This window comes from Anguilla rostrata, chromosome 10 (assembly GCF_018555375.3).
Source record: "Anguilla rostrata isolate EN2019 chromosome 10, ASM1855537v3, whole genome shotgun sequence".
Classification (NCBI taxonomy): Eukaryota; Metazoa; Chordata; class Actinopteri; order Anguilliformes; family Anguillidae; genus Anguilla; species Anguilla rostrata.
In genome coordinates, this window is record NC_057942.1 from 16,679,829 (window position 1) to 17,178,306 (window position 498,478).

The window sequence follows — 498,478 nt, forward strand, 5'->3', positions numbered from 1 at the left end:
CATTTAAATCACTCAAGCACCGGCACCCCTGCATCACCAAGTCTTTCTCAATGACAGTGAAACCAGGCTGCTGCAGCATCATCAGCTTTAAAAAAATACAAAAATTTTAATCTCACCCCCCCTCCCCCCACCCCCACCCAAAACGAAAAAAACTGAAGATGCTGTATCAGATATTTGAATGCAAATCCTGTTTAAAAACAGAACTGCATTGAAATTTTAAATATTTCCTCAGTGGCTGCTCCAATCATAGATATGTGCATGAATTGTGTGCATGGTCTGTTTTGAATTGGCGAGTCGATGTAGGCCTATTAAAGAATAAGAATTGCAGGTTCACTTAGGATGTTGTAGGTTCAATTCTCACGTAAACTCCACGGATTCTGTAAATATCTAGTAAAACAAAATCATTGTTACTTTATATATAGAAAACCCATTCATTTGGAAAAAAACTCAATTTTATTTGTTTAGCACTTTTTACAAAGAACTGTCATAAAGATGCTTTACAGAGTAGCAAGGCAAGAGGCAGAGCAAAAAGAGCAAACAGAGCCAACACCAGGCCTGAACCTCCAAATAGCAGGTGCATAAGGTAAAAAACTCCCAGTGGGAAGAAAACCCTTAAACGGTGGTGAGAAAAAACTCCCTAAAGGGAAGAAATCTCGAGAGGAACCCAGCTACAGAGGAGGAGCAAATCCTCCACTGGCCAACCTGATGTAAAATAGCAGTAGAAACGAATGTAGCAGAAATGATACAAGGGATCTATCACAGCAAATAAAATGGATTAAGCAGGTTACAGTTGAGGGGATTAAAAAAAAGAGAACTCACCCTCCAGCAGGACTGCCTGCGCCACTGCTTCCCGTTATTGTAGGTACGGGGGTCCCGCTCAGACAGGGTTAAAGACACAAAATCCTTTCTTGTGGGGGGGTACATTTCTCCGGCTGGCCTGCCAGGGAGGTCATAGACACAGTGCTGTGTGTGTAAGGGGGGGGGGGGGGGGGGTGCAGTACAGGGAGAAACAAGAAAGAGAGCAAATGGTCATGTCTTATGGGTTACAAGTTACACAGATTAAAACTTCATCAACAGGAAGCTGCGTGTCACTTGTTTTCGTGGCTGTAGGGGAAAAGATAAGGAGAGTCACTGTCAACATTTCACTGACTATCCGTGAGAAGCGGCCAGGATAGAGAAGCGCCTAGCGACGAACATTCTCACTGCGTTTACCTTAGCCTACATATAAAACCAAGCTCATCTTACACCCCACTGTCTCACGTTGATTACATAAATAGTATGGCAAATAGTTTCCTTCCATAAACGTTCGTAAAGATAAAAGCATAGAGAACCTCTCGACATAAAAATTACATTTCCACATCACGGAACTGGCTGTCGCTTCCATGCCGCTGGCATACAGGATACAGTTAAGTCTCATACTTGCCAATTGCTTGAGTTAATGCTATTTTCATTGAACATTTTAAAATTATATTAAGACATGTTTCAAAAGATCAAAGTACATTCAATTAGCCTATCTCCCTTTCGACTGCACCCGTGATTCTATAATAGACTTATTTCCGGGCTTTAGGGACTGGTTGGGTATTATTTCAAAACGACTTCCAACATATAGATAATAGCGTTCGGGTGTGTATACACCAGCGTCAATGCAAGGTCGCTGAGCGTTCAATTCATGCATTCTTAGCGTTATATCAGCATTATCTCAAATGTAGCTATCTACCAACTAGGTAGCTAAACTGGTTACATTATGTGCAATCCATGTTAAATTGTGTCAGTCGACTGCTGACAAAACAGCAAGCTGAAGCAAACGCACAGGCAATTAGCATTAGTTAGATACATAAAGCAACAAGTGATGTCACTCCGTAATTTAGCACGATCCAGTAAACAAGAAAGTGGGAGGCCAAGTAGCTGAAATAGCACCGAAAAAAGCAAGCCTTAGGTAGCCCCAAGCGCTAAGTAACAGGGTACGGGAGAAGACAGCTAAACAAACCTTAAAGAAAATGTAGCAAAACCTATCGGGGAAAAGGCGAACAAAACAATGCCATTTAAAACAATGTTTTGTCACAAGTCAAACTCATCCAGCCTGACTATTTCCCTGCCTAAACGTTACAACCAACAACTGGGAAGCAATGTGTCAGTGCGCGACATCCTGGCTTGGCTGTCGAGTGAGTCAGAATTAAAAAGGCAAAGCTCTACACTGTCAGTTTGTACCTAAATAAACAAACACAAGACACCTGGTTAGCCATCACACCAATGCATGTAATTTGGGTAACATTAAGCAGGAATACCATGTACTAGGCAGCCGAAATTTGCCCACTTCGTTTCGGCGATGTAGCCTAATCTATCCTGACCTATGAAGTTAAGGGATTTCAGGTCTTCTTCGATCTGGCCAGAGCTGGACTGGCTCAACACAATGTTTGACTGCACACCGAGGCATCACACGAGGCCTACATATGGATAACCAGAGAAACAGCTCTTTCCAGGTTAAATATTTATTCCAAAATCACATGTCACCGATAGCCTGTCACAATCTGTAACGAAAAAAATCTGGAAGAAACTCAGCCAGCTAGCTATTCAAATTCAAAGCTAACGTTATCTAGACTAGCTATGATAACTGGAAGCGAACAATACGAGTTATTCGTTCTAGCTACCGTAAACTTAAACGATTCTTCAGTATTAACGTTGGCTACTGAGGATAGTTTTCAAAACGTTAAATATAGTTCGTTATTAGCTAGCTAACGTTGGTTTGCCGGAATAGCACTGTCTGATCAGATCTTTGATGTAACCGTAAGCTAACCCGCTAGTTTGAGGTTAACTAGCGGACTAACGTTAAGACCGACCGAACGCTAACTGTTATCATAAGCAACAATGTCGCTAGCCATAGCTCGCTACATCTCACTTTCCTCCACGTCTGATAACATTAGCTACTACAACCAGCTAGTAACCCAGAGCTTACCTTGGATTACAGTCACTCGAAATAAAAAAACAACCAAGTTGTGTGCTGTATTTAAAGCACGTTAAGGTATCTTTTTTCAGGACTCCTCTCTTCTGCCTACCACACTATCACTTGTGGAGGAACTGGAACTCAGCTGTTTACGTGACAGTCAAGAGGCGCGAGTTCTTGCTGTGCCAATGAATGCGCAGTCAGTGAAGGTGCGCGGAGCATCTTAGTAGTTCTGTCTTAGAGCCTGTATAGATGAAGAAAAATGTGAGTTTTTTCTGTAATGTTTGTTGTTTTTTTCATTCGAGATATGTGAAACGGAAGCAATGTTAAATGTTTTCTTGGCGTGCCTGCATAGCAGGTGTTTAAATGACCTGCTCTTTAACGATGTATAGAAACGTTAGCTGACATTATTGCATTGGGGGGTTTCTCTCTCTCATCGGTTCAAGATGCACGTGTACGATGCTTAACAATAATGAATACACTTTGTGCAAACTAAGACAAATGTACCCTTGCCAAGAAGAAAAAGACGGTGCGATTTCTGTTTATTGAGCAATGATTTTCTTTCCCCGAATTTAATTGTAAAACTTTAATTTTGTTCAAATGATTATATACATTTTAATATTGTATCGTTACCTACCGAACGACTGGCTCCCTGACTGACATCATTCGACTGACTCAGATGACTGAGAAGCAATCCTTCAGGAACGGCATAAAACCGAGCGGTCTAAATAGCCTAATACCTATTCTTTTTTCCACCAAGAAACAACAAATATTTTTCCAGATAAATGAGTAGGCATTACATCAGCTATATACTATAATTCCAACCCCTTACTTGACATGCAGGTGAATGGGAACACAATGCACATCAACAGCCTTAGCAACACACAATCCAACGGTTTTTTAGAAGGGGTGACCTTTGTAAATGCAGGTCTTTGTAATTTTGTACGGGAAACCAAACAAAATATATCGTTAATTTATCATTATCTGCTTAATTAGTTCACGTTTTCGTCCAGTGATGGTGACCTTGAAATAATAAATAGGGTAAATTGCTTTACCTATAAAGCCCAGGTAGGCTACTTATTAAGCCAAATTCCTTTCTTTATAATTTAAATAAAACATGTTTTCTGCTGTTTAAATGGTCTTGTAAAGCAATGGCCAATTCACCGACATCCTATATCCACATCAGTTTTTATACTAAGCTGATCAGATGTATCATTATTGAATTATGGATGCCCATGTGAACATGCCTCCTGGCAAGCATTTTGAAAGTTGTACCAAAAAAAAAAAAAAAATAGGAAACCTTCAGAGATCTGTGGTTAAGTGGTAATAAGTTAAGTTTTATCCCCCTCTGGGCTTCCAAAAGTCATTTAATCCAGTCAAAGTAGTAATTTTATTTCTTGGATATTTGCACAGGTTTTAAAACTGTTGCAAATCCTGCACTGTCCTATGAGTGCTTACCACCCAGAGACTCGGAGGGCTGTGGAAAGATTGCGACTGACTCTTAAATCTATTGCATCATACTGTGTCGGCGACGAGAAGTAATGGGATGACAGTATTCCACTTGTGTATTTATTTATGGTGTTTGGGCAAATGTTGCATTGCCACTGAAATTCCTATAAGTGCTCAGCTGAAACTACCTTTGGCAATATGTTTCAAATTTTCGTCTCTGGCTTCTCCGAGCTCAGGAGCTGGCAAATCTAATCTTGCTTCTTCTCTGTGGAGAATGAAATGATGTTTTGACTGACATGCCAAGAACATCAATTTTCACACGATGATCAAGTTTTCACTCTCTTGCCAATTCCAGGACCTGCCCTGCAGGCATGTTACAGTGGATCATATTGTGGAGCAGAAAGTGGGTGAACTTCATTGCATTTCCTACTCCTAATCAGAGATAACAATAGTTTTTGCTATGTATACATGCCAAATGCATACTGTTGTTGTTACATTTCTCGCTGTTATGTCCCGTGATTCCTCCTGCTTGTCTTAGGAAGCTGAAGCTGCCTCCTTGTTCTTAGAAAGGGATGTGAAGAGTTTCACACGGCCTTTTCGCACTGTGGGAAGAACTCTGAAGTTCTCTAGCCTTGATCTCCATCTTTCTAATCTCTGACTCTGAGAGGGGAGACATTTGTCTTCATTTTCAGATGTACCAGCTTGCACTTCTGCCATTAAATGTAGGATTTTCTTCTAATTAAGCCGCAAGTGTATCGCATTAATCTAGTCAAGTATGAATATTTTTATGAAAGAGGTTAATTCCATGCTAGTACAAGTACATGGAATTGTGGAGCTCAGGTTTATTGCTTAGAATTCTTCCTGCCTATTAGATGGTAAACCTGACAGTTCTTATAGCGCTTGCACTAATTATGACAAATTTAATGCACATAGTTTTGTTGCCACACCTGGATGATAGAGTTGATCGTGTGGGTGCTGCCAAATATGTCAGACTTACTTGGTGGTAATTGGTAGATTTCTCTTACTGAGTGAGCAAAGACAATATCTGCATTTGTGACACCAGGCTTCCTACAGTTTAAAGTTATAATTTTCGGTATGTAGAACGTTCCAGTGACTGGTTTACGATGTTTGCTCTAGACTGGGAGGCTGCGAGGCATAATAAATATTTCAGCATGGGATGAACATGTAAAATTACTGCTGCCTTTGCATGTCTGTCTACTGCAAATCTTAATAAGCCAATAAGCTTGGCAAAGTGAATTTGGTAAGGCTTCTGTCACCTGTCTTGGAAAGATTGTAGGTAAGGGACAAGCCCATACTCTCAACCCAGAGACTGAAGCTATTAACTTTCCCTTTCCAAATGACTGCTGTGAGTTGCATCATTTTCTTGGAATTGTTGGTTACTACTGGGGATTTCACAGAAATCTTTATGCTGTGTCTGCCCCACTGACAAAACTCCGCTGTATGTCTTTCTTCTTCTTTCTTTTATGTGCATATTCTCCCTTGCAGTGGAGAACACAGTAATTAAGATGCATGGTACCTGGGGCAAGCCCTTTAAGATGGTATGAAATACTGGTGCTGCTGTGTTCACATCTGATGCAAACAACCATCCACTTTGCGTGCTTCCCTTTGTATTTTTTCTGTATTGTTTGTATTTTCATGAGGACTATTTTGGGACAGGAGGTGTTTATTTTTATTGTGCTGCACCTTTTTGTTTAAACTAGTTTAGATCAGATGCAAATGTCACATAATACTTGTTCTATTTTAACTGGAGTCAAAGAAGATCTTTCATTTGGTAGATGTGTACACTCTTATTGCTTGGTCCAGTCAAGATCAGATACAATATTAAAATGATATTAAGTTGAGATAATGACTAGAGCTTTATGTATTTCCTACTAAAACATATTATACATAAAATGTCTTCCATGACATTCCCATGCACTTACTTCACCCTGGTTGTTCAATAAATATTATTTTGCATCCATCTGAATAAATAAGTGACTTTTTCTTATTTTTGCTTTTTTACTATTTGCTCACAAGACTGTATTATGTAAAACAGATGTACTTATTTCACTGTTTTCCACTGAAACAGATTTTTTATTAATTTACATTACATTGCCAAATAAATAAAATAAAATTATTTTAAAGTAAAAAAGGCAAAGCCAGCTAGAAAAGCCATTTGAAGCAGTGGAAGCATTAATTGCAGTGATATAAAGAACCTCTGAGACAAGAAGGCTTCAGGAATGGGGTTGTTTTGAACTGAACAGCTTTATAAGTGAACTGTAAATAAACCCTCAAATCTGAATTTGAATCTTTTTCCGTATTAGTTAATTACATTATAAAAGTCCATTAAAGCACTTATTTGTAAATCTTAGGTTAATTTAGAAACCAGAAATCAAACAAGACCCTTAGACACCAGCTGAACTTCTTGGGACGCGTCACAACTGCCACCCAGTCTAGCAGGTTCTCTCCACAACATCAGGAGAATCCATCCCTTCCTCACCTACAGAGGCTACATGGCTATTTGTCCAAGCCCTTACAATTTTTTGTTTAGACTTGCAAAGCCTTGCTGGCCAGCTTGCCAGATGGTGCCATCAGGCCTTGGTTTTCAACCTGCCTAAATTCACGCAAAGCATGCCACTTTTGATCACTCTTCGCCAGCCATCACACTGGCATATCAGGTTGCGAATGGTACTGCTTGATATTTTAAGACAACCATGGCTTGATACACACCTTCCAGACCTATGTTCAGTATCCTCACACCAGTTGGCTGTGCCATCTCTTCGAAAACCTGACAGCTGCTGATTTTGACACCGTCTCTTCCCTGCCCTTGTCCCCATTCATGTTCCATTTGTCAATCAGTTGGAAAGGGCGATTTGCTGGCCGTTTTTCAGTACAATCTGAAAACCAGCTTTTCAGACTGCTCATAAATATTTTTTTAGAAAATTTTTTTTTTAAAAATCGTTCTTTCTTTATTTCCCAGGTCTTGAGGCATGCATCTTCACCGAGACATTAACATGATTGTAACAGCTTAGTGCTAGCTCTAGTGGTGTTTGCTTGCCACATAAAATTAACTTTTTATTAGGTGGTTTGGCTATAAATGTCTGCTAAATGACTAAATTGTTAATTGAGAATTGTGTATGAAGATGGACAACCTATTATATACGGGTCAGACATGAGCTCAAAGCAAGTTGGGGAACAAGCAGCTTTTGATTATCCAGTTCAATTTAAATAGCTTCTACCAATATTACTGAATAAGTGCATCCATCGTGTACATTAAAACAATTTATTACACACAAGTCCTGTTGTTTTCATTCATGCTGCTCCTTAAGAAACTAGCTCTTGTCTAAACCTCACTGATTGGATGCTGGATTGACCCCAATAGGGGAAGATGTCTACCCAGTTTTTGAATAAATAGATGGTGCAACCCATTTCCTGCGGAAAGATCAACTTAAAAATCTCGACCTAATGATAATGACAAAGAGAATACATAATAAGGATAATGAAAAGGCATGGATGCATATTATGAGTTCATACATTGTATGATAGGTCAGCCCAGACCTCTGAGGTTGGATCTCTCAGGTTCTACAGTATTTGTAGAAGTTAGTGATATGTTAAGGCAGCTCTGTGGAACGTGGAGGTCAATTTTAGCATTTATATGCTTTGTGTCAATGCACCGTGAAAATCAATACAAATTCATTTTCAGGTTTTACAGTAAAAAAGGGTCCATTTGATTAGTTTCTCTTATCTCAGTCTTTATCTCTAGCCGTTCAAATACAACCTCCTGTTAACCAGCATGTTCCTTTTTTCATTTTTTGAATTTTGACTGACTGCATACTGAGAATGTTATATTCTAAATAAAGAACCACATTTGCTCCTCTTGTTGTCTTCCAGGTGGAAGAAAATTTTTATCGGCCTAAAAAAGAATGTGACATCATTACCAGTATGGAACAAATTCAGATTATATTGTTGTTTATTGAACTGATAAACTGTTTTGAATCCAAGATACAACTCTCATATAATAGATTTAAAATGGCCAGCATATCATTTACACATAATTTACAACATTATAACCACACTGATGCAAATTCTACAAAAAACAAACAAACAAAAAACAAAGTCTGCTTTATGAAGAGCACCACTGATTTGTCTCAGCCAGCTAAGGCAACCACACTTAAATTACCTTCAATCTTTAAGGCAAGCTGCATGCATCAATAAAATCTCCCATCTCGCAATAAACTGTTTACTAGCTTTGGTTGTTCAAGGAAAACAAAAAAGGCAATCACCACTAGCTTACTTTAATGGCCAGCTGTCTCCATTATGGATAGAGAAGCCTATTTCCTGACTATCACATATTATTTCCTTAAAGCTGCCTGATGTTCATTCTGTAGGAAGAACCTGTACTGTGAACTCGGAAATCACAAAGATGTATGTAGGTACATGGAGGTATGCATGAGAAATAATTTACCACAATGCTCTTCACAATTCAGCAGATCTTCTATTAGAGTGAAAGGCATTGGTGTCTTGTGTTTATGCACAGGGGTTATTTTTCAACAAATAACATGACTTTGTCTAAGCGAGTTTGGATACTAGATTTCAATACATGCCCTAGCATATCAAGCATGCTACTGTTTAAAAACTTAAATAAATTTAAACTCTGTTTTCTTAATGGCAGCAACGTTGAAGCACAGAGCATGGTGCAAATGTGTCAGCTCCATAGCATGGCTTGGCAAGTTTGATACTATTGATTTGCATTGCATTGATTCAGGCAGAAATATCCATGTGGTCAATGAGGCCTTAAAATAAAATTTAATTTTCATTCTATGACTTAAGCATTATAGTGTGGAGGATAGTAATCAGATACAGGGAAGGCTTATGTGTGCATACAGTCCATCCCTATACTTACGAGTATGGCAGATCTGTTTGAACAGGTAGGCTACTAAGGGGTAAAAGTCTATTTCAATATGGAGATAGGTTGGGGAACTAAACACACCTGCCAAATTGGTTTCTCAAAGATGTTCAGAAGTAATAAGACAGTGCTTAGTGAGCACATTTCAGAGAACATTAGCTGTATCCCCAAGTTGGAACACATTGTTAAAGCTATGCACGTAAAGTGTACCGTAAAAACCACAGTTCTTTTGGTCTTGAACATACCTGAAGTTGACGTGATATGTCAGCAAACAAAAAAACAAAACAAAAAAAAAAACAAACATAATTTACAGAATCTACACAACTGTTGTAAAACCTGGATATCATAAAGCAATATTATATTAAAAAAAACAACAAATATATAAATTAGCACCTTTTCAACAAAAGTCTCTGTAAACAATATTAAAAAGATAGTCCTGTAGGAATTTTTCCAGGGGAATGCCTTCTCTCATTCACTGAGTCTCATAAATAAGAGGAAATGGAGCTGTTGTCTCCATTGGCGAGTTGCTCCAAAGCAAAAAGAGAATCCCTGTCTTGTTGGTTCTGCTGCCTCTCTCTCGGTGACTAACAGAAACAACAAAAAAAGTATGAAAAGATGACAAGCTCCCATTGTCCTCTTTTTTTGTGCGCTCTTACTGGATCCGGGGGGGGGCGGAGGGGCCCCACTGGAAAGTGCTCTGTATGGTTTGGTGTCCCTTGAGCTTCCTGAGAGCGGGGGCCCCTCCTAACTGAAACAGACAGGTCCCACGGTGAAACCGAACTCCTGAGCGAGGTCACCGCTGGCGAAAACCGCCAGGTCTCTGAGAGGGAGCAGGTCCAGGTCCTCGCTTTCAAACTGGAACACGGACTCCCGCGTCCCAGAAGGCACTGCTCCCTCGGACTGCTAACCCATGAACAAAAAATGTCTGTGACCATGTGGTTCGTAGTATTATTTTACAATTACTGCTTATTTTTAGGAGTAAGGAGTAAATCAAAACACAAATAAATACAGTTTGTCATAAAACAATAGAATTTAGTTATGAATATGAAAAAAGAAAATCAGAAAACATACCACGCAGTCTTTCAGCGCACCGAGGTAACTCTGTCGCCGTGTATCCGCTAAAAATTTTATTTCCCTCTCCCTCTGGCCTTGCTGGTGTCCTGAGGAGCAGGAGTAGGTCACGTTCTGGGTGACAAACCTGCTGCTGAGCCTGAGGAACCGGAGCTGGACCACACTGGCTCCTGGGTACTCAAACTGGGGCAGCTGGGAGGTGGCAGAGAGGAGAGAGTTTTATGAAACAGGACAGAGAGAGGAGTGAAGCAGAGAAATTTAGGTAATTTGCTGGCCCACCTGAAAGCCCCCGTCCAGAGTGCTCAGCCAGTGAAATGAGTTTTCTGTCCCAGAATCCTTCATCCATGCTTTGATTGGCACCTGTGGGAAGAGAGGACAGAGACAATGTTCACCCTGGCCTTGGCACAGATCCTATTCCTGTGGCATCAAGGATAATTGTAACTGCAAAAGGCTCAATAACTCAGGATATCTGAGACTCCATCTGACTTCATCTGATGAAATCAGTGGAAGTTCTATTTAATGCTCATCTAGATACTACTGAGCAGACTTTTAGATTATTTTCTAGTGAAGCTTCAGTAAATCTTCTCTCTTCTATCTCCGATCAGTAAGTCTGCTATCTGCTAAATCTGAATATTCACCCAGTGCAAGTTTGAAAGGCCGTGTGAAAATAGTATTTTTCATCATGTTCTCCTTCCTTTCATCCAAGTTGGAACACTGATCGCCCGGAGCAACCAGCATTGACCCTTTTTTCATAATAGAATGCAATGATGTGCGAAAACTGAGCACAATCACGTGACACAATAACACGTGTCATTTCAAAAGCAGTTTCAGATAACAGAAGAAATAGTCTAATCTGAGACACTATAAGTTCCATTAAGTCCAACAGGGAGAGGTTCAGTGAGACGGTAGGTAAGCATGCAGAGGTGAGGGGAGGAAGAGGGTTACCTGCGGCTGACTGGGAGACAGACAGGTCCGCCCACCTGCAGTGAAGTCACAGTAGGCCAGCAGGGCGTCGGCTGGGCTGCCCTGGTTAGGGTCGATGTAATAAAGCCCTGAAACAAAGCAACCAGTCACCCATCTGCAGCAATGCAGCCTGACAACATATTTTCTGTGAGAGGAAACATTCCATTCTCTTTATTCTTACTGGTTCAATCAATCAGTCAATAAAGGTTGTTCTGTATAGCGTCATTCATAATCAGGTGGTCAAAAACATTTTGCAGCTGACATTTTTATGAAAAATAAAAAAATACACATTGAGAAAATGTAGGAAAGACTAATTCTCTGGCCTCTCAAAATGCTTAAGTCCATTACAATGATCTGAGAAAATGAAATGTTGGGAATATTTCAGAATGTACTGTAAAAGTAATTCATGCAAAAGGGCCAAGGCAATCAGCTTGACATTTGTTGAGTTTGCACAGACTCCAAAGCTGTATATTGTCTCTACTGCAAGTGAAGAGAGAGCCCAGGTTTGATTAGAGTGCTTCTGACCACTGGTGAAGTTGGGCTGGCAGAGCCACAGCTCGAGGCAGGTGGTAGCTGGGTGCTCCTTGGTGCCATCGGGTGGATCCAGAAACAGCCTCAGGTCTTGGCGCAGGGAGTCTAACACAGCCTGGATCAGGACATAATTGGGCTTGTCCGACATATAAACCAGGTCCTGTTCAGCGGGAAAAGAGAGGCAGGTCACAGATAGATTATTATGACCTGCTTCAAGTTATTTCCAGGAACCGTTACATTTCACCAGGTGAGCATTACACATTAGTGGTGGTTGAAGTATCCTCTCCTTGTTACTGTATCCTGAAAAACTGCTGTAAAAATACAATCCATCATTATCCTCTTTACCAGGATGGAGCGATTAGTGTTGTACCAACAGTAACTCTAATATGTCATGAAAACTATTACAATAAAAATAATAATGTAAAAAATATTTACATAAATATCAATACAAGACATGGAAATTCAGCTAAAGGATAAAAACTAATCATTAGGGATACCTCCAATTAGATTTTTCTGCAACACAGGGGCTGCCATCAATGAAAATAAGTGTAAATTATATTAAAACTGCTCATCAGACTTCTTTAAAGGATGGTACAACATATAATGCATGGATGTACATGATTTTTGTTTGACAGAGAGGGAATGGCTTGCCTTTAGTTGCGTTAGAGTGAGGTTCAAAGAGATCCCCGGTGGTCCCGGTGGACCGGGTGGCCCCTGAAACCAACAAACGGCAGTTAAAATGAAGCTCCAGGGGGGTTGTGTTGATCACACAGCATTTGCCAGCTCTTTTCTTCGCCTAGGTTTTTAATCCTCAGTCTATCATCTGTCCCTCTGCTCTCTGTCTGCCACAGACAACATCTTCTCCAGACTGTCTCTTTATCTCTTTGTGCTCCCATTTCTAAAGAGAGAGTCCTTCTCTCTTTCATATACAGAAGCTCCCAAGAGATGAACTGTCCACCGACACTAAAGCTATCAGTTGTAATTACAGAATTTTTAATACAGAAAATGCAGCCTCACAGAGGTGTGTACTCCTCAGTAAGGAAGTCCAGCAAAATGTAATAGTTTTGTTTGTTAGGTTGTTTTCACTGTATTTTCCCTACATTTTGTTCTGAACTGTTCTACTGTCTGGAATTGATTTTCTTTAGAGAAGTTCCAAAATGATGGTTTACCGCAGGGATTAACCTGGGTTTGGCATTCGAAACGTAGAATATAAATTATATCACAGCTTTAACAACACAACACTTAAACTGTAAAAGCAGTTGTTTTGACTACATGGATTTGTTCATTCATTCAGTTGGTCATGGATTCATAATGTTAGGGAACCACTCTAGTCGAGTTTGCCTTTCTCCCCAAATGTAGATCATATTCTAAAAAAACATAAATGTTAAAATGAAAGAAAAATAAAATGTCGACAACACAGGAACTATAACAAATGATAGGGAATTTACCCCCCTTTTCATATTTAATACAAAATAGATATAAAGAAGGATAATGAAAAGCATGTAAAACACCTACTAAAATGTGTCTGAAACAGGTACATAAATAAATTATATTTCATCGGGAGATGGGGAGAGGGGGGATGGGGTGATTATTTCTAGATGCATCAGAGACAGGACAGCACATCCATTCAGCATAGCCATTCCAGGAGCCGCTGAACGTGATTAAGGTCACATTTACTCACGGGCAAACCCTTCGCTCCGGGCGGTCCTGGAAGTCCAGCAAATCCCTTCAGCCCCTGAGAGTCAGATACATTTACATAATTACTCCAGAATTAATCCCACACACTCCCCTCGATGCACATGATTCACCATCCTGATTATGAATTCATAACTAACAAAAGCATAGCATAGACTGCCAATAAAACGTAAATGGAATTTACTGAAGAATCTTTAAATATATCTTAAGTGCAGTATATGTACTACTGTTCTAATACTAAGACCATAGGAAGTTACAGATTTTATATCTCATGAAGGCAGCACATTTCAGCATCACTGGTCAAATGAATTGTGTTTTCCTTAATTATTTTGGTTACTGACCAAATAGTTTTAATGAAGAGATAAACAAAAACTTAGTGAAAGTTAAGAACAAATGTTGACTTGAATCTAGGTGTCATTGCAAAAGTGGCTGGAAATTTGTCTTCTGGTTTCGAAGAAGGGCAAGTTAGTTAAGTGGGACTGAATTTCCAGTTCTACTTCCCTGTCCTATTTTATGTGCTAATTTAATCATGAGACCTTCCCCCCAGCTACATGAGCCCTGCAGAGCATGTTCATGGACTAAATAAATGTGTCCCTGCTTCAACTACGTTCCTAGGCTGTGGTTGACTACTCAGCGATTGGCCTACATTTTGTCTGTACTGCTCTTTGTCTGTTCTTTATTTGCAGCAGTGTTTCTGCTCATGGACATACATCCAAAAGCCACTTCAGAACTGCTCAGCTCCTGCATATAACATGGATCTCCATGATGTTCAGTCAAAGAAAGAAGAAGAAAAAAAGACTGATCAACATACCTTCTCTCCAAACAGCCCCTGTGGAAATAAAAAAAAAAAAACGTAAAAATTTGAACACGCCTTTAACCCACTCTTGCGAAGACTACATAATGTTATTCATCTCGGTTTCCAGCCACCTACACACTCTCTCCCACTTGTATCTCATTAAGATTGCATCAGCATCAGCATCAGCATCATCATCCGTCTCCCCTGGCTTGTAAGAGCTGAGCAGGAAAGCCCTGGGGCTGACTCTGGTCTCATACAATGAGCTTAGCTTTAGCCTGAGGCCATACACGTATGAGTAATTCTCTTCTTGCTAACGGATTGCTTTAAATCCCAGCTTCAATGGGGAGAAATAATTGAATTTCAGAAAAGAAAGGGCAGGGGGTTGCAGTGAGAGAGAACTTACAGGCAATCCTGGCAGGCCTGGGGTCCCCATTGGTCCTGTAGGGCCAACATTTCCCTGAGGATGCACACAAATACACAAACACAAATAATCATGCAGTGACACCAGCACACAGGCACACAGAAAAGTATATGTGTAAGAATGTATGCAAATATATACAAATACACACGCACACACACACCCATGCAGAAACATTGAGATACATTACATTACATTACAGGCATTTGGCAGACGCTCTTATCCAGAGCGACGTACAACAAAGTGTATAACCATAACCAGGAACAAGTATGACAAAACCCCCAGAGAGAAGTACCGGTCCAAGTGCAGGGAACAACCGCATAGTTCAACTTGGACCCTGAAGGTTAAACTGATTAACACTAAACAACGAGAACGGCAACAACGAAGTCTATGGAAAAAAATACAAGCAGTAGTTAAGACAGTTACTGCACCTAAGTCACCTACGAAACAGTTGCCTAGTTACAACCCTAAGCTTACAGTCATTTACAGGGGGGTAGGGAGGGATGGGGAGAGGTGCAGCCTGAAGAGGTGAGTCTTCAGTCGTCGTTTGAAATGGGTCAGTGTCTCAGCTGTTCTGACCTCCACAGGGAGGTACATACACCAAACCCACACCGACACACACATATAAGACAAATAATTTCATTTCCAGCTGGTTGCTTATGTAATTGCATTTAGACCCATCACAGACATCTTTGTATACCAGTGAATGTGAAATGGCAGACCATTTGCAGTATTTGGCCTGCAGGGTGCTATTTGATCTTTACTGGCGTGAAAACATCATTAGATTCTCTGTAAATCAGTGCACAGTACTGTAAGTTGCTAAAACAGCTAAAGTTGAATCCAGTTTATGAAATCACAATATAAAATTTGAATTATAATTGTTACTAATTAAAAATACTGGACAGACAAATATGGCTGCTTTTAAGGGATAATTATGCAAATTCATAGTCAGTTGGAAAGATTTGGTCTGGCCTGACCACCATCTGCTCAGCCACATTTTGGCCTGGTGCTCAATGTAATAGCTGCCTCCTTTTGTACACTGTATAGAAGTGAAAGCGAATCTGTGTAGTTCCTAGCAGGTGCATAACCAAGATCCAAAAATGACCAAGGCCAGGAAACCTTAACCCTTGGTTATTGTGTTAGGCCCCAAAAGTAAAAAAAAAATTAAAATAATAATAATAAAAAAACAGACTTCCAAATCAAGGACTAACCCTTGCCCTAAATCCTTCCCTCACTTCTAAGCATAAATAAACATACTGTACCTCAGTCCTAATGCATACCTTTTTCCTAAGCCTAAGTCTAACCATAAATACATAAAACATAACCAAAAACACATAAGGCCATTGTTAGGCCCCAAAACTTTTTGTTATTCAAATAAAAAACTAACCCTTGCCCTAACCCTCTCCCTCACTCATAACATGACCCTAAGCTTACCTCAACCCTAATGCTTATGGTTTGCCTAAACCTGGCCCTAATTAGAGAGTCCTCTGAAATACGGGATTTTTCTATTAAACTTGATGGAAAACAACATAAACACCATCAATTCAAGAAAAGACATAGAAGGAAATCATTTCAAAGTAATTTGTTTTGAAAACATAACTTCAATGAAAAAGTACAAGAATACACAAAGTCGTGTTAAGGCCCAATAGTGAAAAAACATTGGTCAAGGACCACATCATAGACTAACCCTTGCCCTGACACTTTTCCTCACTCCTAAACACAACCCTATACTTGCCTCAACCCTAAAGAGTGCCATCTTCCTAACCCTAACCACAACTCTAGTTCTGACCCAAACCCAAATCTTAGAGGCCTGGAAGGATTCTCAAATATAGGATTTGGATGTAAAACCAGCTAAATATGATCAATTCAACAAAATAACTTAAAGAAAATCTGTCTGATTTCATTTATTTAGAAAAATGTATTTTTGTATGTATATAATGTACAAAATAGCGAAGCACCCTTCTGAGAAATCATTAATGACAGCCAAATCACTCACTTCAGCTATATAGCACCAAAGCACATACATCAGCTATATATGACTGTATGGGCAGCATATCCTGTCAGGGGAAAAATAAGCAATGGACAGTGTTGGATTACCTGCTCTCCCTTTAGTCCGTCTCTCCCCTTCTCCCCCAAAGGCCCCTGATTCCCCTGAAACACACAGAAACCACTCAGAAACCCGCTGGATTTTAATGACCTTCACTGACTGACTTAAGAGAAATTCCACCACAAAAAAGACATAAACCTCATTTAACTGGGTTATAATTTACTTACTGGCTAGCCGATGCAATCTCTGCACTGAAATACAGGCAGCAAAAGTACTGTATATATCATGATGATGTATGCTTCTACTCTCTTATTTTTGAAGAACTACAATTGGTGGGTAATTTGAATTTTGGGATGCTTCCCCTCAACCTCTCATTCTAGAAAAAGGGGCTGTTGACTGAGCTAACGGACAGTCCTGATGTATGTTCAGTAGTCTCACCTGAAAGTTCTCCTCAAAATCTTTGTAAGTGAAAGTGCTTGCAAAGCACTCGCACAATCTTTAGCTGTGCCTCTGGTGTATCAGGATATTCAGCATGCTCAATTGCTGTCAGCAGTTGTCGTCACTCTCATCTTGCGGCATCCAGTAAAAATATATTTCTTCCTTCGCTGACATTAAACCCTTGCAATTTGCCACCCTACAGCGAGGAGGCATTTTCTTTTCAGCAGAACTTAAGCACGGAAGTAAACGTACAGTAACTGAACACTATAAACCTAAATTTTCTTTCTTTAGTAGCTAGCTGCTCTCATGCCTACCCAAAGACTGTAAGCACCCGCCCCATTGTAGTCCATCATAAAGCAGGTACCTGAAACGCAGTAGTTTGGAGCTATACCGCCACACTCACTACAAGTAGAGAGTTGGCTGAATGCTCATTTTAATCAGGACAGCTACTCTTCTACAAATAAAAGGAACACCCAGGGTGGAATTCCACTTTAATCACCTCTGTATCATAATTTCCTCTTTCTTTTGCATCTTCACAACATTTTTGTTATAAATTCTTCAGCATTCTTCAAATGGGCACTTAAATGTGAATAAGTCCTCTTAAATGTACATTTAAGAGGAGTTAATAGTGTATAAAAGCCTAGATTCAGTCAACAGCTGTTTTTAAACCAATGATCAAAAGGTCAAATGATGACTGAATCCTGCCCAAACCCTGGGCAGAGAACACAACATGGTGCCCTGGCCTATGACAGTAGGTGCTGGATGGCGGATTTGATGAGTGACTTTACCTTTGGCCCATCTCCCCCAGGTGGGCCCAGGGCCCCCGATTTCCCATTCTCTCCCTGATGAGAGAGAGGCAGGGGTTACAGAGAAGGATTTATCAACCCCGACACAAGGATTAAACTGAACACCAGAACAAGAACATCATTCATTCCATATTACCTGGCTTGTATAATATATGCAGATTGGTCCAAACAATTCTGCATACCCTGCTGAGTGCAAGCCATTGATTGATTGCCTCCCACTACCTGTTCATCATATTTCATGCCTAGTACCATTTCACAATAAACGGACTGTATTCTTTATCCAAAGATGATGCTCTTCACTCCATTCTGTAGGGCTTGTGTCTTTGCAAACACCACCACCATGGTAATGGTAATTGTTGTGTATACAGTACTGCCTTTGCCTTAGTTCAGGTTAACAATCAGAGTTGCAATCGTACCTTCACACCTCTCTCTCCCTTATCACCCTTTTCGCCTCGAGGGCCAGTTGCCCCCTGTGAGAGAGAGAATAATAGTCAAATCTTATGACCAGAAGGTGGGGTTTGCACTTTTTGAGAGTATTTCATTGGTTCCAACACACCAGACAAGATCAGTAAATCCTAGAAAAGTATTTGAATCCCAAACAAATACATATTTGACCCAGGTCTGGTACATATATACATATTATACACCATGCCAACAAAACAGTTTAATTAAAATTACATTGAGAGAGACAGAGAGATCTGTCAGTTTAATGAAAGCATGTTTGATGCCGTTTTACAAAGAGCTCCAAAGAGGGACAAAGAAACAATTTTAAATTTGTAATACACATGTGGTTATAGTGCAGATTCTCAGGTTTTATTAAATGGTATTTTTTTATATACATTTAGATTTCACCATGTAGAAATTACAGCACTTTTCATAAATAGTCCCCCAATTTCAGAGCACCATAATGTTTGGGACAAATGGCTTCACAGGTGTTTCTCATTAGTCAGGTATGTACAATTGTTTCCATAGAGATGGTATAAGAGAGCTGTCAGTATGTAGTCTTTTTATTGCTGTTGGCGCAATAAAAATATGTTTTTGTCCCAAACATTATGGAGCTCACTGTATATTGCTTTTTGAAAACATAAGTGGTAGCGTGATAAGGTAAGACAGTTCCTCCTAAAGTTTCATAAGGTCGGCAGATAGGATTCATATGAATCATGACTCACATAAGGTCCCATCCTTCCCAAGGGGCCCGGAGTCCCTTTCTCTCCTTTTTCGCCCTGTACAAACAACACAGGAGAAACAGGGAAACTTTTAACATCACCAAAGACAGTGTGAGAATCCAATTTTTTATTCAATAAAAGAAACACAACATCTGGTCTGAGAATGTACGGATCTGTAAATAACCGTTTGTTCTTTCCAAACTGTATCCTGTTGAGTGTGCATAATCAACGCCTCAGATTTAGATTGTTTCCATTTGGGGGCACGCAATAGTGCCACAGCCTCCCAATATGGGCATAGTGTGCCGTCCTCCACTCCGCAGGTGGGAGGATAAATAGATCTCTCATGTTATGAGAGGACTCCACTTGCAAACATTTTGTCATATGTTTCTACCGCCAGCTGTGCCTAAACCTTTCTTGTCTCCTCCTCCAAACTTTCATTAGCTAGAAAGAGATGATTTTGCTCCTTTTGTATTTGGATTTAATAAACAATGATTGAGTGCGATCGTGAATTTACTACACAGGTCTGAAAATGTTACCACGCAAAATTCCAGCTGCGATGGAGCTGTGGCATGTGATCCATTTTGCTGAAGGCCGACTCTGATACCAGGGGATTTCAGGTGAGTAAAGACGTGTGTCAGACACACAGCTGACATACAACGTCTGCTCCACGGAAAATTCTGGATTCATTATTAACCGCTGACCTTTTCTCCTCTGGGTCCTCTCAAGCCCCTTACTCCAGCTTTTCCTCGTTTTCCCTGTGATAAGAGAAAAGGGTGAGTGTCTCGGTCATGGGAGGGATGTACTTTCAGAGCTGACTGTAAACAAGGCAATCTTCACCATGGGGGGGGGGGATGGTGGTCGGGGTTGGGTGGTTGGGTTCTTACCCTCTTTCCAGCACGTCCCGTTTTCCCAGGACGACCACTCTGACCGTTGACACCCTGAACACGCAAGAAAGGATGTTAAAGAAAGAAGAAAATGTGAAAATGAAGAATCATTTGTCAAGGTCTTACCTAAAGCTTGCTCTTACCTTCTCACCTTTCAGCCCCTGTCTCCCCTCAGACCCTGGGTGACCCAAGGACCCCTGTCATAGTGATACCATCCATTACACACAGATATACAAATGCGAACTGTATGTCCAAATGCACAAGCATGCACATGCAGACATACACACACACAGACACACAGTGAAACAAGGACAGATTTACATATATTTTGGAAAGAACAATAAGCCTATTGCTAAACAGACCTAAGGGGTACAGATTCTACATATGTAGCATAACAGAATTTTCATATTAAATAAAAGTACAAGCAAGCTGACAGACAACACATATACTAGAATTTGAACTTGTATCACACATCCAAAAATACTACAAATAAATGGAGAACAAATGGTTTTGCTGGTGTGTAGAGAGCATCTGAATGCTTAAGTACTGACCTGGGGTCCCGGTGGTCCTGAAGCACCCTGCACCCCTATCTCACCTGGAGCTCCCTGTAAATTGGGGGAAAAGGTATTTAGGTATGTAATAAGGTATGATGTATTTTCATTTTTAAAATGTGTGGATGACATCATAGAGGAAGCACCTTAGTTGAAAAGATTCTAGCTAGCTATCATGTTTGCCTCAAAAACTATATGTGAAAAACCTCTCTCATTACCAGTTCACTGAACAAACTGAAATTATTAATAGAAAACAATAATATTATTGGTGTGTTTATTTGGTAGCACTGTCAGCCCAGTAATAATATGCTTATATTGTCAGGCATACTTGCATAGCCAAGCTTAAAGAGGCTAGCCATGTAACTTACAGTAGGTAGTGTTTTCCTTTAGCATTTACTGTGTGAAGTTTGTCAATTATAAAGGTATGAATATGGTGCATTATTATGACATTTTAATATAGTGGCTGTCCAGGACAAGCGCATAAATTGTAATTCACATATTACAAAATAATTTTGGGATATTTTCATGATAGATTGATAGTACATTGAAAAACTTGTTCAGTCATAGTTTTGCTGGCTATCTCTTTGCTTCATTGCTATGTCTCGAGGCTAAGAGATAGCCGCTTTTAACATCTGTTAGCTAACTAGTTAGTCCAGGCTCACTGGCTCTCTGCCTCACTGACCAGGTGATCTTAATAGCAATCTAACGGTTACGATATTACCGTCAGCTAAATGTTATATTGATAGTAAGATGACCTGGTCAGCTAAATTGTTAATAACATTGCTATATTGCCGGCTAACTATATAATATTAACCAGTTAACATTATTATATTTAACCATTTTTATGTAACCTTAAAGTAAATTTCCCTCAGTCCACACTAAAATCACTACAGTTCTCAAGCCAGCCACTGACTGCTAAGTACTGCAGCAAAAAAAGGGCACACCAAGGAATATTGGCTAATACTGTCATTCCAGATGTGAATTCCTACATGCCCATACAAGTTAGCATGTTCAGGGAGAGTCTTGTGCATTTCCTCCATTGCATTTGCTAACAGTTGAGGGTTAGCAAATTCTATTTTTTTTTTAAACTCGCTCTGTCCTCCTCCTTTAAAAATATTAAAACCAATCATCCATCGGCAGGTTTTTGTCTCGTACCCATTAACCACACCCTATCGCATAATGTTTACAATGCAGCTCCTGCTTGAGCGTGCAGAACGGATTTGATTAGCGGACTCCCAAGGGTGCTTCTGCACAGGGGATTGGTTGGCAGAAATGTGCGAAAATGTGACACGTCTGCAGATAAACTAACACACAGTGAGCTGATGAAAAAGAGAGAGAGCAGTGATCAGTCCCCTGCTGCTAGCATAGCCTACGCAAACAAACTCCCCAGGTACATCTGACAAGTAGACAAATGCTTTTTATTTTCCTTTGGGAAAACAATGAATGTGCTTGCTTGTTTAACAAATTGGAACGCCCTGTATAATTTCCAAGGCCAACAGACCAGTCTGTTGATGATGTCTGTGTAGTATCTACGTAGGCATGTGGAATATAAATGGCACACTCAGTGGAAGAATGGCTGGGCAAGTTTAAATGATCTCAGCAGCGGTCCATTTTTGACCCCAAGGCCACCAAGGTAGGAACAACTGCTCTGGGGGTCTGATAGAGTACAGTGGTTTGGTGGTACAAACTCAGGGTTTACAAATCCTTGCCATGGTTGTTGTGATTAACCAGGTGTGATCAGGTTACCTCCAATCCAGGTAGTCCTGGAGGCCCCTTGATGCCTGGCGGACCATCTAGCCCCTGTAGGAGACAAACACATTCAAGGAGGGGGTTCCCAAAACTTTTCACCTTCAGGCCCCCATAAGTAACTGAGAGCTCCCTTCTCCATAAAATGGCGAGCTGTTGACACCTTTATCCAAAGCCAACTGATATGCAGTGGCAATTTAACTCACTTAATATTGAAGAATATTTAAATCATACTGTCATTACGCAGACATACCTATTTTGTACTATGTAGATATTTAACAATTAGACTTATCACAATATTACCATGATAACATAAGCCACATTTTAGGAAAACTGAAAAATGTGCACTTTTCATAGATAAGCAACTATAACAAAATTTTGTTTAAAGGGAGAGAGACCCTCTGGGGTGTCTGGATACAATTTTGGCAGTTCATTTACAGCAGGGATCTCAAACAGCAGTCCGGGAAAGTCTTAGCGCTTGCATGTCTTTGTATCTTCATTTAAATCAACAGCCTGTTAGCCAATCAGTGACATAAATGAAGCGCACATAAGTTCTGAACACCAAAAGCCAACAGAGAATGCGGGATTAAATGCGAGTTGAAAATCTTTGTTTCAGAGAATCCTGCATCTGTGGAGATGCCCATGCTGAGACTCTGCAGAACCCTACCTGCAATCCTGGCTCTCCCCTCTCTCCTGGGTCACCCTTTGACCCCTCCATTCCCCGGGACCCCTTGGGGCCGTCAACTCCCTGAGGCCCATCCCGCCCAACTGAGCCCTGGAGCAGAAAATGGTACATACTCTTCAAAACTCCCCACAGCTATAATGTCTTTAATACATATTTATATATACTTATGTACAACACTTTATATTAAGCTGGCTTTACATAAACACTACAATATATTACTAACTAAACGCATGAGCATTTAAACAGATTTGTTTGAGTGGCGTAAGTTTGAGTGGAGTGCAACTATAAAACCGTAAAGCATGTTTCACATAGTCCTATGTAACAACACTGAAGTAATAAATGATAATCAATGATGTAATCATTATGTAATGATTATGAGTTATTGTGCTACATGTGAATTAAATGTCCTTTATGTGTTCAGTACATGTTGAGCACATCAAGATGTGGTGTTAATTCCGTTCTAAATTCCATCAGTGAGGAAGGCTAAAGGAGGGCGTAAGGTCTGAAGAGCTAACAGGGGAACTAAGAAATCAGATCACAGTAACAGAAGAGGAGAAACACTCACAGGAGGTCCTGGTTTCCCAGAGTCACCTTTAAGTCCCCTTTTCCCTGCCACTCCCTGTCATAAAAATAACAGCGGAACACATTTATTTAGGGAGCCAAGAAAACTGCTCCCTAAATATGCCAAGAATAGCAGTGTTAGTAGACCTTTAAACCCGCCAGCACTGCCACATAATGTACCACACCCTACAGAGGGAGGATTTACTTCCTCAATAGAAAAAAATGCACTGTTATCAACTAACCAAGTGGTTAATCAGTTATGAATACTGAAAACCCAGAACATATTTATGCTTTACATAAAGCCAGTAAATAAAGTTCATACATTTAAAAAACATTAAATCAGATTATATTTATCTAATCCTTTAAAATTGTTTCAGGACAATAAATTTGTCCTTCATTTTGAGTTTTTTATTTCACAAATATAGTATGGTCAGTTAATTTTGGTGATTGCATTTAACTGTCAGCCAACATTAAGGACAAATATAGACAGTTTCAGGATCAGCATGAATTGGTTTGCAGCTTTACAGTTCAGTTCCATTAATTGCTATTGATCAATACTGATTCTATCTCCCCCAGAGTGTCACGACTGACAAGCATTGGCTTTCAGAGAAGCAATACCTTAGGCCCTGGAGATCCAGACTGTCCAATCATACCGCTGGGCCCTCCTTCCCCCTAGAACACAGAGCAGCATGTCTTAGTACCCCTTCAACACTAGGAAAGGATGACTGGAGGTCTGAGAAATATAGGATGCTATTAATGATTAACTATGCCTAACAAAAAAAGTTTGTAAGCAAGCAATAACCATACATCACATTAGTAATCTGCATAATTCTTGAAAATAAAACTTGGAAAATAAAAGCTTCACAACTCATAGTTAAAGACACAGGTTGTGTTCAGTGTATATTTATAGTTTTCTAAATAACTTCATGATCTGTGTATTGCACAAATGAATGTTAAATCTTGTTATCAATTTCCTACTTGCATTCTATTAGGAAAAAAAACTGAAATGACATCCATGTTCATAAAGTTATGGACAGTAATCCATTTGCTATTGCTGTACTGTAAGACTATCAGAACAAACACTTGAGTACTACTCTTTAGTGCATTCATTGGTAGCACAGAAAATACAATCTTTCAAGGTCTTAGACAGCTGACTAAACCTGATGAATACTAAGTACTTGCTTGAATCCTTGTTTCTGTCATGCTACCAATAAATTGCACTAGGATGCACAAATCTGTATGCTGGACTGGTACAGTTTTTCCTTTTATGATTAATTTCCCGACTAAAAAGAATGCTGGACATGCTCCAAAATAATCTTTGAAAAACATTTATTTGATATATGATTAAATAATAGGGGCTGACACTACAAATAGCTCAGTGTTTTGGCTGCATGGCAGAAATGTCAAGCTATTTGCGATGTCAGACTCGATGATGCAATAATATATCAAATTAAGCATCTCTTATATTGAACAGTGTACAATTATCTTCTAGGTCATCTGTTTTGTGGACAACCGCAGAAGAAGAACACATACCCAATTTCTGCATTGGTTTTGACTTTCTCTGAGATGCTGCCGTGGAGGCTTTTTGACATAAATGACTAACTTCTTGACCAGAATCAGGGCTAACTTTTGTTTGTGTATTACATTCTCTGATAAGACCAAATAACCAGCACTTATAATAAAGAGTGACAGCGATGGTTGCCATCTCAGTTAGTACTGTACCTGCTGCCCCTGAGGTCCATCTGGCCCTGGCAGGCCTGGGGGGCCCGGAGGACCCTGAGGAAAAACAAAAAAATCACATCTAAAATCTTCCCAGGAACACTTTACACTTTCACACTGTAAACACTTAACAAATAATAAATAAATAATTTGTTAAATAATTTAATTATTTATTTATTTAATAATAAATAAATAAATAAATAAATAAATATGAGGTAAAAAGACCTGTTCTTATGTTCTCCCTTGAGCTCCTGAAATAGCTGCCTCTCCCTCCTCATTCTGTCTATATTCTGTGTGAAGTCTGATCTTAAGAATCCCAAGGGAATTCATTTTCTATTATGATTCCTAATAAGCTATTCCGTACATCAAAAATAATAAAATATCCTATGCCAGGGTGAAAATGATGCATATCTCTTCCACAATGTCCCTGTTGTTCTTCTTGCAGATAAGCTTGAAATAGCTTATCATTTATATGCATGTTTGTAGTGACGTCTCCTTTAATAGCAGATGTAATGGGGTAGAGTATGTTTACTCTCTCCCTCGCCCTCCCTCCCCCCTCATAGTCTCAGAAAAAATGTGTTAACACATTTCCTCTTCTATTTTATCCCATTCCCTTCCTCCCTAAAATACAGGTTTTGCATTATTAAAAAACATATGTGCACTATTAGCCTGAGCATAAGCACACCTACCTCCACTCCTGGCAGGCCTGATGGTCCAGTTCCCCCCAATAACCCCACCTGCCCCTGGGAAAAACAACCACAGCACCAATATTCAGCATTATTTTATTCACAGGAAAGCCCACATGTCAGAAACACAGGTAGCTCTAGTCCATAATATTGCAACATTAATTTTAACATTTCAGAAATATCTCACAGAGATGTACAGTGATTTATAAAATGTGACTGAGAACTGAACAATATTTTTGGTGTTTTTTTAAATAAAAAATGACAAAATTTCAAAAGCATCACCTCGCTGCAAGTGCACTACACTTATACATGAATACAAATTACAATCAATATGATGTCATATTCACGATGACACCGTTGGGAAACAGATAAGATACTCACTAGTAGTCCCAGATATCCCTTCTCTCCTTTTGGTCCTCTCTCGCCATTCTCCCCAAGGGCCCCAGAAGGCCCTGGAGGCCCCTGAAATCCACGAGGGCCCACATCCCCCTGCGAGCAACACCAATACACAACCACCAAATGCATTCATAACAGATCAATTCCATGGCAACACAGATCTTTGTTTCTAGTCAGAGCAGCAGTACAGCAACCATAGTCACATAGGGTCATGTCTCAAGTGGGATTAAAACTTCGCTCCTGAAATAACCCCCTGATAAGAAATTGGTTATTAGAGTAAACCTAAGATACTAAATAAATGCAACCGCAACAGTTTTCTTTTACCTTTTGCCCCTTTGGCCCTGGGTCACCAGTTCCACCAATCACTCCGATGTCACCCTACAGCAAAATGATGGTGTGACAAACAGGATGAATGTGGTAACCCACAGATCTATGCAGTTTCTTAAAAATTCATAAAGCCAACACTCGTAGCCAGAGTGAATTACACAGATTTTTAAAATTAAAATTGTTACTTTTTTCATTTAACCATAACCAAACAGACAAACATGATTGATTGATTGATTAGTAGAGTTGGTGTTTTCACCTCCTTGCCCTGCTGTCCTTGGTTTCCCTGCAGACCTTTGGCACCCAGTGGCCCTATCTCTCCTGGGGGCCCTTGAGGTCCCGGGCTTCCTCTGGGGCCTGAGGCTCCCTGGCATGCATTACAGAGAGTTGGGGTTATGATGAGTAACAGTTGGGTCAGCACTGTAAGCATGAGCTTCACTGATGCATGTTAAATGAACAGTACAAACTACCAAACAGATTTAAGTCTGGATTGTCCTTAAGTTAATTTGCAATGCCAAATTTTTCTTTCACAAACACAATTTGCTAAGTTCATGATTACTGAACTCAATGAAAATGTGCTTACAAATAAACTGAATCCAGGCCCTACACTTAAGAGTTTTACTCCACCAGAAGACCCATTGTTATTTTCCCAGTCTTTCACACACCGCAAGCAAACTGACAGAAAGCACTCCACTGGACTGCACGTGGTCAGATGCAATCCCAACATTGCCATTTTGACCTGTAAACCCACCTGTTCTCCCTTTCCCCCTGCTGCGCCCTCAATGCCGCCTGGGCCTGGAAGACCCTGGAAAGACAAAAAGACAATGAAGCAAACAATGTCCTGCTGAATAAGATGTCACCATCCCAGCCTGGACTGAGCTCACTGCTCATTTCCTGATGCATTTACATTTTACCTGTCGCTTCAGACAGAGTCATTCACTAAGCCACCAAGGCAAGACACATTAAAAGAACAGCACCAATAGAGCCACAACAGCAACAGCATATGTCAGGCAGTGATGGCTGTGTGAACCTCACTGAGCTGTCTTTGACAATCCCAGTCCTAGTAGGACTCCTACTCATCCACAAATTCTGTAGCAATTCCAGACCGTTAATAGCACTAGCTTTCTCCAATGTTAGCCGCCTCAGAAGAAGTCGCTGGCAGGTGAGGAGAGGGGAGGAATCTCTCATGGGGACATAACCAATTACAACCCTTCAGTGCACCATCACTAGCCACAAATGATCCAGAGAGATTTGAACATACATTCGAGTGGTCAGCCCCTCACGAACAGCATGCTATTGTTGTCAGACACTTTACATGAACCAATCAAAAGGCAGAACTTTCCAAAAAAGGTTCATGGTATGAAGGACATTCATTTTGATGACAAAAGACAAATTTGATTCAATGGCAGGTGTTCCAGATGCTAGGAAAGAACATAAGAATATGACTGCTTGCAGACAACATCAGACCATTCCGTCCATCTATGTTCATTGTTTACAGATACCGTAGGAGTGTTTGTTCATAGAAAGTGGGACATAATGTCTCTCACGACACACAGTGAATGCTGAGGACTGTTTCTTGAGTCTATTTTAAGAAACCTAACTGACCTGCTCGCCATCCAACCCAGGGGGGCCGTGATCACCTGGAGGTCCAAGCACACCCTGGAGGAAATTAACACATTAGCAAACAAAGAATGATGCTCAGCATGTTCTTATTAATACCCAAATCTGACAGGCACAGCACCTTACCAACTACCTACAGGTTTGTGCTCATTTTAACATACCCTACGTAGACTGGGCCCTGTGGCAACCTTGCACCCTCCCTCACCTTGTCCCCCTTCTCTCCAGCTGGACCCAAGGATCCATCCATCCCCGGTTTGCCCTGCAAAATACAAGACATTTGATAGCATGACAGCTAGCTTGCCTCGGTACCATTTCTACATGTGAACTGGAGTAGGAAAGATGGCTTCCTGTTACTATAGTTAAAAAAACAGCTTCAAAATTGGTGTTTACTGAATGAACCTGATACACAATGCAAATATTAGAAATGACATAGAATCACCAATTGCATTTTATGTGAGTAAAGATCGCCTTCTATAATAATTACTACAATAGATACATTAAAGCTAGATAATCTGGACTAATTTATGACTGTATATACCATCTGTCATGCCTATTCAGATAGTAAGTTAACTCTAGTGGTGCAAACCAAATGCACCGTGTCCTTGCTCCAGATTTCCAGTGAATGCACATTGAGCCCATGAATTCAATACAGTATTAATTTGATTGGATAATTGCCAGTGACCTCACCTTAACTAGCTGTCAATTATGCCCCCATTTTAGGCAACAGTTCCCAAATTAAAAGATGCTACTGACAAACCCCTTGCTGACTTTAAAAGACTTTTTTTTAAAAACCACATGAAATCACCACTTGTTCTATGGAAATCTTTAGTAAACATTACTGTTGATCTTTGGGAAATATATTGCATTAGTACCTTAATGCACAGAATGCTACCTATGATACCTTGAAGAGATGCAACTCTATTTTCTATAGACTTCTGAATATCATACTGAATATTATTATAATATATTATTCTTAATTCCTGTTATTATGTATGCTATACTGCAAAGTGATAGACCTTATCTCAGAAACTTTCTGCTGACACTAGCAAATACTGATAAAACACATGAATACCACACTCTCTTGAAATGCAGAAGCGCCAGGCCAAGTTAATTGAATCAATGCAGGGAAACATGGGCAGCAATGCTTTGCTATATGACGTGTTTAGCTTCTGACAAACTTTAGTTGTAAAGTTGTGAAGTTTAGATGAACTTGGCATCATTTCAATATCAATAATTTGGTAGACAGACATATTTTTTAAGGAATTGTTTTGTTAATATATAGAGTCTTTGGCTGCTTTGACTTTATTTTCTAGTTAATAATCATTTTAGCACTCTATGATTAAAGGGTCCTTTTGATGTTCAGTTATCTTTGTTGCTCATTTGTTTAAGCTGTCTGCCTGCTGTCTTGACTTTACTTCTGGGGATGAATCACCATGGAAACCATTCGAAATCAGCTAAAAGGGAGAGCCAAAGGAAGCTCAGACTGTGCATTTTAATATATTTTAGTAATAAAAGCATGGAATAATTAAATGTCAGGGATATTACATTAAAATGTCTCAGCAAAAAGGCGTCAGCTGCAGTCAGTTGTACTCACGACAATGGACCTTTCTCACCAACAGAAGAATGCTGAGCAGAGAAAGCAATGGGTGCAAAAGAGATAAGACACAAACACTCACTGGAAATCCAGGGGGCCCGCCTGGTCCCTCTGGCCCTAGGGGCCCTTGACTTCCTGGGGGGCCCGGCTTCCCTATCCCACCATCTGGACCAGGGAGACCAGGTGAACCCTGCAATGAAGCATTGACTGAGTGCCCAAAAAATACATGGTGGCCACACAAAAAGCAGACAACCTTGAATTTCTGTCTACGTCTCTGTCAATGTGTTCAGAAACCAATTAAAACACTTCACAGTATGGTGGTTTCCAGCTCCTTCCGAAACCTGCTCTCAACAATTTCCTCGTCCTTGGAGGATCCACAAGATTTCACTCTCAAATTTTGCGCTACCCTTGGTGTCTTTCCAACTCAATAAACATGGTCATTTTTCCAGCATTATGTACGTTTACATCAACAATGTGAAAGCTGTCCTAGAGGCCTATTCCTGCAGCGTGATTGGCTGTCTGTGTTTTTTTTTTCTCTGCATGCAAGCAACGTAATGTTGGAGTTTGGTTTTATTGACCAGCCCTATGTGGGAGTGAAGGAAGATCTCCAATACTCACATTAGGTCCTGGCATCCCTTTAGGCCCTGGTGGCCCCGGCCGTCCCTGAAAAGCGAACATCCCAAGAGAAATAGAGAGAGAGAGAGAGAGAGAGAGAAAGAGAGGCATTAACGACAACAGGATGGGCAGTAAAACAAGGGCACACGATGTACAGTAATAACTACTATTAAGAACGCACCAATGTGGCAGACAGGGTGAGAGAAAGACTCCTCTCAAAGTCTTAATCAGACGGGGAATGCAACAGTTTTCGATTTTGAATAAGACTGAGAACAAAGAGCCCGACAACAGCTCGCAGTCTCATTTGGTCATTGCTTATGCAAGGCAACAAGGCTTAAATTTCAGTGAGAGGGTTTTTTATACCTCGATCACAATTACTGTCTAGGTTACAGCATACCACTGTACAGCCTCTGAAATGAAGCCCTTTCTCCTCCGTTACTCCTCTTGTAGACATATTACTCAGCGCCTATTAAAATTCATGATACATGATTGTATCGGATGTACATGAAAACTATAGGACTACAGTATGTTACTGTATAGAGTTAATGTGCTCTTCTCACCTGAGGTCCTGGTGGGCCTCTTTCTCCGAGAGGTCCCTGTGCACCCTGTAACACAATTGAAAGGTCACTACTCAAATATAACACGACCACTGCTCACAGTGCACAGATGGTGACAGGCCAGATTCAATGCACACAGTAAATTACACACACACACACACACACACACACACACACAAACAGTACATTACATTACATTACAGGCATTTGGCAGATGCTCTTATCCAGAGCGACGTACAACAAAGTGTATAACCATAACCAGGAACAAGTATGACGAAACCCCTAGAGAGAAGTACCGGTCCAAGTGCAGGGAACAACCGCATAGTTCAACTTGGACCCTGAAGGTTAAACTGATTAACACTAACACAACGAGAACGGCAACAACGCAATCTATGGAAAAAATACAAGCAGTAGTTAAGACAGTTAATGCACCTAAGTCACCTACGAAACAGCTGCCTAGTTACAACCCTAAGCTTACAGTCATTTACAGGGGGAAGGGAGGGATGGGGAGAGGTGCAGCCTGAAGAGGTGAGTCTTCAGTCGTCGTTTGAAATGGGTCAGTGTCTCAGCTGTTCTGACCTCCACAGGGAGGTATTTCCACCATCGTGGGGCCAGAACAGACAGGAGACGTGTTCTGGAAGTGCAGGTGCGAAGAGGGGGAGGTGCTAGGCGTCCTGAGGTAGCAGAACGGAGGGATCTGGCTGGCATGTAGGGTTTGAATATCTTGTGGAGGTATGCTGGGGCTGATCCCTTGACTGCCTGGTATGCTAGGACCAATGTTTTAAATTTGATGCGAGCTATAACAGGCAGCCAGTGGAGGGTAGTGAGCAGGGGAGTGACGTGGGAGTGTCTGGGGAGGTTGAAGACCAGACGAGCCGCAGCATTCTGAATGAATGTACACAGTACACAGCCTTATAACTGCAACTAAAGAAAAAACCTGACAAAGACCACACGAGCAAGACAGTGAGGTCACTTACCGGCACCCCACACTTCCCTGGATGCCCAGGAAGGCCCCTGACACCTGGCTCTCCCTGCAGGCAGAACAACACACTACATTAAGAGACATCACCCACATCTGTATGATCACTCACTCTCGGGCAAGAGCCAACATGTATTTTATTAAAGAAAAAAAGGCTATGGAATGTTCAGAGAGAGCAGAGATGTATTAAAGATATAATATTGAATGAGAGAATCAAAAAAGTTACCTCACCCTTTCCCCCATATGCCCTGGTCTCCCACGCATACCCACTGCTCCTGGATAACCCTGGGAAGACAAAACACACAGTGAGACCAGGGAGCACACACACATGCACACACACACACACAAGTTAACCTATGAACATAAAAGTAAATCAAATCAATAAAGTCTAATATTTGGTTGCATAGCCCTTAAATGCAATAACTGTGTCTGTAAGTGTACGACCCACTGACATCACCAAACGTTTGGCATCTTCTTCGGAAATACTTTTCCAACCTTCACTGCAGCCGCTTTATGTTGATTTTTGTTTTGAGGGGCTTCAGTCTCCTCTTCAAAAATGTCTGATCGATTGGATTTAAATCAGTTGACAGACCTGACTAGTCCAAAACGTTCTACTTTTTCCCACTGACGAATGCTTAGGTTGCATAGTCAGTGAGTATGGGGTAATTGTTTTGCTGCAGAATGAAGCACCAGCTGATGAGGTTTAAGGGATTTCTTTTTACATCCTCCATTACATCATCAACAAAGATGAGTTAACCTGTTTCAGAAGCAGACACACAAAGGCCTGACATTACAGTACCTCTTCCATATTTCAAGGACATCATGGGCTGTGTTCCTACTTATCTCCACACTTGTGGCTTTTCATCGCTTTGGCAGATGTTTATTTTGGTCTCATCTGTCATCTTTGGATTTATTGGCAAATTCAAATCTGGCCTTTCAATACTTGCTGCAGATGAGAGGTTTGCATCTTGCAGTGTAACCTCTATAATTCTGCTCTCAAAGTCCTCTGCGTACAGTGGCTTGTGATATTTTTACCCCTGCCCTCTGGAGACTGCTGACTGTTTTAGAGTTTTTCTTCACAGCTCTTCATCTGACATCAACTGCAGTCGACTTCCTTGGCCAACCAGTACAGTGCTTATTTCTGAGTCCACCAGCGGTTTCTTTCTCTCTCAAGACATTAGAAACTGCAGTACTTTATATACACAGTGCCTGTGCCGTCCTTATTAATGAGTTATTCTGTCCTCTCAGCTTACAGATTAGTTGTTTTTAGCTAATAGTTAGTTCTCTGGTCTTCATGAACGTGTATGCCTTCTGACTCCAAATGCAATCTCCACAGATGAAAACAAAGGCTAAAACCAAGACTTGATGCTCCATGCCCTTTCACGTGGGAACAATCCATGCAAAAGGAAATGCCTGGCAACACTTGACACCTGTCAGTCATCCATTAACTTAATTTTGCATAGCTGAAAATGGGGGCACTCAACACAAAAACAGATGTTTCTGTAAAATGGTAAAACATAGGTATGTAAATACCATGAAATAAAAGCTGACTGTCTGCAATTTTGTCTCATATTCATCACAACTAATTTCACCACTCTTGGAGGGAACTGTAAATGCATGTAAGCATATGCATTATGTCAACCTTTTAATTAGTCCATCTCAGAAGGACCAAGATCCAAATGAGATGAAACATTAACTTTCGTTTATTTAGGCTGCTCAAAGAATAATAATAAAGCAATCACAAGGCATAGACCATCGACCAGGGTGGTTACCGTAATGGTTTTTATGTTTTTCTAACATCTGAAATAATCCCAATCCCACACTTTTATACCTTATTTCTCACCCCCAATTATGTTTTGTATTCATAAAAAGATGTCACCATTCCAGTCTTACTTCCCTTCTCTGTCCTCTAGACAACAAGTCTTCACACACTTCATGCAAACGTGTTTTTATGCCACACACAAATGCACAAATTACTTAGTACAAATACAACCAATACTATCTACAAACTCCTGGGCTTATAGAAATAATTACATCGGCAATGTTGACCATAGTGTTATAGAATAGCTATGAGCACATGAATCATTGAATGCTAACTAGCTTCATAAACACAGCATGTTTGTTTCCTTTTCTGCTGCTGCTACTCTGGTGCTGCGACTCTGGTAGTGGGCGCGCTCCAACACCGGCACTGTAGGCAACAAGCCATTCAAACGAATGCAGTCCATATGTATATATGCTGCATGTTTATTGAAGGCCATTGTCATTTCTGTGTGTGTGCGTGTAGCAAGGCCTTGTGATGCCTGCATCACACATACTCACGCTTGCAATTACGCTCACACAACATACAGTACATATACACATGTACAAACACGTACTCTCACGCAAGAGTGTGAGCAAACACTCACATAAACATATGCACACAACCAGACAAATAAACACCTACCCACCTACACCCATGAACACACATACAGTACTCACAGACTTAAGCACAAACATCCACACACGACCAGTGATAATAATATCCACGGGCAAAATATACACTCAGTGAACACGATCACACCTATGCACAGGTTGAGTGTGAGAAATACACAATACAACAGTTAGAATGTTACATTATTATTAATTTATGATCATGAAATTATAAATGATAAATTATTTTTATAAAGCAGCCCATGCAGAGAGGGCTGCACTGCCCATCTGTAGGATACCATGTGTATATTCTTTAGTGTAAGTGTGCGTGATAGAGAGACCAGACTGCATGCAGACCTGGGTAGGACCTGTACAGGTAACACTTACATACATGCCTACTGGCCCCTGAGAGCCCTCCATGCCTGGCTTTCCCATGAACCCCTGGGAGAGATAGAAGATACAGAAGCAAGGTATTATGTTATTAAACCCCCCCTTAACATACAAATAATATGTTATTTATATTCCCCTTAACATACAAAAACCATAACTTGGTTGATAAAAAAATGTTCAAAACTTACTCACTAACACAAAGCATACACTCTCTATGCATCTCTAAAATGTATAATTTCACAATTCCTAAAAATATGTTTGCATATGAAGTTACATTATAATTATATAAAAATTAAAAGTTGAAAGTTACAACTTTCATCAGTATGTTCCACAAAAATTAAACTATACCCCAAAACAATGCTTGTTTTAATGCTTATGCTTGTTCAAGTAATATGGTCATCTATTTCTTCATCTAGCCATCATTTTTGTTTAAACAGATATAGATCCTAGCAATGGTATATGCTTTCTGTATGAGTGACCTGGTTTTTTAATGCTGAAATTATTTTGTTAGGACAATAATTGCACGTGACATAAACACGCACGAGGGAGTATACGCACACAGGAAGTATCGGTCACTCACCCTTTCCCCAGGTGGCCCAGGGCTGCCATCTTGCCCAGTCCGTCCTGGCGGACCCTGTGTGCACACCACAGATAACCAGTCAGAGCTGTAGAGGTGCAGGTTAAAAAAAAGATAAACAGGAAATTAAATGGGTAAGGACAGGTAAAAAGAGAACATACCGGAGGACCTGGGGCTCCACCAACGCCTGGCTCTCCCACAAGCCCCGTTAACCCCTAGAGAGAGAGAGGGGGGCAGGGGTTATTCAGATCTTTATACAGTTAGTATGACTTCCAGACTCAAATGAGGGATGTTTGTTCTAGTACTACACTATTTAACCTATATCAGAGCTGGATGGAATAAACACAGTCTGTGAAGGCATTGAAAGTTTCTGGTGTGTTGACAGGCCATTTCATGAATTAAAAAAAGAAACCAAAAAGAAAGGGAATTATGGACTGACAAAAAAAAAAAAATATTAATAAATAAATAAAGATGATACTCACTCTGGGACCTTTACTGCCAGCACCTCCCACTGAACCCTGGGTGCCCTGTCACAACAAATCAGCCATCAGCAATACACACGCACATGCACTCACACATGCACATAAGCAGACACATATTCCACCGCCAATGGTGACCAGCAACTCTGCAAAGCAACAGAAACTGGCTATAGAATCGCCTTTCTCCGTCTCATCCTGCAGGGAAAAACTGCCGACTGCTTTTTCTAAACCAGCTGTGAAAAAACAGTGGTCCTCCAGTACAACAACTGCACATTTAAGCTAATGAACTGCATTCACTGAAAAAGCCAAGGCTGGCTACAAGCATTTTGTAGAATGCCAGTCCATGCTCTCCTGAATTAAGGGGACACACATAGTACGACAACCGGCCATTCCAAGCTGAGGGGATGGGAATAAAGTCAATTGCACCCAGTAATATAGAACCACAGATACAAACACATGTGTTTAAATGATGGATCTTAAGTATTCTTCATTTAAAATAATACACCCAGTTTTAATTTAATTGTATTTCAGAACAGATAAGTAATTGTGGACAAGGGTGCTTCCAGCATGTTTATAATTTTCTGACTTTATTTTCAATATCTACTTTGTAAACATGGCAAGGTGCAGTGATACGCCTCCTTGCAGTGTGATTGGGCAGATTTGGTCATGTGACAGTAAAAGGACCAATGAGATGAAAAGATATAGAATGGGAACCTGTGTACCAGGCTTTCCTTCTGCCCCTTCTGTTCCAGGTAGCCCTTGTAAACCCTGCAACAAAAGCACGCAAATACACACACACACACACACACACACAGGAAGTCAGAATTTACCTGCATTCATGGAGTGTTTCTTAATTAAAATGTAACTTCTTGGGTAAAGGCCAGTTTTTCCATCTTACCAGTAGTCCAGGTATACCAACAGGACCCTGCTGTCCTAGACGACCCTGAAGACAAGGAGCAAGACACATCAGAGAGAGAAGAGAGAGCGAGATGACATGAACAAAAGAGACAGAAAGAGATGCACATGACTGAGGGATAGGGCTGGAGTATGACAGAGTGAGAGAGAGTGAGAAAGATAGAACAAGAAAGATAAATATAAAGCTGTGTGTTTGAGCTTCTCACCCTGCTTCCTTTGTTTCCAGACTTCCCAATGCGACCCAGAGGCCCTTTGTTCCCCTTCACCACAACAGAGAAGTAGATTTAAGGAGACAACACCTCAACACACAGTGGATATGATATTATAGCACACTGATTTTACACATGATCTATGATGTTACATATGCCAGATAAATAGATTTTTAAAAACTCAAATTGAGGCTGGTAGGAGAATGGATGTGGGTAATATAAGAAACAATGACAACTCAGATGTCTACATATATATATATATATATATCTTTCAGGTTGATGACATCACACAAAAATGGTCCACATAAATTGAAGCGTGTCATGACATTTTGATTGGGTAATATTATTAGTGCATATCAAGCCCAAACACTTCAGCGTGTTTATATTTCTGTTGGCAAGTAGTAACGATGAGCAAGAAAGTTCTTAAGTGTAATGGTGGGAACAATGCATCAGTCCAAAGGAAGTTCAAAAAAAGTCCATCAATCGCAGAGCTGCATCCATGACCTCACAACCTTTTATCACCATAGGAACCACCACTGACTGAAAAAAACACAGGTCCTCAGCTTTTATTTAAGGGAATTTGTATACACTTTGGTTTCACCATGTGGAAATTAGAGCACTAATTGGTCTTTGGTGTTTTACCAAGTTACATTTGTACACATAGCCTGTCTGGTTTCAGTAATAGTATAGCAGACCTGCAACTAAATTTCCAGGTCAAATACAAGTTGGGGTGAATATTTATTCCAGGGGCTTAACTTTAAATACTTCTGCCATATAATTCCTGTCTCTAAATTCATCTCTGTACTTTACCTGAAATTTACCCAATATGGTTGAAAATAATCCACTCATCATCTGCTCATGTACTTTTTTGGTGGATCACAACAGTAAACAAAATGGACGAAGCAGCAGTAATGCGACCTCTGTCAAATTTCCAGTAAATCACCCCTGAGATAATATCTAAATATTTCTCTGACCTTGGATCCCGCAATGCCGACATGACCCTGGACGCCAGCCTCTCCTTCTTCACCCTGCAAAATGAAAAGATGCAACACTGACCTCTCTGCTCAGGGTCAAAGTACCATGCAGTGCCCACTTTTGTAGCGACATCCTATCAGGTACTTACTAACAAAATACATGGGCTCTTGGTAGGCTCAGCTGGTGAAGGTGCACTGTGAGGGTTTGGTTACATGTAAATTACAACTCTTTATCATTCTTCAAAGGAAACTCATGTGGCTTCTTGCATGCCATAAAGTATAATTAACAGGACACATTCCCCACAATAACACAAGTAACATGTTGTAAATGAGTAACATTCTGTAATTAGATACAGATACTTTTCTACGCTTTACTGATCTTGTCACAGAAAAGTATTTGTATCCAAAACAAAAACATATTTGACTCAGGGCTTTTACACAAGTAGTATCCATAGCCACTGATAATAAATGAATGAATAAAGAAATAAGGCCCTATTTTACAATTTATCAATTCTCATTTTTGGGCTCCCAGTTGGTAAAGCTACTTGTCCTGGGCAAAAACTAGGCCCCCAAGCTGAGTCATTTCAGGCTGAAGCCTCAATATATCATCAGCTGACAGTGACTGGAAGATTGGCTATGTGCAGCTATAGGTGGGGTGGATTTAGATTCTCTGATTAATGCACCAGAGAAACACAGCCACTCTGTTCATGACTGCAGTGGCATGTATTAGTGCGTGGCATATAGAGTGGAAATAGCACACTGACTCATGGGAAAGTGCATCGGAGAAGTGGATGGGAGCGGGAATGATAACAAGAACAGAATTGATTTGACAGGCCACTGTTTCCCCCTACCCTTTGTATTTTCATGGCACATTATGCAGAAATAGAAGTGTGATTGGGAAATGTACAATGTCAATAAGAAAGGAATATCAGCAGGAGAGGAACAACAGGTTGGTGTGTACCTGAATTCCTTGAGGGCCAGGTTGTCCTTTCACCCCAGGGAAGCCTTGCAATCCGCTTGGACCCCTCTCCCCCTGTGGACCCATGACTCCTGGAGCACCTTGGACACCCTAGCAGATTGAAGAAGATAAAGATGTAAAAGAGAAAGCCAAAATGGAAGGCCAATGAGGAAAAGGCAAGTAGATGGAAAACATGATGGACAAGCAAGGTCAAACGACATTTAATGTAGCAGCTGAGGCCCTCACCTTGTTGCCTTTTGACCCCATATCCCCCTTGTCCCCATCCATCCCTCCATCGCCCTGTAGGAGAAGCAGTGGTCAGAAAAGGTCAGGGGTAGACTAACATTAGGCCCTCTGAGTGTAACAAGCAGGACAGACTCAAATTATAGCAGGGAAAACTTTAAGAGAAGAGTACAGATCTTACTCTGCTACCTGGGATCCCAGGCAGACCAGGACCTCCCATGATTCCCTGGGAGAGATAGAGAGAGAAATACAAGGCTGTCATATCACAAAGCTATTTGGTTATTTTCACACCATTTGTACTTGTCCTGGGTCTCATTGCTACTATGGGGTATAAACAAATGTCTTGAAGTTTTGTATGGGAAGGCATGGGAAATGTGTTAGTCTGGAAAAATGAATGACACCCCTTAACAGTGGCACAAATGCAATAACCACCTTAAGGTTGTAGAAAACCTTAAACTGAATTTTTAATTAGTTAGTTCTCAGTTTTCCTGGTTATATGGACGCATCCATTGAGTTTCTAATTCATGTCTTCATGCACATGAAGTTTCACAGTGAACCAGATACATGGCTTTTCCTCTCTTTTCCTCCATCTGACACCTAAGTCTCATTACAAATCTCAGCTTTCCTGAAGGACATCAAGCTAAATGGCAGCCTCTCACTTTAAGATCAACCTGACTAAGACTGAAATGCCTGACATTCTCTTTAGGTCATCCACTACTAGACCTCTCCTGCAGTCTGGATACTGTTAGAACCTTATGGGGTAAGCTTAAATGACTCTCCTACTCCTTCCATTTAAGGGCAATGAGTCAGGCATGGAGATTCATTCTCTACACCATCCAAAGAATCCACCCCGAATCCAGGTTATTGATAACATATATTTTTGAAATTAAAATACGACAAGACTGATTAAGTAGAGGCGACAAAGTAAACCCCGGTTAAGTGATTTCAGCTATTCTCAAAGAATCCCTAAAGACAGAATTGGGGAAAAGTATTTCAAAATTCAAAATGTCAGTTCACACTGTGCAGTCTTCAAAGACCAAGGAAGTCGCTACTTTAGGGCTGGCATGTTCTCAGCCACATCAGTGCCCTCATGTTTCCATTTTCCAAATATGCTTCCAATCCCTCTCTGTGTGATGCTCTCCCAATAGAAGGAGTGATCGGTAATGATGAGACTCTGAAGTAGTCTGAGTAGGGTCAGTCAGTACATTACTATATAAAAGCCAGAATAGTGTTCATATTGAAACCACATCAATGTCAGTAATCTGGTGCTTTATTGCATTCTATTTAAAGAATTATAGTTAAAACATTTCACCTGCAATGCAGCCATCTGTCAAACCATTTCATTGCCATTACTTAATGCTTCTCAACAAAAATGCTCCTCATTTAAATTTATAAATAAATAAATGTAAGAAAATATTTCAGCATACTGTGTTCTATTTTTGAACAGTCTGTCAGAAAAGAAAACTGGGAAGTGGGAGTGCAGGGATTTAATAGATGTGGTACATATTCTGTTTTCCTTACTAACTCACGGCCATTTCCGCTGTGGGAAATTGAGTTTCACACAATTAGAGCATGGTTATTGGATGAATAAAATTTTAGAGATGAGGGAAAAATTGTGTTTCAGCACTGCCCAAATTCCACTCACCTTTGACCCTTCAAATCCTTTCTCTCCCTTGGCCCCCATGAGCCCCATGGTACCCTGCAGAGCAAAGAAAGAAATGAGAGAGAGAGAGAGAGAGGAGGGGGACAGAGAGATAGAGAGACAGAGAGAGAGAGAGAGAGATAGAGAGAGAGAATAGTCATCACAGCAATTTCAACATTTAACTTCTGGACTCAAAGGAGAACTAATGTTAATCCTTGCAAGATTGGCTAAGCCAGTTCTATAATGCAGCTGAGAGTCTTTCCCAATTCTGTGTATTGACAAGTCATGTAATGAAGAAAGGAAGCCTTTGCGTTAATATAAGGACAGGACTTATCTTGGACCGCTTCAGCCATGTTCCTTCCCTGCCCATGCCTTGATGCAGCCAAGAGCTCCAGATCTATCACCCGGCTCTTCTAAACTGCACTACAATTTGGTCTTTTATTATTCCTGTTAGCTATCACCTCATCTGTAAGCTGTGTAACCCATTGAATTTGCTGTGATAGATCCCTTATAGAACGTCTGCTACTTTCCATTCACCTACCACTTTACACCTGGCTGACCAGTGGAGGATTGGCTCCTCCTCTATAACTGGGTTCCTCTCAAGATTTTTTCCCATTGGAGAGTGTTTTCTCGCCACCAGTTAAGAGTTTTCTCCCCACTGGGAGTTTTTTCTTTTTTACCTTATGCACATGCTATTTGGGAGTTCAGGCTTGGTGTTTGCTCTGTTTGCTTTCTTTGCTCTGCTTCGTGCCTTACAACTCTCTAAAGAGCCTTTGTGACAGTTTTCTGTAAAAAGTGCTATACAAACAGAAATGAATTGAACTCAATCTTTCCCAAATGGCCGTATGCCATTATTAGCCTTACAGCCTATCAGTGTCAGGCAACGCAGAGCACACCCTCAGAAAGAGGAAAGGGAGACTCACAGGGTCACCTTTACAGCCAGGAGCTCCATCCTTCCCTTGGGGTCCCTGGTAAAACACAGCAGGATACAGATTTATGCATTGCTTACAGTGTTTGAACACCTGTACTGCCATAACAATGAAAATTCCTCAAACTCTGCATACAACACGTGATATTCACAGTGTTTTTGCTCCCAATTAAAAATATATGATGGTATTCCTTGGCTCATCTCATTACTATAATGTCCAAAGTATATTACTCCGAAGCCCATGCTATCAGCTGTGTTTTTTTCACTATAAAGCTGAGCTCATAGTCTGCTTTTCAGTGACCATGCTATTCTTAGCCTTTGATGAATCTGATAATCTGCTTTTGCTCTTACCATTCTTTAGACTATGCATTGCTGCCTTTGCCACAACAAGGAATAAGACATACAGTGCTGTGAATAAATATTCAATTACTTTTCATATGGGTGACATAGGAGTTGTTGCTGCCGCGTTTGTTTCTGTCTCCCCTCCCCATCTTTTTAAGTCTTAGTCTGAGTCTTGGTCTGAGTCTTGCCCTACAGCTCGGAGTTGCCTACTGCCTATAGTTCACATTGTCTGTTGTCTGAAATCTGCTCGTCTTGACCACCATCATCACCATCTTTGCTTACAAACTTTCTTGTATCGTGTTCAGTCACTAACAGTAGCCATTGTGTTTCTTTTTAGTTATAGAAAGTTATTTTAGATAAGAGTGCAGATTGTAAGGATTGTAGCCAGCAACTTCCCCAGTATCTCGAAACATCTGTAAAAAAACTGGTGGACGGACTTTTGACAGGAGGACCGTCTTGCACGAGTTACATCTACCTAACCCAGTGAGATCCTATGACCTGCATCAAACCGGTACATATGCTTAGAACTCCTTTAGGACAAATAGACTCACTCCCTGCTTTGCTGTATAATAAACGTTTTCTTTCGAGTTGCGGTTATTGTTGAGGTGGCTTCGTGTTACGTCTTATAGCGTACACCTGGTTATTATAACGCAGGTGAGGTACGGGTCGTAACAGGTTTGATAGATTTTTTCATTAAATAAATGAAATAATTGTTTATTCGGTCTTGCTTTGTCTAATATTACATTTTGCTTAAAAAGCTGAAAGATCTGAAATTAAATGTGACAAATAGGCAATAATAGAGGAAATTCGAAAGGGGTCACATACTCTTCATGGCACAGCATGCCTTTGTCTGATTTTGATAGAAATTAATTTTTATCAAATGGAATATTATGGAATATTATGGAAAACTTGTTTTCATTTAATAATGACATTTTTGCATCAGTGAAAACAAAGTGTGTGATATGGCATAACTGTGTATGCTACTTCTTGGTTCATAACCAATCATTTGACCAGTCTGTCTGTAATTGTATCAGTTTGTACATACAATCCTGCTTAGCAACATTAGCTAATGGCATGAGGCTTTGAGCTAGCTTTTCTCAAGACTCACCTGAGGCCCCGGAGGCCCTGGGAACCCCCTCACACCCATAAGCCCTTGGGGCCCCTGGAACAGACAAACAGTAATGCTGTAAAGAAGCTGTACAGTGGAAGCCAAACACAAATGATAAAAAACAGACCACATACAGCCAGTCATGCACAGACGGCTCATACCTGTGGGCCTCTTCGGCCAGCTGGACCAGCTGGTCCCGCATCTCCCTGCAGGGGCCAGTTCAGACAGACTGTTAGCCATCACACTGTTATATGCAGGACTACACATATTGCATTAAAATGATACTCCATAATCCTTGGTGATTTCAATGTTGCACATATTAAAAAATGTACCGTTTAAGACAGCTGGATAATAGGTGCTGGAAATAGATCTGGGAGATCACAGGTGATGAATTTCCCAAAAATAAGCAAGCTGTGATATTACCTCAGAGCCATTCACCCCTTGAGCACCGACCGACCCTGTGCATCCCGGAGCTCCCTATGCAATGAAAAACATACACACGAACACTTACTTACGCATACAATCTATGGTTGTGTGTGCACATTCCTACAAAAAAGCATTCTTTTGCTGTCTTCATTACAATAATGATAATACCGGAAACATGCCTTGTTGTTCTCTAGTGACCCCCAGTGGCTGATTAAGTTTTACATTTACATTAAAAGGTGGGTGCGTCCCAATACTTTTTGCTTCTCACCTCTTTTCCTCCCCTCCCCAACTACCACTCGTCTCCTACACGGAAGAATGTGGAGGAAAGGAGGAGAGGAGATGCAAAGGCAATTGGTACAGCTTATCTGCTTCTCCATTGTCTACGCAATTGATGAAGTAACCCTATCGTAAATTCACTTCTATTATAACTGACTGATGCCGAACCAAGAAATATTCCCATAGCCAATCACAGATTGTGGAAGATTATTTGGAATGCCCAACTATAGTAAAAGCTCATTGTATTTCTGCAGTGCCCTCCATAGCAGGGTACATGCATCTGTGTTTCCATAATTTTTGTATTAAATTCGATTTCCGTAACAAATTTGGCTCATTGCCACGGGCAGATGTTAGTCTTCAGAAGTCAGGAGTCTACTCTTTCGGAGTTTAGGGCTTGCACTATGAATTTGCCTTCCATTAATCAATCAATTAATAAATAAACCAGTCAGTCAGTCAAGTTTATATAACATAACTCTCATTACAGACTACAGCTCCAGCTGATTAGATGTTGAAAAAACCTGTTTTAGGTAGAGCTAAAGCCACCAGACACGAGGGTCACAGTTGTTATCCTTCAGGATCACGTCTGAGCCTAAGAATAAACTGTTATGACAGTCTTATGATCTCAACTTGCTTATGAATTTAAAAATGAACTAAGGGAAGACTTGTCGAGCAGTTCGTAGTGCAGTCAAGGGTTACAGAACTGAGTTTGGGAGGATGTAAACCAAGGCCGCTGGACCGATGTGTGAACAAACTGCCTCCGATACTCACCACTGGCCCTGTTGGTCCAGGAGCTCCACTGGGGCCTTCTTCCCCCTTGAAAAACAAACCATCACACCATCGTGAAAGTGCAGCATCTAGCGTACCGTGTGTATATTAAAACTGTAAAACTATAAAACCCTGATTTGACCCATAGGATGGCAACACTTTACCCCTTCTCACCCCTTTGTGATGTGGATTACTTACCTTCTCCCCCAGAGGCCCCGGCAGACCCTGGGCCCCTCGGTTGCCCTGTGGCCCCTGGGGACAGAGCAAATGGGGAAATTGTTACTTCACACAAAAATTAAGCAGTACACAGAAACTGCATTTAAGCTTAAAGTGTATGTCTGTGAAAATGGCTAACTATGAGTCTAGATGGGCAAAATTGCCTAGTCTGATCACCAAACACTTGCAAGCTCTTCTAAGTAGACTGGAAATTATAGACAAAATTACCTTTCAGTTGATTTATGTATCACTCAAGGCCTCCATTTCAGCTTTTATTACAGATATTCAATAAAGACTACATATGAACCAGGGCTGCCCATCTATGTTCCTGGAGATCTACCACTTTGTAAGTTTTCACTCCAACCCCAGCAATGCACACCTCATTCAACAGCTGGAGATCTCTTCGATCAGCTAATTATTAGAATCAAGTGTGCCAAATTAGGTTTGAAATAAAAACTTGCAGGACATTAAATCTCGGTAGACCTTTGGAACAGGGTTGAGCTGCCATGATATAAATGGTACAACGGATAGCGGTATGTTGAATTGACCGTGAAATCAGTTGATAGAAAGTGCAACAGAATGTCAGCAGGAACAATTAACACCTTTTTTCAGATATCAAATTCTGCACTGACATGAAACCTGTATTGTCTCAGAGTAATGTATATTTGTATAATAAGTTGAGATTTGGGACTGAAGCACGCAGACAGGTGGTGTGAGATTTTAGGGTGCACACTGGGGGGGAGCTCCAGGTCGGTGGACACTCACAGGTGGGCCAAGGGGGCCAGAGAGCCCTGGTTCTCCTTTGGAGCCCTGGACAAGAGACATGAATATGATCATAGACATACTTGGGCCAAATGGAAATTCAAAATACTTTAAATGTAAAATTTGACTCCTGCAAACTAAAAATTTTCAATCAAACATGTTGATAACAAAAATTTGCTAGGCCATATGTAATAATAATAATAATAATAATAATAATAATAATAATAAATATAAAAACAATAATAATAATAATTCTATACCAATGAAAAATGGACTGTCCCACTCTTACAAAACAGCTTTAGAAGTATACATTCAGGATCTGATTTGCTAAGACCTTTAGCACATGCAGTACCTTTTAGCGCATGCAAAACTAATAACACAACCAATGATTGGTGTAAAACAAATACCACAACCAATCATTAGCTATGTTATTGCTTTTGCATGTGCTAAAGGTCTTTGTAAACCAGACCCTTAATGTGAAATCAAAGCTAAAGCAAAGAACTACACAACAAACCTCCTTACGCAGCGCCTATTCTACCACTAGAGGGCAACAACTTCAAATAATTTGTAAATGATCGTAAAAACATGTTATTCTGTGTCCAAAAGAAAAAGAAAACTGAAAACTGGACACAACTCTTCTCTAGAAGACAAATGTCCTAAGACAGAAATTGGATCATTTGCATTTTGTCTTGAGTGTCCTTAAAATTAAAACTAGATATGGGAATCCCAAGAACACTAAAGCAGGTGATCTTAACCAAGCCACATCATGCCTAAGAGAACAAACAAACACAATCGCAAACCCACAGTTATGAAGCAATAAAAAGCAGTTGAAACAACAGATTAATTCAATGAAAGCATGTAATTGATTAATTCAGTATGTAATCTGCTGTGAATTATCTTGGTTTACCTTCACCCCTTTCCCTCCCCCCTCTCCACGAAGGCCAATTTCTCCAGCAAAACCCTGTAATGGAAAGAAGAAACAAGACAAAGTAGCCTTACTTGTTCATTCATTTGCAAGTATTGGACATGTCCACACGCACGCACACACACCTTCTGTTACATAACAGATCACAACTCTGACATGTAGTTGGGCTCTGACATGTAAATACCAACTCCAGGAGAGTGTGTTCTGAGTCAGAGATCCGGATCTTTTGACATAGTGGGCTGTTACTTCCTGTCTCGAATAATACTGTCTGTTCCATTTAGTTTCCAAATTCCATAGACCCCCAGCTAGGTTGTGGTTATGCACCAGGAACAAAGAAAAGCTTGTCACTTGTTTCACCTAGGTTACCTGGCCAGACACTGAAGGAAAGAAAATATTGTGGTTGTGCAACTGTGCATTCCTTTCGAACACAGACAAGCTAAATGACCAATTGCTCAACTGAACAGCACTGCACCATTGACTGACAGCTAGAAAGCCTGTTTAGATAAATTCAGAGTAAAATAAGAAAAAAAAAACATGAAACCTGAAAGATACAGTAGGTACCACATGAGCGGCCCACTATTGGTCTGCCAGTATTTCAGAGATGAAGGTTAACTGTAAACTGATATGGAAAGCCAGAATATTTGCCAAATGTTTTTTTCCCGCCAGGAGACTATTGTAGCACTGGTCTGTACAGTGCTTTACTTCTGACTGCTGTTGGTGGTGGCTGTGATATGCACTGTATACCCTTGATTAATGTTATGAACTCTGTACACCATGAAGTTTGCAGACTTCATAACTTATATTGAACAAACTTCATCAGTAAGGAATGGAAAAAGGATGGGGAGGTACAATATTCTGAGATGATGACTTGACAAATTCAGGCTTAATTCAAGTTATCTGTCAAATCAATGTGACAATCCTAACCAGCCCTCTTCTGGTCCATGGTATCAGTTCAAGATGAATACAATGCAGGCACATAAATAAAGAGAAATATCAATTAACCTCACAATTGCAGATCAGATTAGCCAAAATGACCTCATTTCACAATGACTGGATGGTATGGGTCAATGAAGGCACTGCTCTTTGGAACACCAAAAATACTAAATATGAAGGTAATTGTTTGTGAGAATTACTAAGGAATGATCTCATTGTACAGCCTCACAATGAAGTATGGTATAGCATATACTTTCTAACATGTTTAAGCAGGATAATTTCAATAATTCTATTTGTCTTTAAGTCTCACAAAATCTAGGGGAAATGTCTAGGGTAAAAGTATATGTTTTTAAATACAGGATATAAGCAAGCATAATATTATGTAGCTTAATTATCGTATTGTAATTTTCTATCTTACAATAGTTTGAGGATAATAAAAGGAAATCATCTGAGTGCTGAACTGGGTTTGAAAATAGGATGCAAAACCTTTGAAATGCCTCCGCCAGTGGCTATGGATGGTATTACATTCAGGTTGCAGAATTTGGTCCACAATGACTCACAAACTGTCAGGTTTGTTCTATTCCACCTCTCCAACAAACACACAAATAAATATTGCAGCCGACTTGTCCAACCAAATCTTGAATCATAACACAAAATTATTAGCTACTGTGCCCCCACCTTACACATATAATTTAACCATGACTGTCCAAACATTTGAGGAGCGCATGTTGATATTAATTCTGTCCATATTTGACAGGCGGAACAGGAAAATCTTGAGAGACGTCATCCTCACCTCATCTCCTTTCTCCCCTGGGGGGGCCGACTCCCCTTTGTATCCTCGTGGACCCTGGAACCAAAAATACATAAATAAAATTTATGAACACATGCTATTTCCATTAAGTACCTTCTAAATATCACACGTAAAACTCATACCTAAACTCTCAAGACATTATTTCCATGATGTAAGTATAGGCATAAATATATACTGTGTATACCCACGCACAAACACACACACACACATGCAAAAACACCTACACACACACGCGCGCGCACACACAAAAACACACAAACTCACATGCACATGCGCACACACACATACACCATGATGTAAGTAAAGGCATAAATATATACTGTTTATACCCACGCACACACACACTCACATGCACACACACACACACACACACACATGCGCACACACACATACACAGACACACACACTCATAGGGATCAGTGGTGGCCTTCGTCCTCACCCGCATCCCAGGTTTTCCTGGCGGGCCTGGCTGTCCATTGGCACCATTTTCTCCATCCCTGCCCTTGTGCCCTGGCTTGCCAGCCATGCCCTTAGGCCCTGGATAGCCCTATGGGCCACAAACACGATCCATTCAGTTCACTGCGGGACAATCCCTCAGTGCAGACTGAGGGTAAAGCGTGTGGTGTGCACCTGACTGCAAGAATCAGCACTGCATTCTGAGCTCATTTTGAATGCGTGCGCACGTCTAAGGTTTCCCTCCTTTGTCTCCATTAGTTTAAATTGGCAGAAAACAGTAAATATTCCTAATGAAACCACTCAGTAGGCCATAAACATGTCATTAGTATTCCCAATAAAACCCCAGCCCCCTGAACTTATCACAGAGGAATTACAGCCGGTAAGGCCCAGAGAGAACACTGAATGATGGGTGTTCTCATCTTAGACTCCCACACGTGTGTCTTAGCCCTAAATTGGATCTCACCCATTAAAAACAAACAGAACTTGAACACACGCACACAATCTAAACACGCCACTCAGAAGACGCAGGGTGTGAAGGGTTTCTGATGGAACTTGGTGATCATTATCAGTACACTGTTAAAAAAAATTCTGCCTTAAGTAATTTAGTCTTGTAATGAGATTTAAAAATCTTCTCTTTCACTCAAGTTGAAAATATTAGCTTGTTTTAAGTAGCTTTTTGCTTGACAAGTGAAAATGTCTAACTCCATTGGCAAATCATGAAATGAGTCCAACTGTCTCATGTCATTGGCAATCGATTGTCCTTCTGCTGCTCCATAAAGTGTGTGTCAGACAGTCCTCAGTGAAAAGTGCTATACAAATAAAATAGACTTGATTTGATTTTTTGTCTTATTCAGCAAAAAGTAGCATACATAAGATTTTAAGTCTAAATACTCTACAAAATGCTTGTAAAGATTGACTTTGTTTTTGCAGAGTAAGACTTGAGCCAGTATGGGTTTTTGCAGAGCAGTGGCTTTGAATGTGTTAGATTCTGAGCACATAATTGGACCTAATGTCATCATTTGATTGCAGCTCTGAAGTACAGGAGTAAATGTGTGACATTATCTTCGGATCTGTCAAAAGCCACACTCGAAAAAAAGGTTCAAAGGCCAGATTTTTGAAGAATGAGCCTGACAAAAAAGCCTTTGAGGATAAAAGCAGTCTTGAATCATGAGCTTTAACTAGGATTTAGGTAATTAAAAGTTACTGATTTGATGTGGTACTGAAGATTATGACAGTGACTTTCAAATTCAGAAAAGATGATACAAACATAATTACAGATTTGGAGAAAAAACAGTTCAGAAGATCAAAAAAAACAACAACATTAAAGTTCAGTATGTCTACTGCGCCATGTAAATCAGAATCCCAAAAAAAGAAGGGAATGCCACACAGTAAAAAAAAAGTCTGAATTTTACGAAAAAAGTCTGTAGAATAACGAAGGTAAAAAAACTGAACAGCTAAAATGTAAATCATTGTATTATGTATGGTGAAACACCGTAACACATTTCACTTTTATTAGAAAAAAACAGCCTGCTCATGCATTAAAGTAACTTAACATTTTGTAACTCTTATTTAAATGGAAAGTTTCTGGCAACCCAGTTGCCAGTATTTTACCGTAAAAATCTGCATGTTTTTTCAGTGCATGTATTGATTCAAACCTTTTGTTTGAAAAATACAAAATGACCTCAAATTAATTTAATTGTTTGGCCTTTCTTAAGTTTGCATGTTCTCCACGTGTCTGCGTGGGTTTCCTCTGGGTACTCCGGTTTCATCCCACAGTCCAAAGACATACAGGTTACATTAATTGGAGTGTCTAAATTGCCCCTAGGTATGAGCAAGTGAGTGAATGGTGTGTGTGCCCTGCGATGGACTGGCGAAATGTCCAGGTAACATTCTTGCCTCTTGCCCAATGCTTGCTGGGATAGGCTCCAGTACCTCCCATGACCCTAACCGGGTATAGATAATGGATGGATGGATGGATGGATGAATGAATGAATGAATGAACAGTTTAAACTAATTCAGTATAGCAAGGTTTCGTTCACTTGGTCATTTTATTGCAACAGAAGTTTTGTTTGGTTCATTTGGATGTGTGCGTGGAAAACACTCACAGTGCATCAATTTGTACCAAGGACACTAATGAATGAAACCAAGAGCAGCTGGGAGGCATGGCTTCCCACTGCTTGTAAGCAATCACGTTCTTGATTTCGCCCCCCACAAAAATTATTTTGAAGAATGAAACAAATCAAGTTACAAATGGAATCTGGAAACTGCTAAAAGGGTGCCAAGCAGTGGACATGCTGTTCAGAGTACCAGTCCACTCACCTTCAGTAGCCTCGTTTTCAAAAGTCAGTTGCGACAAAGCGGACTGTGTCATCCACAGATAAATCCACAAACAAACTGGTCAGTTATTACTGTTACTCAGCAGAAGTCACAAACGCTACAGGAACTGCAAGAGAACAGCGTGTGGCCTGTCTGTGTTCTTCATGCCCATGCATAAATGAATCAAACCTAAAGCCTGAGACTAACAGAAATTCCAGTCTGCGCGCAACGTCAAAGAGGGCAAAGAAACACACTTGACTTTCTTCACAAATTAATTTGAGGTGGATCCATTTTTCCCTGCACTCTCCAGATGTTTCCCATTGATCATTCCCACATTTCCAAATGGACAGTGTCCTCTGCATATAAATCACAACAGTCATTCATTGTCATTCAATTTCCTCTAATTAATCAGTATTAGTTAAATCACATGTAACATTGGAAATGAATGTGGGCTTCCCTCTGATTCAAACCATGGTTGAAAGTTTGCATTGAGAAATCCACACAGGTCTGGTTCACAACACCAACCTACATTTCTTCCAAATTACTTTGATAAATTTTGTCTGAAATTATGCAGTTTATTTTATGCTGCAGTTTATGATTCCCTTCTGAAAGGAAATGCTGTGAAGAGGCGTGGGCGTTACCATGACACCCCTGATCCCTGGAGGTCCTCTCTCTCCAGGATCTCCAGGTATCCCCTACAGAGAGAGAGAGAGAGAGAGAGAGAGAACTCATCAGTATTCATCAGTCTGCTAGTTCTCATGTTACACACAATCCCATAATGTCCTCTTCATATGTTAATCAATAACAAAATGAGTACAGATCACTTTAATATGACTTCATTATTGACATTAACATTCACAATTAACAACATAATAAACACCTTAACATTTACAATTGACAACATAATAAAGTAATGCACATTGGCAAGACTCTCACTCACACTGAGGAAAAAATAACACAATCACAGGCTGTACACAGGATACACATTAAAACATATGCTGTGGTCATATGTACAGAACTTAAATTTGTCATAATGCTTTAAGGTCATAATACTTTACGACAGGGATTTTAAACCCTTTCCAATCCAGGAACCCTAACCAACATGTAAAGGGATCCAGAGAATCCGCATCATTTAAAAATAGGTGTGGGCTGACTGGGGATGTCGTTTGAGAGTGTGATCCTGGACCCCCCTACAATACTGTCATGGGACCCCCCATTTGAAAAAAACAGGCTCTATGACAATGTGCAAAAAGACATAAACGAGGAAGCCAATCACTGTACTTAAATCTGTCACACCGTCAGTTCCCATAATGCTTTGCATGGTTGCGGCACCTGCACATCTTGCTGTTCACAAAGACAGATTAATGATTGACAGGACAACCATAGAAAACAACTGGTTCAATGAAGTGCTGTGTTTATTTAAAAGCACTTGGTTAAAATAAGAACACACTTGGTTGACTCAGAGAGCACAGTCCACAGCGCAGGAGAAAGAAAGCAAGTAAACAAAAAAAATACAACACCAGACATTTTATTAAGTATTCAACACAATGAATAGAAGACGGAAGTCTGCCAGTATGTTAATGATCTCTGATGTGATCACTCTTACATCACAATTGTACATCAAATTTATACTTTTAACATTTTCGTTTGGGTGCTGTACTTACTTGTCGGCCTGGCTTTCCCATCTCCCCCATGAGTCCAGGAAGACCTTGTTCCCTCTGCAAACTCAGAAAGAGGAGACTGCCATTAGGGACAGGGGACAATTCCATTCATGAACCCTCCCTCCTACTATCACACAGAAATAAGCATGAGTAGACATGAATCACAAGGTCAATGGGGAGTAATGTAATGCAAATATAATGCAAGTGCTATGTCAAACAGCGTGAGCAGCTGTCAAGATCACTATGGATATGTGTGCCAAATGTGAGATGAATGAAGGACACATTCAACAGCCATACTGGGCATGGGCCTGTGGCTACAAAAATCATTTTAAGCACATCTCAGGACATCTTTGGCCTGTAAGTGTGACAAATCTGTACGCAAAGGTCAAAAGAATTTCACAAGAGAAGAAAAATAAAAAGAGAAAAGCATTTTTTTTTTTTAAAGACAGAAGGGCAATAAAGCATGATTTATTATGACCACTAATGCCCATATGCGAGCTATACTTACAGGCCAGCCTACCCACAACAGCTGGAAGTAGGAGGTTTGCTGGAAATGATAGCAGAAAAAAACAGAAGCAATCAGGTTACAGGATTACACAAAGGTTCTGAAAACAAAGGTCTGCTAAGGCCACATAGATCAACAACATGAATCAGGGATGGGAGTCACATTCTCAGTGCATAGTACATTGAGCTATTCCAGGACTAGAAGACTGTCAGTGCACTGTGGAGTGTAATCGCCAATCAGTCCACTCAGCATGCAAGTCTGCATTTATTACACACACACTCATGCACATATGCATGCACACACACACACACACATCCAAAGTATCTTTCTGCATACCCTGTATTCACCATGCAAAAAAACATCTGTTATGTAAACTTGGATTCACCTCTCATTCCAAACTGCAGGATTACATTTACCTGAGTGACAAATCACTCCTAATTAAACGTATTCTTTCTGAGCTGAGAGAGGACTTCACCATAATCACCCACATCAGCATATACTTGCCCTGTGAACTCTAGAAAAGCATCGCACAAACACACAAACATACATGTCGAAGTCATAAAGCCACTAATTTCAGTAAAGCCCTTAAAATGTTTCACTCAGAGTAATGCACTGCTTTACATGCAACTAACCACATACATGGACTTGCATCTGAAATGCAGCATGCATCATTTGCATAAACAAACCGGAAAGCAGGATCCGGTCAACATTTCCAAGAATCTTCCTGCTAATACGTTTTTAATATGCATGCAATAAAACAAAATCCACATAAACCACTTTCATCTTCTCTGTCTCACGATAGATCACTACACACTGAAGCACTTACATGACCGCAGCGTTCAATGGTAAACCGCAGAAAATGCTTTATTGCAGTCCGTGCTATATATGATGTTGTGAGGCTAAAGAAGTGGAGATATCAGATCCAACTGTGATACCCACATCAGATGCCTCACACTCCTTCCCTGCTGTAACGTGCAGCGATACTATGCACTTTAAAGCTTACAGTTGCTTGACTACTACCACATTCTCTCTTAAAACACAAACTTGTCCTCACATTTCAGAATCCCTTCCACAGACACACGTTGACAGCACATGATGGAGAGGATCTCTGAACAAAGCACTGTTTTACACTGAACAGAACGTGTCATGGATGATTGTAAATCGATCTGAAAATTGGTGAGGCATGAATTTCTAGAACAGCTACCTATCAAGTTGTATTCTTGTAGGTTTGTGCTCCAGTTATTTAGCCTTCTGGTATAGTGTAGACATGCAAAATTAATAAGCACACAGGAAATTAAAAAAATCTCTCACAAATCTTTGTTGAAGAAATCCCAATCCAAAATCTGTTGATTTTTTTTTTTTTTTTTTTTGCATAATCCATTTATACAGCTGGATATTACTTTGAGGTAAAACAATTTAAGTTGTGATTTCTTGTGGGTACAAAGGTACCTCATACACAGGTGGGAAGTCTACTACACTACTCAGCCAGATTAAGATTCAATCTAAGTGAAATGCATGTTGTTCCAAGTCATAAATGCTATATAAAGTATGCAAAATTAAAGAAAATAACAACAGCCAAAACATTATTCTCAGGTAAGTTCCCCTGAGCTATGGTTTGGGATTTCAATCACCATTTTACTTCAAAGGGAGGATGGTGATGAGCCAAGTTAAGACACCTTACTCCCAGGAAAATGATTACAGTGATTACAGTATACAAACTGTAATCAAACAATATTCTGCCATGAGATGCTGCTGCCATATATCACCCTGCAGTGCTCTGCTCGCATCAAAAAAAAAATCTCATTCAGCAGACTTAAATTCAACAGATACAGCAGTGATAGAATGAGGGGTTGAATGCATGTGTAACTGCGCATAAGCCGCAGAGATCAATCACTGATTCATCTCTGCAACTGGTTCCAGACCCGGCAGGAGCAGAAACAGCAGCTGGGGCTCATGTGACTGCGGTCTTAAAGAAAGCTGAAATTTGGGAGTCAGAAATAGAAGCAGGCGCAGTTCGGCGAGGACGCGGAGATAACCGAGCCACTTCGCTGGCCAGAGCGGTGGGCGTCGGCCGCCCTCGAGGCATGTTGTCCGGGGTTAGCCGGTGTCCCTCGAGAGCTATAAATGGTTTTGTCCCTTTGCAGCCCTTTTCCGGGCTCTGATCCCAGGCGCTGTTCCAGCCAGTGTTCCCACAATGCACCGGGATGGGCTTTGCTCTTTAGTGACAGAAGGCATCTATTTCACAAGTGTTACCCCAAAAAAACTGCAAATGACAGGGCTGGAGCTGCCAGGTTATTTCATTACTGCGGTAATAAACAGCCATTTATATCAATGCAGATCCCTGTGGCCTAGGCCCAAAATCAGACAAAATGAACCAAAATGTGATTCGTGGAAACCCTGACGTACCGATCTCCAACTGAGTTAAAAGCGGGGTGAGGCGCCATGAATGCCGCCATCGACATGGGTGGCACCATCACGTGCAATTAATTCCTTTTCGATTTGAATCAAAATCTTACAAAGGACAGCAAGTCTTTCGGTTGGGTCACACATGTCAGGGTTTGTCATGCACAGTAGATCCACCCAATATAGGGTTCATACAGCCTCATTTTCCTACTGTTGCAGCATGCATGCCATAATTATTTAAAGCACATGAATGAGCCAAAATGTGTAATTATTACATTACAGGCATTTAGCAGACCCTCTTATCCAGAGCGACTTACACAACTTTTACATAGCATTTTACATTGTATCCATTTATACAGCTGGATATATACTGAAGCAATGTAGGTTAAGTACCTTGCTCAAGGGTACAACGGCAGTGTCCTACCTGGGAATCGAACCTGTGACCTTTCGGTTACAAGCCCAGTTCCTTACCCACTGTGCTACACTCCGTCCTAATGTCTCCGTGTAATGTCTCGGATTTGGGGGAAACAAAGGTTTAGCGATTGCTCAGGTTCACAGACATGTCCCAGGTTGCAGAAATTTGTACTCACTCTAAAATCTGCCCAGGCCTCCGCTGTGTTCCTCCAGAGGTACAGGTTGGGAAGTCCCGGAGGACCCGGGGGTCCCCGCTCACCTTTACGCCCCTCGCGCCCCTCTGGTCCCACGACTCCCTGCGAATCACATCTCTCCAATGCAGTCCACCGCAGCCAATAGCATTCTCACATTTGCATCACAGCACCTCCTATGCTTCTCCTGGACTTTAAAGGACACTTCTGCTACTGAACATTTTAAGCGGGCCATCTTATAATTTACTACAGAAAGATCAATTAGATGTTCTACAGCCAGAGGGAGAATACTCCCTTAATCTTTCTTCATCACCATCTGTTTGGAATGAATCCATACACCAGTGGTTTCTAACCCCGTTCCTGGAGATCTACCAGTAGATTTTCATTTAAACACCAATTTGGCACACCTGTTCCTACTAATAGGAGCACAAGATCTCTACCTGTTGAATGAAATGTGCTTTCTTAGGGTTGGAATGAAAACCTACAGGATGGTAGATCTCCAGAAACAGGGTTGGGAACAACTACAATACACTACTTTTGTATGCATGTGCCAACCCCACCCTAAGTTTCTCTCACCTTGTTGCCCTTAAATCCCATGTATCCTCTTCTACCAGCACAGCCCTGATGAGACAACAGAAGGAAAGAAATATACATATTCACAAAGAGAAAACAACATAAAATATGTTTCACTCAATATCTGGTTTGCCTGAGCTGTTCATTTAATGCTTCATTAAACTTGATTTGACATCTGTTCTGCACTGCACTTTCTCAGAATTTCTCAGCTTGTAAGGCTGTGCAAATACAATGACAGAAAGAGGCAGATTGTGAAATTAAGTGTGAGATGGTGACAGAGCCAGAAGAGGCAGTCAAGACCATGTCCAAACCAGGGGACCTGAAGCTCGCAAACTCCAGTGGTTACCGGAGGTATTGCAGTTTACTAAGCCTCTGGAGCCAAAAAGCAAATATCCACACTGATGTCCAATCAAAACTATGAATTTACCCAGGCAAAATTATATTCCTGTAATAGTGGTTAAATTACTACAGTACATTAAAATTTTAGACTTTCTTTATTCTGAGCCAATTACTCTGCAGGGACTGATTTTCTGAGCCAAAATGAAGTAGATAATTTTTTTAAAATAAAGATGATATTTTTTCATTCCTATTCATCCCATCACATTTAGGATGGTTTCCAAAGACCCAGACAAAATATATTTATGAGCTTACACAATGAAATTAGAATAATCAAGGCAAACTCTGACATCATAGATGGAAGTCATTCAACACCAAGAGCCTGAAGACGTTCTCTATCTTTCTTTCAACATTGTTGCCTATCCAATAAACCAAAAGTCCAGTCGGACTAGTATGACCTGGGACCACCACAGCAGGACTTTCTCACAGTGCATCACACTGTGGGTCTAAAATACGTCTGTCTAACAAACATGGCACTGAAACCAAACATGCTGGCCACTTCTGGTTTTGGATGGCATAAATGCTACAGCTTTTTAAAGATGTTCTGGTCTTTAATTTTTATTGGACAAATGTATATTTATCTTTGTCTTGTTTTGTCACAAGCCTGAATGAAACCACACAAGTTAGTACATTCACTTTTGAAACCCACATTTGTAGGCTCTTGACCAATAGAATAATCAAAATAATAACGCTGACCAAAAAAACCAATGTTTGAGTTTTAGGAATTAAAATAGATAACCAAAATTTGTTGTCCAGGATATTTAAAGCCAAGTGCCGGCAATAAAAATAATGAATGATTTACAATGGAATAAAATATGCATCTAAATTGAATATAATTACAGGACTGCAGTAAGAAATGGTCATGGCCCACAACAGATGTCTACATGTTTAACAAATGCACGACAAGACAGTGATTGCAGCTAATCCACTCAGCCTGAAAATGTACTGCATACAGGCCAGTGATTGACATGGAAATCATAGCAACTTAACACTCATGAAGACAGCATAAATTCTTCACATGCCACACAAATCGGCCCCTATGAATGGCCGCTTGTTGGAGATATGACAGAAGAGAATGCACAGGCTAACTGGATAACACTGACCTAGCTTGCCTGTTTCACCTTAAGTTCAATACAACCCCAGGTGTTTCTCAGAAAAAGGCAGTGCTGGTATTTGTATTTTGGCAGAGAGGTCAATTCCATAGTCAAATGCCACTTGAAACACTATTCGTGGATAAACGACTTTCATACAGGGATATATCTTTGGAGCAGAATCAATCATCCAATCTAATATGCCCAAATATGCCAGATGACAGTGTCTCCCAGATTCCTTTTCCAAAGCTAAACAAATTACTTTAGCCATTTACTAATCACCTTTACATTAAATCAAATATTGACTGAAACAGGTATCATGTATTGTATTATGTTGGCAGTAGAAATTACAGGGCAACACGCCACAGATGACATTGTATTCATTTACACAGCTGGGTATATACAGAAACCATTCAGAACCATTGAATGCTTTATGCAAGGTGTACAACAGGAGCTCTCCACCTGGGATGTGTACCACAGGAGCTCTCCACCTGGGAAGTGTACCACAGGAGCTCTCCACCTGGGATGTGTACCACAGTCTATTCGTTTCCTCAGTAGTAATTTGCACCACCTTAAGTAAAGGCATACCACGTGTGCTTTTGGGTGGGATTTCCAATGACCAGTGACTCTCCACAAGAGTACCAGATGTATGAGAGCAAAAAGAATACCTTTCCATCATCTGAGTCTTTACTGAGTTTCTGGAACAAGTGGGTTGCAAAACACATTTTTCAACGGTGTGGTACCTCTGCTGTAACCTAATGCCTATGGGTTCAGTCCCCATCAGTGATTTACATACTAGGGTTGATAGAAAGCAAGCCTCAAATATGTAATATCCAGCATACCCTGTGAAGGGGGAGAGTTGGTATGGATTAATTACAATTAAGGGTAGGTGCTTTGAGAAATCTATGGGAAAATTCTCTCTACTGCACAATAATCAATACACTAATGACTTGTGAAGTCTTATTACCCAATACATCCAGGTACAGTCAATACTTTTGCAGATATAATGGTACTTTTGTCTTATCATATAGCTATATATTATTATATTGTTTGTGGTTATCGCATAGAATTTGCCCAACCGACCCTGGACTTTAACAGAAGCGAAAGGGATGGAAATGAAATGACGAAAGTCTTTCACAACAGCGCAATGTTAGTTGTTTGTTAGTTGGCAGGCAAAAAAGGAAGCGGTGACTCACTCTTTTTCCTGGGCGCCCCATTGGCCCAGGTGGACCTTTTTTCAGGCGGTACATCCTGCCATCAAGCCCTGGGACAATGTCACCTTCCCTGGTGGCACTTGACATGACACTTGCATGGTTGCCTCTGGCTGCTTTCACGTCTCTCGCGCACCCTGGACCATGTTCCATGTGCACACCACTGTGTTGAACGTCTGGGCGGGTCACTGAGGTAGTGGAGGGATCTGTAGAAGGCTGGAGGCCCTCGTCAGTCAGTAAGGCAAGGTCATGGGGGTCAAAGGGCAACTGTGCTGGGTTTTTTGCCCCTGAGAAGTCAATGGAGGATTTTTTCAAGGTAAGGGAAGAGGCGGAGTCTAAGTCGATGATGTCATCAGAGGGCTTTCCGGGAAAATTCCCCTGGGCAGTCCCATCTGCCTTTCTTTTCTCTGTGGTGAAGTTCTCATCCAGGGCCTTGGTCCCAGAGCTGGGCTTGTTGTCACGGATTCCAGCCGGCCGGGAGTGGGTGTTGGGTAGGCTGCCATAGCGACCGATTCTGAGAGCTGGGATGGTTTCCTCTACCAGGATCATGTCCTCCTGCCCAACGCGGCCCACACGAGGAAAAGAGTCCTGAAGAAAACAAACATCTGTTTCTCTCCAGAGAACGACATAATCACAGCTTTATACCTCTCCAGGTAATGAATTTAAAGCTCCAAAAACAAATCATAAAATAAAAGTAAAAATTAATCTCTCAAAACATTAAGTAAGGAAAATACAGTGAGTGCATGAGAAAGAAAAGACAGAGATAGCACTAATACTGACTCATGTATAATCTTCTACTGCATATTAATGAATGTGCCAATACAATCTACAAGAATGCAAAATTACCAAGTCAATGTGTCTGATCTGACAATAGACTGAACACAGAAAATATAATTAAATAGTGCACCACAATCTTCTGCAAGTCAGCTTCATTTCAGATAATTAATATGTTGATGCATGCATTCCTATTAGTTTAATGAATCTGTACTGTAATCGCGTCTTGTTTCCCTGCATTAATGAATCTATCGTTCCTTGTTCCTTGTTCTTTTTAAATTTGTTTGCTACCAAAAGGGAATGAATGCTTAGCTCATAGAAAGTTAAAACTGTTTAGCCTGTCTGCCTGTAAGTTTTGCTTGAAATGTAAAGTAACTACATTTTCTCTGCCCAGTTGCCTTCTGTATCTATCCCTTAAAACTGCGAAAATTAAAGTTGTAAATTTTCTGCAACAGGTCTGAATACCAACATACATGCTGTCAAATGGGCTGATGACTGTAAGATCACATCAGATATTATGATTGTTTTGTTTTGTTTTTTGCTCAGGTAAAGCTGCCGTTATCAATGTTACTCGTTACAATCCAAGTGAAGACCTTTTGAATACCTTTATTGCACAGACCTTTAGAAGACAAAAAGAAAAGTCTGCTGAGTTTGCCCTCCATGTGACCTTGAACAACTGACAGAATGTCTGGATTGTCATCTGCCCCTCTGAAGATGGGCAGAGGGAAAAAAAAATAAGCGCACATGTTTTATACAAGTTATGGTGTTGGGGTGGGGGGGCATTACACAGGGCCCCAGTGAATGATTATAAAGAAGGCATGTGGTATCCAGCCTTTCCCTAAGGAGGGGGCCATAGGATGGTGAGCTGGTTAATATATTTGACAACTGGCCGTAGTTATGATGTGGGAAGGCAGAGGATGAAGACGGCAAGGACTGTTTAAATTCACTTGAGTGATGGGAACAGCAAATATGTTAGATTCATATCCATCCCTGGGATTGGCATGTGGATATTCAAAAGAGTTACGATGACAGTGTCAGAACCTGCATGTGCGTACAGTATAAAGTTCCATTCAGGTGAGTGGGGGGGGGGGGGGGGTGAATCAGGCCTTCAGGCATACAGAGTGAGCACAGCCTATGAGTGCAACCCACCACTGCAATCACTGCACTGCAACTACACACTACACATGTGCCTCTATCAGTCACGGGCCCAGAGAGAAAGCCAGCACTGCACTGCAGGCCTGTGGGGAGGGATCTGAGAGTTGACAATGGGTCAAGTGCACCGAGGGTCAGACACAGAGTTCTGTAGAAGAGAACAGTAAGAAAGCTTGTTTATCTCCACTGTGATTTACAATTTTTAAAAACAATTTGAATTAATTCATACGTTTAACATGGATATGACGAGGCTGGGACTTGAGAAAGACCACAGCGTTAAAAACCAGCCATCTGTCTGCCTATTTCTGTTTAAAATAAACAGATACACAACCTACTCTCCTACTGAAATAACCTCCAGCTCTGAGGTGACCGCACTGGAGCCGGTACAATGAAGCCAGCCAGCGCACAGAGCCGCCAGCTTTCTGAACTGCGCCAGACGATGCTGTCGTCTGAAACAGCAAGTCTTTCTGCACACCCGGTATAAGAGAGCACAGGCTGGGGACTGCGTGCGCCCCTGCCATGTTGTACGTCTCGCTTTTTACCCAAAATTTCCCTCAGGTGTTAATGTACCATGACTACACAATTGGTACCATGCGTGCCCAATGTATTTGTATTTGAGAGCTTTTATCACTGATTATATTTAGCATGAAAACAAGGCAATCAGTGAAGGTTGGTAAATACACGTTGGCCAGTCTCCAATAAAGGGAAAGGTTTCAGAAACAGGCTTGTAAGGACATGGTAATGTGCCTAGGACACATTTTAGGCAGCATAAAGAGGCACATGCTTTGGAGTTTTGGAGTTCTGGCACATACATCTGAGAAGGAAGGATGGAGAATACACAGTAACTGACAGAGATGGAATAGGCACAGCACATGACAGAGAGTGTCTCTACAAACTGTTCAGAGTAACATCTGGCCTTTTCAGTGAAGTCAATGCTTCTGAGCAAAAACTAACAGGCAGATGGAGCACCTGTAATATGCCTAGCAGGCAGCAGGTTTTACATGCCCTGCTAATCTAAGTTATGGGTACACAACATGGAGAATCTTTCAAGGAATTGATGTTTAATAAGTCATCCATCAATTAACAATAAATAACGAAAACAGAGAGTCATTTTACTGAGAATACAAGCTGCATTTGTGTAGCGGGGATTTGCATCCCCTCTACACAAATTATATATTACGTTATTCAAAATTATTTTGTCACATATAGAGGCCATTATAATCCAACCTATCAATTCTGAAATAAAATGAACTCCGTGCACCCCGGTGGCTGAATATAACCGCCTGAGGTGAACATACAGGAAGCAAATTCTGAACCTGATGATTCAACTCCTGGGGAAAAAACTACTTCATTGTCCAGAGCCCTGGAGCTGAACTACCGTACTAGCCAACCTGGCAGATATACAGCATATATACATATACACACACAATAATAATGTGTAAAGGAGACGTGTGCGTGAACCAAGCCCTGTCACGCCAGCGGCTCGGGTATAAATGAGCATGGTGTCAAAAACGCCGGCGCGGTCCCTCCGGGCGGAACACGGGCTGCGCGGAGCCGGCCAGGCCCCACCGCCGGTGACGGCTGGGACGAGGGCTGTAACTCACAGCGGAGGCACAGGTACGACCGTAACCCAAGCCGACCCCGTCTCTCCACAGGAGAGAAGCTGAAGTAATGCACTTAATCAGTTCCCTTTGGTTTATTTTCATTCTTTTTTTTTTGGAAGGGAATGAAGTAACATACAGAACAGAAGGCTATTGTAGACTGACGAGGAACAGTGAAGAACAGGGAGAGGTCAAGAGAGGAGAATAGCCAGAGGTAGGGAAAGGAAAGATGGAAAGATCAGGACAGCCAAGATGAAGGAAGAGATAATAATAATAATTTATTATTTATATCCATTTCTTTTTTTTTAAAAACCTGTGCTATGTGAGGGTTTGACATGTCATTTGGACCACACTGGTTGCATTAGTGCTGTGACTCAGACAATGTAATGGCAGTATATTTTGTCTGTTGGTGGAGAGTGATGGCTGTCGTCAGAGGCAAAAGAGTGTACATAGCCTCAGAGGAGCCTGCCAGTCAGCTACCGATGGTGACGCTGGTTCAAAGTGGTTTTTTATAATTACATATATATATTACTAACATAACACTTCATTCAAGTTCTATTATGGACAGTCACAGAGCCAGTAAGTGTATGATTCTGTCACTGCCAACACAAACATAACATTATGTTATTAGATTCGCAGTCTGTTCTACGAACATGAGTCATAATATGCATAATCATAACATATATATTTTTGGCTCTGGGGGAAAAAAAAGGCTTTACAAATAGGAGATGACAATTTATGAGTGCTGGACAATCCTGTGAAGCATATAATTTCTAATGTTTGCATATGAACCAGTGATGATTCCTCAGACTGTACCCATGATAACCAGCGATGAAACCAGGACTGAATGACACACACTACAGAAATTAAACCAGGACTGAATGACACTCTACAGAAACTAAAACCAAGACTGAATGACACACAAAGCAGAGACTAAAAACATCAGTCTTAGTCTCAGGAATACTAAAGGGTGATATCTCCAGCACAGATGGCCCAATTATAATCAATAAGTACAATAACAGAACAAATGAACAATTATTATCATAACAAAAGGACTGCTATGCAGCTCACATATCCTTACAGAGTTATATCTATAACATTCAGGGGGTTTAAGGGAGCCATAATGCAGTCTAAGGAGAGTATTCAGTTTGTATTGGAAGATGGGCAGTGTTTCTGCAGTGGGAAACTCATTCCACTGCCAGAGGCCACAACAAATAGGGCAGATGCCTGGGGGGGGGCACCTAGAGGTAGCAGAATAGACAGGTCTGATGGGACGATATGGTCTGATAATCCTTTGCAGATATGACAGACTGGCCACTTTAGCTGCTTGATAGGCTAGTACCAAGGTTTTGAATTTCATGCTAGCTGATATCGTAGCCAGTCACAGGAGATGAGAAGCAGAGTGATGTGGCTGAGCCTGGAGAGGTTGGAGATCATGAGAGCAGCAGCACTCAGGGTAAGCTGCACAGGCCTGATGGTGGGAGCAGGGACATTACTCAAGGAGGGATTTGCAGTAGTCTAGAATTAAGATGACCTAAACTAAAAAGCTGGGTTGCATAGGTTGTGAGGATGGAGTGCATTCTCTGTATTTTTCACAGGAAGAATCTGCATACCTGACATACGGCCATGATGTGCTTGTTTTATAGTACCACACTAAGATGAAGAGGGTGAGAGCAGGTCAAACAGGGGGCAGGACTGGGCTGTGAAGTACAGAATCTCAGTTTTAGCCAAGCTGAGCTTTAGATGATGGTTTGCCATGAAGCTTACAATTTCTTGTAAGGCAAGCTCAGATGCATGCTGGGACCAGTGTGTGTGTATGTGTGTGTGTGGGGGGGGTCTGTCATCAGTACAGCAGTGAGAAGGCTATGAGAGGAGATGACAGAACTGAGACACAAATTATAGAAAGAGGAAAGAACGGGACCAGGATTAAACCCTGAGGGACACTTGTTGAGAGTTCTCAGAACTCCACCTCCAATGCAACATGGAAGGAGCAACTATCAAGGTACTATCAAGGTAGGACGCAAACCAGTGGAGTGCTGTGCCAGCAAAGTAGGAAGAGAAGACAACAGGAGGTGGAGGTCAACCATGTCAAATTCTGCAGAGAGATTGAGGGAGATTAGACAGAGAATCCATTTTTGTGGAGTTCCTCGCTGACTGCATGGAGGGCAGTCTCTGTTGAGTGCTCATCCCTGAAGAAGGCTAGTGATGAGGTAATTATGAGAGGGAAGTAGAGAGAGTGGACTGAAAACAGCACTTTAAAAGTTTTGGAGAGAAAAGAAAGGAGACTGGATGACAGTTCTGGATGATGATGGGTTAAGAGTGGATTTCTTGACTAAGGTGGTGACACAAGGTTGTTTGAAGACTGAAGGGACACATCCAGAGAAAGAGAGGACCTTTGGCGAGATGGACTGGAGGAGGTGTGTGGGGATGGAATCTGAGGAGCAGGTTGTTGAATGATGGAGGATTAGGAGCCGAAAGGTTGGCATCTGTAAGAGGAGAGAATGCAGCTAAAGGCTAGCGGAAATGCTTGGGAAGACGGGGAGGACTGGGTGAGGGGAGAATTAACTGAGGACTCCACCATCTTGGAGTTTTGAATGTCAACCACCTTCCCATTGAAGAAGGCAGCACATATTAGCAGTAAGGGCTGAAGAAGATGGGGAAGGGTTGACAAGTGAGGAGACAGTAGAGCCCAGTTTTTTGAAGTTGACTTCTGTTTTAGCCTGGCAAATGTTAGCCTTAGGAGCTGTGAAAGATGAGAATGCAGAGAGAAGGGAGTGGTTAGCAGTTTTCTGAATTATACAGAAACTTAATCCATCTGGCACAGACATCAATAATGCATTTAAGTCAGAAAGCAAACCACAGGGAGATGTAATATAGCCCTCAAATCAAAATTACTGTAGAATATTGTGCAGCTTATTGCTTTCTGCAAAAAAAAGTCAATTGCAACCACTCACCCTCTTTTATCACTGTAATGAAGACATGAAGACGGCTAGATGAAGGCAGCCTAATTTGATGTAAAATGAAGCACCTTGATTGCTTTTTCTGGCACATAAAGCTAAACTGATAGTGATTTTCAGATTTTCCGAAAAACAGCCAAAAAAAAACCTGGCCAACACAATGAGAGGCGGTTAATTACACTAACAGTATGTGGCATCGCACCGCAACCTAAAACATGCCTTTACTGAATATTTGAAGCTTCAGTGCATTTTGAACTGCAGTGCAAAGCAATTTTATTATATTAAACTGAAGAGAAAGCTCATAAAACATGACACCATTATTTAATAATATTTTTACACACTATTATTTTAGTTTGAGTTCATGTTTTCAATTGGGCCCAACAGGATTCTGTGCGATGAAGGATATTTTACAAACTTACATAAGTTTCGACAACCTATGGGCTTAATAATGGCATTCTCTGCACATTGTGTGCTTTAAATCAGGAACATGCACTTCAAGAAACTATAAAAGCAGCTTGTACAACAATGTCATAGTTTCAGAGGCTATACAAATGAACACACATTTTAACAATTACAAACATACATATGTTTTTATATTGTTCCTTTACTTTCCTTGAGTGTAGTGGTCTCAGGTTGCAGGTTCCATAGGAAACACTTTCAATCTAAATTCATGTACACACCTACAATCTCTGGTGGCACAATGGAGTTTGGAGTTCTTTGGAGCACATGCAAGTGCTTTAAATCATAAACTTGTGAATGCCCTGATACCAGCTTATCCCCTTTCAAGGTAACCAGTACTGCAACCACGACTACAGCAAGTCACTCATAGCACACTATACTTATGGAATACAAAATCTCACTGAATATATGATACAATATAATGATACAATATAGTTACAATATCACCTATAATACAAGAAACAGTTCTAAAACATTGCTCCATCTACTACACTAACTACCTACCAGAAGAAGTCAATCAATAAGTCAAATAATGGCACCCTACCTTCCATCTGTCTGTCCTTTGACTTTCCACACGTGGACCCAGCAGGATCACTAATAGAAAGGTGAACACCCACATACAGCCTTGCATGGCTCAAGTGTGCATGCACTACTGTTCCTGGCTTAGTGGCAATAATCCACACACAGAAAATACGCTCTCCCTTTCTCTCACCCCCCGCTGTCTCCCACTGAGAAGGCACATGGACACACCCACTCCTGTGGCCCAGCCCACTTTCCTCGCACCCATGCTGGTGCTATTGCGCCTACAGCTCCTGGCACCCCCTCCACTTCAAGTCCAGCCAATAAGCTTCTGACTCTCAGACTATGTGTATTTCTGTCTGACTATCTGTCTGTGTGCATGGATGTGTATGTGTGTGTGTGTGTGTGTGTGTGTGTGTGTGTGTGCATGTGGGTACAAAAACATCACCGACCTCTTCACATTGAAGTAACACTGAAATATTCTTTTACCAGAAGTTCTTCTTTTATCCTTCGAAATGAACGTCCTCCTGTCATTGCCAATTCTAGGGCGTGTAAAACTGCTGTCCAAGAGCTCTGGCAAAACCAGGCAAAACCATAGTCACCACACTCTCTCTACCCATTGCTGACTGATTGGGGTTTCTGGGTCACTTAAATATCCTCCCTTATTCTCACCTATGGATATAAAGCATGACTAAAGAGCCTGATATAAAGACAATAAAGAATATATTCCATTTAGCCTGAGTTGATTTGAGGTAGGGGGAAATTGGGGAAGATTTGGCATGAGGTCAACTGTGGCTATGAATGCATCAGTATATTCACAAAATGGGATGGAACAGACACCAGAGCCTCAAATGAAGTGACACAAAGTAGGCACAGAGATTTCACCGCAAAAGATTTATGAAACCTAAAATGTCTCAGATGGGAAAAGGTCGAGGAAATATTTATATTAAAACAAAAAGGCTCAAAGCTTTGGGAAGATGGGTATTTACAGAGGATTTGAATGGTGCCATTCATTTATATAAAAATTAAACATAAGGGAAGTGCGGTACTGAAGAGTCGAAGCAATGAAAGGTTTTCTCTAGTTTTCAATTAACAGGAGGAATATTAAAGAAACCTTTCCAAATAAACTCCCAATGTTACTCTCAGTCATTCACACTGACTAATCGTTTCCAGAGCCCTTGTTCTCTTGTACTAATAACACTGCAGCTTTTGAACCCCCTGACAAATCGAGCGTGGTTTCCATGTAAAACTAACATTCCCTCCTTTCGTTTCTGTAAAGATATCACTGAAGGGTGGGGGGGGGCTCAGAAAGATCTCTGTACTGTTTTCACTGCCCTCTTCAATTCCTCATCTCACAAGCCGCCCCCCTCTTCATATCTTCTGGTGTCTGATTTATTTAGCTCAAGCTGGTCGCAGTCAATTACAGCCCTGGAGTGGATAATTATAAGTTCAAGTGCTCAGGGACCAAAAGCATTGATCATAGGAGAGGACTTCCAGGGAGCGAGGGACAGAAACATGGAACTCCCACACACCTCCCGTCTGTAACCCCCTCCAAACACAAACCCCTCCTTTCCTACCACGCCCCACACGCTTACCGCCTGTCAGCTTCACACGCCCCCCACAGGCCTGCAGCGCGTAACCTCCACATGTCTCCCGCCCGTAACCCCGCAGGCCTTCCGCCTGTTACCCCCACCACACACACGTCACCCTCTACACATGTCTGCGTTCCGCCACATACATAACCCTGACGCACCTCCCCCAAATGTGAAATACGTATTGCGTTTAGAAAGGAGTGGGAGATCACTGCTGCCCCACCTGCTTCTACCTTAAACCTAGACTTCAGTTCATCCTACAGCATCAGCAGAGGATCTACAGTAAGATTGTGCCAGGAGAGAATGTGATCTACTCCTGTGTGGGGAACGAACAAGATCTAATATTGCACGGCAGTAAAGTGTGATCAAGCAAAGCTGGAGATAGATTGTGATCTAATACTGTGTTGGGCAGAGGTTGGGTTGAAAGCCTCCCGTCCTCCTGTATAGTGGATCTCATTTAGGGGGAGGGAAGGGAGAGGAGAGACCCTGCCAAGCAGCGGTACGCTCTCAGGCTGGGTCAGCCTTATGCAAAACCTCACTGGACTGCAACCAAACAAAATGGAGACTGTCGGGTTTTGACAGATCCACTGAAAGAGCAGCTCTTTCAGAAGCACAAAACCACCAGAGGAGCTGGAAGGAGGGTTTCATCGGACAGGGCTTCTGGGATATGTCCTTCACCACTGTGCAATTGTTCACTTTCTCACCATCAGCTCAGTCAGTCTTGGAGAGTATATATATCAGGCTACAAAGATCTCAGAAATCCTGCAGGACTACCAGTTCTGGACTATTTTACTATGAGGGTGCATGCATGAGTATCTGCATATATACATTTGTCTACACTTGTATTTATGCATACGTATGTCTGCATGTTTTTGTATGCATGAGCCTCTCTGTATATACAGTATGTGAATGCATGAGCGTGTGAAATGTGTGCCTGTATATGTGTGTATATTTGTGTGGAAACTTATGCCTAGGTGTGCTTGCATGCATCTGGGTATTTACTGTATTTGTGCCTGTGTTGTATTAATGCCTATGTTTGCATGTTGTGTGTGTGTGTGTGTGTGTACATGGAGAGATCTTTTACAAAACTGAAAATGACACTGTTCTTCTTCAGATAATGATTTTACCATTTCTTATGTAGGACACAGTTACTCTTTCCAACAAAATAAAACCGAACCGACAACCACTCATACTCCCTAGAGGATAGGGAATACAACACACCCTGCAATAATCATTCTTAGGATAGAGGAAGCATGATGTGTACCTTTTGTTATGTAATCTATAACATTTTGCCACACAGTCTATGACATCACAGACTGCCTACTGATGCTAGCGCTCATTGTTCACATTTGGGCTTTTTTCAAAAAAATCAACAATTTTTACAATAAAATAGATGTCTTGTGTGTTTACTGCACACCTGTGCTTGACTCCCTCTTTAATCTCTCTATTGTACAAACTGAATTTTTCATAGCAACCTACACAAAGTACCAGTAGAAGCATGATTAAATGCACATGTCATAATTTCACAGAAATTATACTTTACTACTTTAAAATGATTTTAGATTCATTATACACCACTCATTTTAAAATACTTTTAGGCACCCCTCCATCTGCATCAGACAATTAAACAGGTAAAATGCTTGGTTGGACACCCACACACAAATCAATTGCACAGCCTTGACAAGCCAGGATTATGATCATTTGGTACACCTTCCCACTGTTTAACTTTAACAAATATGTAAAATAGTCCTTTAAAGCTGTGATTACATGGCAAAAATCCATCTTCAGACTCTTTCAAGAACAACTGCAAAGAGCATAATTTGGCCACAGGCATCAACTCAGTGAATGAATTGTGCATATCCAGTGATTTTTTTCTGTAACAGCTAGATAGACTGAAGGTGAACAGCACTGAATACATTGGTCCATTCATATCTCTTGAGGAGGTCCACTACACATGCTTATACCTATCCCCTGTGTTAGAAGCAGGCAGTACAGCAATTTCATGTCGTGCCTTCTTTGACATGGCAGCTGAAGTATAAATGTACCATTGTCTGAAGGGAGCTGCTGACCGAACCAAAATTCCTTTACCTGGGCACGGAATTAAATGATCAACTTAAAAATACACTACATGGCCAAAAGTATGCAGACACCTGACATCCAACATCTCATCCATAATTACGGGTATTAATATGGATTTGGTCCACCCTTCGCTGTTGTAACAACCTCCATGCTTTTGGGAAGGCTTTACACTAGATGTTGGTGGGGCATTGCTGTAGGGATTTGCTTCCATTCATCGATCCCAGTGGCATTGTCATGCTGAAACTGGAAACTGTTGGGAAAGCACAGAGCCATCTATAATGAGATTTTATGCTGCAGCATTGTGAACTAAGGGGCCTTGCCCAAACCATGAAATACAGTTCTAAGCCAAGTGGTGTCCAGATACTTTTGGTCATATAGTGTATATGGGGGCTGCCAATTCTTATCTCTTTCCCTTTGAACTCTTCCATGACTGAGGAATCCAGGCTGACACAAATCAAGCGCACTCTGGATGGGTTGATAGCAATTCCGCTCCAGAACTGAGGACTCCCTCCCGGTCAGAACTGCATAAGGGTCAAAGCTCCAGACTGTTCTCCTGGTCAGGCTCCAGACTGTGATGTCAGCCATGAGGCCCAGTTTGCACTTTTGGTGAGAGCCTTTACTGGCTGCGCCACTAAGGATCCCTCTTAAAAATATTATATAAAGGAACATATCGTGCATTGTTTCAATAAAAATACGGAATTTTATTTAAGCTTCTGGGAGACAGAAAAGTTACATATGTCAAATATGATACATGGGACTTGGTATTAAAAATAATTAAACCTAAATAATTAAACCTCAATTTGCACTATATTTGTTTGAGAACTGAATATGTTTAGTCTACTATTGATGAACAGAAATTAGAATATGGTTTGCCATGTGAATTTAGTGAAATATCCCATAATTCTGGTGTTTGCTATCTTGATCTCAGATAGATTGGACTTGAATTAACAAACCATTGTGCTATCATTTTACAAAGCCTGTTCTCTAGTCTTCCAAACAATGACCTACATGTGTTCATTATCAGATAAATATGAAATTTCATAAAAACTAATAAATGAAAAATATCACCGTTCTGCGACTAATATATGAGGTTTCCAGTTAATTCTACTTCTACTAGTTCATTTGAAAGTCTCAAATTGTTTAGAGTCTACAAATACTATGTTTACTTAAAGGATAAAATTAAATTGACAGAAAATGAAAAAAATAAAATGTTCCAATGAAACCATTAGGGCCTCCAACAAAAGCAATTGTGAACAAGCTGGGAAAGGCAGGCAGGCAAATGTGGTTAAAGTGCACATTCTCAGCTTTTATTTATGGGCATTTTTTATACACTTTGGTTTCACAATGTAGAAATTACAGCACCCCACATCTCAGGGCACCATAATGCTTTGGATATATTAATGTTACGTAAATGAAATTATTCATGTTTAGCATGTTGCTGCATATCCCTTGCATGCAATGTCTAATTGAAGTCTGTGACACATAAACATCACCAGGTACAGAGCATCTTCTCTGGTGATGCTCTGCCGGGCCTATACAGCAGGCATCTTCAGCTCTTGGTTGTTTTAGGAGGTTGTTTTCTCTTCAGAATAAGAAATGCATGTTCAATTGGCTTTCATATTTGCTTGAACTTGAGCAGATAAGATGCTTCTGTTCACTTTACAATTCATTCTGCTGCTGCTCAAACAATCAGCAGTCACATCAACAATGAATACAACTGAGCCATGCATGCCCAAACCACACTTCTCTCTTGCCATCACTCTCATACAAGTAAATCTTGGTCTCATCTGTGCAAATAGAACTCTGCAGGCTCATTTAGGTACTTCTTAGCAAACAGTAACTTAGCCATCCTGTTTTAGCAGTAATTATTCTGTCTATTAGCAGTAAAATGTTCTGTGTTCTCAAAAACAGAGACAGTTGAAAACACTGGTGTGGTATGCCTGGCTCAAGGTAAAGCACTTGTCTTCATGCAGTGATACACCCTGTAGTCCATGTTACAGAGATCATGACAGAACCAGTAACAACCGTAGGCTTCATGGGGTGATGCTGCTGTACAGCCAAATCTACCAATAATAGGAACACTTTGTGCGCTGTAGGTTAGGTACTGTACAGCCCGTCTTTGCCTGAAGCAGAACACTGGACCTCCTAAAACCCTGTAGCGTTTAGCCATGGATTGACACAGCAGTGCATTCAAGAGGAAAGGAGCTTAGATTTCTTGTCAAATGTAGGGCTTTGTGGGAATGGATCCAAACCAAACATCAGTAGTAACTTAGCAAAAAACCCCGGATGAGATAAAATAAAGATGACACTATGCTCATGATCTTGGCAGGGTGGTATATTCTCCATGTCTTAATAATGCCAATGAGAACAGAATCTGAATAGTCTTTTATGCAGGATTCTTCTGTGAAAGAGCCTGCTTGTTCATTGTGCACACATCCACTGTAACCTTGTCCCGGCAAAAAGGCTGATTTTTTTTGCTAGTTCCTATCCTGAATGATAACTAGCAGAATGCATGTTGTCTCGGTGGGTAGTAGAGCTGAAACACTCAAACAAGTGAAGGAAGACTGGAAATCTGTTACTGGCAAATGTACAGCTCTTGAAATAAACAGTTTCTAAAAATAAAAATTAAACATGATTTTGGGAGGAATGTGAAAAAACGAAGGATCCTGTAATGCAGGTATTTCCATGCCAAAGTCTGCCAGCACATCACTCTTTTCATCTGTTCCCAGGGTTGCCAGATGTGTCCGGCAGAAGGTAGTAAACTGAGAAGTAAGTATCCATAAACCAAAGCAGACACTCACTTGACTTAAACCTTTCTCTTAGTGTGTATTCCAAGGCACAGGGTCAGAGTGATTACAATCCTTATTGCCCTGGCATGAGAATTAGGAATTTTAAAAGAGCTTGCATCCACTAAAGCAAGCCACTCATGTCAAAAATGTGTGTTATCAGAAACAAACAAAAGCCTGACCCATTCTCTAAACCCAAGTAAACTGGGCACTAACACCATCTTAGCTACCTGTGGTATCCCTAATGGCTCTAAATGGGTTTTTAGATCAATGAACAGAAAAACAGAAGAAGGGTCTGCCAGCATCGATTCACCCAGTCATCGATGACGTAAAGTGCGCTTTAGGAGGAAGAGTCATGAGAAACAAGCAGACCACTTAGTTCACTTGCACACTTACTTCACTTACAATAACTGCCTCTAAAGACCTGTCTGTGAACCTCAAGGCAATAGCAAGGAATTAGAATGGAATAAACAAGCCAGTGCTTCAACAGAGCAGAGCTCAGAAGAACAGAACAATAGCTAAACTCACAAAAGATCTAAACTGAGTAATCAGCAATTGCTTAGAGATTAGAACAGAAGCAATTAGCCTGTTCCATCATTTCCCCCACATATAAAAGGCGGGGATTCTGAACGGACACAGATCATACTCAAGACATTGAGCAGTATGGCTGACGAGGCTCCTGGGTTGTTAATTAGGAAGCAGACGGGAATCGTTAGCGCTTTTCTGTCGGCTGTGTATTGGGACAGAGACCACTATTACCAGCACAGGGATTTAACCCCACGTCTGTCACTGCAGCAAAACAAAAAAACTGAACCAGGGGGTTCACTGCTCTCACATCATTCGTGTTTATATGGGTGAGACAGGTCAATAATGTGGCATTAAGACTCTGCTTCTTCTCTTTGTGTTGAAACTGTGATTCTCTGTAGTGTAGACTTACAGAGACAATATTGGAAGACAGTGGACAATAGTTTCACAAGTCTCTCTTCTGGAGGTGAGGATGCTACTGAAATACTTCCCAAGCCAACGTCAGGTTGGCCTCATTTTGGCACATTGTTTCTGACAGCTGTGCATCTTCACTTGTTCAAGACAGGCCTGGGAGGTAAAAACGATTTTTCAACATTCCTCAGAAAAATTTGAGGAATGTGTTGTATTTCCTGATAGAGAGCTGTCTCATTACTCTAGTTAAACAAGACCACCTTTTAACATTGATAGCTGAGTGATAGCTGAGTTTCTGGTACCATTAATATGCATATTTTGAATATTTTGAAGCCTTTTTTCAATTTTGATATTTGATATTACCGCAGTTCTCCTAACAAAAAATATGACGAAAAAAAAAACTTGCATCAATGGGATTCTTTTTTATAACTTAAATTTTGAAAAACATATATTAATATTATCCCTTTTGACACGTATGGCATATTAAAGTCTGAAACAGTAATTCAAGGGGCTGATTCATCTTGGTTGTCACTTTCATTAAGTTAATTGTATCCCCAGTGAATTGTGAGAAACAGGAGAAGCAGTTAAGGCCAAGTCAGGATATGAGGCAGGGGACTAACTGGGGCCTACGGACACCAAGCAACAGCAACAAGCTAAACATTCACAGTCACAATGAAGGGAGTTCGCCAAGTACACTTCCTGCTAATACAGGCACATGACCAATTCAGAATTAGTGAGGAAAACTCCTGGAACCACAAAACTCCTGGAACCTATGTATGGCATAACCTCTCCTTTTAACACAAAGCAAAAAAATTTAGTCATGGTGGTCACATACCAGACAGAATAGCCAAGGATCGTCTTATCCACACTACTATCAGCGTCTCAGCCAGCGTTGCCAAATATTTTCTATGGAAAGTAGCCAAGACCTCCTCTAAGAGTCGCTAGATGTTAAATGTTAATTTGCATACGTATGACGTCACCACGTAATCATTTGCATATTTAAAAAAACCGTATGTTAAGGCACGCATGGCGATAGACATAGCGTAGGTTTTGTGTCTGCCTGCCCACCAATGACGTTGGCCGAGCTGTGTAGTATCTGTTAAATCTGTAGAACATCTACTTCCGTGTAATTACAGCGGCTGATTCTACATAGGTCAATCATTACTTTTATAAACGTGGGCAACGCTAGAGCACTAGGAAATTCAGATGTGACGTCATTCACAAATAGGTGAAAGGTGATTTTTGCTTTTGCTCGACAACGGGAATGGAGGTTGCCAAAGTTGCGAGAAGTCGCCAAATTTGTCGCTAGTCGCTAGATAAGATTTTTAGTCGCTAGGGAAGGTCAAAAAGTCGCTAAATCTAGCGACAAAGTCGCTAAAATGGCAAAACTGGTCTCAGCCTTAACAGAACACCAAGGAGCTGCCTGGCGCATGAGCTTTTAAAATTAAACATGGATGATGCAGGGTCATCATTTTTCCTTTATCACTGCCACTGCCCTTGTTTATGATTGTCAGGCATATCATTTTTCTTGTTTATGGTTAGTGATCCAAGCACTCATCTAGCATGATTATTGATCAACTAAACACATGAGTGCATAAATTCGTTAAGCATAGTTATTGTGTATGGTTCAAGAATATAATCAATGTGTATGTAACAACACTCAGCTACCTAATATAAATGCTGATAACAATGTACATTCAACACTTTACTTTCTAACTAGATTAACTATTGAGCACCTACAGTGAGACTATACAACAGAAGGAGCTGTGCACTGCATTCTAGAATGTTCTGCATTTCTATATGTACAGTACTCCCCTAAATATTGCACAGAGAGGAGCATGCCTTAATGGTAGGCAGTGACTTTTTGAGCCAGATGTCTCTTCCACCATCCTCGCTGTGGATGCATCCCTGATGAGACATTTGTCAAAAGCCTCTGCTTTCATCTCAAACCCCCTGTGCTTAGCAGCGTAGCCTGTTCTGAAGACAAATTACCTGCTTCATGAGGTCAAATATTAGTTTGATCGCGTTCTCAAATAGCACTGTCCTTTAACTCTGAGCCAAAATGGCACTGTGCTCGATAATGCCCATTTATGTCCAAGATGCATCACACTGGCAGTCACCATTAAACTCCATCCTAGAAGGCAAGGTCAACAACAATTTTTACTAGTAACGACTACCAGCGCTAATAAACCAATGGTACTGAGTGATCATTCACCCAATGTTAAAGCATTTCTTCCAACAGAGCACTTATTTCTGGATGGCAATGCCCTCGACCAACATGACAAAGTCACACCCTTGAGCAGCATGACATAATGTTACCCATAATTCATGGCCTTCTCCATCACAAGATCTGAACTCAGTTCAGCATTTATACAAAATAGTGGAAAGACACTTGACTTACTCATGGGAAGTGGTGCTCAATTCCTCATGGAGAATTCCAGAAACTGGTACTTTGCCACAGCAAATGCAGGCTGTACTGGCCTGCACTGTACATGTTGTGGCCCAATTCCCTGCATGCACTTAGTTCCACACTGACTCATACTCACAATCGGTGGTATTTCCACATCAGAGGAGCTTTCAAAGTTTTCCATGAGGTCTTCCAAGTCATTTGAGGATAGAAGAAGGTCCTAGAATAGACAGAAGTAAGTAGAGGGCATGTACAGAACCACAATGCAGGAAGACAAGCATAGACTGAACCTGATCTCACAGAAAAATAATATGAACAAAATTAATATAACCTCACTAAACCATAGATAAAATGAATCAAACCTCACTGAGTCAATTTATGCACAAAATTAATGTAACCTTTCAGAGTCAGAACATACACAAAATGTATGTAATATTCCTGAGTCAGAGTATGCAAAAATGAATCTATATAAACTCAATAAACCAGTATGTATTCAAAATGAACCTACCCTCACTGATTCAGTAAATGCACAAATTAATCTAATGTCCCCGAGTAATATATGCACAAATTTTTTCTACCTTCACCAAATCAGTCCATTCACAAAAACTAATCTAACCTCACTGAATAAGTTCATGGCAAAATGAATAACCTCACTGAATCAGTACATCTACAGAGCCAAGATACTCAAACCTGGCCCTTGAAGCCAGTATTGCTACTGGTTTTCCTTTTGACCTGTAAGGTAATTGGTAGATTAATGTCACTGATAGTCCAGAGATCCCATTCAGCAGCTGCCCCGGGTTTAAATCAGCTACTGATTAAACCTTGCAGTACTACTGGCCTCAAGGGCCAGATACGTGTATCCCTGGCCTTGAAAGTATCCAGCATTGCATGGACTTGCACACTTCAAAGGACCTCTGTTATATCTTCAGGACAGCGGCAGTTTCCATTATAGCTGATTAAAGCAGTCATTATTTCAGTCGAACCAGATTAGCTTCCCTGTCTGAATGTGAGCATGTCATTGGTTTTCAGAGAGCTGGGCTACAGTCCCCCCAGTGCTGGATCTGAGCTGCCCAGCTTCATTTACATCCTGTGAGATGCAGGACATCGAATATTGTGAATAGAACATAGGGGTAGTTCTTTTCTTCCTCAGGCTGCGGGAGAGTGTTTCGTACCTCCACGGTTTGGGAGATCCCAGGGGAGCGGGGAGGTTTGGGGGGCATTGGCATCCCATTACACAGGGGCATATGGAGGGTGCAGTGGTCCGTGGCCGCATCCGGGTCGCCCAACAGAAAGGTCATCTGCCTCAGATCCCCCTGGGGAGACACGTACCCACCTGTGAGGTCACATGATCCGTGAGGCTACTCTCACCCCCCCATCCCACACAACAAGCCACCTGCTTTTCCCTGGACAGCCCTTCCCAAAGACCCTTCTCTCTCTGGTCCCTGGCCGCTATACGCGTTTCATGCCGAGCCAGACATCGTAGCTGTCAGCACACGGGGGTAATCAGACGTCCCTCAGTCAGCTTAACTGCCCAGCGGCATCATGGGATAGCGCTAATCCCTGCTGGGCCTTCAGGTGTGCTCAATGCCCTCCCCCTGCAGCTGTATCTCAAGGGCTCTGGGCTTTTCTCCCACCTTTCCACACCTCCTTTACCTGCCTCCTCCCACCTCCTCCATCCCCTTAACATTGATCATTAATGTCTAATGGAGTTTTGAAAAATCACCCAGAATGCCATGTGATTAAAGGCGTTCCTGTGTCCTTTATTATTGGTAGGCCTTGTGCTGGACGTTATCAAGCACACTTCCCTTCCCTACAGGCAGGTAAAGATGGCTATTGACAAAAATCCCTCGATCTGGCTCCAAACCCATCATGCCCCTCTTCACAACACAGAGCTCTGGAATCCATTAAGGTCCTTGTCCAGAGGGGCCGAGTCACACACACACTAAGTTTAAAAGGCACTGAACCCTCCAAGGACATTTATGATTATGAGGAGATTTATGACCCCAGAAAGAAGGCTGTCCACTTTAAACACACTGTTTTTCTCTTTTAAACTGCACTGGTGGATTTAGTTTAAACCCTCTGTAGATTGCAAGGGTGACCAAGGACAAACACTGACAAATACGCAGGCAGGAAATAATATGCGAGGCGTGCGAACAATCCAATATGCGCTCCGCAAGGTGGTATATGCTGTACTTTCACAAAACATTTTTTCTGTTTGGGTTTTTCTGTTTCCGAGGCAAAAATATTCCTCAAAAATAAAGAGGTGCTGAGAGACAGAAAACCTTGCGTCACATCTGTTTTACTCCTTAAGACTGTATCCAGGTATTACATTACATTATGTTATGAGACTATCATTGAGCAGATGCTCCTATCCAGGGGGGCTTGCAATGCAGGAGAAACATAAGTGCATTCACCTGATTAATATGAGCAAGTGACAGATGTGGCTAACAATATTCCCAGACCAGCAAGTATCACAAAAGCACTAGCACAAGTTAACTATGCTAACCAGGACCATAACCCCATAATAATTTAACCTAAAAGCATAAAAATTCCAAAACTTGAATTAGTACAAGAGGTGGGAGTGCTATGGGGTAAAATGTTTACAATAAAGCGCACAATCTTCAGTGCACTAAAGAGTGTTCTCTGTATTGTAATAACATATGCTTCATGTTGTACTTCCACTGAAAGACTGCAGAAGTTGTGTGCTTCTGTTCTTGATGCTGGCGATCATAAATAAATCATGATCAATGGAAGATGCTGCTCTCTCTGGTGCCACCTAGTGGTAGACCACATTAACACATCCTGCGAGCCCATTTCTTAGTATTTGACATGGATGTGAATCTGGGCATTGGTAGACATGCTGTGTGACATTTAGGCAGTTTTATGAGACGCACAAGCAATTTTTGTTTTATCATCATTAGCGTAGCCCAGGTCTGGGGATGGGCCAGGGAGGGTCTTCATTCCTACAGGATATGGGAGTGAGGATGCATTCCAAGGCCACACACACTCCCGCATTTGAAAGTAGGCCCATCTCAGCCAAAATCTTTCATTGGCTGTCTAATGACTTTAGTCTTAAGGTTTTATATGAAATGGAATGCTGCTTTTTATATCATCCCCTTGGTCTAGCTTGCTGATCTTCCTGAGCAATGTGGCAGGTGTCAGTGTGTGTTAATGTGAAAGGGGAAAGACCAACTTCAGTCAGATGTGCCACCGAGCAGCCTGCTGAGTTTCACAACCAGTTCAATAGGAAATATATGATAATTGAGAACATGCTAATCTTCTGCAGGCATGGCTGGACGGGTCTTCCTCCAGTCTGGCTGGTTTTTTACTGACCTCAGAGCCAGACAGTCAGAATTGGCTCGCTGCATGCATAAAGCACAGCAGCTATTGATATACTGGGGATTTCAACATGAGAAGTGATATTGATTAGACAGATGCATTTCAACAAGGTTGTATAGAAAAATCTAAAGTATTTGGATTGCAGATTCAAAAACAAATGAGCATCCTGGAATGTGGGGGAGTTCAAGATTGTCCTAAAATGCGAGGTGTTCCTATGCAGTGTTATTGATTCTTTCCACCTAGTTGTTGCCTAAGAATGAAATAATAAATCGTTAAACAGAAAATCCATGAGTTTATCAAAACACTAGACACCCCCCCCCTCCCCAACAAAAACAAAAAAATATGAAAAAATAACAGCGAAGTGCCACAGCTGCATTGAACTTGACCTGTACTTTCACACAGATTTCCATAACTTACTGCGGTTGCTCAGGGCTACGGTATTTTCTGAGCAAAACATGTGTTCGCCATCGGTCACGTCATGTCGATTTAGGTAGCTGGCAGTTTCGTGGCAGTGATTTCGAAAGCTGAAATTGGAGTTATACATTGCCAAAAAATGCTTGTATCTATTTTGAAAACAAAGGGCAAAATAAAAATAAAAAAACAAACCTATAAAAATCACAGCATACTTATCGCTTGTAATGTGACAAGCACTGTAGATTTATCAACATGGATATTTATAGATCTGTTCTTCTGTAAGCGTCAGCTCAAAGGCTTCATCGGTAAGATTCTGGGCTGGTCAGTATGAAACTACAGAAAAGTACAACTAAAATAAAAAAAGTGCACCTTTTCAAGCCGACATATGTACAAAACATTCAAATACAGTTTATTTAAAAAAAAAAAAACTGTGGTGAAAAGACTGAGGTAAAAAGAGCCTTCATTGGGGTGATGCTCACCTCAAATGGAGTCTCAAATCCCTCCACAATTCCTCCAACCATCAGCAGCCCATCGGTGGTGATGTCCAGGCTGGGGTTATTCCAGTTCACGCTCTCCACCAACTCGCAGTCCACATACAGGGCGAGGCGGCGTGCCGACACACCCACCGAAACCCGGTGCCACTCCCCGTCTGACAGCACCCCCACGGGGAACCTGAACACAATGGTTGGGGGGGGGGGGGGGGTGAGCTTTATGATTCAAAAATGCAACCTTATACAACAGGGATAGGTCTGCTTAGAGATGAAGACAAGATTGCCAGGAAGGGGAACTGATCACACTCTTACTCAGTCATGCGCTCACCTGTGCTTCTCCAATCTGACATCTTTACACAGGTAGATTTGCAGAGGAGTTTAAAACACTGTCTGCCTTGTATCTGTAATGGTGGTGAACCAGGAGGGAGCTACATCATTTTTCCCATGTGAAGGGTTTCCATTCAGGTTTGGCTGACTTACCATTCAGGAGCCCAGGCAAAAGATGGCTTTATTAAAAAAGTGCATGCTGTTTTCATTCAGCTTGTATTATTTCACCTTTAGGCTTTTGTAGTTTTAGTAATATTCTTGTTAATTAGTTTTTTTTTTTCTGTTACCAGAGCATGTACTTCAAAAACCAACTGATGCTGCACTTTATTGGGTGTTTATTGGGCACTTCATTATAATTACCAAAGTAAGAATTAATTAATGACTTTAAATTCACAAAACCCCACAAATTAAGTGAAAAATGCAAAAATACCCTTCGTGACTTCTATACATTACTACAAGCACCCATAAGACTGCCATCACAGAGATTTTCTGCTGATGCGAGTAAAGATTGCAAATAAAGACCACATTCCCTTTGAGCTGGCAAGATGCAGACTGTACTTTATGCTTTATGCATGAGAGTCTCCCAGCTTTTTTACATTGAAAAACTTTTGCTGAGGCACAATAACCACGGGTATAGCTGCTTCCCATTAATCCTTACAGGAAAAGCCAGAAAAAATATTTAAAGTAAGAAATGCACACTGGGATCGAGTGTTGTAACCACACAAAAGGCAATGTTCAATGTCCAGAACGTTTAAATACTTCTCTCTACTTCAGCTGACGGCCATGTGTGTTAAATCCCATGCGCGACAGGGAGGAAAATGGGGACATAGAATACATAAACACCAGTGCATTTGTAAATCCTTTGCAACCGTACTACAGCAGACAATCACAAAGGTCAGTGATGCTGAATCATGTCCAAATGAACAGGGATGACAGAAGAAGGCAAAACACACCCATGGGACATGTGGCCAAATGCATCGTAGCTGACAAAAGTGTTAGATTACGTAACACACACACACACACACACACACAAGCACAAACACATAAATATAACGATGCTGAAAACCAAAGTAGAGAGAGGGTCCAGTATAACACACATTTAAATGTCCAGTCACTGACAGAGAGTCTGATGCACTAAGAACTTTAATAACACAACCAACGATTGGTACAAAACAATTACCATGACCAATCATTCCGATGAGTGCACTAGCCTACTTCTAATAAGACCTGGAATGGCTCAGACTGGCACTGCATCCCTCAGCCTGTGACACGTGGTTGCCAGATTGTACGAAACTCACTCGTAATGGCGGTGCTGGGTGGAGATGAAAGTGAAGGTGTAGGGGCTGAAGCGGATCTGCAGCATGATGTGGCTGTAGGGGTTCTGCAGGGTGAGCAGGCTGCGGTCCTCCGGCTGCGAGCTGCGCAGTTGCAGCAGGAGAGTGAACTCGTCTGGAAACCTGCGCAGAAACAACAAAGCGTACACAGATCAAATTTCTATGTACTTCTGCATACTACCTTTAACTAGTTTAATCTAAGATAAACTAAGATAACAGCGCTGAGCCTTCTCCCACAATCCTTGATGAGGTTAAGGAGACTGCATAGCAGGGGATCCGAGGCCATTTCTCCTCCTCCATTCCGCACAGCTTTTCAGTGGGGTTTAGTTCAGGGGACTGGGATGGCAATTGCAAAAGCTTGATTCTGTGGACAGTGAACCATTGTTTTGTGGATTTTTTGGAAACCTTTTGATCATTGGCCTGCCGGAAGATCCAACCACAGCCCAAGTCATGATTTTTTTTTTCTTTGAACAATTAAATCATATTGTAAGAGCAAACTGATAAACAGCAATTAATTTTTTTCATCTTTACCATCTCTACAATTCCAGAGACTACTGTGTGAATGGGTGCATATATTCATCTGAAAGTCTAGATGAAGTCATGATCTCATGGAATAAAAAACATCACATTTAGTAAATTAAAAAATAACATACAATTACGGATGTAGGCATGAACACACACAGATACAGGCACAGGTAATGACAGGCAGACAGACACACAAACGCACAAAGCAAACGTTAAAGTAAAATAGCTTTTTGTTAGAATATGAGATACATAGTTATGGATTAAAAGAACTTTGAAAAATGTACAAACATCAGAAAAACAATTACACAGACAGAAATATGAATTTTCCACATTTGTCATAGTGTTGTCAAGGTTCTTGAAGGACCTGTAGGAGGACCCTGTTCCCTGCTCAGGTGGATGTCATTTTTACCTGGGTCCGAATGTCTCCCTCATGGGCAGGGTGAGGGTGGAGTACTGGCCAATATGCAGAGTGGGGCACCTCTGGGTCCCCTCAGAAACAGTCAGAGAGACGTTACTGCTGTTCAGGGCTATCCAGGAGAGACTCTCCAGCAGATCAACCTCCTCTGCAGGGAGAATAGCACAGACACCTGTCACCCTGAGGCCCCCTTCTCCCCCTTCTCCCCCTCGTCCACGGAGATGAGTCAATTCAAGACAGATTCTGCTTTTGCTCAGACTCAGATCTAGTTCTGGATTTCATTTCCAATAATAAGCGATGACAGGAGTGAGGTCACCTGGAGGCACTACTGAGCGTGTGCAGTCCCATAGGATGGCAGGATTGGACAGCAGCAGGATAAAAAGGCTGCTAGGCTGCTGCTTGCGAACAACTCATTCCACAGCACAATCGGACCTGATGATGCTCGACCAGGAGGAGAAAATGCATATGTAAGATGCTTGGGCTCCACAGACAGGGGCATATGACATGCCTAGGATGATACTATATATGAGTAAGGTGTGTATAGTCTCCATAAGTGTGTATAAGGTGTGAATTGGCCTCACAGGTAACGACAGGTTGTGTGTGCTTAGAGTGTGTATGGGGTCCACCGGCACCAGTAGTATGTACAAGTAGAGGAACCAGTGAGTGGACAAAAGCATGTGATGCTGAAGCCACCCCTGACCCTGAGACTACCACAGCATCAGGAACTCTAAAGCTCAGCCTTCGGGTGAGCCAAGGGGATTTTTGTAGTGGGATCTATTTCACATCCCACTCCCACCCCACAGATCTCCAGTGAAGAGATATTTAGTGCGGTTGTCCTCAATTACCTTCACCTTCCTCCTCATTCTCAATGAGGAACGATTAAACTTTCCCAGCGGCTGTCACATGTTTCTTTTCCCCCATTCCACATGGTGGTAAACTATTATGGTCCAGCTACTTTAATGGCTCAGAAGGAAATGGAATTTAAAAAAGAAATACAAACATGAGGTAGTGATTAATTTTTTTCAAACAAAGGTAATGATTTTTACCCTAACGTAGTCTTTCAATTTGTTCTCCAAAAAGGGAAAAACCTTCTCCAGTAATCTTGTTGGATATCAACCCAAATGGTTTATGGTGCATTATAATTAGTAAGTGCCATTTAGTAACCATTAGGGAATAAATCATTTTAATTGCCTTCTTAACTGACCAGATGTTCAATCAATTTCCTAAGTGGTTCATTGCCAGGTTAGGTGACTGGCACCAGTGTAATGGGTATAAAATCATTGTACATACATACTCTGCAAGGAAGTGGGTCCTGAGGGTCTACTTAGTGGGTTCTTTCATTAAGGTATAATCAGTCCTGTAGGATTAGCTATTAGCTGTGTCCCCACACACCCCCACCACTGTGTGGGTACAGTGCATTTTTTTCTCTTTCCTCCACTTCTCTTGCAAAATTAGAGTGGTTTCCTTCAAACGTGTTTCAGACCCTGTTTCGCCATTTCTATGATTGCACCAACCTTTCAGTCAGAACCCTCTGCCACCCCCTCATGGGCACGCTGGCATTTGGACAAAAAGGCCAGTCACGCATGATTACTTCAACAACAAACAAAAAAAAAAAAACAGATGAAAAAAAAATAGTCCAGTGTTACAGCTCCGCTCACCTAGAACCTGCACCACATTCTGCTGTAGACAACTCCAAACCTTAAGCATAACACGAGGCCAGAATGACCCGACAAATGAACACTCAATCTCACTGCAAAAAGAACAACAAAAGTTTTGGATACAGTGATGCCATTACGGTGAGCGAACGGTTGTCTCAGGTGTCCTCAGGTCTGTTTATAGTCACATTATGCCCAACTCTTGACTGGACTGCCAGAGGTCTGTACAGGCAGTGAAGACTGAACTGCAGAGCCACACACCACCAACAACAATGAACAAAACCCATTTAAAGGAATTCCAGTCCTTATTGCAAGGCTAACTCCAGCCTCATTGTGTTAAGGTCAACGATAAACAACTGATACCCTGAAGAGACCTGAATAAAGAAAGAGGAAAGTTGACCTGGCATAGCAATACAGTATTTCTCTAGAAGCTTCCTTCAGATGAGATGTGGACAGCACAGATATTTACGGCCAACAGGGCTCTCACTTGAGTTCACAGACAGGAGTCTGTCCTTGATTCCTTGCGAAAAACAAACCGCTTTTCCTGAAGTGCACTTCTAAGGGAATTCTAATGGAGTTGCACCTGAACTCCTGCCAGAAAAACAACCCCCATCCCTGTCAGCCCCTCACCATGCCATGTGCACCACAAATATGAACACATGCGTATGTGTTCTGGATGGGGGAGGGCGATAATCCAGCGGTCCAGTCCTTTCTAGCATGTGTTGCACATGTGTCTCCAGCGCACCACAGCAGAACCAGGTACAGCGGTAACACGTCAGCGTGGCTGTAGGGCGCGTAACTGCTGAAGATGAGGTCACTTTGAATGCGCCAGCGCAGGTGCAAACCAGCACAGTTACAGACAAAGATGCTCCCTGCACAGGAAATGGGTGGTAAGCCTTCCTCTGGTGACTGCAAAGAGTATGCTGCTGAGCAAAATTTTAAAATGTACAAAATCGCCTGGTTTCATTCAACTGTTGTGCATAACTTTGATGGCAGAATGAAGTGAAATGCATTCTTGTGATCGCTGAACATTGCCAAACTGTGTTTGTGAAGTTAAAAAAATAACTCTTGCATTTAATTGTGAGCCAAGGACAATCGGGAGTTTTATTTGCTATAGTAAAGCTGTGTTTCATCCATGAAAAAATCGGTTACAAAAAGGGAAGGGTTAGTACTAGCCTCCTCACAGGCCACAATGTAAATTTCTCTTAAAAAAACATTTTATTTATAACAATACTAATTAAAGATATTGGGGCTAATATCTTTATTTAGTATTTCGCTTATCTTTACATTATTGCACTGACCATAAGCCAGTATAAATGGAGTCAATTTTCCACCTAAAAATAAATGTAAACAAGTGTGTGATCTTTGTCTCGAGCTAGAGCATCAGGAATGATGTCACTACTGCATGCAATTAGTGGAGCAGCATGAATAGGTAGTGGTTTCAGTTATTTCCGATGAAAAAACAGAGAAACCAGTTTCCATCTATCAATCCGACATTTAGAATAGAATAGAATAGCTATTTTTCCCAAAGGGAGCATCAGCTGAAGTAGCTGGCATACAATAAATAAAAAACAATGAACATACATTACGAAATAAAACTTCTGTTAGAGGTAACTAAATGACATTACTGTTATTACAAATTAGAAATTAAGAATTCTACTAGGAATTTCTTGTAAGGGGCACAAATTATATTGGATCATAAATTGTACAAAGCAAACTCATATCCCCAACTCAAGTGTATTTTGTCATTTCTCATGATTCCATTTCTTGGTAATACAGGGTTTTTGCAAGACAACAACAAAATATTCACGGAAACTGCATGTAAAAATGTTTATGTTTGAACAAAAGCAGGTTAGCTGCAGGGTAAGAATTGAACAAAGATGCAGTACATTATTAGTGTTCCAGGAGGACACTAAAACAGCTCAAAGATTCAAATTATCCAAATACCTCATTCATTAACACGAGCAGCAACACTGACATTTTGCATTTTGAAAAGCAATGAAATTTGGAGCAGAACTGAGAAAAGCAACTATAAGAAAAATTCCATTCATATTAATCAATTGTTACAAAGCCTTATGACCACTGATCCCTAAGTGGATATAGAATAATGTCAACAAGTGAGACTTTACCCTCCTTTCAACTCAATGTCAATACCAATATCTGTGTTTGTTCTGTAAGATGGATGGGGTTTATCCCAGGGAAGTTGGTAATGAGCCCTTAGACTGTATATATCATGATCCCACCTGGGCCGACCTGGAAGCATGGCGGTCCTCAGACATGGACATACGGATACGGGGGCCTCCAGCTGGGTGTTGGGTGGGGGGGTGCGCTCTGTACAGTATCCCTTTCTCTGGTTTACATTTACATTTGACGTTTTACCCATTTAGCAGACGCTCTTATCCAGAACGACTTACAGAGATCACATTCTTTGCGTATAATCCGTTTATACAGCCGGATGTTTACTGAAGCAGTTCAGATCAAGTGCCTTGCTCTAAAGTGCAACTGCAGTGCCCCACCTGGGAATTCAGCCCTCGTTCTTGGAGTTCCAAGCCCAGTTTTCTAATAGTTTCAGTACACAGCCATCCTGTTAAGGACCCCATTTCTGGGTAAATGGATGAGCGCGAAGTTGAGAGTGAAGTTATGCACTGAAGTAGAGTAGGTGGGTGTTGGGGTTGGAGGAGGCAGAGTTAGCCTATTGGCACCGGAGATGGGTTTGGTTTTTGAGGCCAGTTCCGACAATGAGCTCTGAATTGGTGTTCCTTCCCAGTATGTGAACAATCTGAGAGTGCAATGACAGGAGTTCTGTGAAGTCCCTTTTGGAACATGCCACCGAGGGGGTTTGGGACAGAGGAAAGCAATAACACCACCATGACCTTGTCTACCTTCCATCACCACTGGATTTAAACCCTGAAAAATTCAGAGAGAAACCTGGAAGAATACCTCCAGAGACTTCAAATGCGAATGCCGAGTCCTTAAAATATCCAGTGACTGGATTCCATCTTGCTCAGAAGTAGGGGGGCAAGTCAGATGTGACTGCAATAAATTACTGGGAAATAGAAAAACAGATGTCTAGTCTGAAGCCATGGGCACTACATTATGGTGAATTTGGAGGAACTGCTAGGACAGTGGGTTATGCAACTGATTACCATACAGGTGCTACAAACTTACGTACCACATTAAACATCAAATGGGGCAGAGAGACACAACAGCTAGAAAAGGATAGGTTCAAACTGAGGGTAGACCCTTCCTAACCTGTACACACTGATCACGTTGAACACAGGTAGAAAATAATGAATATAGACTGAACACAGACTAAAATAGCCTGCACACTAGACTGAGTACAGCCAGCACATAGACTGAATATAGCCCGAACAAACCTTAGCAATGTTATGTGAGCTGGGGGCACAAAGCCAGATCAGAGGAATTATCAAGGGAGTTTAAAATTCAGGAGACAGACTCAGAGACCCAGAGGAACAAGGGAGGATCAGAGGAACACCTTGAGCCCATGTGCAGAATAGAGAGATAGAGAGGCATGGACAGTGAAAAATAGGGAGAGAAGAATGAGCAAAGGGAGCATAGCAGCACCTTGAGCCCATGTGCTCATAGAGAAATAAAGAGGGAGAGCCACTCTGAGAAAAGAGAAGGCAACATTAAAGACTTGCATTACCTTGCAAGGCTTCATGGATATTTATCTGTTGTCCCCTGAACCTACAGCCATTGTGTGGAAGTGTTTCCCAGACACCCTCTTCCTGGCTGAAGTTTTCCCCCTGTCTGACTACGGGTATTCTTTGTTTTGTTCCGAATGGAAAACAGATTGTCCATTGTAAAAGCGTGCTACAACCATTGTGGACCGGTTGATTGATTGGTTGGTGAAGTGATTGATCACAGCACCTTGCATCCACATGCTGGAAAAAGAGTTTGAAAAAGAGATGGCTTTTCCTCTTCCGCACCTGCCACATAAACACGTGCACATACAGAATTTAGTTTTACTCTAGAGGAACCACAGCATTTAAAATACAGGTGGGCAAGGAGGGCCTGATCTTTTTCCAGTTTTTCCTGCCAACTTTTTGCCTTAATTACAGCACTAAATTAGCCACAGCACTTACGCCATCTGACATTTTAGCTACATTTCTTGATAAGCACATGAATGGCAACCAAAAACTATTCTTGTGTCCCTATATGAAGTAATTTACTGTGATCTAATCTACGAGCGAGCCAGTGTTGGTGAGGACAGGCAATCAGCTCCTTTGGCCATTGTAATTGGTTGAAAAAAAACATGCATACACACTGGCTCTCCAGGACCGGAATATCTCACCCCTGATTTAAAATGACAGTTCACTTTCTGGGATTTTATGATTTACTTCAGTTTTAGTGTGAACTGGATGGTGAGAGTCTGGTATTAACAGGTATCCAGGATGAACGGGTGTGGGACTGTGGCCACACTGAGCCAGAGGGACTGTGGTGAGTGAGATTCCATTTGACCAAAAGCAGTGGTCTGACCAAGGAACTCAAAGCACAATTTGCTCGACAACCTAATTTTGGTAGTAAGAAGTAATAGCAAGTCCAAGTTGCATGAAGGAGCTGCATTGCTGTGCGTGGCATTCAGTTGAAAAGAGAAAATTTCTGTACTGACTCTCAGGTCTACAACACAACATTAGTCCCTTCATGGTTGTGAAATATCACTGGTGGTTCAGTTGGCTGAAGTCACATTCCCTCTTCCTAAATTATATTTCTAACATATATTGGGGAGTCATCATGTTCACCCCCTCCCCCCAGGTAAATTTCAGGACCACTGGGATAGAGGCACTCTCAGCTCCTAATGTGCCAGAATGCTCAGGGAGGACATGAAAAACTACAGGGTGCTAACATCTGCGAGCATACATTTCTGATTCCCTCTGATTGACTCCACCCGTCTTCCTTCCCAAAACAGTTTCTCTGAGTATTAAAATGGTGTGCCTTTGTTTTATTACTCCATGGTCACCCCTGAAACTGCACACCAGAGTAAAGAAAAGTGACCCACACCACCACAAACTGGTGATTGGCAGACTGTGCTGATTTTCCTTAATTAAGGATTAGATTTCTGTTGCACAAAGAGCTCCTATGGTCCAGTATTTAATACAGTCTCTCTTATTCAGTTTCACAGTGTCAAATCTGGCCCTTTTTTGGCTGGCACTCTGGCTGTATTAGTTTCCTATTAAATGCTCAATTAGCTCCCAGACACAAGCGCGGGTTTCACTTGTATCATGGAGTGTTGGCTGATGCCACAGACTCCAGGGGGAGGGCAACAAAGGGCACACAAAGGGAAAACCCCACCCCACCCTAACTGCACTTCTGCCCCTCCCACACACACCTAGATGCGCCATGCATGTGTGTGTATCACCAGGGAAGATACCCAGCGTCTACTGATGTCTATGGCTTGCAGACTTCAGACAGTAAACAAATGCAAAGGATTTGCAACCAACTACTAAATATGATGACTTTATTTCAGAATATTTTAATTTGTCCAATTAAATTTGCTTCCCTAAAATGAAGGGACTATGTTTAAAAGAGGCTGTAATTTCTGCACAGATCACCTGATATGGATATAAAAGCTGGCAGTGTCCACTTTAACCTCAAATTTTATTTCATATTCAATGTACTGGAGAACAGAGCCAAAAAAATAAAAATTGCATCACTGTCCCAATAATTTTGCATTTAACTCTATATTCTTACTGTGTATTTAAAATGCTTTTTGAGTAAGGGTATGAAGTGTTGAAAGCATTTGTTCTACAGGTTGTGTGGATCTTTGTGAGCAAAACATGCTCAGCTGTCAGCCATTCAATGCTGTGACTTTCTTGTTGAATGGCTGTTTAAGTGCTTGTCTTGGACTAGCACTTGGATGGTAGCCCAAGCTAGCTGAGAAAAAATGAAGACACTGCAGGGAATGGTGTTGGCAGCCAACAGGAAGTGAATCTTCCCTCTGAAACAAGCAGAAAAACCACTGCTCATTGCAGTGACAGGCACATTGTACTTAAGGAGATGTGTTGCAGATGAAATGCCGAACTTAGGTCCCTGTGATGTCTACTTATTGCAAAGATTGGCTTCTCTGGTCTCCTGGTCAAATTCCCAACAGCTGGCTCATTTATCCCATCTCTCTTCACCATACCTACGGAGAGTGCTCAGGAAAAAGACAATGGACATTCATCACCCTGGAATGGTGGTTGATATTCAATTCATTCTTCCTCATTGTACACTATATTACAGACATGAAAATGCTACACAGGCAGTATGTGAGTATTGCTACTAATATACTAATATTACTATTACATTCATCCACCAAGCTTATCACAAGTTGGCAGGAAAGAGCATAGGATATTCAGTTATCTTTCCATTAGACTTAAACAATGAATGAGACACGTAATAAAAGATAACAATTATACTCTGTGGACCACAGTTCTAGAATATTGTTTTGACATATAAATATTTTTTATCAGTTTTCAATTTCCACAGATGTGTTTGCATTTGAATATTTTCCCCCCAGGCACCTAGTACCTCTGAACTATGATTGAATAGCGTTCCAAGAAAAACGGCTCAGCAAGATGAGCATCATGGGAAAGCTTGCAGCCACAGTGAATCAACTGCTATAGGGCATAGGGCAGGGATTCACTTCTCTCCTCTCCCTGTGCCCCCATGATACACACAAGGCGAGTGGTAAGGCCGTAATCTCCAGGGGAAGATTGCAGGGAATCTGCCCAGACTCACGCACACTACAGCGATCATAGGAAGTCCGACTGTAGAGCACTGCGCTCACGCGACGGAGCTGATGAAACACAGCCAGGCCCACCCCCCTTTTGAACTCCCCCATGAAGAGACAGTCTGGTCCCCCCCCCCACCCTCTCTGATCAGTCAGCAGGCTCAGAGCCCACTGGCCTGGCATCTGCATGGTCTGTGGATGACCCCATAAATTCACAACATGGGGTCACAAAATTCACAACATCTTATCGTCTATCAAGTGACAAAAGCCATGTACCCATCCCATCTCTAAACCAAACTTTGACCAGTTTAAAAAGATTACAGCAAAGCAGTCACTTCCTTTGACACCCTGCCACACCATTGCCATACAGCTCTCCTACATGACAGTCCAGCTTGGTATGATTCTTGCGGCAGGTGGTAGTGGAAGTTGTTTCCGTGAAAACTGTGATTAGAGAACAAGTACAGATATGTATGCATTTGATCAAGTATCCCCACAATTCAAATTACATTTGGTCATGCAAAGGTAAGAAATTCCAAGTTGCAGTTATATAACTCAGTCTGTGCAATCTACATATTTTTGAAGGAGGGTGAAAAAGCATCTTAAAACCAAGTATGATCAGATCATGAATTAATGCAAACCAAAACCTCCTTATGAGACTTTGGAGTCTTCCACCTATTTCAGTACTTTTTCCAGCATGCATTTAATTCCATCCTTTAGTGCATCCGGAAAGGGATCACATTTGAGACAGAGACACAGGCAGCGTTCTGTCATACAGCTAAAGCCAGGCTAGTGCAGAGGGGGTAGACATGAAATAACATAAATGATTCCCTAACTGAATTAAAGACAAACAATGGCAGCCTTCAGAATTGAATATTTCTGGATATCAAGTAGAATAGTGTGCATTACTGCACATTCCACTCTTGCCCTCCTTGCTGACCTTCTGGCCAGTTATTTTATTTTCTAAGCTATATTACGTTCTTGTTTTTATTTTGTGATCACTGAGCAGCCTGTCCTTGGCTGGATGTGCTTGACACTGCCGGTCTCCACTAGGTCCTCCAGGCTTCTTCCTTGAGTTGTCTGAATCAATGTTGGGGCACGTTTGACCCCCACATTAAGGGCTTCTCTTGTAGAACAAGGAGCAGTCAAAAGACTCTCTATGGAGAGAAGAAGCAGACTCAACCCTGCAGCATGGTTCTAACCTCCATTTCACAGCAGGGTTTAAAGTGACTGCTTATCTGGCAAATCTTAAACCTATAACGACCCTCAAGCAAACCACTGTCAGCACTGGGTGGTAGGGCTTGAAAACACTCAGTTTAATATGGGAGAGAGAGTGACAGAAAGAGAGACAGAAACAGAGAAACAGGTACTGTTATACTGAATTAGAAAGAAAGAGTAAGTGAGATGAACAGTTTTATCTCTGTATTGAAATATCAGGTCCTTCAGACATGTCCCTCTCAGTTTCCTGCAGATTGCAGTGCATGCTTAATGTTCCTATTAGCTGAGCACCCATAAGCACTGAGCACAAATGTGAGATTACAACCATGTCATTATGACAACAACACTACATGAGACCATTAATCAATTCTAAACACTGAAATCATAAAATGAATCTCTATCAGCAGAATTATGCATTTTGGCATTGAAGGGGAAGTCACAACGCAGAAGATTGAGGTCAGCGATTGGCACGGTTCGGGGGGGGTCAGCAAGTTTCCTCTTACGCCATCTCAGCCAACATCTCCTGCTCCCTAGGGGAGCCCCCATATCCTGTACACACAGCGCTTTGTATAGCAGAAGCTCCAGAGCCAACGCTCGCTATATCCATCTTTATACTGTCCCTATTCTGTAGGGACAGGGAATCCTGCACAGCGCTTTCAAGATTTCAAATAAACCAATCAGACCAGAATATTTTTTCCCCCCGACTATTTTTCCCCCCCCGACTGGTCCGTAAACTTTAACTTGAAAATATCTGCATAATTTAAAAACTTCAGGACTATGAATGAAAGCCAATGAGACCAGTTAGATTGGTTTAGTCAGACATGTGATCAGATATAAATCAACATTTGATATAATCAGCAGTTTTAACTTCTTAATAGCAGTCTTTAAGACAGCGGTGACCATAAATGAATAAAATCAGTTAAGAAAATGAAAGCTTTGAAATTGCCATCTTGAATAAGCAAAAAGATGTTTTCCAGGACCTATGGAGACCGTAAACCCAAATGGCATTTTTGTGGGCATCTTCAGGACTTCGTCATGTGACATGAGCCATCTGACACCGATGGGGGCTGCCTGAAGCCGCTGACAGGAGTGAGGAACAGATCTCATGCATTCGAGCTGAAGCTAACTCTCAGAATGCACCGCACCAATAAACCCTCCAACCCATCACCAGCCTGTAAAGGCTCTGTTCATACTGAGCATGCCCACTGAGTAATTCTAACCCAATTTATTTTACGATCGCTTCTAGTGTTCGCGGAAGGGGTCAATCCACCCTATGGGGTCCAAAGAGCGGTTTACAGTTCAGTTTTAATTCTGTGGTTCTGGTTTGATCGTGCTCAGTCTCCCATGTAAATGGCCTAAAGAGAGAAGGGAACGGACATGGTTCCTTCTTCCCACACATAATTGCATCACTATTTCCATCACATTCCCAGCATTCTCCCTCCTCAAAGATATTTTTTCATTTCCCCGCTTTAAGAAGAATAATATTTAAATTTGATGGAAGTGACCTGTTCTCACTGAGCCTCTCTTTCTCTTGAAGAGTCTATTTTTTTTAATTTTTTTATGTTTTATTTTTTAAAGACCACGCCTTTGCTGTAGGGGAGAAAAGGTTAACAGTCAAGTCCTGCCATACTTTTTGCGGACAGATTCCATAGAACAATAGAAGGTTTCTTTAAATGGCCTTTAGGGAGGAGAGAAGAACACTGGTCAACACTTGCCTGAACCGCAGCCTGAGCTCGTTGACATGGGTATTAGTTCAAGAAAAAAGTGAGCAAATGTTTGTCAAAGAATAGCCACCTCAAGACTGCCTCATCTGCAGTCAACCAAATCAGTGATTCTACGCATCTTCTCATTTTACTGTGTTATTGAACAAGCTTTCCTCACCCTGAAATGCACGGAATGTAGTTCAAATAGTATGATACATGGGTGGTGAACCCAAGCCGAACCATGATGTAGCCTCAGAACAATGCTTCAGACCTACAAAAGGCGGTCAATGTGCGAGGAAGAAAGAAAGATGACCACATGACCAGGCACAGAAATGTTGCCTAATGTTGAAGACGAAACTTCACTTGAATAATCCTTATTTAATAGAAAAATATAAAAAGCAGTGTTACCTCATTAGAGTACATTACACGGAGCGGAGACGATATGCCATCGTGGACTACAATAAGAATACTCCTGTACATAATGACAGTCCGCTGTTCTTAAGGATAACTTGCAGGCACTGTGTTTTTATCATTTCATTCTACAAGAACAATGTTACAACAGGTAGAATGCATTTTACCATAAAAATCTTAAGTAGTAGCTCTCATATAGTCCAAATGCTCATACTACTATTACTGCTGCTACTTCTACAACAACAACTACTCCTACCACCACTGCCACTGCTACTACTACTACTACTAATAATAATAACAACAATAACAGAGAATTAGAAATTGATGTGTGGAATAAAAGCATAACCAGTAAATAAAAGCATTTTAAAAAGTAAATTGAATGTCACCCTTCATCCAGCTTTTGACAGCCTTTATTTGGGGCAATGGATCCCAAAGGTGCTAGATTAAGTGGGCGAAAAGGGTGGGGGGGTTTGAGTCAATGGGTTATGCTACTATGTTCCTGAACATCTCTCCCGCTCAGTCAATCAGCAAAGACACAGATAGCCTCGGTAGGGGTCTCTGACCAGAGTTTTCAGGACAGTCAGTGTTGCAAATTTGATTGTCCTGTCTTGTGGCATTCCCTGCTGGTCTGCCTGTGGTGAAGGGCAGTGTGGGGCTTTGGAATCAAAAACTGAGCAATTCACCAGACCCTTTACAGTGTGAGTGCATTTCTCCAGCTAATGGTTTTATAGCACTTCTGCGCATTTCAAAGACCTGACAGCACTTTACAGTAAGGCACTGAGGGGCAAGGGGCAAGGGGCAATTGACGAGGGGTTAAAGAAGCCCATGGGGGGTCTGAAAGCGCTTGAGAATTGTACAGTATTTTTTTATTCTGTTTATATTGTTTTAGGACAAATTCCTAAAAACACTTGATAGTTCCCATACATTTCTTTTTGGTATATATTCTTTTGTTGATATAATTTGATGCATGTGTGAGTATGGTCCATATGCCTGCAGCATGGTTTCACTTTGTGGTGGAGACCTGCCCTGTCTGAATGTCTCCAGAGGGGATTTATCCTCTGCCTAGTGGATGGAGGGGTCAACAGTGGGAGAGACGGAGGGAGGGAGAGACGGAAGGTTCCGTCATACCAGCGGGGCCTGACGCAGAACCCATGCAGCGTCAAAGGCAAAGAGGCGAGTAAAACCCCGAGCACTCCGAGAGTTGAAAGGAAAACAAATAGACGGGGATGTTTTCACAGGTGGAGCCTGACTCCATCGGGCCGTATTTCACAGGGACCCGATCGAATTGGCCCCGCCCCACCGCGTGGATACAGGAAGAGTTCTTATCGACGCTTCGCTCGTGTCCCACCGGGCTTCCGATGGACAGAGCCGAGGCTTCCCATTCTACCAGAGCAGGCAGATCTGTGAGGGTAGCTGGGGTTGGGCCGAACGTGAGAGCCCTGGCTCTCTCAGCACGGCAGGGTCAGCCCTGACTTCACGCTGACAGAAATGAAAACACTTTAGCATACATAATGAATTGGGACACGGGCATCTTGGGAAACTAATCTTGGTCTGTATGCAGGAAACGATTATCAGAGTAAAATCTACTGTGTTCTCTATGCTTCCAATATCCAATAAGAATAAATTAATTCAACTCTATAATGTTGATCCCCGATCTTATGCTAAGCAACGAAAACTTAGACACACCCAACATTCATGAACAAGAAACCCAACATTTCTTGGGGGCTACCTCATTGTCATCTTTAAACAGTTAGGGGAAACAATTCTAGTGGATCCAGTTCTACACCTCATCTCTGGAATTCCTTTCCGAACCCTGTCAGAGCAGTAGCTTCAGTTGGATCTTTTTAATCAAGATTTTTTGCGTACCTACGCCTCTTAGTTTGGACTTATAATTGACTTAATTTTCTTGTAAAGTGCTCCGGGATGTATGCATAAAGGGCACTATATAAGAATTGTGTGTATTGTAAAACAAGGTAGCACTTTATAAAGACACTGGACAGTGGAGTATTTATTAAATTGACAGTTTGTTAAAATGCTAATCACTGATTCAGAGGTGCATTAAGGTCAAATCAAGCAAATTAAATTCTCACAAAACGCACCCCACACCTTGGCTACGCTGCAAATGAATCCACCATTCGCACAGGGCAAACAATTCAGCCGCCACTGACCACAACACCTATGACACGCTCAAGTCATGTGATACTATTTGGGAGAACCCTTGTGGGTGTTCTGCATGCAGGTGAAATTTTTTATCCATTATAAATTCATCCTATAGAGCTGTTCAATTCTAGTATACACACAGCTATTGAGGGGTACTCCCTCTAAAAGATACTCAGTGGAAGTAGTGAGTTGACCATGGTGACATCTTTTACTAACTAAACAAGCATTCTGTATACAGTGGGTCCAAGCACTTTGATTCCCTAATGATACTTACTCAAAATTACTACAAGACAACTATGATTAATTCACGCAATGAAAAGAAACACAGACTGCATATATTACAGAATTATGACATCATAGCCAAATAGGTGAGTGACATAAATGTACACTGGGAAAGAACCCTTCTTGAAGGCACCACACACACACACACACACGTTTCAAGATTAGAAGAGAAACAACAGAACAAGAATGTTTAAGTGACGTTTAAACATTTATGTTTAAGTGACTTTCTGTGGCTATTTGTGGAGAACACAGACCACTGAGGAATTTAAGGGAGTTAAAAAGTACATGACAAACTTCTTGAAAAATCTGCAGCAGAACTGTATCCGAAGGGATGTAAAAACATTACTAGTTCCATTCCCAGACTTCCCCTGGAGAGACAACATGATTCATGTGGAACACACACAGGGTGAAAGTGGAGTTCAAGATTGTGGAAAAAAAAAAATAATAATAATAATGAAACCGAGAGTCGTTTCATTTTGCCTGCCAAAGATTGCTGGGCTGCAGCTCACTATCACAGTCAGTCATGTCCTGGGGCCCTCACGATGATAAGACTCAAGAATTCTTCCAATGAAAAAAGAAGTCTTGTTGAGGGTATGCTTCTTGTTTGTTAAAATAGCTTTAAGGAAAGCCTGAATTTTTAGTAGGCCCCCCTTCTCCCCTTTAATCAGAACAGTGATGGGTGTGCAAGTTATCAGACCCCCTAAGCTTCACTCTTGAGCAGCATGTTTGGTGGCAGGGCTCACTCATAACTCAAACCCAGGCACACTGCATGCAGACTTTATCCTTTTTTTACCCCAGTTTTCTTTTCTCCAAATGTGGAATCCCCGATCATAATGAAGGCTCATCTCATTGTATGAAGTGTCCTCTTCTCAACAGAGCGTGGGACTTTGTAAACGGCATTTCCGCTAACATCGATCAACACTGATGTAAAGGGCGAAGAATGTTCAGCTGGACATGGCTGCTATCTAGTTGTTTTAGCAGCCACTACAGAAATAGCCACCGCAATGCTTGTGCTGTGCTGAATTACCCCCTAGAAAGTTTTAACTACTTTAAAAAAAACATTCAATAGAAAAATATTTGCAATATTATGTGATGGGCCTCTTGCCCACTCTCTGACTCCAAGCCTGAGAGCATCTAATGTAATTCAGACTGATTTCAAACGGCCACACCATAGACAGGCATGAATGATAAGGTAACATCAAAGATGCTTTTGAAACTGCTGAGCAGCAGTGGCACTCAGAGAGAGTTCTTACATTACAGCCATTTAGCAGACACTCTTATACTGAATTGCACAGCACTTTCAGCTGCACTCTGTGCATGAAAGGTGCTATATAAATAAAGTTCATTCATTCAGAGTGACTTATATTGTATCCAATTATACAGCTGTATATATACTGGAGCAATGCAGGTTAACCTTGCTCAAGGGTACAACAGCAGTGTCCTACCGGGGAATGGAACCTCTGACCTTCAGGTTACAAGACCAGCTCCTTAGCCATTATACTGCACTGCCACCTCTCTGAGCTGTGTAACCACAGGGAATCACATGAGAGAAAAAAAGTACCAAAGCCTATTTTCTGTAGCCAGGCATGTCGAGACATAATGAGAAGCACTATGACAAATAGGCAGAATTTTGTACATCCCTGAAAATCAATCAAGCAAAAAAGGAAAAAAACTTTGCCATCTTCACCATGCTGAAATGTTGAATTCATCTGTAAAAAGAGAATGCACTTGAGTTCTTTGTCGAGATAGGCAATTACTTTTGCTTCTTTGACTGTGTTGTGCAAAATCCCCATTGCCAAAGCCGTGCTTTCTTGACCACTTTTACATTATGCAGGTTGATGAAAAACAAAAGACACACAGGGCCAGGTAGTGTACCTGTAACACTTGCAATCGAGAGACATAAATATGAATATTTATATTCTACAAAAAAATAATTTTGCTGAATGACACATCAGTGCCGCTTTTTAAAAAAAATGTACAGTATAAACCATGTTATTGTTGGAATAAAAATCTTGGACTGTTGGAATCAAAACCTTGGCAATTCCATGGGGACAATTTTATTTCAGGTATTTATCTATTTAACTGGGATACAAGCTAGATACAAGGAATACATGGAAGCGGTAGATTGGAGCGATTTCAGCCATGTGGAGCGGGGGGGGCGGGGACGGGGGGCGGGTAGGTGCAGCAGGTTGAGTAATTGAAAACTTGTGTTTGACCACAGCGGACGAGGAGCATGACGGGGAGCAGGGTGTCTCACGCCACCGGGTGAATGGGCTCCTGTGTGCGGCGGAATGCTCTGGAATGCTCACCGCGAGAGCGAGGCTGTCATCGCGTTATCATCACGGACGAACCCGACGCACGGCTCCCTCGAACCCGTCGCGCCACGTGCCCCAGAGACCCAATGGCAGAGGCGCCACCGACGTGCAGAAGTGAAATGCGCCTAATGTTTGGCCAGTTTTTTTTCTTTACAATGCTAGGTTCTGTAAATTCAGCTGTTTGCCTGCCAATATGAAACTGTAGCACACCAATAGATTATATTACATCGTTCTGTGGAAGATTCATATCGGTCCCTTTCCCCCACCTTAACTTCACAGACCATTCCAGCCTCGACCCTCTCTAGATGAATCCTCTCATCCCTCCTGATCTACATATTAATATACATTGATTAGACCTTCCAGCTAGTTTAACATGTTGGGCTATAATCTTCCCAGCCACACTGCTCTCATAGAGTCTGCTGTCCATTACCATTTCTATTATCTGTAGACTGTTGACACCGACCGGGCATCAGAGGATGGGCTCTGCATCTAAATCTGCTTTCCCCCCAAGATCACTCCCCACAGGGAGAGCTTTTCTTTCCACTGGAGAGTTTTATTACTTCACTCAGTGGGTTTTTGAGGGTCAGGCTTGGCTTTGCATAATTTTTTCTAATTCCTGTTTTTCTGTAAAGCACCTTTGTCATATCTGTAAAAAGTGCAATAGAAATGAAACTGAACTTAAGTTCATTTAAAAGATCCAGGTGGCTGCTGGCTGTACGTTATGCAAAGTGAATCGTATTCCCTGACAGGACAAAAATGAATCTTTTTCCTTGGTTTGCACAGCAGAACATCTTTATTACTGCAGGAGGTTGCCACAGCTCAAGGTTGTCCACCCTTTGCGATGTTTGCGGTAACCCACCATAACCCCTTTAAAACCAGTCACAGTCGGAGACTGAATAACGCTGTGAATAGCCGTCATCTCATGACCCCCCTATGTCAAGTTCACCTCGTTTTGTTTATGGGGCCACGGAATACTGGTATCCTCAATAGCAGGACCAGGTTTACTGCGTGTTAAAAACCCTGTAAACTTTATAGGTGTTGGCCTACAATGTTGCCAGGCAGTTTGAGAGCCTGACCCTCAGGCCCAATCTTTGGGTCAGCTTTCTTAGGGAAAACGCACGTCCTTGGCGATTAGGCCTGCCTGCCAGGCAAGAGAGTGGCAGCATTACGGCACGTCTGCCCTCATGCCCGGAATCCCCACAGCGCACTACATCACCTGTCAGCCATGGCGGCAACCATGCTAGGTCATAAAGAACCTGTCCCCCTTTGCACATATCTCAAAAGTAATTACACCTCGACACAGCCTTCAGTGATCTCCTAACTGTATGGACATACAGTCCACACGCAAGACGCTTGGAAAACATGACTGACAACAGAAATATTAAGGAAAGTGTCAAATAGGTTGACTTAAATGTCACTTGCTGATGGAATATCTGGACAGCAGATTGTTTCAGAGATAAAGTATAATAAAAGTATTTTAAAAAACAAATGGACTTCTATCTGGGGTTATTTGTCTTTATTTACTATATAAAAAGACAAAAATGTTTTTAGTTGCAGATCGTTTTCTTCATTTACGATGAGCTGAGCTCACGGTTTAGGAAACAAATCAACATCTTTCAGTGCAAAAGTAACAATCTACCGTTAAAAACATCCATGATAAAGCACAGAGCCTAAAAACATCATGTTCCAGGTATGTCTTAGGGAGAGAGTGCCAGTTCCACCATGAAGCATTTATCAAGTATCCCTTATACCAGTGGTAGCCAAACCTGTTCCTGGAGATCTACCATCCTGTAGATTTTCACTCAAACCCTAAGACGCACTCCTCATTCAACAGCTTGTTGAGCTGCTAATTAGCAGAATCAGGTGTGCCAAATTAGGGTTGAAATGAAAACCAAGATGGTGGATCTCCAGGAACAGTGTTGGTTACCACTGCCTTATAAAATGGCTGCAAAAAGGTACAGTTAAGTGTTAGGGGTTAAGTGTCTTGCTCAGGGACACTTCGACATGCCCAGGGCGGGGGATCAAACCGGCAACCCTCCGACTGCCAGACGACCGCTCTTACCTCCTGAGCTATGTCATTACCTGGTACAATACATGGTGGTAACATGTATTCTGATGTTTAATGATGATAAAGGAGTCCAACATTTTTATCAGATGGCATACATACTGTAGTTACAGGCACTGGTTAGCTTACCAGGTGCAAGCTACTGACAGTATTCCGCTTCCTGAAGACATACCAGCAGAAACAACTTGCTGCATAGGCTACTATATGTCCTTGAGGACACTCAAAATCAGTATTTGTTCTGCCAAGTTTTTGTAGCAACAAAAAAATCTAAACGTCTAAATTCATCTACATGAAGATTACATAACAAAACTGGCATTTAGCAGACACTCTTATCCAGAGTAACTTACACACAACGTTTTGCATATTTGACAGCATTCATTTATGCAGCTGGAAATATACTGAAGTTACTTAAGCACCTTGTTCAAGGGTACAATGGCAGGGTCCTACCGGAGAATTGAAACCTGCGACTTCCTACTGTAGGTTAAAAACCCCTTATACTGGTAGTTTCTGTAATGGTGAAAAGGTACTGTATGTAACCAAATTATCTACAGTATATTGTGCTGTTCATGCTTGTATAATACGATTCTCCAAATCAGTCTTGCTTGCATGGGTCCATGTATAGCCCACATTTAATTGTGTAAAATGGCTTGAGTTGTTGCAATGAAATCCTAATACAAACTTTCATGTCTTTAAACCTTAGAAGTTTAAAACATTTGGTGATAATTTGTAATGAACACAAGTTGACCTTGTGGTGGTGACTTATTTTATGTAATCAAATTAAATAAATGAAACCAAATTAATTAACTATTATTTTTTTATTAAATTACAACGACAGTAGAAAGTCATATTTTGAAGTAGCAACTGTGTGTTTTCTCATGGTTTGAGATCTTCTTGTGCTAGAGGACACTGAACTGAATTTAGCAAGGTATAAATTTGCAGCCCAAACAACACTAAGCATGAAAAGGCATATCCAGTTTACCTTAACTGACCAACCAGAAGCAATTCATGGTGTCAATCACTCCATGAAAACAGTCTCCATATTGAAATACATCAAACAAAGCATCCCTTATTGAGATCTGGCGCCAGATTCATCAGTAGAGCTTGGCTGAAAGGCATATTTCTAAGTGGGTTTGATTGAATACCCCTGATAATCTCTCACATTATCTGCAGAAAACTATACAACTCTAAGAATTTCCATTAAACCATCTCTCTGTCTCAGTTAAAGAACACTGCACTATGACCAGCTTAATTGTCACCCTTTCCACTTCTGTCGCTCTAGGTTGATTTTTTCTCCATTCCTAAAGCATCACTGTAGTAGTAGTTTTAACTGCAATTTTTTGTAACTCACACTATGGCCAGAATTCAATGAACAATAGCGCTTAATTTTCACTCATAAGCAAATACACATGCAAAAACAAATGCTTTCATTTAACTGTGTGGCAAAGTTAGAGAGATTTCATCCATCTCTATTTCCATTGAATGCTCTTTGTGACATTTCCTTTGTTTAGAGTGCTATATTACAATGAAAAAATTAAAAAATTAAAACGATGTAACAAAATCTTCCTGTACTGGGAGTTTGAATTTGTCTACAACTTGTCATGTTTTCAGGAGTAACAGGAACCAGGTCCCTGGCTTGCCAAGGTGACAGGAACTGAATACATCACTCTGAAACCACAGGAGTCTTCAAGCACTTGCTGTGACTCTTGTCAAACCCCAATGGAAGCAATCTGATTAAGTTCCCAGGCTTCAGCGTAGTTGCAACACGTAGCGCAGACATTCCCCCCAGAACCGCCCAACACCCCTCCGCCACTCTGACAGCTTCCAAACGACTGCGACTGCCCTCAGAAAACTGTCAGGTCGCTGCTGGGACAGCCGCATGTTTTAAAAGCTTGGGTAAACACAGGGGATTTTAAAACAAATCAATCACATAAAGCCCAGGTTTGACAGATATTTGTTATGGGGTTTAGCATGTCCCAGCAGAACGCCGGGGAGAAAGAATGCATGCTTTCGGGATGCGGTTTACAGTGTTGTGTCTGTGGTGACATATGCCTTTTTTAACCCTTGTCAGCAGGACGTGAGCACCATGCTGTCCCGGTATGTGCATGTTTGTCATCTGCAATGAGAACTTTACGGCCTCCTGACATTTCAATGGCCAGGCATGCAAGAAGTTCTTAAAGGTGCAGTGTGTAGAATTTAGTGGCATCTTGCGGAACGGACTTGGCAGAAATAGAATATAATATTCATAAGTATGTTTTAGTGTATAATCCCATGAAAATAAGAATCGTTATGTTTTTGTTACCTTAGAATGAGCCCTTTATATCTAAATAGGGAGCGGGTCCTCTTCCACGGAGGCCGCCATGTTGCACCTCCATGTTTCTACAGTAGCCCAGAACGGACAAACGGCTCTAGAGAGGACCTTTCGCTTTTTTTTTTTTTTGCGTTTTTCATTTTGTTGGGTGGCGCGAATGCACCAATTGGAAGACGAAGAAGAAGAAAGAAGAGACTGAGTGGTCATATATTGTCTTGGACAATCCGTTTGTGAAATGCATGCGCATTTGTGATGCCTGGGTACCTTCAAAAATAGCTGTGCATAATACCACGTGTTGTTTACGGTGTTGTTGCCCTTTTTAGTACGGTCTGGCTTGATTGACAATTCATTTATTCAGTAGGTGATGTTATACATTGTTAGAAAGCTTATACTATGTCTAATTTTGCTTTTGGAATAGCATTTTATTAGTCAGCATAATCAAAAGTTTTGTCATCATCGCATTCACTTACACATTCACTCTGTGGTAGCAGTAAAAGATGCTGCACTTAACAAAACATAAACAATTTTTCGTAATTTATTGGAAAATACTACTATTATTGAGGACTTCTGGGCATAGCTAAGCCGTATGTTTGCTGATAAACCTAGCTCACATCGTTTTCTGGTGGAAGACAGAAGCGGATAGAAATATATCATTGATTTACTGTCTCTGTCTCTATCTATTGAAAACAAATAAGATTTCATCATTGCTATGTTAGTATTACTCCTCAAAATATTTTGGTTAAATACGTTATTTTTGAAATTGAGCGTCTTAAAATAGGTTAGTGGTATTTTATAATGAGGATATTTCACACTGTGAATGTAAGCGTTAGTTAGTAGTGTAATAGTTTTTGTGACGATCATGTCTTTCTACGATTTACCATGCAAAGCAGCTAACGTTAGATAATTTTAGTAATAAAACAATGCCACAATGTGGAACAATTAACAATCATAATCGCTATCTTACTTGTAAGCTATGACCTATAGTTTTACAGATCAAATAACTAAATACAATTTATAAATCTATCAAGGAACCTCATGACTTGACACTTGGCTACTTGATGCTGTCGTAGACAATGACATCATTTTTGGAACTTACAGGCCACCGTAGCTTCTCCTACGTCATTGGATAGGGAGGGCTGAGGGGAGGTGAATGGGGGGGGGGGGTGTATTCAGTTGGTTGCAATCTGCAACCTCACCGCTAGATGCCACTAAATCCTACACACTGTACCTTTAAGTTAGTTTTCTTACGGAAAATCCCTTTAAAAACGAACAGGTTCCATTCCCGTGTGTGTGTGTGTGTAAGAGAGCTGCTAATGTTTTTGCCTGGTCCTTGGATGGTGATGAGACACACTTATGCTTTAAAATTCAAGAGGATTCGAAGAGGGTACATTAAAATGACACATATTCTCTATCCCCCGCTCTCAATTTTATTAGTTTAATGGGGTAGAAGTGTGACCATCTTGATCAGAGATAAAAAAGAAAACAAAATACAACAGGGTTGTTGATGTGTAAATGTGGCTGACACAAAACATAAATTGTCAGTGCCCACTTGGATGCACACTTAGCAAAATGTAAAGTGTTTTTAATATGTACATGCAGGAGAAATGGGTTTACTTGTGGCACACTATCTACTGTGAAACATTATGTCATCTGCCGTAAATTCCTACACTCTGCATAATGCGACAGTGTGGCTAGGCTCCGATAAACGGCTTATCTTAGTTTACTTAGCAATAAGCTGCCCCGGTCTGAGGTGAAGTGCAAAACCTGATAGTTCTTAGGTATCCCTGAGGAATTTACTGTGACCAGTACAGTCAAAATGTGTTATTAACCAACACAGATCCCTTTTAATCTCACCCAGACCCGCTGAGCCAACCTACACGCCACTCAAACTCAGCCAACTGTTGTTTTTGGACAGCAGCCTCAACAGTAGCCTGGGATTGAACAAACACACTGCTGCTTTCAGCCTGCATTTACACCAATCAGAAATTAGCCTCATGCAACCAACAACTGATATCAGAAGAGGGGGTGGGGTTAGTGGAGAGGTTGAGAGGGTACCTAAAGCACAAGAAAGACAGTGAGCTGAAACAATCAATCTACTTTTATTGTTCTCATTTCTGTTCTGTTTATCGCAAGGAAGATAATGGGAGACAATGATGAATATCTGACCAGTTTATAGAATCTGTGGCCAAAGCCCTTTTCACAACAGTTATGTTTGCACCACCTGAATTTACCACAAGAGCCATGGTTTTGAGCCAAGGACTGCACACGTTTCATCAGAAGCAGTGCTGTGCTCACCGGTGAAAGACAACATTAATAATTACCAGTCATACCGTTACATCACAACACTGATGTGTAGATTGAAAGGACTGCCACTAGAGCTGATATTCAACTTTTGTTGAAAAGTCATGTCCCGTACTGATTATCCTTTTCTTTCAAAACATTACTGATTTATAAACAGTGCAACTGACTAGACTGATTCAGGAGAGCACAGACGAAAAAGAGCTCTCCTCTGAAGAACACAATGCCACTTCTTAGCCCTCCACAGCTAACAAGACCTGCTTGCACAATTATGAGTCGAGGGAAGACATTTCGGGCCAGATTTACTAAAAACTTACTAGCATATGCAAAGCCGTTTAGCATATACAGAACCAATAACACAACCAATGATTGGTCATGGTATTTGTTTTGCATCAATCATTGGTTGTGTTACTAGTTTTGCACGACCTGAAAGTTTTGCACGTAGCTTAACAGGTAGAGTTGCAGGCACCCATTCAACCAGCAGGGGTAACTAGAGGACAGCAGAGACATTGAGTCCTGCTGACTGAACCCTTCCTAACCCTTTTCAATGCTACTGCTAGTTACGCATCGCCCTGTAGGGCTAGCAACCACAGTCATGGTTAGGAATCTACCTGGGACCATGGACCCATCCTTGCACTAGAATGAGGATAATGTCTTAAATGGAGGCCACCCTGATGCAGTCTTTTAAATTGAAAAAAAAGCAAAGCACTTCATCGTCATGGCAACATTAATAACATTTGCATGGCCTAAAGCCACCTGCAAAATTGAAAAAGTGAAAAGCTGTCACCTGAATCTGCTACTTACTCGTCACCCTCACCTAGCTGACATGGGTGAGGGTGACGAGTAGGGGGGGTGAATTCAAGCTGTGTGGCAAAACTAAACTGAACTTGACAGTTTACACCTCTTGTCTCGCCAATTCAAAATTTGGTTAATGGATGTTAAATGTTAAATACAAAGCAAAAAAATATAACAAAGGGACACAAAAAATTAAAGCTTATGGCCAGCTTAGAAGTGAATACTCAGTCTTCTAACACTGAAACCTCAGGCGTCAACATGAACCAGATTGAAATAGACTGAAATAGACGGAAACAGATTGAACTATACTGTGCATTGCAGCTGTGAGGCGATAATATTACAAAAGAAGCTTACTTCAGATTCAGCAGTTATGGAACTGGTTTTTATTCTCAATATTACAAAGCCTGGATCAAATATTTAAATAGATTAATATGACATCCAATGGTCACTGGTCATATATAGAAACAGTACAAGTCACAGCAACCAGAAACTGTTAAAAAAAAGAAACTATGAGCATTAGCTGCCCCACTGCTCTGATGCTCTTTATTGTCTTGTTTAGGAGGTTAAAATCCTTAACAGGATGTTCTGGCACAGAATGTGCTGCTGTGCTCACTGTGGATGTTCTACAGAGCAAAACATTACAAATACATTACAAACAGTAAAGATTCTCTCTGTTTTGGACACTCCGCATCATTGATATTCACGATGAATCGGCTAGTCAGAGTATTTGTTTTGCTTAAATAATTCATTATTAATCAGACAAGACAAATCATCTGCATGGAAAATGGAGTACAGCTGTTCTGACACCAATAATGTACACACTGTCCTTGTCAGTTCTCAGAGGGTGCTGGGTGAAATACCATATGGGGGGGGGGGGAGAGAGTACCATGTTGGTTAGGAAACTGGGTTTTTCAAATTCCAAGGTCATAGGTTCGATTCCCTGGTGAGTCACTGCTGTACCTTTGAGCAACACACTTAGCCCTTAATTGCTTCAGTAAATATCCAACTCAATAAATGGATTGTTTGTAAGCTGCCTAAGCCACTGTGAATAGCAGTGCCTCCTTAGTGCCTAAAAGTATTCAGGAAAAAAAGCATTTTCTCCAGTATTCATTGCACTATAGTAATGCTCCTACCTCTTTACCCTACAAATGGCAGCAAAATTGATTTCACTTATTCACATCATGCAGATATGAACCTGGCTCCTGATCCAGAACTAACAAATTGTGATTTGCTGTAACTGTAATTTACCAGCATTAAGGACTAGAATCTTTTACCTGTCAATTACAGGAGGTGGACAGCAATCATTTTTGCATCCGGTTATGTATTTGCTTGCGAGTTGCAATACTGCTTCCAATATACTGTATGTATTGTATGTCTCAAGACAACAGAATCTGCTAAATGCCATTAAAGTAAATGCGTAGCTCTCTAGCCAGCACTGTCTGCCTGTATAGATACTGTAGAAGAGCTGGCAGGGGAGAAACTCAGCACTTGCTGTGTGACAGTAAGCAAGCAGCACTACTGCAACAGGGACTGCATGAAGAAGCTGCTCACAAACTGCCGCAGACAAGGTCAAAGGTCACCAAAACAGCACCACTGTTCACCCCCTTGGGTAAGATAAACATTACTGTAGGTCAACGTTTTATGGTAAATACAGCTATATCCCAGAAACCCATGAAGGGTGTATTTACTGACACAATTTAACAAAACCCTTGCTGGAAGCAACCATTTTATTAGGACTTATAACACAAATAAAATACATTAGTAATGAGAGAGGCACAGGAAGCCCAAGCATACAGGCTCCTAGCACAGTGTTACCCTTGCATTACATAATCTATGACTTGGCTCATGCAAAATCTACACAAGCAGGGCCTGTTTAAATAAGACTTTTTTACTCCCTGCAATTCAAGCTCACCCTGGGGACTCACCAGTAACATAGCACTAACCCACTCTATCTATGTGTAGAGCACTAGCCTGCTCTGTCTGTGAGTAAAGTGCTTTAGCACAGTAAGCACAGAGTAGCACTAACAACATTTATTACCAAATCAGGAAATGAAGGCCGATCTAGAGCACTGAGAGACCCAGAGCTAGTGAGACACAGCACTGCCGTCCACAGCAGGGCAAGACCTGGGCTCATTAATTAAACTGCAAAGTGCTCATTTTGAAACAATGTGTGCCTCCCACATGAAACATGAGATGGGTCATCTCTGTTTGTCTTTTTCTATACAGAAACACAAATCATTGTTTGGCCAAGATGATTTGAGAAGAACAAAGAAAGAAGGCAAGAAATACCGCTTGGAAACTCAAGATTCAGTTCAGTGCAGTCCAATAACTCTATTTTTGCTGTCGGGCAAATTTTTATCAAGCCTGGTCATAACAACATAAAAAAATAAATATAGCTGCCATACAATACACATTTAATTCTCGAAAAACATGAAAGTAAACCTATACATGTAATTCAAGAATCTCTAAAAGTACAGGTTCCTTACAATAGTGGAATCGTGGGAGGAAGGCTGCATAATGTTCATTTGTTGAATCTTTTTAACAATGACCACACCCTCTCTTCCCAAGAAATCCCAGACAGCACCTTGGAATGTTACTTCCTACATCTCATCTGTGAGTGAAATAAATATCTTTGAAGTCAAGAAGCAAACTAGTTTTAGGCAGGAGTTCAAATGATCCATGGGTTGTTAAAGAGTGGTGGAAAACGGACCTGTTAAAGGTGAAATCCTGTGCATTGTCCGCTAATATGAACCATGTGATGGACATTAACCGTATTTCCTCTTGCACTTGTGGCACTATAGCTGGTACTGCACTCCATTATGGCTCCTTAAAGCTGGCTCTAGAGCTCTACTAGCACACTTATAGTTGCTTCTCTTGCCTACAATTGTTGATAAACTGATTGCATTATTCATCACTCCCTGGAGGAATTGAGCGTTTTTCCACCCAGCAGAGCCACAGTCACTGTCAGAGAGGCAGTGCTCCAGAGCCTCGGAGGCCCATGGATACTCACATTTGTAAATGTCATCTTATCATTACTGGGCAAAATACTGACCTTCACTCCTGCAGAGGCCCAGTGCACAGAGAAAAACAATGGTTCTGCCACAGTATGCAGGAATGTCTGCACGTCTAAATAAAAACTGCGAGTAAGAAACTGTATCTGACTGTGGACAGTACCTGTACAAATCAAGCCCCCAAGTCACAAAGTCTACAACAGCACCATACTGTCCAACTCACAGAGTGCATAGCAGGCTCAGTGCGTGTCATTTTCAGTTTTTGGAGCAACTCGGCTTTCAAGGGTTCAAAGAAGGCACATTATAAGCATAAGGCAACCTATTCAAAACACTGATACTGACAGTCCCATTATAAGCATGCATCTTTAGTTTAATGCTTTCATTAAAATTAAGAATGAATGCATTCAAATACGTTACATTATTTGACTCCTAAAATCTGTCAAGATTGACCCTGTCACATCCGTTTCCTTACTTCTCTACTCCGCCCTCTATTGACACAGCGGGCATATAACATTATAATAAATTATTATAGTCAAGCCTCACACTCCCTAACATCAACAGCAACCTTAACGGTACAAACATGTTCCGACTTTTGGAAAATTCCTTAATGCCTGCCGCAATGATAAAAGGGGAGAGAAAAACAAGTCTAAAATACTGAACTTTGGCAAACATCCAGTTGTGCTAGATCATGGCTAGGATACACACACCAAAGCCAAATAGCGCAGAGTTGCATTTCAAACTGAAATAAAATGTCACTCGTAATTGTTAATACTGAATGGTTCTTGTGGTGCTTCCATGCCCAGAAGTGACAGTGCTGTTCAACTCATGGCTCTATTGATAAAACTAACACAGAGACTAGCCTGACATACAATAATTAGACTGAGAGGAAATCTCAAACATCCAAACACCTGAGGCGAAAGCAATCATTTAGAAATAATTTGTATTTTTTTCCAGACGAAAATTGCAGGTGTGTATGGTTGCATTTATTTAAATAACTAAATTGCAACACACAAAGCAGATCAATGGCATTGGGGTTATGATACATAATTCTTCCATTGTTTCAAACTGGAGCAAAACATATCCAGCCCATATGCCATGTGATGTCATCGTACACCATACTTTAGGTTTGCCCACCCAAATGGTTTCTTCAAAGTGAAAAGAAATGGCAAGATGTGTGATCTGAACACTTGCTATCTGAAAAAAACATTAATTTTACACAATTATACATTAAATGCATATATGGACAAACATCTAGCAATCTATGTCTTATGGAAGGCAGGCAGGTAGCTACTGACTCGTTTATTTAACTATAACATGAAGGTTATACTCATAATGGTGAAATATTATTTTAATTATTTATGGTCACCCATATAGTTCAATTCATTTTATAGCAAATGTCACCAATATTGAGCAACTGAAAAAGTACAATTGGGCTCTTGCATTTGCATTTTTTTTTTTTTTTTTTTTTTCTAAACTAAGCTGCGCTCAAAAAATTTTGTAAATGCTTTTCTATATTTTAACTCAAAGAGGAAAAATGCTGAATGTATCATTGGACAGTGAAACTTAAGCAACAGCGGCTCCATGAGCCAATACGAGACACTATGAGCCTAAAGAACTGCGCTTCTCTTAATTACAATAGACTAAAATTATTATTGTTATATAGGTAGCCTAGCTGTCAAGATGCCAGTATATAAAGGAGTTGCTTTGGAGCGCCATGTTATAGGCTATAGACAGATAGTATGCACACAAAAACTTTTAGAGGGCTGATTTAAAAAAATGATGCGTAATATCAGACCCGGGTCTTCAATATAGTCTAAAACATTTGCCCAGTATAGGCTACTGTAGGCTACGACAACGATGGACGAAAATTTTTAGCGGGCACTAAAAATACATTTAAAAAAATAAAATAAATAAATGTAATTCATTTAAACGGAATATTGAAAACTCTTGCGGGACAAAATTACTTCAAGACACCAGTACCACCATACTGCAAAAGACTTTACTGGAAAGTATACACATAGGCTTCCGATACATACATGTAGTTAAGTACAGATTAAGCAGATAGGCTATATAACTGAAATATTGATGTTATTTTACCAATGTAGTAAATTCTAAATGACGGTGGTTCTCTGCATGAGCTTCATAAACACCTCAATAAATAAAGTTCAAGACTGGAATCCTTACCTGGAAACGGTGTTCCCGAACCCATCTCGGCGGAATCCGTGTAGCCAGGATGAACAGAAGCGCCGACGGTGATGAGAGCCAACAATAAAACAAAATAATCTGCCAGTGTAAACATACTTAGGCTATCTTTCTTTCTTTTTTTAAAGAACGAATGAAAATTATACTACAGATACAACATTGCCTCGTGGGACAAGATTATCCCCATAGAAACGCTGCATGTTCTAACCACAATTATATACCAAAGTTAAAGCTGTTCAAGGGTTTGCGTTCTTTCACGTTATCAGTGCAAATGAAAGAGGAGCACAGCGGTCAAAGCCAAGTTACTTAATAATAAATGTTTAGTATTCAGCTGTTACCATAACGTAAACTTTTAATGTTTATATTTTTTGTTATTGTTTAGCTGGTTTGATTATCATTTGTGGTCAGTTGGTCAATATTGGCTTCTTTCCGCGTCATCCACGCACACTTTGCCAGCTTTCGCACTCTTGGGTATAGTCGACCGTGGTCTCCGCCCACCACCTCGCTACAGACCAATCAACATGTTATTCTACCTCGCGAATTACCATTTTGATCACTCCGCGGCTAATTCAGAGGCGGATACCTGTGAATGTGCTAAAAGCACACTTTCAAAAGACCTGCAGGTGTGTAATGACCGCCTGTAATGACATAGAATAACCATTACCTGAAGCACCAAGCAAGGCTTAAAATGAGCCTGTGAAACAAATTTTCTGGAACAGCAGACAACTGAAGAGGTGGAGAGAAGGCTAGCCCTTTATTGCCAATAATAATAATAATAATAATAATACCTGCACAATTACAAATAGGAAGCAGACTGAAGAATGTCTGATATCACCCACTCAGTACCTGTAACAGGACTATTTCTGTATATTAATGACTTGAAGCTCTTTTGCATACAACTTAGTTTGTAGTTGTTCATAATTTAATGTCTAAATAGTATACAGGTTTATCCACACTGCACACCAGTCTTACACATAAGAAAGAGTTGGATTAAAAGGACGTTTGAGCCTGCCCAAGCTCTTACCTGTTTTACTTAAATGTAACTTTTATCCTGCTACAAATGGGACTTCATTTGCCCCGTGGACTAAAACATTTAATCTGATGTGCAAAACCAAATATAACCATGATGTTTGTTTTTTAAGACTATTATCTGGGCCTCATTTATAAAAATGTTCTTAGATTTATACTTGACCTTAGTCTTAAAATCATTTCCAACGGTGTGCTTACGTTTGATTCATAAAAGATACTGAACATACAAAACCTTGCTTACGCAGGTTCTAAGAAGCCCATTTGTAACTTACGCACCTGTGATCTATAAATCTCAAATTAACTTGACAACACCTGAACGTGCCTTACAAACAGCAAGTTCCCCTTATATAATTCTAGCACAAATGAGGGTTTAGTCAGGAATAACCATGGACCAAAAGAGAAAAGCTACATTTTTTGAAGATCATCATGTGCAAAAAAAGGTAATTCCGGTCTCTGAAAACTCTCTCCCTTCTAAAAGCACGATTTTCAATGTCTTCCAATAACGCAAGAACAGCCATGGTTACTTTTTTCTAATTTGACAAACTATTTATAGAACATCACACGCTGTTTTTAATTCATAACACCTTGCGTCTGGCAGTTAATTCCTCACACCTTTAATTGATAATGCCTATCAAATTGTTCATAAAGCTCATGCAAAGTTCACCACAGGCTTGGACGCATTATGTGTCCCAAACTGCAATACCCCTACATAACCAGCAGGAAAATAATTTACGTCAAGTCTAGACTTTGCGTAGAGATAAGATCATTTCCACGTGGTTTTCTGCGTAAGTCATACTTAAGATCAAAATTGATCGTAAGTCTGTTCTATAAATGAGGCCCCTGATGAGCATGTGCAGAAGGATCTGAATAGTTAATGGAGCCCTCTGCGTTGGGTCAAGTCTGGAATTTGGCCCCAACATCTGAAACCATCACCTTTGACGTGGGTGCACTGTAGCCTGAGCCTAAAATATCTTATGGAGTCCACGGTAATGAAGCCTTGGCTTACCCAAGGGATCCATTCATTCAGACAGAGCATCGACACCCACACCCTCGCGTGACCTCAGCGGATATACGTACAGACTGCAAGTATTTTGACAGTGACACAGTTTTTGTTGTTTTGTCTCTGTACGCCAGAACATTGGATTTGAAAAAAATAAAAAATGAATGTGAGGTTAACATGCTGTTTTAATCTGTGGGTATTTACATCCATATCAGGTGAAACATGTAGATATTTTATAGCCTTTTTTATACATTTTAGGGAACCAAAAGTAATTGGACAATTGGCTGCTCAACTATTTCTTGTCCAGCTGTGTGTCATTGCATCATTAATTCATGTGCAAGAAAGCTAACAGAAGTAGTAATGTTTCTTTCTAGAAGTGGCATTTGCTTTTGCAATCTGGTGCTGTTGCCTCTCAACATGAGGACCAAAGATGTGAAATGCAAGTAAAGCGGGCCATCACGAGGGTAAAAAATCTGAATAAATAGATCAGAGACATAGCATAGAACATTGGGTGTGTGAAAATTATCTGTTTAGTATATTAAGAAGCAAGAATGTACTGGCGAGCTCAGCAATAGTAAACTACCTGGTAGAGCATGAAAGACCACTGTACTGGATTAGCAAAGAATGCATGTAATTGTGAATAAAAACTCCTTTTCAACTATCAAACAGATCAAGAACACTCTTCAGCATATAGGCATAGATGTGCTGAAGACTACCATAAAGAGAAGACTGCATTGGTGTAACCTCAGAAGGTTCAGTGCGAGATGCAATCCAGGTGTAATTCTCAAGAACAGAATGGCCAGTTTAGAGTTTTCCAGAAGTACATTTTAAAAAACTGTAGGGGACATTTTCTGGGGGAAAAAAAGTCTCATGGATAAATGAGATTAAATTAACCTATACCAAAGTGATGTGAAGAGTAAAATGCTACAGACGAGTGGAGAAAGAAATGCTCATTTATCTAAAACATACCACCTCATCTGTGAAACTTGGTGAAGGTAGTGTTATTACAAAGGCATGTATGGCTGCCACCGGATCTGGCTCACTTGTCTTTCAACCAAACTTGTCAACCAAACTCAAAACTCATTGGCCAGCGTTTCATCTTTATGAAATTCACTTTAACATTATGTTAATTTGTCCAATTACTTTTGGTCCCCTAAAATGGGGGAACTATGTACAAATAGGGCTGAAATTCCTACACAGATCTCCCAACACGGATGAAAATGACCTAAAATTAAAACAGCCTGAACATTAACTTCATATTCACTGTTCTATTTCAAATCAAATGTACTGGAGTAGAGAGCCAAAACAACTAAAATTGTGTCACTGTCCAAATACTTACGAAATACACTATACATATATGTGTGCCATTTATTTCTCAATAAGGCAACCGGCTTGATTCCACCGGGGGATTTTCGGAGAAAAGTGGTTTATTCCCGCACCTCCAGGAAAGCTGATATAGGACACAATAGCGATCTATGGTCTGCCAGGGTCAGGGAGTAGACAATTCTACAGTTGCAACAGGAAATTCCAAATATGACAGGGCCAATTTTGAGATTGGGAGGGCATCACCAACAGAAGGTTCTTGCATATCGTGAGCTGTCTGACTTTTAACAAGATAAATAACCGAGTCTCCTCGAAATGATTCAGAACCTGAAGTCAACCTACCTCTGTAAAAGAAGCACATAGATATCTATCAAACATACAGTACGACAGTGATTTAAATGCATACTTTATCATTTTCACCATGGGCCAAAGAAGCAGAAAACCAGCTGTATTAAAGGCACTCCATAAAACAGCATAAGTACAGACAGCAACACAAAGATTACAAATTTTCTCTTTTATGTTTTTATTTTAGTTCAAGGACTTCGCTTCATACAAAATTTTAACTGTAGAAACAACTGCAGAATTCAAAGTCTGACCAATAAACCGAAATCAGGCAGCAAACAACTCCCAGGACCCAAATAAATTCAGTTCCAGCTCTGTTGCAAACGCGGAACCTGTAATATCGCCAAACACTGTTTTTTTAAATATAAAGATATTTTTTTCCACAAACCCCCTTATTCATATCAAATATTAAAAATTAACAACAAAATGATTACATTGTATCAAAAAAGTACGAAGATGAACAATATTTCTTTTTTTTACATGCACATACATTTTCAACATGCAAACATTACTTTTTTCCATGTACAGCCATATCTAAACTGGAACTGGTGTGCAGAAACAGATTGTAGAAGTTCAACGTTTGGCAACTGACTGAAGGATTCTGGGGAGGAAATCTTTTTTTTTAAAAACAATACAGAGGCTGCAATGGATGAAGACGTTTCACATAAATTCTAACGTACCGATATCTGCCCTGCAACGGCAACATGGGGCAGTAGTGTTTGGGTGAAAAATAATTGAGTCAGTCTTATAACCAAACCAAAAGGTGCTACACATCTGTAATCCAATTACTAATGCACATCCTTCGAACCATCGTATATTCCCAAACTGGGTGATTAACATTCTGAGACGTTCACTCTTTTCTCCCACTCTTTGAAGCTGTAAAGCAGGTATATCTGTGGCATGCAGTTTTCAAATATACCAACTTGCAGAACTTTTCTACGAATGTCCTGTTAATTTTTCATTGTTTTTTTTTCTCTTTAATTCATTGTGCCTTTATGCATTTTTTAAAATATATATATTTTTTAATAGATTTTTTCAGAATTTTTTTTATATATAAAAGATTTGGTCACAATCATGCTGAAGCCTGAATCTGGAGATCCCAGCAGGTAAAGCTACAGAAAGGATGAAGATTTATTTTTCAAAAGTGTCGTCATGTTGCATAGCCCTGCTCTCACAATAGTCAAAAACCCTACTGCTGGAGACATACAGAGCCCTGTCAAGCTTGTCGTGATGTCATGACAGCACCTAGCTCCACCCCTCTCACCAGGACCAATAGCAATGGACTAAAAATAATGATTGGCAGCAGCTACAATTTGACCTCAACCTGTAGAGTGAAGCAGAGCAGTCGGCGCCATGCGGTTATTAGTAAAAATGTGGCACCCTAATTAGAGAAGGAAAAAACAGGAGATGTGGAAAGAACCAACACATATCCTATCCCCCCGCTCCCAGAGCACAGAGAATTACACATTTCGACATGCCACAAGAAGACTTGGACTCAGTGAGGCTACCGTATTCAATCTTTGATCTGAAGCAGACTACACTTTTAAAGACAGGTGTTTAATGGGACACCACAGTGTTAAATTAACAGCGTTTTAATGGTCAACATACAAACATCACTCAGGTTCCAGGTGTGATAATAAGGTGCTGACCATTCTTCTGTAAAAGCTGACAGTGGTCAGAGGCAGGACCCTCTGGAAAATAAACCTGTGTGTAATGCAAGGGGCAGGGCTTGTGAACCTGCCAGCACAACACAGGACACTTGTAAGTTGGTGTCAGGGCCTTGACAACACAAACTTCCACCAGGGCTCTGCGTCTTTCTCTTCTTCTTCATACGCTCTTAGCAAAAAGTACACAGCTACCCCAAAGTGTACATTTTCACTGCAAAATGCCAACTTATACCGGAAAAGTGCGCCTTTTTTTACCTCACAGCGCACACTTTTACTGCAACGGACACATATTCACTACAACGTGCACTAGAAAAGTGCACCCTTTTACCTGGCAGTGCACACTTTCATTGCAAAGTGCACATCTATCACAAAATGCATACTTTTTAAAACATCAAATCCTTTACCCTCCATAACATTTACATAAAAGGCAATAGCTAGCAATGCTTTCTTCGTGTACCCTTACAAGAAAAAGAAATATACACCGTTACTATGTGTTCATAACCTTTTGACAACCAAGTTTAAAGACTCAAACATGCAATTGTGTTACTCTGGTTACGTTGTCTCTGCTGGACAGATATACAACTAATGCAGTTTTCATATTGTTTACTATTCATATATATATATATATCCATATATATTTTTTGCACTAGAGTTGTTTTCCCCATTCATTATCAGGAAAAGGTCAAATAAAATATGATAAGAAATTCCAAGTCCTCTTATTTAAAAAATCTGAAATTGTATACTTCTCTGCCTACAGCTTTAGACCTTGTATTATCTAACATGGTTAATACAGATGTCTCACACATATCAGTCCACACACCTCCTTCTCTTAAGTGTTGATGCATGGAAAAAGGGGTTGAGGTTGCATCTTTACTACAAGATATTTAAAAGGTTAGGCACTTGGTAATAAAGAACTGGAGCCATCAGTAGGAAACAGTAGACCTGACATGAGAGTGAACTGCAAGCAATTTACATAAAATGCAGCTTTTTTTGAAATTTCTTTTTTTTTTTTTTTACAAAATTGCACACAATGAAAAGATAAAAGTTCTTCTACCATAGCCTGATAAAAAGTAAAACGAGTACATTTCACGTCCCTTCTTCCTTTCTTCTTAAGGTCACAAGCAGTGATGATGTTTTGCGAGGCATGTTTAAAAGAGCAGCAAAATGAACAATCATCAGTTTAAATATAATTGATCCAAACTTAAAGACATTTCCACCGGCATCCTAACTGTAACATGTCGTAATGAGGTTTACACACACGGTAGCTCTTGGTTGGTAAAATGCTAAAAGCTGAGAGAAATGGAGGACGAGAGATTAGTGCATTTTTCCGTCAGTCTCACAATCGTCTGCATTCGAAGGCCCCCTTGGAAAGACGAAGTCGTCGTCGCGGGTTAAATATAAAAACAGCGACCGTGGGCACCTCCTCCTCCTTCTTCCCTTCATCTGACATCGCTTGTCAAGTAGGCTACTTCGTTCACATCCCCAGTGCGCAGGACGGACGACCTTCAGCAGGGGTCACTGTTTCCCCACATACTGTGAGAGGAGATTTTGGCATATTTCCATTGCAGTTCTACTCGCCACAGCCAGAGTATAAGACACTACTTTGCAGTATTCATGTCTGTGTTGTTTTCCCGCATCTGTCAAATGCCACTTGTCTTTAGTGCAAAAAGAAAAAACGTAAAAAATAAAAAAAAAGACAAAACGAGAGACATTACAGGCTTTTCCTGCCACAAATTTTCCTTCAAAAGAATTGAAATCGCTTCTGCAGTTCAGGTCAAAATCCAAAATTCAGAACAGCAGTTTCTTTTTCTCATACTCTCATACTTTTCTCATACATTTTTCATTCCTTGCCTCTTCAGTTAAAACATGTGCATGCATGTGCGAATACACACACGTATACACATGCATCGACACACACACACATGCACGCGCACACACATACTACACACACACACACACGCACACACACACATGCACACACATATCCACAAAAACTGTGTAAACTACCACTTTCAGGGAGATGATAAAACTCATCCTGTTTTCTTCCCCAAAAATGCATTCTTAAAAATTTGTAAGAACTTGCATTTTCCCATATGTGTATGTGTATGCATGCATGCTTATGCACGTGCATGCCTGCATTTCGTGTGTCTGCGAGTGTGTGTACGTGTGTGTTTGCACGTGTGCGTGTGTGTGTGGGTGTTAAAGCCATGCTAGCACCAGTCGTCCTCCTCTATGCCCTGGTAGTGCCTGGGCGTACGGGCGCCCGAGCCAATGCCCAGGGTGAAGTGGTATCCGTTGGGCACTGCACGGCTCTGCTGGGGCGGGGGGGGCAGGTGAGGGGTGGCGGTCCGGGGGGGGCGTCCGGCGGGGAAGCTGAGCGCGTCCTGGAAAACCCCCGCCTCCTCGGGCAGAGTGTAGTACAGACTGCCCCGCCCGTCGCTGTACCCCAGGGAGGGGTCGGAGCCGATGCGGGTGACGGGGGAGGGCGAGTCCGTGTCGCTGCGCAGGAGGGCATTGTGTTCCGAACGCCCGCGGCTCATCCTGCCGGGACACAGGGCGTGCGGGCCCCCCTGGGCGGGGCTAAACTGCACGGGGGAGGAGTTAGCGGTCCGGTAGGCCACAGCGGGGCGGGGGATCAGGGGGGTCTGGGGCAGCTGCCTGCGCCCTCGGCAGGGGGTGCTCGCCCCCGAGGTCAACGTCGCGGGGCTCCCTTTAGCGGAACCACTGCCCTACATGAAAATTGGAACAAAGCAAATCAAAAAGGATAAACGGGATGAAGACGTGACAGCGACGCACGGCGACAGCGAGGGGGAGGAGCCGAGTCAGCGAGGGGGGAGGGGCCGGGATGTGAAAGAGAAAAATAAACACACGTAAAATGGGGGGGGGGGGGGAGGGGGGTGGAGAGGACAGTGTGCAAACACAGGGGGCGGGAGACAGAGTGAGAGAGGACAGCACAGGCACAGCACAAGATGAGAGAGGGCACACGGAGGTGCAACACAGAGACGAAACGCACAGAGAAATGGTGATAAAGAGAGTGGGAACAAAAAGTGAAACATCGTGAGCGATTGCACCGAGGGTGGAAAGAAGAGAGAGGTTAGGTTTCGGCTGAGGAGGAAACAGGCGAGTGGTCAGAAGGTCAATGCACTGGATTTGACTGTACTGCGAATACCATGTACTGTATACTGAGGCCTGGATTCAATCAACATTCGCCTGCAGTTTAACGGCAGTGGTGCTCTATTTCTCAACAAACACAGTTTAGCAGACTTAAAGGGCTGTCTATATTAACTCGGCAAACTGTGTTTGTGAAGAAAAATTACACTTTCTTTCATTTGCACGTAAAATTTTAGGAATGTTGATGGAATCCAGTTTGGTTTCTAGTATTACTTTAATTTCTGATTCATTTCATAAATGTGTATGAACCCTGTGTTTCCCAAAAAATAATGCTTCGCAAATGGGATTGACTTTAAACACACTTGGCCTAGCATTATGAGAAATTCAACTCTAAGCAAACACTTGGTTGCAGAAACAAAGTATTTGGGTACGAGCAAGACAATGACTGCAAGAGTGGTGTGTGTTGAGGAAACTCATGGACACACTTCCACCAATTTATTCTAAGGCACTTAGTGACTTAAACCTATTGACAAACTCAAATTGAATTTCAGTTCACTGAATATTTAATTTTTATGCAATCACAAATAATGTGTAGATTTGCCTTCCACATGCATTTTCACTTCCTTCCCTATCAGTGAGGAGACAGGAAAATTAGTCAAGGACAGACATGCAGAAGATTCATGCACAAGGAGATTTTCACACACATAAAAACTGATTTCAGGCATATTCATCAGCAATTGACTGGGCTAACATCCACCAACAAAAAATAGAAAATAAGTTACTGTAATATCGATATTCTAAGTATAAAAAACTCTAAAAAGTAGGCAATATTTGAACTTTGTCAACACATAGATACATACATGCGCAAAAACAGGAACTGTACTTTAGGTGCACACACATACAATACAGACACACACATGCATGAACACACACACACACATGCTATACTGGTGTGGTCCTGGGGTGCTAGTGACACTGCACTATGCTATCCTATGATGCCAAGTTTCTAGTTGCACAAAACACAGGCGATGGGTCCTCCTCTGTTTGATCAGAACTATGCCCTCTCTAACCTGAATGCTTCGTCCTAATTTCTGCCCAGCCCCTATTCCTCCATCTTTGTTCTGCCATGCCCCGCCCTCTCATCCCTGCCCCCTGGCTGCACCTGCCACAACCACACCACCACACCATGCCCCTCCACCACACTACCAAAAGATGCTGACTCCACTCTGCAAAGCCCCTCCTCTGATACCGGCTCCCTGGCCACACCCCCCCAGCTCTCCCGGCCACTCCCCCCGGTGCCCGGCCGTCGTCCCTCCCACCTGCTTGTTGAGGCCCAGGTCCTGCCCGTCGCTGGGGGAGGTGGAGCGGCTGGCGGTGGCGGACTTGGTGTGGCAGTGCTCCCGGCTGCCGTAGCGGTCGCAGGAGTAGTACCGCTGCTTCTCCGCGGACGACGAGTGGTGCTTCCTCTCGTGGGAGCGGCCTCGGTCGTGCACCCGCTCCCGCGGTACCAGGTCCCCGGTCGCGTCGCCTGGGGTACCTGGGAAACAGCCCACCCAGGGGGACAGGAAGCAGATAAACACAACACGTGACCAGACGAGCACATCTTGCCTCGTCAGATATTATCTTTTTCGTGCAGCTGAGAACCCTATCATGACTTTTGATGTGCATACAAAATTAAATGACTTCATACAACTCAAAGACACATGCACATTGAGTCACAGAATGTGATGCCTTACATGACATAGGCAATCCAAATACGCAATATACCCATTTCATTTCTTTCATCGCAAAGCTGGGTTTATCGATTAAGAATTTTTGGGTTTTGGCTACTGAATCAAACACATGACTTGTCTGTTATTTCATAAGAACGGCCACTTGTTCGATTGCAGACAGACAGCAGGCATAAAACATGTTTTAGTAGTGTCTGTCTAAACATGTAGACTTAAGATGGACTCTAGGTAACAGATTTAGTTTAGTTGCCAACACTGTCTGAAGGTCTCCTGCATTATTTATGATACGGCTCATTCTGTAAGGGCATCTTCCACAGGGGCGGGCTGGGCTCTCTAGCACAGAGGTTCTGTCCTCAGAGATGTTGCGAAATGAATACAACTGTGTGTGGTGTGTGCCCTCCCAAATGCATGACTGTATTCTACACAGGGATCAGACTGTGTTCTACAGAGAGAACAGACTGTGTTCTACATCAAAACAGACTGTGTTCTATACAGAGAACAGACTGCGTTCTACACAGGGAACAAACTGTGTTCTACAGAGGAACCAGATGATGTTCTACACAGGGAACAAGACTGTGACAAGAAACTATGCAACTGTGGGCTTTATCACACAACAGCAAACTTTCTGCCAAGCACTGCTTCTCTCACTGGTAAATATCACTCCGACAGAATACATTTCATCATTTTTTTTTAAACGAAGGTTGGTTAACAGGTCATTTTACTGTGCTCAGGAAACTGGCTGAGTTATACATAGAGCCCCAGCTGGTGTTACGCATGGGGAACAGACACACACGCAGACACATGCGTCCAAACACACCCCGCTCTCCCTGCCCAGGGAGCTGAGAGGCTGAGACGTGCTCATAAATTATCGGGTCATTCGGTCTGCCTGTCTGTCAGACTCTTTTATCTCAGTAATGAAGCCCAGCTGCGGGCCTCTGATCTCTATTGCAGATGAGGCGCGCCGATGACTGACCTCAGATCAGCTCTCCCTCTCCGGGGAGAGCAGCTCGCTCTTACAGTGACTGCTGCCGGTCTCTGGAAAGTTCCAGGGGGAAAGCTATCTCTCCGAGATGTTAACGTACCACAGACGGTTTTATGAGGGCCAGGGAGGCGGGATGGTGTGGGGTTGTTTGAACATTTTGGTTGATCTGAGAATCCCCCTTTTATAGTGGGCACAGTCAGCCATTTGTTTGTTCCAATGTGTATTGAAGGAAGGTGATTATAACATTCCAAGGTGCCTGAAATTTTAAGGTGATCCCCAAATGGAAATTTGAAAAGATTTAACTAAAAGTAACAGAAAAAGAACCACAGTTATTGGAGATTAGTGAATGTTTCACGATTACTACTATTGGACAGAACCTCAAAAATATTTTGAAAATTCATATAAAGAAACATAATCCTTCCAAAAGCAGCTGGCAGCTTGTAGTTTATGGATATTCAAGAGGGAGCGTGACAGAGATTCTACAGACGTCCTTCAGAGGCAGAACTTTTCCCTGCACAAGGAGACACTGTGTGTTTCAACCAATGAAGGACCTTCGCTTGTCTTACGGATCAGCCTGGTTGAATGCAGGGGAGATAAGGTTCCCACTGTAATATCAATGTAGATGAATCCTCACAGTCTGCTGGTGAAGAGCCCTGGTTTGCTCAAACCCCTACTGGCGCTCTCCAGGAGAGAAGCTCCGCACTCAAGCTCTATTAGGATGGCTGCCAGGAAGGATCATGAATGGAGGATCATGAGTGAAGGATCATGGATGAAGGATCATGAATGAAGGATCATGGATCCTGTAGTTACGCCTGTGTTGGGTCAAGCTGATGTGATATCTGACAAGATTTTGAACCACGCCCTTCAGAGCACTCATGTTTGGTGTGTGTTAGTGTGTACGCATGAGCGTCCTTGCTTGTGTGTGTGGATCTTTTTGTTGGTATAAATATGCTTGTGTATGTGTGCGAGAGTGCGTATCTGTATCCTCTATACTGTGTGGGTGTGAGAGTGTACTTGTATGTTTGTGCGTGTGCCTGTGTGTGCGCGTGTGTGTGTGCCTGAGTGTGTGTGTGCGTGTGTGCATCTGCATACGAGTCAGTGCTGCGCATGTGTCGTCATGTATGTGTTAGCATACGTGAGAGAAAGAGTGCGCCTGTACCCCGTGCACATGCACGTGCGCGTGTGTGTGAAAGCGGACGCGAGCATTTCGGCGTGCACGCTGACCTGCAGCGCTGGAGGGCGGCCCGTTGGATGACCTGTCCAGTGATCGCTGCTTCCTGTCCTTGTCCCTGCGGTGATGGCAGCGGTGATGGTGGTGGTGATGGTGAGGCCTTTCCTGGGCTGGCCTCTCCGGGGCGGGGTCCTGCAGACTGGCCTCCGGGTGGCGCCGAGGGGCCAGGGTGGACACGGAGCGCTTCATCGGACTGGAGTCAGGGATCGGCTGGGAGAGGCAGGGAGGAGAGTTCAGTCCACGCCGAAAAAATGAACATCCACTCAACTCAGGAGGCCATCTCAGGACTCCAATTCAAGGACCCGCAAAAATTGCACAGTACAGGTAATATCACAAGTGTTGCTGATCATCAATGTAAAGGCAAGGCAATATAAAAATGGTCTCAGTATTCCGGAAGATAATGCTGTCCCAGGATCATCTACTCCAATCCAACCTCTAACCATTTCCAGTAGAAGGTGTTTCCGGATCCAGGATCTGTTTCTAAGTGCATCACTCATATCAAATGTGAACGCAAAGCTTTTCAAGACAACTACTTAAGCCTTTCAATGAAAATGTAAGCACATTAAAGTTAATCTTAAGCCATTTTTTAGCAATTTTCCTTTAAGTCTTTTATTTGATCTTATTTCAAAATTTGAAATGAAATTTTGAGAAATTTCAATGTGTGTGGACACTGCATTCAGATAACAATGGCATAAACACACAACTTGCACGTGTCCGGGAGTTCTTTCCGCACGTTGACCACATTCTTGACTATGGCATTGGGGTGACTGAACTCTTTTTGAGGTCCATTAGACACATAAGTGTTTGGACAACATTGTGCACATTTCCAAAGCCAGACAGACACACTATAAAAAATGAATAATTTTACCAATTCTTTCAAACTGCTTTAGAACTGAAATAAATAACTGGAACCTTTTTCTCTTCTGTCAAACCTGCATTTCCTCTCTCTTCTTCAGTTTTACTAATATCTATAGCTTTGTGTTTTTGAATACCAGGTGGTGTGCAGGCGATGACTTGGCTGAGACAAAAAAAGAACATGATGCAATACTGGCATGATAACAGTTGAATCTGAATCAAAGGTGAGCTCTTTAGGAAGGACGAGGTCTGTGCCTGCATTAATGAACACCACGGAAGCAGAGAACAGCTCAGCAATAACAAGCTCAGCGTCGCCCTCTGCTGGAGTGATTCTACAATTGTTAAACTGCACCATCTTTAAAAATGTGGCCATTTCCCCCAAATTGGTTAAGTAATCCGTCGTTCTTTCGACAGCTGCCAGATTAAAACATTGACTTGCAATTAGAAAAGGATGATGACTGACATTTAAATTCATTATGATCCTATTATGATCATTTACAGTTTGATAAACGTTTTAAAAGCCTCACCCGTTAGCAGCATCTTTAGCCTAATGAGTCATGCGTAAGCTTTAAGCTCATCACTAATACTTATACTGATTTTACATGATATCTGAACCTTTTAAATGGTTTAAGTAATATACTGTTCCACACTCTGAAGTCTACTCCATTTGACACGAAGAAGAAACTATCTTGCTGACATGTGATATTTACAAAAATAGACCACACACAATCAAAATAGGTACAGGGAATTTATCAGTTCAGAGCATTAGAGTTCTGTGGTCATGTGTTCTGCTAACAGGCAATATGGCTGATAAAACAGACCAGTAAGTGCTGTGGACAACTCAAGTGCTCTTGGTACTGGTTATTACCTATAATCCACCTCTATAATCAATTTCTATAAATGCTGCATACTGGGCAGAGAGGCAGTGTTGTGGGTAACATGCATAATGCCTTGAAATGACTTTACTCGGGATTGAACTCACAGCTATCTGGTTTTAGAAAAGGCACCACTAATGAACCCACTGATCCCAGAACCAAATAGCTTTTCTAAACAGGGAAAGGTTCAGCTTGAAACAATGATCTATTCCTAAGGCCACTAATGTGCCTGTTCAATTTATTGCCAGCAATTTCTTTCCATCAGTTAAGAGCTAAGTCTAAGTATTGTATTGTCATATACCCTTCCATTTTCTATACCTTTTCAGTTGAATGCAAAGAATTTTAGACTTTCATTCCTGGTCAACTCTCCACCACACATCCCCTGAGACATCCCCATACTGTAGCATATCCTTTTTGATTGGCCTGAGCTAATTCAGCTTAAAGGTCAAACAGAGCAATGTATTTCACAAGTTCTTAATTGTGCTATATAGGCATTATAGATTGCATAAAACAAGTCAGAAAGGTACAAAGGGTGACCATGTCATCCTGAAAGGTTTTAATTGTCCAGAAGGTTTTGCCTCCAGACAAAACACCCGCAACCTTACTCAAACAACGGGTCCGGCCCAGAAAAGCAACAAAAACAAATCCCCAGTCTGATCAGTAATTCAGGGGGGCAGTTTAAACACAGGTGGCTAGCTACCTGGCAGCTGCGCTTTCATAAACGCCAGCACGCGTGCCCCCCCAGACGATAAAAGCAAAGGTCGCCCCTCACTCAAATGGCGGGAGCGAGACGCTGGGATACGCCACCTGGCAGGCACTTTGATTTCCTGTTTCAAACTGAGCTGAATGCTAATCCCCTGATTGCCACTACCTCATTTTAATGCATATTTATGCCACTGTCCCAATATCTAGGGGACTGTAAATCCAGGTGCAGTTTAAACAAACAAAATAATTTAATGCTGTCATTATAATAACCACACACTTCTATAAATAATTGTTTAAAAACTAGTTAGTACTGTGTATCCACCAAAGATTGCCCTGGCACCTATTTAGATTCTGCAAACTTTGGAAAAGATGGTGTGGAGCGTGGACGCTAAGCAGAGGTAGTGGATTTTGCACACTTTGGAGAGAAGGACGTGGTTTGTGAAACAGTGAGGAGCGCACAGAGGTAGAGAACTGAGAGTGGTGCACTGTAGTGACAGAGTAGACTCCACACTTTGAAGAGGCTGATACATGAGACAGAGAGGAGAATTTGGTGCGGTGTATGAGATAGAGAGGAGAGGTGGGTGTGGTCTAGGAGACAGAGAAGAGAGGTGGGCAAGGAGTATGAGACAGAGTGGAGAGGTGGGTGTGGTGTATGAGACAGAGAGGAGAGGTGGGCAAGGAGTATGAGACAGAGTGGAGAGGTGGGTGTGGTGTATGAGACAGAGAGGAGAGGTGGGTGTGGTGTATGAGACAGAGAGGAGAGGTGGGTGTGGTGTATGAGACAGAGAGGAGAGGTGGGTGTGGTGTATGAGACAGAGAGAGGAGAGGTGGGTGTGGTGTATGAGACAGAGAGAGGAGAGGTGGGTGTGGTGTATGAGACAGAGAGAGGAGAGGTGGGTGTGGTGTATGAGACAGAGAGAAGAGAGGTGGGCATGGTGTATGAGACAGAGTGGAGAGGTGGGCGACGTATATGAGACGGAGAGAATTGAGCATGGTGTGTGCAATGGAGATCAAGAAGTGGGTGTGGTCCATGAGACAGAGAGGAGAGGTGGGCGTGGTGTGTGAGACAGAGAGGAGAGGTGGGTGGGGTCTAGGATACAGAGAGAGGTGGGTGTGGTGTATGAGACAGAGTGGAAAGGTGGGTGGGGTCTAGGATATAGAGAGAGGTGGGTGTGGTGTATGAGACAGAGAGAGGAGAGGTGGGTGTGGTGTATGAGACAGAGAGAGGAGAGGTGGGTGGGGTCTAGGATACAGAGAGAGGTGGGTGTGGTGTATGAGACAGAGTGGAAAGGTGGGTGTGGTGTATGAGACAGAGTGGAAAGGTGGGTGGGGTCTAGGATATAGAGAGAGGTGGGTGTGGTGTATGAGACAGAGAGGAGAGGTGGGTGGGGTCTAGGATACAGAGAGAGGTGGGTGTGGTGTATGAGACAGAGTGGAAAGGTGGGTGGGGTCTAGGATATAGAGAGAGGTGGGTGTGGTGTATGAGACAGAGAGAGGAGAGGTGGGTGTGGTGTATGAGACAGAGAGAGAGAGGTGGGTGGGGTCTAGGATACAGAGAGAGGTGGGTGTGGTGTATGAGACAGAGTGGAAAGGTGGGTGTGGTGTATGAGACAGAGTGGAAAGGTGGGTGGGGTCTAGGATAAGAGAGAGGTGGGTGTGGTGTATGAGACAGAGAGGAGAGGTGGGGGTCTAGGTATAGAGAGGTGGGTGTGGTGTATGAGACAGAGAGAGGGAGGTGTGGTGTATGAGACAGAGAGGAAAGGTGGGTGGGGGTCTAGGATACAGAGAGAGGTGGGTGTGGTGTATGAGACAGAGTGGAAAGGTGGGTGTGGTGTATGAGACAGAGTGGAAAGGTGGGTGGGGTCTAGGATATAGAGAGAGGTGGGTGTGGTGTATGAGACAGAGAGGAGAGGTGGGTGGGGTGTATGAGACAGAGAGGAGAGGTGGGTGGGGTCTAGGATACAGAGGGAGGTGGGTGTGGTGTATGAGACAGAGAGGAGAGGTGGGTGGGGGTCTAGGATACAGAGGGAGGTGGGTGTGGTGTATGAGACAGGAGAGGTGGGCGTGGTGTGTGAGACAGAGAGCAGCACGCAGACGCAAGGGAGGCAGTACAGAAGTACATACTGAGAGGAATGTCCCCGGGGAGAATCGAGACTGGCTCCGCTGTAGGATGCACGGGTGGAGGACAGGCACACAGCAGCCATGGGACGGCATCGCGCAGGAGCAGAAACACAGAGCAGAAGAGGGAAGACAGAGGGGTGGAGAGAGAGGAGAGGAGAGAAGAAAGAGGGAAGAGTGGGAGGCAGATAGTGTTTAGAGGAGAAGGAGAAGGACCAGAGGGTAACAGCAGGAAAAAGTTGATGAGACAGGGTGAAGTGCAAAGATAAAATGAGAGAATAAGAAAGAATGATAGAGGAGTGAAGGGGAGTTAGAGGGGGAAGGAGGATAATAATGAGGATTAAGGAGTAGAAAAGTCAAATGGGAAAAGGGACAAGAAGATGCAAGAAAAGATATCAGTGTGTAAGAAGAATGGGATTATGAGACGATTAGGGTGGAAATGACAGATGGAAGACAGAAAGAAAAGTAAACGGGGTAAAATATAATAAGAGGAAAACAAGTTAGTGATATAGAGTAGGATAGGAGAAAAGAAAGAAGAGAACGGGGGGGGGGGGGGGCAGTTGGGCACACAGAGACAGAGCAAAGCCAGACAGGACATAAACCATATGGTTAGACACATGAGTCAGCAAGACAGGAGAAATCAGAGAGAGATCAGAGAGAAACCAGAATGAGGCCAGAGAGAGGTCACAGAAAGGCCAGAGAGAGATCAGAAAAAGGTCAGCGAGAGGTCAGAGAGAGAGATCGAAAACAGAGAACAGGGGCAGATCAGAAAGGGGAGCTCAGAGCACTCTACTTCCCCCAAAGGAGGGAAAGAATAAACAAGCAATGAAAACAAATGAGACAGAACAAAATTCAAGATGGAAGAAAGACTATGAGAGAACAAGCAAAGAAATATGACAGGAACACTGAAATCATGAGGATGGAATATTTTACTTTTAACAGTTAAAATAGTTTCTAGAGGGGCTTCATGGTCACCGTAACTGATTCATTAATTACACACCTGTCCTATATACTATGTTATAGGACTGTGCACAACTTTCCACAAAAACAATGTATATGTGCCTCATATACATATAGCAGTGTGACTGATTCTGCCACAAACCACCAAATAAAATTTTATACAGTTATACAGACAGACAGACAGATAGGCAATCAGACAGATACATAGATACATAGATACATAGATACATAGATAGATAGATACATATATAGATAGATAGATAGATAGATAGATAGATAGATAGATAGATAGATACATAGATACATAGATACATAGATAGATAGATAGATAGATAGATAGATAGATAGATAGACAGACAGAGAGACATAAGGATGGATAGATAGATAGATAGATAGATAGATATACAAATAAAGAAATGTTGGCTTTCACTGCAAAGGGAAAAGGATTGGAGTTTCCCCAATGAAGGACATCAACACAAACAGGGCCAGGGTTGTGCTCGCATTTCAACACTAAGCAATGAATCAGAATTACTGATGCAAACACGAGAAAGAGGAGCCCCCCTTCTCTCTCTTCTCTCTCTCTCTCCACCTATTTCTCCTCTTTCAGCAGACACCAGTTGTACCCTGTCAGCTTATTAAATAAGACTCTGGGAAAAACATACCAGAGTTCTTTTTCTGTTTTGGCTGTAATGAGGGGAGATGCCAGCCTCGGAGTAAGGCCGGTGGGAGTGTGGAGCAACACCAGCAGAATCAAAGGGGCTTCCTCCTTATTAGCAGGCGCTGAAACTACATAGCCGACATCCACCGCCCCCTTATCGCCCATCATTGTGCTTTAAAGGGATCTGAGGTGAGCTTAGCTCTCCATGGTATTTATCGAGAATGGAATAAGAGGCTGACTCTTCGAATTTGAGCCTTAATGGCTGCCCGGGACGGGAGTCGCATGTCACTTGCACACAAAGGGGATCTTGAGAGTTTTCAGATCTCAGGTCCGATCTTGGCAAGGTGAGCCAAAAGGAAATGAGGCATTACGAAAGGAGGAAAAAAGAAACAAAAGTGGGGTATAAAGGAAAACGGAGGGAAAAAAAAGCCCTGATGCGGTGTAATCCATCGCTCTCTTCTCTCCTGCTCAGGATTTCAAACTACACTTCCCATGATCCTAGTGCTCAGGTTTCAGCTTTGCCCACGCCAGCCTCTCTGGAAAGATTGTCAGCAATGTTAAGGAAAATCCTGCTTTAAGGGATGTCTATGCTCTCATTCTTGCACAAAGCACCTTTCATGACCTGGAGATTACGGTCTCCAGTGCAAGAAAAGTCCTTGAGTTGCAGGCCTGTTGCATTAACTATGATCAGGAGCTTGGCCTTGTCCTGCTATAGGTAGAGTGGGTTTAATTTGGTCAGGGTTCCTCAGGGTAGCACTATGATGCAATATGCCAGGTTCTCACTGTCTACCTGCGTTCTATAGAAATAAGTCATCGGTACCCTGGAAAGTAGTCACTGGCTCACAATAAGGGGGCATGTGGTTCAGCTGTAGGCAGTACTCTTTGTGCGCATACATGTGAGATGCACAGTGGTGCCTGAGGAGGTAAAAACTGCTGACTCAAAACTGGGGTGAGGTTCTAGATTGTTCACAGCCCATACATTGTCGTATGTTCCCAATTGATTTCTCATTTTGTGTCCTCAATAAGCAATACCACGTGCCTTCCCCTCTCGTCCCCAGAGGGTGCTGTGGCAACCAATACTGGCAACCAATATAGCTTCATGTCCACCAACGCTTCTATGCTCGGTTGGGAGTTCTTTTTGTATTCAGATATGAGAAGGGCTGAACTTACAAGAATCTCTACCAGACAAATTTAACTGACTGTGGTTTCCACTCATCTGGATAGCACAGAGACAGTAGAACGATGCCTTTGATATATCTGTGGTAGCATTCATTACATTTCTCCCCTCTCTTTCCCATTAATGGGAGCAGCTCTCAAGATTTCAGAAGCTTTCAACCTTCCACAAAACCACAGGGCCAGCTAAGAAAATCACACTGTCAGGAATCGGCTTGTTGGCGCTTTTTTTTTTTAACCAAACGTGTTCCTGGTTGCAGATTTCAACCATTCCCCTCCTTGATTGAGAGAGCCAACTATGGATGTTTAATTTAGAGAACCGAGTTTGCTGAGGTTATATAAGGTGGCCAAAAGAATCATCACAGCAACTGCCAACTGGGCCTCAGTCCTCAAAATCTGCAGCCCGGTGCCACAGGATCTTTTTCTGAGAAGATAGAGGAAATTAAGTCTTCCATTATCTCTTCTCTGTGAGTGGGCTTGGGCAAGTGCATCTCTGCTGACAGAGAGGTTCTCTGCTTCAGTTTGCCTGAGGGATCTTTTATTAATTCATCCACACCTTGTCCTCATTGTCCCTTTCTCCATCCCATGATACCTCTCTCTGCACTCCACCCCCACGCCTGCCCTTCTGAAGGCTAGATTAAGTACAGTCGACCACAGAATGAATGAAAGTGCTGATTCTCCATAGCAAGAAACATCCTAAAAAAAGGCTTTAAAAGAATCCACAATTCCTATAGTGCTTCCATACGTGTCCCTTTTCCTGTTGCTGTTGTGCTTACAGAAGCATCGTTAAAAAGTAGGATTAAAACAAACTTCCCTCACATTCAGTTGAAATCGCGGCCATGTCACAATGGGAATTTAAGCAATAGCCTAATGATAAACAATCACAATAATCAATGTTTTCCTCTCAATCAATTTCTATAATCAATTTCTATGTTTGAATGGCAAATAGTCATAGCAAATATGCTGGGTCTGCTCTGGGCATGATTTTGTGTCCGTTAAAAGATCAGATGAATTGAACTGCTAGTATTAATCCTATGTGTAATGAGTACACTACAGGGGGTTGAGTAGGTCCCCTAACCTGCATCTCTGCATTGAGTCTGGGCATGGATGCTGCCCGTCCCTGGCTCTCCAGACCAGACGGGTTCCCTGCATTGGCACTGTGGTGCATCTTCTTCATCTCCAGCTCCTACCACACATATAAACACACAAACACACACAAACACATGTACACACACACACGCACACACGCACACACACACACACGCACACACGCACACACGCACACACACACACACACAAAGACACATACACACACAAAGACACATACACACACAAACAGTAAAATTTAAGAAATACTTGGTGATGTGAAATGTGAAAATTACAAAGCAGTTCCCGTCATCACAAATATTTAGTGGCTCTAGGAGAAATAAATCTGCCTTATTTTACACACCTGAGCTCCGGCTGAATTAGGGATGTCCTCTGATTGGCCCCGTGGCACTGTCCGTTTGCCTCCTGGCCGTTGGACTTCCTGGGGTTTGTCTGTGACCCGGGAGTCTTTGGTGGTGCCGCCCTGCTGGCCTTGACTGGAAACGCATCAACATATCCAACCTATTCAGTCAAACTGCGGGGATTTGTACCACTAAGCAGGATAACTGCGTTAGCTGGATAACTGCACTGACTAAAACCCAGAACGACTCTTTTTACTTCAGTCCATGTTCCAGAGGGAGGTGTTTAGGAAGTGTTTGGGTTTTTACTCAGTGCAGTTATCCAGCTGACTCAGTAATCCTGCTTTGTGGTAAAGGCCCAAGGAGATTACCTTCTGAACAACATCTACTAATAATTAAAGCTTCACTTTAAATTGACAACTGAGGCATCTTGATATTAATCTCGCAAATATATGAAATTCATCTCGGTGTATGAAACTCATAAAATACATGCTAGTGTGTGTGTGTGTACGTGTGTGCGTGTATGTTCATGTGTGTGTGCATGCGAGGATGTGATCTGCTTTTCCTATGCACTCACACAGCACCCCCGTTGTTAAGGGAGGTGGAGCCAGGCGGTGGGCAGGGCTGGGGGTGGGGCTCTGACGGCGACGTCTTGCTGCTCAGCGCCATCTCCTCGCCCTGTATGGGTGCCAGTGGCAGCATGGGTGTAAAGATGGCACCAACTACCTTACTCTGTGGCAATGAGAGAGAGAGAGAGAGAGAGAGAGAGAGAGAGAGATGACCCTGGTTCATGTTTATATGTTTATGGTACAGAGTTCAGAGTCCAATTATATTAGACTAAATTACCATACACCTTAAACAGACCCTACACTGAAAATATACAGTTGAATTCAACTGATGTGAACTGTTTGATATTGAGTTGACTATAGTTGAATTGAACTTAATTGTATATCATCAAATTTAGTTGTACCGATTGGAACTGATATACGTATAGCATACATGAACAAATGGGAAAGACTGAGGAAAAAGGAAAAAGAAAGAGAGAAGTCCACTTTGAAGTAAGAATTCATAGAAGCTTTGCTTTCTTGTGTTTCACAATCACTTGGGTCAACAATCACATATGAGCAGTAACTGTCACTACTGTAATTGCACTGACTACATCATATAAATGAATCTCAGCCATCAGCATTTACAGAGGATAAACTAGCATTAATCTAAACCTCTGGAATCCATCAATGAATGTGCGTTGCATCAGCAAATGACCTAGCATTCTACCATGATTTGCACTGGCCAATGCTTAGATCCAGTCGAGTACTCCACAAGCTTCTATCAGTAACAACTCTTCATATCCACTAAACCAATTCTGTATGATTTTTCAGCCAATAACGGGAAGCAGAGCTCATAGAGTCTGCAAGTCTGATGAGGCTTGTTTGAATGAGGATTCCAGGATGACATTGAAGGAGTTAGAAATATGTAAGGAGTAGACACTTCACAGAGGCAAATGTTGGAAGCATGCACTCATGTGCATTTGTTGAACTGACACTGGTATCATTGTGAGTCATCCTTTTAAATGTGAGAAAGATTGTAACGTGTTTAAACTGCTTACTACTTTTCTCATGAAGTTCTCATTTTCTCTTTTATTGTATGGCACACCTGTAATAAGCAATAACCTCTTTCTTTGGACTGCTGCTTGGGATTAAAGGAATTAGACTAAATGAGCATGTAGAGTAATTAATTAAGACTACAGCAAATAAATTAATTTACTGGCAGTTTGAGACACACAAAAACAGCCTGTTAATATCACTAGTCTCAATTATAATTTAAAAAAACTACTGAAGCAGCCAGGGTGAATAATTTAAACATACAGGGTTCATTACAGCCCCACTCCCAGGATGATAAGTGTAAATACAGTATATGCACATTTTTACTTGGGTAGATTTGGGTAGTTAAAGCTCTACGTGCATTGTAACCAGTGTGTTTACAGGAAGCCACAGTGGGAACAGCCTCATATTCATTAGAACGCCGGAGAAAAAAGTCAGAGTCCGGCGAAAACGAACGGATCACAGAAGGATGAAGGGCAGCATGTTTGCAGGTCACCTGGGTCCCGCCCGCCGCCTGCTGTTGCTGCAGCAGCTGCAGTCTCCGTGCGCGGTTCTGTTTGTAGTAGTCAAAGATCATAAGAGCTGCATACACCTTCCCCACTGTCAGCTCGTTGGCTGAAAAACGGATGGATAGATGGACAGAGAGAGAGAGAGAGAGAGAGAGAGAGAGAGAGAGAAACAAACCAGTGAGGCATCAGGAGAAAAGAAAAACATCCGTGTGTGTACAAGTATATTTTATTTTTATACTTATTCACATTTTTTTACCCTCTTCTTTTTTCTTCTTCTTTGGTTGTTTTACAGTATACTGCTTTATAGTTTTATGTGTTTAATGTCTATAAAAAACTTTGGCAACAAAGTATTTTTGAACTGAAATGAGTTAAGAGTGGGGGTGGGGGACAGTTTTGGTCACAAAAACACCCATTTACTTTTTATCTGTAGTTAATGGTGCATTGCTCAAAATTTGTCCCATAAAAATAGTGATAAAAATTGAGCATGCTTATACGCAGATAAAATAAGTCTTATTTATAGAATTTTAAAGTTACAAAATAGAACAAAATTTCTACTTTAAAGATTTCTTCTTCTACCTTGATTATTCATATAATCCATATAGATATTTTATGATGCGACTGTACGTTGCTTTGTCTACTTCCAAAAATCAAGAATCACTGACTCTAATGACCCAATAAAATTACTTGCCACACCATATAAAAAACTGCCATTGTTTAAAATTGGCAGACACTGATAACACACATTAACTCTGCTTCTATTGACCAAGCCACTTCTCTCAGTTATATTTAGGTTTAATGTAATCTCTTGAGGATACAGTGTTACGGCCCTGCCCGAGAAATGAAGCCTGTAATCTTCGGGTTAAGAGCCCGGCTCTTTAATCACAACGCTGCGCTACAACTCACGTTCTGTCGTCTGGAAGTGTTTTCGAGGGACAGGAGAGAGGCGCCAACGCTGTGATTAATCAAGGGTGGCTAGGGGCTCGGTCTGGTTCCCCTCCCGGGGTCCTGTCAAGCCTTGCGCAAATTAAATGCAACCGGTTCCAGGTGGCTGCGTTCCATCGGAATTCCAGGGACCCTGCCCTGCCCCCCTCTGGTAGCCTGCTGCATTGCATCACAGGTCTTTAACCCAAAACCTTTTTTCTTTTTCCCTCAAATTGGATCTAAAATGCAGTCCTATTCATGCAGTCGCATTGCATTTTCAGTTGTTTCAACGCTGCAAAGTTCTCAAAACTTGTGTGCGTTTGGGAAAGCACAGACAAGCCCCCTGTGGGAGACGCTATGGCTAATGTGGTGATAGCCACAGTCAGCACTGGCTTGATCAAGATTTGATATCAAACCTAGGGCGAGCATAGTTAGCAGGACACGCCATCCAGCAGGCCCAACATAAGGCTTCTTGATGAAATGACATCCTTCCTCACAGAGAGTTGTTTAGTAATTTTGCTACCATACTAGTGCTGCCACAGCTGGAGGTGCTATTACAAGTATTAAGGTACGAAACAGATGTACTATCATTGTACTACAGCTATAAGAGAATGCAATGCTTGATGGGGAAAATTCTGGTGACATCCCTGAAAAAACCTGCAGATTTTTGTTATTTTCCACTTGGATGAGATAACCAGTTGTGGCCACTAGGTGTCAATAGAGATACACCCCTTGTGTTAGCATAGAAGCCTAAACAGTGGGGTTGCTGGGGAGGCATAGGAGGAGCTAGCCAGGGCTGCAGCAAGTTAGCGGTGTTTGTGCAAAGGCAGGATCAGATTCTGAGAGGATTAGAGGGTGGGGGGTTGTTTAAGGGTGTTTTTTTTTTGGGGGGGGGGCACGACTGACTGGTCTCTACAGTGAGAGCGGGGTAGATTAGGTGTCAGCCCCCCGGCCTGACGGAGCCCTACAGTATGCGGTGGAGTAGAGCTGGGCGTGGCCACAGACACAGCAGAGCTGGCACGCAGCCAGGGCTCTGCCACATCCCCACCAGCCTGCAGAAGAGCCAGTCCCCCGGAGTACGGCCCTGCAAACTGCTTCCAGTCAGGAAATGGCATGTTTACCGAAATGTAACCAATCGGGGCCCAGCTACGGTATTCCAAAAGCCTCACAGAAAGATCATGTGGTAGATCTACAGTATTTTCTTATCCTAGAAACAGAAGAGCAGGCTGAACATCTTACTTCATTCACTCGTGTACCGAGTCCGACCAGCCACATATTAAATAGCTACAGTGCTGCATTGAAACACTGTGCTTGTACTTATCTTTATTATTCATACTTGTTGGTTGTTATTGCCATAATGGCCTTGTAAGTCAATCTGGACACCCCATAAATGAAAGGGAATAAATATAAACATAATGAGGGTTGGTATTGTGTGCTGAGAGAAACATTTTCCGATATCCACCAACTGATCCCAGGTCAGTGAACCCGCGTGCACCTGGTGATCCCAAAGCATGCCCTAGAAGAGCTTACGTTTATGTGGCGTCACCAGCAGGTCCAGAGTCTTCTTGGAAAGGTTTGGCCAGACAGTGGAAAGCTCCTTCTTCAGATCAGCATCAGACAAACGCTGAGCCACCATCCCTGCAGAGAGAACCAGGGCTACACAGTTAGAACAGACGTGGTTTTTACCCAGATTAGTTACTATCCTTATGTCAAGCCCTGTACCCAGATCAGTTACTATTCTCTGCATTTAGTTCAGCCACAAACCAAGATCAGTAACTATTCTCTTTATTACTCTATACTGTACATGACTCCTTTAAGTCTCTGCAATTTTTGAACTGTATTTTGTACTGAAAACATCCTGCTGTCACCATGCTTATTGGTTGCCCTAAAATGTGATAAAAATTCAGTAACACATTTTAATATAGTAATTCACTAATTTTGATAATAATAAATATGAGTATTTCAACAGTGCAACATGCTTTGCTCATATTTTGATCTGTGGTTCTACAAACTATATTGTACAAATGTAAAAAAATATGTCTGGTACTCTTTCAAACACCCCCACCCCGTTTTTATGTGAAGACAGGTGAATCAGACAATGCAAACAACAACATGGTTCCCCATTTGTTAATCACGGTCAAATTTCTATTTAATAAAAAATGTATTCAATAATTATTCATTTTTAAATCTCAAGCCATCAGTGTATTGTGCTGCACCATTATCATTTCCTGCAATAATGGACATCTGAAATAAACTGAATGTATCATTCCTGAGTGTCAGAAAGTGGGCACTGAAGCTGGTGAGGCAGCGATGTTGAGCCGGGCTCTCTAACGAGTCCAAAAGGGACAAACATATAGACGGTCCCATTTACAGAACTAGAACCAGAACCAGAACCAGAACCAGAACCAGAATATTGAAGCAGTAACTGAGCCGGCTGGGAAACAGCTGTGATAAGCTCAGAGATGCACTGTGTGGAAAAACCCTCAGCAGCATCTGCTCTAGAGGCAGAACTGCACTTCACTTTATTTAAAAAAAGTGGGGAGTTTTTCAAACATTAAATAAAAATCCATACAAGAATATCTTTCCACAATGGCTCATGTGGAATGGGTAATTCATGGTGCTTTTCAGTTTGCCGTTAATCCTTGCCCTTTTTCGATGGGGCATTTCTGCGAGCGACGCTCCCACCCGCGGAGGAAGCAAAGATTCCCACAAACCACAGGACGCAGGATTAAAAGGGGCGAAAATGCAGAACCCATTGGAGGTCTGGGCAAATAAGCAGAAGGAAGCAGAGATAAGGAAGAGGACGCTGGCAGGGACTCACCGGAGGCCAGCTTGATCTCCAGAGCGGTGCGGATTAAGGCCATCAGGGTGGAGGTGAAGTGAACCGTGTTGTCGTCTGCGATGGGCATGTTCATCTTCACCAGCCGCTGAGGACGGTGGGGTGGGGGGGGGTGAGGATGGGGTGCGAGGGGGGGGGCAGGTTGGGGGTCGTTAGAAAGCGTTCAGCGCAGAGCACCGATTCAACAGCATCAACCACTCTCTAAGGCGCCATCTTGTGTGCTGCTGACCTCCTGAGAGGGTTGGGTTCTCCCAAACCCCAAACCCCAAACCCCAAACCCAACACGGGGAGCGCTGCAGTTTCAGCAGGCTCTGCCATGTCGCTTTGCGGAATTAATGCAGTGGTAACTTAGTTATAGCAATTTAAGCCCATACCACTCATGGCAGGAGGAAACTGACTGGGTCCTTCAGCCAGTCCCAGTCCCACTCCCTACTCTTATTGACATCCATGGACCACTGGGTATTATACATAACCATTAGGCATATTATTATGTATATCATAGTGCTGTACTATTGTTCAACTGCAAAGCAACTGCGTAGTAACTTAGGTAAAAGGTGCAATTGTGATTTTATCATGATGACTGTTTGCTTTTAGGACTATCCAGTTATTTTCATTCATGCCATTTTACATGCCCTCATCAGAATGCAGCACAGCTGCTCTTAAGCCAGTGAGAATTGCTTCTCTGCTGCGCTGGGTCAGCATTAGATAAAAAGGATTGCTAACCCCGTGCCAAATGTGTGACACGGTCAAAACACCCAGGGGGGGTAACAGCAGGGCAGCCCAGTTTCGTAGCAGCACACAAAATGCGACCCCCCACCACCCCCAAAATGTTAAAAGAAGCATTGCAACAAAAAAACCCTCATTGCATTCAGGGCATAACATTACTGTGCGTGCGTGTGTGTGTGCGTGTGTGTGTGTGTACGTGCATATGCATATGCGCGCATTCACAAATCTGTCCAAGCAAGTGATGTCACGGTGCCAGACAGAGGTGTGACAGACGGACGAAACTGGCACGCGCACGCGGCCACTGGGGAGCACAGGTGGAGCATGCTCGGGGGGAAAGGGACTGTCACTGTGAAACAGATCTCTGTGATTCACTGCCAGAAAAAACAAAAAAACTATTAAACTCACATGCAGCTCTGTACTCAGTGAAGATGCACCGCACAAGTTTGCGTAAAAGAGATCTGGGTTTTCTTATGTTGGAATGCAGTGTGTACTGTACACTAGTGTGCAGCGTAGTCCAGAGGAAAGCCTTGCGGGCTTGTTATAATTGATAAACAGCCTTGAGCTCTGTGAGCATAAGCAGCTACTGTGGCAGTGCGTATCACAGAGATCAAAGCGGGTAATGAAAAAGGAGGAAAATCACTGAACACAGAATACACAGGAAGAACGCACATGCACGCACACACAGACACGCGAGCGCGAACGCGCAGACGTGCACGTGCATGCACACGCACTAGCACCGCTGCGGTCACGGTAATGAGGGGACTGTGAATGGAGCGGGGGAGTAGAGGGGAAGGCAGTCCCGACTGAGAGGGAAAGAAGGAGCTTTGGCTGAAACGCCGCATACAGAAAGAACCCAGAAAACAAAACGAAAAGAAAAGCCCTCAAAAAAGCTTCAAAAGGAGGATTTCAAAACAAGCGGGTGGAGGAGAGGAGGACAGATTCTGCAAATTCAGAAACCAGCCCCTGAAGGGCCAGTAATGGGGTTACTGCGACCCCTGAATAAAAGAGGACAGGAGTTGCAGCTGTGCCTGTCTTCAGACCTCCTCAATTTTACTCCTTTGGCACACCAGAAAGATGCCGTAAACGCCAGCTATCTCACAAAAACCATCAGCTATATCACTGCAACATTAGCTGTATTGCAGCAGCCATCGGCTATATCAAAACAGTGATCGACTATATCACAGTAATCATCAGCTTTATCACAGCAATCGTCAGTGACATCACAAGTATATCACAGCCTTCATCAGCTGTATTGTAATTATCATTAACTGTATCACATGAATCATCAGTTATGCCGAAGCAATCGTCAACTACTCACAATAATATCACAGTAATCAACCATAATCACAACAATCTAGTGTGAATTCTTCCACTGCCACACAATGGGCCATATTTGCTAAGCATTTATTGTGTGTGGACATGGATGTGTGTCTGGGGGGGGTGATACACATAAAACTGAACTTCAAAGTAAAGCCTGAACATTTACAGATTTGAGCAACATCTTCACCAGCCTATCGTGAACCCTCCTTGTCCCATCCCCATCTTGGCCTGTCTAAATGGGTCTACCCCGTTCACCAGTTGAGTGTAAGTCAGTCCAGGGAGAGCAAGGGAACCACATCCAACAAATCAGAACACAGGAAAAACAACAACGACCAAACATAAAAAAACAAAAGGAACACCGCCACAGCAGAGCACAGGGATTGGCCGGAATACAATAACTAGCCAATAGGAGGGCAGCGGAAGCACACGAGGGAGGAGGGTGTTGTTGAAGGAAGGCTACCTTGTAGGCGACTCTTGGCGGACATTTCTTTCCCAAACCTAAGGGAGGGGACAAGTGCAGCAGCATCTCGTACATATCGAGGTACTTGATGCGGCCGCTTCGCGGCGGGGGAGCAAAAAACCAAAAAAATTTGACAGTAGAAAGAGAGAGAGAGAGAGAGAGAAGAACAGAGGGAGGAGGTAAAATAAATAATAAAAAAAACAGCAGAAACAGAAATCTGAGTTATTTAGATTTCCAGGTGAGAGACATGGATATGGATGCCATCCTTGACCTTTTAGATCAGGGATGTATCCCAGAATTCAGCTGGAGAAGGGAGCATGTTGTACCCTAGAGGAGAGGAAGATGTGGTAATGGCAGAGGAGACAAACTCTTAGTGTGTGACACATGAGGGCGGGAGATGACTGTCTTTCTGAGGATGTCTGCTACTGCATGCTGGGAGACATCGGCAGGTGATTGCCAGGGATGCCAAAACAAAGGTCGCAAAGCCGACTCAAATTTTTGGCTCACAAAATTTGAACATATAGATTTTAGTATGCTTTTGCAGTAAATGTACTGTAAAATGTCAATTTAAACGGAAGAGTACTTGAAAAAGTAATGAAGAATTGGGCCTGCGTTGTATATGCGCTATACCCTACCTGGCTGGCTGGTTTAGGGTTCAGAACTGGCCAGGTGTGGGTGCTCCAATTGTAGCTTTGCAAGTTTTGCTTCAGGTCAGGCATCACCGCCACAATCAGTTCAGAACTGAGAGGGTGAGTGCTGTCATGTGTGAGGTAATATTAGCACTGCCATTCAGTAAGGTCTCCGGGGACATTCGTGAACAGCGAACAACCCCCTAGTGGAGGTAATGCATAGGGGGGTTGCAAACCTTGTAGGCCACCCTATTAGGGCAGTTCTTTCCTAAGCCAAGGGGAGGAGAGATAATGCGCAACAGATTGTACATATCCTTATAGACAATCCGCCCACTGCAAAAAGAACAAGCAGGTTAAAAACACCAAAGGACAGTTTCAAGTGAGCAAAGACATAGCTTATAACCAGCAATGAAAGCTGTCCGGTGCACAGCCAGCTTTGACAGCTTGATTATATGACAAGAAGCCATCCTAAGCCAGTGGTTCCCAGACCGTAGGTCAGGACCCATTTGTAGCTCTCAGGAGTGGCTGAGCTGGTTTTCACGATGAAAAACAACTTACTGTACATAATACACTTTCTATAGAATTTCATACCAGTCAATTGCAACACTAAACTAACTGTACACACTGCACTAGTTTCAATGTGCATGCAGCTGTGTTGACATGTTAAAACAATTTTTCATTTGGAAACACATAATCACAACCTGTTGGAACACATGATGACAACATTCTAATAAGAGGTGGGCCAAAGAAAATGGTTTTGCTGAACTGTGGACTGTAGTTTGGCAAGCACTGTCATTAAATATCCTGTTTCTTTTTTTCTTAATTTATCATTTAGTGTAGAATTCAGCATCAGAGGTTGGAGTGTCAGATGTAAGACCACCAGAATAAAGACAGAGAGCTTCAGTTCTGCTGCACGACTTAATTAAAGACAGAATTAAAATGCAACCATTATGTATTTTAAATTATCCCAAACATTAAAAAACCCCGCCAACAAGTTGAAAGCAATTGAAAATCGAAAAGAATTAATAATGAGTGCTCGACCTCCAGTGATTCAGCATTTTTATAATGATGTACTTTTCTCTTTCAGTTTTTCTAATCTTAAAATAGCAAACACCTCTGTAGCTGTTCATTACATCCACGTTGCTCAATGTTTGACTTTCCGATTCTCTTGTTTGAATTTGTCAGTTCAAATGTCAAACAGCTTGTCAGTTCAAATACCAAACGGCTATTTTTGCACATACTGTTCTAAGGCCAAAGGACAATGACATACGAGGTGTTATTGTTATTGTTATTTTTTAAGCATTTTAAGTCACCCTCAACAAGCAAGCCTCATAACCAATAAAATAATACTCATTCTCTCTAGTCAGAAACCGTTCCAAAAAAAAAGTGAAGGCAGAATGTGTGGTGTTCTATAGTCAAACATTTATGTGGAAATGATAAAACCATTTGGAATGATTCAGCTGTAGTGATTCATATACACAAGGTCCTTTCTAATGATGCACAGGAGGCGGGTTGTGGGTAGGCCCATCATAATTCCTGAAGGACACAAGCCTGATGCTGAGGCTTGTCCTTTAGTTAAATATGAGCGACAGAACAGAAGATATAAGTACACTGACAATAAGGCATAAATGAACAATGAAGAGTACAGTCCTCCCCTTTATGTTGATAAGGAGAAGCCCATTTAAAACGCCATTAAAACTGAGTGGCCTCCAAGCATAGAGGGATGAACTCATATCACCATGTGATTAATATTTCATTTTCTAGGCAGAGTGTATATTGTTCGCTGTAGTTCAGGCCATTGCAGAGTGTCTTGCATGTTTCAGTTAACAAGGATACATTTATTTAATTCATTTTTCCAGTGTCATTTTCAGCACTGCTGTAGAACAGTGCGTCTGAAGGCTTTCACGTGAGAGATAGGACAATCTTAATTAGAATCACCATCCTCCACCTCCTCGATGTTCTCAGTGCGAGTTGCAAATATAAGTCACATTGCATGTGTGTATGTTATACTGGCCAATGACTTTTAGAAGGTTTGGAGTGTTTATTTGTGTCAAGACAAATTTTACACAGAAAATCCCCTGGAGAAGGCTGAAGATGGTTAGCTAATTTACATCGAGCTAATTGAATTATGATAATATTTGCCTAGTTAGGATATTTTTTTTTCTTTTCAGTTTTGTTCAGGGGATGTGGCGTACATGGTAGTAAACTGTGAGTTTTCCTTTTTGTTTACAGGATTTATCTAATTTATAAGCATTTTAGAAGTGCCTTAAAAGGAATTAGAACAAAACCGGAAAAAAAGTGGATCAAATTTTGTTCTCAATAAATATATTACTCATATCACACCTCAGTAGAAGGGATTACGGGTACTGTAGTTTAGGTTGCAACAAGGCACTAGGAGCATAGCTATATACTGAAGGGAATCTGTCACACGCTAGCGTGACACCCCTGGGAGGGCGACGTGGCAGTTTTGGGAAACACCGTTGCTTGCCGCATGGAGAGAGAGAGAGAGCGCACCCACACAAACACAAAATCAAATAAACAATCATCTTCACCCTTTCCCCTCATGGGTTCCGGACGAAAACAATGAAGTAAAACAACAAACTAAAATAGTAAAGACAAAAGAAAGTAAAACTGAACAGCAACCTTTCAGCTCACCGTTCATAACAGTTTCTTTGTCTTTCTTGCTGTGTGCAGAAAAGTGAAACTAAATGAAACAAAAATCAAAACTCGCTCTCTTGGTATTTGCTCCCAGTCTCGCTCCCGAAAACTGTGGAGAAGAGCACACCTTTAAGCACCTGGGCCGATTAATTAACGCAACCCAGGTGCGTGTGCTCTCTCCACCAGCCGACGCGACTGAGACTAATCTGCTTCTCCGGCGGACTGAAGGCTGCATATTCGTATTGACGGAGTGTGGCACAGTGGGTAAGGAACTGGGCTTATAACCGAAAGGTCGCTGGTTCAATTCCCGGGTAAGGACACTGCCGTTGTACCCTTGAGCAAGGTACTTAACCTGCATTGCTTCAGTATATATATCCAGCTGTATAAATGGATACAATGTAAAATGCTATGTAAAAAGTTGTGTAAGTCGCTCTGGATAAGAGCGTCTGCTAAATGCCTGTAATGTAATGTATTGGAGGAGGTGGATTTTTGACATGCATCGTAAAGTGTGCAATGTAAACTGTACAGTCGTATGACCATACAGCACAATTAATATGGATATCAGATGACAGAGCTCTCCAAGTTCTGAGAGAGAGAGCAAGGATTCGAACCAGTGGCAATATAAGCAAGCCGGTAGTGGCGGTGGTTCATCTTCAAAAGCATGTTCCCCTCATGGGAAGAAGGTCTTATCTCTTAGACACTGCACGAGCTAAATGTGTTTACACGGCAGTCGTGTTTATTTCCAGTCTACTGCTCCTGCATTGTTTAAGGAAAGATAAAACGGAAAAAAAGTTCTTCAGCCAACGCAGGCTTCTAATAAGAAAAGGCCGCTGCATCTTTTTGTTTTCCTTAAAGCTAAACGAACAGCCACATGTAAACCATGGCAACTGTGGAATTTACAGGTGTCATTCCTCGCATGAGGCTCACTCACGGTTGGGCACCACACACAGGCCTCAAGGTGTGGGGGTTTCTCATGTTTAAAATAATATAGACTGGAGGACCAGGACACACGTTACCCGCTCACAGATGTCACAGTTATAGGGCGCGGGGAGGAGAAGACGACGTACCAGGCTGCAGGGTCGTACTCCGCCCAGACGCGGATGAATTCGTCCAGGTGGTGAGGCCCCAGGATCGAGGAGTCCCGGGTCAGGTATTCAAAGTTATCCATAATGACAGCCACGAACAGATTCAGCATCTGTGGGACGAGGAACCGAAGGCAATCCATAACTAACGGGGCTGAGGGGACTGGCACCTCCTCTTTTACATGGGATGGGAGAGTGAGGGCTCGTGAAACCCAAAAATGCGCGGAGCTGTCACATGTCATCAGTGACTTTTCAATATAATTTTTTTTCTGAATATTTTCTGTATATTGCATTTCTGTAAGGACCCTCACCCAACAATATACCAGCTGCCCACAGTTCTCAAGATATTATCAAAAAGAGATACACCTCGGATATTATTTGTGCCACAGTAGCCCTCCTATAGTATTAACATGTAGTGTATGGCCTTCGTCTCTGTCTGGCTCACAAGTGAATACATTAGTGGAGTCTACACACTCAAGCTGAAGTGCTCCTTCTGCTAGGATTCCATAAGTTTCAAGATCTGAAACTGGTGACCCTAAAATTGGGAAGAAAAAATGGGATAAAAAACAGGAAAAGAAAAAAAAAATGACACAAACCAATACTACAGTTTGCTAACAGTTTACGCTGTGCAGTATGTAACACGCACAGTTAGCAAGAAAGACACAGCCTTTTCGGACAAGGCAAGGACTGACCAGGAAGGAGCAGAGGAAGATGAAGGAGACGAAGTAGAAATAGGCGAAGTCATTGCCGCACTCCTTGCCAATGGCGCCCGACCGCTCGTCACAGGCGCGGTGGCTCAGACAGGACAGCATTATCTCATGCCATGCCTCCCCCGTGGCACTCCTGCAGGGAAGAGCAGAGAGACGGGCACACGGTCAGACAAACGGTGACGGAAATGCAGACGGGCACACAGGTAAAAGCCCATAAACAGAGACAGTCACAGCCAGAAACACAGAAAGATGTAGACGGATAAGACAGTTAGTCAGACAGACAGACATGGACAAAAAAAATGGACAAAAACATGCTCAAATATATCCTAAAGCACACCTACCACAAATGCATACATACACAAAGATGCAGACAGAAAAAAACTGGTAAATACAGACAGGCAAAAAAAAACAAAAAAAAACACAGATAAGCATTTAAATGCAGACAGAGAAAAACAAAGGCATTCTTGGAGAGAGAGACAACCTATAGACAAATCTATGGATGGGTATACCTGATCCAGATGAATTGACCATAGATGTATTCAACAACCTTCATAACACATCCAGATGCTGACGACTAGCATGGGGCAGCAGGGCCCATTCTGCATCGCACCCCCCAGCGCTGAGACGCATTTGTGGAAACAAATGTTGACCCCAGGGCAGGTAAGGCACTGTATATCTTGCTCTGATTGGCCCGTAGATGGCTAGATTTGCACTGATTGTTCAGATCATGCATCTCAGCATCCCGAGAAAGCTAGTAAGCTGTCTTGTACCCTATATCATGGCAGCAAGTTTGCTAGACTTGCTGCAAATCTTCTAAACCGTCAGCTAGCTATGTTAGAATGAGCTGCAGTAGCTGGCTAAATACAAGCAGGCAGTCTGGTAGCTATTGCAATACCCAGTGATTATTATATAGTCTCCGAAGTGTTGATGCTTTATCTCCAATAGGCCACGTCTACTCCTAAATTCTGTGGTCCAATTAAACAATCAGCGCAAATGGGAAAGAGAAGTGGCTATGGCCCACACGCATCTGTAGCTAACCAATCACTTCTCCGAGACTCCAATGATCCAAAACGACATTGGTGCATTAGCAACACCTCTACGAAGACAGCAGGTTTTTAGCTAAAGGGGATGTGAACCAGTCCTAACGTGCTGTAAACATGTTCGTCTGACGCGTTTCCTCTGAGCGATTTGTTGCGTTGTCATTGTGGAACATGTCTCAATAAGAAGAATATCTGCCATACACACGGACATGGACATACTGTAGGATAATTAAGCATCTCTGATGTGATGTGAACTGATCACAATGTTTATGTCTCACACATCTTGCCCCAATGTGAAGTTTAGCCCAGAGGAAAATATTCAATAATGACAGATTGGTTGGGCATGGCAAACTCATGTAGAATAGTTAAGCAACCACATTTCGATTTCCTCAATTGGTCCAATTTCTGGATAAAGAGATGGTTGGATCTGGATATAGATTTTGTTTTCCAATGTTACTTTTGACAGATTCCTGTTAAATTTGTAATTTGGATGCTTCAAAGATATAGTTGCATGCGAGCAAACACTTTAACATAAATTCTTTATTAAATTTGTTTCTGCATGGTTGAACATTTTTTTCCACACTCAAAAAGTATTATTAAAAGTTTCTTTTTCAATTTTTGTTTTATTTTTATTTACAGCAAAGGAAAATACACTGAATTGGAACACAAGCTTTTGGACTGACTTGGCATTGTTCCCCAGGCAGTGAATTAAAAGAGCAAGAATTTTCTTTGATGTCACAGACAGAAAACTTATTTCTGAGGATTTTCAAGGAATGGTGCAAGTAATTTATTCCGTCACCTCACATAAACATCGTTCTAGTGTCCTGGGATCAATCCCTTCAGTCATAATTAAGGTTAAAATGCACACAAACTGCCAGGTGATGCCAGGACACCTGCCCGTAAGGAATAGCACGCTGGTAAAGGGCTTGGCTCTGGCTCTTACCTGAACAACAGCATGAGGGCCTGAAGGAAGGTTTGGAAGTTGTTATGGTGATTGATACCCGTATCCTCGTTGAGCTCAATATTACCAAACACCTGAGAGAGAGAGAGAGAGAGAGAGAGAGAGAGATGCAAAAACAGACAAATATGTAGCTACCCTCAACAGCTAGAGAGAAAACAGTGACCTACCCTTGTTAATTGTTAAAAGTATTATTATTGTTATTATTATTATTATTATTATTATTATTATTATTATTATTATTACTACTACAACTACTACTACTACAGTGAGAGACTGGACCAGTGGCAGAGGGAGAATGGTGTGGAGGCGGCCAGCTTGGACCCGCTGAGTTAAAAGCCTGGAACCACAGTGGCGCTTGTGTGTGACAAAGTGAGACCTCCCAGAGGGACCGTGGGCGGAATCGAAATCAGCCTCAGTCACCCATCAATTATTAAAACTGCCCTATGGCCAGGCCCTATCTGGTGACTCCCCGTGTCATTAACACTGTCCTATGGCCAGGCCCTATCTGGTGACTCCCCGTGTCATTAACACTGTCCTATGGCCAGGCCCTATCTGGCGACTCCCTGTGTTATTAACACTGTCCTATGGCCAGGCCCTATCTGGCGACTCCCTGTGTTATTAACACTGTCCTATGGCCAGGCCCTATCTGGCGACTCCCTGTGTTATTAACACTGTCCTATGGCCAGGCCCAATCTGGCGACTCCCTGTGTCATTATCACTGTCCTATGGCCAGGCCCTATCTGGACTCCTGTCATAACACTGTCTATGCAGGCCCAATCTGGCGATCCAGTTATTAACATTGTCCTATGGCCAGGCCCAATCTGGCGACTCCCAGTCTTATTAGCAGTGTCCTATGGCCAGGCCCTATCTGGCGACTCCCTGTGTTATTAGCACTGTCCTATGGCCAGGCCCTATCTGGCAACTCCCTGTGTTATTAACACTGTCCTATGGCCAGGCCCAATCTGGCGACTCCCAGTGTTATTAGCAGTGTCCTATGGCCAGGCCCTATCTGGCAACTCCCCGTGCTATTAGCACTGTCCTATGGCCAGGCCCTATCTGGCGACTCCCTGTGCTATTAGCACTGTCCTATGGCGATGCTAAATGTGGCGCCCATGTTAACGCTTTCATCTCACGCTACACTGTATTAAAAAAAGGCTTCCAACACAGAACAGAGGTCCAGATGGCACGATTGTACAGGTTATCACAATTACTGTCATCACCCTTCATTTGAACTTCATCATGTCTGACATCTTTATAGGGCTGAACGCGAGCCAGTTCCTGGAGCTAAAATGGGATAAAAATCTAAAACGGGAGTTCATAACTATCTTGGCTTTCGGTTGCGTTTTGAAGGGGAGCGGAGTTCGAGGTTTGGAGCTCACACCGTGCCAATTCCTGATTAAATAGCATCCCGAATAACCCGCTTTTCAAATAGCAAAAAAAAAGATGCCATTACCATTGATTTACTGTGCTACGCTAACCTATTGCCAGCGTGCATTGTCACTGTGCATTCAATTCAAGGCTGTGCATGAGCATCCACAAAATTCACCGAGCTGCAGTCAATAAAGAGACACATGCAATCATGTTTCTTGCAATAACGGTCACCTTCTTCAATTAGGATACAGATCTTTGTATAACAAACATTTCCCATTCCTGTATATTCAATAGGAAAATAAAAACCATGCAGGTATATTATGTCTGTAAGGTGTAAACTCTACTATTCGTATACTGTTTGTCTACTGTTCTCCTCACTCTACACACATGCACACAAACACACACACACACACATGACCACCCACCCACATATAATTTCTATCCAGTCATTGGCAATGAAAGTAGCCATAAACCTCCCATTAAGTGTAGTAGTTAAACCTCTTTACCACTTGTATCCAAGGCCTGGCAGAGTTGATATCAATCTGTCACACACGATCACGTACAGCATCACTTATGCACTTTATGTAACAATGCTTACATCACTGCATGCGTCCATACCACTTTCTGTTTTAGACTCACTGTGGCTGATCTCCTTTGATCTGATTAAATAATTTACTGTGCAATTTGTAAGTATTATTCTTAAACAAAGCATCTGACAGTAGCCACTGGACGCCACCAGAAACGCTAGAAACTCTTGTCTCCCTGCATGTGTCAGCAGGGCCTTACATCTCATACAGAATGCTGCTGATGGTCTGTTCTATAACCTGCTGAAGAAGTGCTCGCATGTCGTGTCTCTCTGCATCTCCACCCACTGGTTATCAGTTATAAGTTTGTCAGTTATAATACAATTATTATGACACTAGTCCACGGTGAAACAAGTGGAACTGCACCCTCTCACACACAGTCTGCTATCAAACCTTACACTCCAGCCTGACCACTCGGCTCAAAATGTTTGCCCTTCCTTTCCTCCTCTAGGGAATGCAGCAACCACACCAGCCAGGACAGCAAAGCTGCTGTCTCTCCTCCACTGTCCTGTTTCCTCACCCATTTAAACAGCACCATGGTTCACTAATCCCTGAACAGTAACAATAAACCCTCAAATACATTTGCTACTTAAAACACTACCATATATCCTCAGTATATCTCCCGCTTGCACAACCCATGGACCAAGGTAATAGTGTGATTTATGTCATGATTTATACTACTGGACACAATATAGTTGTTATAATAATAATAATAATAATAATAATAATAATAATAATAATTTCCTTCTGCATCTTCTTCTTCTTTGTATTATTACTATTATTATGACACTCACTTGCATGCCAATTATGGCGTAGATGAAGAAAAGCATGGCGATGAGCAGGCAGACGTAAGGCAGGGCCTGGAAAGAGGGGAGAAAATGTGTTATTAGCGGCTACATAATTGCACATAGGTTTGTATGCCCTTACTTATTCCAGAGGCAGGCAAACTGATCTATGGGGCATATTACTGCTGTATAGTTTCTTAATAGGTATGTATTGCTTTTGCGAGGAAACACATTCATTCTAATTGAACTGCCACCTCTCCTGTGCACTTGCAGCATTTGCTTGCTAACCTCTGGTATTTTCATGTGTCCCAATGGTTGGAAAGGACCAGGAGACAAATGAGGTATGAGTGCAAACATTAGGTTTAGCCTGTGTGCAAACTGTATAATGTTCTAGCCTTTCTTTTTTGAAGATGCTGCATAAACAACATGGCCCTCGCAGAGCAAAGAATGCACAGCCTTTGCCGGAGGTCACGGAGATGATATGCTGTACCCTGGGCACGTGCACAGCGCTACTGCCCTGTAAGACTCTCGGGACTGGGGCCAGCGGGGGTCAGCTGTCTTCTGTTTAATCTGGGTCTGGGCAGGGCTGAAATGGACCAGCATGGTGCCCCGTGCTTCATTTCAGAAATGCTATTATATTAGCCTGTGAAGGCCATGCGGTTTATGTAGCATCATCAAATAAAAATAACAAATGCTAGAGGGCTGAACTGTAACAATACACGCGCGCACCAGATTTCATCTTTGCACTTTACAGCTCTGGGAACAAGGAGAGCCTTTGGGAGGTGAACAATGCCTAGGCCTGCTGTACAGTTAATTTGATCCTAAGGGCTTTAGACTGTATAGAGTTGTGGATAGACATGTTTCACAAGAGAAAGAAATACTCTTAAGAGTTTACTACATATTGTAAAACAAGAGGTGCTCAAGGCAGAAATCACTTATGAAACCATCTTGAAAAATTTTATTTTTATGCTTCTGTTCTGCAAACTCCTGGCCCTCAGCAATGGCCACATTTGCCTGAGGGGACGGTACAAGAAAACCAACAGCTGGAGAGTGTTCCAGCAATGGCAATTTATCCATTCAACTCGTTTCTCTAGTCTATGTAGACACCGCCACGATGGCATTTTCATTCATTAAAGTTGAAATTATGACTTTTCCGTTAAATAAATCTTTTGATGAACAATCAACTAATATTATTTCTACTTAATATTACCACTACAACAATACTACTAGTAGTAGTAGTACTACTACTAATGATGATGATGATGATGATGATGATCATCATCATCATCATCATCATCGTCATCATCATCATTTTTCATTTTTATGATAAGCGTGTCAGCTCTGGTTTGGTTTTAGTTCACATTACTCGTCTGTCCGTCTGTCTTCACTCCAGTCTTTGCCTGCATCTCCTAGTGAAGGGAGAAGGGGCTGTGCTTGCTGGGTGAGAAGGTGTGTGGGGGGGGGGGGAAGGAGCCAAGGTGCTAGCGTCTCACCTTGAAGGACTGGACGAAGGTCCAGAGCAGGATGCGGATGGTGTAGCCCTGCCGCAGCAGCTTGATGAGACGCGCGGCCCGGAACAGCCTCAGGAAACTCAGATTGATCAGTTTGTTCTGCGGGTTGCCGAAAGTGACACATCACTCACCGTCAGGCAATTGCGGGATGCAGATCACATGATCACGCCAAGAAAATGAAACCCACCAATTAGGCTCCAGGATTTTAAAAGCAGTGAGTTTTTTTTTTTTCAGTCATGCAAAGTATGGCGATGCTCTGCTGCATTCATATAAGTTTCTGATCCAACTACAGCACAGTGGATCAGGTGGGCTCTGTTACCCCCAGGAGGTGAGAACTACTTAAGATTTTATAACAAAAACTCTACTCTGTGGAAGCGTCAAATTTCAGGGGGCAGCAGAGAAGGAGTTTGACTTACCGTCTGCAAGGGCAGTCGTTTAGGCAAGGACAGGCACCAGCCAAGAGTGAGTGTGGACATTAAAGAAGGAGAGACAGAAAGAGAAGAAGGGAGAGGGACAGAGAGATATGTAACAAGAAAGGGAGAAGGAGGGAGGAAGAATGGAAGACAAGGAGAGGGAGAGAGAGAATGCGAGAGAGAAAGATGGAGAACGAGAGGAAAACAAGAGCAATCACATGTAGCAGAGAAACCCCAAGAGAGACAGATGCATACACTTTAAACAGTTACAACCTGAAACATATATACAGTAAGACACTGAAACAACAGTCCAAATGTCAACAGAGACTGTAGCACATGGACAAGTAACAGCCACAATGAGTCCAGCATAGGTGTTTGTGATGTGTGACCTAACGTGGGAAGGTAGAATTTCCTAATCCTGCTCAGTACTACAGCAATATTCAGTTGACATATCATATCTGAAATAATGCCCAATTGGTCATTTGCATAGAACATGCAGACTAGCTCCATCCTTTAACTGATTAGAAGTGGAAGGATAATAATGGAGCAGTGATTCTAGGCCCTGATACTTTGTCTTCCTGTTTCCTTGACTTCCTGGTAACTTCCTGGTAACCCCAGCAATCACATCCACCCTCCCTCCTCCTTTTAGTCAACCACAGACTGCCCCTGGTCATCACACTTGTGAGGAGCCTTTATGACGACATCAGCATACTGGCACCCAGCTAAATGGCGTCAGTCTCAGAAAGCATTTGCCACGTGTCGCACTTAATGAACATGCTAGCGAAATGACGCGGTGCTCACGTTAATCTCAGTGACCAAGATGTCGGTTATGCTTCCCAGCACGGTCACAAAGTCAAACCAGTTCCAGGCGTCCTTCAGGTAATTCTGAGAAGAAAAAAAGGAAAAAAAAGTCTTAGTGCTCAACCTGCCTGTTTATCACTAAAAAATATATAGATGTAGTATTTTTCAGAAGAATGATCCAGCTGGTTTGTGGAAGTCTCCTAATGCATGTGCAGAGCTGACAAATCTTCTCTGAGACCTGCAACAGGAGCGGAGGGAGGGGTGTGGGGGTGGGGGTAGGGGGGGGTGGGTGATGGGGGTGAATGCTCTCCTAGCCAGGACAATCTGTCAAGCCATACAGTAATTACAGCACCCCGCTCCACTGTCCCTGGCCATTTGTTTAATGACAGCATCCAACAAGCAGCAGAAGAGCGGTCGCTTTCCCAGTAAGTGATTAAAAGGTCAGGGAAGCTGCTGCATGGGGCAAGCCCATTGTTACAAATGAGAATAAAACTTGTATAAATTAAAGGAAGGGGGGAGCGGAGGAAGAGATGATGAAATGCTCCTTTCTGGGGGCAGATGGTCTGTGTGTGTGCGTGTGTGTGTGTGTATATATATATATATATATATATATATACATACATATATATGTACACACATACTGTATATGTATGAAATTGTATGTGAGTGTCTGCACAGTACGTGTGAGTACGCATGTGAGTTTGTGTGTGTGTGTGCTGTGTGGTGTGTAGCGTGTGCGTGAGTGTGTGCACGCATGCACGTGTGTGTATGTGTGTCTATGCATGGATGTGCACGTAGTACAGTATGCATGCGTGTGTGCGCAAGTGTGTGTGTGCTTGTGCGTGCGTGCATGCTAGTGCGTGTGTGTCTGCACACTGTGCAGTCTCTGTCTGCAGCTCCACATGGCCGCCACATCCATCTCTGCCGCTCACAGGCTCACTGGTCGCAGCTGGGAGGCAAGCTTCTCCCTGAGATTAAGGCAGGCGGTGGATAACGGGATGATGCTATTCGTCACTGGGCTTGGCAGCATGAAGGCGGGTGTGGTTCAGGCAGAAGGAGGCACAGCCTCCTCACCCAAATCCCACGGAGGACCTTCGGAAAAACACCGTGATCGGGGAACCCCGGGTAGATCCCTGAGAGTCTGCTGGGAGCTCTGAACACTGGAAACTGTACGCCGTGTGCTACGCCACAAACAGTTCCAGCCGCAGAGTGTCACACTCAACCGAGCGGCTACAGAAATTATTATTAAAGGAAAAGTTCGCCCCATTTTGTTAAATGCTTAAACTGTTACTAATGTTAACTGGGATTGTAATATTTGCCAAATAAAACTTTATTCAATTTTATAAGCTTCAAATAAAACATTTTTACTATTTTGCTGAGCTCAGAGAAATTGAATTCCTATTGTTTGTTTATTTATCATCTGTAGAGAGTATATGGTATCATGTGACTCTATGATATGATGTGTCACTGTACACATAAAAAATGTTAATTGTGAAATCAACTATAGCACAGTGCATTTTTAACTGGTGCAGAGAGCACTTTTTACATCCATTCTGGTTAATCCTTCTTTGCAAAACAAATGTCATCAGCGATACAATATTCACCTCACAAATTGTTCACACATTGCTTTCAGTTGATAATTGTTGCAGTTCATGGTTCATTGTTTCAAAGTGCAAAAACAAAAACATGGCCAGAACAATGTGTACTGCATCAGGTGTAGGCAAGAGAGGTTGGAGACAAACACAGACATGGGTTGGAGAAGTCCCAGGACAACGTGGTGGCAAAACCCCAGTTTGTCCAGCCACAGTGCAAAATAGTCATAAATCATACAGCTTTATAAATCAAGTCTTTATAGTGGTATATAGTATACCATATATTGCATTTTCATGATGGACACTGGACAGCTCCCAGAAGTTGTGAAAATATTAATACAGAGATTCTTTCTCTGCCTGAAGGCGGACAATATCCAACCATTGCTCAAATATGCAGGTTTCAGGTGTGGAGATTACCTATTTTATTTATATCTTTTTGTTTAACCTTTACTTAACCATGGTAGTCACTCAGAGATTTCAAGTGAGCCCTGGAGTCTACAAGCCTTTGGATTGTGGAAGGAAACCAAAGTACTCAAACATGGAGACAACATGCAAACTCCACGCCAAGAGAATCCGGCCAGCCAGGACTCAGACCCAGAACCTTCTTCCTGAGGCAACAGTGCTAACCACTGTGTTACAACCACTGTGCGACATATGATGAGGCCATAGGTTTTATGGCTTAAAGTTCCATCACTCCTGACCTCAGGGAAAACAGGAAAAATAAATGTGATTTTGAATAAGCTTTGCAAGGATATGGGGGAGCATGTGTGGGCAATCAGTCTGTGGCAGGTGTCTATGCCCGGTCAAACCCCATAAACTCGGCTGCCGAGCGCAATCTCACACACGCTGACACATCACAGCACATTACAAGCTTGGACAGGAAACCAATAGACAATCATCCAGACAATCTTCCCATCAAATACATTGCTAGGTAGCCAGTTTGTAGCATGTGAAAGTTCTAGAAAACCGGTAATATTCCCGCTGGTAAAGACATGCCCCAGAAACTGCAAACTGCAACCACTCTGTCACAGCAGCCTAATACTTTATACTCAATAACTGAAATCTTAGAAAACCGTAAGAACGTGAGACTCACAAGCGGACCAAAAGCGATGATCTTGAGCACACACTCCAGAGAGAAGAGGGCAGTGAAGACGATGTTCAGGTACTTCAGCATGGCTTCGTAGAATGGTGGGGCTCCATGAAACTGGGGAGAGAATGACAGTTGATTGGATGTAGCCTCACAGAAATGTCATTGTCCTGGAGAAAATCAGTGCTGATTGGACTCAAACTCCTCAAGACTTGGGGGGTGGGGGGTGAATTGAAGCTATTTGGATAAGCTCTTATGAAACTCAGGAATTGGAACTCAGAAGACTCAGAACAGATTTGGTGTGTGTCACCTCACAGCATTTCAGTACAGCAGATACTGTACACTACCTGAGGCATGTGTACACACGCATGTGTACACACACACACACACACACACACACACACTCACACACACAGAACTCTTCTCTGCTTTTGTGTCCCATGCAACCAAGGAGCTTTCTCCATTAGGAGCTGTATCAAAGTAAGGAGGGTCAGTAAAGCATGCTAAGCATCGCTCTGAAATTGAGTCTGGTGTTATTTTATATGTGATGGCTGGGGAAGTGCCGGATTGCTGAAAAATAAGTGGACTTTTCCCATAGCAAACTCATCCTCATCACCTATGTAATATTTAACGAGGCGATTCCTCATATTTGGAAGCTGCATTTGAAACAATAACAGGAGGGAACATGAACGCTGAGGGCCAGCGGTCTGGAAATTCGACCTCAGAGAGTCCAGAACATACTCCGGTCACAAGCTGCTGTTTCAGTTTGTATAACAGTGTGTTTCAGGTACATACGTCACACCTGCTGCAAGAACCATCCAAAGTTACGTGAGGTGACTCTGTCTAAGTTTAGTGATGTAACTAGCCCCGCCTCCCCCTCTACACCCATTCTGCGCTGTGAGACCACCAACCTTCATCATCAGCACCACGGTGTTGAGGGCAATCATGGTCAAGATGGAGTACTCAAAGGGCGGAGACACCACAAACTTCCACATGCGGTACTGGAAGGACTGCGTGTTCTTGGGCATGTAGCGGGTCAGGGGCTTGGCGTTGATGGCGAAGTCGATGCACGCTCTCTGCAGATAACACAAAGCCATGCATTTTATGATGTGCTGCAGCTAGCTCAGCCGTTGTGCGTGTGTTTCATCACAAACAATATTATCATCATCATAACCATTATTAATCAATGAACACGATCATCAGCTTTTCAAATAAAAATCACCACCCTCGTCATGCCCGCTAGCTACGATCGCCACCAGTCATCTTCTACACCATTGTTGCCATCTTCATCTGGTGGTTGACAATGGTTAGCTGATCTTCAACAACCAAGGGAGACTTTCCTTTCTACTGTGAAAAGTACTTCCTCAAATGTTGAAAAAAAAATTATCTTAGATCTTCATCTTTGTAAGTTGATTTTACCGGATTTTAATGCAGACAGCAGTTCCCGCTTGCTCACAGGTTCATAACTATGAGCAGAAATGCTGGAAGTCCTCCAAAAAAGAACAGTAAGACGACCTTCGCTGAGAATGTCAACCATTCACACCTCAACTTGTGTGGGAGTAATCAGTAGTACTCCGAACATACTTCATATTTTTCCACCACGACAATATACCAAGGCTTCGATATTTAATGGCCACAAAAAAACAGCAACAAAATTAAAAAGGACAATGACAATGAATATGAATACCTTTGTACCTCGAAGGTCGCTCTCCGACCCACAAGACCCCTGAAATCACCACCCCACACCCAGGTTCCAAGCTGATGACATCTTAATGAATCCATCTGAAGGGAACCGTCTAAATGGACTGTGGGAGATTGATTACTCCCCCTGCGGCTCTGTTCTCTCACCAGTTGGCAGGCTGCGTTGGGTTAGCATATGGAGGGAGAAGATTTATTTTCCACGGGGCTCACTAGGCTCTGCATAATGGTGTCCCCCTGGAAAGCAGGCCCGGCATAGCTCACTGAGCCCGTTTCCGCCGGAGAGAGCAGGAGAGAGGCAGACAGAGATGAGAACAGATCCTGCATTTGTCTGTCTGTCTGTCTGTCCGTCCCAGCTGCTTGCCTGGGAGCACTCGGAACAACGGCGGCCATGGAAACAGAGGCGCGCCTCGCTGGCGCTGTCTGCGCATCTGGACACCTGTGCAGTTCAGTGAGCTGCAGTCTGTGCAGTCTACCAGAGCAGCTTTAGTGTGCACCTCTAAGTCCGCTCTGGAGCAGTCAGCATACGAGGGAACTGTATTGCCTCATGGTTATAATTTTTTGACTAAATTCAATCTATAAATAAGGAAAGGAAATAACATGTTTTCGACTGGATATACTTCTTAATGCCATACTAAATGCATTTGAACTGGAAGACTGACTGATCATGAGGAAATTGATCATCTGATAGGAAGTGCTTAGCTCCGGCAGACGGGAAGTGTGCAAATCATCAGAAAAGAAGTGTACTGAACACAAAAAAAGGAGTGCATGGCTCAACTGACAGGAAGTATACAGATGACCTGACAGGAAACGTGCAGGTCAGCTGACTGGAAGTGCATAGATTATCTGAAAAGAAGAACATATTCTGGTAGATAGAAAAGATAAGGACATCTGCACCACACCTCATTCTTCTCCAGGCTGCATTCAGACAAAGCCTTGTCACCCTGCTCCTGGAAAGTAATGATGATGAGGGCCACGAAGATATTGACGAAGAAGAAGGGGAAGACGACGAAGTAGACCACGTAGAAGATGGACATCTCGATGCGGAACCCAGGGCTGGGTCCCTGGTCCTCGAAGGTCGCATCCACAGAATGCTTCAGGACCCTGGGGGGCAGGGAATCGGACAGACACTTGATATATATTCTTTCATTTCAAAGCATTTTACTGTGAAGGGGAGAAGCCTCATCTCCACAGCCAATAGGTAGCACCCATCGGGAATATGGCAGCCATTTTTCACCAGAAACTCACTGCACATCGGTGCAAGTGCACAGGAGCAGATTAATACTCCACCAATGAAAGGGGCTGAGTCAATGATATGATTGAAAGAGCTATGTGATTTTAATGACAGTGACTCAGAGCCTCAATTAAATATCTCATCTGAAATACAGACAACAATCCTCAGTCTAACAATAGTGGACAGGAAACAGGTAGGTAAACACTTTAGGTAGGGCTCATCACAGTCAACTCCAAAATACAGTATTACGACTCTCAGCACAGCCTCATCTACCCAGGTTCTGAAGAATATATTGGACTGACTCAGGCCATAACTAAAGGAGATACCACCCCATCATTTTTACATATCACGTACCACTGAATTATTTAATGCCGTACTTAATTTAATGATATTTTTGAGGATGGAGAGACGGCTAACGGGAGACATGAAGAATTATGGACTGCAGGGAAATTGCCCTCTCTCTCTCTGGTATGCTGACATGATAAGCCTGGGTACTCAGCTGAAATAAGATATATATCAAAGCCAATTAGAGGTCAGCATTGCACGCTCTCTTGGAAATCTCAGAAATGCACCTCCACACCCTGCTGCTCATAAAGACACACTAAACCACAACATCCATATTCCGATATGCGGAGCCTCAGTTTATTCTGTTATTAAATATCAAGGAGGAACTCAAAAGGAACTTCAGAGAGATGGCGCTTCAAACAGACTGACGGTAATGGCCGGGGATCAGAGGAAACAGAATAAAAGGAAGCACAGGTCACATGGGGGAAGGGCAAGGATCACAACGATGGGGGGTGCTCAGCAATGGCCACGTCTAATGACTGCATCTCACCACGGCAACGGTGCGGACATTCGACAGGTCCGTCCCTTGCTTTACGCTTAAAACTGAGAAGATCAATAAAATAAAACCAAAGATCCATCGTAACACAGCTTGACCACAGCCAGTGCTGAATTTTTTGATTTTAGTGTTCTTATCTAATCTCATTTTTTACAGACTATATAATTTCCCAAAGTGGCATTTAAAAATGGCAGACAGAGAAGACAGTGAGGACAAAACAGGTTAATAAACTGAGATCAGTTTTGACATTGTCCTGTCCTTGCAAAAAAAATTCACATATGGGACTATAACAAACTTTCATAACTTAGATTTTAATGGTGCCTGGCAGCCTTTTGTACTCTTCCCCTGTCCATATGCACACACACTTGTGCACACGCACGCTCGCACACACACACGCACTTACGTGGGCCAGCCCTCCCCGGTGGACACAGTGAAGAGGGTGAGGAAGGCCCAAAGCACGTTGTCGTAGTGAAACTCATATTTCTTCCACTCGCGCGGCTGGGCGGTCACCTCATCTGTATCGTAGTCCAGGAACTGACCCCTGAACAAGAAGAAAGGATGGAAGGAGAAAGAAGAAGGGGACAAGAAGAAAAGAGAAAGTGTCTTCATGTGTGGGCTACAGCATGCTTCCTCAATTTGGGAAGTAAACCACAAAAACCACAGCATGTATGGGTTTAATCCTTCAGCAATAATATTTCTGTTCTCAGAAATATAGCGTTTACTTTGCAATACGCCGTTACAAATGACAGCATTTATCTTCCAGCGCAAACTAAACGCCTTCATAAGTAGACGCTAATGACATTAAAGCATAGTCACATAAATATCAATGGAAAGATGCGCATACAAACAGACAGATAAAACAGCTGTCAGCCATACAGGGCAGCAGACCGTGAATGACACCGGGGACTGATCTGCAGAAGCTGAACGCGTCAGTTGGCGAAAGCCAGGATCTAGTTTGCGCAGCTGGAGTCTGATCTGCACAGGGGAGGTCGCATCAGCACAGCGAGAGTGTGGCACGTGTCGCTAAATTATGATCTGCGCAATCAGGGGCCAGATCTGTACAGCTGGGGGGCACAGACCTCCACAGGTTATCTGTACTGTACAGCCAGGCTAAGGGCAAGTGGTTGACTATACCTGCAGTCCTTCTCTAGCCCCTTGGACTCATCGGTGCAGTAGAAGAACTTGCCCTTGAAAAGCTGCACAGCGATGACGGCGAAGATGAACATGAAGAGGATGTAGACAATGAGGATGTTGAGCACGTTCTTCAGGGAGTTCACCACACAGTCAAACACAGCCTGAGGACACACACAGATATACACACATAAAGACACTCGCGTTAAAAACACAACAATGGATTATTATTGTCACATAGAAATAAATGCACTTTTTTTCTGCAATACCACATACCTGTTTTAATCTGTATTTTTTCAAATCACACCATAGTCTTCAGCAGCACTGTGCCATGTCACTAAATTATGAAGATTATGGCTTTATGTGCTCAAGATGGCTAGAGCTGAAGCATGACCATAATGTCAGTCTAGAAACAGAGTGATTATAGTGCTTCAAGTTTGGGCGGAGTGAAGTGATTGTACCTTGAGTTTGGGAAGAGAGATATGACAGTACTTGAGGTGAGTTGACCATACCTTTATTTAAGGCCAAAAGTGTTCACAGTGCTTTAATATTGGACACAGAGAGGAGGCGACTGCATTTAAGGTTTTGGCACAGAGAGGTGGCCATGCTTAAAAGAGAATTGACAGTATCTAATGTTTTCCCAGAGAGAGGAGACATATCTGTTTTGCCTGAGAGAGGGGGCCATTATTTGGCAAAGAGGTTCAGTTACTTGCCTTAGTTTGGGCAGAAGAGATTGACCATATCTTGTTTTGGTCAAGAGGACTGTACCTGAGGTTTGGGCAGATGAAGGTAGGTTACATACCTCATTTGGGAGAGAGTGCTACTAAGTTTTGCAGACAGAGGTGAGGTGACATACCTTAAGTTTGGGCAGAGAGAGCTGACCATATCTGATGTTTTGGCAGAGAAAGGTGACCATATCACAGGCTTTGGCAGATAGAGGTGAGGTTACATACCTTCATTTTGGGCAAAGAGAGATAACCATACCTAATGTTTTGGCAAAAAATGTCACCATACCAAAGGTTTTGGCAGAGAGAGGTGACCATACCTAAAGTTTTGGCAGACAAAGGAGAGGTGACGCACCTTAAGTTTGGACAGAGAGAGGTGTCCATATCTAAAGTTTTGGCAGAGAGAGGTGACCATACCTTAAGTTTGGGCAGACAGAGCTGAGGTGCCCTACCTTGAGCTTGGACAGACAGGTGAGGTGACATACCTTTAGCTTGCACAGACAGGTGAGGTGACGTACCTTAAGTTTGGGCAGACGCTTTATGGTTTTAAGAGGCCGCAGCACACGCAGTACTCTCAGGGACTTTATGGTGCTGATGTCCTTGCCTTTGGTCCCTCTGCATAGATCAGAAAAAGGGTTAATTCCCACACAAACACATACACACATACATGATTTATTCACTGTAGAGGAACTGCCTGCGTCAGTATGATTTACTTAGCCAAAGTGGGACTACTGAAAAATAAAGCTGTGTAATGTTTAAAGGACTTACAATGATTCTCTGAAAAATTATAGCCATGAAGCATAACATATTTATTGATACAGAAACCTTGGGCAAAGTGAACTGGGGGCAAGTGATTTTACTGGAATTTACATCCAATTTTTGAAAATTATTTAAAATGTCTGAAACCTGTCTGTAGGGGATGATGCGTGAACAGCTGGGCATTTCCTTTAGCCAAGTTTTTCCACACAGATTTAAGTTCTTAGACCAGCTGCAGGTTGAGTTTCATTATTTTCATTAGGGGAGAGACATTAGTGGAACGGTAAAAACTATTTTATTAAGCAGGACGCACAGGACTCGTGCTAAAACATGCTGGCTTTGCTAAACAAACCCTAAACCAGATTGAGTGTGGCCATAACTTAAATGTAATTTTAATGTAAGCTTCAAGCAATTGGGAAGTCTAAGCTATTTGTATACATTAAGTGTTTCAAGCACCATTTAACCTGACCCTTAAATCCATTGGCAAGAAGAGGTCCACACACAAAGGATTTCTAGAGTACAATCCCTTGACAGGTTAACTTACACTTAAATTAATATTGCATTTGAAACTGCATTTCCCAAAAGTCCAACACCAAAACAGAAACCCCCACCCCCCACTCCAGGCTGTAAATTGATTAGTAATCTCACAACAGCACATGCCACTTCAGAACATTCCATTGTGTGGGTCATGTAATTGTGATTTACATGAGCTAGCTGAGAATATTTCCACAGTTTAGCACATGCACAATACATTTATTGGGTTATTCTACAGAAACAAAAGGCTTTTTTCTGTTTTTTCTAATCCATGCATAGGTAAGGAAAAAGTACAATACAGTGCACCCAGTTTCTGTAGAATAACATGCGATAATCAATAGAAGCTCAAAAAAGAAACTCTTATGCACAGTTTAGAGTTTCTTTTTAGGAACCACTGCTGTTCTCGGAAACAGATCCTTGATAATAAGTGACAAAGCTGGGGTGGAACTGGGAGACGCTGAAACAGAAAATACAATGCATGTCAGGGTGTGCTTTGGCTGATGCCGAAATTAGAGGAAACAGGAAATGGTCTGATTTTGATTCTGTGCAATGAGCAAATGAAAGAAAAATCTTAAAATCCCGTATTTCCTGAGCATTTTCATAAATGCTAGCTTCTTACAGACGACTAAAAATACCCCCAAAAAGAAGATCCTCTCAAATGCTATTTCAGGGTCACATCTATTGAAACCTGTCTCAGCATATGTAAGACCCTGCCAGATCAGCAGCACTCTAAACTAAGTCTTATGAATTGGTATTATCCTGAATATTATTTTTTATGGACGTACAGTCAAAGAGTCAAAGTGAGGACAGGGCCAAGAAACCTAAAAAAGCAAGATTTGATTTGACATGATTTGATTATTAAAGGGCTGGCCATGCGTTTGGCAAGCCCTGCTGTCATACTGACAGTTATTTACAGGATTGCGAATGTGAGAGCGGAACTGTGTTCTGAATTCAACGGCAGTGTCAGTCAGAGAAAATCATAGTTGGCTGCCTGTATGGGAGGAGTTGTACCCTTCAAATATTTCCCAATGAAAATTTGGCAATCAAGACAGGTTTGATTCCCAAATGGATTTCTTACAACTACTGCCACACTCATGAGGTAGGTAACTGAATCTCAACTGCAGGACTACATATCCCATTGATTCTAAGGATGACATTTGTATGTGACACTTCTATGAGACATTATGTGTTGTTTTTAACACATCTGTTTTGAGAGAGCACTGTTTTAAAAATACTTGCAACATAAGTTTACCTAAGAAGTAATTAGAAGGAAAAATTATATAGAAAACATAAAATTAAGAGTTGAAATGCTTTGCGTATTGTAAAAGGTGTACTTGCTTAAATATGCCACTGAGGGTTAGGAGTGGGACAGCACCCCCAAAGGGAAGGGCTGAATCACACCATTTGGAGCCATTTATGTCATTTCCTTGACTGCAGTGCACCTGTGCTGACCAGCGAGGCTACATATTATCACGCCGTGGTTACTTCCCCCCCATCCGCCCCGCCCCCCGGCCCTTCTCTGGATGGCAGGGCCGGTTGTACACGGACGCACAGGCATGCATGTCTCATGCTCCGGTACACGTTAGTCTGGCATGCTGTCACAGCTCAGTAGGACCTGTGGTTAATACTGAGGAAATACACAATGGGCAGAAATTCTGACAGCTTTCGCAAGAAGGCCCTTGATTAGCCTGAGGAGGGCATGGGAAGAGACAAGGGCCTCTGCTAAAACTGTCCAGGCTGTTCCCTCAGAAGCTGAGAGGTATCTGGGAAATCAGAAAAGTTCTCATTCTAAACAGATAAAAAGCATAGCTTAAGACTTATCAAGGAGTGTTTTTTGTTTGTTCTCTTCAAGAAAAATCAAAACAGTGATTTCACCATCAGCTCTGGATTGTTCTGCTGTGGTTATAGGTTAACTAGGGCATTTCTTTAAAGAGCTTTGGATGTTTCAGCACCCTATTGTATCCTTGAAAATTTTTTAAATTCATTTGTTTTAATTTGATGCGATTAGCTGCTCTCTGCCTCTTTGGAGAAGCCGAGATGAACAAGAGACTAACAAACTTTGAGGCCAGGAATGAGAGTTTGTTGCTTATGTTTTTTTTTTTAACTCATCACTGTTTCTTCTTCTCCTTTATGAATGAGGTTCTGTTGGGGTCTGTAACAAGAAGTTAATATTGTGAATTGGGGAATCGGCTCAGTTTTGTGAGTACCCTGGATGTTTTACTGAGTGAAATCAGGATCCAGAAAGAGGAGGGCATCTATTGAAAGCTCTCAGAATGACTGTGACACTCTGGTGGCTTCTGACTGGTACAGAAGACAGATCAAATGAAAGGTCAAGAGACAAAACTTCTGCCCTGGCTAGGAAAGGGCGGGGTTAAGAGGGGTTGAGGTTGGGGGGAGGAGTTGGGGTAGGGTTTTGGGATGTTATAAAGTTTTCTCTGAGAGAACAGAGAGAAAGGAGGGGGATCCCCACCTTGTGACGTTTTGTTGCGATCTAATGAAGGAAAGCAATGATTAAAAAACAAAAAAAAAACAAGACATTACGGCTGCTTCACATACACAAAATAAAGCAAAACAAAACAGTTTTACATAAAATACATTAAGAATATCGCTTTTATATAATGTTGACATTTCTGCATGGACTATAAAATAGCCTACACTATTCTGCATAAAGAATACGCATCAACAAACTGCTATTTCCAACACAGGAGACAAATCAAATGAAATATGATTAATAAGTGCAGAGAATGGCAACAATGACTATGATGTATCAGACAGGTCAAAAATTAATATTCGACTGAAAAAGCTTTAAAGTCTATGAAGAGTACCAATGGGAAAACTGAAACAGAAAAAGGCTGCTTCTGGGAGAAGTCCAGATGCTATTTCTGATGTCAGTTGGTTTGATGGGCGCTCTGCACTGACAGATCTCTCAGAAGTGGAAATCATTTCTGTGGCAGCTATCAGACAAGTGACAAGAGAGGGAGGAGTCTGATGTCATGTCTATAAACCACAGACAGGAGCCACAGACAGGCTTTCCGACTGAGAAGAATGGGAGCCACTTCAACAGCGTGACTTTCAAGGTCGAGCTCTGAAATCCGCGGGGTCTGGAGGGCGGGGATCGTCTGCATAGACGTCACACGCCTCAGGCCCTCCCCTTGCCCAGGCCACAGGCCGTACTGCACATCTGACAGGGCCTGGAAATGTGCAGTTAAGCGCTTGGGCGCGTTGAACTGCCAGGGCGTGGTCAATGCATCAGAGCAACTGGTTTTGACTGGCAGAACGCAGCCAATGCATCAGCGTCCCCTGGAATGGCCAGAAAGGCGTGGTCAATGCATTGATATGACCAGGTCTGGCGAGGAGCTTGCAGCCAATGCATATGAACTACCAGGTCTGACCAGCAGGGCACAGATAAATGCATGTGACCCCTCGGTACACAGCACGCCAAGGATTCAAACCCACCCCACTGCGGTTTGATCTTAACTTTGACTAACAAATGTGAAATTATACTTTATATTACTCTACATATCTATATAAGCTGTGTGTTTTGTGTTAAAATTGTTTTAAGTACTTTTCTGTCACTTACACAGAATCATGAGTCCAGAGGTTTGCTGGAACATGGAAACAAAAGAAAGTTGTGTAAGTAACAATAAAACTGTCACCTGTACTGATAGTTTGTTATTCAAGGTTACTCAAGGTTAAGAACAAACCACAGTCCAATGGGACTGAATCAGGGGACCTGGCTCTGAAAGATGGAGAACGATGGAGAACGATACACTCTCTCTTCTCCACAGAAGAGTCCACTGTGTCTGTCAGTCTGCTACAATACAACACATTGAGACTGAAAGCGCTTTGTAGCTCTGATGCTACATCAGTTTTCTGTGCAAATTCTGTTTTGCTCTTCGTTCAGCTGTAATAAGCAAACACCCTTTCTTGGACATTCATTGAGCAAACATAGCCTTGCAATGCTAAACATTTCTACCATATTATTTCTGTTCCTTTCTGAAATAACATCCAAATACTGATAACTCATTTGCACACTATGTGCCAGTAACATCAACAGAAGTAAGAACAATAAACATTATTATTATTATTATTCACATTTTGAATACAATCTACAACATTTTTAATTCAAAGGTGATCTTGAAACTGAATAAAATAAGTTCATCTGAAGGGGTACGTTCACATGTAAAAAATTACCATTAATTGTTTTGAATCAGAAGATAAAGTCTAAAGGCTCGATTGCAGCGTTGCAGGAATAGGCGTTCAAACCTCAGGTTTCTGAACTGGATAGCAGCTGAAAGAGCCGCTCCTAGTCTATGAGATCAGAAGCGGCTCTTCCAGTTCTGATATAGTTCTGCGATCGACTCCAAGTGTTTTTACCTATCTAAACAAGGAAAAGTTTGAAGGTTAACCGTGAAGACTGTGGAGAAAACTGTTGCTGCGAAAATAACCACTGCTTATATAAACCGATGCTGTTTCATCGGGCATACACGCAAACAGACACTGCTTGCTGAAACCAACATACTTCAGATAAAATCCAGATAAAATCCAACATCTGAAAAAATCCAGATAAAAATCCAACACCAGATAAAATCCAGGAGGGGAATGTGCATTCCCTTCCGAGCAGTTTGACTGCAGGAGACCTTGTGTAAAAGCCCCTCCTGGTGATCTTATGGTAAACCAGCGCTGGGCAAAGACACATGTCCCCCTCGGTGAAGAGGAGGCGAGGTGACGAAACTGGCGTATGGTGACGACGGAGTGACAAACAGACTGGCGGTTAGCGGAAGACGAAGAGCTGAGAATGGAACTGCGTGGCACACGGCATGCTGCACTACTGATCTATAGGCCGAGCATAGGCCCCGATGACTCACACAGGGAGAGAGAGAGAGAGACAGAGAGAGTGAGAGACAGGCGGAAAGAAAGGCTGAGACAGAGACAGAGACAGAGAAGCAGGCAAAAGGACAGAGAGCAGGAAAGCATTACCCCATGAAGCTCCTGTAAGCGGTCCCAGGCCGAGGAAAGGAGAGGAAGAGTTAGAATAAATAACAGAAAGTGCAAACCTATAGACACGCGCGCACACACAAATATGCACGTTTGCTTGCGCACACACACACACACACACGTACATACACACACACGCACACGTACACACACGAATATACACAAACACACGTATACGAAAACACACCGACAATGATGGACAGACACACACACACATATGCACGCAAATATACAGGCACGGACAAACACACACAAGCGTACCCACACGCTAATAAGCAAGCAAATCCATATTGTAAGGCAATGAAAGGATCTGTCTTTGAAAGTTGTTATAATTCACACTCTCTTCTTGTCAGTCATGCTCCTCCTTGAGTGCACCTGACCATGATTCCAGCTTGCAGGTGCACGAAAAAGACGGAGTATGACTGACGGGAGTTGGGTACATTGTTCTACAAAACAGTGTACTAATTCTGAAGGGTAGCTAGCTCAGTGTCTGCTTTGTCAAAGTATCCAAATGCCTGTTTTGACCCTGTTCTGTGTGACTACCTGAACATTGTCTTTTTACTGTTCTTTACCCCTTTTTGCTGTATGTGATGGTGGTAACTGGCATAGCTGCCTGACCAGAAGATATGAATATTTTTGTTCAGGCAGGTGCTCCATTTTTTTTTCCTAATGTTTTTTATGGTTTGTTCTGTTTTTCCCTCCTTCTGTTTCAAAATAAAAGTTTTGAGTGACACACCGTGGGAAACATCTTCTGTGCTGTTACTGTAATCATTGTACTCCTTAAACATAGACAGACAAACACACAAGAGTGCCCTCCTATACACACATACAAGCCTGCTGAAATGTAAACATGTACATACACACACACACACACACACACAAATAGTAATATCTCAGTGAAATGGGCACATACACATGTGCACTCACAAGTGCGTGCACAGACACACGCACATGCACAAACACACACGATCACACACAAGCGCACACACACACACACACACACACACACACACATAAAAAGAATTATTCATAAGCTGTAAGGTTAGTGCCACATGCTCTGTGCTTTCAGTAGTACACACTCTTTCAGAGACACTGCACTAAATATCACATATAAAAAAACAAGAAGTGAGCTTTCAAGAATTCCCTGACAGAGCCTCCCTCTGTCAGTGCACTGAAGTGAAAATATACACAAAAACCAAGCAGCAGTTCTTTCTAGGTGGTAGGCTGAAACTTCTTGCAGAAAGCAGACAGACACTTCATAACGATTTCATTTTTCTTTCAATATGTAATAAAAATGATTTAAGGATGTCAGACCAAGTAAGCGCGCACAATACAAATTTTCATGAGCACATGTATAACACTTTATTACACGTTGCACTTTCCTTATTGATAAACACTAAATACAATGTTTTCTCTGAATCCAAAAGGAACATTAATATTGGATTTCATTACTGAAAAGAGCCCTGAGACCACACAGCTCAGAGACCATACAGCTCAGTTTCAGCGCATCAAAGAGATAACATGCACAGAAAATCTTCACAGAATTACTCTGCTTTGGATTTCTGCCAATGATCAAAGTCTACAATTTCAGTCTCTAAAAACGGCGCACAATTATTACAGAACAAAGTGAAGTCACGCCGAAAAAGCAAACACCCTGATCTAAACTGGCTCGTGTTCACTCTCCATTTTGCTTTTGGGAGAACAGCACACACGAGAGAAGATCTGACAGCGGCAGACAGATCGTCTTACGAGCGCTGGATTCGCATTCTATCAGACACACTACTAACCCTTTATGGGGCCGTTTGACAGTCGGCCTCCCTTGCCAACATAAATCACGGTTATTCTCGAGTCTGCTTTGTCATATTGCTCAACGTTCGTTGACTAAAATACATAAAAAGAAAAGGAACAAGACAAAGAAGCAGAAGACTATTAAGAGAACAAAGTAGAGTGAGAAGAAAAATGAGAGGAATAAGTCAAAAGGAGAGTAACACTTACGAAAAGGCGAACGCCACCAGCGCTCCACTGACCACGATAAAGTCAAGAATATTCCAGAGGTCTCTGAAGTAGGCACCAGGATGGAGCAGCAGGCCCAGGTCCACCATCTTAGGGAGAAAAGAGAGCGCCAGTATTCACTACACAGTAAAGTGCCCAGTGTTAATACAACTCTAACAGAGTACATATGAGTCCAATAGGGAACATCTGTACTCTGTAAGAGTTTATTTAACACTGAACATTTTGCTGTGGACTTCAAGGCTTAACGCAATTTTATCAAAACAGCCAAACCACATAAAAGGACAGTTCCCAGGATCAAATCAAGATACGCAATCCACTTTAACAGAAAGTTCCATTCAACAAGAAGACTCACAGACTTTTCCAGATGAATCCAGCACCATATTACACAAAAGTATTTTGTAAGATTACTTTTTATTGAATCCAGGAGAAAGTCATTTTGTTAAAATGCGGTGGCTGAATTAATTTTGGAAGGTCGGATATTGCTTTATTGAATAGCACATTCACTTCTGTTGCCAGATCGATGTGATCAATGCAAGATTGTACGGGTTGTTTTCCACAATTTATCAGTTGCAATGGCCTGCTTCTTCAGCTACGATGAGAATGATACATGGAGAAGGAATTGGAAGTGAACCAGTGTTGCATCATTGCATGAAAGCACATTTTTTTTTACATGAGAAGTTTTGTGAAGCTGTGAGACAGAGAAGGCCAGTAATGAGCACGAGAGCTTGGTTTCAAGAAATGTTCAAAGGCTCAATGACTTCAGCTGTGGAAAATATGATTAAACCCACTGAATTTGTTAAATCTATTGTAATTTTAAGGTGCTTTCGTCTATGGTAACTTTCACACAAAAAAGGTCACAGAGTTATGAATGCCTGCAGGAGCTTACAAAGACAATCAAATTAATGTTATACTAATGCAGTCAGCACCTCTCAACAATGTGGGTAAAATAGCCGGTCTTAATCTGGCAGTAATTTAAGAAAATATGCTCAGTTTGCAGAAGACAAAGCTTTACCTTAATCACCATCTCAAAGGTGAAAACGCCCGTGAAGACATAATCCAAGTACTTGAGCACCTGAAAATAATACAGTGTGAAAAAGAAACGGAAACCGTTAATGATGAAATTTAATTTCCCTCAGCCTGCAGCATGCTTCATAAATGGTCAATTTGACCCTCACTTAGCGAGAACCACTTGGAGAACAACATTAATTATTGTAAGCACAGCCAAAGGAGGGAGCAGAAGGGATCATAACAGACATGCCTGCCTGTTCCACACACACACACACACACACACACTCTACCCATGGGGCCTGACGTGACTCATGTTGTTGTGTGGGGAGTCGATTCGTTCTCTGTGAAAGTGAGTGCAGGAGTGAGAGCGGGGTGAGATAGTGGGGTGTGAGAGGGGGGGTGTGAGGGGGGGGTGCGACTCACGTTGTTGCGCGGGGCGTTGGCCTGGACGGGGTCCTCGGCCGCCAGCGCGATGCTGCTCATGGCTATCACCACCAGGATGCACATCTCGAAGTAGCGCAGGCTCACCATGTAGTGGCAGAGACGCCTCACCCTGGCGACCAAACGAGAAGGGACGGTTCTGAGGAGGCCCGGGCACTGCGGTTCGACGGTCCGCCCCGCCCCGCCTCCCCCCAACCCCAACCGCTACAGCCTCACAGGGCCCACGCCGTGAGCAGAACAGTGCCCACGCAGCAGCGCCTCTGGAGATGAATTCCCTTCCAGGTAAAAACTCTCAGCTTTAACAAACGAGTCCCTGTCACCGCAGCCAACAGGTCTGATTGCCACCTGAGTCACCCGTGCCAACCTGGGGTTTCTGCTACACGCTCCCCTCTGAGCTACCTGCTTTCACACCCTGGATCCGGTGCGCTCTGAGCTCCGCACAGCTGAGTCACCTGGGCCTCTCTCACGTTAAACACCGCTTCCGGAGATGAGGCGCGCCACTGAGCAAACCGCCGTCTGAGCCGATCTGAAGCTGTGGCTTGTTTGCCATTTACTGACGTGAGGGTTTGTGTGAAGATTTACAGACCCCAGAGGAGAAAAAAAAAACAATAATGTTGAAACATTCAAGCTACTTTGGATTATAAGGGCAGCAGCACTTACTGTCCCTGAGGAAACACACGGTCCTCATTTCCAGCTTTCCCATAGATACTCAGCAGGGAAATGTGCTCAATATATTGTCATTTTGGCTTGGATTTTGTTTTTTAACGGTATCTACCCCCTTTCATCTGTGATTGTGTTTTGTAGTTTTTTTAACAGAAACCCCAAGCCGCCAACACATCACCTTTTCTTTTAACATATTATAAGATGTCTCTATCCAATGTCATGAGAGGGTGAGTCAGCTCCCCTGAAGTATAACAACAGTAAGAAGAGATAAGCCAGGAATAAATCTAAGGCTACAGAACCCATCTGCCGTGGCTATTTTTGATTAAAATCAATTCTGACTTTTCAAGTACCTGACGTACCTCTGGTTCTAACAGGTCAGACATGCAGTATTATTTGTGTAAATCTTTCATAAATAGTCTATATACGTCTCCTCTGGGTGCACAGACATCAGCGCCACCCCAGATAGCAACTGAGTGATGGCCCAGTGGTGGTCCACACTTACCACTTCAATTGACCCACATAACACCAGGGAATGATGGCAAAGGACCCATCTGAATCTGCCTGACAGAACACGGCCACAACCCAGCTTTAATGAGACCATGTCTCAGGTGTCATAAGCACTTGGGTCACGTTTGGCCCAGAATCCAAATGCTGTGATTAAACTTAAATGGGGCTGGTGACAGTTGGGCCACTTTTGGTCCAAAACTGAAATGCCGCTCAAACCTTACATGAGGCCGGTCGCATTTGGACCACTTTTGGCCCATAATACAGTTGCTGTAGCCATAACTGACCCTTAAGTGCCTAAACTCAACAATATTTGCCTCAGAATCGACTGGTACTTTGGAGCAGTGTGGCTTATCTGCAAAGTTGGATCACTTCCCTCTGAATTAAGGAGTCTACAATGTCAGACATAAGCTTGCCTCATCCTTCTCGTGCTTTGATGTAAACACAGTCCCACCCTGAAGTCCCGCCCCCTCCAGGCAGACTCACGGATTTGTTTGGCCAAACACAAACATGGAGCTGTAAGGCAGGATTGGTCTGGGTCCATTCTGGGTCAGGTCATCCAGGTTCTTCTTCTCCTCGTTCATGGGCAGCGTCTCGCAGTCAATGTTGTTCACTGCAGTGAGGAAAACGTTAGCACGGCTGCTAATACCACAGGCCTATGAAACTTAATGAACCCCTCTGGTGGGGTTGGGAAGCTCTGAGCTCCTGCGCCTAGTCAATTACATCTTGTATGAATCAATATGCTTTCCTGAAGGGAAAAAACAAAACTATGGGGACCTGGATTTAGTCAATATTTGTACTCAACACTGACTACCAAATAAATCATTCTGGTGATTACTGAACTCTTCAAATGAAGACACCATGAACAATGAATTCATATTTATAAGGGTTTCATTTGATCCAGCCATAATGCTGGTCAAAATCAGTGAGCCACTAATGAAGCCTCAACTCAACTCAATGAATATTAACATGACAGATCAAACTGAAATGCTTCAGCATTAACAGTAGACACACAGTATCTTTAATGTTAAGAATTCAGAGCCGATCATCAAATTAATTTATAGGATATAAGCACGGAACAGAATACGCTAAGAGCGCTGAAGCTGACGATGCGGTCTGTGTGCAGAGCCACAGCGGTGCAGCTCACTCGGGATCATGGTGGTGTCCTCGGGCGGGGCAGTGACGGTGACCGGGATGTGGACTGTGTTGGTGTTGACGCCCAGCTGGCCGGTCCGGTTGACGTTCCTCTGGTTGTCCGAGTCCTCCGGCTTGGGCCACTGCTGACCCCCGGGGGGCTGCAGGGGAGTCACGGCCTGCGGGTCGCCCTCCGTGTCCGTATGCCTGCCGACGGGGGCGTCCCCAAGGGACGTGGACCACGGTGAGCGTCAGAAACCGAAACCCTGGCCCAGCACCGTCCAAGGTGCAGAAGCCCTGGTGCTGAAACACTGGATTCTTGCATCATTTTAATTTCCTGTAATGTTTTAGATCTTCTCACCAGCACTGTTCTTCACACTTCATTTGTAAACCGTTTTACTCAATTTAATGGTTATTACTAAAACACACATAAATTTGAGATGTGGAGAGAGAGAGGCATGTTTTGAATCTGTTTAGTAATTGGCAACTCATCCGAAAGGAAAGCGCAGTTCAACAGAAAAAACACCCAGATTAGTCCTCTGATGTGTTGTAGTAAAGTGAGCGTTTGTCTGAGCTGAAAGTTAGGGGGGGGTCTTACCTGTGGTGCACGTGGCCCTTCCCATCTGCTTTCTCTCCATTCTCGCGCCGCTCATCCTCTGTACCGGATTGGGGCTTGGTGCCACGGGGGCGGTGCCTCCTGCGTTCGCCGTTGCTCCCGTTCTCCCCTTTGGTGCACCCCGCCGCCCTCTCGCCCTCCCGGTTTGCGGAGCGCGAGCCGTCCTTGTGCCGCACCCGGCGCTCGCCCTTGGCCCCGTTGTTGACCACCCCGTTGCCCTCCTTGGGCTGCCGGTGGCTGTGGTGACGGTGAACGTGGTGCTCCTTCTCGACCCCGCCCCCGCCCCCGCCCCCTCCCCCTCCCTCGTCCACGGAGCTCTGGTGGTGGTGCCGCCGGCCCCCCTCCCGGCTGCGGCTGCGGTCGCCCTTCCCGCGCGAGCCGTCGTGCTCCTTGCTCCGGCTGTGGTGGACGTGGTGGCGGCCCTCGCCGTTCTCCCCCTCCTCGCCGGAGTGCCTGTCGCGGTGGCGGTGGTGCTTGCGCGGGTGGGCGGGCGGGGGCGGGGGCTCTCCCGAGCCGTCGCCCTCCTCCGGGGTGCCCCCCTCGCCCTCGGCGGGCCTGGACCGGTCCCCGTTGGAGTCGCAGGGCTCCACCACCAGGGGGCGGTCCAGGTGGGTCTTCATGTTGGGGCGGAGGCGCAGGGCGGAGGACAGGTGCAGCCGGTCCTCGGGGTCCAGTTCGCTGTACAGAGCTTCGCTGCTCGCCAGCAGGTTGTGCCTCCGCAGCTGGCTGGTTCGCTGCTCCCACACTGACATCATCTTCAGTGACTTCTGCTGCTCTTTACTGGAGGTTGAGGGGAGGAACGGGGGAGCAGAGGGGAGGAAGGTAGCAAAAGAGGAAGAAGAAGGTGAAGAAGGAGGAGGACAGAAGGTTCAAGGGAAGACGGGGAAAAGAAGAGACAGGAAGAGGTTACAGAAAGGGGGAGGAAGAAAGAAGGGGAATGATAGAGGACAGATGAGGTGAAGGTAAGGAGAGGAAAGGAGGATGAAGGAGGGGTCAGAAGTGGAAGGAAGAAGGAGATAAGAGATGCAGCAGTGATGGTGGATGAGGGGAGGAGAAGTGAGAAGAGAGCAGGGGAAGAAGGTAGGAGAGAGGAGGAGGGCAGAGGCAGAACAGGAAGTGGGTTGGTAGGGGGAACGGGGGGGGGGGCGTATTCCATGTCAGCACAAGTTACAGCCGATGACTAATTCCAATGCTACTGTAGTTCTCTGCTTTAAATATTTGAACGTCACTGTAACTTTGGCAGATGAAAACTGTAGTAAAATACAACACCTACATCCATATTAAGACCACCTTTCACATCACATCCTATGGAAATCTCTGTTAATGTGCCATGAAATTATTTTTTAGAAAATGTTAATATTAACTGCAGATTGTACATGCTTTCTGTAACGGACAGTCTACGCACTTACAGTAAATGGCAAACTTCACCTGCAGTATCTGCAGAGGACATTCAATGAAACAAACATAGCTGTCTACAGCATATTGGCTATGTGGAAAGAGGGTCTTTATGGATGGGCCCATACAAAAGTTCACCATGGTAAACCTTCAGACTGCCAGGCCACGCCATGCTAACTGTTTGTGGCGGAGGCCCATGCATTCCTGCGTCAATCCGCCCCACAGCTGGGTCGATTGGTCCACCCCACCCTCCCCAATCCCCGGTGTAACCGCACTCCCACACCATGCTGTCAGTAAAGGCAGTGAAGGTTTAACCATGTTTCTCCGAAACAGCGTCAGACTTTCATGAGGGCGGTGAGGGCGGTCTTAAGAGCAGGTGTCTTTAGAAACGAAAAGTGGTGCCCCTTTCCAGGAGGGTATGCATCTCATCTCGGACCTCACTAAATTTAGGAAATGACGGGCTTACAGGGGAATGGGGTGGGTAGTGGGAGAAGGGTGGCAATTTCAAGGAACTGCTGTACAGTATAGCCCAGCACAGCATAGCTCCTGCAAATTTTGCCACTGAAACTGTACTGAAGTCACAAGGGCTTGGCTATTGCTATCGATGGGAGAGATCCCAAGATTGGAGCCATCACAAGTCATCAGGGACTCGCTGTCTTCAACCAAACATTGTCTTTCACAGTGGAGTCATTTGGTCTTCTTGATTCAACTGCTCTGTGATTAACAGCATGCCATTGTATCACCCATTATGGGATTCAGTCTTGCATTGCTAGTTATATCGTGAGGGGATTTCACAGGAAACAATTTCAGCTCCGTCTTTTAAGCTGTGCTGGCAGTTCCAAAGCACCTAGAGGCAGGAGAGGGCGGATATCTAATCGGTGCGCAGAGCAGAGTCTGTGATTCGCTCCGCAGGCTGTATTACAGCTGAATACTTGTAGAATTGCCCTTAGAAATGCATGTTATTGTCTTCATCGAAGACTCCTCTTTGCGATAATTTCCTTGTCCTTCGCCGTGAACAATAGCGTTCATAAGTTTTCCTTAAACCAAAAATGACATTTCGATTTTGGCATTTTGAGTCTCATTTCATTTTTTTTTTTTTTTGGCTCTGCACAGGATTACTGGCATTGGGATAGAGATACTTTCTTTATTAAGATAATAAAAGCCTTTAGTAAGAAGACTTCATTTTTTAATAAAAAGGAGAGCTGTTGTATGCAGGGCTGTGAGTGGCTTCAGTCTCAGATTATGAGAGACTGAGTCGGCTCCCTCCTCTAGATCAGTGCATTCTGCGCACACCTCTGGCAGCCAGGCTATTTCCCAGGGTACGGTCATGGTTGGCCGACAACACACCGCTGTTGGCAGACATCAGACAGACATACGGAGAGGAGAAGCCCGTGGTGGGGGTGGTGGGAGGAAACTTCAACTGACCTCAGCCAGCTGTGATTGGTCCACTTAACAGCCTCTCTGGAATGGACAACTGCATTAAGTCAAAGGTCATAATTCGACTAAATTTTAGAAAATTAAGAGGGGGATCTTTCGAGAATTGCTTTTTGCATGAGGGAATGTCGGGCTGGAAAATATTTGAGGACACCTTAAGCTCACCTTGCTCCAAGAAATCAAATACAATGACGACAATAATTATAATAATGCATGTACGTGTGTATGTATGCATGTACGCAAACAGTATATGTACGGATGTATGACAATGTTGGTAATACACAGTCACCACGAAAACGTAGCCTGCTTGGTACCTGTACCTTAAGATGTGAAGGGCAGGGGAGTAGACAAAACCCCTAAAAACATACAGCACAGGATCATAAAGCACAGTTAGGGCAGACACATGAAAGACAGATAAAGAGAGAAACGGAGAGTAAACAGGAAGGAGACAGAAAACAGGGTGAACTGGGTGACAACAGGAAATACAGGAGACACACAGGGGTAACAAACTCCACAGCAAAAAAGCAAAATAAATTTCTTCATTACGACCAAAAAATGAATTATACAATTAAAATGAAGACATTGAAGACACACCCATATGTTGGTATTGCACTGCAAGCAACAGACAGTCATCGACACCCTCTTCAAGATATAAATGCACATCATCGTCTGTAAAGCGTAACATCCCGCCCCCCCCCTTTTTCTTCACCAATCAAAACGCAATTTGTCTCATTCATTCTGAGAAGGCAATGTCTACCACCAGCAGGTCAAAGGTCAAACAGCAGCCTTATATTCTGTGCTTGTTTCCCGATGTCATTGCTCCCACACCTGCCTGTCTTCTATAGAGCATATGAGAAAAATTTATAGCAAAAGTACTACATAAATTTGCTCACAAGAAAGCCAGGTTAGTGAGTTGTGTGCGTAAATTCAAAGATGGCACATGTGGGAGAAAAGACATAATTTCTATTTAGTGGAAGGTGCAGTACCCCAGCTCAGAATCAAGCTCGCTGTCTATGACAATTTAAGAAAGAAAGAAAGATAGAAAGAAAGAGAATAACAACAAATCTGTCTCGGACTCTCCGGACTTTCGTCTCATAAAACAGTCACATGAAATGCTCAAGATGCGATGAGACACGCACCACACGTGAGACGCGACAGTACTGGGAGAGAAGTCACGACATGAAGCGGGTTCGAATCAGGGCAAGAGTAATGAAGCACGGGTGGATGATTCAGGCCATAGCTGAAAGGATTTTACCCATTTTTCACAAGACACACGTGCCTTGTGCCTGCAGTTAGGCCCATAAAGACAAGTATAAAAGTGCATCAAAAGCAATCTGACTCAGCATCTTTAATGATATCAACAAAAAAAATACCACAGTTGGCCTACTTTATGCTTTCAGAAAAAAGCAGAAAAGCTGACTTCCTTTATGTTTTCAAAAAAAGGGGAGAAAAGTGTTTCTGTCACAAGCTTAGCCCTACAGGAATCTTACAAGGTCATCCAGGCTGCATATGGACACAGCATCTTACAGCAAGAAAAAGAGCAACGTAGTGCAAGACACCAGGTATATCCACCTATCTGTACACTGTCGATCAGTAAATGACATACTGGGCTCAGTGAATGACAGCAATGCTGACGAATAAATCTGGAAAACAATTCCTGATCCAAAAAACAGATCCCCTAAGGTTTAACACAAAGAAAAATGCAAGAGAGCATGTCAGCAACATACTGCATAGAAGGTTGCTGAATCAATGGTACACAAAATCCTAGGTCTGTGAACCAAATGGAGTTGCATTTTATATGCCTACTATGAGTAACAGACAAAGCTCACTCACCAGTGTAAATTATTGAGATTATCTATAATTAGAGCAGTGTTACAAACACTGCACAAGAAAGCTAACAAAAGGTCTAGAGTTGATGCTAGGCGCGGTGTTGAGCAGACTGCACCCTACAGTGCGGTTTCATTTCCGAAAGCACATTTTCAGCACTCGCTGGTTCACTGACACAGAAGGCGCTCTAATGTGCACGTAGTGGAGATTTAACAGCACACAGAATTGCGCAGAGATGTAAACTGATTCACTCGATCCATTTGAGAGAGTGGTTTGTGACACAGGGGCATGAGTCAAGAAAGGGCCTGGTCTTCCTATCTGTGTAGTTCTAGTGCAGTGGTTTCTAAAAAGACTCAGAGCCGTCATGACTAATGCGGCGTTAAGCAGCGTCACCCGGGGCGACCCCAATGGGAGCTCAGAAGATGCTTGAAGCCAGTGAGAGGGCACAGTTGCTGCCGATAAGAGGTGGCCACCATGCGGCCTGGCGGACAGAGTCACTGGCTCGCTGAAAGGCAGGCTTTATCGGTGTGTGTCCATACACAAGAGAGAAAACTGTGCTCTGGCCATCTGATTGGCTCTCTACCCTTCCAGGACAGGCTACCCAGGAGATGGGAGCAACAGAAAAAAGCAAAGATGTCATACTTGTTGCTGTTAAGAGTACCCCTGGTAGGACAAATGTGACAGGGAAACATTCTCTTGAGCTGGTTTATTGAAAATTACACAGAAACTATTCATATAAACACACACGCACACACACGCACACAGGAAAGGGTCAACAATTGATGAAGAACTGACGACGTGCACACGGACAAAATATGGCCACATTCACCCTTTGGATGAGGGGAGGAAAACAGCTCAGGCGAACTGGCGGTACAGGAATGAGGGGATGGGGTCAGAAAGATTTAGAGAAAGACAGGTAATAAGGTAGGTTGTCAGGAGAAAAGGAGGGTGACGGGATACTGAAAATATTGTAACAGAGGTCAAAAACTCACGGTGAATTTACGCTGCAGATGGACGAGCTGCGAGATAGAGCACCTCGATTTTGCTTTACAAAACTGCACATGCAAAAAAAAAAAAGACAAGACAAAAAAAGAAGAAGACATTTGGAAGAGGTCAGAGTCGGGGGGGGGGGAAGGGGACAGGTCAGTCTGTCCACTCCACCCCATCCCCCCACCTCTTCTGACTTCATTTGGGGGCGTTTTATCAGTATCACAAAATACATAACTCAAAAATATTCAAAGCTAGCATCAACACAGTAAAATAAACAGTTACACAATTAAAATGAACCACACAACAAAACATTTCAAAAGTCAAATTTTAACATATCAAAATAATGAATAAATAATGAAGGGGTTTTTGCAAAGGCTTTTAAACTTCCAAGTGTGCAGCTGGACAAGACATTGTGAAAGATAAGAATTTAAAAGAGATACCCAAGATCGTTAGACTTGTCCCTTTTGTGAAGTTCCATAAAGCACAACTTCCTGGACAGGTCCCCTTTTGTGAATTGTCAATCAAGCAAATGTAAATGTTGCATTTCAGCTGCATGTTCGAAGTTAAAAATCTTTAAAAACTCCAGATCCTTTAAAAGAAGCAGCACTTTAACATAAAAATAAAAATAAATAAGGTGAACAACTATCCACAATAACAAACAGTGCTTTGAAATAATCTTTGAAGAAGAGAAAGGAATCATACTGAATCAGGAGACATCCTTTTCCTGATCAGTAGATACAATTAATTTACAGAGGGCTGGCTACAAAAATCTCTTTGAAATGGAGCCAATGATCTTGGTGAACATTTTGACCAAGAAGGGTGGTCAATGCAATGCATCGGATCCAAACTAAGCCCCTTTGAGGTGATCTGAACCAAACTCTCTGAGGTGGAGGGGATCTGAAGCAAACTCTCCGAGGTGGAGGGGATCTGAACCAAACTCTCTGAGGTGGAGGGGATCTGAACCAAATTCTCTGAGAAAACCACACGCCCAACCCGATCCTCTGGCCAATGTTTCGGATTGCAGACAAATCAGTCTTCAGCAGTCTGATTGATGTTTTAACAACAGCTCTTTATTGATTATTACACTCACTGTCCCAGGTGGTCTTATTGAAAGGTTCAATGTGTGACAGTATGTCAGATAATTTAAGAGCAAAATGAAATATATATTATTAGAGCGCAATAAAGCAAAAACCAAGTTCAGGCACTGTCTCATTTAAATCATCTTATGACATTGCCAATTGTGGCTCTGGGCACTTCGAATACGTGTGACACATCATCAGTGTGTCACAGCTGTGGCCCCACAGCTCACAGCTACAACAGCTGATCCAGCTCACAGAAAAAGCACCAGCGCTCAGCACACAGACATGCTCACACCCAGGTTCATGCTCGCAAACACACACCGTTTGCCCAGCCAGAGTCTCGCCCATGCCATATCCAGGCAGAAACCATCGGTCGCCACGGCGATTAATAATTTCAACGTAAAGCGTTTGAGGCTATTAATGGTTTGGGGTACAATATGATCATTATCACTTAAATTGGACTTTCATAATTACTATACAGGAGGATTCAGACAGGGGTTCCTACTAACTACTGATACAAGGACATTCTGGAGAGGGCATACTAGCATACTGTATCTCCATATTGCTTGCTACCAGCTGCTTTTGTTCTGCAGTTCACTGAGCTGAGCAGCTGTTGTACCAGAGGCATATACAGTATTTCAGAAAGTGCACACAGAATGCCATGTTGGGGCAGTGGGCAGACATGAAGCCTCGAATCTCACAGCTCATATATTTCAGTCTCTAACAGCATTACATTTATTGCACTTCTTGAAATACTGTAAATGTATTGACGTGTAAAACTGCCAAAAACATGCACATACTGACGGCAGACAATGGCCGTCGGCTCAGCATCCCGTTGCTATCACCTCCAGGACAACCTCTGCTCCCATCTGAAAGGGCCTCAGTTAGACGGCTCCTCGGGTGGAGTTTGTATGTTTTTCAGAGAGCTGACTACATGGGAGTAAGAGCTAACACCCCCTCCAGACATACACACACACACACACACACACACACAGCACCACCCCTGACACCTCAGTATGACCTTACCGCACACTCTTATGGAGAAAGCACCTTAAAAAGGCAGTCACCCCTTTCATGCTTGCAGTGCGCAGGTCGGCCAAAGTGTGGGAAGAGCCCTTAGAGGGTGGGGGGGAGGGGAGAGGATCATATAACACACCAGAGGTGCAGCACCAACATGTGGATAAAGACTCACCTTCACAGATAACAAAAGGGGGGCGGGGGCAGGACATCAGGACAAAACTTGAACACTGATCAAAACCAAGAATGCACACACACAGAAAAAAAAACAAACATACAAATAATACGCAGAGATTCCGTAGGAACGGGTACAGGAAAGACATATCATAGACCAGTGAAAGACACACAAAGCACAGCTCCATACAATCACTTCCGGCAGGAGACAGCCCGTTTAAAATAGGACTGATTTCTGTAGGGGCTGGGGGGGGAGGGCCAGTGTGGGGACAAGGACTGGGGTGGGTGGGGGCAGGTGCCCCTTCACTTACGCTGCAATAGAAATGTTAGCCGCTGACATTGGGCTAACCTCCTTCACCTCCTTGGCTTTCTGAAGGGCAAGCTTTTTACTGATCGCCTCCTCTTGCTCTTCTTCATCCTAACCAATGGAGGCATGTGAAATATTGGCGAGGATCATAAACAATAATAAAGAACGAATCAAAGGATTAATGCCATGGATTCTCTCAGGGGCGGGGAGAGTGCGGGGGCCTGATATTTACGATGAAGCACCACAGGTGGAACATTAACAGCCATAAATCTTCAACATTAACTTCACTTATTGACTAATAACTCAAGTAAGCCACCATTCATCAGGCAAATAGATACCCGTGTAAACAGGAAATAGGGAAATACTCAATGAGTTCAATTAACCTGTCTGCTCTATTACAATAGAAGGTTCTTTGTGCATTTCATTAAAAGCTAAACATTTGGCACAGGCCTATACGAGGTGGATGCTAATGAGAAGATCATCAATCAAAGCTGGAAAGCTTTTGGGATGGTATCCCAGTTCATCTCTGTGTCATCCCTGTGGGTGAGGTGAGCTGGGGTCACTATAACACACACAGAGATGTCGAAAGGCCCTACCTTCGTGAGTTCCTGTGCGTTTGCGAGGTTGTCAACAGCAATGGCCAAGAAGACATTGAGGAGAGTGTCTGATCGAAACCAAATTAAGGAAAGTCCAGACAGCCAAATATTCAGACTGCCAATATTGGGCGGTACTTCACCACAGCTGTGCCATTTCCTATCACCTTTTAAAAACCTTGAGGGAAAGTATAATCAAAGTTAAAAAACAGTGATTGAATTTAAAAAAGCAGTAAGGGCTGAGAGATTTACCCATCAACTATCAATTTAAGAGGCACAGGAATACATCACTTGAAACAAATTAACTGAAATTAATCAAATGTCAATTAGGGCAGGACATTTAAAGTTTTCTGAGAAGAAGTCAATACCTTTCAAGAGAAGGACGACAAGGAAAGTGCTCGGTCAGCCCTACTGACCAAAAATTGAGCCAATTTTTGAGCCAAGGGTCCTCTGGTCTGGGTATTAGTTTTTTCTCTAGGGGCCCTTTGATGTCAGTTAAATTCAACCCAGGGAAACAAGACATTGAAGTGGTTGATATCTCGATGCCACCAAATTTTGTCAACAGAAAGGATACAGTTTCCAAACAGGGTGAGGACAATGAAATAGATGGAGGAGAACATCCCTCCTTGGACTCCTCCCTGTGATTCAATCCCATGATACATCACCGCATTCCAGTCTTCGCCTGTCAAAATCTAGTGATCCGTATGACCCGAAAGGAATTTAAAGCAGGTGAGGGAAACACATACAGTAGGTACACACTCTTTATTAGTAAAATTCTTTTTAACTGGGTACTGTTCGCACTTTTTATTTCTTACAAAAAACAAAGACATCTGAATGGTTTACCTGAAAAACTGTAAGAATAGCAGCAGGGAAGGTGTCAAAGTTTGTCGTTGGGGTCTCCTCATCAAAATTAAACCTAAAGGCAAAAAAACAGTACCATGTAATTTATTACGAATCACTCTGCTTGAAAATTGTCTGTCTGTGCTTCCAACAATATTCCAGTAAAACTGAGTGCTGTTCCAGCAAAGAAAACTGGAAAATCAAAACTGTCCAATAGACTATTATTCAGATATTTCAGAAAGTGAATACCATGCATACAACTTAAATGCCAGTATGATCTATTCAAACTGACAGCAGAAAACAGACTGCTTGCATTTTACACTGACGTCAGAATCGGGAGGAATAAACCAGCACTACGAATAAAAGGTTGCAAATGGAAACAAAATTTATGGAGTAGGAAATAGTGCTATTGGCACACTGGGAAGACAGCATTCTCTTATGAAGACTTTGCAGCAGTGAAATGAGTGGGAAAACCTGCAGCTGTAGAATGCAAGCCAGCAACTAAATGATTCAGGCACCTGAGGCAGGCTAGTGGCAGGTTTGCTGAAGCGGTGGAGACTGGTGAGATCACGGAGAGCAGAGAGAGAGACGCTCCCGTTAAATAATTCATTGGCCTGGGATTCCGGGTAAGTGGACGGCTCGGAGGTGCGACAGAGAAGCTCCGCCTGGGATTCATACCTACAACCCGCTGGTTTCCAGCCAAGATCCCAAACCACTATGCTGCACAAGTGCTGGCACACAGTTAAGAGTACCGCTCCCTGCCCCTCGCACCATTAATGTGCTTCCAACTGTGGCGGCTGGTTCCCGCTCGTTTGAGACTACCCCTCTTCTGCACTGCATACCGTAGCTCTATTCCTGCAGCACCAAGCCCCTTTACTATGGACCGCATATAATGGCCAATATGAAGATGTCTAACCTCACATGTCCAGAATGAAAACTAACAGATTGCACAGTTCCAAAAACAGCGAATCCCTTTTCTATTTTGAACAGGAGTGCAGAGAAAATGAACCAAAATCCAGCCCTTCAAAGTGATCTGGAAGATATTTATGATGTCCCCGTGTCACTTTACCATGCCACTGGAATTATGAATACCTTATTAATTATGTATCCTGGGATTCAGTGCAACATATCAACAGGCATACACAGATACATCCTGCACAAACATTTCCTTGAAAAATGACATTTACTCTTAATGAGTGCCAGTATTGGCTGCCCTTCCTTAATTTTTACTGTAATCTTTAGCATGAACTGTAACTCACAGCTGTGTAGCACTATTCTCTATACAAAGGCCCGCAGTTGACGTATGCCTCTGTGTCACAATGTGTTGAAAATGCTGTCCGCATTGGCTAAAATATCATATTATTGTTTATTTTTCCTCTCCGGCAGACCTGGGATCAATATCTGTGGTTTTGTGCAACTAACACAAGGCAGACCAGAGAGAGACAGAGGAATACCTAATGGAGCATACTGTATTAGTTCTATTGTGACATTTGTATTGGTCACAAGCCACCTGAATACACAATTGACAGCCCCGGGTACACTGAAGAGAACAGTGAAAGACCAGTAGCAAATCCCAATGCATGACCAGGACTTCTCGGAGGCAACCACCTTCTAAAAATACGCTTGTAAACGCTTGTGAAAATGCATGTGCACAGGCAATCCCATTAGAACCTGATCTCTGGGATATAGAGACATGCGATATCACATTTTCTTCTTCTTCCAACAGAGAACACAAACAGCTTTGGGGAATGTGCAAACTGTTATCTGAATAAACATGCATATTCCACTGACTCTGGTATTGATTCAATTAAATCCTTACATTTACTGCTCTCCAAGGACGTATAGGGACCTAATTCATCTACGCATAAAATAGAGGCCTCTGCAATTTTCAGACTGTGAAATGTGGAATTTCACATGGAACTCCAGCACTACCACTGCACAGTACTACGTGCCATTTGGGTGCCGACACCCACTGCTCCTGGTTAATAGAGTTCTATGGTACACTGTAATATTGCTGCATGCATGATTCATCTCAGGTGAGATAAAGAAAATAAGATTTCTTTGTTTTTCTTGCAGAATCCCAGTTCCAGTCATTTTCATGCAAAGGTGGAGTGCAATATATGCACTACAGAGGGAATACGACTGGAATTTCAATACTGCCATCGGAAAATGGGTGCAAATTATGTCAACACAATCACCCAATTAATAGTAAAAATAAATCACACGTAAAACATAACCGAAACAAGCCGCACCCCCTATTTCTCTGCAGCATTTTTCCAATGCAAGCAATAAGATTTTGAAATGATTTTCTCCAAATACACATAATGGGATTGCATGGACCTAACATGACAGGAGCCAAAACGGTTAGTTCAATTCATGAGTAGCGTAGGGTTGACTGTCAAGCCATATAGGGGCTTCATTCCTGCCATGGCACTTGCTCAGCTGTGGTCTATTTGCTACCCTACCTACCTGCCTAATAAAGATACTGTATGTGCGTACATCTTTATTAGGGAAGACAATTGTCGGGTAATTGATGTGAAAGGACTTCGCCTTGATCAGGATAGCAGCTGCGCTGGTTGTGGAAGAGTGAAGGTGCGGGGAGACGCCAGGTCAGGCTTCGGACTCCATGTCACAGGTGGAGTAGTGGGGTATAAGGAAGCACTGCTTTCACCACCCATTTTCACTCGGGAGGGATGCATCACATCTTTCTGAAATGTCCCACCATCATTATCTTAAATTCTTCTCATGAAAGATTTGGTACACGAGCTAAATGGTTTCACACTGTGGTTTTCTTCATGTCTGAAAGCCTTTCCTGGAACACGGGGAGTATGCGCAGTGCAATGCAGCTGTTTGCTTCTCCGAGCTCTGGCTTCTCTCTGAAAACTGTGTTTTTATATATATAACCTGAATTTTTTTTTTAAATTTATAATGGTATAGTACACACATCAATTATTTTGTTTCCAGTATTTGGCCACACTTGGAATACATAATGGGATATGTATTCATAAAGCTTTCATCAAGAAGCATGAATAATGCTGCCTTTAACATGCTGGAGTATCTATGTAAATCATTAATAGCCATGCAATTTTTTATGTCATCATCAAATGACTGTATATGTGATTAAACATTATATACTCACATGAGTCATAACACATGGTGTTACTCACCACAGGGTCAACAAGAAGCTGGGAACTGGATACTAGATATGTGTAATTTAGAAGAACCATTTTACCGACAAATGCAGTATGTCAAATCATTGAGGTTTTTGCTTTGCTTTTATAAAAAAATGTGAAAAGTTCAGTTTCTATGAATGTTATTAGTTGGCCTTAACTATACTGCACATAACTTTTGAAAAATGAGCAAAAATCCTTTTATGCAAAAATACAATAGCAGAGCCAGATTATAAATTCATACAGTGAATGAATCAAGCTGCTTGCTCTCACAGTTCTGTTGAGAAGAGGCCAAAGCTAAAGAAAAGGAACAAAGAAACTTCTAGATAGCGAAAACACTACAGATGAGAGCTGTGTACTTATTGGATATTCTGTGAAGAGTTTGAGATACTGGTGCAGTAGGTACAGATACAGTTCCTGAAATAACCCAGCATGAACGCAACGTACAGCACAGTAATACTGTGTAATGGAACACACAAGCGTGAGCTTATTTTCAACATGTAAAGGAATGGACAAAAATTATATTCATAACGCTCTTACAGTATATGTCTGGTTATGGTTAGCGCCTTAGGCAACTGGTAGAGCACTTTGTGTTCTGTTCTTCCAAACAACCCAACTGCAGAGAATGTCTCTGAAAGGCCATGCTGTGTTAATGAGGCTATGCCCAGAAGCAGATACTTTTCCCGTAATGAATATGATTGGAGCACTGCAGTTCCTCCACACCATTCCGTTCCTAATGCTCCATTGTTAAAGATAATGCAGTGAATTTTATGTTGGGTGGGGTTGGTGCATTTTCGAATTATATATTAATATAGGAAGAAAAATGGCTCGGAACAGCAATTTCTTTAAAAAAGCTATCAAAAGCCGATGCGTTTATGAGGTAATATTCTTCATGAAAGTTCTGTTAAAATCACTTCACTACCAACATGTCAGCCACAATGCGACTAAGTAGTACAGTAATGACTTTAGCAGAGTGGGGTTATTATTTTAGGGAGGTTATGAAGATTGATGGGACAGGGGTTGGGTTTCAGGCTGGAACAGGGGTAGGGGGTTTACAACAGGGCGGGGGGGGGAGGGGGGGGATGGTGGACTCACTGTCCTCCGAAGAGCTGCATGCCCAGTAGAGCAAACACCACGATGAAGAGGAAGAGGAGGAAGAGGAGACTGATGATGGACTTCATGGAATTCAGCAAGGACACGACCAGGTTCCTCAGAGAGTTCCAGTACCTGCAGGAGACAGGCAGTATCAGTGGAGGGAGCAGAATGGATGCATAATGCATATCACATTACACACAGGCAGCATAATGGAGGACAACAAAGAGACACAGTTCATGGCAAATATGGCACTGAATACGACCAGGCAGTGGAAATCTTTCGATGTGAAAAGACTCTGGAGGGAAGACTTACTTTGTGACTTTAAAGATCCTGAGTAGGCGGAGCGCTCTCAAAACGCTGATGCCGAAGGAAGCCCCGGGTTTGACGGCTGCCCAAATGACCTCAAAAATACTGCCCACAATCACCTAGGCAAGAGCGACATGCTATCAGCGTAACAATAGCAACCAAGAACCCCATCAATCAATCAATCAATCAATCAATCGATCAATCAATCATTTTTCCCCAGTATAATTTACATTCAGACCATAAGAGAACCATAACTGTAACATATCCCAGTGGGAATTACAGATGAAGAAATAAGCATGTTTTCACCCAATACAAGAAAGTCCTTGATCCTTGATCATGCAAAGCCGCTGTAAATTGACTAAATTGTTATAGTAAACACCTCTCTGTGCAAGATATGAAAAGAAAGCATGACAAAAATAAGGAAAAATGTAATCAAGCGTTAGCAAAGTGGCCCTCAAACCTGGTCCTGGAGAGCCACAGATTTGACTGGTTTTTTGTTTTTACTTTAGCAACAGATTCAGAGCCAACTGTATAATAAATGACTTTGTGGTTCAATTAAGTGCTGAGTAACAATACAATTCAGCTGATGATGATAATTTCTGGTTGACAGCCCCTACTTTAAGGTGTGCATTCAGGGCTGGCATGGTCTTCTTTGGCAGCAGTTAGAAAAACCTCCACTGAGAACCACCTCACTGGGGCCACATCTATCACCGACCAGCATTAAAAAGGCTGACGCCTAACCGGAGCGAGGTGAAGGAACTCAGCGTGGGCTCACCCCAAAGTCGAAGCAGTTGAAGGAGGAGTGGAAGTAGTTCCGGGGCCCCAGCCCATACATCTTCAGGGTCATCTCCGTCAGGAAGAGGCCCAGGAACACAAACTCTGCCAAGTCTGCACGCCACGCAAAACACAGGGATCAGCGTCAGTGACAAGAGATCCAAATGCAAAATCTGTTTCCTCCAAACAGAAGAACTAAAGGATAGATACAGTGGGACTAATCTCTGACAAGGAAATCAGTAGCAGTCTACCTTGTTTTACACTTATAAATGTATAAATGCATACATTTATACATTCCTAGCGTACAGTATATGGAGATCGAAAGTAACATCATGTTTTCTGAGGAAAAAAGCAATTAAGCACATGAAAAATAACCCCAGGACAAACATTCAGCTGTTGGCACTAAGCACACTCCATGGTCATTAAGAGACAGAGGCTGTATATAATTGCTTGGCACTGTAGATGTCTGCCTGGAAACATGTTTTTCCCTTGGTTTCACTCCACTTAAAACCATTCCAGTGATTTTTCAAAAGGCTCTCACTGACATTTTCAGCTTCACTAACAAGATCACAAGTGAAAAAGCACTGTCCTTTTTAAATTTCATATTATGTTTGCATTATAAGAACCAGACTTATGAGAAAATATTTCTAGAGATAATTCACATTGATGCTACTGTTTCCTCCAACAGGAATATTATTCCCTGCTCAGCAATTCAGTCTTCTATCCACCTGAAATTGGAAAATGAGCTCATAAAAATGAAACAAACACTTGATCAATTACAGTGGACCTCTGAGCCAACAGATAATATAAAGAGCTGGCGTCTTCATTCCGCTAATGTGACGGTCGTAACAGTAACAGACACATCGCACAGAGGTAGATATGCAGTTCAGGATTAATTCTATCTCCAACAGATTTCATGAGTCCAGAAGGAATACAGTGTCCTACTGTAAAATGCACTCAGTATCGGGGCTGCTGTTTCAGCACGATTGGGCAATCCAGATTGTGGAGGGAAAAGGGGAAAATGCATAACCTGTGTATCGTACTCAGAGAGGGCGATGACACCTTCCCCCCAGGTGCTAGGGGCGGACTTACAGAGTGCATAGGTGAGCCACTCGGGCTGGTCGTAGTGCACGATGGCCACGCACAGCGTGTTGAGGCCCACCAGGCACAGCACGGTCCAGTAGAAGCCCTGGGACTTGACCATGCGGCGGATGAAGAAGCGCACCCTCTTCTCCTTGCGCCGGAAGTAGGAGGAGCTGTCGTTCTTGCTGCTCTTCAGGCTGGCGCGGGCGAAGGGCGACCCTGGGGGAGCAGTGGGGGGGGGGAAAGCGCAGACGCGGGCCATAAAGTCACACGTCTCCAGAAAAGCCGCAAAACACTCGCACAAAACGTGTGTGTATATGTGTACACTGGGGACACACCCACATCAAACTTTTAGCCGATACCGATTATCATTACCCTGTTAGGTCCGTTAACCGAAAATTGCGTCAATTAATTTGTTCATATCTAGGATATGACATATGGTAAATGAGACATCAAAACATTATAAGGGGGAAAATTTATTTCCCAAAATTTGAACCAGGCCAAAACATGAACCATAGCCTTTCCACAAAGTTTCTTGCAAGAAACTGTACTGAGGCCAGCAGTAGGCTAAACCAAACGCAAAGGAGTAGCTTCACTATTAGGGCTGTCCTAAGCTCGTATCCAGCCTTACTGATGAGCACGGTAATGAACTGACACCAGGGTGATGAATGAATTAACGGGGTAAAAAGGTGATTCTTTTTTTCCGTCATTATACTGATTGCAGTCACGCCCAACTGCACTGGGCAGACGCATTAGAGGATGAAGCGAGTGGACAGTGCACAAACGTGTCTCTTTGAAGCTGAGTTGCTGGTTGTCATCGCAGCGGCACACGATGCGCCAGAGAGAATGGGGAGGGAGTAGCAGCCCTACACCGAGGGACTGCTGCTGATATAATAACCTATTTAATCATAAAGAATATTGACTGAATGTTGTCGTCAATAGCTAGTGTTCTATTAACCAGATAGGCCTATTAAAATATGTTTAATTTAAATGGTCTAATAGAAAGCCTATAATTTGGCCACAAAACACATAGAATCTAAATCAGTCATTGGTACCATTAGCCTACATACTGTAATAATAGCCTATATATTTTATTAATTTGTGCACGTGCATGTGTGTATATGTGTGAGCATGGGTGCTTTCATTGCATGTGTTTATTCAATATACTTTATTAATCCCCAGAGCCCAGAGAGGGGATCTATGCCATTAACAGCAGGCATACAGTTTAGACTAGGGATACTCAAATATGACCACTGTGGCCAAGAGTACTGCTGGTTTTCATTCATCCTGTCTAATCTGGGCCTGATTTAGACCAGGGACAACATGAATGTCCAGGTAATCAGTGACACTAAGTAATCAATTAACTACGAGGTAGAAAAGAACATCAACAGTACTACCGGCCAAGTGTACCAGATTTGAATATCACTAGTCTAGAGAGTAAAGGAAATACAAATATACTGCCATTATTCTTTTTGCTTACATTCCAAATATACGTAATGTTATTTCAACTCTGACAAGTCCAGTTGAAGTAAAATGTTCTCTTTCAGAGTGAGAAAGTACTCTCAGAGTTGAAAATGCACTCTTAGAGTTGCACTATTAGAGTTGCCGTGTAACACCAAGGTTTTAGATGCATTTTACTGAGCTGAAGCTTATGATAGCATTAATAATTTAAGAACAATTTTGGTTATAGGCTTGTAATTATCATATACTGTCTCACATAAGCATTAGTAATTATCCCCCCCCCCTTTCAATACCTCATATTTGGGCACACTCTGCTGCGAAAGTCCACCTTTACAACAGCCCTTACAGAGAGAGCCTTGACCCAGAGGCAGTATGGTGCAGCTAAGTACGATATAACACACATAATTCAAAGTAGCAGTAAAATGCATCTATTCATATTCATATGAATTCACAGTAATGCTTATGAGACATGCATATTTAATATGAAAGCATAAATATTTCTCATGGTGGTATATTGTACTTTCACTTAAATGCCCGCAGCGCTATATTAAGGTATCCATAATCAGTCCGTTAATGGAAACGGAGTGCACTGGAATGGAGGATTCTGGGACACCTGGCCACGTCCACCAGGGTTGAGCGTGATCGCAGGACGTGGTCCTGAGGCTGCCCACGCTTCCTAATAACAAGCAACTGAGCTACTGAGCAAGCCAGAGTTATCAACTCTCATTACAGATCTGTGAAATACGATTTGTGAGAAATGGCATAACATTTCAGAGCACCAAATGCATGACCGTCTCACCTCCTCCTTCCCCAAAACCTCCGTCTACTCCCTCTATCCCACAAACACGATGCTCCGTGTTCTCTTCCAGGATTTAAGTAAATCCAAAATCTTAACTAGGGATCAGTGACATGAACACTTAATTATTTCAGGTATGTTTGATTTTGGGATGACTAAGAAAGCAGACTGACACAGTTCACTTTGACAGAGCTGAATTCTTCTTCAAAAGTAAGCACCTTTTTTCTTGTGGATTAAGAAATACAAAAGGGGTTGTTATTCTTTTCAGAAAATAATGCATTTTGTGAATGTACAGGATTTACAAAATACTACCGATTATGACATTGTGGCTGGTGGATACATAACAGTTTTAAATACCTCTATATACCATAAAAAGATTATCTGAAACCACACAAAAACATTCTACATTCTATAAAGAGATCAGGTATTCTGGACTCATTCGATTCGGTAGATGCACGGAGACTTAAAACCGATGTAATAAGATATACCTGGAGGATATTCAATCAGGTTAGTCATATATATTATTTGCTTATCTCCTGCTCCACGGTCCCCAAAGTGAATGGGGCAGTGATTGGAAATTGACTTAGATCTGATCATCTTATAGCTTAAAGCTCTTCATTTAGCAATTAAAAAACTCCCAGGATGCTAGAAGTTTAAACAAAGTGTGCTTAATGACAATATGTTCACAACTACAGCAAAATAATTTAGCACAGATCCCTTCCTGCATAATACAAGAACAGCTCATCCTCTAGTTGTATAGAATGCCTTTAAATATGCTTTAGGGAACACACAAATGCTTCCTCTTCAAGAAAACGTAAGCAATACAGGCCAAAACTAGCCCGTTGCAAAAGACAACATATTAATTGGACAAATGAACTAATTCAATCAGAAAACACTGTAAAGATTGTTACAAAAATATCAAGCAATGATCATTATAAAAAAGCTAATTGGATGGAAAAAGGTATCCAGGTACTAGTTTGTTAAGAATGGATTAAACATGTTAAATAGCTGAAAAAGATAAATACGCAATTTAAGTTTCACCCAAGAATTTTATAAATATTGGTTTCTATACCATACAAAATCCAAAACCACTGAAAAAACTAACTGGACTGTCTGATATCATATGAACACATTTTTAAATTTATCTACGAATCTGCAATTGATGTATTCAGATATATATAAGATATATTCAGATTTAATGATTATACAAATTCTTGGCAATGAGAAGAATGCGTAACATTTGTGGCACTGAATAATCTGGCCTATGCAAATTTTTTCAGGAAGAACCAGAATCAACCTCCCCATTATTTTCGTACTGTAGCCTGTAGTTGGATTCGAGTTCAGGGATGGGTGAGAAGAAATAACAGACTCTTAAAGTTAAAACTATTTTTAGTTTTGCTGGGAAACCTAAGGGAAGGAAATAAATCATTCAATAACTTGGAACTAATAACTAATAACTCAACCTATTGGAGGAAATCTTTCAGGACCTACACAGTATAAGGATCAGAAACAAATAGATTTAAAACATTTCTCAAACATCACTACATTGTTGAAAAATATATTGTGGGTAAAAACAATAAAGTCAAAGAACATCTGGGAATGTGGGATGAAATTGGTGTGGGAGAGGGATGGGAATTGGACTACATCAACTTGACACCTAAATAAATGTTTTATTTTTTATTTTTTCTTCCTGTTGAATTGGATACATGTGCAGAGGATAGTGGGGTGGTTGTCACTTTACCAATTCTTTTATTTACTGTCTAGCTATCTTCCAATAAATGTCTTTCAATGTAAACAAAAAGAATAAAAAGAAAGAAAAAAAGTCACTAATTTGGAAAGAATTTAGCCTAGTGCCAAAAAATAAACAAGACAGAAAAAAGTACATATCAAATATCACACTTTTAAGACCACACATATAACACAGGAGACAATGACAGGGATGCCATCTCACAGCCTGAGCTCAGTGACCTGCAGGTGAAAGGTGAAAGGTCAGGGCCAAGCCTTACCTACTGAAGAGATGTCAGTGAAGTGGTCCTCGCCCTCCTCGGCGTTGATGAGGTCATTCTTGCTCTTTTTTACTTTAGCCCTTTTCAACACTGCACAAATGGAAATTAGTGAACGCTTCACACATTGCATAACTGGCAGACATCAGGCCCATGTACTTCAAAACACTGCGCACAGAAGCATTAGCATATGAGTTAGCATGTTAGCACGTATGAATGTGATGCACATTTTCAATATATATGGCATCACAAATGTTAAAGATCTGTATTGTGTACAGCAGCTAGTTCTTCAGAAGACATCTTAAAGCTCTTGGGCTTCACTGACATGCTTTGACAGGCTGGGTGCATCGCCACGGAGACTGCACCATCCAGGGGGCAATGATGCCCTCCATGCTCCCTGCTGTGGTGTTACATACGCCATTCAGCTGTAATCCAATCAGCATGTCTCCCTAATCCCCCTAATTATCCCCTGGATCTCACACTGGCTTTAATTGTAGCTCAGCTGAGATTGAATGACGGTGATAGCGTGCAGCTGCAGGGAAGCCCTTTCTCTCTCTCCCTCTCTCTCTCTGCCTCTCTGTCTCTCCGTCTCTCTCACTCTCTATCTCGCTCACACACACACACACACACACACACACACACACACACACACACACACAAATGCACAGAACAATGGGGGGCATCTCTCACACTGTTTAAACATTACAGGTTTCTGATGTTTACACTTAGATTTGTGTCTATAATAGTTTCAGTATTGAGCCATGGTCAACACAATACTGTTATTGTAAACTGCTCTACTATTTGGAGGTGCGTGGATGTTTCAAAAACACTTTTAATCCACTGAATGGTGTGAAGACAGATCATCCCTTCTTTTACAACAACACTCTGCTAAGCAGGCTAAACTAGCCCAGATAAATTGTTTAATTTACCATCAGTTGAGTTCAAGTTAGATTATCTAGTAAGCTGGCACAGTAGCTATCCAAAGCCAGCTAATACTAGTGACTGATTGCAGGTGAAATGCATACTGAGTTAACAGTATTTATGGCCATTTCAAACCGACTAATGCAAACATACTGTAGCCTTCCCAGTATTGAGGACAGCCACTAGTATGACACATTAGGTAAAAACCATTCCTGGCTAACCAGCAGGTATCTGAATCCAACCCAATGCCTGCTGCTGAAAGATGAACTAGGTATGCCTCTGTGGTGTGTAACAGTGTTTGCAGATGCATACTTCCAGCTTCATATAGAAGCACAGCAGGATACTACAGCTTTTAAAACTGAGCTCCAAAATAAACATAGCAACCGCACAAAGCCCCATTATTTGACTGAAGTATGGACACATTAACCCGGGCAATGCCAGCATTTGAGAAGTTTTGCATTTTGCAGCTGTCAAATTTGCCAGCGTAGTGTACTCTGAGAGATTAGTCAAATTGATGGAGGAGGTATAATTATGGCTTAATTAACCCACTAATTATCTCTCAACAGCGATTCCTGTCAAACACAAAGCTGGAGAGAGCACTGCAGGTGCTGCAGATGAGGGAGCTTTGTCTCTGGGGCAGTTTGAGGAGTTCCTTTTCCATGTGAAGAAAGACTGAGACGGTGTCACACCACATGTAACTGCAGTCTTCATGGCCTCTCTTGAAGCGATATAATCATTTTGGTAACTCCTTGCAAAAAGACTCAATTAATAATGAATACTTTTTAGATATAATATAATTTATTTCAGCACCTGACCCAAAATGGATATTTTTTTTTCACAGTTTACAAAAGACTGTAGACCCACCCGTGCAAGAACTATGAGCCAACTAATGCTATACAGCGGGAATTGACATATGATAAGGATTGCAAGGAAAAGTGCATACCATCTACCTAAAAAGTGAGTAAATCAATCAACGTGGTGTGGGGACGTCTTGCCCCACCCAAGTGCGCTCGTCTCTCTCCGGTCACCTCTCCCACACGGCCCCACCAGCACAAAGGACACCTACTGCAGCCCAGTGCGTCACAACAAGACCGCTTCTCCGTTAGCCACCACGGTCATCCAATTACAGGGAGCCCGCCGTCAGCTACCGCCTGCAGCAGCTGCACTCAAACAGGACCCTGCCAGCATACCTCCGAAATGGCGGTCACCCTTCAGACAGGGAGCCCCAAGAGACTCCAGCACTTGTGCTTATTTTTCTCTCAGAGATACAAAGCGAGGAGGAGAGACTGTAGCTTTTCCTAGCCCGGAACTTTCCGATGACCCCAGGTTCCCTGCATTCAGACACTTATCCTGGAAGTCACCCCTCCCAGAAGGAAAGCAATACTGCAATATGGGATGAAGGCAATCACTCAGGATAATTCACCAGTGATTAGCATTGACATTGCCTTCTAAAAGGATGAGTGCAACCAAGCCATGGCAGGTAAATACACCCCACACCATTAGGGAACTGCCTGAAAACTTTGCTGATGGGTCTAAGCACTCGGGCCAGTAGGCTTCTTTAGATGTGGTGTAGGTTACATGAGCACTCATCCATTTTTTTGAGAATAAGGTGAACGATGAGTCATCTGACCATATCGCATTTCTCCACTGCTCGGAAGTTCATTGAGGGCACTCTTTGCACCACTGTACTCACAAACATGCATTGCCTGGTGCAATGAGTGGTTTGTGCACTGCAAATGGTATCACACACACACACACACACACACACAGGGTTGCCCATAGTTCAGTCTGGTACACGTCTACAGTGGTAATGGATCTACAGAGGATAACTCTCATAGTTCAGGCAATGCATTGCTGCAGGACAGTGCGGTAAAACAGAGTGCTCCAGTGCGTTTCTCACCAGAGTTGTTCTGTTTCCTCTTGTACCACGCGCCATCCAGTGGGGATTTCTCCTCCGCATTTCTGTCCTCTTCCGCCAGCATCACCTCCTCTGAAACCAGGAGACAGGAGTTGGACTCACACCATCGTGCACATCGGTCCCACCCAGGGAAGCAGCATTCAGTGAAACAAAATGGCCCCATTCCACAGATTCCATTGATTCAGTAATGCAGTCAACTGAATTTCTTTTTTCAGAGTATTTCATGAGAATTTTTTTTTTTTTTTTAAGGTGAAAATTGTTTTTTGTTTCTTCTTCATTTCTTACACAACTTAATGAGTCATGAAATCAATGATAAATATGGCATAAAATTGCCTGTATAAAGGTCAGGAGCATTTGGGCTTAGAATAAATAGAGATCTGTGGGGATTCTTTTGTGTCTGTTTTCGGTCCAAGTCCAACCTTTGTCATCATGATGGAACGATGTGCAGCATTAAGATGAGCGTTAATGTGTAAACACACTTACTGTTGGTCACCAGTTTTGAATGGGCCAACATCCCATTTCACACTTTAAACACAAAATGGACACCATGAGGCAGATTTCCATGTACACAATAAATGAAAGCTGTTTAGCTGCACACAGAACAAGTATTTAAAAAAACAGAGGTCAATCTGAATAAAAAGTAACCAAAGAATTAATTCAAACTTTGAATGTCAAAAAGAAAAAAAAAATGCATCAATAAACCTAATAAAAACTTTAAAAAGGTCACATTGTTTTAATGCTCTATTGATCTAAGCACAGCCTTTTCTTCCATCAAAAGATGAAAGAAGGCTTTGAGAACCTTTGAGCCCTGGCTGCTTAAGCGTAATTAAATTTTCTTGATGTCGGTGCCGCCAGAACACCGTGTCCGTTGTCACATCAAACCTCCACATACTGCATGTCCCCACCGAAAGCACTCTGTGAGAATCACGAAAGCTTCCGCACATGGAACGCTACGTGTGTCATCAGGGTAATATTCTATTACACAGCACTTACAAGCACCACTGGTTCAAAAGACAACTATTACACAGCAATATCGGTTAGTGTTTGGGATGACAGCAAAGCCATTACTCAGTCGTAAGAGTAATGGGGCAACAGGGGGCAAAATTATTACTGGACAACAACTGTCAGCATTGGGGTAGCACAAGGCAGGTTTGAATTCAATCATAACAGGTGAGGACAGCATATCATTCAAAATACTTCCATTGCCTTAGATCACTACAAATGTTCAATAATAGATGTCACTAACCAAAATGTTCAATCATATAAAATAAGACACTTCTCCTTTGAATATTAGTGTATATATGTATATATATATATTACCAAAGACTAGCCCATTGTACCCACAAAATAGTGGCCAATGGGTAGAATGTACCTGGGTCAGGCACTGAGAGAGAGAGGGAATAGTGGCCAGTGGGTAGAATGTACCTGGGTCAGGCACTGAGAGAGAGAGGGAATAGTGGACAGTGGGTAGAATGTACCTGGGTCAGGGACTGAGAGAGAGAGGGAATAGTGGACAGTGGGTAGAATGTACCTGGGTCAGGCACTGAGAGAGAGAGGGAATAGTGGCCAGTGGGTAGAATGTACCTGGGTCAGGCACTGAGAGAGAGAGGGAATAGTGGCCAGTGGGTAGAATGTACCTGGGTCAGGCACTGAGAGAGAGAGGGAATAGTGGACAGTGGGTAGAATGTACCCGGAGCAGGGACTGACAGAGCGTGGGCCAAATGGACAAGGGAAGATGACCGGTCAGGCCTGAAGAGAGTCCACAGGACGAGGAAGTCTGACCTCCTTGCAAATCCACTCAGGGATCGTCGCCTCTTCATCCTCGTCTCCTCAGCTTCAGGAACTCCTGCCTCTTCTCCACACGCTCACGCTCCTTCGCAAATTCCCTGTGCACGCACACACATGTGCACACACACACACACAGACACACACACACACACACAAACAAACAGAAAACACAATAATTCTGGGACCCAGAAAATGACCAGAGCACCTGCTGACTGAAGGTACCTGAGTCAAATATGACCCACTCCTTCTGGCCATGGTCTTTGCACTACAACTCCCTGTTTGTCTTGAATATCAATTTTGAATTTAAATGTAACCTCAGTGCTGTGAAAAACGTATGCATGAAATACAAAATGGCAACAGGCTGAAAAAGCCATTCAGAGAAAATGAATTTCCAGTATAAGATGCAACAGGAATGACCACTGTTCAATTATGAATGAGCAGATTTATATTTTATATCACACTTCTATATGTAGTGTAAATGCCTAAATGAATGAATAAGCAAAAATAGGTATACTGCAATTTATGAATAATATGCATATTAAAATTTTTTTGAAAACATTAAATATTAAAATACCTCATGGGAGCACAAAAATACTGAACTATGGCACTGCATATTATACACAATTCTAGTTATGTTTTTTTATGAACCCACTATTCCTGATGACACAGTGCAACATTCATCAATCCAGCATTTGCCTCTCTATGCCTCCTCTATTTACTGTCAACTGTCTATTTGCTGTGTCTGTGCTCATCTGCAGTTTTAAGATAGGTCTGCTCCCACATATCCATGGAATGTCCGCAGGAGGAGCACAAATTCTGCTGGCAGTTCTGACTGAGCAGTTTGCCACACTCAAACAGACATACAAACTCTCAAAAGCACAACATGACAGGAGCTCAGCCATGCATGTACTGTTGGAGTAGCCCAGAAGCCACTGCACCACTGTGGTCTATGCTGGTGGCTCAGCTACAGCAGTATGCTATGGCTAATGCAAGTGCGTAACTTTAGTTTGAATATTTAGGCCTGAAATGCATAGCCCCGAGAACTTCAACCCTCTAGGGGGGTCCGATCTTTATATGAAATTATTTTTTCATCATCATACTATATTATTGTGGGTTATTTTGGGGTTATGTTGCCTGATTTGTAATATTGGGGTTGTAACCCCCCCTATTCCCCCCATAAATTACACCCTTGGGCTAATGAATGTGCCACAGTAGGTTTATTATCAGGTGGCCATTTTAGATTTTTCATCTGCAAAATGACAAGCTTTAAACAGCTCTGTTGATGGCGCCACGAGTGGGGAACTGTGTTATTCACAGAAAATTAACCTAGCGAACGGTATCACACGTGCACAAGGGCTTTTTCTTATTCTTAGCACTGGTGAGCAGTGGGGATAGGTAGATGAGGAAGCACAGAGGAGCCTGTTGAGCAGAGAAGGGGGCTCCTGTAAGCAAAGATACAACTGCGAAATCGGCAAATCTGCACGGATGCAAAGCCTAACTAGCCAACTCCCTCCCTCCCTTCCCCAGTCTCCACTTGTCAAAATTGGAGACTCAGTTTTTGTGTTTCTCCCACCCACATATTTTTCTCACTCCCTGTGTCATTAGGCTGTCTACCACAACTGAGGAGACAGAAAGACTGAGAGAGAGAGCGAGAAAGAGAGAGAGAAACACAGGATGAGAAAAGAGAGTGTGAGAGAGTGGGAAAGAGAGAGAGACATGGTGAGAGGATGAGAAGAGTCAGAGTGAGAGTCTGAGAGGGTGGGAAAGAGAGATACATGGAGAGAGGATGAGAAGAGTCAGAGTGAGATAGTGAGAGGAGACAGAGGGAGAGGAGGAGAGCAGGGGTTCCCCCACAGCCCTATCGGTGCCTGGCTCTGATTGGTGTCTCACCCACGCAGCAGCAGAGGAAGTCCCTCCCCCCCTGCACTGCAGAGGCGCAGGTCCTCAGCAGAGAGGGCTGCGTGGGCGAGAGAGGAATCCCAGCTCAAACTGTACTACCCTCTCCACACACACATACACACAGTACTAACCTCTCCACTGACTGACATACACACACGCGCACACACACACACACACACACACACACACACACACATTGCTACTCCCTCAATCTGTCACACACGCACACACAGTACTACCCTCTCCACTAACACGCACACACACACACATATACACAGTACTACCCTCCCCACTGACACACACACACACAAACACGCACTATGCACACATTGCTGCCTTCTCCACTGTCACACACACGTACAAGCACACACACATACTGTAGTACCCTCTCCACTGTCGCATACACACAATAAACACATACACACACGAACACACATGCATACATACCCGTTTTTGTATGTATGTTTGGGTACGTGCTTATACCGCTGTGTGTGCGTGACTGTGCGTGTGAACATGTGTCTGTGTAAGCCTGTTTGTGTATGTGTGTGTGTGTGTACTTGTGCATGGATACGGAGTTTAACTTCACATTACTGGGGTCTAAAAGAGCAAAGAGGTTTCTCTGGCCACTGAACACTGAACACTGCAGACCGCTGCTGCTGAGGGAATCTGAAAGGGCTGACCTTCAGGACCAGAGAAAGAGAGAGAGAGAGATGGGTGGAGTATGAGACAGAAAATGAGAGATTAAACAGTGAGAACAGCAGACCGGTCAAAGGCCCCGCCCTCCACCAGGGGGTGGGGCGATAAGGAAATGCCCTCCGCCCACATGCTCCCCAAGTCTCTCTCATCTCTGCATGTGGCTTCAGTCCCGTCCCACAATCAGACACACTGCCCTTTAGTTGGCAACATCCTCTGACAAAGAGCGTCAGACACCCTCCCTACACCCCGCAGACGACTGAATAATGCATGCTGACAACACCCGCGGAGACCAGCGCCATGGAAACAAACAGGACCCGCGACTAACGAACAGAGATAGAGGGAGAGGGAGAGAGGATGCGACAGAGAGGGAGAGAGGCTGAAAGCCAGACCACTGAAGCCATGTACAGGGTACTGCTGCTTTCTGGGTGTAAGGACATAAACCACAATATATGTGCAAAGGAATGAATGCACTGAGCTGACCAATGACAGAGAACGACAAACTGAACTAAACTATCACTGAGAAAGACAAACTAAACTAGCCTATCACTGAAGGACACATACTACACAAACCTACGATAGAGAGGGAAAAACTAACATATCAACATAACACTTTACAATATAGGTCATGTGATTTTGCATTAACTAATGTAGTTGTGAACATTAATTAATTATAAACATCTATAGGTATTAAGCATGAAATATAGTTAGTAGTTATCAAATACGGTACATTAACTAATATATTAGTTACATTATTATTTATTAAAACATAAATAAACATATAATTACTTAACCATTAACAGATACATGAACAGTTTTTTAATCCCAAAAGGAAATGGCATTAAATAATGTAGTTGTTAACTTGAATTGATGATGTAAAAATATATTAACAAAGCTCTAGAGCTTAATTTTTCAGTAGTTAGTAGTTAACAACTGCATAAGTTAATGCCATGTGACCTTATTGTAAAGTGTTATCTATATCAGAGAGGAGCAAACTGCACTAAACTATCATGAGAGAAAGAAGTGAACAAACCAATCACAGAGGGAGACAAAATTACTATCACAGTCCCCTTTACCGTCCAGCTAGCTGCCAAAATGAACAACTTTATTGACAACACTTCATTAGTTAAGGCTCATCAATAAAAAGTAGAGATACAGCATAAACAGGAAGGGACATTGTATGTTGACTGTATTTCCAACCAGCTGTTGCTGTACATGTTGTTTTGCTACCAACATCGTTCTTTCATGTCGAAATAAGAAATCACAGAGAGGGATGAACTGACTTAGCCTAGCACAGAGAGTGGTAAACTGAACTAACCTATCACAGAGAGGGATAAACTGAACCAACCTATCACAGAAAGGGGTGAAGTCAGTTCACCTCGTTGTGACTCTTCGCATTCCCGCCCCACAGCCCTGGCACTGCAGAGCCACCGCATCGTTATCTCCAGCAGGACACGCGCGGAGAAGCGGGGCGTGTATCTCAGTCCTTTAGAGTCCGCGCCTGAGCGACATTTCCCCAAACCCTCTCCAAACAATGCGGCTATTGAAAAACAGTGAGCTGTAGTCCGTCCCCAAGGGAGTTCCGTAACTAAGCTGTTTAGGAGACGCAGACACCATTTTAAAGGGAAACTTCATACCAGTTCAGCGTTATTAAACCTTCTTGATCCATCCACTCTAAATTGTGGTTTTTTTCTATGTTGTGGTTGTCTATCTAAGGGATGAGAGAATAAATATGTAAATAAACGAATGTTTTCTCATCGCAAATGCTCTATGCCCTTTTCCCTTCCCGATCTGCTTTCATTATTAATTCCTTCAGGACTTTGGTAGCAGACATGAAGGGAAAGATACAAGATGCCAATCTTCCACAGACTTTGTTTTTAGGGGTGTCTCGAAATTGTCAATCAGAATATCGAAAAGGAGTGATAGCTACATTGCCCTTTATTGTGGTATGCAGAGAACATCTGAAGACACTGCAGAGTATTTTTCCAGGGGAGATGGTTATCTAGAAAATGAATATGTTGTAATGGCTGAAATTCTTTTATCATCGTATCACCGAAGAGACCAATTTAGCATCAAAAATTGATTTTATGGTGAAGTTTGTCCTTTTCAAATTTTTCTCCACAATGCATTCTACAATATTATTTTTTCAGTCAGCCTGGTCATCAGTTTGATCAAAAAGTGCTATATGAGCATCTCCTTCAAGGGCTTTGATACTGTAAATTCACCCATCTCCAGCAAATTGCACTGTAGCCAAGTAGCATTTTGGCATTTTCTTTTTTCAGATATGTTCCCATTTCCTGACTTTGAGTTAATTACATTCTAGCAACATTTTGATTCACAGGCTAGTATGACATTACCCACAGGGCACTGGAGTCATGTGACTCATATACCAATGAATAAATAATGAAATGAAATGTTAATAAATGATAAAGAACACGTTAATCAATTACCTTGAACCTACTTATGAAGTTACTTATTTATAAATTTTACACTGTGACTGGTTTTGGCCAGGATCTGTTCCTAATTTAGATTGTTTGACAACTCGTACATTTTGGTGCTACCACAGAACCTGCAGTTACTGTGTGCAGTCACTCTGTTGGTTTGTTCAGCCTACTCCGCTGTCACGCGGGCTTGTTTCCTCTGCATTGAAAGACAGTGATGGCTGCACTCTGCACTGTACAGTCCCGGGGGAGAGTGCAGGTCAGGACAGGTTCTGCTACAGGGTGCACACCTGTTTAGAACAGACATCTAGATGATGCATCGCTACCGTGGACCTAAAAATAGAACAACAGAAGCTAGTCCCACAGCAGCGCCATAGAGGGCTGAGGACTCCCCCCCCACCCCCCCACCCCCCACACTGAGAGAATGACAATGCTTACAGCTGACTCATTACATTACATTACGTTACAGGCATTTAGCAGACGCTCTTATCCAGAGCGACTTACACAACTTTTTACATAGCATTTTACATTGTATCCATTTATACAGCTGGATATATACTGAAGCAATGCAGGTTAAGTACCTTGCTCAAGGGTACAACGGCAGTGTCCTTACCCGGGAATCGAACCTGCGACCTTTCGGTTACAAGCCCAGTTCCTTACCCACTGTGCTACACTCCGTCCTGCACCTCACGTGCACACACCTATGCACACATTCTGACACACATTCGCTCACACACATACTCTCACTCACACACTCATACTCACACACTCACACACACGCACACACACATAGACACACACACACACACACACACACACGCACACATACATAGACACACACACACACACACACACAAACTGAAGAAGTAGCAACAAATGCTTTTATGCTGAGTGTGTGGTTTACAAAGCTTTTTGCCGTAACCAACATCTCAAACAAAACAACGTATTGTGCAAAAGGGTTTTTATTTTTCATATACTTAGACACGCAAAAGTATCTTTTGTGGGAAGTCATTCCCCTTGAATGTTTGAAAGTATGTAAATGAGTTAATTTGCCACTGTGAAACAGGAGGAAACAGAAAACTTACATTCAAGGACAGAGAGAAAGGTGAAGGAGAGAAGAAGGTTTGCTCCTCTGAATAGTAATCATACTGTAACAGGAGGAGTGCAGGAGTGTTTACAGCCTTATTCTCTCTGCGCACCTTCATCAAACCCTCTAGGGGAATGAGGAGAGTTACATACACACACAGGCATACACAGGTACGCAAACGCACACGTACACGCACAGAAACACGCACACACACACATGCATGCACACACACATACACAAGCACACACACAATCGCAGACATGCACACACGCACACACACTGAATATTTCTCTTTCAAGTCCCTGACAAAGCAGCACGACAATCCATAGTAGCACAATCAGCAAAGCCACACCTGTGTAAGCCGAAGTTTTTAGAATATCAGACCCTGGCTTGATTAGCTGTGCACAGGCTCTTTCTGCAGGAAAGGGAAGGGTGATGGGCACAGAGCCATCCTCTAGCACTACTGCGCTTTAACTTCTCTTCTGGGAATGCCTGTCAGCTCCTGAGAATCACAAGCATCGTTCCCCCGGAGCAGCAGTATTTCACGGGGAAGGCCGAGCGTTTGGAAAAGAACAGAGCGAGTAAACAGGACGGAGGGCCGTGGCATTTAAAAAAAAAAAAAGGAAGAGCAATGAAAACAGACGAACGTGAGGTTTGAAACGGAGACGATAAATGCTTAATGCCACAGTGACGGTGTGGAAAGGAGAGGAGAAAAAGCCATTGGGCAGAAAGCAGTGAAAATTAGATTAGATTACCGAGAAGTCATAAATTCAGCTCCCAGTAGCAGCTACAGTTGGCCGCAGAGCAGTCGTTAGGATCTTGTCCATTAAGCCAAATGTGTGTGTGTGTGTGTGTGCGCTTCCATGCGTGCGTGTGTGTGTGTGTACGTGTCTGTATGTGCGTGCTGCGGCTGTCTGTTTGTGACCTGTATGCTGTCTGTAGAAAGCACTGTGTTTGTGTTTGTGCCTCCTGGCACAAATTATTCCGCAATAGAGACAATAGAGTGCTTGATTCAATTTATTAAGAGACACGCATCAGTGTGGGGGAAGGGGGAGCCTGACAAATCCAGCGTATACTCTAGCCCTCTATATAATCTATATACTCTTTCTATCATTGCTGCAGAACCTGTCAGGTTTTTAGGCACTGTTCATGATGTAACTCATATGCATATGGTATTGTGACAGAGAGAGAGAGAGAGAGAGAGAGAGGCTTACAGTATGTTTCTCTGCATGCACTCTCCCCTCCCTGCAGTTATGGCAAGGTTCTGTAAACATACATCCTGGCACACTCTCATCACCCCCCCCCCACCCCAAACACCTCCCAGCACCCACCCACATCCCCCTCACCCCCACCACTCAGTCTTCCACAACTTAGCCTACATACTGGGACAGGAGCCTGGCTCCAAAGCAGCTAATCAGGTGCCAGAACATGCTGGGGGGCAGAGATACCCCGAGAATCACACTGAGCAGTGAAACTAAGCCGCAACAGCCGAGCTTGTGTGGGCCGATGGCATTGCTTCGCACGTGATGCAGCGTAATGTACACAAGGAACACTTACACAGATCTCATAGACCGTTCACATGCAAACTCCTGGTTCTGCAAGTGTGTGGTTCCGTTTTTTACCTTATGTTTGTTGGGGTTTTTTTTTTTTTTAACTTACCCAGACAGGACTCCCAAAACTAAATTTAACATGAAGAAGGATCCGATGATGATGAGAGGGATGAAGTACAACCAGTTCCAGGTGTTCCCTGAGGCATCATTGGCCTGAAGAGTAAGAGTGAAGAGAAACAGAGAGAGAGAGAGAGAGAGAGTGTTTTAAAGCACAATTTTTTAATAAGTTATTAATGGCGAGCGTATTGGAGGACTGCACACATTCAGCTTTAGTGCTCCCTGTGTGGGTGCAGGTGGCATAGCAGTGATACAGGAAATAGAGAGATATACTTCATTAATTCCCAAAGGGGAAATCCATGCTACCGGCAACAGTGGAAAACCATGGACAGCCCTGACATACAGGTATAACAGCAAAAAAGAAACAACAAAAAGCAAGCACATGACAAGTCTATCTGCAAGTACTCCAGATAGATGAAAGCATTAAAACATAAAAGATAACCACAATCAAAAAAATATCTACTTGACAAGGAAAGAATTGCGTGTATTTATATATTGTGTATATAAACTATATGATCAATAGTATCTGCACACCCCTTGGTCAGGGGCTGTTTTTCATGGTTTAGGCTCAGGCCCTTAGTTTCAGTGAAGCCAAATCATAATGCTACAGCATCACATTCTAGAAAATTCTGTGCTCCTCAACAGTTTGGGGAAGGCCCTTTCCTGCTTTAGCATGACAATGCCCAAGGGCACACAGCAAGGTCCATATAAAAATGGTTTCGTCGAGAACAGTGTGGACTTGACTGGCCTGCATAGAGCCCTGACCTCAACCCCATCCAACACTTTTGGATCAGTTGGAAAGCTAAATGCGAGCCAGGCCTAATCGCCCAATCAGTGTCTGGCTTCACTAATGGTCTACTGGCTGAATGGAAGCAAATCCCTGTAGCAATGCTCCAATATCAAGTATATAGTAAAGCCTTCCCAGAAGAACTGAGGTTGTAAAAGCGGCAAAGGGTGCACTAACTCCATATAAACACCCATAATTTTGGATAAGGTGTTGGATGTCAGATGTCCATACTTCTGGTATGTGTGTGCCAATGCCATGAAAAAAATCTGGTATGCCAAAGTTATCTAATTTAGTTTAAACTGCACATGATGATGTCTGTGTATTCTCATAAATCACATCCTAATAAAGGTGGTTCAAAAACCTGTGTGACTAAAATCACTATTTAAAATCACAATCACAAGACATAGGAACAGATTTTGCAGACAGAAATGAACTTTCCCTTTAAAAAGGCTCCCACCTTCAACCCTTGTACCACAGATTTCAGGCCACCCCTGTATTGTCCCTGAATTGTCAATCTTTATGTGCATAAAGTTGTTTTGATTCAATCTGGAAAAAGCTGTTTAGAAAAGTTTAATGGAATTGCATTATGCCTTTAAAGTGCTACATGCATTTGATTGGCTCCCACCTGTTATGCTGGCAAAAACCATTGCAGTGTCTCTGAAGGATGGGACTTTAAATGAGCTGGGAGTTATTTCCAAGCCAGCTGTTGCCAGCAGAATTTTCTTTCTCTCTGAAATTGAATCATTTAGCCCGAGGTACATACTGTAAACTGACTGGCTTTGATGTCAGTTTGTCAGTGAATGCAACGTGAGTGGCCTTCAAAGCATTTCTGGAGTGAACATGCTAAATTACCACTGTCCCCCATGTGAGAAGGTCATGAACGCAGACTGAAAGTTGTTTTGGAGCAAACGCACTCAATTTTATTTTTATAAGGAGTGCCATGTCACAGGAAATGTTCGTAGTTCAAGATGCATGTCCAGAAATGTCACTGTTAAAGGACAGGTATAAAAAGATATGCCTTTATGGACCTGTAGTTTGCAACGCATGCAGGATAACAATGACTTTTTTCATTGAGGAGGGGGAAATTTAATGGAAATATGCCCCTAACAAACCAAAGGACAAATGGTATGGAAGCTTGTCGGAAACTTCTTCAAACTGCAACAGAGTAGCCCTCTGAACCTTACAGCAGATTACTGAAGAAATTAAGGTTTTAAGTACCTGGTTTGAGCTACTATTGAAACAAAACACCTTTAGAGTTAACAGAGATTAACACCGGTGCCCTTCAATCACAGCTTGAATGGCTTCTCAGGATCATATAAGATCGGAAGAAAGAACAACGGAAAATGATTTAAACGTGCTTAACTAAACTTTAAACAGGCTTAGAAGACCTGTATTTGCATAAAAATGAAGTGAACAACAGGGAAAATTTCTATATTCTTGGATTATCTTAATACTGATGGATGGTGTGTACCGTTTCTGTCATATTCTACGGGAGAGATGGCTGCACTTTGATTTTTCTCATAAACAACTCACTACACCTACATCACTGGTCTACTAAAAACAATCTGACATTTACTTGGTCAGAATGATTACCAATACAACAGCCAGTAAAATTATGCAGCCTGGTTTAGTGTATATAAACCCAGGCAATATAGTGTAATGTAACAGATAAATCTCCATATACATTCAGAAATGCATAGACATTCACAGACACAGGAGAAGGTATGCACACACACACTCACATACAGGCATACTCACACACGTGTGCACATTCACACACATACACGCAGAGGTACGATTGATGGCTGATGGTAGTTCTCAGATAAAACTGAAGAATCTTTCATATAGACAAAGCAAGGAAAACCTCTCCCCCGCCCACTCCACCCCCCCACCCCTCCCTCTCCCCTCCCCTCCCTTATTTTTCTGTCTCCAGTCAGCTGGGCCCTGACAACTGCAGATATCAACCCCCTCCCCCGAATCCTTCATATTTGACTCAATTAAGGAGGCAGTGGCCATTATGGTAAAAGTAACAGAGAAAAGCGACAGACTTTATGGGGCATTTAACGTTTTTAACAGGCTTGCAGATTTGCTGGGAGGCGGCAGTGCCTTCCTGCAATGTCTGTAATTGCACAAGGGGGCCTGGGGCTGCTGAGTCAGCAGGCCGAAAACCCATACAAATCAGCGCTACGCACACCCTCCCCCCTCCCACAGCTGTCTCTATAGAAACTGTTCCGGGAGAGGACCCACAAGCCCCGCCTAAATTTATTTATGCACACATGCATGTGCATGTGCGATTGTTCTGAAATTACTTTTTTCATTGAGGAGGGGGAAATTTAATGGAAATATGCCTTTCACAAACCAAAGGACAAATTCTTCATTGAAAAGGCAAGTGGACATTATATTTAAGATAGTAGCTATAATACAATTCAGTCAGAGTGCTATTTTCCAACATAGTATGGCAACCCTAGTCCTGGAATACCAGCGATGTTTCTAGTTTTTACTCCAACTACATAATTTACTGAATTAGTTTCAGTGAATTGGTTAAATGAATGCAGGTGAGCATATGCTGGAGGTTGTCAGAATTTCACCATTCAGACTTATGGTCACAATATTGAGATGCAGACTATTAAAAATGATTATATGTGCAGTGGATCTCTGAAGGAACAACCACCAGAAACTCAGGCAGAAGGGCTAAAGCCTTGCAGTCAACCACAGCTCTGTTTTTCTCCGTATTCTGGAAAATACATAGAACACAAATTGAAGAACATGAAACACAGTGTTGTCTTATCTAATTTATTGGAGTGTACATAAATGATGGGGTGGAGAGTTCCTGGAATTCAGTTTTTAAGAAAACCTCTTTGAAAAAGCCATCGTAACCCACTTTCTGATAGGGGATAGGTACTGTCTTGTTAGGCAGGTTTTTTTTTTTTTTTTTTTAAATCGGGCCCATATCTTCATATCACAAAGCTCATTCAGTCTAGGGGAAGTCAGCTACCACTACAAGTTAGACCAAGACAACTATTTCATCCACTAAAGATCTTTATTTGGCAGTTGTGTATGGTGTCTAACAATATGTTGCTTTTTTAGGCTCCTTTTTCTCTTTATGTCACAATTAGCAATGCCCAGCGGCTTCTGTAGTAATGAGCCAGGTTTGCAGCATCATCAGATCTGGAGAACCAGGCAGGGGGCCAAGCTACAGGAGACGAGAATACAGAGACTAAGATAGGCGGCCACACTTCAGGACGGAAGTGCACAGCAGCTGGGGGAGAGAGCTAAAGGAGAGGACATCATAGTAACTCAGGGAGGGAGGGGGGGAGAGCTACAAGATACTTGACAAACGAGTCCTGTATTGATTGATCTGATTTGTCCCTAGAGGGGGAAAAAGAGAGTTATTTTTCAGACATTGCACAATACATTAAAATACTTGCTTCCTACGTGTGCCATATGGCGTTCCCCTGTGACGTGCGAACGTTCTGAAGCACCTGCGCGAACATAAAGCCACTGAACAGCAGCGCCGCGGAAACGCCCTCAGAGGATTCTCAGACGCACTGCAGAAGGAATGCATCGCAGAACAAAGGCGGGAAGAGAAATAAAATCTTTACGCGTCTCTAAAACAAAACCTTTTCGCTCTTTGCGAATGGAGTCAGGTTTCACGCATCGGGTGCGGTAAGTTGCGCTCGTCATAAAGGGTTTAGCGCGTTCGTTCGGCTGCTGCGGCGTACTAAATCAGGATCAAGACTGCTGTGAAAGACCGGCAAACGCTCCCTTTCTCCTCCTCAGGGCCACAGAGCCCATTACAAAATGATTCAGTGTATTCTCCCCAATGTTGTAAACACAATTAAACTGTTTATACAACACACTTAGAGTACAAAGGTCATTTGTGCACAGGTGAACACACACAGACACACACACACACACTAACATGTACAGTACACATATATTGTGTACACAATGTGTATGCATACATCTCTCTCTCTCTTCCTCTCTCACTCCTCTCTCTCTCCTCCCTCCTTTCCTCCTTCTGTACTGCAAATACATTTGGACCGCGACGCCCACAAACACCTTCATGAAGTCACTAACATTTGCAGAAAATGCTAATGTTATTGATTCACAGCTCTTATTAATGTGTAATTAATTATTAATTAAGTATCATTAATTTATTAACTGTGAATGCAAAATGTTTCTTATAAACAGGAAAAATCATAACTATCTTCCGTTGACTTGATTGAAATAAAAGATAAGCAGACCCACAATGCCAGTTCGCATCTCAACACGTGATCTGGTAAACATGCTAGCAACCACAAGACTGTAGCCCTGTTACAGAGATTCAGCGCCGCAAACGTCCCGGGGTTTTCCATCAGCTATACTGGCTTCAGCAAGCAACATTAGTGATTAGCATGTGAATGTCCTAAAGTGGTCTGAGCGCAGGCATACAGGGAGTCCCTTCGCCAAGCACAGCAAGAGCCAGAACATGCTTAAGGCCTTTATTAGATTAGCGCTGCTGAGAAACATCAGGCAGCCTGAGCTGATTGCATGGAGCTTTCAAACAAATAGGGGAAGGGAGTATTATAAGGAGGCCCCTATAGATTACATGGTGTCAGACCTGAGCAGGAGAAAGTTCTAGTTTTCAGGATAAGTGAATTATCCATTGGCTGGGTGATGGGGGGGGGGGGGGGTCTCGCTGATGTCCTCCAGGGACAATCAGTTCTCATTACCCTCCTTCCTCACAACGAAGCCAATTTCCACTTATAAGGTCTGCTACTGATGGATCGACCAGCTTACACAGTACGCCATGTTGGAGCTCGACCACGTAACGCAGCACACCGCTGCCCGCAAGTAAAACACCCTGACTTCCCACAATTCACTGAGGCGAGCCTAACCCCTATTTCTGCGTTTTAAATCAAAGGTTAATGATGAGCCCCACATCTTGTGATTCCGGTTTTAACTGGCCGCGGAAAAGGCCCGAGCAAATTCCCGATAACAGACAGATGGTCCTCGCGGCCCCTTCCGGAGGACTCCGCGATTCAGCCTCGCCTCCTCCCGCCGCTGTTCCCCCGACAACAAAAGCTACGTCGGGCAGGTGCGTCCGAGCGCCCGGCTCGATTTGTCTCCGCTCCTCCGACCCGGCTATTTTTAGACTTTTAACAAGTCGTTAATCGATACGGCTATCGGCCTAACGACGCGGCACGGCGGCAGGCCGGGGTCAAGGTGCACCTCGGAGGTGGATTTTCCATCTGTGTGACTCAACAGTTTTTAATGAGCCGCTATACACCCAGGGCGGTTGCCAGGGTTCTGCTGAAGGATGGCGCCAGACTGCCATTGATAATCTATGTGAGCTGTTCTTTCACAAGGGCAGAGACTCACACACCTGTACAGTTTGATAACCAGCCCCATTTAGGATCAATGTAAACAAACTGCATGCGAGGATGTGGGGGTAGAACGAGGCAGACACTTGATAACACATGTGCGCATCTGTTGCACCTAAGATACTTACAAAGTTCGCATAATTATAGAAACTAACCAAACAGAAAAAAATCTGATGTGGTTGTAAAGGTTTACACTTCATGACCACAAAGGGATGGAGGGAACATTGTCTTCACAGGTGCTGAGGGTCTTTGGATCCCAATTTCAGTATTGTATTAACATCTGTGAACTGCTAGTGTAATATAGTTCATGAATTCCCATGGAACGCAATTTATGGCATACCCTGTCATTATACAAATGGCAAAAGCGCTATATCCAATAACATTTTAGTGATTGATAAATTAACTCATAAAAAAACACTGAAAATAACCAGAGCATTCTACCAGAATTGGCCAAGTGATATTTACTCTCCTTTTTAATTGGTCGTCTCCTCAATTTATTGGTTTATCTGTAAGGGTAGGACACAGCCTCTCCAGAGGAAATGAACAGCACAAAACCTGGCACACTAACAAAAATCAAGCTTGCAGAAAAAAGATAAATCAGACCATGGCCAATATGGTCAAAGGTCACCTTTTAAGAGCACTAGAGGGTTCTTTTTAATAGGACACCGTCTGAATTGTGCAAGTGAATCACATGTAAATAGCCGAAAGGAATAATCTCTCTTCGCTGTCTTCAGGTCCCCATGGTTTTGGCAGGAAACAGGAGCAATGAGGCGGAATTTTCATTAGCCAAAACAAGAAAAATGTAAAAACCAACTGGGATGTTTAAAGACAGAGATTGCCTTATTAATAATGAAGATTTTATTTTTTAGTAGTGACCAGTTTCTGTTCCTGAATGACAAAACGATAGCATAAAAAGGTTTCAGCACAGTAACACATCAGTTAGAAGTAGTTTAAGGCCAATCACTTTTTCTGACATTTTAAATGAGGCCTGGCTAAACGTGAAAAGGTCAAGGACTCTATGTGGGATCGTCTGATTTGACGATGGGGTCATCTGAAAATTTTGTAAAATATGTGAATGTTGGCTACTACATGACAAACGTCACAAAAACCTAAACTATAATAAAGTAATTAGGCACCCAAGGTAGTGGTATATCACCAATATAGTCACAGTTAAGCGGTGTTGTTAGGCACGAGGTGTCTGTATGGCTGGAGTGTTGGGTAGCATAGATTTGTGAGCATTCTTTTGGGGTTGCATCTGAAAAAAGTTTGGGAGCTCTAGGGAGTGTGGCGAAGAAAGCCATTTCTTCTAATCCTGCATTTCCCGTAAATCCCACACTTGGTCCTGAGGACCCTATATGCATGCACAGATAAACCCTTTCTTTATAGGCTACACGTTTTTCACCAAAACATTTCCATAAACTTTTTTTTCCACACAATGGATATTTGGTTTAGTGCCATTTACTATGTTGTTGAACTTTTTCTTTTTCCATAAATGGTCACCCCCAACCAGTCTATGCTTTACCATATTAACAAATCACCTCTTTCTTAAAGCATAATTTACTATACAGCGCCTTACACAAAACTAAAGCATTATAATGCGAGTATGTATTTTTCTTATTTCACATGTAATAATTTCTAATATGGCCTTAAGAAGATAAATCATCCTTTAATAGGCCTTCAGTAGCCATTGTGTCTAATGAAGAACAAGTAATAGCCCTTAAAAGACAGAGATTGCAGTTACGGCTGGAATGACAACCACAAGCTAGTTTTGTTAACCACAAGGTATAGAACAATATTTTGCAAGAACTGAAAGACCATATTTGTAAGCCTGATAGACAGTAAGCATCAAAACATCTCCATCCGCTGCACGAGTCTTCCTCGTGCCTCCTCGTGTTAATAAACACCACACTCTAAATCGTGTTCGCAGCTGGTTGTCAGTTGTAACTTTTTTTGCAAGAATAGGGCAATGAACGACCGACTCTGCCATTCATTTCCTAATTGCACAAACCCTTTGCTGTTAATCTGCATTGTAAAAATATCGCAAATGCAACATCAACAGTAAAGATCAGAGGCACATCTTCCTGTTCACTTTCTTCCCCTGGACCAGGTATGGAGACGCCGGAATAGGTCACAACTTCCGGTCATCTCCTGGGCAACGACATGCATGAGAACAGGTAGGAATCTACTGGTCTGCGGATTGTGGAAATCAGCTGTGTTGGGCGTGTTGATGTGTGGAAGGTTTTGAACACGTCATCAGTGTCAGCTGTGGGCTGTTGGATCCAGGTGTATTTGCTCGGAATACGCTGACTAGTCGGAATCTCAAGTGAGCCATCTGTGACCCAAAACATCTTTGTTTCAGCAGTTTACAGTCAGGCTACAAACCACTGCATAACACATAAATTTGCTAAATATACTGCATATAAGCAAGAGACAAACTATAAAAAAAAGCTTCACTCAGTTACAATTACAGCAAAAAAATCTATGAATTTTTGTGCAGTTCCAGTTTTTCTGATCTGATTATGACTGCTATATCTAACAACGGCACCATAAATAATATATACGACACAACTAAGACTACAGCAAGGTCAACACACTCCTATTATTTGCGGTGTCGGGCGTGTTGGGCGTGTCAGGTACAATGGAGCGTGTCAGATGTGTTGGAACAGCTGTTTCTCATCACAGCTCAGTAATGTGCCCCTTCATCTCAGCAGCCATTGCTGTAACCAGATTTCGCCACGCAGTGGAACTGATGGATCGCATTCAGGTGGCCTGAGCAGGAAGAGAGCAGAGGCTTTGACTATGGAAGCATCGTGTCGCATCATGTCACCTTCGCCCTCTTCCCTCGGTGTATGGTGGAGGGGGAAGTACTTTGAGCGTATATATGGAGAGGCGCTACGTAAATGCGATTTTCACTCACTCATTACCAGTGTTAATTCGTTTTTTTTCTTTATTAATATCATCTTTTTTTCTCTGTTACCTTTACCGTGTATTTTGCTTTGTGTGTGTTTGCTTGTATATTGTTCTATAATGTGGACCCCAGGAAGAGCAGCTGTTACCATGTGTAGCAGCTAATGGGGATCCTAATAAGCCAAACTAAACTAAACCTTCACCGAGCTCCATGTAAAAAATTCAACAAACCGTCCCCCCCTTAACGTGCTGTTATTATCGGCACGTTCAGTCTCCCTGAACGCCGCGAGCCCCGCCCCCCTCGGGCGACTCCCGCAATCAGCGGGCTTGTTTCAGACGAGGCCCGCCGCGGCGCTGGCTCAATCGACCGGGAAGAGATCCTGAAACAGACCGCCGAAAGAGCCACCGTAAGCTAAAGAATCCGGAGCGCAATCACGGCCATTATGGACCGCGCACGGGCGAAGAAGCCGGCGTTTAAAAAAGGGGGGGCACGCGTTCCAGGGCCAGCACGAGGTCCCGCGTGCTCCGCCGAGCCCCGGCCTCCTCTGCCAGCGTGCGCGGAATGATTACACGCTATCGCGTTCAATCCGCAAACCGCAGCGGGCCCGAAGGCAAACAAAGGCAAATTATCTCGATCTGCTAGCGGAGATTTCGGAGAGTAAAGACCGCCTCGAGTTCCAGCGCCCGCATTACGGTGGGTAATAAGCATCATTATGTCATTAGCTGGGGCATTGTTCATCAAAGGCCGGAATCAAGAGCATTTGAAGGAACGAGACACATCTACAGCCAGGAAACCAGAGTGGGATTGCTGAGAGAGACATTCACCGGGAGACACCCATCCAAAGGCCCTACAGATGCTGTGGCCCTCCGGGACCAGGGCTGAGTGGCCCCACTGGCAATGTGGCCCTTCAGAGCCAGAGCTAAGCCAGTTCAGATCAAATGGTCTAAGGATTTACTCATGATTTAACAAATATGGATTCCTCAGTGCTACTATAACTGGTCCATAGAGCATCTAGATACGGCAGGGCCAGGGCATGATAGATCCAGAAATTGTACAACCGTGAAGCCATTGAGTTGCCATCTGTTGTTTGGTGAGCCAGAATGGGAGGGACACCATTTGGGTAATGTAATATCCGCACTAAAAGTAATGAAATTCAATTTAATTCATTTTGTATTATTACAAAAGCCACAGTACTATTAAAGACTACAATGGGTAACTGAACTCACCGCCAAGTGCGACACAGCCACTGTAAAGCAGAGGATGAATCAACTGCTTCCATAAAGTGGCGAGTTCACCCCAGATAAGAGTGTCCACTAAGAGAGCAAATAATCATGCTGAATGTCACAGCAATACTCCAAGCATCAAGATAACTAGCAATAGTAGCAGCCATATTCTCATATTAAATTTAGCATAACCCTGAGCCGATACTGAGATTCCTTTGGCAGTATTCCTCCTTTCCTGCAAGCTGTCAGCCATTTCCAGGTTATGATGAATGAAGGAGCAGACTAGGTGAGCTCCAGGCCCCAGTGGCAGGAAATGAGAAATGAGATGTATCACAATCTCATTTCTCTGCCCCTCTCTCTCTCTCTCCATCTCTCTTTCCCCCTGTCCTTCTCTCTCTCTATCTATCCATCTCTTATTCTCTCTCTTTCAGTTCAGGCAGGGACAAGTCATCTGAGCCATCACACAGCTCCTATGTGACATCTAGTCTGCGCCGTCAGTCTGCGAGGAGACTGTGTTGTCGGCTCTGGATTATGAAGATCACCCACCTAAGAGCCAATTCTCCATGCTCATCTTCTCTTGCCTCTGTGTTCATCACCCTACTTGTACCAGCATAACTGACCACAGCACGTCAATAAAATAAAAAACAACTCTCTTCTTCTCTGTACAGTGTAGTAAAACAAACACAAGCCAGAACACATATTGAATGTAAAGAATAATCTGACTGGAACCAGGCTATGAATTCTGTCTGCCTTGCTCAGAACTGTTGTCACAGGACAGGGCTCGAGAACGGCTGGATCATTCCCAATCTAATAACAAATGTAGTTAAGTATTACTGATAGAGATGGCTTAAAACAGACATACTCAACGTCCTAGACTTGTATGTCATGAACACTTCTCAGCCTGTTGGAGTTGTCGCAGTGCGTGAAGGCGGAGATTTTCCCAGGGCCTCACTGAGGGGAAGAGTTCCTCGTGTGGGAGGGCATTTTGTCTCGGCCCTGAGAACGGCTATTTGTTTGACATGCTGCAGTAGCATTGCTTTGTTTTCAGACCGCAGGCTGGGTGTGTGCTGAAGGTAGCGTGTGACAGCAGAGCCGCACGGCTCACTTTGACAGCTGTTTCTGTCCCACGTACCTGAAGCGCAAGTCCACCCGTCAGCGACGGAGCGGAGGCACAGATGCAGCCCGCGGCGAGGGCTGGGAAGCTTAATGAGGCGGCAGAACCAGGCATGGCTGGCGCATGATGCCCCCCTGCCCGCCCACCTGCCTGCCTGCCGTTCGGATGCCATCTGAAGGCCGGCCACCCTGTGGCTCGGCGCGATCGAAGACCAGGCGCTTCGCGTATTCAGGGAGAATCGCGCGCAGCGAGCCACTCGGCGAGCCGCAGCGGTCTCTGGCTCGGCTCTGACCCGCAGGTCTGCGTGCGGCCTGGCTGTTCTCTTCCTGTGTTTAACCCACAGCACACTCCACTGGTGCCTCCCCTGAGCCAATTATCTCCCACCAGTGAATGGCCAGGCTAATTCCATTGGCTCAGTTGGAAGGAGAAGGGGCGGAGCAACAATCACATACAGTCCATACGGAGAGTACAGTGAAACCTGCCTTCGTGGTCATCTTTGTATGGCGGCCGGCAGTCCACGAAGGCCACTTTTTGGTATCCCTTCTTCACTTCACTATATTACCTTTATGTCACAGTTATCTGCACAACGCAATCGGTGGCTATGGTGTTGCTCTCCCACAGGAGCCTTATTGATGTGTATGTTTTTACGTGCTAAAAATGACATCATTAATCAGTAAGGGCGATGCCAGGTTTCTTCAATAAATTGTAATCTTTATGTTCTAACGCTCTTTACGATTTCTTAGTGACTGTTATTTAAACCCATAAAATCACGCCGCAACCACGGTATGATTGTACTATGGATCATACTTTTACTCTGTGAAAATGACTAGTGTCAGTTTTAAAACGGCAGCTCATAAACCAGTTATGCTGACACTCAACAAGAGAAAACTGAAGTGATTAGAAAAGCCAATGGAGGCGAAAGTGCTTGGAAAATTGTTGAGGAAATGGGTGTCAGTCATACGATTGCCTTGGCAGTCACCTTTTTAAATGGCAGTCACCTGCACATGAGGGCCATTTTCATTAGTCCCCTGGGTGGATGCCTTAGACAGGTCTCACTGTATATTGCTGTTCTGAAAATGAGCTATTCATCCTCAAAGGCTTCTGAGGGTTAATTCTGTCCTCATGCAAACCGGTTGAGAAGACCCAATGGGACCGTCTAAGGAGAAGTAATATGGAAATCTTGAACGATACCAATATACTTTATGGTAATTTATACTGACAAATATTCAGCCCGTCAAGTCGCTAGTAGTCTCTCCATGTACCAGCATCTGATTGGTTTTTCTGGATAAGATGGCTGTGTGTTGCCTTTTAAGTAGTTGAAAGCTATGATACATGCTGTGTTTGCAGTAAAGGAAATTCCATAAAGAATGTTAAATAAGACAGCTTAAACTATACAATGATCTCAGCGCAAGCTGCAATGCTAAATGACGCTTACTGGCATGTGGCAATATATGAGAGGAAGTGTAGCAATTTAGTGTAGCTGACATCCTCATGGAGGACCCTTAATAGAGAGCGCTACTGCATTCGCTTTCTGTAATGACTCCCTCTGCTGCTGCCCCATCAGACAGCTGCCCCACAAGCACAATGGAGAGGAGCAGGAAAAAAGCCACAGTTTAGCAAATGTGAACAAAGCACTTAGCAGAAGAGGACAGAGAAACAAAATCCATCTCACGGGAGCATCAAAACTGCCAGGATCATCTGCCTTCCAGCTGTGAAATGAGTGCAATTTAGCAATCTTCACACCGGAGCTAGGAACAGCGGGAACCCTTGTCATTCTGGCCCATTCCAGCTCACAGCCACGCCCGCTCATACTCCTCCGTTTATCACTGATATTTCTCCAGCCACACCCACTCATGCTCTCCTGTTTTTCACTGTGATATTTCTCCAGCCACGCCCACTCATGCTCTCCAGTTTTTCACTGTGATATTTCTCCAGCCACACCCACTCATGCTCTCCTGTTTTTCACTGTGATATTTCTCCAGCCACACCCACTCATGCTATTGCATTTTTCACTGCGCACCTTAAAGGTGGCAATAGAAGGAAACTGCGACATCAAAATGAAAATCAAAATACAACTGTCATCACTAACATATTGGATAAACAACCTCACAGCATGTTATCTTCTTGAAGCATGTCATGGATTCAGAGCAATACCCTCAGCAAAAAGCAATATCAGCTACTTTGCTATTCTGAGGAAAGACTAAATGTGTGCCATCCAGGTAAAATTTTGGACCAACTCTACTTTTTAAGCTGTCAATGGCTTTACATGACAAAAAATGTAAAACGTCCAAAAAAATGACCTGTGGTTATTTAGCTATTGATCATAGTGTTTTCCATAATGTTAACTAGATTGCAAGCACAATATTACACACAAAGCAAAACATCTTTCATAAAGAGAAATACATTTTCACCAAGGATTTCAAGTGTGCAAGCCTAATCCAAATCCAGGCTAACAGAAAAAATGTAATCAATTTAATATTTCAGAAATATTGACTTACAAGTAGGCAGTTCATTGCCAGTCATGAAACCGCTATTATGGATTAATATATCCATACATGTCCTTTTCTGTTCATTAACATTTTGAGTATTGAGCAAATTAGATAAGTTGACACATTTGCAATATCACGTTATTCAAGAATCAGAGCGTAAAATTGACATGTAAAATGGTTTCTGGGGGTTACATTGGTTTACATTAGTTCAAGCTGTTTGCAGCTAAATGTACCAAGTAAGTAAACTAGGTAGCAAGCCAATTTACTTTGCTAGGCTACCTCTGTGCCTTTGGCTGAAATGCGGAGCACACTGGTGGGTTTGCAGGAACATTCCATTGCCTTGTCTGCCACCGTGAAAGCACTACTGAACATTAGCACCAAAAGATTTGAGAGGCTTTGTGCACAGCTCTAATTTCAGCACTTACAGTGATGTCATTTTGTTCATAAACAACGATTTGGCTCAAACCGAACAATTAAAAATACAAATTTAGAGGACATACACATGGCCTGAAGTACTGAATTTCTCCCACCAAATCTCATTATTTGCATTGCAACGGCTCCCCAAATAGACAGGGGGCAGTATAGGAAGTGAGGACTCACGTTGTAAAGTATGTCCACCCAGCCCTCCATGGTGATGCACTGGAAGACAGTCAGCACGGCAAACAGGATGTTGTCGAAGTTGGTGATGCCGAAGTTCGGGCCGATCCAGTACTCCCTGCATTCGGTGCCGTTCTCGCAGGTCCGCGCCGGGGCCTCCTGACCGCAGGGGAAATCCGCCACACGCTCATCTACGGGGACAAAAGACACACGCGAGGTTTCGCGAGGCAAGGGGTGTATCAGAACTGTGAGGGGTCGTCGGCACTTAGCTAACCTCACTGTTGAGTCGGAAATGAACACAGGGTTCAGGTGTCAGTCTGAAAGTCCTGAGATTCATACCTATAAGGTTCCACTGTATGACACAGCATGGCACTCCCTCTTTTATCTCTGTTTTTCTCAGCACCTCTATTTCTCTCTCTCTCATGCACACACATGCACACACGCTTTTAGAATTTGAGCGTGTAACACCTACAAACACACTGTACTGTTTGTTTCAATATGAACCACCCTTTCATTTCACAGAATAAATTAAAGAGTATTTATCATATTACCAATACAGCAAATACCTGAAATGAGATTCAAACATATTTTATATACCAAATAACCAAGTGCTCAACAGTATACCAAATTTTAATTCTGGTGATGAGGGCTGTTCATAATAAATTAATTAATGGGGCTGGGCACAGTCAACCACAGTCTAACTAATGCCTTGAATAAATTATCTCAAAAGATAATTCACAAAATCAATCTGAGGATAACTCATCTCCATTATCATTCGGTTATGAAGATGACCAGTTACAGACAACAGACCGATGTCTCTAAGGCAATTTAAGGCCTATCAGGCTGAATTCTGTCTTATTGTGCAATATTGTGGAACAGTATAAAGTTGTATGGAGTAATGGCTTGGGGCCCAGGATTATATTAAGAAGACCACTGGTTCATATCCCAGGTTCATATCCCAGAAGGACCTTTTGTTATGGCCCACACTTTGTTTCAGTGAACACTCTCACATTAAAAACCACTTGGTCATGCTGAGACTTGCTCATGTCCAGCCCCACTCTTACCCTATCTCACCATAAACTGTTCACCAACAAAAACAAAAAGATCCCATTTTCCATCCAAGGCTTTAGATGACGGTTCTGCCGTTTCCCAGCAAACCAAATCACCTGTGAGCCTGGAGACCGCCTTTTACACACTCTTACCTTGGAGTCAAGACACTGCCTTTAACGGAGTCCCACCCGGGCGACAAGAGACTGCCTTTTACACACTGCCACTTAGTTTCGCAGAGACAGTGTTTATGCCCTGCCAGAGACTGTGTTGAAGCAAGACTGTGCTAAATATACTCCCTAAAATATATAACTTTGTGTCACCACCCGCAAGGGATGATAGGAAAGCTGATAATTAGAGGGGAAGATATCTGGCCTACTGTCTCGAGCTTCCGAGGGTGGGTTAACCTCATGCCCTTCCCACAGTCCCTCCCCAGCTCTGAAGGGGTCTGGGCTCTAAAAACAAGAACCACAGGAGGACTGAGATAAAATCAGAACAGTGCCCGATACGGAGCTGCTGGGTGGCTCATCCTGTAAAAGCCCTGTTCTAGTGCAGGGTTGGACCACTGTCTGATATCAAATCCAAAACCAAGTCAGTGCTGACTGTGGCTTGCAGCCCCACAGGGTGACGCACAATTGGCTCTCGCTGGGTTCTAACATCACCCAGGAATTTCAGTTAGCCTGTATGACAGCATCTCATTAAGCACCAGTCACCCCTGCTGGTCAATCAGGAGTCCGCAAGTCAATCTGCTGAGCTGCACATGAAGTTTGACTCATGTCTGCAAGAGCCTGACTTGTGGTGCAGTACATGATTGTCTGCGCTCTTCTGGATTGTTGAACGGTGGTTGCATACAGTAATGTGGCATGACCACAACTGGCCATTCAAAACTGGAGAGAAAAGGGGGATAGAGCATTTTTTTTTAATATTCACCTCTTTCTTGTTCTTCGTAGAGGAGGCATTTCCTGCTAGGCCACCCTGACAACAGTAGGAAGCTGGCTAACAGAAATGATGGACGGACTCGTATACATGGGATAAAAGATGTGGCAACATCCCTGACAACCCCCAGGCCAAATCTTTTAAATCTGCATTTAAGAACACTTCTGACCTTGCAGCATGATCCTCATCTTCAGTGCCACCGATCCGTTCGATTACGGGAGGGTTTATTAGATCAAGGCCTTGAGCATGTCAGATCATTGAGTCATGCAGTTGCTGACATATCTGAGCCTGTCTGCGTTAGGCCGTACACATGCATGTGCACATGCCTGTGTGAAAGGCAGCATTAGTGTAATTGTGTGTTGCGTTACCTGTGTTGACCCTGAAGCAGGTGTAGTGGAATTTGCCCATGTAGAACTCCACACCGATGATGGCGAACATGACGATGGCAAAGAAGAGCAGGAGCCCAATCTGCAGCAGAGGAACCATGGCTTTCATTATGGACTTCAACACTACCTGCAGGCCTGCGAGAGAGAAGAGGGAGAGAGAGAATGAGATCAGCCAGAATAGGCCCCAGTGACTAGTACGTTTGAGCTGTTGTGATATTGCTCCCTGAGTCCCTTTACAGGAAGTGAGGTGGTTGTTGTACACATTTAAAGGTTCAAAAGTGTTCCGATAATGAGGCACATTCAATTACACTGTGAGAACTCTAAATTTTGTATTTTTGGCACTAGATTGAAATTTAAATTGAGAGTGAGAAAGAAAAAGAGAGAGAGAGCGACACAGAAACTTATCGTAAAAGAAAGACATGAGAACATAGCAGTGTTCAGCATTGTTATAAACAGTAATAGCTATAAATGCAGACACAGGCAATAGTAGACGCCAATCTGTCTCAGAAGTCAATGAGTCTTCACATAATCTGGATTCACAAAAATGTTTTGTCTGCCCCCTGGAAGAAAAGGCTTTATCTCTTTAATGACTTTGTAGCCTAATCCGATCTATCCCATTTTGTTTTTATGCCCGTGTCATCCTTGGTCTTGGCAGAGCGTGCACAGGTGCATCTTCCCCGAAACGCCCGGCGCTAGCCGCTGCTGCGTTTGCCTCCGCGGCCCTCCCGCTGAGCAGTGCAGGCGGTGCGCCGGAGGAGCACGCTACAGGAGCAGCTGTCGCAGGCAAACTGCAGGTGAGCGGCGGGCTAAACAATCGGTCACGCAAGGTGAGGCCAGATTAATTCTGCTCACGGACACCGTCCCTTCCCGGGCGACTCCATGATCATTCACAAGCCACTGTGTGTGGAGCCTGCAAGACACGGCCACCAGCCCAGCCAGGCCTGGATCCTATGAGGTCATGAGACACGTTACACTCCGTAACCCAACACTTTAATAGCAGAAACCAGCCAGCAGGGCGGAGCTATCTTTATGTGTATATGTAAGAGTTGGGGAGACTTACTGGGGATTCCAGACACCAGTTTGAGCGGTCGCAGCACACGCACTGCCCTCAGCGTTCGCAGGTCGAAGTCCCCCCCACCCCCAACATTGGCTAGGATCCTGCAAAGACACAAACAAAGTTTCATCAGTATCTCATGACAGAACAAAAAAAAAACATGCCGGTCAATTTATTATTTCTGGGTTTAAGTTTGGAAAAAGATGAAACGTCAAATTCCATTGTATTAAATGGTATCTTCCTTATGGTGCCTGCCTTCATAACGTGACTTTCATCTGTTTGCTGTCAACATGATGTGCAATTGTAGCAAATTTACTGTCAGACTGTTTTGTAATTCATATAAAAAATACAGGCCAGTATTCAATAAGCATCAGTCCTTAACTGCTAGTCAAAGGTAAGGACAGATTTGATTGACTCCCAGACATCGTGTTTGCATTTAAATGAATGATACACACATTTTGATAAGAACTGTTCCAGAAATGCATAGATCCCCAACATATTATCCATAATCCATTGGATAAGATTAAGATTTTTCATTTCTGCATGCAATGACACATTACTGCCAGCTGTCCTCATGTGGGAAGCTCGCTCATGCAGAGTACAGTCTCCACTTCACTTGATCAAATATCAAAGTTGGCGTTAACAGTCGCATCAAAGGGCACAAAGTTTCCACGGTGCTCATCTTAAGTCTGATCTAATAACTCTCCCTCTTTCTGTCTCTCCTTCTCAGGTTCTGACTGAGCTTTCTTGATCCTCCTGGGTGTCTGCAGAATCACTGTTCTTTTTCCTTAAGCATACTCCCAGCCATCTCTACTGATGTGACACAACCTCACTCTTGAGAGGAAAGACAAGACAGGCAAAGAGAATGAGAGATGGAAAGATGTCTTACAGTTTTCAGTGGAGATCTATTCACATAAAAAAACACCAAAAGCCATTTGCTCAAAAATGAACATTAGCTTGCATAGACATATATGTAATTGAACTGTGAAATTAGTTTTTTTTAATTTCATACAGAAGTAAACAAACAAATAAATAAACAAATACATTAATTAAAAATAAATAAGTCTTTGAAAGTCTGAGCCCCAAGGAAAGTGTCACACACACACATAAACACACACACACACACACACACACATACTGTGGCCCACAGTTAAGTGATTAACATTAACACAAACGTGGTGCTGACAAGCATAAGCTTTCTCTGGTTTAAATTTTTTTTTGTCAGAACTAGAGCTGCAATACTGAAGCTCTGTATTTCTCAGAAGCCAGGGGCTTGTGGGTGCTATTACCAGCCGGACACAGGGGGCCTAAGAAGTGCTGTTCTGGAGCATGCAGGAGATTGCCTGCTCTCAGGAAGAGAGCGCTGAGAGCAAGAGTAGATGAAGGAGATAAGCACACAGAAATGGCGAGAGGGAAAGGGAGGACAGCAAAGAGAGTCAGTGAGTAGGTGAGCAAGAGACAGAAGGTATGGGGAGAATGGATGCTCGTATGCTGTTCTGGGTGTCACAACAGATCTTGCCAGTTATTAATTCGGCCAGCAATTTCAGTTTTCTCCACATTATTTCAATGAATGTCTTATTTAAAATTTTTAAAAAGGCTGCAAAATTGCTATTTTATAAAAACATGTTTGTGAACATCTTTCGTTAGCCAGCTAGAACTACCAGTAAGTACAGAGTAAAAACTTTACAGAGGAGCAGAAGCTGGACAGAGGAGCAGGAGTTATACAGAGGAACAGGAGCAGTTCAGAGGAGCAGGAGTTATACAGAGGAACAGGGGCTTTACAGAGGAACAGGAGCTGTACAGAGGAGCAGGAGCTTTACAGAGGAACAGGGGCTGTTCAGAGGAACAGGAGCTTTATAGAGGAACAGGAGCTGTACAGAGGAGCAGGTGCTGTACAGAGGAGCAGGAGCTTTACAGAGGAACAGGAGCTTTACAGAGGAACAGGAGCTGTACATAGGAGCAGGAGCTTTACGGGAACAGGAGCTGTTCAGAGAGCAGATTTACAGAGGAACAGGAGCTGTTCAAGGAGCAGGAGTTATACAGAGGAAAGGAGCTGAAGAGGATGCGGAGCTTTACAGAGGACACGAGCTTTCAGAGGAACAGCTGTTCAGAGGAGCAGAGTTTTACAGAGGGACAGGAGCTGTTCAGAGGAGCAGGAGTTTTACAGAGGAACAGGAGCTTTACAGAGGAGCAGGAGCTTTACAGAGGAACAGGAGCTTTACAGAGGAACAGGAGCTTTACAGAGGAACAGGAGCTTTACAGAGGAACAGGAGCTTTACAGAGGAACAGGAGCTGTACATAGGAGCAGGAGCTTTACAGAGGAACAGGAGCTGTTCAGAGGAGCAGGAGCTTTACAGAGGAACAGGAGCTGTTCAGAGGAGCAGGAGTTATACAGAGGAACAGGAGCTGTACAGAGGAGCAGGAGCTTTACAGAGGAGCAGGAGCTTTACAGAGGAACAGGAGCTGTTCAGAGGAGCAGGAGTTTTACAGAGGGACAGGAGCTGTTCAGAGGAGCAGGAGTTTTACAGAGGAACAGGAGCTTTACAGAGGAACAGGAGCTTTACAGAGGGACAGGAGCTGTTCAGAGGAGCAGGAGTTTTACAGAGGGACAGGAGTTGTTCAGAGGAGCAGGAGTTTCATAGAGGGACAGGAGCTGTTCAGGACACAACAGCAACACACCAGCCTTATCACACACTTTCTCACATTGCCTGAATTTGGCAGCATAAAAGGTAGTGAAGGCAATGAACTGGTGCACAATGTTAGGTAAACAGTGCAGTGACAGTCACAGGATACAGGTTTGGTTTCATGTATCCAGTTTGTCTGTTGTTTTTTGTTCACATTTTGTTCTCGTTTTTTGAACGTTAAACTGTTAGGCTGGTGGATAAAAAGCTTTAAAGTGAAGTAATAAGTCTCCCTTCCCCTTTCACTGACTGCTTTCATAAAATAAAAGGCAGCAATGTACGAATCTGCATGTGGTCCTCATATACAAGTGAGAAGACACGCACAGAAAGAACAACCTTTATAGAATTCAGCAATAAAGAGAATGGGCACCTGAATTAAGGTCATTATTCAGGCTGGTAATGCCCTCCAGCACAGTGGTAATGCAGACCAGGCAGAGATAATGGAGGATGGAGACAGTATTGAGGCACAGGTTATGAGATGGCTGTTCAGGAGTTGCAGATTGATGCCCAGCCATGTGACAAGAGTGGCTTTTAATATCCCCTCAGCAGCTCTTATCAGTGGACCAATATTTCTCTGTGACCAGTCACCCCTGCACAGGATATGCTGTATGACAAGCAATGGTATCAGCAATCAGTCACACTAGGTTCCTGTCAGAAGCCCAGTACCCAATCACAACATAATGGCTCTGCATTCACTGGAGTGCCACTGCAGTATACATGCATACACACATACACACATGCATGCACACACAGAAATACACTCACATGGATGCATGCATGGACACATCGAAACACGCACAGCTGCACACAAAATTGCACGAAAAAACATATGCACGTACGCAAACCCACACACATACATGCATTCCTGCACACACACACACACACACACACACACACACACACACACACTCCAGCAAACACAAACATGCATACACACACAAATGCATGCATACATGCCCACATGCACACACAAATGTAGGGATACACACACATACACATGCATGCATGAATGCATGCACACAAACGTACAGTATGCACCCATACAAATATATCCGTGTGCACACATGTACACCTGTGTAAGCAGACAGACATATAAACACACATGCACCCACACAAATGTATGCATGAAGGTTCATATATATGCTTATAAATGCACACACACAAACTCACATATATGTACACCAAAACACACATAAGTACAAACATTCACACATGCACACACACATGCACTTACACACAAACATGCAGCAAACACACATACTCCTGAAGACATACATGCACATGCACACAAACATGTACAAACACACCCACAGCACATTATTAGTCATAAAACAAGGTTCGACAAAGTGGTACAATGCACATGCAACCTTGTGTCCTACAAGTAAAACCATCTGAGACTGATGTATTTTAAAAGTCAATGAAATCTATCTGCAATAGACTATCACTGCACAGGGTACCATCTGGCAGTTTCATTAGATATCGATCCTATTTCAAACACCTGAATTCCTGAAGAACCTAGTCGGGCTAAAGCAATGTATCACACAATGTATTCCAGGCTAAACAACTTTGATCAGCCTCGACCTTATCGGTTCTTTTATTTATTTATTTATGTATTTATTTATTTATTTATTTATTGTGGTTTGTTTTCAGAAAGGAATGCTGGAGAAAAACTAAATAATTTAATTTGTCCAGCACTGTGAGCCACTGTGAAGTCATATACCGCGAGAAACAATGCTATCAGCGTGTGTTAGTGGGATAATGACTTTATAACCTCCTATACCGTACATAAAATTAAACATTAGGTTTCATACAGCATGCAAAAGCATATTGCTTAATTTTATTGCGACTGAAAGTGCGTGAGAATTACCCATAAATTGGATGTTATAGAAGTGAACGTAGTGCACGGGCCAATTTGTGCAGGCACTTTAATAGCATGTAAATACTGTAGCTTCATATCCCGCTGGCATTAAATCTCACTGCTGCTTTACAATTTGGCATCAGTAAGTTTTTTTTTGGCTAACCGTATAGGCCACGTTTATGAAATATTAATTATGATAAGAGATTATATAAATTGATAAGGACTGAACACGTTGACAGCGGGTCAGACACAATAAATATGTGTAGTGGGATCTATTCAGCACTTAATGTCTCGCTTCACTGTACTAAAAGACCCGACTGGAAGACATTCGCATGGAAACGCTTTCCTGAAAAGCAATGAAGGAGTCCAAGACACTCAATAGCATGTTTTGTTTTTCTTCTATAGCATGGCTCTCAAGTTTTTTGGAGTACTGACTGACTTTCCTTTAGTGTTCGATATTTGAGTAAAGCGAGAGCAAATTGAACAAGCACAAGAAGCGTAAACCTGTGATTAATATATACAAAAAAAATTAAATATTTTTAAAATATAAATTTAAATATTTCAACAGGGAAGGGCTGCAGCGGTTCCCTAGTGCTGTAACATGCATTTTACTGGTATGGTCTGGACATAAACATAACCCTTGAAACGGAGAGGTTAATTATTATTTAACAGTACTAGGCAGTCATCTTCAACCAATGTTAAAGCAATTCGATCCTACAGATAGGGGTGCTGGTGATACAGCGCAGTCAATACTGACACTCCCCAAAGTTAGAATCAACAGCTCGGGCTCACAGATTGATTGCTACTGGCAGGCTTGAGGCAGAGTGCTGTACAGGTGATGAGAGTGTACTGACACACCCCTCAGTCCCACTGCTCTCTATAAATTTCTCTACACTCACACATATCCACTGCTCCACCTGGCCATTGCGGGTAAATTATTCATAGCGTTAATGTCTTTTTCTGCTCCTAGAAAGAGTACCACGGAGATAGAGGCAAGAATGCTGGCACCTGCTACTACCTAAGAGTATACTGCCTATGCATCCACACATGTGCACTCACACATGCATATATGATAGGGGTGAAACCAGTATAATGCTACATCATGATACTACATGATGAAATGGTCATTTTGTCATAAAGTCAAGCCGTTTATCATGAAATATGGAATCACACAACCTTGTTTCAGTCATTCAAAAAAATATAAAACCTACAGTAAAATAAAACTTTGTAAAACAATGGAGGAAGTAGAGTAAAGCAAGATGTTTTCCCCCACATTGTCTCACCACTCTGAATCTGCCAGCTCTTAAAATGTAGCCTTAGTACTTTGAAAAGATGCTACTATGCAAGGGCACTTAACAGCATAACAAAGGATCTCTCACATTTTCTGAAATATGTCTTAGAAATTATTTAATCCGGTGGTAGAGCAACTCTGTGTGTTTACGTCTCATGTTAAAATGTCTGAAGATGCCACTGAGTATGACAAATTTCACGCCCATGGTAGACTGCACTTTTCAACTAGATTGTTACTTTGGTTGTAAGAAGAAATAAATGTCAGGTCAAACGCATTGATGGGAACGCTTAATGACAATTCTTTAAATTCTTGCGGATACTTTATTAATCCTTATGAAGAAATTAGTTTAGAGGGCACCCTGAAAAGCACTCCATCTAAAATGTTTTTTTTTCTTTTTGTCAAAATTTTAAATGCTACTCTGATGAATGACTACACTCTTCATATTTTCCACTTATCTTTTATTGTTATTATTTGGAATGTGTTAAACAGTTTTTAAAAATTAAGCTTACTCCTCTGTGTCTACAACATTTTTAGGTGTCTTCATTTTAAAAATATGAAGTGGTATAAAACCAGGTAAAGAAATATACAACAAATTGGTGGAGACATACATTATGAGTGATTTCTTAAAAATGCTATAAAATGTATTTCATGATACATTAATAAGTGTGTTTTTTAGCATAATTTACATACCATCATACACCTAATGCCCCATACAGAAATATGCATAAACATGCACACATGTACATACAAATATGCATGCACACACACACACACACTTAATGTGGCCAATGTAAACTCAACTGGCCAAGTATATTGAATAATCACAATCTCGAGGTCAGAGTTGAATAATTAATTGATTTTATAGGTCCAATCTAAGCAAGCTCAGCATACCAAAACTCCTAAGGGAACTCTCGCTTTTGAACCTTTGTTCTGATTGGACTAGGAGGGCTGGTGTTTCCCAGGGGCTGGTATCAGAGTGTGCAGGAACCTTCAGACCCATTTACAGAGCCTACGGATACACTGCTCTGTGTACCTGTCCAATTACCTCTTTGGCCACAAGAGCCATAATCATTAAAGCGGGCTTGGATGATGTAATGCTTAACCTGGGGTTGTTGTACTGTTGAGCAAAAACCAAGCCATTTGAAGAAAAATGTCAGAGGATAATTGCACTCTGGTTATCATAACATTAATGGTTTCATAATGGAGAGGCCATGACCTTTCAAGATGACAGAAAGTGACTGCGATACTAAAATGAGTGATGATTCTATCAGTAGTCTCAACTCCAGTAGCCTCAATTCCCCATGTGATGTTAGAGGTAAATGAAGCTGAATCTGGAATAACTAATATGGGCACAATAATATTCCACAAATTACACTTCACTCCTGTCACATGATCTGAAGAATCTAAAGTGCATAGGCAATGTGTAAAGGAGACACTTGCAAATGATTTAATGTGTATAAGATGATATATTCAAAACTAGACTATTGATTTCATATAATTGGAAAAGTAAAACGCATGTCTAATAGCACTAAATCAAAAACTGTATTCACAACAAAGAGAAGCCTGAGCTCCATTTCACATGCCATAAACTCAAATAAAGAGAAGACTGAGAGAAGGGTCTCACCTCAAACCCAGTCCAACTCCCAGCCAAATCCCAGCCAAAATGCACCCTAAGCCCAGTCAGACTCAACCCGTAGCCAGTCCAAATTCACACAAACCCCAGTCCAGCTCAAACCACAGCCAGTACAAATTCACACCAAACCCAGTCCAACTCAACCTACAGCTAGTCCAAATTCACACAAACAAAGTCTCCCCTGAAAACTCAGACGCCCCACATTCCAGGTCACATTGAGTGCAGTCCGAACTCACTCCAAAAAAGCTTCCCTCAGCAGCTAATTGTCATCTGGTTTTCGTATCCGTCACTGCATGTCAGCCTGTCGAATCACCATGTTTCCTCTGTCTGATTAACATATCCACCCTGTCTGTCTGTTCAGCATGTCCCTGATATATCACCCCACTACGGGCACGGCCTTTATGCTGCATCTGACGAGAGAGATCTGCCTTTGAAACTGAACTTCAAAGCCTGTTATGGAAACACAAGCTCAGGATCGGATAGAATGAGACAGAGAGAGAGAGAGAAACAGACAATCAGTGAAAACAGTTCTCCCATCACAGAGGGGGTTCTCTAACTATACGGCTGTGGATTCCAGCACGGTGCCTTTTTAGAGGTTTTTGTGTAAAACCGCAAACTGCAAAAACTGGAAACACTGCATTCTAGGCTCAGATTCAAAAACCCTACAGTCATGTAAACTGCAGACAGGGGGCCAGTACGTGTGTTGATGTGTGTATGTGTGCGTGTATATATATATATATATATATATATATATATATATATGTGTGTAATTTTATGTATGTGTGTGGGTATCTGTGCCCCACCTGCTATGCCATTAAAGCAAAACTCCGTGGCAGAATTTATTTAATTAAATTTTTAGTGAAGGGTTAATATGCTGATGTCTGCTGTAGAATAATTTCCTGTATTCACTGAGCTTCTTTCGCGGCTGAGTTTCTCATGTAAAATAAATTTTGTACCGAAATGTGGCTCCAGGGTAAATAAAGGTTAAATAAAAATATAATACGTATGTAAGCTATGTAAGTCATCCAGGGTGAGGACATCTGCCAAATGAATGAGTCTGCAATTAAGAAAACAAATGAAAATCAGAAATGAAATCGGTGATGCTGTTAAACTACTTGGCAGTGACTGTAGCCTTGAGCGCTGCTGAACCAGCCAATCATCAGAGAGAGAGGCAGGTGGTCAGCCACCCTCAAATCTCAGATCTCTGTCATTCCCCACCCTCTTCTCCCCCATTACACTTGGCCTTAAACAGCCTCCGCTGCACTCAAAAAGAGATCCAGTTCAGCTGGACCCGTTCCACTGTAAGAGCCAAAGTCAGAGAGCACAATCACAAATGGCCTTTAGAAGTGCAGCAGCAGCCGTTTATCGGATCTGGACCATGTCGGTGCCAAATGAGTCCGGCAGCCGGGCAGGGAGACAAACAGCTGGCTCTGGCGTCACCCAGGGACTGGAGAGTTTCAGTTCAGCCTGGGATGACAGCGTGTCACCGCGCAGCAGTGACCCCTGCTGGTCAATCGCATGCCCGCAAGTTAACCTGGTAAGACGCACACAAAGCATCTTCCTCCAGCTTGGGTCTGTCTTGTGTCAATTCATTTGGAGGCACTTGGTTGATCTTGAACAGATTAGATGCTTCTGTACACTTCAGAATTCAGAATGGTCCTCATGTTCAAAAATGCCAATAACAGACTCCAAAGGGCAATCAAAAGGCTAGAATCCACTAAGGAAGAAATTGAACACACCTGACTAATCAGAAACACCTGTGAAACCAATTGTCCCAAAAATTATGATGGCCTTTATTTATAAAAAGTGCTGCAATTTCTACATGGTGAAACCAGGAGGTTACTAATGGACCAGAAGGCATATTCAGTACTCAGAATTAGTAGATAATGAGAGATGAAATAAAGAAGTACTAGATATATTACATGAACTAAAGACAAACAAGGCAACGGGCCTTGAAGGCACATACTCAAGGATACTCAAAGATTTACATGAGATCATCTTCAACCCACTGGCAGGTATTTCAGACAGTCTTTAGAAACTGTAGAAATACCAAACGACTGGAAGATAATATAATACCAATATAAAAAAGGGGGACTTTACTGATCCAGGAAACTACAGGCCTGTCAGTTTAACTTGCATCACAAGTAAAATCCTGGAATCTATCATTAAAGACAAGTTAGAAATATTTCTTGAAAATAACAACATCATAAGGGATAGCCAGCATGGTTTTCGCATGGTCATGCCTGACAAATATTTTGGCATTCTTTGAAGAAGTTACCAAGAGTTTTGATTGTAGCTAGGCTTATGATATTATATAATTAGATTTCAAAAAAAGCATTTGATAAGGCACCACAGGAGAGACTCATTATCAAAATGAAGACAATAGGAATTACAGGAGGTATTTTGGTACTGGCTACAGGGTAGATAGCAAAGAGTAGTAGGAGGGATCTTATCTGAGCAAGGTACTTTGGGAAGTGGAGTCCCACAGGATCAGTTCTGAGACCACCGCTCTTCCACATTTATTTAAATGATCCTGACAGGTATATTAAAAGTACATTTGTTGAATTTGCAGATGATAAAAAACTTGGAGGTTCAGCTAACAGTTTGAAATCTACTAATGTAATCCAAGAAGATTTAAACAGGATCCATAAGTGGGCAGAAATCTGGCAAATTAAATTCAATATAGCTAAATGCAAAGTTCTACATGTGAGAAATAAAGACATAAGGCAAGACTAGTTTGGGGAGTAACACAATTGGAATGTGCTCAATTTGAAAACAACTTTAGAGTATTAGTCGATCAAAGCCTTTAAGCTCTAGGCACTGTGCTGTAGCAGTTAAAAGGGCAAACAGGATGCTGTAATATATACTGTAGCCAAAAATATTGAGTATAAATCCAAGGAAGTTATACTTATCTTATACAATCCCTTTACCAGACCACACTTAGACTATTGTGTGTAGTTCTGGGGACCATACTACAAGCAAGTTATAGAGGCTCTGGAATAGGTTCAAAGAAGGGCAACCAAATTGGTTCCCGGTATGAAAGATAAAAGTTATGAGGAAAGACTTAAGATGCTTAATCTCTTCAGGTTTAGTAATAACAGACTTAGGGGTAATTTGATTGCTTTTAAATTCATAAAAGAGATTAACAAAGTGAACTAGAAAGGTTACAATTCCTGAAGGAATTGTGTGGGCTTGCTTCAAATTCCAACTGCCACTGTCCTCAAGTCTCAATGCATTTCAATGAGGGCGCATAGCTCAGAAGAAGCACGAAACCATCCATACCCACGGCGCACCGTAGCGTTACATATACAGCCAGGGATCAGCAAGTAGCGATTATGTTCCAGGCATTCGTAATATCCTAAAAGTGTCATGAGTAAAACTTGGCTAACTATATAGCTAGCTAGCTATGGCATGCCCTCATCTCTGTAACGTTATTTGTTGTCCTCCGTGTGTCCATACATCTGTATCGGTGGTTGTAGCGTCCGTGTGACCATACATCTGTATCGGTGGTTGTAGCTGTGTGTCATTAGCTCCTACTCATGCGTGCAGAATAGCATCCGTACCCGGATTGTAGTTGTGTGTCCGTAGCTCCTACTCATGCGTGCAGGATAGCATCCGTACGCGCTAACTAGGTTAACTAAAGTAGGCGAAACGCAAACATGTTAGGGTTAGCTAAAGTAACTTTAGGCGATAAAGATGTGCTTAAAAATCTTGTACTGTTGGAAGTGCATCCGACTAAACGCCGAACTAGCCGGTCATTTTGGTGTAAAAAGTTTGAATGTAGTGCAAAAACTGTAGGACTACTTAGAGCTAGAACAATGGGCGGAAAGTACAGATAATAAATATGAAAGATATCAAGAGTGGGCTTGCCGGAAACAAGCCCACTAACTACAAGAGATTCTTCAGGTTGAGTTTGGCTAGTAGAACGAGGGGGCATAAATGGAAATTAGCAAAAGGTAAATTCCGCAAAGACATTAGGAAGAATTTTTTCACACCGAGAGTAGTCACTGTGTGGAATACCTTGCCAGGTCATGAAGTAGAGGCAGAAAATCTGGCAGTTTTCAAGACCAGACTTGATACGGTGCTAGATACTGTCTAGTTTGTGGGTAAACCGAGCACCAGGTACATTTTAGTGGTAAGAAAATGGCGAGCATTGTTGAGCTGAATGGCCTGTTCTCGTCATTATGTTATATTGTGCTATGTTAAACCAATATATATATATACAAAAACACCCTTAAATAAAATCTGAGAAAGTGCACTTTAACTATACATGATTGCAAATCTAAAATTGTGGAGTACAGAACCAAATCAAGAAAAAAGATGTCTTTGTCCCAAACATTATGAAGCTCACTGTATACTATAAAGGGGGAAGTATAAAAAAGAAGTGCAGCATTACTCTTGCTGTATGAATGCACAATTAGACAATTACTGCCCTCTATGAGCACATATAACTTTCCATGTTTCAAATGCATATTATTTGACCCATACTCACATTTAAAAAGGCAAATTATCAAAATGAGATTTCATACAGTACCATCTATGCCTTCATACTTCTGGGATTCCATTCAGTTAGCAACTTTGTGTTCATCTAGCTCAATCAACTAGCCTCAGAGAGAAAAGGTGAGAATCTGACAGGAACCAAGATTCAGCTGAACATAGACAGGGGAATAAATTCCTGATGACCATGAAGGCAGTTCAATGAACGTATACTGTCTGCCTTCAACAAGCTGGATCAAATGGGAAAGCGCTGACCTACAGTTACCTCCTGCCTCTTTATGTAAATGTATGCAAGGGATTTTTATGCAAGGGTGAAACCACAAACGAACAAAAATAAATAAGGCTATCAGGAGCAGAGCAATAAATGTGTAGTTTGTGCAGTTTTAGAATAAAGTTTCATACTGTAAAATAATCGTTTCTTTATAGTTAACAAACCATTAAGGAAATATAAGACTCGCTTTGGTGGACACAGAAGTTGTATACATTTTTGATGGTATGGTAAGTTTCAGGGCTAAATTATTTCTGAAGGGCTGTCTAATTTCCCATCTGGCAGTGTGGCCGGACGTGATTTGTACGTTAGCACAGTTTAAATTTCTCTCCCCAGAGCCACACTTGAGTCACCCTGAACCAGAGAGAATATCCACCCCTCCCTTCCCAAATGTTAATTAATGCCGGCTGACTAATGTGTCCCCAGTTGATTTTGCAGTAATTTTCAGAGTCGAAGAAAGGAAAAAGTAGAGTCATGTGTTTCTTGTGAAGACTCTTCAAAAACCTCCGCCTCAGCTTGGTCCACTGTCACGGATTTCTGTCTAATCGGATGGCTCAGAATAAGCAAATGTTGTCACATACAGCCTTCCCCCGCCCCACCCACCTTCATCAATGCCCAGCTTGTGGTGGAAGCTCTCTGTAAAGAGATTTCAAATACCTCCCAACCCTCCCTATAGCATTAGATTTATTTAAGAAAAACACCACCAGGAAGGGCACAGAAAAACCCAAGGCGGCAAGATCAGACATAAAAAAGAAAAGTGGGAGGAGATCCAAAAAAAGGCCAAACAACGTCACCCTGAGATAGAGACTGACAACTGACTGAGTATCATCTGACCAGCTGCCATAATGCAGCATGCACAACCTCACCAACAGCTTCTCTATGACTGGCACATGCCGATATAGGACAATCAAACTGATTTTAAATTAATGGCAGTGTCTACACAATCCTTTTCCAACCCTTCATTGATACAGTAGCACTGACAATCCCTTTTGGCATTTGTGCAGTAGTATTCTCCTGTGTGTTGATCTCCATGGAGATCAGGACAGGACTCCTCCCCTCTCTGAGCACTGTGCCCCATGGGACCATTACCAGACCACTTCTTGTTCCTCTAGCCCAACCACAAGACCAGATTGCTGCTCCCTGGCAGAAACTCAATACTGAGCATAATGACCATAGTGACCATATCCTGCTCAACACCAGCACGTTGCTTCTAACCAGCAGACAAACTCAACACAGCATGGATCAAATCAGCACAGCATGCTTCAAACCCAGCACACAGTTCACAATCACAGCTGTTAGAATATGCATCTATCACTTCACAAAATAAACATTTTTAAAATGTATGTAGTGCTAGCCTTTCTGGCTAAAGTGGCTGAGTAGCATACATTGCCATGTCTCCTTTTCATTAGTGGGGGCACTAGTCACAATATGAGTGGATTATATTGGGAATGACGTTCACCGTTATTCTAGGCAGATCTCGCAGTCTAGCAGTATCTATGGTTGCTAGCCTGAAGTAGTCGGGCTGGCTCAGCTGGCTAATAGACTCACTTCATGTTTGTAAACAAAAGAGGGTGCTCCCGCAACCCTGGGGCAAAAAGTATATCACCTTGGTTGGCTATCACAATGCTGCAGACTTGATTATCAACAATTTAATGTACTAAGTGTATCTTGTGTTTCGGGTTCTGTTATTTCAATTTCATCTTTGCAAAGCTATAGAAAATGATATAGTGTTAAAAGTCAAATATACAACTTTTTTGGAACTTTTCTGTTGTGAGCTAGCCTATCTAGCTGCATTTATGTTATGAGAGCAAGCCAACCAATCACAAACTGTTAATGTTTGATCAGTGGCTAGTTGGTAACTTTTAAATTTTTAATATCATGCAGACTGAAACTTTAGGCGGATGGTATACAACACATTAATAAAGATGGAGCTGCTGACAGTGATAATGAGTGCAACATTTGTTAACGCTAACATTCGAGTTTACATAATTAGCCCGCCTATGGGCTACTTAGCACATAAAAGGTGGAGCAGCTGAAAACAACTGTTTCAGTAAATTGTCTATGTGATAAAATGTGTTGATAAGATAATGCTTAAAGTCTATCATTAATCATGTAGCCAACTTTTTAGTTTAGCCAGAGACACAATCACCACCAGCTGGGGCTTTCATTGAGAGTGGATGGTGGTTTGAGCTGGCAAGTTCATTCAGATAGACATAATTTTTTCTTCAGATAAAGGCATCATTCTAATTCACAGTAGCCATCCTTGCATCATTATTCATTGATTTACATTCTCTACTGTGCCATATATGGTTAATCATTTGAATTATTTATTTGAATACAGTACCACAATTATCTTAAAATCACAAAAATGTGAAAAAAAACAGACAAAAAGTTTTAAAATCAGTAGCTGACATGCAAAGAACAGTGGGAATATGCAGGAGATCTAGCAGCACACCAGAACCTGGGTAAGTCAAGAATAATTTTTTTTTTTATTGCTACCTGCAATCATAAATTACCCCCCTCCCCCCGCGCCGACATTCGCTAATGTCTTTTATTTGGCACCCCCATGACAGGCAGATTTTTAACTCCGGCACACGCCCCTGAGCGCACACAGAGCACAGTGCTGGTAAAGACAAGCATTGTCCCTTAAAGTGATTTAAAAAGCAATAGCAATGCTGCAGTAGAATAATGGTATGTGTGCACGTGTGTGTGATTACAGCAAAAAATACATATAGGCTAAAGCAAAGGAAATTCATATTTTTGTTCTTCACCTTACATAAATTTAGGTGACTCCGCTGCTGTTAAGCCACTGCTCAGATGTGTCACTTGGATATAGAGGCGTAAGAAGAACGCTGGAATTAGGCAGGTGAGGCCCCTGATACGGCCCTTTGTCTACGTCAGTACGCAGCATGCACTGGCTCTCTGCACGGTTGGGGGGGGGGGGGGGGATAGCGACATCTTCTTTGATAGCGGCATCTGGGCCAAAAGATAAATCATAATTCTGCAGATGCCGTTCCTGGCACTACACAGCCGTAGCCTCAAGGATAAGCTCTGGCACCCACTGACTTAATTTCATATAGCCTCAAAGCTAGCCCACAAGCAGCTAGCATTAGCCAGAAAGGCTAACACACTACCCTGAAAAGGTACTGCTATCGTAGCACACATGCAATTCAGGCTGCTGCTACAAGCCCAGTGTTGAGGAATGCTGGAGAGCTCAGCCACAGATTAAAGGGTTTTGCTGGCAAGGTCAAGGCACCAGCACAGCCCCTCAGATAACTGCTCTGTGACGGACACAGAAGAACCCCCTCGACACTTTCATAACGGGCTCTCATCAAAGTCAGAGTCTATTGAAAGGGTCCTGTGGACCTGGAGCTGTGGTGTTCTGATTTATTGCTCAAATATAACACTGTACAAGCTGACCAGACAAGGGATTAATACTTTTCCTGAAAATAAAACTTTCTCTCCCAGGTATAGTGCATGTTTTTTTCCGGGAATCCGGGGAAACTGAGCATGTTTTTCAGGCAAAAGCGACCAGTAAAAACATGTTGGTCATATATCAATAAACTAAATGAAACAAAAAACCATGCATAAACCTATGGGTTCTAAACCATTATTAAAGACGTACTATGCAGGATTTTTACCTTGAAAATTTAATAAAATAACTATGCTAAAGCATATCTATAGTGCACTGACAATCTCTGCGTACGTGCACTTTTGCCATATTTGTTAGTCTAAAATGTGTTTGGGACGTTTCTGGATGTGGCGCTCTTTTCTCTGTGGGGAGGGGTGGATGTGGTTACAGAGCCTGTGGTTTGTTAACAAATCTCTGCAGAGTGCTTGTTGCTAGCTAGCTAGTCACTACAAAGGCCCAGATACAGCGAAGCAAAAAGACAAGCCAACAGGGCTCATTAAAGAACTAAAGTTAACCTTGCAATTGCTTTTCCTAGATGCCGTTAGTTCTCCAAGGGGATGAAAACCGATGAGGAGTTGGCTGGTTCAAAGGGTGAATTCATCTTTAGCACAGTGGTTAGCGCGGCTGTCTCTCACCCGGGAGCCCTGAGTTTGAACCTTGAATTGTCACTCACCACTATATATATATATATATATATATACATACAGGGATGGCAGGTATGCAATCTGCCAAGTTTTTACCAAGTATATAGTACCAAGACCACAATGACCACAGATTTTCAGTCCATAAAAACATTAACGTATGTACCTTCTGACCTCATGTAAACACACAGAATTCAGACACTTCACACACCCACACAACACAAATGCTCCAGTCCAACAATCAATAATTCTGCCCATTATACATTTAGCTACATCTGACAATAACAACATCTGATCTGATCGTCTGATGAAAGTTACCAATTGACCATTTGCAAATTATGATTGACAGTGCAGTCCACCATTTGGCTACTGTAGCCTACCTAACAAAGAAAACCTTTAGCAATTGTCAACACCCAACTTCTCAATATTAGAGAATATTTTCCAGTGCATGCTTTAAACCTTCAAGGTGAATGTTTTGCACTATTCAAGGTTACAAAAGACACTCGATAAGAACATTTCGTAGTTTCATTGCTGCTTAGTACCACCGGTAGCCAAATACCTTTAGCCTGTAGTGCATTAAGTAGGAATTAAAGTTGCAAGAAATATGGAAAAGAACGAGGAATTAGGCTTAAATGTGTGCAGCCAAGTAAACAAGAAGGCTATTTCCCGTGAGAAATTACAAAGAAGCTTAAGAATTCCAGATGCAGTGTTCAGAACACACTCAGAAGGGGCCAGATGATTGGCACTAATGTTAACAGGAGAAGACCAGGAAGATCAAGAGGCAGAAGAAAAATATCTTGTGTTGTCTAGCAAAAGAAACATTGTAAAACTGCACCAAAAATACAGGAATAACTAAACGCAACTAGGTGACTATGATATGCTGCTATAAAAGGATAGATATCTGGGAAAAAGCCCTTGTCACATGCAGTTGAAGTCTGAAATGACCACATTCTCTTCAGATGTTAAGGTGTCTGTAATGGTAAATTTCTGAATGTCTTCAGACTACGTTGTATGGGGTTACTATGGTATTTATTACAGTAAGCATCAGCGACAGTAAATAAATAATAAATGTTTTAGTCTCATTGCATATATTAGATTGAGGCAAATAAAAGTATTCTCTCTCACTAAAACAGCCTCTTCGAATTGGAGTTAAACATTCCTGAAACACTCTTGCCACACTATTGCCAGAGAGAACTGTTGTCAATATAGACAAAATATTCTGCTCTCCTCACAGCAAACAACCCCAAACCCAAGTTCTAGGCTTGTAAAATGAAGTTTGGGTACTTTACAGGGAAGACCATTTCTTATAAAACTGCACAGAAATTACAGAAATAAAGTTTGATACAAACTTGGATTGTTTATTCCTTTTTTCATATATCTAGGTTTACAACATATTGGAATGAGCATATTATAACCAGCATTCATAAAGACTAACTGTGGTTAGGTTGAACAATACATCTTCAGCAAACATTTATCTTCTGCATTTACATTTGAACGTAGAATTAAATGTTTGGAGCATATGCTACTTGGTCACACCTCCTACGAGTAAAGTCAGTTTTTTTGCATGAAGGAGGGCGGTCTCAACCACACCCACGCAAACACAACTGAATTGGCTGCCTAAAAATGGCTACCCCAGGAAAATTAGCTGAAGCAATGGAAGGAGAGTTTGCAGCTGGACTAAGAGCTGTAATCAGGTATAAAATAAAACAAACTTTAAAATCACATCTGTCTGTGTCCTTGTTATTATTTCTCATGTTAGTTTGGCAGAAAACTTAAGTTCACATAATTTTCCATAGCCTATATGACTGTATTTTGGCAGTAGAGAAATAGCCCACTGGTAGGCCTATATGGATTGTTTGAATATTTTAAGATGATCATCAGGTGAAAAATGTTATACAACCACTCATGAACATTTCAATGTTAGGCCAGTAACCTACCTAAAAAGCTGTAATATTTTCGTATTTTATCAACAGTTTAACTAGCATTCTAGCTGTAATGTTCTTCATTAGTATGTTTGCTAGCGAGTGAATGCTTTTAGCTATGGTTTTAAGATTTTGTTTCATAATATGTAGGTTAGTATTAGCTTAATTTCTATGATACTTGGACATATGTATATACATATATTTGTATGTATAGATGGACAACGGCTTTATATTTTCTATTAGTTTTAGCCTGCCTAAAGCTAAATTGACAGGTTGGGCTACCTTTAAATTTTCCAAGCTGAAATGAATACAAAATATAAAAACTAATGTTTGTCTATACATACAAATATACATATGCCCAAGCAGCGTATAAGAAAATATAAGATTATGTGTGAGTCCATGAGTTCACATATTATGAAATAAAAGCTTAAAACCATAACAAGACCAGAGTTGAGTCAATAAAAGTCAAGGAAGCCATTATGAGGCTAAGAATTAAGGGAAAATCTGTCAGACACATAGGCCAAACCTTAGGCTTACCAAAACACGAAAACCAATGAACATCATTAAGAAGAAAGAGAGCACTGGTGAGCTCAGTAATCGCAAAAGGGCCTGGTAGGCCAAGGAAAACCTCTACAGTAGGTTACTGAAGAATTATTGCCATTATGACGCTCCCAAACACCTGTCCAAGACATCAGAAACACTTCAGGAGGCAGGTGTGGATGTATCAGTGACTACTGTTTGCAGAAGACTTCAAGAACAGAACTACAGAGGCTACATTTCAAGATGCTAACCACTAGTTAGCAGCAAAAACATGATGGCCAAGTTATACAATAGTTTACTAGGGAGTTCCTAAAAGAGCCTGTAGAGTTCTGCAAAAAGGTATTTTGGACAGATGAGACCAAGATTCACTTGTATCAAAATGATGGCAAGAGCAAGTGTGAAGTCCGAAAGGAACTGCCCAAGATGAAAAGAGGGGCGAAACATGGTGGTGGGAGTGGTATGGTTTGGGCTTGTATGGCTGCTGCAGTTACTGGCTCACTTGTCTTAGTAATGATGTAACTGCTGATAGCAGCAGCATAATGAATGTTGAAGTCCAAAGAAGAATCCTATCTGCTCAAGTTCAAGCAAATCCCTCCACACTCACGGTACAGTACTTCGTCCTACAGCAAGACGATAACCACAAAAATGCTGCTAAAGTAACAAAGGAGTTTTTCAAAGCCGTAAACTGGAACATTTTTGACTGGCCAAGTTATTCACCCGATCTGAACCCAACTGAACATGCGTTTAAAATGCTGAATAGAAAACTCAAGGAAACTAGCCCCCGAAAGGATATGCAGCAAAGTACTAAACATAACTACTTTCATTGACATGACATTAAAATGTCCCAAATACCATGATGCCCTGAAATGGGGGGCTATATATATATATATATATATATATATACACCCTTCAAAACATTTCCTGCCAACTGCCATTTCTTAACACACAAGTCACAAGTCAGGCTTAGACAGACATGAATCATAGGAAAGCACTTGTGCAGCTCAAGAGACATACTTGAGGGTCTCCAATCGACCAGCAGAAGTTGCCATAGATGCTGTCATCCTGGCCAACTGGAAGCCTGGCATCCCTGGGTAATGCTAGAGCCAACTGCACATCACCCTGCAGGGCCCTTGGCCACAGTAAACACTGGTACGGTTCGGATTCAATACCAGACTGGGGGGGACTATCCATGCACTAAACAGTGCCTTAACAGGATGAGCTACCCACCAGCCCCCCACAGGAATGAAAATAGGATATAATTCATGCAGTACGTAATTGGTTTCTAGATTCACTGCAGCAGTCGTACCACTAATGTTACTATTTAATCATTGTCATTATGTTATAAATTTGGTAGATCTTTGGGCTTTAAAAAAAGATTTTCTTCACCAATGAGAGGGAGGGTGAGTAATGAAACAAGCTGACATGAAATGAAAATAGAGACTGCGCAATCACTACGATCTAAAAGGGGGTCAGAGGATGACTTTCTTCTCCCCTGCCCCAGTTGCCACCATGTCAGAAACCTGCTCTTGCCTGAAAATTTTGGTGAATGTGATTCCATTTCAGCAATTGCCTCTCAGACTGAAAATCTAAGCATCCCACTGGGGGAAGAATACTGCAGAGAGAGATTCATCAAATGCAGACTGATGAATGTTTAGCTGTTCGAACTGGGTGGATTAGTCATATTTGTTCATATCCTGATGAAAATGGAGGAGGGGGAAATAGGGCTGTTTTATGATCAGTTTTGAGTAATACCTCCTGTCGGGAGCTACATTTGTCAAAGCTCTTTGGCAAGACATTTTTTTCTTCATACTAATGAGGCCTATTTGAATCTCACACTGAGATTGAGAGTGAGAGAACAAGACAGATACAGAGAGATGTACTCATATCCAGAACATTCCCCTTAGTGTTGTTGCTTCCTATGTTTATTTAACCTAGACTATGAGATTACCAGCTCCTGACACATAGCACCAAAGTCAACCTGGATGTCAACAGGCAGAGACTTAGATGAAGCGAGAGGGTCACCCCACAAAAGCTCCCCGGCCTAACCCTTTTCACGAGACGCAGATACGGTGCACTAAAACATGCTGAGGAACATCAATAGGCTCAGATCGCCCTCTCTTCACCAGCTTCACCTCTGTACAAAATAAAAATAATTAGCTATGGGACAAACAAAGGCCCAAGAACTTCTACACCTCTGCATGCACGGTCACCCTTTAATGTGTAAGTACAACCAGCTACCTGTCTATCTTATGACCAATTAACCTTCATTACATAAATGTATTGTACAAATGTGTTACACTCCCCCTTCTAATACAACTCAATGGGAAACCAGCTGGTAGACAGGAAACTGGGGAGTGTTAGTCTGTTTTGCTAAAATGCTAGCTTTCAGTAGAGTGAATAAGGTTTCATGTCATACCAGCCACATTGCTAACTTACTGCAAGGCGTGTGTGAGCTTGTACAGGGACATGCTGAGAGAGTACAGCAAGCCCGGTATTACACTGCTCCCCAAAGACTTCATTCTGCAACATCAGAGGTTCCTCCACTGCACTCTCCACTTTAGGCCATAAGCAGACAGATAAGACACATTAAGGACACTGCTCTGGGAATACAGAGTGGCACCCTGATGCATTAACATGTTGATATGACTTTACTGAGGGAAGGCTTGAATACAGCAAGAGGTTTTATTCTCTGAGTGAGCGGAGGTACACAAGTAGCAGTATTTTTGGGTGCTCAGAGCTGTCCTTGGCATCGGTATTGCAACAGACGGTCTAGGCAGTGCTTTTTGTGGGCGGGTCAGATGGGTGACACTCTTTATGGGGCGTGGCAGTCAACAGTTGCTCTTTCGACCACATACATCTCATCCTGGGTTCTTGCCTCATTTGTATGCCGATACATACAGTTTGTGGAAATACGCTATAATATTCATAGAACACAATGAGCACATTCTGCTCAAAATGGTAGCTTGGCAGAAAAGGGAACAAAGAAAAGAGTTGATTTTCAAAAGATTAGATTTTTACCCCAAGTGGTTACACAATTAGCCATTACTACAGCGCAATATAAGCAAACCTTTCTCTTCAGTAAAACTTTGTGCATCTGGAGTGGCAGCTGTGCAGTGTATAAGAGCAGCATACCCTGAGCAGGGGACTACAGTTACACCCATGAGCAAAGTGCTTCAACTGAACTGGCTCAGTAAATACCCTGCCGCACAAATAGAAAATATCTCACTAAGGCTCTCTCAGCTATGACATCACTTGGGTCTGAGGCTGTCTACTGGGGAAAATACAGACCTACAGTAATCAAGCGTCCAAAATGGACCTTGTTGGAAAGAATATCCTCTGGTAGGAAATGAACAGATGCGCAGATAATTCAAACCGATCCGCCTCTCCATTTCCTTTGATACAATAGATCTACAATCTGCCAACAAGCATCCTAATGCTAACCACAGAGTTGATATCATATGATTTAATGGAAACCGCTGAGTACGGCTTGAATTGCTGGTATGTGCAAAAGACATTAAGAAAGTGCACACAATCAATACACAGCCCTGGGGTCATATTCCTTCCAGAAACATTTTAGGTAGAAACCTCAGCAGGCCCACATGGTCTCCCATTTTCAAGAAAGACTAAAAAAAAATCTAAAGTCACAACCAGTGGAAAGACACACTTCTTTAGAAGCGTTTGGCCTGGGTCAGTGTGAATTATAGTGGAGCGTAGAGGAAGTTCACTTTCACAAATTCTCAAAAAGGCCCCCAAACCATTCATTTTTCAGGTTTCAGGTTCAAAATTTGCCAGCACGTGCCACCTGTCAAGCACTGAACAGCAGAGCAGCTACTCTGGCCCTATCAATCTGCTGTCTGACATTTATCCAGGATTTACGGCTTGCGGTGACGGAGTTCACTTCTCATGGTAAATAAAGAGCATAAAACAAATGCAATTTAACTCATAAATAAAGAGGAAGCGGCGGGAGGAGGCCAGCGCAGTCGGCCAGCTGGCCCGACCCACTCACGCCCGCGTCCCCGGCCGACGCAGAGGATATACGGCGCCAATCGGCGCGGTGAGCGTTCGACAGGCCCCAGACGTAACGGCGCACCTCGCAGACATCATAATTCCTGCACTCTCATCACCGGAAACTACGGAGCCATCCATCAGTTTGAGTGACAGCTCGCTGGCAACAGTTAAAAAGTTTCTAATCAAGATATAGAATCAAAAGCTCACAAGCGCACGTGTGTGCATGCACGCCACACACAAACACACATGTACACGTGCACACGCACACACGAATAAAGCTTTTTAAATGTGTTTTTCTCATTGAATTTCTATATGCAACTTATATTTCATCAGACAGACACACACACGCACATATGCTATACATACATGCACGTACACATACACCTGTTGCACCTGTTGATTCTGCCATTTTAAAGGACACATACATTTGAGCATTAACACTATAATGTCTTACAAAAGCAGTGCATGCCATTTATTTTATAGAAATAAATACATAAATAAACAGTTCCGCTGAATACAGAAAAGGCTTTTCCATGAGGAGAAGGCAGCAGTATGTCTATGTACGTTTAAATGTGTTTTCCTGCTGTGCTTTGTAAATGGCCCCTCAGGTTCAAAAGTTCTGGTTCTCTCTGCCAGGGCACACTGGCCTCTGAGAAACAGCTCAATTCATTCAATTACTGCACAGGAGAGCAAAAGTGAAGCCAAACATATTTCTACCCACTGCCATTTCCTTCCTCATATTCAACATAAATGCATTACTGCTACCAGCAAATGAGAGTAAATTGGTTCAGCGTTCTGGGCCATGACGTAAAATGGCCACAAACAAGATCTGCACTAGATCTGAGGGCGTGCAACAGAAAAACAACAGCACATGTGTTTGTGTGTATGTGTGTGCATGTTTGTGTGTACTTGGGCTATTGTATCTATTTCACCACACATACATATTACTGTGCACTCAGGCCATAACATTGCATATGAATATTTGAAGAGTGAGCACATATATAGCCAAAACAACTTACATGGCTCAGTGTATGTCCCTGCAGTGAACCAAAATGGGAATGCCATACTCCCAGTGAGAGGATAAATAATGTACCGTAGCTTATAAACACCCACCTGACTAAATATGATATCCATACTTATGAAAACTCACATGGATATGTGCAGTATGGCATTGAACTCAACACAGTAAACAGCAGTGAGGTGTCTGCAGGACATGTACTATACATGATTCATTGTTAAGAGTAGGGCAAATGCATTAAAGCCCAACCAAAATAATACCAGAGCAGATTCTGAAAAGGTTACAGTACCCACAATCCCTCGCACCAAAAACACTGCATCACAAATTGTATCTGAGCAATGGCTGATGCTACATTCATAGGGTTTTGCTGAGGCATCTCACAAATCAAAACCCCACACCATGACAGTACCATGATACTGTGCTTGCTCTTAAGATGGTGGGGTTGGGTTGTAGATATGAGAAGCTGCTGGTTGGCTTCCAAACCAGGCAGGTCAGAAATCACGAAGTAACAAACAAGAAACCACACCCAATTTCTTTGAACTTCCATTCTGATCACACAGAGAGGACACTGTAACAAGGAATGGCATGGCGCAAATTATAATAATGGAAATTAATTGTATATTTAATTACAGCACACAGTTTCATTTTGTCACTTATCAATGACAGCATCATGGACACACTGTCAATACTGACTGCAATGACCTTGTTAGGGATTTAACAACCAGACCATCAAAGTCCACGACAGCTGGAAAGCCAGCTGTTGATCAGGAGTTAAGAATACTCCTAATGTATAATATGAAGGTTTATCAACTACTCATTCACACCTGATCTATTCAGGTTCCAGGGCACAACACCAGCATCCATCTAGCTTTGAACCCAGTTTCTCTCCGATCCAAATTTCTACTGTTGTCCAAAAATAATTCTCTTATCAATATCCTTACTGTACCCAAACTGAGTAGAAACTTGGGCTGCATTTACAAGTGTTCATTATATATGAAATTTTCATATGAAGTGCACAAATTATACAAAAGGCAATGCTGCCACGTTAATTAAGCTATTTCTAAAAAGCAATCTGCTGTAGAAATGCAGTGTTTGTTTATATTGATAAGCTTGTTAGTTGCACAAAAGAATCAAACGCAGCATCAGGCCAATTAGTAGGCCAATTAGTATATTAAAGATTATTTTTATCTATCCCCACTTCAAGTTAACAAGCCTCCACTGGTTAAGACCAACAGTCGAGAGGCACTTTGTGAGCCAGTGAGTCCAGTGGTTGGACTTTTCAGAATAAATTGTTTTTAAAAAGATGGCTTTCTGTCAATTTCACAGCAGAAACACCACTGCCAAAAGATGGAGAGTACTCAGCTTTAGCGTCAGCGGGCGAATCTGACTGATTAAATGTCAGTTGTGTTTTTTCCTCCAGTACAGCAAGCGATGCACGCGATGACATTCTAAACGTCTGCAAACAATGGCGGGGAAAGTGTCGGCGAGCGAACGTGCAACGCCAGCATATTTCATCCATGAATTCCCCACAACCGACTCAATATACACCGAGAGGGCTTCTGAAAATTGATACAGACACTGCTTGATAATTTATGAGGTTTCGCGGGCTGATGAATTATACATTTTCCAATGACTGGCTCAGAACACGTGGCACAGGCCACGTTACGCGCTGTGAAATTAAGCATGTGTACGACTCCCCTCTCCAATTTAGAATGATCAAAGGAAGAGCGAGTCTCAGCCTTAGCCTCGCTGGCCCACGTTACTTCAGATTCAACCCTGCCTTCTGTCGAGAAAATACTGGTGGTCCACAGAGAGGTTGTGCAGTGTTCTTTAAAAACAAGGAACAGCAATGGTTTCAGGAAATTAACTGTGGGGAACTTACAGAAACATTTGCACTTTTGTACAATGTGCAAAGGATGGAATTTTAGATTTTAATTCTAAATTCTAATTGAATTTCCTTCATTGATTTATTTCTTGATAAAGCACTCTCCATAATACAAAGATTAATTAATTTGTAAATAAATGAAAAATAGATTTGCATACACAGTATATTTCCATTGTTTGATTTCTATTGATTAAACATTTTGATTAGATTTTTATTCGTTTCTCCTAAATAGCTCTGGGCTGTGACATCCACTAACTTTATTTCTAATACAGAAGAACAGATCAAATGTTAGTATTGTGCCCCTTCAAAGCATGGCGTTGATACTTTATTGTTAAAAGGTGAATTGTTATGAGCTGAGTTTCCGCTAATGCACAGTGACCCACCAATATTTGAATGTGAATATTTCCATTTTTACAACCGAAAGTATAATGCAATGAGCATATGGGTGTTGTTGTAACATATGGCCAACTTCTGATTAACTATTATGGGTGTAATGATATTATAATTACAGTGTAAGCTCGAGATGATGTTTCAAGATGATCCCCTTCAAAATCAGATTATATTTCTCCCAGGACAATATAACTTGGAGAATACCAGTTTAGAATAACAGACTAATCCCTGCTTGATCACTGACATGGAGATCAAGCCTGCTGACTCATTGACAAGGCCAGGATTCTGTCAGACGCCACCCCTCATTTCCACCCCAGTACTTGGGACTTACAGTATACTCCTGGTCACACCATAAAGGAATGCTCCACAATTTGAAGTAGAGAATGAGAATCTGGGGATTCACACTAAACTTACAGCTGATATAGATGACAAATATCTCATTTCAAACCTATGATGAGAGTAAACAAGGCCTTGCTATTTTGCTGATTCTACAAAACATGTGACCCAGCTGGTATGTCAACAAGGAGCACAATGCCAAATTAAACAGGTTCCCTGAAACAATATTATTTTCAAACTGATAATCACCCCTTTGGGGGAAATATCGTGTGAAATGCAGGTGGACAGAACCAACAGGAAACACCTGATTTAAGACTATGATCTCCACACTGGAATATGGGACCACAATGAATGGCCTCAATGTTACTCAATAGAGTGCCCACCATTTTAAAATGGTACTAACAAAGAAATGCTATGAGATGTGTGTGTTTTACTTGCAACCACTCTCCCTAGTTACTAGCTGCATGTACCTCATCCAGATACTTCTGAGAAACAGAGAAAGAGTTCAGGCCAACTTGGTTTCAGTCAAATGTGGACAGGATTGAACTCACAAATACAGCACAATGCGCTTTCAAATGAATAATAATGGACGCAGGCAATGTACTGTGGCTAGCATCCTATTGTGTAGACCAGTAATGACATCCAGGCAACATTAGTTCCAGTTCTCTTTAATCAGCGGCAATTTCTGGAATTATTTTGGTTATTCTCCACAAAATAAAACACTAATGAAAATTATATCCTGTTGTGGTTATGGCTGTTCAGAGAATGTAGGAAAATGCCTCATTATGGTGCCGGATGCTTACGCTGGGACCCTGAAAAGGCTTCTGGAAGACGAAGGTGCTGAATTATATGTTTGAACATAGATGTAATCAGTCTACTTTATTGTCACTTGTTTCTGTTTATTTGTTTTCTATATAGTCTACATTTGCCATCTGTAGCTGAACCTTACTGAGTTTGTCACACCACATACACTGTTTTACAACATGTTTATTTTGAAAGCAATAATTGAACGTCCTTTTTGACTTCTGTCTCAGCAAGTTTACGGAACTCAGCATGGCATGACAGCATGGATTACAAGAGACTAAATACTCTGTCTTTATTTCGCACAGTTTAAAAAACATAGTGTAATATCTCTACTACAGGAATTTAGCTAGCCAATCAGCAATCTATGCAGCAATGGGCATATACCAGAAATTGTATGTGTATTTTGAGTATATACCATAAGAAATATTTGCTGGGGTTAATTTCTTTTCAGCAACATTGAGAGGATTTTAGTAGTCAATACGATAACTATTGCCATTTTATCAATCACGGATAAATTATGCCTGCATTACATTTTTATATTAATTTGGCACCCAGCTGAGCTGAGCGTGTTCAATTTCCACTCTAATTTGAAATGATCAGCCACCTGCATCCACAGCCGTGTTCACTCGCGAACCCAACTAGCAATTCAGGAGAGATGGCCACGGTTCTCTGAAACGAGGCATCATCTACTGCTTGTTTTCGGCTCGTTTTTGTTTAAGCTTGCACAGAGTGGACTCGGAGGAGGACCATTCATATGTGGCGTTAACATGCAGTCTACAGGCGCCCGACTGCCCTGCGGAGGTCGCTAGAGGAAAAGCGGACCCCTAACTGCCTGAACCCTCCCATACCCTAGGCAACACAATGCTAATTGCACAGCGCCCTATGGAGCTACTGGCTGCAGTTGGCGCTGGCGCGGTCCAGATTTGATCTGAGACCCTGGGGCTCAGCACTGCATCACAGCCTGGTGCCTCACCCGAATGAGCCCCTAGCAGCCTTACAGTCAGGTTTTAAGCATGTGAGATATGATGCATGCTACTTAGTATCTGATACAGGTCAAAGGAGCCACCAAAGTTATGTGCATCAGTGTACTTCTGGCTTCTGGGAGCCCCTAAGAGCCCGTCAGGGCAATCTCACAAAAGCAGTAGTATGCAGGTACAGTGTTTTGTGGCTACCATTTCCTACAGTCCCTCTAATACAGCAATGAACAGGTACACTACACTACTTACAGCACTACTGCCATTACAGATGCAATAGACCTTCCCAGTGATTTTAACAGCAGTAGAAATGTCCTCCGTTGAATGTTTTCTCATTATTTGCCTGCTGTCTTAACATCAGCCAGCAGCACAGCATCATAAAATGTGAGACTCAATATTTGATTATTGAAGTCTGTAACAACGACATCACAAAACAATTCGTTGGGTCCGTATTTAAATGCTTGGTAGTTATTACAAAATGAAGAAGAATCCAGTTTTGATCTTTCTCATAAATATTCCTTAGAGATTCCAGGAACCCAGTATAAAATCTGAGATGATTCATTGATATTGTAATAAAGTGTTCTGCCTAAGTGTGTTTGAATGCAGATCTCTTTGCAGTGAGTCATTATTTACACAGAAATAAATACAAGCCTTGGGGAGAAAATGGCATTAGATTATTAGAGTGGTATCATTCTCGAGAGAAATTTATCAATATTTTGAATATTAAGACACATGTACACAGTTAATGGAAACAGAAATGTCAATCGAAACTGGAGCGTGAATGCGCTACATAGCACATTCACACCACAGTTCTCAATTGCTTTCATAGTGCTTTTGGGCATTTCCTGTATGACAGCTGGGACACATCGATATATCTGAATTCTGAATGTATCATATACAATATGACATTTAGCTGCGCAGATCCTTGAACACTGCAACATTAGGCCCAGCCAGACAGCAGTAAATGGAGTATAAAAGAGTACATTATGTTTTGAGGGCCTGCGGTGTCACAAGCACTCACTGTTTTGTCTCAGATGCGCGAACACTCACACACACGCCCGTGCACACACTCACAAGCACGTACACACTACTGATTACTAGATACTAGATAATTATAAGGATGTGGTTGTACAAGTTCATGATAAAATATATAACGCCAGTGTATTTTGAGGTGTATAAAAGGTAATTGTCTTGCTAATGTGAAAGGGCAAAGTGTGTTAAAAGATTGCTGTATATGTATTTTCTATCTGCTGATTCAGCGCAGCTAGAATTATAAAGATTGTTTCAGTTTCTTGTTTTACCTTTGTAGTTTACAGCCGCATTGGAAACATTCTGCAACAGTCATTTATTTGTGATATTTGTTTTGCTGGGGATTTGTCTGTCAGTCACAATCCGTTCTGGCACCTGATTGGTTTGAAGCTGTTCTGTCATGCAGGCAGGAGCTGGGGGGAGGGGTTTGCAGTTTTAAGAATGTGCAGAATCGCCTTACAGCTAGTTGCGGAGACAAAACGCCAAACTGCAGGAGTTATTCCTTCCGTAAGCCTTTACCTGAGTATGGCTGTGTGTGAGAATGTTCGTATGCACGTTCTTACTCTAAGTAAATATGTTTAATCAGAAATCCATGAATTGCAATGTCATCCCATACTCTCTTTCACTCCAGATGGACATTGATTTCTGGGAAATTTCTGAATAATTTAAATGATTTCAATGCCCTACACTGGACTGACCACACAGACGAATATCAATATGTTTACAAAACAGTCTTCACTCTCATCGATCATCACTGCATTCCAATTTTCTATGCACGTCCTTCGCGGCACTCCCCTGATGTGCCTGAGCAATCATTCAGCTTGGAATGTGCTAACCCTTTCACAGGGCCAAAAATAAACACGCAGGCAAAATGCTTCAAATAGAAAATTAACTTCACCAACGAAACAGGCAGATTCAGTAGATCGAATCAAAGTGTTTTAAAAAAAAAAGGTATCTCTCTTGCGCGTGCGTTCTCTCTCTCTCTCTCTCTCTCTCTCCTCCTCTCTCTCTCTCCCTCCCTCCCTCCCTCCCCCTCCCTCCTTCCCTTTGATGGATATTTCTCTTAATTTGTTTTTGATTGAACTGTATATACTCATTTATAATTTACGCAGACTTAAGCCAGAACTCTTAAATTGGGTTTGGAACGCGTTAGGTGTTCGGGTACAATTTGCATTTACCATCAGAAAATGAATGCACCAATTGATTGCTGTCTGTGGCTTAATGCCTGAAGCAATTATGCCTTTTCCTTGGAGCTAAGTTGCACATTTGTGTAGTGCGAAATTGTGCCGTGTAATCAGTGCTAATTCTCTGTCACGAGCTTAAACCAAATTTCCAATAACAATTCAAGCGTTCTTTCAATGGAACACTCAGTGCAGGGCTCTGATCTTTTACACATGAATCCCAAGACCAATTTCCTTTTTAACAGATGTGCAAGCAGGTATGCACACATTGTAGAGTACCTTACACTTGTTACTGTGATCTCCATCTGTTGCTGTGGCGTTGTTGAAAGCAAGAGTATTGGGACAGTTTTATCATTTAACGCAATGTTTTAAGAAAGGAAAATGCCACACCTCGTTTTTGTGAAGACCATTCCCTGCATTTTTCATAACTGAAGATTCTCTGTAAGCCTGCGGTCATTGTTTTATGGTTTTCAGTATTTCTTTATTTATGTTTTTTTGGGACTTTAAAGGAGGACCAATCTGGGAGATCCCTCGGTGTCAATGCACATCCTGCATTGGATGATTATCAGAAATTTTTCATGTAACTTCATTAACTTGTGCGCATACACACACACACACAAGCATTTACAAAAAAGTATAATCTCTCAAAATGTTCATTTCAAAATAACAAATGTGTTTACGGAAGAAGGAGTTTGGCTCTACACACCTGAAAAATTGAAAATGAGATTAAAAACTGGTTTGTGAACTGGATTCTTTGAAAATATTTGGGGATATGACAAGAGTAATTTTGGAGTAATTCTTCTAATTTTTTAAATCAAATTTCAAATACAGGTTTCTTTTGTTCAAGCAAATAAAAACTTCACACAAAACAAAAACGAATAAAAGTATTAGTATTTCGATTTGCACTTCCTCTACAGTTGTATATTAACAATTAGTCATGATTATAATTTATATTGCAGTTTCCGAGGGATCTGTCTTTCAACTGGATGTGGTCGATATAAACACAGTTCTGTACATTCTATTGCACTGACACCCAGGGTAAGGGCGGCTGCAAACTTAATTAACAAACAAACTAAGGCACGGCTCGCTAAACTCAGTCCTGCTGAGCGAGGACCCACACGTACAGTACTTTTTTTTGTCCAGCCAATCCCATAATATACTGAGATGACTGAGACCATGTTCCTTCTGTGTTTGGTTTTCAAACCAACACAGAAGAGTTGGTTTGGGTCAGGGCCATATGTTACAATTTACTAATTAAATTTTTTAAAATTATCTTAAAAATTATTTGTTTCCCCACAGCCGAAGGTTATACTTGAGTAGCCAGATGTCCACACTTTCGGTGTGTGAGATTGCTAGCAATTCAGTCAATCAATCACTCAGTCAGTCAACCAATCACTCAATTAATCAATTAATCAGTCAATTGAGTGTACTGTATGTAATATATCCAGCTGGAAATTACCTTTTTCATTACTGTAATTAAATATGCTGGTGCTTCATCACCAATAAGCATAAAGAACTTTGTGGAGTATTTGAGTTGGTTGGTAATTTTCTCTTTCCTTAATTGGAACTAACCAGATAACCTGTGTTGCTGTAATTTCTGCCTAATTTACAATTATACAGGACAATATAAATGAAAAAGCAATTGAATGCTTTGCCCTATGGCCTGGTCTCCTCTTTCAACAATTATTATCAGGTGTTTACTTTTTACAAACAGTTTGGTAAGTACAGAAATCACAGACTGTGAAGAAAGACAAACACTTATTTAACGGCAAGTCAAAGTTGTAGACAAGTATTGAATGAATCCAATCCAGCGTTGGTGGGCCTCTGGTGGGACTGGCAACTGTAGTGCGGAGCAGCCCTTTAAGGTATAGGAATACATGTTTGGGGACATGGGGGCAGACCCTAAAATGGCAGCAGTAAAACAAGTACAAGATATGTTAACCGGACTATTGTTGCATTATTAACAACTGAACTATTGTCCAACAATGCAGCAAACACTGCTTAGCGCCAACACACTGGAGTGAATGGTTAAGTGAACCAGCACAGAAAGCTGTCATTTTTCTGCCTGTCATAAAGCGTCTGGTTTAGGAACGTGGGGCAGATCTAGCACAGAAGCGGCAGCCCTATTTCGCTGGTTCACAGTTCTGTACAGTGTACTCCTGATTGAGCTCTTCGGGGCCCATTAAATTCAACTGCAGAGGTAAATGATCCCATGTACAATAAAGCCCTTGGGCCATTCTCATGGGAACAAAATATTAAATGTTTATCTTACAATTACCTAATCGGAACTCCAAAAAATACTTGTACATGTTCTGGGAAAAGGAACAAGTTGAGATGCTGAGAATGACAACAGGACTGGTGTTCATCAAACAAAGACACTGAATAAATGCTTACATGCCAGGTTGATCAATAAACATTTAAAGCCATTATAAAACCAACTGTTTCATAAAGCAGTAAAGTGTATTGTCTGCTTATGGAAACAATATCAAGTACTGAATACAGGACAGACCTGATAATGTTAACAACATTGGGAATGTTAAAAAACTCAATTGATATAATCACCAAAGCTATCGCTGAGACCATTAATATCCGCTCTCACCAAACTGCCTCAGGATGGTTACTTTCACATACAAACAGAGAACAGAGCCAACTAAATTATCACACAACACAAGAACAATTGCATGCCTTATGGGGTCACGTTAAATTTAAAAGCTCAATATGAAATAGGGTATTACATTACATTACATTACATTACAGGCATTTAGCAGACTCTCTTATCCAGAGCGACTTACACAACTTTTACATAGCATTTTTACATTGTATCCATTTATACAGCTGGATATATACTGAAGCAATTTCGGTTAAGTACCTTGCTCAAGGGTACAACGGCAGCGTCCTTACCCGGGAATCAAACCTGCGACCTTTCGGTTACAAGCCCAGTTCCTTACCCACTGTGCTACGCTCCGTCCGTCCGATAGGGTACTATCAGGATCTAAATAGACAGCACACCACAGCACACTATTTGCCTGAAGTGAATGATATTTAACCATAATGAATGAGAAAACAGCCTAGGTGAGGTCAGACTGAAGAAGTCTCTCCGCAAACCTGGCAGCTCAGTGACAACAGGGTGATGCTCTTTCTGCAATCAATGAGAGGTCAAGACAGCATTCTGAAACATGATAAACAGAGAGCTTTTGACATTTTAAAAGCCCTGTTTTATTCATATTTCATCCCCAATTGTTGACTCTTAGGTCTCAAACATGTCAGATAAAGCTATTTTGGAGATATATTGTATTAAGTAAAAGAGAAAAGACAAAAACATGACAAAATACGGATGGCCCACTGCCACAGAGTCAGGTTCTAATTTGAGAGAGAGAGAGCATATCAGAGTCATCATGACTGCATTACAAACCAGTCGGTTCAGTTTAATCTTTAAACATAATTAAATTTCCTTTAGGTAATTAGGTCACTTTAACACATTTTATCCTGCATGTACAGTTAGAGGTGTGAACAGTTATGTCTGGACAACACCCCATGGCCAGATAACAGGGAAATGTCCCAGGATACATTACAGTAGCCACAGAAGCTGAAATCATATGCCTAGGGCCCAATAAACTGGGCAGGACATTTTAAGGCATAAAGGTTGAAACAATCAATTGGCAATTATCGCATGGTGAAATAGATGAATAACGGACTGAAGAGAGCGCACAGTGTGTGTGTGTGTGTGTGTGGGCTGGCTCTCCGCACTCCGCTGAGCGAAGCAGCGTTCTCAAACGGCAGAGAACCAACACTTCTCCCGCTGTGGCGTGGCGTCCGAGTGTCCCGCCGGTGGAGCCGAGCCGCGGGAATCGCTGCGTCTGGGGCTTCAACGTGACGGCTTCAGTACCGCCGTCTTTTTAAATTGACTGCATTTATAGAGCGCTTTCATCCAAAGCGCTTTACAATTGATGCCTCTCATTCACCCGTTCACACACACACTCACACGCCAATGGTGAAAGGCTACCAATCAGCTCATTGGGAGCAATTAGGGGTTAGGTGTCTTGCTCAGGGGCACATTGACACACCCATGGCGGGGGATCGAACCGGCAACCCTCCGACTGCCAGACAACCGCTCTTACCTCCTGAGCTATGTCGCTATGTTCAATACTGGCTCCAGTATCGTTACCAACACTGCCCCTTCGAATGTGTTTCTCTTAATTAACCTCAACATGCTATAAAATCTGTCCATCCATTTCCTTCCTGCCTATACCTCCTGTCTCACCTGTCCTTTAACCTTTATCGTGTTTCATTTGGCATCACTCTATCCTGTGTACCATCTGAATAGATCAGTGCAGTACCATCTCTCAGTGTACTGCTTAGTTCTACCACCTGTAGCATCAGCCTTGGTAACACCCTTTGTCGCCTGTATAAGCACATACTCTAGTGGCACTTATGGCCTCTGATTCACTCTACAGCAGGGATAATCATATATGGTCCTCAAGGCCAGCAGTACTTATGATTTGCTCTTCCGCCTGATAGTCTGTTATCCAATGATGTCACTGATTGGCCAGAGACCACTCACCCGGTGCACTGGGTTAAAATCAGTCCCTGATTAGAAGGGAGGAATAGACACTAGCAGTACTACTGGCCCCGAGGACCAGATTTGAGTATCCCTAGAGGTCCTATACCCAACATGATCCCAAACGGTCTCATGGGGGCATGGTTTGGGCTGGGCAGTACTTTTGAATCTAAACATCCATGCTCAGTTCCAGTCCTGGTTTTTCTTTTCTTTTCTTTGTGGGGCTTGCATCAGCATTTGAAATATATTTCATACCCATCGAGCCAAACTTTGCGCACCTCATTACTAAATATCGGAGCGGAGCAAATCGGTCCACTTCCAAAGTATCTCATAAAAGTGGTTGTTTATTTTTGGGAAGTGCATTGTGGCAGCCTCTAATAAAAGGGAAGTACGCATCATAAAAAGTGACTGATTGATTATTCCCTGCCACTCCATGGCGGGAATGACTGGCAAATTCTCTGCTGTGGTAGTAAAATTTCTTTTTTTACCCAGTATTTTTCCAGGGTGCATTCGCATAACCCTGAGATAAGTATTTTTCAGGTACACAATCACCAAGATTTAACAGAGAAAAATCCAAGTTCTGACAGTCCCTCTGCTGCAGCTGTCCATCCCACAGTCACACATCTCAGGAGCAATGCAAAACATGAGAAGTGCACAGGGAAATTTCATTAGCTTTATTGCTATAGGAATTTAGCTTGCTGCTGTGCTTTTAAACTGTGTATATTAATCGTACTACTGTAAGTAGCAGTGGTTAGAGTGCATCTGATGGACCTGCCTGCTGGTCTGTGCGTGTGTGTGTGTGTGTGTGTGCTTGGGTGGGGAGGGGGGGGTGGGGGGGTGTTTGGGGGTGGTGGGCTGGGGCAATGAGTAAGTAGTATAGAAGAAGTACGAGTGGTATAATCAAGTTAATCGAGTTGGCAAGTTTATCTGGCATGTAGGAGCTCCTGCAGTTCCAAGATTTTGATTGATCGATCAAGCCCCTACTGACTACTGTGCTCTGTACACTTACAATAACATTTCAAACAATTTAAAGACTGCATTAAATATATATGAATGAAAATAATACTCCTCTTAAACAATTCATACCTAGCCCTGAATCTCTGGCAGGATATCCCATTATACCTGTGATGTCACAATGGAGGCAGACTCTATGTTGCTATAGAAACAAGCTGGCTCTACAGGTCCCATTAGAATATGGAGATGCCAAAGAGAAACAGTAGGATGGAGAAAGGGAATGGGAGGAGACAATGTTATTGAAAAGAGGGGAAAGGAGTGTCCCATAGGGAGAGGCCTGGATACAAAGAGGAAATGCACTTGTTAGTAACCAAAAATGGGATGTTTTTTTGTATGTTTTGAAGACTGACATCTGAGTAGAAATGTGCTTTCCCGGCACTTACCAGAAGTAAGTTACCTTTTAAAGGGTCAATGAATCATTTTCCATTATTGCCAACATGGCTCAAATGGTTTTTTTTTTTTACTTTCATTCCCACTGAAAAATGTCCCCTGTGAAATGCTGTATGTCAGCTAATTTTAAATGCCACCACACAGTAAAATGTCCAGTGTTAATTAAACATTAACAGAGTTTATATGAGTCCACTCAGGCCATAGTGTACTCATAGTAATGTTCACTTAACACTGAACACGTTACTGCATTCATAAACTATAGTTTGACAGCTTGTCTGAATGTGTTTTTGTAAAAATACATATTATCGTTCTAATTGAGCATAATCACTATAATTTTGTGAGCAACTCGGGAAAATTAAATATTTTGCAAGGAGTGGCCAGCTGCAGAAGAACTCAAATGGAAATGAATGCACTGTACAGCAGTCCCCTCTGCTCATCTGACCTCACACGGGAAAGGAATCACGAGTGTCGTCTGCGCATCAACATCGTCATGGAAATGTGACGGAGGCAAGGAACAGAGGAAGTGAGGAGGTGTCCGATGACTAAGCCCTGTACCCATTCCGTGTGGAAGGTTGCAACATTTGCAGACAGGTGCAAACGCAAACAGCCGCGCTTAATAGTCAGGACCGCGGCCCAAGTCATCTTGATAACAACGTTAGTCAAACAATAGCAATGCCCAGGGCCATTCAAAGAATGGCATACAGTGAAGTGAATAACACTGCGATGGCTGCGTTTCCTTTTTACAGCTTCTGTTCATGCGAGCACAAGATTCATGGACATGAGGCAGACCCTGATGAACAAGGGTTTTTATTGAATCCATTTCCTCTCAAAGATTACATCTCAGCTGCTCATTTCAGAAGCTTTATTATTAGTAGTAGTAGTAGTAGTAGTAGTAGTAATGGAAGCAGTAGTGGTAGTTGTAGTAATTATAGTTCATAGGAGTCAATATTTAGTCAGTGTTCATAATAATAAAATAGCTAGAAACTCCAGTAGTCTACAGTAAGACTCACTCCTTTTTCATCACAAGCAATTTTTACAAAAGAATAATGAGTGCATACGATGAAAAATTCAGACAGAATCTTATCAGCATTGTCACACCATACAGCATCTGTGTAGGTTAGCCTTTGTATTTCCCATGTGAAGGAAAATAAATCCGAGAGAATAAAAAAAGCAAAGATTGTCTTCCTAACTACAGGATATTGAGGCGAGTAAGCGACAGTCTCTGGGATACTTTCTGACACCCATCTGTTTGGACTGGGAGGCAGTCACCAATGATGCAAAAGCAAAACAATGACAAAGCGTATTTCCCCTGCCATATTTACCGTAGGCGGCAGTAGCTGCCACTAAACCGCCAGAATATAAACAGAACTGGTCATGTCAAGTTAAACAGGGTGATTTGAAATTCGATGGCGATTTTGCCCATGATAATGATGATTATGAGGTTTTACCAACTCTGTAATGGCTGACGTAACAAAACGCAGTCAATCGCAGACTCGTATCAACACGTTAAGAGGCAGCGAGTCACGATTAACACTCACAAAGTGGCCAAGGGCCACGGAGGCCAAGAGGCGAGTATGGAGCAATCACAGCACAGCCCCTGGGAGGGGTCTCAGGAACTAAAAGCGCACCGCAGCAAGACATTTCGGTCAGGAGCGGCCATACTGAGAGCTTCAATTAGCAACGATCGATAGCTGAAGTGAAGTGACACAGCTGACTCCCACCCACACAGACAATTGACTGAGAAAAATGATTTGTGAACTGTGCCGGAACTGTTGTTGCTTTGCAGCAGTACGCAGATCACATAAACCTCAGGGTCTCTGCGCTGCACTGCAAACCCAAATTCCTTCTCTCCCAAACATTTCCATTAAACCCAGTCTATTCAGATAAGACAGGTTTGCCTTTAACTAAAACTGTGATTAAAATATACATGTGATGCAGTCGTTTTCTATTATTATTATTATTATTATTGTTATTATTTTTTACAGTGTTTATCTAGCATAGCATCCTTTGTACTTGGGTAAAAAGGTACAGGAACCTACACTATAGGAACAGGGCAGTTCAGGTGGTCAACTGAGTTTACACTGATTGCACTTGCATTCGTCATGGGGATAACTGCACTTCCATCCCTTGTCTTTGCACTTTGTGTTTGAGTTGTATGTCACTATGGCTAAGAGTGCCTGCTAAATGCCAGTAAAGTTAAACATTTTAACATGATATTGGGTCAGACATGTAAGCCATATCACAATTTTCATTCTTAAATGTCCAAAATGTAAAATGTTGCAAAGATTTCTGTTATCTTGTTACATACATGAAATAACAAGGGAGGAAGGAATATGGAGGAAGCACTCAAATTACAGACATTCCATTATGTAGAGAATTTCTGTTTGAACAACTGCCCCAACTAAATTAGACCACTAGCAAAAGCAAAATTATGAACTGTGCATGTGATTTACAGTAAGTCATTTCAAATGAAGTACCACTTGATGACATGCAATCCAGGACCTGCAGACCTGCAACATCAGAAATTAAACCAACCTTCAGGAGCAAAATTCTGACTGATCCAGGGTCAATGCCTGGGGGGTCCGTCTATCCATACTGCATGGTTCTCTGTGTCACCATGGCAACCAGTCAAACCCCAGAAACGGTGAGGGGTGCGTGCATTTTTTCGGAGCAATGCGGTAAGAATGTCATAGCTTTGACAAGAAGGAAGCATGTGTGCTCTGTGTGCGTGTGTGTGTGTGTGTGCGTATCCAGTACAGTACATTTGCTTTCTTTATGTACGTTGGGGATAGAAGTAAAAAAATATCACGGCGTGTTAAAAAGGAAATAAAGCATTTTAGCCCCATTACAATGCCTCCCATACGCTGACATGAATCACGGTATGAATTATTCAGGACGGTTCGGTTCAGCTGCCTTTATTTTGTAAACTCATCGCTCTGCGCAGAGCGAACCTGCCTCGGACACTGCCAGGGGCCTAGTGGGAGAGCCAGTGGGTGAGCTGAGGCGAACGCCACAAGCTGCTTCTGAGACACTGAAGACCCTCCCCGACAGCCGAATTTACATCTGACTGGCTGCTGAATTTACATCTGACAAATAAAATGGTAAAACTGGGTTGAGGTGTGGCCCAACAGTTCCGTCTTTCTAAATCTGTGCTACTCTAAAATAGTAGGGGACCTGCTATCTGCAGACAGCCTACAAAGTATTCTGAAGGCTTCCTCAGGCTGCTACAAGTAATTATATATAATATCCTGGTTAAGCCAGAACCCTGTACTGGCAGACAGGTCAGTGAAATCTAATTCGAGAAGAAGGAGCCAGTGAAACCTTGTCCATGATTTGTGTCTTATTATGTTACCGCTTCTCAGAGTCATGTGTTACCCACAGTATGATGACAGCACAGCGTAGCCACACCTTCTGCATGTGGCTTCTGCAAAGCAGTTGGCAGGAGCGCAGCCGTACACTCATACTGCAGCTTCCCCCCTCCCCCACAGTGGTCCGATCTGCTGACTAGGAGAAAAGGACGGGGGAGCCACACGTGTAGCTGGTTGGGGGGGGGGGGGGGGGGGTGGGCCTCCCATTAGTTCAGTTTTAAAAATGAATCTTCCAGAGCACACATGCAGACAATGACCAAAATGGAAAACGCAATTTCCCTGTTGCCTGCAGATGACACTGAATAATGTAGCATGAAAATGGAGAGCTGAAAATCTAATTACCCACCACTGGTTAAGGCTATAGGGTCCGGTCTCCACTTGTTGCAAGGGTAATTTTGTAAATATTTACTTACACAATTTTCTTGCGCATAGTCTTTCTTCTTTCTTCTATACCTAAGAGTTTGTAATTAGTCACAAAAATAAAACTGCCGAACAGAATATTAAAAACCAACTAGCTAAATTGGACGGCTATTTTTCTCTGCTGGGTCTCTTGAGTGTTTAAACTACTTCCCAAATTAAAATAATCTGTTATTTCACCTGCCAGGAAATATTGGGACGGGCTGGCAGTGGAGGGACTCACTTTGGCTCCGCGGTTCTCTTCTCTCCATACGGCACACCCCCAAATCAATCAACCCCCTTTCCCCGCAGAGAGGAGTGGGCGGAGACACCCACTGCCATCGATCCTCGTCTGAGTGCTCTTTCCCGCGCCTCGGCCCCACAGAACGCCGCTTAACAACCCCGCTCGCTCGTGTGACGCGCCCCCGCTTCGATCGCGCTCGCTCGCTCCGTTCCCGCGACTTCCGCGGAAGAGGCGTCGCGCGGATCCAGCCTGCCGCGGCGACACGTCCCGCGGTGGGCAGGCACTGCCGGCTGAATCACAAAATACCGGTACGCAGTCCCTTCCCCCAAAATTCACAGGGATTCCTCTCATACTGCGAACTCTACATCTTCTAAAAGCAAAATTGTACGGCATGTCCTGACATAATGCACTCCCCTAGGTACAGCCTGGCCTATTGTGGCAGAGGGGTTTATCCTTTTCCTTCCAAGCGCTAAAAAAAGGTAAAAGACAAATAATCACATGAATCTTTTTGCGACCACAGCGAAGCAAGCTGTGAAATTTCATACAAAGCCACACATAAAATACGTCCCTCTTCCGTTCCCAACCTGCTAATGGCTCTAATGCATCATGGCTTACTGGCAGGTGCGCCTGATTTCCTGGCAGAACCCCACTGTGGGGGGTGGCCTTGGCTGCGGCCCGGTGGCCCACTGCGTGCTGTACAGTACGAGGAGAGAGGCGAGCGAGGGGGAAGGTGGGGGAACGGGACCCTGTCAGACACCCTATAAAGCATGCTGCTAAACAGCAGTAGCTCTTTATTCCGCTGGCTCCGGGCCCTCCACGACATACATTAAAGCATCTCTAAACCATAACAAGGCATCGATCGACACCTGGTTATTGGATCATTAAAACAAGAGCATTGCTATAGATATCCATATAAGCACACACACACACACAGACACACACAATCACACACTCACGTGCACACATAAATAGCTGAATACAGATTAGCGGGCTAAAGGCTAGATACTATTACACATTAATAACGCTTTTTTACAGCGTACAACAGTTTTAATCAGGAGCCAGTTACAGTACATATACTACTGTAAATGCATCTGCCAAAACTTTGAAGTCTTTAATCCCAATTAAAGAGGGAAATGCTAATTAATATAGTTCAGCACCCAACATCTGAGCTATTAATGCAAGGTGTGGAATACTCAAACCCATAATATTTTAATGGTCATTTCTCCTCCTAGCAATTCAAAACTCTGGAAAATGTATTTTGACTTAACTATGTTCAGCTCCCACCTATTCATTATGAAATGTTATTATTTTCTACATATAATATGCCCTAAATACTAGAGACAAAAGTGTGAAAAACCATTTGTTAATTGTTTTACACGTGTACTACTATGATTACATTTTTGATACATTTTTTTAGTATGGCCTATGTTATATAAAAATTGTGTAGCAGTCAGGAAAACAGATTCTTAGCAATGAACAAGCTCACTGGCTTTTCAAAAAAGCTCCCACCTCTAGCACAGGCACCACAATTCGCAGGCCACACCTAATCCTGTTTCTTGGATTTTAAGCATTTAAAATTGTGAAGGCAGATCTTTATGAGCATAAGATTTACTAGATTGAATTCCTAAAAATGTATTGTTTTAGTTCATTGAAAATGCAAATCCCTTAATGTGGCAAAATATTTTTGTTTGAAGCTAGAGGCACATGTATTTATAGATGTGTGTTTGCGTACGTGTGCCCGGAGCATGTGGCTATGTGGAGCAAAGCAGGGGGCCTTGTGCTGTCATTAAAATATTCATCTGCCCCCCCCCCCCCTTTGGACACGAGTGGCAGCTGTGAGCTGTGGTTCTCACATCAGGAGCTGCTTGGCTCTCCTCGCCAGGAATCCCCCCCCCCCCCCCCCCCCCAAAAAGATCACACAACGGCCTGTTTAACAGACAGGGAGCCGAACAGGAAGCACCACGCTGTCAGTCACATGGTACAGCTGAAAGGTGACGACATCCCAGGGGGCAGTCACCCAGTGGGGCTGTATTAGAGAGCTGTCACAAATGCCACCGTATTTCTGAAAATAATTCCTATCTGCCAGCCAACCAGTCCCAACCCCCCACCATTCCAAACCCCTCTTATAAATGACCCGCCCCTCCTCTCTCCCCTCCCCCCTACCCCTCGCCGTGCTTGACAGAGGATATCAACATGAGAGTTCATATATTTTTCCTGTTATTTTCTTTGCATCAAAACGGTATGAAATATGACTGCTTGTTCTTTACATGCTATGTATTCTGAGCACCTCAGGCACCTGAAAATCCAGCGTGTCACTTGCAAGCACAGAACAACCCTTCGTTTTAAAATGATTCATTTCGGTGAGGTCGCAAAAATGAACAGGAGTGAATGGGAACCGAAAAACCGAAAGGAACAGTGCTGCCGTTAACGGTTAACTGGGACATCTGACGCTGCTAGTATTCACATAACACAAACACAATGCGGTAAGCTCCACAAAATGACTTGTTTTGCAAGCTGCAGATTCCAAGAAGGAAAAATGAATATAACATATACTTTTTTTCCTGTAGAGGACATTGTGGCCTATCCAAAAATAATTTCAAGGAAAACAAGCAACATTTTGTGCAGCTGTTTTTATGGGTTTTGGTGGGGGAAAATCTATTATTCAACTTCAAACTTTAAATCTTATAAATCTTACACAATGTAGTTTAAGCTTGTACAGGCATGCTCAAGCTCTTCTGTGCCATAAAACATTAATAATTAATTGTGGCTTGTAAGTGTGGTTTTTAATGCACTGAATTGTGCTGTGCAATGTTATGACAAGATATAATCCGTTTCAGTATTCAGTATTTCCATGAGTCTTTTCTTTTCTTTCTGTAATTCACAGTTAACAGTTTGTGTGCATCTGTTCTGATGTTAGGTGCATCCTCTTCAGTTATAAGTAATGGCACAATGCTACAATGAACGACGGAGATTACACAACCTTATTTCAGACTTCTTCAAACTTATCTGCAGACATGCTGTCTCACTAAGGAAATTTTTAAAGACAATATCTTGCTGTGGTGGAAATGCACTTATAGTAGAGCCAAAAGACGGTACATTTCTTAAGTTGTGTTACTACAAACTTATCTACAGACATGCTGTCTCACTTACCAAGTCTATTTTTTAAGACATCTTGCTGTGGTGGAAATGCACTCAAAGCAGAGCCAAAAGAGGATACTCTTCTTAAGCAGTGTTAGGTCTCCCCTTTCAAAACTGCGGCTCCCCGGGGAGGCCATTCCTTCACCCACACTCTGAAAAGCATGTTAAAAGCCCAGTAATTGCTGCAACCTCAAAGAGAAGGCCTAAAAGCTGCAACTTTTCCCCCTTTCAGGAACACAGTGTAAATATCCATAACAAAAATGAATTTACACAAAAAAAAAATCTATAAGAGCACTGTAAAACGAAACAACCCATTTGAGCTAATATGGAAAAATTACAAAGAACATTCGGAGTCTTAAATGGGCAGGAAGTCAATTAACACCCCCTCATCGTGGGGAAATACCACTTACTGTATGAAGTAGCTACTGTTTCCACGGATTCCATACTGTGAACTGCCTCATTTCCCCATGGAGGGACTGGCGCAATCAGAAATAAAACAGGCAAACATAACATGCACATGCAAATACAAACGGCACAGACGTATAATGCGAGCGCACATACGCACACACAAACACACCATCATTACCTCATCATTCTTGCTATGTTCCTTTTAGCATGAGGATATAGTAATTCTGCACGATGAAGGGCGGTTATTGTACACTGGTCATTGTTTTTACTAGCTGGCTGATTTCTTAGAAAGAACAACCGTTTGTAATGAATCCAGAAGTGGACCTGCCAATCATGCAGTTCCTCTGTGGTCCTCCAATAAGGCCCATGCGCCGCGTGCCGTTCTGGGAGCCTCGTTCCCTCCATTAGAATGCTGGGAGGCGATAAAAGCAAGGCAGCCAGCGGAAAATCAAGTCGGGGGCTGGAGGATCCATCACGTCTCGGCGATGAGGTGACCCGAGGACACGGAAGCAGTCTGCTCCCCGCTCACGGGAAAGAAGGGCTTTGGGAAAACAGAACCCTTTCCACCATGCTAGGTTGCCCACACGGTGATGCTGGGCTGAACATAAGAGAAATTAGGGGCTTCGCGTATTACTCTTTATGAATATTTTGAACTATCTAACATTTTTAGTAACTAACAATTTTCTCCCAAATTTGTGACTGGTGGATGTGCCTCTTGAGTTATTAGGCTAGCCGCACCTACAGTCACTCGCCAGAACCACAGCAGTTGAAGTGTACATGGTCCTCCAGCTCACTGCTCACTCTCAGTCGTGAACCTGCAACACCAACCAGACCGCTCCTTTCTGCTACCTCTGGGTGCCTGGTTCCTCTCCCCCTGCACGTTTGCACTTTCCCTTCATGACTCCTGTCTATTTTGGTCCCCTGGTGTTGGAATGAGCTTCCCACTACAGTCAGGACAGCAGAAACCCTGCCCATCTTCCGACACGCACTGAAGACTTATCTCTTCAGATTGCATCATGGCTCCCCTGAACCCATCTAGATACGTTTTCTTTTATTATTTCTTTCTTTCCTTTGTTCGGTCTTCCTTCCAAGTGAGCCACTTGGGAACCATCTGAATATATCTTTCTACCTCTGATGCATAACAGAGGCTGACAGAGAGATGTGTGGATTAGAATTCTAACTGTTACACAAAGGTTACAGGTTTCATTCCCTAGATTGAGGCACAGCTGCAGTGCCTTTGAGCCAGGTTACGAACATATTAACCTGAACCCCTTTAGTAGAATGCTAAAATAAATAATAATGTAAGTTCTGTAGGTTGCTTGTGATAAGTGCATCTGTTAATCCAAGTATGTAATTTAATATAGGATGTTAGACACACATTATCTGGGGTCAACTGCCATGGTTTATGTTTTCATATACTATAGAGTTTCATGTGTCACTTGAGTAATTGAGGTTAAGTGCCATTAACAAGGATAGATGAGAGGTGCAGCCTCGTCCTTTGTTTTATGTAAGCATATATATTATACAGACATATGAAGAGGTAGTGTGGTGCAGTGGATAAAGAACAAATGGGCAGAAATGACGGAGAACAGTACAGACATCACATGCACACACACAAACACATTTTTGTGAGATATGTCTTTCAAAAACTAAGGACCATTATCAATGCAATGTACATTCTGATGCTGCCTGGGGCTTTTATTAGTAACGTGTGTGTTCTGAAACTGGGATGTCAAGGAATCACATTACATTTTTAAATAGTTTTTCCACACTTTTCTACCGCCAATGATTAGTGGACAGGGATCTGATTGATGGACTGGTGTTTGGAAAAACTATGTAAAAAAACAAAAACAAAAGATGTTATTCTGGAACTGTGAATGTGTTTTAGTGCAGAAATCAGCCGTAATTCCGAGCTTAAGAATTTACTCTGCAGACATGGTAACCAAAAACGAATGGGGAAAAAATGTTGTATGGAACACCAGATATTAAGGTTAGCGAAGGAATAACAAACTGTCTTTGAAATGGTAGGTAGCAGGTGAGCATCACTGAAAGCTGGCGCAAAAGTGCCTTTGAGGCCTCCCATCCATTCAAGCTCACGAGCCTTACCTGTATCCACCCCCCTAGCTGCATGTTCTAGACAAACCTTATCTATTCCAGCTGCATGTTCTAGACAAACCTTATCTATTCCAGCTGCATGTTCTAGACAAACCTTATCTATTCCAGCTGCATGTTCTAGACAAACCTTATCTATCCAGCTGCATGTTCTAGACAAACCTTATCTATTCCAGCTGCATGTTCTAGACAAACCTTATCTATTCCAGCTGCATGTTCTAGACAAACCTTATCTATTCCAGCTGCATGTTCTAGACAAACCTTATCTATTCCAGCTGCATGTTCTAGACAAACCTTATCTATTCCAGCTGCATGTTCTAGACAAACCTTATCTATTCCAGCTGCATGCTCTAGACAAACCTTATCTATTCCAGAAAGACCTGACAAATTAGCCATACAGCCACGCTGAATTTAGAGTATTTCCCTGTTGGCGTGGCCTCACTTTGAAGAGTCATTATAGTTCAGTTAAATTTACTTTTCTGTCTTAGTGCCAGATTTTTTAAAAATTTTAAAAACCCACACTCATCAAAACAAGCTCACTCCAAAGTTGCAGTACATGATTTATATTATGATTTGTTACGGCTCACGGATTTGGCTTTTTACCATTTTTAAATCATTTAAATTACTTCTTGCGTAAGCCTTAATTTGGCATTGTTCCCCAGGAAAGGGCAGAATGCTTATGAATCTATGCATTTACATCCCTTCATCATCACAGCCACTCCCCAGCCATGGCAACCATGTTTATCTGACCAAAAAGGCTAAGGGCCAAAATTGTAAAGGGTTTTTCACCATACTGTAGCATTTTTCACCATACTGTAGCATCACTGTACAAGGCAGGCACAAGGACTGTGTATAAATTTGTGGAATGTTTTGGCCAGTGGCATCATTTTGGTATGGCAGACTATGGCAGTTGCCATAGTCTAAGCCAATAATATTTTCTTGTAACAGCAACAAAAACACAACAAAACAGATGTTTGTATTCTAGGTCAAAATAGTCACACTTTTTATTTGCTAATCACTAGTTAAAACCAGCTTCATAGTTCCTGCTCTAGGTAGGGTTGCCAACCTTCCCATAAAATATGTAACCATCCCATAATTGTTAAGTAAGAAACGCATTCATTATTGAACTTACATGGAATGTATATTGTCCCATATCCTTGAGACACTTGTGTAAGCAATCCTGGCCCACTCATTCATCTTGGCTGAACCACCACACCCAATCCCCCCCGGTACCAATGGCAGAGAGCTGGGCAGGGCAGCCGATGTGGCCGCACCGGGGCCTGCGGTCTCTGAGGCGCCCGCATCGTGAACAGCAGAGCTTAGAAATAGATTATTTATACCCTTGGTTCAACAAACAAATTAACTTTATCAGTACTCACTTTCAAATTTCATAATAGCCCCTGATCATGTCAAACTTACACAGAGAATGAATTGCAAACACTATCAATTATCTGCATTTCTTTTTCTGGCAGTAGTAGTGACTGCTGAAATATACCTGTGTATGTAGTTGTCCAATGTAATTTTTTTAATCATGTGATGATGCAGAATGATGTCACTGTTACCCATCTTTGGCAAGTGAAATTTAGCTAGCCCGTTAGTGAACATGAGAGCAAAGAGCTACAACGAAGAAAACCAAAATGATGGAGCTCTCTCCCTCCTTCCCCCTAGTGGTAGGAGCAGTGGTGCCCACAGAATGAGGATAAAGCAAACACCTACAATTTACAAAAAAAAATAGGCTACAAACATGCGCCAAATGCAACCCTCGTTTCTGGCCAACAATGTCACTTGTTCCCATATCAGCACTTATATCATAACCCATATCAGTGCAATAAACCGCAGTTATTTCACACTAAACCACTTATTTTTTATAGTTTCTACATAAAACTTGTTTTTTTATACTTTATGTACTTATTTCGTTTAGTTTATTTTTACATTAAAAAATTGTGTATCCTTTCAGCTTTAAGAACAGCACCTTAGATCAAATAAATCGTTCAGAAAAATTTTTTAAATATCCATATGTCATGTGCTGGCATTGCATTCACTTTCGGTATATCTAACACTTCATGGTTCCTTCCTCCATGTAAAAGTTTTTGTGATCCAAAATGCCTCCGCTCATATTCAAGCTAAAGCTGTTTGTGAGGTCAGACACCAGAGTAGTTAAGCCTGCTAACTCATGGCTGAGATGTGCCTTTGTGCTGAAATCAGTGGTAATTCTGAGCTTCAGAATTTACTCTGCAGGCACATTTCCAAAAACCAAGGGGAAAAAGGTTTGCAACATCATAAAGTATGGCACGAGTAAGGATACAAAGGAACGAAAAACCTCCTTTGAAATTGTAGGTAGCATTAGCAAATGTGCCTTTGAGGCCCCCCATCCATCCAAGCTCACGTGTCATTATCTGTATGCACCTCCCTAGTAGCCTGCTCAATACAAACCTTATCTATTCCAAGAAGACCTGACAAATTAGCTATGCAGCGATGCTGAATTTTAAGGACATTTTGAGTAGCGCCCTGTCGGCTCAGCCTCATTTAGAATAGTCACTACATCTCTCTAAAATTCCAACACATTTACCTTCCTGTCTTAGTGCCAGACTAAGCATACAAAAAACCTATCAAAACAAGCTCATTGCAAGTTGCAGTTGATGATTTATACTATGATTTGTAAGAGCTCATAATTTGGCCTTTTTCCATTTTTAAATCACTTAAATCATCTTGGCCACTACATCAGGGATATATCAATAACCTTCCTGAGATCGCTGAACACATCAGCCTCCCAAGTTGCGAAAATGCTTACTATCTGGTAACATCTAACTTCATGTGAGGTGTGTAAGCCGTTGTTTATGACATTGCCTGTCACAGCTGCAACAGTGGAGCACCCGTTTTCTAAATTACAATTAATCAAGAACTATCTGAGGAGCAGCATTGGGCAGGGAAGACTGAATTGACGTGCTATACTTTCTATCAAGAGTTGTCTGTGCTTGAGACCTGAAACTGAAGGAAATTTTCTATGAATATGTGCAACCAGGGCTCGTCAGATTCCCTTCAAATGAGTGGGCAGACAATGTGCTAGCCGGTTTCCAGCTAGCTGGTGATGTGAGGCATCAGATAAAGATCCGGTGTGTAAATTCTTCCCAATTTCAAATTCTAGCTCCCTGTTCCATCGTTCCATCATGGAGTACTTTTTAATTAATTCCGTTCCTGAATTTCCCATAGTATATGACCCTGCTGTGCCTACCTACAACAACACCAACAAGAGGAATGCAGCTTTTAGGAATATAAAAATTGTCAGTGTCTCTGGTATGTAGATAGCTGTTAGGCTATGTGTAAATGTTACAGAAGATGCTAACAGACATGCTAATAGCTTTTTGATGTCAGTTCTGTGGTCCTGGCTTTCTTGCTTCCATGGCATTTTCATATTTCTTTATTTTATTCAAATAGAACAATGATAACACAACCATCAAACACAACATACAACATTAAACTCTGGGCAACATTTAACAAACACAGCGTGTCAAATGTAGAAAACACCAGCTGATCTCGTCAGAGGCAGTGTGACTTCACCCTTATAATTAAGAGTTGGGCCATGACCATGTGTCTGTGGTTTTGATGTGTGTGAGCAAAGCTGCCATAATAGTAAACCTTGAACATTAAATTTTGGTTAACGGGGATGGGGGGGGGGGGGGGGTTGATTGTGCATTGCCCCCTGTAGCTTTAGAGAGTTTAAAGACAGACAGTGAGTGTCAAAATGGTAACAGGTGAATTTTATTGTAATGTGATTATATTGTTACCTAGCTAGATCACTAGAGAACTCCTAGCCCAGTGATCTAACGAGTAATGTCACAGTCACAGAAAAATAAGTAAAAAGTTAAGCAAAGGTTTGTGTACTGCATCAAAATAACTACACTTTAATTTTCTGGTCACTAGTTAAAACAGGCTTCTTAGCTCATGTCAGTACTCCAGGAGACGACAATGGAGAGAGGAGCTCATCAACCCTATTAGCCAGGCACTGGGAGTGGGATGTGTAGCGGCATTAGCTCCACTAGCTAGTTAGAAAACAATACGTTCTTATTCAGAGGTGTTCCCTACCGAGTTCAGGGCCTGCCCTATGGTTTCTGTTCCATTCTGTCGAAATTGCGAAAATAATATTATTTACCTTGTATAAACATTGGATTGTGTGGCCCCCCTCCAGCGGTTGTGGCCCTAAACAACCACATAGACCGTTTATGCCACGGGCCCGCCCTGACCGAGTTCCATTGATTGAATATTGCAAGTGCCATTTCCTTTGAGTGTCAAATATATTAATTGCCCAACCCCTGCTTTCCACCATCTGACACCCAAGGCTCTGGCAGTCATAATGGTTGATTTCAGTCACTGTAGTCACCAATTAGACTTCACTGCTTTAGATAGATGTCACATTTTCTTGCCATACTGTACCATTTATATAGCTTGTACAGGACACACACTTCCACACATTTAAGAAAGCAACACCTTGAATACGCTTCCCTAGATTCAATCAAAGGCACTTGTGCAATTCAGTCAAATAAGACTGAGCAATTCATGTGCAATTCAATCAAATGGGACTTTAACGTTCAGTCGAATAATGGTTATAAGTATTTGCCTTACTGCTAATAAAGCCTGAAAATCTAAGAAACAGGAAAATGTAAATTATGGTGCCTGGGCTGGAGGAACTACCTATATTTAACCACAGATTTAAAACGATTAATAAAATATAACAATCTTATATTATCCTCGGTTATTTTAATAATTGAGAAATTACATCATAGCTCATTTTTACGGTATATTAGGTAAAGATTAATTAACTAGTATAGTTTTCACACCTTTATGTCTAGCATTGGGGGCACATGATGTTTACAAAAATTGTTATGTTGCAATTGTCATATAATGATAAATAGGTCAATAAACTTTGCTCATAATACATTTTTTTCAGAGCTACTTCAACTGCAACCAAAATTTACCTTGCAAATGATATTGTGTAAGAATATTCCACACAATTAATGATAGCTTGGATATGTAATGATGACTAACAATTTCACAGTTTTATTGAAACTTGATGTGGATTCATCTGTATAAGGATTTTTTCCCCACTGAACACAGGTTGCTTGCCTCATTTTCATACAGCATTAAAGCAAAGCAGGCTTTAAAAGTCAATGACCTTGGACCACAAATAGTTGTAATGTTGATATATAATGTTCATCTCAATTTAATACTGCAATAAGATAAGACACATTTTTTCCTGCATAGTCAACGTTATATGAGCAAAAGAGAGACCTCTGTTTATAGATTAATCTGCATTAAGTTCTAAAGTTGTTAAAAATTATTACAGCTATAGTGCAAGCATTTTTAACCAAATGATCTACTCTGCGTTTTTGTGTCTTTTCATAGCTGTATAATAGTGTACATGCAAATCAGCCTACATTCACGTCTTTCATTAACATAATACGAGCTTAAACTTTTGTTAAAAACTGCCTGGGTTGGAGCAGTGACCTGCATATATCAACCACAGTAGATTTAAACATTAGGCTATATTTGAAACGAACACAAATGCCGTTGATCTTGTCCTTATGTAACTAAATGAAACCACAACATTTCACTGACATACAATTACCTATATGCTTTTTCTGTTTTACTTTAATTTTAATCATATGCTCCTATATGCATCAAATGACTGAACAAAATGGAACAGACTGTATTATTGCTCAGTTCATTCATTGACTAATTTAATTATACTATCAAAAGAGTATAAGCTCTTCTTGAAATAGAAGCAGTCCTTTTTCCTATTGTTTTATTATCTTCCTAGTTCTGTGGAACTGGGACATTTCAGTGAGTGAATCTAGCATGCTAAATTCACTCACTGAAATGTAAACAGTGAGTGAATTTAGCATGCTAGGAAACAAACACTTAGCACAAACAGACAAGTATCTATCAGCATGTGACCAATCAATCACAACCCTAGGTGTCTAGTAATCACTCAATGGATGCTCAAATTCATTTGCAGAAATTTTAAATTTCACTTGCAACACTGAGATACAATAAACAAGTAGTTTTTATGGAGATATGCTTTACCAGATTATAATACCATATTTGGCCTCAAAAGTGATTGGAAAGCAGCATTGCAGCTAATTAAATGAAAGCAGAGTATATACTTTCTACAAACTATTTTACAATTTTCATGCAACAATTAAACTAGAAAGCTGGCGGAACTAAGTATGGCTCAATGGCCACGTATAGCCTACATGTCACTTTTGGTAGTGCATGTAAACAGAAAAATGTTTCTTGGAACATAAGCAGATAAATGGCTAAATTGAATCCCCACCACCACTTCCTGTCCTTTGTTTGAAAAGCTAGAGAAAAGCAACATTCAACATTGAACGCTTACAGCACCAAAACAGAAATGAATTATTTCTTCATGTAAATGTTCAGCCTTTCCATGATAAGGTTGTAGGTCAAAGGCCTGACAAAAGGGAATTTACATTTTAAGAGCTACATTTAGCTTCTACTGAAATATTTGGTTTAGTTCATGTATAGATATATACAGGATAGTAATGGCTCGGCATTCATTATACCCATTACCTCTGAAAGACCAAGTCAAAAGTCCTTCTTTGAAACCCACTGAAGCCAACCATGCTAAAAAGATCCTGTGATAAAAAGATAAACATAATCTCCTCTCGGGTGCAGCAAGAAATATATCAAGATGTCTTGGAATTGGGACAAAAGATAATATGCACCAAGGGATTAACACGGGTTTATCACGTGGCCAAAATCATATGTAGTTGCAGTTGGGTTTTAAGCATGAAAGGTAAATAAGCAGTAGATTATCTTGTACTAAACCACAGCAAACAATCATTGTTTTTCCTGCTTCATACAAATTTGACTAATCACCAGAATTAGCTCACCAAACCATGTCTGTGAAGCGGAATCATTTCATTTGTATTTATCTGCAACTGAATCCAGGCCTAAGTGTATTTGACTGAATCCTGCCAATTATTTGTGATTATATAAAAAAGTACGTCTGGCTAGTTTCGTCAAGATTCTTCATAAAAACAAACCCCCAAGTAAAACCCCATTATGAGGATGTTAGTGGGGTGGTGTGGCTGTTTTGCTCATGGAGAGAAGCTCCGTCTCCCTGATATAACTGAAGAGGAATAATCACGGCTCTGTGTGTCACACAAACACCATAAGGTCGGGTGCCGTTACTACTGTTACCACAGGAGGAGGAAGAGAGTGAGAACAATAACAAAAGAACACCTGCTCTTGGTATTGGCTCTGGAACAGGTGCTACTGTATGAGTGTGAGCTCACGGATCGTCTGCTAATTGGGTGGCATTTACTTGCCAACCCCCCGCCCAACGCCTACTCGGTCTCACACACACATCATTCTCGCGGCTCAGTGAGAAGGAAAACTAGCCACCGCAGACAAAGCACCTTCTCTGCTGAGAACACGTGCCTGGTTCTGTGCACCAAGAGGCAGGTGATAGGCAAAGAAGGTAACAGTGTGGGGGGAAAAAAAGCATCTGTTTCCACAAGGTTTTTATTGTCAACAAGCAGAATGATACAAAGCTCAAATACGAGCCCTTTTTGTTCTTTTGCACTAACAGTATTTATTATTCTTTAATATTTCTTTATTATTATTTATTATTATTATCATTCTTATTATTTCATTATTATTCTCATTTATTAATATTATTTATTATTATTATTCTACCCTTTACAGCAATCTTCCTTAGCTTCCTTAGCTTTTTCCTGATGAAATTTGAGGAAGGAGGTTATCATTGTGAAATAGCGATGCTCTGGCTGCAAAACACCCCAAACTGAAGTGTTACAGGGGTGCACAGAGCTGTGCAGGTGGAACACCGCGGAGGGAAAATAAAATAACATAACAACGAAAATCCCCCATTACTCAAAATGCTCTACCCATTACTCTGAGAGTCAACCTAATCCCTCAGCCATGAAGTGAGGTCATATGAACAACAAAAAAGCCACAAAATGTACATCAGTCACTGAAGAGGGGGTCATCAATCACAGCCTTCTGACATTCTGAGATATCATCTCCATTCATTTGCAAAAAAAAAAATGAATAAAAACATAAGCATGTGCACGCACACACACAAACACACACATATACAGAGGCACGCGTGCACACTTGCACATGCATATTTATGCACGTCGACAGACCCGTTACATACAAAGCATGCTCCGGCAATGTCACAATGTAAAGCCACGCTCCAGTTTCCCCCCCCCCCCCCAGCACCCCAGGCCAAATGCTGCAAGGCCCAATGTGCCCAATCAGCGACATATAGCCCTGCGCACAGACCAGCTGCTGCAGCCCTAAGTTCTGTGCGCATGCGCCTGCACCCTCGTCTCAGCTACCGTGGAATCCCGAAGGCCCCCAGATGTTCATTTACATTTAAACAAGCGAGTGACAGGCCATGGCGGAAGGAGAAAAGCACGGACTGAGGGTCCAGCGCGACTGCAGCGTGAAGCCGTCGCTCCCCCGGAGACGTGTGAATAGAACAAAGAAGCGCGGCCGGGTGTCGCAGCCTCGGCAGAATCTATTTGTTTAGCAGCAGTGTCAGGGGGCGCCACCATGCCGGTTACTGTTATTGGCAGAGGAGGGCTCTGAGCGTCAGAGCTGAGACACAGTGGCGCAGCGCTGAGACACACACACACACACGGACGGAGAGAGCCAGAGACTAAGGCAGTGCGTGTGTGTGTGTGTGTGTGTGTGTCTGTGAGTGTGTGTGTGTGTGTGTGTGTGTCTGTGTGTACACGTGTGAGTGTTTCTGTGTGTGTATATATGTGTATGTGTGTTTGTGTGCATGCGTGTGTTTGTCTGAGTGTTTGTGTGTATCTGTGTGTGTGCACGCATAAGTACGTGTGTGTGCCCAGTGAGAGTATGTGTGTGTGTGTGTGTGTGTGTGTGCATGTGCCTGTGAGAGTGTGTGTGTGTGCATAAATGCGCGCGTGTGTGTGTGTGTGTGTGTGTGTGAGTGTATGCATGTGTAATTAGAAAATATGGGGAGCATTTTTCTTGCCCTTGTACAAAATAATGCAAGCTTACATGAGTATCATCTAAATACAGTATGCATTGAGTTCTATGAAAATGTTTTACTGCCAAACCTTTCATGCATTTGGGTTAACCTGGTGTTAATCCTACCTTCAGCAAACAAGAAGCCCACCAGCATATGCATCTGCAAACCAAGATATTATGAGCAGTTCATGTGTTTCGATGGATAAAAAGTAGACAAAAACTATTGGATCCCACAGTGACTTCTGTGAGGTAGAATGAGGTTTGAGAGCGGTTCCTAAACTATTTCTGAATGATCTGGCAGACAGCAAATAATAATAATAATACCTAGAGTCTGGATCGATACAAACTAGGCCTGTCTCAGATTACAAAATGAAAAACACCGACAGAACTCTTCAGGCATTGTAAGCCTACTTCAGATAAAGATATAGATCCAAAAGAGACACTATCTGATGCCTTCTGAGACACAGAACCTACCATGAAGAGCAAAATATCCATACATAAGCACATACTATCGATACACTGGTACCCCAAAGCAAGAAAGCAAGCACATCCTTTTTCAGTAAGAAAACTTGTTCCTCTCCAGACTCTATTTCCAGAATTTATTTCTTATTATTATTCTAGTCCTTTCAGACCCAACTCATCCTACAGTTTTTAAGATATATTTAGTATATTTTACTAAAAACTTTCTACTGGACCTCTACATTTTGATTTTGTTGTTTTTTCTAGAGAGCTGCACAGCAGTTTCCCTGGCTCAATATATTATTGATCTGGGCACAGGGAACAGGAGATTTATACTCTTATTAGCGACTTGTATTGTCTGATTGGGACTGAATAAAGGTCTGACGTTGCCTTTGGGGACAAAATAATCTGAGGCCTTTTCCTTGAAAAAGCAGCATATCAAATTAGCTAAAGACAGCTGGGTGGAACTTTCAAATTAAGGACTTTTGTCTTATGGGCCAGCAGACACAGTCAGTTGGAGAGATAGGTGGGACCCTTTGAATCCATAGCTTCTGAAAAATATCAAAACCTACTTCAATGGCACGAGAATATGAATTCAATATCAATTCTTTGTAGCAGCCTATCATACATTCATCATTTAGCACGATCACACTGTACATAGTACTGGGAGTAACTGCTGCAAGAACTGGGGTAACTTACTAAAAACCACAATTCTAGCGTCAGGTTGCTAAACTAAAAGTTCACAAAAGCGATTTGTCTGAAATTTCATTCCAAAAAAGGTCATCAGCAAGACAAACGCATGACAGTCGTCATTCGTTAAACTGTCCCCTTAACAAATCACGTCCCTCATCTGCGAAAACAGATTCAGCACCGCGCCAGCAGAATTGGATTTTTACCCATCAATTACATCAATTTTCCCAAATCAAACAGGCACTATTGATCTGTGGTCCGTGCCCATCTGGCTGTCCGTTTGTCTTTCCCCCGCCAGCCAGGAGAGGAACTTTCGGAACGCCGCGAGCGTTTCCATAGCGACGCGGGGAGAATGGGGGTGGCCGTAAGCTGGCGAGGCTCTTCGGCGCGTGCGCGCGGGAACACGCCGCTTTAAGAGGCGTGGCGTCACTCAAATCGCCGCGATGCCATTACCAGGAGCTTTAGGGGTGGGCGGGGCTAAAATGCAGTTAGGGCGTCTGGACGCCCGGCTCCAATTCAATCACGCTGCTCTGCTCTGCTCTGCTGTTCCGCTGTATACACAAACACGCCGGGGCGAAGCGCGCGGTGCGTCACTCTGCACGGCGCAGGAGAAACCCCGGGTTCCGAGGGGAGGAACTGACGACACGTCAACAGCCCCAGGTTCTCGCCAAGAGGGTGTTGGCGGCGAGCATCTTCGTCACTCTGCCGTAATGACTCTGGCCCCATTTACCTGCCCCATAATCCCCCTGGACGCATCTGAGCTCATCCTCCTCAATTAAGCTTAGCTGTTTCCACAGAGGCCGCAGACCACTGTCAAAACACATCTGATAAAAAAAAAACGACATGCTAGGTTGACTTATAAAGATCTTATAAAGAATAGATAGGCGAACAGCGTCATACACCGAGCTTGCTGTTAAATATTCTATTTTTCCACATCTGTGGAACCTTCATTAATAATATAATTTGACATAAATTAGAGATGGAGGGAGGTTGTACCATTTCTTGCAGAGAGACAGAAAACATCGATTTTGTTGCGCGTAAGAGCGCAACCAGGAGGGCAGAGGCCACGCCACCCATTGGCGAAGCCCCGCCCTGCAGGAAGTTACCGAACCGCCCGCCTGACGCGCAAACCTACCCGGAGGAATAAAGATGCGTCATAAGCCACACCCACTAATCCAACCAATGCACGTCTGCAAAAAAATAACGAAAGGCGTCAAAAGAATACAAAAGCACCTTAAACCAACAGAAACAGTGAAATGCGCAGTGTTAAATAAGCTCCAATAGAGTAAATCATATTAGCCTCACAGAACTCTATTAGATTAGATTTACACTTGACCTTTTACGGTTTACGGGTACTAGGCACCGTTCGACAGTGTACTGTGTGCAGGACTGGTGACCATGCCCTCACCGCTGTTGTGCCTGATGAGGCCGGGGCTCATGCAACGATGCCTGCGGGCTGACGTAAGTCTCCCAGGACCGGCTAAATAAAGCTCACCACCGTCAGGTACGGCACCACCGCAGGAGCCAGGCAACTCCCCATCGGCAACCTTCGCGGGGAAGATCGCACCGCCATTTTTTTAATGGTTCAGTTCGGGAGTGGGAGGGGTAGGGGGAGGGGAGGTGGGATGGGCTTATCGTTTGGGGAAGGTCCCGTTGCCGTATTCATCATGTGACCTTATTATCACCCAGGCAGCCGCTGCACGCTGATGAAGGAGCCAATGCAACGTTAAGCCCCTCTTCCCTCTCACACCTTTCCCTAGCTGTTTCCACAGGTCGCCTGTTACCTGGGGAGCAGGAGCCAACACTCCTCCTCTTCATTATGTTTTGTCACCTCCCTGATCCCATGCTACCCTGACTCCTCCACCTCTTTTCAGCCACATTCCTCATTCTCTCTATCCTTTGAAGTCATCCTTCCCAAAGATTCCTTATGTAGGAATTCAGTGACATTGTACAGTACATATACATATGGACGTATACATACACGCACACGCACATTCTAAATATTCAAAACTACCCCCATTCTTGATGGGCTCAAATCTCAGTGGTTCTACTGCAGTAGGGACTAAGGGGCAGGTCTGCAGTGGAGACACATGCAACCGGAGGAAGAGACATATAGTGCAAATTGACATTTTCTCTTGCTCCACTTTTTCTATTCGATACAGATACAGTGTCAGCTCTGTACATCCTTTAAATACACACACACACACACACACACACACACACACACAAACAAATGCGTGCACACACACACACATCACATGTATTTCATGTGCATATTATATATACAGCATATACATACACATGCGCACACACACACACACACACACACACACACATTACATTACGCAATGAATCTAACTTTAGAAGGAGCGGTCCTTGAAAAGCAGGAATCAGAAAAACAACGATACAATGTATCACCACCAAAGACAGGCAACAACAGCAGCCACAGCAACAAGAGCAACAAGGTAGAATAACAACATGAAAGCTGGTTGGCAAGGAGTCATGTCGAATTCATCCAATTTTTCTGAAGGCCTTTGAAAGTAACGTCTGTCTTCCTGTGATGTGCTGCCGTGACAATGCTCTCAGTGGCCCACTCAGCAGTTGGGGTGATGCACTTTTTATGAGTCACAAGGGGAAATACTAAACAGCAAATCCATGGCATCAGAAGGATATCATAAACTTAGCCAACTGGATGATTTCCTTATACAGGATTGTTGCTGCCTGCCTCCCTCGTACTGTATTTCAGGGAGAGGAGGGGGGTGGTTAGTGTAGTTTTATAAAGGATAACCTTATAATGATAATGTTCTCGTGCACTTTCCTGCAAAATCAAATACACCCTGCAAGTCTGAATAGGCACAACAGGACCCAATCCGACACCCCCTACCCTCTTCCGTCTTTGTTACAGCTACCGGAGATGCATGAGCCCCCCAGCCAACAGGGGCTAGACACACTGCACTCTGCTCTGTGTGGTTTTAAAAACAAATCTGCAGCATTGTAATGGCGTATGTTATTTTTGTGATGTGTCAGTACCTCATTGGATGTTTACATTATTATTATTATTATTGTTATTATCGTTGTTATTATTTTTTTTTTATCACAATGACAATTACTACATGAATCCTAAGTAGTAGAGCCCAGAATCTTTGGTATCTTTGATACTCGTGAGTACGAGATGCCCCAAGAGAAGGTGATGTCACTCCCCTAGAGCCAGGACGAGAGCGCCATTACATTTCCTCGGCTTGGCTACGCTAAGTGTTTAGCTGCACCGTGCAGACAGTGAGGGCAGCTAAATCCACAGCATCCACCTCCTTTACAGATGCACCCTGTGTCCACTGATTCACTCATTCATTGATACGAAAAGGCTGACCAATTTTCAGCAATCGACGCGTAACGCAAATCATGCCTCTGTTCATTCAGCCCTGACTTCACTCTCCGGCCTATTCAGAAACCTTTCCTCTCTCCGACATCTCAGCGCCTTCGTCCGTTTCTGCGGTGCAGCCTCTCATTTCACAAACCTGCTTTTTCATATAGTACAAAGTTTCATGATGAGTTTGTTTTGGCCCACCCTGCCTGTTACTGGTAATATATGGTCATAATCACTCCACATAAAACACTCCACAGGCAGTAAGTCGTTAGATTGTTACTTTGGCCATGACTGATCTCATTTAAATCAAACATCTCACTAATTAAGATGCTCACGCTGATGATACCTTTGATTACACGCGTGTCAACAAATACAAAGCACTGAATAATTTATTTTGGCATAAGCCCAATAATAATAAACACCCACATGCAAAACACCTCCATCATGGCTGACCTGTCCCAACATCCAATTACATCATAGCATCCATCTCTCAGCCAGAGACCTAGCAGAGGTGCGTGTAGCTCCACAATGTTTCATTAAACAAAAAAAAAACATTAACATTCAAGAACAGATCACCATTTTGTTTTAGCTACACGTTAGCCACAGACAGCTTTGCTCATTGTGAATGCAGGACACTATTCAGACAACTCCGATGTCTTAACGGCATAGAAGGCAAACTCGATGTAGTCCAAGATTTCCTATAGAGCAAAATAATCCAAGGCACCAAACCCTATCTTTCCTGTTTTGTTCATAGGCCATGTCTGACAAGTTGCATCTATGTGCATTTCCCATTTTCAATCAACTTTTTTTGCCTCTCCGTGGCTTGTCTATAGTTCTGATCCAAGAACTACCTCATGTTTTTTGATGAAGTCTTGAGATATTTCCCACTCTGCTGCATCCAACACTTTCTGCCAGTCAAATGCAGCAGGCGTAACAAGAAACAGTGTAATCCAGTCAGGCCTACCGATTGACTGATTATGAACGCTCTTTCCTTAAGGCAATCTAGGTTTGCACAGTCACCCACGCGGTCACATGAACAGTTTCCCCTAGGACTCACCCGGTCAGGACCACCACAAAATCCATCACGTTCCAGCCGTTTCGGAGGTAGGAGCCTTTGTGCAGCGTGAACCCCAGGGCGATGATCTTTATGCCGGCTTCGAAACAAAATATTCCAATAAAGTAGGGCTCCGTGTCGTCCTGCGGGGAGGGAAGAGGGATTAGATTTTTGGTTGGAGGGGAAGAGAGGAGAAAATTAACCATGAAGGACAATCGGGTCGCAGAGAACTAGAGAGAGAGAGAGGAAGAATAAAAGAGCACTCTTTTCTCTGTCTCCCACCATGCGCCATAAGGGCCATGGAATGAGCTTCAATTTGGCTTTGAGAGAAGAACAGAGAGAAAAAGGAACACAGCATTTAACCAGATGCATCTAAAGCAGCAGGGAATTACTTGCCGAGAGATGGAGACAGTGCAACTATCAATGTAACAATTAACTTTTTTATATCTTCACTTACAGACTTCACCAGAAATAATTTTTTTTTAAATGACATTACCATGCGGTAATAAGAACAAAACCTCAAAGGGGGACGGAATAGATTGTCTGTAAATGTGATTTAGTGGGCGGAGACCTAGGTGTGTCAGAGGCGAGAAATCTTTGGCTTGGGAACAGCAGAGCTTTGGACAATATGTTGAAGACAGACAGCAGCCATAAAAAACTGACCCTCCGATGTAATATCTCTGAATATCGGAGATATACATAAGACTGAAACAAAAGAAGTAAAGGCAACAGTCGAATCACCTGCGCCGAAATCTAATCTAATATGCGAGCAGTTGGAACGGAAGCACACTTGACCAGAGAAATAGCAGCGAGCCTGATCTGATGCCAAACAGCTGGCACAGGTGGGACATGAAGCCACTGTGAAAATGTGCAGATCGCTTCTTCTTCTGCTCATCTGAGGGGATCCCCTGTCGGTTCCCAGCCCCTCGCTCGCAGACAGAGAGAGCCTGGGGCCTTGGCTAATGAACTGCATTCATATACAGCCTCCCATCCCCTCCTGTGGCTCCAGAAGCACTTTGCGGAGAGAAGTGAACGACGTCGACGACTTCCGACGCGTGGCAGCCGTTTTCGTGAAACCCTCCATCACATGCCGTAAACTGAGTCGGGGAAGGATTTGTTTGGCCAATTAGAATGGGGATGATGGGTGGACTTTTGGGGTCCAAACCGTGAATTTTTGCTGGGGCACCAGGGAATCCCTTAAACTGCGATAGAAACGGCATGTTTTTTTTTTAATGGTAGCATCAGTTTAATGGGTCCCCTGGCACATATGGTGCAGTCACACTACAGCCTTCGCTCACCAGCAGACACAGGCCCCACCCCTTCCTGGAGAGCTCACTCACAGGCATTAACAGGTCCTACTCCTTGCCGAAGAGATCTCACGAATAAAAATAGGACACGCTCCTTCATGAAGAGCTCACTCACAGACCTCCACCCTTCCTGAAGAGACCTTAAAGGCACTCCACTTCCTGGAGATCTCACACCCAGACAATCAGATAAGCCACGCCTCTCCGGCAATGAAGACTCAAATTGCCTCTCTTCCCTTCCTGCAAGTCCACGCTGCAAACGAACTCATTTCACTAAACAAGCCACAGTTCCCATGAGCAATCTGTGTCAGCAAATGAGATAAAAGCCTTGCTCTAATTCCCCTGCTTGCAAATTATTCTCTGCAATCCGCTGCTTGTATGTTGCACTATTATACCCATGATGCACACATTGCTAAAACAATACAGGAGAGGAACAAGCTACACAATACCTGAATAAATCAATTTCCTAGTATAGAAGTCCCTTAAAGTGCATATTTCCTGCATGCTTCTTTTACCACTTTCCCTATAGTAAATGCATGAGGTGTTGGCTTTATTTTGTGTAACAGTGTCAAACATTCTCTTTCATATACATGTAACCATAAAATATTAATGCACAAATTATTGTCTCCATGCCGTTTGACCAGTTAAAGGGGTTTCTAGGCATAGCCCCTACCAGAAATTGTGGAATAAATCATAAAAAGTAGAAATCAATATACTACAAAAGAATAAAAATGAAGCAGAGGTTTAAAAATCAATTGCAGACATGTAAAGGCACTTTAAGAGCTGACCCCATTGAAGGAAAGCAACTAACGCAATCTTACAAATTAACACTCCCAATACCTTCTGGAATAATATACTCTCCACACCTGTCTCCTCTTTCACCACCCAATAACCTTGGAGTCTGCCACCTACAGTCCTTTTGCATCTATTTTTGTCTTCTCAGTTTCATAGCAGCAGTGCAAAGCCGCTTCTTTTCAGGTTAAACTGGCAGACATTGTTGCAGCCATGTGTTTTTAGTGAATGTCTGGGATGAAGGATTTTGTGCATGGTGTGGCAAGAAAGCACCTCTTTCTGGAAGTCCACATGGAATAAGTAAAGCACATTAACAGCTACTTTGCTCATTATTTTCACTACAGTCCTCTGACATGACAGCTTCCAAGTTCAGGAAAAAAAATGACTCAATTAGATTTTCTAAATTGTTTGTGGTTACTCAACGCATAATGAAAATTAAAGGGGAAGACCAGCCAGACTGTTCAATTTGACATGCTCTGTGACACGTGTCAAGTATTGACATACGTGATTGAGCATTCCACATCATGTCCTGCAGCTGCAAAGCCACACCCTCTTGTTCTAGTAGATTGACAACTGGCCTTTCAACCAGCTAGAATAACTCATTGCATTGAATGAATAAAAAACAAAAACAAACCAAAATTCAAACCAGCTTGCTAAACTTAGACACCAAGAATGACATTACAAAAAACTTAAACATATTCTGATATACAAGGACACATTAATATACGTCATATAATAGTGTATTGTCAGAGTATCGACATGGATCTTGTGTGTGGTGGCAAATTCATTCCAAATTCATAGTGACTATGAGTCTGATATTTTCTGAATAATTCACCTCAAAAAGTAAAGGTAACATCCCACCTATGTCTATTTGTGTAAAAAAGGCACAGCCCATGCATCTGTATTGAAGACCTGATAAATACAAAGAACAGATACGGTGTGCAGGAAGATGACATTTTAGTCTAAATGATAACCATGAGTGGACCTGGGGGCTAATTATATTTATCATAGTTTTAAATACCGTTATTTTTGTTATACTTTGGCAGCCATAGACAATGTTTTTACTGACTTAAGTTGTTTGCCTATTTGTAATGATTTGGCTAGTCTAATGCACCTGCGACAAATCATTTTTAGGCAGCTTTTAAAAGGTCCAGCACAGCAATAAAGCCAGAGTTGCTCTATGTGCCGACTGATTCCTTCTCGGTAATGCAAATCTAACAAAACTATTGTCATGGTAGTCACCAGCAGTCCCTACATGCAAGACAGAAGTAAGGCGCTTTATGTAACCATGTACTACGAAAAGGAGATAAAAATAAAAAGAGAATCAATTAATGATGACAGATTTGAGGCCTAGTACCATCCATAATACATGCTTCTAAAAAAGCGCATGACTTATTAATATATTTTCTCTGGAGTCTCAGTTTGATGTTGGGGAGCCAAAAACAGAGGCAAAATACAGACTCCCAGGAAACCCTCCCCTTCAGTGATCATGTTTCCGTGGCATCAAAGACTACTGACCTACTAAAGTACCACGTGGCCCCTTTCCGGAAAAGGGTTCTCACTACGGATGTCTGAAATTGCATTTGGTTTGTAGTGGGAAACAGAGTTGCGACGAGGCGACGAGGTCAGAATCGGTTCTCACCGCAGAACGCGCCGAGCGATGCCTCCTCATTTTCACCACCTTGCGCTGCTTATCGAGCCGCTTAAATTAACCCATAGGGGCGACATAGCACAGGAGGTAAGACCGATTGTCTGGCAGTCGGAGGGTTGCCGGTTCAAACCCCGCCCTGGGCATGTCGAAGTGTCCTTGAGCAAGACACCTAACCCCTAACCCCTAACTGCTCTGGCGAATGAGAGGCATCAATTGTAAAGCACTTTGGATAAAAGCGCTATATAAATGCAGTCCATTTACCATTCACCATCAAGAAGGCGTTTTCTGATCTGGGAAGCCCCGTCCCTATTAAAAAGGGCCAGTCCACCACCTGCTTGGCCTGTCTGATTGTGCAGGATGGTTCCCAGATTTTCCCCTTTCATGTTGGGAGTCTACAAGAGGATCGGGTGGACAGCTTGAAGAGTAGACCGTAATCAGAGGGAAATCAATGGGATACCTGCATAAAAGCACAGCTAGTTATGCTATGAACAGGTATATGCCTGTCAGAGAAATATCACCATGCTTTCCTCTCCTGATGCTAACTAATGAGGCACACACAGCATACATGCGGGTGTGGGTGTGTGCATAAGGTAACAGTAAAACACATAACCATTCCAACAGAAGTATTCAAATTATTTAAACTGGTACAAGGGGCCATAGAGTTGTTATGCTTTGATATACTGCACACACATACTGTATATATACAGCAAGCTTCATATTTTTTGGAGAAGGACACATTTTTTCTTAATATAGCTCGGTACTCCACAATTTTAGATTCGTAATCAAACAATTCACATGTAGTTAAAATTCAGATGCTCAGCTTTTATTAAAGGGTATTTTTACACATCTCCTTTTCACCATGTAGACATTATAGCACTTATGCAATTAGATTAACCTCGGGTGAATGACTTGGCCAGTCAAGAACTTTCCAGTTTTTGGCTTTGAAAAACACTTTTGTTGCTTTAGCAATATGTTTGGGATCACTGTCTTGCTGTAGGATGAAGCACCGTCCAATGAGTTTGGAGGCATTTGCTCGAACTGCTTCTGTACACTTCAGAATTCATTTTGCTACTGCTAGCAGTTACATCATCAATGAAGACATGGCAGAGCTGTGGCAGTCATACATGGTCAAACCATAACACCCCCACTATGACGTTTCACGAATGAGGGAGGGGTGCTTTGGATCTTGGGCGGTTCTTTTTGGTCTCCACACTTTGCTCTTGCTATTACCCTGATACAAGTGAATCTTGGTCTCTTCTGTCCACAAAACCACTTCCAGCACTCTGCAGGCTCTTTTAGGTACTACTTAGCAAAATTTAACCTGGCTGTCCTGTTTTTGCTGCTAACTGGAGGTTTGCATCTTCCAGTGTAGCCTCTGCAGTTGTGTTCGTGAAGTCTTCTATGGGTAGTAGTCACTGATACACCCACACCTGCCTCCTGAAGAGTGTTCATGATCGGTCGGATAGGTGTTTGGGACTTTTTTTTTTCATTATGGTGAGAATTCTTCGGTCATCAACTGCAGAGGTCTTCCTTGGCCTACTAGGCCCTTTTCAATTACTGAGCTCATCTGTGCCTTTTTCTTCTTAATGATGTTCCAAACAGTTGATTTTGGTAAGCCTAAGTTTTGGCCTAAGTCTCTGACTGTTGACAAAGACCCATAACAGAACCCAAAGGGAATCAAAAGCCTAGAATCAAGACTATGTACTAAAAGCTCTTACAACTGCATTAAGGAAGCAACTGAACGCATCTGATTTATCAGAAACACCTGTGAAGCCATTTGTCCAAAATATTGATGCCTTGAAATGGGGGGGGGGGGGGGTATGTATAAAGAGTGCTGTAATTTGTGCATGGTGAAACCAATACATAAGGTGTATAAAAATACCCTATAGTAAAATCTGAGAATCTGTTACTTCACACTCTCTCAAACAGTCTTCTGTGGTCAGTAGTCAGCTCCATATATTCAACATTCAACATTCTACCAAAGTAGGGTCCATTTCAAGTTTTCCTTTATGATGAGGGCATCCAAAAATTGAGGCAACCTGATCAGAATATCGCACTTCAAGAATGGCTCAAAATTTAAAACACAATATTTAATATTCGCCCATCATCACATTTCAGAATTGTGCTAATTGGCAATTAGGAGCGCAAAGCTAAACTTGAAATTCAGGCGTCAGCATCACAGGAACATCGAACAACTAAGCAAATCAATTTCTTGTGACACGAGAAAGCTTATCACAAGAAATCAATCACAGTTTTTTTTTTTACCTGTACACAAAAAAGGCCCAAGAGAGCATTTTCCATGGCATTTTTTTTTAAACTACTCTTCAAAACAGAGGTGTAACTATAGATGACAGTATTTTTCCAGATCGCGTTATTGCTGGCTTGGTAGATCCAGCCCCTCACTGGAAGCGGCATGTTAAGGTAAGGTTGGAATCTAATTTCACATTTGTCCAAGTGACAACATGCAAACACTTGCTGCGTTTGTCCTTAGACTATAGATACTACATCCTTAGACTATAGGTACTATTGGATCAAAAACACAGGGCAGTGTAGCAAGATCAATCTCCTGCAAAAAAATATGATTGTGTTTGATGAAGATTATGGTGACACTGACGCATGATAAAGAATATTGTATCCCTCCATAGCTATATTCAGAGGTCCAGGGTCTTCTGAACAGCATGAGTTATCCCATGGGCCACACATTGTTCTAGTGAAAAGGAAGAATGGCACATTTCATTTACTGGAAAAAATGCCTATCCCCTCCCTTGTATAGAAGAGTCCTTAGCCTTACTGAAAAAAATCAACTATCCTTTCCTAGCTAGACTTAGCACATGGCTGGTTGCCGTTCTTCCAGCTGATAAAGAGAAGTCTGTATTTGTCACGCTTATGGGCCATTTTGAATACAGCAGTATAATAATGGGGTTTGGTACTGCCCCAGGAACTTCTCAGAGACTAAGCTGCCTGGGGTCCAGAATTTAGAAATATGAGATGATATAATAGTGTCCTTCTCTGGTTTTGATGCTTGTACAGTCCTCTTGGAAATTGCGTTCAAGGTGAATCCCTCTGTGGGGTAGACTTCCTAATCAGCTCGGACTGGTCAGTTGGATATGATGCCCCAGTACATAGGCAATGCTGCGGATTTGGTATAAGTGTGGTGTATTCTTGTGAACAGTTCTAGCTCTCAGTTCTGCAATTGCTCACAGAATAACAGTAAGGCTCTGAAAAAACTCAAGCCTCGTTCTTGTGGGGGAAAAAAAAATTTGCTCTCTACTTTATATTTTATATTTTCTTCTGATGAACATTATATTGCAAGAGACTTGTACTGTAAGTCTGGTATTCACCTTTGAAACAAAGCAAATGAAAGCTATTCACATCATTACTGCACATACAGCATTCCCCTTTGAACTGCTTGCTGTGGAGTAGATCTAAGAGCATGCCAGCTCAGTGTGTAGATAACTGGGGTAAATGGGTGTTAGCAGAGGCACAAGAGCTGGCCTTCCTCAGGTTGAAGAGGAGCTTGTTGGAAGCACTACTTTTTACATTAGAAGATTTCCTGTTATCATTTGCTCTGTTCACAGATGCAAGCAAGACAGAGTTTAGGGCAGTTTTGGCATCTTTTTTTGGACCAACAAAGGTAGCTGCTGCAGAAGCAAAGTACAACCCTTCTGGCAAGGGAAAGGTTCAGCAGGACCCCCTAGAGCATGATTCACACTCTTGCTGAAGTTCAAACTTGGACAAGCACGTTGCAAGGTTGGTACGAACCAACAACAGTTGCCCCTTTAATACAATGCAAGGGTCCGAGGACAGCTTCTTTGGTACTATAAGTACCTGTGTAAACAAATATTATAAATGGTTGTGTACAGCTTATAAGAAGGCCCAGGTACAACCCTGAAATCCATAATATTCCAATACAATGGGGTCTGACTGATCATTTACTGCTCAGTCAATGAGTATTCATTTTGAGAAAAAAAAGTCTAGGGGGCAAGGCCAACTTGAAAAAAATGGGAATTAAATATGTATGTAATTGTCTCTGAGCCTCTTTGAGTGTGTTACGTGGTTAGATACAATCTGAGGCTCATCCAGGAGACGGGTGAGCTGGTGTGCTCAACGATGGGTAGATGGTTTTTCAGGCCTAGTCCATACCACTCAAGTGTGGGGAGGAGAGGCCTGTGGTAATGGATCCAGTGGAATCTGTGTGTGGCCCCAGAAATAGAGGGGCTGTTTTCTTCCAGGAAAGCAAACTAGGGCACCCTTTCCCTGACTATCTTAATATTTTTTTTTCAACACTTAAATTATTATTACTCCAACTTGGATCAACATTCAGATAAAATGTCAACAATTGGTTTAAAATTTGAAAAGAATCATTAATAATAGTTAATGTTCTTGAAAACTAGTATCAAACCATGATATATATATATATATCAAAAAACAGGAAAATGCATATAGTTGATAATTCTCAAAAATGCTTTTGCAAGCTTTGATTAATTTAACAAGTCGTTCTAAAGCTAGCAAGCTAATGATTACATATAAAAAAGCCAGTGAGACTGGTTGCTAATAAGGCAGCTAGGTACAGTAGCATATGAAATATGGATAACAACAAATGACCCACAGGTAAATTTCATTGGCTAACAGTGTTGTCTATTTATATTACAAACCAATGTACTTTTGCCACACACAACCTTAAGACTGGTTAATGTTTACCTCGTATGCATCTCATTTCTTGGTGAGGAAACTTAGCAATGACACTAATGTTTAGCAGATTTTTGCCTTGTTGAAAATACAGAGGAAATTTCAGAATTTCATAAAACATAGCAGATAATTTCAGGAAAAACTAGCTTTCTTCTATACAAATGAAACAGCAAACCAGAGCAACAATTGGGTCACACAATTATGCTTAGGAAAAGAGGACTGCACCACTGAACCAAGCCCGTTGGATTGTTTGCCATTTATTTATACCCCATTGTACTTATTTTGTTTGTTCAGAAAAACAAAAAAAAATGTTTATGCCAATAACCACCTACTTTCATACCACTTCCCATTCAGAACAGCCCAGCACCACCGTGACTGACAGAATTCTTGTAGAAAGCTCTGAAAGTGAATTCCCAAGAGCCAAAGGACTGGCTTCCTTGTTTATTTAGAAATTTCAGCTACTGTGCACCAACTCCCCCCAATATGTCAATGTGTTAACTGAAATAGCGTGAATAATCATGAAATAGTCAATACTTCTGTGTAGTTAACAGCAACAACAATGATAATAATAATAATAATAATAACAATAGGCACTTTTAGCCATTTTTATGAAAGCGAGAAGATTTATACATTTAAAGGCACTTACCAGCCTCTCGGACATAGGGGTCTTGTCATTAGCCGGTAGGTGCTGCTCCAGAGCCAGGACAATGCAGTTCGCTATGATGGTGGCGAGGATCATGTACTCAAATGGAGTATGGAGTAGGTCAAGGAAGGCCAACAGTAGCAGTGAAGTGCTGTAAAACATCATCTACAACCACAAACAATTAGAGTATTCGACCGATCATGATAAGAGCACACACTGTTCATTTTTAGCAAAATACTTACACTTTACAGAAACAAAAAATATTGAAATAAAACCTTATTTTGCACCACATTTCAAGCTGAACGATGATTTCATGGACTAAACATTGTATCTTCATACATTCGATACTTTAAGGGAAAGCCTTTGTGTTGCAACCAGCATTTCATCATACTTATCTGTGCAGCATTCCTTTATCACAACACTGTCACTGCTATCAAAGCACCTGCGTGTTCTCAGCCACTCTATATCTCTTGTCTGTCTCTCTCCCTCTCTCTCTCATTTTGAATCACCTCCGCTATCCTGTCCCTTTTGTTTTGTGGTCCCTGGAAGGTTAGGTTATTGCTGTTTATAGTTTTTCGTTTTCACACAACTGGTACTTGCGGTGCTGTGCGAGGTAGATCAGGCCAACCCCATTCGGCAGGGGGACTTAGTGACATGCATCGTTTTAATTAACCATTACTCAATGCATTATTAAAATATATGATTAACGTTCATCGCATTGCCTGTCCTAAAGTAGATGTCACTCGCTCATTACGAATTACTTTAAGATAGACACTGCAAAATGAGTTGGCTAATGCTTTGTAGTATTAATTGACATTGCATGGGCATTCAGAAGAACATTATAAAGTTTATAAGGAATGAGATGTGTCAACTTTAAAACATGTACCGTAAATCAATTCATTAATCTCCATAAAAGGCATTGTAAAACTACCAATGCTAATAAAAAGTGCAACAATATGAACAGGGTGTGTGAGAAATGGTCAATTAATGTGGTCTTAATATAAAATGCTATCATGCTGCTAATGCACACTTCTATGTGTTTGACAGGTGCCAGCTGGTAACAGCTCAATTGTCTTTTCCTGATTGGTTCAGGAAAACAAAACAAAAAAGTGAGGGAATGAGTGGGCCCAACTGTCCTGGCTTTACTACCTGTACGTCAAAGTCACCACAGCTGCAGGTCTATTGCCTTGTATAAATGTGCAAACAAAGTATATTTAGCCTCCTCTTACACATGACCATCTCATATTTTTCTTCCCTTCTCACAAGTGTATACCTTTACACCAGCACGCTTTCAAGATATCACCAATAAACTGCAATTCATTACATTATCTTAGGTTAGTCTAAAGTGAAGGTGGTGACTCAAACTATGAAAATATGTATGTATGCCATCATGAAATTTCCTTGAAAATATAATAAGTGTCTGAACTGCCACATCTCTGGCATGCCCAAGGATGCAGCATTAATTACTACTCCCAAATGGAAAGGCTTGAGAATCTGAGGTCTGTGGAGATCTGACCATCTGGGTTCCAACTTCCAAGACTAGTGTTGAACCCACAAATAAAAATTCCACATGCCAAGAGATTACTTAGATCAGATCTGTCATGAAGCATTTTATAATTAATGACAATTCCATATTCCTCAGTAATAACAATTAACATAGGAATGAATTATTAGAAATGCCAAAACATTTTTGGATGGAAAAATCAACATACAGCTCTCATATCAAAACAATTTTTTATGATGACTCATGATGGATCAATAAAATCTGCACACTGGCTACATCTGCATCTGAATTGAGATTTGGGGATTATTATTTGTAGATAATTTCAGCACTAGGACGAATTATAGTTTACTAAAGAGTCATGTTAAAGGACATACCAAGCATCAACAGTCAGAAAGTGACTAGCTTGTACTTTTTTTTTTTTTTTTTAACTGCACAAAAACGTACACACTGAGACCACATCAGATGTGTGACATAGCTTCCAGGGGGTTTGAATTAAAATGCACGCATATCTGACTATCACAGCTCAGAACCTTAAATGCAGTACAGGTTTGTTTTGTTTTGTTTTTTTGTTTTTTTACAGAGAGAGCTCACGATGGACGACGACACTTCGCGCGCTAATGGCACGTGCTGAGGTTTTTTGTTGCATGAAATAAAACCCAAATGGCAAGTAAAAAACCGACTAACCTGATGGATCCTTTGACCAGTTAAGAGATTGTCTGTAAAACAGAGCTGGGTAGCACATTTAATGGCGTAGATATCTGCAAATGTACTACTAAATGTTTGACCACCGAATGAAGACTGTTTAAGAATGAATTTATCAACCGAAAGATCTATTGGGTTGTGCTGATTCAGCTGCAGTGAGCATCAAATAAATATGTTTTTTGACGGTACACGAAATCAGTGTTTTTCACTGGGAAAGATTTTTTCGTCCGACACGCATACAGAAAATTCTGTGGTTGCATTCATTAACTAATCAAGATTATCACGCTCCATCTTGGTATTTTTTGTTTGGCGAGACTCAGGCGCGTCGGTGAGTTCAGGACCCTGGAGAGCGTCTTTGCTGCAAGGAATACGGACTGAGTGACGCGCTCACGATGGAAATACGGAAGTTGCAGTAATGCGTTTCTGCGCACCGTTTGTATCAGGAACTTCACTTGAAACACGAGGCGACATAGTTAATCCATTCGTTAATGTTTAACTGAATTCATATCATATGTGCGTACATATCGGATATGTCGTTTTGGCACAGCTAGCGATTTGTTTAGCTTTTATTTTCGGTTCACAATAGGCTAATGGTTACTGTGGAGCGAAAGAATATTCTAGCAATTGGCACTAACTTAATAGATTTACTGCCTAAAAACAAGTTGTTCATGCCCCGCTGCATTCTAATATGTCAATTTATAGACTACTTCTCAGCAGGTCCGAAAGCATCAATCTTCCGTTCCAAAGTTAAACATCGCACCGAGCATTTGTATTATGATAGCTTACTCGCACGTATTGATTAAAGTGTATACCATTCTGAGCGAGTGCTTGGCAATGTGTATCGTCTTTAGAGCATCTTAAATCAAATTTAGCCACGTTATAGAATGACCATAACAATACATTATAGACCTATACATTTTTATATTTGCTGTTTTTTAATGTATCGAAACATTAAGACCTTAGGGGTGGCAGTCTAGATGGACTCAAACATACGTGGAAATCATGTATAGGATGCATTCTGCATGTGTGCTCCAAAGCAGCTACAGGGGGCGGAGCGTCAGTGTCGGTACTACGCAAAACTGTCTTGGTTGCTAGGAGCGACCGTAGACCCGCTGCCTGATACAAAGGGGATCGATACAGCAGTGATTTGATATGAAAAGAAAACAACAGCTTCCCTTGGGACTCGCTACAGTACAAAGACGGCAAAAGAATCGAACACACTCTGCCTAATGCTGGGATGAGATGTATCGTGACCACATCTATGGCACTTTAAGGGAAGAAATAAAAAGCATGCATAATACATGTCCTCTTTACACAGCCCATTAAATTGTAGCTTTCGCCGCGCTGTTCACTTTCTTATCACCCGAGTTTAAACGAATGTTAATCCTGTCATTTTAATGAGACTTTCCAACCTCCGTTTTCAACACCACAACAGCGGTGTCTTTAACTTACACTAGCCTGATGAAGCAAATTTATATACCAGCTGTAAGACAACACCCAGACAAGACGTCCCGGTTTCCTGAAATCATATAAGCTATTGGTTGTCCGTTAATTAGCGAGAAATCGGTTTACGATGACCAGGAAACTGTCAGACAATTTTTTGCTGGACAAGACATAGCCGTGTTAACCGACTTGCCAGGATACAGTTATTTAACAAACTTGGTCAGCTGCACCCCTGTTCATACGTCACACTGGAAGGGTAGACAACACCATGAATCACGTGTAAAGTATATTTCTTATTAATTCAGCGCTAAGACACGAACACCACATTAATTTCAAAATTAACTAAAAACGTTTATAAAAAAGCTTGAGATTAGGTGACACCACACATATTGTAATTGGTAATAACACAAAGGATATGGCCATTCGTTTATTCTCTTTGCGTATTTTCGTATGATATTGTCTTCACTGAAGATGAAAAGGGACCGGTTGACTGTGAAACAGTTCTGTTTGACGGGTATTGGGTTATAAATGGCCATTGTCCTCGCTCTTTGTGCCATATTCGATTGCTTGAACATCCTCTGGCCGCCCGGGGGGCCTCCCTGCCGGCTTGCCCCTCTCCCTGCCCCAGCTGGACTACCGCCTCCATAGCGGGCTGGTGGATCGTCTCCAAAGCGGGCCATTCTAGAAACTTATAGATCCGAGAGCAAAAATCCAAACTGGCATCAGATATAACGGAGAGAAGAAGCATCACAACACACACTGTTATCCCAGTTTCGACTGTGCATCGGTGTGTGTGTTGCCTGTGTGTGGAGCAGCCAATAGTCTCTTGAACGAATCACTGAAATAATCGTAAAATATTTTTGTTTTGTTCTTAATTTATGAAATGAGTTTTCCTCCAATCTGGTTTAATCCCATCCTTTCCGCATGTTCCGTCTTCCAAGTGGCAGGTGGAATTTTTTGTTTAAAAAAAAGTTTAAATTCGAACGTTACACAATCCCCGCAAGGTGCGCTTCAAGCTGCAGAATGGTGATAAATTCATTCCAGGTTAGTGGTCCACAATACATGTCATGCGACAAAAGGGAAAACATTCGAATTAAAAAGACGCTGGCGAAACGTGTCTGGAATTCAGACTGCGGAAATAACTACCTAGCAAAAAATTAAAAGAACTAAACAAAGACTCCATCAGATGATAATTCCTTCTCCGTTGCAGCGTCTTTTGGCTTTTCCCCAAACAAATAAGAGGGAAAATAGGGGGTCTCATTCATCCATCCCGTTCTTATCCACATAATTAAAACACAAGGGGGGGAAACGCCAGGATTTCTACTTCCCGGTTTGTTTCTCGTTCACCAGCTAGCAATATAAATGTAACTAGTTCCTATTGCTCCTGGTCCTTATGAATCAATGCATGTGACTAAAATGAGCCAATCGGTAGCCCCACCTGTACCGTTACTGTAGCCCCATCGTTTTGCGGAAAAGAAGAAAAAAAAAGAAAAAAAAACTCTGTTGCTTCTTGTGAACAATTTAGCTGTGGCTATTTTAATCGCTTTTCGGCGGACCACGGCTGGTGTTTTCCCCTGAATTCTCCCCGTGGTGCGCTTCACGCGAGCAGAGTCAGCAGACGTTTCTGTAAAAATCTCTAGGCTCCTTTGCAATCAATAGAGACGTTGCAGTTCTATGCGTTCTTCACTTCCTCTTCTTGAGGAGCGGATCTCTGCTAGAGGGGGTGGGGTGGGGTAAATTGTAAAAGCTGCGCATGAATTAGCCTGTGAAAGGGATGTCAGAGGAGGCATTTCAATGGTCTGTTCCGGTGTGAAATGATGCTTCAACAAACGATTTCTTGACCAAAATGTACCCCTTTAAGCATGTTTTCTTCGTTTATATAATTCATTCGTGAACGTTTAAATAAGGATATCATGTCGGACATATAAGGTCGCGGCTCAAAATGATATTTTAATTGCTGCTTCTGTTATACTGACAATCTTTAAGAATGTAAAAAAATCATTATATTCGTTCGAAAATAGGCCACCATCTGGAGGAAATGTCTTTGTTTTCGTTTGTTATACCAGCTCCAAAAAAGTTCATGTACATTTGCGGACCGGAGCACGATTTATTTGTGCGCTTGGTTTTTATTATTCATTACTGTCAATGAGCTTTTGCATAGCCTTTTCTAATTAACGACTACGACAGTGCGTAATTGAACTTCTGAGCCAAAATGTCACTGCATGCATGACAGCAACCATATAATAAATATAATTGAAATGATAAACGAGGTTCATTAAACGAAAGGGGACGCCATGGAGTGGATGACATTAGATCCGTCACTCATTTCCCCCCCAAAATGTTGGTACAACACACCCATTTTCCCCCCTCTGAACTTCGCGGGACTTTCACTGTCGTTTGCAACTAGGGAGCCAAATTACGCTCCCCCAGCAACGCTGAAGGCAGGTATATACACACACCAGAAAGCTAGCGCCACAATTTCCCCAAGAACGCATATTCTTCGTACAACATTCTTCTTGTGAACTTCGTCCTACTCTCCTTTTATATTGCACACATCCATTTAACTGTATTATACGACTGATATTCATTCACTTGGAGTTCAGAGGAATTGGCACAGTACCACTCTTCTAAAATGTATTCCAAAAGGTGAATTCTCATATTTGCCCTTGTCGCGTAAAAGGTTGGTCTCGGGGGATATGCGGTCAGGGTAGACACGTTAAATACAACCTACCATTTGATCCAGGGAAGTTCTGATACAATCATTAAAGTATTCAAGATTGTTAATAAATCTCTCTTTTAAAAAGGTTTAAGTGTAAACGGTTTTTGTAATGTAAATACCGCTTACGTGCTGTGAGGAATTGGATAGACTGGCCGACTTCCGTGCACACACCTGCTATCGAAGTCTTTGCCTGCACGAACTGGACCAACAGATGCATCTTCCAGGGAGTCACAGTAAAATTCCGCACACGGGTCCCAGATGCAACGTCTATCCGGGCCTTGTCGGTACAGCATTTCTGCAGGCAGCGGAGCCATTGACTCGCAAACCCTCGTGGTTGGGATGGAATGGCTCATCTTTCGCTTCGGCACCAGTACGCGATGAGAAACATTTCAAAAAACCAGAGGGCTGAAGTTTGAATGCACAGCCCAAACTGAGACTAACTGCGCGGATGTTCATACCGCCTGCAATGCCTTCAGAGCAGTGCAGCGTACCTACACTTTGGACTGTGGCACACGATTAGGCCCTCTTACGGCCTCAAACGCAGTTGGCTCTACCATGAGACAGAAACATTAAAAGGACGCCACACCGAGTTAAAATAAACAATAAAATAAATTTCACAAAACACGAAAATACTCACAAATGACGAAACAATAAGAGCAGGGAGGTCTGGCCAAAAAGAACAAAAGGATAGAGAAGCCTGGGCCAACCACGCAGTGGGCTGTCGGACCCAGGACTTCTCCCTAAACTAACAAAATAGAGGAAACACTAAACTACAACAATAAAGCCACGGGAACTAGACTACCAGACCTCCCCCCCCCAAAAGAAAAAGGAAAAATAGGGAACTTAGACAAAAACAGTAAAGGGGAAAAGGGACCAACCAAAAGGGAATGCTGGCAGCCAGGAGTCTCAGTGTAATCTAGCCCCAAAGAAGATCTCTTCAGCCTCTTACTGCAGGGCTTATGTTGGCCACAGGCAGGTGGAGGCAATCAGGCAATTAAGCAATTAGCCTCACCTGCGCTACCCAGACAAGCAGAGGCAGGGGACATAACAGGCCCAAGAGCCGATCTCTGGAGGAATTTAGGATGTTGAAAATGTATGATTAAGTTCAATTTTTTAACACAAAGTGGCTCTTTGTCTTTTGCCCTGTTTTTGAACTCCTTATTTTTCCACAAATGGTTTAGTTGCATGTCAAAACACTCAGCAATTAGGACCCCACTGATGTCACCTACCGCCCTTAATAAATATTGCAAGCGTCCAATTAAAAACAATTAACAGCTTGTTAAAACCAAGGGTTCCAATTTTGGCTGGAATGAATATCAGCATACACAGCCCCCCACTCAAGACCCAGATTGCACAGCATCTACCTTGGGTACTTTTATTTTTATTTTGATATTGGATTCATCACATTTCTCAAAGAGGACGTTATGTATTGATTTCAACAGATATAAATCACTGGGAATTATGTTGAGGAGTGTATATTACATATGATCGAGGTACAGGATTGGTTTGGTCTTGTTATTTGTTGCATTTTTTGTGTTCATTTTTTCAGTTCAGTCTTATTGTTGAAAACATTTGTCCTGAGATAAAACAATTTACTATTTGGATTTTAGTTTTTTTATTCTGTGAGCAGCAATGTGTTTTTTCCCTTGAAATTTCAGTTCCACTGTCTAACTCCATCTGTTTTCCTGGGCCCCAGTGGAATGCCACAGCATTTTCAAACAAAAAGAAGAAAAGCTGTGTACCTTATACATTAAAGATTTGCAGCTCTTGTAATAACAAACGTTAGTTTACCAATCTTTTGTCTGTAGAGGGTCAAATAGGTGTGGAAGTAACATGCGCAAGAATAAATATATTTTGCATAGTTTTTGTTCTTCAAAATAGGTGGAGGTTTTAAGACACAGATTGACATTGATTATGAGGAAATGCAGGGCGTAGATGTGTGCACATACCTGGAGAACCACAGTGGACCAACAGGTGGGAAAAGATCTAAATAATAAAAATAAAATAAAAAGTAATAATAATAATAAAGTTTATGCATAATGTGGACAAAACATGAGGCAGGAATCAAGAGTTGTCCCAACATTTATTTATTTATTTATTTTATTTTTTGTGGAGATAACTTAAGCCAGTGGCGTCAAACTCCAGCCCTGGAGGGCCACAGTGTCTGCAGGCATTTGCAATTTCCTTTCGATCAGCAGCCAGTTAAGGCCTTGAGAACAAGGTGTGTGGACTCTTCAGCCAATCAAAGACTGAAATCACTCACTTGTGCTGAAACACACTGAAAACCAGTAGATGCTGCATCCCTCTAGGACTGGATCCTGACACCTGTGACTTCAACAAAGCACTTGTGAGGGGCTAGTGACAGAGACCTTCATTTTGATAAGATTCCGTATTTTCATAAGACATGCTGTGTATCAGTTATCGTGGGGGTTTGAAATATAGGCAGGGTAGTGAAGTGGTCCCAACTGTTACCCTGTGGGACTCCAGATGTCTCTGGTCCCGTGAAAAGACTTGGCGATGGTGAAGTATTCACTTCCTCACATGAGGGGCGTAGGGTTAAACCTGACTGGAGCAACAGCAGGTATACAAAGTCACAGGGGTCAGTTACAACCTTTGAGGTGCTGCATTTCCAAGCGGCGAAAGCTATTCTAAAACTCAAGCTTAGTGTTGTTTACTTTAGGGTGAAATGAGTAGTTTGCCCACCAGGTGTTTGAGTACTGTAGAAAGAACCAGGAGATTGCATATTGGCCTGAAAGCGCAAGGGCTGGCTGTGACTTGACTAGCATGTTTGTTCCGCTAGTGTGAAGGCATTCATTTTAAAAACAAAACTTCAAGGCAAACAGAACATTTGTAGGTGAGAGGAATACAGTTCAGCCACTGGAGGGCTGATGTCAAGACCACCAAGCTGTTAATCACAGGTGGTAGCTGGAAAAATATATTGTGGCCTTATCCCGCTCAAATTCTACAACCTGAGAAAAGTGCAATCACCTGGTCCATTCACCAGCATCTCTGGAATCAAGCAAATCAGGCAAGATGATGCCCAGGGATGAATGTGCCCCATCCTCTATCAGGGCTCTACAGTTCCCCAATTTTAGGAGCATCTGTGCCTGAAAATTGATATGCGCTAACTAGAAAAATGATTTATGAGCACATCTACAAAATCTACATTTTTCAACTTAGGAGCACCTGCTCTTTGGAAGAAATGATAGCATAGACCCCTGTCTAGGCACTTACTCATGCAACAGCTGGCATTCTTCTTACTGAAGTGTTCATTCGGGTGCTTCTTTGAAATACATGTTGTTTATGATCCAATTTGTTCCAGGTGTTTGAATGTAGCACGGCTGCTGAAGGCTGGGATGTTATTGCTGTTTTAAATGTGGTCAGGTAGGGGGAATGCTAATCTCACCTAAAACTCTCGCTCCTGGAAGTACTACTGACTCCAAAAATGTTACAACCTATTTTATTTATTCTGTTTACTTTGTTCATATTTTGGACAACTGCCTAGTAGTGTATACAAAAGGTCAGCATGCACTGTAGTATGTCTTATATGTCTTATAAAATAGAACTAATACTGTTGTCTACAGGCTCAACTTTCACTTGCTATCATAATGATATACAGTAGCTGTTTAAACTTATATGGGGAAAACATCCTGTATGCCCTCATCCTCATAAAGCATTCCATTCCAAATCAATCTAAGATGCACCACATTTGACCCCACGTCCACTATGTAATTTTTACCAGGTGAAAAATCCAGGTTTGGATAGCAAAAATCTTCCCCAGTATTTTGTACCTATCACCTGGATTTGCTAATTAGCATAATTGTTCAGCCATTAGGTAGAACTATTTAGTGAAATCAGCTGGCTGAGTTCATGGGTGGAAGAAACACATAGCAGGACTATCAGTTTCTGACCCCTGGACTATCCACCTCTGATTTTAACAGATCTTACAAATGCTTTAAGAGCACTGGCTCAATAAGCCAGCCCACAGATGATTTGCTGGATAAAGCATGTCTATTATACAAAAGCAATTAATGAAAGAACCAAACAAAAAAACAAACAAAAAAAAACTCCCCAATTGCCCTCACCAATTGCTTATTCCTTTGTCTGAAACATACACCAACACAAAATACAAGCCGTAGGTACGCATGTTCATGACGTAACAGGAATGGGTGGAAGACACTTAGCTGTGCATCTACTCCTCCTAGAGGCGATCTTTGTAAACTGCAATCAAGTTGAGGAGGGAAACATACACAGCAACCATGTGTGGTTTATGAATATATTTGATTTAAAAACAGAAGTGGAGATATTTCAAATCAAATTATTTCCATTATTACCCAAATCGTACGTGTAAAATTATGTAGAATGCTATACGACTATTGTCAGGCAACACTGTTGTGCCACCTGAGTATGAGTGAAGAACTGTGTTCATGAGGAATTCTGAAGTGAAGGTATTTCTTCAGTTCCACATGACCATTAAAAGTCTGTTGACTTTCTTTTTTTTTTTTTTTGGTTCTAAAGGCTCAGATCAACAGCAGACAATTTTACAGGTAGACGGAAAAAAGCAACATGCCGCTTACAGTCAGCATTTACCCAAAATACCAACCACAACAGACTGATGCTTCAATCTTGATGTCTTCCATACTCTGGTGTTCATCTGATTGAGTTGACGTCGAGCGCAATTCAAATCTGCTGATAGTAATTCTGGTTAGTAATGATCAAACAAATTCAAAGCAAAGACAGAAAGAAAGAGAAAGAATCTATGCATGTTCCGAGAAGAACAGCAAAAAAGATTTAAAAACAAATGTTGCTATTTGTGATGGTTCGCCAATTCACCGTCCCAATTTTGATGTTCGCGGTCATAAACCTGGACTTATTGACTTGATAATGAACGTTAAAGGCTATTTGAGATGGAAACACTGCCGTTTGCATGTAAATCTATTCAGTACATATGATCATAGTGCTACCACCATTACTACCGTTTCAATAAAGCAATGGAGATGATAGATTTCATGGATTAACATCTAACAAACTACACTTTTAACCGTTTAGCAGTAGCGAGTTGTGTGTAACAGTTTAGCGTGTATGTAACTGCCTATGTGTCAGCATATTTTCAACCTGTGTACTATTGTATTTATTTTAATACAGGTGTGTGTGTGTGTGTGTGTGGTTTGAGTGTCAAGAACTCACACCCTTAGGTACAAGGAAGTAAACTGGAACATGCAGCAAAATTCTAACCTAAGGAAATTAATAAGTCCACATATTAACAGAATCGCAGTCATCAGACAAATAACAGTGACTGCTAAGGATCACTGATAATAATAAAAAGGGGGCTCTGGGATTAGTTAATTTTGCTTTAGGCTTTGTCCTGTGGGGGTCTAGGCCAGGGTTGTCTGTGAAGTGTATTGAGACAATTGCTGTGAAATACGCTGTATAAATAAAATTTGATTCGATTTGATTTAACTTGAATCGGATGTACTTTTGGGCCAATAGGAGGAGAAGACCTAAACTATGTAATTACACAATGGCCCAATCACACTTTTGTACAACACCCATATGTACTTGTTGAACATCTCATTCCAAAACCATGGGCATTGGGCATTGGACTCCCCTTTGCGGCTGTAACTAAGGGGTCTAGCTCAAACCATGAAAAACAGCCCCAGGCCATTATTCCTCCTCCACCAAACTTTACATTTGGCACCATTCAAGCCAGTACAGTGGGCACTATTCATTCTTCCAAGCCCAGATTCGTCCATCAGACTGCCAAATAGTGAAGCGTGATTCGTCTCTCCAGAAAATGTGTTTAGACTGCTCCAGAATCCAATGGCTGTGTTCTTTACATGACTCCAGCCAACGCTTGGCATTGCTCATGGAGATTTTAGGCTTGTGTATGGCTGCTTGGCCATAGAAACCCATTTCATGAAGTTCTTGATGGACAGTTCTTGTGCTGACCTTGTTTCCAGAGGTAGATTGGAACTCTGTAGTGAGTGTTGCAGCCTCCTAGTTTGACTTAGCATAAGTTAGGTCAGAGTAATGTTCACTGTGTGAACTAGACTTAATGTGTCCATGGCTGCGAATAACTACAAAATAAGTATTTCAGTGCCTTATTGAACCTGTGTTTTGTAGTTCCTCCGATGACCTTTGGTATGCATTTATTGTACATCACTTTGGATAAAAGCATCTGCCAAATAAATGTAAATGTGTAATGATTTTTACGTTATGCATTTCAGCACTCAACAGTCCTGTTCTGTGAGCTTGTGGGCCTATCGCTTTGCAGGTGAGCTGTTGTTGCTTCTATACGTTTATACTTCACAATAACAGTAGTTACAGTTGACTGGGGCAGCTCTAGTAGGACAGAAATTTGACAAATTGACTTGTTGGAATGGTGGCATCCTATGACAATGCTACTTTGAAAGTCACTGAGCGCTCCAGTACGACCCATTCTACTGCCAGTGTTTGCCAATGGAGATTGCATGGCTGTATGATTCATTTTATGCACCTGTTAGCAATGGGTGTGGCTGAAATAGCTGAAACCACTAATTAGAAGGGGTGTCCACATACCTTTGGAAATGTAGTGTGTTTGGGGTTATTGTGTAGATTAAATTTTCGATCAGCAAATCAGTTGGCTTAGATTATTGCATATTTCAATATTCTATGATGGTATAAGGAAATGAGTGTATTGGTCATATTTCTGTAATTAACTGATTTATAGTGGGAATTGGTCTGGTCTGAGGTTGGTAGCCTAAACTGCTCAGCTGGGTCAGTAAAGGAGAAGATTGGACAAGAAAAGTCCCTAATTGTAGCTTCAGGAAGTGGAAATATTTGGAGGTTTATTACCCTGTAATTCTTTCCATATTATTTTCTATAATATTGGGTAATAATATGGGACATACCTTGCCCCACCAAGGCATGCCCCATATCTACATACTGTAGCACAATTTGGAACTTTGCAGGGTTTTATACAGAAATAACCAATCGTACCAGTTGTATGGGAACTGGTGCTATAGTGCTACCGGGTTTTGGTGTAACCCAACCCAATTCATAACTCAGACAGCTACATAAGGTAGGCCCTAAAGCCTCAGACTACTATTGCTGGCTTTGCCCAGCCAGGGGCTTGGTCTGCGGGGTTGCAGCTGAGTAGTATTGAAGCCATTTCTCAACAGCGTTACATGCACCAATCAAAATTATCAAGCATACAGGCAAGGTAAATGATGATCAATTTGACCATTGATGGCCATTTAAGTAGGTGTTTGTAACTTTATTTCCTTATGCAACATTGATATTCAAATTACATCAAAATGTTAAATACACATGCTTAGGAAAAGGCACGAAGGGGGAACCATATGGATTTCATGACAGCAGCTTTATCTATTTTCTTAAAATAACAATGGTCAGTTCACCACTGTGGTGATCGAGTGTTTACTACTGTTAAAGTAGGCTACTGTAGCTACCTTGCAATCGCCACATTTCTAAATGAATGTTAGCTAGGCCTATAGATCATCTACCGACTTAAAATTAGTTGGTATATCCTGTACACAATAACCCTTTCCAAACACTTACCGTAGTCCATTTAAAAATATGATGCTTTAATTTGTTTGTAATTCATGGTGAAGAGAAAATGACTGAATCCACACCCATGTATTTCTTTGAACTAGATTATGTTTTATGTTTGCATGTATGTATGTGTATGCATGTCTCGCTCTAGTTTTAATTATGTTATGTTTCATACATTTGCATGTGTTATCATTATCAGTTTCTCATAACACAGTACAAAAAGAAATATGTCAACAAATAACTTTTTCAATGTACAAAAATGCATACAAAGCGCTGTCTATACATTATTAATTAAAACCTGCAACATTTAGGCCTGCTGTTAAAAGTATTGATATTAAAAACAAACAATATTGGCTCTCTTAGCTCACACAAATTAAACTAGCTTTATTCCAGAGCAGTGGTACCCAATGTTCCCTAAATTGTTTAATGTGACTTGGCCCTGTGTTTCATCTTACCATCTGAAGAGAATGTGGTCATTTTAGAAAAGCCTGCAGGACCTGCTGTCATTTCTGTGCCATAAATTTGTAAGGTTATTCTCCTTGATGTTGCTGGTGGTGAAGAGGATGTTTGTTGTTGCAAAATGCTTTTTAGCAATGTGCTAACTCGGAACCCAACTCAGGAATGCAGGAAGAACATATTCAGCGTCTTATCTCACCTGCCTGATTGGCAGAGGGACTATATTGTGTAGTTGATTGAAAAGTAGTCTGACTCACAGGATATAGACTGTGGGTATAAGCCTGCCATTGGCTGACTATTTCAGTCGGAATTCTCCTTCCCTTCCGCTATCTGCGTGTTACCGTTTTTGCAAGGGCACCGTCGCTGCATCCTGGGCTTAGTACCACCCAAGACGATTGTGATTGGTTTAAAGAAATACAAACAAGCCAGAGCGTTTTTTCCCCCTATACCGGAATGATAATTGGTTGAGCCAGACCTTTCTCCAGCGCTGGCACAGCGCTGAAACGAAGTGTGGAGATAGGTCTGGCTATGCGAGACTAATTGAAAAGTATCCCTTTTCCATGATGCCACTACAAAACTAGTCATGCGATGTTAATTGCTTGACAATTGCATTGTAAAGTGCGTCCTGTGGATGCTAAGATTTCATCTGCTGTTACCTTTTCTGTGCCTACAACCTGAAGAGAGCTGCACAGATTTCAGGGAATGACTGGGCAATACCACCATTTTTGTAAAAGAATAAATAAATGTCCACTGTGGTGACCTCGCTCACCTCTCACTTTCTTAGTCTTCACAGTCATTGAATCTGGTCTGATGAGTGTCAGCATGCCTTTGAGTATGTGAAAGTGATGTTGTGTTGCGCCCCTCTCCCTGCTGCTCTGAACTTTGGCAGCTGGAGCTGTTCTCTTGCAGGAGGATGGACATGGTGTCAATCATCCAGCCCGATATTTTTCAAGAAAATTCAACTCAGGTATTCTACCATTAAAAAGGAAGCTTTGGCTTTGTGCTCTACCTGTTGTGCTGTATACAGACCACAATCCTTTAGTTTTTCAGTCAGAAATGTACAGCCAGAATTAGCGTCTCATTCTTTTGTCTCTTATTTCCCAAGACTATAAATTTGGATATTAGGCATAAGAGCTCTGAAAATGTACTAGCTGATGCTCGCACATTAAATCTGTTATGAAACATTGTCTGCTTGATTTTATGAGTGGGGGTGTTGCATGCCTTGTGATGTACCAGACGACTTTAACCCTGGTCTCCTGGTCCAGAGACCAACACCTCATTTTGCTTTCTACTATCAATTCACTCCAAGGACTGTGATTGGTCTGATCATGCCTATACTCTTTCTCCTTACCCCCATTGTGCTACCTATTGTGTCTTCGTTGTAAACACTATTGTAAATAGACACCTCAAGTATCACTTCCCTCGTTGCACATTGTAAATAAACACCATAGTGCACTTATCTTGTTCTTTGCAATTTACTTTTATCTGCTGGTTTTGTCACCCACCCCGTAGCCCACTGGTCTACTAAAGCAGGGGCCATAATAACCCACTGTATCAATTTTGGTATAGCACTTTATTACATTTGTCACTGTTCACCCTATTCCTGTGATCTGTCTCCTGTCCGACCAGCTACCTTACAGTCTGATGTAACGGTGGAAGGTGCTGATCCACTGCTCCACTTCCTATTTAAGACCGCCAAGTTTGTAGAGTGTCAGAGCCAGTATGTGGTGGCGTCAGTGCATTACACAACTGCCAGGATAACCAGAGGTCTGAGCCAGTACATCTTGGGCTTTTTGTCAGGTCCATTACTGGAGCAATTATGCAGATGAATTATTAATCACATGTTGCCACTGCTACTGAACCGTTAATGGGCAATGATACACCACCCATTCTCTCCCCTGTAAATTTATTGAAAAAGAAAGATGCAATCAATTGGACAGAGCATCATATTTCACACATCAGTCGTATGTAACACAGTTTTCATATATATTTCTATCTCATGATACAAAAGATCACAGACGGTGAGAAATTATGTAGTTTTTCCCTTCAGTATATAAAATAATGGGAAATAACAGATACAGACAGAATACTTGAAAATTGATAGCACGCAGTTAAAAGGTTAAAAACATTTTGTCATCCTATTTTTTACAACTTGTACTCAGTCAAGTAAAACAAACAAAACAAAAAAGATACTTTGTAAAAAGGATACTTTCTCAGCACCATCTTTCTTGTCCAGGTATTTATGTCCAGGCAAAAAGGTTTGTTTTTACGGCTGCATCCTTGTGGTTAAGAAAAAACTGTGGCTATCACTGCATGCTTTTCTAAAGCATCCATTATTGAAATGTGTGCATGTTGGTTTGTTTCTTTTAGCGACTGAAAACAAACCAGCAGAAGCCAGAGGAATTATATTTGTCCTACTCTATGTGACATTCTGGGGGCTTATCACAGTTCTACCTACTGATTCTGGTTCTTCCTGGCTGATCCTAGCTCTGCAGGTAGATGCTGACTATGGTGGCTGATCCTCGTTCTACTGATTATGCCGTGTCTGCTGTTGATCCCGACTGCACTAAGAGATGCTATTTATGCTGGCTGTTCCTCACTCTTTGGTCTGAACCTATGGTTAGCCAGCCGTTTCAATCAATGAAGTGATCCAAGTCCTGCTAGTTGAACCTACTTCTACTGACCTATGACGTCTGCAGTCTGATCCCGACTCCAATCACCTATTCTGCTCCCCTGGGTGATCTTGGCTCTGCTGGCTGATCGTGTGTCTGATGGCTGATCCTGGCTCTGCTGGCTGATCGCGTGTCTGATGGCTGATCCTGGCTCTGCTGGATTGAAAAGCGGTCCTCAGCAGGGGCTTGAGGCGGTGGAGGAGCTGGTGTCAGGCAGGGCCTCTGGCAGCTTCCCCTCAGGAGTGCTGTCTGGCTGTCTCTGAGCATTAGTAGCTTCATTATGCCTGCACTTCAGCGAGCCGCACTGGCAGCTGAAATACTTGCTTTTGATTTTCCAGAAGTAATCGCCATAGTCAAACCTGACAGAGGAGCAGAGCGAGAGCCACAGTAAGGACCATGCACAGAACTGTCATGTTTAGGCTTAGAGGACACAGTTCAGAAAGTTAGAGTCCGCATACATTATACTTAATACATATCAGCAGATAGGTAAATCTTTTGACTACATCACTTTAAAAAATGCAGAATGCAAGAAAGCAAATATTTGAGTGCGGGGAAACAGGTTTTAGGTTCAACTTAATACACTACAGAGATGTGGCATTAGTGCCCACATATATGCAAATATGCCAGTGCATGCAGTCCCCCTCCCTCTGTCGTATTTCCTGGTGTCAATCATTTTTACCCGAGCTCATCCCCGGCACTGATGTTCCTGCAGGCGAAGAAAGTGACGTGGGGGACGTGAAGGTCCTGGTGGATGGTGAACACTCGAATGGGGACCAGGTTGGGCTCGCACATGTGGTTAATGAACCTGCTGATGTTTCCGTAGAAACGGGCGTCAATGCAGTACAAGCCTCCTACCTGCAAGGGGAGGACACAAAGGTAGCCACAGATCCTGCAATGCTGACAAAAACACAGATTAGCATCAGCTAATCCTTTTAAGCATGAAAAAGCCATCCACAGACCAGACCTATACCGTCGAGTTTGTACAGTATAGTCCAATTACTTAAAATTTGACCAATTTCTGTGTCTTCTCTCCAAATTTACGGAAGTACACTTCATGGCCAGAGGCACAGTGAGATTAGGATGTTCCTGGGGCTGCAGACCACAGTGTAACTGCTAGTGCAGTTCATGAACAGTAGAGCTTTCTGTTAAGCAGGTCACCAACAGAAAAAAAAAATTCCAGGGCTGCAGTATCTCAGGACGTGATCGAAGAGTGCGTCCACTGCTCCCGGTAATGCAGAAACAATCTGATTATCCTCCAGACTTACGATTCCTGCTGTTGAAATATCACCGTTGCGCTCGTGGAAGGTAGAAATGAGCAGCGGGGGATGGCAAACCGTGGATTTCAACAAACAGAGGGATGCAAGTGTGTTATGACAACTGATACGTAGGGCTACACGATTATGTCACACCAGTGGAGGAATAGTAACATGCTCTGCCTTGCCTTAAAGAGGATAAGCCTCGTAAAACCTCTATCACCATGACAATACGCAATAGCGGGGTTGTGTATAACTCCAACAGCAGTCAAACATAAACAGATAGGGGGGTAAGGGCAGGGAGACGTATACTGAGGGAAACTGCAACTCCACAATGACAGAGAATCCCCACAAAGTGGTCTCCAAGTTTACTGTAAAATGAATGGCCCACCAATCTCACGCCTGTGCACGGCATCACAAATAATACCACAAAAAAGCAGATTCACTCTCTCCTAGAGACTCAATGAGCAATCATGTTCAGCAGTAAGTGCAGGACACTTGTTGCATTTATTGTGAACCAGTGTTGAACAGACTACCCTGTGTGACAACATAGTTGCCCAATAGCTTTGGAGGTGGGATAGACTGCCTATTGACACTGAGCCAATCAGCACTGGTCCCAGGCCACACAGGTTGTGTGTTACATGTAGTAGTTATAGCTATGGAAGTATTCTTTCGTTCCTGAACAGAACTGGATCCAAGGCCCTGGAAAAAGCCAGACCAGACCTCATTCTTATGATGACCCATAGATTATATAAAACTCCATTGCTTGTGGCGGGAGATAACAAGCAGTTGTTGGAGTGGATGGAGTCAGTTTCTGTGAGAAAACCAAACCAGCCGGCATTTCCTGGAAGGAGGACCCGAGTTCCCCTCACATAAGCGCACACCTGAAGGACACCATCCCACTGACTGTTCCACACCAGACAACGGGCACCATTCCCAAAGCAGAGCCGCGGCACCCTTGTCACAGTCTTCACCAAGGAGCAGACCGACTGAGTATAACAACCACAAATCAAAGACTCAAGAGTACAGCATAATCACTGCTTTGTTCATAAATTCCTATATTTAAAAAAATATTTTTCCAATAATCATTTTATCTATATCATTAGTAAATGCTACTATAATGAATGGGCACTACTGATAAAGCTAAATCAAATTAAAAACAGGTTCCTCCTAATGTTAGTGTTAATTCATTAACTGGTGCCCTGCTATAGGAAGAAGCGTCCGATCCTCCTTTGAGGTAGATAAAATGCGGAGTCATTAGCCAATGCCACTACACATATATACATTTATACAGCTTGATATTAACTGAATATTATCTTTAGCACCTTGTTCAAGGGGACCACAACTGTGCCCCCACTGGGTATGTGACCCTGCAGTCTTGGAGTTTCTTTGTCACTATATCACCCCTACATGTGTCTTTAGTGAAATTAACAGTGGCAGCATACCCTGCATGCGGTAAAAATAAAGATATACTGCAAAATTCTTAAAGCTGCAGAAACACATCAGGTGTCTGGTAGTTACAGAATCAGAAATAGCAGTGAAGCAAAGTCTAAGCTACAGTGCCCCTTAGTGTTGGCCCACTTCAATGGCTCTCATCAGATCAGTGTTGTCTGATCTTGGGCTAGCAGCTACATCATCTCACCAAATCATTGATCAAATGAGTACTGGGGAAGACAGAAGCAGGGGGTGGCAAAACCCACAGCAGAGAAAGAATTCCTTGTTTTAAAAACAAATGAACTGAAAGCGGGGGATGTAAATGTGTGAGTGTGAGTGTGCACGCATATACCAGGAAGCATTACCTTACTGTCCAAGCTGAACAGGTAGGAGTCATTTTCCCTGGCATCACCCTCTGCATTGGAGATGATCTCCCCCACGTACCTGCACAGATGGTACATGCTGTCAGAATCTCCTCCCCCAGCACAAACACCACAGAAAAACATCACCGCCAATCATGTTTCTCACATGGAACAGTCCAGACTAGGAGCATACCTGCCAGCTTTGACATAAGAGCGACAGATGGTGGTAGAAATGTATTGCAAAATATTAACCAGGGAAGACTGTGTGGTCACAAGCCGCGTTTCAGAGCAGATAATCCCCAGTGGACGTTGCTGTTTGTTTTGGTTCATAAACAGTGACTCATCGTTTTCATTATGTATTCAATGTCTGCCCAAGGCCTGTGTAGATTTATACTCAGCTCAAAATAAATCACTGTAACGCCTGTTTAAAGATCACTCCTAAATACAAGGGAGCATCTTATTCACCAACATTTTTAGAATCTGAAAGTCAGTATTTCACTATCTGAAATATGCTAATGACAGTGTACTTGGGCAGAATTAAGAGATAAACATTTTCATGTTTGGCCCAAGAACAGGTCAACAATTTATAGCCATTTATTTTTTGTGGCAGCACTTAGTGCCCTAGTGTAGGGGTAACAAGGTCTGGTTATGCCAAATTTATGTGACTAGTGCCACTGTGTACTGGTAATGCAGTGTTTTTTTATGTCCTGTTTGACTGTACTGGCACCCCAGTTGAGTGTTAAAGGGCTCTTCTTGCAGAGGCCACTGGTGAACTATTAGCTATGCCTGTTGCTATCGCTTATTCAGCAAATTAATTCAGCTTTGTTGATAACCAAGGAAAATTGGACTTGCACTGCCTGACATCAGCAGGGTGACTTGCAATTCCTCCTATTCGCCCTAACTGTGGAGCTCCTCCACCCCAGCTCTCCAGTGGTGTAACGAACTCCCCATTCCTCCACAAACCGCCCAGTCACTTTCCATTTTCCGCCATGGTCTGAAGACACATCTCTTCAGACTCTACCCTGACTAAATTTAACACTACACTCCTCTGCAGGGCTACCCTTAATCAAGTACCACTTTCACATGTGTTTCTCTTGATCTTCTAGCACTTTGATTTTGCACTTGTATCATCATCTTGATGTTACAGTTACAGTTATCTCTCTTATAATCACACCTCACTTCTAGTTTAAGATGTAGCCATAACTTTACTGACTTAGCCAGTGCTTTACTGAATTAGACTTCATGTTCATGGCTATGGACAGCTGCTGCTTTCTGTGAACTGTACTTTATCTGGCCTGTGCTTTGTAGTTGTTCCAATGACCTTCGGTATGCACTTACTCTAGGTTGCTTTGGATAATATAAAGTGTATGCTAAATAAATAAAATGTAAAATATCCATCCAATGTCTCCGCGCCCATCCATGTTTTTCTTTCTTTCTTTTTTTTTTTAGAGAGTGGATGACTTTCAGCTACATTAAACCTCCAGTGGTGCATCTCGAGTACATCGCCAGTGTTTCAATGTAATCCCAGTGAAGATTTCAAATGAGGAACTACTGCGGCATGGTGAACCAGAGGACCCGGGTTTGTGCTGTCCAGAACAAACAACTTTTTGATACCAGTCTAAAGGTGCAATGGATGTTAATTATGAAGCTAATATATTATAAAGCCTATTAGTACAGTGACCTAAGAGGCATCACTGGCATATATGATCCATGAAGTAAAACACTAATGGTGATTTATGCCACAAAGTATAGATGCCTGAAAAGTAGTCAAATTCAAATAAACTCTCTACATTCTGGGAATTTACATCCTTTAACTCAACCTGATTTTAAATGGCAATATCAGAACTATTGTTTAAACTACAAATGTTGAATGAACAAATCTGAAAAAGAATACCCCATGGACATTTCCTCATGTTTGTATGTATATTGGCTCATGACAAGATGAGCCAAGGGGGCAGAAATTTGGCCATTAAATTGTGCATCATCTTTTGCTTGTGGAATGAGCATAAACATACCACACTTACAGCCTGTGAAGCCTATAATGCATACATTTCCAAGACTGAGATTTGCACAAGTTAGCAGACTGACTGGCTTGCAGCAACCATGTTGTTTCATCTAGAAATCTGAATTTACCAACGTTCATGGACAAACATTCACAGACGTGCATCAGAACACGGTTCATGTGAATTTGTCCTCCAAGCAAAAAATCTAAAATCAAATAGTGGCGAACATGAACCATGCATATTGACGATGTGTACACAGTACATAATGACCTTCAAGCCTTCCAAATTTCATGGGTTTTTAATTTGTTTTCTGAAAGTGGTGGAAATATAAAATAAATTTGAATAATAACAATAGGGTTTCTGTGGCAGCTTTTCCACATGGACCCAAAAAACATGAACAGAACACAGAGTGTTTTGGGAAGTTCTATCTGGGGACTCACTCGCACACAAAGGTCCCCTGTGGGATATCCTGCAGGGCTCGTACCCCCCAGCCCATCTTCCTGGTCCGATACAGCTGCAGGCAGGTCCTGAGGGTGGAATATGTGATCACTAAATCTGCGGATTCAGCTTTCTCTAGACACAGAGCAAATACTACTGTATGACATTCATGGATGGAGTCCCTGTGACAGTACTTTTACCCTTTTTTATTCTTTATATATTTTCCACCAATTTAGAACACCCAGTTCCATGTATGTTCATGCTTGTGGCTATAACTGCAAAAGCAGGAAGCACTTGCTCTCAAAAACCACTTCTTTGCACTCTGTAGTCCACAAAATGAGCTGGCACAGACATTGAGCCGGGGAGCTTGTGTAGGCAGATTTTGGAATCATAATCATCGGGGGTGGGGTGTAATGGTTAACGGTGTGTCAGGTACAGATGTTCTACCAACTGAAATCCCACCTTAACCTGGCGATGCTACAGCCAAGAATTTGACCCCACCCTCATGTATGGCTGCCAGCCACAGCCACTTTTTTTTTTTTTTAAAACACCCCCCCCCTCCCCATTACTAGATAAACCAAAATGACCAATCTTTCTGATATTCTGGTATATCAGTCAGTAGTCAGTGTAGCTCACAGGGACAGGACCTGGTGTTTCAGTGTGCTTGGTTGTGATAGTGCCCAATGTGTTAGTACGGTTAACATGGACTATGACTGGCACAGTGGTTAGATCCCGCCCATTAGATTAGGTAGAATAATCGGCATGTCGGTGCGGTCAGGAAGACCCAGTTACCGCAGTCCATTCTGTACCACGCGGTTCTTGCAGGACCTCCAGCAGGAGCAGGCATGGTTGCACTCAAAGATGAGGGGGGGTTCCTCCCAATTGAACTCGCGTAGCAGGCGACCGTCCTGGACAAAAAAAACAGCAAAAGCTGTCAGAGGGACTGACTGAGACAACCGCAGGGGTCAGCAGTCAATGGGGGGGGGGGGGGCTGAGGGTCACAACAAACTTCCAAAATCTTTTGTATGAGCAGCACAAAGATCTATGAAACAAACACGTCTGTTTATTTAATCTCTCATACGTGTAATGAGGCAAAAAATGTTAATAAATGCCCTCACCTGATTTAAATAATGACTCCTTGTAAGTCATGTTAAAGTAATAACGACAATCTTAATTATATATCCAAATTCTTTTCAAAATGATACTGGATCAACCCTGCATAATAAAAGGCTGCCTTTAATCATGTGTTCTAGGCCGTTGATGTGTGGGGGACATGCTTACCTTGTCATACCAACAGTGGAGACTTAGCTGGCCACACATACAGCTGTTGGATGAGCAGTCGTCTTTACACGCACAATACTGAGTAAGAGAGGGAAAGTTAATGGAAATTTGGGAACCAAAGTCTGCAAATCAAGTACAGATTAACTTCAGTCTCCATCGTGGGTGAACTGAACCTGCCCACGCTACTTCACTGAACATCCGCCACCAAACACGACTGACAAGTCGACAAAACAAAGCATCCAGTCTTATGGTTACATTAAATTCAATTTATTTTGTACTGCGCTTTTTACAGGGAACTGTCAAAAAGATGATTTACAGACAAACGGGAGGAAAACTGGGCAGAAACCAGGTCTTAACCCCGAAAAAGCAAGCAAGGCAGAAAGAAAAACTTCACGGTGGGGAGAAAAACCCTAACAGTGGTGAGAAAAAACTCTTCAAAAGGGAAGAAATCTCAGGAGGAACCTGGCTGCAGAGTGCTGGCCAGCCCAGTGTAAAGTAAAGGTAGAATGGATGGTAACACATGTAATGAGGCATCTAAATAATGAAATGTCTGGTCCTTGCCCTCATCTCACACCATATACTGCAGTCTTTTCTCTGCAGTAGTTTTTTTATCCTTGTTTTCACCTTTACAATGCCTGATTGTGTCTGTCAGGCTGCCCAACAGTCAGCACCAGTCAATTTAGGATTTATTACAAAACTAAGAGGCATGTAGCGCACTGAAACCCACTAAATAACACTCATATTTACTTCTATGTCAACCGCATTTACCCAGCGGATGAGATGAAACACTTGCTGAGGATGACAGGGCCCTGGTAAAAGTGCATTAGCTCACATGCAAGCTGGCAGGATTTATAGCCAGCAGGCTCCATTAAGACAGTGACGTTCCTGCCTGTCTACGTATGGGTCATGGGCTCACCTGTAAGTGTGTGATGTTCCTGTCTATGTTTATGGGGGAGGTGACGCAGCTCTCTGGGATGTATTTGTAGTCTTCGGGACAGGGCTCGCTGTCCACCCCATTCACACACGGGACCGGAATCTTCTCGTATCCCTGGGAGATGTCCCTGGGGGAAGGGGGACACAACAGTGACCATTTAAGCCTGCAGGTTCCATTCAACAATGTTTGGTGCTGCAAGCATGGTGTTACTCCTTGAGCATGTACTTCAAGGTCATCTTTGATTCCCTCTGATATCTCTGGTACTACATGACCTGAAAGCCCAAACTGTAGATTTCAACAATGTTTTCATTGAACAGATGTAGTATACAGTTTACATTTGGTCCAGTACTTTCTTTTGTCTGACAGAGTCTTCTAGCAGCAATTACAGCAGCCATGAAAATGCTTTCCTGCAGCCATGGTAAATCACATTAGGCCATTCAGCTTATCTCCATGTTCTGCTCTCAGCTTTTTGAGATATCACCCTTAAACCTCCAGAATCGCATATGCAGTAAGGCTAACCTACAAAAAACATTTGACTAGGAACACAGTGGTGGAGATCACACTGAATAATTCTACCTATTCTCCTCATTCTACCTACTGTGCGATTCAACCGGTGCACACTTAAAGGTGGTTAAATGGCATCTACGGGCACACATACGCATGCACACACACTAGTACTGAGCTAACACAAACACCAAATCAAGAAGATTATGAGGATATGAATCAAGTAGCATCTCTACCTATTAAGGGCCCTCTCTCTCTGGTTGCCATGGACGCTCCCCGCCTCCCTCAGCTTCTTATTGGTCAGCAGGTCGGCCCACACCTTGGAGCCAGGGATGCAGCACTCTAGGGGCGTCTCTCCCTCTTGGTTCTTCTGGTTCACGTCTGCGCCCCGTGAGAGGAACAGCCTGTTGCAAAGGGTGGGGGGTTGATGACTGGCACATCACTTGGAAGAGCAGCTAGCCTTGCACAAGCACAAAACTGCAGCCTGTGGCCTGAAAGGTCTCTCAATGGATAACTATTTCCTCAATATACCATCAGTAACACATCCACTTAGTGGGCCATTCATAAATTGTGACTATTTACAGTCATATCTAAATGTATGTACACGTAACGCAATCTTTCATCATTCGTACGTTCACTGGCAGACTCAGGAGTCCATGATCAGATATATTGTTGGACTCAATATTTTGAACATTGCCTTGGACCACTATAGACTCCAGAGTGGTTCTGTGAAATCCCTCCTGTACCATTAAACCAGTGAAGGCAGGAAAATGAACAATATCAATTAAAATAAATACATTTTTCAAAACAAGCTATTGGATACTTAAGACTCTTAAGACTCTCCACCATAAATACTCATGGCTGTTCATAAAACACTGTACTTCACCTTATCAGAGAACTCAGAGTTAAATATCTGAAAAATCCCAAACCCATTCTTTAACCTTGGCCCCAGCCTACTCACATCACACACTCCAGACGGTTCTCCCGAGCTGCGATGTGCAATGGCGAGTCGCCGTGGACGTTGACCACGTTGAGGTCACACCGGCCATCCAACAGCATTTGGCCAATGTCCACACAGCCCGAAAACGCTGCCCAGTGAAGGCAGGTGTTCTCTTCCTAAGTAAAGGTCAAAGGTCAGAATTAAACAACAACAACAACAGCAAACATTTAATAACATTCCATACATCAGTGAGAGGCATATAACAATAATTAGCAACTGCAAAAACGGTCTAGCAGTAATCATTTCCAGAAACAGAAAGGAAAAATTCACAATATGTAGAAATGTATCCAGCAGCTATAGATTTTTGAAGAGCCCTGCAGCCCTGTTTTTCAAGTGGAGAAAAATGCGTTTTTATTAATGTCCCTGTTGTGAGCTTGCTGAGCATTGATGTTGTTCATATTAATCATAAACTTTTTGCGATTAAACCACAATCCACCATTCAGCTTTTGCTGCTCATATAGTTGGTTTAAAATAAGGCAGTGCATTGTGGGAAAACGATGATGCAGGATGGCTCGAAGTCTGACCTTGTCTTTGATGTTGATGTCAGCCCCTCTGGACAGCAGCAACTTGACCTGGTCCACATGTTTGTATTCCGTCGCCCAGATCACAGGAGTCCAGCCGCCATCATCCTGAAACCAATGACACACAGCAGAAGCTCTAGGATACAAACTCTTCAGGAATGGGGGGGTCATTCAGAACTGACCTACCTGTAACAGTGAAGTAAAAGTGTATCACTGCGCAAACAAAGAAAAGAGAACATATGTATTGTGTAATACAGTGCTTGAAAAGGCAGAATTGCTCATACTACTTACAGTTTTGGTTGACTGATCAGTGCAATATCTCAAGGTCATCATGAGCAATTACCTGCCAAGCTACAGCATGGAAGGGAGGTGTGATTACCTGGCAGTTGATGTCTACCAGACCAGTGGACAGGAGATGTTGCACAATGCTATAGTGCCCCATTTTAGCAGCAAGGTGTAGACAGGTGGAGCCATCCAGGTCCTGAGACAGCAGAGAGAGCTTAGCTTCACCACCACATAATTAATTTCATATTAATATTTATATTCATTCTCATAATTCTCATAATGCAGGGGACTGTTTGGTTGGACATAGGGTGCTGGTTTGCTCTACATATCCAACCAAACTCTTTTCCTGCGGATTCAAAATGTAAAGGTAATTTCACACCCTTAATATGAACAGTACAAACTCTACATAACATTTTCCAGACATCAGTAAGGTAGCTGATGAAATCATTACTCAGGTTGACAGAAGAGAACTGTTGGGCGTAGATGCTGTATGAGTGCGTCCTGCAGGTAAATCCCATCTGTGAGGAAGTCCACTCCTGTACCGAGGGTTCCTGTGGAGAGGGTGTGTGGTTTGCAGGTTGTCCACTCACCTTATGGCTGGTGATGGCCCCCGCCCTCAGCAGGTACTTGACAGTCTCCAGGTGGTTGTTTTCACAGGCATGCATCAGAGGGGTCCTCTGGTCACCGTCACACATGTCCAGGTTGGCGCCAGCCTGAAGAGGTCAGAGAGGTCAGAGGTCATAGGTCAAAGGTTCTTATCCCAGTTTTGACCAGAAATGCCCTAGCATCATCGTTCACACAGAATTGTTTGTAAAAAAGCAAATGCATGAAATTTGCACTTCACATAGAATAACATTGGTGCAGTCAACAAAATGTAAATCAGTGTAAAATGCTAACGGTTGAGCATAACAAAGATGATGTTAGAATGTGAATATTCACAGCAATGAACAAAAAGAATTTACCATCCACAGACATATGCCATTCAAAACAGGGCCCAGAAAATATTTCATTCATATTCTTGGTCCGTGTCAAACTGTTTTCCCGCCCTCCTGCCCAAACCACAATGGACTCCTTCCTTCTTTCCCTCCCCCTCCTCCTCTACTATAACCCTCCCTCATTCCCATACACCTGTACTGAATCCTGTTCTTCTTCCCGCCCCCTGCAATGTACCCTTCCCTCATTCCCGGCCCCTGCACTGTATCCCTCCCTTGTTCCCACCCCCTCTGCACTGTACCCCTCAATCCTTCCTTCCGCCCCCCCCGCACTGAACCCTGCTCTTCTTACCACCCCCTCTGCACTGAACCCCTCCATCCCACCCCTGCACTGTACCGTCCTTGTTCCCACCTCCTGCACTGTACCCTCATCTTTCTGCCACTCTGCACTGTACCCCTCAATCTTTCTGCCCCCTCTGCACTGAACCTGCTCTTTACCACCCTCTGCACTGAAGCCCTCCCCCACCCCTGCACTGTACCCTCAATCTTTCCTGCCCCTCTGCACTGAAGCCTCCCCACCCTGCACTGTACCCCTCAATCTTTCCTGCCCCCTCTGCACTGAACCCCTCCCTCCCACCCTCTGCTCCACCTGCAGGAGTATGTGGCAGATCTCCCTGTGGCCAGCCTGGGCTGCCGCATGCAGAGGAGTGCGCCTGCTCTGGTTCTCCATCTTGAAGTTTGGATCGATCCCGTCCACTGGAGCAAAATAACAACATGCAGATAGACTCATCATCATCATCATTATTATTACCACCACCACCACCACCACCATCATCATCAGCAAAGCAGAGCAGATGCTCAAATCTAGAGCAATGTGCAGGGCAATGCAGGGCAATGAGTCATGCGTTGAATAAAAAACACTGGAGCAAAAAGCACAATAATTAAATGGGTACAGAAAAGCCAAAATTCCCAGCTGGGAATTCAAGGTGAAAATATGTGCAGTTTAACAGTAGAAACATTTTTCCAACACGGTCTTAGATGTGGAATAACATTGGTGTGTTAAAGTAAATGGTACATCAATCATCTGTCACATGAGTCCCAGCAGATCATAGGCACCCGTCCAAAACTGAATCATTCCCCCCATCCCATCCCAGATAGCAGCAGGCCAGTGTCCTTTTACCCAGCATTAGCAGGACCTTCTGGATCTCCCCCTGTTTGGCAGAAGGGTACAGCTGCTTTGGGTGAAACCTCAGCTTCTTTGGCCTAAAACGAAAAGCAGTAAGTGGCAAATCTGACAAGGTCTTTAGTGTAGCAGTGCCTACAGGCCATTGGGGCAGAGCTGGTTACAGGCCTTGGTCTGTAACCAGAGTAAACACAAAACAAAATTTTTTAATGAAAAAGTTATCAAACATCAATATCACCCATGTGAAAACATAACTGTCCCCTTATACTTAACTGGTTGCACCACCTTTAGCAGCAATAACTGCAACCAAATGCATCGTATAATTTAATATCAGCCTTCTGTATTTCTGTGGATAAATTTTTATCCCGCTCTTCCTTGCAGACCCGTTTTAATTCAGGTCTTGCGATCTCTATTGGATTCAAGTCAGGACTTGTCTAGGACTAGGTCACTCCAAGTTTCTTTTCAGCCGTTCAGATGTGGACTTGCTTTTGTGTTTTGGATCATTGTTGTGCTGCATAACCCAATTACACTTCAGTTTCAGCTCACAGAGAGATGACTGGACCTTCTCATTTTCTGATATAGGGAAGAATTCATGGTTCCTTCTATAATGGCAAGTCGTCCAGGTCCCAGGGCAACAAAGCATCCCCACCCCATCACACTACCACCACCACGTTTGGCTGTTGATATGATGTTCTCACTGTGAAATGCTGTATATGCTTTATGCCAAACGCAATGGGTCCCATGCTGTCCAAATAGGTCCACTTCTGACTCATCTGTCCCTATTGTGGAGTCATGAACACTGACCATAGAGAGGCCTGCAGTTCTCTGGATGATCTTTTGTTTCTGGATGGGTTGTTGCTGCACTTTTGGAGAAAATTTTGGCAGGTCAACCACTCCTTCGATGATTCACCTCCAATCCAGGTGTTCTCCATTTGGAGACAATGGCTCTCTTTGCGGTTTGGTGGAGCCACAGAGCCATAGAAATGGCTTTGCAACCCATTCCAGACTGATATATTTCAACAACATTTTGTCTCATCTCTTGTGGAATTTCTTTTGGTTGTGGCATAGAGTGCTTGTAGAAACTTTGTGGAGACTACTTTACTCTGACAGTAAGCTTCAATATGAATGAGGTTTATATTCAAAAGGCAGCAATCAAGCCCAGCTGTGCTCAATCAACTGAATCTAATTATCAATCAAATTAATTGGTTCATTGAGTAACTAAGGGGGCAATTCATTTTTCACGAGTGATATGGGTGTTCGATAATTTTTTTCATTAAATAAATGAAATAATATTTTTAACAATGTGTTTTGTGTTTACTTGGGTTCCCTTTGTCTAATATTACATTTTGTCTAAAGATCAGAAAGCATTCAGTGAGAAAAATATGCAATAATAGAGGAAATCAGGAATGGGGCAAATACTCTTTCACATGGACTGTATATGTCAATACTTTAGCATTGAAGAAGCTAACTACCTACCAGTATTTTTTATATAACAGGTCTGAATTATTGATTTAAAAAAAACGTACTTCTCTGCATCCAGGGCCACGAGGATATTCTCCAGACTCTCTTTAGCTGGTCCCAGCCCCCCCGCTAAAGCCAAAGCCCCCATCTGGGACCCACAGGGGAAAGGAGGCACATTTGGTGTTTCTGATGGCGAGGACGAGGGCCTCTCCTCGCCAGACGGCTGGAGGTGAGCTGGGCTGAGGACACACAGACACAGGCCCCTCTCTGTCAGAACCCGGAACGCCTGAGTGCCAATTACCTTCAAACGCAGACTAAAGACTCATCTCTTCAGGCTGCACCTCTCCCCACCCCTCCCTAGCCTATAGTTCAGCTCAATGTACCTAGTTAGGGTAATATGATTACGTTAGTTTGGCAGGATTGTTTTTGTCTGATTAGGCAAATGTGATTCCAGTGCTAGTTTGTACTTAGTAGGATTGTTTGCTGAACAGGTTACTCTACAGGGTTGGAGTCCTGATCTGTGGTCACTTCTGGCACTACGATCTTTACTTAACTCTAGTGTGTTTCTTTTGCACCTCTGCACTTTGAACTAATGCACTTGTTGTACGTCGCTCTGGATAAGAGCGTCTGCTAAATGCCTGTAATGTAATGTAATGTAATTCAGCCACATACACTGCAAGTGCATCAAAACTGCATGACTGAAGCCGGAGTACAATAACTATTTAAAAATCTAAGGACAGAATGACAGCCGTAGAAGGGACCACTTTCTGACCAAACGCACCAAATGTATAAGCAGGTAAACATTTTAGCATCCGTAAAATACATTTGCCGACACAGTGACGCTATGCAGGTTACATAATCAAATGATTTATGTTCCTGTCATAGCGGGTAAAAAGAAATGGTCCATAACTTAAGAGTATGGGAATTTTTGCACTCAAAATCAAACCAAATCAAATAAAATGAAAAGACAATTAAAATGTAATACTTTAAACACAAATAAATTAGCTTCTGATTAATTTTTTCCCCAGCTGCACTATTGGACAGTCTCGGACACGCTGCTGTTGTTACCATGGAGACTCAAGTATAAGCAGAAGTGCACAGCAGCCAGCTGGTAAATTGAATGAAGGCAAAAGTGCGGTAAATGAATATTGGAATAAATGGAAAAGTGGTAAATTGACACTAATTCTGAGTAATGAATATGAATAACATTGTCTGCTGTTTACCTACAACTGTGTGCATTGCACCATTTATTTAATATAACTAATTACTGTACGGGTAGGCCACACATGTATCTACTGCATTAAGTAGTATTTTCACAGGATTTTTCTTCATAGGACTACACCAATGTATTTTATTATTCTCTCAATAGGACATTGAAAAACATGTTTTGAAATTAAAGTGTAAAATGCTCTCTTACATGTTCTGACATAATTATCCCATAAAAGAGACTGCCCAAAAAGAGCAATAAATACCGGTTTGACTGACTGAGTGAGTGATTAAAATATTATAACATTAAACCAACATTAACAGTGCGCTGAATTCCCTACCTTCCCTGGCTGTGGTCGTTCCCTCCACTGGTTGTGTCAGCCTTGCCCTCGAAGAGGACTGGCTTTTCCGGTCCGTGGGGGAGGGGCATAGTGGAGGTGGTGTCAGCCTTGGCGACGGTGACCTCCTTGGCCTTGCTGGCGTCCTCCCCACAGTGAGGGCAGTAGCTTTGGCCCCTCATCACCGAGGCGCAGTCGCCATGGAAACGGTGAGAGATGTTCCTGCCCGGCTGGCACTCCATGAAGGTCCCCTGCGACGGTGGCAAAGCAACAGTGAAATGAAGAACTTGTCTCTTCCTCTCATCTGTCAATCCCGTCATCTATCGCTCCATCTGAAGAATGTGTCTAGCAATTAAATGCATGGATTTATCGGCATTATCTCAAACAGAGCCGATTGTCACGTGGCGCTGGTCGAACAGTAAACCCCGCCCACTGGCGTCGTTACCCACCGCCTGGCAGAAGAAGCCGCAGCCGGGACAGCACTGGTGCTGGACCATGCCAGCCCGGTGGACCTCGCACAGGACCAGCAGCGGCACCGCGTTGGAGGGCCGCATCATTTCATACTTCACCGCGGCGTTCTGACACCGGCTCAGCTGCGGGCGGGAGAAAGACAGGGAGAAAGTAAGAACACGCAAATCCAATACACTGCTGATACAGGTGCCGGCTAGAATGTGAATCGATAGGGAAGAACATGGTCTGCACACTGTAGCTAATCAAAAATTCTCCCATTTAATAATTAAAACGTCGATGTATCAACCCAAACTGGTTTTCCTCCCTCCTCCTTGTTTGGGATAAAACGTTGTTTTGATTATAAAATGGGAACATTTATCATTAGCTACAATGTGCAGGCTATGTTTTTTCAGAAAAAAAAAGAAATAAAGAAAGAAACCAAATAAATTACTATTCCCACAACATCTAGGGTCAATATTATTGACAATATTCATGGTATTTGTTTTGTTTTTCTGTGTCTTGAATTTTTGTCTTGAGTCTGAAGGCTGTCACATTTAATCTACATATTATTAATCACCTCTATTATCATGACTGTGAATTTGACACAGATAAACTGATAAATGGATAACTTATGAGAGGGACACAGGGAGTAAATTAGACAGAGCATTGGGGGGCGGGGGGGAGAGAAAATGAGAAAGAGTCTACTAATGGGCAACGTTAGATGTGTGTGATGATGACGTCTGAGTCTGCCGCTCTTGCGGAATAGAGACTTTCTGTGCCAGTGCCCCGTGCCCGAGGCCGATGAGGGCACAGTGCTGCCCGTACCTGCCCGTCCATGCTCTCGGTGGCCATGCACCGCCGCTGCGACAGTGAGAGGATCTCCCGCCGCCTCGGCGTCTCCATGCGGCAGCTGCAGAGGGGCAGCTCTGGCACCGTGTCCGTCTCCGAAATCTCCGCCCCTGAACACTCACCTGCGCACACAAAACGCGCAACTCACCCAATCACCAACAGTACTCTGACACGGTATCGTTATTATTGCTAATAGTAATGCAAGCCTGTTAGCATTTGCATTGTTTGTAACATAGCATATAGCAGGGAGACTGAAATCAAGTTTAAGCCCACAGAATGAAGCCAACGTGTGTCACAGTTAAACCATGGGAAAGTATTTTGTTGGCTCTAACTGCATGCCAATGGAAACATTTTGCAGGTTGATTCCTAAACCTTGATATGTCCAGCCACACTACTGACATGTATGCCAAATGACAGCAAGCATGTCCCTTTTGAAATTAATATATGAGTATATTTGGGTTTTAATGTTGTCTTGATCAACGAGCAAGTGCAAGACAAATTTCTAGCAACTTCTGTTGATATGGTAACTTCCACCGGGGGACAGATTTATCTCTGGACATTACCTAGAGTTTCCACCAGGGGGCAGTAATCTTTGAATCCAGACAGTACGCTGAACTCAGAATGGATTACAGACTATAACTCAATGGTGGAACAGCCAAAATTAGCCATCAAAGTAGTCATCACTCAAAGCAGAGGTCACCAGTCATGAAAAAAGTATGCACTGCGCCCTGCGCCCCCCCCCCAACACACACACCTTCACTCTGGCCATGCTTACTCTTCCACCTGCGGTGAAGCATTTTGTTGCTTGACAGTGACGCTGACACTTGTAAAGAATAAAGATTTATCCTATACCAGAAACCAGGATGCAAACCAAACCACTACATTACATTACCTTACGCTAGAGGTATTTACTGTAGCTGACTTATGCAGAGCGACTTGCACAGCTTTTGAATTTTTACATATTTATCCATTTATACAGCTGGTTTATTTATACAGGTTAAGTTCCTTGCTCAAGAGTACAATGGCAGGGTCTTGCCTGGGAATGGAACCTGTAGTTTTTTAATTACATGCCAATATTTAATCATTAACCAATTAACCAGCACCACCGCCCACTAATCTGTTCATCATTGTTCCCAGGACTAATAAAACTGGGTTAAGACAGACTGCAACCAATTCGCCAATTCATACCAAAGCTAAACTAAGGAGCACCATTTGTTTACATGTCTAGTCCACTGCACACCAATGTATAGATATATCACCCTCTGTCTTAGAAGCTTATCCATACAGGAAATTGAAATGGGAAATAGGGTGCTCTCATTGTCACAATGTTGTTCACAAACACTGTTGTACAATCTGCACCATAAGAACAGCCACAGTGTTCACATTAGCATGAGTCTGTTAGGAATCTACTGATCCAAATTAAAAACTTTTGCCAATAATTAAACATAACTACGACCACCAGGGGGAGCACCACCAGTGTTGGCCTTTGGTATGATTGCAAGCCCTCCTAGTTAGTTTTGATGCTTAGCAGTGGATTCAACCTCATCCTGGGCTACTTTTCCAGTTCCAGGCACATTGCTGTCTCACAAAGAATATGCAATCCAAGAAAAAAAACAGTTCCAGCACAAAGCCGAATATATTAAAGTACAGATGGTTTTTTTTTTTTTACTTTAATAGCTGATATGAAGGACCTGAGGGACCAAATTGAACAACTCTCATGGGCTAGGGAAGGCAAATTCAGAATGTGATGGAAACCCCTCTGTTCTTCAGCGCCAAACAACTGAGGACCAGGCAGTCATTAGTCTGAAATACTGCTCTCGTGACTCCTTGAGCAGAGCTATTTAACTGGAGGTCATCTGCCAAATGCAGCCCACCATAGACTGTTAGCCCTCCAATGAAAGAGATGCACTGGAAAAGTACTAACGTCATTCATTATAATAAAAAATGGCGTACTGCCCAACAGAGACAGAATAAGAAATAATATGAATACTTTAAGAATGAATTCAAGCTGTTTAAACAAGCACACAACAGATGTATAATACTATACATCCATTTACAAGTAATAAAAAAGGAAAATGTGAGGGAAATGTTTGGTCCATGTTCAGCATTTGAAAAAAGAATTTTCCACCCATGAAAAACCAGTTAAAGAAGTGTCCTCTTGAGTAAAGTCACACAACTTCTTGTAAAGTGTATGTAGCACAGCTCTCACACACCACCGTGTGTGTATGTGCGTATTACATGGCTCTCACAGTCTCCCGTGTGTGTGAGTATGTGCATTCACGTTTGTGCATGTTTGACTGCCCTCACAGCCTCCCTTGTGTGTGTGTGTGTGTGTGTGTGTGCGCGCATGTGTGTGTGTGTGTTTGTACATGTTAGACAGCTCTCACTGCCTCCGCGAGCGTGTGTTTCCCACCTTCCTGTTGGGCAGAGAACAACTCCTCCTGGGCTTTAAGATCCAGGGAGTCCAGCGGCAACTCCGTGTATCCATTATGGATGTTCGCCTCAGCCTGGGACTCTGGGTCTGTGAATCCATTATTAATGCCTGCTTCAGTCTGGCCCTCCGGCTCGGTGGATCCATTATTAATGTCTTCTTCAGCGTGGGCCTCGGCGGCCGGGCAAAGAGACAGAGCTACAGAGAGAGAAAAACAGGGATGCAGCAAGAGAGGGTGTGAGAGAAAAACAAAATGAAGACCCATACACTGATCCTCACCCAGATAAGGACTAACCTAAGATAAGGAGTTCTGGAACACTCAAAGCTGAGAAACACACTTTTTTTTTTTATTGAAACAGGGCGAGTGACTTTATAAAGTCTGGGACGACTTCCCCAGAGTGAAACAGGCACTGCATTTCTGAACTTTGAGTGCTCTAGCTTTCAGAAGCCATCTTTATGCACCTTGCACTGTCCTGGCAATGAAGCACCTATTTAGTCCTCTTTTGTTAGCTGCGATGAAGTGCTCTGGCATTATTTCACTCATTTAATTACTGTTTATGCCATTCATTTGGCCCAGGATATTTTGTTATAGGTTTATCATTTCAGATTATATTTTGGCAACACGTTGTTGCACACTTACTGATTCCAAGAGTAGTAACTATAATTTTTATTATTGGTCTTTTACTTTTTATTTATTGTCTTATAAAACTTATGAATGCATGCACGTTCATTGTTTTGTAAGTTGCTGCGGATAAGAGCACTCGCTAAATGAATGATAATGCAATGTAACGCAATTATGGTTAAGGTGATGATGACGTTGATGATGATGATGATGATGTTACCCGAGAGCTCCTCCGTCTTGCCATTCATCTTCTCCTTGCATTTCCTTGAGGGTCGTGGGCTGTCACTCGGTCCGGTCTGTTTCGACGGTTTATTCAGCCCCGTCTCCGAACTCTGACAAGGCAAGGTGGGGGGGTGGGGGTGGGAAGGACAGAACACAGCCAGTCACTGATCTAGTTACATAATGCAGGCTTCAGTATCACTCTGATAAAAAAGCTATTGATTTGATTACATTACATAAATATTGGCACTTGGCAGAAACCACAATGTTACCATGAGAAATACAAACAAGCAGCAGAAACACAGAAAAGATTCTGTCAAATTATTTTTAAAAAACACACCATTACATTACTATACTACTATCACAGCAAATCCTGAAACAACAGAAAGAAGTGTTGAAGGTAGACAGCCAAGTCTGGGGAGTTGTGGGCCAGTCTCCAGAGGTAAGTGTGTTCAGTTTGCATCAGAAGATCGAAAAACAAAAGATGCGGCTTGTGTCTCGTCCAATAGAGGCTCGTTTCACCGCCAGAGATATTTTTTCATTCAGACTTCCTTTATCTGTCAGATCAGTCTCCAAAGGAAACAGATGAGAAGCAGAGAATACTGATACAATCAACAAATGTTCCTGCTGTCTCGCTCCTCGAACGCGAGCAGCGCTACCGAATCGAGTTACCGCATTAGGGTCTGATGTAAGTCTCCACAAGCTGAGGTTTTCGGGAAGAACGGGGGGGTATATCAGACCTTATTTTGCCCCTCAGCACACTGGAGCTGCTCTGCCTTCAACGACTGCCTTCAGTGGGAGGAAAGTTTATTCTTTGCAAGGGAGGCAGTTTTCAGTGGCTCACCAGATCGGAGTCATCTCCCTCCACTTCCCCGTCATCGCCAGACTTCTCCCACTCCTGGCCTTCCGCCTGATAAAAGAAGACAAAGCTTCTGACTTCCGGTGAGCCCTGCAGTACCCAGGTCCTCACTGACTGAGGTCAATACAGATTTCTGTGTCTGACTTCACAGGGCTCTTAATGCCAAGAACAGAAGGGTGTTCCTGGTATATATACACCACAGTCTCCCTTCTGACCCCTACACCTGAGCATCTATTTGCTGTCTGGATTTGTTCTTCCAGAAGTCTTTCCAGCTCACATTCCGCCAATGGGAGGACGCTGCCAATTACTGTTGTGCAAGTTCCACCTGTCACCCTCAGATTCCAAAAACACGCTATATAAGCAAAGTGCAGAATCATAATCATTACATTTCCGTTTAACACACAATGCATTATTTGAATTATTCAGCAGCAACAGCATTACTTCAGTCAGCAATGAACTCCAGCACAAGCGTGACTCTGCTGTGGGGTGGGCCGGGGCAGGTGGGGGGAGTGTGGCGACCCGGTCGAGGTGTGAGGCCAACCTGAGCGTGACTTTCGGCTGCGTCGTCCTCCTCTCGCGACGTCACGCTCGCCGCCTCCTCCGCCCCCGTCCCGGGACGGTCGCCGCCCGCCTGCGGTCCCTCTTCCTCCGAGGCCTCGGACTCCTCCTCGTACTCGTTCTCGGCTCGCTCTCCGTTCACCTGAGGGCTCCCCTTTCCGACGGGGCAAAGAGGTGAGAGGTAAAAGACGGGCCTCGGTTCAGTTTGCGGGAGACTCAGGACAGCGACACCTCATGCAATGCAGGAAGCTTGCACACGGGGACGCGCACTTTTTAAAATATGGAACATTTGTCATTTCCCAAACGCATGATGAAATATCTCACAGCAGCAGTTATATGTCAATATGGCGAACTGCAGCAAAGGACAAAAATGGAATTGTTTAAATCTAAGCAAACAACCTAAGTGGTAAAGCCAGGAGCCAAACTAACTTTCTAACGACAGGTATCTTGACTTCTTTAGAGTAGTTTTCATTTAAAGTGCTTTACAACTTTAAGGAGGTAGTTGAAAGGAGGTAGTACAATAAAACATTAAAATAAATGTTGTGTTTTGTTTTCATACAGGATTGATTAAACAATTAAGGCCTAGTGAGGCAACCCATTACTTCTGGAGGATGCCTTTTCAATTAGCCCACCTGTCGCCTTGTTTATTTGGATACAGCGCTTGAACAAACCATTGAACAACCTGATGCTGAATCTTTTCACCGTATTTAACCTCACATCAACACTCAGAGGTGACATCACCCTCCAGGCCTTCGTAGCAGTGCACTGGCCTCATTCTGCACTGTGACGGCGGAGTCAGTTCAGTCCCTGGTCTTACTTGCGCAATTGCGGCAGCCTGCCCGTTGTCCTTGAACATGTCCAGCAGGGAGCGCTGCTTCAGTGTTCTGGGTCGCTTGCGAGGAACGAGGCTGTAGGTCCCCATCTTCCTCTTCTTCTTTCGGGTCGCAGCGGTCGCTGTAGGGGAAGAGGGGCGTTGAAGCCTTAAGAACTCAGCAACATCCACCTAGGTCATCATAGGTCATTCTAAAGTAGTGCCCACACAATCCATTACGTTACAAACCAATACATTTCTGAACACGTCACGATGCCAAGAGTTAAACCTTCCAGGTCTTTTGTAACAAACTGACTGTGACCTGGAGCCTGCAGTGCCTGGACACAGTTGGCCACGCCCTGTCAGGCGTAGGGGGGGAGTTAAAGTCAGCCAGGGTTCCACCGGATCCTGCTACGTTATACACTTCAAACAATGTGCCAGGTCCCCACTGGTTAGCAGCTTCTGCCGGTGACAGATTTCTCTCTCCTCCGAGTCGGCAATAAGTTCCCGTAGTAATGTGTGTCAAACAGTCACTGTCTCATGGACACAGAATGCACATGGTGCAGCTGCAGTGCTACCAATGAGAATTTAATGCATAGTGGGGACTTAAGGTGCACCATTAGCAATTCCGAAATGGAGTAGAAAAAGAAAAAGGGAAGAAAATTTCAAAATAATAGTACGCAACATTTCATGAAAACGTTCAGGCCTCCAAATCTTGGGCCGCGCTAGGACAAGAATCCAGTGGGATTCTGGGACAAACACGAGGACAAAGAGCAACGAGCCCGGAGGAGACTGACCTGCCTGTGGCCTGGCGGGGAGAGCGGGGGGGCCGGGGGGTGCAGGAGGGTCGGCGGGGCTCTGGGACGGCTGGATTTGGGAGGAGGACGTCTGCAGCGCCTGCTCCGCCTCCGGCCTGCCCCGGCTCTCCTCTCTCTCGCTGTTCAATTCTTTTTGCTCCCTGTTCAAAAGCTTCAAGAAAACAACCAAAAAAAAAATTCAGTGAGCGCAACCTGATGTATTGACTGGAAGAAGCTGAATGGCAATTTCACTTACTGTTTCAAAAAGATAGGGTTTGAATCGATAATAAAGAAACATGCTAAAGAAAATCTTGTTTTCATGTTTTAAAGGACAGAAGGGAATGCATGGTCTTTTTCACACTGAGCGTGGAATTCTCACTGCTGAGAGCTGACAGGAGAGGAACGTATGGGAGAGAGGCTCCATGAACTGACAGTAGAATAGAAAATAGGAGTAAAAGAAAAAACAAATGGCATCAAAAAAAGAACAGATAAAAAGGGAAAAAAGAAAGACCTCAATGTTTATTCATGAGATCTTGGCACAATTTTACAAATAAAATAATAAAAATATTTTTAAATATTAATAAGAATATTAATTATATGTTTAATAACATATAACAAGAAAAAAATTAATATAGATTATGCACTTAATGTCACTTGATTCTTGAATTTTGATCACACACATTGTAAAAAGGGGTAAAAAAAAATGGTTATGAAGCGCCTATTAAATTAATCTATTAATGTCAAGCTGAGTAGCTGGTTTGAATAGTCCAAAGCAGTGGATGAAGGTCTCGACAGCACATGACCAGAGCATATCTGGTGTGGAACAGGATAGCATCCATTTATGTAGTTCCTTACCGGTTATGAGAATTTTCACTGAGCTAGCCAATTTGCTCTGCATGAAGATCCCAGCAGTGAGCAAATGATGAACCCGTGGGTCCTACAGGCAGGTCACTGAATTTGCCCTCATGCCCAAGGCACTGAGCCAGCAGTGTGGGCCCATTACACCACAGCATCCTCCCGGATCACAGAACCAGCACAGAGAAATGCACCGCAGGCAGCGTTGCGGGTTACCTGCAGTACGGTCTGAACGGAGGCGGGCCTGGCCATCGTCTTCCGCGCGTGATGTACGGTGGCGGGCGGCAGGGCGTCCCGAGTCGCGCTGTCCTTCGCCTCCGACTCCGCCCTCGCCCCCTCGGCAGCCCCCGACCCCGCGCCCGCTCCTCCTCCTCCTCCTCCAGGGCCTGGTTGTTGGGCCCGTGCCGACGTGGAGGAGGGGAGGGCTTTGGAGGCGTGTCCCAGCAGAGAGGGGTCTGAGGGTGAGCCACTAGTCCTGCACAGGGGCGCCCCCCGGTGGTGTGTGCTGAGGTTAAGTCCATTGCTGTCGAAGGCCGAATCGAGGGGAGGGCCCCCTGATTCTACTGCGGCCGGGGACGGGTCGGCGCTTTGGGGGTCTTTCAACACCTCCGAACTCTCATTGGTCCCTTCAGTATCTGCCTCTCTCCTGGACACATCACCTTGCCTGGCCACGTCCACCTTAGGTCCACCTGAAATCCAACAACATTTATGCTCACAAGCACAACAGAAGACAAGTCCGTAATTTAATCAAGGATAAATAGATTTTTAAATAATCCAAACGGTAATATTACCTGCCACACGCCCCCACCTCACCACCGCCCCCATCCCCTCCTGTCTGAGCTACACACCACTCCCCCCAACCGACTCACCTTGGTCTCTGATTCTGGAAGGTTCCTTCATCACCTTCGTTTTAAAGGGTCCCCCTTTCCCACAATGCCCCTGGCCAGACCTGCAGACAGAGGGACACACCAGTGTTATTCACTCAGCAGAGTAGCTGTGGCAAGGGCTGCTTTTGTTTACTGATATAGCAACTAATTTACATGTACGAATCACAATACACACAAGAGAGCAGTGTATTGTTGTAAATGGGTCACAGGAGAGGAACAAACCCCATAGAAAAGAAGCAAGTGTGAATCACTGTACTGCACAAGCATAATAGCTGAGAAGGTCAAACTGTAGTAAGCAGGGAAGCAGTGACATTCACGCAATAAAAGGGTGGATTTTAAGAGCATAGAGACAAAAAATCAATTATTCCTCCCTGAAGAGACCCATCTGAATACTGGAAATCACAATAAAAACCCCCCAGAAATGATAAAACTTCAAAATGTTTGGTAGTTATGGAAACAGCTAAGGGTTGGGGGCAGACCTGACAGCAACATTAAGCTCCACCAAGTTTAACATACCAGGGACATGACAGTAAAGATTTCTTTGTGAGCACACAGCGTCCTGGGTGTGCTTTATTACACTGCCTCCTGAGCACTGTGTCCTGAGTGTGCTTTATTACACTGCGTCCTGCATCCTGAGTACACTGCGTCCTGAGTGTGCTTTATTACACTGCACCTGCATCCTGAGTACACTGCGTCCTGAGTGTGCTTTACGACACTGCGTCCTCAGCACACGGTGTCCTAAGTGTTCTTTATCACACTGCGTCCTACAGTCCCACTGTATCCTAAGTACACTGTGATCTACTGTGCCTAAAGTGCACTGCTTACTGAGAACATTCACATTAAATCCTGAGCGCACTGCTCTACTCCAGACCGTCGTTGAGCGCGCCAGCCTCTTTGGCTGTAGGCCCAGAGCCAAAACCTGATCCTGTCCCCCACAGCCCAGCTCTACTCCCCACAGCACGTAACCCCACCATCCCTTCATCTCTCTCTCTGCAGCTGTGTCACTGAGACAAAAAGCTACCATTCACATAACAACACACGCATTCAAGCACACACGCATACACACAAACACAAGAAATGAAAAAAACTAACTATATGCGGCCAATGTAAAGAAAAACCACATTACCGGATGACCCCATTATAGGATTGTACAAAACTATCCCATCTCAATAATAGGCTATTACCACCACCCAGAAGTCTCTATATTTTCATAACTGATGCCCATATCAGTCTCCTGTCACGTGACCTGCAGTCAAACATTTTACCATCAGTCCCATCAGGAACCGGAAAAAGACAGAGAATTATATAATTACATCATCTTACCAACTCGCAAAGTAGCGTGTACGGTGTCTCCCAAGTTCTATGACTCAGAGCCTCTCTTATGCAGTAAGATCCCAGGAACACAGCTGTAAAAATCAGAGCAAGAGAGAGCACAACATTAGACCAATGAAGGGCACAACCAGTGCACAAATACTAAGCATTGGGCTGTCATATAAATCATCACAAATGAGCTGAGCTTCTCCGACTTCTCTGTTTATCTTTTATACTACGGTCTTCCTTAAAAGAAGGCCAATGACCAATGACACAAAACAGTATGACCTTGCCGAGCTTCAGTTTATGCGATAAGGGTTCACTGGCCCACAGGTGCCATGCTGGCAAAGAGTAGTAATGGGTAGTACTGGATTTCCTCAGTTTTACGGACCTTTGCAAACAACCAGAACAAAATTAGCATTGAGAGTTGAGGAAAAATACTCCAGAGTGGCCACTAAAGATGACCTTCAACCCACACCAACACCCTCCCCCAGCCAACATGTTCAGAATGATTCAGAATTGACATAATTTGCCTGAAATAATTTTAAACCTGCATGCCACATACGCCTGTAGTGTGGAATCTGTGCACCCCGCCCCAGGCATGTCTGGCATGTCTATTATGTTACATTATCCCATGGGATCATGGGAAGAACCAGAAACACTGCAGAACTGAACACAATCAACATTTCACCACCAAAGAGATACAACATAGACAAACTCTTTAAAAAAAACTCAAAATCCCATGTGGCTCTCCAAACACAGCCAACAAGCGCCAGCATCTCCAGAAATATCCAGCTCCTGCTCGGAACAGTGGAACAGGGAGTAACAGCAAAAAAATTCAGCAAGCTAAGGAATCCTGTCACAATAAAAGTCCCCTCCTCCTCCCACCCACCACACTTTGTTAGCCATCAGGATGACTGCTCATTCGATCTTCAAAACCCACTTCACTGCCGGACTGAAATTATCCTCCCCAGAGACGCACTGAAATATTACCAACCAGCTCAGGAGACAGTGAAAGAGCAACTTACATTTTTTACCAGCGTAACAGTTAAACACATTATTACCGGGGTGCCTACGTTTTTTTCAAGTCGCCTATAGCAGAAATCACGCAAAACGGTAAGACAAATAATTACTTATCCATGCACTATATAATCATAAATGGCACTGTATTCCAGGTTTTTTATTTTTTAGTTTTGACTGCTTTCAGGTGTACAAGCAAAATTAACTTCAGTAGAATCCACTGAATTGCATAAAAGAATGAGACAATATACAGGGTGCAACAACTTCGCGTACCACTCAAGCATCCGCTACTTTCAACAGAAACTGCCTACCTTTGTAAATTTAGCCGGTTTTGTGTCTTTATAGCACAATTGCCAGTTCATTCATGAGGCATCTGCCGACTTTTAACACATAGCCTATAGAAAGATCATTACGCACTGTAATTGGACATAATTCCATGGAAATGTCCAAAATATGCGATAATGTTTTAGGGTAATGGGAAATGGTTCAAGATAGGGCGACATAGCTCAGGAGGTAAGACCGATTGTCTGGCAGTCGGATGGGTAGCCGGTTCAAACCCCGCCCTGGGCGTGTCGAAGTGTCCTTGAGCAAGACACCTAACCCCTAACTGCTCTGGCGAATGAGAGGCATCAATTGTAAAGCGCTATATAAATGCAGTCCATTTTACCATTTACCAAGATTCGGCAATTAAGTGGATTCTACTGTATTTTTATTACAGGCATACTACGCAAGATATTTACCTTGAAAATATAATAAAATAGCTATGTTTTATAACCAATCATGTTTATGATACACTGGAAGTCTCTGTCTTAGCGCACATCGGCGGTATCAGTATTCCTCAGAATGTTTCTTCTTCTACACTCTTTTCTGTACTGGGAATGGAGGGTGTGGCTACAGAACCTGTGGAGTGGGATCAGGTTTCAGCAGCAAAGCGTTCAGCTAGCTACAGCAATGGAGATGAAGAAGCACAGCAAAGTCAAGCAACAAGCCGACAGGGCTCGTTCAAAAACCTGGTCAACCTGGGAATTGCTTTTCTTCTATGGCGACAGCCAAGACAAGTTCACAAAGGGGAAGAAAAGTAACATGGAGTTGGCGTGTTTTCCGTGATTTTAAATACTGGACCAAGGCAAGGCTAAAAAAAAAATCTTGTATAGTATGATTTTAACCTACACTGCTTTTGCCTATATTCAATAAATATTTAAATTGTTCCCATTTTCAATTTTGCTATGCGTTTCATTTTTGTAGCCTACATCTCAATGCATTGTGGTTACCACTTGCAGACTTCACAGAACTTTACATACTAAATGTAGCTAAATCTAGCTAGCCGAGACAACGCATTGAGTTGACAGTAGCGCCAAACCGACCGCAGTCACGGTCACGCAAAGTCACCACCTAAGCCATATTTTGAGCCAGGAAAAATCCTGACATACATATACAGGAATGCACAAATATAATCTGGCACTTTACCATCTTCCTTATAGTCACTACCTATCATAGCCCGACAACATGTTGCAGCGTTTGAATGCTATATGATATAAATTTCATTATGAAATTTAAATCAGTTTCTCACAGGTATATAGCTGTAAAAGCAATAGCATTTTGACTCTAGGTTTTCGAAAATGTTAGCCAAAACAGGACAAGGATGTGTACAATACTAGGCCTACATAAATTAAAAACTCCGATAATTAAAGAACTCAGGAGTCCTTAATTAATTTCTACAATATTATTGTCCCCATGGGCAGCCTATGTTAAAATTCCTGTTTAAAATATCCCAAAATTCCTGAATACAAGATAGCAACACTAGACCAACACACTGACCTGAGGCACACAAATGAGAGCAAAGCTAGGTTACTGGCAGAAACATTTATGTCAGCATTCCTGCCATCTAAAATTATAGGACATAATCACTGCACATAATAATATAAAGGGAAATTTTGGGAAATAATCATTGGAACAATTTCACACAGGTCATGTGGTTCAGTACTAAAATTTATGTGTGGAACAACTTTGATCCATAATCAAATGAATGCAAGGCATTGCACATCACCAGCATGGGCATGGAGAGATCTCAACAGTCTCTGTTCGTGCCTGTTCAGAGGAGAATATGTGATTACCAGTGTTCTGTAATAATTGCATGGAGGCAGTGTAATATGATTGCCATTGATGAGGGAAAATTTAATGGCAACTGTTCAAATAAAATAAACATTTGATGAACACTTCACTGAACTCAGCCAACTGTCATTTCTGCTCAGCAAAACGGTGCTGCTGCACCACCCCAACAATAAAAAAGAGAGAAAGAAAAGAGAGTATCCAATTACAAAATAACTTATTTATATCCTGTCCAAACCCTTGAATTTCCACAAGCATAATGTCATCCATGTATTCTTCAACTGGCTGACAAAGAGGTGTTGTTATTGGATGATGGAACTGGCTGTTGGTGTGAAGCTCATTAACGAGACAAAAAACTGGAAATTTCTGACAATGTCATCAGCAGGGAAATTTGGGAGAAGTAGAAGATGAAGAAAAATTAATTAACTAGGTTCAAGGCTTTATTGTGTGGATAAATGAAGCTGTATCCAAAAGCCCTGGCATTGTATAAGGGCGATGCCATATTCAGGGGAAATATCCTTCTCAAGATCACAATAGTGATGGCCCATAGTGAATTTGAACCTCCACAGTGTGGTAGTTTGGTCATGACGCAGCAGGCTGGTAAACATTTATGTTGATTGACAGGGTAGAGGGAGATATTGCTGTGTTACATCCCCCATGTTCTACTGCAGACAGGTCTGATACAGCAGACTTTTGAAAAAAGTAAATGGCTTCTTCCAACTTAGAACTTAACTATCAAATATAGCTTATAGGCCATCTCATTGCTGCCACCATGTTCATTTTAGTTAATTCATATTACTAATACGCCAACAAGATGGGTGCTGCTCTCACCAATTCCATAAACTATCTAGCTAACATAATCAAGCAATAACAGCTTGCATTTGTGGCTAGCCAGGTGTTTCATAAACTCACATCTAAAGCCAGACAATTTGGGCATTATTTACTGTAACACAAAAGCAAGCTGTAACCTCAAGAGAAAAAAAATCAGTTAGAGATAGCATTTAAACGTTAGAATGCACTGTTCTTGGCAGAGCCAACATTTTGTGTTTTCAATGTTTGGCTTCTTCTACCACAGTCAAGAAACAATGCAGAGAAACTTGTGGGGAGCAGAAACGGTACTTATAAGCAGAGTAGCACAACCTTAAACTGTGCCATTTTAGCACAGTTCATGGTAAGAATCAGAGCTGGCTGTAGGCATAGGTAGTGAGGATGGTTGCCTAGGGTACAAATCAGTCTAGGGGGGAGCCAAAGGGTAACGGAGAAAAAATCCATGCATTTTGTGTAGGGCTGTCACCGGCAACATGTCTACTGACATGGTGTCATTGAATGTACTTATAAAACTGCTGAACTGTGCCCTAGTCTGATTTACTAATAGACAAATATTAACCATTCATAATGTCAGTTCATTTAAAACGCAGCCAAAAATAAGTCAAAACATGGCCTGTGTTTTGAAAACGCATATTTCTGAAAGCCACTGTGACCTTTGCTCACCCAACCTGAACAAGAGCGTCTTCCTCCCTGCTTTCACCAGCTACCCTGCCCAGTGCCTGGCTGCAGCAAAGACATTCCACTAACTCTGAAAGCCTACTGCTGAGTTCTCTCTGTGGAAACCATTCCTCTGTAGCAAGGGTATCCATGGGTCAAGGCCTGGGAGTTATAAAGAGACTGTACCCCATTTGTGCTTATTATTGTCTCGGTACACCAGGAAAATCCTCCCCAAAATATATATTTTAGACAAATCTTTAACCCTCCATCCAACACTTATATTGTACTTTGTATCATTATCTTGATGTTGTAGCTTGTCATGCCTCCTAGTTTGACTTAGCATAGGTTAGGTCAGAGTAACGTTTACTGTGTGAACTGGACTTAATGTGTTCATGGCTATGAATAACTGTTACAAAACGAAACGAGTATTGTACCTTATCGAACCTGTGTTTTGTAGTTGTTCCAATGACCTTTGGTATGCACTTACTGTACGTTGCTTTGGATAAAAGCATCTGCCAAATAAATGTAATGTAACCCTGATTTTTGGTCTATCATCATTGGTCCATCATTATTGGTCCATCTTGTCACTGAAACATTGTCCAGCATTTCAAGAAGGGGCTCTGCTTACAACACAGCTAATTGGCCAGAGAAGTCCCTGTTGCATGATGGGATGTCTTCTTGCCAATCCAGGATTTGATGCTTGACGGGGAAGCGCATTCATACACTGTAATCCTGGTTCAAGCAGCGTGAGCTACTCTGCAGTGGATGTCACACTAGACATCCTATAAACATACATGGAAAACCTTAGCAGGAGATTTCCAGGGCCCCAAATGCAGGGCTATACTGTGCTGTAGCACTGCCCAGTATGAGTTCAGCTGAAGGCCGCTCTACACTGCCCTCATTACAGGTTTGGTCCAGCACGCACAATCCGACACATATCAGCTCCAGAGGCTGAACGACTGTGACAGGCCTGGTCAATTATGGTTTTTCATTGACAGACCTCCAACCCACAGATACAATTTAATGTAGTACTTTCAACACAACCATTTGCTCTGCTCCTAAAGTTTCTAATCACAGGTGCGGGGCACACATCAATCACTTACAGTGCTTTTAGATAAACCTTGGTTTCTAACTTCATTAAAGCAAGAAAATATCTATGCATCAATGAATCTGGAGTCTCAATCATTGGGTATGGATAACATCATCAATACTCACTAAGGAACGTCAGAGAACAGTGACGATAGGGAGACAGAGGTAAGGTCTTCTACTTTTTTCATGAGAAAACCAACACAAACAAGCAATCTGTGTGCACCAGCACTCCCCCTACTGGCAGACTGCAGAGCATGCTCAGTAAGGACAGGAAGCTGCCTGCAGATCAGCCATTTCATAACAACTGTTTACTGGCGCTACGCTAGATCTTTCCACAGGTTTGTGTGTGCATGTTCGTGTGTGTGTGTGTGTGTGTATGTGTGTGTGAGTTATGTATAAGAATCATGAGAGAATCCTTTATAAATTTATGAATATGTGCATGCAAAAAGCTTTGCTTTCTTTAAATGTGTAAAATGTGCACAATCCAATTACTCAGTACTTCTAAATTACACAATACTACCCAAATTCTGACATACACACACTATTGATAAATAGCATATTATGCTTGTAAATAAACAGCAATGGTCTGGTTGTTTTTTGACAAGGTGATCATAACTATTTCCACTACCCAAGCCTATGATTCCAAGCCTACCTGTAGCACCTTACAAATATTAAACTCACCTGCACCACAAACCAAATAAATCTCTTCCTGCAGTTCACCTGGGCCTCCATTCAAGGTATTAGCTGATTTTTTCTAAATCAGCTAATACCTTTCACAGCCATTTAACTCTCAATTAGAATGCCAGAATCTCAACAACAGAAATCAGTTATTCACTTCTGACACATCTGGGTTCCAGATCCATGTTTGACCCATGCATCCTCAACTAGACACTTCCAGCACTTTCCCTGACATTCCTTTCCCGTCCCTTCTCCTGCCCTTAGCCTTTTTCATGTATTCAGCCCAAAATGAAAGTTACAATGCCCTTATGTTTGGAAGCATGTTTAGGGTAAGGAGCAGGGTGGTGGGCGAAAGGGCCTTAAAATTCATTCAGAGTGCTCTTGGTATAAGCCCCAAATGAAGCCAACAATCGTCAAAAGCTTGCAATTAGAGACTCCGTTCTCCATTTCAGCCTCCAGAACCTTGGGCTCATGCATTACCAGTTTCTAAGCCTACAGGCAGAGCAAGCCTCTTCCACTGGCTGCCATCCCCCTGGTTTTAATCTTCAATCCCAGCCAATGTGCTATTTTAGGGAATACCATGGCATTTCCTTACGACAACATCAAAGCCCTTTGTACCTCTTGTCAACATCCAGGCCTCAGGGAAACTCTGCAGTAGTTTCTGTTGGTAGCTGAGCTAAGCAAGACAACTTCAAGCATCTGCCTTAATTTTTCCTTTAAAAAGGTGAAGAGACTTTGACTGTAGGTGCTATTGTACTTCCGGCATGTAGTCAAGAACTCTTGAAGATGAGTCACACAGAGCTTAATCACAAGATTGCACCTTTGGAAAAGAAAAAAACAGCAGAGAAATACAGATTATACCTTTGAGAAAGATTATTCCAAAAGGCAGCAAAACTATAAACATCGATCATTAACAGCACCGTCTAACAGCAGACATTGAAGTACCCCATTCTGCTTCAGAATGCCAGGCAACGTCATACCTGTGTCCTCTCGATGGCTTCCATTGTAGAGAGAGAGCGAGAGACAGAGAGAGAGAGAGCGTGTTGCCTCTTTCCTTCTCACCCCGCTTGCATTCAGCTCTGGTCATGTGACCCAGCTGCTCCCTCTGCTGGTTTCCTTGTACGGTGAGGACTGAGCATGCTCAGTGAGCTCTGTGCTGATGAGCGTGTGCAGCCATTATAAGAGCAGGAGGGTATGAGGGGGCCCAATGAGGGAGCCCCCGGGGTGCCCCCACGCCAGGGGCAAGGCACAGACCGCAGGAGGAATCCTAAAATCCCTGCATATTACTGCTTTCTCGAGAGTTTCTGTCCTGCCTTGGTTCAACATTAGAGATGTATAAGAGATAGAAAGAATCCCATCATCTGGCCTTCCCAATGCACTGCAGTTACCCCCTTCAACAGACAGCACTGAGAAGCCCCATCAGAACTAAGAAAACAGGTTACCTAACTGGGACGACCCCACCCAAGGGATTTGAAAAGGGGTTCAACTGGGGGGAAAGTTACATTTTACATATATATTTCCATATTTCATGTTCACATTCCATGTTTTCATCATTTTAATGTTTTAGAATTTCAGGTAAAAAATAAATAAATTCTTGGTAATGTTGTAAAAAAGTTGCCATCATTCAATATTACACTGTACTAAATAGCAGTGTTAGTCATGTGCGAATTGCATTCATGATGTGGAAATATAGCAATTCAGACATTCCTCCAAGTAGTTGCTGGAGGCATGTCCAAATAAAAGTTACCACTTCCTGAGATGAAGATCATCAGGTATTGGATGACCATCTCAGGGGGACTTGAGGTTTGGGGAATTTCTGACAGCCAGTCAATGAAAAGTGAAGTCTTGGTGAAAACCTTACAGCCACTCTGATTTCAAAGCAGCTTGGTTTTTTTAAAAAACATCACAGTCTCAATCATTATTTCAAATAACTCAATAACACCAACTGTTGGTGAATTTCTGCTTTTACTACTAAAACTATTTCAGGGCTATAGGGACTACAGAGTACTCTAGGGACATTGTTACAATATGGGTTAGACGCGTGGTCAGGCATCCACACCAGATTCTTTCTACCTAAACCCTTTGAACCCATTGCATTTAGATTCCTCATCCCTTACAATAGTAGTTTCCGGAATGTTTTCGCAAAATTTCTAGTCAGTATTCTAGAACTCCATTGCTTGCAAATACCAGTACAATGTTCAGTTAAGAACATTCTAATCACATATTTGTGATTAAAAGGGTTCATTGCAATTTCTCTGCCCAGAAAGAGCTGCACAGGGCGGAAAGCTTCTTCCAGAAACAAACATGATCGCTGCAGTGCCGTCACCCCTTTACCTCCCTCCCCCACCCTGTGAGTTATTCAAACAGCATCTGTCTCGAGCCTCCAGAAGCTCTCCGTTTCTCACTCGCGCACCAGGGCCCTTCCGTGACCGTTGCTCAAAATATTTGCGCTCCGTCGCAAACCAACATTTCTGGGTCAAACAGATGTTCAGTCTGCCGATCTGGCCTGGCTGCTGCTGCCACAGCGCTCTGCACCAAGGGAGACCCGCGTCACAACATCCTGACTCGTTTGCACAGGAGACATCTGAATACAGCTGCCAGAGAGAGAGAGAGGAACTTCATTTCCACTCTCACGTGGATGTATTCCATACAGGAAGAGCTCAGCTGATGCAGCCTACAAAAATCTTTTAAATAAAACTTAAAAAAAAAAAAAAGCACACACAAAACACACCACTGTGGATCACAGCCCATGTCAATCCCCCCGTATCCTCCCCAGCAACCAGCTTCAGACTGAACTTCTGTGGATCACAGCCCATGTCAATCCCCCCTGTATCCTCCCCAGCAACCAACTTCCTGACGTGCAGGGGGAAGTGGCTTTGTTTCAGGTCTGTTACAGTGCACCATGTAGCATTCACGGAAACAAAAACAGCCCAAAGAACTATTTCAGTTCCATTTCTCCAACATTTATGTTCATTGAACTTCCCCTGGCTGGAACAGTTCAGGTCAAGAAACAGGCCTTGGCTGGCACATAAACACACTATTTCATTACTCTGATATACTACAGCATTGACAGGAAGAGTGAGAGATGCCTCTAGCACTGTTGAGCAGGGTAGCGTTTCCCCTTGCTCCAACAGCCCTCACCAATCATACCCCCCCTCTCAACAACCCAACCTTCGCAATTCCCCAAAAAACTTGAAATGTGGGGATGTATTATTAATACACTTTAAAAACATTTTTTAAAACAACAATTTTAAAAAGAAAACCTTTTTTTTTTTTTTTACAACTACCCATGCATCAAGGCAATCTAAACTATACCGGCAACAAAAAACAAGAGCGCACACTGTCCCTCTGTCCATATGCACACCACAGATAGCCAGCGACTCCAGGCCAGATCTGCCTTTGGGCCAGATAACCAGGGACTGTGTGAGATCTGACTGAGAGTCGCTGGTTAACTGGGACTCTGGGCTACACCCCAAGTCAGCCAGGCAGCCACACCCCCTTGGCCAGTCACGTGACTTCAACCCAAACAGCAAAGCTGTCAGACAGTAGCCAAAGCACTCCCACATCCTGCAGTGGCCACACAACGCTCGTATCGTTAAAACCACAAATTCCATATATGAACTGATCAATAATAAACAGAAATATGAATATGCAATGCATTTAATAAGAATCCATGTAATACATGTGCTAATGGTGTTGTCTGTCAGCCCTGCCCAGGCTATATCACACACAGGAGAATCTTACAGAAACCATGGCCTGCCTGGGCAGGCTCATTTTGAGTCCACATTCCGGAAACAAGGGGACTAAAGCTCAGCGCAGAAATGCAGGCCAAGAGAACAACAGCCAGTAAAGAAACTGTCCTCCGAACAGAACACAGACAGCTCTCCCCCAAGCACTGAAAACAGCCCGTCACCTTTACTGAACACTGCTAGGTCTGCTCTCTTACTGAACACACGGCCAAGTCTGCTCTCTCACTGAACACAGCCAGCCATGAGTGAAACGAAGAACTAGAGATCCCCAACACTCCGTTCAACATCGTGTTTAGACAAGTCTTGAGTGCCGGCTTCAAGAACAAAGTCAGACAAGCTCTTCAGGGCCATTCATTCACTCCAGGGACAGGGACAGGGACAGTGAATCTGTGATCAGATTGCATTTCCAATTTCACCTGTCCCAACAGTCTCCCCAAATGGAGCCAGAGGGCCCGAGTCTTTTTAAGATACTTTAAATTCTGTTTTTGATGTCATAAAATGAGGATTTCCACCAAGGATGGGGTCAACAGCATTTCAGTTCTAAATTCAGTGAATTAACTGAAATTCCAATCATTTTCCTCAGGTATTTCTCAATTAATTACTTAATTTGTATTAGTTTCCTGAATTGATTGATTACAAATGACCCCAACCCTAATGCTCTCTTTGTTACTGACCATCCAAAAGGGACCATTAAGGCCAACACTTTTCATAAATCTCCAAGCACAAACAATTGCAGAGTTCACATGATAAAGTATATATATAAAATCCAGAAAGGCAATTGAATAAGTCTGCCAATCTCTGTTATCCACCGGACAAAAATTTGAAAAAGGAATCAGTCCCTTCGGAACAACACAAGTGTAGGTACTAAGTAGCAACATTTATTACGCCATGCAGGTCCTCCTGCTACTACACATATGTGCACAGCCCCCCAGGTTCCTTTATAGCATACCAGAAAAAAACAAGTGCAATCAATCAATCCATATTTCCATCCCTTCATGTGTCAATTATCCATCCATCCAATCTGGTCCAATAAAAACACATGAATTTGAATGTATTGAAAAATGTATGAGTAACTGGAAAAACCCCCAAGAAAAAATTACCATTAGAGAAACTGGCCACTCCCATCTGCAAACTTCTATAGAGAGAGAATTAAAATGAAGAAGAAAAAAGTGAATAGTAAAAATAAAAATAAAAAAACTTTAGTTCTGCTCTTTATCAGCATAGTAGTACCTGGTCTAGCCTGTGGTATTCCATTGATAGAATGAGAATGGGGGGAGAGAGAGAGAGAGAGCCAGAGAGACCGAGGCTCCACAGTCTTCGGTCTAGTTTCCACATATGCACAGTTGCTGAGGTCACATGACCAAATCCTCTGTAGAATCTTCTCTGACACGGCACTGGGCATGCTCAGTAGCAGTCCTGCTGTTCTTGATAAAGAAGAGGGAGGAAAAAAATATACCCAGCCATTTTGAGGAAGAGAAAGGCAGTTGACAAAGGACACACAGTCTTCACAGCCAGCCAAACTGCATTTCCACCTTTATAGTTAGCGCTCGTTCTCTTGCTCTCTCAGACGTGAGCATGACAAGCTCTCTGCTTTAAATTGACTACTGTCAGAGAAATCATGACAAAAGCAATAAACTTCAAGATAGCTTCATTTCCACTACATGAGCTTTTGTCCACCAGCGCTGAAACAGCACTTCCTTTATAGTCTCATTCACATTCAAGAGATTCAGAGACTCCATAAATAACTGCTTTCAGAGACCTGCTTTAATTTAGCTGGTATTGTCCAATCATCGCGTCTCTAGCATCAGACTACAACACTCATGGCTTAAAAACAAAAACAATTAACACAAAAACAAAAGGATGTTAAATTAGCTTCTTAACAAACAAATGTCATGTAATGTACATTTTTTCTCTCCACAATTCTACATATTTTCAGCTCAATGGAATCTCTGCTTTAACTCCCTCTTCCCCTCAGTCTGTTCAAATGATTATTTTTAGATGCTGGCATCTAATGGTGGCCATTGGGGGGTCATAAGAACATAATTTGCTGTCACTCTTCTGTTCTTTAATACACCTGAGACATTAATTAGGGTTCTTTCAAGTCTGGTATTTAATTTCTAGCATACCGTCATTGGGTAAGTCCTTTAAGTGAGAGATGTTCCTTTGGATTCATATTTGTTAAATGATATTTGTTTGCTGCCCAAACTGTGTTCGTAAAAATGCACAAAATGCAGTTTCCCAAGCATGCATTTTGTGCTTGAAGCTACAAACTAGCTAATCTTTGTCAAACTTACAGACCATTAATTGAGTTTCCAATCTCTCCCCTTCCTATATTTCTAACAGCACTTCAGTTGGTAAAACTCCACGGCACTTGCTTGGTGCACCATTTCTTGTCTGCCACCTTGTCTTTTCTTGGCCCTGACAAAGGTATGAGGTCAACCGTTGGATGTATTCAAGGATTTTAAAAATAATATGGCACTCCACTGTTAGGATCGGTGATTATTTCCAGTTGAAACACCTCCACAGAAGAGGGCTAACAATCATGTTTCTCTGGCAGTTCCACCGAAAACCGTGGTATGAACCAGTTTTACAAAGAAATCCTATCGTCAGTAAATAAATCTGGACTTGAAGCTCTTTGTCCACAAACTGATTGTGGATGGTATCTTTTGCCCGTAGAATGTTGGCTGTTCCATCTTGCTGCTGGTCGGTGATCTTCACATATGAGATGGCTTTCAAAGGTTTTAATAACAGCATGGCCTTAACTGCTGCGATAATAGCAGGTTCCATTAGGTGCCAAAATCTTCTTTCAGTGGAGCATATGCACACACCTGCACTGTTTTCAGTCCATAGGAAGGGAAAATATCCTATCCATATGCTAACTACAATCAGACATGACAGGCAATTGCCCAATCTGGATCCAGCTACTTACAACCAAGGGTGGATCTCCTTTCCAATTCTTGTCCCACTCCAACCCACCCTCAAAGTCAGAGGCAGGACCTGGGGAGCCACTGGGTCTGCTAGTTTTTGTTGTGACTGAACACATATTTGTTAAATCAAAGCGGTCATTTACACAGCTCTCACCTCACATGGTTTTTTGGATCTAAAGTGGTTCTTGCATTTAAGGTGAAAACAAGAACCAGCAGACCCTGCGGCTCCCCAGGACCGGGGTTGGCTACTCCTGCTGTATATAATGACCTTCCTTAAAAGGGAAGGGAAAGGAAAAAGTGTTTTTAAAAACGACCAGCCAAAAAAGACCAAACAAATTTGAAAGTCATCATCCTATCATAATCTGCACAGCTATACTAAAAAAGGCTGTTAAAAAAAAACTCCTCTGTGTTCATAGACTATCCAAACTCACTGGCTCTGCAAACAAATGAATCATAGACAAAAGGAAGCCACTATCTGCCTCCTGCTGACCAGGCTACTAACCACAATGCCTGGTTGAGTCCCAGCAGAAAAGCACAACTCCAGGGCTCCACCCGCTTCCAGTTCCAACAGTGAAAAGCCGCTACAGTCACGATACCACTGAAAGACACATCTCACTGCCTTGTCCGTACCATTGAAAATGTGCACAACACGTCTTAGAAAGGCTTAACAGGCCTGTACCACAAACTGTTGATTTCACACAGAATGACCCCCAACTGCAGTCCAGCCTGACCTCAAGCAAGCGGGAAAACAGATTTTCGAGCAATTTGCGTGAGCGTCCCAAAGCACCCCCCACTCTTAAAAGTTCAGGGGGCAGTACACACCAAAGCCAAGAGAAAGCCAAAAGGGACAAACTGGAAAGTGAAAGCCACAAACAGTATTGAGACACCAAGGTGGTCATTTAAACGAAAGACAACAAACCATTCTCAGAAAGTCGCACCAGGAATATTCCCTTTCAGGTAAAATGAATGAATGTTCATTGGTTGTAGAAACGGAAGTAGGATTTGGGGATGCCAGATTAATCATAATGATTAATATTTTATAATATTGATATTTTCCCTGTCAATCTTAATGGGAAAAAAAGCTTCCAATAAATGCTCATTAGGTTCCTTCATTGTCCCCGACTGAGGATGCTCTCCTCCATGGCTCATATGGAGATTAGTATGTGAAGGTAATTATATAACAGTGCAGGAAGGCACTTGCCCAATGTAAATACATAAGTACAGTAGAACAATATAAATATGTTCTTAGTTACTGCTACAGTAAATAAGCAAAGCTCCTTATGGGAGCCTTTTGACCTGAAGGCAGTTTTTCACAATAGCAATATACAGGGCATCTGCAAAATCAGAAGCAAAAAATATGCTTAACAACCAATAGACTGGACAGTTAGGAGAAGCCCAATATTATAACAACAGTACGTACAGTACCTGCTGTGTACGCTCGGTGCCATCCAGGTATTTAACAACACATTCCAGGTGAATAAATTAACAGCAATGCAACAGACTCTATAAACCATCTTAAGTATTTTTTGGGTTTATCCTTCAAATTAGATTAATTATTTCACAGATGGCAAACAACAGTCCTGGAAATAGCTCAAAACATAAGGGAAAATACTGCCACAGAAGCCATTTGATTTGCTCTGCATTCTCACTCATAGACAGCTTTTGCCTTCTCATTGGAGTTACATTAGAGAAACTCCTTGACATTCCTTCAGCTGACACTGCCTGTGGAGTCCACATCCTGCCTGCTTGCTTGCTTACAGCTCGGGAAAAGACAAACAAAAATGGCTCAGCCTGGCAGTCATTATGGTGCACGTGGGAAACCCGCCAGCTAAAAAGCAAACACAACGTGAGATCATCTGGCAGCAAAAAAACAACAGGTTTGCAGACAAGAATGCATTCCAGAATGCATGTTGAAAGAAACAGGACAACATGAACCAAACAGATACAAAAAGCACAGAAATGACACCACACACACTGTCTAGTCCTTGCAGGATTAACTCTGTTTCTATCTCTCCCTATTTCTCTCTCTCTGGATCCCAACCCCGTACTCTGCCATACCTTAGCCAGCTGAAGGGCCTTTCTTTCAGCGGCAGGCCTGCACCATGCTTCCCTCCAGTCCAAAGGCCCGACTCCACTGCAATGCATGCTACTTCCTGCTTCCACTAGGGGCAGCGGCAGTAGTACTGAGCATGCTCAGTACAGCCAGACAAGCTGGGAGAGAGTAGAAGGGACAACAAGCACTCATGGCTTCCAACATCGTGTCAGCCGTGCTCGTCCCTGGAGAGGGCTAAAGGGGGCTATGGATGGCATGTCAATCAGGTCACTCCTGTCTGTATTCTTTCTTCCAGTCAGTGTTTTAGAGCACAGTCTTATGAATGTAATTATTCAGGCTTTTGTTTTGATTTCTTCAGGGTCCAACATCCAAACCAAGTCTCAGAAGATAAGGTTGTCTCTGACTGTTTTAAAGTTAGCTACATGTATAGCAGCTTGCTTGCATTCTTCTTGAATCCTGAATACAATCCTGTTTTAAGGTGTGTAAATTCAAATTATATAGACCTGGCACAAACCTCATAAATTGACAATTGTAAAACAAAATGTACATTTATTTATAACACAATCCATGATACCTTGTGTAAGCACAGTCAAAAGTATACATACTTGGCCTCAGTACTTGGTGGATGTCAGTTTTAATGGTGGTTCAAATAATTTCAACACCACAGCCAGAGGCTGCCTTTAGCCAAAATAGTGATGGCATAATCATTCAGATATCCCTCTGTGAAAGACTACATCTTCTCTACCAAATCAATGACATAAATAATCCCCAGGGTCCAGCATTCACCAGGTTGCTCAATAATTTTGAACATTTATAGGATGTAAACTTTAAAAACTCTTTCAGGCATGCATTAACATAAAAACAAAGTTAGTCAGAAAATACAACAGCTCCTTAGAATAACCAACAATTAAAGGCGAATTTTCAAAAACGCATGGTGTAATTCAGTTTCGGTATCTATATTTCAAGTGCCTATTTTCCATTTCTCAGAATTGTCCACTTCAATGAAATTGGCAAGCCTGTAGAGGCCCACAATGGTAGTTGATTAAACCAAGGGCTTCCATGAGAGTCAAGATTTGGCGGAGAGTCCCCGTAAATAAGTCCTCGAGGAGTGCTTTTGCTCTCTTGACTCTTGAGCGCCATCTGTTGCAAAATAACTGGCTAGTGCATAATTATATGGAACCAACCGTCAAGGAACGCACGTCACATTATGTACAACCATTACACTTCCACACAGCTGCTAAAATATCTTATTAGACCTCAAATATAGCCTACGGGATGTGTTGGATCGACTAGACATGCAGTATTTTCCAGTTACAATTTAGCTTAATAATATAAAACCATTCTACTCTGTGTGCTCATTGCAGTGGTTTGTGGATATTTTAATAGGAAAATCCAAACCAGTATTACAATCCAAGAAAAGTAATTAGTTTACATTAAATCCATTTGTTTACGTGAATATCATAAAATGCAGCCTATGTTATACGACCAACTAATAAAATCACACAATTTAATACGAGACTTGCTTGAGGCTTCCTCGTTTGAATGCCAACAGTTTCCTACGATAACAGCTACGAAGCATGACATTTCCTGATAAATTGTAGCAGTGGATCGAAATGAACTTAAGTCTAATGAGGAATGAGGTCAGTTTACTGTTTTTCAGAACAGACAGGAGAGCCACAATGGCTGCCACCACTGAGTCATAACTCGACTGCCTACAGAAACTTCAAATTCAAAATAGTGTGGCCGAAACGCATGATATCCTGTGGGGCGGGGACTGCAGAAGACAAATAGCCTAAATAAAATCAACACCGAGTGACAATTAAACTGAGTAGGCCTGCACGCAAGATACCTACAGCAGCCACTAGAGTTTGGAAATAGTCAAGTACAGAACCGATGCCGTAAGATAGCTTTATAATAAAATGCGTGTCAACGTAATGTACGAATGTTTCACCGTTGGAACTGCATTCCTTTCGGTGCGGTTCAGATAAAAGTACAGAACTGGAACGTTCCACCCTTTCTGTTCAGTAACTGCAAAGTAGCAGCACACGAAGCCCAATGCTGGTATAAAACGGCACACATAAGATTTTTATATCTGGAAATGCGTTCTGAGGGCAGCACTGGGATTTTTCCATTCAAGTATTCGGCGCAACCAGGCACATACACAATAGTGTAGAGTTTTTGAAGTAGAGGACGGGCGGGTACTTTGAAATGGAAGGCGTAGCCTACAGAAAGATCACCGGCGCATTTTTTGTTTAGGTTTGTTTCCGACCATTAACCTACTGTTTATATCACATTTTCATGAAAAGGAATCGCGAGACAATGGCGACAGAAAGTTGCAGAGCTTAAACACTTCACTATCTTACCTCTGTGCTCAATGTAGCCTCACTTCAGTCACCAGAGTGCCCCGAATCCCCGCCTACTCACCGCTTTTTGACGTCATTGTGACATTAATTGATACACGCAACAATTAATTTACACTTTGAAAATATTCAGACTGTCAAAAATAAATAAAATTATGTTCGGTTCCTTATAGCCGCGCGAGCATAATAGGCCTATTCATTGTTTATTGACTGCAGATAATATAAAAGACACTGTACTGCCTGTTCTTTAAAACGCCCATAGCCTAAATTGATTTATAAACCTATTTGGGCTAATTAAAGTCAATTTCACTTTCTGGAGTTTTTGATGATATTTACGTTTTAATGCAGCAATTGTTTTTATTTGTTTCTTTTCATTTGTATGCAATGAACCATATTTTCGATTTTAGACGACCTGGTATTACAATGGCATATGGTATATACACTGGTATATGAACATACCGTGCCCACCAAAAGTTTGGGATGGCAGAGTGAAATTTGTTATTTTTGTTGTACACTTAATATGTTTAGATCTGAGATCCAAAGATGAATATGAGACAAAAGTACAGATGATCAGTTTTCATTTCATGGAACATACATGCATATGTTATACAATGGTCAGCAACATCAACAGCAGCCTCCAGAGGGCAGGAGTGAAAATGTCACAAGCCACCATTCACAGAAGACTTCAAGAATTATAGAATTATAGAGGCTACACCATCAGATGCAAACCTCTCATTAGCAGCAAAATCAGAATGCCAGATTAGAATTTGCCAAAAATGTCAATGACAAGCAAGGAGGTTTCTGGAAGAAAGTTTTATGGACAGATGAGACCAAAATAAACCAAAACAATGAAAAGCCAAAAGTGTGGAGAAAGGAAGAAACAGCTCATGACCCAAAGCACTCCGTCATCTGTGAAATATTAAGGAGGTAACGTCATGGCTTGGGCATGTATACCTGCTTCCAGGGCAGCCTCTCTAGTCCTCATTGATGATGTAATGGAGGATGGCAGCAGTGTGGAGAATTTGGAAGTGAGCAGACAGGTTTTGTCTGGCTATGTACCAAGAAATTCCTCCAACCTCATAGGCTGGCACTTCATCCTACAGCAAGACAATGACCCCAAACACATTGCCTTTGCAACCGAAGCATTAATCAGTGGGGAAAAAGTAGAAAGTTTTGGACTGGCCAAGTCAGTCACCTGATTTAAATCCAATCAAGCATGCTTTTACTTGCCGAAGAGGAAACTGAAGACAGAAAAAACCCCCCAAAACAAAGCTCAACAGCTGTAGCAAAGGCCTAAAAAGGTAGTAAAACGGTTCGAGAATAGTAACCATTTTATTTTGGGTGTGTCATTTTCAGGCTTGTGTTAAGAAAGGGGGTCGCTACAGAAGGTGTTAAGAGTTGCTTGCCTTTACTGGCCATTATTTATTAGGTCAATGGACATTCACTGATTGATTGACCTTATTTCAATTTGTTTAATTAATAAACAATAATTGAATATCACTTGGTGCTGTATACGATTTTCATATTATCTATTAGAATCTCTTTGAATGGGTCACCTGTTTTTGGTCCCCGAACACATAGCCACTTTTGAGCAAGTTTGCAATAACCAGATTATCACTGTACCTCATGTCACAGCATGAGTAGTGAGAGGAGAATGGTGATAATAACCAGATGGATATGGGTTCAGATTTCTGGTGTACTGCTTTGACACCCTTGTGTAATGAGCTACCTGGATTTGGTCAGTAACCACCTGGTTGTTTAAATGAGTAAAAATGTAAGTGATGCAAGTTGCTCTGGATAATGCAATGTGCTCATGAAATACATACATACAAGGTTCCAAGGATCAATTCAAACATTGATTGTACTTAAAACTATGCGAACAATTAGCCTGGTGTGTTTGATTTTGGCTTGGAATTTCAGGGGAAAACCCAACTGATAATTGGCCTTAAAATTAGAATATTTTACACTGCACAGTCCTACAGGCTAGGGTAGGGCAGCAGTGTAGTATAAGGGGTAAGGAGCTGGTCTTGTAACCTAAAGGTCACAGGTTCGATTCCCATATAGGAACACTGTCCTTGTACCCTTGAGCAAGGTACTTAACCTGCATTGCTTCAATATACAGCTGTATAAATGGATGCAATGTAAATGCCGTGTAAAAAAATGTGTAAGTCGCTCTGGAAATGGCGTCTGCTAAATGTTTGTAATGTAGTGGTAATCAGAAGTCTCTCTCACTGAAGACAACTGGTAGCCAGTAGGCACCCGCTACCTCAATGGGAGGAGTTAATGCAGTAGTTACCCATGGAACCAACCCTACACTGTACAAGGCCAACTATGTCCCGCCTCTGTAGACTCCTGGAAATAGCTGGTTAATGACATAGCCAAGGTTCAACCTGTGATGCTTGTACAATAGGGCCTTATCCAAATGTATGGTACAAATCTTCACTGACTGAGCCATTTCTTTTAAAATCAGAAAACAGAGGGTAGGCAAGTTCTGTAACAGTCTTATAAGCATGGTGCATTTTGAGAGAGATTTATTAGTACCGTATACAACTTAGGTTTAAAAACTTTTCTGAGCTGTAACACTGAATCAAAGTTGACAATCAGACAGTGCTGATCAAAAACAGATACAGATCAAAAATGGTAAAACCCGAAGGAAAAATAAAATATCCAGAAGTTAATATTCACAGAGCGACTATTAAATAGAAAAATACAAAAACACAAACCACAAATAAAAACCACCAGAGGGAAAAACTGTACAACAGAGAAAAAAGCAGAGTGAATAAAGCTATTAAATATTATTGTGGGTGAGACTGATAAGGCTGCTCTTACAATTTTGCAGATAATGGAACCTCCTCTGGACATCTGATTGATTTTGTGTTTAGAAAGCAGTTCTTAATTATTAAAGACGAGCACATGCTTGCATTTTGGTAATGCCTACCATTTTGTGGATGGACTTCCTGAGGAGAAAGATGGAATGAGTCCCAAACATTTCACAAATGGCAAATTCATAAATGAATGTGTACCCTGCACTGCACCACAGCACCATTAGAGGTCCACAGTGTAAATATAAAGTGCACAAGGAATAAGGAGATTTGACTGATGTGGTTTTGAAGGCGACTGAAACTGTGTGTGTACTGACGAACACAGTGAATTTACAAGCCAACAGGCAGAAACGTGTGCGTGTGAATTCATTTAAAGATAGGCATGCCACGCCATCTTAATTCCTCGGCCTGACAGCCAATCAGGAACCACCGCTGCATTGTCCAGATGGTGGTAGCAAAACTGAATACATGCGGGATGGGTTTAGCCTATTTTCCCCTGTTTTTAATCCTGCAGTTTATCCCGGGGCTGTTGTACTCTGTTACTACTACTGATCTTAAAAATGAACCGCTGAAGGTGAAGGTGTGAGAAAAACAGTTGTATTATGTGTGTGAGCGTGTGTGCCTGTGCCTCTGTGCGTGCATGCCCTTTCATGGTTTTCATGGAGAGGGGAATAGAAACATTTTTTTTTGCCACCAGGGGCTGCTGCTGTGATGGAAATGGGACAAAAAAAAATTCTTTTTATATTAGCACATTCTTATCAGTTGAGGTTAAAAGTCCAAATGTATGATCTGATAGAGGTTATGACAGGAACACCTTAACCTCAGGCCTTAGAATGCCAGTACGTTGAGGCAATTAAACAATACAAAAACAACAGTGGTACTGTTGTAAGTATTAAATGACGGCAGCGCCACTGAAATCTAAATACTCGAGGTTACAGGAGGCCATTTAGTCTGTGTCTAAGCAAAAGCAAACAAAATATTATCTGAGATCTTTTTAGAACTGCTGTGTGGCTACACAGCTAATATAAAAAACTGAGCAGAATATAAGTGGTTTATGTGATGCATAAAGTGCTGTACTTGCCCCATAAACAAATGAAACCTTTTCTGTGGTACATCTGTTCAACATGACCGACAACCTGTAACAAGACCATATTGACCATACTGCCATTGACCTACACATTATACACATCTTTCCAAAGTGTCAGTTTTTCTATGCTGGTGGCAAGAAATATCAGCACGCTTCAATCGGTTTCAGTAATGTTTAAAATAAAAAATAGACTGACTTAAGCACTGCAGATATAAACACACAGTCATGGTATGGACTAAGGCATTCATGAGAAACAGATCCTCCTCCTTTTAAACAAGAACATCTGATGCACAGCAACTGGGCTTCCATTACATTTCAGAGCACAAATCAGTCTTGCCATTCAGCCAGAAAAGAGGTGTAGGGGGAAGTGGTCTGGAGGGTGTGACCACATTAGGCTGGCTTGGAGTGGGTGGGGGTGTGCATGGGTCAGAATACAAGTTACACCTCCAGATCTTCTCTTACCCCAAGTGAGTCCAGCCTGTCCATCAGAATGTTCTGTCCAGTTGGGTTACGAGACTGCCCCCCCCCAGTGGGCAGAGCAACAGTAAGCAGGCTTTGGAGCACTACAATCCTTTTGCACGACAGCTGTTCAAAGTGCCATCACACAGCCATCTTGATTTAAGGAGATGCAAGGGTGCTGGTGTCTGTTCAGGAACTCCGCCTACAGATTCAGTTATTTGTGTTGTGTGATGCCTTCTGAGTTCGAGGATGCCACTAACAGTAACAGAGCAGCAAGTGCTCCACCTTGTGGGGATTTGATGTAAAGGCCACATTAAAGTTGACAAAAACATATTCAGTAGTACAGTACTTTCAATTAGAGGCATCACAGATGCTAATATAAGTATAAAATGGAAACACAGTTGTAAACTGCCTGACATTTAAAAAAGGGTGGTCCTGTTGTTGCGATCTGTGCCTGGTCCACAGGCACTTCCAAGTTTTTAAGAGCCCAATGGCACTTTGTTTGTGGTAAAAGTCTTGTCACTCTTGTAAAACCTTTTTAGTGCTCAAAACCTTCACGGCCACTACATCAACAGACAAGAGAGAAAACATGTTAAAAAAAACACAAAAGAATAAATAAACTAGAATCCCTTTTCCAAGTCTGGAAAAACAAGTTAAAAATGATTTTAAAAAATGTCACTCCAGTCAAGCTGGAACCAGCCTGTTGTTCTCCATATATCCAGTAGGGACAGTCATTGGCAGGGGTCCTGCAGGCAGTTGCTGCAGTAGGAAAAGGCATCTTGCACACTGCCCGAAACTTTAGTTTCTGCTGCAACTCTCTTCATAGGTGGGAGGGGGTTCTAGAACAAAGAAAAAGAAAGAGAACGTCAGAGAGGAATTAGACCAAAGATAGTTTGACATTCCTCATCATGGTACCTGATATGGAAGCGTGTGGAATGTTCCAGAACCCTAATGTACGGAATAGAATCACTCTGCAAAGCCTCAAAAAACGGCAAGCGACCTTTCCCTTTAGTGTTACAATAATGAAAAGCTCAGACTGGTCAGAGACGCATCTCTGTCTGTTAGTCTGAGCTGTAGTGGTCTGGCAATGCACTGGGTGAGTAAAGCGCCTCAATTCGCCATCATTAACGCTGACACCAATATTAGCTTCTCAATATCTATGCTTATCTTTACACTTGTTGTCAACATTTTGCTGTAAGTCAACGTTGCCCTGTTTAGTGGGCCAGAAAATTTGCACCATGGAAACACTGACCATGTGGGTACTCCTGCGAGCTGTACCCGGGGGGCAAGACGAGCGGACAGGAGGTCGGGATGGGGGTGGCGCTCCCCTCGAAGAAGAAAGGGATGGTCGACCCCGTGGAGATGGAGAACTGGGGTCCTGCGGGGGCCAGAACGCTGAGGAGGCTCGGGGTCAGGGTGGGGCCGCTGGGGGAGGCGGAGGCCCGCCAGGCCGAGGGGTCCTGCTGCGAGTGGCTCTTGGTGGAAATGACCTCGCGGGCCCCGCCCCCCGCCTGCCCCGGACTCTCCTCCACCGGGGGGGCGCTGGGGGTCAAGGAGCTCGTGCTGGCCCGGGGGGAGGGTCGCGGAGAGGGACGGGGGGGCACCCGGGGCGCCGTGTTGGGCGGTGTTGGGCGGGACGGGGTCCGGGACGGGGTCCTGGGGATGGTGGGGTCGAATGGCACGTTCCCGATGAAGATGGGCAGAATCACCAACACCTCAGGAAACTTCAGGGACACCTGCACAACAGCACAGGCTCACACTCACACAGGGGGTTTGAGAGAGCTTGAGCTCCTTCAATGCATTCCACACAACACTTTGAACAGTATGTACAAAAATGTATTTCATCCCAATACAGAATTATGAATTTTAAGTCAGTTAGAAAAAGAGAGAGCCAGACAGGCACAGAAATTTTCAAACTGTGAACTGACGTTCTTTCACACACTTTCATGGGAGCTTTGACTGAGCTGGGCTGACAATGAAATGTTCGCCCTCACTTTACCCTCCCCAACTAGCACCTAAGAAACACTGCTTCTGTGCGGCAGAAATATGTCTCCCATTGGGCAGAAAAGGAACTGCAAGATAGGAACCGAAATATCTGAACCAATGAAAAACCGGACACTTCTTACGGTGCCAGATGGCAGCTGAAAGGAAGTTCTAATGCAGTTCTCCCCATTTGGTCTATATGAATGGATCATGAACCATTCAGAAACACACAGAACATTATGCTTCTATGGTAGCTCTTTCTGTAACATGCTTGGATGCCTCCGACCGTTTCTTCCCCAGGAAGTTATCTGAGCGTAACCACGGAAAAAAAATGCCCACCTTCAGGAAGTAGTCTATGGAGATGAGGCTGCAGCCGGCGAGGCCGGACTGGGGCAGCGTAGGCACGATGATCTGCTCCTTCCACTCGGCGCGCTTGCCTCCCTTCACCCCCGCGCCCTCCACCTCCGCGATCGTCCGGAAGTCGCAGGCCACGCTCTTCGTCTTGTACGTCACTTTCTGCCCGCGGGCGTTCCCGGAATCGGACGGAGCGAAGAGAGGAAGAGCGGTCGACCGGAACAGAGAGATGCACCGAGACAAGATGTTCTTGATTGACACGATCATATTCTTTCTTTCTTATGTTTATTTACATATTTCAGCATTTACAAAAATAGAAGAAAAAAAAACCCCAAACGTACACACAATTCACAGATTCAAATACCCTGTACAGGTAAATATGGAATACATAGTAAAACGTATGTGCCGTATGTAACACATCCAAATAAGTGGGTCCTGTACAGGGATATTAACCAGAACAAACTTATACATAGAAAAACAAAAACAAAAGACAAAGCCCAAACATGAAAAGGGGGGAAGGGGAGTGACTGTGATATTATTACGGCTTCCTTTCCCATGGGGCTCGGGCCGGACGCCCCCCCCCACGCCCTTTGACCTTCCTCTGTGGCCTACCTGTACGAGGCTGGCCAGAATGCAGCTGGTTTTCTTGTCGGACTGGTTGTGGACGTCGGTGGACAGCTTGATGACCTGGCCGGGGACGTAGCCGCGCTGGTCGGTCTTAGCCTTCAGCGTGAGCGCTCCCGATTTTATCAGCAGGTACGTGAACTGCTTTGAGACTGTGGTCACGTTCGCTTTCTGGGAAGGTTAAAAAACAAAAGATTAAATAATGAAGTTTTTTCAGGTTCAATCCCTCCCGTCAAAGGGGCTGGTATGATTATCAACCAAGGATTCAACTCCTCTAGCCTGGCACCTTAAGCACAACAAAAAACTATTATTTATGAATAATAATTCTCAAGCTTCCATCTGGTTTTGGTGTGACGGTTCACATGCTTTCCTCTTATTTTCCCTTATTCCCCATTTTGGAAAGCCAATTTGCCCCTCCGATCCTGCCATAATCCTCTGTCAGTCTGCCCAGAGTGCAGTGAGTTGCCATTTTCGCTGGTGCAGCCATACTGCAGGTGCCCTGGTGACCAGTCCCCTTTATCGCATGGGGATACCCTGCAAACCGAAATCCTCTTTGCCAGGGCGGCAGTGCTGTGGCTGTGGGACTTCCAGGGGAGCATGACATCACCCCGAATACACCGGTGAGAGCTTAGCGATTAGAATGTTTAACCCCCGTGTTGTCGTCAAGGCCAAATATGGCCCTATCCAGAGTTTAGCGACAGTGAAAACAGTTTAAAATTTAAAATTTGATTTAAAGGGGCGTCTCGTGGCGTTGCCTGTAGAACACTGTCCACATGCTCATTACGAGCCGCGGCGTCGGCGGTTCGAGTCCGACCGCGCGACCTTTGTCGCAGGTCTCTCCCTCTCTCTTCCCCTGTTCTTCCTGTCTCTCTACACTGTCCTGTCCAATAAAGCTGAAAGAAGCCCAAAACAAGCCCAAAAAAAGAAAAAATTGATTTAAAATGTAATTTTTCAGCATGAAATTGAAATGACTTTTCCTGGAATGACCGTACAATTAGAGAAAGTTAAACATTGCCCTTTTTATATTTTTATAAAAACAGTATACCTTGTCTTATGACTGTGTAGTAGGAAAACAGTTACTTGCTTATTTATTGATGAGTGACAGGTTGTTTCTACATGACAAATATTGATTTTGGTTTTATATCCAATGAACAGGCTTTATCATATGGGGTCTGGTGACCTTGTGGACACGGGACGCATACATAATATGAAGACAACAGAAGGGTTCACTGTGCCAGTTCTGTTGATGAAGACACTGGAAGGGTCATTTATGGGGGTAGTTTGACAGAAGTACACAGACTCTCTTGGATAAAGCACAGAGCATATTACAGTACCACTGAATGTACATATTGGATTACCATCATGTCTATGTTCTGAGCAATGAAGTGTAATTAGGGATAGGGCAGGGGGTGTGTTCACCTCAATGTCGGGCACTTCATTCAGGTTGAGGGGTTTGAGCAGGAAGAAGGCCTTCTGGACCTTGTAGTCCTTGGAGAAGCGGGGCGTGTCGATGAAAGCTTTCATTCTGTACGTGATCTTCCCATACGGTCCTTCATAAGAAGTGGGAGCTGTATCTGCAAGGACATAGCATATATATTTTAACCTCCATTCACGTGATGTCTCGGACCTCTACTCACATTATACTGTAATAATATAAGTGTTCAATTGTACATGCGTTTAAAAGTATTTTTGACATCTACAACCAATTGGCCCAACATGGTTTTCAAATTAAATCAAGTCAACAGCACATTATACATTACAGTACATTACAACAGTCTACATTAGTCAACAGTACCCCCAAACTGAACCACTCAAAACGATTTAAGGGAAAAAGTTTGCCTGTGTCTGCATGGGCCATTTTGCCACGAACCTGAGCACAAACAGCCTGAGGGTGACTAAGGGAAAGATGGCCAGGTTACAGATCAGCTGCGGCTGGAGACTAACAGGCTAGGCTAGCCTCAGCTAATAGGCTAGGCTAGCCTGGTTTGACTTTTAGAATCTAAACCAGACCTTGAACGTGGAACCCAAAGAAGGAGCAATTTGTCTGACAGCACGAACTGCACCTCTAGAATTAAGGGGGCGCAGGGTGTAATCAGAGGCTATATACACTGGAGCACAGAGGGGAGCGGGAGGGAAAAGATGGAAATATTGTGCAGTTTGAGAGGAGGGAGAGAGAGGTGAGGGTGACATGGAACAAAAGAGGAAGAAAGCAGAACAGGAGAGAGAAAGAACAGAGAGCACAGATGTAGAGGTCAGCAAGCAGAGGAGAAATGAGAGAGCGAGCAGGATAGTATTTGGAGGGATGGTCCGAGAGAAAGGAAAGAGAACCAAGCAAGGAGAGTGCCGTGGCTACCTGAACAAAACGTAGCATGATCCCAGTGGATTGGGTTCAGTGATTATCCAGGGTTTCACATATCAAAAACCTCGGCCTAGAAGCTAGGCTCTACTGGAGCTAGCAAAACATGATGTGTGTGTGTGCGCGTATGTGTGTGTGTGTGTGTGTGTGTGTGTGTGCGTATGTGTGTGTGTGTGTGTGTGTGTGCGTATGTGTGTGTGTGTGTGTGTGTGTGTGTGGTATGTGTGTGTGTGTGTGTGCGTATGTGTTTGTGTGTGTGAATGTACCTCCCCAGCACACAGGAATGCCGGTGGACCAGCTCGTGATCTGAAACGTGACTCATCTCACCTGGAATGAGAAACTGGAAAGGAAAGCTGTGGTCTCCAGAGGGCACTGTACCTGAGAGACAGACATACACAGAGGTCAGTTTCATTCAAACAGCTTCACCTGTGGCCAACACCTAATTAACAAATGAGCTCTTATTACTGTTAATGGTCTCATTTCACTAGTGACCGAGCATTTATTAATAAAAGTGAAAAAAGAAGAGATTCTTGAACAGCCACTCTTCTCATAAAAGGTTGCTACAATACATGCTCAGAGATACTGAATCTTCATACTGTGACAGCCAATGTACTGTAGGTCAGGAAAATTATTACAATTGCTATAGAATTATTATATTATTTCTATTAAGGTGACGTAGAGATCATATGCTGTTTAGGACATATTTAGACGATTACAGCAGTCCGATGACAGACTTCATAGAGAAAAGAGAGAATCGCTTTTCATTTCCGTGAAATAGCGCCAACATATCTTTGTCCTTCTTGTTTTTCAGTCAAACGATACACATTGCTTGTTACCAACCGCTCGAAGCAACCATTCACAACAAACTCCCGGCAGCAGCAGAGAAAACCTGTTGAAAAAACTGCTGTCTGGTGACAAAGAGCAGGAATTCTCTTTCATAAGAATAGAATGGGAATTCCCCGCTGTGAGGATGTAGCTTCAAAGCCGAGCCTTCAGAGAGAGTCCTGTGGAACATCTCGATGGGCAGGGCACCTCTGCACTTCCTGGTTCTGGGTGCCAATATTATTGGCCGGGTGTAAACCAGGATTCCAGCGTTACAGTGACTGTAGGCCTACTCAACGCAACTCACTGCATCACTGTACGCATCAAGGACTCATAATCAATAGGAGACCAAAGAAACCAACCAGGCCTGGCGTTCAATTCTGCAGACAGTCAGCTTTTAGATCCAGTGAAATTTAACCCACAGTGGAATGAAGAGTGTGCTGAGTCTCCTCTTTTTCAAGGCAGGTATGGCGATCGATTCAGTTACCATGCGATCCCAGCCCGAGCCCAGGGGCCCCTCAGCAGTATGCTCAGGACTGCAGAGTTTAGCACAGGTTCTTCAGAATCATGCGCAAGGTAGAATTAATAATGGCGCTGACTAGCGGCAAAGCACAAGAACTTCTGGCAAAGCGGAGATAACTTCAAAAGGAATTATTTAAGGAAAGCGGGAAAAATGCCGTTTCAGAGGACATTTGAACAGATGGCCGCTCCGTATTTAGAATCCTAAAACATCTGCACCTTCCATACCCTTTTTCTTGGCCCTTTGATCTTATAGAAGAAAAAAGATACTAATCAGATACATCGGAAAAATGAAACTATGTCTCTTGTTCCATCTGCACGGTGTCAGTGTAGTTTGAACGACAGAACAAGTAATAGCTATGCATCAAAAAATCTACTGGGGAGACCATATGGCATAGTCAGTATGTCGACTGACTCTCAAACCATGATACAAATCCCCACTGTGTGATGGGTTTGTGGGTTCGATTCTCTGCCTCCTCTAGAATGATCCCACTCGGCTTCCCCTGTCTGAATGAAGTGAAAAACACAAATACAACATATCTTATTAATGTATTTTTTTATAAATAGCGAGTGGAAAATCTTTGGCCTGTATGCACAATTTTAAAACTGCAACTAAACTGAAACTAGCCCCCGGGGAGAAGCCGTTGAAGAACCCTGGTTTTTATTAACACTTTAAGGTGAAATTGCAGACATGAGATTAGAATGTTCTGAACTGAACATTCTAATGCTGATGTAACAATCGCTATTGGTCATTGAAACAATAGAATCTTAGAACACTGACAAAGAATTTTGAAAAACATACTCTTCAAAGAGTTAAGTACAGAACACAAGAAAGAAACTGACCCTTCAACTACGTCCAACTTGACACGAGTGTAAGGGACTAATTGTCACATCAAAAAGGGACTTTTCAGACAGGACACGAGAACAGACTTGGAGACAAAGCAGCAGAGCATTGTACAGTTCTAAAAAACTTGTATAATCCAACCAGACAGCGGCAAATTGCATTTGAAGAGGTTCTTTCCAGATAGAGAGAGAGACTTTGGCCAGGGTCCTGCGGAACACCCTGCTCTTTGTGATAAGACACCACAGGCCCTTTAATAACTACAGTGAGTCAGCGGCTCAGTCTAATGAGTTCCTGTGGCTTCAATTGGGCATGCCCCCCCCCCCCTCCCCCCCGAATTTAACAAATTAGCTTCTATAGGTGGTATGTTTGCGTAAAAACTCAAAGAGGAGTGCCCCATCGGCAACAAAAATGAATTAAAAATAATTAATGAACCCTGGGAAAAATGTTAGCGGGACACACGATTAGCAAATGTGCAGGGACATTGCATTGTATACATTACCAGAACCACTTTGAATGGCTAAATATGCACTAGCTCATGAATCTCCTACTTCTGCCTCCAGCTTATTGGTGTGAGCAATAGACCCAAAGTACCTCTGTGCCCATATCGAAACCTGACTGGGGAGGTACTGTAATAGGGGAGGGAGAAATAACTCAACACTGCATGCCGGGGATGTTCTGCAGTTGGCCAGCGAGTGGAACCAGAAAAACAAATAACCCATAATTCATAGCTCACAGAGAACAAACACTGTGACCGCGAATAATCTGCAGTCACGAACAGAAGATATGAGTGAACTTTCACCACTTCATTTCACAATTTTCTATTTTCTTTTCCCTTTCTGTGAATGCTCTAAATGAATGGGTCAAACATTAAGCTGGTGTGAACGGGGAGAGGCCAGTGCCTGTAGAGAGCGCACAGGGTGTCACAGAGCATTCAACGACGTTCTAATGCTCCCAGCTCTACGCTTGTTGTCTTGTACCTTACTGACATCTGCTTAAAAATGTTTTTTTTCTAAACTTTCTTATCCAGAGGGAGTTACAGAACTTTTGCATTTTAAGTATTTTATCTATTTAAACAGCTGAAAATATACTAATCCACATTCAACAGCTAGAGATCTTGATGAGCAGCTCATCAGTATAATCAGGTGTGCCAAATTATGAAATTATGGTTGAAATGGAAACCAACAGGATGGCAGATCTCCAGGAACACGGTGTAGATCTCCAGGAACAGGGCTGAGCAGTCCCGTACCAATTCATATGCTAATTCACACTGAAACCGATAGTCCTTTCACAACAGCAGCATTTACTGCTAGTCACCCACCAGCCCAGCCATAGCCTTATCCTCCTCCTCCTCCTCCTCCTCCTCCTCCTCTTCAGTCTTCTTCCTCTCCTGAAGGTGAATGGGGGAACAGAAACTCACCTTTATCTGCCACGGACAGCGTGCTGTTGAAGTACTGCTCCTCCACCGCCCAAACTTCATCGTTCAGCTTGTTCGTCACCCCACAGGAGCCCTGGCAGCTCACTTTGATGGCTGTGGAGAGGAGGCCCACAGGTCAGTGCTCGGAACGCAAACGCAAAGCAACTCCACACCAGGAGAGGGCACTGTCACACCACACCTACTGTGCCTTTTAAAAAAACCAGGTGTTTGAATTCAAATACATTCAGTACAGCAAATATTCAGGAGCTCAGCAATGTGATTCAGAACTCATCTTTATTTCAGTGATGATGAATATATGAATGCCACTTGAATTTCTCACATCCAAAAAGGTTCAAGAGTAAAGGTGACAGTATTCCTGACTGGGACATCACGTATTGTTTCATTAACAGATTTGTTAAAAAATACAACATGAATCAATTCATCAAACAATGTCAGTTTATCAAATAACGTATAGGCTAAATGTTACACAAACAGCCATTTTATTACACCAAAATCTTTTCAATTAGAAAACAGACATACACAAGAGAGCAAACCAACACACCCACACACACACACACACACTCAAAGCAGTCTGATGGAATGTATCTCTGCATTGCTGAGACAGATTTGGAACAAATGTCTTTGAAACGTGCTTCACTTCACATTCATCTAAAAATATCCTGAAAAACACATTGAAGTACTACTTTGCATTGTTTGTAAGCATCAGCACCTCAAACGTTTCACGCTCCTCAGGACACACAGACAGTCATCACATCTTTACAACGGACTCCAGCCGTCTTAACAAAAAAACAATCTGCACCAGGAGCAGACAACTACAATCACGATCCACAAATAAATATTCAGCTATAATTTTGCCAGCGTGTGCTCTGTTGTGCAGATCTGACAGGTTTGGGTTAGAAGGTTGCAGTAATCACACAGGCGGATGGGGGAGGGGGGTGGGGGCTGGAATCGAAAGCTGATCGTTCGCTAACAAAGCTTCTCATCACAGCAGAACAAGCAAGAGGCGACCAGATGCGCCGAATACAAACCAAACAGGCGTCGGCACGCCGCGCGGTGACCGCCCAGAGCAGGTTACGTAATGCGGGCTTAACGACAGCCAATCCAGAGACAGCTGCCGCTGAATCTCCGCCAGGCCGCACGCTGAAACCGCCCAGGAATCAAGACCTCGCACTCGTTTTTGATGACAAGCAAAAACAGATACACAGCACCACGTGTACGACACACTGGCCACGCATCATCCCATGAATATTTCATTAACTTGCTAAGCTTCTGGTCAAGGAAATTAGACTTGGAAAATGTTTGCATGATTCTTAGAGACTGCATATCAGTAAAGTGTCCAGAGTTAATTCGATTCTAACAAATTTACAGTCAAATAGGGACCACGTGTACACTGTAAGAGTTAATTTAACACTGAACATTTTACTGTGTTCCTGGTCCAACCTGCACCTCTTAAATGCCACACGCCCGGATCAGGAACACTTCTAGTGTCTTAGAGTAGCCCGATGCAGCTTGCTGGAGCGTAAATGGCAGTGTTCCCAGCAGTGGTTTGAACCTGCAACCTCCAGCTCTTTCAGCACTCCTCCCCGCTGCTGGTGATGTAACGGCCGCAGTGTTTCGGGCGCTCGCTGGCGGATGCCCCCTAGGCGCGGCGAGGAGCTCGCCGCCTCCCTCCCGCACCGAGAGCTCCGGTGGCCATAACGACGCGAGCGCCGGCTGCAAACGCGCGAGAGTTCGACCGGGCACGACGCGCGATCGGAAACAAACGCCCGTCAAACAGCTGTCAGAAGAAAAAAGCACTGAAGCTGACGACGGAGAGAAAAAGAGACGACCGCTGTGAGCGGACTTCATATTGGAAGCAGAAAACGGCATCACTTATGTTTTGTGTTTACGAAGCTGTTGAGCTGCCACGATAAGAACATTATCTTTTTTCACTTCACATGAAACCGTAGCAGCATATGGCCTCATGTTCGCATTGATTTTTAAGAGGAAGTCAAATGTTGTGTGACAACATTTGACACAACTGAGTAAAACTGGATCAGTTGCTGATTGGTTACACATAAACTATCTTTGCACTCTAGTTTAAACATATGCGTGGATCTACTGTACCTTCTGCCAAATCTAGCACAGGTGGATTTTTTTATGTTAGCATAATACCACAAAAATCACCAATACATTTTACTGAAAAGTTATCATTAGCAATGATTTTTGTCTTCCAAGCCTATGACCTCTGAGGAAATTACTTGTAGAGGTCCAAGTGCATTCCAAGTGATATTTATTTTACATTTTCATTGAAGAACACCAACCGAGGTGGAAATGTTTCAGGTTTCATGTGTGCTACCTTTCACCTAATGCACATTCAATTAGAGATATTTCTTTTAAGATTAAAAAAAAAAAACAGTTTTGGGGAATGTGTCTTTCAACCTAATCTAGATTCCACAACAGATATTTTTCTTAGTCAAACGACATCCTTAGTAAAAATGAGTCTGCTAATTAGGAAAACAAAACAGATTCCGGTTGACCTAAAACTTATTCAGTCCACAGCAGAAATGGAAGCTCTTTCCCTCCACTGTTTCCTGCTCCCCGATGGCTCAGTCTGAGCTCATCCAATCAGCTGCATTTTTAGACAAATTCATCAAAACTTCCTGCTTCCATAAACATAACATTCACATTTTCTCAATGTGGTGTAGTCCAGAACTATTGCATTGATCCCACCCCTAGCATCCCATAATCTGACCAGCTACAGACCGGCTGCTTCTCTCATAGGCTGAGGGACCAGCCATTCAGAATTTATCTAGACATGCCTAAGACATGACCCAGGACATGTCAGGACATATCCAGCCCATGTCTGAGACTGAATCAAATCACAACATGGGTTTTCTACACAACAACAGCTGTATGTAGGACAATAGAAAAACACTAAAAATCCTCAAACCAATTCAAAGGACTACGGTACAGTACATAAATTCATGAAACCAATGAGTAGGAACACACCCAATACTGAAATTCCAAAACAAACAGGGAGGTGGCCATACAAGATCTTACGTCATCCAACATGACTCAGAAGTAGGCTATATCAGGAGACTGTTGTTTACTATCATACAGTATGTACGGTATGGCCCATAAGTCATTATTACGCTGACAATAGTGACCAAGCAAAATGCTACTCTTGGAGAAGGCTGATGAGACAGCACCACAGCCAGACAGTGACTCCTACAATTCAGACTGGAGTTGCCAGATTGGGGGACTGCCACAAATACAGGTTTTATAGGGAGGTTTCAGTTGGGGGATTTTGAAAAGAGGTAGAGGAAATAGTTGACTGAAAGTGGAGACTTCTATAGGATATTTAGAGAAGTAAAATACATTCAGACCCAGCTAATGTTGTATACTTCCTCTGCCCTACACCGTGCCCTGCCCTGCCACATACCGATAAGATCCAGCTCACTTCCTTTCACTGACTGAGACAACATGTCATTACAATACCTCAGAAACACAGGCCCTGCTTTAAATCAACATCTCTCTCCAACGTACAGCCGTTCAACAGAACTTCCATTCACAATGTAGTGAGATTTTTTTTCTTTATTATTCCTGACCTTACCAAACTGTGTATGTGAAGAAAAAACAATAGCATTTACATCCAAAAGAAAGTTAAGGACAAAAAAAAATGCTGGCTGAATACAGAATCTGTGATAGGTGACAGCTTTTAACGCCCTTTCAACAATATCTACAAGTGTCATTCACCAAAATTAAGTTTAGCACCACTGAACTTGAAAAGTAACTATAGAGACATAGACATGTATGCTATCAATATTTGTTGGGTTATGGAGAGTTTTTGCTGTTCTTTGGAACTGAGCAGCAGAGTACTGGGTAAATGTTCCAGAGAACAATGACGTGGGAGTGGACTGCGAAGGCTGGGTTTTCTAGTTGATCATAAAAGGCTTTCACTTAACCGGTTCTCCCTGAAAGCGGCAGGGCCGTATCACGTACACGGACGCAGATGTTCCATCTGACATTCCTGCATGATGATGGGAATATCAAAGTAACCCAGGCCTTGCTCGATAGGCTGGTAACCTACTGCTCTAGAAACCTCTAGATGAGAAAATGCAGGGAACACAGAAACCACCCAGAAAGAAGCTTTAGCAAACCAGCTTGACTAAGAGCTGTGCTTCAGCATGAACAGATTAAAAAACTGTGCTCTAGAAAGCCTCAACATCTTTGAGGATTATGTGTAAAACTAATAAAGAAAAAAAAAAAAAAAACACACACACACACAAAATCTCCCCGGTAACAATGGGCTGCACTGCAATGCTGGCTAGCCAATCAGAGAACAGACTTACCAAATGCACAGGAATCTGACCTCTGTGACATCAGAACAATGCAGCATGTGGGTAAAAACGACTGAGCAGAAATTTCATTCCTAATTATAGGCTACTTCCTTGTTTACTGCTGCACAGAGAACTGAAGCGTTTCAGCTCGATAAAAATGCACAGGAAGTTTCATTATGGTCTCATTTCTTAAGAGAGAGTAAAAAAACATTATTCCACCAGGTACAGATATGAGTTAGCAGAGATACTCAAACAGTCTAACGACTGTTTTATACAGTATATTGGAGATTAATTTAAACTAGGTCAGAAGAACTAACTGAAAAACTAACAAAGAGGAAGAATACTTCACAATGTGTATATCCAATATTTATACACATGTACATTGACACACAGTCAAATGTGCATTTGCACACAGAAACAAGCACACACCCCAGCACACTGACGGAATCGTCAACTGGTTTATCAGTGGGTGTGACTGTGCTGTGTTTCCTCCAATCGTTTCACAGCTGCTGACCCTCTGACCTCATGTCAAATGCTTTCCAGGCATTCTCAACTCCATTTCTCCTTCTCCAGAGGTTTTCTGAGGTTTCCTGTTTTCTTCCCTGGATTGAATTAAAGCCAATTGATGAAATTGGAATGGAGTGATTGTTTTCTATAAAACTTATACTATGAATTTGTTGTTACTAAGAGAAATAATGTAAAGTCAAAGCGCATGACTATATTCAATGAAAATAGGCTCATTGCTATGGAGAGCTGGAATGTTTAAGCCTTATGAGCCATGCTTATTAAAATTCTATTTTAATTTATTGCCATCTGAGAACAGGACTGGCTATGCCTTTACCTCTATTGTAGCCAATAACCCCAGATGCTGTACTAGCTCTCTTCACTCACGCCTTTTCTGACTAGGTATGAGTTCACTGTTCATTGTTTGGTTCACTTCACAAGGTGGGCGGAGCGCACAAGCACAGACGGATTCAGCTCACAGCTGTTCAGTACCAGTATCTGTCACGACAGCGTGCGTGTGCCTGTGTGTGTATGTGTGCAGGGGGGAGGGTGGGGGAGGAGGTGTCTTCATGTCACATGGACAGCCGGAGGGAGACCTCAGTCTTAGTCTGAGTTTCAGTCAGTCAGCACTGCTATCTGATCCCCCCCCCCACCCCACCCCGTTCCCTGTCCCCACCCCCAATCCCGTTCCTGGTCCCCACCCCGAACTCAGTTCCCTGTCCCCACCCTATCCAACTGACCTGGAAACAAAGAGCTCCTCTCGGTCCCAATTCCTCATACTGCCAATTGTTCAGACCCATATTATTATAAAGATGCAGGACTTAAAAACTAAAAAATTCTACATGAAAACTACAAAAACTGAGTGATTCATAGAAAGATAATGTACACTTATGTTTGGAAACATCATGTAACTTGTTAAATGAAAATGAACAGATTTATTTCATTTAACCTAATTACAGAAATAAATGCAACATCAAGTGTTGGTGTGGATGGGATAAAATGTACTGGAAACGTATGTCAAGAAACAGCTGAAAACATTTGCTGTGAGTTTTACAGGAATACTTTAATGCCTCTGTCTGTAAACACTAAATGATTAAAAGAACTGCACTCCCAATATAAAATACCAGCTGATTTGCTGGTCTATAAAAAATACTATTTAACCCACCTAAAGCATCTGGAAAGAAGCAAAGACCTCAACATTGACAGGAAAACAGAACCTGGAAATCGATCTCGAACACAAGCCCTAACAACAAATGTAACAACATCATGTTCCTTAGGGAGGAGCTGCAAAGAATCCTCCGAGCGCACATCTCATATGAGAAACCAGCTCCACGACATTCCACCACAGTTTAGCACGAACATAAAAAAATAATAATTCCCCCACTGTTTAAGCAGCTTAGGCAGGGTAACACCACATTACAGAACACCGCTCCTGGAACTCACACAACAGGACCTGCGCCACTGGCCGGGTTGCCAGATGTCTGGGAATTTATTCCCCCAAAATATTCTTCAAAATCCCCCCCTAACATGCGCCTCCCCTTACAAAATCCCCCTAAATCTTCCCCATGCCGTCTTATTCTGCCCTTAAATTTTACCCAAGAATTTCCAGGCTGCTACATGTTTCCTTGACCAGTCTGGCAACCCTGGTGTTAGCCGAACCTGGGGGAGGGGTTATCACGTGGAACCCTTGCAGCTAAGGCCATGTGTGGCTGAATATTTATGTGGGATGGGGGGTACATCTCAATGTACTGAAATAATTACACAACAGTGACGTGCACCATGACATTTCAGATTTGAGTGGCAAAATTAATTTGTCTCGAATCAATGACCTGCAGAGGTTAGGACCCTCTGCCAGAAATTACACAGGTAATCTTGTCTGCTGTTCTGCACTAGTACATGAACACAAATGGTATTCGTGCAATTAGAGTGGACCCAATGAAAAATGAATGGGAAGTCTACTGACTGCTCCAAGAGATCCGGTTTACACTGGTAACTGGATTCTCCTGATGTTGTGAAGAGAGAACCAGCAGGCCCACGTGGTTGCTGCAAAGTGCCCTGAGAATGTGAGTATGAGGAGCATTCACAGCGGAGAGGGAGGGAGACGCTGCGAAGCCAGCAACAGCGACGGAAGCAGTGAACTGTGAGGACCCTTCGTAGTGAGCAGGCATGCCATGCTTCACATAGCTGACTCGGGCTCATCTCTGGTAGCTGTTTAGCACTGTTAGCACAAGGTCACATGTAAGGATCATGGCTGGGTGATTCTTCCATCCCTGGCTCAAATCCAAGGACGTGGCTATGAAATACACATACTTCCAGGGTGAAAATATCACTGAGCACACATCCGTCCCATGAGAAAATGCAATCAGCAGGTGAGCTCAATCCCCAGCTCTTTTACCTGAAGGGTCTACCCAGCAGGGCTCATTGCACAGTTTCACGAGCCAACATTTCAAGGAGGCCTCAAAACCACATAATTTATTATACGACTGCGATACAGAGATGCAGTGATAGGTCCTGTCCAAAAACCAGCTTTTGGTTTCCTTCGAGACCTTGCGCCCTGTTACTGAACAGGAAAGTACAGTATGAAATACATAGTGAGATTCCTTGTGTATTACAATGCAGACACAAGCTAATCCATTGCATGGCACGCCTGCACTACTCTGGTATGCTACTGGCCATCCTGCCTTTAATCTGGACATGGAGACCCACATTGGCCAGCCCAGGCCTTTGTATCAATACCAAATTCTCAACCTCACTCGCCCAACCAACCACTCCCCACCCAACCTCGCACAGCCGTCCACTCCTGGCCAAGGTCAGGTCAGGTCAGGCTAGTGTTGACGCAGTGAGAGGAAGTGTGAGGCTCGTTCAGTTTTATCAGTAGACCCGTCAGCCAGCCACCTCTGAACAGCCCCGCTGACCTGGTCACCTCACACAGGTAACACACACCAGACACAGCCCAAACACCTTACAGGACAGGCTCGTATCACAACACAAAAAACGTGGACGCCGAGACAAAACAAGTCATGTGATACCCGCTCCGAACGCATCTGTCCAGTGCTGCGTTCGCAGCTCGACTGCAGTCACTGCGGCCACTGGAGCGGAGAGAGACAACGCATGGCAGACAGAGATCTGGGCAGAGTGAAATGTAATGCCTTCTTATTGTCTCGGGTTTCACACGGACCAAATTCTCGCTGAGTGACTGAACACGGTGCGTTTCCTCGCCGTGGCGTCAGGGTGCACCCTGGGAAGGTTCTAGCAGAGCGGGAGGCGCCGGCCGCGGTTCGGCCCGATACGCGGCGCACTCTCAGCGGGCTCCGTCTGAAGCTCTCGGCGGCACTTGGCAACGACGGTTTCAGACATTCTTTCAAACCCGGCAAACATTTGAAAAAAAAAAACAACAAAAAAAAAAACTCCTTACTGCTGGAATGTTAAACCTCCCTCGTGCACTAAAAAAAGAAAAAAGGAAGAAAAAAAAAACATTTCACACTCATCCAGACAGGACAGAGGAAAGCTTTGTGCTCACAAATGATGGAGAAAACGCAGTCAGGCAACTGTGATTAAAAATCAAGGTGCAAGGATAAGGAACTGAAACTAATCACACGATTCTTAGGGAGTGTATTAAAAAGAAAAACACGAACAGAACAGGGTGGGGCATGCTGTGGTTTAACAGTCCTCAACGTACCCTGTACAGAAATGCTTCATGAAATCAGGCAATTCATGTTTATCATCAGCTGAAAATGTAGTTACATCGTTTTGCTACTTCAGAGCAAAAGTGAATAGATATAGCCTAAACGTGTGAAGTTATTATACAAAGTGTGGGCCAGCTACGTGTTTTCAGAGACTCAATGATCAGTGCTACTGTTTTCCTAGGAGTTTGGCTGATTGCGAACCTGACACCTTAACTGCTATGCCACAGCACCGCCTAAAGGGGGTGCAATAAAGCCAAGCTCCCTCCACACACACACACACACAAGGGCAGTGGCATACTCTGATGGAGCTCCTCCCCTCCGATCTCACGTTCTCAAAAGTGAAAAGGAAACAGAGGATAAGAATAGCTCAATATTTCCCATAAACCAGGGCATGTGGGTGAGAGGAGAAATCGAATTAAGCGTCATAAAGCACAGCAAGAACTCGCCCCGCCACCCCCACCCAGCTTTCACACAGAATTTTTATGTGTGCGCCAAACCAGGGCTGCCCGCCTTACTCCGCATCCTTAGCGAAACAGCGACAGCGCTGATGAAACTATGACGAAAAGGATGTTCGCTGACGCGAGGCCACGTCCAGGTTCTCATCTTCCGCTGGTGGAAAGTTTGCGAGAAAAAATTACTAGCAATAAAATACTGCCCTTTGGCTGGCTTTCCACATGACCTCTTGCGTGAACTTAATGCTCGGTTTTATTGCTTTAACAAAAGAGGCAGTGTACAGTGATGTTCCGCTGGGCGATTGGCTCGTGTAACTCCGGCTGTCCCAAAAAGAGAAACTGACTAAGGTGTTGGGAACTGGACCGCAGTAAGCGAGTATCAGGTGTCTTCCCTGAGCTATCTTTAGTCTGACCCACTGAGCAAATGCCGAGACACGTGACAGATGAGCGTGAAGTTAGCCTGCTTCGTCCTCAACCCCAGCATGACCTCCCCCTTTCAGTTTTTTTAAAATTCAGTCTTCTCTCTCTCCCCGCACCCCTTTTAAGTTTAACGTTTGGTATGAATGGTACTCATTTACGTTTAGCCTAAAGCTCATTCGTTTAGTAGAAAGCAGATATCCGGTGTGACTTGCACTACATTCTTGAGTACGACCCATTTACATGGCTGGATGTTATACTGAGGTAATTTAAGTTGCTTAAGGTCCTTGCTCAAGGACACAATGGTAGCATCCCAGCTGGGAGCTTGAGCTACATAAACCCAAATCCATAGTCTAGTTCATAAGGTCAACATTTCAGACTGCAGTCTGTTTTGCTATTTCCGGCTGTTTTGCTTTGCCCTTTCGAGCATCTACGTTCTCGTGCGTTGGGTAAGCCACTTCCTTATTACTACTCTAGCTGCGCTCGTCTTTCCCTTTCAGACACCTGCAGACCTCAAGGCCCTGTAATCACAGCACCGAATGTCAGCAATCATCACAAAGACTAACCGCCGAACAGGAACAGGAAGGTACGGGAAGCCGTGGGAACACAAACCCTGAGTGCCACCAGCTTTAATCTACACAAGCCCACATGCAAACATGCAAACATAAAAAAGTCAAAGAAACACAGGGGCCTATGATTAAAACACAGATGCCGTTTCATCTGCCTCTCTGAGCTAACGCAGCTACGTGCTCTGGGGCTCACGCTAACATTTGCATGGGGTTCAGAGTTTTGATTTACAGGGCGATAGGGGGTGGGAGGTGACTGTTGACAAGCGGCGTTCGACAGGTGTCCCGGCCAGTTCTTCTGCACAGAGGCCGGTGGAGCAGATGGCTTAAGAAGAGCGGCCAAACCGGCGAGCTGGCGGATCTGACCGCGGCTCCACCTGTAGGAGCGGCAGGCCCAGGCCACCGGTCATGCCGTGTCTCGTGGGCCAGTGAGCCTGCATCCCCATTCGCTGGTTAAATTTGACAACTCAATCCCAACAGACACAAAGGCACCAGAACTTTGAAAAGAGGTTTGGAGCTGAACAGATACAGATAAATTAGTGGAGACTGTGTAAGTATATCCTAGCAATGACTTGCTAGCACGCAATAGTTCAGTGACAGCATAAAGAGCCATGGAGAAACTAGCAGGGGCATAGCTATGCTAACCTACCACATTGTTTGGCCACCAGGCAAGTGCAGGCATAGCAGCTGTCCCAGTGTCCCACAGTATCCAAAACCATCAGCCCAAAAAAACCTTAACAACTTCTCCAGGGCTCTACAGTGCTCCCATTTTAGGAGCATTTGCTCCTGAAAACCGATATGCACCAACTGGAGAAATAATTTAGGAGCACAGAAGCTAATTGGGATGCATCAGTGTGTTCCTAAATGTTTCAGCTGAGGAGCACATGAGGTCCTTGGGGAAAAAATGGCAGAGTAGAGCCCTCTTCTCTGAAACTCTGAGTGATGTGTAATCCTAAAAATGAGCAATTAGTTACAGTATAGGCTACAATAAGTGTGTGCAAGTGAATTGGCTAGTGTTATGCTACAGCAGTGATGTTTTTGAAGTGTGTACACACAGATAAGTAGGCCAGAGCTCACATAATAACTAGAACAAGTTGAGAATGTGATGCACATTAATAAGCAAAACACACTGAGTATGCTTAGTCATCATCCAAGCGCTTTTATATGTGGCCACATGCAAAGATAACTGATGTACCATACTTATCAAAAAGTCACAGGAACCATATACACCATATATAAATACATAAAAGGATGCTTAACTGGATGTCTGGTAAGACAGTGGGGTGGCGCAGTGCCTCCCGTGTGCATGTAAAATAAAACTGCTTGTGTCTGGCTAAGTTTTTCTGGGACCCAACAAGGGTCAGACACTGTATATTACTGCTCCAAATCTCCAAGGCCAGATCTGCTGGATATCCCAACTGTATTTATTGAATATATTTTAGAAAAATTTTGCATCCAAATTGGTTTCAAAACTTTGATTGTTATGTCTTTTATGTTATTTAATTAATACAATGGATAAAACTGATATTTATCAATGGAAGAAGCATTTCTACTTGCATGACAAAGTTCCATAGACCAATCATAGACCAATAAGCAAATTTTGAGAGGTATAATTTATATCAAACCAGAAAAATATCTCCATTTTGTATAGCAAAGAGAAACAGCAAGCTATGAACAAGTAAATGCAATATTTTTTAGCCACATTAGAATCCAGTAATGTCTGTTGTACTCTGTAATGGTGATGATCATAGAAAGTTCTAGAACTGGATGATGACAGCACAGCTGTGTGCTTCCAGAGTCTTGGCATGCCTGTTCCACTGCCATATAAAATATAAAACATCAGAGCCGTCCTCAGGAGCGGGACAGCCCTGCATCTAAATGGACTTTCTGGTACCGAGCCCAAGCATGAACAAGGAACAAAGATTCACCTAATGCATTACAGAATATTGAAAAGCAATACGTTAAATTAACGAATCTGTGGATCTGACAATTTGCCTGCATTTTAAAAAATGGATTGCATTTTTTTGGGGAGGGTGTTTTACAGAGTTTGGGTACGGCCCAAATGCTGCCACTAAACTTGTGTATTCTCGCTCCAGAAATGGGGTTGATGCCAGCAGGCCAAAAAAAAGAAACTTGAATATTATTTCAGCCTGGTTTGACTTACTGGCAGCCTGCCCTGAGCGTTTCAAACCGGACGTCTCACACCACAGTCAAAGGGCCCCTGGGGTGGGCCTATGATAAAAGCGCAGGCAGGGCGTTTGATTTGCCAGGCTTTGCAAGCGATGCTGTGCGTGTCTGTAACATGTGACTGAACACTTCCCCTGAGGTCACATCTCATTCCCATCACCTTAACGATTCCCTCCTGAACACTTCAAACGTACTGTACTTTGAGCTTCAGGTGGATGTCTGTCTTCAACAAACCTTCTCACGAAAAAGAGCCACGCCACACAGATTCTTCTGTTCAACAAAGAGGAAATATGCAAAACCGGTCTTGGTTGCTCCCGATGGCGTCTTTTTTTAACACCCTAGAGGTGTTTTTTCCTCGTTGTTATGGGAATCGACCCTGCAGCGTGTGACAGGCAGCGTTCGGAATGCCGTGAGGCGGTTTAACCCCGTGGTATGTGACTGGCTCCGAGGGTCACACAAACAGTGAGACAGATTGCGTTTCCCCCTCTCTAATCCCACACAAATCCATTTTGCAGCCCATTTACAAATCAATGCCTATTTTTTGCCCTTGAGGCAATATCCTGACACCACGCAATAGGTGATTATATACTAGTCGGTAAAGATAATAACAACAATAATAGTAATTAAGGCATTGTCACTGTTATGATTACTTGTTTTTGGTTAGACAATTTGAACTCTGCCAATGGAAATTTTAATCGCCTGTTTATTTACTATTTTTTTTCCGGTCAGATCTAAAATGCACCTTTTAAAAATTCAGTGTCCCTAGCTAAACCAGTCTTTGGCATTATAATACATTAGTTTACAATTCCCATTAAGTGTTTCACATTTCATAGGCAAAAAATCTACAATGATCTATGTATTTGAACATTGTATTGAGCGCACAAAATTGCTCAATTGACGCACATACAAATGCAGATACAGAGTTCGAAATCGTAACGAAAATGACAAACAGCCCAGAATATGATTGTCAATGCACTTTCCATATTAAACAGGAAAGCAGTTCTTCCAAACTACGTCATGAGTGATTTGTCTGAACCTTTAGTGCATTATCTTGTCAAGAAGGGCATAAAGATCTGGGTGTTAGAAATACCTTCATTCAGAGGGTCAGTTTTTCCTTTAAAGGGTAGTGGGTCTTGTGTCATAGCAAAAATGGGACACACACATTCCCCTTTAAGGGTCTGCTCACACTGTTTACAACAGCAGTAACCAACACAGGTGGAAAGGTCAGAGATCAGGACCTGATAGACTGTGAAACCCACCTTGAGCGGCTATGTGCTCTAAGAATGGATCTCACAGCCTCTTGCAACTGCTTTGCCACATCACTCACCAAGGAGAAGCCACGCCATTGTGAGAAACTGCCACTTCCCATGTGAGTACTATAGTCAAGCCTAACTAACTTGCCAAGCCTAACTATACTAGTTTTTCAGCAGCAAACAGTAGAACGTAGCCTCCCATTCAGCATTATTTCACAAAATCTGAAAATATAACAAAGGTCAACTCTGACAATATCTTTTAAAGCATTGGTAAATATAATTTTCTAAAGCACCTTTGTAAAGATTCTTCTCACAAAACAAGCAGGCTATGACCCCAGTTTGAAGACCAACCTTCAAACATCACGAGAACATGCTACTTTATATCGTCTAAGAGTGAAAAACAAGTAAATGTTTTGAGTTAATGGTCATCAATTGGGCTTCAACAAACTGAGGGTACGTGCTATGAACTGTACAATCAGCGAGAACTTGTTTTGCATGAATTCACTGGCGTGAGTTTTTCGTTGTGCTCAGAGAACATACACGATTTGCGGTCAGACTGCTGCTGGCTTCGGACATCCAGGAGCCCACGTCACATTCCTCAACTTTCTCTGGCGTCGTCGAGAGGCACAACAGACGTGACTCATGCAATCGCCGTTGGTTGATATGTACATTACATCAGTGCATAGCTTTTGATAATTCAGCCATAAGTTGATGGGTTTCAAATGAACTGGCGAATTCCAATTCACTCCTTGCCATAGTTTAAATCGAACAAATAAAATGAAAAAACATATACAATGTGTAGCTACTTAGCCTATTTAAAACGAACTGATTTAATTTGAAGTATTTCCACACGTGTAAGACCGTAAGAGATTCTACAACGGAGAGGCAACACACCTGTTTGAATAGGACGCGCTTAAGCTGCAGCCCAGACCCCAAAAAGCGATAAAAAACATGACACCGAGCAGGAACGTCGCCTACAAGATCTGATTTGTTTCTCATAAGAGCAATTTTAGCCAACAATTGATTCTTCCGAGATTTTGCTTGGTTTTTCAGCACACTTTGGTAGGCTAATGGCGAGAGACTGGATGTCATTTTTCAAGAACAAAGAACAAAACCCCCTTTAGCAAAAAAGAACCAGAACCTCTTTAACGAGCAAAAAAATCATTTTGTCACCAATGTGAGACAGACACAATCACAAAATTTTAAACATATCATCATACAAAAGTTTAACCATCGCAAAATAAGACATGTTCGCGATGAAAACTTCATATTACCCACTAGAATTTAACAAAGGGAAACCTATCGATGAGGCTTCCGCTACGACGCTAAAACACAAAATAGTTGATTCCTCACAAATCAGGTTATCCAATGACTGATCTGAGTTGAAATTAAACCTTAAAACAACCAGCATATCCTCAACACATCTGAACTTTGTAGGGTATCGTTGTCTTAGCGCTACGCGCATATTTTCTTATGAACTTGAATTCGGTTAAATAAGCTGTAACTTCCCTGATGTCTGGGGGGCGATGGAAAGGCTACGACGAGTATCAATACAAAGGAGGCTGTACGAAATAACGACAAAAGAACGTTCGAACTCACCTTGGCATTGCAACGATTTGGCTAGTTTTATTTTCACGGTTCCAGAAATGGACTCGCCGGGGTTATAGACCGCTTTGTTGTTGGTCAAAGTGATATCGAATTCCAGGAGCTTTCCCATGTCGTCTCTCCGACACAGGCAAATCGTGCAATGACACCGGCTGCTGTATCGCCTTCCTTTCTGCTTGCTATTGCGGTCCCACCTGCGGCTCTATCGCCATCCGGACTCGGTGAGAGTGACGTCACATCGGGATTATTAGACGGGTTCCCAGTGTCTTTCTCGGCTTCTGCTACTCAGATTCTTCCCACTGAGGGGCGACTGTAAACCAGTGTTTTTTTCAGTCTGTATTTTCCGCAGGGCACGACAAGTGCTGAAACGACCTGTCGACCCTGTCACTTTATTCACTTTAAAAATTAACGCTTGATTTTTATGAAGCGAAAATGTAGGCTATATTAATGAACTCAGATCCCCTTAATAGTTTACAGTGACATAGGCCTATATAAATATGCTTGTCCGATACAAAATTGCCATCTTTGTCCCATCTTATTTTAAGTTTTTTATTTTTAAAAAGATTTTTATTTTTAATACGCTGTCTTTGTCCCTCATGCATGAGACCAACCAATCAAATGAGACACTGACTTGTAGCCTACTGTACATACTTCATGTAGTCTCTCAGACAAGCAGTAGCTGGTGGAATTGAAAGACACTGCCAACAGAAAGACTGCATGCCCCAACTCTTCTGTTTCCTTGGAAATCTGTGTCAGCAAATAATCAGTATCAAAGTGACTGTTTCTGTGGCTCAGATAAGGGATGATGAAGAATGGAGGTGGAATATGGAATCGCGCGGTCCTTTATCACACAAGTCTACACTTAAATGACTACTTCTCCGGACTTGTTAATCCTGTGAGATGGACTGAGTCGCAGACAGCATGGAAAGCACTCCTCTTAATCAAACATTAACTGTCCAAAGTGATATTTGCCATTTCCTGTCTGTGACTGATGGATCTACGCTACCTGTAACGGCACTGTGATTGGCAGAGAGGTTGCTAAGCAAAATCAACAAACAAAAAAACCACCTGGTAAAAGAGAGAAATATTATTTAATAAACCTGTCTCTGCAGGTCAGTGAAATTCTTTCCCTGGTTTCTCTCAAAGCGTTTTGGGGTTAGTTGCGACGGATTGTTGGTCGGTTGTTGGTTTATAAAACAACAGGCATCATAGTAGTTTTACTTGGCGGTTCTTTGCCCACAAAAATGCTGAAATATTTGACGGACGTCTATGCACCTCAGCTTCACAGCTTGTTACAAGTTGAATTGTTGTTTTGTTTTGTTTTTTGATTCCTGTTGTTTCCATGAGTTTAGTACTGGATCCATTCATTGAACACATACAACCATGGCAGATCTCCACACACTTTTTTGAAAGATCTAAAATCTGATGATAAAAAAAATGATAAGGCATCCCGCATCACCTCCATACTAAAATTATTAGTTGGATACAATATTTTAAAAAAAATGTTTTAAGAATTTGTTGTTGGTTATCTTCTCAGAGCATGATCTGGAATTCCCACCTTTGGTGTAGCCTCTGCCAAATGAAGACAGTGCACACTGCCATCTACTGGTCTTTTGTGAAGTACAGTTCTCTTGGGCCTGGATTCAATCAACATTTGTCAATAACTTTGGCTAATTAAAGGCAAAAAAGAAAATAAATTCTTCACAAACATAGTTTGACAAGTTCAGCCATCACAAAAACAAAATTGTTCATCTGAGTTTGCAATGAAAAGGTGAAATGTTTGTGTTGGAAGTTAAAGTGAAGACCAAATATGAATTTAATTCAGATGAAAGTCAAAGTGTTGAATTCAGATCGAAGTCAAAGTTCATTTGGAAACAAACCTTTCTCTAATTTTTATTATTTGTTCTTACTTCAGTTTCACCTGGTTGAGTGCAACTGAACTTTATTTGATAACAAATTCAACTTCCAGTATTTAGTGCTTGATTTGCATGTTGGTAATCTGCTGCAGACATTTTATTTTATTTTATTGTGGATAACAGGGATATGATATTACTTCAGAACTGCATGTATGTGTTATTGGTTTGTCTTGGTGCCAGTCACAAGAGGGTGAGCCTTAATTAGTTTCAATGGAATGTTTATGTAAAAATATTATAGCAGTGTCATTTGAAGTCAGATTATGTGGGTGTGACTGTGAGCTGGTAGCCTGGCATGAAAAGTCATTGGTTTCACAGTTCTTTTGGGCTCTCGTGCTTCCTCTACTAGAAGAAGTACAAAAGAAGTACATAAGGGTTGGTGAACTTCCCCTGAGTGTTCAGTTCTGTTTTGAAAGTACCATTAGTATGCCCCTTCCTCTTTGCCAACTCTAACAATTCTGTTATTCAAGTCTTGGTACTCTCAGGACAGCTTGGTGAGTGTTCTTGGACTCTCTTTAACGGTCCTGTGAGCACTTTTATAAGTCAACATGGAAGAGACAGCCGGTTATTTGTATTGTAATTCTGTCTCTACCCTAGGGATTCTCTTGCTGCTGCTTGTCAGAAATGTAGTGAGCGTGCTGCTCATCTGTTTTGCCTGCACATTAAATTAGTGCAAGGACAACATGATCCTGGAATATGTTTTTTTTTGTTTCACTGCACTGATGACACCTTTCCCTTGGACTTCTGTACTGGCTGTACATGCTGTTAAAATTTGGTTTACAAGAACACACGCAAGAATAATTTGAGTGAGACGTGTATTCTGCCACATTTTTAATAAAGCAATTCATGGGAAGTGCATTGTTTTCCAATGGGAGAATCAAACTTACAATAACCTAGTTTCAAACTGAATCCCTTAAAAATTGTATCACTAAGCAACCCCTATAACAGTGCTCACAACACGGTTGTGGAATCAACTTGAGCACTATGTTAAAAATAGCAAGCAAACCAACATGCTCCAAATCATCCAAAAGACAAGGACCCATATGTAGCAATCTGAAGCCTTTGGACTGTCACTACGTTCTTTCAAACACAAATGAAGTCAATTGTGCTTCTGTGTATGAATGAATATTTAGTCTTGACACTTACAATAAGTGGTAAAATGCAGTGCATTTGGTTAACTGTATTCACTAAAGGACGTAGATATTCGGTGTTCAGTGTTTCTTTACTCCACTCTATAAGTAAGCTTATGATACCAGTATAACTTCTCTATCAGTGAATGTGCAGAGTTTATTTGAATCATTCTACATTGCCCCTTGGAGAAGATGACTGAAAAACTATAGAAATGAACAACAATAAACAAAAAATGTTGTTGATTTAGTTAATAAAAGACTCACATTCTGTTTTATTATTATTAAATACACAGCCACTATGCTGAAGGAGAACACTTCAGACACGGGTGGCAAAACCTGACGGTAGGCACATGAGCGACAGGATGCTTAGCAAGATGCAGAAAATCCTGCCAACCGAAACCCTTCCACTCCAAGACCAGTTATGTACCATCCTGTGTGTTGAGCGGCAGTTGGAACTGTCTGAGTCCTGATTCGATTGCAGAACATGGGGCACATACACATAGGAACAGAGCCTTAACAAGACAAAGCGACCCAGTAGCCACATTGACCACATAATGAGTGCATTCAAATGCTGTAGTTGGATGCTGTTTCCTTATCCAGAAAAGTGGTGGTCTGGGCAGGCCTGGTGGGGAGGTCCTGACTGTCCTCCTCATTTTTTGGGTGGGCCTTTTGAAATCCAAGTCCAAACCTCTTGAGGGAGCAGCGCATGGCTCTGTTGAAGTCTGGAGATCCGAAGCAGTAGAGCAATGGGTCAAAGCAGCAGTTGGCGCAGGCCAGGATCCAGGCAACGTAGTAGGACGTCTCTACCTTCAGCAGTAGGCTGCATTGCTCAGGGTAGAACTTCTTGATCACCACACCCATAGTCCGGGTTGCATTGAGCGGGGCAAAGCACAAGCCAAATATCAGAAGGCAGATGGCCACCATCTTGAGTGACCTGGCCTTAATGGCTTGGCCCTTAGCAGAGTTGGTATTGATGCGCGACACAGAGCAAGCCAGGCGACAGTAGCAGGCCGCTGCTATGGAGAAGGGCACCAGGAAAGCGGGGAAGAGCAGGATGAAGTTGATGACAAAGTACGCTTCGATGTACTCACCCTGGTGAATGCTGAGGCACTGGGTGCAGTTGCCCACCTGGCTGGTGCCCAGAAGGACGAAGCAGGACGCCCCCTGCGCCAGCAGGAGGAGCCAGACGGCTCCGCACACCTTGTGAACGAAAGCCGTGCGTTTCGTGGCATAGCCGCTTTTGTGGCGGACCACGGCCATGTAGCGATGGATGCTGATGAGGGTGAGGAACATGACGCTGCCGTAGAAGTGCACGCCGAGCAGAGCGATCTTCAGCTGGCACAGGAACTGCCCAAAGGGCCAGCAGCTGCCCATGGCAAAGTGTGTGGCCATCAGAGGCGTGACAGGGGTGACGATGGCGTCACTCAGGCCCAGGTGGAACTGCAGGATGGTGCCGGCGCTCCAGTGCTTCATGCGGAACCAGAAGACCCACAGGCTGAAGCTGTTGAGCACGGCCCCGCCCAGGAAGACCAGGCCGAGGCTCACAGCGATAGAGATGTGCTGGGACTCTGGTTCACAGAACTCTGAGAGGCTGCGGTTGATGGTAAGGGTGGACAGGGACGGCGTGAAATTCATCTTTAGGACCAGGTCGGGCTTGAAGGATGTCAAAACAGGTCTGGTGACCTTAAAGGAAGCAGGAAACATAAAGATATTAAATTATTGTAAAAAAAGGGGATGTTGGGTTACATTATAATAATGTTTTATCTGAGGGGGTTGCCATGGTGAAGCTGATAAAAAGATATTCGAGATTGAGTAAAGTTTGAAGTAAAGCCACAATTTCTATGCTGGGGTGGACCCACACACACCGCAAGCGTCTATTGCCCTACATATAGTACAGGCAGTATGTGTTAAATTGGACTGAAAGCAAAATAGATGGTAAGGAGTAGTACTGTATATCTAGTGTGATTAAGGGGAAGGTTGTCAGCATAAAGCAGTATTTTGAGTAAACTTAGCTATTTAACCTCATTTGAGGAAGTCCTCCGACAGATCCTGATAGTGACAAGAGGCAGCCCCTTCCATAGAGGCCTGCACTCAGGAGGGTTATCTTTGCTGAGATGACACGCTGGCCTGTGAGCTGATCTATAGGAAGAAGGTGGTCAGCCACATCAGCATGCTAAACACAGCAATGAGAACTGCACTGTCAAGTCATTAGATGATTTAAGAGTTGATCCCCTAGGCGGTGAGGACAGGCAACAAGACATGATGAGAGTCTTGTCAGGAGAAGTACAAATAACAGCGTTAGCCAAACCTAAAGAAATAAATACTGAACAAGGACAATTACTTAGTAACTTTTTGAATAATATACGTGAGGAAGAGGCTTCAGATAGCTTGATTACTCATCCATTTGGACTCATTCGCTGTTTGATCCTGAAGTCATACCAGCCCTAATTGGACGCCTTCACAGAGAGTGGCCAATTTCAAATAGAACTGAGTTGAGGAACAGAAACCAAAGAATTTCACAGCCTCACATTAGTGAAAGTGTATCTGAGTAAATGACACATGCTAGACTCATAGTGTGATATTTATTTTTAAGTATCATTTATAATCTAAGTCATTTGAGATAAGTTTTGGTCTATTAGATTACTCTGAACTGCTTGACACCAACACACTGAATTTCAGGCTTTTCTACTTTTGTCAGAGACTAAATTTACCATGATTATTATTTATAAATAATGAATATTCCCTTTTCCCATCCCATTTCTTTGGTGATGGGATCATTTTGTGCAGTGTATTTGTTATAAACTGACTACAGGATTAGCAGAAGGCATTCTTTAAAAATATAATGAAAAATCCAATGTCATTTAATTACTGAATATTATTTCAGATTATGAAAGTTAAGATTAGTGGAGCAGTTAGCTGACTAGTGATATGTGCGTACATGCATATATCATTGTGACCACAGGTGGAAAATGAAACATAAACATAATTTACAATACATTTAATTTTATACATTGTCCATTGCACTCAACATTTAAGCCATGAGAATTGTGACCTATAAATAAATGGCATAATAAGCTTGTTTCAAATAAGTGTTTTGGTTGAGTTCAGAACACCAGTAAATATGCATCGTATGCAAGTCGCATGAAGATTCACAAAAAAAATCCATAAAATAATATCAAGTGCCATTAGACACCTTTTTGAATACTTACTCGTCTCAGCTCAAAAAGGATTTCTGCCACTGCAACGAACAACTCTTTCTCTCACTGAGATTTATAAATGTGTGATCCAGTGTACGGGCAGGTCTGTATACAGTAAGTGCCATTTAGTCACCTGACCAGACCGCAGTTTCTTGAAAAAGGAACATCATACACCCTTGCGCGCACAAGAACACTCTTACATGCAGTCCCTGCAAATTAAAAGGGTTTTTAAAAACCCATAAGAAAAAATATTTAAGACTAGAGGTTGTTAGAACAAGAATTAATTTTCCCAAACTTAAAGCAGCAATGAAAGAATTTATCGGTACAGACTTCCACCAACACAGAAATGAAGAGGGTTATTTTTGGATCTCTCACGGTGGAGCTCTGTGTTGGTTAATTAAAGTCATACAGTATTGTATCGTGTACTGAAATCATGAGACAGCATAAGTACAAAACAAACCACCAAAATACACAATTCCAAAAATACAATCGTTTGAAGAAAAAAAAGAAGAGAGTCACATGTATACAACGAGTTACATCAAATACTGAAACTTCCCAGTTCCGAAAATGTTACCTCATCATATCAATAATGCATTGCAGCGCACCATGCAGTTTTACTAATTGCACGGAATTAAAACACTAGGTTTGTTTTTCTATAAGTAGGAAGGACATAAATCTTATATGTCAGGTAGATCTTGAAATATGCACTGACATTCCTTAGAAGCACACTGATAAACTTTTGATCTGACCGGATACAGTACATTCTGTACGAATTTCGCAAGTACCTGATGCATGTAGGAATTACAGCCCTTTTTATACATAGTCTGCCTTTTTAGGGGACAAAAGCAATTGGACAAATTAACATAATCACTCGTAAAGTCATTGTATTTAGTGCTTGGTAGCAAATCCTTTGCACTCAATGAATGTTCCCAATAGACATCACCAGATGCTGGGTATCTTCCCTGGTGATGTTCTGCTGGGGCATTTTCAGTCCCTGTTTGTTTGGGGGATTTTGCCTTCAGTCCTGCATCAAGAAAGTGAAATGCAGGCTCAGTTGGATTCACGCTGGGTGATTTACTTGGCCGATCAAGAACATTACACTTTTTGGCCCTGAAAAATACTTATGGACTGCACTGTATAACTAATCTGTGCCAATGTCTTTCCTGTCTGTAGGAACACTCTTTCCTACTTCACCGATGTCGCTCTAATCTGCAATGATATCCATCTGATATACACTGATATCACTCATCTAACTTGATATTGCATATTCTGCACTGATATCCCTGATGATTACAGAACATAACGACGAGAACAGGCCATTCAACCTAACAATGCTTTCCATTTTCATATCACTAAACTTTTTCTCTTTGCTCTAGTGCTCACCATTTACCTACAAACTAGATAGTATCAAGCACTGTATCAAGCTTGATCTTGAAAACACGCAGCACATCACTGTGGAACCCACAGTATTAGCATATACTGTACATACAGCATGCAAGTACAGCCTTTTATTATACATTGTAATAGATTAACAATGGCAGACATTAATGTTCATTATTTAATACTTCACATCGTATGCTCTCCACATTCACAAATTAACAAACTATGAACCTTCTGAATGTAAGAAATAGGGAAGCAGACACAAAAAAAGAGAATAGAAACCAAGCTTTAAGTACACCATGTTTGGATCTGAGCTTATCTCTGAATATACATTAACACCATTTTGTGCGTGTAGTGGTCTGTAAAGAAGAAACACAGTGATTAACTCTTTCCTTTAACCAACTTGTTTGCATTTTAACTGATGGCAGTTGTGAACCTGTTTCAGATCATTTTATTTAATCACATTTGATGGGTCCAAACATCAGTAGCTTCATTCCTTTTCAGCTAAGTGTATTTCATGTTGTAGCCTTGATTGTCTTGATGCACTCGCACTCCAGAATAAAGGACCAACCCATCAGCAGTAGCATGCACCACAATCTGTGTAATTGAAAACATTTTCAAAAATAGTGGTTTCTGCACTTACAGACCGCCTGACTAGTCCACAGCAAAAAAAAAGAAGAAAAAAAAAAGAAATGCATCACAGAATAAAAATGTTACTTGTCACAAAATACATTTAGTATTGATATTCTGGACATATTGTAGTACCCAGGAAATGGAAATTAGATTTCCAATGTTGTGGGGATTCTCTGTCACCTGCATTAAAACTCATTTACTGGTTTTTACAGAGGTAAGGTCACGTGACCTTGAACACAGGTCTCCCTCACGTGACTCTCAGCTTGATTCTGATTCAGAGTAGAAAAAAATGAACCTGGTTTACAAAGTCAAAGAGGGAGGGAGGGAGCAGAACTAATAGTCTGTTCAGAAAGGTCCCATTTATCACAGCGCAGACCTCAGGTAAGTGGAGAGGTCCTTTTTCATGCATCTCTATCTTTCCCTCCATCCCTGCGTCTCTCAGGCCTTTCTGACAATCCTGCCACTCTTCCTCCAGTCTCTGACCCGTTCTGATCTCACCGGCTGGCTGCTGACTCGAAATGTCCCATGGCACACCCGAATGCTGCAAGACAATGTGGGGGGGGGGTTTCAGCATCATATTCATAATTTATAACAGCAGTTAAATTAATATGAAACAAAGACATGTGTACAACTGAATTACGTCGTTTACCTCAAAATGATTTACTAGTGAATGAATTTCACAGTCTTTTGCCTTATGTGGACACACAAATGTGGAATCATCGGCACAGCGGGGGGGGGGGGGGATTGCAGAGAATAATTTCTGGAGTGATCAACACAGCATAAACTGTCACATGCTCACAATATGCATTCACTCAAACACACAGGTATGTCCATGTACACAAAGATATCCACACATTCAGGTATTCATTTTCAGGCATACACACAAACACAGACACACAGACATACACATACAGGCATGCAGGCAGGCACACAAAGGAATGCATGTACATTTTCTTAAATTATCTAACAAACCTGCAAACCCAGAAAGACTAATCTACCACTAATTTAACGCTAATTTATGACACAACACAATTCTACAAACATGTGCACGTGCCCTGTGCCCAGGTATTTACGTTCTGCTAAAACCCACCTCGAGCTCCACACTGGGCAGGGACGTTTCCGGGGCTTGGCTGCTTGTCTTCGATATTGCATCCAGCCGCAAACCAGTTCATGGGCTATCATCACGTACAGTAAAAAGATGAGAATCGTGGGGTCCATTCTCTGTGTGGTGACGGGTTGTGAAGGCATTGAAACACAACAGAGAAAAGCAACGAGGGAGGGAGGGAGGTTGAAAGCAGATGGAATGGAGGGCAGTTGAGACTTGGAAAAGCGTGGGATGAACAGCGTTTCGTCGCTTATTTTTTATGGGGAGGGGGCGTGGATGCCTCGACTGCAGTTAGCACCTACCGCACTTAGATGTAAATACACAAACTGAACGAATAATTGCAAATGTCGTTAATTAGTTGTAGAAACTAATAAATAACACAGCCAGGAGAATTACATTGGGACCGATCACTCGCACTGAACCTCATCCAACGCGAATCGTTATTTTTCTTTGATGATCAATTCAATTGTAAAATGCACATTTAAAATTAACTGACTGCAGTGAAAACGCGAATATCAGTTTAAACCCCACAGAAGACCTGTGAAGAGAGCGAGAGGATGTTGCCATGGAGACGCTGGGCGTTGCTATGGAAATGTCTTCTGATGTTGATTGCTTTTAAACACAGCCTATAGTCATGTCCATCATATTGATCATGCAGATTACGAGTATTTTCATGTATTTGTACGACATATTACATGCATTTTAGGTACAAGAAAAGTTTTACGAATATGTGTAACAGCAAACTCTCATCCAGAATTTTCATATTAAAATGTCATTAGGGACTTGCCAGAAGAGAAGCGTTGGGGTGACACTGACTCTGTATCAAAAAATTAAATGATGGATTAAATGCCCCAAGTTTTCTCTTGAGCTATGTTGTCTGTGTTCAAAGAAGAGTGAACATAATTACCTTACCTTAAAACATTTCATCAGAAAAATGAACTTTCATTCCGTGTAAAACCATAGAGCATTCATTTGTGAAAATTTTATATATTTGATACATTAAACAGGAACATTTCTGATTCACTTGGCAAGTGCTACTATGCAAGGCCAGATGTTCAGATTTCTTACCATAAACGGGAGAAAAATGGTCAGTGTGCGTCCCACTAATGACAAAATAAGTAGCACCAACCCATTAACTAGGGATTCATGAAAGTATTGAAGCTGTATTAGCTGATAATATTTTAAAGCAAACTGGTATCAGCCTGCTGAGATTACATAAAATATGATAGCATTCATCAGAGTTGACACGTGATGCCATTGATACTACAAATCAAGTGAAACTGTCACGGTCAAAAGTCTAATCGTGGTCATGGAAGCCACTTTTATTTAGTATTTATATTTCCATTTCTTATTGCCAGCCTAAGCCACAAGCAAGCGTATACAGGGACTCAGTAGCTCTCTAGACACATTTCTGCTTCAGTTAGGAAACTGAAATATTTTGTAATATAAATAAAATGTTTGGTTTTCCTCCATAAGTTGGCATTGGTACTCACCTGCTTCCTCCATGAATATGGAAACTCCCTGGGTGAAGTTTGCATTTTCACTGTAATTTGAAATACGGTGATATTGACAGTATTGGGGAAACTGCTGCACAGTTGGGGAAACTACTGTGAAAACATAGTTTTACAAACTACCAATTACTTCACACTGAAAGTAGTTGAACTCCAGAAAAGCTACCATAAAGAGAAATGTAGCTTGCAAAACCACAATTACTCAGTAGTTCAAACTACTTTGTAATTTTTTTTTTCTTTAAATAATAAATAAATAAATAATCATGTTCCCCAGACATTATGCTAGTGTGAGCAATGCCTTCTTTTTGCTCAGTGAGAAGAACCAGCAATGTGTGGAAATTGGCAATTGACTATTGGAAACTATAGTGGAGTACTTCTCACCAAACAGGATACAAGGTAAAGGAGAGAGAGGAGATGGTATTTGGTCAATGGTGTTTGGAAAAATTTTAGGGCCAAAAGTGGTTGGTAGTTCTTGTAGTTAACTACACCTGAAATTGACAAAAAGTAATTAACTACTACAACCACTACATATTTTCGAACGTAATTTAACTACCAGTAAACTGCTGCCAAATTGTGATTATAGTGGAATTATACGTAGCCAAACTACTCCCCAACACTGGATATTCGCATTGGCACCAGCTAATATGGCCAGTTATTGATATCAACTGATATCAACCCAGAATTTCCATTTCATGCATCTGTTAAAGCATCTACTTCATTTAAATGAACAGTATATGTTATTAATGCATTTCATAAATACCATGCAAAACAACCTCGGTTCCTATGCACAATTTTTAAATTGATCTTGCTCCCAGAAAGTAGTAGTTGAATAACCCTGTTCTGCATTAATGTAGCTTTCCCCACTTCCCAATACTAGCACTAAGGAACCGGAAAAGATACTAGCATCCTACATTTCTAAATCATTTTATTTAAAGCATGTTAAACCACAGACACGATTCCCACCACAGTACAAACATTCAGTCCAGGCATATATGAAAATATATTTTAAAGTCGTACAACAATAAAGCAAGACTGTATTTTTCCATGAAAAAAATATACACACTGAAAATGTCTGTCTCAGATGTACGTTGTTATAGCTGGAAAAATCTTTGAAATGCCACTTTTAAATATATACAAAATATAGAAAAACACAAAGTTGTGACCACTAAAACACCCACGACTGTTTGAAAGAAACATCCTTTTGTGTGCGTGTGTGTACTGTATTGAACTAAACTCATATTAAGTCAAGTCTTTGCTCCAGCGAATGGTGGGCAGAGTAGTTGTGTGGACTGTCATTCACAGACAGGACTGTTCATTGGCCACAGGGCAATAGGGGGCGTGGCCTCCCCCACTCTCTCAAATTGGGGTAGTGGGAGCTGAGGCTGTGGTGGGAACAGTCACGGGGTGAAGACCCAGGTCCAGGGAGGGGGTTTCGGCAGGCTGTGGCGGACTCTTCTTTTGGGCCTCCAGCTTCTCGGTCAGCTGGGTGTACAGGTCCTTCACCGGATCACTGCTCTGTAGGGTCGGGGGGCAGTAGAGAGAGGAAACCATGTCATTTGGGCTAAGCACAGATTATGTAAATATGTTGATCCTGCCTGTAGGCACACTATCAGGGGAAATAATACAAAACTGATGGCTTATGGGGACCTGGCATGCCTAATGGGGATATGCTATTTTAGGTTTGTGAGTCAGCTGACCTGTTTTGGGGGCTCCAGTGTCTTCATCAGGGCCTCCAGGCGAGATGGCAGAATTTTGTGGTGGAGATGCAGCAACAAGCGCAGCGTGTGCCTGTGTACATTCTCCTTACTGCGGAAACCCACACATACACACACATACTCATTAGTGTTGTCAATACAAATGGAACAGAGACAGTTACAGTCACTTTGAGAACCTGTGTGTCTTTTAAATATTATGGAAGGAAATCAAATAATTCCCACTGGTCATTAAAGCACAGTCGTTTGCATTGAAATAATGAGATCACTTCATGCATTTATCAGAATGTTGCATTTTTTGGCAACAAAATGGGTGCATCATAACCTAGTGAATCACTAGGCAGGGCCAACTGCATGCTGTATGTAAATGTGAAGAGACAACCTGGATCAAAGCTGTAAGGGAAAAGGCTACACCTGGCAACATTCGTACAGAGCCATGTTACAGGGCGTTGTGGAACCAGAGCAAAATGGCTGAACGTGTTGGCCAGAGAACTCAGACCTGGAGAAGGAGGTGAGGAGAAAACCATCGAAAACGGCGGCACAGAACTCCTCCGTCCCAAACTCGTCTGACAGTAGGGTGAGCTGGCCCATCAGTAGGTGGAGGAAGATGTCCCCAAACGCCATGTCGTTGTGGGTCTCCACTGCCAGGGGCAAGAGAGGCACAACGGGTTCAATCCATGTTCTCAAAAGCAGGCTACAAGACCTTCCACAGGGTTCTGTACTGGCCAGACTGCACATGGTAACTCATAGCACATGAAATTTAATTGGTTAAAAAAGAACGTTCTCTCCCTCTCCACCTTAGCTAATGGCAAAGTGCAAAATGGCTGCCGTGCATCACCCAAGTGAGAGCTACACTTTGGTGGTGGGTGAGCTGAGTTCCCACTCATCACTGTAAAGCACTTTGAGTGCTATGTAAATGCAATGATTCATTAATTCGTTCAATCGATAGCTGCATTCCCTATCAGCTGATCTGATTACTGTATTTCTGCTTTGTCCTTGGTTAACATTAATTAGAATACAACCTGTATGCTGGCTGGCTGCTCCTTGATGTCTATTTGCCATTGCATTCTGAAGGAGGCCAGCAATGCCAAAACATTTAACATCAACATAAAACATAAATATCACACAGTAAATATTTTTAAAAGTTGGCTTAGAGTGTCATGTTTTTAATGCTTTTCCCCCCTAAGACCATCCGGCCCAAGGGGCATCACTGACCCAGGGCTGGCAGCAGTCTCTGCAGGGCGTTTTTGTTCCTCAGCTTAGCGATGTGGAGCACATAGTACAGTCCCATCTCGCAGGCCACCCTGTTCTCCTGCAGGAACCTGGGCCGAAGGGAGACACAATCACATCAGATTAAAAAAAAAAAAGTTTTGAAAAGCCACCAGCAGGGGGCAGAGACCATGAACAAAACAGTTCTGTTCATGAAAACAAAGAAAAAATCCCCCTCATTCAAAAATGTACTCAAAGCAGGATTTATGCGCTTTCAGCGAATTGTATGTCATGCCATTTATTATCAGAAGCATGGCACGTTGCAAATCATACCTTCACACATTGTTCAAAGATTACACTGTCAAATAAATGTAATGTAATGGATGGAATCAACACTCCTTAAGTACAGTACTTTGAGCAAGTCCTTCTTTTACTAGTAGCAGGATAGCGTAAGGCATGGAAACAAGCAGGCAGCTAATGTGCTCATAGTAGGACCTGGAGTAGCCCAAACTGCTATGCATTTGTAGGGATCTGCGGCCTTATGCATATACAGCAATAGGCTGCATGCCTACACTGTAGGAAGACAGACAGGGAGTATGATGCAGACTCACTTGATGAAGGCATCAGGCAGGGTGGTGGGGTAGGTCAGCGAAGTCTTCTCTTCGCTGGGCAGTTTCTGCTCCACAGTGAAGGTGTAGTCGTCCACCACCACTGACAACATGGCTGGCAGAAAGCGGGTCACCACCTCCAGCTCCTGGGGGGGGGGGGAGATAGGGTCAGACGGGCACAGGCTGCAGAGCACGAAACACTGCCTCTCTGTGTACCTTCATTTCAAAAGGCAAGAACTGGTCTTTAGGACCTCAGATGTGAGACGTGGCACCTACAGGACGCCTAGGCAAGGACCAGTTTGCTGACGAATCGACTCATTTTCTGTAAAGTAGCCGACTCTCAGAAATGCAGGGTATTGATGCGCACAGAAGATCTGGAACATACTAGTCTTGGCTCCTTGAAGACCTGGCTGTCGATCATGTCCCAGGCTCCCTGGCCGAGGGAGAGCATCCTCAGCAGCAGTAACAGATCCGGGCTGTCCTGTTCAGAGACACACACCCACCCCCAGTCAGCAGCGGTAATGCTTTTGGTTTTGATCGTGTCCCACCTACTTAATATTAAGTCAAGTACCCAACCAGAAAAAAAAGACGACTCAACACGTAAACAACTGCTATCACTGAGAAAGCATCACCTCATAGCATATTTGCTTAGAAAATACCAGTTCATAAGGAAACCAACGCACCAGAAATATTTCTGTTATCCATTTGTAAAAGGGGACCACAAACTTAGTTTTTTCATTAGTTTCAATGAAAATGAACATATTTGGCGCGTATGTGAAAAATGTATGTCAGACAAAAGACCACCGCTTGGATTCAAACCCAGAAACACCCGTTTCCAAGTCCAGGAAACGCAAACCTCCACGTTGCATGGCTATTGCGCTACACCCAAACCACCTGAGTAAGGGAGGATACAGCAGCAGTGCACACAGGCACGTGCAGGCAGATGCAGGCAGTGGTCCCTCACCCTGGGCAGCGCGTCCTGTCCCAGCAGCTCCTGCAGGTTTCTCACTGTGCTCAGAACCAGGGTGTTACTTGCAAAAGGGTCACAGAGGATCATAGACAGGTCCCTGGCAAGGAAAACAAACCCATTAAATCATAATGCCCTTTGGGCCTTTTTACCTCTTCCAAACAGAAGAACCATAGAAATCTCTCAGAACTCTCAAGGATGAGCAGTTTGAGCTCTTCCAGGTTATACTAGATGCATGAGTGCATCCTGAGTGAAATGTGCCTGCTGGTGCATCTCACTCAGCACACCGACCAGCTTCTGCTAAGACCTGGACTGGCTTAAACTACAGCGGGAGGGGAGCGTTATTTTCCAATGCTGCGATTACAAGGCATGCAAGTACAGCTGTAGCTCACCCCAGCACTCGGTCCTGTCCTTTCTTTACTCCGTCCAGGAAGCCCTGCAGCTCTCTGGCTCGCTTGGCATCCACAAACTTCTCCCGGATACAGGCGTCCAGGCACCAGGTGAACTGACCGCGGGGGAGAGAGAGAGAGACATGGGTCAGTCGAACATAGGGGGTCACCTGGGGATAAACCAATCATCCACAAAAAGCGACAGTGCTCAACTGTACCACCACTACAGCTAGACTACCTTCAGACGAAGCCATAACCTGCGAAGGACGCTGAGAGCTCTGTGGCGTGCATGCCTTGAAGGTTTGTCCCGTGATACACATTCGCCCCATTTGCATTTGAACCTTTTGACCATCCATGAGATGCGAGATGTGCTTTTGGTGCCCTATCACCCCCTCAGTTCATTCTTACTTTCACAAACCCCTACCACACTCTCTTTGCAGGCTCTCTCATAGTCCTCCTCTTAGCATGCCCCCCATCACCCTACCCCTCCCACTCCCCAAACTGATTCCCCTCTGTGCGCCCCCCAGGCGTGGGCCGTACTTTGTGGCAGGGGTCAACGGAGCAGATCTCGCTGATGTCCAGGTCGTGGAGGGACATGAGCAGCTCGGCCCGCAGGGTGCAGTAGTGGACGTTGCGCGTGCGCAGGAAAAGCGTCCGCAGGAACTGCAGCACCATGTCGTACAGCTTCACGTTCTTCCCGATCATCTGCGTCAGCTTCAGAACCACCTGCGCCAAGCAAGAGTGAAACAACCTTACATGCAAGGCAACAAATGGAGTTTAGTGCCTACCTAAACTCAAAATTGCTGATCCAAATATCAGTTCTTATTATTATTATCTTAGCAGATACCTGTATCCAGAGGGATTTGAATCTGCAACCACTGTGTTACACAACCAGCTCTCGAACACTACACCACATTGCCATTTTCCGAACTACAGTTGGTACTCTCAAAAACACCAAACTGGCAGACAGGGCTGCCATGTGACCCTGGGTTATACAAGCGTGCTGGAGTGTGTGCCCACCTCTCCCTGTCGGCGTGTCTTCGGCGAGGGGCTGAAGAAGTTGTGCAGGACAGAGAGGTCGTTGCTGAAGAGTGCTGCCTCCTTTTCCACAATGTACTGCTTCAGCAGCGGTGACACCTCATCCCCAAAAAGAGCCTGGTTATCCTGCCAGATCTGCCTCTTCACCTCCACCGCACAAACCTTATACAGCTCCTTATCTGCCATCACCTGCTTCAGCTTCTTCTCTGGCACCTGGGGAGACAGGAGGAGGAGGGGTAATGCAGGAAGTGTCAAACCATGGCCCATTATGGTTTGGGGTCATGCAGAATGGGGGAACTGGTGTGAATTCTGACACAGGACAGGACAACACGTATAAAAATTAAAAATATGCCTACTTTTACCCAGGAACAATTGAAATTTTTTTTTAAAAAAGCTTGCAAATGATAAGGAGAGGCCTGTGCAGACAAATCCTATCTAATCTGGGCTTGCCTTAGGCAGGTGTTTCAACACCTGCATGACCACTGGCTGGATAGACGGCATCTTGACCAGAGGAAAGCTCTTCTCCAGCAGCTCCTCAAGCTTGCCATATCTGTGAAGGTAAGAGCAACACAAAACATACAGGATAAGTCTTGTGTGTGACAGTGACCTCATTGCTTTATTATTATTATTATTATTCCTAATACTACAAGTAATTATATGAATATAATGTTGTTATATAACGTTGTTCTTGTTTAAAAATGCATGTGTTACCGGTCTTCTTCCTTCCCTTCGGCTATAGTGGCGACCCGCTCCATCAGTTTGTCCCGAAGTTCGTCGAAAACTGATTGATGAAACTCCAGGCGTGGCGTGCCGTGAAGATCCAAGAAAGGAAGTGCTGACTGTAATGTTGGCAGCAAGATGCCATTCTCGGTCTGTATTCATAGAAACGTGTGTATACCATCAGATAACTTCGGCCAATTGAACATTCATAACAAGACATAAACATAGCAGTATACCCAGCTGTAGCGACATACTGTTGGAAAATACGTTAGTAAATTGGCAGTAGATACTGTTGCCTAGCTAATGTTGATATCCCCCAGAACCACCTAAAAGTATAAAAGCAGAACAATAATTGAAGGACTTGTATAGCAAAAACGGCCACGAATGACGCTCTTAGTGTTAGCTAGCTAATAATTATCGTGTGAAATCTTATCTTTCGTGAAAATGGACAAGCAAAGGGAAGGCATTATTACTCTTCTCAAAATTAAGTCGCAGGACTAAAATGATCCGATTTTCAATCAAACATGGACTGCGTACATTAACGAGCTACCATGCTAAGCTGTTAGCTGCTTATGATACCCGATTAGCTACCTGGAACTGGTCGATGGCTTTCAGAGGTTCTGTACAGTTAGTCAGAGTTTCTTTTAGATCCTCTCCGTTGGAGATTCCAAGTTCGGGTAACCCAGCAAACATCTTTTACAATCGTTATTTTTTATGTGCACTTTGCACTTGCATGCAATATTAGAAAAATACCAGGGGATAATATATCTACGAAGATATTTGACCACTTAAGCGTTACTTTTTGTTTGCAGCACAACACACTTCCTGGGAGTGCTTCATCATCAACAGTCCCTCATTCATGAGTACACAAAGGATTGAGAATGTAGGTTCCGTACTTCCAGGAGATTAATATTACACTGTATTTGTTAATACCATGTGCAGCCAAGTCAGATATTTATGTTTTATGTTTCTGTATGTATTCGATCGATCTACGATAAACGCATATTTCTATTGGCAATTTAAATTTTTAGCTAAAGCAATTTGCAACTGGAAATTTATGTTAATGATATAAAGTGTTGAGTGTATTAGTTATGACGGGAAGTGGGGATTAATTTCTGAATCCAGCAGTTTTACCAGCCAACACCTTTGTTGAATATTTGGCACTCTGAATACCAAACACAAGTGCATCAACAGTTAAAAGGCCTCTCTTATCCAACATGTAAAATACATGCACTTGATTTAATTTGTTAAATTATTATCAAATATATAAATTATCAATTAAATCATGAAATTCATTGATAGGCAGAGCAACCTGTAGGATCAACCTTTATCAAAATGTACAACGCACAACCAGATTAAAATTAAAAGATTTATTAAGTTACAACAAGTATGCAACATCTAGATGAAGGCTGACTACCTTCAATAATAACTAATGTTACTGACATAGACAAGATGCAGTCACAAAAGAAATGAAAGAAGGTACCAAACCAGAGTTTGTTTCTCCAAAGAAGTCCCAAGAAAACCAAAATCAAAGTTCAAAAACCAAAAGACAGCTGAATATTCCAAAACACCAGGAGTGAAAATGTCTGAAAGCTACAAATTTTACATTTTTACATTTACCTTATGTTGCTGGAAACAGGACCAAGCACTATGATATTATCAAAAGATTCATGGTTTCATCCTCTTTATAATGAGACCAAACAAGAATATGTTAGTAGGTAAACCAGCTCAGCTACTGAATACCTCTGACAAAAACATGGAAGTTTACTTCTCCTCTTAACAACAGAAGTGATATTTATAGGCACATAATTGGTAAATCTAGCCAGTTTTAATCTCCACCTTGAGGCAAAATATTTTCCATATCCAACCAGTGTGTTCGTTTCCACCTGAAACTGCTTCTAAAAACATAAATTTCAACTACCAGGCCTCAACAACTATTACCTACATAGACAATTAATAATTTTCAATCAATGATTTGAATTTAATGTCACAGATTGCATTCAAACTTAAAATCAAAAGGATTTTAGCCAGGCTGTAGTTTGTGGTTCTGTGTTTCCCCCAGAAGGTAATAAAGTAATAAAACATTAAAGGGAGAGAAAACCAAAGGACACCCTAGGTTTGTACAGACCTGTAACCTGACTTTTAATTGCCCTAAGGATGTTTCCTTTCATGGTTGTGGAGGGGAGAGAGTGGAGAGAGAACAGACAACATTCCTATGGTCACATACAGCAAGTTTGCCTGATCAAATTACATTGTTTCGCAAAGGTAATAATCTAACAACTAGATATCCAATAGTTATTACATTATCTTCATCTTCTAATCATTTATATTGTGGATGGATCCACATGTCGTCAGATTTATGGGGGCCTTACCACGTCCTGTGTGTTCAAAAATATACACTACATGATCGGTACTTTAACATCATCCACATGTCCTTGTCCCCAGCTGTGAGTAGCCCTCTCTCATAACATTTAGCTCTCATCTACATATTTTCTTATCCTTTGTCATCATGTTCTTTATTACGTAGTAGTGCCCTTAGTCTTACATGTAAAACATCCAGACACATGACAAATTACACTACAATATTTTTTTTCATAATTTTCCAAAAACATGTAATCCCCACAACAGTGGCTCATGAGAACATAGCCTTTAAATGCTTCCACATATACACATCTCAAACTCTTTCAAAATACAATCCATCATTTGAGATATTTTCTCGGGATTTAAATCACTCTCATTACCACAGCCAACCACTAGTGGGCACTGCACAATCTCAGCCGACCCAGTGTTAGTCATCTATGTGACTCTAAACAGTTATTCTCTGACCACAACTACAGCCCGAAGAAATGGTGGTGGGAATGGGGGGTCAAACTTCACAGACAATTGAAAATAATAGAAATTCATGTTTATTTTATTTCCCACATACCATGCAATAATAAATATGGTTTGGGTTTTTTAAATAAGAAATGTGCTTTAATGTCACACAGCTTTTGGTTTTCTCCTTTTGCTTCGTTGTTGTAGGTTCCCTTTCTATGCATTGATTTTTCTATCCATCCAAGAATGGGTTTACATGTTTGGCACACTGCAAACAATCATACAACAGGATGCATTTGTGAGGAATGTAATTCAAATTAGTGAGAATGGGAAAATGAGAGTGTGTGAGTGATTGGCTATCTATTTTTCAATATTAGTATTCAATACCTCTTGGTGTGGCACCACGTGTTTTAAGAGTCTATTAAAATGATACATTTATTTGCATATATTTGAATAGTCTGACACGGAAAGCCCCTATCAGGGTATCCATGCAATGTAGGACTGGACTTGCAACCGGGATCGGATGCCTGCAGGTTTAACGCTCGAATACTCCTGCTATACCCATGATTCCTTAACCTTAAATATCCAGCTGTGCAAATTGACAAAATAAAAGACAATTCTTTAAAAAAAAAGAGCTTTGTTGTTGATGTTAGCCTGGATAAAAAATCCCAGGCCTCCTCAGATGAGTCCAATTGTACAGCACATTGCTCAGGACTACCCCCATTAATCTGCTGACAATCCATCTCCGTTTCACTTGTTCCAATATGGGATATTAGTAACCTTCATTATCCCATGTCACCTCATAGTTAGGGTAGCGGGCCTTCAGCTTCTCCATGGAAACCGAGTGATTGGCTCTCCCAAAACCCTGCATTCAAATGACACAGTAACACTTCTTAATGTTAATGTTCCTTTGCCACAGAGCTACACTCATCATGCCACTTCTGACAATCTGCTCTGTGGTGTAATGGTTAAGGGGACGGGACTTATTACCACTGTGGAAGCTAAGATCCAAAATGGCCCACATAGTCCAAGCAGTAATAGTGCACCTAGAGTTTGCACATGGCACATTGCAAGCTACTCTATATAACTACCCAATGTCTAAGGGGCAGGTGAAACCCAGGTTAACATATGTACAGAAAAATGAAGAACATGTTTGTTCTGTTTATTTCACACGAACCACTGATTGAATCTGCTAAATTTATTATTACACTTGAGCGCACTGCAAAAATACATCACTCTGCTCACCATGGAGTAGCCATAAATATGGATCTTCTTGGCACTGCTGTCATGTTTAATCCTTCCCCCTCCTACACACTCGCAATCCAGACCTCCGCCTTTCTCCAGCTCTTCGGCCACCCGATCGTAGATGTCAGCTGGAAAGGAAACACGTTATAGTCTTGATCCGATGTGTGGAGTAGTCCATTTTCTCATTGGCTCGTTAGGCAGCTGTGCAGGTAATTGCAGGACGTACAGTTAAAGTAGCCTATATGACAAATGCAGTCTGCTTTTAAAATAGACACATAAATGAGACTCTCGAATCAAAAGCAATATATGCATATACTAGGCTAGCACCATAATAAAGTGTGGTTCTCAAGAAATGTTCAGTGAGAATCGTCACATTGCATCGAGTTTGAATGAACGAGAGTGTAACGTTATCGGCAACACGATGTATGAGCGAAAGGTTGCATGCAGTTGCTTCAGTTTAAAGCTGTTAATGCCATTATTGCCAACTATGTAGCTAAAATAACATGTGTCGCAAAATAAAGGTGTCCAAACTGGCATATGCACATGAAAACAATAACTACTGTGGCTAACGTTATTCAGCTACATACACATCGTATGTACGCCATGCTACGGCTGACAGCCAGTTACTCCAGAAGCCGAGTCTCCTCCACTTACCATGATACTCTGCCCAAGCATAACCACGCACGATATCTACGCTTGAATCATCGCCCTCTTCTGTACTGTGGACTCGTATCAAAACATACTTAAATGTGCCGTCCGGGTCGATATCAGCCTCTGGAATAGCTGCTAGTCTTGCTGCAGACGCCATGTTCGTTCGTCCCACGGGAGTTTACAAAGCATGTACTTCCGGAAAAAAACCTAGTTGATTGTGGTTTTTGTAGTTTTGTTTGTGTATGAAAAAAGAATATTGAAAAAAATTTTAAAAGTGATTTTATTGCACATATTCATTGTTACAACATTATGTCTAAAAATAAATAAATAAATAAATAACCCGTTTTCGTGGTACAAAACTTAAACAAAAAGTTACACAAACAAAGCACAGTCTATAAGTCATAAAGTGAAACAAAATCTAGGTGTATAGGTGTACTTTGGTGTATAAAAAGCACATCATGACATACTGCATAATAATAATAATAATAATAATAATAATAATAATAATAATGTGTTCACAAATAAGATTTTTTTTTTTTTACATTGTAAAAAAAATTACACTATTGTGCTTATTTGGCTAAACTTTATCTGACCAACAAATAAACAGCACATTAATGGGGAAAGCATGTGTCTGGATAGGTCTGTAGGATTCAGTGTTTATTTAATAGGCCTAAATAGTAGTAATTTTAATCTGTATTTATGTATTCATTCCTTATCATTTCTGGAGTGTAAATTTTTCATCAGCTGTGTAAATTTTTAATTATGTCTTCTTCCATGAGGCAATTTTTGTTATTTGACAATGATGTGGCACAAAGTTTGAATGACCACATTCTCTTCAGATAGTAAAACCCATAAACACAGTGCCGATCTTACAGAAAAGAAACTTTCGGAATCGGGCTTGTTTAACTAGTGTGAGCCAATTTTGTTTGCTGTAACTTGGCCTCTTTTTGATATCAATACATTTAACGGCATGCCTAGATTTTGCCACTTTTAATTAATAACTTACAGGCAGTTTTTTGTAGCCTGTGCGTAACTTCGCATTTTTGCACATTAAAAACATGTTTTTGCTGAGATGTAATTTCTTTTTGTACTGTGTGTTATATGTAACTGCTAATACTAGTGTATATAAATGTATGAACCATAAGATAATTAAATCTCGGGAAAGACTTGCATACACATACATACATGCAAACAGGCATGCATTCTAGCTCAAAGAGTCATTTTTCCTTTATCATGGATTTCAAATACATTAAAGTGTAATATTTTTTAAATGTATTACAGCAAGTCATTTTCATGGGTTTCATTGTATTCACGATAGATTTACTAACTGTTGTCGGTAGATGCTCTGCAGGCCTATCTAACAATTTTTAAATGTAGCATTTGCAAGGTAACTAAAGTAGCATAGTTAAAAAGCAGTTAACAGTAGAAATACCACAGCGGTCAATTTGACTGTTGTCACATTAATACATCTGCATCAAAAAATCTGCTGTCCATATGGGCTATACCCTGGGTGACTTTTCCTAAACATACAGTTGAAGTCGGAAGTTTACATACACTTAGGTTGAAGTCATTAAAACCCATTTTTAACGACTCCACAGATTTCATGTTAGCAAACTATAGTGTTGGCAAGTCAGTTAGGACATCTGCTTTGTGCATGACACAAGTAATTTTTCCAACAATTGTTTACAGACAGATTATTTCACTTTTAATTCACTATATCACAATTTCAGTAAGTCAGAAGTTTACATACACTAAGTCGACTGTGCCTTTAAACAGCTTGGAAAATTCCAGAAAATGATGTCATGGCTTTAGAAACTTCTGATAGGCTAATTTACATTATTTGAGTCAATTGGAGGTGTACCTGTGGATGTATTTTAAGGCCTACCTTCAAACTCAGTGCCTGTTTGCTTGACATAATGGGAAAATCAAAGGAAATCAGCCAAGACCTCAGAAAAGAATTGTGGACCTCCACAAGTCTGGTTCATCCTTGGGAGCAATTTCCAAACGCCTGAAGGTACTACGTTCATCTGTACAAACAATATTACACAAGTATAAGCGCCATGGGACCACGCAGCCGCCATACTGCTCAGGAAGGAGACACGTTCTGTCTCCTAGATATGAACGTGCTTTGGTGTCAAAAGTGCAAATCAATCCCAGAACAACAGCAAAGGACCTTGTGAAGATGCTGGAGGGAACAGGTACAAAAGTATCTATATCCACAGTAAAACGAGTCCTATATCGAAATAACCTGAAAGGGAGCTCAGCAAGGAAGAAGCCACTACTCCAAAACTGCCATAAAAAAGCCAGACTACAGTTTGCAACTGCACATGGGGACAAAGATCTTACTTTTTGGAGAAAATGGTCTGATGAAACAAAAATTGAACTGTTTGGCCATAATGACCATCGTTATGTTTGGAGGAAAAAGGGTGAGGCTTGCAAGCCGAAGAATACCATCCCAACCATGAGGGACTGGTGCACATAATATGGATGGCATCATGAGGCAGGAAAATTATGTGGATATATTGAAGCAACATCTCAAGACATCAGCCAGGAAGTTAAAGCTTGGTCGCAAATGGCTCTTCCAAATGGACAATGACCCAAAGCATACTTCCAAAGTTGCGGCAAAATGGCTTAAGGACAACAAAGCAAGGTATTGGAGTGGCCATCACAAAGTCCTGACCTCAATCCAATCAAAAATTTGTGGGGAGAACTGAAAAAGCGTGTGCGAGCAAGGAGACCTAAAAATCTGACTCAGTTACACCAGTTCTGTCAGAAGGAATGGGCCAAAATTCCAGAAACTTATTGTGAGAAGCTTGTGGAAAGCTACCCGAAATGTTTGACCCAAGTTAAACAATTTAAAGGCAATGCTACCAAATACTAACAGAGTGTATGTAAACTTCTGACCCACTGGGAATGTGATGAAAGAAAGAAATAAATCATTCTGAAATAAATAATTCTCTCCACTATTATTCTGACATTTCACATTCTTAAAATAAAGTTGTGATCCTAACTGACCTAAGACAGGGAATGTTTACTAGAATTAAATGTCAGGAATTGTGAAAAAACTGAGTTTAAATGGATTTGGCTAAGGTGTATGTAAACTTTAAACTTCAACTGTATGTATTGAACAATCTGATGTAATTTGCATATCAATATTGCATAAGGAAATACAATTATAAACACTTACTTAAATGGCCATGAACAGTCCAATTGACTGTCTTTTATCTGGCCTGAATAAGCATTTTGTTCACTGTGTGTAACATTGTTGCAAGAGAACTCCAATAGTACCCAGCTGCAGGCCCACAGAATAAGCCTATGGGTGGGCGAAGCCTGCAATGGTAGTCCGGGGCTACCTTGTAGTCATGTAGCTGTCTGAGCCATGAATAGGTTTGGGTAGTGAAACCCGATAACACTATGGCACCGGTTCCCATACAACCGGCCTACCTACTGGACCAAATCTAAATGCAGATTTCAGTGGTTCTTTTCAGTGCCATTTTCACTAAAGTTACCCTTGCTCTGTCAACAGCAGGTACTATTAGCAAGCTAGTTGACGTGAAACTAGGTCAAAATTCCAAAAGCAAAACTGTCTAAAGTGTGGCTGTATTGTGCCCAAAAGGATTCAAACAATGGAATGTGCCTTGACAATAAAAAAATATGTTTTTTAAAGAAGGTAGACCAGTTCAGGCACCATACAATTTCAAAAGTTATTATTTTAGCACAAGCATCATCAAAATCTAAACGATACCCACCCCTAGTCATGAAATAATATTATGTGAAGTAAACATAGAATGCTTTTCAGAAATAGAAATGAGTTTCCCACAAAGATTATACAGCTGCAAAGCAATAGTTTTATTTATTTTTATTTATTTATTTAGGAAATTATTAGCTAACAAGAAAGCTAGCTTCCACACAAAACAAAGATGTCGACCACAAAGTTTTAAAAACATGTCCCATTCGCTAAAATAGCATTATACATGCGCTTCCTTATATGTCCATTTAGCTGTGTATCCGAGTACTGGTTATTTTCATCAGACTAATTTGATCAGATGTTGTTATTAGCAGACGTAGCTAAATGCCCAATGGGGAGAATTATTGATTGTGGAACTGGAGCATTTGCGATGATGAAATAGCAGGAAAAATGAGGAGAAAATTTTTTGAAATTTGAAACCCAAGTTTGGGGCTTCATTGTGTGGACGTGTGAAGTTATATCCAAATTCTGTACTGTTTCCATGAGGTCAGAAGGTACAGAAGTCAATGTTCTCAAGGGCTGAGTCTGTGGTCATTGTGGTTATTTCTGTAGGAAACCCAGAAAAGTTCCAAACTCCAAGTGCTGTATAGGTATGGGACATCCCCTGCCAAGTTGAAACTTGGCGGATGCAATACCTGCATCCCAATTGAACACCAGTATTTGCAGCAAATTTTTTGGTGCATGACACTGATTGTACATTTGCAATTTCAGCACATGCTGCAAACTTCATATGACCTACTAATGTAATTAACAACATGTTGTCTGTTCTTACAACTTATATGATTGCAAAAACTAGGAGGAGGACCAATAATAAAGAGGCCTAAAAAGTCAGGTCTCACTTTTGGACATATACATCTCCATCATTTCTCCCTGACTGTGGAAAGTTTTGCCATATGTGCACTTTGAAGTTTACACAGATATCATATAAAGTAGCCTATGTTGTTTCAGTAAATCATCTAAAATGCAAACAGTACATTTAGAGTATCTGGCAATATGCAGCATGCTTATAGCATTAATGTAATTCATGACAAAAAGAGGATATATGTTGAAAGTCTGTTAACATATGTTACAATATAGGGCTGAGTCTGTGGTCATTGTGGTTATTTCTGTAGGAAACCCAGAAAAGTTCCAAACTCCAAGTGCTGTATAGGTATGGGACATCTCCTGCCAAGTTGAAACTTGGCGGATGCAATACATGCATCCCAATTGAACACCAGTATTTGCAGCAAATGTTTTGGTGCATGACACTGATTGTACATTCGCAATTTCAGCACATGCTGCAAACTTCATATGACCTACTAATATAATTAACAGCATGTTGTCTGTTCTTACAACTTACATTATTGCAAAAACTAGGAGGAGGACCAAAAATAAAGAGGCCTAAAAAGTCAGGTCTCACTTTTGGACATATACATCTCCATCATTTCTCCCTGACTGTGGAAAGTTTTGCCATATGTGCACTTTGAAGTTTACACAGATATCATATAAAGTAGCCTATGTTGTTTCAGTAAATCATCTAAAATGCAAACAGTACATTTAGAGTATCTGGCAATATGCAGCATGCTTATAGCATTAATGTAATTCATGACAAAAAGAGGATATATGTTGAAAGTCTGTTAACATATGTTACAATATATTTGTACAAGACTTTATATACAACATGTTTTAGAACATTTTGTAATTTGCATACCAGTATTAATGTATTCATTCTGGATCATTTCCAGTTCAAATCTACGACCATTACTATACAGTCAGTGCATAACTCAGTTACACAATATTTTTCTATTAAAAAAAAATAAAACTAGCTGAGATTCTTAAGAATTAGGAAATGCTCTAAATGTGTATCTGGCTAAGAAATTAAACCCAGTTTTCTATTGTCTGCAACAAAATGTCTCCAGTTTGAAAAAAATAAAAAACTAAAGGTAAAAAATATTTCAGTCAATTTAACTACCCCTTCCCTCCCACTCCTCCACCTCCCACATTGCTAAATATTCACATTGACTAGCAATAAATTGTTTAATTGTAATTGAAGCAAAAGGAGGCTATTTTGAGGAAAGTCATGTTCAAGATTATTTTTAAGTAAAACTAATCTTTTGTGTTATTGTAGATAGAAATTGAAAAAAAATGTTTATACTTTGGTTTTTTATTCAATAAATGCACATTCATTAAAGAATTCTTCTTCAACTTTTTGTAAAGTTTACCTAAAGGCGGCCAAAAACTTTGGCTATACCATAAATACGAATTCCAAAAATAAGGCTGAAATTTTTGGTAGTAGGTCAAACTTGCGTTTGATATTCAACAGATTAAAAGTGCAAAGCTGCTTAAAGCAACTGATTGCCCTGAAATTACTTGCCACATTTACAGTACAGTTCCAGCCAGACATCATAGGGTTAATATTGGTTAATCACAGGATTCATCAGGTAAATGTTGGTTAAGCTACAGATATGATGTTCTTCCAAACATCCATATCCAACCATCCTTCCAAACATCCATATCTTCCAGTCTTTGCATTTTGGAACATCATTAATACAGCAGTTGTTTTTTCTAAGAGTTTGCTTTTTAAAGATCAATAGAGGGCGACACCAGACATCCAGAGCTGTGTCTGAATCGCCTCCTAACTACTGTGTCCTTGAACTACTGTCTACTAAGCATACTGCATACTGTTTAGTACACAATGGGCAGAATGTGAAAAATACCACCATACTATCCTAACCATACTATGGGAGTGTCATAAATCATGCTGCACCTGTGCAGTTCACACTCCGATTCAGTCGGGGGTGGCATTAAGGCGTTTAAAAGTTGTTCTGTAAACAAAGTTAGGCTAGTTTTAACAATGTACCATAAAAAGTAAACAAACCACATACATTTAAACAGTCCATATGGCAATGTTATTTAAATTTCCCGCAGCCATCTGTGTTTGTTTGTTGATGGAATAAGATGTCCAGCTGCATGTAATATTTAAGTATTAATTTACTCCCTGAATAGTATGCTTCTGAAAAAACATGAAAATAAGAATGTCATCTTCGCATTTTAAGTGCATTGACCTTTCAGAAATGTTGCGTACTTAACTAACATACTCAATTGTAGGCAAGTGTGCTGATTCGAACACACCCCAGGTCAACTGGTTACGGGATTAGGCACTAATATGACTCCCAACTGAACCCTCCATAAACCTCAGAAGTCGTGTCGTCATTCCCTTCGGGTTCGTTAGCATTTTCGAGACTTCCGGTTCAAAAAATAGACGCCCCTATGGGACAAATGAATGGAGATTTCTGAATTCCTTTAAAATAAATTATGACATTTGGACGTTTTTTTGTATATGAAAAAATAATGCTTTTGACCCATTTTGTATCATCTAAAAAAATTCTGTGTCATTTTAAAAAGCCAAATGCTACGGCAAAGTGGTTAGCCACCCGAGATGACCCGTCGCACAATTACAACATCACACACAGCTGTTTCGATACCCGCTCGAAAACCGTTTTCTTCCCGTTGTTTCCCGTTAGTGTATAAATTATACATTTTAATATTTTTTTTTACAATTGCATATATCGTTGTAAACATCTTAATATAACTAGGCTACTTGCGCTTCACAGGCGTTGCCAGGGAACTGCAAGAGGTGTGACGTAAATAACATGCGCAGCAGTGTTAGCTTTTTGTTAGCAAAATAATTGTTTCGGTTAAAAAACGACATCGGAATTCAGCGGATCCACTGCCATTTAAGAGAGAAATGTGTCCAGATAAAAACGTCCAAGTTTTAAACGCCAGCTTAAATCACAGACTGTGATCACAGGGACGGTTATGTGAAAACCCATTCATTTTTTCCATAGAGAAATTTCCCTTTGAACCGGAATTCCATATATGTGCAAGGTTTTTGCTCTGCGTTATGTCAGACTTCTGAGGCCTATGCCAGAGGAAAAAGCATGCCCCCTAGTGGTATTAGATTACATTACTGCCGCTCTTCTTTCCTCGTAAAACGTTGACCAGCAGGTATACAAGCACCACAAGGAGGAGGAGCGAGAAGAGGAAGAGCAGGCCAATCCAGGCTTCAGGTCGCAGGGCCTTCCGCAGGGAAACGCTCTCTCCTGGCAGCAGGCTGCTCAGACTCAGCATGTAGCCCAGTGCCCAGCCAATGGAAGTGTCCCCTGCCTGCAAAGCACCAGCACATAACACTGTTACACACTCCAGTACAAAGCACCAGCACATAACACTGTTACACACTCCAGTACAAAGCACCAGCACATAACACTGTTACACACTCCAGTACAGTCCAGACTACACTGTTACACACCAGACAAAGCCAGCACATACACTGTTACCACTCCCAGTCACAAGCACCAGCACATAACACTGTTACACACTCCAGTACAAAGCACCAGCACATAACACTGTTACACACTCCAGTACAAAGCACCAGCACATAACACTGATGCTCTCTTAGCTGTCTATCGTGTCCGATGATGACGCTTGCTCTGGGGGAACGGGACAAGGGGGGGGGGGGGGGGGTTCAGCGCCATTGACGCTGGTGCCACTTCATGTGGCTGTGGAGGCCAATGCGTGAGCCGCACACTCATCCACAGGTGGGGCAAGGGAGCCCAGATGTTGGGGTAATGCCGGCAGCCCTCTGGTGTCGTTGGGCACGTCTTTTGGTCCTCTTCTTTTGGATGGTGTAATGTAATTGTTTGGTCACCCTGGCACAGGTCACCTGCCAAGCCGATCTATCGAGTGCCAGAGGTTCCAGATGGGTGGGGTTTATGTTGTAGCGCTTCAGGAGGTCTTTCGTGTAGTCCTTATAGCGCCTCTTTTCTCCGCCAGCGGCCTGTTTTGCGGCGCTGAGTTGCCCATTGAGGGCTTGGTGGGGTAGGCAGTGGTTAGGCATGCGGATGGTATGCCCTATCCAGCGAAGATGTTTTTTTGCCACTGCTGCTTCCATGCAGATGGAGTTGGTCATGGAAAGAATCTTTATATGGGGGATTCGATCTTCCCAAGACAGGCCAAGGATCTTTTGAAGGCATCGGATGTGGAAGGCCTCCAAGTTTGTGATGTGCCGTCTGTATGGGGTCCACGTTTCTGCCCCATAGAGCAGAGTGGAGGCACATACCGCATTGAAACCTTGTGGCAACCTTGGTGCTGGTCTTCAGGTTTTTGTTCTCAAAAACCCTTCTGCAGAGGCGCCCAAAGGCTGACGAGGCTTTGTTGATGCGGCTGTTTATCTCAGTGTCAAGAGGAGAGCAGTCTGAGGATAGTGTGGAGCCAAGATAGGTGAGCTGGCCCACTACTTTGAGTAGAACACCATTGATTTGGAAGCTGGGGGGTGAATGAGGTTGGATAGTGAATTGTGCCATGACTACCAAAGGACTGGTATAGGCCAGAAATTGAATTTAGAGCATGCTGCATGGACTCTGGGTTATGTGCCAAGACATCTTCGTACTGAAGCTCACAGATTTGGCAGGTCTTTGTCTTTGTATGGGCCTGGAGCCGTCGGATGTTAAATAGACTTCCATCAAAGCGGTACTCCAGGTGAACTCCATCTCTGTGTCCCAGGGCATGATGGAAGAGGTGGGTGATAGCTGAGAAGAGGAGACTGAACAAGACCAGTGCAACAGCACAGAGCACTGTTACACACTCAAGTACGGCCGCAGAATCCATTACACTTACACACTCCTAACACTGTTACACACTCCAGTACTGCTGCAGACTCCATTACAGGTACACACGTCAACATCATTACACACTGAAGTTTCACCTGAAACTATAGTACCATTACACACTGCAGTATCACCACACACTTTATGATTGTAACACACTCTGCTATCATTACACACTCCAGTACTGCCATAAAAACATTACTGTCACAAACTATACTGTTACAAAATTGCCAAACAATTTAGTAACACCGCACACTCATTTACTGTTACACACTCCACAACTAGACAAACACAAACTGGCAGAACCTACTGCAGCTAAAAGGACCGTGTTCAGAAACAGATGCTTGTGCATGGGATCACTCATGCTTGTTTATTTGTTTCACTTCCTAACTTAAGGAGGATGCTGAAGTGATGAAACAAGCTTACCACTGTAGCTGGGCATTCCAAATGAGAAGAAAAGGAAGAACCGGGGTAAAAACAGTCACTGAAAAAGACCTACCTCATCCCTAAGTTGGGGATCTGATTGATTCAGATACAAAATACTTTGCTTGATATGTGTTATATTACAATCACACATGTACAATGAACTGCCTAAGGGTGGCCCTGATGTAAACATGGGACAGCGCACAGCAGCCAGTCCAAATTCAGCATTCCCTCCTGAGAAAAGCACAGGAATAGGAGAGTCATCTGTACATGAGGCATCGCAGACCTTCCAACCAGAAATACTCTAAAATACAGATTTTATTTCAGTGGCTTGCACTGATGATTAATTGCTGTGTCCTTGGCCATACTGGATGTGCTTTCCACTGCTACTGGCTGCCAGTGTGTCCAACATGTTAATGTGATGTGCCTGTGAGTCGGTGTGCTTGTAGTCCTGGGTCTGACATGCTAAGCTGTGACTATGTGCATGTGCATCTGACATGTCAGCATGATAACCCACGATGTGCCTGTGCATCCGTGCCCTCGCACCGTGGGATGATCACCTTTTTCTGAAAGGAGATGTGGGGGAAAGTGGTGTAGTCAAACCCATAGGCTCGCAACAACAGTGTCTGAAGGAAAAGCGAGGCTGCGCAGTAATCCTGCAGGCGTGACTTCTGGTCCGGGGCTTTCGCTAACATCTGAGAGAGAGAGAGGGGGAGAGAGAGAGGGGGGGAGCAAGGGAGAGAGAGAGAGGGAGAGGGAATGAGGGAGACAGAGAGAGAGAGAGAGAGAGAGAGAGAGAGGGAGCGAGGGAGAGAGAGAGAGTGGCAGATTTTTTAAAATTTAGACCCAATACAGACCTCTGCCATTGATCTTATTGGGTCACAAGCAGCCTGACACTGTGATTGGCTCTCTGCTGATAAAGTTAATTTCTGCTGCCTACACACTATTAGGAGCTTGTGCAGTCGCAGATTTGTCAGCAATGTCGCCACAGGGAGGCAGGGGGCGTTTCCTATCCAGGCCAGAGCAGAGATGATTGCGTGATTATTAATAAAACCATGTGTTGTCCTCTAGTGGACTGCTTTCAGTGATGACACAAAAATTGTGAAAACGAATGTATATATGGAAGGCAAAATCAGGAGGGTGTTAAATATCATTGCTATTACATTCTACTGTAATTTAATAGGAGAATAAGTCTTCATGAACCCTAAAATAGGTGAATGTAAAATGTGTCATTAGTGATAAGCTAGTGCAAGCATACATATTCATTATGTATTAACTACTGCTATCCATTTTGAGCCAAATGGCAGGAATACCAAAGGCAGATTTACTTCGTACAATGTTAAATTATAGCATCACTCTCTGGTGCACAGAATGAGCAGACAGTGAAAATCATCATGCTGGAGGTGGGAAAACATAGTTGGAGTCATTGACCCCAAAAGGATTTCTCTATTGTAACCCAAACAGAGCAGCAGTACCTCCTCGAAGCTCATACCGCACAAAGTGCGCGCTGCCCTCTCCAGGAGCTCTGGGGAAGTGACAGTAATTCCCGTGGCACGCTGTAGGAACAAGTGAGTGTAGAAAAAGGCAGAGAATGCCTGATAGAGAGATAGAAAGAGACAGAAATAGTGAGATACAGAAAGGCACCACAATCGCCTTGTCTACAACATGACATGGCACCTGAGAACCATCCTGCACTATGGTTTGTTTCTCGTAACAAAAGTTAGCCTTCAGCACTCATTGCAGTGGGTGGTCCTGGCTCGTGTAGTTCGTTTGAAAATCGAAAGTAATTTCCCGTAATTTTACCATTGATCTGCGCTAAGTGTATTTGGATCCACAGAAAAGCAGACCAGCTATGGCAACGCTTTTACAGAACGTTCCATTCTTACAAAAACTCCCCACAGAAAACACACCCCCTCTCCACATTACTTTATTTTTTTTTTTGCCTCAGGAACTCCATGACATATTTCTCTTGTGGGGGACAGCGTCCAAACCCTGGTCTGCCGGTCTCTCACCATGAATTGGCCCTTGACGTGGGGTTGGAAGACCTTGTTGAAGGAGCACTTGGAGTAGGGGCACTGGTCGAATGAAAAGATCAGGGTCATGTTGCTCTGGCACTGCTGGTAGTTTCCGGTGCCCCGCACGGTCAGGGTTGCCTGGGGGTTGTAGGAGTCTGGTTTCTTTTGCGCTGTGCAGGGGGAATCGAACACCTTTCCCATCGTCATGGTGGTGTTGTGGCCCGCGGGGTAGCAAGGGTGAGTGATGGTATCCGGGTAACCTTGACCCTGACAAATAAGAGAGAGAGAGAGATTACCAGGTTATCACATTGAGCCTAGTCTCAGCATCAGGAGCATAATCGGGCCACGTGTCTGTTTCTGTGTATCAGTGTGACTGTTTCTGTGTGTCTGTGTATCTGTTTTTGTGCATTAGTGTGTCTGTTTCCGTGTATCTGTGTGTGTTTCTGTTTATTTGTGTGTGTTTCTGTGTATCAGTGTGTTTCTGTGTATCTGTTTTTGTGCATTAGTGTGTCTGTTTCCGTGTATCTGTGTGTGTTTCTGTTTATCTGTGTGCGCTTCTGTGTATCTGTGTGTCTGATTCTGTGTATCTGTGTGTGTTTCTGTGTATCAGTGTGTTTCTGTGTATCTGTGTGTGTTTCTGTGTATCTGTGTGTCTGTTTCTGTATCAGTGTGTGTTTCTGTGTATCAGTGTGTGTTTCTGTGTATCTGTGTGTGTTTCTGTGTATCAGTGTGTGTTTATGTGTATCAGTGTGTGTTTCTGTGTATCAGTCTGTCTGTTTCTGTGTATCAGTGTGACTGTTTCTGTGTATCTGTGTGTCTGTTTCTGTGTATTTGTGTGTCTGTTTCAGTGTATCTGTGTGTCTGTTTCTGTGTATTTGTGTATGTTTCTGTGTATCAGTGTGTGTGTCTGTGTATCTGTTTTTGTGCATTAGTGTGTCTGTTTCCGTGTATCTGTGTGTGTTTCTGTTTATCTGTGTGCGTTTCTGTGTATCTGTGTGTCTGATTCTGTGTATCTGTGTGTGTTTCTGTGTATCAGTGTGTTTCTGTGTATCTGTGTGCGTTTCTGTGTATCTGTGTGTCTGATTCTGTGTATCTGTGTGTGTTTCTGTGTATCAGTGTGTTTCTGTGTATCTGTGTGTGTTTCTGTGTATCTGTGTGTCTGTTTCTGTATCAGTGTGTGTTTCTGTGTATCAGTGTGTGTTTCTGTGTATCTGTGTGTGTTTCTGTGTATCAGTGTGTGTTTATGTGTATCAGTGTGTGTTTCTGTGTATCAGTCTGTCTGTTTCTGTGTATCAGTGTGACTGTTTCTGTGTATCTGTGTGTCTGTTTCTGTGTATTTGTGTGTCTGTTTCAGTGTATCTGTGTGTCTGTTTCTGTGTATTTGTGTGTGTTTCTGTGTATCAGTGTGTGTGTCTGTGTATCTGTTTTTGTGCATTAGTGTGTCTGTTTCCGTGTATCTGTGTGTGTTTCTGTTTATCTGTGTGCGCTTCTGTGTATCTGTGTGTCTGATTCTGTGTATCTGTGTGTGTTTCTGTGTATCAGTGTGTTTCTGTGTATCTGTGTGTGTTTCTGTGTATCTGTGTGTCTGTTTCTGTATCAGTGTGTGTTTCTGTGTATCAGTGTGTGTTTCTGTGTATCTGTGTGTGTTTCTGTGTATCAGTGTGTGTTTATGTGTATCAGTGTGTGTTTCTGTGTATCAGTCTGTCTGTTTCTGTGTATCAGTGTGTGTTTCTGTGTATCAGTGTGTGTTTCTGTGTATCAGTGTGTGTGTTTCTGTGTATCTGTGTGTCTGTTTCTGTGTATCAGTGTGTGTGTTTCTGTGTATCTGTGTGTCTGTTTCTGTGTATCAGTGTGTGTTTCTGTGTATCTGTGTGTCTGTTTCTGTGTATCAGTGTATCGGTGCGTCTGTTTGTGGCAGATACCTGCACCAGGTGAGCCAGCAGCAGGCGCAGCATCTGGTCGCGGCCGTAGCAGAGAAAGCTGTGGGTATACAGGGTGTAGTCCTGCCCGTACAGCCGCAGGGTCTTCCCGTTCTCCACACTCTCCACCTTGTCGTGAGTCAGGAAGGTGATCTGCGTGGATGCCCCTCCGAAATCCAGAGCACCCACGGTCTCTCGCCCCGGGCTCAGCCAGCGCCCCACCAGACCATACTGAGAAGGAGGAGAACATTAAAAACTGGTTGCAGCTACACCTGTCACGAAAGTGTGGTCACATTGCCATGGCAACCCCACCCCACAACTTGTCCTCTTTCAAAGTGTGTGGTGTGCTTTCAGCTTTGTTTTCTCTATTTTCTCTTTTTTCAGCTGCTTCTCCACAGCAGGAAGAATTTATAAAGGCATCACTGAATCCCATGAGACAATATCCATGGTAGAAGTCATTAAACAACAACCTGATTTTTTTTCTGATTGTTTTCTTTCTTGAGTCCTAATTGATTTATTTTCCTTCCTGGGCAAAATTGAAATCATTCTCTGGATCCTCAGAGTGATTTATAGGCTTCTCGTTTACTATGTATGCCTAGCTATGATTTCTATGCATGTGTTCCTCCACAGAAAAACAATATATGAAAGTTATATTTAAGTCTATTAATATTGATAGCAGTGCTCCAATTCACTGCCTTTGCCAACTGCCAAAAGTAAAATGAAGGCTTCTACATCTTCCATTTAAATAGGCAGATCCACCAGTTTATGTAAAAAGTTGCGGTTAAATATCTCTTCAGCAGTCCTCACCGCCCCAATCAAATGATGTGTTTACCCAGTGTGCTCTCATAAGAGTAAGGTTCATTGTTTGGCAGAGATGTTGAACAATTATTTGATGGATTTATTTCAGAATTAACACAGGCTGTAAAAGTTAAAGGGATGGATTTCACACCCTGGCCAAAGTTTGGGAACATCTCTCTTCAGCAATACTTTCAGCCATAAGCTTATTGTTACTCTGTACTATCAATCCTTTTACCTATCAGTATGCTAGTTCAGCAACTGGTAAAGTGCAGAAAACAAAACAGTTACTCTCTTAGTACTGGGATACCTTGATGAAGTTCTCCAGCAAGTAGTTTACAGTGACCCAGCCGTACGCTCCCTCCTCCTGCCCGGACAAGATGACTGCTCCTCGAAAGTTGAAAGGGTAGGACTGTATTTTCTGCCCCACTTCTCCCAAGATCCGCTTAGTTGCAATGGGGTTTGATATGCTGAGAGATAGACATAGAGCACGCAAAAGAGAGATATTATCAGTCTTTCTGCGGGCGAGACCTTCACTATTGCATCAGTGGCATAGACTAAGGGACAGCAACTTCACCATCACGGTATCAATAAAATACAGTCAAAATAAAGGAAACGCTTGAATAAATGATGGATGTAAGTATATTGAAAGCAGGTGCCTCCACAAGGGTGCGGTTCCTGAGTTAAGTAGTTGACTACAAATATCATTCTAGGGTGAGAGCTGGCATTTTAATGAAGAACAATCAGTCTTTACAGAGAAGCATACCATTGACCGCTAATTTGATCAAGAACAGCCTGTCTTTACAGAGAGATATACCATGGGCTGCTAATTTGATCAACACTCATGAATACTATGTCCGGTGTCTCCTTCATTTTGCCAGTTATCATACATTAGTGTAAATTGTTATTCATAATTGCACTGTCTTCAACTGTCTTCACTTTCTGAAAAATGCATGTGGTCAATATTTGGCTATTTGTTGAAAACTATATTTCAAATTATTGTTGATGTTATGTTGATGTAAAAATATGTTATATTAGTCACTTTTCCTTTTGAGTACAGTATGAGTTGCCAGTTTGTGTTTTATAAGACTCACTTAAACAAGAGAAAGAGAGAAGGATCAACTTTCTCTCTTCTAGAAAAAGTTCCTTTCTCCAACAGAGCAATGTAATTCTTTTGACTGTTACTGTTATTTGAATTGTCATCTAGGTTTTGGCAACATGGGCAACATCATGCCAGTACAACACCTTCCAAATGAAAAACTGAGGCTGAGAGACATGATGTAAGAGATGTCAGGGGCAGGGATGGATGAGGAAGGTGGTATTTGAATGTCTGCGACAGTGATGTCAGGTGTCTTCAGACAGGATGAGACAGGCCTTCTGTGATGAGCTGTTCCTCAGGAGCAGAGCAGTACAACATTACCGCACCCAAACAACACGTGTTTACACACACACAGACACCCATATACTCACATGCACACACAAATTAACTTCAATCGAACACACTCTCACACATATCCAGCGTCCACAACACGGCACACAGACTTGATACACACACACACCAAACTGCTGAGCAAGAGTGTAAATGGCCTGGAGTCTAATCCAAATGCCCTCACAGGAGAATATTCTGCACGTCACAACCTGCAGTGGAAACCAATCCCCAGCTGCACACTCATACCAGCCAACCAATCACAAATGCAACGCTCACTTGAGCAGCCGCATTCCTGCTGTGGCTCCCAGATAGACAGGTGTGAGCTGGTGTCTGGATTTCGGAATATCCCTCATAGCCTCGTTCAGGCAGAGCTCCAGACTCCGGGCGGCGCCCCCCTGCTCCTCTGCATAGCTGGATATCCCGCCACCTGCAGCAAAATACGGCGGAGCCCGCGAGCAAGTCAAATGAGGCTTCACCATGGCAACAGCACGAAACACAGAGCCACAGAGCCCTAGAAGTCACGGGAAACTGGTTTCTGCTTTTAACCTCCAGTTAAAAGCCTGTCAGCACAAATATGTCCTTTCATAAGGAAACCACCAGTAAACATCCGCCAACAACACGGTCAGTAGATGTGCGTTGGCACAGTTTCTGTAAGGCATGCGTAGAAACCCCTCACAGAGACAAACTGAGGTCAACCATAATGAAACAGGAACTTGAAAGAACAGGCGTGCATTACAAAAAACAAAACTGTGGAGGACCCACAAACTTGTTTTGTTTTTCCACCGAATTCTCCTCCCTGGATTACCACAACACTAGTAATTTCCCGTGATCCTCTGCCCTGCAGAGAGGCGTACACGTGAACGCGCAGATGGTTGTCGTATTCCCCTGGAGCGCAACTGAAGGATTGCTGGGGGAGGGGGAACCAGCAGTGCTGGGAGGTGCTGGTGCTTTGTGAAAGAGAGACGGACAGGTGAACGGAACTGCTCTCTTTCTCACCTTTGACATGGCACTCGCTGTGCTGTGTGACGATGCCTGTGCCGTTCTGCTTGTCCGCTGGCCACTTATAGACATACATGGCTGTGTGAGAGGAGCCAGCATCCAGGACAATACCGTACTGAAGAGAGAGAGAGAGAGAGAGAGAGAGAGAGAGAGAGAGAGAGAGAGAGAGAGAGAGAGAGAGAGAGAGAGAGAGAGAGAGAGACAGAGAGAGAGAGTAAACCAAGTAAATGAAACAGACCAAAATCTCTTATCTGGAATATTGGGATAATGTAACCAAAACACAAAACAAACTAGATTGCTATCGGACCCTACAAAGAGACTACACATTGGCTGAGTATCCCTTCTCTGTCAGAGATACAAAGCAGAGGCAGATCCTGACCAAGTACAGGCTCAGTGACCACATACTTGCAATTGAAAAAGGCAGACACCGGAATACGTGGTTACCAAAAGAACAACGTATATGTGGTCACTGTAAGACAGGAGAGGTGGAAACAGAGATGCACTTTCTCCTACATTGTGAAAAATATTCAGAAATTAGGACACATTACTTCAACAAATTTTCTCTAATTATAAAGGACTTCCTTTCCCAAACAAATGAGAAAAAAATGCAAATCCTGCTAGGAGAAAGGCCAACAGCTCCACTAGCAGCAAAGTACATCTCGGCCTGCCATAATCTGAGGGACACTGGTTGACCACCACTAATATATTTATTTTAATTATTAATTAATTTATATCTTTTTTTCCATTTTCTTTTTTCTACATTATTATTATTGTTACTATTATTATTATTATTATTATATAGCCTACTCACTGTGGCCATTACCACACACTTAATTGCATTGTTGTCGTTACCACAGTGTTGTTTGTATTTCATGTTGTTTGTATTCCTATTCCTGTTTCTGTGTGTACGCTTAGGCAATATGTACAAATGTATTTCGTGCCAATAAAGCATTTTGAATTTGAAATTTGAATTTGAGAGAGAGAGAGAGAGAGAGAGAGAGCATGGCCACAATTAGAATAACATACATGCAACATAATTAGCATGTTCACATTATGCAAGTGCATGAAGCAATGAGTTATTTAATTGGATCATTCCCCTCTTGTTCTCAGATGCTGACACATGTCTTGTTGGCAGTTACAGAGACATAACTTTTCAGGAGTGATAAGAGGTAAGACGTAACAATATTTTGCATTTTTTGGGTTTGGCATGCCATTCTTTTCCCCTGCAGCACAGCTAATTCGTTCTTGAACTCATATGACCGGCCAACGTTATGTAGATTGATATGTAGCAACACGAGCATCTACATGACATGCATGTGCCAGAGAGAAAGAGAAGCAAAACAGGATCACAAACAGCAAAGTAATCAACATATGCCCAATACATAATTAGCACCACACATTACTCAATAAATGCATCATGCAGGAAGTAACAAATTATTGTTAATACGCAGATCAACTGAATTATTGCTGCAAACAGCTTTGTCTAAATCCCCCATTCAATACACTGCTGTAGTGACCGCCATTAAGAGGGCTATTTCACAAGGTCACCATTTGCATGCTTGGCTTTTGGATATCAAAGCGTGCTTAGTAGCCTTTTGCATTTGCAGGCCGAGGCACATTCTCGTTGTGAAGATAGAGGGTTTGCTTTGCCTAAATTCTGTTCTGTCCCCAACCAATGATAAGAATATGCGGTAACGCACAAGGCCAAGTGCATTAGCCTGGCCACAGAAGATTTTTAATAAATATACAGTTTGAAAAATACGTTTTAATAAAACGAATGAATGTATTGGTGGAAAACGCTAAATATAGCGAAAGACAAAGCAAAACCAAATACAAAAAGCCATGTTCAAAGGGCCCTAAGATCAAGAGGCACCGTCTACGGCACTCCAAACATCCTCATATTGACATGACATCATCAGATCCCCTTCTTCATCTACGTCAGATTATCCACTGCTCACTTGTATCAGGGAGAAAGAAGGGGGGGGAGGGATATAATGGGCCTGAAGTCAATTTTAACTTGATATGTAAAGGCAGAGACAATGAGTGCACTGTTACAGTGCAGATGGATGAGCTGATCCGTTTCCCTCTCTCTCTGACAGGCTGGGGCGGGAGAGGCTCCCTGGACTACCCCCGCTGCAGGGCTTCCCATGAAGGGCGTTGACTGCGGGGAAGCTCCAACAGGTCTGGACCAACGAAAACCTGTGTGGTTACATAACACAATAGCAGCACAAGCGCAAGTAGCATGCTGATACCCTACTGCGATACTCTAATGCTAGCAGTGACAGTTAGCGCAAGGTGGCAGCCACACGTTTTGCAGGCACTGAGAGATCTAACAAAGTTGGTGCTTATGCACTATGATTTCTCCTGCAGCATGTGTTCAATGATGTTCTTCATTTAACAGATTTTATCGAAGTTCAATTAAATGTTAATGATCAACTTTCATGAAGCACTATATATTAATTAAATATACAGATATGATTAAAAAAATATGCACTCTCGTAACAGGAGTGTAACTCAAACACAGTGATTGTCAGTTTGGATAGAAATAAATACCAACTGCCATTTGGCAAACACACCCCTGTTAAGGCCTCCAATGCAAGTATAATCACACTGACTAATGACTGGGAACCCGCCAACTTCTGTGGTGGAGAGGTATTTTAGTAGTGTGCCAATGAAATAACCAATTGCCTTATGCTTGGGTGTTGGTGTGTCCAACATTAAGGCCCTGAGTTCAAATATGAGGTCAGCCTCTTCCTCGACCTCTCTCTTCAAATAAAGCGAACTCCTTAGGCAGCTCCGGACATCAAGTGTAGCAGTTATAGTTATGGACTATAACTGCTACACCTTCGTGTAATCTTTTGCAGCATGAATAGGCACAAAAAGGACTAAAGAGAAACTGCACAGAATGTGTAGCAATATGCAATATGAGGATGTACAGAATAACTGCACTTGCATGATGAGAATGAATTCAATCTAGGATTCAATAAATTGTATTTGTGATTCCCAAACTCATTTCTGTCGTCCTGTGTTTGAGATTCAGGATCATGATTACGCAAAAAAGGAAGTCTTTTTTTCCGTTACTGACGTCAGCATTCTGCAAGAGGCAGAACGCTGCGTGGGTACCTTATCTGTTCTTCTCACAGAAGCTATGGTTGGAGTAGCATCTCATGAGTCATTCGCGCAGTCATGTAGGGGTAGTGGCACCCCAACCTCTTGTTCATTCAGGACATGACAGTAACTAAGCTCCTCTTTTGTGAGTTGAATGCATTTTCCACCACAGATGCACTGGCGGGTAAAACGTTGAATGATTGGACGCAAAACGGTGTGTTGTTATGTTGCACAATTTCTCCCCAGGCTATGGACATCGGTTGCACAAAAGGCAATTCATGTTGCCTGCTGCAATGTCTGAGATCTCTTTGATCCTTTATAAAAATAAGCAGTAATGTTCACATATGTTCCGCTGTCTGGTCCTATAGTGAGTGAAGATAAAACAATGTCTCCCTGGTTACCAGAACACGCTTGAACTATCATGATGCAATATATTAGCCCATACCTATTTTTCAAAAATTGTTTGTCCCGTGACATCGAAGCCAGACCCATTTCTTTTTTGGATATTACTGGAGAAATGTCCAAATTGTATTTGTTTTTTATCTTGAATCACATTGCATTTTTTTTTTCCATTTTAAGTTATATTATGTATAAACAACAGTTGAAAAGCTGGTTCATCTTCTAACATCAAGAAAAAAAGGTGACCACAGTTAGATAAAACAATCACGAAGATATGTGTCCTCGCAGCAAGTATAGTGGTGAAGATGCCTGTGTAACAAAAGTGATGAGTGCAAGATACATTACAGAGTTCTAAATTCAGATGCCACTGTAGAATGACTTAAATTACCTGGAGTGTAATATATCCACTTCTACATAAGGGCAGATGCTCATCCACCAGAGTATAGAATTTAATCTTGTATATTCCATCTTCCACTTCCCGTTAATGCACACACGCTCGTAACTTCCTCTCCAGAAATTATTTACACAGTCTGTGATCCTGTCAGTGCACCTCTCTGAATTTGAATGACTTTTTATTTTTGCTGTACCTGCTCTGAAAAAGAATTATTTGCAAGCACACCTGTGCTAAATGATTTGGGGAAACCATGACCTCAACTTTCAGAGTATAGCCATGTACTTCACATAGGCCTACATAGCATCATACCCGACAAAAAAACTAATCAGCTTTCCCAAGGCCCCCACCTTTTAGTGATTCAATGGGTGACAAGTGCCACTGAGCAGTGTGAATGAGAACCAACAGTGTGGCCACTGAGCCCAAGTGCACCTCAGCATTATCTCATCCCAGCTGCACAAGCAGAGTCGATGGGTATTACTCCGCAGTGTTGATGGGAATAAACTCGCAGTTTTGCTGGGAATTACCTCACAGTGTTGATGGACATTACCCTGCAGAGTTGCTGAGTACTGCCCAGTGACACCTGTACTTACCCTCCACACTGTGAAACAAGTGCATATGTGTCTTATTAATATTGACAAGGGGCTATTTCCCATGAGGGAAATACAATATGAATCCATTTATAGAGGGGTACTTCAACTACTTTACTCTGAGTGCCAGATCAATTTTTTAAATTGTGCATTGCTCAAGCCAAACAATTTCATATTTCCCTGCTATGCAAGAATGATGTATGCCTGGATGGCAAAGTCATATTTTTATGCATAGGAATTTTTTTTTTTTTTGGTTTACTTCTCAATTATCAAAGGCTAGTGTATCTATGGCAATACATATTTGGCTACTGGGCCACTAGTTGGTCCCAATTTACAGGCATCATTGATCACTGCCCATTTTCCCCGGTGATGTGAGGAGATACAGAGACTGGTACCGAGGAAATATCAAGTACGGGTACATCGCAACGTAAGTGGATATTTGCGAATAAGTGATTAAGAGGCACAATGCAGGCAGTGAGATAAACGGGAGACAGGGAGACTGCATGGTAATAAGACGGGAAGGGGAACTATGGAGAAGGCACGCTGCCAACATTCAGGCAGACCTGTTGTATGCACATAATCTAAGTGTTAGGCAATTATAACGCAATGATTGGCATCGGCCTGCAGTACGTCATTGTGAAAAATATTTTAAAAAATAAAATGGATCTAAACTCTTGCTGTGTATGCTAGAACGCATTGACAAGAGAGACTTCAATCCATACCCGCTACAGACAAGCCTTGACTGCACCAGATAGTAGGCTAGTTCATATTTCATCCGGTAAGGAATTCGTCTAGGTCGATCAGTGGCCATATTTTAAACAATAAAGATTTATTGTTCATGGAAAAGCCAATCAACAAGAGGGGTCTTATCACGTCGCCTGGGGAATGTTAAATTGGTCTGGCCAGGGTACAGTCTACGTGTCGGCCATATAAAAGGTTTCCACACTGTTTACAAGAACTAGCCTATATGTCAGAAGAGAAATATTCTTAATCTTTACTTCGTGAGGCTATTTTAATGCTAAACCACTTTGGTAAGAAGATCCAGGAAAAATACTTGTATCTACAGTCACCACCTGCGTCTGTAACGCCATCAGCTACAGAACGAACACAGAACGATTTCCGTGCGCTTACCATTATAGAATGCATTAGAAAGGTATGTTCGGCGAACATCCTGAACGAACGCTTAATGCAGGCAACTTTCGTCCAGAAATAACATTTTAAAAACTTTTAATGGCCTTAACATATAGCTAAATTAGAGTTACCACAAGGACGACAGTCAGTAAGCTGCTAATCAATATAACTGCAGTGTGTGCATACGTTTGTTATTGCTTTTCTACAACCAAGATAGGCTACTATCACTACGAGGCATTTCATGCCCTTCTGTAAAACCGTGCGTGTATTCAGCACAGCAACTCCTATCTTCGATTCCCCTAAAACAACCGATCTGCTGTCAACACTGCGTCAGCCCTCGCGATGAAACTTAACAGTAGAAACTTAACTATACTCGTTTTCATTTTAGGTAGACTATACAACAAGGCATAATTTCGTGAATATAGGATATGTTACTGTACATGCACATGTCATCTATTTACTTTAATATTGTTCATCCCATTATCTCGTTCTGGACACCGGCAATTCTGAACCCGATGTACCCTATTAGCTGCATCAGATAGCCTAGTGCACAAAACGAAATCTTGCGTTGTGTTTAGAACATGCAACATGGATATCAATAAGGGTAATTTGTTCAATTGAGTCATCTGGTCATCGCACTACCATACAGTAGGCTATGTGTGTGCAAGTTTTTACTTTCAAGGTTTAACTTAAAAAGCAGAGGACACATCATACGGGTTTTACCATATATTCCGGAGGTTGCTTCATGTCGTTCGCAGGGATGGCAAGCAGGAGGATGCCCAGTATCCCTAGTAAAAGGAGAGCGACAGGGACAATAATTTGACAGTGCTGCTTCCCCATGTGTGCTGAGGTGGTGAAACACCGAGGTAGCTAAATCGCGGCTCCAAGTGCTGGCAACGAGCGAAGAACACAAGAAGAAGTGAAGCGAAGAAGCACCCGTGCGAGCTCATAATAAAAAGGGGCTTGGCTTCGTTTGTGGTACAAGCTGTTTAAACATCGGGGCATCTGTTTTCCGGGCGCATTCACCTAACTTTTTATGCTCGAGGGAAGCATTTCATGCCATAATAGCAGGATTAATGTGATGTTACTTTATATTTATTTTAAAGGCAGTTAAGTCTTATTTGAACGAAAATACAAAGCACACGCCAAACTGAGGATGTTAAGAAGAAAGATTCTTGCATTCAACTTTTATGGTCGAAAGTTAAGAAAATGCTTATTGAATCAAATGGCTAGTTCCATGGACTACAATTAAAATCTATTGACAGACGTAGGAAATGGGTATAATAATAATAATAATAATAATAATAATAATAATACCCATTTCCCATGTCTGTCAATAGATTTTAATTGTAGTAAAAGTATCTAAGATATTTTATTTGACAGAATATTGCTCTGCTCCATCTTCAGATTCACCTATTCATTCTTTAGCTGTTAAAATGTAGTGTCCCTGTTCACCCATTCACTTCCCCTCACTGTCTCCAGCGACTATTGAGTGGTGTATTATGTTCAGATACTGTAAATGCTTAATGCCCCCTGCCCCCTTCTCTGATGACAGCAGCCTTGCCACAGTGCTGTGCCAGGCCTTCTGGCTCTGCTAGTGCTGTCTTCAGTATTCTAAATTGTGCCTTTGTCCCGGGCCATGCCATCTTGCCAGAACTCTGCCTGAGGCAGTTGAATAGAGATCAAAATGGAGATCAAACGGATTCATTCTATGTCTGTATGGCCTGTATGTGAGTTCCATGACATTGAAGCCAGCACAAAAATTTGAGGCTGGTTTTCAAGAAGAGATTTCCATTTCATTGTGCTGTTATCCTTTCAATAAAACCACACAGAAACATGAAAGGGAGGGTTATGCATAACCAGTTGTTAATGCAGGTGCAGGGGAGTAAAACGAAGAAATACAGCAGTAGGAAAACAAATGTGTTTGCACGCCACTGCTTTTATCCTTAAAAACACACAATATTGTAATCTGCAGGGTCTCTGTGGACATAGCTGGTAGGTGTATACTTCTCCATTACAGGAAATTTGAGAGACTCTAAATATCCCTTGAGATCTGATTGTCTGGATTCAGAAACTATTCTAGGCACAAAATACATTTTTTTTCCAACAACTTCTTAAAGACCTTTTAAACACTGTATGGGGAATCTCTTTGCTATACACTGCAAGCTATAACATTGCTGTAATTAGAGCTGAAGCTAATGACCTCTGAAAGCAAAAAAAAAAAAACAGAAATGTAGGTGCGAGGAAAAATATAGCCCAAGTAATTAAAAACTGTGTTTTCTGAATAAGTATCCATAATGTAAACTAACAATGATCATTTAACATATGTTAAATTATCAAAGGGGGCTTGCCATTCATTTGAGGCTCTTTGTGGTGGGTGGGGGCGGGGATGAAAAGCTATTTATTTATTTCATTTTTAATTAATCTTTCATATTTTGCTTTAGCCCTGCAGTGCTATATCAATTACACACCCCGTGGCCCTCGAAAACGGGGTGTGTACACACTGGTAACATCATGGCGCACACAATTTTAGGGTTTTAATTGGATTATTTCAAGGTTTCATGTTATTTTGGGGCCGTTCAATTGTCCTTCATACAGCAGTTCAAAATACACAAGGGATTACAGCAGTGGCCCCTGCTGGGACTTGTCTCATCTCCCAGCCGTTATGCCCATGGCTAAAAGGGTTGTTGTGCTCAGTCTGGACCCACAGCCATGTTGCCAACAGACAACACTTTCTGGCTTTCTCATGTCAATCTGTTTGAGACACGTAGGACTGGACTTGCTTAGTACTTGGATGGGAGACGCAGTGAACATTCCTGTGGAGAAAAGTCAGTGAAATTCCATCAAGGTCATCTAGGCATTCAGATGAAAACACTGCTACATTTAGTTGAAAAGTGTAAGTTTTCTAACTGACTAGGAAACTATTAATACCTGTTAATATCCGGTTAAAACGTGAGCTCTATTGGGATTAACCTAATCCGTTTATGTCAAAGGTCGTGGCCTAGATTTCCCCTTCTGTGGACATCTAAATTCAGCCTTTTGCTCTCTAGGGGTCTATTTGGTTTACTAAATTGCTCGTGAAAGTTGTGTTATTTGGCCAGAAGTGAGCACTCTCCCTTTTAGCCCAAATAAAATTCAGTGCCCCAGCAGGGCTTTACAGTGCTCCCATTTTAAGAGCGTTTGCTCCTGAAAATTGATGTGTGCTACCTGGAAAAATTATTTAGGAGCACAACTACTAATTGGGATGCATTAGTGTGCTCCTACATTTTTCAACTTGGGAGCCCCTGTGGCCCTTGGAAAAACAGTTTGCATAGAGCCCTGCCCAGCACTGAAGGCACCATCCTTTAGAGGTGATGCTAAACCAAGCTTCTGATTTATTGTTTTTGAAAGGGTAGGGGTCTTAACTCAGGTGTCATAGTCAAATACGAACAAAAAACTGTCTGTACATTAGGGGTGTGTATGGATCTGTATCTGTATTCAGACAGGAAGTTGTGCAAGCCATGGCCTCTTGCGGGGTTGGTAACCGCAGACAGACATGCTGGGTCTCAAAATGCTGCCTTCGCAGGCAGTATATGAATGAAAAGAAGGCATCCGGGCACTTCCCTTTCGAAAGTTACAAAAAAATGATGTCTGCTATGGTGCCTTTATTCAGAAAATTTTGAAGGCAGCATCAGATGTATCCTTCTCCGGGTAGGATATCTCGTAGGCCTTTGTGATTCCCTTTCGTTTCTTGCTTCCATTCAAATAATGGCCACTGAAAACAGTGGCGGCACTTGTTTAGCCCACAAGTGTGTCCATAGAGTAAACTCAATAATTTGTTTCAGTTATGTACATTTTAAAATACATTTTAATTATTCAGTACACTAGAATAACCTATTTAGTGAGCCTTACATGAACTAGCCAGCTATCTTGGTTGAAATCACGCATTGTAATCACATGACTTTTCTGTGACGTCATTCTGCCTTCAAAGCCCGTCCCAAATTTGTTGCTCTTTGAGGTCTCGGCTTAATTAGGATGCTACCCTCAGAGGGAGCTGACTTCTAAAGTAGGCAGTATACTCCAAATGGAAACATGTCGCCGAAACCGTTCTCAGTATACTCAGTATACTCCGTGTTCTTCATTATATGTCACTCCCCACCACCGAGGGGCGCACAAACTTGTCACTCAGATTTTTCCAAGTTGCTTAGCACAACTCATTGATACCCAACTCCATGGCCAGGAATTTGAGCACATTTTTTGTTTATAAAATCTCTGGGCGATTGACCGTAAAGATGGCAATATCCTCACATGAGTTCAGCAACTCTTAGCTCAAAAGTCCATCCATCCATCCATTATCTATACCTGCTGATCCTGGGCAGGGTCGCGGGGGGTGCTGGAGTCTATCCGAGCATGCATTGGGCGATAGGCAGGAATATACCCTGGACAGGCTGCCAATCTATGACAGGGCACACACACCATTCACTCTCACACTCATACCTATGGGAAATTTGGAGTCTCTAATTAGCCTACCTGCATGTTCTTGGGACTGTGGGAGGAAACCGGAGTATCCGGAGGAAACCCATGGAACAGGGTGAGAACATACAAACTTCACAAAGAAAGGCCCAGGCCAGATTCGAACCCACTTCACCACCGTGCCGCCCTTCAAAAGTCTTCATCTAAAAAGTATTCCAGAGTGGATAAAGATTTCAGAAAAAGGTTCCCCATGATAGAAGTATTAAATTGACGACAATTTGACCTAATTTGTCAAGGTGACCTGCTATGGGAAAGTACAGAGATGAACAGGAAAATAAAGTTGAACTCTGCCCCCCAGCCAGTCAATAATGACTCAACCAACCATGTGATATTTGAGTTTACCAGTTTCAGACAGGGGGACGGAATTAATCACTGGACTGAGCAGTCAGCACCAATTAATTTCAAAACCAAACATTCTGATGGAGTAGCCTAATATCTTTTTGACCCCAGTTGTTGCGAGTTACGCTCGAAACCTACCCTATGTAAATTTGCGAATGCAAATGCTGGGCCGACAGGCTGCAAACGTACAGCCTGGTTGTACATACTCAACGTGTGTTTTCATGTCCCTGTGGAGGTCACAAACCTGAATCCTCAAGGGAGTGATCCAGGAGAGTTTCAAAAAGCCTGAGTGGAAGAAAGTGCGAATTGAAGACAGCTTCATCCTGATGCTGCCTGCTATAGCGCCCCTCGCAGCGTTGCTTGACACTGCAGCTTGCACTAGCGTTGCTTTAAGAATTTCAGGTGTCACATTTTAGAACACAACAACGCATGAATCAACTTTGTGTACCTCGAAGTGTCCGTATTCACAAACTTATGTAGGGTATGTTTCAGGCCTTATTTTTTGAAGATCAATTGTCTATGTTAAATTTGATTTAGTACCTTTAAATTAAGATACAAATGAAAGTGTAGATACAGGCACTGCACACCCCTTCTCTACATATGGCCATCTAATCATTCCCCTACATTTGAATGGCTTTATAATCTTTTGCATTCTCAGCCTGCTTTGTTTCACAGTTACCCATGGACGGAGTGTAGCACAGTGGGTAAGGAACTGGGCTTGTAACCGAAAGGCCACAGGTTTGATTCCCGGGTAAGAACACTGCCGTTGTACCCTTGAGCAAGGTACTTAACCGAAATTGCTTCAGTATATATCCAGCTGTATAAATGGGTAAGAGCGTCTGCTAAATGCCTGTAATGTAATGTAATGTACCCCTACCTCTTCAAATAAAGATAATTTTATTTATAATTTCATTTATTAAAATGTACTGCAAAAAGAACCACAAAGCAGATATCTTACTTTGCATATGTACTGCAGAGGGACATCTGTTCAATGCTGTTTTCTCATGGGAGTTAGTAGCAGACGAAACCTGGCAATATGGGAACAGAAACGGGCATATGCAATCACACACACATGCACGCACATATGCACGTGCACACACACAGGATTTTAGCCTTCCCTTAATCCCTCCCTTTCTCCATACCTTGATTTGATCGCTTCTTTATCTGCACAAATTAAAACTGGAACCATACCATAGCACCATCACCTTTTTTATTATAAAGCAAAATACTGTCATTGCCACAGAATGCAATTAACCCAGTTGCATGCTCGCTGTGTCGCATTTCAATTTAATCCCCAAATACATTTTTATAACTACTTGATGTATGAGGTACTGACGCTTATAAGCATCAGCAAGGAAAGCTTGTGAATGTTAAGTAATCTGGCAATTCACATCGAGTAATTACAAAGAAGTACTGATAACTGGAGTTCAAACCTTTTGCGTGGGCCCTGTTATGAAAGTGATGTGAATCGTGATCATCAAGATGTCATTTACTGTATAGCATAATTCCCAAAACTCTCAAGGCCTGGACTTATTGTGTGTATAATGATGATGAGGATGATACAATATTCACATATATTCCGTATTTCAAGGAAGTATTATCAACTATATTACCATTACAGCAGATGTCACTCTAAATCCTCATCTTACGGCATACCCTGATTATGCTGGCCGATCTGAAACCCCCCCTGCCCACCCCCTCAGTCCCGTCCCCCCTTCCTGCCCCGTCCCCATGCCCCCTTTCTCAGTCCAGCAGTGTCAGTATTCAGCGCAGCTGTAAAAAGCCTGTTTTTCCTCCCTGCTTTCAGGCTGGGAGGTTCCTCTTTTGTGTTGAGGGCTGAGGGGGAAACTCTGACGCCGGTAGACTGGTCCATGAATGGCGCCGTTTCACTGGGTCTGTCCGCGAGACAGAGGTGCCACTGTGTGTCTGCAGCACTGGCAATGTCACAGATGGGCAGACCACAGTCCCCTTGGCCCGGGGGTCTTTGCCCAGCCTGACGGACGCTGAGCAGTGGATGAGTTCCTGACCCCCCGGGCATGGAGGGTGACTCACACTGGGATGCCCCACACACACATTCACGCACAGCCTTGTGAGCCAGCACACAAACACGCAGGCACACACGCATGCACGCACACATGCACACACACACACACACAAACACGCACACACGCACACACACACACACTCGCATGCACGCACACATGCACACACACACACACACACACACACACACACAAACACACGCGCACACGCACACACACACACTCACAAGCACGCACACACGCACACATGCACACACACACACAAACACACACAAACACGCATGCACACACACACACACACTCACAAGCACGCACACATGCACACACACACACAAACACACACAAACACGCATGACACACACACACACAAACACACGCGCACACACACACACACTTGCAGGCAAGCACGCGCACACACACACACACACACACACACAAACACGCACGCACACACACACACACACACACACACACACATACAGGTTCTGGTACTTTCTTATTCACTCACTTCCATAGACAAAAAATGAAGCAGATGAGCAGTGATTTTATGATTAGAACACAGAGCTGGACGAACTGAGGAATGTAAACAATTTGCAATGTAAACAATTTGATTGAGCAATAGAGTGGCAGATATTCTAACATAAAAGCACACCCAGCACAGAGTAGCTCATAATCCAACACCCTAGCACAGCCAACGCAGAGCGACAAATATTCTAACATGAAAGCATGGCTAACACAGATTTGCAGATACTTCAACATAATTCAACTAAATTTTATTGGTTAAGAGCTTTTTTTCAGAGACACTGTCACAAACACGTTGTACAGAGGAAACAGAAAGGAAAATTGGGCAAGAGAAGGCCTGAACCCCCAAAAAGCAAGCAACTGGGTAAAAAAAACTCACCAATGGGAAGAAAAACACTCAAACAGTAGAAAGAGAAAATTCATCAATGGAAGAAATTTCAGGAGGAACCTAGCTCTAGTGGGGGAGCTCATCCTCCACTGACTGGTGTGGTGTAATAGTAAAGACAGAATGAATTGATAGCATGATGAGATAGAATGAATGGTAAGATTAAATGTAACGAAGGATCCATTAAAGCAAATAATCAAATGGATTGGACAGGTTATGGATTGGGCAGGTTACAGTCTGAGGTATTAAACTAGCCAATAAAATGGGCAATCAAAGGAAAAGAAATACAGTGAGCTCCATAGTGTTTGGGACAAAGGCTTTTTTTTTTCTTGATTTGGCTGTGTACTCCACGATTCTAAATTTGTAATCACATGTGGTTTAAGTGCAGATTCTCGGCTTTTATTAAAGGTTTTTGTTCCTCTTTTTTTTACATTTCGGTTTCATCATGTAGAAATTGCAGCACCCTCATTTCAAAGCACCATAATTCTGGTTACAAATAGCCTTACAGGTGCGTCTGATGAGTCGGGCGTGTTCAATTCCTTCCTTAGTGCAGGTATAAGAGAGCTTTCAGTTCTCTAGAGAGATCTAGTTTAGTCTTGATTCGAGCCTTTTCATTGCTTTTGGAGTCTGTTATTGGCATTTGTCAACATGAGGACCAGAGTTGTGCCAACGAAAGTCAAGGCAATTATGATTCTGAGAAATAAGAAGAAGGAAAAAAACAGTCAGGGACATAGGCCAAACCACATGCTTACCAAAATGAACAGTTTGGAACATCATTAAAGGGTAAGCACCAGATTATTACATTATAAAAGATCAAATACACCCGTCAAATGGAGGAAGTCCTCGTTTATGATTCACAACATTAATAAACATAATCTCACTGAAATAAAGATGAATTTTATTTTTTAATTTATTTATTTATTTTAAAAAAATTTATAAAAATACATTTTTTCCCCACCTTCCTTTTTGAACAATCTTCAGAATGATCACTGATGTCATATTCTGTGATGTGATACTGTCAAATTAGGTATAGCTAGCCCATTTTTCATTAAAGAATTAGTTTATATAATTACAACTTCATGTGCATAAGAATGTTATTGCGATAACACTAATGAAAAACAAATTAAATCGATATATGATGGTAGACTTATTCATTCACTAGAGGTGGATTAGAGAAGCTAGATCCTAAGGTAGGAGCTAATTAGCTAGTGCCGTCCATCTGCAGCCATTGACAGCGCTGTTAGCATGCAGCCTGTATCCTCTATATCCTTGTACTGGACACACAAGGATGTGCACAATTGGTATCGGTGTTTTCGTATGAACCGGGGCATGATTGCTTCACCCAAATGCTGTCCTTTTCTAACAACAATTTCAGCTTAATTTAATGAAAAACCTCTAGACTAAAAAGAATAGGTCTGACATCTTTGGGGGATGCTGTTATGTGGTGTTACCCTTTAAGAAGGAAGAGAGCACTTGTGCGTTTCATATGCTGAAGAAAAAACTTAAGGCAAGTAGCCCACAAACAGGAAATGAAAATGTCAAAGCATGAACTGCGAAGATACTCAGTTATGTCTATGGGTCAAAGGATATACAACAAAGAACTAAACATAATTCTACTACATTTACATAACATTAATGTCTCAAATGTTATGGTGGCCTGAAATGTTTATTTATTTATTTATTTATTTATTTATTTATTTATTTATTTATTTATAAATTATTTATTTATTTTTGTCCTGAACATCATGGAGAGACGCATCTAGGCATCCAGGTTGCATCAGGGCTTGAACCAGGAGAGGGAGGGTACAGCCAATATAACTGCACAGCCAAGGCTGAGCAACAGAATGACAGCAGTTTCACATAAAAGCACAGCCAACATAGTGGTAGATACTACATTCAAATAAGTGTGTTGAGCCCATGCATATACAGTTAAGTGAATGCTTTTGCATTTAGCAGCATGAACATACACTTTTATATAAACTTGTATACAAATACACACCCAAACTGATATACCCATATATAGACACACAAAGGCACACTCAGGTTTGACAAAACAGACAAAACCACTCCACTTTAAGCTCCTTAAAAGGATAAATGGGTTTTACTGTGGTTACCTCACAAACCACTGAGCAAAAAATAATAGAAGTAAAGACACATGCTCACTTTCACAATACATTAGATTTCCTGTGTTGGAGGAAGTAATGCAGGGCGTGCTCTTTGCGGGAAAGTGATGGCGAGGAACAACAGAGCTTTATCGATCTGCGTCAATTATATGTACAGTACACATGCGAGGCTAAACATTACCGTTGTTAGGACACCTAAGGGGATGTTTCTCAGGGAAATTACCAATCAATATTCAACTGTCTCTTAAAATCTATCACAGAGGACCAGAAGGAGGCATGTGACATTGGCCTTGGTAAAAAAAAAAAGCAGTCACATCCTTCAACCTTCAGATAATGGCTCCGTATCAATCAGAGACTGATCCGTGTATCAACAACTGCATTCTAAAGATTGTACTCAACCACAAGATCTGTTCCGGCAGTCTGTTTAAATTTGCATGAGGTACCCTGTGGTATGGGAAAATTACTGTTATACCTATCCCGAAAGTACATCAGCCATCCAGTCATGAAATATACTGAATTGTCCATACCTTACCCGGTCCTTTTAACCACAACAATTCATTTATGAAAAAGGAGGGGTTGTTGAAGATCAGAGAATGCCTCCCAAACACCTTGAAAAGACAGATTCATATGGCAAAGTATAAATTGAACCAACATGCCTGAGAGTTTCGAGGTAGTCCTTTGGAAGTCACACGGCATGCTACCTAATGGCTGCCACAGACCGCATCGATGATATGAGACTCTTCTTTCAGAACGTTTTAGAATACCCCAGAGATAGAATGAAAGGGCCAGGAAAAAGCATTCATCCCAACAGCAGTAAACGTTCTCAATAATTCATGTGAAATTGAAATGCATTATGAAGAAATGGCATGAAGATATTTTATCAGCATCTAGTTATTTTTGTCTCATCAGAACCTTTAATTTGTGGCCAGTAACAAGCACATGCATCAGATGCAGTTGTCTCGCAGACTGTTTTGCCTGGATATATTTGCATTTCTAAAATATTGTGCTATTTTGTTTTTTCATTCATTAAATTTGTCATGCTATATTAAGGTGCTAGTGTCATAAAATGCATACGTGCAATAATATAATGTGCAGGCCTTTGTAACTCAGCTTGTTCGCTGTTTTTCCCCAAAGCAATGAAATCACCAATGTCTGAAAGGGGGAAATGAATTTAACTCAGCTATGTTGCCCCCGGGTGGCAACATGAGCACAGTGCAGCAAATCTTGACAGATTATGTTCCTAAAGCACTGTGTTGCTCAATCTCAAAATTTGTTCCGTTTTTCTAGAATAATGTATAAATTTAGGACTGCAGTCAAATTTCTTAATGACTGGTCAGTCCACAGTCCGTTCAGGGGGATAGAAAAAAGCGAAAAATTAAAAGCTGTTTTCTGGAGTCTGGGAGGGGCCAGAGCCAAATTCACAGTTATGGTGGCCATGGTAACAACATAAGGTTTGTTTTTGTTCTCTCCAAGTTGAAAGAAGTCATTTTTCATTGTTTTCCAGTTTCACTTCTACTAAACAGAGCTCTTTGTGTTCCTGTATATCCTTACTCTCCTAATGGTTGCACATCCTCGTATTAAGCTCTAAGCATACCCATTATCAATAATACAGTGTAGCAGTGGCAGGCATTTTCCGGCCTGGCTATGTTCGTTGGAACAGCTGCTCACTAAAAGGCCCCTCAATTAAGTTATGTACAGTCACCCTGCATACTGTAAAATAATTTAAGGCAATTTACACAACTGAGCCAACAGTGAAATGGTTAAAAAGTGTATTTCTTTCTTTAAACCAATCATCAGTGACTTTATTGCTTTGCTGCTTTGACCTCAAAGCATTAAGTCGCTGTTGACAGTGACCGGTAGGGTTGAACTCTGGCCGTGAGAGGACGCACATCCAGAAAAGGTCTTGTAGACCCTGTGGGAGGGGAACTTCACAGCTCTTTTAAACAGCACTTTTGAGTCCATGGGACTCATTCAACAACAGAGTACAATGAGCAAACAACCTTTTTGAGATTATTCCTTAATTTCAAATCAGGTCCAAAGCATTTGAGCTACTAGAGAATTACTGCATTCGTCAAGTTGCTGCTCCTTATTCTGTATTTATCTAATGTTTTCTTTTAGAGAACAAATATAACATAATACTTACAGTAAGTGGCATATATTGGCATATTTTCATAAAATGAGCAGTAAATCCACTGTCATAAACAGGAATCATAGGAAGAAGAATGCTGCAATTAATTAATTTAAATATTTACACCGGGCAGACAGAACGTCTTGTTTGGTAACAGCCCTACTATTTCATAACCATGCACATTAATTCACTCTTAATTTGAATATTATTCCTGCAAAAATGTATACTAGTAATGTATTGTCCATTTTGTGAATGTGAATTTTATACTCAAAATTTGCTTGATTTAAAAGTTAGTATCAAATCACTTTTTGCACATTGCATCATTGTACTAGTATAGTATTTCACAATGTTCCTATTTTACAAGAATCTCTATTGAGTACCCATTGGGAATGCCTAGGGTGTCATGTGTACAGTACGCATTTAGTAATGGACTATTTTAAGCTTATGCTAAAATTATTCATTTAAACAGGAAAGAATACCATTGAAACCGAAGCACTTGTAGGTATTTTACACAGAATGTTAACGAGTATCGTAATTAACACAAAAAATGATCCATTTCCATTTTTATCACTTATCTGTTTGTTAAACATCCTCCTGCAAGGAGATCTACACAACACACAACTTTACCCATGATTATTTTACATAGCTGACTATTGACTTTGGTAGATCCCAAATCTGGACCACTTACAGTTATCCAGCAAACTCAGGTTGCCTGCCCTTACTCTTCACTCTTCACCTCCTTTCCTCCACTGCCCCACTACTGCTCGTCTCACACCCCAAAGTATGTGGAGGAAAGTAGGGGAGGAGACGAGTTTGAAGCCACCAATATAGTTCTGTGCGCTTCGCTCGTCTCCTCCAGTATTGCGACACTAGAGGGAAAGAGGACACAAAGATTGGTTTCCAGGGCACAGAGGAGACAAGGAGGCAGTGCAAGAAAGGAGGATGAATGTTTTGAGAATTGGGAGGCACCCTCAGTAATCCTGTTTTGTGAAATACGCCCCAGGGCGGCCCAACCCTGTTCCTGGAGATCTGGCAGTCCTGTATGTTTTCACTTCAACCCTACTTTGGCACACCTCATTCTATTAATTAGCAGCTCAGATCAATAGCTGTTGCATGACATGTGCTTTGTTAGTGTTGGAGTGAAAACCTACAGGATGGTAGATTTCCAGGGACAGGGTTGGGCAATCCTGTTCATGTATTGATACCTCCAGGAACACATTTTATTTATAGAGCACATGTTCGCAGAGCAGTGTCAAAGTTGTTTTTTAATGAGAAGAATAAGAGTACAGCAATTACATAGATAAAAAAAATCCTAAAATGAAGACATTTTAAATAGTTATAGAACAAATACAAGAGAACAGAAACAGAGCACACCAAAATAAATTTTAAAAAAGAAAAAAGAAAAGAAAATGCAGGTTGTGCAGTGTATCCGCAGGGGGGTTGTGATAGCACGAGACAGTTAATCCGGAAGTTACCGATGGACAGTACATGTGGGTGACATACAGCTGCATCTAAGGACAGTGCAGTGCCCACTTTCCTAAACTTAAATTAAAAGCGAACTGGCTTGAAGAGTATGTAGTGACCTAATTGTCATGGCAACTTATGTGCCCTCAGCAAGAGCTGGGTTCTTCGGCAAATGTATAGGAGTATAGTTGTAAAAGCCGGTCTGTATTGCTGAGCTACTGCAAGAATTTGACGCAAATAACGCAACCGACAGTCACTCAACACTTCACAGGCTGCACAATATCCCCGGTAACCCCTCTACTAGTTCAATAGTAGCCTACTTTAATAACCAGGGAACATATTAACAAATCCTCCCAAACACAGGCTATTCTGCGGTCCTCAACACCTACAACATAGGTGATGGGGACGGGGTTGAGGGTGAGAAGGACTGTCCGTTTCCCTCTCCGATCTCAGCCCAGGCTCCCTGCGGTGGGCGTGGACGTGGACATCCATCCTGGAAAAACCGGGAAGACGGAGCTCTCCTCATGCCCTTGGCAGAGGCGCTCGATGAAAATGCACTGGTAGTTCCACAGAAGGAGCAGCACCATGGCGGTCAAACCTGACAGGATGATGATAGCCAGTAAGAGGCGCTGCCGGCGCCGAGTAGGCGAATCCGGCCCCTGACGGTCCTTTTTTGAAGTCGCCTTCCGGAAAAGCAGTAGCCATCGCTTTATACAGGAATCAGCTGGACGGAGAAGGAGTACCCCGCTTTCACATTCTTGTGGAAAGTTAAACTGTGCATCCGCTTCATTCATCTGTGACTCACCGGTAGACATGGTACTTCTGACTTGTGTTGAACAGGCACTGCTATGACAAAGATTAAACAAATGTACATTAGTCAACGTCGAGAGATAATCAAAGGCTGCAGAATGTATACCTCCGGAGCGAAAATACTACTCGCTATAATAAATAATGCAAAAAACAATGTGGAAAAGCTCCTGTCACATTTGACCTAACGTAATGAAACGGCTTTTTTTTAAGCACAGAAGCTAGCGGCATCTGCTATGTAAAATATTATTAATGACAGTATCCTACATAGAGATTAATGTAACCTATAGCATGTCATAGTTAGTTAATTTAAAGTTGTGCAAAAATGCCATTACAACGCCACGTTCATGTTCCGAATTCACCGGCGAACAAAAAGATTTTTTCGGAAAGCTCTTTTCCACTTGGCCAAATAATTGAAAGCCAGGAACAGCGTTACCAGAGAAACACTTAAAAGCTCTTCATCGTTACTGTGGTAACGCCTAACTGCATCAACAACGGGTTATCCGTAGGCTATAAAAAGCACACAACGCCAAAGCACAAAAACGACAGCTGAACGCAACTGAAGCGAATGTAAGGGGTGATAATTCCTCGTGTATTTCATCCTGAAGGTCCGACGAATTTAATCCTGAAAGGGAGGTTTGTACTTCTCTAAACTACCCATTGCATTCCATGCATTCCGTGCTACCTTTTCAACTTGAAAAACAAGTAGCTTTGGCTGTAGTAGGCTATAGGTTGTAAGCGAGGCACACACAATTCGTGTGAAGATATTTTGCATGACAGTTAATGTCACAGTACATATTTCTTCACGAGTAGGCTATATGTTGCTTGCGAAACAAGTTAGTTGAAATTATGTTAGTAGCAATGCCTACCTTAGTTAAGTGTATTTCCCTGACGACTGTGAGGAGCGGTGTCGTTCGTCGAGTCTGTCTAGCTGTGCCGAAAAAAACACATTGAACTAGAAATCTTTTGCTAACGTGCAAAGAAATGCTACACTGCTGAGAAAACACAAGCAGCCCGTGTGGCTTCAGACCTGGGTCTCGCTGTCACCGACCCGATTGAAGGATGGATGGTTGTTTACCTTTAACAGGTGCTGAATGAGCCCGCCCCTTCTGCGTCAGACAATCTCAGTAGGCTATTTAAATCCGTAGACCAGGGAAATCGATGTGAGTGGAACAAAACACTGGGGTGGACTTTTAATTTCTGAACTTGAATTTTCCACCTCTGCTCACATCTGAACGATCTGCATCTCCTGAACCCTGTCCTGTCCCAGGCCACCATCCTATTCCAGTTCCAGCTTACCTTGGACTCATCCTGTTCACCACTGGATAGCAACCACATAATTTTGAATAAGTGATTGAAGTAGGGTTGCCCAACCCTCTTCCTGGAGATCTACCATAGGTTTTCACTCCAACCCGAACAAAGCACACTTTATTCATAGGGCCATCAGTTTGTCACCACCATGTGCCCTGCAGGGATTCAAACTTGTATTTCAGGCATTATCCTCCTGGGGTCCCCATCTTCACTCAAATGGCACAGTCAAGTGATTAATTGCACAAATTAATTTATGTTCGATTTATAAAAACAGTTAGTTGATATAATATGGGGAGAGTCAGGAAGGAAAGTGAACATGGATGGAAGTTTAAATGCTATGAAAAGCATGTCTTTGAGTCAGTGGGCCTCACTCCTGGTCATGGCGAGCTGCAGGGTCTGTTGGATTGCACTGTTATTCAGAACTTGAGTAGCACAGCAAGTGATCAAAGCAGTTGTTTACACAGTTAACTCAGGTCACATTTTTATTTTATTTTTTTGGTCTGAATTGGTTGCTGATTTTAAGAAAGAAAAAAAACCAAAACCAGGGGACTTTGTAGCTGTCCAGGACCAGGATTGAGTATCACTGCAGTAAAAATAAAAATGCATCCATATAAAGCAGGGGTATCCAATCTTATCCAAGCCATTGGCTGCAGGTTTTTGTTTCAGTCGGGTACTAATACACCTGATTCTACTTACTGTGAAGTCTTGATTGAAACAATAATTGGTTCATTAGTTGAATCATGAATTTATTTTTCTCATTTACCTTTTAAGTTGAATGTGATGTAACTACTCTTATTTTTAATGTGGGCATTTCCCACTTCTAATAAATCATGCCTCTGTACAAGATTTTAAAATACTGCGGCATGTTCACAGAATTAAGCACTCAAAGTAATCGAAGTAATTGCATTTAACATGTGAGTGTCACTTGTAGATATCGCTGTCAATTATCATCTGTGCTTAATTAGTGGCGATTACTTTATCAACTTAAATGATTGAGGTGGTGCAATTGGGATAATTGCTTCTGAAGGGGCTTGACAAAGAGGCTGTTGTGACCACTAGTTGGTGAAGGACTGACGTTCAATGCAAGAAATGAAGGGGAGACGAACTGGTGGCCCTACTCATTCAACAGCTAGAGATCATAAATAAAATAAAAACCTACTAGATGGTAGATCTCCTGGAACAGGGTTGGGCAGCCCTGCCAAGACAACTCTAGTACAGGGCTCTACCCAAAGCATGGTTAGGCGCAAACCAAATTATTTAACACCAAAACATGATTTCTGCACCACCACATGGCATTGTACTTCTTCTCCAACTTCCCCACTCTTTGACAAGTCCTTCCATATCTTCTTCATGGTGAGGTCACACCCGTGGGTTTTATCCATTTTGGATGGGAAGTGTCTGCAGGTTGCATTGTGGCATTTGCAACACAATCCATCTCCCATTCGGGAAATTATGTAAGTATGATCATACCATTGGCCCAGCACCTCCTCTTCTCAATGTAGAAACAAAACATACCCAAAGTCAAGGAGGTCTGATTCAGATGCAGTGGACAACAAGCAAGATATCTAGATCATAACTTTATTATTTAAAACCTTACAACATTGGAGGGATCAATACAATACATCAATAATAAACCAGGTTGTAGTTTTGACTTTAACCTGAAAGGTTGTGCTTTACTTAAAATCTTGCTTTGCAGTCAAATTTGCCAGATTTCACAATGTCTGGCCCTGCTGAAAATTCCAGCTAAAACCACCTAGGATTCTAAGCTGGTTTTAGCTGGTCTGTAGTTGGTCAAAACTGGTTTAGCTGTTAGAGTTAGCTGGTGGCCAAACTGGTGGACTAGCTGAATATAGGCTGGTCAGCTGGTGAACAGTTGGTTGACAAGATGAAACCAGCTAGAAGTGTCGAAAACACATCTTAAACCAGATTGACCAGAAGGCTGGTTTAAGCTGTAATTTTGAGCTGGAAGTTTACATCAACCTTAGAGAGAAGCATGTCTTGTTTCTCTGTTGTCTCTTGTTTAAAGCCTACTGTGTTCTTAGTGGGTGATATTTCTGCTGCAAATCTCAGTTAACTAGAAAAGTGCATTGCCAAGATTCATCTCTCATTTAATGTGGAGAGAACCTTCACCAAATGTTTGATCGATTGTGGTCATGCTGTCTGTGTTTGCCAACCGAGCAAATAAAAGCTTGTCCTTGATTGTTGCACTATCAAGTGCTAGATCCTGCCAGGCGTCGGGTTCAGTGCACTGTTGACATTACCCCTGAAGGCCATTGTGGAGTAGCTACTTATTTAACCATTGCTGTGAACTAAACAAACGAAATCAAACACATTTCAGTGCAGACAATTCCAAAGAGGTGTGAGGTAAGAATATTGGTTTTAATGTGAAGGGTTTTAATGAAAGGGAAGCATTACAGGCAGGAACAATGCCATTGATATGGTCAAAAATGAGGGGACCCATCTGCGATTATGAGAAGGCCTGAGATGTCGCCAGAAACTGACTTCTGAGTGGTTCTCTATGTAAAGGTAATCATCGTGCGTTATTTTTTCCTTACAGATACAACATAACTCAGACTAGCAGGTGTCATCAGTGAGACATGCACCTCTCCTCCATTTGGCACCAGGTCTCATATAGGATGTAAATTAGACATGGGATCACAGGTGAGCAAATTAGAGCAGTAAACATGCTTCAAATGTTGTGTAACTTCAAAGAACGTTCTGCTCCATATTTATTTTCTTTTTTCACATTATTTTTGAGTTGGCCTCCGTTTAATAACTTGCCCAAGGAGAAATGCTCTTCACATGACGTTTGTATCACAAATGTCTTTATGAAAATGACACGCTTTGCCTCGCGTGTGATTGTGAGCTCAGCACTTTGGATAGAGAGCATCTTGAAAGGTGGGTTTAGAGTCTTGCTTCAGGCATGATTGTAGATGATCAAAACAAAATTGACTTCAATGAGTCCTTGAGGTATGCTTGTCATTGCATATGAAAGAATGTGCTACACTCTTTCCCATTATAGTATATGAGCCCAAATAGCTACAGAAACACAGGGAAATCATAGGGACATTTTACCACAATGATCCACTTTCAATGAACATATTCATGATTTTGGAAGTGGAACCCTTTATTTGGTTTAGTACAATTTATGTATAGGAATAAATAGGGAAATCCCAGGTAGTACTGTATATTCGGGTAGAACCACAGGATCTATGAATCGGATTCTTATTGCACCAGTGGTGAACATGGCCATTAGTTTCACAGAGGAATACGCACCTGAGAAAGAAATATGTTGAAAAAAATCTGCCTTTTGTTGATATATAAGTAAGGTGTTATCCATTAGATTGCATTACCTTGACTTAGCAGATTTTATTCTCAAGAGCGACTTACAGAAGTGGAGAACATCAGTGTTAAGCTCAGGAATACAAAATTGTGATATCACCTAGGCTCAGAAGGCCCATGTATAATCAAATTTGGATGAGCTGCAGAGGTCTGATGCTGGAGAATTGCAGTTGTCCTAATGGGAGATGACCAGTGCCTAGACTAAGAGTTGTGTTGAGTAGGTGGTGAGGTGGAGTGCAAGTCGAACTTTTGAACTGTGGTGTGATAACACAAAATAGCATATTGTGTAATTTTACATGGATGTTAGCCATATGAATCTGATTTTTATCATGTTTCTAGGTTGGAATATGTTTAACTTACATTTATGACTTTTTAAAATTGAAATTGTACTTACAACCAATGGGTCTGGTAATGTTAATAGCCAAGTCTGGCACCATTGCTCATATAACTTTCTTGGAAACACTTGTGTACTCTTTCATTGCAAGTCACTCTGGGTAAAAGCATCTGCCAAATTAACATTATGTAATGTGATGATAAGAAGAGGTGGTGGGCATTCATAGAGCACATGCTTGCCCACACTCTTCCAAATCAATGACTTGCAGCAATGTGCACTGATACATTTGAATGAGCATTCCAAATTTTGTGAGTAAAAGGGGACAAAATCAATCAAAAGTCGGTGATACTGCAGGTTAAGCACATAGTGTCTGCCTTTTGCTTGATAAAACTTTACCGCCACTGAATCGTAGCCAACTGTTCAAACTGAAGGTTAATGCTCGTGGGGACTGCATTTGAAAATGACAGCTGATCATAATGACAGACAACTTGAGATACAGTACGGTGAAGGTTTGAATATCTTTATGCACACTGCTTTTTCTAGGGTAGCACAGCTTGTACAGCAACAGACAAAATTCAGGCCCAGCCTTTGTAATTTAAGCACAAGGGAGAAAGACGAAAAGGAGTGAGAGGTCACCTTTTCCCTGCTTCTCCCCCTCAACTAACTTCTGACAATCTTGGGTAAAGAAGTTAAACCAGTCTGACAGGGACTTGGTGCGGACCCACATCTGACAGGAACACCCTGGCTAATCTCAGATCGGTCATATCATCAGGATTTGAGGGTATGTGTAACAGGGATTCCTAAACAAATATAGAGACTGCTGGGGTCTTTAAAGGAGAACAATTTTTCTTTAAAGAATATTTTCTTTATATTTCATATATTTCTATATTTTGTATAAGTTCCATATATTTTAGACTTTCAGAGAAAATATGTTGCTGATGCCTGTTCTACCTGTCCTTGGTAATTATGAACATTGTAATTTTAGTATCTTTCATGTCTGGAATTGGGATGGCAGGTATGCCATCCCGCCAAGTTACGCCTTGGCGGGGGCATGCCCCATACCTATACAGCACCAAGAGTTTGGCACTTTTCAGGGTTCCCCACAGAAATAATCACAACAGCCACAGACACTCAGCCCTTAAAAACATTAAATTCTGTACATTCTGACCCCATTTCAACAAACAGATTTCATAAACAACTTCACATGTCCACACAATAAAGCCCCAAACTAAGGGGATTTTGCGTTTTCTTCTTTCTTTGCGAAACTGCTGAACGGTACACGCTCATCAGACTGTACAAATTCACACAACGATAGCCATAATCCACAACCGTTTCTTACAGGGTCGCATTTCTCACTCTCATAATAAAACGCTTTGCAAAAAGAAATGATATCTCATAAAAAACACGTTTTCAACGTACAAAAATGCCAAGTTACTCAAAAGTATTGATATCAAAATGACGCCAAGTTACGGTACTACATACAATATAGGCTATCTTGCCTCACCGAAATGACATAAGATGTATTTCAAAGCAATGCTACCCAATATTTCCTCAGTTCTTTCAAGTCACTTGGCCCTGTGTTTTGTGATCTTACCATTTTACAATGTCATGCAAACTTTGTGTCAGATCAAAGAGTCAAATATTTCAAATTGCCTCATGGAACACATTGAAATTAATGTACAAAACTGCTGCTGAGTAACTACAGGAAGCATATTTCTCCAGAAAACATGTTTATACTTGCTTCTGAACTGAATTTGAGTACATGTGCAAGTTATTCTATATTTGCTATGTACAATAAATACTGCATGTAAAATACATATTGTACATACATACAGAACCTCTTTATCCCCATGGGGACATTTCCCTCGCAGCATGTTACATTCACATTTACGAACACACACTTATACCAAGAAACATACTATCATTCACGCAACAGAAAGGCTGGGTAGCGAAATACATACATACCAATACAAATTTGACATATACACGCCTATTCAATCAATCTTGACTGTGAGAGAGCCATCCACACATATGTTTGGCCTGTCCATGTAGTGCATGCTTATACACAGGGCCAAGTGACTTGAAAGAACTGAGGAAATATTGGGTAGCATTGCTTTGAAATACATCTTATGAGATATAGATATATATCATGTGACACCTTGATCTTAGATTCTTTGTTCTTAATACTTCTTAGGGATTGTGTGTTACACGATCACAGCACTGCTGCCTGTAGTTGTCATTGAATAAATGCGTAAAGCATGGAGCAACCTAACTGGAGATCTGGAGATAATTTCTCCAGCAGATAACAAGACATACATTATAGGAAATGTAATGAGGATTTTGATGTCCTACTGAAAACATAACACAAATCAAAGAAAGACTGTAGTGAAATGATGCTAATTATTATTTTTAGTAGTAGTAGCAGTAGTGGTAGTAACAGTAGTAGTCATTATCGTCATTATCATTAGATAAATAAGAAGAAAAGCAAGAACAATGATAACACTGAACAAACAATTAAGAGTAGCATAAAAAGGAGCTTAAGTGAAATTTTTTCATCACAAAACCAGATCTACTCCATGCCTCCAGGTGCCTATTTTGACTACCGCTGGCTTGAATATTTCTACCAGTTTCTATGGTAGGGGGATGATGCAATGTGAGAATACAATAATTAAATGTGAATTAAAAGAATACAGCAGGCTTTACTGCAAATAAAAAACTGAACTGCAACATGTCTATTCTTAATAAAGATTAACTTGCTTTCTTAAAGTGCTTTCTTTTTTCTTAACATGAAGGAATGCATGGAGCATGAATGCTATGAAAAGTGAATAATGGAGATACAAAATAAAGTTAAATTACACTCTTTAACAGCCTGCACGGCAAGCAAAATTAATTTAAATAAATTTAAGGTTCAAAGAGGTGCACAGTATCTCATTTCCTCATTTTTTTGGAGTTGCAAATAAAATCCTGCAGCTGATCTGAGAAACTGCCTTATATTTTGCATAGGTGACTATTTTGTTATTCATTAATGCATACTTAAGCATAATTCACTCTGGGGAAAATAGATCTTCACCCCATTAATTTTTTTGACCTGACTTCTATGTTATTTCCTGTGCTGTCTTTCTCCTTGCCACAGCAATTTACACAAGACATAAGAGGTTAGTAAGCACCTTAAAATAGCTATTTATGTTGAGATATTTGTGATACTTACAGGATTAGTCATAATTATTGTTTTCCAGCTGTGAAATGGTTCCAAATTTGTGACGTTTCAAAGAACAGGTTTGGAGCATTACACAATGCCACTGTGACTGAAATAAAGTCAGTCCCAGAGCAAACCAAGTTCATTTTAATGGAAAACTTGTAACGGTTACCCACAGTGAGACATCACTATGTGATAACTGTGGCCACAAATGCTCAAATAATAGCTATTTACAACAGCGGTGTACAAAAGGGCATCTCTGAATGCACAACAAACCTTGAAGCAGATGGGCTGCAGCAGCAGAAGACAATGGTTCCTCACCAGTGGTCACATGATCAACAAAACTGGATGATTGCCTGGTCTGACAAATCTCGATTTCCGCTGCAATATGCTGATGGCAGGGTCCGAATTTGGCACAAACAGCATGAATCCATGGATCCATCCTGCCTTGTTTCAACAGTGCAGGCTGGTGGTAATGGTTTTGTCATGGTTGTGCTTCCTCTGTTCCCGCCTGTTCCCGCCTCCCCGTAGTTTTTGTCCTGTCTCACGTCCCTTAGTTTGGTATGCCTGTGTATGTCTCATTATTCAATTATTTTCTGTCTCGTTATTTAATCATTGTTCCCACCTGCCTCTCGTTATCCCTCACTTCTGTATTAATTGTGCATTATGTTCTCCTGTGTCTTGTTAGCCCGTCTATTTAAGCTCTTGGTTTGCCTGACTCGGGTGCTGCTTGTGTTTCTGCCTGCATTCCTGCTTGTGTTTCTGCCTGCATTCCTGCTTGTGTTTCTGCCTGTATGTATCTGCCTGCCTGTGTTTCTGCCCATACTGTTTCTGCCCTCCTCATTTGTTTCTTTGTTCCGAGTTTTTCAAGTGTTTTGTTCTTCTGCTTGTTACCTGTTAGTAGGATTTGATTTTTTTTGGTTTTGCCTTTTGTGGCCTCATTTTGTTTCCCTGGTTTTGTCTCTTGTTGTAAGTAAAGTCTTTGTTTTATAATTACCTTTTTGAGGTTTGTGTGTTTTCTTTTACTCTGCACTTGGGTCCTAACCCCTCAAACCCTGACAGGTTTAATGCTGTGTTGAATGTCTGTATTCTTTTCCCAATTAAGCTTCATTTGAATGCTGCATCATACCTAAGCATTGATACTGATTATGTACATCCCCACAGTCTCCGATTATTCAAATGGATACTTCCACCAGGATAATATGCCATGTCACAAAGCACACACCATCTCAAGCTGGTTCCATGAACATGGCCTGTACGATCGCCAGATCTCAATCCAACAGAACTCCTTTGGGATGAGTGGGAGGGTTGCTGCATACTTGTGTGGCTGAAAAATCTGCAAGAACTGAGTGATACTATTGAGTCCGCATGGACCAAAATCCCAAAGGAATGGTTCCAGCACCTTGCTGAAACCATGTTGTGAAGAATCCAGGCTGTTCTGGAGGCAAAATGAGGTCCTACTTGGTGCTAGAGAGGTGTATCATATAAATTGGCCAGTGAATGTACAGTATATGTAAGCATGTTGATAGTTGAATGATGGAGGGAAATTTGTTATTTTTGCCATTTGTGAGTGTTGTGCATGAAATGCATCGAGCAAATTTGGTCAGGAAACTCTTGCTGCAGCCAACCATTGGTTGTCCTCAGCAGCTACATGTTCTCATACTCAACCAATCACATGAACACATCGCTGATGGAGTGCCTTTTTAAGACCGACAGTCAGATCTCTCCAGTACTGCTTTTTGCATGCTTCAGTTGCTGCTGCTCATATAATTGCGCTCACTCTCCACCAACGTCTCCAGCTTCTACCTGTTGGATATGCTTCTAGGTCCTGGGGAGGTTTTTGATATTTCTCCCGTTTAGTGATGGAGATGCATCATGCTTCCCATTTTGATAGGTCAGTGCACACTGATGTGTGCACAGAAGTTCCTAATGCAGATCCATTCAGTGCCAAACCAAAATAATTACATTGCATATTCATTAATATATTTAATTTAAATACCTAGCTGTCCTGAACTAGGAGTAAAGTCCAATATTTTGTGGCATAGCCCTTAAATGAAATAATTGTATCAATTTGTGTCACCAAATATTTTGTATCTGAAAGCGGCTGCAGTGAAGGCATTTCCTACACCTTCACTGCAGCCGCTTTCACTTGATCTTTGTTTTGGGGGGTTTCTGTCTTCAGTCTCCACAAGTGAAAAGTCTGCTCAACTAGATTTAAATTAGGTGACGTACTTGGCCAGTCCACTTTTTCCCATTGATGAATGCTTTGTTTGCACAAGTAGCGTGTTTGGGGTTATTGTCTTGCTGCACGATTAAGTGCTGAGTGATGGGTTTGGAGTTCATAAAGCATGAAACCATTGAGTAAACAGACTGTCGTGCAGTTACCTTTTTTCTCTGATCCACCTAAACAGGATGGCCAGTAGTGACTCTTGCCTTTGTTGTGTCCTAAAATGAACTCATTTGCTCATTCCTGCCCTGGCAGATTCATTTAAGGCACCCTTAAATGTCCTGATTATGCCCCCCTCCCCCATGTGCCTACACTTTCAGGTCACTTCGCCTTTTCCGGTCACATTGCTTATCTGTTCTGGCTCCCCCTCGGGTGAATTCAGCTTCCCATTGCGGTCAGGGTGGTAGAAACCTGTCACAGCTGGTGTATTGATTGAGACAGGCTCTGTGTACCTGAATTTTTAGACCAAGGCTAGCAGCATGTCTGTGCAAGCACAGCGTAGGTCAGTGGTCTCCAACCCTGGTCCTGGAGAGCTACAGGGGCTGCTGGTTTTTGTTTTCACTTTAAAATCAGCACTAACTGAGACCCAAGACACCAGGTGAGTGGAGTTAACTGTGTAATCAACTGATCTAAATGATTCATGAAGTGCAGAGTCACTATGAAAACCAGCAGACCCTGTAGCTCTCCAGGACCAGGGTTGGAGACCACTGGCATAGGTTATCCTGGTTATGCCTCCAGAGGTTAAAAAAATTCTTTAAAAAATTATGTTTATTTTTGCATGTTACGTGGGACTGCTGGACTCAAAAAAAGTACTGGCATGACATAAAAACATAAAAATGTTTTGTTTAGCCTATTAATGACTAAATGCTAGAAATTTAATTTGTTCATATGAACAACCTCTAGCAACATGCCAATGTATAAGCTATTTTGGAGTTACCTGAAGTGCATGTTAGGCCACAAACCTTCCGATGTCCTACTGTCATTGTAGATCATCAGGAACTTCTCAAAATATCAAAAATATTCTTCATCACACACAAAAAGTAAAGTCAAAAACATACACTGAAATTGAAATAATAATTTTACACGAACTCCATAAAGTTTATCACTTTGAGCTTATCCCTTTCTGTTGAGGTAAAATCGTGGATATCTATTACAGATTGGACACTTCAGACCTCCACCTTCGAAATGACAGACTTTATATTAAAAACTTTATTATTTTCCTGTTTATTAATATTGAGAAAGAGGTATTGCACTTGGACTGGGACAATCAGCTGGCTAACTACTGTATACATGTTCAGTGCTTAAGACACTGTCTTCTGAACCTATGTTTATTAAATGCTTTTTCCAAACAAAATTTGAGAAAAATTGTTATTTGGCACATGTTCAGTTGTGAACATGATCGGTTCCACACTTTGATAAGCAGCTGACACATTTTGGAGTTTACTCAAGTCAGTGACTCCTGAAGCTGACTCCCCCTCCACAATCAAGCTGCCTGTCCACAGTGAACTAATTATGCTTGCTATGTCTTTATTTGTGAATCATCATATTAATCACACGGCCGTTTGCAGCATTTATTTGCAAGCAGCCAGCTATACTGTATGCGTTTCTTTGATTCAACTCAGCTGTGTTCCCTGTCTTCCTTGTTTCTGCCACAGGAATTCATTATTTTAAATGAAAACAAGTTAAACTAAAATTTTTAGAGCTAACTTCCTAACTACGAAATTGCAGTATAAAGCCCTACTCATTCTGGAAGAATGATTCACCTAAAAAAGTAAGATAGACAGTTTTGAAATACCATATCTCAACATGAATGCCTTCAGATACAATCAGAGATGAGAGAGTGATGCTTCCAGAATCTGAGGAGCAATCATACTTCTTTACTGATGGACCAATCACAGTATTTTGCTGAGGAGCAAATAGTTTTGATTGGTTCAACCACGTCAGTGATTGGCAGCTCAGTGTAGCTCTACCCATTATGGGGTACATGAAAACTCACACACTCATCGCTGCACACAAGGTATGGTGTGATTTTGTGCAGCTGAATTCAGAGGACTGACAGTAAATATGACTGCTGTATATTACATTATGTTATTTATTTGCTTGGCAGAGGCCCATTTCAGGGGCAAATTACACAGTTTGCACTTTACAGTAGTAATCACTTATACAACTCTTGTCAATGTAAGGATTAATTCAGGTGCAAAACCTTGCTCCAGGGTACACTCCACAAAAAAACATACAACCTCCTGGATATTAGCCCAACTATCAAACCATTGCATTGCATGTCTGGCCTACATGGCATCTGTCAATTGTGAAAAATTCTTAGGTCCTTTGCATGTGATCTATAGGTAAGACATTTTTATTGGCACATAGTACAATTTACATTTGCATGTACATACAATATGTAGCATTATTATTATAATTATTATTGTTATTATTATTACTGCTTAAAAGACTTGCTTATCCTTGACACAAAATAGGAATGAATTCAGATTTATAAAAGCATACTGTGGCACAAATGATGCTGTGTCTAACAAAATTCATCTAAGCTATCAATAGCCCTGAATGAGAGAGAAACACAATCATGTATCCATAAATATAACCCCCCCCCCCCCCCCATACGCCTGCAGTGTCAAAATAAAATATGGTCACTTTACCTGAAGCAATCTCCAAAGCTGTTTACCAGTATCACTGTACTTTTCACAAAAACCCTACAGAATCTTACTGAACATCCACAAAAGAAAACTATCCTGAATTTGCACCACACACAAAAAACACACTAGCTCCAGCAGCTAAAGCAGCTGCCAGAGCATGTGTCTCAAATGCATGGTGCACAGCAAATCACCTCAGAAAAACCAGCACATTATTCTTACTTAAATAAATAAGGAACTGTTCATTAAAATACACATGAATATCTATGAGTCATATATACATGGTGGCGTTCACAAAAGCAAGCGCCGCAGTGCCTTTGATGGAAGATAAGCATCACAATTTTATAGTAATGATGTCTTGCATTTCACAGTTTGTTTCAGTTTTATATAACAAAGAGATATCACTGTTAGGTTCAGCTTATAGACCTCAAATACAGAGAAGGCTTTACAAGCAAAGACCCAATGAAATCTACTAAACTTCAGTACTAGATGAACACATTGTCGTTTCTCTCCGAAAACAATGAATAATATAAATAATCAGTGAATGGGGATTTTTTTTCAACATTACAAAAATCATTTGGATTTAATTTCAGAACAGCAAACACACAATTGTATGTTTTCCCACATTCTTCATTTCTAACAAGAAATGGCAAAGCCCTCAAATTGATTGTTTAAGACAAAAGTGCCATACAGTGTTATTTCTACTCTATGGTGGTGTCCAAGTACAGTGGGACAGTATGTAACGGGATTAGGATTTCTGAACTCCATAGCCAGGGGAATGGCCTGATTTTTGTGTAAAATACAGGACTAAATACTGTATGTTGAGTCTGAAATTCACCTGGGCATTTTCATGTAAAAGCCCTGACTAAGGAAACACAACATAATGGGGGTCTTACATGAAAGAACTGGTGCTGGTCGGATAGAAACAGTTTTTACTTGGATGCACATCAAAAAATGAAGCTGAGAAATGACATCATTTAAAAAAAGAAGGTGAGAAAGAGGAAGAAAGAAGATAACATTTACAGTTACTACACATGTGTATATGCTATATAGGCAGATTCCATTACAAATCACAGATTCATATTTTGTCCATACTGAAGGTTAATTGGCTACATAAGAAAGGTAAAGTTCTAATGTTGAAATGTGAAGGTTGGTAGAACAAAGCCCACTTCCTCCGTGCACAGACTACGGTTTAGCAGCTATTGTAAGAAGGGCCTTTAGCTTGTGGTTCAGTAACCTGTAAAGTGAAGACTGGCTGTAATAGAAAAGCTTGTGGCTACTCCAATGTACTGAGAGAGACTATCCACGTCCTCTTAGGATGCTGACTTTGGTTCCATGGGAAATATGCAGTTGTAATAGTAATATTTAGAAATTTGCAAATTACTTGTTCAGGTGTACATGTATACACCCAATACTGCTGTTGTCAAGGTGGTTTTGAATTATTTGTTTAAGCACAAGTGTGTGTGTGTATATATGCATGTACATACACACACACACACACACATGAAAATGCAAGCTTGAACAAACACTTCAGATCCACCCTGAATATAGCAGCATTTGATGGAGGATCCATGACCACATGTGGCGTGCATTCAGCTGCACAAACGTCTCCAACCGTTCACTAACAAACAAAATCTGTTTATTTTTCCCGTGAGTAACGAGGATATTTGTGCAGCTGGACACAAGCGCTGTGGTGGACGGCGGGATTTTGAACTTCGATAAAAACGCAGGAACAGCAGCGCCACAAGGAACATAGCAGTCTTCTAACTTCGATTAGCAACTACTGAGCATTTACAGTGCTGCGCGCTACCACTACCACCATAGCTGCTGATACAAAAGACGTATATTGCACAAACTCATAGTTTTCATTTTTTCACAAAAACTGATCCAAATTAAGAAATGTCACATGTTTAAAATACTTTGCCATAATAGTGTATCAAATAGGCTACATATCTAAAATATGCTGAAATACGCAGAGGTAGTAGGACATATACAACAAGTAATATAGTTCACATTAATGATACGCAGAGTCCCAAATAAATAGTATGACTTGTTCATAAATAGCAGTGAACTGTCCTCCTCCAGCTTTGAGTAAAAACATTAACTTTTTCGGCTCATCGATTTTGATCAGGTTTCCATAAACTGCGAAGGAGGACAAAAGGTCTCCGGCCAAGCGTGGCCAGGGGTGCGGACTTGGGCACGTGCCTGTCCAACATTTTGACATCTGCGGAAGGTTTTAAAGAAGTACGTGAGTGGAAAGGCTGTCGAGTTTGCTGGTCTGCAACTTCAACGAGGAAGGGAGAGGGGGGGGGGGACGTAGCAGTGTGCCGGTACGGGTTCGTATGAGACGTGTGAAGGCTCAGCGTTTTCAGTCACGTTCTGGTCCAGCGAGGTCCAGCTGTGGTCCTACAACTCCAAATGGACTGTGGCTCAGATGAATCAGCAGCAAATGGATCGGCGGTTCTGTCCCAACATCAGGACCTCCCCCCTCCCCCCCCCTTCCCTGGTCTGAAAGGCCCCCCTTCCCCCCCAAGCTTTCTCTGTCTCTCTTCACACGACAGTACTGACGGAAGGGTCAGATAAGTTCAGCTGGCCCGTGATGTCAGTGGGGTATGGCTGCAGAAAAAGGACAAACACAAAAAAAAACAAAAAAAATCATTCTCGTCCACCTTTCCCCCCCACCCTATTAAGCGTAAGTGTTCAGGACTTCAGAAAGTGGTGACTCACAATCCTCCCCCCACCCCCCAACCCCCCCAGCTCTGAAAAGGCAGTGCGAGTTTGCCTCTGATTCGGAATGGTAGTTTGGACAGACAGCAGGGACTGCAGAGTGCTTCCTGACTACAGCTCTCAGCAAGCTCATTAAATGGCTGAGGAAGGTCATGTGACAAATGAATTTAACTGCCCCGAATAAGAATTGGCTGCACCACCAGTTTAAAATCAGAGAGGGGATGGAAACAGAGAATACCTTGTGTGGCCACAGAGCGGACATGATTCATTTCTGGTTTTGTCATGAATGAGCATACTGAGGACATAATGCACGATTTGGATTTTTTAGGAAGTGGAGGGTTCTGTACCGAAACTTGATACATAATATCTTATTTTTCAGTCATCAATTTCTTGCCAGTGGCGCCATGTAAAACCTGAAATGGATCAGAAGGCTCAATGTTTGTGTTCTTTTGTTCGCCATATTAGGGTTGTTGTTCAAGATCATCTGTTCAGGGCTCACACAGCGCTTTCGTGTACTGTCCGGTTGATCAGTTCTGTATTTTACCTGAGACCTTCTAGAAGCAGTGTTGCCATGGAAACTGCCTTGGCAAAACTATTCTAATAGTATGCCATAGACAATTTCATCATGACATTTACCAGATTTTACAATGGTAACGATATCCCAGCTTTATGAAATGTTTTGCCACAGTGCATGCCTTTACCATGTGAAATTCTGTTTTTTTTGTGAAGTCCTTTGGAAGTGATGGCAGGTGATCAGTTCATAACTGTACCTTAACTTAAATGATATATGGACGACAATCATGTTTCCAATATGGTTTTTAAAATTGTTTGGAGGCACAGCCAGCGCTGTAGAAAAAATGATCTGTCTTAACGAGCGTTGTAGTCTTGTAAAGCAACGTAATATCCATTTTTTTCCCTCTCAAGTAGAAAATATTGTTTGTTTTAAGTTACTTTATGCTTGACAGATGAAATACTCTTACCACATTTTGAAATGAGTAAAACTGTCAGACCTCACTACCAATCTTTTTGCATTTTTTGGCAAAAAAGTGATAGAAATAAGATTTTAATTGCAACTATGTTACTAAAATACTTCTTAAGATAGACTTTCTTTCTTAAGAATTTTAGTTTTTTTTCAGTGAGTAATGGCACCCAGTTTTGATGCAGGGCTGACCATTGCAGTGCTGATTTGAATCTCGCTGGATCATTTGTTGGCTAGTGGCGGTGTAACTGGCCTCATCCCCACAGGAGGGGTAGTAAACTGGGGTTGTTTTCTGAAGCTCATTGCTCTTCGCTGACACCTGTGTGCGTGGTGCCTACATGTTGCCTAGTTACGGTTGCAACTCGGTGAAAAAGAAAGCAGTGGCTGGCTTCACTAGGACCAGAGGAAGCTAATGCTCGCCTTCCTCCCCTGGCATTGTGGTGGATGGTGTAGACGAGGAGTTCCACGAAAACTCCAAATCAGGCAAGGACTAAATTTGGAGAGGAAATGAAATCCAAAAAAGAATAATTGTAATCGCTTGTTCTGAAAGAAGAAAAAAAGTTTTTGTTGTGTGCAGGGTTTGGGTTGAGGAGTAAAGGTTTGAGAGAGTACAGGTGTCTAAACTGAGACTGTCTTCAAAAAGTTACTCATGGTCAAAGTGCCTGCAGTGTAAATAAGTACTGTGCTGGTGTTAATGTGGACTGTTTCAGATTTGGCCAGCCCTTCTATTTGTTCAATGTTGACACAGAAACACTCTGTATCACCTGCATGAACATAATGGCCATATTGGAAACACAAATAGGAAAAGATAATAATGCAAAAACAAAACCTGTAAAAAAAGGGAAAAATAAATGGATACCAAAAACATATAAGTTTTGGATAGCAAAAATATATTCAATGCTATAATTAATGAACATTTATCATACTCAATATCCTGCATCCCATCAAATTTACTTCACAAAAATACGATTTCGTGATGGACTCAATTTTTCTTTTTAAGTTCACATCATCCCTTAAACTGGCAGATGGTCCATCTGGAATTTAAGGGGTCAGTATTTCCCTAAAATTGTTGTATGGAGCATAACTGCAACCTACTTGACATATTTTCCTCTAAAAGCAACAATAATGCACCTATCAGTCACTGAGTCAGAAACTTAGATATAATGCACAGCTGAATTTTCAATTGAGGCTGTACCATGTCATACAACTCAAGTTTTCATTGGTTAATTATCACATTCCCTAATTTAGATTGATTTTTGTTTCCTCCAATGACTCTCAGACAAACAGGTGCATCAGCAGAGTGCTTCTAAGTTAGCATTCCGAATCATAGCCCACAGCGCCCCCTGCTGAAAGACAGATAAACAGCAGAAGAGAGAGAGAAAGAGAGAAGGTCTACTCTACAACAACCCACGAGTCATGCTGGCAGAGGAGAGCGAAGCAGTGTGGCATGTGGTGGGGACACCAACACTCAAAATCCATTGAAATCCATTTATAAAAAAAACACTGATATAAAATAAAACAATGGTCACGGCTGAAGATGGGCATTACATTCCCGTTTGTTTTTGTTTTCAAAGAGAGATTTTATCATCTCATTTCAACTGAGGTCTACTAAGCCTGCAATCTCTCAGACTCTCAAATCCTCAGAAAAACCTGCCTTTCCAACTTCTCCTTTACATAGATTTGTCTATCATCCTCACTCAATTCACCTCAGTGTCCTGTCAGTACAACTTGAGACAGAGTGAGAAGGGCACACAAAATCTAACCCCCTGCCTGTCCTCCAATTTCTTCCAGGGGACTGAAAACCTGGAGAAGAAGTCACCAAGCTGGTGAGGTTGTGCAAGACCTGGGGCTGGACTTTCTGTGACTGGGGATTAGGAGTCACTCTTCTGTCTCTTCTAAAACAGAGGAGCGGCAATAAAGCATTTTGACCAGTTGCTCATCATATTCCCGACTACAGCCCGACTCCAGGCAGGACATAGCACAGAAATACAAAGCACCCTGGGAGGGTGGGGGGTGGTGGGGGTGGATTCTATTTTAAACACTCAAAGGAATGGAGTTTCTGTGGACGTCAGACGTTTCATATTTTGTTTGGGTCTTTTTTTTGCCCTTGAGGAAAGGAGAAAAATGAAATACACCCTGAGGAACTTTTTTTTTTCATCAAAGCAGTTTCTCTGGTACCTTCACCTGGAAAAAAGAAACGTCGTTAGATGATAGCAACATGCAAGATCTTTCTTATTTTTGGTTAACAAAATGTTTTCGTTAATAAACCCGGGAGGTAGAATGCCCTGTATTACTTTATCTCGGCATACTGAAATGTGGATATCCTCATGCAGATTTTAGTCCGTTTTTTTTAGTTTTGGACCAATCCCACCTACAGTACATCGATTTGATGAAATTCCTATAATGCTGAAGGAAGTGCATTATCAGGGGAGTAAACCTTTTCTAAATGGTTAAAAAAAAAAAAAACATTAAAAAAAACAAATCAATCAAAAATGTGTCAATATCTTCCCATCATTTTGCACAGATGTGAGCATTTCCTGGAATTTTAAGTTTGCAAAGAGAAAACAGAGCTGAAAAAACAATGAATGGAACTGTACAAAATCTAAATGGAACACTACAAAAAAAAATACATCTGGGTAATAAAATGTACCCATTAATGACCCCCAATGGGAGGGGGAGGGGTCTGTAAGGTAAAGCCTGCTGGGAAATAATGGTGAAATTAGTGTTATTGGGCATGCTGATTGTCTTTAGCCATCTGAACCAGACAGTGCACACTGTACCATGCGTTTGTGACGCATGCCTCAACATCCACAACAACGTAGGCACGCACTGCACAAAATGAAGGGGGGAACATAGGAATTTGGGGGAGGGGAGGCGGGGGGGGGGAGGGGGGGTAGGGGGAGGTTTGCAGGTAAATAGGACACCAAGCAGTAAAGGGGGACTGGAAACACACACTCACACACACTCATAATACATATATAACCAAAAATATAACAAGGGGGAAGAACACACATCTAGGTTAGCCACAGGGAGAAAGAGAAGCACAAACTCTACAGAAGCACGAACAGCCCTGCCTCCTCCTCCTTGTTCTCCTGCACCTTAGTCACCCCTGCTACCCCCTGCCTCGCCCCTAACTCGCGTTTCTGGCAGATCACCGCACCACTGCCCCCTGTCCACACCTGCTGCCTAACGCCCTGACGGTCTTCCCCAAAACATGTCCGGATGGGAGTGTAGATGGCTGACTGACAGACACGTGGCCATGGCTTTAACTCCATGTGTGAGGGTGAAGAAACTCTGGGATGGGACGGGTTATTTGCAAGTAGAGATGGAATGGCGGGAGAGAGGGAAAGAGGAGGAGAGAGAGAGAGAGAGAGAGACTGAGGGTGAGCGTGAAAGAGAGAGGGAAAGAGAGTGAGAGAGCAAGATGGAAAGAGAGAGAAAGAAAGTTACAGGGAGGGTGTCATTTCTGGGTCTCCTTACCGTGTCTTTGGAGGACCTACGTCTCTTGATGCTGGAGGCCAGGGAGGCACTGATGGACCTAAAAGAAGCTTTCTTTTTGGGGTCGGGTTCTGCTCTACCACTTTTCCTATCCTAAAATAAATATATGTAGAAGAATTATTTACGTTCTGTGGAGGAGTGCGATTGGTTTTACTCTCACCCCCTCCCTTAATTCCCCACCCCTTCCCACCCCGCTACACCCTATCTCTGATCGTGATTGGATGCTCTCTCTCACACAGTCTTTCTTAAAGAATGTTAAGGCCATGTAGTAGAAGCGGAGACCCTTTGGGGGTGTTCAAGACGAGGCTTGAAGCAGTGCCTTACCCGGTATATTACAACTAGACCGGTTTAACAGCCTGTTCTCGACATCAGGTCTCCTTGTTGTGTTCTCTCCCCAACGGCAGGTTTAGAGGTCCACAGATTAGTAAGCATGAGGCGGCAAGACACGTCTCAGTGCGTGGATGTTTCTTTCCACATTATAGGTCAGGGGACAGTGTGGAACTGCCACACCCTCACACCCACTGACTGTCAGCTCGCCTAAAGCAGCTGACAGTCTAACTCTCCGCAGTGAGGCCGGGTGAGATGGGAGAACCTCACCCTTGGACTCACATATCAGGAGCACATGTACTTGCATTCTGATTGGCTGAGCAAAATGGCTGCTTAAGTTAGGAAATATACCTGTGCCCTCCCCAACCCCCTCCCACCTCGCCACCCCCCCCTCCCCACCACACACACACACACAAACACACTCCCAGGGTTCTATGCACTCCACCCCAGCTACATCAAATAGTTTATATCTGTGTTCCTCACATCTACAACATAGGTATTACTTGCAGAACTTGAGTGCATGCAAAAAAACTGATCTTACCATCTTTCAACAGTGTGCAGTATCTAATCCTTTGGTTTCAGACATGCACATGCACAATTATATAAAAATATAGAACTTTCTGGAGGGTAACACCATTGGGCTGGCTGATTGGCTCAATATTGATACAGCAGGAAATTCTTTATTTCCGCTGGTACCCGCCCCCCCTCCCACAATCACCACCCACCCTTGTTGTCATGGTGACCCTCGAGCCACTAAAAGGCACAGAGGAGAAGCCAGACTACACAGACTGTCTGGACACAAAGCTTGTTTTTTTGGGGATCCTTACATCCTGATTCTCTAGAGAGGAAGAGGGCTGCATTGAGGGAAGGAAAGGGAAAACAACAAATAAATAAATAGAAATATCGATATAAATATTCACATTCTGCTTTAAGGGTGGTGTCACTCCAAATGGCAAGCCATACGCAAGCGCAAAAGCAAACCAAAGTAAATAAGGGGGGGGGGGGGGGGGAGGCTGGGGAAGCGAGGACTCGCAAAAGTAAGAACAAAAAAGCCAAGCAGAAAATACTTAATTTGTGCAATTGTGTGGAGTTGGGACTTGAGGGGGAGTTCCCATTAAAAATGCACTGATGGGAAATGACAACCAATCAATAATAAATTGACAACTCAATAGAACGTTCTTTGCATTATACCTTGAGCTTGGTATAATGGAAATTCACCCCACACACTCTGGGAAACGGGGGTAGACTGGGAGGACGGGGGGGGGGTGCAGATTATGGCAGTGTGGTGCGAATTTCACCTGAGGTCATGCAGAACAGCGAACTGAACGGTGATTCATAATGAATGGCATGGTGAGAGAAATCAGGCCGCTGCTGTCTCTCAGGACAGCCCCTTCTGTCAGATCACGTGACCGGGCGCCTTACATGACCTGCGATCCCAGCTGATCCTCGACTCCTATCATTGGACCATTGTGCAACTTTGCTGTTGTTTAAACTATAAAATTTTTTTTAAAAAACTGGACTTCGACCATAAGAACCAGCTGACCCTCAGCAAAATTACAAAGAATAATTCTGGATTTCTTTAGGATTCGAGGTTAAATTGAACACTTTTGTTTTTCCGAAACCAAACAGCTACTTCCTGCCACACAGGAAGTGGCTAAAAAGGTGTGGCGGATCCTGCCCGGATGATTTGCGGGCAGCATCGGCAGGCATCAGTTTATGGCCACAGTTCTTTATGAGGCATCAAATTAAAATTCCTCCTTTAGGAATAAACCACAATTCTTTAAGGTGTAAGATCACAAGTGTGTGATTAGAATGTTCTAAACTGAACATTCCGACACTGATGTAACAATCACCACAGGTAATTGACAGCAACTGAGTTCTAGACCACTGACTTGGAAAAAGAAAAACATTCCAAAAATACCTGCTCTTCAAAGGGTGAAGGATATTACATACACAAACTACTGGATTACTGACTGAACTGCAGCTGTCGCATAATACTTTGTCAGATTTAATTTCCTGCCACCGCAAATCATTTGGACAGTTTCAAAACATCATCTTTGAACGGACAGTTTTTTGCTTCACGTTTGAATCTGTTCCTGCGTCACGTGTAGAGTAACAGTGAGAACTGGAGAGGGCTTTCATCTAATTCTGCCTCTCAGATGCAGGGATGTTTATTTTTGTCCTGTCCCGTCTTGTCTCTGTGTTTCAGCACGTCTCCATTAGACAGCGCACCCCTGAATTAATCCCCTGAACAGAGACCGGCGAGAGACAGTAGTGTTCCACAGCGGAATTACGGCTGCCAGGCCTCCTGTGGTCGCCTAGGAAAGCACGCGCCTCTCCGGGTGTGGTGGGTCAGCGGACCCGCGTGGGTGGGTTATTCAATGGAGCGCTGCCTCACGAGTCGCTCGTGTCCAAACGCTGCACACACGAGCATTAGCACAAACCCACACGCTCCAACAATTCAGAGGTGAAAACCATGGCTAAATCTGGCCTTTGAGACGTACCACTAAAAAGGGAAGATCGCAGAAACTACCATTGCAATAGCCTGGTTATTGACTTGTGTTTGACCAGTGTGTGCTCATTTGAAGGCTGTTCAGAAAGTGCCTGGAACTGTGCATGCCACACCAGCAAGCCACACTCGAAGGAGTTTTCTTCTCTTTGTTATATAATAGCCCGTGTACCTCTCTGCTTTCATAAATATATAAATATATTTTGTAATTTGGGTCACAGTGCTCTAATCAGTCCTGTGGCAGCCACTGCCAAGGGCAGCATGCAACCTGTTCCTTGCTTCTCCTTGCCACTGTCGCCTTTGGGTTTCTTTGTGGGGGTTTAGGCCAGGGTATTCTATGAGGTGTATTTGTGGGCAAAAATGCGTTATAAATATAAATAAAATTTGATTGGTCGATTGATTGATTGGTTCCTGACAGCACAAATTAGCCAATCCGGATACGGTGCCTCATTCTGCCGGCGCGGTCTACTCTGAAAGACAACGATGTTAGCGAGCCCGTTCTGATCGCATCCCATTCTGAAGGGCCCCCTGTCTGCGGGTAGAGAAAGCACAGAGGAAAACGACGCACAGCGTTAGAAGGCAGCCGTTGGCCGGAAGAGAGGCCGTGATCCTGCCCGCCCACCAGCAGAGCGCCATTCGGCGCCCCGCTTTCGCTAAAGAGCCTGGTCCCAGCATGCCAGCGACCGTCTCCACGGCAACATCAGAGCCTTACTGCGCCCGCTGCTGTGCAGCATGACCCTTATAACAGGGACCCAGAACCCTTCCCTGCGGCCCCCTGGGTCTACGCTGCCCTTTAGAGACATTAAATCTCCTGCTGCTGAGGGGCGGAGGGTTCTGGCAGAGTTCCTGTCCTCTACATTGTTACAGCACAAGATAAATGTGGAAGCGGGTGACAAATCTTTATGCGACAAGGCCAGGCAATGCATACGGAACAACACGGCTCAGATTGCCATTGTGAGCGATGTGCTGTGTATGAACCACATTCTTAAGTATGAAAAGAAATCTCCCCAGGTTGGGCAGGACAGTGGGAAGGCAAGTGAAGAACCTGTTCTGTCAACCTACACCAACCAATGAAATGAGTGACCTTTGGCCTCCCCATCGCTGATATCCCTTACCCATGGTGCTTTGCAGCAGGGAATCACTCTACACACAGGAGAAAGGCACAGAGTGGCTAGCTTTGGAGTACAGCATTCTACGTCCACTGATTCTGTTCGATTATTATTATTGACTGGGCCCAGGAAGTGGTTGGAAACAATGGAATTTCCCATAGAGAAAAACTTTAAAAATCATATCTTCTCATGAGCAAACAATTCCACAACCTCTTTCTCCACATGAAGTGTTTTGTATATCAGTGTTGATTGTAAAAATTGTATTTGAAAAATTTTATCCTCAGATTTACAATACTGTCAAAAAACTACACAACACATGTTTACGTCTTCGAGCTTTCCACAGCATTCTCCATTATTGGCTAGCGAGAGCCCGTTGACAAAAACAGTTGTTGTGTAGTTTTTTAAAGATATCGTAAATCTGGGGATAAAATTTTTTCAATATATTTTTTTATAATCAACAAATATGCAGAACACATTGTTTGGAGAAAGAGGTTGTGTAACTGTTTCCTCATGGGAAGATATGATTTTAAAAGTTTTCCTCGATGGAAAATCCCATTGTTTCAAACCAGTTCCTAGTTCCAGTCACTTTTTTTCAATGGGAAAGACTTTAACACTGTATTATTGTTATCTGTGTACCTAAGCATGGCTGCCATATAAATTATCACTATACTCATGACTCATTAATCAATTCACAAATTCTCTACTCAATATCGCATATTGTAGCTTTGACTAGCATCACCCTTTCTTACCAAAACGTTCCTGATTTTTTCTTCTCTCCACTTCTTAAACATTTTCTTACATGATGGGTGACTCAGCAGGACCAGAGTAACTACTTCAACCAATTTCCCTTGTATAACTGACAGACTATTTGATGCCATGAACTGGAATGGTAGTTTTGGGGTTTGATGCTTCTCATATTGGGCTCAGCTTTGCTCTCGGCAACTTCAATTCTGACAGAGCGGATGGCATGGCGGAAGGATGGTTGATTCAGACCGATTACTTTACGTACTAATCTGGGGGTCCCGGGCTGGCCCACACCTTGACTCCCCTGTGCCTCCTTACTGTCCTGTGGGGGACAGACAAGAGACAGGAGTCCGATTTGAACTGCAGGACAGGACATCACTGTGAGGGCCTGGTCGGCCAGGGTAGAAAGGCCGCAGTCGTCTATCTCTCTCCGGACCCTAACATTATCACTACGGACCCCGGCCTCAGCTGCGTCTTACGCCTCAGCTGTGCAGACGTCAGCCTCTGTTGTGCTATAGCCACACTCTAGCCTGGCCCCCTTGTGCCAGAACAGCCTACACATGCCCCTTGACCTCAGTAAAGGTCCAGTCTCTCAGAGAGGGAGAGGAAAGAGTGATAACTTTTGTCATGTCCTGACTCTGTGACCGCTGTGGGGGCCTCTCATTGGTCCAGCTCGGGCCCTCCCCCTCTGGGCGGTTGGAGAGGTGGGCGGGGGTGGTGGGGGGATTGGGGGACATACCTGCAGATTCTTCCTCCAGACGTTGACAGCCGCAAAGGCCAGCTGCATCTGCTTCCTGCGGGCGTCCTTGTGGCGCTTGTAGGCGATTTCAATGAAGATGAGGAAGATGCCGGCGACTATTCCGCCAGCAACCAGCATGAAAACACCTGCGGGGGAAAGCAGGCGGGGCCAGTCAATTCCAGACACCACCCCTGCCACTCACCCTGGCCTCAGCCGCGGCCCGAAGGACACTCTCACCAACACTCTCAGAGCTGGTTCGTCTGATCCCCTTCACTGGTGTCCACGAGCGTTTAACATACCAATGTCAAAGCAAATGTCAAATCATCCACGAGGCTGCTGTGCTATTTTCTGAACATAGCCACGGAGAACATGCTGACAATTCCCACCAGCTGTAACTGGACAGCAAAAATATGACAGAAAATTGTGCGGTGGAAAAAATCAAAAGGTGCTCAGAAGGCAAATAAATATCACAGGAATACCATCTGCACATCATCATTATACAGGAACTGAACCGTTTGTTTTTTTGGCGAAAAAGCTAATGACTGTTTATGTAAGCCTCGAAAAATCGAAACAGCCCAGAACAGTGACCTTCGCTTGTACCTTCGCTATGATTTGTTTGATGTTTTTAAAGGCTTCATAAGCAGTCATTAGCTTTTGCCCAAATGAAAAATAAATAAACGCCCACACATTATACATTGTGGAAGATTTTTCTTTGCAATACAAAACTAAGGTAGGTTTTCCAGTCATAAACTACTGTGGAAAATGGATCGATATTAACTACACCTCTTAGAATAGCCAATTTTGTAAACTTGCGGCTTACCAAATATATGTTTAAGAATCTGCTCCTGTGTCTGTGTAACTATTTCCACTACATATATAATGCTGTATTCATATTTGTTGTGCTTCTTCCTTTTCTGCACACATGCCCTAATTGGCCATCTGATTTACAGTACCATATGCACATAACTCTTGGTGAAACATAAAGGTTGTAACCAGCACAAAATTATTTACACAATCGGCTCTCAGACAAAATGTTGTGTTTCTTCAACAGCATACAAATAACATTCACATCATGCCTTGATACACTTGCTCTGAGACTGCTTAATGAATGTAAAATTATGTATATTTGCAATTCAAAGGCAGCTCCATTCGCTTTTAATAGACAAAATCATTTCCACAGTCATATTTTAATTCGATTTGATTTGTTTTATGTAATAATTTTATATACTCACATATACATAGTAGGCTAACAAGTGACTTAGTCGGTGTAGATACAGTTCTCAGATACAGTCGTCCTGGGCCCTGGAGGAGGGGCCCCAATACTCTGTGACCCTGAGATATTATGGTCCAGGGCCCGGCAAAAATGTAATAGTAATCATCTTGAATTTTACCCAGCGGTCCTGGTTGTACTTCCAGTAATGATTACCAAGGATAAAAAAAAACACAAAACAGTCAAAGGACTTAATCCCAACGCGCATTTCCTTCAGCGGAGGACAGAATCTGTGAAAGCAGGACACGGAAGCTTCGGGCCTGCTCGCGCGCGTTTACCGTCTGGCGCTGAACCGGAGCGAGCGTACTGTACCTGCCATGTTCTCGAACGTGAGCGTGGCCGGGGCATTGCTCCTGGAGTCACACTCCTGGTACCTCACCCAGGTCTTATCCAGGTCCTCCATGAAGCCGTTCTCATGGGAACTGCGGGGGGGTGGGGGGGGGGAGGGGGCAGGGGCAGGGTCACGCTTGTTAACATACGCAAAAAAAAAAAGAGAAACTCCTAATCACAGACTTTATTTCTAGCCGTAAAATGATATAGTTCACCAATCGTTACGGCGCAACGTTACGATCTGCCATCACTTACATGTTAACGACATCAGCGCAGAGATAATTATTTAAAAACTACATTTTTTTAAGCTACTTTTTTTTTCTATTCTCCCAAATTGGGATGTGCAATTGCGTTTGTAGGCCTTTGATAGCAGCCAGGGCTTCTCTTGACTTGGCAGTCCACCCACTGACCCTCCCTCCCTGGGTAGCCCATAACTTTACATCAGTGCAAATCAAGGCTGCAGTACCTGCAGGTATTTGCTCCAACCATGGACTACACCACCTAATTACTACAGAAGATAAAGTGAGTAATTTGTGAAATCATCTGGCTTAGCGCATGGCTGGAGCAGACACCTGCAGACACTGCGGCCTGCAGGACCTGGAGTTTAGCATCCCTGCGCTACATACTGACCCACAGGGCAGCCGGCTGGAATCTGCCGCCAGGCCGCTGGATGCATCCGCACAGAGAGGCAGGCTGTAGAGCCCGAGCCTCCCAGCAGCTCCCAAGAGTCAGATTATTAACATGCAAAATGTGTTGACAGTTTTGCAGCAGTGACACCTACACAGCATAGTTCAGAGACATAGAAATTCAAGTTTTTATTTATTCTTGTTCTTTATTTGCTTGTTACATTGTGTGTACTTTATATGTACCATTTCAATTTAAAAACAAAATCTTTTTTTTTTTTTTGAAAAAGAGAAATTGAGAAGTATTCACTGACAGCCAGAAGTTTCAGTTTGTTTTTTACCCTCCTCTGGAATAGAATAGCAACTTTTACTGGAATCATAATTTTGAGAAGTGAGAGGCTACAACGAGAATGCAACATTACCTCTGTCTACTGTATCCTCATATTTAGAAAGAATTTTAAAAGGTATTAAGTTATTTATTTATTTTATTATATATTTATGCCTTTATTTTATCTTGGATTTCTAGTTAAATAAGTATTTTTATTATTTGTGACATGGACAAAGACTGAAACTCAAGTTCAGGAAGTGGAAATGCCTGCATTTATTCACTTGTGCACAGTAAAGTGTTCAGTGTTAAATCAACTGTTACCGAGTACATGTGGTCTCTATTGGACTCATGTACTCCGTTGCAGTTGAGTTTGCATTGGACATTTTACCGTGCATGAAAAGTAAAGCACAGTTCATGACCAAACAAACCTTTTTGAACTATTCTCGGGAGAAGGGAGTACACTGAATCACTGATCCTAAAAGATGTGTTCCTTGAGTGACTAGACAAGACAAATTGATTTCTTGCCAGCAGAGGAAGGCATGATGGGGGGGGGGGGGGAGAACAAAATTCACTTTGGGACACACTCATTATTTCAGCCAAGTTTGGTTGTGTAGTACTCTTTAGGGGAACATACGTGTGTACCGACATAGCTCAGGAGGTAAGACCGATTGTCTTGCAGTTGGAGGGTTGCCGGTTCAAACCCCGCCCTGGGCATGTCGAAGTATCCTTGAGCAAGACACCTAACCCCTAACCCCTAACTGCTCTGGCGAATGAGAGGCATCAATTGTAAAGCGCTTTGAATAAAAGCGCTATATAAATGCAGTCCATTTACCATTTACTCACAGCTACATATTTTATGTGCATGTTCAATTCCTTTAAATGTTATTTAGCTAACTCTGAATGCATTCAATCTGCTAGATTGGCCAGGAAAATTATTAGACAGGAGGCTGAAAACTCAAATTAGTAAGTTAGCCAGCTCAATGCATTTTCAGGCTTATTAGATAACTGGATAAATTCACTTTCAAACATTCAGCTAGCAAGCTATTATTTTAATTAGGTAAGTTAGTTAGCTTGACAACATTGTTAGCAAGTTGGCAAGCTAAACAGATAGCTAAACTGATGCAGCTGTATGGGGACATAGCCACGTACCACCCATAAAAATGTTGCTATTAGAAACTAGCATGCTAATACAGTCATGGGACACAATACCAATATTTCGGAGCTATCTAATAAACGGACCTAAATCACTGGAATTGGTGACTGTTGAGGCTCCTGTTCTGCTTTCTTAAAGAATCCCTTCAGGTGAATGCAACCACAGACAGTCAGATGTGACACTCCCAGTCCATAAATTTAGAGTGAAATTTAATCTAGGTTTTGAGGGAACCATAAAAATGACTGCTTATCAGAAAATCTAGTTTGATGACCATAAAATAAATTCTTATTAATTCATTTACTCATTTTAACTGGCACTCAGGTTCCAAGGTTTGATTTTTCAATAGAAATAAAAACCAATTTCCATTGTTGATTCATGTCATAGAGATTCGACACCACAGTTCTAGTAAGGATACGTCACTCCATCTTAATGACCTACTTTTTATACAACCTTTTTATACTAACAAACTGAGCAGAAGTGGAAGTGAAAGGGAATATGATTTAAATACTATGAAATATAATCCATAAACTTTGAAATAAATACAGTATTTATTATTTAGTATTGCTATGAAAACATTATTATTTGCTACATTTTGTTTATCATCATGCACAGAAAATCCTCTGTATTCACATCAGATTCTCTGAATGGACTATAAAGTATCAGAATAGTATGCTATACTAACAAATTGGAATTGAATGAACCACTAAGTCTGTGACCTGGATCTCTATACTAAAATCAATGAAATGAGTTAAATCAGCAAATGAGGCCCATCATTACTGATAAGAACACTCAGCTGGTACTCATGGCTATTCTTCACAACTGAAAACATCACATTTCCTTTGGCAAGTCTCAATGACACAATGTTCGTGCAAAGTTGTTGCTTGTACAAAGTTGCGCACTTTCTTGTGAAACAAAACAGTTTGAGGACCACAATGCACTGCATCAGTTACACTGGTGACATCATCCCCATACTGCAAGTTAGCCCACTCCACAGTGGTTGTTCCTCTTAAGTGACGCAGCTTAAGTACCTCTTTCTCAAGAGTACAGTGGCAATGCCTGAGATATGAACCGGCAACCTCAGTGTTACAAGAGGCCCCGGCTCCTTAAAAGCTACACTTCCTCCATTCTTCATGACAACGTGGCAAACAGCCTGAAACTGAAATTGAGGGAAGGGAGACATGCAGCCACGGAGTGCGATGAGCCAAAAAAGGCATGGTGCCCTGGCGTCCCCGGGGACTGACCTGAGAATGGCCAGGGAAACGTTCTGCTTCCAGGGGCTGTCCTTCCGCATGCCGATCCCAAAACCGGAGCGGAAAAACAGCTCCCCCGTCGTCACCAGGTCGCACTTCTGTGAGGCTTCGAACTCCAGAACCGCAGAGTCCCAGATGAAGGCGTGCAGCTTACTGCAGGCAGGGGATGTGCATGTTTGGGTGTGTGTGTGTGTGTTTGTGTGTGCGTGCGCGGGTGTGTGGGGGAGGGTTGGGTGACAATAGAGAGCACAGTGGGTTACAACACAGTACGGTTTACCGGTGTCTACCACCATCATCTTTAACCTCCGTCAACTGAAATCCGTCACCGGACAAGCGGTCCCCCCCCCCCATCCCCACTCGTTATCATTTTATGGAGTTCAATGTCCAGGCTCAACCTGAAAAAAGGGTTTTCAGTGAGACAAAAGTGTGAGAAAAATAGAGGTAGATTACGGAGAAATGAACAGTCCACAGTAAAATTCTCATAGTTTTGCCACCACATATCAATAGTGATATCGGTAGATGTGAATTATAGTTATTCACTTTTAATTCTCTATGGTCTCTGTTAGGTATAAAAACATAAAACAGCAATACAACAACAATAATTAAAAATGTATAAAGCCAAATAACGAGGTAAATAAGCAACAGAAAACTATCCAAGACAAGAGTGTAGGAAGTACACCATCTGTTTTTCCAAGGGGGAAAAACATCATAAGGACGCCCCCGTTCCTGCTGAGTTTAAATATTTTTTCTCCCACGGATAGACAGAAAAGCATACAAGACCCATCTTTATTATTCTCCGAAAAAAAACTTCAAAAGCCATTAAGAGCTTTGAATAGCGTAATGGTACAATAGTGGAAATGACCACACCCCTTCCTGCACAAGTCTCCACCACCACCAGGCCCAGGCCCTGGCCCCGCCCCCTCCCGGGCGATCACTCACTTGTCCCGCACAGCCTGGATGGCTTCTGCGGCGCTCTCGTAGTTGTGCTTTTCCATGTGGCGGTACATGGTGCTCAGCTCAACTTGCCGCCGGAAGTAGATGTCCACAGAGCTCTGCTTCACCGTGGCGTAGATGAACTTGTCTGATGGGTTCCGCAGCTGCGCGGCAAAAACGGCACAGTCGGTGATAACGAGCTGTGTTTCTGAAGGGCACCTTTCCGGATCTCAAATCCGATCGGTACACAGCATAATAAGCATCAAATTAGTACACAAATAGATTAACAATAATGAAAATGAGGACATTTTCATTATAAACAATAATTATATTACCTCTGAGGTATTTAAACAATTTCCAGTTTTTCGGGCGATACGAAGTTCTCATTTAACGTCATTCGAATCAACAACTAAAAGCCTAGTTTTCATTTTTGCTTGGGTTTCAAATGTATGCATTACAGAGCTGTGAGCCCTGTGCACTCCTGTTTGCTGTCGCCCCCTTGTGGTGCAGGGCACGGTGACTCACCCTAGGGTCATTGATGCCAGTGATGCGCTCCTCAGGCCGGTCCAACACCAGGAAGGCAGCCAGGTTGGCAGTATAGGATGCCACAATGATCATGGCAAACCCTGCCCACACCATACCCAGGATCCTTGCTGAGAAGCTGCGTGGTGCACCTGCAGACACACACACGCACACAAATGCACACCCATAAAAATGCATTCTTTTCTGGTTATTTATTGTATACTATGCTGCAGAACAAATTGCCCCATGGGGATAACAAAGACTCAACAGGCTAACTTACTAAATCACGCATATGTGCACACACAGGCACGCATACATACAGACTGGCACTGAGATTTCAGTGGGGAACACCAACCTCACAGCTCACAGTGCACAGCGCACAGCTCACAGAAATGCATGAAGAGTGCACAGTCTGCAGGGAGCAGTGAACAGCACAGAGCTCCCGCAGTACGAACGGCATGCAGGTGCTCACCTTCTCCGATCCCAGAGTTCAGCAGTACTCCCCATGAAAACCACATGGCAGAAGACAAGGTGAGGGCATCTTCTTCTTCTTCTTCGCTGTTCACTTTGAACCTTCCAAATGGGCTGCGTGATCAAACCGTGGAAAGGGCCCAATGAGAAACACCAAAACGTACCACCCACCAGCTCCGCCCACTCCCCAATGTCCACACCTTAACCCCCAAACCCCTCACAACATAAGCCAGCCCCTTCAAATTTGTCACTAGATGGCCCTCTTTCCCCTACACGCCTATTTTATGGGTATAAACAGATGGAGATAGTGGGGAAGAAAGAGAGGGAGATGGATACAGAGAAATGGAGAGGGTGGGATAGAGGCCGAAAGAAGAAATGGCAGAGGTCGAGAATAAATTTAAAAGAGTAGCATACTAGACACACCAAACACCCCAAGTGCTATTTCCTTAGGTTTGCCCACTGTTTAGCATGACGTCACTTCACAACTAGGGGGACAAATGCCTTTGCATAGAAACTACAGCCAAGCCCAGAGCGCATTAGTGAACACACCCTCAGAAGAATACGAGGGAAAGCCCAGTCGTACCTGAACCGGTCTAATAGGTAAAGCATCACCGCCACCACATGTACCGACAGACCCACCAGCAGCCACAGCGTGCTCTGAAACGGTTGCATGAACGAGTCCAGCGTGCTTCGCGGTATTTCCTGCAACACAAACGGGAACGCCGTCACCCACGCATCCTCGCGCGTAGGCGCCGCGCGCCGCGGCGACGCTTTCAAAAAGAACATAGCGTGGCACGCCGAGCGAAAAAAAGGACCGAGGGAATGAAAAAAAAAAACATATTTAAACGTTTGGCTCGAGCGTAGGTGCAAACCGCCCGAGGATAAACAGATACAGTAGCCTGTCAGAAAAAGCCAAATGTTTTTTTTTTTTTTTGCTTCCTTCTTAATGGAAAAACGAGAAACCGCCCCCACATTTGTGGATAACCGTGGGAGAGGAGCCATATGCTGGTTTTTTTTCTTGACAGAGAGCGAGATTGTGGCGTACCTTTTTAACGAGGATTGTCAGCCCCTGGTACTTAAACGGTTTGGAGAACTCTATATACTGGGCTCGCTCGTTGTTTATGGTGAGCGGGGCGACGATCATGTCGGCCAGGCCGCCCAGCAGTTCTCCCATCATGCCGTTCCACTCCTTCTTGTTGCTGTTATTTACCTGAGGCAAAGAGAGACCGGGATCAGACCCGCCTGCTCCGTGGCAAATGAAAATAGACGTTTCCTATTTCTGTGTATAATAATATGCCTTAGCATGTTAAGTACTTTGAGTCGGGAAAAAAAATGCTATACAAAAAATGTGAAAAAATCATACTTGGCAGTGGAATGGACTTAAACAAAGGGGGTTTGGGCTTGCCTTTGAGACACTATGTAATTTATTTTTAATCAGACTTTTTATTCTTAGAATTAGCATTTAATTTGAGTTTGTCCGGTAGGTTAATGACATGGGTTACAAAACCTTCTAAGCTGAGATATTTTAAACTGGAATGAGAGTAAACAGACTTGGCTCACTACACTCATATTCATGCATACCGATAGACTCTTCACCAAACCAGGCCCCAGCTTTGATTCACCACCCCTCAACTGACTCTTAGGGTACTGAATGTCCCATAACCACTAAAACCCGACAGTACTGTCTCTCCCGGACTCTCTGTATGGGAACTGGGCTCCTATTTAAAGTGCTTAAATTAATCCTCTTCAGGGAGTTCCAGCTCAAACTCAAGCCTCAAAACCTGCAGCAGTAAATTTTTAATGGTTACTCCCTCAACAGAAATACCAGCCCTCTAAATAATAGCACAGAGTGAGCATGCCACTAATAAAGAGCAAACTAAAGTATTTAACTAAAACTTTATTTCCAGTGGCATGTCTAATTATTTGTATGCTAATAATGATCATGTTAATAATAATAAAAGAGCAAAATTCTATAATGTGAGTATCGCTGCTAAATCTAAGTTAGTGTGGGGTCATTACTGTGTTTCTATAGAAACTTACCCGCTCCTGTGTCCCAAATTTCCCATCGGCCACCAGGTGAACCTCATACGTGAAGTTCATGGTCATGGCCAGCTTGATCAACAAGTCAATACAGAACCCAAAACAACACTGAGGCACTACGGGACGTCCTGTAACACAGAAATAACAGGCCGCATGCTGAAAAAATCCTGTCATTTTACATACAACAAATTACACACACACACTTACACACACATACTTATATACTGATAAATATATTTGTACGTGTAAATTTGTCTTTCAGCAATCCTCTGCACTTGGCATTTGATTTAAAGGAAATATTCAATGGCAAAAGAAAAGGACTTTTTTTCTTTACCAGGGATAGTTTCGTTGGGCCCAGTGCAGATAACCTTCTTAATTAAGACTCCATTGACTGTGTACTCTTCTTTACATGTGCCATCCAGCATGGTAGGTTTCACATACACAAACGGCTCCTGATGAATGGTCACTATCTACAAACAAAAACGGAAAGAAGGATTCTTACGTTAACATTTGATTTTTAAAGGACGGAAACTCCACATCGGGGATTATCTCTGACTGTATGACTGAATTGGTTTGCGGCTGCCTCCCCCGCAATAACACTAATAATCCCAGCCATTCACATCTTATTTACAGTCCACTTCCCATTGCCTGGGCTAAGTGCTCCCTGCATCACACGAGCACATTCCTGCACAGTTAGCACAGGCAGTCTTCAAGTGCACTGTTATTGGAGTTGCTCCTGGGCAATGTCACAGTGACAACTGTGCCAGCCCCGGTCACTGTTAGCTCTGGTTTCTGTACCAGAACAAGCAGCACAATATCTTACTGTACCCCAGTGCATTAGCAGGACAAACCAAATGCAGCCTGAACTGCAGAGGGCTTTTAGCGATAGAGCCCCTCAGCATGAATAAGTACATGAGCCACTAATGCGCCCACTAGCACAAACATGAGAGTAGGATTATCTCCCTTAGAAACCTGGACTTTTAGCTCAAGGAAACACGGCAAGGTAGTAATTATAGTATATTAGTATAGCATACAATATAAAGCATAGAATATATCATAGATAAGACAGTGATCATTGCCATACATAAGTAAGCTTTCAGCAGCGGAATACTTGCTAGCTAAAACCAGTTTAAACAACAACTTGCTGATTTGGTCTGAAGTGAAAAGCAAATGATTATGAGCATCTAGCCAGCAGGACATGGGTTAAGACGGATGGAGATGGGTAGAAATGTACCTTCAGCCTGGTGGACATCTGATATCCTCTGGGTTTCTCCGTCTCTCCACCAGGCCAGATGATCTTCCGCTGGCTATTCAGCACCACCTGAAGGGCCGACCAACGTGGTCAGGTACGATCGAACCACAAGCACCACTTCTGAAACATACTTCCAGATCTCTCATTTATGAAATTAACAGTCGCTTCCAGTTTCCAAGAAACGTATTCCCATCAACAGAATGCATTAAGAGTGCAAAAGCCTCCAAGTATCTTAATCGCTTTACCACTTCCTGTAAGGAGTCTACTGTAATCCTTATAACCCTCCTGTCCTAAGACCGAACACCCATTTTTAAATGTAAATGATCCCACTTGATCTCTGAGGGGTGAAATTGTGTTCTAGAACACAAAGTTGAATGCCTTTGTGTGAGATGCTTTCCTGAGTCAGAATTCTTTCTTCCTTTTTTCACACGACCGACACTGAATTACTGTAGATTCGCCTGCAGAATTCCAAGGCTGACTTGTCCTAGACTGAAAAACACCATCTGGAGTATGAATGTGTTCAGGTGTGATTGACAGACTGAAATAATCTGCGTACTTGTGTGCCATTGTAGACTCCCACTTGAACCAGCCTGGTCTTCTGGTAATTCAGAATGCTGTAATGGGCAAACTTCCTGTCTCCGTCGTCATTGAACTCCACACGTCCTGTCAGGCCATCTGGGTACTTGGATGACATCAGCACTCTGAAGCAGGGGGTTGAGAGGAAGGGAGGGGTAAGTTTTGGCTGCTACACAGCGTAGATTGCCCTTACAAGCACAGCAATGTGAAACAAACACAATGTTGAAATCCATTGATATCAGCATGGCATACACAGTAGTTTCTTTATTTTGGTATCAAGTCAAATATTCATAAAATATTCATAACTTTGACAATAAGTACAAGTTAATCTGACCCAGTAACTCTATGCAGCTTGTTCGTATTTCCACTCTGACATAACACATATTTCTATTTCCTCATTATTATATGCCTGGATCTTACAAGGGGAATATATTTTCATTTCATCAGTCAAGTTATTTTTATACATTCTCAGACAAAGACAGCACAGAAAGAAAAATTTGAATTTGTTAAAATACGGAGAGAAAAAAGACAAAAAGACTCCACTAATAGTACCAGTGTCATTAGTTGGCGACACCATTCAAAATATAATGTGTGGCTGCTATATTCTTAAGAAGTGTTGAATTCTTTGTCACTTTTCATTTCAACCCAAATTTGGTACACATGACTCTACTAATTAGCAGCTCAACAAGCTCTTGAGCTGTTGAATGAGGTGTTTTGTTAGGGCTGGAATGAAAACCTACAGGATGGTATATCTCCCAGAACACCAATTTACTTAACGAATTGAAAGGCTGCCTAGCCACTTATGATTTGTTAATCCAGCTAGATCAGCCAGTCCCTCCCTCCCTGGATGGTTCCTGTTGAGGGTATAGTTCTCTAGCAGGCTGATAGCAAAGAGCTAGAAGCTTGCAAAAGGAGGCCAATAATATAACATAATCTAACTGCTACTTACTCCTTAAAAAGCTGCCCTCCTTCTCCCATTGGGCCTAGCTGTCGCTTCCCCTTTATTCTCACACTGGAGAAGTAAGTTTCTAAAATGCCAGAGTGTCGTGTAAAGCTCCAAAACTTTGTGACTGGTGGTTCGATCTCGATGATATATGACGTAGCTACAGTATATTGTCACTGCCTTTCAAGGTTATGAAGTTCCTCATCCGTGGACTCATGTTTAAAACAACAGGGACTAATGTCCTCAGTGAAATCATCCATGATATCCTATTGTTTGCAAAAGTCATCAAAAGACCTGCATGCACTATCTACGTTTCTATGTTTCACCAGCTAGCTATCAGAGAACCATATTATTTGTGGACCAATTCACCATAAGTTATTTTAGGATGAAGTTCCCCTTTAATTTATTCAGTCAGTGAAGCAACTCATCATTTCTCTGTTCAGTCTGTTTGTCATTGTTTTTCCTTTTAAGTCGACAGCAACGGGAAAAGTATTTACAGCGTCACCCTTTATCTTTTCTCCCTTCATTATTCTTTAATGGCCAAATGAAATCCAGCATAACAAATCAGACAGCAGTTGCTGTCAAGTCAGCTGTCAGTTTGTACTCCTTAGTGTACAGTGAGCCGTGTACACACCTTTTAAAGAGAGGCCCAGTCCTCCAGATGTTCGTGTTCCCTACGCATCCACGGGGCGGCTCTGTGATGTTCTCCTTCTCGAAGAGCTCTTGGATGGACTGCGCCACCACTGCCACGGCATCGTTGATGTGCGCTGACTCATTTTTGCCATTGATCAGCTGAAGGCCGATCAAACCTGCCCAGTCAACAGCATTACAATCAGTATGCTGCACCCTCTCTTTTGAAATACAGTTACGTTTGGGGAGGACAGGGAGTCAGTCGGGGAATGTGCATATAAAAAGTCTACAACGCATGCCCGGACACAAATATTTGGTAAATTAATAGTTATTACTAGTTTGGTGCACAATCACTGACATTTCCGTGAATATAAAAAGGGGAAGATCAGACAGACGCAAGTGCAATAGCCAGAACAGAAAATGCAGTCGCTGCTTACCATTACATTTCAGTTACAGGGCAGTGTGGAGGGTTGTAAAGCACCCTTCATAAATTCATGAGAACCAGGCTATTAACGCAAGCAAAATACATACAATACAACGTAGGCTACAGCTGCTGTGGAAAACCACAGCCTCTGGTTTTGGGTGAAAACATGTATTTCATCATTTCTTTGCCAACTGAAAAAGAAACTGACACATTCAGACAATAAACAACTGTTAGACATTCACCTTAACAATGCTGTGAAACGACACCACTCGTTTAAAACCTTTAAACATTTGAATGTTTAAACGTTTAAACGCTTAACATGTAAACAAACACCGAGTTGCCATGGTTTGATTAGAAGCAATGTTTTTTGAATTAAGCCCCCTATTTGACGGAATGATTGATTAAATAAACAAACAAATAAATAAATAAATAACACATCGGTAAAAATTACAACATGAAGCCAGCATGTTCCGGAGTCTGTGGAGGCACGCGACGCAGGAGCGGTACGTACCGTCTGGAGCCTCGCTCAGGGCTTTACCGGACATTTCTCTCTCTCCAACCATCCACACGTAACCGGAGCCCGTCATGTTGAGCTGGCGTGCCGCCTTGTAGACCGCAGCCGCTTCGTCTTCGCTGGAGTCACAGGAGAAACAGCAATGGCAACGGTCTCTTTTGTAGTACCTTCAGACTTGATTAGTCGTTTTTCCGTGGTGCCGTAAGCAGTCTATATGGCCTCTGAGAAAATGAACTTGAACCAGGGACTGGCTCTGCCTCAAAGTTAGAAGGACATATGCACATTATGCACCCTGTTCTAAATTTGCCATCACACCCGGCAGGGTTAAGATGACGTCGCCCAGGTAATGAATTATTATTATTATTATTATTATTATTATTATTATTATTATTATTATTATTATTATTATTATTATTATCCATCCGTTATCTATACCTGCTTAACCTGTGCAGGGTAGTGGGGGTGCTGGAGCCTATCCCAGCATGTATTTGCGCGAAAGGCAGGAATACTCCCTGGGCAGGCCGCCAATCCATCACAGGGTACACACACCATTCACTCACAATTCTATTATTATTATTATTATTATTAGTAGTAGTAGTAGTAGTAGTAGTAGTAGTAGTTCCTGGTTCTTACCTGGCTGAGAGGATGATGACCCGGGCCTCCAGCTCTTTGGCCTCTTGGAGCAGTGCTGTGAGGTTGGTGTCTTGGCTGAACATGAGGACTTTCTCTGCCTGTGATTAAGGTAGACAATCAGCCAGGAAGGCCACTTTCACTCTCGTGAACCATGCTCTGTTTAGCTCTTTTTTCAGTATTTTTTTTTCTTTTTTCTCTTTTTGTCGAAAAAAATGAGAAAAAAATCCAAGAGAATCGGTTCAACCAAAAAAAGTTTAAGCTTGAGAGGGAAAAAAGGTCTGCATTTTTTTGCATGCAAACTGAGGATCATCAAGACTCCAAAAAGAACGTGCATGTTAGAGGTAGAAGGAGAAGAAGATCGATGCAACTGGAAATCAAAAATAGGTGAAGGGAGGGGGAAGGGGTGGTGGTGGTGTTTTTTTTTTCCCAAAGAAAAAAATTAAAATAAGAAAATGCTGAAGAGGTAAGACTCAGTATTTGAAGAGTGCCTGTCCCACACGACCAGATGTCCACAAAGGAACAGACTTGCAAACTTGCTGATCTGAACACATGCATTCCTTTAAAAAAAAATGCGGGGTGTTTTTTTCTTTTTTTTCTTTTTTTTTTTTCCCAACACAAAAAAAAACATTCTTGATTTTATGAAATCAAAAAAAAATCTCAAAATAAAAAAGGCGTGCTACCAAGATAAGAACATTTCTGGGTCGGTTTTTTGACTGCTTGATTGGTTTCTAGTTTTCTACGTTTAGAGAATTGGTGGGGCGGCGTGCATTAACCATGCAAATATACCTTGGGTCCTCGCTTGTTGTCATAGGACAGTTGGTCGAGGTTTTCATAGTTCCTGTTTTTATTCTGATGAATAATGCGCACAGAGAAGATATGCAGACACAGATATTAAATATTATAAACAGTTGAAAAATGGCGGCAGTAAAAGCATTCCAACAAATCTCCACTTTTCTGCTTCAAATTGGAATCCCTAACACTGGGGCTTGCAAAACATCAAAGAGGACCACTGATGCACGCTAACTGTACACTTAGCTTCTCAGGGCTGCAGGCATGCTTATCAGAGACCCTTTCTGTCTCCTTATAACTTTCTCATTTCTTATGTATGTGTTTAATTGCCTGGATACAAGAAATATATATATATATATATCCCCACCATAATTAAATTGGAAGGGGTGGCCTTTGCCTTTTAAGAGAACTCCTGATTTGCCAGTCAGGTCATAAAAAGGCAGGCATTCTGTTCCGTGTGGAGCAAGCCACTGTCGAGTTTGGGCATTTGTCTGGGGTTCTCTGAGGCTCAACTAAACTCCTCCCGATATACATCTGAATGCAGAGCTATGCAGCTTCTGTGCGAACTCCCCAGACCTACCCAGTCATTTCCAAGCAATGCAAAGGACGCAGGGTAAATGCATTTGCGATAAACGTGCGATAAACATGCAAAAGCTATTTCTTTGAATGCCGACCTTACTGAACAATTCCGTGAATTAAAAATCCGAAACATTTGCATTTTGCTTATTTTTTTGTTTATCTGAAAATCTCCAGCTCCCCCATTTCTGAAAGGCCCGTTGTCAGTCTAGTTACTTGCAATGAAGTGACTGTAAACAAAAGACTTCCCAGACATAAAGGTGATTACCTAATACTCACACTTGGTGTGAAAACTGCCACTTTTACATCTACAAATATCTAGGACAATTTGTGACCAAAAATCCACCACAAGTCCCTGGTTCAGAGCAGTTCTGCCATTTGACCTTCAGGTTCTGAAGCAGTAGTTGAGATTGATTGCACAGTTTTGACCTTGGAATTATTAGCCGCCATGCCGTCTCCAAGGCTTCCATTATGCAAGAGACATCTACCTCAATATAGCCACAAAATGGACACCGTGACTAAGCATGCGTGCCCTGATCGCTCTCACATACAGTATAGCTGCCGTCCCAGAGCTATTCTTTGAAGCAGAATTTATGCCCTCTCCGTACAATGCTGTGGTGAATACAAAGCAGTCTATTATGCGGTCTGTGGAAAATAATGTTGAAGTATAATTTTGTAATCTCACGTTAGTTATTGATTCAGATTCCTTGTCAAATTGAACAAATTAATTTTCCCTGACTTATTGCGTCTGTTTGGTGCCAAGGAAATTGTATTCTTGGCTGAGATATTCTTGGTTAGTAATGGGAACAGTGCACCTTTTCATTTATTTATAATTGGACTAATGACTCCCCCTGTACTCTGTGTGTGTGTTCGTGCATGGGTGTGTGTGTGTGTGTGTGTGTGTGTGTGCGCGTTTGTGTATGTGTGTGTGTGTGTGTGTGTGTGTTTGTGTACATGTGTGTGTCTTCCAACAGAAACAAAAGCTTTGTTTATTTTATTCTACTCATGACTTTTATTGTGTTTGCTGGAGAAGAAAATGCGAATTAATTCCACTCTGAAGCATCAACCCATGAACCCCACCAACACCATACCTACAGTGGCTCTAAGTAAAGAGCCACATTCCATCTGACAGAACATTAAAATTCATCTGACAAATTCATGAGTGGATTTGAGTGTCTATTAAATTCACTCTTTTCGGGTGTTAAGTGATGACCATGCACAATGTTATGCAACTTACTTGAATTTATTTGAAATGTGTGTGTGTGTCTGTGTATGTGTGTGCATGTGCATGTCAGTGGGTGAGTGTGTGTATGTGTGTGCGAGCATGTGTGTGTGTAAATATTGTTCTCAAATTACTTTAAAACTCTGGGCAAATATAGAGTGAACGCTATGGAAGTTTAAATGGGGAAGCATATTTTAGAAATACTGTCTTATGAGAGAGAATTACTATATATTTAATGCAACAACAAAAATATTAGCATAAAAGCGAGGTACCCAAGTACTATATTGGCAGAATAGATACATGACGATAATCAGTTTTTGGCTTTTGTTTTTTTCTTGTGTGAGGGTCTGAAAACACTATTGGTTAGTCACAGATGAAGAAATATTAAATAATGTAGAATAGTTAAAATGCAATGAAGGTTGTTTCAACTTGTAACTCAAAGAAAATAACATATCCCATTCTCAGACATCAGAAGGTTACCTCTACGGTGGTGTCACCTACCTTTCATCAGGGTTTCCTAATTCTCCGGTACGGTTTTCCTGCAGTGTTGCATGTTGTGATTCATACTGATGCAACATTGATCAGAGCTGTGCTAACGAGGGGTTAAGATCCCCGAAGGATCTCTTTTACAGACGTAATTAAAGCAAGATGCTGGCAGGCCATTTAACTTGCCTGCAGTTTTAAATAAAATATGAAAAATGCCTTGTTCATAGGAGTCATCCTAAATAGGACATCCATTTTTAATTTAAGATTACAGCACGGACTCGGCAAGGACATGTGTTTGGGGGGGGGGGGGGGTTCTTAGAATGTAAGCTGTTGCCATCGCTGACCTATTCTGGAAATCAGGAGCTGAAGAACTGCTAGAACTCAGACCCCTGTGACTTTTGACCAACAACGTTCCAATAAAACAACTATTCCTCCGAGAATACGTCAAACTTATTTTTAGTATGGCAGAAGGTTAAAAATGGTAGACCTCAGATGTGTCATCAACAGAAATGCTCCCTGTTCTGAGGTAATTAAGAACATTGATTGGCTGAACAAATGACTCATTCCGTTTATTGCTGACCATACATTAGACTATATTTATTTTTATTCTGCTGGAAAAAAAATATGCTTCTATTGATGAATTACAAGTGAACCTTCATCTTTAATAATCCAGCAATGAAAATCCTTGTTTGAGGACTGGGCATTGTTCCAGCCTTTCGCTGAAGAGAACTTCATGAGGGCGCCCTGCCTTTAGTCAGTAGATCAGTCCCTGAAATCGATTTTGATACTGTAGACGGGGTCGGCTCCAACATCGATGGCTTCGCGTTTCCTCGGAAAGCGTAACCCCAGGCAGGATGAAACTCCCAGACTCCCCCAGGCCACCCGTTAAACGCCCAGGGTACTGCCTTAAAGCCAAGCATGTGACACATACATGTTGACCAACATGCGGTCTTCCTGCACAATGCAACCGTGCACTATTTTAACCACTGTTTTAACACTGTTTTAACACTGTTTGACCGCTGTTTTAACACTGTTTGACCGCTGTTTGACTCCTGCGGCTCTCCTGTACCTTTCAGAGAAGATGGAAAAAGCTGTTGCTCTGGCTTTAATTCTATTGCTAAGATCTGTAAATTGTGCGAATCCATTATTTATCATATTTGCATGTGTAGGATAGACCTTAATGGACCCATTCATTGGTGACGTGGTTTGATGTAATTGTGCATTTCTGGGTATTTAGCACATGCATTAACACCATCTAGTTATTAGGAATTTTAATAGCTATATTTTTATTCAGGTATATTCATTACTAAATTAAAATGAAATATTAAATTGGTCCTAAACACGAGTATTTTCAAAAAATAAATCAAATAATAGCATTATGAATAAGGAAAAGAACAAATTAATTAAGAGCCACATTTATATTTGTTGTCGTCATTCATTGCATAAGTTTTCTGATTTTCCCTGGTCTTAGGATTTATTTTCTTCTTTGCCTCATAAGTGTAGAAAAAAATGATCAAGGTGTGAAGAGACGTGGTTTGCTGATATGCTTTGATAATAAATTGTTTTTAGAAATAATAAACTACATAAATATATAAATTACGCAGGAGTGAATGACACTTCCATTTACAGTAGCATAAACCTATGAATATTGTGCCATTTATTACAACATATTAAAACAACAATTATAAGAATACAGCTTATGATTTAACCAACAAATGTTAAGAGCATTGACAAATCTATTAAAAAATAGTTTGTTATTATTATTATTATTATTGTGATTGCTGTTGTTGTTGTTTTATCATTATTAATGTATTATTATTATTATTATTGTTGTTGTTTTATCATTGTAAAGTTATTATTATTATTATTATTATTTGTAGTAGTAGTAGCATCAAAGCAAAAAGTATGCAGATAAATCACAGAAATCCACAAAACACATCAACATAAACAGGCCGTAGGTGTATAGTCTCTGAAACAGTACCTACTTTGTGCATGAAGCTGCACAACAAATATAATAAATTATAAATAAAAAAGAGGCCAGCCAGATTTATGACAAGTGCTCCTCACAGTCCAGTTCATCTCAAGAGCTGTATCCTATGAGTGTGCTTAAAAGCAAGAATGTGACATATGACGATAACCAAGGTCTCCTTCATGGTTCAGCCAGAACATGAAACGGTTTCATTTGTTGGCACATCAGCAAGAGCGAAAAACCCATTCCAGGAAGGCTTTGAGATCAGATCAGATTAGCAGTGGGATTGTGGCCAGCTGTGCATTCGCTGCCATTTTGACGGTTTTGACGGCACAAACCCTCACTGAGATAGAGAATATGTGACCAGAGAAGGCACAGAGCTATGAAAACCACAACACCTGTCCATATCTAAACGCCCCAGATCAAAGTGATAGCACAGAGAATCACACCTGATTCTGCCGGCAAACAGACCCAACCCTCTGCCATTTTCGTTGTGAGATAAGAGGATCCTGAGATGAAGCCGAACACCAACACTTTCTGCTTCAATCGGACCAAGTGGAGTCGCACAAGACACATCCTGTCAACATTCATGCCCATTACATAACCGGCTCCACCACTCCACACTGATACACACCATTTCAAAGCAAGAACAAACATCCAAACAAGCAAAAAACGATGTATCAAGCTGCTTAACGATCTGGAAATCGTTGATTTTTTGCACAGCCCCAGGTTAAGTATTTTTGCTCCCGGTGTGGATTGACACATAGGAGAATTTGACTATGGCAAAAAATTAACGTGAGATGAGTAGAAAATACAAAGTTTTGTCAGATAAACCACTTAAGACGCTGTTGATGCCTCTAGCATAAAAAATGTTTGCCAATGTTACAAATGGAAAGAAATGCGTTTACACAACAGAAAAGAAAACAGTTACATACATAGAAGACCACTGAGGTATTAAAGTACAGGATACACATGTACAGAAGACGCGCGCGCACACGCGTGCGCACCATGTGACTGCCGTCGCGCAGCGCGTCTCACCTTGGTCTCCCTCTCTTCCAGCAGCGTCTCCAGTCTCTTCTGGGCGGCACGCCCCTCGTGGTCGTCGCTCACGATCAGGATGATGTGGTTCCAGCGGAACTCCCGCATCATGTCAAACCACACCTGAGCCTGGTGGGAGTACGGAGGCACTGTGCGCAGGAAGGACAGGTGGATACTCTGAGAGAGAGAGAGAGAGAGAGAGAGAGAGAGAGAGAGAGAGAGAGAGAAGAGAGAGAGAGAGAGAGAGAGAGAGAGAGAGAGAGAGAGAGAGAGAGAGAGAGAGAGAGAGCTTTAATGTCTTGTATACATGCCTTTAATGTCTGTCACCACACTGGCAGCATGCAGATTAGAACCGAAATGGAAGGAGAGGCTCCCAGTGCCCACTGAACAAATGGGGTAAAAGGGAAGACCAGGCTCACCATGCAAGCAGGAGCTCACCTTGTCTGAGTAGATGGACATGCGTGTAGTCAGCCCCACCACTGGGATGCGGTAGAATCCAGCAGTGTAGGAGACGGGCGTGGGCGTGAGGTGGTCAACGGACTGCGGTGGGTGACTCACCAGGATTGCGTACACCTGAGGGCACAGAGTGAGCGTTACACTATTATGTAAATAGCCAGGTGAGGCGGTACCGCCCCCTCCAAGGAGATGTGAAGGTGCATATTTTTCTCCTTTGAAGTAAATTGTCCTTATTATGTGTTGCTGTGCATGTGTGTGTGCTTGTGCCTGCGTCTGCATCTGTGTGTGTGTGCATGCATGTGTGTATTTGTGTGCTCATGTATGTCTGTGTTTTATTCAGTCTTCAGAATTAGACTGAGGTCCTAGAATAAGTGGAGCCCGGAATACTCACAGGCAATGCAATGTATGTGTTTTCACTGAACTAGAACATTGATAAAGACATGTATTAATAGAAAAACATGAACAGGAGACAAATAGTTTGGGGGAAGATTATAGCATTCACAATGGGTACCAAACAACATTGTTACCACACATTTACTGTACATTTATGTGGGGCTTATACAATTATCACTCAGTTTGATTACCAGAATGAATTAGTAATTATTGGTTAGATCAAATCATATCATATCAATTTCAAACATTTTGTAACAACTGGCAAATCATTAATAACAGTTTGATGCTAGTACAGTATGTAGCCTGTAAACAATAACATTAATGTTAGTATCTCTACATGCATGTGTGTGTTTGGGGCGGGGTGAGGTGTGCGGTGTGCGGTTTGGTGTGCGGGCGAAATTGTTTGATGGTAGAGTACTTGCATGGTGCTGTTTGGGCGACAATAATCTTTTAACTAAGAGGCTCAAAGCACGCGCAGCATCACGGGCTTTCTTTTCACAAGAACAAAGCAGATGTTGATCTTGCCGCCATGTTGGCCTCCTTTCTAACTGGAATGAGATTCCGTTTTCCTTCCAGTGAAGAGCCCGATCTGGGATCAGCTGACCCAACCAGTATAACGGATCTAGGGTCAACGCCTAGGGGCTCTACGCCATCAGACACGGTATGGGCTACGAGTATATAAACCATAAAATCAGTGCTGCCGGATGTGTCACTTTTTATTCCTCTTTATTTCAGTTTTTCCACTCGGTTTGAGTGTGAGAGATGAAAATGCGTTATAATGATATCCTTCTCCCTGGAGATGGACGGCAATGTATCATATCTTAGCGTGGATGTGAATACGTCTGATGCGTTTAAATCAAGGGGCATTCATGCCCTATTTAATAACCTGGTTCTTATTCCGCTTTATGATTTGGCAAAGGGAGATACATTGCTAATTAGGGGAACTGTCGACTTCCAAATATTTACCCGTCCATCACAATTAAAAGCATTGTCTAGGTTATATTTTATACTTGTTACTTCTCTGTATGTTCTGTAGAGGTTGATACGTTGTGAGACTCTTTTGGATATGGGGATTACAATAGTGACAACTGCGTCATATAGGCATTATCTAGGCCTATATCGCCACAATCGTCACTTAATAGCCGTCGCCATCAATATTATGCCTGATACAGTCTCTTAGTCTAAAATAGTTTCAGAAAACATTTTGCATGCATCGGGCTTGCAACACAAGTATAAAAAGTCTATGCATAAAAACTGAAGAAGACCATTACTTAGGCTAAATCTATACAGATAACGTCAATGCTGAACAATGCTGAAGTAATGTTGTTCACAATGTATCACTGTGCTCTGTCACGTACACCAACAGTAAAAATAGCAGATGAATGAACATGGAGCGGGCGAGGTGTCCTCAAAATTACTTTCTATGTTAAAACGGATTTTCTTTTAATTCAATAAACCTTTTTTCAATTTTAGAACATTTGGTTTGTGTACAGAAAGCGAATGGGTTATATAGCCTACGAATTAAATCAACATAATATCAAGAGGTAGTCTATATCAACTACAAAATTTATGGCAAACATTGCCAATGCACATTTTAACCGATTTTTCTGAAGCACAACGTGAAATGTTGATAACCCGTGTTGCATGTGGTAAACAATAAAAAGAATCACAAAGTTTAGGTTTGTTGAACATCATGTTCTCTGGGGATCTGATTGCACGTAGACTACACATAAGGTTGCAAGAACATTTTCATCGACATTCTGATTTAGGCTACTGAGCATTCAATTGAGAGATTGTTCAGAAATTTAATTCTAGAAGAACGGCTGTTTAATATGTTTTTGAAAGAACAGTTCCTCTGTAAACTCAGATGAGCAGTCACATCATCTTAATAGGCTTTTGGTAACAGGTAAACAGTGGAACGTACATTTGAGGATTGCTTGTAACGTTATCCTTTATTTTAGGGTTCATTTTTATTTTTTGTTGTTGGTTACAAATATTTGCTTTTTATCGCGCTATCCTGCGTTTATTTAATGTGCTGTTTTATTCTATCATGCGTTTATTTTGTCTTTTTTCTTCAAAAGTGGGTGTAACTGGTTCAATACAGTTGGCTACTATTCGTCATTCATGTGTTTTAAACTGTCATAGCGCTGCTTTCTCGACAGCTTGTCTGATATTACACCCAATGTTTTCCACAGCCCATACAGGTCATCTCAAAACGTACGCTTTTGGCGAATTTCCAGTTTTTCTCTCCAAATGTTCATGCGATGTTGTTCCATTAAATATTGGCTTGTTTTTGTCTTTCAAATTAATGTTACAGTACGGTAGACTACCAACTGTCTTTACATATCATTGAGCTGCGCATATTTGTATATGACCTTTAAACATGTGGACGTTCTAAAGAAAATCTTTGCAAAGATTTGATGAGCGTGGAAAAGCATGTTGTTACTACTGCTGAATTACCTGGCTCGAGATGAGATCTTCGCAGACGGAAAGAGCCATCTGAATAGCGTTGGGTTTGTGGGTGACAGAGATGGCGTTCAGCTTGAACTTATCTTTTCCGTATATGTTGTTGGCTTGGGCGACCGCGTCCTTGAACACCTGTTCATACCTCTTCTGACTCAAGACGGCGCCGATGTTGACCATCTTCGGCTCACAGCCGCCACGCGCAAAGGAGCACGAGAAGAAAATGGCAAGCAGACACAGACGCATTTTGTGTAAAACTCCGTAGCTCCGTGATCCCGGGTCTCGTCTTTTCCTGCTGTCAGTGGGCTGGTGTGTCCGTCTTTTATCCACGCTTCTCTGACCGCCTCCAGTCCCAGTGTACCCGCTGGAATGTGGTTACATTAACATACACTGCGAAGGAATGTGCGCTGTTTATGTGTGAGTGAATCGCTAGACAATTAAAATCTAATTTATATTCTGCCGTTCATTTCCTTGTGTTTTCTAAATCCTCAGCAAATCCTCCGTTTGTTTTTTATGTGTGATGAAATTCTATTCATTCTAGAGGACCATACAATGCTTGCCGTCAGCTTGGAGAAGTGCATTTCGACCCCCGTTCGCTTCTGCCTCGGCACTGTCCGAGGTACTGTTGGGCTGTGATACAAATGAGCGAAACCTGCGTGTGAGCGGCTGTCCGTGGTTCTGACCACGGTGCCTGCGCACTAAGGCGCGTGCCCGCCCACGGACCCCCACTCGATATTCCTTTTGTGTTTTGCTTGAACGATCGAGTGGTTTTTCCTCTATCTGAGTAACGAATCATTTCAAACACAGTACCTGGCTCTTTATATAGTTCTCTTACAGTTTACTGTCAAGTAAAGATGTAATCGATGTAATACTGGCTTTCAGTGTGACAAGGTAGGAAAAACTGGTGAATCAGCACGTTAACAATGAGCACATAAAATTATTATATGTACATGTGTATGGAGAAAGAGAGACAGTGCCTGGAGCTCAGAATAAGACGGCAGATGTATGTTAAATCTGTTCATTCTAGTGAAATAATTTTTTTTTGTTGAACGCCACCTGAGAGATCTGCAAACTGTAACTGTAAATCTGTTCACTTTAAAATTTCACTGCCCTAAAAGCACCACACCACCAAGCATATGTCACTGTTGATCAGTGTTCTTCATCTACGGTTGTTTCATTATATAACCACGTTATCCGTGGATTAATCTCCACAATCATGGACAAATCCACGTACGATTCTTTTGTAGATTGCATCGATTTGTCTAGAACGTATGAATAATTTCACAGTACAGAATATGTGAAGCCAAACCAACAGGGCACCAGTCACCTCTTCATCCAATCCTATTAAATGATTCATAACCGTACATGCTCATGTTAAATGAATAATAAATGCATTTAAACAATATTTTACATAGTATCCGGGAAAACAACGGGATTATTACAGCAATCGAAATAAAATGTTTTCTGCTTAGACATAATATCATGCTTAATCCAAATGGGAGGTGCATCTATTACTGGGGCTCCACAGACAGAACGCTCCAGAACAGTAGAGCGAGAAATTCAACCAGACCTCGGTTACCAAGGAAACAAGAATCTCTGGCTCAAGCTAGTTTTTTAAAACGGCGTAATCGGTGGTAGTAAACGCTTTTAGCATCCAAAAGAATAGGACAGACCTTAAGAATAAAATACGCAAGGGCATTCTCAATATTTGCGATGTGGGTAGCCTAAACTGGGACCCATCAGCATTTCATTTTTTAATGAAGCCTGTGGATTAAAGAACTATTATAAGCCATGGAAGCCACTGAAGCAGACATCGCCTAATGGTAACTACTGGCGATGCCGTAATACCATGTCTAAACCATAGCGTTATTGTATTCGTTTCCTGAATCTTAATAGGAGCTGGAATGTGCATCAAATATTTTATTTATAGACCTCTCTCGATCTCTCGCTCTCTTATTTTTATTTGTTTTTCTCTTTTTGGGGGGAGGGCGGTATTACTTATGTATATTGGGGGGGTGGGGTGCGGGGGGTTGGTTGTTGTTTTTTTGTTTTGTCGTTTTGATTTGAATTTGTTTCTTTCTTTTTATGTTAAAAATGTTTGGACAAAAATCGTATGTCTCCTTTAACTGTCAAAATAAAGGGGAATCAAAGATACCCCTCTCTCTCTCTGTCTCTCTGACTCTCTCTCTCTCTCACTCACACACACACACACACGCACACACAGACGCACTGTAACAGTTGGAGCCAGTGTGTGGTTTTATGTCAGACCCACCGAGGACTCTGATCCTGTCCTGCTGAGAGCCACACAATCAAAGGGCCGGCGTGGTTCCTTCTGGCCCGCGCCACGTTCGCTGCCCCTCCCCCCACCGCCCTCCGCATCAATAAAACAGCGGCAGTCGGTGTAACAGCGGCTTCATTTAACGCCTCTGCTCGGCGACGGGAAGTCCTCACATACGCTCGTCACTACAGCGCCCGAAAAGCAGAAGTGCCAAGGTGACTACGACCTCACCATTCACACATGCACTCACACGTGCACAGACTGGTCTGCACACTCTTTCACACGCACGCCCTCATACACTACACTAGTGCCTACAGGCATGCACACAAATGTGCAAACGCACACCGGCACACGCCTGCACACACTCACACACAGGAATATGTGCATGCATAAACAAAAATAGGCACAAATGCATATACACAACGGCACTCCGTAAATGCATACACATGCGTGAATATTCACATACACTTAAATGTACTCACATATCAATATTGACTGAACAGCACCCGTACATACATGCTCACATACTACGTGTACTATGTACCACCGCAACCACAATACATACTAATGTAAAAATGCACGTGCAGCCACTGCACATATATTATGTACTTCAGGGACAGGCACACAGACATTAAGACAATTCAAAATCACACAAACGGCAATCCCTCTATCTGTTATCATAATTTTGGCATGGTCCTTAAAGTGGAGATTTCGGTTGTGGACAGAATTAGTAGACGCTGATGCAGCACACCCATGGGAGGAGGGAAACCAGTACGGGAGACACCACATAAATAGCTCCACTTGGGGGGGGGGGTGTGGAGTAGGGAGGACTTGTATAGAAAACTCTCCACTATTCCAGAGCAACCAATCAAGTTTCCACACAATTAACCAATTATCTTCAGGCCTTCTGAGTCCTCGGCTGTGAGTGGCCAAACTGTTCACACGGTTAATTGAAGGAAATCACTGGAAAGCAAGAGTCGTCCTGCCCTATTCAGAAAGACTGAGACACAAGGACCAGGCAGACAACTTGGCAGTAGACCCGCTCCTGCTATAAGATGCTCCGGGCTCTTTTAAATCATACTAGAGTGACTCCCAAACTGGGTCGCTGCAGCAACAGCGTACAAAAGGCACACCATTTCATCACTGGACCCTATGCGGTATTTATTGGGCTCGGTGGAATGAACTAAATCATCCTGTCATATACAGTGGCAGAATAAAACAGCGACAGAAAAATTGAGACTCTTTTGGCACAGAAGCAAAAGCATTTCAGAAGAGAACGGCAACAGATTGCAGAACCGGCATCCCGAACACTAATCCAAACCGTTAAGCCAGTGTTTCATTTTATCCAATCAGGAAGACCTTAAATGCTCCTCGCTTTCTCCTGCATGCTATAGCTTGGATACGCATCACACTGTCTTTCATTTGACTTGGGGAGTAGGGAGCTGGTGCCTACCACTTCTGCTAAATTCAGAAGTGCAGGAGGGGGTACAGTAGAAAGGCATATTAAGCAGATAGCAAGTTAAGCATGAACAGTCAGGCCTCGCTTTCCAGTTGCACACTTAATGTGATTCTTTTGTAGCATATGTTTCCCCGCGTGCATTATTGAAGACCATTACATCTCCAGCCTGCGATGTTTCCTGAGGCCTGTTTAATTATTTTAAAAGTTCTCTTCATCAAGGAGGCTTATTATCATGAAGAAATGAGAGGCACATCATGTCTTTTCTGAACCGTTCTCTTCGCCCTCTTCGCAGCATTCTTTCTGTGGAAGTAGGTGCTTATGTTTGACTGGAACTAGTTTAAATGGTTTTCAAAAAACCTCTTTCAATCATGGTATAATTTTATAATGTATAATATATATGCATAAAAGAGTTCAACTCTATAAGTATAAAACCAAATTGTGGAAAAATTTGAGTTTAATTCAGATCAATATTTACACATTGTTGTATTTTCATATCAGAATATTAGAACTAAAATTTGGCTTCCAACCATTGTTTGCACATTAAGGATTAATTGTAATATTTAGTAGTTGCTTGCTGAGTGGTCTCATGGCTGTATTCCCACTCACACTGTTTGAACTGTGAAAAAAAAATGTTGATTTGCATTCCCGGATTCCCTTGAGCAGAAGAAAAAGAGCAAGTGCCTCTCTCATTATACAATGTCATCATGTCGTAACCACTCATCGCTAAGGTAAGATCATAGCCGAGGTAATCAGCTCACGTTCTCTGACTCTGAAGGGAGTTCATGCTGAGTCAAGCAGGAGACATGGACTGACATGGCCAGTAAGACTGCAGTAAATGGATAAGATGGAAAACACTAGCAAAAACAGAGTGAAAGAGAGAGGTATAAAGTAGCCAGGTACAGCACAGCGGTCCAGTTATCTTAAGACAGTGACCTGTACAGAAGCTCAGTTCTGGTGGGAGGAGCAGTGCCGCCCGGTCGTGTAGCAGCTGAGACAGCAACGTCACGAATGGTGGACTCATCCAGAAGGGAGACTCTTAAAACTGGCGCAGTTTTACTACCTTAAAGAGTTTGACATGAACTCAGCACATGACAAGAATGGCATTTGAAAACAAATATCACTGATGATCTGGTAAAAAAAAAAACTGGTGTGATAATGAATTGGCAGAAGAAATCCAGACTGACAGTTGAAAAGGGGTTAAGAAATGGGTGAAAGTGTTCCCTGCTGCATCTGATATCCCAGCACACCAGCGCCATCCGCTGGTAACGGCAGTGCCAGCGTCCACAGCCGGCCAGCGCTCCCGCAGTCTGCCGAACAATCCCAGTACACGGTATGATCCCACCCAGCACGAGACCATAAAGAGATGGCCGCGGGGAGACTGTGAACGGAGGCCAGATCAACAAAGGGAATCACAGGGCGCACCACAGACAAATCTGGCACCATGCTGCAGAAACGGTGGCGTCGTGGCAGGGGAGATGACCTTAAAATCGTGAGGTTGAGCATCGTCACAGATGACTTAAGAACAAAGAGGCCGAACAGGGAAGGGAGTTATGAGGCTTGCCTGGGTAGGGAAGGGGAGTGATGTTGAGGAATGTATTTCCGATATATGCGCAGTACAGAAATTTGGCATGACAAAATGAATACCAAAAGGATGCGGGAATAAAAAACAGGA

General features: G+C 42.3%; 11 protein-coding genes and 1 long non-coding RNA gene across 26 annotated transcripts in view; all 12 read right to left on the reverse strand.

Annotated features, from left to right (window-relative positions):
- The window catches only part of man1b1b (mannosidase, alpha, class 1B, member 1b), an 18,407-nt gene extending 15,279 nt beyond the window's left edge, over positions 1–3,128 (reverse strand). The window contains exons 1-2 of one of the 3 annotated variants that reach the window (XM_064354476.1): positions 2,954–3,128; positions 820–963 (exon numbers count right to left, since the gene is read on the reverse strand). In XM_064354476.1, the coding sequence (XP_064210546.1) occupies positions 820–924 (105 nt within the window). In that variant the 5' untranslated portion in view covers positions 925–963; positions 2,954–3,128. Of the gene's footprint in view, positions 1–819; positions 964–2,285; positions 2,911–2,953 lie in introns of those variants that run through there. The other 2 variants (XM_064354474.1, XM_064354475.1) reach the window with 2 other exon arrangements.
- A 5,214-nt stretch (positions 3,129–8,342) lies between these two features.
- On the reverse strand, positions 8,343–12,155 carry LOC135265151 (collagen alpha-1(II) chain-like). Of its 2 annotated transcripts, none has more exons than XM_064354483.1 (5): positions 11,856–12,155; positions 11,313–11,419; positions 10,647–10,727; positions 10,368–10,559; positions 8,343–10,196 (listed from the first exon to the last, which is right to left on the reverse strand). In XM_064354483.1, exons 1-5 carry the CDS (start codon positions 12,007–12,009, stop codon positions 10,041–10,043), a joined length of 690 nt encoding a protein of 229 aa, XP_064210553.1. In that variant the 5' UTR covers positions 12,010–12,155; the 3' UTR covers positions 8,343–10,040. The 2 variants fall into 2 exon arrangements, with proteins under 2 accessions (XP_064210553.1, XP_064210552.1); XM_064354482.1 differs by having other exon boundaries at positions 8,343–10,199.
- A 167-nt stretch (positions 12,156–12,322) lies between these two features.
- si:dkey-61l1.4 (collagen alpha-1(I) chain) lies at positions 12,323–114,502 on the reverse strand. The gene is made up of 63 exons (XM_064354480.1): positions 112,892–114,502; positions 83,751–83,904; positions 82,781–82,939; positions 81,144–81,336; positions 78,084–78,224; positions 77,051–77,131; positions 59,635–60,237; positions 56,955–56,999; positions 56,364–56,483; positions 53,374–53,412; positions 52,869–52,922; positions 51,846–51,899; positions 48,872–48,979; positions 48,415–48,468; positions 46,671–46,724; positions 45,767–45,811; positions 44,984–45,037; positions 44,789–44,833; positions 43,742–43,795; positions 43,480–43,524; positions 43,319–43,372; positions 41,864–41,908; positions 40,944–40,997; positions 39,480–39,524; positions 39,302–39,355; positions 39,059–39,166; positions 38,098–38,151; positions 37,121–37,174; positions 36,898–36,942; positions 36,714–36,767; positions 36,003–36,047; positions 35,682–35,735; positions 35,524–35,577; positions 34,941–34,994; positions 32,376–32,429; positions 32,143–32,196; positions 31,169–31,213; positions 30,612–30,656; positions 30,076–30,183; positions 28,605–28,658; positions 28,385–28,438; positions 27,531–27,584; positions 27,039–27,146; positions 26,780–26,833; positions 26,441–26,548; positions 26,063–26,116; positions 25,377–25,430; positions 24,273–24,326; positions 23,659–23,712; positions 23,076–23,183; positions 22,409–22,462; positions 20,663–20,716; positions 20,255–20,308; positions 20,112–20,165; positions 19,929–19,982; positions 19,231–19,284; positions 18,478–18,531; positions 18,044–18,097; positions 16,868–16,921; positions 14,756–14,809; positions 14,368–14,385; positions 13,543–13,596; positions 12,323–12,575 (listed from the first exon to the last, which is right to left on the reverse strand). The coding sequence occupies exons 1-63, from the start codon at positions 113,004–113,006 to the stop codon at positions 12,420–12,422; spliced, it is 4,821 nt and encodes a 1,606-aa protein (XP_064210550.1). The 5' UTR covers positions 113,007–114,502; the 3' UTR covers positions 12,323–12,419.
- A 2,262-nt stretch (positions 114,503–116,764) lies between these two features.
- On the reverse strand, positions 116,765–303,659 carry cacna1ba (calcium channel, voltage-dependent, N type, alpha 1B subunit, a). Its single transcript, XM_064354484.1, is given in 50 exon segments — positions 116,765–120,999; positions 122,701–122,918; positions 125,318–125,534; positions 129,884–129,922; positions 133,747–133,854; positions 134,119–134,251; positions 134,691–134,845; positions 136,211–136,329; positions 138,675–138,782; positions 139,966–140,071; positions 142,490–142,586; positions 146,844–146,971; positions 147,551–147,701; positions 149,552–149,643; positions 152,319–152,384; positions 153,803–153,919; positions 155,035–155,118; positions 157,720–157,830; positions 158,625–158,789; positions 160,314–160,515; positions 161,890–162,027; positions 162,621–162,781; positions 163,861–163,957; positions 171,626–171,732; positions 172,656–172,715; positions 173,075–173,204; positions 174,746–174,872; positions 175,407–175,600; positions 175,992–176,789; positions 181,658–181,720; positions 184,237–184,343; positions 184,829–184,896; positions 185,400–185,517; positions 185,669–185,741; positions 189,931–190,062; positions 190,243–190,355; positions 191,012–191,124; positions 192,103–192,312; positions 196,357–196,446; positions 199,175–199,262; positions 200,975–201,017; positions 201,019–201,078; positions 208,760–208,863; positions 223,255–223,442; positions 225,603–225,755; positions 226,681–226,778; positions 287,286–287,425; positions 296,365–296,470; positions 300,428–300,698; positions 302,856–303,659. Coding segments are annotated over 50 exon segments (7,176 nt in total). The 5' UTR covers positions 302,947–303,659; the 3' UTR covers positions 116,765–120,480.
- An 8,966-nt stretch (positions 303,660–312,625) lies between these two features.
- On the reverse strand, positions 312,626–356,731 carry ehmt1a (euchromatic histone-lysine N-methyltransferase 1a). Of its 5 annotated transcripts, none has more exons than XM_064354487.1 (29): positions 354,308–354,392; positions 346,192–346,393; positions 339,205–339,287; positions 337,864–337,943; positions 337,211–337,683; positions 336,140–336,311; positions 335,349–335,485; positions 334,515–334,685; positions 333,959–334,024; positions 333,116–333,227; positions 332,256–332,471; positions 329,819–329,964; positions 328,993–329,136; positions 328,547–328,794; positions 327,065–327,238; positions 325,536–325,618; positions 325,005–325,111; positions 324,014–324,136; positions 323,518–323,619; positions 323,142–323,246; positions 322,579–322,733; positions 321,854–322,021; positions 321,096–321,240; positions 320,180–320,257; positions 319,691–319,806; positions 318,901–318,987; positions 316,461–316,539; positions 314,088–314,263; positions 312,626–313,767 (listed from the first exon to the last, which is right to left on the reverse strand). In XM_064354487.1, exons 4-29 carry the CDS (start codon positions 337,892–337,894, stop codon positions 313,584–313,586), a joined length of 3,798 nt encoding a protein of 1,265 aa, XP_064210557.1. In that variant the 5' UTR covers positions 337,895–337,943; positions 339,205–339,287; positions 346,192–346,393; positions 354,308–354,392; the 3' UTR covers positions 312,626–313,583. The 5 variants fall into 5 exon arrangements, with proteins under 5 accessions (XP_064210557.1, XP_064210555.1, XP_064210558.1 ...); XM_064354485.1 differs by lacking the exon at positions 354,308–354,392 and adding an exon at positions 346,554–346,700; XM_064354488.1 differs by lacking the exons at positions 346,192–346,393; positions 354,308–354,392 and adding an exon at positions 356,666–356,731.
- A 2,445-nt stretch (positions 356,732–359,176) lies between these two features.
- Positions 359,177–385,212, reverse strand: arrdc1a (arrestin domain containing 1a). Its single transcript, XM_064354490.1, has 8 exons — positions 384,954–385,212; positions 369,950–370,060; positions 366,675–366,725; positions 365,411–365,565; positions 363,980–364,162; positions 363,353–363,529; positions 362,283–362,766; positions 359,177–361,869 (listed from the first exon to the last, which is right to left on the reverse strand). Exons 1-8 carry the CDS (start codon positions 385,069–385,071, stop codon positions 361,829–361,831), a joined length of 1,320 nt encoding a protein of 439 aa, XP_064210560.1. The 5' UTR covers positions 385,072–385,212; the 3' UTR covers positions 359,177–361,828.
- Positions 385,213–387,690: 2,478 nt separating this feature from the next.
- On the reverse strand, positions 387,691–394,761 carry LOC135265156 (P2Y purinoceptor 2). The gene is made up of 4 exons (XM_064354491.1): positions 394,303–394,761; positions 393,589–393,753; positions 391,212–392,223; positions 387,691–389,685 (listed from the first exon to the last, which is right to left on the reverse strand). Exon 4 carries the CDS (start codon positions 389,635–389,637, stop codon positions 388,567–388,569), a length of 1,071 nt encoding a protein of 356 aa, XP_064210561.1. The 5' UTR covers positions 389,638–389,685; positions 391,212–392,223; positions 393,589–393,753; positions 394,303–394,761; the 3' UTR covers positions 387,691–388,566.
- A 1,975-nt stretch (positions 394,762–396,736) lies between these two features.
- Positions 396,737–403,325, reverse strand: nelfb (negative elongation factor complex member B). Its single transcript, XM_064354492.1, has 13 exons — positions 403,063–403,325; positions 402,463–402,623; positions 402,202–402,301; positions 401,734–401,964; positions 401,254–401,439; positions 400,717–400,829; positions 400,322–400,424; positions 399,743–399,838; positions 399,361–399,503; positions 398,756–398,862; positions 398,040–398,181; positions 397,526–397,634; positions 396,737–397,343 (listed from the first exon to the last, which is right to left on the reverse strand). The coding sequence occupies exons 1-13, from the start codon at positions 403,162–403,164 to the stop codon at positions 397,185–397,187; spliced, it is 1,752 nt and encodes a 583-aa protein (XP_064210562.1). The 5' UTR covers positions 403,165–403,325; the 3' UTR covers positions 396,737–397,184.
- Positions 403,326–403,826: 501 nt separating this feature from the next.
- On the reverse strand, positions 403,827–407,374 carry LOC135265158 (14 kDa phosphohistidine phosphatase-like). Its single transcript, XM_064354493.1, has 3 exons — positions 407,185–407,374; positions 406,531–406,658; positions 403,827–406,150 (listed from the first exon to the last, which is right to left on the reverse strand). The coding sequence occupies exons 1-3, from the start codon at positions 407,336–407,338 to the stop codon at positions 406,058–406,060; spliced, it is 375 nt and encodes a 124-aa protein (XP_064210563.1). The 5' UTR covers positions 407,339–407,374; the 3' UTR covers positions 403,827–406,057.
- A 3,651-nt stretch (positions 407,375–411,025) lies between these two features.
- On the reverse strand, positions 411,026–430,733 carry LOC135265159 (ectonucleoside triphosphate diphosphohydrolase 2-like). Its single transcript, XM_064354495.1, has 9 exons — positions 430,497–430,733; positions 424,152–424,269; positions 423,432–423,582; positions 422,037–422,196; positions 420,935–421,162; positions 419,010–419,279; positions 418,473–418,592; positions 417,558–417,692; positions 411,026–415,075 (listed from the first exon to the last, which is right to left on the reverse strand). The coding sequence occupies exons 1-9, from the start codon at positions 430,611–430,613 to the stop codon at positions 414,866–414,868; spliced, it is 1,509 nt and encodes a 502-aa protein (XP_064210565.1). The 5' UTR covers positions 430,614–430,733; the 3' UTR covers positions 411,026–414,865.
- Positions 430,734–443,071: 12,338 nt separating this feature from the next.
- Positions 443,072–445,167, reverse strand: LOC135265161 (uncharacterized). The gene is made up of 2 exons (XR_010332868.1): positions 444,965–445,167; positions 443,072–444,134 (listed from the first exon to the last, which is right to left on the reverse strand). It is a non-coding gene; the product is annotated as an uncharacterized LOC135265161 (long non-coding RNA).
- Positions 445,168–456,570: 11,403 nt separating this feature from the next.
- Positions 456,571–493,744, reverse strand: grin1b (glutamate receptor, ionotropic, N-methyl D-aspartate 1b). Of its 8 annotated transcripts, XM_064354496.1 has the most exons (23): positions 493,067–493,744; positions 490,196–490,330; positions 489,758–489,934; positions 484,464–484,526; positions 483,678–483,775; positions 483,042–483,163; positions 482,111–482,285; positions 480,514–480,658; positions 479,940–480,026; positions 479,040–479,175; positions 478,706–478,833; positions 477,711–477,875; positions 477,249–477,367; positions 476,667–476,779; positions 476,198–476,346; positions 475,679–475,836; positions 474,731–474,892; positions 471,368–471,477; positions 469,786–469,931; positions 469,312–469,368; positions 465,512–465,538; positions 464,340–464,450; positions 456,571–459,769 (listed from the first exon to the last, which is right to left on the reverse strand). In XM_064354496.1, the coding sequence occupies exons 1-23, from the start codon at positions 493,313–493,315 to the stop codon at positions 459,704–459,706; spliced, it is 2,898 nt and encodes a 965-aa protein (XP_064210566.1). In that variant the 5' UTR covers positions 493,316–493,744; the 3' UTR covers positions 456,571–459,703. The 8 variants fall into 8 exon arrangements, with proteins under 8 accessions (XP_064210566.1, XP_064210567.1, XP_064210568.1 ...); XM_064354497.1 differs by lacking the exon at positions 465,512–465,538; XM_064354498.1 differs by lacking the exon at positions 484,464–484,526 and having other exon boundaries at positions 493,067–493,743.
- Positions 493,745–498,478: the final 4,734 nt, after the last annotated feature.

Coding starts and splice junctions, on each gene's coding strand:
- LOC135265156 (XM_064354491.1), bottom strand. CDS start 389,637: ATGAATTTCACGCCGTCCCTGTCCACCCTTACCATCAACCGCAGCCTC.
- LOC135265151 (XM_064354482.1), bottom strand. CDS start 12,009: ATGTCGGACAAGCCCAATTATGTCCTGATCCAGGCTGTGTTAGACTCC. Junction 11,420..11,855: donor CCAGCCCAACTTCACCAGTG/GTCAGAAGCACT, acceptor GCTTTGTTTCAG/GGCTTTATTACATCGACCCT. Junction 10,728..11,312: donor TGTCTCCCAGTCAGCCGCAG/GTAACCCTCTTC, acceptor CTCTTCCCACAG/GTGCCAATCAAAGCATGGAT.
- grin1b (XM_064354496.1), bottom strand. CDS start 493,315: ATGCGTCTGTGTCTGCTTGCCATTTTCTTCTCGTGCTCCTTTGCGCGT. Junction 484,527..489,757: donor TGGAAGAGAGGGAGACCAAG/GTGAGACGCGCT, acceptor ATTATTCATCAG/AATAAAAACAGGAACTATGA. Junction 471,478..474,730: donor GTTTCCCTGGCCATTCTCAG/GTCAGTCCCCGG, acceptor ACCCCCCCGCAG/TTCCCATGAGAACGGCTTCA.
- si:dkey-61l1.4 (XM_064354480.1), bottom strand. CDS start 113,006: ATGTTTACACTGGCAGATTATTTTGTTTTATTGTTGGCTCTCATCACC. Junction 28,659..30,075: donor GCGGGCCCCCTGGATTTCCA/GTGAGTGTTTGT, acceptor TGTATTTTGCAG/GGCAAACCGGGGATGGATGG. Junction 20,309..20,662: donor CAGGACCACCGGGACCCCAG/GTCAGTACTTAA, acceptor TCACTATGACAG/GGGTCCTTGGGTCACCCAGG.
- arrdc1a (XM_064354490.1), bottom strand. CDS start 385,071: ATGGGAAAGCTCCTGGAATTCGATATCACTTTGACCAACAACAAAGCG. Junction 370,061..384,953: donor CAAATCGTTGCAATGCCAAG/GTGAGTTCGAAC, acceptor TCCTCTCCACAG/CCATCAAAGTGAGCTGCCAG. Junction 364,163..365,410: donor ATGAAGTGCCCGACATTGAG/GTGAACACACCC, acceptor TAACCTTCCCAG/AAAGCGAACGTGACCACAGT.
- ehmt1a (XM_064354488.1), bottom strand. CDS start 337,894: ATGAAGGAACCTTCCAGAATCAGAGACCAAG. Junction 325,619..327,064: donor GTGGCCCTGGATGCAGAGAA/GTACGTTTTTTT, acceptor TTTTCGTTTTAG/GCCAAAGAAGCTGAGGTTTC. Junction 319,807..320,179: donor TCCACTGTTGGTATGACAAG/GTAAGCATGTCC, acceptor TTTTTTGTCCAG/GACGGTCGCCTGCTACGCGA.
- LOC135265158 (XM_064354493.1), bottom strand. CDS start 407,338: ATGGCGTCTGCAGCAAGACTAGCAGCTATTCCAGAGGCTGATATCGAC. Junction 406,659..407,184: donor TGCTTGGGCAGAGTATCATG/GTAAGTGGAGGA, acceptor TTTCCTTTCCAG/CTGACATCTACGATCGGGTG. Junction 406,151..406,530: donor ATATTTATGGCTACTCCATG/GTGAGCAGAGTG, acceptor ATTTGAATGCAG/GGTTTTGGGAGAGCCAATCA.
- LOC135265159 (XM_064354495.1), bottom strand. CDS start 430,613: ATGGGGAAGCAGCACTGTCAAATTATTGTCCCTGTCGCTCTCCTTTTA. Junction 424,270..430,496: donor AGCAACCTCCGGAATATATG/GTAAAACCCGTA, acceptor CTCTCTCTTCAG/TACGGTATTGTCCTGGATGC. Junction 419,280..420,934: donor TGCTGGCTCACCTGGTGCAG/GTATCTGCCACA, acceptor CTTATTTGTCAG/GGTCAAGGTTACCCGGATAC.
- nelfb (XM_064354492.1), bottom strand. CDS start 403,164: ATGTTTGCTGGGTTACCCGAACTTGGAATCTCCAACGGAGAGGATCTA. Junction 397,635..398,039: donor CTCCTCACCTCCTTCTCCAG/GTCTGAGTTCTC, acceptor GGGTTTCCGCAG/TAAGGAGAATGTACACAGGC. Junction 397,344..397,525: donor CACTGGAGCCCCCAAAACAG/GTCAGCTGACTC, acceptor CCGACCCTACAG/AGCAGTGATCCGGTGAAGGA.